Here is a 576,716-nt window from a genome sequence, read left to right as displayed (position 1 = left end):
GCTGCACTTAGTGCTTAATAAATGGTCCTAAATTGAATTGAGGGGTTTTTAGCGTAGCATAAAGGATGTTTATAATTACCTCTGCTTTCCATTTCATCTCAAAGTATAGCCCTGGTATTAGCAATTTTTTCTGGTAGTGTAATTCTGCCAATGTTACGCTCCTTAACTAAGACTTCCCAGTGCCATTGGTCATGAGCATGAAGTCCTGCTGAGGGACTTGCTTCTGGAGAAAAACCTATCCTTCCTAGGTAAGTATTGCTTACGTCTCCTCCAGCATATATATCTCCGTGAGTGCTTAAATATATATTTTTAAAAATCTTCCACTTGCAGTTATTATGTACTAAAGGAAGAGCAAATGATGACGGATGCTGTGCTGTTATCTTTTATTGATTTAGAACTGAGCAGGAACTCAGTTACCTAATCCCTTGTATACACAGCACATGCACAGGCCTACAATTAATATTTTATAGCATAAGTGGCTGAAAAAATACTTTAATATCTGTTGCAGTATTACTTTTGGTGTCACGAGATATTAACCATAATCTAGGCCTTATGAGAGAAGGAAACAAAAGAAATATTGTCCATAAAATGCTTTATATATTGAAAAGAATGGTTAGAAAAATTCACGTTAGGTATTTTTGTCTCATGTATGGAATTGCCTAGTATTTTCACTTGAAAATGAAATATTGAGCTTTTATTATTTTTATGCCAAAAGTGAATTGTCATCATATGAGTATGATTTTTTTTAAATCTCACAGGTACACATGGTTTGTCTGCCAACATGGAATCTTATTACAGATTGTTATTTCTTTCAACATCTCTTAGGCATTAAAAATTAAGCCTCAAAAGGCATACATGTGATAACTGATCATAGCAACCATAAAGCACTCTACCAGGAATTAAATCCTCTTTTCCATTTTAAATGTGGTAATTTTTCAAGGTTCTATACAGATTGTATTATTGTACACATCTATTTTATGTTAATAATTTGCATAGCATATTTTTTTAGGTTAAAAAAATTAAGCAATATTGGATTACATAATTTTTGCTCCAAAATGAACAAGACTTAGCCAAGAGAAGTCAAATGATCTTATGTCAAATTGGGAAAGGATGTTGAAAACAGTCCTGCAACAAATCTGTTTTAAGTCTTAGTATTCAGTATTTTTATTAATGACCTGAAGAATTGAGTTGAATGTGTTGTAATTATTTGATAATTTTAAGAGGGGGTATACATCATGAGGAACGCTGGGCTGGAAGAAGCTCAAGCTGGAATCAAGATTGCTGGGAGAAATATCAATAACCTCAGATATGCAGATGACACTACCCTTATGGCAGAAAGTGAAGAGGAACTCAAAAGCCTCTTGATGAAAGTGAAAGAGGAGAGTGAAAAGGTTGGCTTGAAGCTCAACATTCAGAAAACGAAGATCATGGCATCTGGTCCCATCACTTCATGGGAAATAGATGGGGAAACAGTGGAAACAGTGTCAGACTTTATTTTTTGGGGCTCCAAAATCACTGCGGATGCTGATTGCAGCCATGAAATTAAAAGATGCTTACTCCTTGGAAGGAAAGTTATGACCAACCTAGATAGCATATTAAAAAGCAGAGACACTACTTTGTCAACAAAGGTCTGTCTCGTCAAGGCTATGGTTTTTCCAGTAGTCATGTATGGATGTGAGAGTTGGTTGTGAAGAAAGCTGATCGCCAAAGAATTGATGCTTTTGAACTGTGGTGCTGGAGAAGACTCTTGAGAGTCCCTTGGACTGCAAGGAGATCCAACCAGTCCATTCTGAAGGAGATCAATCCTGGATGTTCATTGGAAGGACTGATGCTGAAGCTGAAACTCCAATACTTTGGCCACCTCATGCGACGAGTTGACTCACTGGAAAAGACTGATGCTGGGAGAGATTGGGGGCAGGAGGAGTCGGGGACGACAGAGAATGAGGTGGCTGGATGGCATCACCGACTCCATAGACATGAGTTTGAGTGAACTCCAGGAGATGGTGATGGACAGGGAGGCCTGGCGTGCTGTGATTCATGGGGTCGCAAAGAGTCAGACATGACTGAGCGACTGAACTGAACTGAATACCATAAATATTCTCCAGTGAGAGCTGAAGACACCTGATAAATTAGGAAAGTGGCCTCATATTACTAAATTAAATTTTGATATGTAAAAGCAGCAAGTTTTTTTTGTATAAGAGGAACAACTGAAATATTCATTGTATGGAAGAGGGTGAATTAGATAGAAATTATCTTTTAAAATCTAATGAAAAATAAGGTGTATAATGCCTTCAGAACCAATTGGAATGAATGTCCTGTGCTGCACCCTGGGGTACTTTGTTGAACTACGGAGTTCCAGTATATTATAAAGTATTTGATCATATTGACCACTCAGTGGCCAAAAAGGTATGGCCAAATGTGTTGTTTGAAGCCAGCAACTGAGCAGTAATATTTTCAAGACCGCTTGGTGCAACTCTCTTGGCACCATCTGCTTAAGGGTAGTCAAGCCCTTGGCACCGCTTCTTCGCTTAATCTAGTTTTTTTCTGCTTCCTTCCTAAAGACTGGAGACCCAAACAGGGAGGAAGAGCAAAGGGCTCACTCTTGGCTTAAACTTAGTCCCAGGTCCTCGACTCCCTTGATTCTAGGAACTGAAGGCACTAGATTGCGTTGGTCACAGCTGACAAAGGCAGCGCAGAGACACAGCAGGAAGTCACTGCTGTTTGCTAACACGTTCAGAAAGGGGATTTAAAATGGAACGGGCTCATCTGTTCCTCTTCACTCTAGGATCTAACAGTAATTCTTTTATTGAAGCATACCAAAGATGATCCTTAACTCGTATTTGGCTCTTTTCATGTAACCTCAGTCCTGTTTTGAAGTCATTTCCTTATCAGTATTCAAAGAAGTTGTTATTCTATGCATTTTAAGCATTTTAATGTAGTACTGAATTAATACATGCTTATTTATGGTTAAAACCTGAAAACCCAAAGCCCCTTATGGAGTATCATTATGGGTTTGTTCTTTTACCTTGTAAATACTCCCTTTACAATGAATAATCAGATCTAGAGTATTGTACCAGGTAAATTTAGATAAATCATCAAAAACATAGGTATATAAATAGACTACTAATCTCATTTTATATTTTCTTGTTTTCTGTGCGCTCCTTGAATTTTGTTTCAGAGACATTGCAGGCATGTTTGTTTTACTTTGATTTTTTTTTTTAATAAGTGAAAGTAAAATCAATCAGTCCCTCTGTGTGTCTTTCTTTCTCCCTTTCTCTTCCCTTTCCTCCTTCCCTCAAGTCTGAACTACTTTCAAAAGACAAGGATTCTTACCGTTTATATATTACCCCTTCTTAAGAATTACGACTTCCTGAAATTTTTTATCTTATTTAAAATTTTCCACCTATTGCGCTCTATATGTCATTTTATAAAATACGTATTTTATCTGACCTCTCTAAAACCAAGAGGTCAGATAGAAGAGCAAAATAAAAATAAATTGCTTTTATCATAAGCCTAATAATTTCTTAAATTTTCCTGATTCATAACCATGTACTGAACAGTTGCCATGGCACAGGATTTGTTCTTCAGTTGCTAAGTCGTGTCTGACTCTTTGTGACCCCAAGGACTGCAGCACGCCAGGCTTCCCTGTCCTTCACCATCTCCAGGAGCTTGCTTAAATTCATGTCCACTGAGTCAGTGATGCTATCCAACCTTCTTATCCTCTGCCGCCCCTTTCTCCTTTTGCCTTCAGTCTTTCCCAGCATCAAGGTCTTTTTCAATAAGTCGACTCTTATAGTCAGGTACACAGGATTTAACCAGGCACTACATTGGAAAGGAAAAATGAAGCCTCCTTTTCATTGAAGGTTTAGGTGTACTTATGGATTTATCCTATCTTGTACATTTATCCATTTTGTACTTCTCAAAATTACATTGTACTAAGAAGAGTCAATGTTGAATAAGTGACTTTAGGTTCTTCAGCTAGAAAATATATTTTACTCATATATTTATTCCAACAATCAGTTAGTGAATCAGGTACTATTTTAAGCCCTAGATACAAGAGAAATGAAGGCCCTGCTTTTGTAGCTATGGTCAAGTTACAAACAAATTACAAGCAAATGAATACAGGTAATTTCTAGCAGTTTCCTCAGAGATCTCATAATTCTTTCCTTCTTTTCATAATTCAGTCATTCTTTTCAGTTAACTTTTGCAAGTATGTTCTCTGCATGCCAGGAAAGTGAAGTGAAAAAAAAGTGAAAGTGTTGGTCATTCAGTCATGTCTGACTCTTCGTGACCCTAAGGACTGTAGCCCACCAGCTCCTCTGTCCATGAAATTCTCCAGGCAAGAATACTGGAATGGGTAACCATTCCCATCTCCAGGGTATCTTCCCAACCCAGGGATCAAACCCAGGTTTACCTGCATTGCAAGTGGATTCTTTACCAGCTGAGCCACGAGGGAAGCCCAAGAATACTGGAGTGGGTAGCCTATACCTTCTCCAGGGGATCTTCCCGACCCAGGGCTTGAACTCGGGTCTCCTGCATCGCAGGCAGATTCTTTACTGTCTGAACCAAATTAGTTTGAAGATGATGATAAGCACTCCTTCCCTCCAGCCCACACACACTATTGCCTTGTCCGTCCTAATAAAAATGCACTTTTAGTGCTTCTCACTTGATTGTCTTTGTAGTGAAAATAAATACATTCAGGGCCGTGGTCCTGCTTCTCCTGTGAACATTTTTAAAGAAGGTACAGATTATGTTAAAAACCAATAGCTAGCCTCAACATAGGAAGAAAGTGCTATGGGCTCGTAAGCAACTTTTCCTGAAGTAGCGATAGAATTTTACTTACTCATCTTACTCATCTGCTCTCTTTCAGCAGCCTCTTCCTATTTCCATGTGCTTCTCAGGTGGCTTGCTGAACTCATTAGCCTGGCTGTATTACCACTAAAGTAATACACTGTAAACAGTGCTAACCACTGTTTCTTTTGGTGCAGCAAACCGTTGCCTTTTAGGTACTTGCTATGGGCATGTACCATTAGGAGTAAATAAATAAAGCAAGTCAAACTTGGATCCTTCTAGGAAATTTTCAAATAAGTACACATCAGTTCTTTCCAAGTATAGTTAATTTAGAATGAGCACTTATTGATGTGCATTTAAAGTCTCAGAAGATGCAAAGAGCTTGCTGCCCACTTTAGTCTTGGAGAACAGGGAAATTGACCAATTAGGCATTGTGACCATCCTTATCCCTTCTGCTAAGGCTTTGTTCCATTTCTAGTATCAATGAAATGGAAAATGTGTCTTGTCTGATGGAGATGTTTTAATTTGTATCTCTCAAGTAATTAGTGATAGCATATTTTATTTTATCACCTCTGTCTTTCTTTTGGGAGTGTGGGGTGAGAGGAGGGATTTGGACACAAGGCAAGGGAGAAAAGAAAAATAGTGACAGCCAGAAGACAAGAAGAATGTTTGCAATGATAGGGAAAATATGAAAGAGCTTGTACCAAAGACTGAAGACAAACATTCATCCTCCATGGGTTGGCATTTCTGCAGGTTGGAGGGACTTTCATTAGTGACTTCCATAGCCCCTGTCTGGTGCAAATTCTTGTTAAGTTTGGCTTAATAAGGATGGTTCCAGAGATATTTTATTCTTTCCAGTGAATGTTGCCCTATTAGTAGCAGCTAACAATTACTTTGAGTGACACCTGAGAGACATTTGCTTCATCCTGCCTCACCCTACCATGTTTGGTCTTGCATTATGACAGACCGGCATATTTTACGTAGGTGCTTTTTCTAGCATTCATGTACTACTCTGTGGGACTCCAGGAGGGTGCAATCTGTATAAAGCCAAATAGGCTTACTGAAGGATATCCCTTGCTGTAAGAAATTAGGATCTGTGTTTCTGAGAGTTCATCTACTCCTGCTGCTTTATTCCCTATCTAAAGCAGCAGTGCTCTGGGGAAGTGATTATGATGTGATATGGAATTATGACTTCAGGTGAAGAATAGGCAGTGGGAACAGATGAGATTCAGAATACTGAGACTGTGTACATGCAGATGTTAGCCGTTGAAGGTAAGAGACGAGATAAAACATAGGGTTACGTAGGCTAAAGGAAACTAAGATGGTTGGATGTTTCTGAAAGTATCAACTAAATTCCTAACTAAAGGATAAAAATAAGATACAGTTTTCCTGGTAACAGGAACATTATTTTGAGGGGCAGAATGTGGAGAATCTGGGGTCTGTTCTCCCCTTCCTAAAGAAATCGTCAAGGTGAGGGACCATCTTTTACTTACTCATCTTACTGACTTTGCTTGTGCATGCTTCTCCCTGGGACCAAGAGAAAAGAACCACAGATACATGTTTGCTGCCGAAAGGTTCTTTAGAACTTTGAAGACAAGTTAGCCTGTCCACTTATGATGGTAGTCCTCCTGCTTAAAGCCCACAGCTCTTCCCTCAACCATTGCTCTGGTTAGATAACTCGCATCAGCCAACATCTTCTTTCCTGGCCACTGCTGATAAATTAGAACTACTTTGGTTGTAAGTGACAGAGATCCAGTCAAACTGGATTATACGCACACACACAAGGGAGAAATATTGGTTCAGAGATAACACGTGTGACGTTCAAAGAAATCTGCGTCTGATGTGTCTAAAATTTAGAAGACAAAATGATGCCAACAGTATCTCCTCTTTTTTCCTTTTTGTGTTTCTTTTTTCCAATATAGGCTTCATTCTCAGAAAACAAAGGTGATCCCTGGCAATTGCTAATTTGTTTACTCTGTAGAGTTTGTAATCCCAGGGGGAAAGTGGTGCTTCTCATTTTGCCCCATAATCAATCTTAAAAATAGGCTCTGATCAGCTAGTCTGGGTCACGTGTCCACTCCTGGGACCAGTGGTTGGGGGTTATGTTTTTCACCGCCCACCCGAATCAGTTGTGAGAGTAGATTGGCGATGCCAGTCAGGGCAGGAAATAGGACAGAAAAAATAAAATATCTCACCCTATAAAAAATTAGCTACAGGTTGCAACCTTATTCCCCATAAACAAAAAGTATTGGAGGGTCACATCTGTTACTGTTATTGTTAGATGGGTTCCTTGGTCCTGTGTGTTTGTGTATCAGTGTGTAGAGATCTCTTGTATGCCGCCGAACTACTAATATGCCTCCCTCCACCGAGATTGGTTCAGGCACAGCAGGTTCTCACATCAGTGACAACAGCTAAAAGAGCTGGGGCAGACAAAGGCTGACATTCATCCATTGCACAGAATTTTGGAGTACAAAGGACTCTGACCATTCAGTCCCCCTGTTCTGTTTAGTGGAAACTTGCCTCAGACCTCGCATCACAGTTATTACTTCACCCCTGCCCCCCGAACAGCTTGCCCTGAAATCTTTTTCACTCTACCATGCTGGTTTCTGACTTGTCCCTTCTCTTGTGGTATTAACCAAGAGAATTTAGAGTGATACAGCTGAAGCTCCAATACTTTGGCCACCTGATTAGAAGAGCCAGCTCATTGGAAAAGACCTTGATGCTGGGAAAGGTTGGGGGCAAGAGGAGAAGGGGATGACAGAGGTTGAGATGGTTGGATGGCATCATAGACTCAATGGACATAAATTTGAGCAAGTTCCAGGAGATAGTGAAGAACAGGGAAGCCTGGCATGCTGCTGCAGTTCATGGGGTCGCAAAAAGTCGAACACAGCTTAGCAACTGTAGAACAGCAGCAACAGAGTAAGATACAAAAGGAAGAGTTTTGCTTCTGTTGTCCGTGTTCATCTTCTCTGTCTCCAGAACCACCAGTCAATGGGGACCAGCCTACCCTGCCTCACTTTGCACTGTTCTGACTTGTGACCCTCCCCCGCCCCATTTGTTCCCTGTCTTTAGGGCACTTTAGTTTTCACTAGTATTGTCCCCTTAAAGACATAAACAAAGGATAAGGTCAGAGCAGTCAGTTGTATTCCTTATTAGTGGCTTTGATAAGAGGCTTTGGGGAAAAAGATTGAAAGTAATGGACGTAATGGAATTTTTAAGTCCTCTAAAGATTTTCATTCATCTTGGTCTCCCCATTAAATGCATATCTGTTCTATGTACCTTTGCACATGGTTTGCATAGCATAATAACATCTATTATCAAAACCCTGCTAAATTCTTTAATTAGGTAGAAAGCCTGTGAAACTTACTTCCAGAGAAGATAGAAATATGGGATGTGAAGGTCACAGCTCCAATTATTGAATGAAACAGTATTTGAGGATTTAAAAAAAGCACACAGAAAAACAAAATACTAGAGTAGAAAAAATATATTGTAGTTTTCATTTGTATTGAAGTGTCTTTTTTGCCCTTCCCCAATTTAGTAAAAAATGTAACCAATGTTAAAAAGATTCTTTTTGTCATACAAGGCATTTTAACCTAGGATTTTAGAAACCTTTTGACAAATTCATAGATAAAGGGCCATGTCAGAATGTTATTTTTCTTTTCATTTTCAGATGTTATGAACGGGAATTTTGCATAATTTCTCTGAGAATAACTATATTTCTTAAATTTAAAGCCTTTTAAGGAAAGAAAAAAGGAAAACTTCAGACTTTTTCTTATAGTCCTCATGCCCTGCTATGATTCTTAAGTATATTGTTAACTAGTTTCAGATGTGTTTTGTTCTCTGACTCAAAATCAGCCCTTTCTTTTAAAAAAAGAAATTGTGTAATTAGTACTTAATTGCTGTGGATATTTTGGGCATTTAGAGGAGAGGGTAATTAAAAGGCCAGAGAAATTAAACTTTCACAGTGATCTTTACATTTATGTGATTCCTTTTTTAAAATGTCCTCCAAAGGCAAGCCTGACAACTTAAAAATAAATGAAGAACTGGATTGTTTTGAAAAATTTAGCATCAGTTTTATCTGTAGATGCAGTTTCATTGGTTTTTTAGTTATATTGGAGAAAGGATCATTAAAATGCTAGAAATCAAGAGTTAATTTTGTTCACTTCCTCTTCAGGCAGGTGTCAACTAAACAGTGTCCAAGACCCATCCCCGCTCTTGTGTTTTCAAATCAAATGAGAATTTTTTTGCTGCTTCATAAGTACTACACATGATGAAATTTAAATATTTGCCATAATTAAAACTTGTATGTGGTCTGTTGGGACAAGCCAGAGCTTGGTTGAGATGGGCTCTTATCTGTGTCTGGCTATTTGAAAGGCCCGGGTGGTTGGCCACCTGATACAAAGAGCCAATTCCTTGGAAAAGACCTTGATGCTGGGAAGGATTGAGGGCAGGAGGAGAAGGGGGACAACAGAGGATGAGATGGTTGGATGGCATCACTGACTCAATGGGCATGAATTTGGGCAAACTCTGGGAGATAACGAAGGATAGGGAAGCCTGGCATGCTGCAGTCTATGGGGTCGCAAAGTTGGACATAACTTAATGACTGAACAATAACAAAAAGATGTTGGCAGTCACTTCTGCTGACCTCTTTCATTGTATCATGTGTAAGTTGGAATGTTAGAAGACTCTATAAGCTCAGAAGTACTATGTTTCATGAGGTACCCTTTATCTAAAAATCCTACATTTTGTGGATCTAGAGGCTAATGAGTCTTCTTTTAAGTGAAACTATTCTTATATTAATTTTGATAATGAATACTTGGACTGTGACATTAACAAGCTTGTTCTTGTTGTTTAGTGGCTAAGTTGTGTCCCATTCTTTGCTAACCTATGGACTGTAGCCCTCAGAGCAGAGGCTTCAGGCTCTGGGTGTGGTGGGAGCCAGGCCTATGCACAGTAAGACAAGGGGATGAACAAGGAATCAGGCAAGAGGTAGTGTTTTGGGTGATGAGTGAGCCGTAGCCTCTAGATCTTAGCGTTTGAACCCTGACCCATCAGATGGTCAACCAAATTCTAAATCCATACCCAGTGGTTTGGATAATGATCATGGTAAGGAATCTTTAACCGTCTGAGAACCAGGAAAGGAGCATAATGCAAAGGCCAGGAAATCTGGTCAGATAGATGGGGTTGACTTAAAAATCTCTCAGTGGAGTGATCTTTGATAGAAACGTCCATCTCCTGGGGCTGAGACCAGGTGAGCAGGGACAGCTCTTCATGAATACCACTTCCTAGACTTGTCCTGTCATTTTCTCTAAATTTTGCCAAGTAAAGGAAAATCTAGGTTGAAAGGAATAGTGTGAAGGTTGAAACAGAGGAGGTAAGACAGAGTTTAGAAAATAAAGAACAGAGACAATACCCAATGCATAATAACAAAGTATTTCAGATGTGTGGAGTAACCTCTTTACTTAAAAAAGAAAAAATGTAGTATTGCTGGTGGTGGCATGGGTTTCTAGAAGCTGTCTTTTGACTGCAGTTACGGTTGAATCACCTTTATGCTGAGAAGGAGGGATGTGGGGGCGGTATAGAGAAAGTATAGGAGTACTGTATTACAGTTTGAGGTTCTCCACAGAAAGATGGAGGGATTCTCTGATGTTTATGTTCAGTTTGAGGAGTTTAGGTGTTTTTTTTTTTTTTAATTTTTCACATTAAGTAAGTCATGAAATTTAAACTGTAGATACTGTGTTAGTAATTTGGGTGCACTGAACAGGGGTGTAACTGCCTTTTAAGGGATTTTAGTGTGTGCATTTGGATTGCTTGGTGACCTTTGAAATTTTGTTTTTAGCCATTGTCAGAAACATCATAATTTTTCCTTCTGAAACAGATTTTGAACACCTGCAAAGGTTGATCAAACTAGGATAGTTTTAATAAACTATTAATCTCTCTTCTTTAATGTCAACCCAGCTTTTAAAGTCACGCAGTCATATTCGACTTTTTGCCACACCATGGACTTTACAGCCCATTTAATTCTCCAGGCCAGAATGCTGGAGTGGGTAGCATTGGGAGGGGATCTTCCCAACCGGATCAAACCCAGGTCTCCCGCATTGCAGGTGGATACTTTACCAACTGAGCTTCATAGCTCTTTACCAACTGAACTACAATAGCTCAATTGGTAAAGAATCTGCCTGCAGTGTGGGAGACCCCAGTTTGATTCCTGGGTTGGGAAGATCCCCTGGGAGAAGGGATAGGCTACCCACTCTAGTATTCTTGGGCTTCTTTTGTGGCTCAGCTAGTAAAGAATCTGCCTGCAATGCAGGAAACCTGGGTTTGATCCCTGGGTTGGGAAGATACCCTGGAGAAGGGAAAGGCTACCCACTCCAGTATTCTGGCCTAGAAAATTCCATGGAATGTATAGTCCATGGGGTCACAAAGAGTTGGATACAACTGAGCGACTTTCACTTTCATAGCTTTTAAAACTGTTTGTCAGCTACCTGAAACGTCAACTCTAGGCACTTGGGTTGATTTAATAAATGCCTTTTCCATTAAACATTCTTGTAGCCAGAATGCATTGAGAGGATAGAAATTTTTTCAGTCTTGTTCATTTACAGTCCAGTTTTCCAAATTCTCTTGTTTTTAAAGTAAGATTACTTTAATTTTATTTCCTTATCTCAACAGTTATGTTGGTATTTTTTTATCTTTCAAGCAGGGGAGATTGGTTTGAATTCTAGCATCAGTCCTTCAGAATTTCAGTAAAGGATACCAACTTTAACCAAATGTAATTAAATATCTAGTTTAAGTGTATCTTATCATTAAAAGGTTATTTATGTTTAAAATGCTGACCTTTCAGGATGTACACAAGAGTGTTCTAAAACAATTTCTGAACGTTGGCCATGAAACCACTGTCTTGGCCTGACAAATGAATTGGAAATAAGCTACCCAACACTGGGAATGGGTCATTAATTTTAATCAAAGGTGATGCAGGAAGGCGAATGGGATGCATGACAATGTCAACAGCCCAGTAGATGTTAAGAGACCACACAGCCTTCCTTGTTACTTGGTTGGGCCATTAGTTGAGGTTGGGTGAAGACAGAAAGCCATGTCTGGAATTGAATGACCAGGTCACTCCAAAATCTAACAGAGAACTGCTCATTTCAGTATCACATTGTAATGCCATTAGAAGTCAAGGACAGCTTTTAGAAAATATTGGAGGATTTTTTTTTTTTTTTAAACCAAGCATCAAGCTAGTTTTTTCCAACTTTGACAAGCTCTCTGTTTTCCTGCCTCCTTTCCTCCTGACTACTCATTGATATTTACAGAAGATCAAGAAATCGAACAGACTTAGAAAAAAATCTCAAAGCCTGTTTGCTTTTCAGAATTACATATTGTTAGTTGTAAAACTCTGGTAAATGCCAGAAACAATAGCAGACCAAAGGTATTAAGCAGGGTAATTAATTCTCTGTGGGGATCTCATTGTCCCTTCTCTCTCTCTTATATTCTTGTATGTAGAAATAGTTTCACTAATTGAAACTAAACTTTCTTAATGGCTTTAATGAAAGCATTTGTTTTATAATTGTAAAAGCCAAAGTGCTCATGCCTTACTGTAAATTGTCAGTATGGGTTTGATAACATTAGCAATATTCATGATGGTGGAAACCTTTTCTTTTAATCAGTAAGTATATTTCATTATTTTGAGTATATTTTCAATTATAAGAAAGGTAGCATGTGACAGCTTGAATTAATGATGTTTATAATAAAGATATAAAAATGCAGAAGGGACAAAGAGACATTTTTATATCTCTACTTCAGGTTTGTGAAGAAAGTTCATTTATTCTGACACAGCACTGCATACATAAGAATGATATGTGTGACTGCATTAGTAATTTTTACACATTTTTAAGAAAGAAAAGCAATTATATTGCTGTCTTGTTAATGGAATACTGTGATAAGTAATAGTATTTGTTCTTCCTGTAGATGAAGATCAGCTTCGTGCAAGGGGTTATGACAAAACACCAGATTTTATTTTACAAGTACCAGTTGGTAAGTCCTTAGACTCTACTATGCATTTGTTTATAAAGAGATGTGTTTTTTTTCCATAGCTTTTAAAATTTTTGTTAATATTAGCAAATGTTACTGAAGAATCTATATTAGCTTGATAATTTTGTATTCAAATGTGTGAAATAATTGCAAAAGATTTTTAAATGGCAGAAAATAATAGGTTCAGAAGAAACCTAAGCTTTATAAACTTTTACCTATGTTTAAGAAATAAGCATGTCTTCGAAAGACATTTTGGTTACCATCTTCAAGTCATTTCTCTATATATTGCATTTTTAAAACAGATTTCTGTGGAAAAGCCAGGCTCACTTTGGTTTGCTTTTGCATTACTTGTCAGTTTATATAGGCAATCTCAGAACAGACTTTTGTAAATGACAAAAATAAAAGGGATATGACTGTAGCATAAACGTTCCTTGTCACAAACAGATACGATGTGTTGTTTTATAATTACGTACATAGATGATGGTGAGGGTTAAGCCTCTCTTCATTAATGTGAAGCATGGAGACACCCAGACAGAGTCAGAATTTTCAATCTCCCCTTCCCTTTGCTCTGTATTCGTAATGCTTTGTTCCTTAGCTGTAGAAGGGCACATAATTCACTGGATTGAAAGCAAAGCCTCATTTGGTGATGAATGTAGCCACCATGCCTACCTGCATGACCAGTTCTGGAGCTACTGGAATAGGTAAGGCCCCATTATTTTTCTCTTAAGATAAACGATACTCAGCTGAAATTTCATTAGAAAAAAAATACTTTGTTTAGGTGGTAAAAATGCTAGTAGCCTTTGTTTCTAGTAAATACACAGACTTGATTAATGTATTCATTTCAGATAATTTCAACTTCTCTGCGTTCATAATGTTGCTTCACTTTTTAAAACAAAAAATCTGTGCATGAGGTCAAAATTAGTATATACTCCATTTTACAGTGATAATATTGGTGTCACTTAAAATACGAATAATAGGATGTGATATATATTATTGACACTGACTTTTATCCTCTTGATGTGAAAGTTATGCCTTCTATCAGATCTTAAAAAAGTATTTTATCCTCAGCTCTCTGAGGAAAGTATCCAAACGATATGAAAGTCAAAACGAATTACCTTCCAGTGATAGAAATGCATTTACCTACCAACTTCAACCAACATTTCCAAAGGCATGGGGATCTCAGTGGTTAAGAAAAAGATGGTGTTGGAGGAAGGGGGAGGATGCTATATTACTGAGTACCCCCTCATGTGTCTGGGCCTGCAGATTATCTCAGTTAATACTCACAAGAAAGTGTGATTTGGGGATAATGGGATTTTATTCACAAGATTATTTGGTATAATGGGATTTTATTCCCATTTTGCAGATAAGGAAATAATATACCTACAGCTAGTTATCATGCATTGTCTTGGTCACTTCTAAATCCATGCTATTTTTAGTATATCTCTGTTGATGTTTACAACTGTTGAAACTTTTGCATTTGCTATTATTGGAGTCCTAAGCTTTCATATCCGGAGAAGGCAATGGCAAGCCACTCCAGTACTATTGCCTAGAAAATCCCATGGATGGAGGAGCCTGGTAGGCTGCAGTCCGTGGGGTCGCTAAGGGTCGGACACGACTGAGCGACTTCACTTTCACTTTTCACTTTCACACATTGGAGAAGGAAATGGCAACCCACTCCAGTGTTCTTGCCTGGAGAATCCCAGGGACGGGGGAGCCTGGTGGGCTTCCGTCTATGGGGTCACACAGAGTCGGACACGACTGAAGTGACTCAGCAGCAGCAGCAGCAAACTTTCATATCACAGATTTTTTTACCCATTAGACCAGAAGGTGGGTCAAAGGGTAACCTTCCTAGATTAACTGTGTTCCTTGGTACTAAACAACTTTAAGAATACGATGGTAGGATGGCGTTGGTTTGGATCACTAAGGAAGGAGACAGTAACATCTGTGGGCAGTAGTCTTACCTTGGAAGAAAACAGTGACAGTCTCCAGAATTTGGCATTATATTGTTGCCCAGCTTTACAAAAGGCCAATGGCCTCGCCTGCAGCAGATGTGCTAAACTAAGCCCGCGTTTGCCATGGTAGCAATGATCATGACAAAATGCTGAATGTAATGGCTTTCTTGATTTTCTTGTGTAATTGTGCGTAGCATCCGAGCTTTACTTTACAGGGATGGAGGAGGAAAGTGCAAAATGTTTTAGAAATCAATGCTGCTTCAGCGTTTCCTGTCTTTTATTCAGCCATTATTCAAATTAGCAGTAATGTGGTAAATTGAATTTCAGATTTTTAGCAATTTTATGATGAGTTGGAAATAGTAAAGAAAGCATCATTTTTGATAGTATAGGGAAAGCAATGACAAGAAAATCCAATTGTTTAGGTTGCTAAAGGATTTCTCTCTTTTTTTTTTTTTTTTTTGTTTAAACTGCTTAACTCAATCATTATGAGTCAAGACTGTCTTCCCACTTTGGTACTGGTCAAGCCTTTTATGAGAAACAATTAGAATTTGAATCCAAAATAGTAAAGCTTACTTAAAAATTCCAAAGGCACGTCTTCATTCTAAAGCAGCTCAGCTGTTGTCTACTCTGTGCTCAGCCCTCACCATTTTAGAGGCTGATTAAAATAATCAAATCACCTGTATGATAAACTATGGATTATTCACATGGCTGGAGGGGGTTCTGAGCAGTGGATGATTTAATGGTTTGATTTGGACTAGATTTTGGATTATTTTGTTGCATGCTGCTTTTTAAATTTTAATGATGTTTTATTTATACGGTTACTACTATTGCTACAATTATTACTATTGACTTATGTTTCTTAAACACTTTCTTTGAATGTATGCCAAGTAAGTGCACATATTTCACTTAGGGTACGTTTTGTGGTAAGGGAAAGCCAGATTATTCAAGAGGGAAATGCTCTACCCAGAAGTCACTAGTTTACCAAATGTCTGCAGTGGGGCCAAGAAAAGCAGGTCATACTGACATTCACTGTGGACCATAGAGGCATTTACTGGTAAGTAAGACTTGTCAGTGATGGGGCATTTTGACTGAAGAAAAACTTAGCCCGTTGACCAAAGTTTGGGAATCCTACTTTTTTCATATTTTCGCTTCAACACAACTCAACATCAGTTGCTAAAATTCCTCAGAGTTGGAAGAAATTGTCTCTCCCACCTGTAGGTAACCTTTCAAGGAGGCTGTTGGTTGCAGTTTGGGCTAATTGCTTTATTTGTTTGATAAGCCTCTAGTCAACATAAAACTGTTATCTAATGTCACACTGTTTTTAGATTTTCTTCCAGTTTTCTTGAGATATAATTGCCATACAGCACTGTGGAAGTTTAAGGTGTATCTACAGCATAGTAATTTGACATACATACATCACAAAATGATTATCAGAATTGTCGCCCTATTTTTAAACATTGGATCATATGATAAGACTGTTCAGTTAATGTTGGAAAAATCGTAATCTTGTCTAAGCCTATTTTTCTATATAAATAACTACAGAGCCCCTAAGTTTTAGTGTAATATTTCTCTGAGTTTTCTTTTTATGTAAATTGATATTCTTACTCACCCTATAAGCAACTCCTGACAAAGTTGACCACACCCTCCCTCTTTATTAAAGCTTTTTTTGGTTTGTTTTTGGCTTCCAAGAGACATTCTTCTGAGATTTTTTTCCCTGACATTCCACCTGTGTATTCTTTCTCCTTTTCTGGTTCTTCTCCCTCTTCCCAGCTCTAGGCTTGGAGGCCCTGGAACTCAGTGCTCACCCTCCTCCCTCTTCTGTCTACATATTTTCTGGGTGTTCCCTGGAGATCTCACCAGAGACTGTGGCATTCTAGTCCATCTCGTGCTGCTATCTCTAACTTTCATCCCCAGCCCTGAGATATCCCCCTAGTACACATTTGTTTGTCTAGCCAGCTGTTCGCTCAGTATCCCCTCCTGGATACCTAATAGATATCTCAGACTTTACATATCCAAAATTAAACTCTTGACTTTTCTCCTTAAGCTTCTTAGACTCTTATTTCCTCTCAAGCTCAATGAGTGGCATCGCAATCTCTCCCAATACTCAAGCCCCAAACCCCAAGTATCATCACCAATTCATCAGCAGGTCCATTCAGCCCTCCCTCAGCACATTTCAGGTTGTGCCGTGTGTCACCACCCCACCTGCTGTCGCGTCACAGTCTGTCATCTTCTCTCGGACTGTTCTACCACAGTTTCCAAACTGGTCTTCTTACATCAGCACTTGTACTTCTACGGTCAGAGTTTCATACCCTAGGCAGAGTGACTCTCAGAAAATATAAATCAGATTGTGTCACTTCCCTGCTTAACACTCTTCAGTGACTTCCCATCACATTTAAAATGCAATTGATATCCTAGAGGAGGGAGATGGGGTGGGAGGTGGGAGGGAGGCTCAAGAGGGAGGGACACATGTACACCTGTGACCGATTCATGTTGACGTATGGCAGAAACCAGTACAATATTATAAAGAAAATATTTACAATAAAAAATTTAAAACAATCCAAACTCTGTACCACGACATTCAGAGCCCTGTATGACCTGCCTCTCACCACCCTCAGTTCTGTCCACACCTGTGCTCTCCCTTCACCTAGAGTTCTCTCTGGCTCTTAAGCCTCCTTGGCAGCTTTCTCCATCTTCCTTGAATCTACGCTGCTTGTTTCTACTTCAAGACCCTCACTCTGGCTAATCCTTCTGCTTGGAACTGTCTTCACTTGGATCTCCACATTGCTCGCCCTTTACGATGACGTTCAGCTGTCTGCTCAGATCTCCCCTCCTCAAGGGGACCTTCCCCAACCTGCCAGTCTAGACGGTGTCAGCCCCAGTCATTTCTCTCCTCAGGCAGCTTCACTTTTCTTCATAAAATTTACCCTTATCTGAGGGAATGAATAAGACTGTAGTTAAAAACACAGATTTACTTGGCTTGAAAGAGTTTTGTTTACCTTTTGTGTTGCTATTTCTAATGACGACACGTGTGCAGCTCATTCTTTTATAACCTAAACTTCAAGAATTTTTTCTATCTTAATTTACTTCAAACAAATTTAAGTTTTGCAATAGGCACCTTCTCTAAAATCGGATTAAGTATAGAACTTAAGCTGCCTTTCCGGCAAGTAGGCCCTCATCCTGGGTATGAATCTTGATTAACAAGCTCCTTAGAACTCTACAGTCTCCACTTCTGTGGGGTTTAAAGACTGCCTCTGAGAAGCAGCATTTGGGCCATAACAGAGCCCCAAATTATATAGGGCTATGTATACAGTTGTATAGAAAATACATGTATATTTACATATATCAGTGTGTATATATATATGTGTGTGTATATATTTGTATGAAAAGACTCTGATGCTGGGAAAGGTTGGGGGCGGGAGGAGAAGGGGACGACGGAGAATGAGATGGCTGGATGGCATCACCGACTCTGTGGACATGAGTTTGAGTGTACTCCGGGAGTTGGTGATGGACAGGGAGGCCTGGCGTGCTGTGATTCATGGGGTCGCTGAGAGTCGGACACGACTGAGCGACTGAACTGAACTGAACTGATATATGTATATCAGGATATTTCGGACTACATATATATACAAATTTATGCAGTTGACAACAACAAAAAAAATGCCCTCTCATCCTACTTTTCTAGTCAAAGACAATTTGACCTACGTTATTAAGTGCATTTTCATTTTGAGATGATGACAGGTAAAGAAAAAACTAATTCTGTAGTCTGAGGCCAGAATATACATGGGTTCTAACTTGTGGCCTTTCAAAGAAGCAGAAGCAGACACCATAGACTCACTTTAGTGGTTGAAGACAAAATGGGTCAGTTTGGATGAAAATACTGATGAACCTAAATTACGAAGAGCCACATGCAACCATACAGCACATGAACAATGCCCAACAGCACTGAGTCAGGAACATGGAAATCTCATATGTAAGCTCAGCCCTGTCCCCTGCCATTCTGGGCACATTCTAATACGCTGTCATCAGTGGAATCTTTTTAAAACCAAAGTGCACTTGGTTGCTAATACCTCTCTACTTCTCTCAAAGATCTAAGCTTACTGACTGGAAAGAATAAGGCAAAGTTTTGTTTGAACATGATTTTCCAATTCAATGATCCTTGATGTAATGGGAGAAATCTATCCAGTTCTTGGGTTTGAAGCCAGGCCTTGCCACTCTCTGGATCCATTCCTGGAAACAGCTTGCTTAACCTCCCTGAGCCTTTGGTTTTTTTCCTCAATAAAATGGGGTTAATAATACCTTCTTCACATATTGTTGTGAAGATCAGTTTAATACATAGAAATCACTTTCACAGTGCTTGGCAATCAACAGATGTACTGTCCTCTGTCTCTTTTGCCTGAGTATCATGGTCTGATGGAATGTAGAAATCTTCTCAGCAGGTATTTTAATTTCCTTTTCTGCTAGATAAACTCCTACTCGGCTCACTTCAGCACTCAGCCTGACTGACATCTCTTTGGGAAACCTTCCTGTAGTTCAGGATTGGGTTCAGTGCCCTTCCTGTGTTTTCCTAATAATTTCATAGCATTTATCAAATATTGTAATTGCTTGTTTTACGTATCACTCTCCTCCAGTTAATATATTGAGTTCTGTCTTATCTGTTTTATCCATTGTCAAATGTCCAGAAGCCGGTGGGATGCCTGGCACATAGCTGCCAGTAGGTGGTCATAGATATTTATTGAACAAATGAGTATATGAATGAATTTTCTGATGCATAACAGACAACAATGTTTTGAATCAACCGCTAAGGGTTGTGTTAGACATTGTGACATTAAAACTCAATAGGAGGACTTCGCTCATGATCCAGTGTTTGGAGCTCCCTGGTCAGGGAACCAAGATCTCTCTTGCTGCACAGCACAGCAAGAAAGAAAAAATAAAAACACAACAGGGCCAAAATTTTTTCTTTAAGAATGCCACTATAAGTATGGTGAGAAAAATGCTTCATTTTTCTAGAAAACTTTTATAGGCTTTCCAGATGTATAGACTTTTGCAGATGTTTACCATGAAATATAGCATGTTTACTTGCATACAGTTTTAAAATAGAAAATAACCAATAACTACATGGTAAATACTCTGAAGTTTTTTAGGCATATGTTTTTAATCTTAGATTGATTACTTGCTTTCATAAAACTTCAGCACGGTAGGTATCTCATTTGAGATTTGACATGAAATGCCTTAAAAATCCAAGAGTAAGAATAGAGACCTATGAACATAAGAATAGAGACCTATGTACAGTGTGCCTAAATATTTAGGGTTATGTTTCAAGTTAACAAACAGTAAATAAAGTCTATTTTATCCTGCATAAAGATCTGGAAATTCTGATTTGCATTAAGAATTCCTAGATTCCTTGGAAATCCATGCTGCAGGTGGCAGTGTAGACAGAAGTGGCCCTACTACATAACCCATCTCCCTTTTCTTACAACTTTTGGCTCCGTCCTGGGACTTCCCTGATAGCTTAGATGGTAAAGAATCTGAGTTCTATGCAGGAAACCTGGGTTCAATTCCTGGATCGGGAAGATCCCCTGGAGAAGGGAACAGCTACCCACTCCAGTATTCTTGCCTGGAGAATTTCACAGATAGAGGAGCCTGGCGGGCTACAGTCCATAGGGTTGCAAAGAGTTGGACATGACTGAGGAGCTAGCACTAACATTTAGGCTCCATCTTACACCTGGGAAGGTTTCAAGCATGTCCCAGCCTGCACATCCAAGTTCCGTGTACCTTTCCACAAACTTCTGCTCTTGGTCATCTCTCAGGCCAGAGGTGCACACTCTGGTGGTCTGCCCTCTTATCAAACAGGCAGGCTCTAGGAGTGATCTCAGAGCTATCCAGTCAGGAAGTTCCGGGGTCCCTGGTAACATGGAACGCGGCCTAGAAAGGTATTAGAGGGGAGAGACATCAGGTGAAGATGTTCCCTTTGCTCCACAGACTCCTCATCCCCACACGTGTGTGTGTGTGTGTGTGTGTGTGTGTGTGTGTGTGTGTGTCTGTTAGTCCCTTAGTTGTGTCCTACTCTTTGTGACCACATGGACTGTAGCCCGTCAGGCTCCTCTGTCCAGGGAATTCTCTAGGCAAGAATACTGGAGTGGATAGCCATTCCCTTCTCCAGGGATCTTCCCAATCCATAATTGGGTCCTGCGTATTGCAGGCAGATTCTTTACTGTGTGAGCCAGCAGGGAATCTCTGGGCTGGGGTTCAACCAGAAGAGGCCAGAGCAGAATCCTCTTAAGTTTGGGTCCAGGCTATGGACCCCTCTTGACTGGGTCTAAAGGATAGTACCAAAGTAAGCAAGTGTATTTGTCTTCCAAAGTCATTTCTTTGCTGGTATTAGGATATGAGGGGAGATGAGCACCAGAGGAAATAAAGTCTTGATCATATTTTATGTCTCCCTGAAAAGATGAAGAGCTGAGTTCCATCTGTGGGATTTTTGAACCTTTGGCTCCAGAAAGTCTACTCTCCTAGAGGCAATGCTAAGCTAATACCTCTGCCACAAGAATCGATTTGACTTTAGTTCTTACCTCTAAGTATTTTTTTAAAGATTGGTTATCTACTCAATGGTTTACTGATTGCTTTCTCTGGTCTGTGCTAACTTGAGAGATGAGGCATTTAGAATGGGGCTGCCAAGCAGTTAGACTCAAGGAAGGTATTTTTCAGAGGATGGCCAAAGTTTTTTTTTCTGTATGAAGATACTTCCAGGAAGCCTGCAATTAGCCAAATCACAGATTTCCAGTTATTTCAGTCTTGTTAACAACACATCTGTCTCAAGTTGGAGAATGAACCTCAGTTATAGATGCTCTTGGAAACCTTCAATTACAGCAGCCTACGAAAACACCACTGCCGTATACTAACAAGCAGTCCTCAGCAGCAACAAGACACAGATTGACTAATAATTAGCAAATGCACTGCAGAAGGCCTCTCTAAAGGTAAAATATAATAATTTGCTTTTCCATCTCTTATAGTGGAGCTGGTTGTGAGATACTGATGTCTCCTTGCTCCAAACAAATCCTTGACATTGTTATTAGCTGGAGTAACCTTGAAATATTTATTTAAAAGTGAAGGAAGGGTCTTCTGTGTATATAATACTTTGAGTTTTCATAATGTACCTTTTTTTTTTTTTTTTGCATCTGGAATGTGAGTAGCAAGAAATTTCCCCATGAAGGAATTCATGTTTTCTGCCATTGTTAATTGTTTTCAGTGTTGACTTGAAATACAAAGCTGAATGAACAATAGAATGTTGTCTTAGGCTGTTGAAATGATATTTGCAATAAGGAGATGGTGGTTGAGAAAACTGGTATGAGCTGACGAATTAAAGGGAAAAAATAGACTTATAAAAAAAATCAGTGAATTACAGTTCCTCAGAAAGGTGTCTGATTATTGTCGTCAGATATATGCAAGATTTTTTCTTTTTGATTGGTTGACCAGTTTCCCAAATCCAGGGACTTAAGAATTGTGGAAAGGATGACTCTTCTTGCTAAACTATTATGATAGAGTTAATATGAGTCACGTATGTTTCCGAGGGATTACCACAAATCAAAAGTTCGCTCAGGAGATGATTGCACATTCTTCTACTCCACCATCTTGTTAGAATAGTGATACCCCATGTCCAAGGCCAAAGGAGAAGCCCCAACAAGACGGTAGGAGGAGCGAGTCGCATTTAGAATCAAACCCCATACCTGCCAGAAACGCTTGGAGGGCTCAAACAAAACCTTGTGCGCACCAGGGCCCAGAGGCCCCACAGAGCCTGAGCCAGACTCGCCTTCGAGTGTTTGAGTGGCTCCTGAGGAGGCACTTGTCAACAGTGACTTGCCACAGGGACCTGGGCTCTGGCTGCAGCACACCTGGGTTACCCAGCCTGTGGCATAAGCCCTCTTGGAAGAGGTCACCATTAGCCCCTCCACAGAGCCGCCGAGCAGACACCCCACAAATTGCAGAACAATTATACCAAAGAAATTCTCACACCGTGAAGAAAGTTCTAGGACCTGCAACAGATTTCCCAAACTGGGGATCCAGCAAAGGGACTGAGAACCCCCAGGGAATCTTACTTTGGAGGTGACTGGGACACTGAGCCAGACTTGCCTGTGAGTGTCCAGGAGTCCAAACAACACGGAGGAAACACAGCCCAGCCCTTCAACAGAAAATTTGATTAAAGATTTACTGAGGATGGCCCCGCCCATCAGAACAAGACCCAGTTTAGTCTCTCCCTTCAGGAAACTTCCTTAAGCCTCTTATCCTCATTCATCAGAGGGCAGACAATGAAAAGCACACTCTCAGAAAACTAACCAAACTCATCACATGGACCACAGTCTTGTCTAACTCAATAAAACTATGAGCCATGCTTTGTAGGGCCACCCAAGACGGACCGGTCATGGTGGAGAGTTCTGACAAAATGTGGTCCGCTGGAGAAGGGAATGGCAAACCACTTCAGTATTCTTGCCTTGAGAACCCCATGAACAGTATGAAAAGGCAAAAATATATGACACTGAAAAATGAACTCCCCAGGTCAGTAGATGCCCAATATGCTACTGGAGTAGAGTAGAGAAATAACTGCAGAAAGAATGAAGAGACGGAGCCAAAGCAAAAACAGTGTCCAGTTGTGGATGTGATGGGTGATGGAAGTAAAGTCTGATGCTGTAAAGAGAACTATTGCATAGGAACCTGGAATGTTAGGTCCATGAATCAAGGCAAATTGGAAGTGGTCAAACAGGAGATGGCAAGAGTAAACATCAATATTTTAGGAATCAGTGAACTAAAATGGACTGGAATGGGTGAATTTAATTCAGGTGACCATTATATCTACTACTGTGGGCAAGAATCCCTTAGAAGAAATGGAGTAGCCCTCATCGTCAACAAAAGAGTCTGATGTGCAGTACTTGTGTGCAATCTCAAAAACGACAGAATGATCTCTGTTCATTTCCAAGGCAAACCGTTCAATATCACAGTAATCCAAGTCTATGCCCCAGGCACTAATACTGAAGAAGCTGAAGTTGCACAGTTATATGAAGACCTACAAGACCTTCTAGAACTAACACCCAAAATAGATGTCCTTTTCATCATAGGGGACCAGAATGCAAAAGCAGGAAATCAGAAGATACCTGGAGTAACAGGCAAGTTTGGCCATGGAGTACAAAATGAAGCAGGGCAAAGGCTAACAGAGTTTTGCTAAGAGAAAGCACTGGTCATAGCAAGCACCCTCTACCAACAACACAAGCGATGACTCTACAGATGGACATCAAGATGGATGACACCTAAATCAAATTGATTAAATTCTTTGCAACCAAAGATGGAGAAGCTCTATACAGTCAGGAAGGAGAAGGCGATGGCACCCCACTCCAGAACTCTTGCCTGCAAAATCCCATGGATGGAGGAGCCTGGTAGGCTGAAGTCCATGGGGTTGCTAAGAGTCAGACACGACTGAGCGACTTCACTTTCACTTTTCACTTTCATGCATTGGAGAAGGAAATGGCAACCCACTCCAGTGTTCTTGCCTGGAGAATCCCAGAGATACGGGGAGCCTGGTGGGCTGCTGTCTATGGGGTCGCACAGAGTCTGACACGACTCAAGCGACTTAGCAGCCGCAGCAGCATACTGTCAGCAAAAACAAGCCCAGGAGCTAACTATGGCTCAAATCATGATCTCCTTATTGCCAAATTCAGATTTAAATTGAAGAAAGTAGGGAAAACCACTAGACCATTCAAGAGATAATGACTCAAATCAAATCCTTTACAATTATAGAGTGAAAGTGACAAACGGAGTCAAGGGATTCTGTCTGACAGTACCTGAAGAACTATGGATGGAGGTTCGTGACATTGTATAGGAGTCAGTGATCAAGACCATCCCCAAGAAAAGGAAATGCAAAAAGGCAAAATGGTTGTTTGAGGAGGCCTTACAAATAACTGAGAAAAGAGAAGCTAAAGGCAAAGAAGAAAAGCAAAGATATCCCCATCTGAATGCAGAATTCCAAAGAATTGCAAGGAAAGATAAGAAAGCCTTCCTCAATGATCAATGCAAAGTAACAGAGGAAAACAATAGAGTGGGGAAGACGAGATCTCTTCAAGAAAATCAGAGATACCAAGGGAATGTTTCATGCAAAGATGGGCACAATAAAGGACAGAAAAGGTGTGGAACTAACAGAAGCAGAAGATAGTAAGAAAAGGTTTGATTTGTGGTTCAGTTCAGTCACTCAGACATGTCCGACTCTTTGTGACTGAAAGGACTGCTGCACACCAGGCCTCCCTGTCCATCGCCAGCTCCCAGAGCTTGCTCAAACTCGTGTCCATCGAGTTGGTGATGCCATCCAACCATCTCACCCTTTGAGATGGGTCGTCCCCTTGTCCTGCCTTCCATCTTCAATCCCCGCAAAATGATCTTCATGATCAGATAAGCACGATGGTGTGATCACTCACCTAGAGCCAGACATCCTGGAATGTGAAGTCAAGTGGGCCTTAGGAAGCATCACTACGAACAAAGTTAGTGGAGGTGATAGAATTCCAGCTGAGCTTTTTGAAGTCCTAAAAGATGATGCTGTGAAAGTGCTGCACTCAGTATGCCAACAAATTTGGAAAACTCAACAGTGGCCACAGAACTGGAAAAGGTCAGCTTTCATTCCAATCCCATAGAAGGGCAATGCCAAAGAATACTCAAACTACCTCACAATTGCATTCATCTCACAGGCTAGCATAGTAATGCTCAAAATTCTCCAAACCAGGCTTCAACAGTATGTGAACGATGAATGATGAACTTCTAGATGTTCAAGCTGGATTTAGAAAAGGCAGAGGAACCAGAGATAAACTGCCAACATCCACTGGATCATCAAAAAAGCAAGAGAGTTCCAGAAAAATGTCTACTTCTCCTTTGTCGACTACACTAAAGCTTTTGACTGTGTGGATCACAGCAAACTGGAAAATTCTTAAACAGATGGAAATACCAGACCACCTTACCTGCCTCCTGAGAAATCTGTGTTGAGGTCAAGAAGCAACAGAACCAGACATGGAACAACGGACTGGTTCCAAATTGGGAAAGGAGTACATTAAGGCTGTATATTGTCACCCTGCTTATTTAACTTATATGCATAGAGTACATCATGAGAAATGCTGGGCTGGATGAAACACAAGCTGGAATCAAGATTGCCAGGAGAATTATCAGTAACCTCAGATATGAAGATGACACCACCCTTATGGCAGAAAGTGAAAAGGAACTGAAGAGCCTCTTGTTGAAAGTGAAAGAGGATGTGATAAACTGACTCCTTAGAAAAGACCCTGATGCCTAGAAAGATTGAAGGCAGGAGGAGAAGGGGACGCCAGAGGATGAGATGGCTGGATGGCATCACTGACTCGATGGACGTGAGATTGAGCAAGCTCCAGGAGTTGGTGATGGACAGGGAAGCCTGGTGTGCTGCAGACCATGGGGTCGCAAAGAGTCAGACACAACTGAATGACTGAACTGAATGGGAACTTACTGTGTGTCTCAGGGAACTCAAACAGGGGCTCTGTATCAACCTAGAAAGCTGGGATGGAGAAGGAGATGGGAGAGAGGTTCAAGAGGGAGGGGACATATGTATACCTATGGCTGATTCATGTTGAGGTTTGACAGAAAACAACAAAATTCTGTAAAGCAATTATCCTTTAGTTAAAAAATAAATAAGTTTTAAAAATGGAAAAAAAAAAGTGAAAGAGGAGAATGAAAAGCTGGCTTGAAACTCAACATTCAGAAAACTAAGATCATGGCATCCAGTCCCATCACTTCATGGCAAATAGATGGGGAAACAATGGAAACAGTGAGAGACTATTTTTCTGGGTTCCCAAATCACTGCAGATGGTGACTGCAGCCTTGAAATTAAAAGGCACTTGCTCCTTTGAAGAAAAGCTATGACCAACCTAGACAGCATATTAAAAAGCAGAGATATTACTTTGCCAACAAAGGTCTGTCTACTAGTCAAAGCTATGGTTTTTTCCAGTGGTCATGTATGGATGTGAGAGTGGGCCATAAAGAAAGCTGAGCGCCAAAGAATTGATGCTTTTGAACTGTGGTGTTGGAGAAGACTCTTGAGAGTCCCTTGGACTGCAAGAAGATCCAACCAGTCCATCCTAAAGGAAATCAGTCCTGAATATTCACTGGAAGGACTGATGCTGAAGCTGAAACTCCAATACTTTGGTCATCTGATGTGAAGAACTGACTCATTTGAAAAGACCCTGGTGCTGGGAAAGATTGAAGGCGGGAGGAGAATGGGACGACAGAGGATGAGATGGTTGGATGGCATCACCGACTCAATGGACATGAGTTTGAGAAAACTCCATGAGTTGGTGATGGACAGGGAGGCCTGGTGTGCTTCAGTCCATGGGGTCACAAAGAGACAGATGCTACTGAGCAACTGAACTGATGATAAACTGATGATATTTCATTTGCTAAAAATTCATTAAGAAATTTTACATCTGCTTTCATGAGAAAGATTTGTCTGTGATTTACTTTTTCTTCTAAACTCTTTACCTGATTCTGGCACTATGGTAGCCTTATAGTATGAGTTGGGAAGTAGTCCTTTCTTGGTTTTCTGGACAAGTTTGTGTAGAATTGTTATTTCTTCATTAACTATTGGGTTCAGTTCAGTTCAGTCACTCAGTCATGTCCAACTCTGTGACTCCGTGGACTGCACCAAGCCAGGCCTCCCTGTCTACCACCAACTCCTAGAGTTTACTCAAACTCATGTCCGTTGAGTTGGTGATGCCATCTAAGCATCTCATCCATAGGCATCTCCTTCTCCTCCTGCCTTCAACCTTTCCCAGCATCAGGGTCTTTTCAATTAAGTCAGTTCTTTGCATCAGGTAGCCAAAGTATTGGAGTTTCAGCTTCAGCATCAATCCTTCCAATGAATATTCAGGTCTGATTTCCTTTAGGATGAACTGGCTGGATCTCCTTGCAGTCAAAGGGACTCTCAAGAGTCTTTTCCAACACCACAGTTCAAAAGCATCAGTTCTTCAACACTCAGCTTTCTTTATACTCCAACTCTCATATCCATACATGACTACTCCCAGTCAAATGATCTGGGGATATTTTTTGTGGGAAGATTTTAAACTGATTAAAATTGATTGATAGATATAGGGATTCAGGTTATCTATTTTTTTTTCCTCGAGTGAACTTTGATACTTTGTGCCTTTTAAAGAGTTTATTCATTTTATTTAAGTTGTGGAATATATTAGTATAAATTTATTGAGAATGCTCCCATATTCTTTTAATATCTGTAGAATCTGTAGTGGTGTCACCTTATTCATTCCTGATGTTGATAATTTTGTCTACTTTTCCAGATCTCTCTGTCTAGAGCTTTATCAATTTTACTGGCCTTCTGAAAAAATGAATATTTTGTTTTATTGACTGTTTCCTGTTGGTTTTCTTTTGTCTTTTTCATTGATTTTTAATCTGATTATTACTGTTCCCTATTTTAGCTTCAGTTTCATTTGCTCTTTTTTGTTTCTAGTTTTCTAAGATGGAGCCTAAGGTTATTGATTTGAAATCATTCTTTTTTACAATTTAGTGCTAAAATTGCCTCAAAGTATTGCTTTAGCTGTATTGCAGAAAATGTTATATGTTGTATTTTTATTTTCATTTGGTTCCAAATATTTTCTTTTTTTTTTCTTCCTCCGTGTTGTTTTCTAAATATTTTACTTTTTCTTCTTTGACTCACAGGGTATTTAGAAGAATGCTGTTTTGTTTCCAAATATTTGGAACTTGTTCACATGTCTTTCTGTTATTGGTTATTAATTTAATTTCATTAAAGTCAGAAACAAACTTGAATCCTTTTAAAAGTATTGATACTTATTTTATGACAAACTTTAACTGCCTGGTCTTCCCATTTTCCCAGTTTCTTCTCAACTCTGAGAGAGGCTCCTGGAATTCACCTAGGTTCTTCCTCCCGACATTGTAGCATGGAAACTTTCTCCAGGAAGCAAGTTGGGAAATCAATCTTTTCTTGCCCATCATTCACGGGTGACTGTCCCTCACTGCTTGATGTCTGTTGTTAGCTATTTTGTTTGTTTGTTTTTTAGGTATTTCCAGCAGGAAGATAAATGTAGTACCTGTTACCTTATCTTGGCTCCAAGTACATGTCTTCTCCATTATGATTATTAACAGAATTTAACACACAGTAAACCAGTTTGCCTTGTTTAACATTAGCCTTGTAATCTTACTGATGCTATTTTAGACTTCATTCTCATCCTAAGCAAATCTTCTTAAGCATTGACTATGAATAGAATGGGTTTCCCTGGTGGCTCAGTGGTAAAGAAACCACCTGCAGGAGACGTGGGTTTGATTCTCTGAGTCAGGAAGATCCCCTAGAGAAGGAAAGTGCGACCCACCCCGATATTCTTGCCTGGGAAACCCCATGGACAGAAGGAGCCTGGTGGGCTACAGTCCATGGGTTCACAAAAGAGTCAGACCCTACTTAGCAATTAAAGCAACAACATGAATAGAATAATTTTTGAGAGAGTTCTGTGGAAACCTTCAAATTTCTTTGGTATCTATTTCTCAAACAGTCATCTATATATTCTGTCTTTTGCCTAGCCTTCTGAGAGTTGGAATGGAATTTTCAGTCACTACTTTTTGCCCAACAAAAGAGAAGGTTTTTTTGTATCATTAAGGCAAAAGATTGAATAATAAGCTTATGGTTGTTAGAAAGCAGCTTTCTTTGGTCATCTTTTGATAGCACCCACTAAGGGCATTTGCTGCCTCTTTGACTGAAATAGAGCTAGCCATCTTTCAATGAGATAGAACCCTGTTCACAGAAGTTACGCCTGTCCTCTTTCTTTTTTCTCCCTCTATATGTAAGAAACAATGTTTTTCCATTTTTGACCATCTTCTGTCATCCAACTCCTGGGATGGGTGAACTGTACAGGTGATGAGGCTGCATTGCTGTTGCTCATTCTCTTCTCACATGTGCAGTATGAAAAATGAGCCATGAATATAATTTTCATGTCTCATACTCCTCTTCTCATAATATAGAAATATATATACATACGTAATGGCCATGATAAGCATCCTTTCTCTCTAATTTCTAATTGACCCTGGAAGTCATATTCCTATGAAAATTAAGTCTTCTATACGAATTGTTATCTGTTAACATGTCACTTTATTCTTTTTTTTTTCTTGTCCTCTCCTTTACATTCTTAGTATACTTTTATGATTTGTGTGAATTCTAGTATATTGGGTTTACCCCCTTCCCTTACTGAATCACTTACATTGAGATGCTTCCTGGATTTTCAGTTCAGTCACTCAGTCGTGTCCGACTCTTTGCGACCCCATGAACCGCAGCACACCAGGACTCCCTGTCCATCACCAACTCCCGGAGTCCACCCAAACCTATGTCCATTGAGTTGGTGATGCCATCCAACCATCTCATCCTCTGTCGTCCCCTTCTCCTCCTGCCCTCAATCTTTCCCAGCATCAGGGTCTTTTCCAATGAGTCAGCTCTTCGCATCAGGTGGCCAAAGTATTGGAGTTTCAGCTTCAACATCAGTCCTTCCAATGAACACCCAGGACTGATTTCCTTTAGGATGGACTGGTTGGATCTTTTTGCAGTCCAAGGGATTCTCAAGAGTCTTCTCCAGCACCATAGTATTTTGTTCACCCCTATTTTCTCATAAAAATTCTACCAACAAGGTATCTTATTAACCCCTTCCTGCTTCTCTTTCTGTTTTCCTTTTTTTCATTTCCTTCACTTCTGTATCTGGCAACTTTGCTATCATCACTGCCTCTCCATTTTAAATTCAGTCTTAACAGCATTGCTGATGGCACATTTCAAGTGATCATAAATTCGAAATTCATACAAATTCTTTTATTTAGAACAGAGGATTTTTTAATTCAAAGATAATCTGCTTTTGTAAATATGAGCCTGTCACAGTTGTCCTTGATAGCTTTGGCTGGAATACTTTCAGAGCACTGTATATTGATTCTGGAAGTGGTGAAAATGAAGTCATTGGTTGTGTGCATGGGTCAGGTGTATGAAATCTTGAGCTCAACACTAGAGTGAAATACTTGATCAGCCCCAATTGGTTTTCATTGTTTAATATGAAATACATATTTTTACCACTACGTGTTTCTAATTCAAAACATTCTAGGTCCGTAGGTATTAAGACAGATAATAGATACTGAGCAGCACAGCTACTGCGGAGAAGGCAATGGCAACCCACTCCAGTACTCGTGCCCGGAAAATCCCATAGGTAGAGGAGCCTGGTAGGTTACAGTCCATGGGATCGCAAAGAGTCCAACACGACTGAGTGACTTCACTTTCACTTTTCACTTTCATGCATTGGAGAAGGAAATGGCAACCCACTCCAGTGTTCTGGCCTGGAGAATCCCAGGGACGGTGGAGCCTGGTGGGCTGCTGCCTATGGGGTCGCACAGAGTCGGACACGACTCAAGCGACTTAGCAGTAGCAACAGCAGCACAGATACTGAGCTCCTTCTATATAGAGGGCAGTATATTATATATTTATATATTATATATTTCAGAGAGTACAAAGATGAGCAACACCTAACTTTGCTTTCAAGGAATTTAATACAGCAGTCATATACAGATGTGAGGATTGAACCATAAACAAAGCTGAGAGCCAAAGAATTGGTGCCTTCGAATTGTGGTGCTGGAGAAGACTCTTGAGAGTCCCTTGGACAGCAAGGAGATCAAACCCATCCATCCTAAGGGAAATCAACCCTGAATATTCACTGGAAAGACTGATGCTGAGACCAAAGCTCCAATACTTTGGCCATCTGATGCAAAGAGCTAACTCATTGGAAAAGATCCTGATGCCGGGAAAGAGGGCAGGAAGAGAAGCAGGTGACAGAGGATGAGATGGTTGGATTGCATCACCAACTCAATGGATATGAGTTTGAGCAAGCTCCAGGAGATAGTGAAGGACAGGGAAGCCTGGATTGCTGCAGTTCATGGGGTCACAAAGAGCTGGACACAACTTAGTGACTGAACAACAAGTAGGGAAACAATATGTACATAAATCACAAAAGTAGCTAACATTGAGCACTAACTATATTCTAATATCTGGTTTAAGCACTTGTATGTATTATCCTTTTTGATCCACATAACAGTTCTATGAGATCAATACTGGGTTTTTATCCTCATTTCATATGAGAAAATTGAGGCATAGAGAGATTATGTGCCCAGGTCAAATTAACATAACTGGAAAACCAGGGGAGATTTTTGAATAGAAGAGTGGCATGGTCAGGCTTGAAATTCAGGATAGATATTCTCGTAGCAATGGTCAGGGTAGACAGAAGCAAGAAGTTGGAAACTGGAACACAATTGCTATTCCAGTCATTTGTGTTGGAATATCCCATTAATTCCTGAACTATAATGGTGATGGTGGAAATGGAAAGAGACTGTATAGACTTACAGAGATCAGAAAGAATTTGGCAAGTTGATTAAATGATGATGTTTTGGGCAGTGTGAAACAGTGGTAACTTTGAGGTTTTGGTATTGGTATTGGGGAGAACAGTGATGGAACCGAGGATAGAAAATAACTTAGGTTAGTGATTACTACAGTTGTGATGATTAGAAGTTTCCAGAGGCAATTGGTTTGTGGGATGGGGTCAGGAAGATTCCCTGGAGAAGGAAATGGCAACCCACTCTAGTATCCTTGCCTGAAGAATTCTATGGAGAGAGGAGCCTGGTGGGCTCCATGGGGTTGCAAAGAATCGTACACTACTGAGTGACTAACACTTTCACTTTTCATAATAAAGCTTAGAGAATTTATTAAGTATTATTTTTACAGTGAATAAATTTTTTTCTAAATTTAAAACTCTCAATATTCATCTCTTACATTGAAACATTTCTAAAGTAATTTGTCTAGTTGCATTGAATCTGATTATTTGCAATATTGATAGTTAACATCAGTTTCTGTCAAGAGTTATATGGGTTGAGAAAGTTGTACCAAATTGTAAGAACCGAGGGCTTTTAACAATCATGCTTGAAAGAAACCTTGGGAGTTGCATTTGTCAAGCAGCTAGGAAAACCATTCATGCATACCCCACGTCCAAAGCTCCACAGGCAGCCCAAACGTGAAGAACTGAAAGGTCATTCTTCTTCCTGCGGTGTGATGGTTTGTTGACATATTTTGACACACCAATACAATGCTGAAAGGATCCAACCTTCCTGCAACACTGGAGGACTCAGGTCTGGACACAGTACCTGACACTCATTGCATTGCTTTCTTCACCTTTCTCCTCCTCCACAGACAAACTTATTCTTCAAACATGAAATGCTGCCTTCCCTGCAGAAACATAACAAATTTTAAATGAAGATAAGTGATTGCTTTTTAAATGTCTTGAGCTTTGTTTTTTCCAGTTACCATCAAGCTGAAAACTTTACTTGGACCTATTCATGCTATTAATTCAAATGAATTTGTTTTTCAAAATGATAAATGTGAATGGAGATTATTAATGCTTGAGAGACCGAAACTAAACAAATGAAGAGGTCTCTGTGCTGTAATATGTTTTGCAGTCTTCATCGTTGTAATAGAAACCAGTTTATTAGAGTTCATATGTTTGAAGATTTCCTCTAAAGTGCAAACGTTTTAATGTACATACAGGTAAATCTTAGGCAGCTTTCAAAGTGGTTGCCTCAGAAGTACATCATATGTTAAGAGGTTGAAGAGTTAGGTAAAAACCAGAGAGCCGTCAAAGGAATTTTCTGTCATATGTAAATGTATTGTGTGTTACGATTATATACTGTGAAAAGGAGCTTTGGTTAGTTACCCATTTTATCTCTTAATGCAATATCATGGTGATGTGAGGATGGAAAGAAAAAATATTTACCATAATGAATTTATACCATTAATGAAATATAAAAGTAGTAGGCTAAAGTACCTCTTAATCGGGAGCAGCTATTCAGAAAGATTTTCTTGCTGTCTCCACAACTAGTAAATATAAAGTGGAATAATATATTCTCCAAGTACTTAGAATGCACTTTGCAAAATGTGAGAAGTTTTATGTATTTGTCATAATATTGGAAAAGAGTATTCAAGTATTTCAGTGATATTGTTTCCAAATGTGATAATTGTCTGCCAAATGAAAATATTTTCATCCAAGTTAAATATTTTAGTGGCATACCTAAATTAAGATGGAAATTTTGAAGTACTAAATTGTTTCAAACTATTACCTATCTTAAATAATCTTTGACGTTTCCGGTTAGCACCCTGAGCCTCGTGCATCTTTGTTGGATTCGTTTCCCTTTCTGTTTTCTCCGTGCTTTCAAAAGTTGTCATGTCACTGGAAACCAAACCCCAGTACCGACAGAGCACTTTGAGCTCCCACCTAGATTACCACCAGGCTTCAACTCCAATTTCCTCATTCAGGTTAGACCTCTAATAAGTTTGTGCATTCTGAGAGCTGACATCCCTGATCCTGGTCTGCCTGCCCAGGGTCCGGTCACACAGGCTTCACTGTGCCAAAATGCGGCCACCATCCCAGACCTTACCTTTCGGGATTTTATGTAATTTTTCATTGACACATATATCTGCCCTTGCAGATGTACTTCTCATTGTAGTCTCTGTCTACATAAGAATAGTTGAAAACTTCTTTTTGCTTAAATGTTACATAGGTTAATTTTACTTCATAATGACAGATTTTCCTGCTGAAACTCAAGTGGTGAAAATCTTTTCTGTTTTCTAACCATTTTCCATGAAACCTTATAACCCCTACACCCAACATATGGGTACATGCACATATGTGCATGCACGTGTGCACGTGAACACACGCTCTTCTCATAAATTGCTTTGAATACCCAGCAAATCTGTTTGAAATGACAGGGAAAGGGTTAAGTCCTGACAATCTTTTTACTAGATTTATTAGTGACTTAATGTCTACACACGTCTTTCTTTAAATTTACCCCTAGGTACCCAGGCATAAATTAACCCGATTGTTTCTAATATCATATCACTTTACAAACATGTTTTCCTCAGAAAGTACACCACGAACTTCTATTGTTTTGCCAAGTTCCTGGAATTCTTTTATAAATTCTTAGTAAAATTTCTTTCATTTTAGTGAGAAAAAATATATTCTATCAATTAGTTTAAAAAGCAATAATTCATTATAGTTGATCATAAATGTCAGGAAGCAAAGACCCAGATGAAGCATTTTGTCACTAATCATGCTGTTTTTCTTCTAATTAGTTCATTTACATTTTACAAATTAAGGGTAAAATTCAGACAGAAGATAACATCATAGCTTTAACTGACCTATATTTGTATCTGCCAAATTTAAGTTAATTAGAAATGTAGATGCTGTTTGTTTTATCTGTCAGAAAAGCTCATCTTTTTTCCTTAAAAAAAAAAAAAGTAGACACACTTTTTTCCCCCCTCAGCATTTATCATCTAAATAATAGTCTTGCCAAGATGGCAGCCTCATAATAAACTCTTTTCAGTGGAGTGATGGGTAATGAAGCTTGCTTGTGAAGGCAGCGAAAAATGTTGTCTGGCCAAATGCATGAATATGATGGCTAGAGAATCAGTGGACTTTCTCAGTCATCAATCTTTTTAGTAGCCTCTTATACATCTGAATATTTTGATAGATGATCTAATAATTGAGTTATCTATCTTTCTAACTATCAGAGTTGCATAAAAATTATTCTCACATGCTACTGAATATTAAATATATTAGGCATCCAGTAAATTTTTCATAAAAAGGGCCAAAAGGTGAAAGATTTTTGTTATTCTATAAATACCTCTTAATACATTGAATGTTAAGCCCTTTGAAAACTTCCAACTCTTAATTTCTTTTGTGAGAAGCAGATACATACTTAAAAAGGGGGACATGCCCATTGTAAGCAGGGCATGTAGTAGTTACTGTACCTAATGAAAGGTAAACCCTGATAACATACAGATGCAACCCAGCAGTGTAAAATCGAATGCCCTTGCTGATCTAACACTGGTGACATATTTGACACTAGTAACACAAATTTTCCAATCTGCCTTCCCAGGTAGCTCAGTGGTAAAGAATCTACCTGCCAGTGAAGGAGCCACAGAGGATACAGGTTCAATCCCTGGGTTGGGAAGATCCCCTGGAGAAGGAGATGGCAACCCACTGCAGTATTCTTGCCAGGATAATCCCATGGACAGAGGAGCCTGGCTGACTACAGTCCATTGGGTCTGAAGAGTTTGACACGACTGAGCACACACACACAAATTTTCCTTACAAGAAGCAGGAAGGATGTGGAGGCAAAGGGAGAGACCATGTGATTTCAATGTTTTCATCAACTGGGGAGGAAGGTGATCCTACCAAAAAGGGAAACTTGCATATCAGCTGCCTGCCTAACATTTCACCTGATGACCCAAGCTACCCAAGTATACTTTGCATGCATAGGTAGTTCTTTTTCCCCCATATAACTTTATATTGTGTTTTCTTTGGTCATACACCATGCTGACTATTAAAAGTTTATCAACAAGTGTGCTTCACTGGGATTGAAAAGCAGCAAGGAAAATTGGCAGAAAACAGATCTCTTGCAGAGTAGGCTTCCTCCCCAACCACCACCTGCACTTCTTCAAGGTGACCTTGCGGTGATGACTTCCCAGTAACCAACATTAAAATAGTTCTGCCCTGACAGAGCAGGCATTTGTTGCAGGTCTGAAGGGTTACTAATCCTGTGCATCTTAAAAGGCACTCAAATGAGCAGAGCCTTGTAAATTGGATTTCTATTAGCCAGACCTGATGATAGCTCTTCATCAGTGGAATGGGAGGAAGTGCTATCAATAGCCCCAGCTCTAAATATCTTTGTTTTTTAATGCTGTACTTATTTTGGGGCTCTCTCATCCAAAATGGTGATGAATGCTAGAATCACCAGAATTGATTGTATTTAAGGTTTTAAATAAACCCTTACAATATAGACAACAGCTATTTTTAAATGCTTTTCAACCTGAAAAGCGTTTGGAACAAAAGTCAAAAACATAACAGTTAGAAATAAGAATGGTGAAAATATCTTAAGCCTTGCTCTTTTTACAGTTCCCCACATTGATTCCAGCTCACAGTTTTACTATTCATAAAAATTTGGGATGATAGACTTACTTTTTCTTCATTTTCTGCATTGAAAATAATAATTGAGAAGGGATAAAGCCAGTTGTGGAAATCTCTCAATGGGTTTCGTCTGAGAAACATTTCTTGGTTTTAAGAATTTTGCTTTTATAATTTGAGATTGGATAAAAGCTTGTGCTTGTTTTTTGTAAGAGCTTTAACTGGGAATTTTAAATTCTTAGGTATCTAATTTCAATTGTACATTTAAAACAATTTGAAACACCGGTATTAGGGAAGTTTCAGGGGCAGGGAATACTCTTCGTAATGAAAGTAGTAAACATCTGTGTTCTTTCTATTCTGTCTTTTGATTAGCATGGCCTCATCCATCACTGGTCTTTGATATGAACACCAAGAAGTCACGTCCTTTTGTTTTAAATGATAAATATGCCTTTGTCATGAATACTCATAGGCAACCCAGGATTTACATCTGAATTGTCAAAGTGTAACTGCCCAGCTTCTGTGATGAGTGACATTATTAGTGAAATAAAGAAGTTTTTAATTTGTCATGGATAGGCCTTAGATGGTGACATTATGAGACTATGTAGGTTGTGATGCTAGAAAAAGTTGTCCTTCCCCCACTATTTTTCTAAGATTTGTCATTTATCAACAAGAAGCAATCTGCAGCAGGAAGGTCTCTGTGAACGTTTTGCCTTGAGAGCCATTAGTCCATCTCTTTAGGTTTTATTATTTAGACTTGATAGCTGGTAGTTCTTATTGAAACTAATACTGTGAAGTGACAGGCTTCTGATGGTCAAACAGTCCGTATTAAGATTGGCTCGGTCTGGCTGTTATTGCCAAAGACACTATTTAAAAAAAAAAAATAGTTTTATTTCAAGATTAATGTAAATGATATTTTCCAAATAAGTTTTTTAAAAATAATCTTTGTCCACACTCACATCTACTCATAGATATTTATGTATGTGCTCTTTATGTAAATATACTGGCAGACATGTAATATCTACCTACACAGTGTTGTGTTACTCTTTAAAACCTTTTACTCTCAACTGTTGTGTTAAAAATGCTGTGAAGTCTTGATCTTCTCTCATTTGTAGTGTAAAAGATTTCAGCTTGTATGTTTCTGCTTTATTTATTTCTACATTACTATAGACAAATATTTTTATTATTTTGAAGTTTCTTATTAGGATAAATGTTTAGAATGTTTCATGTTGATAATAAGTAGTTCTAATTTATGTGTAAAAAACATTCTATGAAGATTTGGTATATTAACAGTCACTTGAGCAGAAATGGCATTACCTTTTGTAAGCTCAGGCTTCATAATTTCAACACAACTGTTTTAAAAGCAGATCCTCCTTAACTACTTTAAGAAATTTTCATTTTTTCTTTTTCAACTGAATTGACTGGTTAGATTACCCAAAACAATGTCTAACTTAGAATATTGAGATTTACAGGAGAGTTAACTGTATGTTTTAGTTTGATTCAGTCTCTCTCCATATAAAATTCACCTTAAAATGGTCCCGTCAACTATAACAGCCCCACTTAAATTGTGTTTTATTTGGGGTCATATTCCTTACCTCATGTATGCATTAGTCTCAGATTTTCTTTGTTTTATTGTGTCAAAGCTGAAGGTTAGCAAGTTTTAAGAAAATACTTCTTGATTGCCAAATAAAGGCAAAAAAATGTATTTGATTAGAAATTTATTATCAACTAGGAATTTTCTTTTTTTCTACTTTTTCATTTTCTTTTTTTTTTATTTCTTAATATTTACTAGGTCACCTGTTTCATGGAAAATGAAGTCTTATTCATATTTGATTCCCAACAGAAAACAATCCTTAACAACTCCAAAGTCCAACCCCTTACAGTAATTGAGATTTTTGTACTGTAATATGAGTGTCTTGGGTTTTTGAGACCCTAAGGTTTTCACCCAACTTGAAGACAATGATGCCAGTGAGCTTCTGTCCAGAGTTAATCAGCTGCAGAATTTGTAAACTGCACATGTGTCAAAGTTGAAAATGTTAGCACTCTAATAGAAACTTGAAAAGGTTAGATCTGATAAAAGCCGTCAGCAGTTAAAGGAAGTGATTTATGGGAATGTAATGACACAAAATGCCTCATTTATCACTCATATATAGATAGGTTAAGGTTCCTGTGTCATACTTTTAAAAACTTGACCACTTCGAATTGTCAAAATAGGTACTTAATTGCCCTTCATCCTTTTCATTTGGAATTTATTTCACTTGAGTTTGGTAATTTTATCTATGATCACTTTACTGTCATTGACTTCATATGGTTCCATTTAGAGTTATTCATATTTTGGAATTTCAAAAACTGTACATCACTGATCTTAAAGTTTTATTAGCTAGAGCTGTTGCAAGGAAGCCTAAGTCAACCTTCTATATGTTAATTTACATTTTTGTTAAACAGGAATGCCATGGAGATGTGTTAAAGTGTCATTTTGTCTTTTCTAACACTTGTAATTTTCATCAGCATTTTCTAATCCTCTAAAGTTTCTATACATCTCTTCTTAAACAACACAACATGAGGTTTAAAAGATAGAGCCATCAATTTGTTTGCCTTTAAGTTCCACACAAATTTAATAAAAACTTGCCCATCTGGTTATTAAATGATCCTAAAAAAAAAAAAGATAAAACCAAAAGTTAAGAAACATGCCAGCTTGTGTTTCTTTCCAAGATTAATTAAGATACAATTCTTGATTACTTCTATATACATTCTAAGAAAAGCACTTATAAACCTGGGATTCCTAAACATCTGTTTGCTTATTTGATATCATTTAGTTTATGCACGCATATCTTAACACTTAAATAAAAACTATTTTTAAACTGCCGATATATAAAAGTAATATTATAGAACAAATTTTATAATGATTATTACAGTTTTAAACTCTTTAGTATGAAGTTTAAAGAATTTTTTAAGGCCTTTTTGGAAATTATTCAGATCGTTAAATATAGCAGAAGTGTCTTGGGGTTTCCCCCTTTACCCCTTTACAATCAAAAAGTAAATTGGAAAACTTTGACAGTCTCAGTTTATCAGCCAAATATTGCCCTTTCTTCAGTAGGGACTTGCCAAGTTCCTTTTAAGAAGTCAGAGCAATTTCTTCAACAAGACAAAGGCATGACAGTAAATGGGGAAAGGAGGAGCTGTAAATGTAGCTGACCCTTGCTGTACCTTGATTCCATCAAATGGACTAGAAAAAAATACATTTTTGAGACAAATCATTGAAAGTTGAATATGGATTCGTATGACTTCTTAACATCAAGAAATCACTGTTAATTTTATTAGACATGACAGAGCCATTATAGTTATGTAAGAAAATACCCATTTTTAGAAGATTCTAGATTCACACCAAGAATATGTAGGAGTGGGGAGACTAGGGGCTGAGGATTTCTTGTAAAATATGTCAGCAAAATGCATAAGTTGAGAGAGGGAAGGGGGTTCTCTGCTTTTCATACATTTAAAAATTTTTGCAATCAAACTCCAAAAAGTCAGGGATATTATTACATTAATCTTGTCAAAAAGTGTTGCTTTTTAATATAAACTTATAATACCTTATGTTTTCTTGATATCAGTTTTAATTTTAAAATCATAAGGTATTATCTAAAAATGTTTTCTTAAGTCTCCAGAATTTATTTTTCCTCAGATTATCTAATTGACTAACCTAAATTATCTAATTTAGGCTAACCTAAAATGCAGTAACATACTTTAACTCAGTAGCAAACTGGTATCTTCTCACATAAAAAAGGGCTAAGAAATTCTGCACATTTATTCAAAATATGACAGAAACCTATTTAGCATACTTTTTTGTGCTCTAAAAAGTATGTGACATTGCAGATGTCTAAATGACATTGCAAATTATTTTTTTGTTTGCTTAAATGTATAATTTCAGTCCTATATTTCTGACAACAGAATTTTAAAATATGTATAGGTCATATATTTTCAGCTTCGTTTATTATCATTGTTTGCTAAAGCATTTTCTTGAGTTGCAAATATACTCTCCCAGCTTAAGAAATATTAAATAAAGTGTATTTTTTTCTGCATATATCTTTGTTCTGAAAAAACTTTTGTACATTTAAATCAAAATTTTAATTCTTCTATGATTTAAAAAAAAATCTGCATGTATTTACTTGGCTGTCTTTAGACATGTATGCAGTATTTTTATCTTTAAATGACAATAGAACCCCTGAAGGTCTCAAACTCTTAAAATATACATTGATTTGAAGAAAAGGTATTCTTCATATGAATTTATTATTTATCCTATTTGTATTAAAGGATAGTTAACCAAATGTGTTTTTCTATTTTTGTAGATCATTTACATATATTAAGGCAACACAGGAAGCACTATTTCAATTTAACCTTCCAGAGATTAATCATTTTATTTGAAGGAGTTTTGTTGTTATTCTTTCAAGTCAATGATTAGGAAAAATTCATATCATGTGTGTTTATATAATCATAGGAGTCAAAATTGTCTCAATCTATGAATCTTAATAGTTTGCTCTTGTAACAACTATGAAGCAATGTATTAAAATGCCTTAATTACAGGGCAAGAAAAAGAGAAAGCACAGTCTTTTAGCATATGATCTTTCAATTGTTCACCAAAGGATAAAGAAAGCATTCAAGCGTGGTTTCAAGAACTGTCAGCAATAAGAAAATGCAAGGTGCTTTGTAGAGCCTTAAAGACCTTTCTGGGAAGTAGATGTAATTAAAAAGTAAAATAGACTTCATTTTAAAGAAATTTTAAAAATCTTATAGAATTTCATGATGTTAATATGTTAATAAGGGCATTATTGTCTTACCCCAGATAAGAAAAATTCATCCATGAAGCTATTATATTTGATTCACACAGTGAATCTTATAAGTATTTTTTTCTTTAGGTTTGATTTAAGAGTGCAAATTATATGTATAATAATTTTTAAAGGTGTTTTCTGTCATATTCATGTATGCTGATTAAATCTTATTCATAAACTAGGAACATCTAGTAGTCTTCCTTTTACTAAGAGAAGTCCTTTTATGCACACTAAAGTTCAAAATGATCAGAAAAATTTATTTTTGTGCTCTTAATTAACATGTTCATATATACGTTGCTTGTTGTCAGCACAGCACTAATCCTGGTAGTCAGGTATGAGAATTTCAGAAGCACTTTAACTTTCATATTAAAAAAAAAATTATTTTCCATGAAGTTCAGTCAAAATGTCTAATTAACAGTACGTCTCCAAGTTTCATTAAACTGGAGAAGGTTAACCTCAGTATATGATAAGAATCTATTTATAAATAACCCCAGTGCCTGACTTCAACCTGCTCTGCCTCTGTCAGAGTTTGGGGATCTAGTCTGCTCCCACCAAGAACCCACACATCAGTATTTACTGACTACTTCCAGGCACCAAATATATTCATGTTTAAATTGTCTTCATTTCAGGACACCTCATCTGCAGATTAATCAATTTCAGAAGAGTAGTGTTTTTAATTACTCTTTACCCTGAGAAACTGTTTGTGGGCCAGTGTTATTTTTCCATCTAGTCAATGACCAATGTATTCACTGTTCAACATTTGAAAAAAAAAAAAAAGATTAATTTGGCAGTATATTAAAAGACCTTATTAAAATCTCCAGTGCCTAGACTTCTATTTAAAATCACACTGTGGAACAATAGATGTGCATAGTACAGGGACTGGTCTCCTGTTTAACTCACACAGAGATGTACCCACTAAAAATGTCTGCTCTGTGTTTCCATTAAATTGAGTTTCTCAGTTTAAATTATTATTCTATAGAAGATACCACAGACTACTTCGTTCTTAAATAGTCATGCAGTAGATTGAGTAGTACTTAAAGATTTGTTGCATTTTGACTATAGGAAAAATAATGCCTCTACGTGATAATGAGTATATGATTTGCATGTGCATTGTATAATTCACAGTATACATATGCATTCATCATGTTATTCTTTGCAATATGATGAATTATGTCAGTTTATTGCATATGTCTGCATGTACCTCATCTCTTAATTAAAGCATTAATCACTAAAATTACCAAAGATATGTGGTTTTACTGTACTTTTAAAATTTAATGTTGATCTTTGCATGGTAATATACATATTATTTCTTATTGGTAGGCTATACTAAGACATTTTAAGTAAGGATTTCCATGTTATGATTCTATCATATCAATTATTTTAAATATGCTTATCTTAATATATACTGACAACACACTTTTAAACTGTTTTAAATCATTTTTATATGAGATTAATTCCCTAAATCAATAAAATTACCAAAGACATATATATGTGCATATTATATGATCAACATTAAAATTTAAAAGAATATATATACTCTTTCTGTACTTTTAAATTTTAAAGTTGATCTTTGCATAGTCATATGCATTATTTCTAATTGGTAGACTATGATAAGACATGCTAAGTGAACATTCCATGTTTTGCTCCTAGCAAATCAATTTCAAATATGTTCTTTTGTTTAACTTTTTATTTTATATTGGAGTTTTAAATGTTATTTTAATGTACGTTTGCCACACCCTTTAACATTTGTTGTTGTTTAATCATTTCATTTGAGATTAATTATACTTGATGTTCATTTCCAAGCACCCAATATTAGTTCATTTATAAATGATGAACATTTGCTATTCATGTGATTCAAACCTTTTTAGAATTCAATTCTTTTAAAAATCATTATTCAGAACAGAATAACGAATTGTGAGGTTCTGAGGAAAAATTTGTGAAAAAATGGCACTACCTGGTCACAGATTTAGTTGTTTCGTAGGAGGCACATGTTGCAGTATTGCAGTCCATTTAACATTCTTGAGAGAAAAATTTATTTATTTAGCCCCTAAACCCTTCCTGTCACACTCACCACTGTCTTTCTTCTCAGCCCCAAACCTTGCTTTGTGCTCCTCTGAGAAGACAGAGCCCTCCCTCACGTGACTTCATTAAGCCACCCCATCCCTGTTTCAGTTTTTGCTTCTTCTCTTCCGTTGTGTCCAGTGAAGATGGTTCCATATTACATTTCTTCCTCTCCTCAGTTTCCTCTCTTCCCCAGAATCGCGTCGTTTGCCCATGCTTTGAAAGTCATCCTTGGTTGGCTTGTGCATTAGAGCCACTAACTTGTTTCTTTCTTCGCTCTGTCCCAGCATTCATACTGGTGGCCTCTACATCAACACCCACTTAATGTTAAAGAACTTGACATTGTCCCATGTATTTGTTTCAGAAATATATCTCTGAAGATGCCTGTGGATGCTGCTCTGATGTACCGGTTATGCTCCTGCATCTTACACACCTACATAAGTATTCTTTCATTCCTAATTGAGAATGTCATTCTTTACACCTGCTCACCTGGAACTGGCACTAATTTCATACCTGGCATGCTGAGCAATTCAGAAGCAGGAAGGCACTAGTCTCCCATACTTTGTACTTCTTATTTTGTCTTTTATTTTTTTTTCCTGCACAATTCTGCTGGACCCATCTTCCAAGGGCATGACTCTGATGTGGTGCTTCCCTCTGGCTGCTGTTTTTCTCCGTCCCTCTTCACTCTGCTCCATGACCTGGGAGTCTGACCATCAGCAGACTCCTTTGCCCTCTGGCTTCCTGTTGGGTTCATTCAGTGGGGAGGCACTGGCAGGAGATCCAAGGGTTCCTAGGAAGTGCCAGGAAGGTATTTGTTCTCCTAGCCACTTCTCCTTCAGCTCCCTCAGATAGACCGCCTGTGACAACCAGGTCAGCCCTGTCATGCGGTCCTCCCCACCCAGCTCCTTTCTCAGCTCTGGGTGTCCACTTCCTTCTCTCTGCCATTCAGACCTAGGAGTGGAGGGGTCTCCTTGCTGTTTACAGCCTGGAGGCATTGCACCTCTAAACCTCCTTAGAATTTTCAGTGTTGTACATTCCCTACAGAGCAAAGTCAGGCTCCTCAGCCTGCCTGCTGCCTCTCTAGCCTTATCCCTGGATGTTGCTCCATGTACCAACATAATTCCAGTCAAACAAACATACCCCACAATGCCGTTTTGCATGACTTTGTGATTGCATGATCCAATGTCCATATTCTCCCTCTTTTGGCCCATTTTATTTAACCTTCCCTTCTTCTAAATTATTCTAATGAAATGATTCATCAACAGTCTAGACTGAAGCAACCAAGTATCACATTTGAAGCTAAAGTCATTTTGAGAGCATTTGGAAAATGTTACTCTCCCCTGAACTTCAGACCCATAAATCCACCTGGCTTTTCAACATCTCTACTTGGATATATGTTAGATATCTCAAACTCAACATGCCAAATCTGAATTCCAGATTCCCCTGAAAGTTTTCCCCATCCCAGTTAATGATGACTCTGCTGCTAAGTCACTTCAGTCATGTCCGACTCTGTGTGACCCCATAGATGGAAGCCCACCAGGCTCCCCTGTCCCTGGGATTCTCCAGGCAAGAACACTGGAGTGGGTTGCCATTTCCTTCTCCAATGTGTGAAAGGGAAAAGTGAAAGTGAAGTCGCTCAGTCATGTCCGACCCTTAACGACCCCACGGACTGCAGCCTACCAGGCTCCTCCATCCATGGGATTTTCCAGGCAAGAGTACTGGAGTGGCTTGCCATTGCCTTCTCCAATGATGACTCTAGCCTTCCATTTACTTAGGCAAAACATCTTTGGATCATTCTGGCTTCTTTCCCCAATAGTTCACTTGTGATCTTTCTAGAAATTCTGTTGATTCTACCTTCAAAAATATCCCCAGAATCAACCAATTTTCACCATCTCCACTGCTACCACTTGGTCCAAGTCACCGTCATGTCCTTCCTGGACTATTGAAATAACTTAACGAGTCTCCCTGCTTACATACCCACCCTCCTAAAGTCTTTTCTCAGCATAGCATCCAAATCATCAAATATAAGTAGATCTTGTTAATCCTTTGCTAAAAAATCTTCTGGTGGTTCCACAATTGACCCAGAATAAGAACCAAAATCTATACATTGGCCTTTGCAGTCCCACATGGTTCCTTGGAGTCATTGCTATAATCTTATCTCCTACCACATTCCTCAAACTCACTCTACACCAGGCATTCTGGTGGCTTCTTTGCTGTTCCTCAAACTTACGAGGTACATTTTTGCCTTAGGCTCTTTGCAGCGAATGTGCTCCTTGAATGAAACACCTTCCTGAAGTGAATACATGGTTCAGTGTCCAAAGTGAAATACAACATAATGTTATCAGACCTACCCTGACCCTCCCCAACAGCCACCACCTTCCTTCCTTTCTTTGTGCTTCTCCATAGTCCTTTTTACCTTTTTATGTGATGTATACTGTCCTCTATTTTATTTACTCCATTAGAATTACAATTTTACAAGGGCAGGGATTTTGATCTGTTTTATTTCCTGCTGTATCCTTAAGAACAGTGCAAGCTCTTAATAAATATTTGTTGAGTAAATGACTAGGTTTATGTTGAACAAGCTTGATGTATTTTTGAAGTGTATATATATATATATCTCATATATCAATGTTAATGGTACAGATTGTTCATATTATCTGTATTTGATGTTCCCGAAGCTTCTGACACTTGGACAAAATGTTTCAAATCTAATGTATTTACAGTAGAAATAATCAGTCTTTCAATTTTACAATTACAAGATAATAGGCTTTCTCCTCTCTTCATTGCTTTTGTCTTATTAGGAAACCCCCTGTAGTTTCTGAGATAAATAATACTAACTTTTTAAGAAGAACTATTGATATTGTTTCATATGCTATTAATAGGTTTGGAAACAGTGCTATTATAATTAATTTGCCAAACACTTTAAGAGAAGTGTACACTGTACCACGCATTTTAACTATTACTGCCAAGTATCAAACTTCAAACTTAAATAAGAAAATATTCCAAATGTTAGCAAATCTGAAGTTAAGCAGAAGATGACATCTTGGGACAGAAGATGGCATCTTAGGGCCAAGTCTGACTCTGTGCGACCCCATAGATGGCAGCCCACCAGGCTCCCCCGTCTCTGGGATTCTCCAGGCAAGAACACTGGAGTGGGTTGTCATTTCCTTCTCCAGTGCATGAAAGTGAAAGTGAAGTTGCTCAGTCATGTCCGACTCTTCGTGACCCCATGGACTGTAGCCCACCAGGCGTCTCTGTCTATGGGATTTTCCAGGCAAGAGTACTAGAGTGGGTTGCCATTGCCAAACGAATTTAATTGAATTTAAAAGATCCTTAGTGTGGACCATCTCTGCACATATTATAGTCAATAGAAATTAAGAAATTAATACTTTAAATGAAAAATCATGCATTATTACTTTTTTATATTCTCTCTATATTCATCTAAGATGCTGTATTTACTACATAAATTTGTGTTACTTAGGAAAAATAATTTTGTGCAGGAAAAGGGCTTGCTCAGGTCAGAGTTTCACTGAATGCTGTTTGCTGAAAATGTTCCTCAAAACAAAGGGTGGGTGGTCAAATGATTTTCGAAAATGTGACTTACTACGTTGAAATTTCAGAGGCCCTGAGATGTTCTGCAGGAAGAAAACATAGTTATCATTGTTTCAGTCAGTTCAGTTCAGTTCAGTCGCTCAGTCGTGTCCGACTCTCCACGACCCCATGAACCACAGCACACCAGGGCTCCTTGTCTATCCAACTCCCGGAGTCCACCCAAACCCATGTCCATTGAGTGGGTGATGCCATCCAACCATCTCATCCTCTGTTGTCCCCTTCTTCTCCTGCCATCAATCTTTCCCAGCATCGGGGTCTTTTCAAATGAGTCAGCTCTTCACATCAGGTGGCCAAAGTATTGGAGTTTCAGCTTCAACATCAGTCTTTCCATTGAACACTCAGGGTTGATCTCCTTTCAGTCCAAGGGACTCTCAAGAGTCTTCTCCAACACTACAGTTCAAAAGCATCAATTCTTTGGCACTCAGATTTCTTTTTAGTCCAACTCTCACATTCATACATGACTACTGGAAAAGCCATAGCTTTGACTAGTTGGACCTTTGTTGGCAAAGTAATGTCTCTGCTTTTTAATATGCTGTTTAGGTTGGTCATAGCTTTTCTTCTAAGGAACAAACATCTTTTAATTTCATGGTTGCAATCAGAATCTGCAGTGATTTTGGAGCCCCCAAAAATAAAGTCTCTCATTGTTTCTATTGTATCCCCATCTATTTGCCATGAAGTGTTGGGACCAGATACCATGTTCTTAGTTTTCTGAATGTTGAGTTTTAAGCCAACTTTTTCACTCTCTTTTTTCATTTTCAAGAGGCTCTTTAGTTCTTCTTCACTTTCTGCCATAACACTGGTGTCATCTGCGTATCTGAGGTTATTGATATTTCTCCCGGCAATCTGGATTCCAGTTTGTGCTTCATCCAGCCTGACATTTCGTGTAATGTACTCTGCATATAAGTTAAAAAGCAGGGTGACAATACACAGCCTTGACGTACTCCTTTTCCTATTTGGAATCAGTCTGTTGTTCCATGTCCAGTTCTAACTGTTGCTTCTTGACCTGCATGCAGATTTCTCAGGAGGCGGGTCAGGTAGTCTGGTATTCCAATCTTTCAGAATTTTCCACAGTTTATTGTGATCCACACAGTCAAAGGCTTTGGCATAGTCATTGTTAGCCCTACAGTTATTTGACCACGGAATCACATTTTGCATCTAAAACTGCATTCCCTTTGGAATGGCCTCTTAAGAACTCTTGTGTGGACTCCTGACCAATAGGAGATGGTAATCACATCACTGGTGGGATGTCAGAAAAGCTATCGACATGGAGATAAGTAACACTTCTCCCTGGGCCTCCTAACTAGCCAAACTTCTCAACACTGAAAAGCCCAGATGGCATCCCCTTCGACCAGAGAGGGCAAAGTCAAACGCTCCCAGGGGCCAGGCAGACAGCTTAGAGTAGGGACTGTGGTGAAGCTAAGAGCCAGCAGTGTTTCATCACAGGGCGGCCACCACTTGGTCTCAGCCCACTGTGGCCACGGAGATGCAGTGGGCCCAGGATCACCACATCTTCCAGTTCTTCAGTTTGAAAATCCAGATTTCCATGTTTAGTCTCCTACATTTTAAATGGTGTTAACTAATTCCATGTTTTAAAACAGCAAAACAAAACACCAGCCACCCAGTAAAATATATTCTCGGGCTGCCCCAGTGTGTGACCTCCACTTTAAGAGGAACTAGTATAGCAGCATAAAAAGATGAGACATGTGGGCAAACCTGGAATGCACTTCTCATGCTGCGTGCTTGGGCCCTTGTGGAAACCAGGTTACATTCAGTATTTTTGAGGCCAGAATTTTTCCACCCCAGTAGAAGTCTTTGAGTCTGAAAAGCATTAAAAACTAATTTATTTCATTGCCCTCATCAAATAATGATAATTTAATATATGTAAAGATGTGTTTACTTTACAAAGTACCAACACGGAAAATAAAATGTTAGCCTCTAGGTGTATTAGTCCAATAGGGCGTCATAGCAAAATACCACAGACCAAGGGCTTACCAGGTGGCACTAGTGGTAAAGAACATGCTTGCCAATGCAGGAGGCTTAAGATAACCAGATTCAATCCCTGTGTCAGGAAGATCCCCTGGAGGAGGGCACGGCAACTCACTCCAGGATTCTTGCCTGGAGAATCCCATGAAGAGAGGAGGCTGGTGGGCCACAGTCCATAGGGCCATAAATAGTTGGACATGACTAAAGTGACTTAGCATGCATGCACAAGAGGCTTACATCACACAAATGTATTTTCTCAAAGTTCTGGAAGTTGAAAATTCAAGATCAAGCTGTCAGTAGTGTTGATTCTTGCTGAGAGGGAAGTGTTTGTCCTAGGCCTCTCTCATTGGTGTGGAGACAGCTGTTTTCTCCCTGTCTTTACATCCTCTTCCCTGATCTTATAAGGATACCAGTCATACTAACCTAACTACCTTTAAAGATCCTGTCTTCAAGTAGTATCACATTCTGAAGTCCTGGTGTGTGGGTGGGGAACGTTAGCATTTCAATATCATATGTTTTGTTTTGTGAATACCTAGAAATTTGGTACCGGAGAAGGCAATGGCAAGCCACTCCAGTACTCTTGCCTAGAAAATCCCATGGATGGAGCAGACTGGTAGGCTGCAGTCCATGGGGTCGCTAAGGGTCAGACACGACTGAGCGACTTCACTTTCACTTTTCACTTTCACACATTGGAGAAGGAAATGACAACCCACTCCAGTGTTCTTGCCTGGAGAATCCCAGGGACGGGGGAGCCTTGTGGGCGTCCGTCTATGGGGTCGCACAGAGTCGGACAACGACTGAAGTGACTTAGCAGCAGCAGCAGCAGAAATTTGGTACAAAGTTTTAACCGTAAAATTTTATATTTAAGCTAGGAAAAGTTCTTTTTTGAATTGCATGGGAAAAAAGTAAATAAAACCAAGTGTCAGAAGTTTTATGTAACTTACCTGGATACCTACAAGAAATAGCATGTGTGTGTGAGCTGCTAGGAAAGGAATGATTGAAACCATAGATTTATTTATTTGGGCCACCACCAAGTACCTAAGTAGATATACAAGTTAGAATGTGTACCTAATAAATATAAAATACAGTATGAACTGAATATGTCTTAAAATAGGATGTGAAAGCTTACTACTATTGACATTAAACCATGTTCTAATGCATAAATGTTTTTAGAATATCTTAAGCTTATGCAAAACAGTTCTGTTTCTGTGTCGCATTTTCAGTTATCTTGTTGTAGTGTTTCTTAATTACTATGAAACAAAAAATCAGTACATTTTTAGATTTTAATGAGAGAAGGTAGAAATAAAACAGGATCTTGAATTCAACACTGATGATATGAAATATTTCAAATCAGCTTTATTTTCTACACTGCTTGCTCACAATTTTCTTCATACTTTCGTAGATGTCCAAGACCCCAAGCTGCTTGGGTTGAGACCTTCTTCTGGAGCCTTTCTATTGTTTAGCTAAGTGAGACAAATATTCCCAAATGGAGGCTGGTTTTCTTTCAAAACTTTTCTTTCTTTCAAAGCAGATAGCTGAAGTTCCCTCATTCACATGTTCATTTAACACATACCATGGGCTAGGTATTCAGGTAGGCTTCAAAGATAAGCATAGCCACCTCTAACCTCAGGGAGCTCACAGTCTGGTACAGTGAACAGAAATGGAAAACAGGGAATTTGCAGTGGAGATTCTGGCCAGAATAGAACCATCATTCAAGGCCAGAATGAGTGGAAAAGGCCTATGAGTTAAGTCACAAGTAAAGCACAGAAATCTTCTAGGTGACTGACCCAGTTGTATGTTGCAAAGATGCCAAAACATGAAAACACACAGTGTACTGAGGGAATTGTAAGTACCTGGGTATTTCTGAAATATACACTGTGTCAGAAAATAGAAGATTTGAGACTGGTGCTATGGGAGCCAAGTCATGAAGGGAATTTGGAGAAATCGTATGGGCATTGAGGAGCCTTGCCTCCCATATTTTAATCAGGAAAACAGCATTTTTAAAAAGATCATGTGGGGAGTGATGTAGGGGATAGGTCAGAAAGAAAGAACAGTGAGAAGTACAGGACTATAGTGAGTTCACTTGAAAATAAGAGACAGTAAAGTGATGTGTTTAAGAAAAGGGTAGACCCTAGAGCCAGAGTAACATCTTGGCAGCCTGGCTGTGCCACTTCTTAGCTATGAAACCATGAGCCAGTCCCTTAACTTCTCTGAACCTCCGTTTCCTCATCTTAAAACAAAGATAATGTAAAGAACCCATCTGCCAACGCAGGAGGCGTAAGAGTTGCAGGTTCAGTTCCTGGGTTGGGAAGATCCCCTGGAGGAAGTCGTGGCAACCCACTCCAGTATTCTTGCCTGGAGAATCCCATAGACAGAGGAGCCTGGTGGGCTATAGTCCATGGGGTCACAAAGAGTCAGACATGACTTAGTGACTAAACAAACAACAAAAATGCACTTTCTAGGGATGCTGTTAGAATTATGTGCATTGTATATACTAATCACTCAGTATATGTTAGCAATTATTGTTGTTAATATTAAACAATAATGGCTTGGCCTAAGATGGGGCTAGGTGATAAGTTTAAAGCAAGTTAAAACAGGAGAATTCAGGAACTATCTTAGGAAGATTGTAGAGGAAGGGGCTGAGCCCATGTGTAACATGCTACTGGGAGTAAACACCTAAAGATATTCTGTGTTCTCCAGAGCTCTTCATTGGTATTAGGTTCCAACTGTACAGCTTTTATGTTTTAATATAATCGGATGCCGCTGTCAGAACATCTCTGACATCTCTGCCCCTCCATCACTAGATGCTGCTGTCAAGATTCATGTCCCCTCTGATGCTTGAGGCCTGTTTATGAGGTGAACGTTATTTGCACCCTCAGTCGCCCCAGGCCTAAGAGAAACCACGAGACAGTATATGAACCCATGGCCTTAAATATCTTGTTTTTCATTCTAAAGAAATCTCTCCCCCCTCTTTTTTTTTAAGTCTCGGCAAACTTTGATGTTCTATTTTCCTGAATTTACTGGGAACTTCATGAAGTCCATCACCAGATGATTGACAGTAGGATCACTGAAACATTTTTCTATCCTTCTATTTAATGGGAAAAATCAAAGTCTTTGTCACTCTAATCTGATACTTGTAAAAAGAATTTTTACAGTGAGGAATCTAACAACAACAAAAAAGGCCCGCTTTCTCTGCAGGCTTTTCAAAGCAATACCTGCTTTGCTGGGGACAAAACAGCTGCCATATACCTCTCCCAAGCTCTGTGGACCATACACATTGGTCTGGGTTATTCTGCTTTCTTTCCAGGAGAGCAAATGTCAGCCAGCCATGCTAGCATTCTCTTCATGAACCTTATTGTATCTGAATTTCTCTTCCTAAATGCATCCTGGAGTCTAGGTCTCCCTCAGGGTGAGAGAGAGCCTACCCTCCCTATGGTGGCTCCAGATGGCCTGGTTAAGTAAAAATTCCTCCTTCTTTGCCTTGTCTAACTGGAGTACCAGGAATGTAACAATGGACAAGACACATAAGGGCCCCATCCTTAGGGAGTTCATATTTTGATGGGAAAGACAGTAAATGAATAAATGCATTCTTTTTAAGTCGTGAACATATGATCCATGAAGGTCTTTCCAACCAGCTGTGGTTAAATGTTGTTGTTGTTCAGTCACTAAGTTGTGTCCAACATTTTGCACCCCCGTGGAGATACCAGGCTCCTCTGTCCTCCACTATCTCCTGGAGTTTGCTCAAATTCATGTTCATTGAATTGGTGATGCTATCTAACCATCTCATCCTCTGCTGCCCGCTTCTCCTTTTGCCTTCAGTCTCTCCCAGCATCAGAGGCTTTTCCAATGAGTCAGCCCTTTGCGTCAGGTGACCAAAGTATTGGAGCATCAGCTTCAGCATCAGTCCTTCCAAAGAATATTCAGGATTCATTTCCTTTAGGATTGACTGTGATTTGATCTCCTTGCAGACCAAGGGACTCTCAAGAGCCTTCTCCAGCCCCACAGTTTGAAAGCATCAATATGTCTCAATAAGTGCTTGGATTGAATTAGATCCCTCTGAGTCTGAGTCCTTCAAACTCGAGACTGCAACCTTGAAATTGGCCTTCAAGTGTCCTGCCGTTTTCTGTATAACTCTGTTTAGCCTACGTGAGATCAGAAGCATTGACTGTTTTGGGTATAGTGTGAAGTTTTTATGGTATATGGCTATTGATATGAATGCTACAGCATCTAGCTTCCTACTACCTCAAAATAGCTGAGCATCTATAATATCATTTCCCACTGCTTTTGTATAACATCAGTAAGCCAGTAAGGGTGGATAAGCAGAAACGGTGGCTAAGTGGTTGTGTTCTTATAGTCTGTATACTTCAGAATATATATATGACCAGGTTATGATAGATGGGCCTCAGTGACAACCCAGTCAGCACATACATGCAATTTAAGCATCAAAGAGTTCTTATGCATTCTAATAAAACTAAATAAAAATTGCAGTTTTCCCAGTATTTGTATATTACAAGCAGTGATTCACTTTCATCACCAAAATATTTACATTAAGTTATTTATTCATTACCAGCTCAGGGGTAGGGCCCTATAGAACATGGGTCAATTTGTCATTGTTTTCCTTTAAGCACCCATTCTGGGATATAGCAGTATTCACAAACTAAAAATGTGCTTAAAGATTAAGATCATGTAAATATTTTGAAATTAAAATGAGAGGCATGAGATTTGCCTGTCACATAATTTCCTACTAGACATATCTTTAAGTACAGCCTTTTTCTTTCATCACTATATTCTATCACTCAGATAATTATTGATCAGAATCTGCTAAGGGCCAGCCATAAACCAAGCACTCTCCTAGGTCTCTGAATACAGAGGTTTCCCCAAAATACAATTCCTGCTCTCAATGAGCTGATTCTAGTGGGGGATGCAGACCAGTAAACAGCAATTGTGGCAAGTAAGCCAGCAATTACAGCATAAAAGGATTAAGATTGAGATGTGCCTGGAGTATATGATGAAGATACAGAAGGCTAATTCCTACACACCCCAGCTTAGATTAGAGGGGAAGATGAATGGTGAACAGTGTTTTGAACAGAAGGGACAGCATGTGCAGAGGCTTGGAAGAAGGGAAGCTGCCAACAGCTTTTAGTATGGTTAGAGCACAGCAATCAGGAACCAGATTAAAACCTTGTATGATGCCACAGACTTTAAAACATTGTCTCTGGGGCAGTACAGATAGGTTTTTTATAGCAAGTTGCTGACACAATTAGATTTGTTATTTAGAAATATTGTTAAGCCCCAGTGTGGAAGACCAATTAGAGCTGTTTGGTTTGTGGGAGGTTTTGTTTGTTTGTTTTGGCTGTGGAAATATAAGAAAGACTGGGGAAGGGAGACCAAATGGGAGGTTCCTGCTGATGTTCAAAAGTGTGAAATGGAAAAGAATAAAGGCAGTTCAGTCGAGATGGGAAAAACAAGACAGATCTGGATATTAGGGACTTGTGTTGTCCTGTCTTTCACTGTGAAATTTGAGTTGGAAAGTAGGGTGTTCATAACAGAAGCAGGTAAACTCAAGAGTATTGAGTAGCATTTAAACCATTTGCCCTTTTGAGTGTCCAGTTTATTTCCAGTGAGACTTGAACTGAGGGCTTCTGATTTCTGCTGTCCTGTGTTCTTTCCCTTAACACTTTATCTATGTTATATGGACGCAAACAAATAAAAACAATTAGAAGGATCTGTTATCTATATGATATGTATGTACACACTTAGACGCTGCGAGTAAAAGAAACCAAGTTACTGCTAAAATTGGAACACCTTTTATCAAATATCTTTATGGAATGTACTTTTAAATAACAAAAGCATTTTCAGGTTGGCAATTTCTCAGTCGTTAGTGCATTTTTTTTTTTTTAATGTTTCAACCAGCATGTGTTTCCTCACCTTCAAACAGTGAGTGGCAATGTTTGGAAAACATTTGTTAAACTCTCTAAATACAAGTTGATGCTTCCCATAACACTTGTGACATACCCTTCTACATGAGAAAATGGTTTGCCTTTCGGGTCATTCCTAGATCAATTTATTTTTAAAGCATTTATGTGCCATTACAAAGATTCACACACACAAAAAAAAGAGGCAGCACTGCATGACTCTCAGTTGGCCCAGGATTTTCATTCGCCCCTATTCCTTTTTTAAAAGTAAGCCTTTCTTAAAGTTGTGTTTTTCCTCTTCATTTCATTCATAAGTGTAGGTGTCTCTTATTTCTTTGAAAAACTTTGAGCTCAATCACTAGAATTAAGCAGGGGGATTAAAAAAACAAAATTCACACTTAAACTTCTTACAGCTAGCCAACAACTCCTATGGATAAACATCACATTTTACAAATGAAGAAACTGAGGTCCAATGAGGTTGTCACCCAGCATCAAATTCTGTAATCTATGAGTTGGGCAAATTTTTTAAAAAAGGAATGGGATTCACATTTATGGTAGGGATTGTTTTAATGTCACAAGTGTTTCGTAAGTATATAACTGCTATCAATCACCTTGACATAGAGAACTCTTGAAGTCCTAAAACATTTTTCTTAACAATTAGTAGCCAGTAATATTACTAGACCCCCAACTCCAGCCACGTGCTGACCCAGGACCTGAGCTTGTTTCATGCTTTCTTGTTCTTTTGCATGCTGCATAGTACTCACTGTGCATTAAAATCAACTAGTGATGATTAAAGCATTTAAATACAAAGGGGGACAGTCTAGGAATTATTTACATCATCGGTTACAACCTAAGAACCAACATGTTGTTGTTCAGTCACTAAGTTGTATCTAGCTCTTTTATGATCCTGTAGACTGTAACCCTCCAGGCTCCTCTGTAGCCCGCCAGACTCCTCTGTCCATGGGATTTCCCAGGCAAGAATACTGGAGTGGGTTGTCATTTCCTCCTCAGGGGATCTTCCCACCCCAGGACTCAAACCCGCATCTCCTACATTGGCAGCCTATTCTTTCCCCCTGAGCCACCTGGGAAGCCCTGTATAGAAGCAATATAGATGAGTAGAAAGAGTTCAGGTACGGGAGAAGGAAGAGCAGAGTTTAATTCTCAGCTGGCTACTTACTGTCATTGTGGCCTTGGGCAGATTGTTTTCTCTCCTCTTTTTTTGCACGTCTGTAAAATGAGCCCAGTTTGATTCTTGTGAGAATTTAGTGAGCGCACATGTATATAGTGACTGGCACAAAAGCCACATTTAGTTAGAGGTAGCTGGCAGTATTGAGTACTGGGTCTACCTTTAAGGGAACCAGTGTATGCCAAGTCAAGGAGAGTAGAGGCTGCAAGGATATGTTTTTGCTTGGGTCTTAGTTTGTGATGCCAGTGCTGGAGTTAAGATATGCCCCTCTGTTCAGCGTGAGGCTACTGAGAATCTAAACACTTCTTGGAGGACAGCGCCAGTGCACTAATAAAATATCTCTTTGCCCAAGAGCACAAACAAAGTTTGTCTCCCGCAGAGGGACTTTTTTTTTTTTCTGTTTTCTTCTTTCTTGTATTTATTTATTCTTCCAGCAGATGCTTCCTTGTTTTTGGAGCCATATCATGCATTGGGGGTTAGTAATTTCACTTTTCCAAGATCTCAGATACTTGAAAAATAAAGGGTTGGGGTTTTTTTAGCTTTAGATTACAGACACAGGGGAAAAAATCCAAGAGCTATAAACTGGGGAGTACATTAACCACTTGGGATTATTTCAAAGTGAAAGGACATTTACTAGGTTCGTCTGACCTCTGATTTGAGGATCAGTTTTTGAAAACACCACCAATCACAGACTTGTAAAGTTTGCAGAAACTGCCGACAGACCCAAATATGTTAAAGGTTGTAATCTCCTGAAAGGAGTTGGTTGATTTTCCTGTTGCCCCTCCTATCAACTTTAACCTCCAACCTTCTCCAGCATGTATCACTACAAATAAAACTGCTGAGGTTTGACAAGAGGATATAAAGTCATTAGGCCATTGCACAGGGATGGCCACGTGATTTTCTTCAACCTGGAATGAATGCTCTGTAATTTGGGCTTTTCAATAGGAAGTCATAAACACTCACTCATATCGCCTTAGTTTTAATAATTACTCCTAAAAAAAAAAAACAGAAACATACATATTCAATGATGTTTGACAACTGGAATTTAGTGGTTTTGTTTTTGGTTGTCTTTGACCATTAACTTGGATTTCTGTTCTTAATTTTAATGTATACAATTTCAAGCAAGCAGCGTATGATCCTGCTATAAACATGGCATTTGTATACAACACTGTAAATGAATTTTTAGTTCATGATTAAGATAAACCAGATGACAAAAAGCAAACAATGTGTTTGTGTTGCTCTACTGACTTAAAAAATAATTCCCTGCCCTGGATTCACCTGCAGTGCCTTTCTTCTTCGAGGGCATAGAGCGGGGAGTGGGTGTGAGGCTCATGGAGCACTTCAGTGCTCCAGGGTTGCTGAAGTTTCAGTTACTTGTGTAGATTCTCAAGTAATTCAGCTGTCTATGGAAATTATTCATTCTACACTAGATAAATGCTCTCTTATGAAGTCTCTGGCACCATTCAGTCTGAAATCAGGTAATTCTCTGTTCCTAGTGTTTGAACGTTAGGAATGGGGGAACAATAACATCAGTACTTGAACAGTAGTTCTTGGTATGTTTTAGTGTGTTTGCTTTTTTAAAGGTAGGTCAGTGTGTTTTGTTAGATACAGCTTAGCGGCTTTCAGCCAACCCCAGAAAGGTGGTATGTGTATGTGTATTTATCTATTTATATGTATATATATACAATATATATGTATATATCCAATATATAGGGCTTCCCCCATGGCTCAGTGGTAAAGAATCTGCCTGCCAATGCAAGAGACGCACATTCAATCCCTGGGTCAGGAAGATACCCTGAAGAAGGAAATAGCAACCCGCTCCAGTATTCTTACCAGGAAAATGTTATGGACAGAGAAGCCTGAATCAAGATTGCTGGGAGAAATATCAATAACCTCAGATATGCAGATGACACTACCCTTATGGCAGAAAGTGAAGAGGAACTCAAAAGCCTCTTGATGAAAGTGAAAGAGGAGAGTGAAAAGGTTGGCTTGAAGCTCAACATTCAGAAAACAAAGATCATGGCATCTGGTCCCATCACTTCATGGGAAATAGATGGAAAAACAGTGGAAACAGTGTCAGACTTTATTTTTTTGGGCTCCAAAATCACTGCAGATGCTGATTGCAGCCATGAAATTAAAAGACGCTTGCTCCTTGGAAGGAAAGTTATGACCAACCTTGATAGTATATTAAAAAGCAGAGACATTACTTTGCCAACCAAGGTCTGTCTAGTCAAGGCAATGGTTTTTCCCATGGTCATGTATGGATGTGAGAGTTGGACTGTGAAGAAAGCTGATCGCCGAAGAATCGATGCTTTTGAACTGTGGTGTTGGAGAAGACTCTTGAGAGTCCCTTATACTGCAAGGAGATCCAACCAGTCCATTCTAAAGGAGATCAGTCCTGGGTGTTCATTGGAGGGACTGATGCTGAGGCTGAAACTGCAATACTTTGGCCACCTCATGCGACGAGTTGACTCACTGGAAAAGACTCTGATGCTGGGAAAGGTTGGGGGCGGGAGGAGAAGGGGACGACGGAGAATGAGATGGCTGGATGGCATCACCGACTCTGTGGACATGAGTTTGAGTGTACTCCGGGAGTTGGTGATGGACAGGGAGGCCTGGCGTGCTGTGATTCATGGGGTCGCGGAGAGTCGGACACAACTGAGCGACTGAACTGAACTGAACTGATGCAAGAATTCTTTCTTCATGCCAAGTTTCTTCTATTCCTGTTCCTTTCATTGGGCAGCGGAGCAGAGGAGGACATGTAATATGAAGGACTGGGGGTTTGGTAAATAAGGAGCCTTGGTGTGATAGAGAGGGGGACGTGTGATTAGGTCTCACTTGCCTTTTTGGTTGCCTCAGCAGAATCCAGACTTTCAGCAGAGCCAGGGTGTGTTCTGCAGAAGCATTGTGTTATCATAAGGAAAGTGCATGCATATAAAATCTCCCAAACAGTCATCTTCTTTCCGAGCAGGATCCAGAACCTAGAAGAGATCTGTGTGTTGATTTGGAGCTGGGGTTGGGGTGAGGTGGGATGAGGGAGCATGCAGGAGATGGAGATAGAAAACAAAACAAGAAAACTGGGTGGGTGTGGCCTCACATCTTACGATTCTAAGGAAACTAGAGCTTTATAAGCTCCCTATGGTAAAACTGTGGAGACCATAAGACTGGCTGTTGTTCCTCCCATTGAATGGTGTATAAATCCAAATGGTAATTGTTAACAACAGCTGTAGGAATCTCATACATTTATTCAGCACTTCCACATTCTTTTTTTTTTTTTTTGAGCCTTTAGGAAACAAAGCATTTTAACAGGTAGGGAAGCAAAGGCTCAGAAAGATAAAGTGACTTGTCCAAGACTAATTCATTAGTGTCAGAGCTAGGATTGCTTTGCTTATTATTCAACAGAACTGTTCTGTTGACCATGCACCAGGCATGTGCCAGGTACCAGGCATCCAAGGAGGAATGAGGGACTTCCCCTCAAGGAGCTCCCAGTCTGTGCAGGGTTGAAGGGGTGTGGGGGGTGGGGGGACATCCAGGGCACTGAGGCACCGACTGGGACTCAGAAAACGAGTCTGCAGGAAAAGGAGGCAGATGCTCACCAGCTGTCCTCATTCCAAGTAAGGACAGTTTTAAGAATGTTAGCTGTTTAGCCAATTCAAACACATCTTCCCATTTTAATTTCCTGAATTACCAGTTCCAAAACTTTTAGAAAACGAACAGCTATATTGTAGAAAAGGCCCAGCTGATAACTCAGTTGGGGACAAGTGAGACGAGCACCTACTTGACTAATTAGGAAAAACTGTGGACACCAGGAGCTGGACCTGTGGGGTGGTTGAGTGGACAACTCAAAGGTTAAAAATATATATTATAAATAGAACAAGAAAAAGCATTTGACTTTTTGCTTATATAAAATGCCAAATCCCTCCATTTTTATGTTTTATGTATCTGTCCCATGACATTAAATAAACCTCTAAAACTCATGTAATGGTGCTAGGTGAGGGAAACCCATTCTAACTGATTTACTTATTTTAAACCTTAAACCAATAGCCACAGAATGAATATTTTGAGTATTTAACCAAGCTTTCTTTGTATTTGCTTTTACCAAGAAATTCATTCCTTCCATTTTTATTGATAAAAGCATATACATGGCATTAATAGATTTTAAATGGGCTGTCATGAAGTTGAGGTGAGATTCAGTTCATCACAACATCAAGGAATGCTTTGTATTCCTGAAAAAGATGCTATTTTACTAGTGCTTGGTGCCACCTAGATGAAGAGTTCTAAAGTTAGTTTGACCGCTCAGCCCTTTTCGTTCTAGATGTGTGTAGTGGTTCAGTGTCAGTAGACATTGAATGTATGTACAAAATTGTGAGTGAAAAGAATGGTTTCCCCTCACCCAGAGTTACAGTGAAATTTGACATCCTAAGATGAGGCCCAGGATGAGAAAGAAATCATTCCTATTCCAGTTTAAGAGTACAGGAGAAAGATCCTCTCATCTCAGCCCTCTTGTCTTGTATGACCTTTTAGGCATTGCTAAGAGAGCTGAGCGCCAAAGAATTGATGCTGTTGAACTATGGTGTTGGAGAAGACTCTTGAGAGTCCCCTGGACTGCGAGGAGATCCAACCAGTCCATCCTAAAGGAGATCAGTCCTGAATATTCATTGGAAGGACTGATGTTGAAGCTGAAAGTCCAATACTTTGGCCACCTGATACAAAGAGCTGACTCATTTGAAAAGACCCTGATGCTGGGAGAAGGGGATGACAGAGGATGAGATGATTGGATGGCATCACCGACTCAATGGACATGAGTTTGAGTAAACTCTGAGAGTTAGTAATGAACAGGGAGGCCTGGCATGCTGCAGTCCATGGGGTCCCAAAGAGTCAGACTCGACTGAGCGACTGAACTGAACTGAACTAAAGCAGGCAGTGAAATGAGTATTCCCCAGCTAGAAATAGAACAGAAACAGAAACAAGCAATAGAAAAAGTTGAGACTCAGAGTTGGAAATCTTGAGGAAAAGTAAACTTAGAATTAGTTCCTGAAGCTCTGAATCTGAGTGTCCAATTGTAGTAGAGCCTTTGGAAAGAGAAGTGTGAGTATACTGGAAAGCACTGGTTCGGTGGCTTTTTGCCACCATATTTTGGCTTAAATTGCAGTTGGAAGCTTATGCTCTGCAGTGAGTCACTCTTCCTTTCATCGGTTGGGTAAACTGGGTGATTCCCAGAACATTTCTGTTCTGGGACCGTCTTCTTGTGCAGTGCTCGCTTTGGGAGTAGAGTCCCCTGGTTTGCTCGAGATCCAGGTTCTGAAGTTGAGTGCAATTCTTACTCCCCATCCCTTTGCTGACTCAGGGAACAAAGCCAGGCGGACCCTGATGGAGAAGCAGTGGTCCGATGATCTCTTCCTGTCCTCCCTGCTCTAACTCTCTGCGTCCTGACAGCCACCCCCACCCCCCCTGTCGTCCTCCCTGCCACTGGTGTGCAGCTGCAGAGACCTTCTTAGTCCTGCTTCTCACTTCGAGCCTTTTTTCTTGGTCCTCTCATCCCCTTTACTCAAGATTTTTTTTTTTTTTTCTCTTTTAGTCAGGGTTAATTGGTCTTGCCTTCCAGGAAAGCTCTCCATAACAGACTTCCTGCTCAAGTCAGCTTTTCTAAAGTCTCATAAATTCCTGAGAAGAGGAGCAAGGGGATGCCCCAGGAAACTCCTTCTGGAATTGCTAGAGGGCAAAAAAGGCTGTACAGACCTCTCTTTAGTTACATAGCCCTTCCCCTTGCCCCCAAGAAGCCCAACTAAATACCCTTTTTTCTTTCTTCCTCATCTTATTTAAGGGAGGGGGCCAGTTAATTAACAAAGGAATCAGAAACTATTACTCTCCACAATAAGATTTCCTCTCATTTAGCTGGCTTTCATTCTATCACCCACATAGATAGGTCATTAAACTTTTATTTATGCAGCATAACTTCTGATTGTACTGAAGTGATATAAATGTAATTTATCTGATGACTCAGAAGGTACCTCAAGTTGGTCATGCTAGAATTTTCCATATTGGAAGGTAGAGTCCACCAGACTGTATCTCTGCACTGACCCCCAGGTGTTTAGCCTGCTGCTTTCTCTACTACAGACTAACCAACAAAGAACGATATGTATCTCAAAATGATTTTTGATTCATTGGATATTCATGGTGAATAAAAAATAAATTTAAATGTCATATAGTCGGAGCAGGTAGTAGGGGAGCAAATGAAAGTTTCCTCTTTTATGGGCTGCTGAGAGGTGATAGCTCTCAAAAAGCAGTCTGCTAAGTGATCCCAAGCAAATGCAAATTAACAGTTGTTTTCTTTCAGAACTGTATGACTGAATAAACATTTACCATTTGTTTCATTTCTACTCATCTCTTAAAACAGTTGCTGCAGGTCTTAATAGTAAGACTCGAAACATATAATGTATTAGCCTTGGCACATCAAAATATTGTTCATCTTCCAAACTTGAGATATTCCAGTTTGGCTTCTCACTGAGTTTATAATGTTCTTAGGGTATGTATCTAAAAATGCATCTTACTAATCTGCTGGGATTTATTTTTATTTTTTTAAAAAAGAGTCCCTGTAACATGTCACTATTCCCAGCTTAAACATGGTCTGTCAATTGTGAGATAGATGCCCATTGTGTTACGTTTCAGTCTTAGGAGGGGTCTTGAATAAGAGATTTAACCCACAAAATAGTAGTTTGGAAAAAAGACTTATAATATTGGTGCAAAATAGTAATGAGGTTAAAAATGAAATTTCAACCTCAGCAGAGAACAGTGATGCCTGCTTTTTCGTACAAGCCTTTCACATGGATTCAGTGTGATCACCTTTTCTCACAGCACCACTGGGGCCACTGTGAGGGGTAAAGAATTTCAGCAACTGAACAACAGTATCAAATAAATTCATTTTAGGAACTCTCCTTAAAGGTCTATTCCAATCGTTAACATTCCTGGTTAACACAAGCTCCACAACATTGGAGCTGGTATGTCTGCCAAGTGCTCGGCACTGAGTTCTCATGCAGCAAACTTAGCATGACAAAGTTGCTCCTGTTTTTGTTTTTGTTTTTTTTGCAAGTGGAAAACCTGCAGCCCCAAATGGAGCCTCATGCAGTCAACTGCAGAATGGAGATGAGATCCGAGAGATACAGTATAAGGGATTATCTGGGATCATGTAGATGGTTCGCAATTGCCTTTGTATGGCTCCTGGGTTAGATCATTCTTGGCAAGTTTGGTGAATTAGTATCCTATTCCTGAGTCCCATTTCAATACCTAGTTTGGAACTCTTCCACTCCCTGAGAACTTCCATTGAAATTTTTATCAATGGTATTTGCATAGACAAAATGGAATCAAACTATTGACACGTAGTTGTTTTTTAAAAAGCAAATTTATGTGAATGGTTTGTCAGTAGAGATAATTTAGCCAAAGGCACCTGTCTTCTCTAAGAACTCGGCCTGAAAAGACTTTTAGGGGGAGCCTGGTGAATTTTTTGTCCTTAAAATAAAGCTGTTTTTGAGGTAGGAGAGAAGCTTAGTTTTTGAAATTGCACAATGAATAACAAAGGCCCCTTTTCACCCCCCAAAAAAGGACTAAAAAGGACATTTGTTCAACTCTTGAGGAAGAATTGTGCTGTTAACATAAAAGTCTAGATACAAGAGGAGGGAAAATTGGAGGAAGAGGAGGAGCAGGTAGAACTAGGAAATGCAGGACCCGGGAAGCAACTTGTTTTACAAAGATGATTATGCTCAAGCTCAGATTGAGAACTCAAGAAAGAGCATTTTTAGTGAATGAAACAGCTGGAAGATTAAACTTAGAACATCCTTTCTTCAAGCACGTGGATATGTGTGTGTTTCTCTCCCCACTCCCCTCTCCTGTCCCCCAGTGGCCTTATAAGTATAGTCTGGCAGACAAGTGGCCAATAACCAGTCTTCATAATGGAGGTCAGGTGATTTGTATTTCTGGATTTTTAGAAGAGACAGGGTTTGTCATTGATTTAAAGATGGAAAGTACACTATTTCACCTCCCCCTGTCATTTAGTGGATGTGGTTCTTGAGTGTGTTAATGTGTCTCGAGCCCTGACCTAAACTGTAGATAAGAAGACTCTTTAAATATTAAAATGCAGAACAAACAGAATTGCTTATGGAGTAAGAAAGTGCACAATATTCTAAAATCAGGCCTAATCTTTTTTATTGGGGCAGCAAATACTACGTTTCTGGCCAAATATAACTGTTTTGAAAACTCCCTCTTTAACAAAATTAGCAAGTTGCTGGCCTTTCTTTTAAAAAACAGAATTCAAGTTACAGAGTGTGTAACTCTGGAGTTATCAAATCTTTTTATCCCTCTTACATGTCAAAGTTTAAGTGCCGTGTTTTGTATATACAGTCATCATGATATTTGAAAAGGCCATAAAGAAAAGCAATTATATAATTGTTTTCAAGAACCAAGAAGCAAGGATAAAGGTTTTAGAAACAAGAGAGAAGTATTAACAATTACAGCACCTGAAGTCAAGATGCAAAATTCTGTCCTAATTATTGGTGATGATTAATTAAGCATCAAGTTACAAGTTTTGAAAGAATTTCAGAATTATTTTTCTTTGATTTATCTACTGAAAAAATAAACACCCCATCATTTTCTATTTTAGCAGTTTCCACAACTTAAACATTAAATTCTTATTGTTTGATTTCTGTTACATTAGTAGTGTGTGTTTTGCAATTCTAATCTTCACGTTTTTCTTTCTTTATCACTGATGTAGGCCTTTTGAAGCTGGGAAATTTTTCATAGCAATATTGACAGTGTTCACATTTGCATGATGACAGCCAAGGAATGGAGCAGTAATTTTTGAAATTGCAGAAGTATTTAGAACACTGATAAAAGCTGAAATATATTTTTGATGGATTGAAGTTAAGCATACATGATTTTTCCTGCTGTCAAAAGGCTCTGAATTTAGTGAATATTTGCCTGCTGTGAGAATGCAAGATTAACATCACAACCATCACCCGGGCACCCAAACCCTGCAATTTAATAGCTTTTTAGGTTCTTTCCTTTTTCTAAACAGCAATTAATCTCATTTTAGTACAATTTTCTCGTTTCTGAAGTCGCTCATTGAATCGCTGTTTTGTTCATATTTGGCTTCAGCTCCTCTGCATAGTCATTAAAGTCCCAATTAATGTCACCTTTAGCTGAAGAGTACTCATTTTTATTGAGAAAATGACAGTTGCTGCCATGAGTAGTGCAGTGTAATATACATTAATTGCCCTGTAACACTGGTAATTACGAGTTTTTCAAGCCTCTCAGTAAACTGTCATGCCTAGACAAGACTGTGCTAAAATAGATTACTCATTAGGGAGACCTGTCCTATTTTCTGGTGGGTTCTTAATGTTGGTTTAAAAAAAAAAAAATCTTGAGCTTGAACAAATAGTTGCCAAGAGCAATTTCCTCCAACAATCTCCTTGTGTTGGGTTTTTCAGCCATCACTTAAGATTACGGTCAGCAAACAGGGCATGGGGGACCCTACAGATCTTGGGTCTTGAGCACCTATTTCTGGGGATCACGAGCATGAACATCATGGTGTTACACTTGAGACTGAGTACAGGGTCTGACTGGAGAGTCCTCCTGGAGGGTGTTGTGTTAAAACAGGTTCGATCCCTGGTGTTAGAGAGCCCATGAGTGAGCAGTGTTCTACTCTCACTGAGTCTTAATCACCTCTATGCCTAGTCCAGCAAGGAACACTGTTGATACCTTCATTAAGCAAGTCCATGTGAATACTGGAGCAGATAAATAGCTTTGACAGCGAACATGGCAAGTTTTATATTTAAGGTGCAGCTTTAAAAAAAAAAAAATGGAATCAGTAGTTGGAGAGAACTGAAATCATCTTATATATGAAACTACCAGCCCACAGTCTTTTTTTCTTTTTTTTTTGCTGAGTGGTACATTGGCACCAGGCTTTTATATATATATTCTTTTCAAATCACATTTTTGATTTCAGTATGGATATAATTTATTCCTATCATATTTCATATGTTGCTCTTTTAACACAAAATAGTCAACTTGGAAGCCCATAGTTGCCCAGAACTGACAAAAAGAAAACCTTTGTTGTAGCCTTGCCTAAAGCAGGTGTTATTACAATCCACTCTTTCCCTCTCTCTCTAAATGAATTTTGTCACAGCCTTTCAGATTTTCCTGTGGTGATGAGCTAATGAAAGTAGATAGTACAATTTGTGCTGACCAGGTAGCAAGCGCCAGCTTCACAGCTGAGGATAGTTTAAAAAAAAATAAATAAAATATAGCATCATATCACTGATTTACCCATTACACAGCATTAATAGTGAGAGACCTTGGTGTGTTTATCTGTTTGTATTGGTGTGCATTTATCGAATTGTTTATGACAAGACTAATTGGGGTAATTGTAGACACCGAAATTACCTGTCAGCTATATGTAACCACACTCCCTTTCTTTCTGACAAATGATGACAACTGAGGGACCCCGTAGCATTACTCATGATGGCTTTTCGAGTGGTAATAAGGACAATAGGGGCCCCGGCTAATTTGACATGGACAGCCTTCACAACAAGAAGCCAGCTAAATGACTTGTCAGGAGGGGAAAGAAGTCAGAAAAGTAATGGAGTCCCCCATGGCGCTGTGACAGGGAGATGAGGCAATTTCAACGGAAAGTGAAAAGGCTTCAGTTTGTCAAGTATTTAGAACAATCAGAGAACAGCTAGAGGCTGGAACCTGACAATAAATTTGTGAACCATGGTAGCAGTTTCCTACAGGTCAGTTACTTCATAATGGCCACGCAGCACTCAGAGGGTCAGGACTCCTCCTGCACTTCACTTTCACCCACCAGAGCCGGGTCACCTCACGCCTCTGCTCTGTCTTCCATGGAAGGAATAATGGTGAGGGTTATGGAGGCTCGGGAATGGAATGCTGGTGTGAGTTGTAGCCACTGGAATGTTGGAGAATAAATAAACAAAAATCTAGGCATGTAATATGATGGTGGAAGCCCTGACACCAGGATGGTGTTAAGTCTCCCAAGATGAGTGGTAGTCACTGGGTGGAGCCCCTGCAAACTCCTTTCTTACTTGCTGGTTGGATACAAAATATTCCTCTACCTTTTGCTCTTGGACCTCAACAATTATTTGATACCCACTCACATTGGGGCAGGCAGTCTACGCTCCTGAGTCCATCAATTCAAAAAACAAATCCCATCTAGAAACACTCTTAAAGACATCCAGAAATAATGTTTAATCTGGGCACCTCGTGACGAATCAAGGCAACACATAAAATTAACCATCACACTCAGTATCAAAATAGTCCAAGCAATGCTGTCTGATAGAAATATATTGTGAGTCATGTGTAATTATAGTAGTGTTAAAAAACAAAATTTAATTGAGTTTTAAAAAAAAATTACTGAACTACTGCTAATGAGCTAAAAGATCTCTAGCAGCACCTTTTTCTCTGATTTTATTAAGCAATATAATGCTAAGCTCTTAACAAGCCAGAAAATTGGTGCATGAGGATTAAAACTTTCCACTGTACCCCATACCTCCAAAGCTGGAAGTAGCTTCTGACCCTAAGATGTGTGTGCATACTCAGTCATATCCAACTCTTTGTGACCCATGGACTGTAGCCCACCAGGCTCCTCTGTTTTCCAGGTAAGAATAAAGGAGTGGGTTGCCATTTCCTGCTCCAGGGGATCTTCTTGATGCAGGGATCTAACCCACATCTCCTGCATGGGCAGACATATTCTTTACCACTGACCCACCTGGGAAGCCTGGACCCTTAAGATGTTCTAGGCAGCTAACGTGTTAAACAGTGAACTGATAATCTTAGCAGTTAGGTTGTCTTGCATTTCTGGGTTTTGTTTTATTAGGAACAGTCTCTCTACATTGTAGAAAAGCAAGTTTCTGAACTGAATGTGGCACTTTGCCTCTCTGTGCCTCAGTGTCATTTTTAATAACATAAGGAAAGACATGATCAAATTATATAAAAATTGATTGCATGGTGTGTATGCATGTGCAAGTTAGGCTATTTTTATACAATTTAACGTATATTATGCACTTGCAACACTTTTTCTTCCCCTTCAAATCCTCATAAAGGCAGCAATACATTTCAACTAGGGAATAGATCAGTCTTCCCAGGTGGCACAATGGTAAAGAATCTACCTGCCCATGCAGGAGACCCAAGAGATATGGGTTCGATCTCTGAGTCAGGAAGATTCCCTGGAGTAGGAAATGGCAACCCATTCCAGTATTCTTGCTGGGAAATCCCATGGACAGAGCCGGACGGGATACAGTCAGTGGGGTCACAGAGAGTTGAACACAACTGAGCATGTATCCACGCACACAAAGAATAGATCACCTTTGTGTTTAATAGGATTTTTCTTTGAAGATTTCAAAGCATTTAAGCCATGGAATCTGTCTTTTTTTTAAGTCATGCAAAGAAGAAAAAGTGCACTCTTTACACTCATTTGCACTGTATTATCTTTAAGTTTTTACCTTTGTGTGGTCTAAATGTGATACCATATATCTTTTATCTGTTAAGTTTCTTTGTATAACATAAAATACACAGTTTTCTGAATACTGTTAAACCTAACTGAATAGCTTGTCAAATGCCCTAACCATCAGTTCAGAAGGATTAGAAACCCACCAAGAGAAACTACCCATGAAAATGGTTTTTGTTTTTGCTTATTTGGCGGGAGGCGAAAGGATATTCTCTTTACACGCTATAAAAGTGGCTGCCTGCACATGCACTTCATTCCAGGGGTATTCAAGTTATTTGAGGGTTTTCTGTGTTTGGCTGGGGCTCTCTGAGAGCAAAATGAGCATTCCACCACACCAAGACCCAGGCAGGAGTGTAGGGGTCCCAGCAGTGGGCTTAGGGACATCAGGGTCAAAGAGTGAGCTCTTATACAAGGGGTGAGATGGAGGCAGAAACGAGGTGCTCTTTACCCTTGGATCTGTGCTCGCAAGTGCTCAGAGGTAGAATCTGGCTTCAAATGGCCAAGATTGTAGCCTACAGGTGTGTCCTTTTCATAAGATGCTATCTGCTGATAGGAATTCTCCTTTTTGAATTTCAAGCCCATATCTAGGATGAGGCTTTCTCAAATTAGCTCCTCTTTGGAGATATTCTTAGGTTCCTCACAAAAATTTGCTAATATTTTCTTCCTTTTGTGGAAAAAAGTTTTCTTTTAACTTCTATAAGCATACCCCAGAGAAGGCAATGGCACCCCACTCCAGTACTCTTGCCTGAAAAATCCCATGGACAGAGGAGCCTGGTGAGCTGCAGTCCATGGGGTTGTGAAGAGTTGGACACTACCAAGTGACTTCACTTCCACTTTTCACTTTCATGCATTGGAGAAGGAAGTGGCAACCCACTCCAGTGTTCTTGCCTGGAGACTCCCAGGGACAGGGGAGCCTGGTGGGCTGCCGTCTATGGGGTCGCACAGAGTCAGACACAACTGAAGCGACTTAGCAGCAGCAGCAGCAAGCATACCCATCATTTGAAAAAATTATGCTTTTTTTTTTTGGTAATAATGATTAATCCTAAAAATCAAAAAATTCCAAATAAGTAGAAAAGAACATAAAACATCATAATACCAATTTGTACATGTTATTACTGTTAACACTTTGACAAAATGGAATTATATTGTATATACTGTTATATACTCATATGTTCTCTTCAGAGGCTATTGAGGGAGACCTGGGTTCGATCCCTGGGTCGGGAAGAGCCCCTGGAGATGGAAATGGCAACCCACTCCAGTACTATCACCTGGAAAATCCATGGATGGAGGAGCCTGGTAGGCTACAGTCCATGGGGTTGAAAAAAGTCAGACACGACTGAGTGACTTCACTTTCTTTCTTTCTTCTTTCATGGCTATACGTATACTTCTCCTTTACCCTTTGTAACAGGTTCCTAATGCTTGCATTATATAGAACTATTATAATGTCTTTAACCTGTTGTCTGTGAAGTGAAGTGAAGTCGCTCAGTTGAGTCTGACTGCGACCCCATTGACTGTAGCCTACCAGGCTTCTCTGGCCGTGGGATTTTCAGGCAAGACTACTGGAGTGGGTTGCCATTTCCTTCTCCATAACTGTTGTCTTTATGGATATTTAAGAAGTCATCATAAACAACACTGTGATGAACATCCTCATGATGAAATGAGTTAAGATATAAAAAACACAGTAGACTCAGTAATGTTTTTATTTTCTTCTGTCTTGTGAGATCTGCTCTCTTATAAATGGATAAAGCTATAGGGCATCTGTATTTTCTGCACCTTGATGTGATGTTTAGTGATTGTTTTGGTTGCTCTTTTTAATATGCAATTAAAAGAGTCATTTCCGGGATGCCAAATGGCTCATCCAGCTGTCTAGTAACATATAAGCAAACATAAACAAAGGTAACTTGTCCGTATGCATTTGTTTTCTACCATGTGGTCTTCAGAGCTTTTGATTGATCTTTGAAGTTATTGCACAGGCAAAAAAAGGTAACATATTGCCTTGTAAAGATTCTGCATTTATCTAATACATAGAATCTTTACGTGTTTATTCATTTCCCACCTCCATTCATACTGTGGACTTCATTGACCTCTAGAGCTTTTCCTTCTGTGAAGAGACTCAGAAGCCCCAAATAAATGAGTTGCTATTATTATCATTACTATTAACTCTTCTTTAAATCACTCTTCACATTCATAATTTTTAGGATAATATGCAAATAATAGAGCTGCCAACTCAGACCATGAAATCATAAAGGTGATACATAAAGATGATAATATCTTAACCTGCCCATCACAGAAAGGGGGTAGCGGTTTCTTCTCCCTCAAGTAGTGTATGGGCATAGCCTTTTCTCAACACCCTGGCCCTAGTCAGATATCATCACTTTTTACATAATTAGATAATTTTTATGCTCTTATGTTTTACTTTCCTTCCTCTTGTTTCTGTTCAGTGAGCTTGTATTTCCCTTTGTAACTCCTTGCCATCAGTCACTTTATAAGGTATGCCTTCACTGTAGCTAAGGCCCTGATAATTAGAAAGTTGTGTGATACAGTACCTTCAGCCTCTGTTTATAATTCCAGATCCTTCTGACCCTCAAGCTCTGGAATAGGTCATACTCTTCTCCTCTCAGGACACTAGATATTTCAGATTATTCCAAGTGGTCCCCTGCCCTCTTCCTTGTGCCTTTGTTATAGCTGTCATTATAGATTGTTTCAGTTGCGCATATAATTGCTTCATTGCTAGTAACTGGCTTAATGTTGTCACAGACCTTATTGGCTCTTCTTACCTCAGATTTACATATAGCATCCCAGGGCTTTCTTTAGGGCATTTATCATTTTTCCTCCAAATGATCTGGTGACAGTGTACAGCTATTCAAGTTTTCATCAGCCAGCAGATGATATGGTCTTTCTTCTTTGCTGCCACAAGCCAGAAAAGCAACGAATTCGAGGGAAATGCTTTCATTACTGCACTTCAAGGAGGCTCTGCTGGGGAGTCAGGGAGGGAAGTTACCCGAAGTTGCACCGCACTGACATGGGAAGATGCTCTCGTGGGCAACCCCGTCCCTTCGTGATGCCTGGAATGAAGGCACCTCATCATCATTCTCACAGTCCTGCTTTCATGCAGCCAGCTATACATCTTCTAAAGCCTGTTCCTTTTCCTGTTTGTGTCTTGCTCTGTAGAAAAAAAGCATAGAGAATTTTACACGATATTAACTGCTACCGCTACATATTGGATATGTAAGATTTTGTTAGAGTTTCTTGAAGAAGCCCATATGCACATTGGGAAAGAAGGAAAAATATAAAATAGAAGTTGCCACCAATACCAAATGAGTGACCCTAAGGACTTTCCTGGTGGCTCAGTGGTAAAGATTCCACCTGCCAAGCAGGAGACTTGAGTTCAATCCCTGGAGAAGGAAGATCCCCTGGAGAAGGAAATGGCAACCCTCTCCAGTATTCTTGCCTGGGAAATCCCATGGACAGAGGAGACTGGTAAACCACAGTCCATGGGGTTGCGAAAGAGTCAGACATGACTTAGCCACTAAACAACAACAATAAATCTTACAGATCATATAGCAGTTGTGATATGGAGTTTCTTACATATAGAAAAGGTTTTATGCATGGTCTTAGTTTCACAGGCTGGTCCCAGAGTTTATCACAGCCATCAGGTGGCACATTTAGATTCTGTAGGTATTCTTATCAGTAGGCCCAACCTGAGTTTCAGGTCTCTTATCTAGAGAGTAAATCAGAAATGGCCAGACTCCTTAAATGGAAGGATCTGAAAGGTTAGGGTCCACTAGACAAGCTACACTTCGCAGGAAGAATGTCCTTGTGGTTAAGCATCCCTGAATTGTTTGTGTCTTTTCATTGCTTCTTTTTTCCCTTCCGCTTCTAAATTCTCCCGTCCTTTAAACTTGCAACTTTTTTCTTTTGTTTCCAAGCAAGTACTTTCTTCCTGTGAGATACCTGAACAAAACTTCTTGCAGTAGTGAGCCTCTCGGGTCCTAGCCACTTTCTCACAAGGTCTTCTTTGATCACCTGGGTGTCCTTTAAAGTTGTAAAGGCCTGTAAGATTTATTATTTATCCAGCAGTTTGGCTAAGTGATCTGTGGATGATTGTTGCTTATGCAGCCCTGCTCCGTAAGTGCTGGCCACACTTGATAAAGAGTCAGAATGACTCTCATTTGGCTTTGTAAAACGGGAGGGCTTCCTAGGAGAGCTGTAATACTCTTCCTGCACCTGATGAAGTCTAGGGCCTCCCCTGAATGACCAGACAGCATACGATCCAGTTTCTTTGGGGATCCTAAAGGCGTCACCCCACCGCCCCACTTCTCTGCCATCAGCTGCACTATATCCCCTCCATGTGGTGGTGAGAAATCACACCAACTACCCGCTTTGGTCAGGGAGCTTTCTTTCTTTCCCCATTGAACTCAGGGAGCTTGGAGGTGACATCAAGGCTCGCTGGAGTCCTCTCCTCCCTGTGTGTGTTCTCTGTGTAAAGATCAGCTCAACTTCAGACAAAGAATAAGCTTCTGGCTCCACCAAAAGTCAGGTTATCTCTTAATTAGCTACTCCTTACAGCAGCTGTTAGTATACTAACAGCTAATATACAGCAGTTAGTATACTAACTGGAGAAGGCAATGGCATCCCACTCTAGTACTCTTGCCTGGAAAATCCCATGGACGGAGGAGCCTGGTGCGCTGCAGTCCGTGGGGTCGCTGAGAGTCGGACACGACTGAGTGACTTCACTTTCACTTTTCACTTTCATGCATTGGAGAAGGAAATGGCAACCCACTCCAGTGTTCTTGCCTGGAGAATCCCAGGGACGGGGGAGCCTGGTGGCTGCCATCTGTGGGGTCACACCGAGTCAGACACGACTGAAGTGACTTAGCAGCAGCAACAGCAGTATACTAACAGTATACAGCAGCTGTTAGTATAATGACAAGGGCTTAGTAAGCCCTTATTAGTTTAGTGGTGAGTATCCCCGCCTGTCATGCAGGAGACCTGGGTTCAATTCCCCAGCTAAGAGGAATGCCAAAACTTTGTGCTTCCCTAGTGACTCAGATGATAAAGAATCTGCCTGCAATGCAGGAGACCCGGGTTTGACCCCTGGGTTGGGAACATCGCCTGGAGAAGGGAATGGCAACCCAGTGTAAAGGTGTCTCAGTGCTTCCCTGGTGGCTCAGATGGTAAAGAATCTCCCTGCAATGTAGGGGACCCGGGTTCAATCCCTGGGTCAGGAAGATCCCCTGGGAAAGGTCATGGCAACTCACTCCAGTATTCTTGCCTGGAGAATCCCATGGACAGAGGAGCCTGGCTGGCTCCCATTCATAGGGTAACAGTTGGATATAACTGACCAACCACTTTTTCTTTCTACAGCAGCTGTGACTGCTCGGTGGTAACAGTACCGGAGGGAGGTAGCAGCAAAAGCTCTCTAAACATATAGAATGTTCTGGGGCATCCTGTACAGGTCTGGTGACTCTCAGTGTCCATTCTCTGTATGTGCACCAAAACAGCCCCCAAGTTCAAGAAATCATGCCAGTAACTCAGCCTCTCCATTCAGACTTCCAAAAAGCAAACAAAAGAACATTGGGGTTGGAGGAGGAAATCAGCTTGACTGAATGCACACAGTGAAGTGTCCATTCTGTAAGTTGGTTTAGCTGATGTGGTCAGTTAGCACAGCCGACAAGCCAATTCAGGAGTCCATTGTGGACTAAGCCCCAATCAGCATTTTTACTTTCTTTTTCTCATGATGTGTCACTGTGAAATCTGCTGTGTATAAATGCATAAATCTGAAGCACCTGTACTTACTGCAACATGATGTGACTTTCAGTGATGTTCTTGGTTTTTTTTTTCCTTTTAATATTCAGTTAAAAGAACTGTTTTCATGGTTCCAAATGACTCATTTATCCAGTTGTCTAGTAACATATAAACACACGTAAACAAAGGTAGCTTGTACATATGTTTTTGTTTTCTACCATCTAGTCCTCAGAGCTTTGGATTCAGCTCTTAAAGGTATTTAACTGGCAAGAAAAGGTAATATGTTGTACTGTAAAAATTGCATATTTTTTCTGTTTCATAAAATCTTTGTGTTTACTTATTCCCTATGCATATTGTCACCTCAAGCTTCCATTGACATCCAGAACAAGCTTTCCCTTCTGTAAAATGTTCATCCTCGGTAAATCTAGCCCTACTTAGACAGAAACTGCTAATTCTCTCTGGTAACTGTTTTTCCCTTTCTATTTTAATAAAGAAATCCCTGGTTTGGGCTGGATATATCACCACCCAAAATAAAAATGGGCTCGCCCTGCAGCAGTATGTACCCATATGGTTAATTTCTGGCAGTGAAATATAAGTAGAAGTGTCCTGTGCACCCTTGAAGAATAAGGGAGGCCCTGCTTTGTCACTTGTTCCTTTCTGATGACAAGAAGGTAGACATGATGGTTGGTGCTTGGTAGCCTTCTTGGGCTTTTGGGCCCTGAGTGAAAATGATATGCTGAAAAGACTAATAACGTAGTGGGAGTCAAGGTCCCTGCTGGTTGTGTAGTCACCTTGCCAACCTACGACTGCCTCCTTTTGAGATCAATTTACATAAGTGAAAAATGCACTTCTGTCTTGTTTAAGCTACCGATATTACAATTTTTCTTTTAATCTGCAGCAGAACTTAATTCTAACCAATATGTTAGGTGAGGTGTGAGAAAAGAATTAGATCCATCACAAGGGAATTTGTACTGAAAATTATCAGAGTCAAAGCTTTAATCAGGACTTATAACTCTGCTGACAGTGTTCATGTATCTTCAGAGGCCATATGAGAATAAATGGATTATGATTGAATTCATCTAACTTTGATTATTATAAGGAGTTTTAATTTCTACATTTTCCCCCAAATTATGATATTTGAAAATGAGTATTTTTAACAGCCTTATTGAGGTATAATTGATATACCCAGAATGCACATATGCATTTATATATACAAATTTATCATTCTGGACGTGAGCAAGTCCCCTTGAAATCATCACTATATTAATCCGTCACTTCCTAAAGTCTGCTTGTGTCCTACAGCTTTTCTTGTTTGTTTGTTTGTTTGTTTTCTAGTGAGAACACTTAGCATAAGATCTGCCCTCTTAACACATTTTTCAGTGCACAATACAATGATGTTGACTATAGGCACAGCGTTGTACAGCAGATTTCTGGAACTTACCCTGCATTACTGAAGCGAACAGCAACTCCCCGTTTCTCCCTGCCTCCAGCCCCCGACACCCACCGTTCTTCTCTCTGCTTCTTTGATCTGACTGTTGTAGAAATCTCACGTAAGAGGAATCAAGGAGCATTTGTCCTTGCGAGTGCTCACTCGCTGTAGTGTCCGACTCCTTGTGACCCCATGGATGATAGCCTGCAACAGCCGGCTGGGTTCCCCTGTCCATGGAATTTTCCAGGCAGGAATACTGGCGTGGGTTGCCATTTTCTCCTGCAGAAGATCTTCCCGACCCAGGGATTGAACCCGCATCTCTGGCGTCTGCTTCTCTGGCACAGGCAGTTTACTACTGAGCCATCTGAGAAGCCCAGTTTGTCCTTCTGGGACTGACTTATTTCGCTTAGCATAATGTCCTGAGGGTTCATCCATGTTGTAGCCTCTGATAGGATTTCCTTCTTTTTTAGGGCAGAATAATATCCATTCCTTTGTTGCATATACAGCATTTTCTTTACTCATTCATTCATAGGTGGACAGTTAGATTATTTCCATATCATTGCTATTATGAACAGTGCTGCAGTGAACACGGGAGTGTGAATTTCTTTTTCAGATCTTGATTTGAATTCTTTTGGATATATATACCCAGAAGTAGGATTGCTAGATCATATGGTAGTTTTATTTTTAACTTTTTGAGGAACCTCCATACTATTTTACATAGCAGCTGCACCATTTTCCATTTCCACCAAAAATGTGCAAGGGTTCCAATTTCTCCACATCCTTGCCAACACTTTTTTTTCCCCATACTAGTCATCCTAATAGGTGTGAAGTGATATCTCATTGTGGTTTTGATTTGCATTTCTCTGATGATTATTGATGTTGAGCACCTTTTCATGTACCAGTTAGCCGTTTATATGTCTTCTTTGGAGAAATATCTTCAAGTTCTTTGCCCATTTTTATATTGGGTTATTTGTTTGTTTGCTATTGAGTTGTAAGTATTCCTTACATATTTTGACTATTAACTGCTTATCTGATATATGGTTTGCAAATACTTTCTCCCATTTTATAGTTGCCTTTTCATTCTGATGATTGTTTCCTTTACTTGGCAGATATTTTTTACATTTTTTTTTTTTACTTTTACTTTACTTCCGGAGAAGGCAATGGCAAGCCACTCCAGTACTCTTGCCTAGAAAATCCCATGGATGGAGGAGCCTGGTAGGCTGCAGTCTGTGGGGTGGCTAAGGGTCAGACATGACTGAGCGACTTCACTTTCACTTTTCACTTTCACACACTGGAGGAGGAAATGGCAACCCACTCCGGTGTTCTTGCCTGGAGAATCCCAGGGACGGGGGAGCCTGGTGGGCTGCCGTCTATGGGGTCACAGAGTCGGACACGAATGAAGTGACTTAGCAACTTAGCAGTTCCCCTTTTCTACTTTTACTTTTGTTGCCTGTGCTTTTGGTTATAGACCCAAGAAATCATTCCCCAGACCAATGTCAAGAAACTTTTCCCTGTGTTTTCGTCTAGGAGTATTTTACAGTGTCATGTCTAATGTTTAAAATCCATTTTGAGTTGATTTTTGTTGTATATGGTCTAAGATAAATGTCTCACATCATTCTTCTGCATGTGGATATCCAGTTTCTCCAACACCCAGAGTACGAATCTGTATTTTTAATTCTCAGAACTCGCTCTGAGTCTTGAAAAAGCTCCCCTGCAAGTGTGTTACAACTCAGCAATTTGTTTGGAATAAAATTGTCATAGTCTGCTCTGTGTTCCCTGTGAAACGTAGATGTAGTATTGGGTTTTGTGAGTCAGACCTGAGCATGACGAGGATCAGCCATTCTGACCTGTGGGGAGGGATTGGGCTCCACCACTACCAGAATTTGCAGTCCACCCCCTTTTATGGAAGTGGCCTTACGGAGTCACCCAGTAATTTCAAATCTGTTGAATTCTAGTTGTGAAAGAACTATTTTAAGAGCGTTGCCACAGTTAAATGTTTATTAAGTGTTTATACACATATTAGTCACTGTGCAAACAGAGAAGCAGGTGGTCTCCCTGCTCCCACCTGTTCAGGTCACTGAAGCAGAGCCACCTGGAAAGCTTCACACAGTAATTGGACCTTCACCCTTCAGAACTCCACTTTCATTAAAGTCAGCAATGAGGACTTTGACATCTCCTGAAATATCGTCTCCACATGCCCTTTGTTATTAGGTATTAGCCTTTTGTGAGCCATGTAGCAGAAACCTCAGATTCAAGCATGTTGCTGCAGAGGTCATACGGACAGTAAGGAAAGCCCTGTGGGGGGACTTGAAAGAAGAGGCTGGTGAAATAGGTGCTTCTAATTTGCCTTGCACTGAGGAGCAAAGCTGCCTATTGGCCAGGGATGGGAACTGGAAGCAAAAAGGACGAGAAAAAGAATAGAGGTATCTGTGGCAGCCTCGGAGAAAGCACCTGGAGTCTGGAATGAAGCGGTTTCCAGAACCCAGCTGTGTGCCTCTAATGCCCAGGTTGTTGTTTTAACTCTGATTGTGTTCTTGTTGTTCAGTCACTAAATCGTGTCTGGCTCTGAAACACCATGGACTGCAGCACTCCAGGCTTCCCTGCTTCATTATCTCCCGGAGTATGCTCGAATTCGTATCCGTTGAGTCGGTGATTATGTTCCGGGTCTGTGTTAAAGTGAATTAGAGAGAGGTGGCCTGACATCTATTATGAAAAAATTTACAAAAGATAGAAGAGAGAGAGAAATTATATCCAAAGTAGAGTTGGGGATCAACCCCAGGCCTTCTGGTCACGGCAGGAAACGTAAGCCATAACAAGCCCCACACTACCCTAAAAGTTGTAGCTAATGTTGATTATGCATTTCATTAGCACATTTCATTTCTTAACGTCATGAAGTAGGGTTCTCCAGAGAAACAAAACTAATAGAATATACATGTGCATATAGTAAGAGATTTATTTTGAGCAGCTGACTCAGGCAGTTGTGGGGACTGGCAACTCTGAGACTCATTGGGCAGGACAGCAGGCTGGAAACTCAGGCAAGAGTCAAGATTACAGTCTTGCATCTGAAATCTTTAGAGCAAGCCAGATGCCTGGAAACTCAGATGGGATTTCTATGTGATAGTCCTGAGGCAGAATTCCTTCCTTACTGGCAAACCTCAGTTTTTGCCCTCAAAGCTTTCATCTTATTGGGTGAGGCTCACCCACATTATAGAGGGTAATCTGTTCCACTTGAAGTCAACTGACTGTAGATGTAATCACATCTACAAAATACCTTCACAACAACACCTGGATTTGTGGTCGATAAAAGAACTGGGCATCATAGCCTAGCCAGGTTGGCATATAACATTTCACCAGCACAGGTATAGACTGTTATCTTCATTTTACGTTTTACATGATGAAACATGAGGATTAACTTAGTATCTTTCTCAGGGTTATTGCTCAAAGGGCTCAGCTGTCTGACTTTGGAACCCAGCTCTCACCCAAATTGCTGTGCTGCCTCCCAAGAACAGAGTCCTGGGAGTGGGAGGTTGGTGAGGGTGAGGGGGATGTCCTTTTCTATGAGGGCTAAGAAACTATGGGGTAAGTTATGTTGCAGTCAGGGCTTCCCTGGTGGCTCAGTGGGTGACAGTGTAGAAGAGGCAGGTTCAATCCCTGGGTCAGGAAGATCCCCTAGAGAAGGAAATGGCAACCCACTCCAGTATTCTTGCCTGAGAAATCCCATGGACAGAGGAGCCTGGTGGGCTACAGTCCATGGGGTATCAAAGAGTTGGACATGACTTACAACTGAACAACAACGTTATAGTCAGCTGATATATCAGGAAACCACCAGCAATTTTCAAAAGCTCTTTTGTCTTATTGGGTCCTTATTAGGTAAACAAATAGGGTGAAATAAACTGTGTCGGGAGAAAGCCTATTTCCTTTCATCTCCCCACTTCTTTTCCTTTGTTTTCTCCCTTCAAGTCTTTCATCTCTTCCCCAGTTCAGTTCAGTTCATTTCAGTCGCTCAGTCGTGTCTGACTCTTTGCGACCCCATGAATCATAGCATGCCAGGCCTCCCTGTCCATCACCAGCTCCTGGAGTTCACCCAAACTCATGTCCATCGAGTCGGTGATGCCATCCAGCCATCTAATTATCTGTCGTCCCCTTTTCCTCCCGCCTCCAATCCCTCCCAGCATCAGGGTCTTTTCCAGTGAGTCAACTCTTTGCATGATGTGGCCAAAGTATTGGTTGCTGCTGCTGCTGCTAAGTCACATCAGTCGTGTCCAACTCTGTGCGACCCCATAGACGGCAGTCCAACAGGCTCCTCTGTCCCTGGGATTCTCCAGGCAAGAACACTGGAGTGGGTTGCCATTTCCTTCTTCAATGCAGGAAAGTGAAAAGTGAAAGTGAAGTCGCTCAGTCATGTCCGACTCTTAGCGACCCCATGGACTGTAGCCTACCAGGCTCCTCCGTTCATGGGATTCTCCAGGCAAGAGTACTGGAGTGGGTTGCCATTGCCTTCTCTGAGCTTGCTTTATTTTATTTTCTGTTTTTCTCACCTTTCCCTCTCTCTTTATATCCTTTTTTAAAATTACTTAATCCTGAAAAATAAAAGAAGGGGGAAAAAGGGATTTATTAGATGTAATTTAAGCTGCTTCTGATATCTGTTGTAGCAATCGTGGCTTGATTGGGTGTTGGGGGGGGAAGGAAGGAAGGAAGAAAACTGAAAAAAGGAGAATGAGAAGGAGGGAGAGGGAAGAATAAGGAAATTCAGCCTTCAGTTCAGTTCAGTTCAGTCGCTCAGTCATGTCCGACTCTCCACGACCCCATGAATCACAGCACGCCAGGCCTCCCTGTCCGTCACCAACTCCCGGAGTTCACCCAAACTCATGTCCATAGAGTCGGTGATGCCATCCAGCCATCTCGTTCTCTGTCGTCCCCTTCTCCTCCCGCCCCCAACCTTTCCCAGCATCAGAGTCTTTTCCAGTGAATCAACTCGTCGCATGAGGTGGCCAAAGTATTGCAGTTTCAGCTTTAGCATCAGTCCCTCCAATGAACACCCAGGATTGATCTCCTCTAGAATGGACTGGTTGGATCTCCTTGCAGTACAAGGGACTCTCAAGAGCCTTAACTCCCTACAAAAGGCAACCTCTTTCTAATTACTTTTGATGGTCTTGTATTTAAGAATTTGGCACATTAGAATCACCTGATACCTAAAAAGTGCTGTGCCCAGACTATATAAGTCAGCATTTATGCATTGGAACCAGTGCTGATTAAAACTCTCTACGTGATGCCAATGAGCAGCCCAGTTTGAGAACCAGTATTACAAAATATTACCCCTGAGACTACTCCCTGGTGACTGGGAGTCACAGTAGCAGTTGCCTCTGGGAAGGACATGGGATTGATGAAGATAAGAAACAAACTTGGAGTGTTCTGTATCTTGTTCTGGGTGGTGCTTAGTTGATATTTTTGCAGTTTGTATTCCTTATTCTATTTATTGGACTTCCCTCGTAGCCCAGTCAGTAAAGAATTCACTTGCAAAGCAGGAGACTGCCTGCGATACAGTGGACTGGGGTTGAATCCTGGATTGGGAAGATCCTCTGGAGAAGGAAATGGCAACCCACTCCAGTATTCCTGCCTGGGAAATCTCATGGACAGAGGAGCCTGGCAGGTTGTGTTACACGTGTATCAAGGCCTCACCATGCCAGGCTCAGGGCACAGGCATGCAATAGTGGTTGGTTCCTGCTGAGATAAATGTCATCACCTGTCAGGGTTGCTCAAACCGAGAGATTGGCTGGAAAATGGGCTCTCTCTGTGGCTAGGCTGTGTTGAAGGAATAGCGGAGTCTGCTGTGTGTTGATTTCTCAACTTCACTCTCAGAGGATGGCTTTTCCAGTCTTCTCCCTCAATCCTGCGAGCACCATGTTCTGATGACATCTGTAATACCTCCAATTCCAAAATGATTTGGTTCCAAGAGGAGGTCAGTTATTTGGAGATATTCATTTAAAGACTGAATTGATTCCTAAAGTAGGAAAGACTGGTCTTATATAACTCAGAATGCATTATAGTACTGGGTTGGCAAAAAAGTTCATTCAGGTTTTTCCATAAGATGGTACAGAAAAACCCAAACGAATTTTTTGGCCAACCCTATATGATTACAAAGTGCCTAGTATATCAGCATTATAGTGATAATGTCAGTGGTTCTCTCCTGCCCTCTCCTGCTTTGTCATTACATGTATATTTCGTCTGCTAGTCTTCAGGTAGACTTAGAATTAAGAAGCTCCTTACTCTTCATGCTGTTTTCAGAATTTAGACCCCCCAAAAAGTTCCAGATGTGCTTTTGCTGTCTGATAAGTGCCCTTTCAACTTCTCTGACTTTGATAGCCACAGGGATCTAATGAATTGGGCTCAGGTAAAGAATGAGAATGAGATTTATCTCCTTCCTCACCAATAGCATTTGGCTCTGGGAGATTTTTGAGACCTGGGATTGTTGTTCCCACAGTGGGTGGGACAACCGACCTACTCATTTGTCCCTAGACCAGTGCTGCCCAAAATAACATTCTGCAGTGATGGAAATGGTTTATATCAATACTGTCCAATACAGGGACCACCAGCAACGCGTGGCTAGTGAACACAGAAACATGGCCAGCATAACTGAGAAAATGAATTTTAACTGTGCTTAATTTTACTCTTGATTTTGATAGCATAAGCGGATGGGGTACCATAGTGGACAGCACAGGTCTAGTTCTGAGGTAGAAGAGCTTCTCTTTCTGACATAAATAAATGTGACATTCTAGGGATGGAGGAGCCTAGTGGGCTGCCGTCTATAGGGTCACACAGAGTCGGACACGACTGAAGCTACTTCGCAGCAGCAGCAGGGTTATCCAGAGAAGATCAACTGGACTCAACCTTAAAATGCGGGATAAAGTATTTCCAAAAAACAACAAATATAGAAGTATTGGGAAGCTGGCCCAGTCAGAGAACTGCATCTGATTCTCTGTTGCTGGATTTTAGTGTTGGTTTGGTTGGGAAAGTAAGTTCAGTTCAGTTGCTCAGTCGTGTCCAATTCTTTGCGACCCCATGAATCACAGCAAGCCAGGCCTCCCTGTCCATCACCAACTCCCAGAGTTCACTCAAACTAACCTCCATTGAGTCGGTGATGCCATCCAGCCATCTCATCTTCTGTCGTCCCCTTCTCATGCCCCCAGTCCCTCCCAGCATCAATCTTTTCCAGTGAGTCAACTCTTTGCATGAGGTGGCCAAAGAATTGGAGTTTCAGCTTCAGCATCAGTCCTTCCAATGAACACCTAGGACTGATCTCCTTTAGAATGGACTGGTTGGATCTCCTTGCAGTCCAAGGGACTCTCAAGAGTTTTCTCCAGCACCACAGTTCAAAAGCTTCAGTTCTTTGGAGATCAGCGTAAGTGGTAGGAAGTAAATTCTATGAGAAGCGAGATCCTAAAGAATCTTGTAAGCCACAGCAAGAGGCTTGGGCTTCACTCTTGAAAATGTGTATCGAAGGGCATGATGAATGGTCTGGTATCAAAACTCATTCAGCAGGTAAGCCTTTCAGCTTATCTGGCCAGGGGAAAAACCTGCAGGTTGCTGAAGATTCTCCTACAGTCCTAGCTGCTGCTCTCAGGTTGTTTAAGAACTCTGACAAGCAGTCATCTGTGCTCCGTGGCAGTACCTCCAGGCCTTGGCACTTCCAAGAGCCACTTCCTGAACACCAGGAGCCCAGATTGGCATGAAATGTCTTCCTGAGGTTGAACTGAAAAGAGATGCCCTGAGGGTCTCTGCAGATGACCCTGTGCAATACTGGGAGCTGGGAGGAGCTGGCTCTGGGACCTGGATGCAGGGCAGAGGGGTTACAACCATAGTCCCTAAGATAACTGGAAACACAGGGTTTAAATTTAGATGAAGGATCACCCCAGTTCTCCCCAAATACTTCACTAGAGCTCTCAAACTAGACATCATACAAATAAAATAAAACTTCTACCTTCTCTGGGTTTTTTCCTCCCTCGATTAAAAAGTTTAGCAATTTGGAGGGGAAGTCTCTGCATCATGGGTTTTTCCTATACTAAAATTTTGAAAGCAGTTAAAAACATTGATTTTCATGGACCTTAAACATTCTAAACTACATTGAGTCACAGATTAAAGTTCTCCCATAGCAAAGAAGTGTAAGTTTTTCTCTGAAAAGTAAAAAGTAGGACTTTTTTGTTGCAAAGATTGTCATAATCTTTGTTTTTCCTTATTTAAAAAAAAAAGATACGAATTTGCTGTTGGGAGTAGTTTTCCTTTGTTTCACGGGAATCTCTGATACCTGCTTTGATTTGAATTTGGTTGATAAACTTTGTAGTATATTTGAATCTTACAAAGACTGCAGGTTTTGTAGACTTCCTCAGGTTCATGGGAACTCAGACCATCTTACACTTCTAGTGCTGATTTCCAGGAGAAACAAAGTGAGAACCAAAAAGAAAATAAATCTGCCCCATTATTAAATTTGTGGTCCCGATGCCTGCTGTTGTTACTACTGTAACAGCCAGGGGTTAAACTGTCAGTTTAACAACTTGTAAAGCTCTTTATCATAGAAAACAAGAAAAACCAATGCCGAATTACCTCAGGAATATTATTGATGACCTAAATGTCATTTTCTGTTTTTATTACTTTTCATTGTATTTAGCTTGTAATTCAAACTGCTTTCTAATTAATTTGGTTTGGCTCAGTTGGAAATAGAAAAAGCTAACTATCTAATAGGTGACACATGTCACAGAAAAACCTTACAACACCCCTTCTTCCCCAAGATCAATCAGCCATGAAACAACTTACCCAACTTTTGTTTTTCTAGCAAATTCTTAAGAAATAACAATAAAATTAAATTTGTCTAGTCCAAAGAACCGGGGAGAAACATGAATGAGCCAAAGTGACCTGAAAGCCCAGTTTTATCTAGCTATAATCTCTTTCCTAGCTGTTAAAATATCCCGAAGCACTCGATCATGTTGCATTTTCGTTTCAGAGCCATGTGTTGTATTTGCCGAGTGCACATGGTCCTGATTTGAACCGCGAGTTCCCCGGCTGTTAAGCGGAGCTCTCGGCTGGCTCAGACCAGGTCTCGAGTAGGTCAAAGGCCGAGAGCCTACATCTTGGTTAGATCTTACCCTCATGGAAACCAGAAGCCTGGGTCAGGGCAGCGGTGCCTGGGCCAGCCCCTGATTAGATTAGGTCTACATTTATCAACTACACAGAGAGTACACTTAACCTTTCAACTCAAGAGTTTTGATGTATCTTTATTTTCAAATGAAACGGTGAATGTTATCCTGCCGAAGTCTTGGCCCAATAGCAATGGAGTATAACATACAGCTTTTTCTAATTTCATCTACTACCAGCTTTAACCAGCAGCAACATGTAAGCATTTTATCTGTTTTCCAAATTTCACAAGTATGATATTTTGACATTTATAGAAAATTACTTTATCATTTTACACCCCTTTCATTTTTTATAGGAATTTAATGTTTGTCTTTGGTTTCTATGTAGCTTTATCTCTATATTTATTTGTTCATTCATTTAGATTGAGACTAGAGCTACTCTATCGATGAATAATAGGTCCATATTTTGAAAATCCATATATGGAAGGAGCTATAAACTACTTTTAAAAATCTGATTTTTTTTTAATTCTCCTAAATATTTGGCTTAAATATTGCTTTGAAATGTTATTTCTTCAGAATTGTATTGTTTGATTCTCTGCAAAGTTCTCATTAAGCTTCTAATAAGACATATTAAATAATACAGTTTGAGAATGGGTTTTTACAGTTCTGTTGAGTCACTTTTTCCTGAGAGGCCTTTGATGCCTTTGAGTGTTGGGCAGTCTTACCTCACAGCTTCAGGGTCTGCCAGGGGTATCCATTTTCCCCCAGTTCTCTGTTGGATAAATTCCTGGAACAGTAATGGTAGTGATGAGCCCAGACGTGAGGAATGGTCTCAATCCACTAGAAGGGACCCAGACCTCATTGTTCATTCGTGTGTTCACTGACTCATTATTGAGTGTCTCCTGTGTTCTAGGGACCTGGGCTTGGGTCAGGTAGTGGATAAAAGGTCCCTGCTGTCTTAGAGCTAACTTTTCTAAATTCTTCAACATCAGTATCCCTGTCTTGTGCCAACACAAGGTTATATGCAACTGTACATTGCGACTTTCAAGATAAAGTTATTCATTTTAAAAGGATTGCTTTTCTTTTCATCACAATGTTTCTGCAGTCTGCTTGTTCAGTTAAGTAAACTCATTTCATGTGACTTTTATAGAATTCCAGCCCAGAATGTGGGTTCAAAGAGGAGAAAGGCTGTGAAGGGCTTTTCAGAGAAATAATTATTTCCCAAATAAAAGAAAGATAAAATGAAATAATTTGAATTATATTGGGAGTGGTTGCCACCCCAATATAGTGGTCTCTTCTTTTTCTCATTTATGTGTAATCTGAATCTTAGAGCCGTTTTGAACTTTGATTGTTTGGTCAGTTCACTTTCATTCTGAAATAACTTTTTAAATTATAGGAATTTCATTTATAAACTTAGTTTCAAAAACTGTGTGAATCATTATTTTTACCTTGATATTTTTGATGCCAAATTTCTGATCTCAAGGTTGTATCATTTTAAAGGTTATTCTGAATTTTTCTATTTACCAAAGAAATAACTATATCAGCAGGAAGCATCATCTTGATTGTCATCAATAGGCATGTCTTTTAATGCACTTAATTTATTGAATATGTATTTGATAGACTAATAAATCAATAACATGTATTGAGCAATCAGTGTAAATAGAATACAAATATTTTCATAATTGTGGCCAAAATTAGTGATGGGGGAAATGAATCCACTTAGATAAGACTATTAGGTTGTTTTTATAATTCATTATAAAATATATAACCTGAACCAGTCCAGGTTCGATGCATGAGACAGGGTGCTCGGGGCTGGTGCACTGGGATGACCCAGAGGGATGGGATGGGGAGGAAGTTGGGAGTGGGGTTCAGGATGGGGAACACATGTACACCCATGGCTGATTCATGTCAATGTATGGCAAAATCAATACAATATTGTAAAGTAATTAGCCTCCAATTAAATTTATATTAAAAAATTTTATTGATCATTATATTTATTTAGTTATAATTATTTGATTATTATATAGTCATTATATTATTTTTATAATTTTCTCAGTTTCTAAATAAATATAGAAGTATACTATACCTTCGCAAACGACCAAAGTCTCTTTCTCACTTTGATCATCTGATGTTGAACAGCCCTTTTTGAACTACTCTGTTGATTGCTAGATCTATTGGAAAATAATGGTCCAACCCCCCTTTTACCCTGATTTTTCAGAAACCTATTTTATATTGAAGGGTTATCAGCATCTAGCTATCAAGACCACCCACTATTGACTTTCCAGATGTCTGATCAACTTGCAGATAACATTTGTTGAGCTCCCACTGTGTACCGGGCTCTGTTCTAGATTTCTCAGTCTGTCTTCGTATTTTTTAGGGTGACTGGAAAAGTATTACTCATGACCTCGTTAATTCTACCGGGGAGTTAGCACTGGGACTGGAGGCCTCTGAATAACTCCTTCTGGGTCTTCACGTGCTTCATTTTAGAGTATTCGTGCCCCTTGTGGTGAGAATGCAGCATTCTGAATGCTCCAGAAGGCATCCTGAATACCAAACACAGCAAGTTTCCCGAGCCCTGGCTTGGACTGTTAAGACCTACATCGCTCTCATGTATACATTTTCTGGGTTTTTGGTTTCATCACAATCTTTCTGCTGCCTCTCACCCACTGCTGTTAGAAGTTTTGAAGATGCTAAGCCCCGCCAGAGTCAGACTGGGGGTACAGCTTGAGGAAGTAGAGAGAGAGGTAGAGTCCCTGAGCTCTAAAGATGCTTCGTGGAGACTGAAACTCCTTTTTCTCGTTGTTGGTATTTAAAATACTTTAGCAAGATTCCTTTCTGCAGGAGGCTCCTTTCCACATTCATATCTTTTAATCATTTTCTCCCCCTCCTTGTACTTTTCTGTATAGAGAAATAGTATCTATGAGACTTGATAGTGAAATGTTTCTTAGAATTAAATCAGTAACTCTTTAAGGTTTTCCGGCTTAATTTGTATATATTTGTCTTGGAATATAGTACCCATCTCTCCAGCATGCAATTTTGTAGTTGTTTGGATGTTGGCTTCAGGGGTGGGAGGGGATGAAGTTATATTTTTAGCCATAGTGATTCTCTTCGTAAATGGTATACACTGTAGTCTGTCCTCCAGTTGATTTACTGCATATGGAACCAACTCACTCTTAAGTACACTCTACAATTTCAGTGGTTTACAAAACCAATAAAAATATAAAATGCTGAAATAAATATTTAAGATTCCTTTTCTGCATTGCACTGAAGATATGATGAAAATAAATTTTAAAAGAAAGTATTTGCACTTGAGGAATTCAGGTAAAAGTCATGAAGCTATAATTAAAAGCAGAGTTGTAGGGACCAAGTAAAATTTGGGAGAGATGATTAAACTTTACTGTTCATCTTATTTTTATCTTATATTCATTTAAACAAAGCCAATCTTGATGGACTATAAAATATACCATATGTTGTCATTTAAAAATAAAGTTCTGTATTGAACTTGAGCATGTCTATCGTGTGGCTATATGCCACCACTCCCCACATCAGAATCCTTCTCAACACAGGGCTTCAAGGAAGCCCTGTGAACCTATTTTCTGTCTCAGTTTTAGATACATCCCCAGCCTTTCTCCTTCTTCATGACCCTCAGCTCTAGCTGGGACGGTTGTCTTATTCCCTTATACACATGCCAGACCCTTCCATCTCACAGCCCATCTTCTACTTAAGTCCAGCTTCTTTCTTCAGTGTTCAAAGCTCATTCCCTACACAGATACAGGGGCAGAAGGAGAGGGCAGGATGAATTGAGAGACTAAGATTGACATATATACATTACCATGTATAAAATAAATGGCTAGCGGGAAGCTGCTGTATAGCACAGGGAGCTCAGCTCAGTGCTCTGTGATGACCTAGAGGGACAGAAAGGGAGGTGGGTGGGAGGGAGGCCCAAGAAGGAGGGGATATATATATACACATATATCTGATTCACTTCGCTGTACAGCAGAAACTAAAGCAACATTTTAAAGCAATTATATTTCAATTTTTAGAATTTTAAAAACTAGAAAGCCTTTCCTGGAGACTGTAGCCCAAATGGAGAGCTCAGTGTTTCCCAAACCTGGCTGCACATCAGAACTAATAGAGGCACTTATTTCATCTCTAACTTCCTCCAGACCTACTGAGTCAGACCTTCTGGGTTTGAGACCTAGGAAAAAGCATTTTATCAAGCTCTCCAGCTGATTTCTGATACAACTACCTAATATTCATTCGCCCTTGATGGTTTGGGAGCCACTGGTGTTATGGAAAGAATCAGTAATTCTGGAGTTTGTTAGACCTAAATTCAAATCTTAGTACCTGCCAAGGTGCTCAGGTTACCAGACCTCAGTGGGACTTGGGTCCAGCAGACTACAAAATTATAATCTCTTTCCCAAAGAACTTTCTGGGGGAAAACCCTGATGCTATGCAGGTTTAAGAAACCACCCAGCTAAGTTGATGCATTGGATAGTTTGAATATAGTAGTCTGAAGGTGGTCTAGTGAATCAGACTGCTTTCCTGAGTGGTGTATGGTCTTGGTGTTGTGGTCGTACTGTCCTGAGTATCAGCAGTGTTCCCCTCTCTCCCTTTTTTAAAATGCAAATAAGGTTTCTGTCTTTGATCCAGAACTGGATTCCAACTGCAGAGTGAGTCTTGATTTCCTACATGCCGGAGCACTCCACCATATGGTGGGTCAAGATATGGGACTGCTTGTGCCAATAGGGGACCAGAAACTATTTAGACAATTTCGAGATTTCAGTGTCATTTAAAGAGGATTTTCCTTTTTTTTTTTTTTTCATTTAGGAGAAGAGAACTGTAGAGTCTTAAAACTAGAAGGAGCCTCAGAAACCATCTCATTCAGCCCTCTTATTAGTTCTTAGTGACTTAGTGCCAGCAAATGCTTAGATCAGAAAATCTCATTAGCTCACCAGAATGAGTTCAGAAACCTCCTTCAAATTGGACGTGTATAAGCCAAAATTATACAGCATTTTAAATTGTTTTAAACTGTAAGTTTAAAATGATTACAATCATTTTTAGTATAATTATATTGACTAGTGTAGTTAGATTGCTTTTAGAGATGGATTTCTTTACAAACTACCGTATTTAGACAATACCTCCTCCCCTGCCTTCTCTCTACAGCTTTTGAAAAGGAATCCTCTTCTCAACCAATAGGCTGATTTGATTAACAACAGTGAACAACTTTGAAGACTTAATCACAATCAACCTCATTTGCTATGTCAAAAATAAAATATGTTTGTTTCTTACTAAGCCTCTATTATGAGATGGACCCTGGACCAGTGCTTTTATATACATTAATTCTGTGGATATAATTTATTAATCCTTACAGACATCCTCAGAGTAGATATTATTTGTGTTTCACTCATAAGGTAACTGAGGCCTGCTTAAAGTCAGATAACTGCTACATGGCTAAGCATGGGGGTCCAATCTAGGTCCAACTCCAGGGGTTCTCAGTTCAGTTCAGTCGCTCAGTCATGTCCGACTCTCCGCGACCCCATGAATCACAGCACGCCAGGCCTCCCTGTCCATCACCAACTCCCGGAGTACACTCAAATTCATGTCCACAGAGTCGGTGATGCCATCCAGCCATCTCATTCTCTGTTGTCCCCTTCTCCTTCCGCCCCCAACCTTTCCCAGCATCAGAGTCTTTTCCAGTGAGTCAGCTCGTCGCATGAGGTGGCCAAAGTATTGCAGTTTCAGCTTTAGCATCAGTCCCTCCCATGAACACCCAGGATTGATCTCCTTTAGAATGGACTGGTTGGATCTCCTTGCAGTATAAGGGACTCTCAAGAGTCTTCTCCAACACCACAGTTCAAAAGCATCGATTCTTCTAAACAGCAGTTAATGATATTAGACCATGATTTAGCCTGAGGGTCCTAAAATTTTGAGTTAAATATTGATTAAAACTATGAACTTTCTCCCCTGTATAACTTTGTACCCATGCAAAATTTTGCCTATGAAATTGCCCCTTAAAGAGCAGGGGTTTGAACTGTGGAAATCCACTTAGAGGTGGATTTTTTTGAATCCATGAATATAGTGCTATGGTTTACTGCCTGCAGTTGACTGAACCTGCAGATAAGGAGGGCAGACTATAGGACTTGAACATCACAGATTTTGGTATCTGTGGCAGGTCCTAGAACCAATGGCCCATGGATACATAGGGTCGATTGTAGTTTCAGAAGATTCGGACTCCCTGAAACCCATGCTACCCAATGAGTGCAAACCTCCAGATTCAGCTTGACAGTAAAGATTGTTAACTAATTACAAGGTAAATAAGCAATTTCCTCATGTCCTTCACATATTGATTTTAGCATCTTAGATAGGAATAGGAAGGTAATCTAGTTAATTCTGTGAATGTATTCCATTGGACTTGGATATATGTTACAACCGGGAGTTCACATTCCTCTTTTTGAGTGAGCAGTGACACCATTTTCTTTAGATTGTTTTTTTTTTGGTTTTTGTTTAGAAATCATGCTCTCACACTCACTTTTGCAAATATAAATAATAATAGTAATAGAATTTTAAAAATAATATGGCCAAGAGGGACCTGAGAGATCATCTAGTACAACCTTCTCATTTACAGATGAGCTGAGAAAGTCTCTGAGACTCTCTCAAGGTCACGCAGCCAATTAGTCAGGGTCAAGCTTGGAGTCCCAGTGCTTTTCCTATCGTATAGACTGAAATATTAGTTAATGGCAAACATATTCAAAGAAATCGCAGGTACCCATTTTGCATCTTGAGTCCATTCATTTCCAAACTGCTAAAACATGCTCTTGCTTGACTGAAAATAAAACAGTAACAAGAGATTTAGCACAAATATTCATTTCAGCCCTATTAAAGTTCAGGTAGAAGCTGAACTACACATTCAAGAATGTAGCCTGGAGGCCAAGAGCCATGATGCTACAATGAGATTGGGCATACTGGCCTGTTGGACAGACCTGTAGTCTGGGTTATCAGCTCAGTGGTTTTACTGAGGTCAGTTACTCCTTTGCATCTTTAACCCATGAACACTTACTGGGCATCAGACTGTGCGCCAGGCCATATGCTGGCCCTTGGAACATGGGGACACCTAAGATCCAACCCCTGTTGTCACAGAGATCTCAGGCATTGTGGGGAACCAATATAGCCCTTACTCTCAGAACATTTTACTCAGTGAAGGAGGGAGCATACTCAATGTCATTCATGTTCCAGACAGCATCTTGGAGGCATTCCTCCTTAGAGAAATGGCTTATTTCCTCAAAGGTTTTCTCCTTGAAGGAAAATATTTTCAGTTTGTGTTAGCAGAGTATTGGCCAGGATACATAATTTTCCCTTCAACAGCAGTTCCTCTTCCAGAAGTAGTCACAGATCAAAACCAGACTAATTAAGAAATAGGAGCTGGTTTTCTTTCACAAGGCCAGTAATTACCAACCCTGGATTTTCAAGGTTGTCTCCAATGATCTTAAGGGACATTGAAAAATTCCCAGAATAAAATTAATTCTCATTCCTTGTAATTTTTAAGCCAAATACATACAAGGATTACACACCACAGTAAAAAGTTAGTGGTATGGCAAAAACAAACTATATAAGGAGAAGCTGGATTCCCAAAAGTGGGTAGGTGGGGTTATTCTGTTAGGTCAGCAAAAATGTGATGATGTAGCCATTAACAATCATTCACCTTTTACAAGAAAATGAATATAAACTACATCTTAATACTACTTATTTACTTCTAGTCAATCATCACTCTCAAAGTGAACTAATCATTCAACATATTGGTTCTTGTTTTAAGATGATTCTGTACTAAGCTGTGAAATGGTAATGGCATTTTCAGATTTTAAATTTTTGTGATATTTTAAGTTGTAAACAACTCTTTCAAACCAGGAGAGAGAGAAAAAGAGAAAGCGTGAGCAAGCACGATTGTGTGTGTGTTGATATGAACGAACGTATGCAAGAGTTTTTCATCAGGGATTTCTCAATGCATTATAATGCAAATTGCATTTTTAAACCAGCCAAACTATTGATGGCTTTATTGAATGGAATAATTTATTTCATAAGTATTTTAGTCAGATGACATTTCATCATCAAACAACAGTAAACATAATAGCCATTTCCCATAAGACTATTCTCTTGAGCCAAGGGCTTAAAAAAGAAAATAAAACTTGCCTTGTTCCAAACATAGCATTGTACTAAAGAGTTGTTTATTTCACTAGAAAAGAAAAGAGTTCTGCCAGCCAGACGTGGTGGACCAGAAAAACATGCCGCTATGTCAGACCATCCCAAGAAATCTCCATTTTTTTCTTCCTTTCCTAATAATGTTTGACAAGTAGAGATGAATTTTTAAAATCCAAGTCTCTTTTATGCCATTCATTGGGATAATACTATAAAATCTCTCCTCGGGTACTCAGAGTATTACAACATCAATGACCTGTCAGCAGCTGCATACAGTTTTTCTTTTTAAGACTGTGTAAAGCTATGGTTAAATTCTAATTTTCTAAAATAGGTTTAAGTATGGGGCGAGCCAAAATTAGGTGCACTTTTCTTGCTAGAAATCAGACCACAAATTGCACATTGTACTTACAAAGATGATTAAGGCGGTCCAGCCGCACACCAGCAGTTCAGCAGATTAATTGGAGCATGCAGATTTGTGTAAAAACATATGTTGGGACTGGGGAAACCTTTTTTTTTTTAATGCTGTTCAAAAGTTTTTTTTATTTTTTTACTTCAAGTTCCACTGTATAATTTGTACAGTATCTAATTCTCCCCTAAAAGTCTCAGATTAAATTCATATATGCCAGGGGTCCAATATTTCGGCGTTTTTGTCAAAATGGAAATGCCTTATTGGTATCTTTCTCCCAATTAGCCAGTGGCAACCTTTTTCACTTAGTAAACCTCAAAGTGTTCATTATTTTAAAATTGTTGCATGATGAAACCAGAGCGACTTGTTTAAACAAGGCATAGACTTGGGAGCCAAATGGAGCTGGAGCCTTTGAGCCCTGATTCACAAGGACATACAGTGAGCACTTGGGAAATATAAGTTGGAATTCGCTGGAAAATGTGAATTAAAAATAACTCTCAAAGATTTGAGATCAAGTATGCAAAGTGCCTGGCAGTGTGCCTGGTGCTTAGCGGAGAGCTCAGTGTAGCGTGGGGAGGAGGGTGGAAGTGGTGGCTGAGGCAGCCCGGTGGAGGATGATCGTGGTAGCTCTGTGTGTGGTGGGAGTGAACTTGGACATCTAGGCAGTTAAGTCAGTTATTTCAGGGGGAAAAAAATCAGAGTCTAGCAAGCAGTACTTACTTAAAGCAGCTGTGAAGAGCTTCACATGTAAATTTCTTGCGGTGTTCCTAAGATGCAACAATCACTGCAATGTTCAACAAACACTGGTCTTGGTGCCCTTATATGCTTAAGACTATGTCTGCTCTAAAGTTTTCTGTTGCTCTTATTGCGTTTACTTTTCAGCAGTGAAAAAGAATCTCTCATTCTGTGGCTAAAATCCCAGTCTCTCATGAAGTTTGTTATTGTTGGAATTTAGCTGAATCTCATCTTAAACAATGCTTAAATCTTGAGTTATCCAGTCTCCGCGCTTTCCCTTTGGTTCTGTTTGGTAAGTAAATCCCTCCTTTGTTTCTCAGTTTCTTCACATACTGGGTATCTGTCCTCCCCTCTGCTATTTTTCCCTGCAGTCCCATAAACATAATTGTTGTGCCATGGCGACTCTTGTAGAAATAGGCTGGAGTTCCTGTAGACACCATTTTCAGGATAGTTCCTTGGTACTGCAAGTGGGTGACTTCCCGCCCAAGTGAAACCATCTAATACTGCCAAGTGCTCTTTTATTTGGAATGATCTATGGGATTGAGTCCAGATGTCAGAGTACCATCCTGTAAAGTCTAGTTTGCTTGCACACATATTCACCAAAAGGGGCCTCTGTGATTCTTTCCTTTATATATTTCTGAGACTGGATTAACATTACATGGAGCAAGTTCCAGGTCATTGATCCAGCCAAAGGAAAATACCTGTTAAGTCAATCACAGAACAGCTCATGCTGTTCTCATATACTTGGGCTCCCAACATAGCAAAATTATAACTGTAGCAATTTTGCCAAAAAGAGGTACTGGGAAGTGATGACCACTAATTTCAGTAATTTTTCTGATGTTATTCTGGATCCTGCTGTTAACTAAAGAGAAGAGTTTGATGGACTAACTCGGCTTCAGTTGTTCATCTGAAAAAAAGCTGGATGACCACCAATATTTGGAGAGTGCATGACTTACTAACCCATTATAGTAACTGAGTAATTACTCAGTTGAGCAGCCATTATAGAAGGGGAAACTTAGCCCAGAACACCTGTGAGGCAGGTGAGCGCAAGTGACACTGATACATATATGCATGTATATATAGTTTAGTTCAAAAAAGAGTCACTGATCATAGCCTGAGCTGGTGATTGGACTTGGTGATTGGGCTTTTTGCACATTGTAGTTTGATAACTGTCTCTCCTGTGATTTTCTCTATGAAACTGTTCCCATTACTGTGTGCAGATAGCTAATTAAAAGTCAAGCACCTCGCAGGAGCTCAAATACTTTTTGCAGAAAGAATCAGTAATAATTCTTGAACCGAGGATTTATTATAAATGAGAAACTGCTTTCCCAAAGTTTAATTTAACCCTTCATTTGTTAGTTTGACTCACTTTTATACCAAATAAACAGCTGAATCCATACTGCTCATTGTGGTTGCACAAATACCTGAAAGATCTTTTATAGTATTGGCTAATATTTTAATAATTCTACCTAAAACTTCATTAAATTGAGATCAACAAGTTACACTAGACATGGGGATTATGATGTATTTTGATCTAATACAAAGCTTATTGGGCTTCCCAGGTGGCACAGTGGTAAAGAATCCGCCTGCCAATGCAGGAGACTCGGAAGACTGGGTTTGATCCCTGGGTCAGGAAGATCTCCTAACGGTGGGCATGGCAGCCCATTCCAGTATTCTTGCCTGGAGAATCCCGTGGACAGAGGAACCTGTGGGGCTACAGTCCAGGGGGTTGCAGAGTCAGATATAACTGAGGACTAAGCATACACATGCACACAGTTTATTAATCCTAACTTCCCATAGATTCCAGAGTTTAAATTCTGACAGTGTTCATCAAGTAAGAGAACATTAAGAAGAAACAAATAAGGAATATTTCTAAATCAGCATGCATGTCCTTAATATAAAATTCATTTCATTTTTCATTTGAGTTCAAGGCAAAGAAATACATATTTTTAAAGTAACTTTTTAGTCCTTTAGTTAAAATCTCAGTTCTCAGTCCTGTGTGAATGAATGGAACAGATTCGTTTACTTTCTTTATCTCCTCCTAACTCTGCTTAACAATACTACTACTTATCTTTTTTTAAATTATTTTGATAAACTGTAGTATTTCTGAAATTGTGCTAAGTGTATACACATTTCAAAGTTGTAGACGTTTGTCCGCCGTGTGTATGATATACTCCTCCTCGGTGGACCCATCATCTCATTGTGACAGCCCTTCATGTTTATTCTATCAGCATCCAAATCTTTTTGTCTGTGTCTTTCTGATTGGGTTTATGGACACAGCTCCCAGAAGTTCAGTGTTTTGTGTATATGAGGTCCTATGTGTGTGCTCAGTCACTTCAGTCATATCTGTGACCCTTTATGACCCTGTAGACTGTGGTCTGCCAGGCTCCTCCGTCCATGGGATTCTCCAGGCAAGAATACTTGAGTAGGTTTCCATGCCCTCCTCCAGATGATCTTCCTGTCCCAGGGGATCAAACCCACATCTCCTGTGTCTCCTGCATTGCAGGTGGATTCTTTACTGCTGAGCCACCAGGGAAGCCTGGGAGATCCTATTAGACCCCAGTATATAAGTCACCTTTGCTCCCCTGGTGGCTCAGATGGTAAAGAATCTCCCTGCAGTGCTACCCATTCTAGTATTCTTCCCTGGAGAATTCCATGGAACTACCATACAGTCACACAGAATGGGACACTGCTGAGCAGCTTTTACTCTTTTTTCTCATATAAGCCACTCACCCATTACCTGCCACCCACCCTACCTCTAACCTGCTCTCGTTCTCTTCCCACCATCTCTCGTCTGCACTTGGGGTTTCCACTTCCCCACGTCTCTGCAGTCTTTCAGCAAAGCTGGTACACAGCAGCTGCTCACCAGACGCAGCACAGGTGAACACCCTGACCACGTTTCTGTCTCTAACACTGTTAAGCCCACCCCTTGACTTTCGGATCCCACGCTTTCCTGATTCTCCTTCTGCCCTGTTAGTACCTCTCTAACAGGATCTGCACCACCTTCTTGGCTGGTTCCCCTTCCTCCACAGCTCCTGACATTCTCAGTCCCCCATTCCCATCCTCAAACCCCCACTCTCTCTCTACTCGCTTAGCCAAATCTTGTCTGCATGTCTGTCTTCCAAATTTGTATCATCCATTTGGATCTTGTCCTTAAGTGCCATTCTTTTAACTGCCTACTGCACTGATTTTCAAACTGACTCCTAGGGAGTCTCCTTTGTACCAGACCCAATCGCTTGTATTCTTATCCTTACCCTGTCCATACCCTTCCTTCTCAATCTCACATTCTTCTCTCAGCCTTGAAAACCAAGTAGAAATTTCGACTCTTTAGTGAAATCTCCCTCACTGGCACTCCTCTACCTCCTCCTCAACACCACTGAACTGTGGTCGCTTTTCAGAAATTACAGCGCAGTAATTAGTAACTATCCTTTCATATTCTGAACTCACATTTTCATTTCCATCAGCAAGGATACTAGATATTTTTACCTTCTAAGCCCCTTACCATTCAACCTCCCTATAATCACTTGTACATAACATTTAAAGTTACTCAGTCTTTTGTTATTTAAATATCCTAAGATTAGAATATATTTAACTTCCCAAAATCTATTAGGTTAATTAATATTAAATAAGTTAATATGTTCTTAATCATAATACTATTGTGATCATATACATATTTATGCATTTTATTAATTTTGAAATAGATTTTGATTGTAGCATAATCAGTTTTGCCACTTAAGACATGACTTCTATCTGTAATGAAAAATATTACGAGTCCTTGTGTTTTAATTTCATCCCTAAGGTATAGCTACTAGGAATCATAGCCAAAGAGCAAAATCAGGTAATGTGTACAATTTATTTGATGTTTCTCTTAAATAGGAAGGTGATTATATTTATACTTTTTGATAGGAATTATACAACTTACAGTTGTAAAATTGGAATAAGGCCAATATATTTTTACAGGTTACCTAAAAGGTAAAATACTCACATTTAAAAAGAAATATAATTCTTGTTGATGTATGACAAAACCACAAAGTTCTGTAAAGCAATTATCCTTCAATTAAAAAAAATTTTTTTTAAGATAATTATATTTTTTTAAAAACCCAGATGAGTAGCTTGGAATCAGGCATGATTTGTTTTAATTTTTAAAACTCTAATTAGCACATCCTGACAGATAAAAATTAATGTTACCTTCCAATGTTTTAGGATGCCTGACAAAAATCCCATTTTATAGGATTGAAAGGTTTGCCTGTGTGAACAACGTGAGAAGGAGCTTGTCAGAGTGATGACATCAAATGTGAAATATCTCAATTAGTCTCAAAACAAAATTATTGCCTAAATATATTTTAATAGTGCTTAGCAATCATATCAAATTCATAACATTTAAATACTCTCTGAATAATAATAATGAATCCTTTGATCCCTCTACACGAGATAAGATATAAACTGTAAAGATTCATATTTTATTCTAACCCAACTGGAAGAGTAATTAATGTAAGAGGGAACATAGGGTAAAATGGTTCAACAGAACTTTCCAAGTTCCCTCTGTCATCCCTGGATTCCAAGTCAGCAGATCTCAGTCCTAAGGTCAATGTCTTCCAATAAGCTTCTGAGGACTCACTCAGCTTCCCTAAATACAACATCTTCCTAATCAGCGTTTCCTTGAAAGCATAAAGCACTGTATTTCCTCCTGCCTGGAAAAAGAAATGGGGCTGGGGGAGGCGGGGGATGTCTTCACAGCTTAGGTATTTGCTCCTTTAATCAAGATTTCTCCTCCTTTAAGCCTTATCTAGATTAGTGAAATAAAGCAATGTGCTTTTCTTCATGTTTCCTAAAATAAAAAGACAGAAAAGACTGAAGTGTCCTCTAGACTGTCCCCAGTGACACTACTGACAAACAAAATTGCAAACTATTTTCTTGAGCTGATGTTCAATTCTTTCAGTTCAGTTCAGTCACTCAGTCATGTCCGATGATTTGAGAGCCCATGGACTGCAGCTCGGCAGGCTTCCCTGTCCATCACCAACTCCTGGAGATTCCTCAAACTCAAGTCCATCGAGTTGGTGATGCCATCCAACCATCTCATCCTCTGCCATCCCCTTCTCCTCCAACCTTCAATCTTTCCCAGCATCAGGGTCTTTTCACATGAGCCAGTTCTTCGCGTCAGGTGGCCAAAGTATTAAAGTTTCAGCTTCAGCATCAGTCCTTCCAATGAATATTCAGGACTGATTTCCTTTAGGATGGATTTGTTGAATCTCCTTACAGTCCAAGGGACTCTCAAGAGTCTTCAACACCACAGTTCAAAAGCCTTAATTCTTTGGCACTCAGCTTTCTTTATAGTCCAACTCTCACATTCATACATGACTACTGGAAAAACCATAGCTTTGACCTCTGTTGGCAAAGTAATGTCTCTGCTTTTTAATATGCTGTCTAGGTTGGTCATAGCTTTTCTTCAAAGGAGCAAGCATCTTTTAATTTCATGGCTGCAGCCACCATCTGCAGTGATTTTGGAGCCCAAGAAAAAAGTGTCTCACTGTTTCCATTGTTTCCTCATCTATTTGCCATGAAGCAATGGGACCGGATGCCATGATCTTAGTTTTCTGAGTGTTGAATTTTAAGACAACTTTTTCACTCTCTTCTTTCACTTTCATCAAGAGGCTCATTGGTTCTTCGCTTTCTGCCATAAGGGTGGTGTCATCTGCCTATCTGAGGTCATTGATATTTCTCCAAGAAATCTTGATTCCAGCTGGTGCTTCAGCCAGTCTGCATTTTGCATGATGTACTCTGCATATAAGTTAAATAAGCAGGGTGACAATATATAGCCGTGATGTACTCCTTTCCCGATTTGGAACCAGTCTATTATTTCATGCCCAGTTCTAACTGTGGCTTCTTGACCTGCATATGGATTTCTCAAGAGGAAGGTCAGGTGGCCTGGTATTCCCATCTCTTTAAGAATTTTCCACAGTTTGTTGTGATCCACACAGTCAAGGATTTGGCATAATCAAAAAAGCTGAAATAGATGTTTTTCTGCAATTCTCTTGCTTTTTTGTTGATCCAGCAGATGTTGGCAATTTGATCTCTGGTGCCTCTGCCTTTTCTAAAACCAGCTTGAACATCTGGAAGTTCACGATTCACATAACTGTTGAAGCCTGGCTTGGAGAATTTTGAGCATTACTTTGTTAGCATGTAAAATGAGTGCAATTGTGTGGTAGTTTGAGCATTCTTTGGCATTGCCTTTCTTTGGGATTAGAATGAAGACTGACCTTTTCCAGTCCTGTGGCCACTTCTGAGTTTTCCAAATTTGCTGGCATATTGAGTGCAGCACTTTCACAGCATCATCTTTTAGGACTTCAAAAGGCTCAGCTGGAATTCCACCACCTCCTCTAGCTTTGTTCATAGTGATACTTCCTAAAGTCCATTTGACTTCGCATTCTAGGATGTCTGGCTCTAGGTGAGTGATCGCACCATCGTGGTTATCTGGGTCATGATAATCTTTTTTGTATAGTTCTTCTGTATATTCTTGCTACCTCTTCTTAATATCTTCTGCTTCTGTTAGGTCTATACCATTTCTGTCCTTTATTGTGCCCATCTTTGCATGAAATGGTGCTTTGGTATCTCTAACTTTCTTGAAGAGATCTCTAGTCTTTCCCATTCTATTGTTTTCCTCTATTTCTTTGCACTGATCACTGAGGAAGGCTTTCTTTTCTCTCCTTGCTATTCTTTGGAACTCTGCGTTCAAATGGGTATTATCTTTCCTTTTCTTCTTTGCCTTGCACTTCTCTTCTTTTCTCAGTTCAAAAGCATCAGTTCTTCAGCCCTCAGCCTTCTTTATGGTCCAGCTCTCATATCTATACCTGAGAACTGGAAAAACAATAGCTTTGACTATATGGACCTTTGCTGGAAAAGTAATGTCTCTGCTTTTTAATACACTGTCTAGGTTTGTCATAGCTTTTCTTCCAAGGAACAGGCGTCTTTTGATTTCATGGCTGCATTCACCACCTGCAGTGATTTTGGAACCCAGGAAAATAAAGTCTCTCACTGTTTCCGTTGTTTCCCCATCTATTTGCCATGAGGTAATGGGACTGGTACCGCAAGGAGATCCAACCAGTCCATTCTGAGGGAGATCGATCCTGGGTGTTGATTGGAAGGACTGATGCTAAAGCTGAAACTGCAATACTTTGGCCACCTCATGCGACGAGTTGACTCACTGGAAAAGACTCCGATGCTGGGAAAGGTTGGGGGCGGGAGGAGAAGAGGACGACCGAGAATGAGATGGCTGGATGGTATCACCGACTCTGTGGACATGAGTTTGAGTGAACTCAGGGAGTTGGTGATGGACAGGGAGGCCTGGCGTGCTGTGGTTCATGGGGTCGCGGAGAGTCGGACACAACTGAGAGACTGAACTGAACTGACCTGAATGGGACTGGATCCCATGATCTTAGTTTTTTGAGTGTTGAGTTTTATGCCAGCTTTTCACTCTCCTCTTTCACCTTCATCAAGAGGCTCTTTAGTTCCTCTTTCTGTCATATGAGTGGTGTCATCTGCATATCTGAGGTTATCTAAATCTTCTGTGACCTTTTCTGCTTGTTGTGGTATGTGTTTGAAATTTAAGTGGTAAATCTAAGCAAAATGAAGAGGCAAAATAAGAACGTTTGCTGTTAAAATATTACAGTGTAATATACTTGCAGAATGAATGGCATTAATTCTAACAAATAAGCGAGATTCAATCAGAGAACAAACCTCTTTTGTTAATCATCTCTCAGTTAAATTAAAACAAAGTCTGTATTTCACACTAGGAGTCTAACATTAGGCTTCCTCTTAAAATTATGCCCCAAATGTGATATCCTTCTGTCTTGTGAAGGTTATTTCCGTCTTCTTCTGACATGTCCTATCTTGTGCTGGAGAGCTTGAGAGCAGCATCTGACCACCTGCAGGTATTATAGTGAGGAGTTTTCAGCATATGACGTGGGGACTATTAGTCCTACCAGAGACAGATCCCGTCTAGAACCAGTGTATAATCTTGGGTGAGATCAAAGAATTATTTCAAACGGTGACTGTAATCTATTTCTGTAAGGCCAGTGCTTGGTCTGTTAAATAAGCCTGAAGGGTGTTATCAATGTGTCAGGATCTCTGAGTGATTGATCTGTGTTGGGTAGATCATGAAAATAGACAGAAAACACAGGGGTTGCTTCCCTGTGGAAATCGTGGTGGTGAATTGCCATGTGTGTCCCTGTTAGGAGCCTAGCTGATCTGATTAGGGACATAACAGCTTTACAGATGGGACTTTGGGACTCTTAAGATCTTCCATGTCTTTCTGTGAAGTTCAAATAAAACTGCCTCTTGCTCTTCAGTCTCAAGCACAGACTTTGGCAGTAATCAGGACTGTCGCCAGCAATCTTTCCCAGTCTTACATTCTAAATACTTCTTTCCCAGAGCTGTTATCACTCAGAAGTATGGCTAGAGGTGGATTTGTATTCACCCAAAAGGTAAGGAGGGCCTTCCTTAGAGGCTCAGATGGTAAAGAATCTGCCTGCAATACAAGAGACCTGGGTTCAGTCCCTAGGTTGGGAAGATCCCCTGGAGAAGGGAATGACTACCCACTCCAATATTCTTGCCTGGAGAATTCCATGGACAGAGGTGGGCTACAGTCCATGGGGTTGCAAAGAGTCAGACTGAGCAACTAGCACTTTTTTTTTTTTTTTCGCAAGAGGTGAGGAAGGAGTATTAGTGTGGTACTATTCCGTACCACAACGGCTGAGGTGACAAATCCAAACTAAAAGAGAGAAGTTTCTGTCTCATTTTCCTGTGAAAATATTCCAGCAAAAATTTGCTCAAAGGTAGGAAGTGTGAAAAGCAGTAGCTTTAACTTCCCCTTTACTGTGCCAGTCAACACCAATGGCTGTCCTGCTTTGGGAAGTAGGAAAGCTTATCAAGTGAACAAAAGCAAATGAGGTAAGTAAAGCAAATATTGGTAACAGCACTGTTTTGAAACTATTGAGCCCATTCTTTGTATGCCATTAGATTCAAGATCTAGACTACGCCTAAGCAAAATAGCTGTGCAAAGACCCTCTGTGTAACTTTTCTACCTTTCATTCATTAATTCAGCCAATATTTATTCAACATCTGCTGTGTGGCATATGGGCTTCCCAGGTAGCTCTAGTGGTAAAGAATCCGCCTACCAATGCAAGAGATACAAGAGACACAGGTTCAATCCCTGGGTCAGGAAGATGCCCTGGAATAGGAAATGGCAACCCATTCTAGTATTCTTGCCTGGAAAATTCCATGAACGGAGGAGCCTGGCAGGCTACCGTCCATGGGGCCGCAAAGGGTCAGACACGACAGAGAACACATACACACACACGTGCCTTGTAGCACCAGATGCCAAGTAATGGTAAAGTAGACAGGACATTGCTTTTATGGAATATATGTCTATAAGGGAGGTAAACATTAAACAAAAATAAATATGTAATTGTAACATCTCTCAAACTTAAGAGTTTGGCAATGAGAAACCAGTTCATTTTGCCATTTTGCTTCTGACTCCTTTAAAATCATAAATTTCATAAATCAAAATAAATTCCATAAATAAAAGTAAGTTTTATAATGAAGTATTTTATATATTTTATAATGATATATGTCTGCAGTCATAATATTCAAAAATAATGGTAAGCCTAGGTATTGTTTGTGCAGGCATCAGACCTAATATTAAGCATTTCATTATTTATTATTGGATGAGAATTTGGACTTAACCAGCTGCCATAACTGGTGGGTCATATTTGTCTTCCCTTTTCCTTCAACAAATATTTTTTTAAATAGTGATAATGGATCTGTTCTTGGCCTTCTTTATAATGGAGTGGGGGTAGAGTTTTCTCTGTCTTTGACATTAAATGTTACTGGTCTGACAAGGACTTCAGCTACATCAACAACCACACACAAAAAGTAAGGTCTTTGGCAAGCACGAGGCACTCACAGATTACTTCAAATATCATCTTGCATTGGCCTTAGCATGGCCTGTTAGTTCAAGCCCTAAAAATAAACACCTATTAATCAGCTAATGGCAACATGGATGGACCGGCTCTCTGACTGTGGGGACCTCAGTCTAACCTCATTCAATAGCTTGTCTTATGTCACCCAGGATGAGGTAGTTTGCAGCCAGGAATGCCTCTAAAAGAAGACAGTCAAAAGCTGAACTAAATGTTTAAAATAACCTCTGTAACTCCTCTCCACACTGACAGATTGCTTTCAAGTCGAATAGAGTCAAACCACAGCACCAGCCCTAGTGGCCTTCCTGGGGCCGACTCAGAGCCGCAGAGTTTGTCAAGTGAAACTGCAGGTTTGGCGGAGCTCTCTCTCTCCCTTGTCTTGCTTTTAATCAGAAAACAACCTGAGGAGAACTCACTCCTGGAAGTCCTTATCTTCATAAAATGTAACTAATGACTCCTGTTAAGTTCAATAAGGTTGCTGTGTAAGTCACTAAGGAAACTGTTGGCCAGTCACCTCCTGCCCGCAGACCTCTCAAAGAATACAAGCTGGAGGGACCCCCGTGGAGCTGGGCTGTGACTGTTTATATACATGTACTTTGTCCCAGCGACAGTGGAAAGCTGAGCCCTCAATATAGCTTTCAGTTTCTTGTTTTTGCTGGGTTGTTTTTTTTTTGAATGGCAGTCTTTTTTCTGTATATAGTGGAAATGGGGGGAGGGAGAGAGATTTGTTTTAATGTATACTTTTCTCTAATGTGTTTACCCCCAAATAAGTGAGCTGTAGTACATACTTTGGCCCCACACAAAGTAAATATTTAGCTCACAAATTCCATACAGAAACATGGCCCTGGGTATTTGGGTTTCATAAAAGAGGATTAGCCTGGGGCAAAGGGCTGGTGTGCCTGCTCCACGGGATCCGGAGGAACGGGCCCTCCACTTGTGTACCACCCCTCTGGCCCTCAGCAGCCTCACTCCCACCCCACTTTTCCAAATGTGTCTTCTGCCGGGTCCGTGATCTTTGTTGGTTCTGACCTTTTCTGAACCGCCCCTGAAGCCCCCAGGCTTTTGTGCATCACGATGTCTGTGCATCTCCCTCCACCAGAAGCACCCTCCCTGTCTTACCACTGAGCCAACATGACCTCCAGACGCCAAGGTCACCTCGCTTCTGCTCAGAGCCTTCCCTCCCCTTCTTGGGGCCACTGTAGGGCCTTCTGCACAGTTCTCGCGCAGTCTGTCCTCCAGATCTATCTGTCTCTGTTGTTGTTCAGGTGTTCAGTCATGTCCTACTCTTTGCAACCCCATGGACTGCAGCACGCCAGGCTTCCCTACCCTCCACCGTCTCCCAGAGTCTGCCCAAACTCGTCCACTGAGTCAGTGATGCCATCCAACCATCTCATCCTCTGTCGTCCCCTTCCCCTTCCACCTTCAATCTTTCCCAGCATCAGGGTCTTTTCTAATGAGTCAGCTCTTCGCGTCAGGTGGCCAAAGTATTGGAGTTTCAACATCAGCCCTTCCAATGAATATTCAGGACTGATTTCCTTTAGGATGGCCTGGTTTGATCTCCTTGCAGTCCAAGTGACTCTAAATCGACTTCTCCAACACCACTGCGTTTTAACCTACTTGTCCACCTTACTCCTAAAAGCCCCTGGAAAACAGGGATGGTATCAAGTATTCTTTGAATCTAGGTGACTTGAATCTGAAATGGGTTAAACACTGGGCCTCACGTTTACTAGAATGCCTTCCTCTAGATGTATTTAAAAGGGGATCGATCAGAGGAATGATTCACAAAGCCCAGCCCTGAAGAATGACTCAAAACCTTCAGAAGGACAGATAAGATATTTTTCACCATGCAGACCTTCAACACAACCCGCATCCAGCCCAGGGGAGCCTGCTGGCTGTGCTAGATTTAAGGTCTATTTCCAGGTGACATCAGTTCAACCCACCTCCCGTGTGTTTGTCTGCTCTGGCAGTCAGGTGTCTCCTGCTCACCTCACCACCCTGTTGGTAACTGTCTTCTGGAGTTGGGCCAGTGTGCCTTTTCACTCCCTCAACACAGTTTCCCTAATCACTTGGAAACATCCCTGCCTCGGTGCTACATCTGGCATTAAATCAGTCATGCAGTTAAAAATAAAATCAAGTAGGATCTTTATGGGCTTAAATTTAAAATTTTGTTAACTATACAGTTGACCTTCAAAGTTCAGTTAAACCATAAAATGTATTCTTTGTTTCCCAAGCTCAATTTTCCATTTCTAATTTGCTATTTTATTATACCTTTTTTGGGGGGAAGGGTAGAACTAAACTAAAAGCCTTAACCCAGTGTATAGAAGCCACCAGATCCTTGTTTGTCTTAAAGGAGCACTGTTGACAATGTGTAAAGATCATTTTTTAAAGTTTACATATTATTAGAAAGTAAAGCAATAGGAATACGGACTCCGCCTGAACCTGAGAATGCTACAGGCACCGTAGCGATGGCACTTGTGGTTCGCAGAGTGCAAATCCACATGTCCTACACGAATACAGTTCACTTTCATAGTTTGATATCTCTTCACTCATCTTAAACACCTTAAGGTATTTGGAAAGGGAGGAAGAAATAAAACAGATGAACCTGCTGAGATATGGTCAGGAACAGTAGTACTTCATTTTGATTGATGTTTTTACAACCTTATCTTCTAGATAAAAGCTACTGTAAACAAAAGCCTACCTGAATTGATTGTATTTCAAGGAAGCGAGGACCACCTGTGTGCAGCGATTGGTTCCCAAGTGTTTAGTTTTTCTTCTTAGCAGTCAGTTCCCACCCACCTTACAGTCACCACCTCAACCGCCAGGAGTGGCCCTTCCAGGGAATGGTACTTCTGTTTTCTACCAGGTTTGAAGCCTCTGCATCACCTCCTCCATAGCATCCTCGAAAGCAGGGATTCCTAATAGCCCCTCTGGGAGCCAGCTCTTCAGAATGTGCAACTCAGACATGTTTTTAAGGCTTATTTTCTCACATTTAAAAATGATTTTTCTTCCCTATATGGTGGAGAGTATCAGCAAAAGATTTTTTCCCCAAGTGTTGTTGTTCAGTTGTGTCCGACTCTGTGCAACCCCATGGACTGTAACATGGCAGGCTTCCCTGTCGTTCGCTGTCTCCCTGAGTTTTCTCAAATTCATGTCCATTCTTTCGATGATGCCATCCAACCGTCTCATTCTCTGTCGCCCCCATCTTCCCCTGCCCTCAATCTTTCCCAGAATCAGGGTCTTTTCCAGTGAGTCAACTCTTCACATCCAGTGGCCAAAGTATTGGAGCTTCAGCTTCAGCATCAGTCCTTCTAATAATATTAAGGGTTAATTTCCTTTAGGATTGACTAATTGGATCTCCTTGCTGTCCAAGGGACTCTCAAGAGTCTTCTCCAGCACTTCAGTTTGAAAGCATATATTCTTCAGTGCTCAGCCTTCCTTATGGTCCAACTCTCACATCCATACCTGACTACTGGAAAAACCATAGCTTTGACTATACGGACCTTTGTTGGCAAAGTGATGTCTCTGCTATGGTAGCATCCACAGCTTCTCCTGAGAGGCAGGGGCTCTGTAGTGTTATTTGTTCATGTATACATGTATCCACTCAGCCAATATTCACTGATTGACTCCTGCGTGCCTCTGAAATACAAGCTGTTCTCACGGAACTTTGTATTCTAGAAGTGTTTAATAACTGCCAGGCTGGATTATTCTTTTTTTTTTTCTGAGAACTAATTTTTGTTTGTTTTTCTTTACCAGGCCATTTTTCCTAATGACATGGATGGTTCTACCTTCTCATTTTTTTTCTCCTCTTTCCAGTATTTGCCTGTATGAATCTATAAAATTGAGAGGTTTGCTTTTGAGGACTGTGATGGTTTAGCCAGAGAGGCTTTCCTTATCATGAAGTATTTATTATGAGTAAAAGAAAATTTTAACTACACATTTAGAGCAAGTTGAGATCTGACATACCTGAAGCATTGTGTCACATTTGGTTAATGATAGATTTATGGGGCAAACATGTATCAGCCTTAATCCTTTAGTTACTTGACTTTGCCAAGGATGAAAATTCCGATGATTTTTTTATTTTAAGCAGACTTATATATATCCAGAACCCATAAATCTCTTTGTGTCTTGAGATAAATGTCTGACTGAACTCTGGGTTACCCTGTGATCTTCCATGAACTGAGCCGAGGAAACAGAGGCCCCCTCCCCCTACCTAATAATAAAAGACTATGTGCAAAAAGTTGGCAATATTTTTGTGATAAAAATATTTTCTGTTTTATAATTTCTGATTTCTAGTAATCGGGAAGTTGGTAATAAAAAGTTCAGAAATAGCCTCAACATTTATCAGAGCAAGTCTATGGTTGCCTCACTGGCAAATACCAAAATGGACTATTGCACCATCAGCCCCATGTGTTGCCAGCATGATGATCACTTTCCATTATGGTTGTCATATCAATTATAAATTCTCTGGCATCAGACTCTAAATCAGCTGAAATGATGGGTTTGCCTTTGGCATGTTTCCCTGGGGAAATAACTGAGAAAACATGTAATAATTCACACGACCAATTTTGTAAGCTACCCCAACTTTTGGAAGAAGGCTGGGGTATAAATTCTAGAAATAGATATGATTTGCACCCAAGGTCCCCTGAAGTGTCCTCTCACTCTTAGTACTTAAGTATTTTCAAAGCAAATATGACCTTGGGTACTTCGTGATTTTTTTATTGTTTGTTTTCTTTCACAGCATTTGGTGTTTCTCTTTTCTTTCCATCCCATTGGAGAAAAAAGGAGAAACATTGTACTATCCACTTCATACATCCTCATTTGAAACCAAAAAACAGGGCTATCATACCTAAACTCATTCTCTAGTTTCACAATACAATAATCTCAATATGCTTCTGATTCTGCCATCCCTCTCTATCTCTCAGGAGCTCTAGTCCCAATCTTCATTCTTCTCTCAAAAACAATGGGTTTAATGGAGAAAATTAAGAGGCCATTATATGAATAAATGCAGCATAGCTGAGAACTTACCTTGTCTATGAAGACTTCTAGAACACCATGTTATTGTTCTAATTATTCTTGCACTGTGAATCTTTTGGCATCTTATTTATTCAATTATTATTATTGTATTACTCAATTGATAGCTTATTTTTACACTTAAATATGAACAGTTCTACATTATTAAAATTTGAGTTATTAAAGTACCTTAGAGAGAGGAAGATCATTTCTTTTGTGACTCCATGCAGGATGGATATGCAGGCTTACAAGTAAATTCTTAATAGGCAAATGCAGAGAGCCTGCCCCACTGCCAGGAGGTAGTGTTTCTCCAAGGAAACAGATATTAAAAACAATGGATTAAATATAAAAAAGCTTCTGCCTTTGTTTTCTCTCCCACCTACCTCAATTTTTCTCTTTTGAGCAGAGATTTCCTATAGGCAGGAAAGACTATTAGTAGAGCATCTAAGAATATCCAACAGAGGACAAAGTGAAGTGGAAGTTAAGCACTTTTCCAGGCAATTTAATGTAGACATGAAAATGCTGAGTTATATAAACACCAAGGAGAGTTTCAGGTGGTTGTGGTTGTATATTTATATACATTTTAAATTTTCTTCAAAATAATATATTATCTGTTTATTTTCTATGTGGCATAAAAGCCAAAAGTGAATCAGTATTTCTCACATATTTTCCTTTTTTATTTTCTATAGACAGTAAGTTGATGTTACAAAGATATAGACTTGCATTTTTAATCATGAAGATCCATAAACCCAGCGAGAATATTCGTAACCAGGATTCTATTTCTTTAGTCATTTCAATTTGCAAACACAGAGTTGCCAAGCCAAAAAAAAGCAAATGAAACAATCAATTTATATTTTTACTTCATCTCTAGATATTACCAAAAAAAGAATATTTGCTTTGTATGTGAAATTGACCGTAGTGCCAGAACCTTAAGACGCTGTATTACATGATCACTAATCTATTATTATTGTACACATATTTATACACAGGCATAAATACGCACATACTTTGCATATAAACATGTGCAAGCATATTTCACTTGGAATGAAAAGTTATTTACAACTCTGTCTGGAGATACATACAACAGTGATTAAGAAGTGCATAACCAATCTACAACACACAGATTAAAACTAAATAAACAGTGTAAGAGTTTATTTTAAAACAATTACAAGATGTTTTATATTTCTCCTTCGTCCTGGACTGTGTGTTTGAGAATGCGTTCTTCATAAAAACCACATGCAAGTCTTTTTGATGGTGAAACAATTGACTTCCAACAGCCACATGTCTGCACACATCCTCAGAAGATACTCAGACCCCACACAGCAACTCAAAATAAGAAAGGGGGAAAAAAAAAACATTTTCTGCTATTCCTCTTTTGGAAAGGAGTTTTCTATTTGCTTGTGAATTGAAAAAGTTTGGGTTGGGAACAAAGATTTGAATCAATACAACTAGGTTTTGTTTTTATTGTTTGATGAAGACCCTTATGACCAAGAACTTGACTAACATCATCAAATCATTCCATAGTCCTCTTGTCATCCTTCAGATGAAAATTTGTTTATTTTATTGACTTAATCCAGATTTATATTGCAGAACCCTCATGCACTAGAATCCTTTTTTAAATGTAATTATAGTAACAGCTCATTGAGAAAAGAAGTATATGATCAGTGTCATGAGTTTTCTCTTATTCTATGTAGAGAGCCAAATTGTACAATAGAATATGAATCCCACCACCATTTACCTTCATATTATCAAAGGAGGTATAAAAATGTGTTGATTTTTTTAAAATACATAGTTATTTTTTCTTGGAGCTGAAACCATTGATAAGCAAAGTTAATTCCATAAATATGAGATACGTTTCTGACCATTTCTGTGCCTCAGTTTTTTCATCTGTGAAATAGGGATAATCATAGCACACACAGCCTACTCCTTCTCACATAAGGGGCTGACTTGTGCGTATTAAATTAGCCTGTACATGTAAAAGCACTTGAAACACTGCCAGCCACATAATGAGTGTGTAGTAAACGTTAGTTACCTCTTTGCTGTTGGGTGCTGGAATCATTTTATTTGTATTTAAACAATATCTTTATTGGAGAAGGAAATGGCAACCCACTCCAGTGTTCTTGCCTGGAGAATCCCAGGGACGGGGGAGCCTGGTGGGCTTCCGTCTATGGGGTCTCACAGAGTCGGACACGACTGAAGTGACTTAGCAGCAAACAATATCTTTATAGACATAATGTCTGGTCACAGGCCCTCTGAAGTCTGTGGAGAAATAGAAGCTAAATGGGCTTTAAGAAGCCAACCAGGGAGTTGGCTATTGGGGCTAATTTAGCAAAATGATATCTAATATGCAATTGGAAATCTCTCAATTCCTGCATTTACATTTCATTTCAGCTGCCTCAGTCCCGTTTTTGCAGCCCCATCTACTGCAGCACACCAGGCTTCTCTGTCCAACACCAACTCCCGGAATTTACTCAGACTTCTATCCATAGAGTCGGTGATGCCATCCAACCATCTCATCCTCTGTTCTCCCCTTCCCCTTCCCCCTTCAATGTTTACCAGCATCAGGGTCTTTTCCAGTGAGTCAGTTCTTCGCATCAGGTGGCCAAAGTATTAGAGTTTCAGCTTCAGCATCAGTCTTTCCAATGAATATTCAGGACTGATCTCCTTTAGGATGGACTGGTTGGATCTCCTTGCAGTCCAAGGGACTCTCAAGAGTCTTCAACACCACAGTTCAAAAGCATCAATTCTTTGGTGCTCAGCTTGCTTCATGGTCCAACTCTCACATCCATACGTGACCACTGGAAAAGCCATAACTTTGACCTTTGTTGGCAAAGTAATGTCTTTGCTTTATAATATGCTGTCTAGGTTGGTCATAGCTTTTCTTCAAAGGAGCAAGCGTCTTTTAATTTCATGGCTGCAGTCACCATCTGCAGTGATTTTGGAGCCCAAGAAAATAAAGTCTCTCACTGTTTCCATTATTTCCCCATCTATTTGCCATGAAGTGATGGGACCGGATGCCATGATCTTAGTTTTCTGAATGTTGAGTTTTAAGCTAGCTTTTTCACTCTCCTCTTTCACGGAAGTCTTAATGATAGAAAGTTAGTAGTCTTCTCTTTTCTCCATAAGTAAAACTACCATCCACGTAATTCCTGTGTTATAGAATAGCACAGAGGCATGACAAGGAAGAGAGAGTATTTTTTAATATAGTTTAAAAGAAATAAGCAAGTCCTTCCTGAATTTGGGAGCCCACATTTTCTGTCTCTGCCTCTGAGTTTCTCCGAGAGTTGTGGAAGACTTGATGTATAATTTGTGCCGTATTCTGTCCAGCATTCATAATCTGACAACCTTAGAGATTATCTGAGGATAGCTAAATTTTTCTGAAAAACTTAAGAGTTTACTCTCTGAAATACCATTTTTAAAACATTTTTGTTGACAATTTTTTAAAAAATATCTTACAGATTGAGCTGCCTTTTTTAACTGAACAAAATGTAACCAGCATTTGTTTTTCCTGGATTGTCCTCAGCACCTGTTGAGATTGACAAAATCGATTTGCCTCAACACCCAACAAGCTTGGATTACCCCAACTGGATTTTTTAAAATATCTGTTCCTTAGTTGTCAACAGTCACCTCAACTGGCAAAGAGTTGTGCCTATAACCAACATCCCACATCCTGTTTCTACCCTCTCTTTGCAGCTTCAGAAGCCCAATAGCCAAGTTTAACATCAAAACCACAGAACTGGGGGAAACATGCAGAATTCTTCATTTTATATATGATTTCTCTACTTCTTTGGGAAACCCCAGCATCCTAGATACACAGCAAAGAGGGGAACTAGGGTATAGTCAGTCAGGAGCCAAAAAGCTCTGTTAGTGTAATAGGACAGAGTTGCTTTATATCTGAGATTTGCCTTGATAAAGAGTTGCTGCTTACTGATAATCTCATTCGGTAACTCCTTCTGCTGTATAGTCTAGGTTCAAGTTTAACTAACAAAAGCCAACCTATAGACAATGGCACTCTCCATACTGTGTATGTTGAAGAATGGTGTTTGAGTACTCAAGTCTATGGTGCAGGTTTAACTATTAGTTATCTATTGCTATATTAAAAAATGCCCCAAACGAAATGACTTAAAATAACACACATTTGTTATCTGCCTTTTTCTGTGGGTCAGGAATACGGTTGTAGCTTTCCTGAGTCATCCTCTGCCCTCTCTCAGGGGCTGCACTCGAGGCATTGCCCCAGGGTCTGTGGTCTCATCTGGAGGTCTGACTGAGGAAAGATCCACTTCCAAACTCAGAGATTGTTCTTCATGTTGAGTCAAAATCTGAGTTTTGGTTACTTTGAAACATTGCCCTACATCTGTGCTCAAGAGCTAGAGCAGGAATCCCATTCCTTCTCCCGGGAGCACTGTAAAAATCCAAAGGGCATGAGTGAGCATATTACCACCTTAAGTCTCCATCTCCAAGTTGTATATAGTTTGTTATTCTAATGCTTCCTCACGCATCCTAGAGTTCTCCGCCAGATCAGTTCCAGACTAGAGATATTCTCCTTAAAATATGACACCAGAACTCTCCACAACAATCTAGGTGTGGTCTCACCAGTGCATAGAGCATCTCTCCTCTTTTTCTGGTTGAAGTCTAATGCTGTGTTACCATATTTAGCAGACTGATCACTACATCCAGCAAGATAGTCACAGACCCTCCAGCCAGTCCTGGCTTCCAAAGCAGATTCCTCTACTTTTTAGCTACATGACCTCTGGCAAGATACCTAAATTTCTATGTGCTGCAGTTTCTTTTTTTGTAAAGTGGGGACAATAACTTCCTCCCTCATGGAGCTGACCTGAGAATTAAATGGATCCACATGTGCAAAGTGCCTGGAACAGTTTCGGTCACATAGTCAGTGCTATGAAATTATTAATAATTAACATTGTAACTATTATTATGACTAGCACTGTGATCTGTAAGTATGCCATTGGGGTGCTCTTCCTGGTCACTAATAAAATTACCAAACCATGGCAATGGCTGAGCCCTTCCATCTTGCCTATGTCTAGGTGGCCACTGATCCAGTAACCAGTGCAAATCTGTCTGATCCTATTATTACTAACACTGTGTTCTCCATCTTGTTCACGGGTATCTGTCATGTACCAGGTACTGCGCTAGGTCTAGAGGATACAAATGTAAGTGAAACATGGTCTTTGCCTTCAAAAGGATCACAATACAGCGGAGAGACAAATGGTGAAGCATATTACCTTTGGGATATGCATATGCACAAAACCTACAAAAAGGTACCCAGTTTTCATTCCAGTCTCCTACTTAATTTCTCCAAATACTCTAAAATGGAAGTAAACCAGAGAAACACATTTATAAGGTTGTCATTATATATAAGGAGCTTTATTTTTCATACCCTCGAGGTCTGTCATGGCTTTTGACTTTCACGTCCCATTTTTTCAAGAGGTGTTTGTTATTTTGGTAATTTGATAGTATTTTATTTGCAGGCAGAATTACTTGTTCAAGAGTCACTCACATTCCAGGCTGTGCTCCACAGGAGTTTTTAAAATCATTTGGAGGCTTTGGTCTTATTACTTGACCATGAAAATAGTAACTTCCAAATTATATTCAACCTTAAAATGTGTTTACACAGTCAATTTGGAGATCCATACACATCCCATTACCCAGTATCTCCAGCCTGGTAGGGAGGGCTGCAGTCCTAGTAGCAGACCAATCCTCTGCTTTGCACATTTGCTCATATCCAGGGACTCTATTTTCTTTTAAGTTCTGTTAATAGTCTCTTTGATTTTTATTGGTCACAAAGGTTGTGTTTGCCTTCCCAGTGATCTCATTCTTATCCAGTAGACACCAAAAAAGGTAAAATCTCTAGGTGCCTAAGCATGTACTTGCCTGACATAAAAATTTCCTAGGTCTTGGTTCTCTCCCTGTTTTACACCTTTTCAGATGGAAACACTGGAGATGGCTTGCTTGGTTTTTCAAATTGTCAGCCTAGATGCCCCCTTCTGTAAGTTCCTATAATCAAGGAATTGATCATACAAGGTTGCTTAGTATGGTCAGCCTCTTCATAAATGGGTAAGTTGCTGAAAGGTTATCTTGCCAGCATCTGATAATCTCTGGATCCTGAGCTATTGGAGAAGCATCAGAAATGCACTCAAGGTGTTGGGAACAAGGCCAGATCTTGTTTTCTCATTAAATTTCCAAACTTGTCACCATCTGTAGTCCCCATTATTTTTGTCATTCAAAGACTACATAATTTGAAAGCCTTCATCTTCCAATCTCTATTTACAAAGGGAAGTTATTATATTTCCTTGTTTTTGATTAATTAAGATATACTGTCAGAGCTTTTGAGTTACACGAGAGAGCTGGTATTACCCAAGTTAATGTAATGTCACCCAGAAGCTAGGGAACAAAGATTTAGGTGGTAGAGCCTTATTATGAGTCATTTCCCATATATACTAAAAATATCTCAAATATCTGTGTTGCTACCTTTAGAGAGTCCTCCTAGCAAACCACAATCAAGATTGTGATTCAGATTCACAATCTTCCATTTATTTGTGTTTAATGTATTTATTTTAATTGGAGGATAATTACTTTACAATATTGTGATTGGTTTTGCTGTATATTAGCATGAATCAGCCACAGGTATACTTGTGTCACCCCCAACCTGAACTGTGCCTGCCACCTCGCTCCCCACCCCATCTCTCTGGGTTGTCCCAGAGCACTGGCTTTGGGTGCCCTGCTTCAATGCATCAAATTTGCACTGGTCCTCCATTTTACATATTGTAATGTACATGTTTCAGTGCTATTCTTTCAAATCATCCCACCCTCACCTTCTCCCACTGCGTCCAAAAGTCTGTTCTTTACGTCTGTGTCTCCTTTGCTGCCCTGCATGTAGGATCGTTGGTACCATATTTCTAAATTCCATATTATGCATTAATATACAGTATTTGTCTTTCTCTTTCTTACTTATTTCACTCTGTATAATAGGCTCCAGGTTCATCCACCTCAGTAGAACTGACTCAAATGCATTCCTTGTTATAGCTGAGTAATATTCCATTGTGTATATGTACCACAACTTCCTTATCCATTCATCTGCTGATGAAAAGATGCTCAACATCACTCATTATCAGAGAAATGCAAATCAAAACCACAATGAGGTGTCATCTCATACCACTCAGAATGGCCATCATCAAAAAGTCTACAAACAATAAATGCTGGAGAGGGTGTGGAGGAAAGGGAACCCTCTTACACTGTTGGTGGGAATGCAAACTGGTACAGCCACTGTGGAGAATCATACGGAGAGTCCTTAAAAAACTGGGAATAGAACGTCCCTATGACCCAGCAATCCCACTGCTGGGCATATACCCTGAGGAAACCAGAATTGAAGGAGACATGTGTACCCCAGTGTTCATTGCAGCAGTGTTTACAATAGCTGGGACATGGAAGAAATCCAGACTCACAATCTTGCAAAACATTTTTTGGTTGCTGATTTCATCTGTTGCCTCACAAGTCCACTTTATTGGTCATCGAGGTGTTCCCCAGCCTGATTTTAATGCCTGGAAATTGCCTTTTTCGTAAAGCGCCACCATGCCACGTGTCCTTTGGCTCATGATTCAGGTAAAGAGCAGGCTGCTCTCACTGTCCCAGTGCTGGTGATATGTGGTTTTGTTTTATTAAATCTTTAAAACACTGGGCTTGTTGTTTATGATCTCTATATATTCCTTTGTTCTTTTCCATGACTAGTTAGATTGCCTTTTTTTTTCCCCTCCCTTTGTAAAAATATGAGCACCTTTCTAAAGAACATCACGGCTTCCAGAATGACTGCATAATAAAACAGGGGAAACGTGGTGAGGTTAACATTAGGTTTCTCGAGACTGTGACTCAGGGCTGCTTTACTGATGGGAAGGTCTGAGGCATCTCAGGCATGATCCTTAGAATCACAGATCTTCCTGCTCTTGCCAGACTTGTTTTGACAAACCCAAGATCATCTGATACTAGTCACAGAGCTTTTTGTGAACTCAAGATACCAAGTGGTATATCCATTGCAGACAGTTGTTTGTAATTGAGAGTTACTAAGAAACCCTGAACTGAACTGAAGAAACCCTCAGTTAAAATGGAAGCAATACCCTGTTTAGGTATGAGCTTCACCTGATGGGCAAGTAAGCAAGGGGGGTGGGGGAGTGGCAGTGGGGGGAGGTGCGCATACCTCGCACCTTAGGTGCCTGATTCTTCTGACCACAAAGGAGACTCTTCAAAGATACTGAGAAACAAAAGCACCTGCACTCAGCCCTGAGGGTAAATGTTGCAGGACCTGGTACTCCAAGGCATTGCATCCTAGATGGCTCCTGTGTGCCCCCGAACATGTTCAGTTGTTGAGAGCCGCCATCTCAGGATTCTGTCCCTGCACAGCGAGGATGCAAAGGTTTCCGTTAATCTTGCATCCATCTTGGCTACCTTCCTGATGTGAATCCCCAAATAAACCATCCCACGATATGCAACTGAACTTGTTCCTGTGCATACAGTATTTCGCAGCCCATCCTGTACTGTTTGTTTTGGCAAGTACGCTTCAGCATATAATAAATCATGGAAGGAAAAAGCCTTTTGGCCTAGCTCGCTTCAGCCCACTGTAATGTCAGAATACAGAAAGCAGTTCTGTTTTTAGACATCCTTTTACTAACCCAACATTCATAATTTATGATTCACTGTAAAATTCCTGCAACACGACACCAAAAGTAGAGCTGCCCTTTAATTAAGTACTCTTGGTAGGAAAAACGTGAAACTGATGTGCAAAACATCTCTGTGTGCGTGGTGATTGATAATGATTACATCTTTATGAACCCAACCTAGAGGTCTCAACTTCCTGCTGACTACTTCCTGAGTGTGCTGCTAACTAAACTGGAGATAATTCGGAGGCATTATTTAGAAATACTGAGGTTTTAAGCCTGCATCTGTCAAGACTTTTTCTCAACTCTACGTGGCGTTATTCCTTGTTTTCGTGATAAGAACCTACAGCCAAATTCCATGCCATGTTCATGCTTAAGAGAAATTGTAATGCAGAGAGAGGAGGGTCAAGAGACTTTTTTGTAGGATCCCAGTTGTCATGTGTGTGTGTGTGTTTATGTATTTTTGTTTTGTTTTTTTTTAGACTAGAAAGAATAGGGCAGAAGGAACTTCTGGCCCTATTGGTATATTGTAAGAACATTTTGAGCCATTTTGTTTTTTAAAAGTACTTTTCAAACTTTTTTTTTTCACTTAATTGAAAATAGGTAAGTTTAACCTTTAAAAGGGTGCCTCTGAATGTGAAAGTGTTAATCGCTCAGTCATGTCCAACTCTTTGGGACCCCATGGACTGTAACCCACCAGGCGCCTCTGTACATGGAGGCAATCCTCCAGGCAAGAATACTGGAGTGGTTGCCATTCCCTTCTCCAGGGGATCTTCCTGACCCAGGGATCAAACTCCAGTCTCTTGCATTGCAGGCATTTTCTTTACCATCTGAACCACCAGGGAAGCTGTGCTCAGCTGTGCCTCTGAATGTTAAAAGGCTAAAAGCCCAAGCCTGGTGCTCCCCAGTTCAATGCTGCTGCAACTCTGTTTTATCCTTCATCAGCTAAGTCAGCGTAACACCTGACTGAGAGGAAATCAGGATAGTGAAATAGTTCAGGTTCCTCGAAAAAAAAGTAACAAATCCATCCAAGGTGGTAACATTTGCATTAAGTAAATTTTTTGGTCTAAGTTCAACTACTTTCAGTCAGAACCATAGCAACCAAAACAAAAACTGTGTAAAGTCATTCAGTCATCTTATCCATGCATCAGTGATTACCTTTTTCTGGAATTATGTCAATACTACCTGTGTGTGTGATTTTCTCGTGTTTTTGCAGGTTTGGGCCAGGATTAGTCATCTACTGGTACGGGTTTATCCAGGAGCTGGACTGTAACCGGGAGAGGGGCATCCTGCTCCATGCCTGCTTCCCCACTGACATCGTCACCTTGTGCCACAGTGTTGCTTGACCCTGATGATCCTGGAAGAGAAGCTGGGAGGAAAAGGTGAATCCGGAAGCAATTTTACTTTCCTGCAGCGTAAACTCCTGGCAACATCTGCCCTGAACTTCAGCTGAACTCTCGCTGCCCGTGGTCACACCACTACCTCTTTAGACAAACATATCAAGAGTTTCTGTTTTCCTTCATCCCTTGCTCATGGGAACAGCCAAGAACTACAGACACAACCCACTCATTATCAGCATTTCTGTCTCTGTCAAACAGTTAGTTTATAGATAGTCATAATCTTTCTTCCTTCCGGATGGTTTCTCCTTATATACTGAACAAAAGAAAAAATGTGGAGACTGAAAGGTGTGATTTTTCAATTCTCCGCCCAGTTACCGAATCACCCTCTTATTTTTTTTTTGGCTAAGCCTGCATTCATTCTGTCTCCCTCCCCATTTCTCTTCATGTACACTTACAGATACCCAGGGTTGCATTACCGTCATGGAATAACCTCTCACAGTCCTAGCAAAGCCAAAGTCGTGAAGGCCACAACTAGATTTTCTTGCTCACCTGCAAGGGCTGATCTTGCTGGGAGCCTGCGCTTGTTTTTTCCAGTCTTTATGGTTTCCTGACTTCTATGGCAGTAAGCCAAGCTGAAAAAAATATACTTGATGAGAATTTCTTCTTTTTATATTACTTGTTTGAACACCAAACATTTTCCACTTATCTCATTTAAAAGCATTAGTTATGTTGTGTCTGGAAACCACGCTTCTCTTTTGGATTGGGGGCTGAGGGCAGACAACTGAAGCTTGGGGCCAGCCTTGACAAGAGTTTATTTTTAAACACGACTAGTTGTCTGTAGGTATGGATGGTGGTTGGTATTTTTATGAGTAAAAATTTTCAAAAGCGCATTCTTAACCCTGCTTTATATCTCCATTTATACCACATAATTATATAACTCAAATAATTTAGGCATTAGGGAAGTTCGGCTTTGAATGAATTAAGTGTACCAAAAATAAACCTAGAGCAATTTTCGGGTTAGCACAATAAAAGAAGTTTTTGTATTTGTTCATCACTTTCATTTATTCACTTTTTATACTGCAAACCAAATTTCAATCTGAAGGAAAACATCATTATTAATTCATTATAAACCTGTCTTTTAGGGAGGTAAAAAATTAATCCATACCCAAAAATGTATTTAGTAAAATTTTCCCCCATGTTGACAAAAAATAATATTCTTTATAATGTTGAGTGAATTTGGAAATATTAGTAAAAATGTAACTTTTACAAACACCCTCAAGTTATATGCATTGCTTGGTTCTTTCAAAAGACTAACTGTACTGTCTGTACTTCGTTCATTTTGCACCTCAGAGGGTATGCAGACGTATGCCTATTGCCTTTCCTTTTGAAAAACACAAATATGTTGGGTCCAGGCAGGGATTTTAGCTCTGTGGTAGGTTGTGTTAAACAAGAAAGAGGGAGAAGATGAAATGGTATGGTATTATCAGACAAACTTGTGCTTCAGTGTAAAATTCACCATATAGGTTTTGTGAGTTAAATAGAATAATTGGGAACCAGTGCTGTTGTTTTTGATACACACCACACACACTCACACTTGGGAACCACTGCTGTTGTCTTGATACACACCACACACACACACACACACACTTAGACCAAACTGTTGTTAAAAGCAGTTTTCATGGCATGCTTTAAACTGATTTTTCTTCTTTAGGAGTAAATTACGTGGATCTGCACAGATGTTGAAAACCTTGTTAAACCCTCATCAAGGATTTGTTTATTTTACATTAAACAAATTTATGATGAAGGGGGCACAAATAAATTTAAAAAATGAAAGAGGTGCTTGCTCCTACCTGGCACCCTGACATAATATGTTAGGAGAAGGTACCAGTGTTCTCTGGAAAAGGCACCACCTTTTCTTTATGGATGAGATTTTAAAATCTGGCCCTGAAAAGTGGGAAGGAAACCAGCGGTAGACTGTGCATACCATGAAAAAGTTACAAAGTTATTTAAAACCAAGCTTTATACAACATAAAAACTAATGTGATTATAATGTGTATTACTTCTCAGTAGACATTGGAGAAGTGGTTTTGGGAGGACTGATGTTCCTAGACTAGAAGCCGAAATCCTCCTTGTCCTTTTATGTAAGAAATACTTATCTGTGCTATTAATATTTCTACGTGTGTTGTTTGTTTACTTGTTTGTGTTTTTTTTAATTTAGACAGTATAAACATCACCCCTAAAGAGTAGACATATGGTGACTTTTTTTTCTCTCGTCATTAGAACATTAATGTTAAAGTCAAATCCTACTTTATGGAGATCTCTGCAAACCATGCTGAGATTAAGCCAAGTCAGAAAGCAGGAGTGTGTGTACAAACATAAAACTCAATGATGTTCTCTCTGGCATATGTAGACTTGCCAAGCGTCTGCTCTCACCAACAAACAAGAGACACTGTTGGAAGCTCTCAGAGGGATGGGTTCAAAGCAAAGCTGATCCAGCGCTGATACTTCAGTCTACTTCACAGACTTGGTCCCACCCCATTTCTACCCCAAACAAACAAAAAACAATGAGACTTTTTTTTTTAATTTGCTTTGGGCAAGGTGTCTGTTAACTCTTCTAAGTACTTCTAAATCATATATAAAAGGGAGGCTCGGGTGCAGAGTAGAAAACTGGCTCTCCAGGGGACATCATTTTCCTTTAAGCATAGGTGTGTAGCTGCTCATTATTGGCAAGGCTTAATTCCACTCTGGAAAAAGATGATAAGTTGTCAAGACTTTGACGGGGTGCACTCACTCATTGAAGCCACCAGGGGGTTGCTTAGCGCCCTGGATGAGGTCATCCACTAAATGGGCCCCGGTGGGCCTCACTGATTAACGCACAGTGCCCAAGTGAACAGTTAATTCACTTGCCCCTCCCTGAGGAGCTACACCCAGTGTTTCCTTTCCTCTCTGGAACCAAGATACCCGAGATGTCTGCTCTTTCTCACCAGCGCCCCACCCCCACCCCCACACACACCCCCTTTACAGACCTGCAGTTTAGTTGAATTAAATCTTTCACGTGCTGGCCTCCATTTCCTTCCTCTTCCCTGTCATCTCCCCTTCTCCAGCCTTTGCAGTTTCTTCCCCTGTGGACACACATTCAGCACTTACGCACTACAACTCACTGAAAAAGACTCTGATGATGGGAAAGATTGAGGGCAGGAGAGAAGGGGACAACAGAGGATGAGAGGTTGGATGGCATCACCGACTCAGTGGGCGTTAGTTTGAGCAAACTCTGGGAGATAACGAAGGACAGGGAAGCCTGGCACACTGCGATTCATGGGGTCACAAAAGTCAGACATGAGTGACTGAACATCAACAACACTATCCCTTGGTTCTTCTTCTCTCGGGTAAATTATCCCAGGATTGAAATGCAGCCCATCTGAATCCTGATCCATGTATTTTCGGAGTCCAGGTTGGGGAAGAACAATTGGCCTAAACCCTCTGGGAAAAAGCACACCTAAGGCTCCTCCTTGTACCCAGTGTTCACAGGCATCTGTGGCACCTGAAGGTCGTAAAACCTGTAACTAAGATATTTACAGGGTCAAAGAGAGCCTGAGGTTTAGTCTGTCTGTAACTATTTTGGCAAAAAGAGTCCAAAGAACATGTGAGGTATACTGATATTTTCAGGCTGAATGGTGATGTTTAGCTGATTAAAATTACTAATTAAAATAGTAAAATGTCTCTGTGATTCAATTAGAGAATCACGGCCTGGGAGGAAGCTTGCCATTTTCTGTGTGATCTGCTGGGAGCAAATTGCCTCCTAACTATTTTGTGAATAGGATGGGAGGTGAAAATCTCCCAGTTGGCACCTTCTCAATTAGGGTCAAGGAACAAAGCCGGCTTAACTAGAGAGGAAATTAAAAGGCAAACAATAGGAGTTTGCCTGCACTGTCACCATTTATAGCGAGATCCTCTCTGGACCTGCCTGGTAGGTCACCCTCAGGTTCAGGAAAGGTCCCAGTGACAGAGTTCAGACCCTCTAATTGTATTATGCCAAACTCACCTTCCTATATATAGTAAAAATGGTCTGAAGATGTTTTATTAAGAACATGCCTGGATTGCAAAGATTAAGGAAGATGGAATTATGAATTAAATAATAACCAGAACAGCTTGGGTTCCCCTTGTGTTTTTCACTTTCCTGCTATTGTTTTGAACATGGCTGTGAGACAAAGAGCTGCTTAGGTCAAGAACTATAAATTACGGTTTTCATACAATAGTCATCCACTAAAATGATTTCAAAGCTTGATCAAAGTACTTCAAAAAGACTTTTAAAACTTTTCCACAATGCAGGGGGAGGGGAAAGACTCATTTGATGCTTTAATTTGCTTCAGTCCGTCTAGCAGAGTTCCATCTTGGCGTCATACCTACTTTATATAAAATCCCACTCATTAGTTAAAGAAATCCAACTTGTTCTTATTGTTGTCTCATGTACAAGTAAAGGGGATTTACGTTTCCATCCAGTTAACTGGCACAACTAAACCTTTGGAGGCACTTGTCATGGAAGGAAAAGGTGCACATAATCCTGCTTTCAAAGAAGCATAACTTGACAGCATTTAATCATGATATGCAAGGTGTTTAACTCCCTGATTAGAATTAAAGTGGATATCAGTGGATTTAGTTGGCATCTTAATAATAGTCATGGTAGCAGATAGATTTCGTGTTTCATCTCTTTTCCCTCACCACTTGCATTTACTTGGAGCTGTCTCATGTCATAAGCAAGGATGATGAGAAGTACCCTAGTGGTAGATAAATTGAGTACATTCTAGGCCCAACCAAACATAAAGACAGTGTGGGATGGCTGCCACAATGCTTCCCTGTCAGGTAATTTTTATTTTTTAAAAGGAAGGTCATTTTGAAATGCTGACATGAAATATAACCAAGTCAATTAAGTAATAACAATGGAAGTTCAGAGTTTAATTGAGGCCTGAACATGAAGCCACCGACCATTAACCTAAAGCAGTCGTGAATTCCCCTGAAAACAGCCTCAGTTAAAGGTATTTCTAGAATAGCTAGCACTTTTTTCTTTAAAAAAAAAAGTGTCATTTTTATATTCAGCACAGATACAGTCATAAATTACAATTGAGTATATCTAAAGTGGACTGTTTTTTAATTTTAACTGAAATTTCTTTTATAGGGGAAAATCAAAATTTGTATAATCCCAGTGACCTCTGCAGGAAACCATAGTTTTGTAAGTAAACCAAAAGTTGTAAGCACCGTTTATTTGATTGGGCCACGTTTGTCTCAGTTGTTGACATGCTCTGTAGTTGTTCACTGGTGAGATTTTCTGACTCGATTGTAAGCTCCATAGAGTAGGAACTATGTTTATCTTGTTCACCACTCTATGACCCAAGAACTAACAGAGCTCCTGCCACAGAGCAGGTGTTCAATAAATGTTGAATGCACAAATGAATGACTGTTAAGCTTAGATTAAATATGCTCTTACTCACTTGCATTAAAGAAATAACTGGAGCCTTTTTATTTTAATTTTCTCATTTTCTTCAGCTGAAAACTGGGTGTATTTGTTGGAATCAGAGAAACACATCATATATTTTGACGTTAATTAATTACTTTGGTGAGAATTAATTACTTTAGAAACCCTCAAAATCTGAAATAAGGCACTTTCATCCACCAGAGTATTTGAGGATGCGTACTTAGTTATAAAGGCTTCTCTGGTGGCACAGAAGGTAAAGAATCCTCTGCCAATGCAGGAGACACAGTTTGATCCCTGGGTTGGGATGATCCCCTTGAGAAGGAAATGGCTACCCACTCCAGTATCCTTGCCTGGAGAATCCATGGACAGAGGAGCCTGGTGGGCTACAATCCATAGGGTTGCAAAGAACTGGACATGACTAAACCAACCAGTCCATTCTAAAGGAGATCAGTCCTGGGTATTCACTGGAAGGACTGATGCTAAAGCTGAAACTCCAATACTTTGGCCACCTCATGCGAAGAGTTGACTCACTGGAAAAGACTCTGATTCTGGGAAGGATTGGGGGTGGGAGGAGATGGGGACGACAAAGAATGGGATGGCTGGATGGCATCACCGACTAGATGGACATGAGTTTGGGTGAACTCCGGGAGTTGGTGATGGACAGGGAGGCCTGACGTGCTGTGATTCATGGGGTTGCAAAGAGTTGGACACGACTGAGTGACTGAACTGAACTGAACTGAAAGCAACTTAGCAGCCACATATACACTTAGTTGTAAGAGGAATTCCTGTGCTTTCATTGCGTTTGCCTTAAAATTAGGCTTTGTACATTATTGTTTATCCAATATATTGTAAATTAACTCAAGCATTTAAAAATTTTGTTTCTTTCTTTTTTTTTTTTTTAATGACTTATTAAGGCTTAGCTTTATCTTTACATTTCTATTTAAGGCAGTTTCCCCTAAAATCAAGTCAAGGCAACTATGTTTTGTAGACAGATTCGGGGATATTTGGTGGAATTATTATTAACTGCAAAAAATGGTGCTTTCCATTGCTTGCTTTTATACTGCTAAGCCGGTGACAAAGTGCTTCCTGGCCATAGACGTGTCTGCTGGCTCATAAGAGACAGGTTCTCTGGTCATTGACCAACAGGATCTGACTTGGGAGAGACACTGTCCATGGCTCAGGGGTTGTTTCCCTGTTAGTCATTAATTCAGAGTGTATTATCATCTGAAAACCAGAGACATTTGGCATATTTCCTCATATTTTGAAGACTTTTGACACAAAAGGAGCTGGAATTCTCACATTTCTTCTGTGCTCTGCTGGTTTCCCAGGACTTAGTTCATTGGGGCCATTTTGGTACATGATTCCTTCCATGAGTGTCTCTGGAGAGAACTGACACTCAGGACAGATATTGCTGAGACTGGATCCTCTTTGGCTCTGGGGAATGTTTCCATCTTATATTTTTAGCATTTAGGGTCTTGAAGACATGAATATTTATTGAGTCCCTGATGTATGTTTGGCAGGCTATAGTCCATGGGGTCGCAAGAGTCAGATACGACTTAGTGACTAAACAGCAACGACAAGTGTGTGTTTAGAACTGTCTCAGGTGTTGTGGGGAATTCAGAAATATGCAGTAAATGCTCATTTTGGGGAAAATAAATCATTACTTGGGCTTCCCAGGTGGCTCAGCCATGGTGCACAAATCATTACTTGGCAAAGTGAAAGCAAAAGATTTGAAAATTTCAGAAAGGACAATTATAGTATAAAAAGGAAAGAGGCAAACCTATGGGGCTTTTAGTAAGATATTTTACTTCTAGAGTTTGGGCAGCAAATAATTTTCTATATGCTGTGATAGCTGCATTCACTGCTGTTGAGAAGGGTTCTGAGGCTGAGTCCAGCTCATTGGGAAATAAGGTTGTGATCAATTCTGGGCACTAGTCTGGAGTGGGTAGTGATCACATAGATGCCACATATTTTCTATTCCTGCCCTAGGCCGTTCATGTTTAGTGCAAATATAAATAAATTCTAAGCATTTGGAACAGAACTCGTAATCTTGTTCATGGGCCTGAGTAATAAACAGTAACAGTTTTCATTGGTTCTATAACATCAAGTGAAGTATTAGTAACATCTGTCCATGGCTGAGATCTGTTTAGCAATTCATATAAGCAAAATATTTCAATAGGAATATGATTTAAAAACTCAAGATAAACACTTTAGAAGGCCACAGATAATTATTGCTCTCAGTAAAGTAAACACCTACAAGTTACATGACATTATTGAAGAGAAACATTGGGTCTCTACAGTTTGGACTGTCCATAAGGATCCTGAGATTTGAGGATTGTCTTCTATTAGATGGTCTCACATACTCCTTAGATTTTTATTTTTATTGTTTTCCCGGTAAATGCAAGCTGGGGTTTCAAAGTCAGCTGCAGAACAGGCCTTCCTTCTCTTTCATGGTCTTAATATCTTCTGGATTTCAATTTCCTACTTAGTGCAGTGCATTTTTATAAAGTAGTCATTATATATTTGTTATATTTGTTTTAGAATATGCTTCCAGAGAGAAGTGTTGAAATATTTTCAAAGGTGAAAGAGATGGGTATGCTTTACATGGTAATGCAGTTTTTGTTAATATACTTACCATTAAGCCATAAATAATGTTCCTAAAACCTTTTAATTGAATCAGCTCATTAATTCTGTCAGCTAAAATAATGACAATCATTGCATACAGAAAATTAGTAGGTAAAAAGCTAAAAATATTTTGTTGCTTGATAATTTGAATAGAAGAATCCATCTCAGTTTTCCAAGTTACAATTTTTTAAAAAGCATTTTGTGGTAAATGAAAAAAAAAAAGAAAAGCAATTCAGCCTAACAGAGGGTAATCGAAAAGCAGAACAGCGAGAAAGATGGCAAAGTGGACATAAGTGCATTGCATGTCAATGTAAAACTCAGTCTTTTGGTAAATTATTTTCATCTTACTTGCTTTCCCACTATCCTTGAAAGTGTTTCCCAATGACAAAGGGGTTAACAACAGCAGCAGCAGCTTGGAGGCGTGGAGGGAGCAAAGAAGCCCATGTGAGAATTGAATTGCACTTGCAATCGGTTCCCTAAGAGGTGTGCGGAAAGGAAAATTGAGCTGTTAAGCAAAGAAGAGATGCGTTTGACTCATAGACTCAGAGAATTTTAGAATTGGAAGAGACCGGAGACCGCGTACAAGTGAGAAAACTGGAGTTGGGAGAGGTCACGTGACTCATCCAGGGTGACAGAGCTAGCTAATTGGAGGCAGGACTAGAATCCACCCTTCCTAACCACCTGTCCACCATCATTGTCACCATGGCGTTAATCATTTATTCCAGAAAGAGCTTCCAATACCTGTTATATTTACTGTTTACAAAATAAAAGATCATTGTATATTTTTGAATGGACATTCTGAACCTTACTGTTTTTGCTCTGTTCCTGATTGTCCGATTTCTATAGTAGAAATCAGCTGTTGCTTTGACAGAAATACCTCTCATTTTATTTGCACTTAAGTAACCTAAAATCCTTATCATTCAGTGGCAGTTTCTTGTTTTTTTCTGGCTGTGTAGCTTGGGGGATCTTAGTTCCCCAACCAGTGGTTAGACCCTGGCACCGGCAGTGAAAGCGCAGCATTCAGTTTCTATACATTGCCATGTAGCTTAAGGATTTGCTACTAAAAATGATTTTGGAAACAGTTGTAGGTTATTTCCCCCCCTGGCTGATTTACGTATTCATTTGATTTCTCCTTCCATTAAAAAAATCCACAGATGTTATGTTTACTATCTTCTGTTCCTGTAAGGATAATGTTTAAACTGATAGTAATTCATGAATTTTTCTGATCATCACCAGTAATGATTAGTATAACATGTTCTATAACTGTACCCAGTAGAACCTGGTGGCTTACACTCAATTTGGTGACAGGCTGGAATCCCTGCTCCCCCACTTAAATAATGAGCCTAAAAGCTTCAATTTCTTCAGTTGTAAAATCGACATAATACCTATCACATAAGACTATTGTAAGGATTAAATAAGATCATTACATAATGCATCATACATCAGTGCTCTAACAAAACTAGTATCATATCTCATAGTTTTATTGTACATTATATAGTTATTAATAATATCACTACCATAGAAGGATCCATCTAATAAACGAAATGCACCATTAAAAAACTGTGTGTTTTCTGTTAACATCAACATCAGTATAAGTATATAGCTTGGCTTATTATTGCTTTTCTAAAACTCATTTTGAAAAAGCCATTTTTCCTAAAGTTAAGGGAGAGGCGGTGGGGATATGTTTAGTTGATTGTTTTCACAGACACATGTCTCACTTAACATTGCTCTTCTCTAGAGGAACTCTGAGCCCATGTTTCTTTTGATAGTGACCATAGCCTTGGCCATAAATACAACTTTGGAGACAACACAGCACAGGAACTAGCTAGGGCTTCCAGGTCTGATTGAAAGCCCCTATCAGCAGTGCTCCAGATGAGCCCCTGAAGGTTTGTCATAATAGAAAAGGTTTCTTTTGGGATTGAAATACCTTCTCCGGGCTATTGTTAATTCAGTGAAAGAGAGCATAAAATGCTATTTGAATGTGATCTTTGAAAAACTGAAAACAGCAAAAAAAAGGAATTTGGGGAAATGAATACTAGTTTGTTTCTGGATTCTTTCTCTGATTGATGCTCCTGACATTATTGGGTGCAGTTTTGTAAAAGACCTGACTTTGGCCAGTGCACTCACCCCTAAACTTTGACCTCATTATATCACAGGCAAGCTGAACAGTTTTCCAACAAATGAACAAGCATGGAGGCATCCCTCTGTGATCACATGCCAGTCTTCTTAGATGCTTGAGGCAGGTTCTGCATCAGATTCTCCTTGGCAGCAGAGGACACTGTAACAGTAACACTGGGCATGGGAAGTGTGGCTGCTTTCATCTGGGAGCTTAGGATCATTTTGCAAATAATTAACTGTGCTTCACAACACGCCTGCCCGGTGAAGAAGTGTTTCTGGTTTCGTAAACAGAGGAGTTAACCAGTTGAGCTATGTTTCTTATGGAAGATTTTTGTTTACTTAGAATCTGCCTGCAGTGCAGGAGACCAGGGTTCAATCCCTGGGTTGGGAAGATCCCCTGGAGTAGGAAATGACAGCCCACTCCAGTATTCTTGCCTAGAGAATCCCGTGAACATAGGAGCCTGGCAGGCTACAGTCCGTGGGGTCACAAAATGTCAGACACGACTGAGCAATGGGCTCATTTTAGCAAACACAGGTTGTGTGGTCTAAAGATAATCTAGACACCTTAATTAACTGAATTTGAAAATTTCAGATGAATTTGCATTGCCCTCAACCTGGCAGCACATCTTGTTGAAAACATGAAGACTGGTACAAACTGTCCTGAAATGGCTTGATCTGATTATCACCTAAAATTGATCTAGGTCATTGGAAGGACTGCTGCTGAAGCTGAAGCTCCAATACTTTGGCCACGTGATGCGAAGAGCTGACTCATTGGAAAAAGACTCTGATGCTGGGAATGATGGAAGGCAAAAGGAGAAGAGGGCATCAGAGGGTGAGATGGTTAGATAGCATCTCTGACTCAATGGATATGAATCTGAGCAAACTCCAGGAGATAGTGAGGACAGGGAAGCCTGTGTGCTACAGTCCATGGGGTTGCAAAGTCAAACAGGACTTAGAGACTGAACAACAGCAACAACATATAATAAAAACTTGTATTTAGAGTATTTCTAAAACTGAAAACTAAATAATAATAAAAATCAACTCAAAAAATAATTGGGGAAAGATTTGAATAGTCATTTAACCAGTGAAGAAATATGCCATGTGAACACATGAAAAGATATTCAGCATCATTAATCATTCAGTTCAGTTCAGTTCAGTCGCTCAGTCGTGTCCAACTCTTTGCGACCCCATGAATCACAGCACGCCAGGCCTCCCTGTGCATCATTAGTAAAATGCAAATGACAGTGCAATAAGATACCACTATACAACTATGGCAATATCTCAGATAAAAAACTGACATTACCAAATGTTAAGGGGAGATGTGGAGCAACTGAAACTCATGCAAAATGGTATAGCCAACTGGTTAAACAATCTGGCAGTTTCTTAAAACATTAACTAAATAGCAAATAACCCAGAAGTTTACTCAAGAAAAATGAAGGATTTTCATAAAAACCTCTCCACAAACAGTTATAGTAATGTTGTTTTTAATTGCCAAAAGCTAGTAACAAACCAGATGTTCCTTTTTATTGTTGATTATTATTCCATTGCATGGATGGACTGTGTACACAGTGGACCATCCATGCAATGGAATACTAAACAGCAATATAAAGGAACCAACAACAGATACTCACCACACATAAAGAATTTTCAAAAGAGTAGTGCCAAGTGAAAGAAGCCAGACTTAAAAGACTATATACAATATATTCCATTTTTAGAATATTCTGGAAAAGTCAAATCTATAGGGACAGGAATAAAAAAAAAAATGATTGCCAGGGATTAGAGTGGAGGAAATTGACTACAAAGGGACATGAGAGAACTTTGAGGATGTAACAAATATTCCTGATGGCTGCACAGTATATACATTTTTCAAAATTCATAGACCTCTGCACCAAAAAAGAGTGGACTGTGTAAATTATACCTCAGTAAAAAACAAAAGCAAATAAATGTATAAGATTTTAAAATAGATAATTTCAAATCAGTTTGTTCTTCAAAAGTTGGAAATGTTTTGACAGTGTATGGGTTAAGCTTTTTCCTGATTCAATTTATTATATCAGTTGAGCTATTTCAATATTCAGTTTCCCTTCTCCAGTGGAACACATTTTGTCAGAACTCTCCACCATGACCCATCCATCTCTCATAGCCCTACACAGCATGGCTCATAGTTTCATTGAGTTAGACAAGGCTGTGGTCCATATGATCAGATTGGTTAGTTTTCTGTGTGGTTTTCAGTCTGTCTGCCCTCTAATGGAGAAGGATAAGAGGCTTATGGAAGCTTCCTGATCGTAGAGACTGACTAAGGGGGAAAATGTGTCTTGTTCTGATGGGCGGGGCCATGATCTTAAATTGAAGAAAGTGGGGAAAATCACTAGACCGTTCAGGTATGACCTAAATCAAGTCCCTTACAATTATACAGTGGAAGTGAGAACTAGATTTAAGGGACTAGATCTGATAGAGTGCCTGAAGACTATGGACCAGAGTTTCGTGACATTGTACAGGAGACAGGGATCAAGAACATCCCCAAGAAAAAGAAATGCAAAAAAGCAAAATGGCTGTCTGAGGAGGACTTACAAATAGCTCAGAAAAGAAGAGAAGCAAAAAGCAAAGGAGAAAAGGAAAGATATACCCATTTGAATGCAGAGTTCCAAAGAATAGCAAAGAGAGATAAGAAAGCCTTCCTCAGTGATCAGTGCAAAGAAATAGAGGAAAATAGAATGGGAAAGACTAGAGATCTCTTCAAGAAAATTAGAGATACCAAGGGAACATTTCATGCAAAGATGGACTCAATAAAGGACAGAAATGATATGGACCTAACAGAAGCAGAAGATATTAAGAAGAGGTGGCAAGAATACACAGAAGTACTATAGAAAAAAAGATCTTCAAGGCCTAGATAATCACAATGGTGTGATCACTCACCTAGAGCCAGACATCCTGGAACGTGAAGTCAAGTGGGCCTTAGGAAGCATCACTACGAACAAAGCTAGTGGAGGTGATGGAATTCCAGCTAAGCTTTTTCAAGTCCTGAAAGATGATGCTGTTCAAGTGCTGCACTCAATATGCCAGCAGATTTGGAAAACTCAGCAGTGGCCACAGGACTGGAAAAGGTCAGTTTTCATTCCAATCCCAAAGAAAGGCAATGCCAAAGAATGCTCAAACTACCACACAATTGCACTCATCTTACACACTAGTACAGTAATGCTCAAAATTCTCCAAGACAGGCTTCAACAGTTATGTGAACCGTGAACTTCCAGATATTCAAACTGATTTTAGGGGCTTCCCTGTTGGCTCAGAGGTTAATGCGTTTGCCTCCAATGCAGGAGACCCGGGTTCGATCCCTGGGTCGGGAAGATCCCCTGGAGAAGGAAATGGTAACCCACTCCAGTATTCTTGCCTGGAGAATCCCATGGATGGAGAAGCCTGGTAGGCTACAGTCCACGGGGTCGCAGAGTTGGACACAACTGAGCGACTGAACAGATCAGAACAGAGGAACCAAAGATCAAATTGCCGACATCCACTGGATCATTGAAAAAGCAAGAGAGTTCCAGAAAAACCTCTACTTCTGCTTTATTGACTATGCCAAAGCCTTTGACTGTGTGTATCACAAACTATGAAAAAATCTGAAAGAGATGGGAATACCAGACCACCTGACCTGCCTCTTGAGAAATCTGTATGTAGGTCAGGAAGCAACAGTTAGAACTGGACATGGGATGACAGACTGGTTCCAAATAGGAAAAGGAGTATGTTAAGGCTGTATATTGTCACCCTGCTTATTTAACTTATATGCAGAGTACATCATGAAAAATGCTGGGCTGGATGAAGCACAAGCTGGAATCAAGATTGCCAGGAGGTATATCAATAACCTCAGAGAGGAAGATGACACCACACTTATGGCAGAAAGTGAAGAAGAACTAAAGAGCCTCTTGATTAAAGTGAAAGAGGAAAGTGAAAAAGTTAGCTTAAAACTCAGCATTCACAGAACTCAGATCATGGCATCCAGCCCCGTCACTTCATGGCAAATAGATGGGGAAACAGTGGAAACAGTGTCAAACTTTATTTTTTTGGGGGGGCTCCAAAATCACTGCAGATAGTGACTGCAGCCATGAAATTAACAGACACTTGCTTCTTGGAAGAAAAGTTATGACCAACCTAGACAGCATATTAAAAAAGAGAGACATTACTGTCAACAAAAGTCCATCCAGTCAAAGCTATGGTTTTTCCAGTAGTCATGTATGGATGTGAGAGTTGGACTATGAAGAAAGCTGAGCACTGAAGAACTGATGGTTTTCAACTGTGAGAAGACTCCTGAGAGTCCCTTGGACTGCATAGAGATCCAACCAGTCCCTCCTAAAGGAAATCAGTCCTGAATATTCATTGGAAGGACTGATGCTGAAGCTGAAAGTCCAATACTTTGGCCACCTGATGCAAAGAACTGACTCCCTGGAAAAGACCCTGATGTTGGGAAAGATTGAAGGTGGGAGGACAAGGGGACGACAGAGGATGAGATGGTTGGATGGCATCACTGACTCAACTGACAAGAGTTTGAGTAGACTCTGGGAGTTGGTGATGGACAGGGAGGCCTGGTGTGCTGCAGTCCACGGGGTCCCAAAGAGTCGGTCTCGACTGAGCAATTGAACTGAACTGAATTTATTATTTATAAAATATTAATATGCTAACTTATAATATTAGCTATACTTGAAATATGTATATGTTGTTTAATGTCAAACTTTAGAAAAGAATCATATTCAAGCAAAAGAAGCAAAAATTACATCTTGTTTCATAGCTTTGGACAAAATATTCATGCAACATAGGTCAACAAATGTTCATCTAGCATATATTGTCCCAGAATCTGTGAAATCGCCAGATTTGCAAGTTTTTAACCCCCTAATAGCCATATTAGGTCCTCAAATTTTCATTATTTCAAAGCATGTTAGAAAAGGTCTTGATGATATTATTTACAGAATCCCATTTCTATCTTAGAATAACACCTGGTTTGTCATAAATAGATAGTCAGTGATCATTGGAAGGACTGATGCTAAAGCTGAAACTGCAATACTTTGGCCCCTCATGCGACGAGTTGACTCACTGGAAAAGACTCTGATGCTAGGAGGGATTGGGGGCGGGAGGAGACGGGGACGACAGAGAATGAGATGGCTGGATGGCATCACCGACTCTATGGACATGAGTTTGAGTGAACTCCGGGAGTTGGTGATAGACAGGGAGGCCTGACGTGCTGTGATTCATGGGGTCGCAAAGAGTCGGACACTACTGAGCGACTGAACTGAACTGAAGTGTTCATTATTATTTAAATTTCTTCCACTCACTTTTATAATGCTGGTATAGTATTATCTGTTGTAGTTGCCTTTGTTAATTGCCTACCCCCCAGCCAATCACCACAACCACCACCACACCTTCTTTCTATCCCAGCATGACTTCTGCTCAAATGTCCACTGTCCCCTAGATGGCTATATACTTTCTCAGAGGAAGAGAACCTCAGCCCCAACCCCTAGAGGTACATCATGGTTACTCTAAGCCACTCATGGCACCTCCCTTCTCTTACCAGTGACTGCTGTAGGCATAGGCATATGATGCATTTGGACCAAAAACAGTTGAGAGAAAGTCTGCTGAAGGGCTTCTGGAAAAGGCCTGCCTTGCTGATCCAAAATCACAAAGAAGGAAATGGTCCCTCTTCTGCTGGTTGTATCTGGATGGGATACATAGCTGTGGCCATCTGGCAACCAGAAGTAATGCTAGATCGCAGACAAGCGAACTCCCTGAGGATGAGGAGGCAAAAAAAATGGGAAAAACCTGACTCTGATGATGTCACTCAGCCTCTGTATTTATCTTGAAACTGCCACATCTCCTGTTAGCTAATAAATTTTCTTTACTTTTTAAGCCAGTTGAGCTTGTCTTTTCTGTTATTTGGAACCAAAAAATGCCATAAGCAAAAACACTGTTCAGTTCAGTTCAGTCACTCAGTCATGTCCGACTCTGAGACCCCGTGAATTGCAGCACACCAGGCCTCCCTGTCCATCACCAACTCCCAGAGTTTACTCAAACTCATGTCCATAGAGTTGGTGATGCCATCCAGCCATCTCGTCCTCTGTCGTCCCCTTCTCCTCCTGCCCTCAATCCCTCCCAGCATCAGGGTGTTTTCCAGTGAGTCAACTCTTCGCATGAAGTGGCCAAAGTATTGGAGTTTCAGCATCAGTCCTTCCAATGAACACACAGGACTGATCTCCTCTATAATGGACTGGTTGGATCTCCTTGCAGTCCAAGGGATTCTCAAGAATCTTCTCCAGCACCACAGTTCAAAAGCATCAATTCTTCAGCGATCAGCTTTCTTCACAGTCCAACTCTCACATCCATACATGACCACTGGAAAAACCGTAGCCTTGACTGGATGGACCTTTGTTGGCAAAGTAATATCTCTGCTTTTTAATATGCTATCTAGGTTGGTCATAACTTTCCTTCCAAGGAGCAAGCATCTTTTAATTTCATGGCTGCAATCACAATCTGCAGTGATTTTGGAGCGCCAAAAAATAAAGTCTGATACTGTTTCCACTGTTTCCCCATCTATTTGCCATGAAATGACGGGACCAGATGCCATGATCTTTGTTTTCTGAATGTTGAGCTTTAAGCCAACCTTTTCACTCTCCTCTTTCACTTTCATCAAGAGGCTTTTTAGTTCTTCTTCACTTTCTGCCATAAGGGTGGTGTCATCGGCATATCTGAGGTTATTGATATTTCTCCTGGCAATCTTGATTCCAGTTTGTGCTTCATCCAGCCCAGCATTCCTCATGATGTACTCTGCATATAAGTTAAATAAGCAGGGTGACAATATACAACCTTGACATACTCCTTTTCCTATTTGGAACCAGTCTGTTGTTCCATGTCCAGTTCTAACTGTTGCTTCCTGACCTGCATACAGGTTTCTCAAGAGGCAGGTAAGGTGGTCTGGTATTCCCATCTCTTTCAGAATTTTCCACAGTTTATTGTGATCCACACAATAAACTTTGTGTGGATCAAAGACTTTGGCATAGTCAATAAAGCAGAAATAGATGTTTTTCTGGAACTCTCTTGCTGTTACTTACAACAAATACACTGTTTCCCGTCAAAATGAGATCACAGAAAAGGAAGCAGGGCATCCCCCATTTTTTGGACCTTGAAGATATAGAATATTAATTTTAGTGATTAAAAATATGTAAAAATTACTAATCTTAAATGTTGATAAAAGAGGAAACAATGTGGGATGCAAGGATGCTCTACTATCTTGACAATTTTTCTATAAATCTCTTATTTGAAAATAACATTCATTTGAAAATATGGCTATATAATATAATAGTAGATAAAACAAAGAAAATGAGTCTTTTAAAATATGAAATTTGGGCTTCCCTGGTGGCTCCATGGTAAAGAATCCACCTGCCAATGCCAGAGACTTGTGTTCCATCCCTGATCCAGGAAGATCCCACATTCCTTCTGGGCAACTAAGCCCTTGTGCCACAACTATTGAGCCTGTGCTCTAGAGCCCGGGAACCACAACTGCTGAGCCCACGTGCTGCAGCTGCTGAAACCCAAGCACTCTAGAGTGTGCTCCACAAGAGAAGCCACTGCAAGGAGACGCTCGTGCACCACAACCAGAGAGCAGCCCCATCTCACCAAAACTAGAGAAAAGCCCATGCAGCAGCAAAGACCCAGAACAGTCAAATAAATAAAACATTTTTTTAAAATGTGAAATTAATGTGCATAGTGATTCTTCACAAGTGAGCCATTTTTATGGTAAAACCTCTTCACTTCTACAGTCGTTTCCAGGCATCTTCCTACAGAGCGAAGGCACTTCCTGAAAATGGGTAAGGGAACAGGAATTACTGTGTCTATTCAATGGAGAAAACAATAGCCATACTAGAGTGAGGTGACCTGCTGGAGATCACACACTAACAAGAGACAGAGCCAAGAACAGACCCGGCCTCCCATGAAGGAAACTTTGCTGATTCTTCTCTTCCTCTACTTGAAATGGCAAGACCCACTTCCAAAAACTCATGGAAAAAGGAAATTTTCAATTTGGTGGCAACTGTTCAGACAATCTGCACATAGAGTGATAATTCTAATGCTGTGAGGTAAAGAATATGACTTTTTCTCTTAATTTTAAAAGAACATAACTAGAAAATCAACTCATTGAGCAAATGACAATTGCTATTCCAAACGTCCCCATTGGCAACTTACAGTACAGTTCAATAAAAAAGTTGGCCTTTATACTCCTCTGTTTCTTTAATGAAGCTAATCATATTTATTAGAATACATTTTATAAACAGTGGGTGAAATACATATGTGTCTTTCAACTAATCTCTTCAATATAAAGCGTTCTTATTCCAAAAGCCAGATTTCTCTACATAAATTATGACAAAATATGAGCTGAACATTCTCCACTGGCAGTATTCTGAATGACAGATAGACTGTATAAAAACCTTGCCTAATGTCATACTGGAAAAACTAGCCTCTGCAACTTATACAGTATTGTAAATCAACCATTTAACAATTGAAACAAAGAAAAGAAAACCAAGCCGCCTTCAATTTAAGAAAAGAAAGCAATGGCTATTATATCCAGCAGGAGGATATGAAGAAAATTAAGTCTGTAATATTCATAACTGCACTCAACAAAAACAAAATAGTAGAGCATTCCAGAGACCAGAGAGGGTTCTCCCTGTTTTTCAAGGAGAGAGACCAGCATCCAAACCAATCTATCCTTCAAAGGATATTGACAGAAGGTTAATCAGTGACAGGAGTTTTGCTATTGACACAAGTCATGGCCCATGATTAGGCCAGTGGACTCAAGAGTGGGAGTCATTCATCCCAGAGAATATGTAGAAAAAGTACATCAGAACCTCTATTTTTTTATTGTTAAAAAACCCTAATTGTACTACTATTTAATATGGTTTACTAATTTTACCAATATTCTTCAATATTTTACAATACATTTAAATAAATATACACAGTTTAAAAGTGTGTGCACAGTTTTTCCCCCTGACAGCAGTACGTGATCAATAATAGCAAGGATCAATACATATCACCTATGAGTGTCCACAGTCATTTCATACAAATTGCATACTGATTTTGACATGTCCTTCCAAATATATTGATCTGTTATGTCTTGAGTACTTCCAAGGGGCATACTCACTTTTCAGATATTTGGTCTCAATCTGGCAGTAACCTGTTGTAATCTAGGCATGGTAATCACAGAAAGCATTCAATAATGAAGTATGACGTGCCCCTTTGCAAACACCCAGGTACTGCATTTGGAAAATTGACATACCACACCACAGAAGGGCTTCTCTTGTGGCTCAGATGGTAAAGAATCTGTCTGCAATGCAGGAGACCTGGGTTCGATTCCTGGGTTAGGAAGATCCCCTGGAGAAGGGAATGGTTACACACTCCAGTTTTCTTGCCTGGAAAATCGCATGGACAGTAGGGTCTGGCAGGCTAGTATAGTCCAAGGGGTTGCAAAGAAACAAGACTGAGTGACTAACACTTTCACTTTTCATACCACAGAAGTGTAAAAAGAAGCAGACAACTGACTCTGTAATCATTCAGTTTGCCACTTCTTTCAATTCATTTGGTCACACTGGGCATTATCCTATCCAAAGGTCAGTAGTGGCACATACAAACACATTATTGATGAGAGATGTATTAATATGTCTTTTGTAACCCAAACATTATTGATCAGAGTCGTTTCAATACATTTTTAGAGAATAATACAATTAACATCACTGAGCAAAGTTGTTAAAGCTTAAATTGATCACGGTTCATTATACAACTTATGATTGTTGTAATCATTCACATTTTGCTTCATTAGGTTTTTTCCCAGACTTTGTGTATATTGTAAACATAAAATTTTAAAAAATGATGCATTGTGAAATGTTGAGTGAAGAAGATTTTTTGGTGAGTTTTATGCAGATAACTTTCTCTGATTGTTCAAACAACATATATACTCATGTCCAACTCTTTGCAACCCCATGGAATATAGCCTGCTAGGCTCCTCTGTTCACGGGATTCTCCAGGCAAGAATACTGGAGTGGGTTGCCATTTCCTCCTTCAGGGGATCTTCCTGACCCGGGGATCGAACCAGCATCTCCTGTGACTCCTGCTTTGGCTGGTGGAGTCTTTCACCAGGGAAATCCGTACACTAGTGCAGCAGTCCCCAAACTTTTTGGCACCAGGGACCGGTTTCATAGAAGACAATTTTCCCATGGACCAGGCATTGCGGGGCAGGGGGTAGGTAGGGATGGTCTGGAGATGATTCAAGCACATTACATTTATTGTGTACTTGTGTGCTTATTTCTATTATTATTACATCAGCTCCACTTCTGATCATCAGGCATTAGATTCCAGAGGTTAGGGACTCCTATCTAGTGTCTCAGAATATGAAAGTTCTTCAGAATATAGTTCTGATTCAGACAGTGTGAATATTAGTCCAACAAAAAGACAAAAAAAAAAAAACACTTTCATGATTGATTCTGATCCAGAAAATGAAACTTACGATGTTGGAGAATGTTCCTTTGCTTCTACAAAGAGTGGATTGAAGACAACATTTCACAAAAATCAAAAGACTTTGCAGGTGTGTCAGGTGTAACTATCGAATGTAATAACAGAATTAATTTGGGGCTGGCCAAAATAAAAATTGCCAGCCACAGGCATTAGTTTCTACAAAAATCCCCTGGTTAATAATGAACTAAAATGGGGAGGCAGAAAATGGCAAAATAAACCAATAACTGAATATGTTAATTTTCAACAGTGATAGCTATGGAGAAAAGAGAAGAGGGAGACATAACAAAGAGCAATGTGGTTGGGACAGGGGGCACTTTAGATTATATGCCCAAAGAAGGTGACAGACAGCAAAGATGTAGGTGAGGGGGCTGAGCATACCATGCAGAGGGCCAGCGTGGTTGAACACTCTTAGACACGGAAGCCTGTCCCATTTGAACATCACAGGAAGGTTTGTGACTGGAAATAGTGAGCAGCGAAGGCGATTGAAGTACTTGAACAGGCAAAAGACTGGGTGGTGAGGTGTTCAGATTTCCCTAAGTGCAGTTGGAAGCCATTGAAAGATACAAAGCACAGCAGTGACATGATCTGAGTCATGTTTTTAGATCACTCTGACTACTCTGAGGCAAATAGATTTTAGGGAGAAAGGAAGCAAAGATCAGGCAAGAAGCAGCATTGTTCACAATATTCAAAAGGCAGAAAGAAGCAAGTGTCCCTGCGTGGATGAATGGATAAGCAGAATGTGGTATATATAGAATGGAATCTTATTCAGCTTTATAAAGGAGGGAAATTCTGACCTGGATGAACCTTGAGGATATTATGCTAAGTGAAATAAGCCAGACACAAAAGGACAAATGTAGGATTCCACTTATATGAGGTTTGACCTGAACTAGTCAAATTCATAGAAACGGAAAGTAGAATGGTGGTTACCAGGGAATATAGAAAGGGGAACTGGAAAGTGATGATTGACTAATAAGAGATTCAGTGTGGGAATATGGATAAGTTCTGGAGGTGGATGACGGTGATGTTGCACAATAATGTGAGTGTACTTGATGCCTCTAAACTGTGCATTTGAAAATGGCTGAAATGGTAACTTTTTATATACTTACCACAATTAAAAAAATTAAGTGGTTTAAAGAAATAAAAAGAAATGATCATCGTTTGGTTTGAGTGGCAGAAGTGGGTAGATAAGAGGTATATTTAGAGCCAGAACCCAGAGGATTTGTGGACAGAGTAGATAGGCAAGGAGGAAAAGGCGACAAGGAAAAAGAACTCAAGGATGACTTCTAGGTTTTTCTTGATTAAATGGCAGTACCATTCACAGAGCTGAGAAAGCTTGGGGCTTGAGATTGTGGCAAAGAACAACATGGAGTAGAAATTTAGAGTTCTTATTTGGCTGTATTCGTTTTGAGATGCCCCGTGGAATACAACCAAGTGCAGGTGTCAAGTTAACAGTTAAATGTGATGTCTGAAGGTCACAGAGAAGACAATGCTAGAGCCTGAATCTGGGCATCACTAGTATATAAAGCCCTCTGCAGAGAGTGAAGTTAGAGAAGTTGGCTATTACATTGATACTTGGCTCAAAAGTTTATAATGTATCATCCAAGAAAGGAGCATAGCCTTGAACATCATTAAATGGTTTTTCTTTTTATGAACAAGAAGAGAAAGTTGAGATGAACATAGAAAACAAAGTTTTTTATGAAGGTACTGAAGAATGTTTCAGCCTCCCCACTGGATGGTGGTTGTATAAATTCCTATGGTCTTTGAGATCTCTTTCACCTCTTTTGTATTTATCAGTACTGCTTTGTAATGAAAGCTAACTTTTATTAAGTAGATATTGCCTGGAGAATCCCAGGGACGGGGGAGCCTGGTGGGCTGCTGTCTATGGGGTCACACAGAGTTGGACACGACTGAAATGACTTAGCAGCAGCAGCAGCTTTCTAACTCATTTGGAAGATGTCCCAAGGTGGAGAACATGTGATAATTGTATCACCCACTATAGTTACTGCAGTGCCCTGCATGTAAAAGGCACTCAATACATGTGTCGATTAATGGACTAACATTTTAGGGAAACCAGTAAGATAATTCTCTTGTAAAGGAAAACAGCAAGATAAAATGTGCTATTGACTCAAAGGTGCGATTATTGACCATTCTTTTCAGGAACAGCATCTTACTTTTTTTGCCTAAATTGCCTAGAAAAAAGGAAAACAATCTAAATTATTCAAATGGAATAGCAAATTCAAAGGGTCAGTGCACTTCTTCACTGTGAGGCACATGTGACTGGCACATAGGAGCTTGAAAGGTTACTCATTAGCAAAGTTTTGACTTAATTAAAAAATCCCTGATTATCAGAAAGTTATGGGAAGGAAAACTTCCATGGATCAATGCACTCTGCTACTTCACAGCAAGTCAAGTTCAAAAGAGGTCAACAGCAGCAGCCATCCCTCACAGTCATTCACGCAGCAAGCTTTCACCATGGACCAGTTACACATCAGTGAGACTCACCCTCAATTCTCAAGTACCTTCTCGTTATGTTCACAGTCTAGTTTCCTTGTATGCCATGAGAAGAAGTAGACACATATTGAGGATCCTAGTGCCTGTGGATGGTACCCAGGACAAAAGCAAGATTTCCTCCCTGCCAGAATGTATTGAGATCTTTGAAATATAATATGACATAAAATTAATTTCTAGGTAATGTGTTACTTGATGACTAGAAGATTCTTCCAATCTAGAGATCAAGCTGGTGACTGAAGGTCAGAAGCAGCTTAATTCACCAATGGCACTGAAGCATCTCGAGGAGGAAGCAGGTCTTCAGAAGGAGTGGTCAGACCAGAGGCTGGAGAAGGGGGCATCAGAAATAGAGAGGTGGCAGTGGGTGATCCTCACTGCCACAGTCTAGAAGGTAAGAGTCCCAGAGTCAGCACACTGGGTGCAGGAGAGGGGAGAAGGAGGTGGATTTATCAGGTCTCTGCCTGAGGAGGTGAATGCCTCAGGTTAGCAAGGCCTTTCAAACTTGAGTCACATAGCTCGTCTCCTGTCTTCTGACTCTCGTGCATTAGCTTCTTTTTCATTACAATTTGGAGTTTCATTTAGATTTCTCTTTGCTGGTGAGAAAACCAAGTTGTCTGGTCTTCTCACGATTATATTTTATATTTTAATTAAATAGATGGGCGTTCTGATTTATATAGGCTTACATAGGCTGGGTTCCTGCAAGTCTTTTCACGAGGAACAGATATGTCTCAGGGTGCCAAATGCATCACATTTCAGAGCCAGCAAATCTGAGGGCTCTCCTTTCAGTTCATCAACGGAAGTGCCAAACAGGGAAACTCTTTGGCAAGCAGCCAGCCAACCCATGGGACACCCGTTTCCTTTCAAGCCCCAAAGGAACTCCCTGGAAATAATGATGTGAATCTTACCATGCCCAAGAAATAGTAATATTTCTTCACCTTGGAACCTTTATTCTTCAACAGGTTATTAGAGCTGTTGGGATTTTGTTTTGGTTTGGTTTGTCAGGCATGAAGGAAAGTTGTCATAATTCACCTTGAGATTTATTTCCTACAAATCGAGGAAGCATTTCATGCCTACACACGAATCCTTAAGCCCAGGGTTCTGGTTGCTACACATCCCCCCCTTAGACTGTTGAGAATCATCACTCTAAGAACCTGGAAACAAAGAGCAAGAGTTGGTGACATTCCGCCATTCACATGGTTAAAAACATGAGTAGGGTGTCTTTCTACTCTTGCTGAGAGGTCATGTAAACATGAAATGGCAGAAATAAGCCAACCTATACCTTTGGATTTGCGAGTGAATTCTTCTAATGAGACCTGTCAGATGCTTGTTACTACAAAATAAATGCCTTTTGGCTGCTTTTTTTTTTTTTGCTCCTGATTAAAAAGAAAGCAAAACTGTAACACAATTCTTAAACAAATTTTAAATGATATCATCATTGCTAATGCTTTTTTCACAATTCAGTTCACCACTGCAGGCAAATCAGTTTCTCATTCATAAGATCTCTGATTGTCAAAACAATGTACATGATCGTTTATCATAATGTAATGTATCTTAGAAAGCAATCATAACATAAAGACTTAATCTTATGTAAAGGACAGCCTATTTTGATATGTTTTAAAGGCAATCCCTAATTGGCTATTCACTAATTTGTTGCCATGAGCAACAAAATACTTTGTTTTGGAACCTTTCAGGATTTTAGTAGCCGTGTAGTGTGTCTCTGAATTTCTGAGATTTTAATTCCTTTTTTCTTTTAGACTTGGTACCTATAATATTCAGATAGGAAAATTTAAATTTTTTGTCTAAGCATAATCCTGTTTAGAACTTTTTTTTAAATTTATAACACAAATAACAAACGTATGTAGACTTTTTGTATTAGTTAGAATGCCTAGTTGAAAATAAGAGAAACAAATACTGTTGACTTAACCTAAAGAGAATTTTTGACAATGTGTTAGTTTCCAAAGACTGCTGTAGTAAAATACCACAAACTCAGCTGTTTAAAACAACAGAAATGTATTATCTCACAGCTCTGAAAGCTGGAATTCTAAACTCAATGTGTTGACAGGACCATGTTCTCTCAAGGGTTCTAGGGAAACTTCCTTGCATTTTTCAGTTTCTGGTGGTTCTCAGCAATCCTTGGCATTCTTTGGATGGTGGATGAATCTCTCCATTTGCTCCCTCTTTTGCCACAGGGCCTTCTCACTGCGGCTGTGTGCCTCTTCTTATAAAAAAGTCAATAATTGGACTAGTTGTTCAGTCGCTAAGTTGTGTATGACTCATTGCGACCCCATGGACTGCAGCATGCCAGTCTTCCCTGTCCTTCACTATACCCTGGAGTTTGCTCAAATTCATGTCCATTGAGTCAGTAATGAAATCTAGCCATCTTATCCTCTGCTGCTGTCTTCTTCTGCCTCCAATCTTTCACAGCATCAGGGTCTTTTCCAATCAGTCTACTCTTTACCTCAGGTGGTCAAAGTACTGGAGCTTCAGCTTCAGCCTCAGTCCTTCCAATGAATATTCAGTGTTGATTTCCTCTAGGATTGACTGGTTTGATCTCCTTGCTGTCCAAGGGACTCTCAAGAGTCTTCTCCAGCACCGTATTCAAAAGCATCAATTCTTCGACACTCAGCCTTCTTTATGGTCCAGCTCTCACATCCACACATGACTACTGGAAAAACCATGGCTTTGACTATACAGATCTTTGTTGGTAAAGTGATGTCTTAGCTTTTTAATATGCTGTCTAGATTTGTCATAGCTTTCCTTCCAAGGGACAAGTGTCTTTTAATTTGATGGCAACAGTCCCTGTCCACAGTGATTTTGGAGTCTAAGAAAATAAAATCTGTCACTGCTGCTATTTTTTTCCCTTCTATTTGCCATGAAGTGATGGGACCAGATACCATGATCTTAGTTTTTTGAATGCTGAGTTTTAAGCCAGCTTTTTCACTCTCCTCTCTCAGCCTCATCAAAAGGCTCTTAAATTCCTCTTTACTTAACAGAGTTGTATCATTTGCATATCTGAAGTTGTTGATATTTCTCCCTGCAGTCTTGATTCCAGCTTGTGATTCATCTAGCCTAACATTTCACATGATGTACACAGCATATAAGTTAAATAAACAGGGTGACAATATGCAGCCTTGTCATACTCCTTTCCCAACTTTGAACCAGTCAGTTGTTCCATGTAAGGTTCTAACTGTTGCTTCTTGACACACAGATAGATTTTTCAGGAGCCAGGTAAGGTGGTCTGGTATTCTCAACTCTTAAAAAATTTTCCACAATTTGTTGTGATCCACACAGTCAAAGGCTTTAGCGTAGTCAATGAAGCAGAAGTAGATGTTTTCCTGGAATTTCCTTGCTTTCTTTATAATCCAGTGATGTTGGCAGTTTGATCTCTGGCTCCTTTGCCTTTTCTAAACCCATCTTGTACATCTGGAAGTTTTCAGTTCACATACTGTTGTAGCCTAACTTGAAGGATTTTGAGTATAACCTTGCAAATATGTGAAACGAACACAATCGTACAGTAGTCTGAACATTCTTTGGCATTGCCCTTCTTTGGGATTGGAATGAAAACGGATGTTCTCCAATCCTGTGACCACTGCTGAGTTTTCCAAATTTGCTGACATATTGAGTGCGGCATTTTAAGAGCATCATCTTTTTAGGATTTGAAATAGCTTAGCTGGAATTCCATCACCTAGCTTTGACCTCGTTATAACTTTACTAATTACATCTGCAGTGCATTATAGCTTTATTAATTATGTATTTACTTTACTAAATACATCCATATTTCCAAGTAATGTCACTTTCTGAGGTCCTGAAGGTTAAAATCAACATCTCATTGTAGGGAGCAGAATTTAGTCTATGATAGAGGTTAAAATGTTGAATTCACCTTTTGCTTCCAGCAGGTCAGAAAGATCCAGCACTATCTCTTACTAACCAGAAACAGAAGATTTATTACCTCATTCCTTTAGCTATTCATTTATTCATCCATCCTTCCTTTGATGTAATAAGCATTCATAGAACACCTGCAATGCACCCTACCATTGATGAACTCAGATCTCATAAAAGGAAGAGACAAGTTAACAAATACTTAAAATACTCTGTGGAATGTACTGCTGTAGAGATTTATTCAAAGGTTTATTCAAAGATTTATCCAAATGGAGAAGAGAATGCTTAATGATGGGGTGTTTCTGGAAAATAGTGGCATTTGAGCTTGGGCTCTAGAAGAGCCTTACTTGTGGCTTTCCTTACTTGTGGCTCAGCTGGTAAAGAATCTTGAGACCTGGATTTGATCCCTGGATTGGGAAGAGCCCCTGGAGAAGGAAAAGGCTACCCACTCCAGTATTCTGGCCTAGAGGATTCCACAGGCTGCATAGTCCATGGGGTTGCAAAGAGTCAGACACAACTGAGCGAATTTCACTTTCACTTTCCTTGGAAGGATGAGGGCGAGGATTAGAGTACAAAAGTTGGTATTTCCAAGGCAAAGGAATAGCGTATCTAAAGACATGAAATTGTGAGAAAAATAACACATTCAGGACAGTATTAGCAGTTCAGAGTTATGGGTGATTGTTTGCACAAGTTTATTATGGGAGGAAAAGGAAGAGCCTAGAAGGAAATATGGGGCCAGACAATGAACAGCCTTGAGCATTATGGCAGAAATTTAGATGTTAGAGAGTAGGATATACAAAGTCAATGAAAAGTTTTTAAGTAAAGAAGTAACCATAATACTTACATTTGTTAACAGGGAATTAATAATAATATTACTAGGTGTGAAATTTATTAAAATAAGAGTCTAAAAACGAAGACCAATCAGGTGGCTTACCTGGGGTTAAGGCAAAGGCTGTAGAACAAGAAAACAAAGAATGGTTTTCAGAGATTGTTTAAAAAGAGAATGAACAGAAATAGTGGCTGAGGCAAAGGAAAAACTTAGTAATTGTGGTATAAGGTATAGAAAAGAACAAGAGGAAGAAAATTACAGTTTAAAATGTTTATTTATTATTTATTTATTATTATTATTTTTCTCCTCTGTTTGTATAAATGATTTAAGAGTGCCTTGCAGTGGCAAGCCACTCCAGTACTCTTGCCTAGAAAATCCCATGGATGGAGGAGCCTGGTAGGCTGCCGTCCGTGGGGTCGCTAAGGGTCGGACACGACTGAGCGACTTCACTTTCACTTTTTCACTTGCACTGGTGGAAAGATTACAACAGATTAGAAAATATGTGATACATAGGGAGATAGAGGTGAAGAGAAGTGAGGTGAAGTCAAAACTGGCTCTCAAAATGCACGTTAGATAATTTGTATAACTACTGGATATGAGTCAGATTTGGCTTGATTTTGGTTTTGTGTGTTTGGGGGTTTTTTTGTGTTTTGTTTTGGCTTCACTGCAAGACTTGTAGGTTCTTAGTTCCTTGACCAGGAATTGAACCCAGGTTCTGGGTAATGAAAGTGCAGAGTTCTAACCACAGGACGACCAGGGAGTTCTTGATTTCAGTTTCTTAATGGCCAGAGAAAAGAGAGAAGTAGTCTGAGTGCAAGATCCATAGTGTCTAATAGGTGAAAAGAGGGAAACTGAGAAGAACCCAGTTTTTCCTGGCACTGAGAATGGAAAACTCCTATAGAAAAGAGCCAGTGTTCAGTACGCATCAAACTGGAAGAACCACTGGTACAAGTGGACAGATGAAAATATGCACATAGCATTCAACAGAAATGCTGGACCAGGCAATCCAGATTTGGGAATTATTATCCTTAGTTGAATATGCCCCTCAAACTTTTTCATTGCCGCCTGATACATTACCACAAGAATTTTATTAGCAGTAGAAAGTACATGTTCTTTGTTTAAAATGAGAATACTGAAGATTAGCAATAAAAGACTACATTGAAAACATTGTTCCTAAATTCTGTTTTTCTGAAGGAACTTCAGATGATTCTACAACCTCAGTTTGCATGGTAGAATTCTATGTGGGGATCAGAGTGGTGCCACTTAAAACTCCACTACTGCACTTAAAATTGTCCTAATCCCACCCGCAACCAAGAGTAAACGTTGTTCTAGTCGCTCTTATGTGGAACCATAACTGAGGATTGTTTTGTCAGTTTCCTTTCATGTCATACACATGTGTCAAGTCAGATCAGTCCAGAGCTGATTCCAGAAGAAAAGAGGCAATATTCAGCCATGACCAGGCTTATTTTCTAAGATAACTAATGTTCACCATATGCCCACTTATGCTTCCTTGAAAAGTAAGATAAACTTTCAGATTTTCTGTATTGCTAACTTAGAGAAAGAACATGTATGTAAGTGATTTAAAATCTTGACTAACTCCACTCCCCTGTTTTGACTTACAACTATCAGCCTCACATACAAAATCAAAGTATGGACTTGGAGAATCCATATGCGTTTTAGAAGACATTTAAAGAAATTCATTACTGCTGTTCAACTTTTAAAGCACATCCTGTTGGCATCTGCCTAGAATTCCCCAGAAACCATTGGATTCAAATCTTTATCAATTTCATATATAATATCTCCGAAACCATCTGGTTCTTAACAGTTCAGGGGATACAGTCAAGCAAAATCTGTCTAGTATACCTTTTGATTATCTCAAGTGTTTTTCTCTCTGCCAAATAGAACATGTCAAAGCTTTCACATTATTTTATAGTCATTCTTGACTCTGTGATCATAATGTGTTGATGTATGTCTGCCCTTATTTATAAACTGGGTTTGCACTTACAATTAAAACACATGAAAATAATATCCATTTAACAGTGTATCTTTATGCTATAGCTACCCATTTTTAATGCTTCCATCCTGAAAAGATAGGAATTCAACTTTTCTACCACCAAGAGGTGAATTTCAAAATCAACAAAATGATAAGGAGAGTATTGGGGCTTGTTGACATCTATATTTACCATACTCTTCCTTTGTGAAGCAAAAATATGAATAAACAGTATATAGGCACAGTTTGGAGAAGGCAATGGCAACCCACTCCAGTACTCTTGCCTGGAAAATCCCATGGGTGGAGGAGCCTGGTAGGCTGTAGTCCATGGGGTTGCGGAGAGTCGGATACGACTGAGCGACTTCACTTTCACTTTTCACTTTCATGCATTGGAGAAGGAAATGGCAGCCCACTCCAGTGTTCTTGCCTAGAGAATCCCAGGGACAGGGAAGCCTGGTGGGCTACCGTCTATGGGGTCACACAGAGTCGGACATGACTGAAGTGACTTAGCAGCAGCAGCAGGCACAGTATGGAAAAATGAATGTCAAAGTATAGCAGTATAAATGCTGTATTTGACTTTCAGGTTTAGTAGATTTTTATCTTGGATTATAGCTTGAAAGATTAACCAGCAATTCATTTCATAAGCTTGAACACAAATCACAGTAGAAGAGAAACTGGTATCTGGAGTTCCTGGATAAAGTGCTATTCAAAGGGACTCCTTAGTCATTAAAACATAGAGTTAGTTTTGTGAATGGCATCAGTGAAGATCTTTCTTATGTAAAGAAAGCAGTAGGAATAACCTAAATCAAAGGCACGTTCTTCTGGTCCTTCATCCACAATGTTTACCCCAGTGGGATATGATACAGTCTGTGCAGTTGCTATGTTCCACAATAATTATAAAAAGCAATAACATGTGGTACGAACAGAACTTGTAACAAAGAACAGCAGTAGATGGTAAAATAAACCACCGGTTATGTCAAAACTAATAACTTATTTACTCATGCAGAGTCAATGAGTTAAGAGGTCAGATGAGCCCCTTTGGTTAAGCCTTAATAATAGTACACATGGCTTTTCTGGCTCATCATTTTCAACAGTTCCTTCAGAACCATTTTAAGGATTATGTGAAATTGACTGGATTTCATTAATGGCTCATGTAAGACATGCGCTCATCATATCTTTGAGAGTGAGGTCCAAGATATTTAAGCATTTGCCTTTTTACAGCTTCTGGGAAGAGGTGGTGAGTTCTAAGACCTCTAGTCATAAATACAACATTCACTAACATAGAAAACAGTATACATCTTTTTAAGAATGAAAGTAATTGTACAGTGCGACACTCGCAGCATTTTTTAAATGTTATTATCATGGTGTACTTAAAAAAACAGTGCACTTATTGATCTTCCCATTTTACTTTGATTTAAAATGCAGATCTTTTCTTCCTATTGAAATCTTTGCATTTGTATTTATAAATGTATAGGGGAAAATCCATTTCAGACATATGCAATCTCATAAATTATGTTTGGTAGTTGAAACAGTGTGCACTTATGTCATGGACTGAACATCCTCCTTTATTAGAATGCTATTTATTGCCACCAGCTGCACTGCTTAGCTCAGAAAGTTCTTGACACCAGCGATTGCTTTTCAGCACCACTGCTTCCGGCTGCTAACAGGAGATTCTGTTTCCAAATGAAGCCACCCCTCTCAAGCTCTTCCTTCTGCTACACAGATACCTCCTGTCATCGTGATGCTGGAGAATCGATGGGGGGTGGGCCCGCACCCACTCATGCTCTATGATCTCGCAGGCTGTAAATCTCCCCTGGCTTTGAGATTTCTCGCCTAATAGCACTGGCCTGAGAACTGTCAAATGCATTTGGGGAATCTACCCAACAGTAATGGATTTTTCAAAATTAAGATGTGAATTCAGCTTGTGATCAAAGGGTGCTTCAGAGTCATCGGCATGTGTTTCAGAAGAGAAGCATGGTGCATATCACAGTAGGCATTGGTCTCTATTTTATTACATTTTACAGCAGGGAAAACTAGACAAAGGTAATTACTCTTCTTCTGTTAAAGACTATTATTACACTTGCATGAACAGTTAGCCCTGCTGTTATTTTCTCTGCTGCCTGTGCCAATGGCATCCAGACCATCCAAGCAGGAAAGTTAGAGAAATGGCGGTTTCAGCTCATTTCCAACGTCACAGTAAGTCCACTTTGAAAGGTAATCTTCCAGACCACAACTGTGTGTGCCAACACATTCACACGTTCCATTATTTGTTGACAGGATCTGTGTCCCTGTCTTCTGCACGCCAGTTGAACACTGTCTCCTTTCTTTTTTTAAAAAATGCCTTCACACATAATTGGGCTCCCAGAGCCCACAGAACTCACAGCGGCAGACAGTGACAGGGGGAGACCTCCCTCTGTTAACATGGAAATGGAATTTCCTTGCTCTCCTCTAGAAAGGAAATCCCTTCCAGGTCAAGGTTAAGGCTTTCTGCAGTGTGGGGAGGGGGAGCTCATGCAGAAGATACCTTAACCTGTGATCTTGGAGAGTTCTCTTGAAGTGGTGTCAGGCCCTCAAGCCTTCATAAGCAGCAAATTTCTTCCCTTGACTAAACAAGAGGACAAGCAGAAAATTGATTTCTAGACATTACCTTTGAGATACAGGCTGAAAATTAGAACTTGGGGGTGCTCTTTGCCCCTACCAAGAACTCGGGCAGAGACAGGCTCTGAGTATTCTTCATTTCAGCCTTGGAAGTGCAGCTGTTCAACCCGAGATCCCCTTTTGAGATAAAGTCATTGCTCCTCTCCTTGGATTTCTCTCCTAATTCCACAGGGGATTTGGTTAAAACAATATGCTCCTGTGGCCATTATTTATAATGATTCGCCTGAGGTTCACTGACCACTCACCAGGCAAATAATATTACCTGCATCATGACAGTGCAAAAACCAGGGTACAAAATTGTCACCTTGGCTTTCCCTCATGCCATCCACTGACTCACAGGCCTGACATCGAACTTGTTTTTTTTTTTTTTAATTTGTTGTTTTGCTCAGTTTCCTCTTGAGCCAATCTCCAATATCAGATCAAGTAGAAAGATCAGGAAGGATAACATGGATTCAAAACATCACATCAAAGAAGGAAAATGTTGGACCAAAAAGAGACAGGATGTTGGTGAATATCTGCATGCATTTCCATATTGACAACTTGTGCCAGGCTTCAGAGACTCTGACCCTCCTGCATGCTGACCATTGAGAAGAGAAAGGACAGGAGAGATGGGATTTGGGTAGAATCACTTATTTCTCTTTTCTAAAAAGTACGTAATTAAAAACAAAAGGAACACATCTTAGATCACTTGGTAAAATGTTCCAAGTATATGTGCTCTTTAATGAGGCTGAAAATGGACACTGTATTTTAAACAATTAAAGAATGAGGATCAAATGTAAAAAAAGAAGAAAAAGAGTTCCAGAAAAAGACAAATGACACTGATGCTAGAAACAGAACCTCAGAAGGTAAGTTGAGTACATGTCTTGAGAAAGTCAGAAGAAATGCGGTTACAATCTTCTTTCAAGATAATCTTTAATCTGATATGTCATGAAGCTGCATCTGACCATTTAATATTCATTGGTGATGTTAGCAACATACATTTTGGGCATAAAAATATGGAAATAAAAAACATTCAAAATAAGAGAGGCTTGAGACTCTTCCCTCTGTCCGTGATAGTAATTTGAATTCATCCTGTAATATCCATTCAACGACTATTTATTGTATGCCTAAGAAGGGCCTAGTACTATATGCAAAGTGCTTTAGATCTTTAAATTCTGAATTCCTAGGACACTTTTCACTTTCACACATTGGAGAAGGAAATGGCAACCCACTCCACTGTTCTTGCTTGGAGAATCCCAGGGACGGGGGAGCCTGGTGGGCTTCCATCTATGGGGTCACACAGAGTCGGACACAACTGAAGTGACTTAGCAGCAGCAGCAGCAGCAGGATATTATCTTCAACTGTAATTGTGATATACAACAAATTTTGTGGAGTCTATAGGAAAGTCTACTCTTATTCACTTTGGGTTTTAAGGTGACTTTTGGGAGGGACTACAATTTTTATAGCTTATTCTAAACTTCTTCAAGTTATTATAGTCTTCTCTAATATTCATATAAAATTTTCTCACTTTAAAATTTCCAAATGAGCTTGATTTACCTATTATAGAGATTGAATACATTGAAATTGCCTAATACTTATTAGTTCTCCCATCTTTATCAAAGAAAGCATAGTTATTAAATTAATAACTAAATCCAATTTTCACTTCAAAAAAAGAAATACTTGTGAAAAAAATCAATTGATCCTCCAGCATCCTGTCAGAAATTCTCTATTTGTTAGATCACATCAGCAGAGTAAACCTCCCTGAAGAGTCACTCAGGGTGTCCAACTCTTTGCGACCCATTGGACTATAGCCCGCCAGGGTCCTCTGTCCGTGGAATTCTTCAGGTCAGAATATTGGAGTGGGTTGCCATTCCCTTCTCCAGGGGATCCTCTGACCCAGGGATGGAACCCAGGTCTCCTGCATTCCGGCAGATGCTTTACCATGTGAGCCATTAGGGAAGCCCAAACCTCAGTAGATGGCACTAATAATTATTCATCCCAAATGAACCCAGTCTATTTGAGTGACTATACAAGATTTTGTCTTAGTTGCAAGAAAGTAAAGTAAGCAATTTCAGTGATTACACTGAATGAAATAATGCAGCACAATCAAAGTCAACTTTATGCACATGGAATCCAGAGCCTGGCTACCTAAGCAGCAGTTCTGGCTTTGCCACTCATTAACCGTGTGATCCAGGGCAAATTGCAGACTTTCTCAATGCCTCATCTGTGAAGTGGGTATAGTAATTTATCTACCACTTAGAATTATCCTGAGGAATAAATTGTTTTATATGTGCTAAGCACCCAATAAATAAATGGTAGCTAAATTTATTATAATGTCGAAAACCATTACTTTGAATGAACACACATAGAAGAGTTTGTGGCCATCTTTCTCTTGCTAGGGACATTAAAACATAACTTACAGCTCTACACCATTACTTCATAGAGTAAGTTGGCTTTCCTGAGTAGATTAATCTCTTTTCTCTAAATGTTAGCTCTTTGTTTCATTTCACTACTCACTAAGACCAAATACCTGCTTTCTCCCCACTCAAAGAGCTCCTAAAATCCCTCTTCCCCTGACAGAACATAGACTGACTTGTGGGGTAAGATGAGAAATCTCTTCCCCCTTCAGTTTCAACAAGCTACTTACACAACGCAAACACACAGCACACCAAAGCTTGTAAGTCAATGTTTACATTACATCCTAGCGAATGTTTTTTTGCAGTGTGCACATTTTAAAATGTAGGCTTCTTGCCAGGGCATGAGTTTCATCTATTTAATTTGTTTCCTAGGCTCATACTTGACCATAGCTGGGGGCAGTGATAGTGCTTCTAGAACATTTTGTGCTGCTTATCACCCAGAAAGTGAGGGTTGGGAAGAAGAATTCTCGAGAGATGTTTAATCCTCCACATTTCAAAAAGTGAGCCTGACAACAAGCATTAGGCAGACCCCAGAAGAAAGGACCAAAGGATGGCTGTGAGGGGTGTCTCTTTCAATCTCCAAACCACGGCACTTTTAAAGGAGCCACCATCTGGACTAAAAGGACATTAATTGTCATAAAGGGAAGAAAGGTTAAAGCAGGTACACTCCATAGTTGTATATGTGAAAAAAGTCTTCATCTGATCCCATCCCTAAATGACCAGCTCCCAGTCTGATCACTCTGCCTTGCCATACTCTAGGACAATTTTGAGTCTTTTCATCAGAACTGAATAACCTGTTTCGGTGACTGATGTAGAAGGTTAAAAGGACTATTTGAAACCTCAGAACCATGTAGATTCCACCTTATGGAAAGTACACAGAAGTAACATCATCTAAGATGATGATTTTCAAGTTTGGCTGCACACTGGGATCACCAAAATACTCAATACACATTCTAGTTCCCACTCCAGAGGTTTGGTCTGAAACGTGGACTGGGTATCAGGATTTAGAGCACCCTTCTTGGTTCTGAAGTATAGTTGAGGAACTGTGATCTCTACAGTAAGTAGCCTGAGCACCAATTAACAAAAGCAGCAGGTAAGGGTGTGCCCTGTGCCCCAGGCTTGTCCATGACCTAGCTCTAGAAGTAAACTGACAATACAATAAGACCCTGGCTCCTGCATATATTTGCAAAGCATTTACCATGTGTAAATTTCTAGATCAAGTCTCAAAAGGGATCCAAGGAGATTCTTCTTAAAGAATCAGCCCTTCCCTGAAAGCACCTTTCTTCTCTCTCCTGTAACTTGTCACTCCAATTCTTTTCCTCAAGGGGAAGCTAGCTAATTACTATTATGGCAGTTTTTTCTTTCCTAAGAAGGTTAATTAAAATAAAGCAGCCTTTATATGCTATGACTACTAGTTTGAAATTGTTAGAAATAAAGGAGAGGATCAGTTCAGTTCAGTTCAGTCACTCAGTCATGTCCGACTCTCCGCGACCCCATGAATCACAGCACACCAGGCCTCCCTGTCCATCACTAACTCCCGGAGTTCACTCAAACTCATGTCCACAGAGTCGGTGATGCCATCCAGCCATCTCATTCTCTGTCGTCCCCGTCTCCTCCTGCCCCCAATCCCTCCCAGCATCAGAGTCTTTTCCAGTGAGTCAACTCGTCGCATGAGGTGGCCAAAGTATTGGAGTTTCAGCTTTAGCATCAGTCCTTCCAATGAACACCCAGGATTGATTTCCTTTAGAATGGACTAGTTGGATCTCCTTGCAGTCCAAGAGACTCTCAAGAGTTTTCTCCAGTACCACAGTTCAAAAGCATCAATTCTTCGGCGATCAGCTTTCTTCACAGTCCAACTCTCACATCCATACATGACCAGTGGAAAAACCATAGCCTTGACTAGACGGACCTTGGTTGGCAAAGTAATGTCTCTGCTTTTTAATATATTATCAAGGTTGGTCATAACTTTCCTTCCAAGGAGTAAGCGTCTTTTAGTTTCATGGCTGCAATCAGCATCTGCAGTGATTTTGGAGCCCAAAAAAATAGTCTGACACTGTTTCCACTGTTTCCCCATCTATTTCCCATGAAGTGATGGGACCAGATGCCATGATCTTCGTTTTCTGAATGTTGCGAACCTTTTCACTCTCCTCTTTCACTTTCATCAAGAGGCTTTTGAGTTCCTCTTCACTTTCTGCCATAAGGGTGGTGTCATCTGCCTATCTGAAGTTATTGATATTTCTCCCGGCAGTCTTGATTCCAGCTTGTGCTTCTTCCGGCCCAGCGTTCCTCATGATGTACTCTGCACATAAGTTAAATAAGCAGGGTGACAATATACAACCTTGACGTACTCCTTTTCCTATTTGGAACCAGTTTGTTGTTCCATGTCCAGTTCTGTTGCTTCCTGACCTGCATACAGGTTTCTCAAGAGGCAGGTCAGGTGGTCTGGGATTCCCATCTCTTTCAGAATGTTCCACAGTTTATTGTGATCCACACAGTCAAAGGCTTTGGCATAGTCAATGAAGCAGAAATAGATGTTTTTCTGGAACTCTCTTGCTTTCTCCATGATCCAGCGGATGTTGGCAATTTGATCTCTGGTGCCTCTGCCTTTTCTAAAACCTACTTGAACATCTGGAAGTTCACGGTTCACATATTGCTGAAGCCTGGCTTGGAGAATTTTGAGCATGACTTTACTAGCGTGTGAGATGAGTGCAATTGTGCGGTAGTTTGAGCATTCTTTGGCATTGCCTTTCTTTGGGATTGGAATGAACACTGACCTTTTCCAGTCCTGTGGCCACTGCTGAGTTTTCCAAATTTGCTGGCATATTGAGTACAGCACTTTCACAGCATCATCTTTCAGGATTTGAAATAGCTCAATTGGAATTCCATCACCTCCACTAGCTTTGTTCGTCGTGATGCTCTCTAAGGCCCACTTGACTTCACATTCCAAGATGTCTGGCTCCAGCTGAGTGATCACATCATCATGATTATCTTGGTCGTGAAGATCTTTTTTGTACAGTTCTTCTGTGTATTCTTGCCACCTCTTCTTGATATCTTCTGCTTCTGTTAGGTCCATACCATTTCTGTCCTTTATCGAGCCCATCTTTTTTTCCACGTTTCATGATGAAGTGAAACTGCAAAGAAATCAACAAGTCAAAAACCATCTCAGGTTCTTGCTCATACTCACCCAATCCAAGGCGGATCTGCAGGAGATGTGGGTTTAACCCTGCGTCAGAAAGATCCCCTGGAGAAGGAAATGGACAGCCTCTCCAGTATTCTTGCCAGGAAAATCCCATGGACAGAGGAGCCTGGCAGGCTGTAGTCTTTGGGGTCTCAAAGAGTTGGACATGACTGAGTGACTGAGCACACTTTCTCCTTGATTTCTCTTCTGTAGTTGTTTAGCTCTAATCTTTATATGTTGAATAGTGGCTGAAAATGTAATTTATGTAACTCACCAATACTACTTTCATTGATTTCATAAAATTCTACATCTTTTGAAAGATGTGTAATTTTTCTTTGCAGCTGATTTATATTCTATTGTATCATATTATTGGCTTTTATTTTTCGAGAGTATGGCAAGGCAGAGTGACCAGCCTGGGTGCTAGAATTCATATTTAATATTAAATATTAAAATGTTTGATTTTAATAAAAATTTAATAATATTTGATTAAATAATATTTAATAATATTTGAGAGATAAGAATATCTCTCAGTATTTGAGAGATAGTGATTAGGGTGTTGACACAATGAACAAATATGTGTTTTGCTAACCCAGGAAAGATAGTTGGAAAGGACTAATTGTATAAGTGACTAACTCAGAAATAGATGTTTCTAAGTAACAACCACTTTTCCCTAAACTGCTTGATAACTTCAGGACTTGGATACAAATAATCAGATAATGATGTCCACAAGCATTAAAAGTCAGGTTTCAGAGTAATCTAATTTTCCTTCTTAATTTTTCTCCCATCCCAAGGAAGTCAACTGGATGCCTTAGAAGTCAAGAATCCCAAGAAATGGCTTGTTATATTCTCCCACAGCTGAATTTTGGAATAATTAGAAGTGAGTCATTTTGTATGAAATTATCTAATAGATGTCCTAAAATTAATTTCTAAAGTGGCACCAATCCAAGAGCTGCAAAATCTATACTCATTTGTATATATATGAATGTACATTACAGAAGTTATTAACAACCAGAGTCATAAATAGCCGGCACCTACATGATTAAATGATTTGAAAAGCACCACTGAGATGGTTCTTCATACCCAGTAGAACTTATGTGACTTAAAAGCAATACGGTAAGGGGCCATAAACATCATGGAAGCTGGACCAGAAGACATTCAAGGAAGCCTGGTGTTTCCATCACTACCTATTCCTGTTGAGAGGAATACATTATTTACTACAATAAAGGCATGTGCCCTATATGTTGTTTTCCATGATACTTAATCAGAACAATCTTTTTAGAAAAGGGAAAGAGAGAAAGATAATGCATCTCAGTGCCTTCCCCTCAACTGAACCCTCTTAATATTTTAACAGTGAAGTCCACATAGTTAAATGTACACATATGAACGAGGAGGATAAACAATCAATATTTTGAGTTTGTTGCCTCAGAGTCTGATATTGAGTCTAAAAGCTAAAGAAATCTCAAATAACTTCGAATCAATCAACAATATCGAAAATGACCTTGAGTAAATCTAAAAATCTCAGAGTAAGTGGTAAATGTCAGCCAGGATTTGCAAAGGAAATCTCACCTGTTCAAAGCAACCTTGCTTTAAAAAATAAACATGCAAAAAACAAAATATATCAGTAAGCTTATTCAGAACTACACCCTATAGCTCAGAAGGTAAAGAATCTGCCAGCAATGCAGGAGACCCAGGTTTGATCCCTAGATTAGGAAGATCCTCTGGAGAAGGGAATGGCAACCTCCTCCAGTATTCTTACCTGGAGAACCCCGTGGATGGAGGAGTCTGGTGGACCCCCATGGACTCACGGGGTCACAGTCAGACACAACGGAGCGACTAACAATACTACCACTACTACAATTCAGAAACAGAGAAAAATACCTATTAAAAATTCAATAGGCCAAGAAATATTGATTATTAAAGTATTGTTATAATAAAAGAAATAATGAACACTGAAGAAAACAGGAGAAAGAGAAGAAAATTTCTGGCAACTTCGTTTACATCTCTCCTCAGGTAGCAATCCAGCAAAAGTCTTTCAAGCCAAAGGACTGTCATATTCCTTTCCATTGTGGAATCCTGAATCAAGTTTCTAGCCTCAAGAACCAGAAATAAGTGACAATATGGTCAATTTGTGTAATCGGCCAGTGCAAAGACCAGTCAACGCTGAAGGAAAATCATCGTGGGAAGCTTATTATGCCCAATTTAAAATAATAAGCCAAATGAACCATCGGACTGAGGAGCAGAAAGCACTATTTCTTGCTGCCAGTCTAAAGGGACGTACTCTTATTGTGCTAAGCGATTTGTCAGAAAAAGACAGAGAGAGCTCTCTAGTATTATTAGCACATTAACCAGACTTTTTATAGTTGGACACAAGGCAGGATTGGCCAGAGTGAAATGCAAGAATTCTATTAGAAAAAGTGGTTAGTCACTAACCAGATTGACTTGAGATACTGAAGGATGATTGCATTGAATCTACCCAGATGCCCTGAGGACTTGAATAGTATCCGAACTCCATTTTCTGAAGCATTTTATATGACATCAAGTGGAAATAAAGCTATATTATTTTTATTTTAAATCCAATATTATAAGCACTCAGTAAAAGGCTTATTATTTAGTAATCTTCCTGATAAATCTTCAGAGAAAATGTTGCTTAAAGAAAAATGAGTAGAATAGTAAAATTAGAGACATCAAAGATTTATGCTAATCCAAATGTTGGCCAAGATCACATGTTTCAATGGTTCTCAAACATTATCCTTAGAAGAATCACCTGGAAGGCTTTTTGAAAATATAGATTCTCCTACCCAATCTGTGAAGATTTCTGACTCAGTAGTTCTGTGATGAGGCCTGGTAATCTGTAATTAACCATCCTTTCTGGTAATTCTGGTACATGTCAGAGTTTGAGAGTCACATTCCTATTCATATAGCAGTGACCCAGTAACCTTTATGCAGTTTTTTATACTAAAAGTGTTCAATATTTTTCTATGGAAAATATAATAATATATTTTATTGACATGATGATAAAAAAATGGAAAAAATAATGTAATCAAAAAGATATATGACCTCCAAAAAGGCAATTTCATGGAAAAATATTAAACAAGAATTGAATAAGTAGAATACATGCCACATTGCTAACTGGAGAGATATAATATTATAGAAATCTTTTGTGGGGTGGAGCAGGTCCAGCAGACTTACAGACATGTGAGGCAGAAAACAAAAGCTTATCATTGAATTCTGCTGAGATTTTGTTTGTCACAAAGTAATAGTTAATAATATACCCTTCTACTTTAAAAAATTACACACAGCTTCTCAAATACATGGCTGAATTCTCAAGTAAGGGAAATTCAAGGGGCCACAAATGAGAAGAAAATAAAACTCAAGTAGTACATGCGAGTTGTACACTTAACCTTGATGCTCTTCCCTATAAATATGTGTATGTGCAAAGTTGCTTCAGTCGTGTCCAACTCTGTGCGACCCTATGGACTATAGCTGCCAGGCTCCTTTGTCCATGGGATTCTCCAGGCAAGAATACTTGAGTGGGTTACCATGCCCTTCTCCATGGGATCTTTCCGACCCAGGAATTGAGCCCACCTCTCTTACATCTCCTGCATTGGCATGCGGGTTCTTTACTATTAACGCCACCTGGGAAGACCACATAAATATGGTATACTTCAATTTAAAAGTATATCAAAGGTCATAAATTTGAAAGTCATTTAAAAAAGTTAAACTAGCTGTTTAAAATGTACTTAACAGAAAAATTAATTCAGAGAAAATTATACCAAATAAAGACACAGTCCCATTCCTACCTATAAAAGAAAAAGAAAAATTATCCCAACTTATAAGTCTACTATCACTTTAGTACCAAAAGTAGATAAGGATGGTATGGTACAGGAAATGTATGTCTGTCTCACTGATTAACATAGATAGGAAAATCTGAATAAAATTGTGGCATACTAAATGCGGGAGGCGGGGGGGGGGGGCGGGGGGGGGGAGAAGGATACTATGAACTACTTTAGTTTATCCAAAAAAAATGCAAGCATGATTTTACATTTGAAAATCTATTAATGTATTTCACTAAACTAACGAGTTCCAGAAATCTGCAAAGAAATCCTCTTCCATCTTTGACTGAATACAAATGAGTTCACATTTATAAGATTTTTATTCTCAGGGCTAGGTAAATAACAACCTCAGAATACTAGAAAGCTATAAACTGAACAATTCCAAGAACTCTCAAAGGATTAGGAGACAATTGAGTTCTAAACTGTCAGAGTGGAGAGACCTTTTAGAACTCCCAGGACATTCATTAGAGATGCCAGAAGGATCACTGCTTAGCAATAGGGTTAAATTAGGCCTAAAGTAAGGGATACTCTAGAGCTCCCCTCACAAAGCTTAAGAGCAAGACTCAAGAGTGTCAAGCTGGTCTGCAAATAACTACTTGCCAAAATAAGCTCATCATCCTTTAAAGAAATACAAGTCTAGATGTTTGATGATATAACATTTATAATATCTAACATCCAATAATTTAAAAAAACTAGACATGCAAAGAAGTTAAAAAATATGTCACAAAACAAGGAGATCATGAATTCAATAAAACAATGCAGATATGACAAAGAAGAAATTAGAAAAATGACATAAAATCAGCTTTGTACATCTGTTCAGTGGTTTTAAGGAAAACATGAACATAATAAGAGGATAGAGTATTTTTTAACTTCGTGGAAAACTTCTATAGCTGAACAATGAAATAAATGAAAAAGTCACTGCATGAACTTAATAGCAGATTACACACTTGAGAAGAAAACATCAGTAAACTTGAAAGAAAGAATAGACATTACTTGAACTAAAAAGCACAGAGGAAAGTATGGTGACAATTAAGCAGGTCTTCAATAATCTATCATCAAATTTAAAGGTCTAGCATACAGGTAATTGGGAGATCCTAAAAAAGAGAAAGTGGAGAAGAAGAAGAAATATTTGGCTGAAAATCTCCCAATTTTGATGAAAGCTGTAAACTCAGAGATCCAAAATGCTCAATAACCCAAGGCAAAATAAACACTTACACCAAGACATGTTATGATGTTGAACTTGAGGTCTGTTTCACATTAATGATTGTTTACATGTTCCTGCTCCAGAATTACAATTGGGGCCAGAAGTCCACAAAAAGTCTTGTACACAAATATTCATAGTAACTTTATTTTTATTAGCTCCAAACTGGAAACATTCATATTTCCATCAACAGGTAAATGAACAGATTGTGGTATATCTATACAATGAATACTACTTAGCAATAGAAAGAAAAAAGCTGCCCATAAAACCAATAACATGGACAAATCTCAAAAATATATCACTGAGCAAAAAAGCCAGAAATAAAAGAATGCATATTGTATGATTCTATTTATATGAAAATCTAGAAGAAATGTAAAAGTTGCTTAATAGATCAATTCACTGAATAAGTATATGGAAGGTAATATTCTAAAATAGTCTGCTTTCTTCTTTTGTCTTTCTTAGTTCATAATCTCCTCCCTGGTTGACCCAAGGACACTTTTGGTATGGAGGAAGGCAGGAGGTCAGTTGGTTGTACAAGAGAATTAGGATTATTACAAAAGGACCCCAATGTTCAGATTCTGACATTTCAAATTTTATAATCATTAAAATATATCAAAATATGAATATAATTATCTTACAATGGTTTATAAATTAGCAATTGTCTTAAAAGAAGAATATCTAAGTTATTCTTTCTTCTTCCTGAAGTTTCTAGGACCATGCCTATAGGATCTGCTCAAGTTGTTCTCCGAGTTTCTCCTAGAGGGCATTCCTTCTGCCTATTAGACATTTTGGTAGAAGGGAAACAAGACATAGTGAAAGGGGGCAACACATTCCCTAAGACAAAAGTGGAAAGTGAGCAGGATGGAGATGAAGGGGGAGTCAGGAAAGGAAGATGTCTCACTGTTCACATTCTCTGTGCTCCACCCCCTTCAGGTATATACTGCAGGTCAATTGAGGAAAATGCCAGGAGGAGAACAGTTTTATATCAACATGGGATAATAATTACGAGGGCAGAATGGGGTGGTTGGGCAGCCAGATAATTTTGCTTACAGTCCTGAGCCTCCCTTAACTCCAGAATCATGAATACAGTGAGTCTTCCTAGGGTACATCCTGGAAAATATGGTGTGACTCTACAACAAAGGCTGACCAACATACCCAGAGGCTGACTAGGTATGGTTCAGGTAGTGCCTGAGACGGGGTCAGCAAGAGCTTAGAGAAGACCCAGCAGGCCAGAAAGTACCACTGGGCCCAGATACATTTGAGAGACCCCAGACTGTGTATTCGACCAGCTGCAGACTTCAGTCACAAAAACCAGCATAGTGAGTAGCAACCTAGAGGGACAAGTGACATTATTCCTGGATTCAAAAGGTCCCTCCTCCTCTCCTACTTAAGTTCAAGAATATCTCTTCCCCAAAACTGAGATGCCATCTTGAAGAGGGAATTGACAAAAGGGTAGGAGACGGAAATTTCTGAGATTTTGAGTATTTTTCTGGAGATAAAAAGTTATCTAAAGGTTTCCCAAGTGGCACAGGGGTGAAGAATCCACCTCCCAGTGCAAGAGATATGAGTTTGATCCCTGGATTGGGAAGATCCCCCAGAGGAAGAAATGGCAACCTGCTCCAGTATTCTTGCCTGGTGAATTCCTTGGACAGAGGAGCCTGGGGGGCTAGAGTCCATGGAGTTTGAAAGAGTCAGAAACTACTGAGAAACTGAACACAGCACAATAGTACTTTAAAATTAATAGATCAAATTAAAAAATAAACCAGAATATGTTTCAAATTAGTATGAAAAGAGAAAAAATAAGGAAACTATACTTTATCTGCCCATCTGAATTTCATTCTGTCCCAGTATTAAGATAAATCTGGAACTGGTTGTTTGGGGAAAGTAGACAATAAAACTTTGAAAAATCATTCTGCCTTGGTAAACAAGAATTTTAATCAAAATTATAATTCTGGAATTAGGAGGTACCCATTAAATTTTGGAAAAATTCAGTTTGGGGCATAAATAAGAGGAAATAGAAATTTTATATGAAATATAAAATAGAATAGTTTGAAGAGAAATTTAAATTTTAAGATTAAATAAAGCCAAAATATATTAATTAGAAAAAAAAACTAATGACTTTGGGACCTATGCTTTTGAAAAAAGTATAATTTATTACTACTGCAGAGATTAATATCAAACTCTGTTGGCCATTAGTATAACCCAGAGTAGACCACAAAGCATTAACCAGAATAGTGGTTCTCATGTTTGGTAAATCAGTATATATTATAATATAATATATCAATAAACACAACATTAAAACAGTTCTAAATAGATGTATCATTGGTATATATGTACCAGCTTGATAAGTTAGGGCCAATTTAACACAGTTGCTTGGAAGACATAAGTTTGAAGCAATCTTGAAAGAAATCAAGCAAATGCATGCACACAGAGAGAGCTAAGATCTGAAAGATTTGTGAGATGTGAGTGAGGGAAAAATAGAAGATTAACAAACAAAAATATTGATGAGAAGAGGCAGTTATTAAAGGTTATTGATTGCAAAGTAATAAGAGCAAAACCTTGATGTAGCGCTGTGTAGTGGTCAAGCTCACCAGCTCCTGAGTACATGTTCTTAACTACTATTCTACAAGTAAAAAAGAATTTGTATTTTTAGACAAGGAGTTTAGATTTGAGGGGTGGTGAGGACTCACAACAAATTCTGACAACTTTTTGCCCAAATATGAAAGTAGTTTTATTTTTTCTGTTTGGAGAAATAAACAATCCAGTTCCACTTTGACCCCCTAAATTAATGAGGAAGTGCTTCCATTTTAGGAATTTATATAACAGATATAGCACACATGTGCATGAAGACATATGTACAAGCATATTTGTTGTTATGTTGGTATTTACAAAAGACAGGAAATCTAAATGTTTAGCAATAAAAGACTAATTAAACCATGCTTCATCCATGCAATAATTACCTCCTTCAAAATAAAGGGAGAGATTTGTAGGTACTGACACGTGGAACGATCTCCATCATAAACTGTTAACTGCAAAAAGCAAGGAGCAGGAGAATGAATGGCAGATTTCTTCCAGTTGCTCATCCTGGTTTGCTCTTCACTCTTCGCTGCTCTGCTTCTTGTCCTGGGAGACCCACCTCTATGGATTATATCACTGGGCTCCTTGATCCTCCGGCTGCTGGTTGCATTTGGCTAGTGGGGAACCCCAACACAGGGTCAAACTGTTCATTTGAGGTCCGAATGTTCATTCTCTCCTTACCTTAAGCTAGCCACATCACTGCTCCTCCCCTATCCGATTCCTCCCTTTCGACTTGGAGAAATCACTCACTCCTTTTCTTTGAGCCTAAGAGATATTACAGCTTCACTGTTCCCATCCTGAGTATTGATCTGTCTCCTTGTTTTTCCCCTGTATTATAACCAATGTATTTGATGATAATTTCTTTGTAAAGAAACTATCCTCTAATTTTTGAAATTTGAGTGTGTCCTTTGTTTCCTGTTATGACCCAAATATTCTGTTATGTTAATAAGAAAAAGAGTGATGGAGCGATCTAGAAATACACATTTATATATGCAGAGAATACATTTAGAATGGTATACCTAAAATGCTAACAACAGTCAGAGAAAATGTCACTGGGCTTGGGAATGGAAGGAAGTCTTCATGACATACCCTTTCATGTTATTTGAGTTTCTTACCAGGGTGATGTATTAGCCATTAGGAAAAAATAATTAAAATGTTAAGAAAGTAATCCAAACATTACCTCCAAGATGGGAAAAATCAATGAGGAAACTATCCCATAAAGTCTAAAGTCTAGTTTAGATAATATATGTAGATGAAAATGTGATGTATAATCCATGAAGCTGAGTTTGTGAGTGGATAGAGAGGTTCTCTTCAAAGAATATTTTTTTTTTTTAACGTAAGATTCCATTTATTTATTTTAATCTTTTTTTTTTTAATTTTTTAATTATTTATTTATTTTTAAATGAGGCTTCTAATTAATGTTTGACAGAGCTGATTCAGGTTGAATAGACTAAATTTCTTTAAACAAACTTACTTATACTCCAGAGTCCTTTAAAAACTTAATAGCATTTATACATTGAAGGTATTTGATTTTCTTGTAACTAGCACTTCAAATGCAACAAGCATTTGAAGCAACAAGCATTTGACCCAACAAGTAAAATTTTCTACAGTTCATAATTTTTATAAATAAAATAAATTAAATGTACAGTGAATAAGTTCTCTGAACTATTTCAATATTTCTGCAGGTTTAGTAACATCATAAAATACATTTCAACTAAAATTCACAAATCTAAAAACCTGTTAGGCATTTTTAGGCGTTTTAAGTTGGATATGAAGACCAATGTTACATCGTAATATGCCAATTACAAATAGTACTTCAAATAGCAAATACTACAGTTTGTCGCAAACTTTAAAAACTATTCATGAACTCAACACTAAACTATTGATGGCTATGAGAACTGATTCCTAGCCTTTTTGAAAATTTCAACCCATTTACGTTTAAGGTAATTATTGATAAGTACGATCCCGTAGTCATTTTCTTTATTGCTTTGGGTTCAAGTTTATACACTCTTTCTGTGTTTCCTGTCTATAGAAGATCCTTTAGCATTTGTTGGAGAGCTGGTTTGGTGATGCTGAATTCCCTCAGCTTTTGCTTGTCTGTAAAGCTTTTGATTTCTCCTTCATATTTGAATGAGATCCTTGCTGGGTATAGTAATCTGGGCTGTAGGGTATTTTCTTTCATCACTTTAAGTATGTCTTGCCACTCCCTTCTGGCCTGAAGAGTTTCTGTTGAAAGATCAGCTGTTATCCTTATGGGAATCCCCTTATGTGTTATTTGCTGCTTTTCCCTTGCTGCTTTTAATATTTGTTCTTTGTGTTTGATCTTTGTTAATTTGATTAATATGTTTCTTGGAGTATTTCGCCTTGGGTTTATCCTGTTGGGGACTCTCTGGGTTTCTTGGACTTGGGTGATTATTTCTTTCCCTATTTTAGGGAAGTTTTCAACTATTATCTCCTCAAGTATTCGCTCATGGTCTTTCTTTTTGTCTTCTTCTTCTGGGACTCCTATGATTCTAATGTTGGAGCGTTTAACATTGTCCCAGAGGTCTCTAATATTGTCCTCATTTCTTTTAATTCGTTTTTCTTTTTTCCTCTCTGTTTCATTAATTTCTATAATTCTATCTTCTAGTTCGCTAATCCTGTCTTCTGCCTCTGTTATTCTATTGTTTGTTCCCTCCAGAGTGTTTCTGATCTCATCTATTGCATTATTCATTGTATATTGACTCTTTTTTATTTCTTCTAAGTCCTTATTAAATCTTTCTTCCATCTTCTCAATCCTTTTCTCCAGGTTATTTATCTGTAACTCCATTTTGCTTTCAAGATTTTGAATCATTTTCACCATCAAAATTTGAAATTCTTTATCAGGTAAATTCCCTATATCTTCTTCTTTTGTTTGTGTTGGTGGGCAATTATCTTGTTCCTTTACTTGCTGGGTATTTCTCTGCCTCTTCATCTTGCTTATATTGCTTTGCTTGGGGTGTCCTTTCCCTCTTCTTGCAGTTTGTGGAGTTCTCTTTATTATGTAGTTTCTTCGCTGTGTGTGGGGTTGGACAGGTGACTTGTCCGGGTTCCCTGGTTAGGGAAGCATGTGTCGGTGTTCTGGTGAGTGGAGCTGGATTTCTTCTCTCTCCTTTAGAAAACAATGGGCTGCTTTTCTGGGAGCCTGATGACCTCTGCCAGTATTCAGAAGTTGTTTTGTGGACTTTACTCCGCGTTCAAATGTTCTTTTGATGAATTTATGGGGGAGAAAGTGGTCTCGCCGTCTTATCCCTCCGCCATCTTGTTCCTTCCTCCCCAGAACACTGGATTCTTATATTCCACTTGGTCGTGGAGTATCTCTTCCCAGCTGCTCCAGCAAGGCGCAGCCGCTGTACCTTACCTTGGAGGAGGGGTATCTCCTCAAGGCCGCCCCTCCTGCTTTGAATGTGGATCAGCTCCTCTCGAAGCAGCCGAAGCAGCCACCGCCTCCTGGACGTGGTACAGCTCCTCTTGGCCACCGCCCTAACCCTGGGCGCAGGGCAGCTCCTCTCAGCCACGATTCTGCACGTGGTCGGTTGCGCCAGAGCTGGGCATCTCTCGCGTCTGCGCCGCCGGAGCCGGGCGTCTCTCTTCGCGCCTCTGCGCCTCCGGAGCCGGGCGTCTCTCTTCGCACGTCTGCGCCGCCGGAGCCGGGCGTCTCTCTCTCGCGTCTGCGCCGCCGGAGCCAGGCGTCTCTCAAGATTCCATTTATATGAAGTACCTGGAGTTGTCAAATTCATGGAGAAAGAAAGTGGGATGGCAGTTGCCTGGGGCTGGGAAGGGGAATCTTCAAAGAATATTTTGCAGATATTTAGTAGAATCTAACAAATCACTGCGGATGCCGATTGCAGCCATGAAATTAACAGACGCTTACTCCTTGGAAGGAAAGTTATGACCAATCTAGATAGTATATTAAAAAGCAGAGACATTGCTTTGCCAACAAAGGTCTGTCTAGTCAAGGCTATGGTTTTTCCAGTGGTCATGTATGGATGTGAGAGTTGGACTGTGAAGAAAGCTGATCGCTGAAGAATTGATGCTTTTGAACTGTGGTGTTGGAGAAGACTCTTGAGAGTCCCTTGGACTGCAAGGAGATCCAACCAGTCTATTCTAAAGGAAATCAATCCTGGGTGTTCATTGGAAGGACTGATGCTAAAGCTGAAACTCCAATACTTTGGCCACCTCATGCAACGAGTTGACTCACTAGAAAAGACTCTGATGCTGGGAGGGATTGGGGGCAGGAGGAGACGGGGACGACAGAGAATGAGATGGCTGGATGGCATCACCGACTCTGTGGACATGAGTTTGAGTGAACTCCGGGAGTTGGTGATGGACAGGGAGGCCTGGCATGCTGTGATTCATGGGGTCGCAAAGAGTCGGACACAACTGAGCAACTGAACTGAACTGAACTGAACAAAGAGAGATACACATTAACATGGATCCTCTACTTTTAACTTACTGGTCATTAAGTTGTTGAGGTTTTTATTTAGGTTTAATTTACAAATACAGTTCACAAGCTAGTCACAACCTTCCTTTGGACTAAATGTAACAATTAGTCAAGTCTACTTTTGGCTTTATGAAGTGAAAACTCACTAGTGATAATTAGTGTGGATCACTTTGGGAAAAAAAGTGAAAGTGTTCATCCCTCAGTCATGTCCAACTCTTTACGACCAAGTTCCTCTGTTCATGTAATTCTCCCAGCAAGAATACTGGAGTGGGTTGCCATTCCCTTCTCAGGGAATCTTCCCAACCCAGTCACCTGCATTGCAGGCAGATTCTTTACCACCAAGCCACCAGGGAAGCCCGGGAAATAAGACTTCCTGTCAGGACATAAACTTTTTGACACATGTTGAGTCAACAGTTTTACAAGCCATGAATGCAGAAAATCAAGTTGTCTTTTTTTCTTTTTCTTTCCTTTTTTTTTTTTGGCAACAATTTATCAATGGCATATGCTTCTAACTCAAATGACTTCACTTCAAATTGACATTAAGAAATGTTTTGAAGCATAGTCATTTGATAATAATTTGCTTCAAAATAAGCAGCTCGCTTATTTTTAATGGGACCCACATCCCTTAACATGTGACTCAACAGTGTGGTAAATAAAAAAGCAACATGCTCTTGAAAATAGTCCCCAGATATGTTCTACTCTGCAGCTTCACTGCTTGCGTTTGTTATTTAGAGCCCCAAGTTAGGGCTATAGCTGTAAACCCCACGATTTTCTTCTTCACTGCAACACTGAGGCAGAGGAACTGGGCTTCTGTCAAGAACGCACTCTTGACTTCAGTGTATTTCAGCTTTTAAGACCTGATTGTTTTCTTTTGTCTCCCAGGGATCACTAGCTACCTTATTACCAAGAAGAATGACCCTTTGACAGCATGACTGCCACCCAGAATCTACACCAAATTACAACCTGAGAGATGCCAATGGCACTGAAGAACTAATCAAGATCAGAAGGTCAGGAAGACAAATGCATTAGTTCATATATGGTCTACAAGTTATTTGACAATGTTCTTGGCTTGCAAGAAAGGTCATTTTTAAAGTTTCTTTTGACATACGTAACTGCCTTTTTGCTTACAGCCTGCACACTGCCAGTATTCTTAATGTAGCAGGGATTCCACGAAATGAGAATACTACCTTTATTCTATTTGCATTCCATTTCATAAAATGTTGAACTAGAAGCAACAGTTTTCTCCTTCCTCAAACAATCACTAGTATTCTCTTACCCACTTTTTACTATTGGCAAAATACCAATTAGATCAGCTATTTATAAAAGAATATTCTATAAAAGAACTGAAACTAAAAGACTTGCTTGTTAACAGTGAACACAGATAATAAACTAAAATAAATGGCAGGCTTACTATTTAAGCTGCTTGACAACTTGAATTAATCCAACCTTAAACTGCCTTTTGCCATTATACCAAATTGATTAATAAAACATTACTTGTTAGAGGTTTTTTTTTAAAAAAAACTACATCAACCAGTAATTAATTGCTTGATTTCTTCAAAGTAATTTGAAACTTTTGTAATAATAATAATAATAAATTACAGCAACCATCTATCAACTATCTGCTATATGTCAGGTACTTTACATGCATTAGTTCTAACCTTTACCACAATCCATCTGGGCAAAAGATTAATATGCCCATTTTACAGAAAAAGAAATACACTCAGAGATTTTAAGTGACCCAGAGGACAACACAGTCTCATTTCCTCCCATTTCCTTCAATGTTTTAGTTTACATTGTAACAAATGACTTGTCGGGTCATACAACCATTTCAGCTGATTTATTCACTGAATGAACCAGTGTAATTCATTCATTGTCTTGGATTTGGGGAGATACAGCTTGACAGTTACAAAGAGTATGTTAGGTGTCAATGAAATAATGGAGTATGGGTTGACTCAGGTCATCTGAAAGATTCTACTCACAGGGGCCCCAACATCCAACTGGTTTTAATAATTAAATTGATCCAGATTTCCCAAAGCAAGAAGCTGTGGCTACATTCTGTAAGTTTGTCGTGTACCACCAAGTCTTGTGTGGGTGTGCAAAAATCAAATTGTCCTCCTCAAGGTTAAAGAGGCTCCACTACCTTAGTCTAAAAGAAAAAAGCAGTATTCTTGTATGACTGTTCTAGTTCCAAGAGTAGCACTAATGTGACTGGATGATCATTCTGTGGGTTTATTTACTGTATCCTTCTTTGTCAATGAGCAGATACACCAAAGGATTGCACTTTGTTGAAAATGATATTCCTTGTCTGCATTCCACAAAGGCAGAAGTTTTCACACAAGTCATAGAAGACACAAGAAGTCTCATGTTACCATTCAGGAATGGCACATCTCTTTAAGTTCTTCCCAATGGCTTTTATGGCGATGAAGAAACCAAGGAGCATATTTTTCTTGCCATCTTACATGCTGTTTTTAGTCTTTTTCTGGCAGCATGCCTGGAGTGTGAGGGTTGGTCTCCAGATAGATCTTTAAGTCTTTCTCCTTGCCAATTACCATCACTCAAATACCCTCATTATCAGTGGGTATCTTAAGCTCTGGGTTACACCTCCTATTTATTCCACTTCCAGAAGTAGAGCTTCTAAAACAGATGCTTCTATTAATGTTGCAATTCAGCTGACCAGGCTTTTGTGCCTAGAGATGGAGTTGGAAAGACAACAGTTTCTGAAAGAAAAGGTAAATAATTTAAGGATAAAATTCTTATATACAAAAGTGCATTTCCTCTACCTAATATGACATAAACGTTAATGCTCTACAAAGGAGCCAAAATTTCTGAAAGTAAAACAGTTTGTGTATATCAATGTTAGATCCTTTATTTTGCTTACATAATTTTATACCAAGTCTCATAGATAACAGTATTATCTTTCATCTCTTGTTTTCCTTCATCCCACTCACTCTAACAAATATCCAAATAAGTTTTCACTCCTGAAATATTTCCATTTCTTAAAGTCTTTTTAAAGACATAAGCATGTTTTTGTATAGAAAGAAAAGACTGAAAGGGAATTTAATATAAGTCATATTTATGTTAAAATATGAACTGAACTGTTACGTTATAAATATGTTATGTTAACATACATATGATAAAAAAAAGTCAGCCCTCTGTATCTGTGGGTTCCACATCTGAAAATTCAGCCCACTACAGATGGAAAATATTCAGGAAAAAATTTTTCCAGAAAGTTACAAAAAGCAGCACTTGAATTTGTTCTGCATGGCAACTATTTACATAGCATTTACATTGTATTAGGTATTATAAGTAATCCAGAGATGATTTAAAGTATATGAGAGGGTGTGGATAAGTTATCTGCAAACATTATGCCATTTTATATAAGGGATTGAGCATCCTCAGATTTTGGTATCCATAGGGGTCCTGGAGTCAATCCCTCATACTAAGAGATGACTATTTATTCCTCTATATATGGGAAAAATACTTCATATAGACCAAAGGGAGAAATAAATAATTTCCATTCTGCTTGGCAGTCTTACCAAGGGTTTCCAGAAGCTGGCATTTGATTCTTAAACTTGGTCCAGTGGTGGCCCAAGACACTGCTAACTTAGATAATAGAATGAGCAAAGCCCCAGCAGAGGGAAATGGGAAATCGGTGGCTTGATGTGTTGCCCAGTGGGATTCAAGTTATCAGCATGTGGAGAGTTTGGCAAGGTGGAATAATTCAAGATCGTAGAAAGTCATCTTGGGATTTATTCTGTCAATAAACAGGAAATACTAGATGCTCTAAGTAATACTGTCTCCAATAAAGCTCACTTTATTTGCGCAGACTTTAATTAACCAATCAATGCTTTGTTGAGGTGACATAGTCCGTCTGACAGTTCTCCATCCAGTCTCACACTTGTGTGCCACCGGAGCTGGCTGCACCCTTGCAGCCCCGAATGAGTCACTGTGTTGATCTTGACCCACTGGACTTGTAAAGGGAAATCTGAAAAAGGAGGTGAGCTACCTCATCTCCTTCTAGTCTGAAAAGAGAGTCAGGCTTAGGGGGGCTAAATGACTGGCCACCAGGAAAAGATTGCAGACATAGAAAAAGGGGCTGTCTTCTGGAATGCCCTCCCATTCTGGGTTGTTCCTATAACAGTTCTCATTGCTGTTCCTTTATCCTCATCCTCCTCGCTCTCATTTTATCCTTAAGAGAAGAAAAAAAAAAGATCTCTGTTTATATGAAAACGAGCCAGCCTTTGCTGCCCTAAAGAGGTACCCTAGGGTAGAGAAGCCACCTGTACTTAGTTGGGTGGAATGCGAGGCACACATGAGGAGTGTAGCACAAAAGTTTCATTTTGCGTGTTAAGTATTGGCCATGGGCTGCATGAATTGAGACAATGTGTCATATATTTCGGAGAAGGCAATGGCAACCCACTCCAGTACTCTTGCCTGGAGAATCCCACGGACCGTGGAGCCTGGTAGGCTACAGTCCATGGGATAGGTAAGAGTCAGACAGGACTGAGCGACTTCATTTTCACTTTTCACTTTCATGCATTGGAGAAGGAAATGGCAACCCACTCAAGTGTTCTTGCCTGGAGAATGCCAGGGATGGGGGAGCCTCGTGGGCTGCCATCTATGGGGTCACACAGAGTCGGACATGACTGAAGTGACTTAGCAGCTGCAGCAGCAGTCATATATTTAGTGGCATGTGTCATTCCATGGCATGGAGCACTCCCACATCATCGCCAGAATTTCTGGTGCCATTGGCTTGAACATTTTTCATCTACTCTATTTCCAATGCCATATATGTGAGATGAGGTCCTCCATCACCTCTTAGGGGCTTCCCAGGTGGCACAAGTGGTAAGGAGTCCACGGGCCAAAGACGGAGATGCAAGAGAGGCACATTCAATCCCTGGGTCAGGAAGATTCCCTGGAGAAGAAAATGGCAACCCACTCCAGTACTTCTTGCCTGAAAAATTCCATGGACAGAGGAACCTGGTGGGCTACAGTGTATGGGGTCACAAAGAGTCGGACATGTATGGGCGCGCACACACACACACACACTACTTCTACCTCAAATACTGCAAGAATGTCCCAACTGGTGGTGGTCGTGGTTGGGTAGTGGGGAGTGGTTGTTGTTGTTTAGTTGCTAAGTAGTGTCCAACTCTTTGCGACCCTATGGACTGTAGCCTGCCTGGCTCCTCTGTCCGTGGGATTTCCCAGGCAAGAATACTGGAAGGGGTTGCCATTTCCTTTTCTAGGGGATCTTCCTGACCCTGGGAAAGAACCTGCATTTTCTACTTGGCAGGTGGATTCTTGACCACTGAGCCACCAGGGAAGTCCAGGGGAAGGGAGAGAGGAGGAGAAAATTAACTTTTATTGAGAGTATGGCAGGATTTTTTTACATTTATTTTTATACTTTATTTTTAACTAATCTCAAACATGGAAAATTCACAAGAAATATACAAATCTCCTGTACACCCTTACCCTAGATTCACCAGTTCTTCGAGTTTCACAGCACTTGACTTACCATTTTCTCCTGTTCTTCCTCTCCATAATTTTTCCTAAACAATTAAGAGTTGGTTGTATATATCATGCTACTTTACATATTTACATTTTAGTGCATATTTTTAACATAACTATAGTAGTTATAAAATTTAGAAAATTTAATATTGATAGAATCCTTTTATCTAATCCAAAGACCACATTCCAATTTCTCTTATTGTCCCAATAATGTCATTTACAGTATTTTGTTTTTCCAGTACAGAATCCAGTCCAGGACAATGAATCACAATTGTCCTCTCTCTTCAGTCTCCTTTAATATGGAATATTTCCTTGACCTTTCTTCTGAATAATGCAGGCCAGTTGTTTTATACACTGTCCCTCAGTATGGGCTTGTGTGCTGTGTCAGATGACTACATTTAGGTTGTGCATTTGTGGCTGGAATACTAAGAAGTGAGGTTTGTGGGAATTCCTTGGCAGTCCAGTGGCTAGGACTCCTCACTTCCACTGCCAAGGGCTCGTGTTCCATCCCTGGTCAGGGAACTCAGATCCCACCAGCTGCATAGCAGCCAAAAAAATTAAATTAAAAAGAAGTGAGGCTGTGTCTTTTTCCATGTATCAAGCTGACAGCAAATCATGCATTTTGAGATGATGTTAGTTTTGATCAGTTGATGAAAGTGTTGTCCATTTTCTCCACTGTACTTCTCTATAATATGAACATCTTATTCTTCATCAACTTTCCTCCACTAATTTTAGAATTCATCGATGGTTCTTGCCTAAGTTATTTTTTTCTATGATTCTTGCAAAGTAGCGTTTTAAAATTTTTCATCATCCCTTCTACATTTATTAACAGACATACTACCATAAGAAAGAAATTCCTCTCCTTATTTATTTATTTATTATTGTAGACTCAGAGATTCTTAATTTATTGTTTATTAATCAATAATTTAATAACTAATTATTAATTAATAACTAATTTATTACATCCCTTTTTATTTTTGATGCCCAAATTATCACAAATTTGGCCAGTGGGAAACTCTTTCAGGCTGGATCCTATCTCTCTTTTGACAAGCCCCCATCATTTTTTTGTTAGAACTTCCTCACTTTTACTCACAATGTTCCAATCTCATTTTGTACCTTTCCTGCTCCAGCCATGGCATCTTTAAGGCATCATGATACACAATTTCCTAACAAACCTACAAGATAAGTACTATTAGTGTTCCCATTATACATATGAAGAAACTAAGACACAGAGAGGTTAAATAAATATTCCAGGGACATAGAGCTATTAAATAGTGAAGCCACAAATGCTGCTTCTAGTCATGCTTCTCTCCCCAGTCTTCCCACCCACACACCCCAAATCTCTCCACACAGTTAGCAGGATGATAAACCTCGAAAGGAAACACTGACTCTCTTCACCCCACAGCAGTGCCTTGGCACCTGGCATTTACACACTAAATATTAGTAGAAGTGAATGGAATTAAACTGACAAAAAATAAGTGAATAAACGCTACCACCACTCTTTCCTTTGCCCCCCTTTTTTAGTGATCTGGCTGAGGGAGCATGAAAGGGATTTCCAGCATAAAGTGAGAAAAGAGAGGGTGCTGTCAGCTTGGAGGGCAGACGTGAAGGTGCCTCAGACCATACCCACCACCCCCTGTGGTCAATCTGGATCTATTTATCCCCCAGGAAATTCCACTTCTGCAGCTGAAACTCCATCACAGTAGTCTCTTGCTCCACTCTCCTACGTGCCCTTAGGTCGCAGAACCTCTCCGTTCCTTTATTCCAAGAAAACATCCAACCCTGTATCAGATTTTACTCCCAGTCTGTCACAGCCACGTGTCTTCCTTTCCTTCTTTATCCAGTTTAGACCCAGTGGGCTCAATAATTCAAATACCCGCCCAACCTCTGTTCTCAACTTCCTAACTGCTCTTTTCCTGCAAACTCGTTGGATTTGGAAGAATCCACACAGCTCACTCCTTCAGTGAAATTGCTGAGCACTTCTGGAGAAAATTACACAATGATATGGATGGTTGGCACCACAAATCTCCCTTGGCAAGGTTCAGCAGTCTTTTGACCTGATCCTGATCAGCTTCCTCTCCCACTCTCCTCAGACAGTGATCCTCAGCTTGGACCTCGCTTTGTATTGTTTCCCCACCTCCCCTTTTCTCTGAGTGCTTCCTACACCCGGGAAAAACATCCAGACTATCAAGCAGAACCCATATCACCTTCTGGGCCCCACATCTCTGTTTAATCCATCTGTACACCAACCTTCCCTTCCTTTCCTCTCGTCTCAGTGAAGAGGTAACTTTTAACTTTTACAAAACATACCTTATGCTCTGGATCCCAGCTTCCTCTATTAAAATGTATCTTCTTTTTCCTATACCCTTATTTCTTAGTTCATCTGTATATCTTCTCGTTTACTGCTTTCTTTTTAACCATTTTAAGAAGCTCTGTTCTCTCTTATCTTTAAAAGTAAAAAATCCCATGATCCTACGTCTTCCCTTTATCAGTTGTCGTGTTGTTTTTATTTTTCCCGTGAATAAGATTCTTGAAATGAGCTTACAGTGACACTGCCTCCTTCCTCACCTCCTTTCACTCCTCCAACTGACTTCAATTTGCCATCTACCCATACCACGCCACCTTAACTACCTTCTCCAAGGTCACCAGTGACCTCTTAGTTGCTAAATACAGTGGACACTTTCCAGGCTTTATCTTATTTAGCTGCTCCCTCACTTTCATGTTTTTCCTTCAAAAAACATTTATTTGACATTGAGGATACTGTAATAAACCAAACATACCTGACCTTGTCCTTATGGAATGGCAGTTCAGCAGGAGAAACAGACATTAAACAAATAATTACATGATTAATTATTAGTTAAGTGTAAATGTGATAATGCTTTGAAGAAAATTTTAATGGTATCATGAGAATAGAGAATCTAGCCTAATCTAGAGGGGGAATAACAAGAAAAACTTCCCCGTGGAAATGGCAGGTAGTTAGCCTTTTTAGAGATGGGAGATGGCAGAGGAGAGAAGAACCTTTCAGACAGAGGGTATGGAAAGTGCAAGAGCCCTAAGGGTAGGCAGGAGACTAGACTATTACAGCAGCAGAGATGGACAGTGTGACTGGATCAAAGAGAATGAGGAGATTCCAGATGAGGCTGGAGATGAGTAGCAGGAGTAAAATCAATCTTAAGAGTTTATCCTAAGAATGGTATATTTCCGTTGAAGGCTTTAAAATAGGAATATGATGGAAACAGACTTGACTCCAGAACCCCCAACTATCAAGTCCAAATAATAGTAGCTTGGCGGTGGTAGTGGAGATAGAGGGAAACAAAAAAGTTAAAGATGCCTTTAGGGGATAAAATTATTAGTCTCTGGGAATTGATTGGATTGAGGAAAGTGTTAGTCAGTCATGTCTGACTCTTTGCAACCCCATATACTGTAGCCCACTAGGTTACTCTGTCCGTAGGATTTTTCCAGGCAAGAATATTGGAGTGGGTAGCCATTCCCTTCTCCAGGGGATCTTCCCTACCCAGGGATCAAATCAGGGTATCCTGCACTGCAGGTGGATTCTTTACCATCTGAGCCAACAAGGAAGCCCATACTAATATTGTTTATATACATGATTAATAAAAGTAAAAGGGTCTAAATTTCACGAATTGTTCATATATGGTCCTATCCAAGCTAGAAGGGAGGGTGGGGCATTGACTAGTCCAATAATAATAATAATATAACAGAGGCCACTGATATTTATCGAATCCTCGCCATGAATCAGGGCTTCACAGGTAGCTCAGTGGTAAAGAATCCACCTGCCAATGCAGAAGCCACAAGAGATGCTAGTTCCATCTGTAAGTTTGGAAAGATCCCCTGGAGGAAGAAATGGCAACCTACTCCAGTATTCTTGCCTGGATAATCCCATTGACAAAGGAGTCTGGCGGGCTACAGTCCAAGGGGTTGTAAAGAGTCAGACTGTGCATGCACACACACGCACCATGAATCAAATACTAGATAAATTCCTTCATGCATCAACTCATTTGACCATCTTGTCATAGCCCTATGAAAAGTTTAGAAGTGTTAGTTATTGCTTAAGGTCACATAGTTAATTAGTGACTGAGCCAGCATCTAGACCCAAACAGTCTTACTGTAAAGGTTTGTCTTATACCACCGGGCTCTCCTGCCTTTATTAGTTAAACCTGCCTAGCCCCTGCATTTAGCAGCTCTGACTGCCAGCTTCTTCTCTTTGCTGACCTCTTTTTAAAAAGTTAAAAGGGGAAGGGTTATTCCAACGTTATCCTTAATTGATAGAAAACAAATGAAATGAACTATTTCTTTTCCAAACACTTCTTTGAGTCTGAAAGAAAAATAAGTGGAAAGAAGATAAAATTTGTTCAATCACAAGCCAAACTTCATTACATTTTTTTTTATAGAAAAAAGAATATATAACTATGCCATGTCTACTATATGTCCACGTTTCTCTCTATTTTTTGGTGTCAGTGCTATCTTGAATTATAATGTCTAGATGGCAGTGATCAAGTTAAGGTTTGTGCAGTGTCTGGACAATGGTATATATATTGCATAATACATAAACACTATTTGTAATTATAATAAGGGTAAGTTCTAGAAGAGGTAAACAAGGGTATAAAATTCATCTTCTGTATGGTTATTATTCCATTTATATGAGAAGTCCACTAAATTCACTGAACCATATCAGGCCACATCTGTTTGAAAACCTACCAGTTTTTATGAACATTAAATAAAAATGGTTAGATTTAATGACCATTTATCATATTCATGCAAAAATAATGAAATGGAAATGTAGCAAAAAGGAGGCCACACTGATAAAGGAGTTGTAAATGCTAACAAGTTCCATATTTTATTTTTTATATTTTCAAAATTAAATATCTGCTATTTATGCTTGAGAACTTTCTTTAATTGGAGGGCATTTTCATTTTAGTGTTGTTTCCTTTCATGCTTAAGTATTAAGCACCATGGACTTAGAAAATATGCTGAACATATTTATACATAAACTTTACTCACAAGAGTTAGGTTTTTGAACCTTCAGAGAAGCTGCTTGGATGAACATTTTTATCACAAGGAGAAACGATGAACCTTACACAAAATGAAGGAAAAGCTGGGGATGGGGGGAAGGGAGAGATGATAAGTGAAAAAAGTTTTCCTTGTTATGTTTTATAGGTGAAGTAAATTCCGCTTGGATTAGACCTTCCAAGTTACTATGACAGAGGGTAAAGGGAGGTGGAGAGGAAACTTGGAGTGGCATTTTTGACAGCAAGCTACAGAAATAACAATTTGACAGAAGAGGCCATCATAAATATAAGATCATCTCAGGCATGAATAGGATTCCCCTTAATGCAGAAAAGATGAAGCATGTGTAGGATTCAATTTGGGGCAAATGGAACAGCCAGGCAGGAAGGTTACCCAGAATCAGGCTGCTAGTGCTGAACTGGCATCACTGGCTCACTGGACATGAGTCTGAGCAAACTCCGGGAGCTGGTGATGGGCAGGGAAGCCTGACATGCCGCCGCAGTCCACGGGGTCGCAAAGAGTCAGACCCGACTGAACTGCCCTGCAGTGCTGAAGTCAAGGAACTCTCGTGCAGTTTAAATATCCCTAGTGAACATTTTTGGAGATTTTGAAGCACTGCTCTCAGTTATTCCTATTTATATCTGTTTCTAGCTTGATTGAGCTGATACGTAACCAATAAGGTTAGAGTTTCTATTAATACAAAGTTTGTTTTTGTGCCAATCCTGAGATCTATCTATCCTTCAGGTAAAGGAGAGAACTCATCTTACCTAATCAATACAGACATCACAGATCAACAACAAATCTTCATACTGGCAAACAGAGCAGTCGATATCTTATTATTATTTAACAAGAATTCCATTGTCAGTTTGCTGGGAAGAAAAATATTAGTAGAAAAGTCTGTGTGTAATATTATAAATACTGCTGTAATATAAAGGGCAGAAAATGGGAAGAACCCTCTCATATGAAAAATCAGCCTCAAGACCTTTGGGATCATGTCCAGAAACTAGAGCTATATGAGTGGGATGGATCAGTTGCCATCTTTAGACCTCCAGTTCTTTGTTGGAAAGATAAGAGGAGTTGGTCAGATTGTCCCCAAAACCTACCTTTCACCTCTGAAATCCATGACAAGTAAATATTCTATTTTGAATTTTTATTAGGTTAAGGATTTAACAATCAGCTGAAACAGGACATGTTCCAGAAAAATAAGAAATGACATGTTGAAGAGCATTTAAATTGAACAAAACAGATTTGTATGTGTGCCACTATTGATATACAAATGTTGAATGTGTTTTACTGTAGCTACTGAGTGTGATTGATAGGAGATGCATCCATTTCAAGGTTGGTGAATTTAAGTAAATTGTTGTCAGTGGTATCGCTCCCTTAAAAAAAATTATATCTTTACAGAGAAGAGACAAATTGAGACAGGATATACATAAAGCATCAATTTAGCACAAATATCCACTTCCAATTGTGAAAAAAATGTGTTTATGTATGTAAATGTATACACACACACACACATATATATGTAGTTGGGAGTTTTTCAGAAAATTTGAAGAGCATTTTTTAAATTGCTTATGCTTTTTAGAATGCTTAGCGTTTCTGTTTTGAAAACAACTTGTCTTCCTTTTCAAAATATATGTGCTAAGCTGGCTCTGACGTCAGAGTGAACTACTTCCACAGGATTGGGTCGGCCCCTACTCAACAATTCTGTTACAGAAAAGAAGTCAGTGGTGAAACGAGAGTTGAGTTAGCTGAGTCTCAAGTCCTCAGCTCCTCCTCCAAAGCACTATAAAACCCTCTAATGTAGAATCAAGAGGAGGAAAAGAGGAGGGCATAGTTTGTTTTTTATTCAATTATTAAGTCCTTGTCATAACCCTTTCCCTTTTTACCTTGACCCTTTGTTCCTCACCCTGCCTTAAAATTGCCTCAATTTGGGACTAAAACACGAGAAAGTCTGGTGCAGTAAAGGGAAAAAAAGCAAAGAGGTAGAATACTTTTCTTTTCATCTCTTTACCACTGCTGTTTTCTTTTCCCCTCTTATTATTTTTTTTCTGTATGTAACTTAGACTGTATTTATTTAAATCCTCTTTATATCTAGGATATTTTAGGTTTTCAGGATTTTTACACTGAACAAAGAAGCTTGAAATTTTTAAAATGTGTGTCACAAGTATTTTATAGATATATTCAATTTAAAACATAAATGAATATCAAGTGGGAAAAGCACATAGATTTTCCTCACAAAATGTATAGGTAGGTATCTGTTTTCATCTTAAAAGATACCTTTAAATTTTATAATAGAGGCCACTAGAAGTAAGTTCAGATTTAGCAAGATTAGCCAAAAAAAAAAAAAAAGGTAGGGGTTTGATGGGGGCCCACCCTGGATCTAATTTAGAAGCTTCCATTATGTCATGTCAGATTTGGGGAGACTGAACCCTCAATGAATGCATCGGTTTGACTGTCTCCCAAGCTTGATACCCAGGGTTCATGACTGCAGTTCCTGGCACAGTCATAAATATTCATACCTCTACTAATAATTTGCAAGCCAAATTCAGTTGACTTTTTTCACCCCATCAATCTTATAATTAATAAGGGTGGTGCTCTTATTTCACTTTCCTCCCAAAGAAAAGATAAATGAAATAAAGAGTCATCCTGTAAATTTAAATAGGAGTGCCTCTCACTGATTAAAAACTGATGTTATCATATAATAGTGGAAGAAGAGGCTTTAGCTATTTCACTGGTGGCTGGAGGGAGCGATGGTGGGGAGGGGGCAGCAGATTAGAGACAGGGAAGCATTTCCAGATGTGGCGGCCTGAGCCTTGATCTGAAGAGCTTCGTTATCTGTTAAATAAATGCATAGGAGAACTTTGTGATAGTATATTAAAAGTGAGTTGTAGGGTATATATTTACAAATTGCACTCTTATCTGTTGTTTAGATGGATGGCCATTAAATATAGCATGCTAATATCTAGGGATTTAGATTCTAAACACTATGGGTTCTGCCTGCAGTTTACAAATTTAGAAACATTTTAAAAAGTTGCTCAATTTAGTGATCATTGTGTCTTTAAAGTGACTGCCTTTGAATTAAACTGATGGCTGTGTTTCTAAATGGAAAGACTTGGTCTCCACAGAAACATTAAAAGAGGCATACATCACAAAATGACTTTACAAATAAATCATGGTACACAAGACGTGGTATAAAGTGTCTGCTCCCATTGGATTTTCGAAGGTCATTTATAGCAAAGCAGGAAAATCAAATCGAACATAATTTAGAAATAAAATTTTGATAATTGAGCTAAGTAACTTGAACTTGTCAATCACCTGTGACCTTATTCTATTTACACTTTCACTTCAACATTCAAAAGTCCTAAGGCCGCTGGATAAGCGTCTAGTATTAACAACTGCCCTTGCTCTGTGGCGGGGAGTGGGGGCGGGGCATGGCGGGGGTGGAGGCTGGCAACATTACCCCTCTGTTCAGATTATTCAATCTGTTCTGGAATTAAGTCACCTGGGTCTATGAGTAGATGGGAAAAGTTAAACTTTGTAGTCAGCTATTTGCCTCTAACTTTCCTTAAGGGGAACTTACTTTTAAAATGCAATACTGTGTTATATTTGTGAGCCGGTTAGATTGTTTTAGGAGCTCTTGTTGCTTGACTTTCCTTACTGAGACCTCTCCCCCATTTAATTTATGCGAAGGTGAGGTAAGGGGACATTAGGCACTCTTCATGTTCTTTATCCTTAAAGCTTATATTTAAGTGTCTTGTCCCACAAAAGCACATCATGTTCAGTCCCTTAAAAATGTCTAAACATGGTGTACATTTTAAGTTTTACACCTTAATTCTGTGTGAATATAATCACGTGTTTAAGCTATTGCTTTTTTCTACTGACATTTAAAAGAGGGGAGTAAAGGGGAGAGAAGCACGCCTAGTTCTTTAACCAGGCCTCCTTATGTTTCCCCAGCCCTAATCTGTCAGTTGCTTCAGGGGAGACACTGGGCTGTGAGAGCCCACAGACTCCTGACAAGCAGCCCAGGCTGGGAGTCAAAGACATGTTTGTAAAGAGTTCTCAGTGGGTTTGGGGGTTTGTGAGTCTTACTCTGGCCAGGTTTCTTCCTGGGGAGTCTGGGGGGGGGGGTGTAATTGGCTCGCTGCCAAGCCCTTCTCAGCCTTCTTTGCCTGAGCAGAATCTTGGAAAACTCACTGTTGGATAATAGAGTCTCTCTCTTCTCTTTTCCCAGAATCTGTTCCAAAGCAGACTTAGACCCACTGAAGCTTGTGGGGACTTCCTGGGTCTTTGCTGTTGCTCTCCTAGGTCATCAAAACAGCACAACCTGGCAGTTTCCTACAGGGGAACCTTCGAAGGATGAGAGATCCAGGGATGACAGAGTGAGTTCATCCACAAGCTGTGAGGGTGGGGGGTGGGGGTGGGGCCTCTGACAGTCACTCTTTTTTCTGGCTCCAAATCTACTCCTGGAGCTAGAGGCAGGCCTTCCACCCTGGTATCACCAGAAGTCACCCCACGGCCTTGAGGCCCCATCCCAGCAGAGACTGATGGAGCGGGTCAGTGCTGGAGCAGCTGGGCTTGAGCACTGCCTAGCGATCTTCCCTATCTTTAATGGACGCTGCAGGCTGAGCAGTTAAGTAGTTGAGGCACCTGCCCTTCTGGCTGCAGACTTTCTCGCTCACCCTTGTGGGACCCCTGGCAGTCACTGCTCTGCAGCTAGGAGGTGCCTGCTCTGTTCTGCTTCTCCAAGTCCAGGGAGTGGTTGGGACCTGAGGATCTCATCCTAATTCCCTTCCCAGCAGTCAGGGAAGAGCCTGGGGGAAGACAACAGTGAAAAGTAACCCCCCCACATGACTCCCAGGCTGTAGGTGGTGTCCCTCTCGAGACCTTGAGCAATGAGAACCTCGCTCTCCAGGACACCCCAAGTTCCTGTGGGGCGCCAGCTGGGCTCTTCCTCACCAGAGGCACCTCAGGGCACCTTGCAAATATGTTTGATGTTCTTCCTTTCCCGTTTTTGAAGAGTAGCTGCAGAGGCAAGAGAATAGGGTAGGGAGCTGCTGCTGCTGCTAAGTCGCTTCAGTCGTGTCCGACTCTGTGCGACCCCATAGACGGCAGCCCACCAGGCTCCTCCGTCCCTGGGATTCTCCAGGCAAGAACACTGGAGTGGGTTGCCAGTTCCTTCTCCGAGGGTAGGGAGAGGAGATAATTACCGAGCTATGTGGCTGTTTCTGTGATGTGTGCCTAGGTCAAGTGTGTGTGTGTGTGTGTGTAACAGAAAGAAGGAGGGAGGAGAAGGAGCAAGGAAAAGGGAGAGGAAGATGGAAAGAGAAAGAGAGAAGCCTAAAGAACCGTAGACCAAGGCGATCAGTGGAACCAGATCAGAGAAGCACCAGATCCAGCGAGCTACCCTGGCTTCACCTCACAGGTCTGGAATAGACACGGATAGCTCGGGGTTCATTTATCCCTTTTTGCTTGTCAGTCTCAAGAAATTTCTTTGCTCCCCAGGACCTGAAGAAAGAGGCTGGCAGGAAAGTGAGGCTGGAGTGGCTGTGTAGAGAGGTTCAGCCAGGAGGGCTGGGCTCCATGGCGCCTGGTCTGTGCCTGGCTCCGTCCTGAGGGCCTGCCTTGCCTTCAAGCCCTTCATCTGGGTGAGTGCCTGAGGTTTTCCTTCCACCACTTCAGCTTGGTTTCTGTAAAAACTGAAATTACGAGCTATGTTGACTTATTTTTTGAAGTCATGTTTGCCTGAGATTGTATTTACCAGGCAAAGTGAAGAGCTCAGAAGAGTTTGGGTCATTTCAAATTAAAACTACCACAATTGACAGTTGGTGTGAGAGTGAAGATGGGGCTACTTTCAGACAGTGACCTGGATCGGCTCTGTATTCGGATAGAAATAATCCCACCTGTGTATTACCATGTGCGTGTGCATGGCATCATCAATATCTTAAACTTCCCAATTCTGTTGGATTTCAAAAAGTGAATGGTTGACACAGACCAAGAGCCTCCTTCTGTGTGAGTGTGTTTTGGAAGAATACTTCGGTCCTGATAGATCTGCCTGAAATATACTAAGACACAGGAAACAGAGGAGGAGAAAAGGAAATTCACATTAACCCTGGGAGAGAGGAAGAGGGAGGGGAAGAGAAAGCTACAAGAGAAAAGAAGGAGAACGGGAGACAGAGGAGGGAGGGGAAGATGGAGCCGGAGGAAGACTGTGGTTGGGGGGGATGGGAGGGAGGCTAGAGACGGAGACGGAGAGATTTTCACACGTGCAGACCAAGGGCTTTGAAGCCCTCGACCCCGACCCCCAAACCCAAGTGCACCTCACAAAACAGGTTTGGCTCGTATTTCAGGCCGTCTCCTTGCCCCGCGTCCGCGCTCCCCGGGGCCCTAATTCACTCCTGCCCTCTCCACACAATGACATTCGAACCCGGGGAAATAACTGCATTAGAGCAGATTACTTATAACCGAGAGTTATCCGTCTTTCTCTGTTCGACAGAAGTCTATTAAACTCAGCACAGCCATTACCAGCTGAGCTCTAGAGCGCGCCTTCATTAAGAAAATTAAAATCATACTTCTGAATCTTAGCAAAGCCTGCGCAAGGTCTCCGAAGCCTGCGTCAAACCCCCGACGTTCTCATAAACCCGATTTTCCCGCGAATCCATCTCTGCTTTTTTGGAAACCGCAGGTGAGGGTTGTAAGATTGAGAGTGATGACAATTACTCCAAGATAGGGATGTCTGAGCTCCGGAGGTACCATCTTTCTTCGCAGCCCCTCCCCCTGCTCCCCTGACGCCTCTCCTCCTCGGATCGGTCCTCGGGCGCTTTCCAGCAAAGGCACCACACCTCTGCAGGTGTGACCCGGGACTGGAGAGCTGGCGGGGTGGGGAGGTGGGAGCCGTGGGGAGGCGTGGGATTGTGGCCCCCGAAGCTGCGTGGGTGAACATCCCCAGCTGACATCTGCGGCCAGAGGCCCGCTCTGCAGTGCACACCTCTCTCTTGCACACACACGCGCGCACACTCACACACCATAGCGTGCACAGGGGACACACTGTTCCCCTCCATTGCATTTCACACCTGCTCCAGGACCAACGTGGCCTACGATCCTTTTGTCCACCGGGGCACCTGGAGCCTGGCCCGGGACTGGGCAGGCAGCTGCGTGTGCCTGGGACAGGGGAACTCTTCCCTTTGGCGGGGTCTTCGGCTGCTGGGGTCCTGGTGGGGTTTCTTGCTTGGTTTAGTAGGAGCCTCAGTTCATAGTACCCCTTGATGATTGGGGGCACAGTCTCGCCTGTCCTGAGCCTCTGGGAGGGGAGGAGGGAACAGGTGGGGAAGGGGGCAGGGACCACACTCCGTCCCCTGCCTGTGGTCTCAGGGTAATAGCTCCCAGTACTCCAGCCGAGGGGGGATCTCCAATTCCAGGGCAGGAGAGCTGTGTGCTCAGTTTGGAGGGGGCGCGTTTCCATTGATTTTTCGTGGCATCTGAAAATTTATAGGGTTTGAAGAATAATTTTTAGCATGGTTTATTTATTTATTTATTGTTAGCCACCACCCTCCGTTTCAGCATTTTGCTTTGTAAAATGTTGATTACTCTGTATTTCTCTGAGAAGTCTGCCCAACTTCAGGGCTCTAAAGGAAAACAACGGCTTTGGCATTTTTTCCGGGTATCCTTTCCTAGGGCTCTAAGAGCAGAGATTCAGTGCTTCCTTTTTTGTCAGAATGCCCCCTAATAGAGTTCTCACCCCTCTTTATGTCTAATGAGGGCTTTGAGGTTTATTAAGGGAAAATAGCACACACCCTCTCAGCACTCAAATACGGGATTAGGTGGAGCTTACTTGAAAGTGTATAATATTGTTGTCCCTTGGCAAGTGTCTAATTCTCTTTCCCATAACTTCTATTTGACAAAAAAAAAAATCCTACAAAATTCAAGTGATGAAAGTCAGTGAATAGATGTGGACAAGTGAACATCCTTTTACATCTCCACAGCTTTCAACCTGCTATACTAGAAGATATTTAAAAAAAAAAAATCAGGGAAAAAGAAAATAAAACAAGTGCACCTTCACTGTTTAGTGTTTTCTTCTCATCAAATGTAGACACACCATTAGATTTCTTTTTCCTTTGCAGCAAAAGATGAGGAAATCAGAAATGAACAGCAGCCTTTAACAGCAGCAAATCCAAGACTTTTGAGATGGTTTTCCTGGAGTCTGTTTTCCCTTCTTAGACCTTCAAGCAAAACAGAAAACAAAGATAAAAAGGAAGAAACATCATTTCTGGTGTAGAGTTTATTTTGTTGCCACAATAAAAGGGTGGAGACAGTTAATAGCTATTTGAGATGATAATGCTTAGTGATCCCATTCATTTAATCATAATCTTCAAGTGGTTTAAGATTAATGGCAAGAGGTGTTTTTGGTCTCTTCCTAAAGACCTTTGTATTAATTTACTTAGAACACTGACCAGACTGTCAATCTCTCCAAATTTCATTAAGTCGAACTGAGACAAACACAATGAGATTTTCATGTTTGTTTTTTTCTGTGAGAATATCTCCTGGAATTATTTTTATTTGGATTCAGCTGTGGGGGGGGGGCACTTGCTTCCTTTTCTCTATTATAACTAGGTTGAAAGAGATATATAAAATGTGTGCTACATATGCACACATCCACATATATATTTAAATGAACTGTATGTACATATCCACACATACATTTAAACTAATATCGTTTACAGATAACTTTCCTTTCTGTTCTGAGCTTAATGAAGACTTTTCCCAAAGTCATGTTCAGTGACAGGAGACAGGTTCTGCTTCAGCCAGACTAGGATTTATGTTTAAAGTAGGTTTGAACGCACTGAATGTCTTCAAAACAGACAAAAAATAATGAGAACACGTTGGAGTATAAATATTTAACTTTACCTCAGTTGTCATAATAGCCCCAGCAATTCTTCAAACACAACCGGAGGACTGGCATCAGCCCGGGCTGCCTCCGCCTTGCCCTAGAAGCGCTGGTCCCCTCAAGTCCCCGGTTGCCCTTCCCGGAGCATCCCCAAAGAGGAGGATTGGAGAAGGCGTGACGCGGGGCGGGGGAGCCTAGGGAGAAGTGAGGTAAGAGAACGTATTTTCAAACTCTAAGGTCCTGATTCTCTGGCAAGAAATGAACATCAAGAGACCCACCTTTCCCTTGCCGTCCTCCCTGCCCGCTATTTCTTCCCCTCATTTCTCAGAGCTGTTTCCACAAAATCCCGCAATCAGGTACCTTCAAAAAGCATCCCCCCCAAACTCCCTGCAAACTAAAGTCGTTCCTCACTACAGATTTACGCTCTTTCGGTGGGATCTGGCTGTGGCCAGAAGACTTTCTGCGTCAGAGCTGCTCGGCCAGCGCGTTTCCCGGGGAAAAGAGGCTGGTGGCGGGTCTCCCGACCCGAGGTTGTCCCGGCTCTCGCTACCTGCGCGCCCTCGCCGTACCGTGGTTAGAATTCGGGAAGATGCAATGGGATGCAAAGAAAGCGCCCCTGTGCACCGAAAAGGTTGAAAAATAACCCCGGCACTCTCATCTCGTACCAGTCCCACACCTTGCACTGGCGTGAAGCACCCGGGGAAGATCAAGTGTCAAAGACAGTGGCGGTTTATTTTGGTGCATTTCAGTTCTCCTTTCCGTTTTCAGCAAAATTGAGAACACAGCGGAGAAAGACCTTCGGAGAAAAGACGTGTGTGTGCGTGTGTGAGTGTGTGTGTGTGTCTAGACAGGTAGGTAGATACGATGACCACTTTCAAGCACATTCTCTATTTAAAAGCAAAAACAAAACCAGACAGGGGCCGAGATTTCTTGGCGGTGCAGCGAAGGGTCATTCAAGACAAGCAACTGTCTGAATTCCTAGAGCGATTTCTTGGGACTTTGCTGAAATAGTGAGAGTTCCCGGGAGTTTAATTTTGCAAGGCTGTAAAATGTTGTTTTGTATTGGCCTCTTTTCCCGTCAGATATCCATTTAAAAAAAAAAAAAACACAAACTTCTACAGCATCTATTAAACATATTTCCTTGGACTCGAAATCTACAGCTCGGCAGAAACAAGTCACAGCAAAACCCCGGAAAATAAAGAGATTTAGAAGAGGAATACCTGTCCCTTTCTTAGTCATTTGATAGTTTATTCCCTGGAGGCCAAGTGAAGGTGGGGGTTCGTATTATTTTATTTTTCGTATGTTACTATTTTTCTCATATATTCACTTAAATGTTCAGCTTTGACAAACTATTCTCCTACCGCGGGGTTCTTCTGCAGAACAGAGGTGGGGGTGGTGAAGCGAGTCGGGGCGGGGGTGGGGAGCGCAGAAAAACACGACTTGCTTCGCAGGGGGCTGGCGCGCAGCCGTCTACTCCGTTAGCCAGCAGGGGGCGCTCTTATGTTATCTCTGGACCAGACAGCCGAGACGCTTGGCGCTACAAGACAGGCTTTGCAGTTTTACGCAGCTGCAAAAGGAAGCGGGGCGGGGGGAGTGTAGCTCCTAAACCCTCAGCAGCTCTTCCACTTGGGTTATTTACCCGCTGTTAGGCAACATAGCTAAGTCTAGCTTTACCTCCCCACTCCGCTTATAGTGCACCCGCCTCCCCATCAACCCCTTTTCATCTGCATCTATGAAGCACATGTATAATCTCTCTCCCTAGCCTTGAAATATACATTAATGCAACTTATTAAATGCGCCGACGAATAGTCAACATTTTTTTCGCCTGTTAGTTCCGCTGATCCAAGCAGGATTTATTTGCAGATCTCACATCCCGGAGCCATAATGCGTGATTTTTTCCCCTTAAATAAAATTGGTCAAATGTTGACAACCTTTAAGCCAATCTAACGCTCAAGATTAGTGATGGGAAACTAATGAGAAAATATCAGATCGCCCGGCCTGAGGGCTGCCAATTAAATCTTTGCTGATTGAAAAATAAAAGCGGACTTGGGGTGTGAGCCCAGCTCAACTTCAACTATTAATTTAACATGTTGCCGGGTCCGTGCCTTCTCTCCTCTAAACAGCTTCCCTTAATAGCCCTTCCTCCTCTCTCATCCCTCAACCTAAAAGTCAAATGTTATTTCTCCGAATATTTCGAGAGGTTCATATCAGGATGATCGTTTCTTACACCGTAAATATTAGGCCTTTAAGCAATATGATTTAACTAATTAGAAAATTTACATCATTAAGTCTCAGGGAGAGAAAAAAGAGAAACAAATCTGCCAGTCATTTTAAAGGAGACAGGCACTATTGAAGTGTGAAGAAATCGGCTCTAATTCAAAAAGGCAATCGGGCAGAAAAAGCCCTCAACATTACCCTGCTAGTTATTAATCAGAAAGGGTTCTTTCTGCTCCCCACTCCCCCTCCTCTCTCAGCACTGAGTTTAAGTTCGTTTTTTTGCCAGTGGCCCATGTCATATTTATATTGAGGTTTTGTCTGCTAAAGGACTGAAATCTGAAAATGTTTTAATATTAAATCAGAATCCTCAAAGGAAAAAAAAAATCATAGAATCACCTTTCTTCCAGACAAGTAAACCTGTTGTGATAAACAATCCTCACCCCCTCTTTATTTTTTGCCCATTCTTTCGTTTTTTCTCCCCATTAAGTTCCTATTTTGAAACCTGCTTGGTGAGAACGAGATAAAGTCTTTGTGTTCTGCTCCCCTCCCCCTCCTTTCTTGCACCCCTCCTTCCGCCGAAGTGAGAAACTTAGACTGAAAGCAGAAAAGTACAAATACATTAACAAAGCCCCACTCACTTGATAAAAAGGCCATGGTCTAGGCTTACATGTCAGGGCTCTAAGAGAAGGGGAATCAATCTGGTGGGTCTCCAGACAAAAGATGATGAACTAGAAATTCCCACCACCTATGTGTAACATTTGAGAGAGTATGTGAGTAAAATGAAAAAGAAAGGCAGGTAGGTGAGAATTATTTTAAAGTGCATTGTGGTGGTGTGTGCCTTTTTCTCTATCCTCCCCCCCACCCTTCTCTATTCAAGCTTAAAACAGCAGCCTCATTATAGCGAGGTGCCCCTTCCCACCATACTCTTACTTAAGCCCTTGGTCCACCACACACAGAGTCCTTTCCCTGGTCTTCTCATTCCCAGCAAATTAACTGAAGAGGGAACTGCAAAGGAACTTTGTGAGTAGTTCCATTTGGAAATTCAGCCCTTCCTGGCATCTCAGAGGACTTGTTCTTAGACACTGGGTTAAAAAAATTAATAGCAAGCCTTAGGTATTCAATTTCCCTTCATTATTATTTATTTTTAAATTACAAAGAGGTCCCAAAGGCCCGTCTTTTTTTTCTGCCTGACTCAATTCTTCTCTTATTTGGTACCTTTCGAGCCTCATTTTCTTATCCTCCCTTCCGCCTTACGATCTAAAAGTTTCACAACCTTGCTTCCCACCAAGTCCCTGGGCCTGGAATTTTCAAGTCTCTGGGCTTCTGCCCGCCTGGAGCTGCTCTCCAGCGTTAGTTCAATGCCATTCCTCACCTTACCAGATTTCAACTTTGCAGGGGAGAGCAGTAGCAGACCTGGGCTATTAACACACCACAGTTAATTCTCTGCGGGAACTTTTACTAGGTGGGACGTGTGGAAGGAGAAAACATCTGTAAACAGTGAGCTACTCTTGAGGGAGTTCTGACATAAGAGGCCAGAATGCATATAAAATATGGCAGAATTCGTGAAGGAACTGGTTCGCAGTTACATTTTGGTGAAATAAGGAAAGGAAACAAAAAAGAGTGGGAGACACTGGGAAGAATCTAGAATGCTCCCCAAATTTAGCATTCTTTCTGGTCGTCAGGGAACAGATGGGAGTCGAACGTGCTCCTCTTTGAGAAAGATTAAAGTAAAATGGACACTTGTGTCACTTTCAGGAGGCGGGACACTGAGAGGAGAAAATATACAAGACAATGGCCTCTGGTGCTGGAGGGCTCCCCTGGCGGGCTCCCCACCCTTAGCCCCTTCCCTCGGGGAACCCTCCTTACCTTTGTTGCTTGCATTTGATCTGACACACTGGATGTTCCTGGGCTAGGTTCTTTGAGAGAAAAAAGACCATGAGAATCAACCGGTCTCCTCCTGCATCTACTCCGAAGCCAAGAAACATAACAATAAAATTTACAGCGCCTTTAACAACTCGCAAGTAAAGCATTAAAATTCTATTTAATTGAGAAAATATTGATTTTTAAGTCTAGCAAAAGCGAAATCGTAATTTAGCTGCAAACTTTCAGGCGGGAATATAACATATTATGTCGCCGTATTATGGATCCACCGTATTATACCTATGCAACATCACATCTTTAATTGCACTACTTTATGAAGTGATAAAGACAAAAGATAACCCGACTTAGGCAAACGCTTAAAAAAAAAAAAAGGACCTAGAGTAATTTCCTTTTCCAGTTATTTATAAAATAATTGTCTCCTTTTTTTGAAATAGGAAAAAAAAAATGTCCAAAGGGGAAGAAAGAAAGAAAAAGAACGGAAAACCACAGACCAGTCTAAAAGCAACTCACATTAGCAAGTCCGTTGATATTCTGTACCAATAGAGGAATGAAGCCAACACATTTAGAGAAAATGCATTCACGGACAAAATCGCATCCTCCTTTAAACGAAATAAACCTGGGTCTTTTTCCTTACTTTACTTCCCCGTCCTTTTTTGGGGACTGGGGGGCAGAATCCATTGGTGGATAGGGAAAGGAAAGAAAATCAGGCTTTCTATGTTATTTCTGTATCGGTTTTTGGTATTATAGAAGAGTAAAGAAGTTTTTGTGTGGTGGTTTTTCATTGATCAGTCACTCTGAGCTAATGTAATTATCCTCATCAATAGGAGGCTGCAGAGAGAATCATTATGTGGGTGACATTGATAAATGATCGCCCAGGAACGGCCCTCTCGCGGGCAACCCCCACAGCTGACCCTCCCACACACACAATGTAGTCATAGAAACACCTAGAGAACCTCGGGCACCGCCGCGGAAGGGGCAAGTGAGGGAAGAAAAGCCTCGGGCGGCCGGGGTGGGGGTGGGGGCGAACGGGGGCGGCCGGTCCCAGACCCAAACCAGTCCTGGCGACAAAAACAGCCCCCGTCGGGGACGCAGGAGGGCGTTGCGGGAGGGAGAATCCCTCTTCCCAGCAGCAAACCTCTCACAGTTGCTCACAACAAAGTGAAAATCCGCCCTCCGAACGACCCATTCATTCCTCCACACCTTTACCGTTTGTGACCTCACTACCCACCACCTCTGATGTTTGCCGAGACACACGTCCAAATAGGTTTCTCCAAAGGAGTTAAATTAGGTTACAAACCTGTAGGCATCTCACTCTCACGAGGGTCTCCTCACCTCCCCACCCCCGTTCAGAAAGCCCCAAACAGCAAACAAACCAGACCCACAGACCCAACTGAACAAAGACAGCAGCTGGGCGACCCCCTCACTGCGTTCTCCCCACTTATTTACTGGGTGACCCTTCCTTTCGCTTCACCTCCTAACCCAGTGCCTCTGATTATGAGATAATGGATTTTGCGATTGTTCCTGTCAGTGGGGAAAAAAAATCCCCACCGAACCCCACGTTTTCATCTTTGGACTGTTTTATTTAAGCCAATGGAAAAGTATTGAGAACAGTAATTGATTCATAATGATCCATAAATCGATGTCGGGGAGCGGTGGGGGGGGGGTGGAGATGGAGATGTATGAAGAGTGGGAAGGGGGATGCTGTTTATTTATTTTATTTCTAAAGCTTCAAGTAAAGTAGCTTTGACACTGTTGGGGCTGGAGGGGAGGAGCTGTTGGGCTCTGCTGGATCATCCATCATCGCTGTCACCCAGAGTCTGCCCCGAGGAGCCGTAGACGCAATCTCCCTTCTGTCTCTACACCGAAACTATTAATATTAAAACCTCCCTTCAAACACTGCCCGGACGGTCTCCATTCTCATCACAATCTGACCGGCCTCCCCCATCAGACCCGCAGTTTCCCTGAGCAGCAGCTTCCTCCAAGCCCGGCCCCGACGGAGGGAGCTCCACGACCGCGCACGACACCCTTAGCTGATTACAGCGAGTTAGGTTCCCCCTCCTCACCCCGTCAGTTTGAAACACGTCTGTCTGTCTAGCACACGCACACGCACGCGCGCGCAAGGAGAAGGCCAGGTGAGGGCCGGAGCCGCCCGCGAGGAGCGGCAGCGTCTGCAGCCCCCTGCGCCGGCCTGAGCCCGCGCCGGCCTCCCCCGAGGCGCGGCGGGACCGGGCTGCGGCCGCTAAGCCCGCACCTCCAAACACCGCCCCCGCCCCGGACCCCAGCCCGTCTAGCACAGTGGCAACTTGCAGCGGAGGTCCAGGCTCCTTATCAAATTGCTGGCCTGCAAGACTGGTGGGGAACTTGTGGAGGATCCCTGTCCAGTCCCTTTGAAGGAAGGTCCCTCCTCTGACAGCTGCTAGAGATATTAGCCACATTTCCCTTCCCAAATCTGCTCCGGGTTAACGGGCCCACAGGGGCGGGAGGGGGCTAGGATCCCGACGGACTCTTCTGGGCAGACCTAAGCAGGGTGAGCTGGGGCGAGTGCGGGCCGCTGACCTGGGGGGCGGGGTGGGGGGAGTGTGGGGAAGATACAGACTTCCCTTATCTTTTCTTCTCATTTTCCTTCAAAATGTGGCTTCTTGCTCAATTCCCAACCCTTAACAGATGGCGACTGCAGTTCTCTCAGAATTTCTTAAAGAAAGGGAAACCTTTGGAATTTATTTCTGCTTTTGCTTTTCCATATAAATAAAAAAGTGTTTTTATATTACTCTTGTTTTGGAGAACATAAGCAATTTTATTCAGACTACAGTATTTCCTTTAACACTATATGGTTGTCAAAACACCATTCCCAGTTTCTTTCCTTTTGACAGCTGAGTCTTTCTTAAATATACCCAAATCGGAACTCTTTATACTAAATAGTAAACCCGAGATAGGAGCAAGTGCCTTCCGAGGTGGTATATATAAAAAAAAAAAAAGTATTATAAAAAACTGGACAATTCTACCACCTCTCTATCTTAGCGTCTGGAGTGGGGCTGCGGGAGAGCAAGGAAATGCAAACAAATATTATTACAACGATTATTCATCTCTAAATATTTAAGGTTAAGGTTAACGTGATAGGCTGTGAGGTTGTTAAAGAAATTAAACCTGATATGACTTTATCTGTTAAAACCAAGAATAGAGAGTTCTGGGATCTAAACTGATGAAGTAGCTTAATAATTTCATTAAACATTTTCTAAATATGAGCCAACTACCAAAGAAACCCTTCAGCATTTACTCTACTGACAGGAAAGGAAGAAAAACTTTGCCAAATTTTTTTTCAGCTGATGTGAGAGTTAATTTATAAATGAAGAACTTGTCAAATTTTACGTACAAGCATTTAAAATAAAAATAAACAATTATTAAAATTTTGCAAAAAGACTCCATGTATAATTGGATGACAAAAATGAGAGGGAAGCTCTCTCTATTCCAAGTGGCCTGGAATTTCTCCATGAACAGTTAGCTGGTATCAGAAGTGTTATTTCTGTGTTTAAACAGCATAATGCTAATTAAACTAATAAATAGATTTATAAAAATTCTACCTAAAAATGATACAGAACAATAGAAACTTATTTCCTTGTTCCTTTGCATACAACTTCTATTAATGGCTGTTTGCTTGCTTGTTGTGCAATGGAAAGAGGGAAGAACCCAAAATAAGATTCAAACTTGGATTTCTGAGATAATGAATGATTTCCCAATCAGGCTGACAGCACAAAGTAAACAAAAGTTTATGACAGTATCCCTTCTGAACACAGGATTCAAAGTTTGGGTGTTACAAAAATTCCAGGATAGTATATTTATTTGAACTGAGAAGAATGCAAATCCCTCACACCTTTTTTCTGCTTACTTTGGCAGGCATTTTGTGTAGTACCATCATGTTAATGTCAGAGGTGTTCAGGAATGTTGCATGAAATTTTGAAAACGGCATTACATTGCCTGTTTTGCTGTTGTTTTAGAAAAAAAAAAATTAAGTTTAATGAGCAAATCATCACACTATAGTGCCTGCATGTGGAGGTGTCTGAAATAAAAAGACAGCATCCTATAATTTATATTAAATATTAATGATTAAGTAATCTTTTCAACACAGGATTTCAAATTCCATAGAAGTTGTTTACTCATCTATGAACATCTATATGTAAATTCTTAATTTACATATTCAACAGTATTTTAGTAACTAAGACAGAGAAAAAACACAGGCAGATGAATTATCTTTGAGCACAGACGTTAGTTATTTCTTATGATGTAAAATTAACCCTGAAAAAACCCTTTATTCTGGCAGAAGATGAACATGAAAAGCTTCATCTGAAAGTATTTTTTTTTTTAACATCATGCAGCTAAAGAGGAGGTTGGACATGTTGGTGATCTTTCAACCTGGCTCATAACACACACACACACACACACACACAATTTCGTACCTTTAGAAGTTTTCTGCTGGTAGAATTTATAGGCCAAATATATACTGAAAGCTTACAGATGGTTACCTTAAAAAATTGTTGGTAAGTTAAGTTTTGATATATACTGGATTTCTGGAGGCAAAGTCATCATCTACTTTCAATCCCAAGCATAGGCTCTGTGCAACCTTGCCTTAAAACTATTAAAAACACAAAAGCCTAACAAAAAATCAAAAATGAAATATTTATTACCGCATTTTGTGACTTAACACTTTTTTTTTTAACATAACGTCACAGTCCTCATACAAGTATTTTAATGTAAATTTGACAAAGCTTAAAGGTAACAGCATTTTCTTCTAGTGAGGAACACGTGCTGAGAAAAGAAGAATTCATGGACATACAATACCAATTCCACAGCAGATCTGATACTAGCAAAAACATTCTTTTTTTTTTCAATTGAGGTAAACACATAGAATATCTAACATGAAACAATTAATAGACCGAACTCTGTACGAAGTTTGTTACAGTATTCTCTTGCTCCTTTTTATCCCCCAAGCTTTGAGTTTCTGATAAAGTCCTAGTTCTGGTACTATGACCATTAATAACTTTTTCTGTGTGTTGAGGAAAGCTGCCCAACTTAAGATTGTTTTGTCCACAGCCAAGGCTTAGAACTCCTGGAAGAAGCTCCTGCTCTGTCTTTAAATCTTCATTGGCAAGCTCTTTGAAGAAGAGTCCCCCAAAATAATAATAAGAATTGGCTTATGAAGCACAAACTATAAAGATCTGTTTGAAACTAAAGGACACATTTATGGAGGAACAAAGGCCGGGCATGAAAACACATTCTTGAAGCCGGAGTCCGAGGGATGAGGTTCAGCCAAACGTTCACCAAGGTCTCCAGCGTGGTTCTTTTCTCATTGGCCCAACAGGTTTAAAATATACCACAGTCTCTCCTGGATAGTGAATTCACTGATGAACCAAAACAGTCATTCTTTTGGGAACAACACACATAGTGTGGAAAACAAGGATATATTTTTTTTTCTCTTCTAAAACTATTTGAGGCAACTTAACGGAGTGATCAACAGAAATGTACAAGTTTAACTTAGTTCCTATGTTTATACTACAGTAGTTATAACTCTCGGAGTCTTTTTCCAGAGGATCTTTACATGGACAGAATTGTCTCAGTGAGCCCATGATTTCACATTTGTGTTCTTGTCTCATTGGTCCTCTGTTGCTTGATGAAAAATGACAAAAAGTAAAAAATAATCACAGCTGTCTGGAATTTCATATTGAGTGTCAACATCTGGTCAAAGTTCAGAAAGTCTTAAAATAGTTTTTGCGTGTGTTTCCTTTTCCCTTGAGTTCCCTTATACTACTGGGCATGAATGTCCATAACCTGTCCACCAACATTAGGATCTACAGAATTTAACATTGTGGGACTCTGTGCTGACATAGTCATTCCAGGGTGGGTAGGGGGTCCTCCGTGCATCATCATGGCTGGGTGGTGGGGATGGCTTGGCAAATATGAATGCATTGGGGGTCCATGTCTTAATTGAGTAGGGTGTGGGGTCATCTGGGGAGGAGTGTAACTTGGCTGTGCCATACTCATTCCCATAGGACCACCCTGAGAAACGTACTCCCCTGGCATGCTCTGCAAACCTGAAAAGAGAGAGGCAAAAAGAAAGCAGGTCAAATTCCTAAACATTTTTATACTTTACCCATCAAAGATGAAAAGAAAAAAAAAAAAAAACAACAGACACTGCAAATCTTATATCTAAATTTAGCTGCAGATTCTTGCCAATGTTTGCAGACATTCAAATTGTAGTTTGCATTTAATTTCATCGCACAGCAGTATAATGCAACACAACAGAACTAAATATTTAATGCAACTAAATGTCATAAAGTGGAACTGTTTTTCAAAATGGTATTCAGTACATTTCTTTGATAAATGCAATAAGAATATAAATTCTAAGTCGAGTTTTATCAGTTAACTGTTGATATATCATTTCTTTTCCTTTGTTGCATTTCTAAAAATGGAAAAAATTATAAATATTAAAATAAAGTTGACATCTTATCATATCTATATTTCTTCATGAAAAATTTATCATACAAAACATTATGGCATATTCATTTCAAAGGGATGGGCTTTTATGTATATTTAAAATGAAGCCCCCTTTTGAATTAGAGGCATTCTTAGAGCAGTACACCCAAGAGATTGTAAAGGTCAGAGGTAAGAAGTCAATGTAAGGTCATATGACATGCCCAGTAGTTTATGTCTGAAAATTAAAAAAAAAAAAGAATGCTGTGGGATTAGGCATAAAATATAACACATCTAGAAATTCTTAATCAAGATACACAAGATTTGAAGTTGTGAGTTAAAATGTTGGGAAGTCAGCAGTTGAAGATTCTGATTTGTCTTGCAAGTTACCTGTTCATTGAATTAAGGTTATATTATATTTATTGTTGCCCATCCCCAGAGCTAAAAGGACAGCTTTATTCACCTCTATTTAACCTCCAGTACATACAGTTGAAAAGCTGAACAGATGTTTTTGACACTGTAAGCTGGTAATCTAAAGGCTTATACGCTGCAGTCATTTTGTTAAGTAGATCCGCAGTCCATTATTAACAGAAGTGGCAAAACCATCTAAAGACAATAACACAGCCTGCATAGTCCCAGCTCTCTGTTTATTCTACCACAGCAGCCTGCTCAATGGATGATGATAATTAAGTACCAAATATACCATATTGTGTGGCTGCATAATCAAATCAAGAGAGGATAATATTCTTCTGTATTAAGCTATTAATGTAATTGGTCATGAAGCATAAAATATGTTATGTAATTAAATAGGCTAGAAATTATATGGCCTATATTAAGAATTATCCAAGCTGAGCAAATGTTTTCTCTATAGCTGTTTTAGGGAACATTGCTTTCTACATTTTTTGACTGCATTAGTAAAGGAAGAAAGGAAGGAAATTGGCTTCATCAATGGTGTTCCATGGTGACCCCCTGAGATCTCATATAAAATGTTGGCCTCTATTTACATATAGAGAATGATTTAATCAAGGTACGTGTTGTTATATTCAGCCTCATTAAACAAGGAAGTTTCGATGTTATATGAATTTTTTTATGCTCTGGTGTCTTCAGCAAAGGATATATCTTGTTGGCAGACTCTGAATTTTTTTCAGATGTCAAAAACACTTGAAGCTTTAAAGTCTAATGGGTTTCTTAATCCAACTGCAGCCATTCAGCCTCAGTGAAAAATCCATTCCTTCATATTCAGTTGCTCCTAAATGTCTTTCCCTTTAAATTTATTGACTGACTTTCCTGTCTTTCTGTCTCATGTCGAAAGTCAGTAGGCACATGTAAAAAATAATCAAAACACACCGACTCCCTAGTGAAGAATCAATGGTGTCACTGCTGTCATATATCTAGACTAGGCATAATGAACTGCAGCATTTCATCTTTGCATATAAGATAATTTGGGCATCAATCGTATTCTGACAGATTTATGTCACTCAAAGGACAGTTCTACTTTTCCTTTTTTTTTATCGCTTCATTGAAGCCTGCTTAATTTCTCTCAGTCAACTGGTGCCCCCAAGACGTTATTTTTATTCTTAAATGTCCAATATCCGCCTGATGTCTGTGTTTGTGCTCACTGGGGCCTCAGTAAATAGACTAAGAGCAAGTCCCCCCTGCTTAAGACACACACACAGGCTTGTCAACTGGCCTTTTCAAAAGTGTGTATATGTGTCATCTTCGCCTTTAGAGATGGTGGTATATATTTAAAAACAGGTCCTTAGTTTGGAAAGGCATGCAGTTATGGGCAAGGAAAAATAAAACGGGGGGCAAATTATAAAAAATAAAATAAAGTCTCTGCAGTGACAGTGAAGACAGGTAGCACCCGACTGTACTTACTTCCCCCGGCTTTGCGATTGCTTTACATGGTGAAGGTTACATGTAGTGCCATTGCCCATCCATGCCCATATTCATGCCCATTCCACTCATAGGTCCTAGAAAGGAGATAAAATCCAAGAAGAGGCCAGAAAATCAGCAATAATTGATGGTGAAAAAATAGGAGGAAACTCAGATTCCTTCTCACTTACTGCCTTGGTTCAAAAAGAAAAAAAAGAAAAAGGATGTGTATGGGGCAGAGTAAAATGGTACTGCTGTCAGCTCTTTACTTTTTAAAAGAAGATTTTTTTCCCCCACCCAAGGGAAAGAAAGCAGGCAGCGCAGGCAGCAGGCAATGCTAAACCCACCATGAGAGTGGGAGAGTAGAGCAGATGAAGAAGGCTGGCGGAGAAGGTGACACTTCCCAGGGAAGCCCAGAGGAGAGATGAGCAAACCTACCTGCAGGCCGGATTCCCATGTGTTGCTGACCATCCAACACAAAGCTCCCCATGGGTTGACCCTCTGGACTATACGCTGCTCCTTGGCTCACTGAAGGATCAAGAAGAAAACCTGATTGTAGTCATTCGAGGACACAGAGGAGAAAGAAGAAAAGATATACCAAACAATCAGCAATTGTTCCTGCTGCAGCACTGAAACGTTACAGCAACAACGTGGTTGGCACTTGCAAGGGGGGGTGTGGTCTGTATGTGTGGTTCTAGGGTTGAGGTAAGATGTGTGAGTAGCTTTACAAAACATTCTAGAGGAAAGACTTCCCCAGCCTATTTAACAGGTGGGTCATCCTCAGTAGCCTTTGCTTCTGGACTTTTCTCTCTCAATTAGGGGAAGAGGGACAAGGAAGAGGGGGTACCTGATGTATAAAGATTGCCACATGCTATTAAGATTTTGTGATCCTGCCATCTCTGGTTGCTTAATAAAATTTCACATCAGACACAAACACTTGAAAATTTGAGCACAGTTTTACAAGGTTGAACAGACTCAATGGAACATTTGCTTTTTCACTCATACCAAAGAAAATGTAAACACGGTAAAGTTAATGTTTCAATTGTTTGATATGATTCTCCAACAAGCCCCCAGCCTCCATTAGTGGGGCAATATTTCAGTATTGTCAGGGAAATTTTGCCAAAGGAATCTGATTTTTCTTAAATTCTTTAAACTGAGGCCACCACAGCTTAGTCTCCATCCTGTTTGACATCCTCGTGAGTGACAACAGTCATCATCTACATGGAAAATAGCTTTTTCCCCACAGACCTTCTTGCAGGACACCACAAGTCTGCAGTAAAAGGAAATGCCTATTTCAAAGTAGAATGATTAGGAGTTCATAGGTAGGGTTCTGACGGTACTGTGTAATAATACCTTTAGAGAAACTGAGAGATACTGTGAGAAAAACCCACATGTGTTTTCATGAGATGGATGGGAAGCATTTTAATAAAAAATAGTGCTGGCAATGCAGCATGTCAGGCTTTAATAGAATATTATGAATAGTCAAAGCAAATGAATGGATACAATGAGTTTAACAGGGGATGTTCCAGGAGTGAAAGCAACACGCACACCAAGGAATTGTGGGTAAGGAGAAAATGAGAGTGTGCTAATGATTGGATGCAGACAAGCAATGAGTAATTCCAGAGCTCACAGTTAAACAAACTGCTTGTGGCACTAATACGTGTGCCCAATTACCAATTCAGAAAGAAAATAAAAAGCAGTTTCAGTAGAGTCAGGGTGGGAAATCTCCAATTAGCACCAATTAGTGAAGTTGCTTCCTAGAATGGAATTCTGGGGACATTAAAAAACAAAATTCTCCCAGAATGCCTGATGGAAGCATTTCTTTACCAGGTGGTGAAACTCCTAAAGTATAACTTGATGAGGGCTTGTGACTGTGGGATGGGAACACAGACACGAGTTGGAACTTGCCTGCTCGATTTGACTGGTCAATCATGGGCTGTACTATTCTTCTTCTGGCATTAATAAACCTGAAATAGAATAGAGACGACCAGTCAGCAAATGCAATTTGTGTGCTCCATGAACACCTTCGCTTGCTGCAGAGAATACAGTACAGTTGAACATCTACCAAAAATTATCTTTTTAATTTGAAGGCAATTTTTCCTCTCCATGTTCAAAAATAGCTGACTGGATCATCTCCTCTGTCATCTTATAACCAAGTCGAGGCTGACTTGCTAAAAACAAGTTACTCAGGAAGAGAAAAAAAGTTTTCCTTGCGAAAACTTGTATTAATTTGCAACTGTGCTTCTGCCTCTTGAACAAGTCAGAATCTGGTTAAAGTTCACAGGCTGGAAGATTTTCCCCCTTTCCCTAAACTCCATCATAGGGAGACCCCGCTTCCCCTTGCAGCTGGTCATAAATGGAGACCAGGCTCTGGCACTCGGCTTTCACAAGGTATTGTTAGGTCAGCAAAGCCATCAATTAGGCTGTCTGAAGTTTTATCACCAACACAGCAGTAATAAGTGCTGGCCAGAAAGACTTCTGCTCTTCGGCAACTCCTGCAGTTTAAGCCTGTAAAGTTAGGGGTCATTTAGAGGTCAGTGCCAGCTGGGGGCGGCCTTTCCAGTCTAAGCTGGGACACCCAGGGCAGGGATAAAGGTAACTGCCAACCATAAACCCAGCCACCTTTCAACCCACTAGAAAGACAGAGCCTCAGGTACACATGGTTGATATTAGAGTCTAAGAAACATTTTCAAATCAGGTGGTGACTGAATCACAGGAATGTAAAGGAGAAGCAGTTATTTCGTCTAGAAGCCTGGATCTAATTTTGTTGGAAATCCAAAAATAAGTGCCTACTTCATGTTACTTTAATGTTTAATAATGCCCATCAAATATTCATGTACAAACAGAGTAAGATGATAAGAAATCTCCTTTATTTCTCCAAATTTAATAAAAACAAACCAATTTTCTACCATTTGCGCGTTACCCCTGTCCCTGTGCATTTAATGACATGCATTCCCCACACACTTGAGCTGATACACAAGATTCACACTGGCTGTGCGTTTTCAGGGGGGACACAGAGGGAGGGGGTTGCCTAGCCTATAGCTAGCTGTTCCTTCAAAATAGAACCATAGATGATCTTTCGCAGTATTGTTGTTCAGCCACTAAGTCAGGTCTTACTTTGCAACCCTGTGGACCGCAGCACACCAAGCTCCCCTGTCCTTCACTATCTCCTGGAGTTTGTGCATTCCCAGTATTCCCAGTTGCAAATCTTAAGTGCAGGGGGATTTCATGATTAATGAGTTCACATGGGGTCACATGTGAAAAAGAAAACTCCTTCTTTGAAATTAGCCAGGAAAATTCTAGTGTGTGTTGGCAGCTCTGTGCTCCTATGATGTTGAAGTCCCTTTTGCAGAGGACAGTAGCCCACACCCTTTTAGGCCTCCTGTGAGCACTCTGGTGGGAATACAATTAGACTGAAGAAAAATAGCCAGGAGAAAACCAAAGGAGTCTTTTGCATAAGTCGTTTGTATAGCAAACAATGCACTTCTTTATTACTTAAGAACGTGTAGCTCAGGTTGTCAAAAATGTCACACCCCCTCAGGTTTGGGGAAGTAAGTGACAGGTTATGTGAGGTGAAACCAAAAAGAAGAGAGAGGAAACTGTATTCCCTCCAGGCACTTTTAAGTGTTGCTGAGGAATAGCTGATCAGATAGATCACAAAGCCTTTTAGAAGTACCCCTCAAATCTTAGTGATCTACTCTTTCCCTCACTGCTCTTACTGGGACCAAGGACGACTGACCTGAGGGCTGCACCAGAAAACTGCTTTCATCAGCTCAGATTAAGATCCATTGAGATGCTCAGAAGAGTGGGAGAAACCTCTCCTCTTCTTGAAGTTTCTAATGGAGGACACACATGGCAGGGTTTTCACCTCTTATGAGCCACTAATCCCGGTTTTGTTTTTTCCTATAGAGCAACTCTTTAGGTAAAACGAATTGCTATTTTTTCCCTTTTTAATTTCACCCTTTTACTCTTTTATTATTTACATCTGGAGGTTGTTCCCTTCTTTATGTCTTTCTCAACAGTTCCCCCAAACACTCCCTTCCTCACAGAGTTGCAAGGCATCATGGTCCTTAGTTCTCAGCAGGAGAACTCCACACTGTCTTCAAACAAATAATTACAGGGAAGGTTAGAGGTTCACTCAAAGGTCATTTCTTTGGATACTCGTCAGAATGTTTACATTAGTAAAAACGGGGTCCGCTCAAAAGGTTGTTCAATGGGGGATCCACAACAATGCAGAACATTAAAAAAGCATTCTGTGTGCTCGCAGGTCTTTATAGAAGTGCTGAACTTGGAAATGCCACTCCAGTATTACATTTTCAACTAGTTACCATGGCATGGACTGGATGTTCACTAGCAGTTATGGCGATGGCCTTTCTTTGCCCAGTTCTGCTAAACAAATAGGCAGAGAGGCCTTTGAAGGTTTTCACTAGATCTTCTTACAACAGGTCATAGAGATTTTGCTTTTTTCACTAAGGTTTCTCTGAACTGTTGTTCTCAAACAATGTTTGTGAACCATAGTGCTATATCTTGCCAGATTCCTGATTCTACCACATTCTTTCAAATCACACAGAGTTTGTAAAACATATGGGTCCCAATTTTTCGGAACTCTCTTAACAAACAACTCTTGCCAACTGTCAGCTCCCCTGATCCTAGGCTATCTTATGAACACCATAGATGTCATTATTAAAATTAACAATTAATAAGCTGTAAGAATACTTCAACCGGAGAAGGCAACGGCAAGCCACTCCAGTACTCTTGCCTAGAAAATCCCGTGGACGGAGGAGCCTGGTAGGCTGCAGTCCATGTGGTCGCTACGAGTCAGACATGACTGAGCGACTTCACTTTCCCTTTTCACTTTCACATATTGGAGAAGGAAATGGCAACCCACTCCAGTGTTCTTGCCTGGAGAATCCCAGGGACGGGGGAGCCTGATGGGCTGCCGTCTATGGGGTCACACAGAATCGGACATGACTGAAGTGACTTAGCAGCAGCAAGAATACTTCAACACTCAAAAATTAAATTACTCCCACTGCACAGATGATCCATAGGCCACTCTTAGAAAACACACACAATGTACATAAAATGAAGCCATTTAATTATAGACTTACAAAAATCAAACTAGGAGTACTTTTTTAAATTTCTTTATGTGAAATTTCCAAATGTGGTCTTTCCCCCAAATTACATGACATGAAAGTTTTTTCCACCTTCTCTGATCTGTATTTTAAGATGAAGTTATTCAGTGCTCAAGCAATAAGCAGAATGTCAAGTTTTGATCTACCTAAAATTTGAAGTCTAAGTTGAAAATTGCCTGATCTTCCGTTTTTCAAGGTCCAAGCTCCATTCATATGGAAAAATGCAACTCACTGGTTTAAAGACAAAAGACATCTTAAAAGGCTCAAAAAGGTTTCTTGGATATTAAATGGGTCTTACAAAATAACATTTTGATGAGTTAAGTGTAAATGAATCAGACACATATGGATTAAGTTATCCTTGAATTTCACACGGGTTTAAAAACTAAGGGGAAAAGAGGGTGTTGGCAAAAACATTTTGGACTTTGCCAAACCCAAAACATTTGAAAAATTGCTGAAGACATCCAACTAACCAAAATGCAGCAAGCTGCACCCAACTTTAATGAAAACCCCCACAAGTTATTTCCAATCCAAAGACTGTTAGGTTTTTCATCTGTATCTGATATTAAAAAATGCTCTAAATTGTAATGTCATCCCAGAATGATTTTGAAGTTGAGGACACATACTTTTCTATTGGTATAAACTATTTAACCCGAAATCACAAAGTCTTCTTAGATATTAAATAGCTCTTAAAAAAATTCTGAGGTTTGTACAACTTGCATGTAAAATGTGCCACATATGATAAATGCCATAAATAAAATGTGCTGGTAAGCTTAGTGCCTTATCCAGATTTCACTTAAAAAAAATTCATTAGCCTCACTGTGACTTTTTAAGGGCTAGAGATAATTCCATTAGCAACTCCCTAGGGAATGAGTACCCTAAAATACACTACTTCCATGGATGTGTGTTGAACACAAAGTTAGTATACAGGCTCATGCAAAAGCTTTGGAGAGGATCTACTAAGACTATCTACTTTCTCACTAAATTTTATGAAAATAGAAAATGCATTAGTATGTGTGATCCTTAAAAATTATATACTTAGATGGTTAGCCTAAAAATAAACTTAATTATAGAAATAAATTCAATGACTTTCCAAGAATCATGAGGCCTTTTTGAGTCAACTTAGAGTGAATATATATATGTATATATATGTGTACACTCATAAGTGTGTTTAGGCTAAGCCACGTCCGACTCTTTGAGACCCCAGGGACTGTAGCCCGCCAGGCTCCTCCATGCATGGGATTTCCGAGGCAAGAATGCTGGAGCTGGCTGACATTTCCTTCCTCAGGGGATCTTCCCAACCCAGGGATCAAACGATCAAACCTGTGTCTTCTGCCCTGGCAGATGGATTCTCTTATATATATAAAAAGAATAAACCCGAGAGGAAAACATCATTGAAATCTCATCTTGTCTTTTTGGAGAGAGGTCTTCTGGAGACCTCTCCCACATCCCCACCTTTCAGTTCAGTTCAGTTCAGTCGCTCAGTCGTGTCCGACTCTTTGCGACCCCATGAATCACAGCACTCCAGGCCTCCCTGTCCATCACCAACTCCCAGAGTTCACTCAAACTCATGTCCATTGAGCTGGTGATGCCATCCAGCCATCTCATTCTCTGTTGTCCCCGTCTCCTCCCGCCCCCAATCCCTCCCAGCATCAGAGTCTTTTCCAGTGAGTCAACTCGTCGCATGAGGTGGCCAAAGTATTGGAGTTTCAGTTTTAGCATCAGTCCTTCCAATGAACACCCAGGATTGATCTCCTCTAAAATGGACTAGTTGGATCTCCTTGCAGTCCAACCCTCCCCCCCCCAAAAAAAAAGCCAAACTTTTCTGTCAATGAAATCTGATTATGGTGATTTTCTTTTTAAAGTGTGTTCACTCCCAAGCATATTTCAGATTGACAGAAATAGACTGAGGTATCTTTCCAGATTGTTGGTTGATTTCTTTTCCTTTCTTTTTCTCCCTCTTTTTTAAATGGCTGATAAATCCCTCTTTCTGGTTCACTAACTTCATTCCCCACCTGGCAACCCATTCCTTTTGGCAGTATTCCTTTTGTTAGAAAGTGTAGGCCTCCATAGAGTCAACTGGAAAGATGCCAGCCCTGAACCTCTGAGGAGGAATCAAGAATCCCTGGAAGTGAAGATTTTGCATGGATTGGTCTGGTCAAAGAAGTAGAGGTAGAACTGCTGAAGAGAGATCAGATCAATTTGGAAGAGGTATTGTCCAAATACCTTGGTGACTGGGGACCTTTTAAAAAATGAAAAACTTGTTTCTTCGCTTTTCCCAGCCACAGAACTCATCAGAGAAGGTGCTTATTCACAAAGCTTGCTACTGATTGGGATTTGCAACAGTGAAGTCTCAATCAGGACAAGTCCGTTATTAAGTTTCTTCAACTTTTCTTAGTTCAAGAACAAAGCATGTCTTTTTCTGTGCTGTGGTTATGGCTAAGAGCAGGGTTTTCTCAGTGAGATATACTGAAAAGGTTGAATCAGTGAATTAAGCAGATTTAATACCTTTGAAAGTGTACTCCAACACACAGATGACTGAGTCATGTCTCAAACCTGCATTTTTCATGGGTGGCCAGATAGTGTGTCTTTTCTCCCAGACAATTGTGAGCAAAGTGAGGTAAACGAATGAGATTCATGGGTTATTTAGGGATACAGTTATGGTTCATAATCAATTTCCCAGAGCTACAGCTTGATTTTTAATTTGATAGAGGAGAGATTGGTCTACTGGAGATGCAGGTTTGATCCCTGGGTTGAGAAGATCCCCTGGAGAAAGAAGTGGCAACCCACTCTGGTATTCTTGCCTGGGAAATTTTATGGACAGAGGAGCCTGGTGGGCTACAGTCCATGGGGTTGCAAAGAGTCAGACACCACTTAGTGACTGAGCACACACACAGGTTAGTTCTACAGCTCTCAAAACACCATGAACTAACACTTCTAAGTTTACAATATGAAAACATGATATTAATCTGGACTCACACACCTTTTGTAGCTTTACGAATATGCCTTGAGTAGTGGAGTGTTTGTGCTGATATGAAAAGCCCTGAGCAAAATTATTAAGTAGGTGATGCTTATCTTTCGAAGGCCTTCTACTGTGGTTTCCCAAAATAATTTCTTTTATCTAATTCTTCCTTCAAGATAGGAGGGCTCACACAGGTTCTTTACTAAAATACCGTCCTTTGGGTAAACCCTTCTCAGATATTGTTCCATATTCCAGACTTCTCTGTAGAGCAAAGTGATGAAGAGCATAGGAACATATTTTCTGCCCTTTCCTTGCTGTGTCACCTTGGGCAAGTCTATGTAAACTTCCAAGATTCAGTTTGATTCCTATGGTGATAGTTGAGCCCAGATCATTCTGAGGATTAAGAGGGGTACTGCTTGTAACATCTTTGTGCCACAGTACCTGGCACATAGTAAAGGCTTGTTAAATGTTAACTTACACTCAAAATGCATCTATACAATGCCCCCTCCTAAAGAGTCTGTTCTCTTGCAGCTAATAATTAACACTAGGTGGGTTATTATAAAACAAAGCCAAGCTGATTGATAAAAGGATAATAATGTGCTGTGCCCCTGAAGGTAGCATGTGTTCATGCCATGTGGGGTCTTCCCAGAGATTACAGCTAATCCAAGTGTATAATATCAAGGTGGGGATTTTAGACACTGCAGTGGGTGTCTGCTGGGGGGCAGGGTAGTGGGGTGAACTATTTTGGAATAACTCTCTTAATGATTCTTTGGATCCTTGCAACCCTGTGCTCCATGGACCAACCATATCAACATCAACTCAAGCTCGTTAGAGCTACAGAGATAAGTGGTCCCTACCCTGGCACTCCCCAGGTGGCGCTAGTGGTAAAGAACCCATCTGCCAGTCCCTGGGTTGGGAAGATCCCCTGCAGCAGGGCACAGCAACCCACTCCAATATTCTTGCCGGGAGAATCCCATGGGCAGAGGAGCCTGGTGGCCTACAATCCATAGGGTTGCAAAGAGTCGGACATGACTGAAGCGACTTCACATGCCCACACCCTGGCACTAATGAATCTGAATCAATGTTCTAAAATATTTCCAGGTGACACATGTACATTTAAATCTGAGAATTCCTGCTCTAGGTCACATACCAAATACATGATCCAGTACTCTTACTAAGAATAGAAACTCTCAAAGATCAAGTTTTAATCAAGAACCGTAGCTGTGAATATGCACATACTATTTATTCTCTTTGGGTATCTCAGACCTCAACAGTCCTTTAATCACGTGTTTTGGGCAACAACCAATTTAGAGTAATTTAATACATTTCATTACATCAGCACCTCTGACAGGAAAACTTGGACTGATAAAGTGTTTTTGTGGAAACTGTTCTCTCTCAGGAATGGATAACGGAAATGGTAGATTTCTATTTTTATTTCATGTAGTTCTGCACTGTTTAAGCTTTTAATAATAAGCTTGATTGTTTTTATAATTTAAAAAATGTTTAGAATGACCTGGAGAATTTGGCATCCTATTCGACTCAGGCTTCCATGGCCAATAGTAGAGACTTTTTAATAAAAGTATTTGAGAAATTCCTTGAAGATAGGGAATTATCTTTTATTTTCTTTATAATACTGAGGAACAATAAACACTATTCCATAAGGATAATCACACTTGATAACAAAACATCCCAGCAGGTTATGATTTTGAAGCACTGTTACTCTCCCAGAACACCATCAGATTATTCATACGTGGCTATTTATCATGCACTATAAAAGTGATCTTTCAAAGCTACTTGAAAGTAAGGGAGGAGAAAATACGCAAACTTCCTTAGATATTCATATCTAGAATCTATCCTCTTAAAGATAAAATACTAAGTCAATAGACATAAGTTGTAGTGTATTACCTCATTCTGTACATGATTTATTGCATATGGAAATCAACTAGAAACTGAATTACTTTGAAAGTTTTACTACTGACATTAAAATTCCAGATCTGTATACCTATACTCCTAATAGTGCTTCTGAAAACAATTCTTTGCAGACACGGAAGATACATCCATAACTTTATTCAGTTCTATCAGCATAAAAAAAACTGGAGTAATCATCTTCAAAATTTCCAATTATGAAGCCCCTGTTCATCTATCTGAACACTACTGCCTGACTGGGCTTCGAAAAAAATCAACCAGTCACTTGACAATCAGTTACACACATTTTAGCTGGTTCTCATCATGTTCCTAGCCACTTACTAATTCGTGCTAACAGGAGGAGATCCTTACAAATCTAGCATTTCTTTAGCTTTCAAGACCCCCTTTGATTGGAGTATTAATTCTCTATCCTACTTCTCAGTGGAAGCCACCTGAGCATTAACTTGCCAAAAATATACCAAGCTGTTTAGCAATTATGTATCAGCTATGTTTGAGGAGATCAAGGTGCACTCGCATGCCCTATGCTATGGATATCTCTCTGATTAGCTTGTCATCTGCTCCGAAGAAGATGTAGGCGGATTCTCCCATACAGTCGAGCAGGCCAGCTGTTAGCTGCCTGTCAAGCCCTCAAGTGGACAAGTAGTCCAGGAGCAAAAATGTCACTCCTTTGATCTGGCAAGGAGCAGCTGCTGATTTATAGAGTAGGACTTTGTTCTTCCGTTCTATTTTACTTTCTTTCCTAAGGCAGAACCACAAAATCCAGGAGAAAAAAAAAGTGCCGTTCCCAGCAACATCAACAAGCTCTGACAACTGCAACAGGGTTTTTCTTGGCCCGAACAAAGCTCTCAGGCATCTCCTTTGACGCTCACCTTTCCCCCCTCCCCCCTCCCCACAATTTTTTGCAATGCGGTAGTTATTGTTTAATTCAGCTTCTGTAAATGGAATGGACTGTGGCCAGCAAGCCTGGGGCATAAACACACCTGTATGAAAGGAGCCTTATTGTAGCAACCATCCACAAGCAAGCTCGCATGAACCACACGTTCCTGAGTTCAGAAAGAATTCTCCATTTTTCCTGACAGCAAATTTTACCCTAAGTGAGTTTCTACTTTTGTTGCCACCAACCTGTGATGACCACATGTGAACTGTTTCCTCTTCAATGGCATTAGACTCTTTAAATCCAAGAGAAAAAGGGATTCACTTTTTAAAATCTGTGAGCAAACAGATCCATCAAAAATGTTTATTCACTGTCTACAATATCAATCATTAAACCTTGAATTAAACAACATCCAGAAAGGCTTTTGCAAATGCAGTATCAAAGATGCCATAATGTTGATTTCGTTACCACTGATTTATACTGACACAGGCTTCCCTGAGTAATATATAAGGAAAAAAATTCAACAACAAAATCTCCATAAGCCATATGCATCGCCTTGCTAAGAATTAAACTGGTTTCAATGCACGATCCTGTTCTCAGTGGATACATCTGTCACGTCAGAGATGCCCTGTCAACCAAGTGGGACAGGAAACAATGTGGCCTTGAGATAAACTGTGGGAAGTCATTAACCATATGCAAGTATATATATGTACATGCGTGTCTACACATACATGTATGTGTGTGTATGTACACACATACACGTATCAGACAATAAACTTTGCAGAGATTAACACCTGGCTAAGTTTTCTGTGTGGCTGCTGGAAGGAAGGGTAAGAAGGGTTATCAACTCTAGGATATGTAGACATATAACCACATAGGTCAAAGACAGAAATTTTGTGGGTGGCGGGAATGCTGAAAACGAAGAAGAAAAGAATGGCTGCTTAAACATCCTTTTTGCCGTCACGCCATATTCCAGTGTTTGCTCTTGTCTCCCCTTTCTCACTTTCACCAGGATGAACAGACTTTTTTCAAAACCATGTTCCTTGCTCTATCCTATGCTCCCCTTTGGTCAATCAACAGTTACTCAGGACACACCTCTTCAGTGTTTAGAGGATTATCCTAATAGAGCTTTCTCTGGAACTGCGTACATGTCCCAGGGAGAGACTGGGTTTGGGGGCAGGCGGGGAATAGAGGGTAGGAAGGCAGCAAGGTATAAAGAAGCAGGGATTCCGTATGGCCTATTTTCATCCTTTTTCAATTCTAAAATATTTAGAATGAATAACTTTTAAGGTCCACAGTAACTTGTACATGCATCACACACTGATAACTTCTATGCACTATATCTAACAAAAGACAAGTTTAATGACAAAATATCACAAGGTCATAGATAATAAGAACTTATATATAATATGAAAATATACAATTATATGACTCTCTCTGTGTCCACATATATATTTAAAATTCTGAAAATGCAACTAATGCCTTTAAAGAATTTTACTCTTCACAACTACAGAAACAAATTGAAAAGCACAATTTGAGAGTACATCATAATCCTAAATAAACATGGTCCACATTCAGTAAGTAAGTGTGATGGGGTCAAAAGAGAAGTCAGAAGCCAAGTTAATCATCAGCTTCTTGGAGGAGGGAAGTTGGACCAGATTAAAATAGTATAGATTATTGAGAAAGAAGGAAATAAGGAAATGGTGTGTGTGAAGACACTGAAGGCCCAATGTGTGCAAGGGAGGGTGCAGGCACTAAATTCTGACAGGCTCCTGGTTTTGGTCTGGAAAACACAACCACATTTAACATACAAGCTAGGGGAGGCACCATCAAGATTACTTGGAGAAATATCAACAATGTCAGATAATCAGATGATACCACTTTAATAGCAGAAAGGGAAGAGGAACTAAAGAGCCTCTTGATGAGCGTGAAAGAGGAGAGTGAAAAAGCTGGCTTAAAACTCAGCATTTAAAAACTAAGATCACGTCATCCAGTTCCATCATCATGGCAAATAGATGGGGGAAAAGTGGAAATAGTGACTTGGGCTCCAAAAATCACTGCGGATGGTGACTACAGCCATGAAATTAAAAGACACTTGCTCCCTGGAAGAAAAGCTAGACAGCATATTAAAAAACAGAGATATCACTTTGCCACCAAAGGTCTGACATAGTCAAACCTTCCCTGACATAGTCAAAGCTATGGTTTTTCCAGTAGTCACGTATGAATGTGGGAGTTGGATCATATAAAGAAGGCTGAGCACCAAAGAATTGATGCTTTCAAATTGCAGTGCTGGAGAAGACTCTTGAGAGTCCCTTAGATAGCAAGGAGATCAAACCAGTCAATCCTAAAGGAAATCAACACTGAATATTCATTGGAAGGACTGATCCTGAAGCTCCAATACTTTGGCTACCTGATGCAAAGAGCTGACTCATTGGAAAAGACCCTGATACTGGCAAAGATTGAGGGCAGGAGGAGAAGGGGGTGACAGAGGATGAGATAGTTGGATGGCATCACTGAGTCAATGGACGAGTCTGAGCAAACTGCAGGAGATAGTAAAAGACAGGGAACCCTGGCATGCTGTAGTCATGGGGTCGCAGAGTTGGACACAACTGAGGGACTGAACAAGTTTCACATGTAATATTGTATAAATTTAAGGTAGTGTTGATTTGACACATTTATATTACAAAATGATTATCTGACACCTCCATCACATCACGTAATTACCATTTCTTTTTCACGGCAAGAGCATTTAAGATCTATTCTCTTAGCAACTTTCAAATACATAACATAGGGCTGTTAATTATCATCACCAGGCTGTGCATTGGACTTCTAGAACTTTCTCATTTTGAAGCTGGAAGTTTTCACCCTTTGACCAATATTTCCCTATTTCCCCCATCCAGGTGGAAGTTCTTGAGTAACAAATTGAACCTCTGAAATTCCTAAAGAGTAGAATGATAAAATATGGTGCTTGAGGAAGATCTATTCTAAGGGCTACATATGAGCAGAAGCTAAATGATAGAAAGCTGTTATATTCCAAGCAGAAGAGGGAAATGTACACTCAGACTAAGTTGGTAGATATACAAAAGAAGTGGGACATGTGGCTTGGAGAACTGCTGATGAATTGTGCTTAGATGGCAAAGAAGAGATACAAATAGAAATGATATTATAAGAGGATAAACTTGAGAACCTATGTCTGGTATGCTGTAGTATTCATTTGATAAAAATTGGAAATTTCAGAGGAATTCCTACTTGTTATGGCAAGGGGGCGCAAACTCAATTTTCTAAAAGTTACCTTTGAGTTGACAATGGAACTTTCAGGCTGAGAAACTAGGCAGGCCACTCAAGATAAAGGACAAAAAAAGAGTGAACGGCTGGAAAGAAGCGACTTTAACTTCAAAACCCTCTCGTCTCTTCAAAACTCCAAAACTAGATGAATATTTCAGACTGTGGCAACAAGTATAATAAAGTGCCTGCGGGCATACTAAGTCGCTTCAGTCGTGTCCGACTCTTTGTGACTCTATGAATCATAGCCCTCCAGGCTCTTCTATCCATGGGATTCTCCAGGCAAGCATACTGGACTGGGTTGTCACACCCTCCTCCAGGGGATCTTCCCAATCCAGGGGTGGAACCCCAGTTTCTTACATCTCCTGCATTGACAGGCAGGTTCTTTACTGCTAGCACTACCTGGGAAGCCCAATAAACTGCCTAACTAGTTCCAAAAAATTATTTCCTCTTCCTATATCCTCCAGACTTTATGAAGTCCTTTATCTAACAATGTCTGGTCAATTGTTAATTAATTGTCAGCAAAAGCCTTTATTCCTATTAGGTCCAGCTGGCTGGTTTTTCTTTTAATTCTGAGATAATCTGTGTGATTGGAGGCTGATGGTAATATGTCCCTGGCACACTGTGTACACTTCATACTTAGTGGAATTTACAAAAAAAGTTTTAAAAATCTGAAATAGGAAAAATATACAGAAGATGGTGTTTTTAAGCAAGAGTGGTAAGACAATCAAGGGTGGGTTTTCTCCAGGTGGTGACAACAATTTAGAAGAGAATTGATAGTACAAAGTGTTACACTGAAAAGGGACTCCATTAAGTGTGATGGCTTCCAAATTGTGTCCTCCTTTCAAACCATATTTTTCTTTTTAAATGGGCTTTTAAAGTGAAAAATATAGCACTTCACCCAAAACGGTGTGGAAACAAATGGTTCTCAAGTCTCTATTCTTCAACTCAGGCCAAACCACCCCAACACCAACAATCTAAAGCCACTTGGTGTTTGGCAGGAAGGGGCTTGCATGAGAATGTCCCCATGGTCCTTTCATTTGTCTGTAGGGCTCCTTTTTCTAAAGCAGCAGGGGAGACCTCAGAGACCAGCATGGCATGCCAGGAGTGTTTGTACGGGCCAGCCTCTTATCCTTCTTCCAACTCTCCTGCTGGTTTAAAAGAAAGAATGTGGCAGAAGACACATTTGGAAGGTGGCAACATTCTTAGGGCCCTTTATCAATACCACTGCTTTCTTTAAATTGTAACTTGGTCTCTTGTTTGAGAGGCTGAGATTTTAGCACTTTTAAAGGGAACCATAAGTGAGAAATCTCCTAGGTGTTAAGCTTTAGAGTGGCTTCAGCCCAAAATCAAAAAAAAAAAAAAAAAAAGAGAGAGAGAGAGATTAAAACACAGAAAATCAAGTAATATTAAAAGAAAGATCTAACAAACAAAGTATTATAAATATATATATAGGGTACAGCCTTTCTGTTTGAACCATGCTATTTAACCAGTTTATACGGGCATCTAGTCCAGGTGCCAAAGGGGGGGGATCAAAGATTTGTAAAATTTCAAAGTCACTTTAAATAAAGTATATTTCTAATAGCTAAACATCTAACAATAATTTTTTTAAAATATTATGAAAACATATCCCATTATGTCAAAGGTGAAAAAAATCTATTCATAAATACATGACTTAATAATGTCCTCACATTTATGATAACCAGACATCAAAGACCAAATTCCAAATAAAATTTCTTGTCTGCCTTTCCTTATAACAAATTAAACATCTTTTTACTTTGATTTGCAGCTGGGTAGCATTCTGTATCTTCTTCAGAGATGTTATATACAGTCTTCCCAACGTGACGGTATTATTACCCACAAAATTTTTAGCATCATCCCGTAATCATAAAAGACATAAAATATATCTTTATAAATCACAAGAGACTTAGAAAACCAGCAGTTATGCCACATCTGCTTTAGTCCTTAAATATTTTAGCTTTAGAGGGTTAGTTAGTGGATTTCTTTCCCTCGAATTGCAGAGAAATAAAGACATCAACCTCTGATTCCCGTATTCCACACACAGCTACAGTCACCAACAGACAAAGAAGCAAACACTGTGTACTGCAATTTGAAAGGAATTTTTTGCATATTCACATCTCACATTTATCAGAATTCCCTAAAATGTCTTAACTATTAGAAATAGAAATGACAGCGGTTGAATTATCTCCATTTTCACAGTAAATTTTCACAGTAAAGATAAAGTAACAAAAAATAATTTAATTTAGAAATTGGTTTAACTGCTATACAGTTATGTACATATAAACAAGAAGACAATTAGTAAGTATAAGTTAATATGCCAACTAACTGCTGCTGCTGCTGCTAAGTCACTTCAGTCGTGTCGGACTTTGTGCGACCCCATAGACGAAGCCCACCAGGCTCCCCTGTCCCTGGGATTCTCCAGGCAACATACTATTTCTTCTGTCTTTGGGGCCTTTCTCTCATGGCTGTCTGGTAAACACACCCTTCAGAATTCTTATCAGAGAATATCTTTTTGAGGTAACTTCTCAGATTCCATGGTTTGAGGAAGAAGCACTTCTTCAGTCAGTAGTACCTAGTTCACCTATTCAATACTATAATCACAATGTATGTATCTAGCTTCCCACCAGGTAGTCCCAGAGGCCAGGGCCACATCTTAATTCTACGTTATTGAAAGCATGTCAAGCATACAGTACATCTTCAGTTAAATGTATGGTGAAGGGCTAACCAAATGACAATGAAAATAGGGTTCCTCTGTCTTGGAAATAACGTCAAATTGAGAATGGAAGAACCCAGAGGAATTTCTTGTCCTCATTTTACAAGTGGCTGAATAGTTGAAGCTCTGATGAAATGACAGCATGTTAAAAAGCAGAGACATTATTTTGTCCACAAAGGTCCATCTAGTCAAGGCTATGCTTTTTCCAGTGGTCATGTATGGATGTGAGAGTTGGACTCTAAAGAAAGCTGAGCGCTGAAGAATTGGTGCTTTTGAACTGTGGTGTTAGAGAAGGCTCTTGAGAGTCCCTTGGATTGCAAGGAGATCCAACCAGTCCAACCTAAAGGAGATCAGTCCTGGGTGTTCATTGGAAGGGCTGATGCTGAGGCTGAAACTCCAATACTTAGGCCACCTGATGCAAAGAGCTGACTCATTTGAAAAGATCCTGATGCTGGGAAAGATTGAGGGCAGGAGGAAAAGGGAACGACAGAGGATGAAATGGTTGGATGGCATCACCGACTCAATGGACATGGTTTTGGGTGGACTCTGGGAGTTGGTGATGGACAGGGAGGCCTAGCGTGCTGCAGTTCATGGGGTCTCAAAGAGTTGGACATGACTGAGCGACTGAACTGATGAAATGATTTTTCCTAGAATGGGGCAGAGGTAAGGTGGGAAATAACTCTGGCGTCTTGTCTCTGGGTAGTGATCTTTGTACTCAGAAACAACTAAAGATACAGACTAGAGGCATTAGTTTAAAGGCGTGACTCCATCTGGCTTTACGGATGCCAGGCAAATCTTGTGTACAGGGGTGAAGGAAGAGAAGGACTTGACTTTGCAGAAAGTGGGCATCAGACTTTTCTAAGCTGGGTAGCACTGGGGAATGATAAGTCCAGTTGCTGGAGAGGGGAGAATAAGCTGGAAGTAATGGGAACTGGAATATTATGGTGTGCATGTGTTTTGGGACAGACAAATAATGAGTAGAAAGTGAAGAAGGAGGAAGGAAAGAAGAATAAAAAGCTTTCTTAAAAAAAATTTTTCCCCCAGATCGTACTCTGAAGGACACTGCTGTCAATGTTTCAATGTTTCTCCAAAACAAAGATGATAAGTCAAAGTGTGGTAGGGAGCCAGCACTAAATGAAACAAAGAAAGTCAAAGGGTTAGTAGCTCAGTCGTGTCCAACTCTTGCAACCCCATTGACTGTAGCCTACCAGGCTCCTCTGTCCATGGGCTTTCCCAGGCAAGAATACTGAAGTGAGCTGCCATTCCCTTCTCCAAGGATCTTCCCAACCCAGGGGTCGAATCCAGGTCTCCCACATTGTAGGCAGATTCTTTACCACCTGAGCCACCAGGAAAGCCCAAACATATATTATGAATCTCTAAGAAGGCATGATAGTACAAATCAACTTTGGCTTCAGTTATTAAGATTTTGAGGGGCACTAGGGGTCCAAGGATTTGAAAAAAATTAAGGAGTATTTTTTTAACCAAAATTGTGTTTTTAAATCATTTATGAATTTGAAAATAGGATTTCCATGTTCCTGCTTCCCCAAGTTAGACTCAAAGATAGAGAACCATTTGTAGGGCTCTGGTTTTATATCTTGTGCTTGATTAGTCACTCAGTCATATCCAACTCTTTGTGACTCTATGGACTCTAGCTCCACGGTCAGGCTCTTTTGTCCTTGGAATTTTCCAGCAAGAATACTGGAGTGGATTGCTATTTCCTACTCCAAGGGATCTTCCCAACCCAGGGATCAAACCCGCGTCATTCAAGTCCCTGCATTGGCTGGTGGATCTTTACCACTGTGCTTTCTGGGAAGCCTGTTTTCTATCTTACCTGTTCACAACATCCCCTCCCAAGATTATTATAAAACCTGACTACTCCACTGCCCTTGGATCCTTAAAAATATGCACGCTGAGAATGTTCTTTGAATTTCTCTACCTCAAAGATAGTTTTGATCATCAGGAGATGATGCTAGGCTAGGATGTTTGCTCTAATTTTCCCCTTTTCCTACTTTTCTCATATTTTCTTGCTCAATGAAATATTATAAAAAGCAACAACTATCATTGGGTATTTTGTTATGTGTACCTAAAATTTCTGCTTCAAAAATGATTCAGAAACTGAAGACTAATCTTAAAACTAGGACTTTTTTTTTGGCAACACCCTCTGCATCTTTCATTAATGAGAACTAAAACTTGGGCTGTGGCCATCTAACTTTAGCATGTCGACTACATGTGTTAGAGTTTTCTGCATACGGAGGGTGGAAGATGGGGAGGAGAGAGACAGAGTCAGAGACAAGGTGGTGGGGGGAGCAGGATGTTAAGGAAAGGCAGAAATGAGAAGGGAAAAGAGACCGCAAAAGAGGAAGTGCTGCTTTGGATAAAGCACCTCAATGCACATCCAACGCTCCACCCTCCTCTCCCCTCCCACCCCCCGCCCCCACCAGTTCTACTTTCTTGTTTACAGAGTGTACAAGCACAAAATCAGCTTTTACTTATAACTGTGTTAAACACCACCTGCCTGCCCTCTGAACCTCGCTGTCTCAGGATGAGGTCAGCCCGGTGAAGGGCTCCAGTTCTATAAGCAATCCTGTCATTCAGGCTAACAGCAGTGATTCACTCACAGGAGGCAAAAATGACTCAATTGTTGGGCTTATTGACTCCAGGGAGCACAGCTACTCTATCATTACCATGGAGTGCAAACACCCTGAGCTCTGTTTTGGTCCACTTAAAATTACTATTTGCTGTGAAGGATTGGCAAAGCAATTCTTAAAATGATGGGGGTGAAAGTCAGGCAAGCGCCATTATGGGCTTTTCCTTCCGTTTAAGCAGAAGTAAGCAGTACAGGACTCGTTCTGAGACTGACCCACTTATTTAACCTTTTGTTCACTTTGCTGTATTAACATATATTAACTGACTATATAAGCCCTGGGGGGGATAACTACCTCATGACCAAATTACGGTTCCATTTTCATGGGTAACCTCTCCTCGGGTGGAAATTAAACCCCAACATAAATACATTGTCAGTCCATACAGAATTGAGGAGAGATGCCCACAAACAAATGCCAAATGCCCATCCTGCAAAGACCACAGCACCCACGGAGAGGTTCGGTAAATTAGACACTAGAGGAACTATTTGAAAAACCAAATAAATTTAATTAAATAAGTTACAAAATTATTTTCCTGTCTCTTATCTACTCCCCTTGGTTAATATCCATGACTTACTGATGTTGCATAATTGCTCTTATGGAATGCTGCAGCTCTGAGCCATAATGAGCTGCCTTTGCACAAAGGCAGCAAAAGTGGTTTCCCTACAGAGTTATCTTCTCAATTATTTATACTTGCAACACTTTCACATAATGGCAGTTTTAAAATCAAACAAACAAAGCAAACCGTACAATAAAGGAAGGAGACTAGAAGGTGCAGGGGCCTTTCTTTCCTTTTTGAACACCAGAAAGGAGAGATAGGCCACAGCGACTCAACTGAATTTGGTTTCTTGAGAAGTCTCGGGGGCCCTGCAACCAGATGACATCAAAGCATTTGAGATTGCCACCTAGGTGAGGGATTAGACACACTCTGCATACCTGCCTTGCTTTTAATCTGTCATATCCAAATATATAAAGGAATGCAAACTTAATTTTTGCTTTTTACAAGTTGGCCTTGAAAATTCCTAATCAGGAAACTTGACACCCTATTCTCCGTTCCTGAAAAAAAAAAAAAAAAAAGGTGCTAAACTGTCAAAATGATGTCAATGTAAACAGAAAATGGCTGTGTGTGTCATAGTGGTCCCCCAGGCAGCAGAGGGGCTGGCCAGTTTTTATGGTGCTTATTTCCACTGTCCATACCTGCCTTTGGTTAATCAGTCAAAAACTTACATACAAGAAAGCTACTTTATAATTCTACTATATACAGATATACAAAATAAGATAAAGGGTGTATTTAAACATTATGGAAAAACTATTATAATATTTAATTTTGGAATCTCTTTGATATAAAGTGTTATCCCTGCTATGAAGTTTCAACTTACTTTGTTCTTAGCACTTAGCTTAGTCGACCATTCAGCGTTAGGTATTCAATAGGTATTAGCCCGGTTATATTTCCAAGTTAATCTACAGATGTGCTTGAAGAGCTTGTATTTTAAGAAATTAAAAGTCAACTTTTGACCAGACATACATTTTTTGGATTTGCACAAAAATTTACATTTTAAGATTCTCCATTAAACAGGCAAAGATTCCAGCCTTTAGGAGGTAGTTACTACCTTCATTTGAAGAGATATTCCTCATCATATAATGGCCAGTCACACATCTGTGATTGAAGATATTTACCATCAACACCAGTGAGATACAACTTTTATATCACCTATCAGCCAGATCCAAAGGACAAACTCTTAAATCAACTACTTCCTTAAACTCTCGCAGAGAAAGATTATAAAGACACTGTAAAAATAACAATTTTAAAAACCGCAAAATTTGTTTCTTGCAATATGCTTATATGCACACACTGAATTTACAAACACACACACACAAACATACACACACACAAACATACACACACACACATATATATTTGCTTTTCATTAATGTACCTTACATACCTTGTGATTTTAAATCTCTTCTTTTTACACAGTTTTAAAAAATTAGGAGCATTTAAAATTAAGGAGTATTTGTGTACCCCAAACACACAGGTACTACTCTGAAAGGTCAGAAAGAAAAAAAAAAATACACTGTGCTGAAAGGAAATTAGACCATTATCCATAACCCACCCGAGGACAGGCTGTGGGTGAGGTTGTCAGAGAGAAGCAGTTGGGGGCTAAGTGGGAATCCACCATCTTGTTTTGCTTCACCCCCAGGAAGCTAATAAACCAAATATCATATTGTAGCCACTTGCCACTTCTTACAACTCCTCTTAGCCAGGGAAAGCTAAGAATGAACCATAGTTTTTGGCTACTTCCTTTTGTTCTGCCACTCTTACCTTCAGTGTCAAATTGTTCAGTGGTATGGTGGAATCTGAAAGATTGTAGGCCCAATTCTACTTCTCAATATAAAACTACAGTCTATTATTTGGGCTTCTAGCAGCACTCCTGCTGCTGCTGCTGCTGCTAAGTCACTTCAGTCGTATCCAACTCTGTGTGACCCCATAGACGGAAGCCCACCAGGCTCCCCCATTCCTGGGATTCTCCAGGCAAGAACACTAGAGTGGGCTGCCATTTCCTTCTCCAATGTGTGAAAGGGAAAAGTGAAAGTGAAGTCACTCAGTCGTGTCCGACCCTTAGCAACCCCACGGACTGCAGCCTACCAGGCTCCTCCATCCATGGGATTTTCTAGGCAAGAATACTGGAGTGGCTTGCCATTGCCTTCTCCGTCTAGCAGCACTAGACACCTTGAACACTGAAAAATTATCTTTCTAGGTGAGTGCATGTGTGCTTATGGACTGGACAAAGGACAAAGGGTAATATATGGAGAATGCAGACAATAGTGAGAAAACTCTTGAGCCAGAAGATTAAAAATTGAATCCTTGTATCAGTTCAGTTCAGTCGCTCAGTCGTGTCTGACTCTTTGCGACCCCATGAACCACAGCACGCCAGGCCTCCATGTCCATCACCAACTCCTGGAGTTTACTCAAACTCATGTCCATCGAGTCGGTGATGCCATCCAGCCATCTCATTCTCTGTCATCCCTGTCTCCTCCCATCCCCAATCCCTCCCAGCATCAGAGTCTTTTCCAGTGAGTCAACTCGTCGCATGAGGTGGCCAAAGTATTAGAGTTTCAGCTTTAGCATCAGTCCTTCCAATGAACACCCAGGATTGATCTCCTCTAGAATGGACTGGTTGGATCTCCATGCAGTCCAAGGGACTCTCAAGAGTCTTCTCCAACACCGCAGTTCAAAAGCATCAGTTCTTCGGCACTCAGCTTTCTTTATGGTCCAACTCTCACATCTATACATGACTACTGGAAAAACCATAGCCTTGACTAGATGGACCTTTATTGGCAAAGTAATGTCTCTGCTTTTTAATATATTATCAAGGTTGGTCATAACTTTCCTTCTAAGGAGTAAGCGTCTTTTAATTTCATGGCTGCAATCAGCATCTGCAGTGATTTTGGAGCCCCCAAAAATAAAGTCTGACACTGTTTCCACTGTTTCCCCATCTATTTCCCATGAAGTGATGGGACCAGATGCCATGATCTTTGTTTTCTGAATGTTGAGCTTCAAGCCAACCTTTCCACTCTCCTCTTTCACTTTCATCAAGAGGCTTTTTAGTTCCTCTTCACTTTCTGCCATAAGGGTGGTGTCATCTGCATATCTGAGGTTATTGTCACCCTGCTTATACTGTCACACTGAAATCATAATCACAGAAAACTAGTCGATCTGATCACATGGACCACAGCTGAATGTGGTCCACTGGAGAAAGGAATGGCAAACCACTTCAGTATACTTGCCTTGAGAACCCCATGAACAGTATCAAAGGGCAAAATGATAGGATACTGAATGAGGAATTCCCCAGGTCGGTAGGTGCCCAGTATGCTACTGGAGATCAGTGGAGAAATAACTCTAGAAGGAATAAAGGGATGGAGCCAAAGCAAAACCAGTACCCAGTTGTGGATGTGACTGGTGATAGAAGCAAGGTCCAAAGCTGTAAAGAGCAATGTCGCATAGGAACCTGGAATGTTAGGTCCATGAATCAAGGCAAATTAGAAGTGGTCAAACAGGAGATGGCAAGAGTGAACATAGATATTCTAGGAATCAGTGAATTAAAATGGACTGGAATGGGTGAATTTAACTCAGATGACCATTATATCTACTACTGTGGGCAGGAATTCCTTAGAAGAAATGGAGTAGCCATCATGGTCAACAAAAGAGTCCGAAATGCAGTACTTGGATGCAATCTTAAAAACGACAGAATGATTTCTGTGCGTTTCCAAGGCAAACCATTCAATATTACAGTAATCCAGGCCTATGCCCCAAACAGTAACAATGAAGAAGCCGAATTTGAATGGTTCTATGAAGACCTACAAGACCTTTTAGAACTAACACCCAAAAAAGATGTCCTTTTCATTAAAGGGGACTGGAATGCAAAAGTAGGAAGTCAAGAAACACCTGGAGTAACAGGCAAATTTGGCCTTGGAGCACGGAATGAAGCAGGGCAAAGGCTAATAGAGTTTTGCCAAGAGAACACACTGGTCACAGCAAACACCCTCTTCCAACAACACAAGAGAAGACTCTACACATGGACTCACCAGATGGTCAACATCGAAATCAGATTGATTATATTCTTTGCAGCCAAAGGGAGAAGCTGTAGACAGTTAGCAAAAACAAGACCAGGAGCTGACTGTGGCTCAGATCATGAACTCCTTATTGCCAAATTCAGACTTAAATTGAAGAAAGTAGGGAAAACCACTAGACCATTCAGATATGACCTCAATCAAATCCCTTATGATTATACAGTGGAAGTGAGAAATAGATTTAAGGGACTAGATCTGATACATAGAGTGCCTGTGAACTATGGACGGAGGTTCGTGACATTGTACAGGAGACAGGGACCAAGACCATCCCCATGGAAAAGAAATGCAAAAAAGTAAAATGGCTGTCTGAGGAGGCCTTACAAATAGCTGTGAAAAGAAGAGAGGCGAAAAGCAAAGGAGAAAAGGAAAGATATAAGCATCTGAATGCAGAGTTTCAAAGAATAGCAAGGAGAGATAAGAAAACTTTCCTCAGTGATCAGTGCAAAGAAATAGAGGAAAACAACAGAATAGGAAAAACAAGAGATCTCTTCAAGAAAATTAGAGATTCCAAGGGAACATTTCATGCAAAGATAGGCTTGATAAAGGACAGAAATGATATGGACCTAACAGAAGCAGAAGATATTAAGAAGAGGTGGCAAGAATACACAGAAGAACTGTACAAAAAAGATCTTCACGACCAAGATAATCACGATAACGTGATCACTGACCTAGAGCCAGACATCTTGGAATGTGAAGTCAAGTGGGCCTTAGAGAGCATCACTGTGAACAAAGCTAGTGGAGGTGATGGAATTCCAGTTGAGCTATTTCAAATCTTGAAAGATGATGCTGTGAAAGTGCTGCACTCAATATGCCAGCAAATTTGGAAAACTCAGCATTGGCCACAGGACTGGAAAAAGTCAGTCTTCATTCCAATCCCAAAGAAAGGCAATGCCAAAGAATGCTCAAACTACCGCACAATTGCACTCATCTCACACGCTAGTAAAGTCATGCTCAAAATTCTCCAAGCCAGGCTTCAGTAGTATGTGAACCGTGAACTCCCAGATGTTCAAGCAGGCTTTAGAAAAGGCAAAGGCACCAGAGATCAAATTGCCAACATCCACTGGATCATGGAGTAAGCAAGAGAGTTCCAGAAAACCATCTATTTCTGCTTCATTGACTATGCCAAAGCCTTTGACTGTGTGGATCACAATAAACTGTGGAAAATTCTGAAAGAGATGGGAATACCAGACCACCTGACGTGCCTCTTGAGAAACCTGTATGCAGGTCAGAAAGCAACAGTCAGAACTGTACATGAAGCAACAGACTGGTTCCAAATAGGAAAAGGAGTACATCAAGGTTGTATATTGTCACCCTGCTTATACTTGTATAGGCAAGTATTATCTGTTCCTTGTATAGACAAATATAAATCTGAGTAAACTTTGATGTAAGGCTCAGACAGTAAAGAAACTGCCTGCAATGCTGAAGACCCGGGTTCAATCCCTGGGTCAGAAAGATCCCCTGGAGAAGGGAATGGCTGCCCACTTCAGTATTCTTGTCTGGAGAATGCCATGGACAGAGGAGCCTGGTGGGCTACAGTCCATGGGGTCACAAAATATCAAACATGATTGAGAAACTAACACTTTCAAACTTTGATATACTGCAAGTATGTCTGTTGTTATGCATAACATAAATTGGGAAAGGTATACATTAAGGCTGTATATTGTCACCCTGCTTATTTAACTTACATGTAGAGTACATCATGTGAAAGGCCGGGCTGGATGAAGCACAAGCTGGAATCAAGTTTTCAGGGAGAAATATCAACCTTAGATATGCAAATGACACCACCCTCAAGCAGAAAGCGAAGAGGAACTAAAGAGCCTCTTGATGAAAGTGAAAGGGGACAGTGAAAATGCTGACTTAAAACTCAATATTCAAAAAACTAAAATCATGGCATCCAGCCCCATCACTTCATGGCAAATAGATGGGGAAAAAATGGAAACAGTGAGAGACTTCATTTTCTTGGACTCCAAAATCACTGCAGATGGTGACTGCAGCCATGAAATTAAAAAACGCTTGCTCCTTGGAAGAAAAGCTATGACCAACCTAGACAGCGTATTAAAAAGCAGAAACATTACCATGCCAACAAAGTTTTGTCCAGTCAAAGCTATGGTTTTTCCAGCAGTCATGTATGGATGTGAGAGTTATAAAGAAAGCTGAGCCCCGAAGAATTGATGCTTTTGAACTGTGGTTTTGGAGAAGACTCTTGAGAGACCCTTGGACTGCAAGGAGATCCAACCCGTTCATCCTAAAGGAGATCAGTCCTGGGTGTTCATTGGAAGGACTGATGCTGAACTGAAGCTCCAATACTCTGGCCACCTGATAAAAAGAACTGACTCATTGGAAAAGACCCTGATGTTGGGAAAGATTGAAGGCAGGAGGAAAAGGGATAACAGAGATTGAGATGGTTGGATGGCATCACTGACTCAATGGACATGAGTTTGAGCAAGCTCACGGAGTTGGTGATGGACAGGGAAGCCTGGCATGCTGAAGTCCATGGGGTCGCAGAGTTGGACATGACTGAATGACTGAATTGACTGATGCAGAACATATTTTTCAAAGACACTGATGCAATAACTAATATTTGATTAATCATTATGTGAAAGATTAGTTAAATGTTGCGACCTAGTTTTTGGGTTTTCAAATATGGGTAAGTTCTGAAATCTCAGATTCTATGAATGGACATCTAGTTCATCTGAAAAGCACACCTTCTGGCAGTTAAAAGCAATTTAAAGGTCAGTAGATTGTGGGCAGAAGTGAATTGGTTTGGAGAGTAAAACCAACAGCTGACTGGGGTGAGAGGGTGTGACTTACATCCCTGTAAAAGCTCCCACTGATGGGAACAGAGGCTGCTATCAGTGGCTTGAGGGCAGTAACATTATAAGGCCCTCAATTCCCAAACGTGATAGATTCATAAGAAATCTTAACCTCGATTTTTTCCAGCTTTCCTCAACCGCAGTAACAGACTGTCTCTTAGTACAGCAGCCAATTAACCAAGCATTAAAAAAACCCACAAATCTATATCAATAGCTTTGCACACAAAAAGAAAGATGTGTGAAGTAAACGCTTAATCATTGTTGTAAATGATCTGATCCAGGATGTCTAAGAGCCAAGGAAGTTGAAACAGACTACGGTTGAAAAGACTAATTAAAAAAAAAAAAATCAGAAGAAATAACATACTTCTCTGTTTTCCTGTAAGCATCTGATACATTTGCTTTTATACTGTAGTTTGTAGTGACAGGTCTTCAGCTTACCTTTGACTAGTGGCAGATCTGATAAGAGCATTTGTGCTCAGTCGTGTCTGACTCTTTGGAACCCTATAGACTGTAGCCTGCTGGGCTTCTCTGTCCATGGGATTTTCCAGGCAAGAAATCTGGAGTGGGTTGCCATTGTCTTCTTCCAGGGGATTTTCCCTACCTAGAGATTGAACCCATCTCCTGCGTCTCCTGCACTGACAGGCATATTCTTTACCCCTGAGTCACTTGGGAAGTCCTGATCTGATAAGGGATTGGCACAAATATGTTGAACCTGGTTTTACAAATTGTTTTGCAACTTCTCTTCCCAGATAAACATAACCCGAGTACAACTTCTGAGAGAAAAAAAAAGTTGTGTTTACTTGTCCTGTGCTTAAGGACTTTTTTCTGCTACATGTTCCCTCAGGATGCTGGCTTGCAACCTAGAAAAAGCTTGGATTTCAGTTTCAGTCTCCAAGGTATTCTACTGCTCAGCTAGGCTGTGAGCTAGGAGGGAAGCTCTCTACCTTGCTGATTTAATTAACGGGATTCTTTTCATTATTATGGGGATTTAGCTTCTTTGTGCCTTCAGTGTTTGGGAAACACTGATTTATGTTTTATATTTTGAAGGAAAATTTATTGTTCTTTGACAGTTGAAGGCTGGTAAATTCCTGGCATTGAAGGGACCCCAGGGAGGTGTCACAGTTGCCCTGCCCTGCCCACCTATACACTGTGATCTCAAGGGCAACGCTCCAGAAGTGAGAGGAACCATCAGCTGTTCCCTGCCCATCCCACTCCTCCTCCCTCAGATAATTACACCAGCAGGGGTTGGCCTGTTCCCATTTATGAACGGTGGTATTTGTAGGTTGATCAGTAAGTGTGAATCACCGATTCATTTATGTGAAGCAAACAGTCCACGAATCTCTGGACTGGATCTAATCTCTTGATTAAGTGGAGCTTACTGAATTAAGTGGTAGACTGTGCTGTACTTCTTATGAAGACCATAACCGAAGCCAAAGTCAGGATAAATTTTAAATATGACAATATATATTTATTAAATAAGAAAACATATTTAAAGTTAGTGCTATAGAAAATCTGGCAGGGAGAGTCATCATGATCCTACTGGGTTGTTGCTCTCCTAAACTACATAGTTTACTGAATTTTGACTTAAAAGAAAAAGTCAAACATTTAGTGAAAACTCTGGAAAACTCATAGCAAATTTATATTTTAGGCGAAAAATGTCAACTATCAGTTAACGCCCATAATTTGAGTATAATCAAAGTCTCCTTTCCTAAGAGGACTTTATAATTCACCTTCACTCTTATGATTATAATTAATATTTATTGAGCTAGGCACTATACTGAGCACATACAGGTATTCTCTTATTTAATTCTCACAAAAACCTATTGAAGCAGGTACGCTTATCAGCATTCCCATTTTATGGTTAGGAAATTGAGATTTGGCAAAATCTAATAATATGCGGTGATGGACAGGGAGGCCTGGCATGCTGTGATTCATGGGGTCGCAAAGAGTCGGACACAACTGAGCAACTGAACTGAACTGAACTGAACTGAACTGAACTGAACTAAATGTCCTCCAGATGGCTTGGTGGTAAAGAATCTGCCTACCAAGCAGGAGACATGGGAGATGTGGGTTCAATCCGTAGGTTGGGAAGATCCTCTGAGGGAGGAAATGGCAATCCACTCCAGTATTCTTGCCTGGGAAATCCCATGGACAGAGGAACCTGGTAGGCTACAGTCCACAGGGTCTCAGAAGAATTGGTCACGACTAAGTGACTGAGCATGCACTCACAATAATATGCATGAGGTCACACTACTAGTAAGTGGCATAGGTGGGGCTCATATCCAGTCCTTTCTGACTTAATATGGACTTCCAGGCTCCAGAACTGTTAGAAAACATATTTCTGTAGTTTGAGCCACCTAGTCTGTGGAACTTTGTTAGGGAGGTCCTGGGAAACTAATGCAGAAGGTAAGAAGGAAATAAGAGCAGGAAGAAAAGCAGAAACCAAATTTTTATTTGAAAAGATGGTCACTTCTTCTCTATAACTGCTGGAGACACCATACCCTTGGAGGCATTGGCTCCTGTCAGTCTTCCATACACACTATGATGAGCTTTTTCTCTAAATTTATTTTTGGCTGTGTTGGGTCTTTGTTGCTGAATGCAGGCACGGGCTTTCTCGTGTTGCAGCGAGATGGGGTTACTCTTCATTGCGGTGCATGGGCTTCTCATTGCAGTGGTTTCTCTTGTTGCAGATCACAGGTTCTAGGCACTCAGACTTCAGTAGTTGCGACTCACAGGCTCTAGAGTATGGGCTTCAGTAGTTGTGGCACAGGGGCTTAGTTGCTCTGGAGCATGTAGGGTCTTCCCAGACCAGGGATTGAACCCGTGTCCCCTGCATTGGCAGGTGGATTCTTAACCCCTGGACCACCAGGAAGTCCCTATGATGAGCTCTTGCTTCCATTTATTAAGTGAGTGAATGCTGCAGAAAGTACATGGGATAGCTAAAGGCCCTGGGGCAGTTAGGAGAAGAAAACTACTCTATGGGTAAGAAAGGCAGGGTTGTTGTAGCAGAGAAGAGAAAAGGAAGCAGACTGGTAAAGCAGGTAGAGACAGCTCTGGAATTACCTAAAGGATCTGCCTGAATATAGTTTCCTACCCCCAACACAACTGGAGGCTAGTAAACTAGGAATACTTAGAGTTACTCAAAGAAATGATGCTTTTGAACTGTGGTGCTGGAGAAGACTCTTGAGAGTCACTTAGATAGCAAGGATATCAAACCAGTCAATCCTAAAGGAAATCAACCCTGAATATTCATTGGAAGGACTGGTGCTGAAGCTGAAGCTCCAATGCTTTGTTCACCTATATGAATAGCCAACTCATTTGGAAAGACCCTGATGCTGGGAAAGGCTGAGAGCAAGAGGAGAAGGGGATGATAAAGGGTGAGATGGTTGGATGGCAACACCAACTCAATGGACATGAGTTTGAGAAACTCTGGGAGATGGTGAAGGACAGGGAAGACTGGTATGCTGCAGTCCATGGGGTCACAAAGAGTCGGACATGACTGAAAGACTGAACAAAGAGTTACTCTTCTTGTAACTGAAATATCTCCTGGAAATCAGGTAGTATCTTGATAATACCCTGATCACAAGCTCGTTTATTTCCAACAGACACTTTCTTTGATATTTTCCCATCAAGGCAGGAAAACGGAGCCAATTTTTCAGCCAAACACATAAAATGGAGTCTTGAACACTATCTGAGTTCTAGACCAGAACTTTGGACTTAATCTGGACTTCCCAGATGGCACTAGTGTAGGTTAGATGAAAGAGGTGCGGGTTCGATCCCTGGGTCAGGAAGATCTTCTGGAGGAGGGCATGGCAACCCACTCCAGTATTCTTGCCTGGAGAGACCTACGGACAGAGGAACTTGGCAGGTTACAGTCCATAATGTTGAAAAGAGTCAGACATGACCGATGCGACTTAGCACATGCAGATTTATAAGTCAATGGGTTATAGTGTTCTATGGGAGAACAAAGGAAAAATACAGAAAGTGCATCTAATTACACAGTGGTTCAGTCAGTTCAGTCGCTCAGTCGTGTCCGACTCTCCGCGACCCCATGAATCACAGCACACCAGGCCTCCCTGTCCATCACCAACTCCCAGAGTTCACCCAAACTCATGTCCACAGAGTCGGTGATGCCATCCAGCCATCTCATTCTCCGTCGTCCCCTTCTCCTCCCACCCCCAATCTTTCCCAGCATCAGAGTCTTTTCCAGTGAGTCAACTCGTCGCATGAGGTGGCCAAAGTACTGCAGTTTCAGCTTCAGCATCAGTCCTTCCAATGAACTCCCAGGATTGATCTCCTCTAGAATGGACTGGCTGGATCTCCTTGCAGTATAAGGGACTCTCAAGAGTCTTCTCCAACACCACAGTTCAAAAGCATCGATCCTTCGGCAATCAGCTTTCTTCACAGTCCAACTCTCACATCCATACATGACCACGGGAAAAACCATAGCCTTGACTAGACGGACCTTGGTTGGCAAAGTAATGTCTCTGCTTTTCAATATACTATCTAGGCTGGTCATAACTTTCCTTCCAAGGAGTAAGTGTCTTTTAATTTCCTGGCTGCAATCAGCATCTGCAGTGATTTTGGAGCCCCAAAAAATAAAGTCTGACACTGTTTCCACTGTTTTTCCATCTATTTCCCATGAAGTGATGGGACCAGATGCCATGATCTTTGTTTCATGAATGTTGAGCTTCAAGCCAAACTTTTCACTCTCCTCTTTCACTTTCATCAAGAGGCCTTTGAGTTCCTCTTCACTTTCTGCCATAAGGGTAGTGTCATCTGCATATCTGATGTTATTGATATTTCTCCCGGCAATCTTGATCCCAGCTTGTGCTTCTTCCAGCCCTGCGTTCCTTATGATGTACTCTGCATATAAGTTAAATAAGCAAGGTGACAATATACAACCTTGACGTACACCTTTTCCTATTTGGAACCAGTCTGTTGTTCCATGTACAGTTCTAACTGTTGCTTCCTGACCTGCATACAGGTTTCTCAAGAGGAAGGTCAGGTGGTCTGGGATTCCCATCTCTTTCAGAATGTTCCACAGTTTATTGTGATCCACACAGTCAAAGGCTTTGGCATAGTCAATGAAGCAGAAATAGATGTTTTTCTGAAACTCTCTTGCTTTCTCCATGATCCAGCAGATGTTGGCAATTTGATCTCTGGTGCCTCTGCCTTTTCTAAAACCTGCTTGAACATCTGGGAGTTCACGGTTCACATACTGCTGAAGCCTGGCTTGGAGAATTTTGAGCATGACTTTACTAGCGTGTGAGATGAGTGCAATTGTGCGGTAGTTTGAGCATTCTTTGGCATTGCCTTTCTTTGGGATTGGAATGAAGACTGACCTCTTCCAGTCCTGTGGCCACTGCTGAGTTTTCCAAATCTGCTAGCATATTGAGTGCAGCACTTTCACAGCATCATCTTTCAAGATTTGAAATAGCTCAACTGGAATTCCATCACCTCCACTAGCTTTGTTCGTAGTGATGCTTTCTAAGGCCCACTTGACTTCACATTCCAAGATGTCTGGCTCTAGGTCAGTGATCACGTTATCACTGGAATGCAAAAGTAGGAAGTCAAGAAACACCTGGAGTAACAGGCAAATTTGGCCTTGGAGCACAGAATGAAGCAGGGCAAAGGCTAATAGAGTTTTGTCAAGAGAACGCACTGGTCATAGCAAACACCCTCTTCCAACAACACAAGAGAAGACTCTACACATGGACATCACCAGATGGTCAACACCGAAATCAGATTGATTATATTCTTTGCAACCAAAGACCAGTTAGCGAAAACAAGACCAGGAGCTGACTGTGGCTCAGATCATGAACTCCTTATTGCAAAATTCAGACTTAAATTGAAGAAAGTAGGGCAAACCACTAGACCGTTCAGATATGACCTCAATCAAATCCCTTATGAGTATACAGTGGAAGTGAGAAATAGATTTAAGGGACTAGATCTGATTGATAGAGTGCCTGATGAACTCTGGACGGAGGTTCGTGACATTGTACAGGAGACAGGGACCAAGACCATCCCCATGGAAAAGAAATGCAAAAGAGCGAAATGGCTGTCTGAGGAGGCCTTACAAATAGCTGTGAAAAGAAGAGAGGCGAAAAGCAAAGGAGAAAAGAAAGATATAAGCATCTGAATGCAGAGTTCCAAAGAATAACAAGGAGAGATAAGAAAGACTTCCTCAGTGATCAATGCAAAGAAATAGAGGAAAACAACAGAATAGGAAAAACAAGAGACCTCTTCAAGAAAATCAGAGATTCCAAGGGAACATTTCATGCAAAGATGGGCTCGATAAAGGACAGAAATGGTATGGACCTAACAGAAGCAGAAGATATTAAGAAGAGGTGGCAAGAATACACAGAAGAACTGTACAAAAAAGATCTTCATGACCAAGATAGTCACGACAACGTGATCACACAGTGGTTAGCATTTAATATTTTTTCTTTAATCAAGAAAATGAGTAGGGATATATGGTTCAACTGATGGAGGAAAAAAATACAGTAAAATAAGTTTTTACACTAAACCTGATTCAACACGTCCAAATTAGTTTTCTCATTCATCAGCTCTGCAGGGTTACATTAGAGCTATTCTTTAGAAATTTGAATTATCTTGTTTATTCAGTGTTTATCAAAAGCCTGAAATTCAGAGCATAGTTCTGTCCTCACAATTTAGGCTTCTTCAGTTTCTCACAGAGGAAATCCTCAACAGATTTTTATCTTCAACCACACTCTGATGAAACACCTGGGTAAAATGTCACCTGGGGCCCCCAAATCATCACTACGCTGAACATAACCTAAAGGAGTTTTAGGTCAATGAAAGGAGGAAGCCACAGAACACTCGAAGAAAATAAACATAATGGCAAGACGTCCGTGCCATAGACACACATAGGATTTCTTTACACACAGATGAGAGTTTCCTTGTGGCTCAGACAGTAAAGAATCTGCTTGTAATGCAGGAGACCAGGGTTTGATTTTGGGGTCAGGGAAGATCCCCTGGAGAAGGGAATGGCTACCCACTCCAGTATTCTTGCCTGGAGAATCCCAGAGGAGCCTGGTGGGCTACAGTCCATGGGGTCCCAAAGAGTTGGACATGACTGAGTGACTAACACTTTCACTTTTCAGATGAGAGTTGCAAAACGGAGGCTTCTCCTTGCCTTTCCCGTCTCTACATCACCTACAGTGAAACCCGTTCCCACTATCCACATGGTGGATTCTCCCTCCAAACAGTCTCCTGAGTATCTTGTTTCATCCTCCTCCTCTTAAGAATAGTCTTTGATAGCTTGTACAAATCTTGAAGAAATAATTCTTGAACCCATGAATAAAGTTTTATGTAGTTGCTACTGTCTATTTGGCATTGCACTGAGAGTTTTATGGGGAACTTGCATGAGAGGCCACATTTGCCCAATGAAAAAAACACTAGATTTGGGATTAATTTCATGTCCTAAGGATCTTCTAATTTAACTGAAGCAACAAGACATCACATTTATCCATCAACCCGTTATGTTTGATGTGATGGGAGAAACAGCACAACTGAATGGAAAGAGCATGGGTTTTAGAGACCTGGGTTTGAATCCTGACTGTATCACTTATTATGTGGTTTGGGGCAAATTCTTTAACTTTTCTGTGTTTCAATATCCTCAACTGTAACATAAGAATAACCTATATAACCTTCTTGAAAGAGTTGCCCTGAAGACGAAATGTCCTGGAAAGGTATCAGAACATCATCTGAGAACTACCAAAAAAAAAAAAAAAAGGTAAGTCATTCTAAAATAAATTTCCAACATTTACAACCCTCCAAGTATTGACAGGCATACATAGATGCAAAGATTCAGTGTTACTCTCAGAAAGCTGGGAGTTTAGTAGTAAAAAGATGACCATGCTTTCAGATGAATGAGTCTCTGTGGCAGCCAAGTGGTCCTGATGTGCAGACAGGATTGACACAACATGTGTGAGAGGGGGACAGGAGACCCTGCGCTTCTCTTGGAAGGATTCTGATAGGTAGAAATGGGAAGAATAGAAGGAGGGAGAATATACTGGGTAGAGGAAACTGCCTAAGCAAATACACAGAGAGAGCAAGTGTTTAGAGTTAAGATGCTTTGTAGAAGAGGTGCTAGATTGAAGTAAGGAGATAAATTTGAATCCTGGCTTGCAATTTCCTAGCTATTTGACCTCTCTGATTCACAATTTCTCATCTGTAGACTAGAGATGATAGATAAAGATTAAATATTTAGCTAAACAATTGGTATATCTGGAATACTATAAGTTATTAATGTACTTTTTTAAGTCTTGGAAAGGGTAATTGGGCTTCCCTGGTGGCTCAGAGGTTAAAGCGTCTGCCTCCAATGCGGGAGACCCGGGTTCGATCCCTGGGTCGGGAAGATCCCCTGGAGAAGGAGATGGTAACCCACTCCAGTATTCTTGCCTTTGAGAATCCCATGGATGGAGAAGCCTGGTAGGCTACAGTCCAAGGGGTCGCAAAGAGTCAGACACGACTGAGCGACTGAATGGAATGATGGAACGGAAAAGGGTAATTAGGAAAACTCCCAATATTACTAGGTGGCGCTAGTGGTAAAGAACATGCCTGCCAATGCAGGAGACGTAAGAGATACAGGTCCGATCCCTGGGTTGGGGAGATCCCTTGAAGAAGGAAATGGCAACCCACTCCAGTAGTTTTGCCTGGAAAATCCCATGGACAGAGGAGCCTGGTGGGCTCCACAGGGTTTCAAAGAATCAGATGTGACTGAATCTACTGAGCATGATTGAACACTCAATGTTACCAAAAGAATCCTAATGTGTGTCTACATTATGTGCTCAGAGGCCTAATAACAGCATTCATTTCTACTATCAATTAAACACTGGAGGAAGAGCCTCAAATTTATTTGTCATTAACTTGCACCTAGTAATTATTTTATCTACAGTGAAACATCATTGGACTGTCAATGGAAAAAAGTAAATAATAAAGAGATAACTTGAATTTTCAATAATTTCATTAGGTTTTGCCTTCTGAGTGTTTTGTCTCTCTTCAGTTCAGTTCAGTCGCTCAGTCGTGTCCGACTCTCTGTGACCCCATGAATCACAGCACGCCAGGCCTCCCTGTCCATCACCAACTCCCAGAGTTCACTCAAACTCATGTCCATCGAGTCGGTGATGCCATCCAGCCATCTCATTCTCTGTTGTCCCCTTCTCCTCCCACCCCCAATCCCTCCCAGCATCAGACTCTTTTCCATTGAGTCAACTTGTTGCACGTACACCAGTATAGTAAAGCATAAACACATAGACGGACCTTTGTTCAACACTCACAGATTATTCATCTAGGTATTTAAGCATACGGAATAACATACTTACCGTATTTATTGTCCCTTGAGGTCAAAGACTGTGGAAGCTAAAATTCTTGTGCTGGAGGATGGGAATTAATGTAGTAGTGAGAAGAAGAAGGAAATGGAAGGCTGGAGACTAAAGTCTCAGAAATACTTAGCAACCTATACTTCTCTTCAGTAACCACCTTTTTAAAAATTCTTAGAAACCTTATAAGGGTGAGGGTGAGGATGACGCAGGACTTATTTTGCTGACTAATAAAAATAAGTCTGCTTAAAATTCTTTACTTTGAGCACATGTGGGATGGTGGTTCTAAATATGGATTACAAGTGTCAGAAAAACTCCATGTCAACTTTTGGCACAGGATAGTTACCTATTCCTCATTTTTACCAAGTAAAGAAAGATAAAATGCAATCTTGATGTAGTTAAAAATAGCAAGGAGAGATAAGAAAGCCTTCCTCAGTGATCAGTGCAAAGAAATACAGGAAAACAATAGAATGGGAAAGACTAGAGATCTTTTCAAGAAAATTAGATATACCAAGGGAACATTTCATGCCAAGATGGGCTCAATAAAGGACAGAAATTGTATGGACCTAACAGAAGCAGAAGATATTAAGAAGAGGTGGCAAGAATACACAGAGGAACTGTACAAAAATGATCTTCATGACCCAGAGAATCATGATGGTGTGATCACTCACACTCACCTAGAGCCAGACATCCTAGAATGTGAAGTCAAGTGGGCCTTAGGAAGCATCACTATGAACAAAGTTCGTGGAGGTGATGGAATTGCAGTTGAGCCATTTCAAATCCTAAAATATGATGCTGTGAAAGTGCTGCACTCAATATGCCAGCAAATTTGGAAATCTCAACAGTGGCCACAGGACTGGAAAAGGTCAGTCTTCATTTCAATCCCTAAGAAAGGCAATGCCAAAGAATGCTCAAACTACTGCACAATTGTACCCACCTCACACGCTAGCAAAGTCATGCTCAAAATTCTCCAAGCCAGGCTTCAACAGTATGTGAACCGTGAGCTTCCAGATGTTCAAACTGGATTTATAAAAGGCAGAGGAACCAATATCAAATCACCAACATCCGTTGGATCATCGAAAAAGCAAGAGAGTTCCAGAAAAACATCTATTTCTGCTTTATTGACTATGCCAAAGCCTTTGACTGTGTAGATCACAACAAACTGTGGAAAATTCTTAAAGAGATGGGAATACCAGACCATCTGACCTGCCTCTTGAGAAACCTATATGCAGGTCAAGAAGCAACAGTTAGAATTGGACATGGAATGACAGACTGGTTCCAAACAGGAAAAGGAGTACATCAAGGCTGTATATTGTCACCCTGCTTATTTAAATTATATGCAGAGTATATCATGAGAAACGCTGGGCTGGAGGAAGCATAAGCTGGAATCAATATTACCAGGAGAAATATCAATAACCTCAGATAGGCAGATGACACCACCCTTATGGCAGAAAGTGAAGAAGAACTAAAGAACCTCTTGATGAAAGTAAAAGAGGAAAGTGAAAAAGCTGGCTTAAAACTCAACATTCAGAAAACTAAGATCATGGCATCCGGTCCTATCACTTCATGGCAATTAGATGGGGAAACAGTGGAAACAGTGGGTGACTTTACTTTTCTGGGCTCCAAAATCACTGCAGATGGTGATTACAGCCATGAAATTAAAAGATGCTTACTCCTTGGAAAGAAAGTTATGACCAACCTAGACAGCATATTAAAAAACAGAGACATTACTTTGTCAACAAAGGTCCATCTAGTCAAGGCTATGGTTTTTCCAGTGGTCATTTATGGATGTGAGAGTTGGACTCTAAAGAAAGCTGAGCGCCAAATAATTAATGCTTTTGAACCGTAGTATTGGAAAAGACTCTTGAGAGTCCCTTGGACAGCAAGGAGATCCAACCAGTTCATCCTAAAGGAGATAAGTCCTGGGTGTTGGAAGGACTGATGTTGAAATTGAAACTCCAATACTTTGGCCACCTGATGCGAAGAGCTGACTCATTTGAAAAGACCCTGATACTTGGGAAGATTGAAGGCAGGAGGAGAAGGGGACAACAGAGGATGAGATGGTTGGATGGCATCACAGACTCAATGGACATGGGTATGGGTACACTATGGCAGTTGGTAATAGACAGGGAGGCCTGGCGTGCTACAGTTCATGGGGTCAAAAAGAGTCAGACACGATTGTGTGACTGACTGAACTGAACTTGACCTTTACAAGAGGTATATTCTCAGAAACACCTGTGTTTTGAACATCAAATAATTAAGAAATAAGATGTTATTTATGTCCTTAATTTGGAAAAAAGGAAACATTTGCAGAAGTCCTGTTGTTTCACATCCTTTTTGTAGAGTTAAAATGACCAGTTGGACATACATAGGTGGATGTTCAAAATGAACCAACTCAGTACTGGCGTGTACGTGACTGGAAAAAGTATGTCTCAAAGGGTTCAAAAGAATCAGAAAAAAAAAACCCTATTGTTCAGTTTCAATCCTGAAGAATCAAATAAAGCCTAGTACATTTTCAGTTCGTTAATCAAAAATGGTGTATAAAGTTCTCAAGGATGAAGCCCCTGTAGAGTAAAGCTGCCAAATCACCTTCAATAAATTTTTAATGAGGTGTTTGCCCTGGTGATAGGTAAGAAAAGATGTCCTGGAATGCCTGTGAAATATGTGGGATTGACTCAAAAAACTCTGTGTAGCTCCGTCAATCACAGGGCCAAAAGGAGAAGCATGGAGAATAAAAGAAGTGATCGATTCCAATGGAACATGAAGTATAAACATGCATTCTCTTCAAGAGAGAGTCACTCAGCTTGTTTTATAAGTTATTAGCTACACCCCAGACTCAGTTTTTCTGATACCATATACTATTTTATGTGGTTTGGAATCATTTCAAAGAATTGATCTTCATGGCATTTTCAAAGAAAAACACAAACATGGCATCTGTCTCTAACTTACGGAGTTCAAGGTTGCTTTTGCCTTACTGTCTTCATCTTTCTCATCTTGACTCACAGTGGGAAAGAATGCAGTTCACCCAAAGTATGCCCCCCCTCACCTTTTTGGGCAGTTCTCAAAGCTCATATTGCAGCACCACTTAGCAATAACTCCATACCGAAAACAGTATGGAGACTAGTATATTAATGAGCTTCCAGTATCGCTGAAGAAAAATGAAATTGGAGTGGTCCTGCCAAGCAGAGTACATCTAGATAGCACTAAAAACCATAAGAAACAAAGACTCAAGTGCTGATTAGAGAACAGAGGGAAAAGCAGCTAGATAAATAAACCAACAGGAGCAAATGAAGATTAAAAACGGACTTAGTTTGTCCTTAAGAGTGAGGGTTGAGTTTTGAGAAATCTCATCATCGAAGAGAGATTCTTTAAATATCCAGAGTCCCATGATACAGAAATGAATATGCTTAAATATCATTTTGGCTAAGAGATATTATTTTAATTGGGCAAAGTTGCCTCTAGTATCTTAAAGAATTGAACCGAGTTCCTTCCACAGGATAACAGAGCTCATAGAAACAAAAAGGAATACTACTGGGTCCTGAAACACTGAAGGTCTGGCCCTGGTCTGACACATACGAGCTTCGCAACAGTGAACAAGCCGCCTAACTTTAAAGAAGTTAATGAGAATGCATTTCCTCATTTGTAAAAGGCAAAACAGTAATTTAAACCTTGTTTACTTCATAGGGGCTGATGTGAGAATCAAATGAGACAACATATATAAAAGTGCCCCCTAAACAGTAACGGGCTATAAACTGTAAGGCAGTGTGGTAAAGTTGTATTTCATTAAGGACTCAAAACCTTTTTTTTTCCTAACTCATTCTACATTATTACTCCTGAAATCCCTTCTCAGTGTTCTGCATGTCAAATTGTATAGGAGTTCATCATTTAAAAGGGCAGAAACAAACAAATCCTAGGGGAGTATAGTCTAAGCTTGCTTTCTCTCATTAATATGGCTGTATGAAATTGTGTAAGTCCCTTTGGAAATCTCAGTTGTTCTCATCTTCATAATGGACACAGTGGAAATTTCTATGTAGTGTTTTAAATTATTTACAAGAAAGTCTCCTGAAATATAACCCCATAATAAAATCTGAAACTATGAAAGTCCTTTAGAAATGAACAAAAAAAATCTTACCCCCAAACAATATTTATTATGAGCAGTAGGTCTCATTATCAATAATATGTCACAATTCTGTCTGCAGCAATAGATGGAAAACAAGCTGCACAAACAGTACAAATGCGTTCAGTTGCTGGAGGGCATGAAAAGGAACTTGTAATGTCACCTGAATTTAGGCTATTATACAACAAACCTAGTATGAAGCAATGAAAGGTTAGCAGTTTGCCAACAAACTTGATGTTTTCAGATTCCAGCCCACATTTCCTTATTCTTTCTGATGGGATCATCCAGTGTCAATGTTCTTTTGCCATCTATAATCATTCTGCTAGGAAAATAGGACTCAATCAATATTTGGATTTCACACCAGGCTTACAGAATGTAGGCTTCAGACTAGCAAGTTTACGGCGACCATCCATCCTTCAGGAAATGTCAAGCTCTCCCCATTCCCCAAGATCCAAGCTTTGCAATGTCCCCCCAGAGCATCAACTGAACTAACATCTCTTAACTACCAATAGTACTAATCCTCGCAGAGATTCTTCAGTAATCAAGAAGCACCTTGACACAGTCACGTGATGTGGGGAGAAAGAGAGAATGGGAATGAGAATCTGAGAAGCAAAGAGAAGAAACCATAAACAAAATTGAAAGTCAAAGTTTTTCTTCACTGAATCCTACCAGTCGCCTTCGGCATGAAACATCCAATCCCAAATTCCCTGCCACAAACGCTGGCAACACTGGTGTTTGTTCACCTTGACACATTCAAAAGGGTAGCACGAAATAGTAATTTTTAAATAGCAAACCAGCACGCCATCACCATGTAACTTCCCTCTGTACAGGTTTGGCTGAAACATCTGTGGGAAACGGGGCTGCCGAGAATTCAGTGAAACATAAGCAATGAGAAAACCTTTCTATCCTCTTCAATTACTCAGAAATGGGAAAGGAGCATCATTTTCAAAAGAACAAATGCTACACAAGACATGCCCTTTAAATCCTTTTTAAGGTTCTGTGACCTGTGAAACTATCTGCAATATCAGCAGGAGAAAGCCCTTTCCAGAACAAATGCCCATGTTTTATGTGTACTGTATTTGCTAATCATTACTTCATAAGCAAGAGTAGATATACAGTGGGGCTATAAATAATGGGGGGAATGTAAAAGTGAATTGATCTGTCTGGCTATCTAGTAATACTCCTGGCACAAGACCAGTCTTGAATGGCTGCCAACGACCACGGAGCCAGCCAGTGATTTGTCTGGGGGTCCTGCCCTGTCAGGCAGAAAACAGTCTTAAAGCTGAACTCCCACCACCACACGCCCTGCCTAGATGGCGGCCGTGAGCAATCCCTGCAGAGTTCCCTGGTGTCTCTGTCACCGAATCAGTCCAAAAATCACTTTAAAAAATTGGTGGAAAGGAAATCAAACAATCGAACCATATCACATTGAAAAAAAAAATGCACACCTTAATCATCCAAATGTGGGGGGGGGGATCATGAGGGAAAAACATGAAAATACATCTCCACTCAATGCAAATTATAAAGGGGTCTGTGAGAACCTGGGTATGGTCCCATAGGTTGTCACAGCTAAACTACAGACTCACCACAAACCTTAATCCATCCGGTACATCCAAAGTGCCTGTGACTGGCAGTGGGCATGGGGCTGCAGACCCATGGGGACCTAAGAAACACATGCACAATTCTGGATATTTCTGCAACAAGGCCATCGGATCAGATTGGACCACTCCCAGATGGGTGTACATTCCACAGAAGTGGGTTGTCTCCGACAGCCAGAGCATTTTTAAAATCTCCTTTGAAAGTAGAAATACAAATATGGGTTGACTGTGTCCCTCAATTTTCTACCTGGCTCCTGCCTTCACCCCACCTTCTTCCAAGGAGACTGAGTCTGATGGCAGTACTGGCAGCAGGAACAACTTCCCCCTCGGGACTCCTTGCAGGGATGCAGAAAGGTGCCTGTCTGGCACAGTTTCTTGTTTCCCTCAAGGCTGTCTCCCAAGTTCTTGGTAAGGCCAGCCAGGCTCAAAAATAAAGAAAGAAAGAAAAAGAAAAGAAAGAAAAATCATTTTAAAAAGTAAAGAGAGAAGGGAAAAGGGAAAAAAGGAGAAGCAAAAAAGAGAAAATCTCATCAAATGATGAGCTCAATGCCAGCCTCTGCTGGGTACACTTGATTCATGGGCTTCAGGCAAACCCGGCTCTGCCTGAGTGTTTATTATACATGTGCAATATCCTTACGAATAGATAAAGTAACAGAGGAGGCTTTCACGGAGACAGAGGGGTGCACCGTGTGAATCAAGAAGTTGCTAATTATTTAAGGATTGGCAAGTTGAATTTCCTCAAAGTGATGCATGTTTATGGCTCAGAGACCACAGAAGGGTGAGGCAGCTGCTTTGTTTGGATATTTTTTCATTTTTTATTGAATTTCATAAATATCAACCAAATTCAAACAAAACTGATTTAGGTTTCACCTCATCACTTAAAATATATTTTGTTGAGTACAGTCTGTGCAGTAATCCTCTGCTATACTTTAATTTGGTTTTAATTTTATAGGCCCTGTTTTAACTGCATATTTCCAGACCTTTATTTCTCTCACAGCTCTTAGCAAAATGGTAGCTCATAAACACAAGCTCGGCTGTATAGACTTTGCATTTCATCCCAAAGTATTTCCTTTTTTATAGCCGTGGTCTTTCCATCTTAGTGCTGTGAGCTTGGGTCACAAATCTCTCTGCTATTCCAGTGTGTGACATCTTCGCTCGTTTGCCGCTGCTCATTAACAAACAATACTGCTGTGAAATTGGTTTAATGACAAAGTAATAAAATTGCTATTCTGCTCACAGATTGCCTGAGGCACTTTGAGCTCCTACAAGGCTTACTGTGGGTGCCAAGATACATTAAGCTGCTTATTCGTAAAAACTGCATCATCCGTTTTTTTCACAGGTTTTCTCCCTTTCCTATCCAGCCCTGCTTCTTTTTATCTTCAAATAAAAAGATATATTTGCTTATGTTCTTCCAGGCTGTCAAATTTTTACTCGCATGCATATTTCTGGAAAATGAAAGGATATTTCATTCTTTTTTTTTTTTTTTCTGGAAAGGTCACTCTGTCCCTCCTGCAAGGTTGTCCCTGGACGGAACATCCACCGCATACAACATTAAAGCTGACTTATTTTCGCACATTACGTAAGTGAGAGCCAGGGTCGTTAGAACCTATTTTGGGACAGCAAGGGAATGAAACTATTTATGGACTAGGTTTTACCTTTTCAAAAAACAAGGTCTGGAGAATCCTAACAATTTCTCTTCTCCTATTAAAACTGAAAATTTTACATGAAAACAACCCACACAACTCTGGTAGTGACTTACTCACATTAATATTTTATGAATAATAAAATATGTCTGCATGAAAGCAAAAATCTTCAGCAGGCACCTGTTTTCCATAATGAATTACATGTTCTGGGAAAGTAGCCTTTTTCCATTTGTCTAATGCCCATCCAGACCTGAAAATTTACTGCAGCAAGACAATGGGGAAATAACCCAATTGCGGTTTGACAGGTGGGCAGGTCTTGATAATTATGGCCAGACATCTTAACACTGTGCAACTGATGTAAATAAACATCCAAAGCACAGATCAATATTGCTTTCCTACTTTTGCATTTTGAACAACACATGCTAGCAATTTACATCCTTTCTCCCTTTCTGGCTGATTGGAAAGGCTGCATTCATTTAAACACATTGCATGCATACACACACTCCACATATTTCATTTAAAAGTATTCAATACACCCAACAGTCAGGACTGTACTTTATAATCACATTACAGTCACCTGCTGGTATATTTCTATTAATTATGCAAACTGATATCTCAAGAGCTCCAAAAAGTATTTGAATTGGCCATCTGAATACCTGCAATACCTGGATGATAAAGAAAACACAAACTACGTTGGCAAAAAAAAAAAAAAAGATGAACTGTCAAGAATTTGGGCATCTTTTCTTAACTCTGCACTTGGCGTTCTTTACAATTTCATGAACTGTAGGTGCTTCCTCTTCTACATGCATCTGACCTCATAAATCTCAGGAACTGGAGATTTTATTACAGCAGCCAAAAGATTTGCAAGGCCTGTCAATCCTGCCGAGAGACCAACCCCCCCCCCCGAAGATAAGAGAGGGCCTGATGAGGTATGAGGGTGTCTACTGTGGGGGAGAATATAAACCAGAGACAGACAGAAGCGGCATGAGGGAGCAAGGTGAGCTGTTACAACAGAGAGGCTCTTGGCGAGGCCAGTGGAGAGCCTGGAAAAAAGGTAGGAATGGGCAGAAGGAAAAGAAGGAATTGAAGGCTCTGATTGGGAAGAAAGGTGAGAAGGAAAAAGAAATCAAATACAAATGGGATGATCATAAAACAGTATCTATACATCATTTATTCTAACCTTCAGTGTCAGTCGCTCAGTTGTGTCCAACTCTTTGTGACCTTGTAGACTATAGCCTGCCAGGTTCATCTGTCCGTAGACTTCTCCAAGTAAGAACACTAGAGTGGGTTGCCATTTCCTCCTTCAGGGGCTCTTCCCGACCCAGGGATTGTACCCAGGTCTCCTGCATTGCAGGTAGATTCTTTAGCATCTAAGTCACTTCAGACTTTAGAAATCTTTGAAAGGAAATGTTATCTACCATTTCAAGATGCCAGTATGATTTTAGGTGTGTTGCTCCTCCCAGAGTATCTGGATGTTAACATCACCTTTTTTAAAAATACCTTTAAGAAACAGGAGAGTGAGAGAAATAAAGGAACATGCCCAATGTGTTTTAATATAAGAAACAATGGACTACAGAGGAAGTAACCAGGAGACTCAGGGATACAATGCTAGCTTAAATCTCCGAAAATAATACCTGTTCTCTTCTTGAAATGTGTTAGAATGCCTGTAATAAGACATTTTCTCAGTATTCTGAAGCCTGCAAAAGATTCTGTCAAATATTTGTACCTCAATGGTATACATTATAAAACACAGATATTTAATTTTAAATGTTTGATAAATAACAGATAAACAAAGGTTTAGATGAAGAAAAACTACTGCAGAAAAAATAATATTAGAGCTGGCCAGGATTCCTGGTTTTCATGGCCATTTTGCCATGACACTAACCATATATGGAGATTAAGAAGTCATCAAGTACTCAAATTACTGGAGACATTTCTTTGTTTTTATTTTGTGAATGTATCTGCTAATATTCCATTATCAAAAGCATTAAAAACCCTATTAAAAAAGTCATACATAACAGTGTGAGGAACTGTTTACAGAAAGGAAGTTAGAAATTCCTGAAAGTCAGTCTCTGTACTATCTCTGTACTATGTATGTATATCTCTGTCCTATGAAGGATATCTATCTCTCACCATATGCAGAAAAATGTACAAGGTTTTTTCTAGGAAAAGAAATAGAACAGAAAATGTGATATGACAATAAGTAAAACAACAACAATAAGGATAGTTACTTTTTGGAACTTTTACTGAACGTCTTACTTCTCACAATAATATTTAATGATATGGCATTATTTCAATTTGACAGATGGGGAAACTGAGGCTCCAAATTCAGATTCAAACAGATGGTTAACAGTGTGAGACCAAATACAAACTCAGATTCTTCTTGTTCCAAAATCTATCCTTTCTATTGTGTCTTGCTGCCCCTCCCTAAGAAGTGACTTATGAAAAAGTATCAATATTACATGTGTATGCCTGAAAATCAGTGTTAATACCACAGATGTTTCTAGGTAATGCCAAGCAGGGGATGTGCCCTCTGTTACCTAACCTTTTACATAAATGGAGATTTGAAAAGATATGACCCTCATCTGAGAACCAGTTAGATAATATACATGAAGTTCTTAGATGCTTATCAAAGAAAGGTATGATTTAAACACAGTCAATATTGTCATGCTTGATTTGGTTAGAACTAATCAAAAAGAGCATCTTTTATCTTCTACATGGCTGAGGACTGCATCATTAACTCTGGGAAGCTCTTGGAAAATGAGTGGCACTGCTTTTAAAGGGAAATCGTAAAGAACATAACTCACAGCTCATGTCCAACTGATCATAGATGATTCTATTACAAACATTCTTAATAATAAAAACAAAAATAATTGTGTAATTATGTCAGTCTTCCTCAATAGACTGGACATTCCATGAGGGCAGGGATTATGCCTCTTTGGTTTGCCATTATCTCTCAAGAAACTGACACTATAAAGATTTATTATCTGACAAACTGCCCAATCAAATATTCATACCAAATAAGGAAGATACTGATCCCTCTCAACTTAAAGACATTTTACTTAACTTGTCTCATTCTTTTCAGTAGCTGAATGTCACTATAATAAGTCCATGGGGTGGGAGAGGAGGGAAACTAACAGAAAGGTATGCCCTTCTAAAGGGCAATGCGTACTAGCTCTGGCTGTGACTGTCTGCTCTGACCTGTGGAGGAAGAAATACGAGCTTCGCACTGCCTGTAACGTTCGTCTCAGTTTTCATTTTATTTTGTTGCCCAGCTGCATGGGGGAGATATGTTTCCAACATTCTGAGATAAAATTCAGAAGAGATTACTGTGTAGTCATCTGAGGATATGGTTGAGACTCTGTACGTAAGTATAACCTTGAACCTTAAGGAAAATATATGGTATATTCTAAACAACAAATGTGGGATTCCCTGGTGTTCAGTTCAGTTCAGTCACTCAGTCATGTCCGACTCTTTGTGACCCCATGGACTGCAGCACACCAGGCCTCCCTGTCTATCACCAACTCCCCAAGTTTACTCAAACTCATGTCCATTGAGTCGGTGATGTCATCCAACCATCTCATCCTCTACCATCCCCTTCTCCTCCTGCCTTCAATCTTTCCCAACATTAGGGTCTTTTCAAATGAGTCAGTTCTTCCCATCAAGTGGCCAAAGTACTGGAGTTTCATCTTCAGCATCCGTCCTTCCAATGAATATTCAGGACTGATTTCCTTTAGGATGGACTGGTTGGATCTCCTTGCAGTCCAAGGGACTCTCAAGAATCCTCTTCAACACCAGAGTTCAAAAACATCAATTCTTCGGCGCTCAGCTTTCTTTAGAGGCCAACTCTCAGATTCAAACATGACAACTGGAAAAACCATAGCTTTGACTAGACAGACCTTTACTGGCAAAGTAACGTATCTGCTTTTTAATATGCTGTCGAGGTGGGTCATAACTTCTCTTCCAAGGAGCGTCTTTTAATTTCATGGCTGCAGTCACCATCTGCAGTGATTTTGGAGCCCAGAAAAATAAAGTCTCTCACTGTTTCCCCATCTATTTGCCATGAAGTGATGAGACCAGATGCCATGGTCTTCGTTTTCTGAATGTTGAGATTTAAGCCAACATTTTTCACTCTCCTCTTTCACTTTCACCAAGAGGTTCTTTAGTTCTTCTTCACTTTCTGCCATAAGGGTGGTATCATCTGCATACCTGAGGTTATCGATATTTCTCCCAGCAATCTTGATTCCAGCTTGCTTCCTCCAGCCCAGCATTTCTCATGATGTACTCTACATATAAGTTAAATAAGCAGGGTGTCAAAGACATATTCCTTTCCCAATTTGGAACCAGTCTGTTGTTCCATGTCCAATTATAACTGTTGCTTCTTGACCAGCATACAGGTTTCTCAGGAGGCAGGTCAGGTGGTCTGGTATTTGCATCTCTTTAAGAATTTTCCACAGTTTGTTGTGATACACATGTCAAAGACTTTGGCATAGTCAATAAAGCAGAAATAGATGTTTTTCTGGAACTCTCTTGCTTTTTCGATGATCCAACGGATGTTGGCAATTTGACATCTGGTTCCTCTACCTTTTATAAATCCAGTTTGAACATCTGGAAGCTCATGGTTCATATACTGTTGAAGCCTGGCTTGGAGAATTTTGAGCATGACTTTGCTAGCGTGTGAGATGAGTGCAATTGTGCGGTAATTTGAGCATTCTTTGGCATTACCTTTCTTAGGGATTGAAATGAAAACTGATCTTTTCCAGTCCTGTGGCCACTGCTGAGATTCCAAATTTGCTGACATATTGAGTGCAGGACTTTCACAGCATCATCTTTCAGGATTTGAAATAGCTCAACTGGAATTTTATTACCTCCACTAGCTTTGTTCGTAGTGATGCTTCCTAAGACCCACTTGACTTCGCATTCCAGAATGTCTGGCTCTAGCTGAGTGATCACACCATCATGATTATCTGGGTCATGAAGATCTTTTTTGTATAGTTCTTCTGCGTATTCTTGCTACCTCTTCTTCTGTGGTGGCTCAATGGTAAAGAATCCACCTGCCAAGCAGGACATGTGGGTTCAACCCCTGGGTTGGAAAGATCCCCTAGAGAAGCAAATGGCAACCTCTTCCAGTATTTTTGCCTGGGAAATCCCATGGACAGAAGAGCCTAGCAGGCTACAGTCCATAGGGTCGCAAAGAGTCAGACACAACTTAGTGACTAAACCACTACCAGCACTAAACTGTAAGACCCATGAGGGCAGAGGGTCTGTTTTGTCCTAACCCTGAATACACTTTGCCTAGCACAGTTCCTGGCACCATGATAGGTACTTGGGCAACAGTAGGTACTCAATAAACATTTGTCAACAGACTGAATGTGTGATTTTGAAGTAAGCAGCAAATCTCATTCCTTAAATATATTTTATACCATATAGCACTGGGTTAAGTTTGGGTTTACTTAAAAATACACAAATTGATACACAGGTTGATAACAGAGGTGACAACTTGGCAGATTATTGGCTGGGAGGAAGAAATCAGTTGAGGATTAAAATGTGTCTCGAGTACCACAGAAATAAGTAGAGTTGATTGTACAAGGAACTGCTATATGAAACATTTAGATATATGGAAGTAAAAAGGAACTACCAAAATACCAAAGAACTCCCCGTGACACTGGGAGATGTCACTGGGGCTGGCAAGGGTCTCTAAGTGATGAAGAAATCTACAACCACAGACTATTCTACTCAGCACACAAGGCTGCAAGTGAAGCTAACAAGATTCATGTGCTTACAGACTCTCGTTCTGTGCATTATCACTCATTTCCAAATCTCATGCCCTCAGAGTCTAGGTTTTTTAATATACTGTTTTCTGTTTTTGCTTCTGAGGTTATATTTAGCACATTTAAAAGAAGTCCATCAAAATCACTTTCAACTTATTCATGAAAATGTAAGAATAAGAAATCTGAACGAATCTGCCAAAATATTGAGATTGTTAAGAAAGAGGAAATATGAAAGTTCTCATGAATTAGGTCACCGACTTGAAATGTAACTATTTACATGCTGTTCATGTATGTTCATCACATACATGCACAACTTTCATCAGTACAAACACAGGCATGTTTATTTGTAATCTTACATCACATAAAGGAAAATAGATCCTTCCTAGTGGATTTGGTATTGTTTTTAATTAACCAGTTTCTACCATTATGAAATAAATTATGTAGTTCAAACTTGATTCTTACCTTACTGGCAATGATGGGCATCAAAAATGCAGTGAGGAAGTGGTTTCCTTCACACTGCCAAGTACCCGCATTTTTTTCTGTATTGGTTCAGCCCATTCTTAATGACTATGTTTAAAAACATTTCTAGGAATTTTCCTTTCACTAGTTTTGATAGATTTCCTGACTCCATTCCCATAAAGGGAATATAACTCATCTTAGTTAAAGTAATTGTCGTGAAGGACAGTCAAATGATTAAAATTTGTCATCAGCCAAGAGAAAAAAATAGGAAAAAAGGCTTATAGCAGCAAACTCAATATATCACAGGGAAGATAAACAAACAGTTAACATATTGGAAAATAAATGCTGTCTTGTACAGAATAGCACACTCTCGATGAGAGCATTGTATCTGAGACTGGCACTTACTTCAAGAAAAATACAGAATTTTTGCCACAAAAGCATTTCTTTCATGGGAAATTCAAATTAGAGCACAGTTTTCATGTTGTAATATTAAAACTATCAAGTGGAATAAAGCAGAAGTTTATTTAAAATAATAGAGGCATGAGCTTCATAATAGAAAACAAAATTGGGAAAATGTCAATACTTGCATTCCTGAAGCCAGAAAGCACTTCTATTTCGTGAGGCCCTGTGACATTTGGTTACACAATTGCACAATGACAATGACAACTAGGAAAGCACTCCAGAAAGGAGAAAAATGCATTTGGGGTTGGGCCTATGCATCACAGAGCAGAATCAATCTTCCTAATTAATGGCAAATTAGCAGTCCCAAAATGAGGGGGATCAACCTGTCTTCACTGGCCCGAGAATCATGCTAAGTATAGAGCGCCCTTTAAGAGCCTCTAAATTACATTTACATCCATATAAAGTAACATTCTTTTAATCTAATACTACATTAGTGTCACTGTTCTTAAAGTTATTACACCGTTTAAAATTTCTATAGATAGGTGAACAGATAAACAAATTAATAGACAGATATGCAGATAATCGGGCATTTCACAAAGGAGGGCTCTAAGGTGCTCACAAATCACTGAGAGGCCGTGAATAAGATACTTATTAGCATAAAGCTCCCCAAAGAAGAAAATTTATGTTCAAGAGTGATATTCTTTAAAGTCTAATTGCTATTTAGACCTGTACTATATATATATATATAATATTTTAACAATTTGAGATAAACATTAAGAAGAATGTCACCAAACATTAAGCAGAGATGAATTATGGCCAAAACAGACTTAATGGCTAATGACTGAAATAGCATTTTACCAAAACTGATGCACTGTTGGGAGGTGCTATTTCAGTTTATTAACTTGTTCAATATCCAAAATGTGTGAGATGATGATGAGAGCTGCCACACAGCCTGACTCGGAGGGTGTCACTCCTAAGGGAATGCATGGTGGGTGGGATGGGATGCTCCTTGTGCTATGCAAGACTAAGATGCTCAGTCCAATGTGCTGGCCCTGCCTGTACCACACAGAATAAACCAAAAGGTATGGTTCCCAATTTTTATGAATTTAACATCTAATGAAATGAGAACCATCTGTTACCATTTTAAAAATTCAATTAATTTAAAATCCAACCAAGGAAAGAAAGAATAATGATTATGTTTTTGTTTTTTTCTTCCTTAGAGTAGTTAATGTATTTTCAGAAAACTTAGAGTAGGAAGTTTCTTTGTTTACTTTCTTTCATTTGTTTTGGGGCTTATTCGCTGGAGGGTGCAGGGAAGGGCCTTATGATTGTAGGCAAAACTGTGTGGGTGGGTAAGTGAACACACTCTTCTGGGGACTCACTGGTTTAATTACATTCTCGGAGAAGTCTATAGGCCAGCAAACATTTAGAACTTGTATACTATTGTCCACTGCTGAATGAGGAAAAGCCTTGAGTGGTACAAGGTGGCTTAGTAGTCTAAAGTGAAGGAGAAAGGAACTTAGTCTTTTATTAGGGAGAGAGTATTTGAAATTTGGAAGAATTGACTCTTCTAAAGATTAAGCCTCAGCAGAGGAACAAAGTTAGTAGGTAAATTAGAACTCTGAAATCTCTCACATGCAGACCATTAGTTAGACGTGAAACAGCAAACTAGTATTTATCTTCAGGTCCCTTTCTCCATCACCACCCAACGGCCATTCCAAGAATAGACTTAAAGATGCTGATCCGAGAGAGGCAAGACAGTGTGTTCTATTCTAAAATGGAGCTGATAGTCAAGATCCTGTTGAGCATCATTCTGAATCTAAGCTACTTGTGAACATTAGGTGTCAGCTTGAGTGCACTCATGAATGGATAGGAACATTATTTCAGCATCAGAGCAATTCAGTTTTCCCTAGGGTCCTGTGTTCTAGGGGAAAATTCTAAAAATTAGATGGACATCCCAAGGCTACTGATGAAAAGCACAGGCTGAAGACTAGGTCTATATACAGAAGGTTGAGTGAGAATCTGACTATAGTCATCGAAAGAAGGACATCTATGTCTACATCATGGGATTTCTTTTTATTTTAATTCCTTCATGAGGCCATCTTACTATTCTTATACAATCTGCCTGGTTTAAAGACCAGGTTTAGCAATTGTTATTTCAGAAAGAGATCATCCTTTTCATGAATCCTAGACTTTTAGTGTCTAGTATTTTTTCACCTGGCTTCCCTGGTGGTTCAGTGAGAAAGAATCCACCTGCCAATGCAGGAGACTAGGGTTCAATCAATCCCTGGGTCGAGAAGATCCCCTGGAGAAGGAAATGGCAACCCATTCCAATATTCTTGCTGGGAAATCCTATGGACAGAGGAGCCTGGTGGGCTAGTCAATGGGGTTGCAAAAGAGTCAGACACGACTTAGTAACTAAACAACGACGACAACAAAAGAGTGGAGTACAACTGACTCAAGGATGTTAGGAAACTAATTATTGTTGGCAAATACTCTTATGATTGGTGCCATACTAGTGATGATTACTATTAAATAGTTGTCACTGTCACCTCTGCCTATAGCCAACTATATCTATAACATTTATTTTTCAAACTTCCCCTTTTCAATGTTAAAATATTTGGCAGCTATGTATATCACAAAAACGCATTAGGGCATAAAAGCTAACATTTTCTTTTAATTTTAACAATATGCATACTATTGGGACAGAATATTGAAAGAAATACAATGCGTAAGTAGATTTTACACCACATTAGAGTTGTCCAATTTCTCATGTTTAAAATTTTTCTGCATGACTAGAGCCAGGAAGAAATACATGCCAGCATAATTATATGAACAGTTGAAATTTAAACATATTGAAAAGGAGAAGAGAACATGTCCACCCATTTGTTTTGGGTTCTTTTTTTTTTTCCATAACAATCCCAAAGATGAGTAATTTCTTTTCATAGAGTCAAACTGAAGGCACAAAGCTTTAACATTCAAAGAAGGGAGGGGTGGGGAGGCAAGAAGCTTTTTTAAGTACTGTGCAAATCAATACACACAAAAAATCTCAAGATGATAGTTTAATTAAAATGTGCACAAGGCAATTTATCAGCCTCTTCCCTGGGTGTACTAGCCTGTAGAATTTGCCTTCTGCTTTCTGATCCCTGGTGGTTCTAACTCGAAGGCATTTAAAATATCTTTCAACCAGCACCTTTCCACTTAGCTTACATTCCTTGTTTTTCTTTATAAACAAGAAATTGTGCTGGCTTTGTGATGTTTGTTATGCTTCATGCTTTTTCATCTCCTGTATGAGCTTTGCCTAGCATGAAAGGCTGTCATGCAGTGAAATTTACCTGAGAGCTAAAGGGAGAAAAAAAATCTTCCAAGTATATTTGGTTACAAGTTCATAGCCAACTAAATCACTGGCAATTTTATGCTACTGGTTATTTCAATTTAAATGTTTGTAAAAGTACATATAAAAATAAAATGACCACTCCCACAGACATCAAAATGAAAAATCTGCTTGGATTGGAATATACTGTAAGTTGTTTTAAACTACCATGTGGGAATGTTAATATTATTCATTTCCTATTACGTAGTGTTCTAAGGATACCTTGGGAGGGACATAAAGCTACTGAACTCTTGGCTCCTTAATAGTTTGACTCCCATTGTAATTGCTTTGTTCACTGGTTGCCCTGGGTCTTCATAATTGGTTAGGGTCCAAGGTCACAGATCCAATATGGTAGTGGCTCCCACTCTTAGCTGGTTGTTAAGTCTTTAATGGTAGCTTTGTTTCAGTATCATCTTTTTTTCAGATCCAGAAACTCTTCATTTTATTAAATAATTCAGGTAAGTGCCTTATAATGTTTTTGTTCAACCTTCCCTCCCCTCCACATACAGTAGTCTTCAAAAGCCACCCAGTAATAAATGAAGATCAAATCCAAATCCAAAGAGAAATATTTTTTGAAGACTTCTTGAGACTCTTTAAATGTTTCTTTTTTTTTTTAATTACATAGACCCATTTGGGTGGATATAAATAATTTCATTTAAGAAAATTTATTTACACCATAACTCAATTCTCAGTGTCTTGACTACTTTGTTCTTCAGAACGTTTGTGAAGACGATGATAATCAGGAAGAGGGAGAGCTTTAATTTTTCTTAAAACCTAGGTCATAATGGCACTATGAAATTACATAGAAAAGAAAGGAAGCAAACTAGATGATCAAGATACTTCCTTTTATGTTTTTTTTTTTTCTTTTTGAGGTAATTAAATCATTGACATGAAAGGATGTTGGAAGCCGGATGTGGTGGATTAGAAATGGTTCTGGACCTGGGCACTTGCTTTATTCAACTTTGGGCTTTGCCTCTCACTTATTGGTTGGCTCTGGGAATTCATGTGTTCTCTCTAGACCTCCCAATGTGTTTATTTTTGTAAAACAAAAGTTTTAGCTTAGATTATTTACAAGGATTTTCCATTTATAGTTTATTTCATTAAATTATTCAATATTTAGCTCAATTTAGCATTTTATTACAGGCTTCCTTGGTGACTCAGATGGTGAAGAATCTGTCTGCAATGCAAGAGACCTGGGTTTGATTTCCAGGTCAGGAAGAGCCCCTGAAGAAAGGAATGGCAACCCATTCCCATATTCCTGCCTGGAGAATCCCCATGGACAGAGGAGTTTGGAGGGCTACAGTCCATGGCATTTTATTTTGCAACTGTCCAGAGTTGATGGGAGTATTATTTTATATTTTAAATTCCTCATTACCTATAAATAAAGTATCAGCATTGCTAAACAGCTTTACTAATGATATAAAGCCCTTTAAGGAGAACCTTTTGATACATTAAATAATTATTCATCATGTATATTTTTTTCAATAACTATCCAGTGAGAACCTTCTGTGACCAAGCACTATAGCAGGCATCCAGATCTTAGAAAGCAAATAGACCTAGTTTCCACTCTCAAGGAGAAGGAGATGAATATTTTCCGATGAAGCAAACTTTTCTTCAGTTAATTTTACAGTTTCTATAAAGCTGATGGTAAATTGTGTTTACCTTTCTTGAGCACAGGCTTATCACAGAGTGAGTACCACTGAATCCTGGTAGGCATGTGTTCCAGGGAGCCATGTGAGAGATTTATTATTAAAGTTAACTCTGCTGTAATTATTATTTCATTGGCTGTGTTTGATACTATTAAATGCTCCTCTTTAAAAAAGATTTGAGTCACAAAATAATATATTCTTATAAAATGACTCAGCCTGTCATTCCATTTTATTATGAATGCCCAGTTTTCTAAAGAAATTGTAAAATTTTTATATATTATTCCAAATATAGTCAGGACTGGATGGGCAACAAGGATGTTTCATTTACTGCATTCAGTAGAAAAGATAATTGTTTTGGTATATTTTCAGACTCGTTGAAAAATAGTTTTGTTTAGGATTCTAGGATTCTTCTGTATTAGTGGTACTCAATAAGAAGACTTGGCAAGGAATATGCCTATTTTGGAAAGAATTCTTGATAGACATGAATGCAGGTGTAGCAACATGCCAATATAAATGGTGAAGTCAGAATAGAGACCCTCAGTGAAACAAGAAGGTCCTTCAGTGCAAAGCTGTCTTTAGAGATGTGTGCTCAGTCGTTCCAGTCATGTCTGACTCTTTGCGACCTAATGGACTGTAGCCCGCCAGACTCCTCTGTCCTTGGGATTTTCCAGGCAGGAATACTGGAGTTGAGGAGAAGGAAATGGCAACCCACTCCGGTATTCTTGCCTGGAAAATCCCATGGATGGAAGAGCCTGGTAGGCTACAGTCCATGGGGTCACAAAGAGTTGGACACGACTAAGTGACTTCACTTTAAGGATCAGGAACACAGATTCCTTTGCTTTTTCCATCAATGTCCTATACATAGAAGGTCTTGATATTTGTTGAATGCCTTTTTTAGGACATAATGTTTTTGTAAAGAATTCTATGAGGAACATTTTAATAAAGCAATCAAAATTAAAAAAAAAAAAAAAAAGAATACTGGAGTTGGTTGCCATTTCCTTTTCCAAGGGATCTCCCTGACCCAGGTCAAACTCACGTCTCTCCTGTCCCTTGCATTGGCAGGCTGGTTGTTTACCATTAGTGCCACCTGAGAAGCCCCCTTTAGAGCCTAGAGAACTTTAAAAGCAAAGTATGACTTTAAAAAGTGGGTGAACATGGCAGGTGGGGGCAGGGAGTGGGAGAAGACTTGTTGATTAAATTGTGCCTTGAGATCAGATGTAATGGTGGGGATACAATACACATGTTCCACTGATTTAAAATTTTAAATAGCCTAGTTTAGATGGTAAAGAATCTGCCTGCAATGTGGGAGACTTGGTTCAATCCCTGGGTTGGGAAGATCCCTTGGAGAAGGGAATAGCTACCTGGGCTTCCCTTGTAGCTCAGTCGGTAAAGAATCTGCCTGCAGTGCAGGAGACCCAGGTTCAATCCCTGGGTTGGGAAGATCTCCTGGAGAAGGAAATGGCAACCCACTCCAGAAGCCTTGCCTGGAAAATCTCACAGACAGAAGAGCCTGGTGGGCTGCAGTCCATGGGGGCGCAAAGAGTCGGGCACAACTGAGTGACTAACACTTACTTATTTACCAGTATTCTTGCCTAGAGAATTCCATGGACAGAGGAGTCTGGTGGGCCCCAGTCCATGGGGTCACAAAGTGGTACACGACTGAGCGACTAACAGTTACCCAGAGATCCAACTTCATTTCCCCTGTGCTATGTAGTCAGGAGCTGACGAAAGAGATAATTAGCTCCCCAAATCTTAATATCTAGAGTCAACTTAGATAACCTTGATGAAAGAAGGTGACTGTTTAGGTGGGGAAAAAACCTGATACAATCATCTCAATAAGTCTAAATTTAATGGCATCTTGAGAAATTCTACTGTAACTTCGATCCCATGTTTGAGTCTCGTGCTCTTTTAAACAGGAGTGTCTACTTTGCAAGAAGGGATTTAACAAACAGCTTATCAAAATGATCAAAATAAAGCATATTTGATAACTGCGCATAGCCTCTACATAAAAGCTAAGTGAGATACACTTTCCATAAGAAGGTATTTCATTTTTCTCTAGTGCTTCCCATTAAAAATATATAAATCACTATGAAAGTGACAAGCCAAAAGTGCATGAATGGTGACTGTTGGACTAAATTACTTTGGAGCGGTCCTCATCCACAGCAAAATGTCCGTGCTTCTCATGCCCAGATCGACAACACGCTATTAGGAAGATTTTGTTTTGTTGCTGATCTGTCGGGGAGCAGGATGCCAAGGAATTTCACAAACAGAAAAAAATCATGACGTAAGTCCACACTCTTACAAAATTTTTAACCTTTACATCTATGGAAAACTGTGAGATGTCTACTGAAATCAATACTTTTATTCCGTTAAAAAGTCTACCCCTTCACCATTCTATCCAAACATAGAAGAAAAAAGATATACTTTGTTACTTTGCCCACCATTCCCAATTTAGGAAGAATCTTGTGATTTAAATAGTTGTCAAACTTTTTTTTTTTTACTATAGCTGGTGCTTCCTATTAGAAGTTTTACACTATGGGTTGAAATCATGTTTTTTTTAATAACTTTCTGCCTTTTATATAACCAGAGATGGAGTCCTCCTTTACAGTGTGTGTATACTCACTCGCCTAGTCGTGTCTGATTCTTTGTGAGCCCATGGACTATACCCCACCAGGCTCCTCTGTCCATGGAGTTCTCCAGGCAAGAATACTGGAGTGGGTTGCCATGCCCTCCTCCAGGGGATCTTCCTGACCCAGGGAACGTCTCTTGCATCTCCCGCACTGCAGTTCAGTCCAGTCGCTCAGTCGTGTCCAACTCCTTGCGACCCCATGAACCACAGCACGCCAGGCCTCCCTGTCCATCACCAACTCCCAGAGTCCACCCAAACCCATGTCCACTGAATCGGTGATGCCATCCAGCCATCTCATCTTCTGTCGTTCCCTTCTCCTCCTGCCTTCAATCTTTCCCAGTATCAGGGTCTTTTCAAACGAGTCAGCTCTTCGCATCAAGTGGCCAAAGTATTGGAGTTTCAGCTTTAGCATCAGTCCTTTCAATGAACACCCAGGACTGGTCTCCTTTAGGATGGACTGGTTGGATCTCCTTGCAGTCCAAGGGACTCTCAAGAGTCTTCTCCAACACCACTGTGCAAAAGCATTAATTATTCGGCGCTCAGCTTTCTTTAGAGTCCAACTCTCACATCCATAAATGACCACTGGAAAAACCGTATCCTTGACTAGACAGACCTTTGTGGACAAAGTAATGTCTCTGCTTTTTAATATGCTGTCTAGGTTGTTCATAACTTTCTTTCCAAGGAGTAAGCGTCTTTTAATTTCATGGCCGCAATCAGCATCTGCAGTGATTTTGGAGCCCAGAAAAATAAAGTCAGCCACTGTTTCCACTGTTTCCCCATCTATTTGCCATGAAGTGATCGAACCAGATGCCATGATCGTAGTTTTCTGAATGTTGAGCTTTAAACCAAATTTTTCACTCTCCTCTTTCACTTTCATCAAGAGGCTCTGTAGTTCTTCTTCACTTTCTGCCATAAGGGTGGTGTCATCTGCATATCTGAGGTTACTGATATTTCTCCTGGCAATCTTGATTCCAGCTTGTGCTTCCTCCAGCCCAGCACTTTTCATGACGTACTCTGCATATAATTTAAATAAGCAGGGTGACAATAGACAGCCTTGACATATTCCTTTTCCTATATGGAACCAGTCTGTTGTTCCATGTCCAGTTCTAACTGTTGCTTCCTGACCTGTATACAGGTTTCTCAAGAGGCAGGTCAGGTGGTCTGGTATTCCCATCTCCTTCAGAATTTTCCACAGTTTGTTGTGATCTACACAGTCAAAGGCTTTGGCATAGTCAATAAAGCAGAAATAGATGTTTTTCTGGAACTCTCTAGCTTTTTTGATGATCCAACGGATGTTGGCAATTTAATCTCTGGTTCCTCTGCCTTTTCTAAAACCAGCTTGAACATCTGGAAGCTTATGGTTCACATATTGCTGAAGCCTGGCTTGGAGAATTTTGAGCATGACTTTGCTAGCGTGTGAGATGGGTGCAATTGTGCGGTAGTTTGAGCATTCTTTGGCATTGTCTTTCTTTGGGATTGGAATGAAGACTGAACTTTTCCAGTCCTGTGGCCACTGCTAAGTTATCCAAATTTGCTGTCATATTGCATGCAGCACTTTCACAGCATCATCTTTTAGGATTTGAAATAGTTCAACTGGAATTTTATTATCTCCACTAGCTTTGTTCGTAGTGATGCTTTCTAAGGCCCACTTGACTTCACATTCCAGGATGCCTGGCTCTAGGTGAGTGATCACACCATCGTGATTATCTGGCAGATTCTTTTACCACTGAGCCATTGGAGGTGCCCTCTAAATAACAGTAACCAGCGTGGACTTGACCCTAAATCCCTAAGCTCCTCCCACACCCTCTATCACCAAGGTCTCCTGTCTCTTTCTGGACAAGCTTGTCTGCTCCAGAGCCCTCAATAACAACTGTACCCTCAGACTTAACTCTCCCTCCCCTGTGAGGTCCCACAGTGTTTCCTGTTATTATGACCTCACTTTTCCTACAGGGCTCATCTCTATTTTATGCTATCTATTGTGAAAACAAGACCATCTTCCCAGAGAAGCCATCAGGCCCCACTCAAATCTGCTGTCCTTGTGGAAAGAATCCCCAAGCCCTTTTTCCCCACGGCACAGAGCCCAGAGTTGTTGTAGCCTCTTTTTCTATTCACACTCTGTGCTGAATTAGTCACCAAATCCTGCCACATTTTTTTGTAACAATAGAGATAAAATCAGTCTCTTTTTCTTCATTTTAATAGCTAAATCTCTGATTCAGGTTCTGTTTAAGTCACCCATAGCCTACTCTGACTGGTCTCTCTCCCTCTCTTCTGATCAATTCAAAATACAATGGTTAGAATTGCTTTCATTTCAATTGCTTTGACTAAATTTTTTTTTCTTTTTTTTTTTGTTCACAGGCTTAGAATCATAAAATAATATAATTTTAAAGATAGCTAGGACCTTAAAAATTACCTAGTCCCCATTCTTTCCCGGATGAGGCAACAGGCAGTGAGGACGCGAAACTGCCCAGGATCATACGAATTGCCTGAGCTGGAATTGGATCCAGGTTGCCCATATCCATGGGTTCCCTTTAACGGTCCCCATTGCATCACCCTTAGTGTGCACGCTGAGCCTTCTGTCTACCCGTAATCCTGTGGACTGGGGTGTCCGGACTTAACATACTTAGACACTTCTTTTACTCTAGTCAGGGAAAGCTGGTTTCCTCCCAGACTTTTTTACTCAATGTCCCCACTTTCATGGACTAACAACATATTATTTCTATACAACTACTACAACACTTCCTTCCTCTGATTCAAAACTAACTTCAAATCTAATCTCCTCTAAGAAATGGCATGCTAATGGTAACCTCCTCACTTCAATACTCAGCTTTCATGTAGATTTTCTTCCTCAGCATTCTCTCTAGATTATTTGAATTCAATTCAACAAGAAAACAGCACCTACTAAGAGCTAAGCAAAGTGAATAAGCCCTTTGCCACTTAAAAGGTAGGGGAAAAAAGCTCCAAACCAATCCAAAAATAGTTTCAAACCCTCCAGTTTGGAAACATAGCTGAAGATCAGGGCTGTCAGTCACAAAACATAGCCTAATTTTGTTCTGTTGTGATGCCCAGAAGAAGCATTTTCTCTTTGGATCCATTTTGGTCTATTTGCAAGTATTGCTATTAGGCTATGGAAGGGATTCTAGGAAGGTCTAGCAACAGAAATTCTCATTATTTTTTTCTTTGTTAATGATTACTGGTGTTACTGGACAAAATCAAAATCTTCACGAACTGCCAATTTTTTTCACCCTTTGTCCTCAGAACAGAATTCATTATAATACACTGCAAGGGGCTGCCCATAGTTGCTTGATAAAATTGTGTCATCAGAAGTATTCTTTACAACTAGTGAACTACCACCTGGGGTTGGAAATATTTTTATTGTATAAAGATTTTCTGTTGTAATTGAATTGGACTTATTCATTATACCTAAAATTCTAAACTTGTTTAGTCACCAACTTGATGGTAAATGGGCAGGCATTATTTATTTAGGGTGTGGGATAGGCTTTCCTTCTGAGACCAAATTATTGGCAATTCTTTAATTAATCCAGTAGAAGATGAATTGAGACCACAGGATATTAGTTCCTGTTGATACTCTAAAAAACATGATATCTTACATCATAACTAATGCTCAAATCCCTAGGGAAACAGCATCCTGAAACTGTTACCCTAAATGAGAACTAGAGTACTCGCTACTATGATGGAACCAAAGTATGAATTTAACTTACCTGCAGAGTTTTGGAACTGGGGCATTGTTTTTGTCAGTGGGTTATGGCCCCATTTCCAGAAAAATCTATCTGAGTCTAATGTAACCTATCAAATCTTTCAAATGAAAGAGTCTTGTGGGAGGCAAGTTGTCATTTTCTGACATATTATTTAGGGTTCAGCTCAGGTTTCGTTCTTTCTTCTTTCCCTACTTAAACCCCTGCTCATTCTCCACAAGCGCCATTTTCTAATTAAGGCAAATGAAATTTGTAATGTGTAGAAGGGAGACGTGACCTCCCTTGTGAGCCAGCCTCGTTCCTCCCCACACACCATTAGAAAACAGAATCCAGCGGTGGTTGTTTTTTTAATTGGTATCGCTTTGTGTTTAGTGCAAAACACACGGCAATAATTTAGTGAACTTCAGTGTTTCTCTTGTGGCAAATTGATAGCATAATTTTATTATGAGTGAAACAATGACTTCTGGGAGCAGGAGAGAGTCTCCCAGAACTACACGTAACTCGGTTGACTAAATGTAATACTTGGAGAAGGTAATGAAAACAGAGCTGAGGTTCAGAGAGAACTAGATTTCAGTTTCTTGCTCCCATCAAAAGGCTACTCAATAAATCATACCTGAAGCTTATTTAATGTCAGAAGCCAGTAAACTGACAAAGTGCATTGGGGTGCTTACCTTAGAAAAGGCACACTGAGTCATGTGATCTCTGGTCCCTGGACCTGATGGGGTCATATAATCCATCTATGGATTTTAATATGTAACCTATTATGTTCCCTTTGGTGCTAATTATTTTACACTTCACTTGTTTCCTGTTTACTGACATTGCTTTAGCAATTTCATTATGGAAAAATTACACGGAAAGGTAATCCAGATGACTTTTACTATTCTATTCTACAGGAGGTTTCTACTTTTCTCTTTAACATTCTTCTTTTATACGAGCCGAGGCCACCAAACACAAACACAAAACACTGAATCCATGGGAACATTGTATGATAACAGGAAACCTGCATGTTTCGTAAAGCAAAGAGCCACACTGAGTCACACAGATCCAAGACTACCAGTATTTAGTAACTCACAGCTAAGAAGGTATTTGGAGTTTACTCCATGGAACTTGCTTCAGGTAACACAGAAAATAAACCAGCTGTGACCAAATTCCACTATACTACTTTCTATACAACTTTATGAAGAGGAAATTTGCTCATGAGCACTCAAGAATACCTGTACATCTTTTCAACTGAAAAAATAGATGAGACAGTGAGAATCAGATCCATGATTTAAAAAAAAAAAAAAAAAGACCACTTTGCCCAAATGAAATCCTTGAGCATTTCACTGCATATGTGACTTTGAGTATTCTCACCCATCACACTACTGGCATCAGCGTACCCTCTTTTGAAAGGGGCACTTTTTGGGATTTCAGAAAATATAGTGCAGAGACAAAGAAAGCTCCCATGTGTTCAATAACTTTTAAACGAAATAATATCCAAAATCTAGGTTTAAAATAGCTGTCAGTTCAACCTTGAAATTAATCAAAATATCACTATCAGCCTGGTGAAAGTATGCAAATACCTGTGGCCATCTCTGTGAAGGAGATCTATCAATCAATAATGAAAAACAGGAATCCCCTGACCATCCTTCTTACGACATAGCTTTAGTCAAAATGACCGAGTCCTTCCTCAAGAGCTGAGTTGAAACCATTAAGTCAACATCATTGCAGGGATTTTTCACCTGTGGGTTTTGAGGTAGAATTGAATCTAGATCTTCGGGGATTAATCTGCTGTCCCACCACTCCCTTAGTAATCACTGCTAAAGTTTTTGTTTATCTAAAGTCTTTAAGGAAGTTTGGAACTCAAGAGGTCAACATTAAACAGCCTGAAACCTCAGCTCACAGAGACTTATCTAAAAGATAAGTTGTATCTAGAGACAGACGGGAAATCTCATATCTCTCAATGTTTACCTTGCGAGGAAAAAAAGAGAAAGAACTCTGATATGTTCCAACCTGAGTGCAGAATTAACAATTCTGACCAGGATGGAGAGTTAGTGCAAATCTATCTTGAATGATCAGTCAGCAATAAAGATTCTCATTCATGCACAAAAGACATGCAAACAAACAAAAAGAAACAAAGTTTTCTATTATGATTATAGTAAGACAATGAAGCAGGAAAAAGATGCGAAGAAAGCAAAAGTAAAAAAAAAGAAAAAGAAAGGAAAAACTATTTTCCTACCCACGTTACTAACAGTTTTGCAGATAGAAAATAATTTTGCTTGTTTCTGGAGATTAGGGGAAATAGCTCGGAAAGTTGTCAACTGGATAGAATTTCTGGGATAAGCACTGGGAGGTGCCACCTAACCGACGCTCATTCTCTAATATTTGAAAAATTCAACACAATGAAAACAACAGCAGCAACAACAAAACAAGTCCTTAAGATCAAGAGGTTAATGGAACCTACATTTACTCATTAACAGAGCAGATTCTCAATTAAGTAATTTTTGGAATGCTGCTCTCCAGTGAATGAATGAATGAGTGAAGTGAGTGAGGACCTGGTCTGAAGACGATTCATTAAGGACTTATTTTTCAGAGAGCGAATTTTCAGAATCTATTTAAGAAACACGCTATCCTCTGGGTAATGGAAGAAACAAGGAAAAAAATTTACTGGAAACGGTAACAACATGGTAAAAAGGACTGAGAACTCAGAACCAAGCCATAGCCTTTTTTAAGAGTAAAAAGACTCGCATTTTTAAGGGTCAAAAATTTAGGGAAAATAAACAACATGGCATTGGTATACTCTCATCTATCTTTTTACCTTCTTTTTAATAGCTTCTAATTTAAAAGTTCTGTTTCATTTACAAGCTCCCTTCTATTTTCTACATGCTAGAAGTAAATTAGAGGGTAATTTGAAGATTCCTGTTCATTAATTTCTTAAAAACACAGCTCTATTGATCTGTAACTGGGGTTAGGGATACTTACTGAACTGACTGCTATAATTCTGTAATATTTTCAATGGATTGTCTCCATTTTTTTCTTACTTAAAAATAAGCATATAGCAAGTCAGTATCATCCGACTTTACTATCATGTAACCCACTGAGAAACCATGTTGATCATGCCAATAGAGATGGCAAAAGGACTTATTTGAGTAAACTTTTGTCTCTCTTCCAAATACTGCTACAATGAAGTGCATAAATAGGTAGAGCCTTCTGCCTAACCCAGGATTTGTCTGTGCAGTTTATTGTCTTTATCAATGAAAGAGAGGGGGCCAATTCTAAAAATCTTCATATATCAAAAATAGTCTACATATTTGGCTGATCCCTCCCCCTTCCATATTTAGAGGTTTTAAAAAACGGTAAGGTTTACCATGAGAAATTTTATCTTCAAAAAAGTTCTCATTTAAATATTTTCCTTAAGGGGTAGTTTTTGGAAGTATTTCAGAAACTTGTTGCATTCCTTTTTTGTTGTTTTGTGTTTTCTCTGTAGCCTTGTACTTTCCTCTAAACGAGTAACTTCTTTTCTCCCCTTATTGGCATTCCAACCCAGCAAAGAAATATGCGTCCTGAGATAATGCTGCCAGCTTGCTATGAAAACCATATTTCATTCTTTCTTTGCAGAGCGAAAGGGAAAAGCACAAAGGAGCTGGTATAATTGAATGTAAAGGATTGCAGCAAACCTCCCCTTTGAGTCCCCTCGCTGGCATCCCCTTCCTTTATTCCCCCCTCCACTCCTTTTGTTTACCACTTTTAAAAGGCTCTTGCTGAGTCTCAGCCGCTTGGCCAAATTTGGACTGAATCTCAATTTCTGGAAATGGTACTCGCATCTCTACAGGATAGAAGGTGTCCAGAAATGCTGGGGTGACCTGGCAGTGAATTGGAGGCACTGCTGCCTAGGTACAATGGATGCCTTCCATTTTCAGACCAGTGTGGGAATGTCAGGAATCTGCTGCAGAAAGTAAAGTAGGAAAACATGGTAATAGTCCCTCTTATTCAAAATTGGCAGGCCAGGGGTTGATGCTCTGGTCACCCTCAGTTCCATTTGCTGTAGACAGAGTAAAATGAAATCCATTAAATTTCTGGGCAATCCCTCTGGTTAAACATTAATCATGTGTATTTTTCTTTTCACATCTTTTAATCTCTCTTACAACCTCCCTTTGGTTTTCCTCTTAGAAACAACTGCAGGTCCCCAAGAAATGATCATATGACCATGAAGACAGAATAACTGGAAGCCTAGAAGAGCTGGAAAGAGACTGGAGACCCTAAGCTAATACAAACTCAGCTCTTTCACAGGAGTGACTGTCGGTAAGAAAACATGTATACACTGCTATATTTAAAATGGGTAACCAACAAGGACCTACTGTATAGCACAGGGAACTCTGCTCAGTATTCCGTGGCAGCTTGGATAGGAGAGGAGTTTAGGGGGAGAATGGATACAGGTATATGTATGACTGAGTCCCTTTGCTGTCCACATGAAACTATCACAACACTTACTTCAACATATAGTAAAAATGAAAAGAAAGAAAGAAAGAAAACACTCTAGTTTTAGCAAAAGACTTCATGAGGTTTTCTGGCCCCACAGCCCCAGCCATCTTTGCCTCCTCCCTGGGTCACTGGTTTCTCTGGCATAGGAGGCCATGGAAAGAGAAGTCTTTCACTTCAAGCTTGCCAACCAGGAATTCAATGCTTTTTTTAAACCTTCCCTTCCTTAGCATCGGCAGTCTCAGCACATTAAATGCTGACAATGAATCTAGCACCTGGCAAATCTGACTTGAGATTCAAATGGATTTTTATTCAGAAACATAGATGTAACTTGGAAATAATCAGCAAAGACGGCAGCTCTGTGTTTTAACAAATGGCCATGGTGGAAACTGCTGAGCAGGGAGAAGGTATTCAGTCCAGCCGGCTCATTCCCTTAGGTTTATCTCAACTCCACCTCCTTGGTCTATCACTCTCTCCTTCAATCCTTTTTCTCTGGAGATGAAAGTGTCCAGCTGTCCCTGTTCCTCATTTAGATTTCCTGCACCACTGGCCAATTATTCCATATGTTTATTACAAAATTATTTTCCTCAATTCCCAGCTTACTCATGATGTCCTAATATTACAATGTATTTTCCGGTGCCTGCTCTCCTTGCCGGGGAGTGACAATGTACACACTTTTGAAAATGACTTGTCTTTGCTGTAAAGAAGTGCAACCTCTTTTACCACTAACCCAGCCACCTACTCATTTAATTAGGCTTCAAATTGGGCTTGGGGATTCACTGACAGAGGGCCAGACACTGACCCTGTCTTCAACCCCGCCGAGAACACTATTATTGCCCTTCGAGAGTAAGCAGCAAAGAAAAGCATCTGGCACCTCTAGACTGATGGATTCCTGAGGAAAATGATTGCTTTCCTTAGGCTACCACTCTGTTCCTGTCCCTATTTTAATCAGGGCTGGGAAGGTCTTCTAACAAAACTGCCTTTTATTTTCAGAGCGCTCTTAACCTACAACAGGAGTGCACACACCAGTTCTTTCGTCTCCTCATCTTTCCATTTCACAAGTAAGAAACCAAGTCACTGAGGAGTTAATGAGCCTTTCTAAAAGGAAAGGGAAGAAGGCTAGAAAGAGAAACTGACTCCCAAGATAACTTTCTCAGCACAGTTCTTTTTTGGCTGCACCACTCAGCTTACGGGATCTGAGTCCCCCAACCAGGGATTGAACCAGGGCAGTGAAAGCACTGAGTCCTAATCACTGGACCACCCGGGAATTCCCCTGGCACAGTACTTTAGTCCAAACTGAACAAGCTTTTATCTAGTCTAGAAAAAACTGTCAACATGGTCAAACTGAAATAGGTAAAACAAAGCTATCACTTCCCATGAGGAAGCTCCACAAAGTGGACGTCTGATTATTAAAGGCTGTTGTAGCAAGAAAGATTGTTGGAAGACCATTGATGGAAAGATGAGGCAAGCAGGATGAAGATATTTCATATCTTCAGGTTGAGAGGCTGTATAGGGACATTTAAATCTATTATACAAAAGAACTTGCTGAGCTACCTTCAACTGATAAAGCTCCTTGAAATTTCAGTTTTGTACATGTTTATTTAGGGCCCTTCCTATCAAGAAAGTAAGTCCTTTATTCCAGTATACCTGTCTCCTGTCAATATGTCACCTGATGAATTTTGCTTGCTGGTATATAGATAAGGATACAATTACTTCAGTGACATGAGTTTTTAAAAGCAATATTTCTTCCTTTTAAAATTAAACCTAGAAACAGGAACTTAAAATTAGTATTATAATTCTTATATAGCATTGAGGAAAGTTACATGAGAACGTGGAAATGTTATGATTTTTCACATAGTATTTTTAGCTTTGTTGTTATTTATTCACTAAGTCATGTCTGACTCTTATGCAGTCCCATGGACTGTAGTCTGCCAGGCTCCTCTATCCATGGGATTTTCCAGGCAAGAATACTGGAGAGGGTTTCCATTTCCTTCTTTCCAACCTAGGGACTGAGGGATTTTAATTGTCAAAGTTAAGACTGTGCTATATATTTCAATGATTACTAACTTCAAAGATGTATAAATTCACCCCAACAAATTATTAAAGCAAGAACTTCCTCATTAAAAAATATAATTTTCAAAAAAATATTCTGTCAATGAATGCATGTAAGCATGGCTCCTGAGGAAATACCAGAGCATTAATACCCAAAACTTTCTTTCAAAAAGTCTAGTCTTCACAGCTATTTGAAGCCACTTACCTCCTAGGGTTCCCTAATCTTACCTCCCTGGCATCAAAGAACTACAAAAGAAGGATCATCTAAGAAACTACAAAAGTCTATCTTCGTTTAATATAGAAACTATGCTCAGTAAGTTGTCTGTTCTCAAATTTTATTGCCTCTATTTTTTCCTGAAAGAAATCTCCATTCTAGTTTATAAGTGATTTAACGATGTCTTAATTGATATCATTGTTTGAAATCATCATAAATCTTTCTCTCTCATTTTTATAATTAGTACTTTTAACTATTTTAACAACAGATAACATCTGTGGTACATGCCAACACTATGCTGAGACTTAGCCCACAATACCTCTCTGACATGTTACAACTATATGTAACTATTGTCCCCATGTTATAGATGAGGAAACTAAGGCTTAAAAGGATTAAGCAATTTGGTGAACATCTAATTGATAAACGATGCAACCAGGATTTTAGCTCCATGGGGTCTGGCTCTGGAGTCTGATTACCCACTACGCTATATTACCTACCAAAATTTAATGAATATTCAATCACAGTATACCATGTTTGCCTCTTCATGGTGAGTAGGTTATTCAGACTGAGGATATTCATTTTTTTGCTTTTCTTCTCTCCTATGCATACGCTTTCGGGCTTTCACAGTTGAGGAGACTCTCCCCTAACTGAACAGTCTAGAAAGCCAATCTCACTATGGTACTTGTGATTAGCTTTGGCAGTGAAGTGCATACATACACTGGAGATCGGGTTATCATTATTTTTCTTAAAAGTCTTAATTAGATGACTGATTATTAATAGATTTCGGATGACTAATTGTAGGAAAAATTGACTTAGTGTCAATCTCCACTCTTCCTGAAATCACATTTTGATTTGGTGGCATCATCAATTTTTGCACACTCTCTACTGTAAATACACAGGAAAAGCCCATTAAGATTATTCCTAACACTAGCTGCTAAGATAAAACAATCTTTAATTCCCTTAATTATCTCCTAAAACTTCCTTTTTGCTTATTTGTTCTGAAATTACTGACCGATCTTAACAGGTCTGTTTTTATTGCTTATTGCTCTCATCAAGTGCGTGGAGCCATGTTCTATTGCTTATTACTACAGAGGTTATTTTACAGCGATACTTAACTACCCTGACCTTGCTCAGCCTTTCTATTTTAAGAGGTAAGTGAGAAGCAGAACTGAAGCAGGTCTTTCATGATTTTCTGATGTGAATGCTTTCTACACTATTCAAATTATTTTAGTATAGGCATCAGAACACACAAGTTTGAAGTTCTGGCTTCAATCAGAGAAGTGGGTATTATTTCCTAGCAGAGTTGACTAAATGAGGTTTAGGAACTGCTTTCTGAGCCTGGTTCTTTTTTTTTCCCTTTTCCGAGAGCTCTCAGGGCCTGAAGAAATAGTTTACAGCCTACTCTTCTCATCTCTTTTAGTTATCACTTGGCACTTAAGAACAGTGATTATGAAGCCTTTTGAAATGAGTTTGGATAGCTTTCTCTGTTTTAAAGATGATATCATCAAGACATTGGGCAGTTTCAGAATGTACTATATAGTAGCTGGTGTTCTCTTTTACATTTCTGTTTGAGATCCACCAAAATTCGGTCCCTGTGTGAAATTCCTGGTAGTCTTTTAGAAGTATCTGCTGTATTATCCTCACAGTCACACCTTATTATCAAAGTTATGGTAGCTGTTAACTAAGAATTAGACCTCAGGGCAGGATTAGAGGGTTTTTCAGAGGGAAGTGTGAAAATTAGGGAGATGGAATTATTTTGTAAAGATGTAGGTGTCAACACTGATGCCATATTATGGAAAGTATGCAGTGTGATAGACTGTCACATTCTAACCCTTGGCATTCTGCGGCAAACAAGGCTCAAATAATAGAGAAACAAGAAACCTAAGCTATCACACCACAGAACTCCTCGTCCATGCCCTGGGGCTTAATGGAATTCAGAAAACAAGGGGTGCTCTCTCCAGGTTCCAACCGGGTGTCTAATTGTGAGAAACGCTCATCTTTAGCTATGACTGTAGCATCTTCACTCTTCAAGTGTAATGACTACATCAAAAAGTACAGGGAGTGGATGAGAGGGAGCAGTACTTTCAAAAAGAGCAAGATCAAATCTCAAAGTCAAATATCCATGTAGAAATAGTTCCTTTTTTCCCCAAACTCCCATCACAACCACCCTCAACGTGTTCAAAATTTATAAAAATTATGATTTTAAAGCAACATTCACTGCATTAAGGTCCACTGTATACAAGGTGGCTCAGTTTGGCGATCAGTATGAAGACTATAAAATAACATGCAGGGCAAATAAGTCTTCAACCATCAACACAGAGTGCATTTATTTTATTGTTTTAGACTTCTGATAGCTTGTACTAGGAACATAAATGAGAATATATATATACGTTGACATATACGTATCTACTCTATGAGGCTCATATCAACGTGGAATCACATACACATCTCTGTCTGGAGATTACAGCCTTTATTCCAAGTTTTTGGTCTAAAGGGTATCTTTAAATGTACATAGTTCCAATCTTTAGTAGAAAATTAAAGTGAATTCAAGTCTGTATTGTCTATCCTTTCTTTCTGCCTTTCTTTTCAGGTTAGCAGTTTATTTCTGCATTAATCACCCTGACAGAAGCAAGGCAACTCAATTTTCTGCTTCTGTAGGTAGGCACATCACTTTCTGTACAGCACTAGGCATGAAAAGGGCTGCAGCTAAGCTTTGGTTACTGGTGTAATTGAAATGCTATCCACACTATAGGGTGCATTAAAGCCAGATAACGGCAGTTCCTGTGGCCAATTTAAGTAGCTTGACTTCCCTGGGAAAAAAAAAAAAATTGCCTGACAGATAAGGCAGACAAACTGGCTAATTCTCCAAGCATGTCTCTCATTGTGATCCTAGAAAAATGAGAAAAAAATGAATCACAGAACCACAAAATCAATTGACCCTCGGGTAGCTCATCAGGCAGCGAGCCTGATAAACCTAAAAGCTTTGTTAATGTCTGCCTGCCTGTATCCCACAGATAGAGCACTTTGTAAATGAACCTGCTTTGATAAATATATTAAGGAAAGCTGTGAATAAAGGCAGAGACTTCTCATTTGTAAATACAACCTCTGCTACATGGAATTAGAATGATAAAATGGAGTTCCATGTAATTAAGTTTGTATAAGGCCTGAAATCCGTGCAAATACTTTCCCTGAATTTTGAAAGAGAACTGTCAGTTCAATTAATCTGAACATCACCCCAAGAATGTACTGAACAAAATTAAGCTGCTGATAAAACCTGGGCCAGTATTTTGATAAGTAATTCCTATATCATTTCTTGGCCACTGTGATCATTTTATTTAATCCTCTGCCCCTCCTTTTCCTCAGTTACCCTCTAAGCCATATACAAAGAGTGATGTCCCATGCACCTCCACGGCAGTAATCGGCCAAATGGCAGAGCTAAAAGTGGGTAAATCTTTGATTTTTCTTACGCTGTGTTCAAAAACACAAAAAAAAATTTGGGTAAATAAATTTCTGTTAGGAGTGCTAGAGAGCCTGCATCTCCATCACCCTAAAAAGCGTAGACAAAAGAAACCTTCCAGAACCGATAACTTCAAGTGACAACTGCACCAACATACCCAGAATAACTACTTTAAATGGGAGTGACTTAAACTGAATTTGCTCTGCTCAATTCGAGAATTTTAAAGCATCAGAGATGGGAAAAGTGAGGTGGAGAGGAAGAGCAAGAGAAGAGAAAAGGAAAGAAAAGAGGGAGGGAGAGAGAGAAAAAGGATATCTCTCATCAAAACCATTTACCTAGTTACCTCTTCCTCTCCCTATGCACTAGGTTCACATCTCAAGGTAGAAACACAGGAGTTATCCTCCTCAATCCCATTTGTTTCAGAAACAAAAAACAGTGATTGAGCAATCTTATCTTAGCCACAGGAGAAAGACATTGATTTGGGGGTCACTCACCAGTTGTTTACTTGGAGAATTGTAAGTCCTGTGTCTTGAGCTAACTGTTTCTTCTGCTCTTCGGAAGGGTACGGATGCTAATGAAAAAACAAATGTTTTGAAAGATGTATCAGAAGTTAAGAAAGAGTCACTTACGTCTATGAATGAAACCACTGTTTGTGATTTCTTTAGTCTATGACTTGATTTTCCTAATCACGGCCCTTTAATCACGTGTGGGGGAAAATGTGGGCAGAGATAAGAATCCAAAAACCTGCCTGTGCGGCCCGGTTCCCACCACGCTATGGAGGCCAGCAGCACAAAGCCAGCAGCATTGCAAGTATTCACTTTCTTCAGTCAATCAGGGAGGCACAGCACTTGGGCGATGGGTCTGAATTTTGGTTGTCTACAGTCACTTCATTTACGCTAAGGGAGCTAGTTTCAGGCCCATTTTACTTCCTGGAAAACCTCTGTGCAGCCCTTCTCCTATGTTTTCTTTGTGAGATAGCTCAATATAATCATTATTTCATGGTTAATCTAAGATTATTGACAGTCAAAGTTTGGAAAGTAAGATTGTACATAATCACAACTATACTTGGAACCCTGGCAACGGCTTCAATTACAGCAGAGTTCACTGACAGTTATTTATGTTGACTCCTTTAAAGGACAGTAGAAGACTCTTTCATTTTTCCTGGTTGCTGCTCCAGGTTAAGAGGGTCACATGCAATGACCACACATCACAAGGAGTCAATTATGGGAATGCTTCACACAGAAATTTTACATTTTACCCTTAAGTGTGGCAATAAGAGAATGAAGCCATAGGTTTCAGTGTTTTGTAATTCTTTACTTCACAGCACAACTCACCAACATTTATAACAAACCATCCTCCCATCATCAAACCCCTTTCCTCTCTCATTCTGAAATCACGTTGTTACTTTAGATTTATGCATTTACTTTGAGACACTCTATTGCCATATACACAATTATAAAATATATCTGTTAAATAGGTCCCTACTCTAAATTCACTGGCTTTCTTAAACAGAAAAGTAAACTTTTATACAGCATGTCAAAGTCATTTCTAAACTAGAAAGCCTTCAGGAATAAATATTTCTCATCAATATTATTAAAGGGTGACATTAGGAACAACAAAGTATTCCATTCATAGCATTCTAATCATTCCAGTGTTTGAAAGAGTGAATGTTTTTCACTCATCTAAGATTTTATTCTTCAGGTATTTCATCTTCCATAATAGCGTGCATTATCCAAAATGTGCACAATTACTTATTAGCAAACCCAAATGCCATTAGGTTAAACAAAATACCCTGTATTGCAAAAGGGGTTAACTAGATTTGTATTAATATAGAAGCCAGGCTTTTAATATTCTGCAAATGTTAACAAAGAAAGATGATAATGTTGAGTTAATATGGGTTAAGCATAAAATGAAAATAAATTTTTCTGATTGCGAGGTGTTGACATTTTTTTGGCTAGGGCCTCCAGCCTGTTCCTGAAAGCTGTGTAATTACAGAAGGCTTTTCCCCTCCTTCCCCCTCCTGCTTCGAGCCTACCCACATTAGTAATGACCCCTTCACTGCTTCAAAAACCACTAATGGTCTTCAGCACGGGCAAGAAAAATGAACAGGATAAATTGGAATCCACAGTCAGTAATTTGCATCCTATGAGGCAGCTTTGGCCACTCACACTCATTCCTGGCCATCAATCGTTGCCTGTCAGGTGCTGCACTCTGCCACCATGACAAATACTCCTCCTAACACTCTGATTCGTCCAAACAATGTAATTGTCCTCTATTCTCCTTTTGGTAATGGAGATAATGAATGACTGCACAAACAAGAAGGATTGCTCATCACAGACGCCGGGAGTGGCTTCAAACTGGTAAAGACCTACGGTACAAATTTTAATTGACTGACAACACTGGTTGGAGGGAAAATGACCAAAAAGATCCCCAAATCCTTCTTGTCGTGGTATTTTCCTGCCAAACTCAAGGGAGGCGCACCCTTTGACTTTTTATTCTTCTAAGATTTTGAAAACCTAGGTCTATAGGTTATTTGCCCAATGGAAATCAATTCTGCAAATAACAAAAATGAAAACGAAAACAAGGCCTCATCACAAGGATGTATAGATCTGCATCGGTAATGCTGTCCAGTGTGCTGTTTCTTCATGCAGTGTTTTCTTTTTTCTTTTTTGGTGTGTGTGTTCAGTCTTGCTCACCATTGCGATGTTTTTGAAAAAAGACAGCTCTAACAAAATGTGGGCTGTAATGTGTGTGTGTATGTGAAAGAAACAGAGGCAGAGACACACACACATACATGTGCACATACACAGAGAAGGTTCAGATAAAATAAAGACTTAGGATGTTAAGGTGGTAGAAGAATAGAAAGGTAAAGTTCGTTACAGTCAGTCCTTTCAAGCAGGACTGTACATTCAGACGGAGTAATAAGAATTCTTCCCAGTGTTTTATTAGAAATTTAGTCAAATGACCACAAAATTACATAAATAGTGCATTATATCTTGGGAATTCCTGAACTGTACTTTCACTATGAAAGCAGTTGCAAATTCCATCCACAATCATTAAAAAAAATTGGGACTTTACGAAAATTCACCTTGCACAGATGGCTTTTTTTTTTAATTAATAAGGAAGACCATAATAACTTTAACTTATTTAAATAACATTCTGTGGTTTTGAACACTCGTGATTCTATGCCCCCTTTATACATGGAGTGGACTGTTTATCTGAAAGTGTTCTGGCAGTCGGCCACTGTATTTCTAAAATTAAAAAAGGGACGGAAAACAATCAGCTTTCAGAGGAATTGGAACCATGGCAATGTGTTTTGGATTAATTTACAAATATATGTATATATTTAAGGCAAAACTGTGGAACTAGAGAATTTCTACTACATGGTCTGTCATATGCATTCTTCTACTTTATTAGAACAGACATCATATTGAAATAATAAACATGGGAAGCCTTCACTTCTTCTTTGATGTATATTGCTAAATGTCTGACTGGCTCAAATTTAAAATAAACTTTGGTATGTTTGCACTTGAAACTGGAAGTAGACCACAAGCAATAATTTGTTGTCAGTTTCCATATTCTTGGAATAAGGCTATAGTTTAGTCTGTTCACTGATGGGGGCCAACCCACATTGGTCCAGTGGCCCAGAGGTGGCTCAACTTACTCATAAGAACATACATTGTAACATAATAGCAATGATGATGATTCCCTTCATCAGGAAAGAAGCAGCATAGGTCAAAGTTTTTCACATCCCCAAATAATTTTAAAGCCACTGTTGAATACAAGTGACTCACAAAGATTCTCTTATTTTGAATATCAGCTGACAACTGTTCAAAAAGTTAATAAGACACGTATGGCTTATGACTCAATGTAGATAGAAATTTTTTTAAATTACCTTTTTTCTAAAGACTCATTCGAATGTGAGATGTATCTGTATCCCAGATACTGACCTTAGACTTTTTTTTTCTCCTCCATTTTTGGGGTTAACCTGGTTGATCAAGTACATGCAAATAGATCTACAATATAAATTTATCACTGAAACAGTTCTTGGGTGAAATCACTTAATAATCTTTTCGTGGTTAATCCTTGTCCATTTTTGTCCAAACTGGAACAAAATTTTGTCCAAATTTATCACAATCTTTATTCCATGTTGAAAGGATTTATACTAATGTTTGAGAAAACTTCAAGTGATACTTTTAATCATCTCATGAATTAAAAGTACACAATAAATTATCAAATGGATCAGAGCTAAATAAAACATGAAGTTCTCACGAAAAGGTTTCCCCCACATACAGCTGAGTGAAAAAAGGACAACATGTATCTTCAACTTTTGTAAAATAGATAAATAGCTAAATAAATACATTAATTAAATACACACATCAATGCTTGTCATACAAGAAAAACATCTGTAAAAACACACAGTGAATAATGGTTCATGTTGTGTGGGGCCTGAGGTGCAGACTTTTACTTTCTATTTATATACTTCTATATCATCTGCATGTATACCACTGCAATTTTTAAAAATCAAATATTAATTTAAAAATGATCATTTATTGTAATTAATTTATACACTCTATTTTAGAAAACTTTATTTTACTTATTTATTTATTCTTGGCTGTGCTGGGCAGGCTTTCTCTAGTTGTGATAAGTGGGAGTTCCTCATTGTTGCAGCGCACAGACTTCTCATTGTGGTGGCTTCTCCTGTTGCAGAGCACGAGCTCTAGGACGCTTGGGCTTGAGTAGTTGTGCTTCCCAGGCTCTAGAGCACAGGCTCAATAGTTGTGGCACCTAGGCTTAGTTGTTCTGTGGCATGTGGAATCTTCCCAGACCAGGGATCGAACCCATGTCTCTTGCATTGGCAGGTGGATTCTTTACCACTGAGCCACTAGGGAAGCCCCTATACTCCATTTTTCTTTTTTAAAAAATCATACTAATTCAACTTGTTACACAGTTAGATATTCTCTTTTGTTATTCATTGGATTTTTTAAAAGAAGGGCATGTCAAAAATCAATCATTAAGGTTACTTTCCTATCCTACGAGTTTGACTCACTGGTCTATAAAGTTTACTAGATAAGTTCTTTAAGGAACAATGTGCAGTAGTCAAGTTTCTTCTGTAATGGCTGTAATACAGCCATGGAGACAAATGATCAAATAATTTGTTGGGCAGGTTCTTAGTTTGAGCAAAAACATGGAAACTGGTTTTATGATCACCACTCCCTTTCCCTCAATCCTGATCCCTCTTGCTGCTCAGCCCACCCCAACCCCGACCAAAATACCTCTTTTATAGAGTTAATTCAGGTGACCTTGAGTTTGATGATAATGCTCATAGATGAAACCCTCTAAGCAATTTCTCTAATAGGGACAATGAAACTGCATTGGGTATATAGGTATATATCACTTTATGCTCTAGGACCAGGCTTACTAAACTGATACAAGTTGGTGCTAAAGATCTAACTCCTGATTAAATAAATGCATTTTTGTGGAATATCAAACTTATTCAATGACCATTAATTTAATTAATCTCAAGTAAACAGAAATTCTGATGTTATGATTAGAATGTATAACAAAATGAAATCTGACGATGAATCCAGAAGCAAGATATTTAAAAACCATCACATCCTCATAGCTGGATGTAATCTGCTTTCCACTAAGTTCATATAGTGATTTACTTAGCATTTATAGCTTTTAGCCCTTCAATGTCATGTCTTATTTATACACTTTGACTAGGTACATCTTTCTGAGAGTAAAGCCTTAGGTTTTCTAAACTTCTGTGGTTCAATGTCTCTTTCACTAGAAAGAGTGAAAAAAAAAAAGATATAAGTTCTCATTTAAGCTTTGTCAGTAGTTTCTGCCACCTTGAACAAGACTGGGACTTAGTCTCTGTAATGGCAAATGAGGATGTTAACAAAGCTGTACATGCCTTATGAAATATCTATGGAGATTATAATAATAAAGTCTGTGATGGTTAATTCTGAACCTCACTGACTCTCTTTCTCTCTCTCTCTTTCTCTTATACACATACACACTCTTCTCCTCTCCTCTCAAGTTGTCTGAGCTTCTTCTCACTACCTCGGGATGCAGTAAAAAGCCTTTGCTCTTCCACTACAAAGCTAAGGTCAAATTTCTACCAGAACCACTTCTACATGAGACGTGATATATCTCTTGCTTTGTGTTACTATTTGTAAATCTGCATTTTCTGGATATTTTATCCTTATCCTAGTTCTTGATATCATAACCACAAAATATTGAGGCAAATAGGTCTTTAAAAAGAAACTTGTCCTTCAACCTAACTTATGTAGATAAGGAAACCAAGATGCACATGACATTACACTCCTGGCCACAGAAACAGGAAATGCTGGGATAACCACCTGTTCTCCTGATATTTAGTGGAGGGCTTTCCCACTCTAACATTAAAGTTTTTCACTGAAGTAACTTTCCCCGTTTCTCTTGATAAAAGCGCCTTGATTTTACTTCAGAGATGTGCTTGGGGGTGGCTCACTGACCCAGGCTTAGCCAATCAACATAGCTAATCACCCTGGCTGCTTTGAAGATGGAAGCCAAGTTGAGCTTAATGGGAGTCAGTTAGGACTGTCAGTCAAAGGTGCTCTTTTGTCACTGGGGTTACTAAGTCAGTAGAATTTGTGTCGAGTTGCCATCAGGCCATTGTTGCCACCAATGAAGAGAGGCTGATGGAGGATGAAGAGCACACAGACAAAAGCAGAGCCAGAAGCTATGAAGAATAGATTCATGCACATTTCTGCCCTTGGATCTAGCTTTATCTAAATCCAGCCACCCTTTACCTTTCAGCTACTTAAGTCAATTTATACATGTGGCATGTTTTAGATTATCAGAAATTTTCTCAGTGTACTCCCCATCTCCCTCCAGCTAAAAATGATTATTTTTTCTTTTAAAGAGAAGGATGACGATGAGGCAAAAGAGGGAAGGCAGGGTTGGGGGAAGAGAAGAGGTGAACCATCTTGCTTTGACCTAGATCTAGACTCTGATCGCACAAGGCAAAAATCTTGAGGATTTGGGATTTTCTAAAAAGTTGATTGGAAGGACTGATGCTGAAGCTTGAAACTCCAATACTTTGGCCAGCTCATGCGAAGAGTTGACTCATTGGAAAAGACCTTGATGCTGGAAGGGATTGGGGGCAGGAGGAGAAGGGGACGACAGAGAATGAGACAGCTGGATGGCATCGCCGACTCGATGGACATGAGTTTGGGCAAGCTCCAGGAGTTGGTGATGGACAAGGAAGCCTGGCGTGCTGCGATTCATGGAGTCGCAAAGAGTTGAACACGACTGAGCGACTGAACTGAACTGAACTGAAAAATTTGATCAGCTTTGTGCAGTGGCAGTATTGTACCAATGAGGTTTATCCGAGGTGTGATTATTGCTAATTAAAAAGGTGATCAGCATTGTGATCCTAATAGATTTTTAAAAATCACCTAACTTGGAAGACTCTTGCCTGGAGAATCCCAGGGACGGGGGAGCCTGGTGGGCTGCCGTCTGTGGGGTCACACAGAGTCGGACACGACTGAAGTGACTTAGCAGCAGCAGCAGCAGCAGCAACTTGGAAGACAGAGGTTTAAACATGCAATGTATATAGAACTGTGAGAAATTTATATCTTTTTTCCTAATTTGAAAAGCAAAGTACAAGGTAGAATTTGTATAATGACCAGAAAGAGAGCAAATTTCAGTATGTTTCTTTGTGGAAAATTGAAACTCTTAAGGGAAATAAATATAAATTCATCAAAATACCCAAGAAACACATTTAGACACAAAAACCATACAGAAACCCAAGGCTTTGATAATGAAAAATGATACAAAAGTTGTTACAATCATCTGGCTAATTTAGTATTATTGGATTTAAGTAAAATTCCAGAGTGCTAAAGGAGAGTGTATTTCAAATGTTGTGTGATTACAACATTCCCTTCCATTTCCATGATTCTGGCATGTCCATCAAGGTCAGTCCAAACACTAGGTCCCCTGGAAAGTCTTCCCTAGCCTTGAGTAGTCACTTTCCCCCAAAATTACACAGTGCTATCTCTCCTTCCATTTTTATTTACTCCACATTATCTTTTATGTATATATGTGTTCTTGTGTTACAGCCCTCACTGGACTGCAAATCATTTGAGGACAAGGTTTAAGCCTTCAACCTTGAACTCTCTATAGCACTTGAATATTTCCTACAGAATAGGTACTCGATACATACATACTTGTGAATGCATTATTTCTGAAACTGACACTTTTCTATTAGAAAGGACTGATGGTGCCATATATATGATACATAAAAATTCAGATAAAAATGGTAAGATTCAGTCATTTAACTGTTTTACCAACACAATATTTGGATATTTGAAAACATCTACTGAATTTTTCACTTTTCATCCAGATGTTTGGTGTCATAGAAACCCAGATTCCAGATTTAAATTAGTTAGCTGTTTTTTTTTTTTTTTTAATGTCAGATGTATATTTGAGAGGAAGAAAATGTGGCTATTTCAGGAGATTCATTTCCATTTGAGTTCATGTGGAAGTAAACAGATTAAATTATAATAATCACATCTTTTAAAATTCAGAAAAGGTTTGAGAGATTTTAATAATAGCCAGATCCTAAGAGATTAACATGTTTGGTTGATATTTAGAGCCACAGTAGGAAGGCCTCATTAAAACGAGCAAAGAGAAAAGCACACGCTTTTTTGTAGATAAGCTAAAGGAATACTGAATGAGCCTGATGGATTATCATACAGAGATTTTAAATTTATTATTATCAAGATATAGGTAAAATAAAAGAATGGAGAAGGAATTTCTCATGAAACCAAAGTTAAGGACAAAGGAAAAAAATGTCTTAGGACTAAGGAGAAACACTTTTTTGCATATGCAAAGGGAAATGTTACATATACATGTATTGCAGTGATACAAAGGGAGTTCATATGGGCGGAAGCAATGAAATTAGATGATGGTCAGAAACCATCTACACTCATTCCAGTTCTAAACTTCCAAAAAAACATAAAAACATATTATAAAAACACATTAGAAAACATTTGCACATAGTAGTCAGGATTTTAAGCGCAACGAATATAATTATTTTCCTATTGACTGAGATTTTAAAGCTGAGCAGTCTTATTTTGAAAATAACAGCAATATATTCCTAAGGCTAGAGAAAGATAATTTTTATTTAACATTTGTTAGGATGCTCCCATGAGCTGCTTGACCATGCGTGTTATGCTGCCTACATGGCTAATGGGTAATCTTACCAAATGAGCCAAAGGCCACAAATAAGGCCTTGACTCATTTAACAGTCATTTCACATTTCCACACTATGACCAAATTAATATTTTATGGGGCTACTCAGTTCTACAGCTAGACCACTTTTCCAAAAAATTGAATTTCGTGCTTATTTATTTTATGGATCATTTGTTGAAATAGATTTCAAACAGGTTTAGGCTATTTAGATTTTTCAGTGAACTGCAAAAACAAAACTTACAGACTCAGAGTTTTAGGAATAGAAGTCAGAAGTCATTTAATACAAACTTTCTCAGTTTATGTCTAATGAAACTAAGGCTGAAGCGAAGTGGCTTGCCCTAAACTTGGTTGGCCTCCTCCTTTTTTAAAGATGTCCCTGACTTCCTCAGAGAGAACAAATTTCATACTTATATAACCTCAAAGAACATTTCTTACAGAACATCTTATTTCTACCTAGGAATCATGAATACCAGTAGCAAGATTTTACACTGTAAATTACTTAATTCTTGTATCCCATATATTCCCATGTAATTCTATTTTTCTTCATTAGCCACACTGCATTGTAAATACTTGCTTATTTGTCAGTTTCTCTGACAAACTGCACTCTGTGCTCCTCGAAAGCAGGGAGTGACTATCCATATTTTATTTCCAGAATTTAGTTCACTGCTTAGCATGCCAAGGTATCAATAAGTGCATGTAGAATTAATCAAATTTGAGAATACAAACAAGTGAATTTTTTGCATCCTAAAAATACTATTTTGAAATAAGAGAAAAGGAAGTTGGTTGAGGTGAAAGCTAGATAGCAAATGAGAAGGGAGATTTAAGGAAGGAGACACTCAACAAGGCAGATAATACCAGCCACTCACGCATGTCAAACAGTGAAATAGTAAAAAATCAGCTCTTATTTAAAACAAAAGTATAACTTCATAACATAGAGTACTAAGTAGAAATTGGCAAATTCAGATAGTGCCACTAAGAAACTATGGAAAGGAAGTAAGTACATAGGACTTTTCACTAACATTTAATTTCTTCTTGTTAAAAAGGCTAAGGAGTTGTTTTAAAGATATATAATATCTAGACCACTTAGATACTTGTATCTAATCTTATGGCAACAATCCTACTGAACAGGCCCAGACACAGTGGCATATGAGACTGAATTAGAAAAAAAAATTAGTTTAGTTCTTAATCTTGGGACTTCCCTGGTGGTCTAGTGGCTAAGACTCCATGCTCCCAATGCAAGGGGCCTGGGTTTGATCCCTGGTCAGGGAACTAAATCCCACATGCTGCAACTAAGAGTTCACATGTTGCAACTAAGAACTGGCGTAGCCAAATACATAAATAAAAATATTTTTAAAAATCCATTAATTTCTTTAATAATGTGAAAAACATCTGGATAAAAAGTTGTAGGGTAAATATTAAAGAATTATGGAGCAAATTTACAAGGAATAATAAACAATTCCAGTATATTTAGTCCAATTTCATTCGCATGGACCGTGCTATAAATAATTTTGTCTGATTTACTTAACAATGCACTGAAAGTCTTACTTGACAAGAGAAAGCTAACATGGATTTAAAGAGGAAGAAATTGTTTAAAGAAACTGAGGGTTATCTCTTTTTCAAAAAGGTTATTATCTCTAGAGTAAGCAATGGAAATGTTGTGGATATTATCTTCTTTGCTCATCTGAGAGTACAGGATAAGAGAATGGGGTTAATGATAAGCTAAAAAGTCATCAGAAGGAAGTAGCTATAAACTGATGACTTCTTGTGATGCACAGTGGGGTGGTTAAAAAGAAAACTTCAGTAGTGACTGAGCATTTCTTGTACAATCTTACAGAGGTATTAATCAGAGTGGCTATGATGAAACAGAACTCCTTAATGAGAGTTAATTCTTTCATTTTACAGTTCACCAAGATAAAAATTCTAAGGTTTTAAACACTAGCATTAGGAAACTGGTTGAGAGGTTTCTTACTGGCTTCTTTTCCTAATATACACAGAGCTTTTTTTTTGCATGTAAATGAGCATGGGATACAACTATTTACTTAGAGACACACTCTTAAAAAAGGGAAGTGAGCTAACAGAAAAACTTGTCTTTTAGCTCCATGTTCTCCAAATGTTTTGGAATTTATCTGACTTTTAAAACTATGGAAGAAAGATCATTATCGGTCTGTCTAGGAATTACAAAAATATAAGCCAAAGATATTACCCAATTGTTTACCTTAGTTATGCACCATATTAGTAAATAAAGCAATCAATTGGTACCATAACAAGAACATGCCTAACTGAGCCATCAAAAAAGGTCAGTTAGCAGTATTTATTTTGGAATTCCCCACAGTTTTATCTTATCAATTTGTTTTTCCTTCCCTTTTTAAGAGCAGCCTGTTTAGTGAACGCTAACTACATCAAGATGGAGACAGAACAAGGTGCCGCCACATTTATCTATGATAATGGACCCACCTGCCAATGTCAGATACACGAGACTTGGGTTTGATCCCTAGGTTGGGAAGATCCTTGCAGAAGAAAATGGCAACCCACTCCAGTATTCCTCCCTGGAAAGTTCCATGGACAGGAGTCTGACAGGCTACAGTCTACGGAGTTGCAAAGAGTCGGACACGACTGAGCATAAGCAGCCCAATGTACATATAATGGCCCCATTACTATTCTACCCAAGCTTTAGAACACGCAAATACTTAAAATAAGAGTGTTTCTAAGTAGATGAAAAAAAAATTTGTGAGTTTCTAAATTGTATTTAGAGCAAATGAACTCATCAGTAAGTAGAGCACCTTCAAAATGTCTTTTGAACATACCTATGACTATGTATCTTCTGGTAATTATGTATCAGTTCAGTTCAGTTCAGTCGCTCAGTCGTGTCTGACTCTCAGCGACCCCATGAATCACAGCACGCCAGGCCTCCCTGTCCATCACCAACTCCCGGAGTACACTCAAACTCATGTCCACAGAGTCGGTGATGCCATCCAGCCATCTCATTCTCCGTCGTCCCCTTCTCCTCCCGCCCCCAACCTTTCCCAGCATCAGAGTCTTTTCCAGTGAGTCAACTCGTCGCATGAGGTGGCCAAAGTATTGCAGTTTCAGCTTTAGCATCAGTCCCTCCAATGAACACCCAGGACTGATCTCCTTTAGAATGGAGTGGTTGGATCTCCTTGCAGTATAAGGGACTCTCAAGAGTCTTCTCCAACACCACAGTTCAAAAGCATCAATTCTTCTGCGATCAGCTTTCTTCACAGTCCAACTCTCACATCCATACATGACCACGGGAAAAACCATTGCCTTGACTAGACGGACCTTGGTTGGCAAAGTAATGTCTCTGCTTTTTAATATACTATCAAGGTTGGTCATAACTTTCCTTCCAAGGAGCAAGCGTCTTTTAATTTCATGGCTGCAATCAGCATCTGCAGTGATTTTGGAGCCCAAAATTATGTATACAAGATCATAAACTAATCCATGTTGCAAGCAAAGAAAATGAAAAAATATATGCACTTAAAAATATATCTATGACTCTGAATGTCTTTTGACTAAACATTTACTCATTCAAGGTAAAAGTGATCAAATATTGAAATAACAAATCATTTGATAGTATTTAATCTTTTTAATTTTTTTAAAGTATTTAACCTTTTACCCCCTGGAGAAGGAAACGGTAACCCACTCCAGTATTCTTGCCTGGAGAATCCCATGGACGGAGAAGCCTGGTAGGCTACAGTCCACGGGGTCGCATAGAGTCGGACACGACTGAGTGACGGAACGGAACGGAACCTTTTACCATTTCCTGGAAGCTCAGACGGTAACGTGTCTGCCTACAATGCAGGAGACCCGCATTCGATCCCTGGGTCGGAAAGATCCCCTGGAGAAGGAAATGGCAACCCACTCCAGTATTCTTGCCTGGAAAATCCCATGGACCAAGGAACCTGGTAGGCTACAGTCCACGGGGTCACCAAGAGTCGGACACAACTAAGCGACTTCACTTCAGTTCACATGATAATTAAATGCTATGCTGCTGCTGCTGCTGCTAAGGTGCTTCAGTCATGTCCGACTCTGTACAACCCCATAGACGGCCTACCAGGCTCCTCCATCCCTGGGATTCTCCAGGCAAGAACACTGGAGTGGGCTGCCATTTCCTTCTCCAATGCATGAAAGTGAAAAGCGAAAGTGAAGTCGCTCAGTCGTGTCTGACTCTTCGCGACCCCATGGACTGAAGACCACCAGGCTCCTCCATCTATGGGATTTTCCAGGCAACAGTACTGGAGTGGGTTGCCATTGCCTTCTCCGAATGCTATGCTGAATACATCCAAATATATTTTAAAAGTATGGACTAAAATACAGAAACAGAAATTAACAGTTTCATGTAAAATAATAAGGATATATGCTAGAATATATTTATAGTATACTTACATTAGTGTGTGGCTATTTTCTTTCTAATTTGCATAGCAAACCAGAAAATAGTTAAGAAAAATCTCTTCTTAACTTGGGTAGCTAAGCTGACCTCGGCAGAAAGCATTTGCATTTGCTTATCAACTTGGATAAAGGAAAGAGGAATAATAGGGGACATATTAAAAATATGAATATTTAAAATTACTGCACTGGCCATATTTTTCCAATCCATTAAGTGATCAGATTTATAGAAAACAATAGCTACTTCTTATTCCTTCTGCTTTGTATATTAGAAATTGATAGTATATTTTTACATTCTTAGAACAAAGAATTCTATTTTTGCATGAAAATATTTCTTACAAGGATTTAATAAGCCCTGAAACGGGTTGTTTCTACAAAAACTGGACTTTAAAAGGACAGATCTTTAATGTAGCTGAATTCAACTGGTATGAAGCACTATGGCCAGCATCTGCTCTAATTAGTTGAGCATCTATTCTGATTGTTGTTGCTTGTTTGTTGCTTAGTCTCTAAGTTGTGTCTAACTCTTTTGCAACCCTATGGACTGTAGCCCATCAGGCTCCTCTATCCACTGGATTTCCCGGGCAAGAATACTGGAGTGGGTTGTCATTGCCTTCTTCAGCAGATCTTCCTGACCCAGAGATCAAACCCATGTCTCCTGCAGTAGCAGACAAATTCTTTACCACGAGCCACCTGGGAAGCCATTCTGACTGTCGGTGCCTGTTTGTTTGCATATTACTTGTGACTTTTCTTGATGATGGACAGTGCCCTCTGACATTTCTGATACATGCTTGGCAAGGTTTTGTTTTTGTTTTTTTTTCCCCTTTGGCCACACCATACAGCATGTGGGATCTTAGTCCCCTATCAAGGATTGAACTCTCATCCCCTGCTTTGGAAGTGCACTGAAATGCCAAGGAAGTCCTCGTCTGTTGTATTTTTAGCAGATGAACTCAAGTTTGACCTGTATTCTACCATAACACAAAAAGCATTGACATTTCAGAGTAAGGTGAGTTGACCAAATGACCATAAGGGAATAATAAAGTTTTTCATTTTAAACAAGGTATTTTGAAGTATTCAACAACATGAATACTCAGGTGTTACTGACTGAATCATATGCATTATTTAAATATTTAAATAATTTAAATACTCTTATTTGAGTAATTGGGAATATAACGTCATGCAACATAAGCTGAGTGGGTTTAGTTCTCTAAGAAGTTAGCAAAACACTTAAGGATTGCCACATGGCGAGAAATAAACCACAAATGGCCTTTAGATTCTAGTGGAAAATCATGAAGTAAAATCCAAGGTATTATTCCATGTATATTCCATGAAAGTATTGATTATGCTTTTATCTAAATAAGCACATTTTCTTAAGAAAGATAAGAGAGGATCATTTTTAGCGAGAGGTAATAGGAGGAGTCAAAAATTATCTCAAAGAATTAAAAAATGTGAACAAAAATCACCATCAACTCACGACTTTGACTATAAGATCATTTCTTGGATTTGATCTGGATATTGAAAGAAAGTAGACTGACAAACTCTCCTTTTCACAGACCCACTTACAAATCAGCATCCATTTAGTATCAATGTTTCTAACCTGGAAGAAACTAAAGAAAAGACTTTTTCAATTCAGATGTTAGAACATTTTAAATTGTGTACAGTGAAGGAAATACAGAAGGGGAAGAAATTCAGAAGGAAATTCAGAAAGAAATGTATTAACCCCTACTTTTTCATCTTTTCTAACCTAATCAGCCAATTTTGAAATGGCCTAGGAACATACTGGACTTCTAAGGTGGCACTAACGGTAAAGAATCTGTTGTCAATGCAGGAGACTCAAGAGACTCAGATTTGATCTCTGGGTTGGGAAGATACCCTGGAGTAGGAAATGACAACCCACTCCAGTATTCTTGGCTGGAAAATTCCATGGGCAGAGAAGCCTGGCAGGCTGCAGTCCATGGGTCCGCAAAGAACTGGACACAACTGAGTACTAACTCACGCAGGAATATACTCTTATAAGGAATGAATACTGTGTGCATTATTTATCATAGTGATGTTTGTATAATTCTACAAACATTGAAAACATTGATGGATAGATGCCAGGTCCTACGCTAGAAGACTTCCCTGGTGGTTTAGTGGTAAACAATCTGCTTGCCAATGCAGGAGACAGGTTTGATCCTTAGGTCAAGAAGATCCCCTGGACAAGGATATGGCAACCTATTCCAATATTCTTGCCTGGGAAGCCCCATGGACAGAGAAGCCTGGTGGGCTACAGTCCATGGGGTTACAGAGAGTCAGACAAGACTTAGTGACTAAACAACAATAACAGCATGGACAAGAAATTTAAGAATCCTGGTGTCTGGATGAATGGAGAAACTGTTAGAAATTGAGGTGGGTATTTTCACACTTGACTGGATATGCCTTCTATTCTCTTCTTCAAGCTCCTAAACACATTCATCCTTTTAATTTTAAGCTACTGAAATGCTAATGATGTTATTGAACTTAGAATAACTCTCTGGAGATACTCCTTTAACTCCTTGTACATTTGGGAATTCAATTCATAGTAAGTATAAATATTATAAGTTGAATTACTTCAGGAGCCTGCTATTTGCTAAATTGAGTTCTTTCATAAGATAATGTTCTTACAAAGCAATTAATTCCCTCAGCGGACTAATGCTCTTCTATATTTCTTTATGAACAAGTTCAGATGTTTACAAGAAATGCCAAATGAAACATTCTGATGGACTTATTAATGAGTGCTTGGGTTTTCATCTGTGTTTTTTTCACAGCTGTATATAGAAAAGTGCTTGCAAGAGCAGTACAAGCTCAATAAATATTTGGTTAAGTGAGTAAATAAAGGAATACGTTTCCGGGCTTGATCTGAGACTGAAGTATGGAGTGTCTCATTTCAAGTACACATGGGAAGCAGGAGAAATTTAAGTGTTTAGGCTTTTTACCTTGTCACATTCATAGTTAGAACCACCTAGTTGGGAGGAGGCACATGGCAAGGGGATGGGAAGTTTCTGCATGTTACAGACTTAAAAGCAGACTCTGTCAATTTATTTACACTACTGAAAATCTGATTTTTTTTTTCCCAAAAAGGAATGATACATTTCTAGGCCCATATTGACTAAGATAAAGGGGGAAAAACCTGCAGAAAGCCCCACAGCACTTGTAACAATGCTCTAGGCTGACGTATATGGCTGTCACACTAATGCAGTAACACTTTCCATGATTTAAACCCTAGTGGGTAAACATTTGAATTTAAAGTGTAGCTACGTTTTGGAAACACTCAACCAACTCAGGAAACACATGTGCTATGGTGCCATCAGGTCACACTTCAGGTGGAGCCCTGGGAAATTTTTTGGAAAATACTGGTAGAAATAGATTGGAATAGAGAGAGAGAGGGGGCATAAATCCATTAGCGATTGCATTTATAGCTCTTTCCATCTGTCATTTTCAAAGCATTTTTCTAATATTAGCTGCTGAAGTTCTAAGTGCACATGGCTCACATCCATTGTCTCATTGCACTTGGTAAAGGTAAAGAACGGAATGCAGGAAGCAGAAGTGAGTTACCATTTGTCTGTGATCCAGACAGAATGAGATGCAGGGATTTAAACCTTGTGTTCTCAATGTCTTTCCCTATGCTGAAAATCTATGAGGCCAACTATTTCCTATGAATAATTTTTGCCTTTCAATAAAATCTTCATTCTTACTCTCTACATAGATTAGAGAGTAAGCTGACAGTATGAAAACACTGCTGAAGTACCCATTATAACATAATCTATTATACTGAAGACTTGATTATACCAACTCAAGGCAAGAAAGACCAACTTATAGAAAGAAAGAATCACATGACGCTGGCAAGATTTAATTAATTATATGAACTCTACAGTTACCATCAAAACCATGTAACACAATGCATTTCAATTTGACACAAGCAAAAAGATTCTGTAGTTTAATTAAACTCATACCTCTTTGCCTCTCTAGAATCTAGGTGACATTATAGAGCTTACTTAAGACCAAGACAAATAAATGGTCTAAATCATTTAACAAAATTGTCTGAAGAAATTAATAGCCATAATTTAGGATGAGTATGGGAGTCCTGAACAATTACACCATTAGGCCAGTTATTTTAAACTTAAAAATGGATGTTATTTTAAACTTGAAAATTGAGGCTATTTTAAACTTAAAAATGGATATATGACTCCTAAAACTAGAACATAAGATCCTTGAGGAGTGGGGATTTGAAAGAGACAATTAGGAAAATTTTACTGAATGAACCTTGCTCCTACCCAGGCTATACTTGCACTTGAGTAAGTGAGTTGGGAAGCTTCTTATGGCTAATGTCTGCAACACACTGCGATAATGACCAAGAGACTAATCGTTCAAGTGAAAAAAGGCTTGGCAAGTCCAAGGGAAAAGGAACTTACAGTTATTCATGCAGTGAAATTTAAAATAAGGAAAAATTTATAAAGAAATCCAGGCCATATCTCATGAGGGGAAGAAGAAACTTAAAAAATTTAAGAGACAAAGCCATTCTATACAGATTAGAATAATATATGCACAAATCTCTGGAGAAACTCTATTATATCACAATTAATGCAGAGACTGCAATCAAGCCAGGCTAATTTCAATAGATTCCAAGTTTTGAACAGTTCCTAGACTATCCAAGTGGGAATTTGGCCAGGACGCTGGGGTTAATAATTCATTTTGAGAGAGGCTAATTCTTTGGGAGGCAGCCCACTCTGCAGGAGGAAGCATTTGGCCCATGTGAGCAAATTTGCTCTTCAAGATCACCCTCTATTAGCTCCACAAGACACTTTTTTTTGGAGGGGGGTGGGGGTCAGTTTACTTTCTCATGCATATAGAAATATTTATCATGTTTTCAATAATTATATATTAATGTCAGATGAATAATTCAAACATATACATGAAATGTTTGGATTCATAAAGAATAATTTTCATGCTAACTTTCCATTACCATGATCTGAGTATAGGATTATCATCAGAGTATTGTGGCAAAATATACAAACTGTGTGATCAGATGGTTCTGGTGTTTAATCTTGGCCTCATAGATTAGGAACTGGGAAACTTTGAAAATGCTACCAAACCACCCTAGGACTCAGGTCCACCACTCATAAAATACAAAAATTAATGGTGCCTACCTCAGAGGGGTCTCAGGAATCTTAAATAAGTCACTTGTTAATTGAACAAACAGTTTTGAGTGCCAGGAACTGTTACAGCTACTGGGAATACAGTAACAAACAAAAGAGACAAATTCCTGACCCCCATGAAACTTACATTCTGAGAGGGGACATAGGCATTAAACCAAAAATATAGAATTTGCCTGAAGGTGATGTTTTATGAAAAAATAAACTTCATTGAGGTTATTTCTATACCAAGATAGAAAGAGAATGACGGAATTGATCTCATATAGAGTGGTCAGGGAGAGCATTTTGAGAGGGTGACATCTAAGCAGAGAAGGTCAGCGCCAGCTAGGAGGCGGGAAGAGCAGGAGACCAGTGTCCTCTAGCTCAGAGAGGGGTGAAGTGCAAGGATAGGGCTGGAAAAGCAGCTGGTGTAGACCATTCCAGGTGTTGCAGGTCATCTTAAAGGAATAGAGTACTAAGATGCTGTCTGGCACATAATAATTAAACACGTAACAAACTATAGCTATTTATTTATTCATATTGGGTAAATAGAGTCACCAGTCAGAATCCCTCATTTTTTCCATTGCTCTTCCAGGTCACTGGCATTTTCCACATCAGTCCTGTCACCTTAACATAGCTGATTCCTAACGACTGGTACCTTAACACATTTTAAATGTCCAGTGACAGATGAATGCATAAAGAAGATGTGGTACATACATACAATGGAATATTACTCAGTCATTAAAAGGAATGAAATTTGGTCATTTCTAGAGATGTAGATGGACCAAGAGTCTGTCATACAGAGTGAAGTAATTCAGATAAAGGAAAACAAATATCATATATTAATGCACATATACGGAGTCTAGAAAAATGGCACAGATGAACCTATTTCTAGGGCAGGAATAGTGATACAGACACAGAGATCAGACATGCGGACAAAGTGGGGGGAGGAGAAGGTGGGATTAATTGGGAGATTGGAATTGACATATCTATACTACCATGTATAAAACAGATAGCTAGAGGGAACCTGCTATATAGTGCAGAGAACACAGCTCAGTGCTCTGTGGTGACCTACATGGGTGGGATGGGGCTGGTGGTGGGCACGAGGCTCATGAAGGAGGGGATACAGGTAAGCATATAGTAGATTCACTTCATTATACAGCAGAGACGAACACAACATTGTAAAGCAAGTATACTCCAATAATAAAAGAAAATACTTGTGGACCTCACGGGTGTTTCCAAATACAAATGTTTTCTCAGATGTGTGGTTTTTTTAATATCTTGTCTGGTAACTGGTCTTAAAAGTGACGGGTTCTTTAATTGTGAATAAAGTGATGGTGATGGTTTAGTCACTAAGTTGTGTCCGACTCTCGCAACTCCATGGATTGTAGCTCATCAGGCTCCTTTGTCCACAGAATTTCCCATGCAAGAATACTTAAGTGAGTTGCCATTTCCTTCTCCAGGGGATCTTTCTGACCCAGGGATTGAACCTGGGTCTCCTGCACTGCAGGTGAATATTTTTTACCATCTGAGCCACCAAGAAAGCAGAATAAGGTGAGAACAGGTGCAAAACGAATCTTCAACTGAGATGTAGAGTGGGAGATAAGTTAGTACACAGTCCTCTGTGTTTCCCCAGAAACAGCAGAAATTGAGTGCTACTTCATACTGAGCTGATTTAGAAGACAATCTTTCACTGGTTTTCAAGTCTCTAAATCTGACTACAGTTCAATACAAATCACCACCAGCACCCCCACAATATACAGCATGAGTCATTCATACTCCTCCCAAAACTTGCATGGCTCCATGTCACCAATAAAACAGGTTTCTGTCCTGTAGTGAGAGGCCTTTCACGATCTGGCCTCAAGCCATTTTTCCAAACTTATACCCCATTACTCTATAACACACATGTAAAGCCCTAACCAAATCACACTGGTTTCTTTGTTCACTTATTCCTATATCACTGCCATCAAAATCTTCCCATATTGTAGACATTTTAAATGTTCACCATTATTTTGGGCTTTCTTCCCATTTTATGCACACAGAAGTCTATGTTTCCCAGTCCCTCTGTGTCTCTCTTTCCCAGGAATTGGGCAGGACCATATGACTAGTTCTAGACAGATGACTCTGATTGAGGGGACCTGTGCTATTTTGGAGCTGATGAATTCACTTGCAGATGTGAACTTCCCAGGCCTTCTCTCTTGCTGCTGCAGGCATGGGGGTACTTGTTGAGATGGAGGTGCCACAAGATGCGGGACCATATGTGCTAAATTTGCATGTGGAGGGTAGTTGCTTCAGACAGTAGAATGAATGCATGGCTGAGTCTGTGTGACCAAGAGATAAACCCTCATTATGTTAAGCCACTGAGATTTTGGTGATATTTGTCAAAGCAGCATAACATAGCCTATTCTCATTGATATGCCATTCTTTAAGATCTTTGATCACCACTTTGAAGTGATTCTTGCTCTCTTTTCCAAAAAAAACTAATATGAATCAATTTTTATTTTTCAGATGCTGGCAAATAATTGCTTTGCAGGAAGAATCAGCAGCTCTAGTGAAAAGGATCTTTGATAAGCTTAGAGGGAAATGGGGGTCGAAATGAATTTTCCAAGCCTAGAGTCTAGTGGCAGCCAAGTTTCTTGTCAAAGCTGGGAGCTACTCAGTTGAATAAAGGGCTGACAAGCTGTGTTGAGAGTTGCCTAGTAGAAGAGATGGAGAAATGAGTAAGGTTAAAAGGGAATACCTGGGGATGAGATGAGTAGAATGAGTATTCTTCAAGTGGCATGTGTGATGTGTGTTATGACACCTCCCCATGACACTACAAATCTTCAGTAAAGCTAGAGAATTGAAAACAATCCATATGTGGTTGGGTTTCTTGAGGAAGCTGATGAAGCAGCCGAATTTGATATCACGTTTGTATGGATTTAAAACAGACTCACTTGTGTGGTCAAAGGAATCAGCTGATATCTGAATCACACTTCATTTATATTCCTCAAGCACTTGTACTTGAGATCTTGTATTACCTTGTGTTACAGATACTGGGGCAGGGGGTGAGGGAGTGGGCGGGGATGATTTCCCAACAAGACAGTGAGGTCTTCAATGAAACAAACCGTATTTCACGTCTCTTTATCCTGCACATGCCTAATTCAGAACACTACAGTAAAAGATCCCAGTAAAAATGTACCTGTTGAACAGATGACTGCCACAGATCAAAACCAGTCCCTTTTACCCTGTTTTCTCATCCTGAAATGTAAACTGGCCTGAACTTCCTCTTCTACTTTAAGGTTTTTCTAGAGGCAGTTCAAGAATATTCTATGATATTTCTGTCATTCTAACTTGTAAGGGGTAGCATATAATTTAGCCCCTCATCAGCACAACCTTGCTAATTAGACATTGTTGTATTTCTTCTCTTAGTCTGCACTCTTAAACTGCATTTAATTATCTGAATTTTCTCAGTAGGAACAGAAAGAACTTCCACAAAGGGTGAGAATTGGGAGGAAATGTAGATAAAAATGAATTTCACTATCTCACTTCCAGCTTATCTTCTCTGTCATCAACAGTGAAGTCCTGTTTTTGTCTCTTCAGAAAATCACATGACATTTGAGAATCTTCTCCTATGCTGCACACATTTCAGAACCATCTGGAACACCTTCCTTCCTTCCTTCTCTCCACCTCCCTGATCGTCCATCCTTTTCTTCAAAAATGAATGTGGGTTTTTTTCCCCTTATCTGGCTTGTTTTTCCTATGTTTCTGGGTTCTTCCACTTTATCTTAGTTCTTTGGTTATTTGCACTAGCATTTATGTGAAGACAAAGTTACACATACAGCATGGTCTGAAATAAGTAATACGTTGAGATAAATCCTCCGTGGTACATATTGAAAATTAAGAATTGACTTATCTGACTTCTAATTTCAAATATTAATGAGAAGTAAAAACCTCAAAGATAATCAAGTCAGTACATACTAGAACATGAAGAAGCTACTATAACACCTATAAATGATAGCAACATCTGTACTACTGTTTTAAAATTAGCATGTTTGAGCTCTCAGGAAGTCTTGTGTCTGCACAAGAATTAGAAAATTAAACTCGTACCTATAGACTTTGAAGATCTCTTCACAATGAAAAAGTGTAAACTACAGCTTCGCGTGACCTAATACTTGAGAATATTTGTCTTTTTTACAAACAAAAATGTATAGATAAAAGGAAACCATACACAGCCCTCTTCTTCAAATATTTCTTTCACTTGTCATAGCAGATAAATTTTAGACTATTGACACAGACTCTATAATAACCTGTATATGTACCCAGTCAGGTTTACAAAGAAGAGGCTCCTGGTTGAAACCCTTGAATGTAATATAGTTTCATTTCAAAGTGAAAGCATTTACATACGCTTCCCTCTCTCTTTCCCTTTCCTCTCTGTCTCTCTCTCACACACACGTGCTCTCTCTGTCCCTCACTGCAGTAAATTAGAGATGCTCCCAATTTGACAAATCTGGATTTCAACATTGCCCTTTCCTATTAGAGCACATGTCCACATTGCTGTCCCCAGTGTAACACAGGGAAAGTGATTCCTCATCCAGACAAGGGGCTCCTGACACTCGTCTTTATTGCCCCATCATAAATTCATAAAGGGATGTCTGCTGTAACCAGTTGGCAACTTCACTGCATAAACATCAACACCAATTTAATGACTTGTGTACACATCGTAAACTAGAGAATCTTTATACAAAGAAATCAGATAAATCAAACATGAGCAGAGGCTTGGGGAAAGCAATTAAAGCTTTAAGTTAAGGTGGCTGTGGGAGTGCATGGCATCACATTAAAACAGATAACAGAATATGTGTTAATGCAACTACAGGATGTGTAATTAAATTAATTAGTAATATTAAATGTGTTTAAGGTAACAACACATCAACAGACGAGATAAATAGATGAGAAACATTTAAAAGCAATTTTCCCATTTTATGTTCTACTCCAATACTTTGGCCACCTCATGTGACGAGTTGACTCACTGGAAAAGAGTCTGATGCTGGGAGGGATTGGGGGTGGGAGGAGACAGGGACGACAGAGAGTGAGATGGCTGGATGGCATCACCGACTTGATGGACATGAGTTTGAGTGAACTCCAGGAGCTGGTGATGGACAGGGAGGCCTGGCATGCTGTGATTCATGGGGTCGCAAAGAGTCGGACATGACTGAGCGACTGAACTGAACTGAAATGAACTGAAAGAAAAAGCAAAAAAAGAGAATAAACCTTGAAACTTCCTAGTAAGTAGTTAAAAATAAAATAGGGAGGGGATGTAAAGTTGATTTACTTGCCTCTGGCTAGTAAGAGAAAAAAGGAAAAAGGAATAGTCAGAATATAAAAACCTGTTTGGCCATATTTCATTTCCTATAGCATATTGAAACATTTTGATGCCAACCCATTTCATTCTAATACCTCAAAGGCTGGCATAAAGTGCCCCAAAGGTATGTTGTTTTCTGAGCAAGCATTTGCAGTCAATCCCTAAGAAATGCCTAAGTGTCACCTGGTAATACAAATTTTAAAATTATATTTAAAACATCCAAAGAGATTTTTTCCTGAACAAAAATTAGATTGTCTATATGCCAAAGCTTCTCATCGGCTGAAAGCTGGAAGCTAAATTTGGCCGTAAGAAACTGGCTTGGAACTGGAGAAGTTCTGGGGCCAAATTCAGCCCTGTAGTACTTGTATGCCTTGTTACATAGGAAAAAAATAGGTCTGTTCCAGTGATAGCAAGACTGCCATTTATTCATCTCAAAAGCAATAAGATCTTAGAACAAAACCTCTATAACACAAAATGCTTTTAAGTTCTCCCTGAGGGGAACACAATATACACAATTTATGTAAAAAGAAGAGAAATGAAAGCTAAGTATTCCAGTTAAGGGTCAGAAATCAATATTTCTTTAACAGCCTAAGCAACATGCATTACTCTTAATACAAATACTTAGGAGACTTTACATTCTCCATAAAGGGGGATTTTCACATAATTGGGGTTGAAAGTGGCAGAATATACTCTCCCATCTTAGTTTCTATTGCTGAAAAATAAAAAAGAATATATTTGGACAGCATTTCACTGATCCTGTCATCCTTGGTTAAAACTTCTTACCTAAATGTCTTCAGTGTGGAGCAACAGGTAACTACAGTTAATACATTTCCATTGAATCTCAATGGAATGTGATAAAGACCTTGCAGTATCAAAAGTAAAGACCATGTAGAAACTACAAAAAAAAAAATCTGGACATAAAACTAACTGTATGGGTATAATGAGGATGCAGCTTTTTTTTTTAAGATAGCAAGTTTTCTGTGATGTTGCATTATGTTGTCAATAAATAAAAGGGTTTTAAAAAGAAAGACTTCAGTTTAGTGGCACAGAAAAGTTATGATAAGATATAATAGGCAGATCATAGATCTGAAGAAGTGAAGTATAACTAAAATGACTGAGTTTTTAAAAAGATGTACCCTAACTAGTTTCTGCAGAGAAGGCAATGGCAACCCACTCCAGTACTCTTGCCTGGAAAATCCCATGGGCGGAGGAGCCTGGTAGGCTGTAGTCCATGGGGTCGCTAGAGTTGGACATGACTGAGCGACTTCACTTTTTTCACTTTCATCCATTGGAGAAGAAAATGGCAATCCACTCCAGTGTTCTTGCCTAGAGAATCCCAGGGACAGCAGAGCCTGGTGGGCTGCTGTCTATGGGGTCACACAGAGTTGGACACGACTGAAGTGACTTAGCAGCAGTAGCAACTAGTTTCTGAGCATTGACCAGGACCCTCTTCCAATATGATCTCTGTACTGGAGGCAGAATGATCACTGTAAAGGACTGATCTGAACATGTCACTCCTCTTCTTGACAAGCTTCAAGGGCTTCCGCATTACTCTCAGGCAAAAGATCAAAATGTTTACCATGGCCTTTAAGGCACCAGATGATCTTGGCAGAAGCTTCCAGAGTCAGGTTGCTACATTCTTCAATTGCTGTCTCCCCTCTATTCACACTGCCCTTTCATTTCTACAACTCTACAACTCTCACTCCTGTCACAGGACCTTTGTACCTGCTGTTTCTGATTTCTTTCCCTATGACTTATCCCCCACCCTCAATGCCCATATCTTCCTATTTCAGAACTAAAGTTAACTGATGCTGAGCTTTCTAATCAGGTCAATTCCCTCAATATACACTCTCATAGCTTCCTAGGTTTATCCTCCTGGGCACTTACAACAGCTATCTTTTACCAGGTTATAAGTACAACAACGGCAGCAGCTGCATCTATGTTTTTATCCACCACTGTATCTTCAGTGCCTAGCACAGAGGGTGATTCATAAAAGAAGGACCTGATAAATACATGTGGATTAAATGAGTGAATGAATGAGTGTCACGTTAGATTTAAGATTCTTAAAAAGACCATGGGAGTAACCGCAAGTCACTTCTAAGAAGCTCGAAATTAAGTAACAATTCAGCAGCTATATCAGTATAAGCTCAACTCAATGGAGAGGACCAAATGATTCAACTGTGGTTGGTGAGGCCCACCTGAAGAAGTGGAAAAGATTATCAAAGAGCCCTTCTGATACTCACAAGATCCTTTAAAAATGGCACAGGATCACATTTGTTAGATCTTTTGCTTGTGCATGGCTGTTTTCCTTGGCCAAGCTGACTCAGGAGTTAAACCTCTTAGAAGAAGAGTTATCCACTTACTGGGTATATAATAAAGAAGCATATTAATTTTTCTCCCCATTTGGAATAAGTAAACAAATAGTGGCTATTCACAAAGCATCTCTATTTTTTCTCTCCATCTGTATGTGCTTTTTCTGATCACAATTATTTTTAAAAACTCATTTATTACTCTCATGCCTTTTAAAAGTTTTTCTTCTTCCTGTTCTTTCCTTCGTTCAGTGATGTTGCCATATGGCACTCAGGAGCCCTGAGGACATTACTCACCACCACCATCTCTCTGGGTTTTCAAACAACCTTAATATTTCTAGGGTTTAAGATTCAAGTGTATAAGAAACTCTCTTTTTTTCTAAAGCAGAATTTAGAGGACTCAATTGTAGATGATTCACAGAGCTACTTGTTTTCTTTGTACAAAAACAATGAAGAATTCCCTGACTCTTAATACTGAAACCAATTCCTGTTATCCACAAATCTGTTGAAACTGCCTCTATTGCTTAGCACCAAGAAAAGATCTCTTTGCGTAGGCTAAGAACTATCTTTTAAATCAGTGAAGTACCTACTAGATTTAGTCTGTATTTGCATGTATGCCTTGTACTTGCCAATAAACACCAACAGAGCTGTAGGAAAAGACTCGACTTTGATTTTCACTTGGTTATCAGCAAGTCACCTCATCTTTCTGAGCCTCACTTTGCTCATTTATAAAATAGGATATGAATACCTCACATGTGGGGCCAGGATTGAGAAAATGATTGACATGATACTAATTAAATAAGAAATTAAATCTGTAACTATACTTCACGCTGAAAAAAAAAATCCCTTAAAACTAAAGACATTGTTTTTCTGTTATTTTAAAAGAACTAATATTTGATTTGAAATATTTGTAAGATATATAAATCCCTTGATTTCTAAAATTGATGTTTTTTAGCTTAAATATGATGTGACTTGTCCATGAGCATCTGCTAGCATTTATAATTGATCAGTTAGTCTCTCAGTCGTGTCTGGCTCTTTGCAACCCCATGGACTGCAGCCTGCCAGCCTTCTCCATCCATGGGATTCTCCAGGTAAGAATACTGGAGTGGGTTGCCATTTCCTTCTCCAGAGGATCTTCCCAACCCAGAGATCAAACCTGGGTCTCCTGCATTGCAGCCACCAGGGAAGCCCAGTATTTATAGTTAAATACTTCTAAACATCTAATTTAGCAATATTTTCATGTCAGCTTGACTCTCATTATTTTTCAAATATCTTTTTCCAACTGACAGCATTTTCTGTCTTTGCCTTTGAAATCATCTTAATACAAATCAGTCACATTTTCATTTCCTAGAAAGTTGGAGAGTGTCATCAAAATTTCAATTAAAGATGAACCTTTGTCTTGTTTTATACCATGAAATGTACAGTCTTCTTGATTTTAGAATATTTTTATATCAGGGCTGATAACAGCTCTACAGTTATATTTTTTTAAAAATACATCATAGGGAAATTAAAAACAACAGATTTCAAAATTCTAAGTGTTGGTATCTCAAGTTCCTATTTCATTTGTCATCTTTTTCCTTTCCATCAAGCCATAGAAGTTGACCACAAGAAGGTCAAGAGTCCAGATATTTTATTTTAATACATTCACCCTGCGAAAATCTAACAGTTTATACTCAAAAAAATTAAGTCATTTTCTGTATACCAATACCTCAGTGATTTCCTATATTCTCCCAAATTCCTAAATCATTCCAAAGCTACGACATGCCATGTTAACAGTTAAAAAAACGAAAAATAGAAACAAAAAAACGGCAATTTCCCAAACAGAATGCATTTGGTCATGCTGAAATGAGATCTTGTCCTCTAGGGCTGACCTTTGCCCCATCTCATACTTCCTGGATTCTTAGGTTTGTGGCCTTGACTAACAAGGGTTAACGGAGCTAAATCAAGAATCAGATGGACAGCAGGGCCCTGAAAAACTACGTCGTCTGGTTAAATCTCTAAGCCATGCTCCGTCGAGAAGAGAATAGTCTTTTCCTTGTCTCTGACTTTTCTGTTGTTTGGTTTTTATTTTTTTTCCGGTGAGAAAGTGAGTGTAATATCGACACACCCATCAGAACTGTTCTTGGCACCTTTTGTGTGCCAATCATGGCAAAATACTTTTAAAAAAAATATTCCTGGTAACACATGCTCGTAAATGCAGACTCAGTCTCCTATTTTCCCAACGATCAAAATATCAAGAGATGGGAGATCTCTCCCAGAACAACCTTATTATCGAGACTCAGGCAAGCACCTGGGGAATCAATAGCTGACATACCTCATTTTAAACATCTACCATATGTTCATGGAAAATACAGCCACGTTACTTATCACTTTCTGTTTTTCTTTCATTGGTTTATGTTTTGCCTTGAATAAAAACCACATGAAAACACAGTCTTACGGTACCAGGTATGCAGCTCCTCCATGGAATAGCTCAATAACATTTTTAGTGTTTTATTTATGCAAACAAAAGTGCTCCTCAAATCAGTGCAGACTGAACTGCTTGAAGACTGCTGTTGGAATTTCAGTAAACTGAAGCTTTTTCCTTACATCGTTCAGGTACAGATACTCTCCAAAAGACCTGTGATTGCTTTGTTTTTTCCTTTCTTGCTTTTTAAAATCATATTATCTGTGTTTCAGTGTTCCTCAAATTTATCCAAAGCAGAATCATGAAATTTCTTAAGGCAAGGCAATGGGTTCACAAAAAATGAGGTGTTTTTTTTTTTTTTCTTTTTTCTTCCCAGCGTCCTGTGAATCTACTGAACACCAACTATGTGCTATAGGCTTTGCACACTCACACGTTCATTCTCCTCTTCCGGACAGTGCTGTGAGATGAATATTACCAGCTCCATCTAAGAGCTTCTGAGGGAGTAAGTTCTGTGTTTAAGGTTGCATAGCTAGTGAGTGGTGGAGCTGGGAATCCAACTGTTTCTTCATTTCTTTCTTACATTTCCAACTGCTTGTTTATTGTTTTGACTGGCACACAATTGAGACGATATTCACATGCACAGCCTCTCCAGTGTGAGACCAAGCACATTATAACACATTAGGAAAGAACGTGAATGAAGGTGGATGGCAGTGGTATCATATGTATATACTAATACATGCATGTCATTTGGAAACATAGGTTTTCAAATGATGTGACTGACCAGAGCTGCTGGAGACAGAGGGCTCTCTATTAATGTGCCTAGAAACCTACATCCGTTCCATTCCGTCACTCAGTCGTGTCCGACTCTGCGACCCCGTGGACTGTAGCCTACCAGGCTTCCCCGTCCATGGGATTCTCCAGGCAAGAATACTGGAGTGGGTTACCGTTTTCTTCTCCAGGGGATCTTCCCGACCCAGGGATCGAACCCGGGTCTTCCGCATTGGAGGCAGACGCTTTAACCTCTGAGCCACCAGAGAAGCCCAATGGACAGCAGAAGATGTGAGGGCTGAGACTGAATTGTTTATGAGCTTGATATAACTAATGAGAAAATTAGGAGAAAAGTATGATTTTGATTTGTTTGGTTTTTAATGATCAATGGGACACGCAGTTTAATTCATTGACCACCTAGTATGAGCAAGCCCTAGGCTTGCATGGGATACAAAGAGGAGAAAAACACAACCCCTGCCTCCAAACTTAAAAACTCAAGTAGAGAAGGTATGGTAAGTATACGAATAACAGTTCAATAGTACAGTTTTAGAACCAACATTCAGTTGAGGGAAAACATATTTTCAAGAATGTTTTATATGGTTACTTAAAACCTGGCTTCTCATGGTTGCGATATTAAGGAAAAAGATTGAAATCAAATCCATGAAATAGCAAGAAATGAGACACACTGATATACAGCTTTAAAAAAAAATGTTGACTGGGAGAAACTGAGAACTAAGTAGTAGCAAAGTTTTCAAAAGCACCAATTTTGACAGCAGATAGAGTCAAGTTCAAGCTCTCAATCTAAAGTACTAACTAGCATGTGACCTTGGTTAAGTCTTGGGTCCCTCACCTATAAAAGGAATAATACAGATGTCATAGAGTTGTCATATTTAAGAAGGTAATCCCTGCAATAAAGTACTTAATAGCACAGTGCCTAACTCCCAGTCAAACCATAATATTAATAAACATCAACTCATAATGTTAATATACATAAAATCTCTCTGTTACTCTAAAAGCTGACACAGCAGAACTCTTTCATGATTGAAACTCCCTACCTCTAATTCCTTAAGGTAAAATTTAGGAGAACCTGGCTGATCTTTATCTTCTTTTGGGGGCTGCACTGGATCTTTGTTGCAGCATGCAGGCTTTCTCTAGTTGCAGGTCATGGGCTCTATAATATCTGGGCTCTTTAGTTGTGGCACATGGGTTTAGTTGCCCTGCGGGAGCGGGATCGTAGTTCCCCCACAAGGGAGTGAACCTGCATCCCCTGCATTAGAAAGTGGATTCTCAATCACTGGACCACCAGGTATGTCCCTGATCTTTATCTTCTTGAGTGATTTCTAGTAATCAGAGCTTCAGTGAACACAGGCCACAGTGGGAACTGCATTCAGAACCAGGTCTAAACAGAGGGGCAAGCAACTCTAATTCCACTTCATCCACTGCTTGCTGGGTGACCATTGTGTACAAATTTCTTTTCATAGGGTCTATGATGACCTGTATTAAAAATGTTACCTCACTAGCCCTCTAGAAGGGCACACACTCTACAGGCACAAATTAGAGTGTGACAAACTTTGATAAGCAGCAGTCTTTTGGTAAAACCATGAACATTTTCTATATTTCAGAAGAAAAAAAATGAAAACTTTTAGACAATTAATCCACATTTCTTCTTAGCAATCTAAATTTGTTTCTGGTCTTCAGGCCAATTTCCCTGGCATTTACAACAACAGCAGCAGCAGCAGTAAGGATTAACCTTTGGTAAAGTGCCTAACATGTGCCAGACACGGTGTGGGGTGATTTACATACATTTTTGTTAATCCTCAGATGCAGACTCTGAAACAGTAAATGACCTGCCTGGGGAAACTCTGTCAGTGAGGAGCAAAATCCAGATTAGATGAACCTAGGCCAATCTAGCTCCAGGATCTGTGCTCTTATCTCTGTCCCACAATGGCACTCCTCTTCCAGGCCCAGAAAAGTGCTTTATATCACTTTCTTGCTTATTACCTGGATCTTTTTTTCTGAAGCATTAAAAAACTACTAAAGCACATTTATGGAACCTAGAAAGACGGTACTGATGCACCTATTTGCAGGGCAGCAATGGTGATGCAAACCAGAGAACAGACTTATGGACCAGGGTGGGGAAGCCAAAGGAGAGCATGAGATGAACGGAGAGAGTAGCATGGAAGTACACACGCTACCATATATAAAATAGATAGGCAATGGAAATTTTCTGTGTGACTCAGGGAACTCAAACTGGGGCTCTATATAACCTAGAGGGGTGGGAAAGGGTGGGAGATGGCGGGGGGTTCAAGAGGAAGGGGACATATATACACCTATGGCTAATTCATGTTGATGTATGGCAGAAATCAAACCAATTTTATAAAGCAATCATCAAACAATTTAAAATAAATAAATATAAATTTTTAAAAAAGAAAGAAACCTACTAATTAGTATCTACATAGAACATGTTCAGAGAACACTTAAAAAGGTAAAAAGTGACAAAGAAAACAAATCCGAGACAATTCCCTACCCAGAACGGGCACAGCTAACATTTTGTGTCATAATTTTACCAAATATTTTCCATATGTATATATTTAATTTATATATATATATTTTAAAAATGGGTTCATGTTGCATTATATGCTAACCTACCTTTTAAAAATGGCATGAAAATCTTCCTGTATCAATAAAGATGCATCTCCAGTATTACTGTTATTTTAATTTAGATAATTTAACTGTCTTTTCTATGGCAACTAACATTACTTGAGCTCAAGTCCAGGTCTCAGCAGCAGGTCTTGACAAATGTTCATATCAGTAAACCCCTTAGTTCTGTGCTGTGCTATACTAAGTTGCTTCATTGTGTCTCTTTGTGACCCCGTGGACTGTAGCCCACCAGGCTCCTCTGTCAATGGGATTCTCCAGGCAAGAATACTGAAGGGGGATACAATGCCCTCCTCCAGGGGACCTTCCCGACCCAGGGATCAAACCATGTCTTATGTCCTTCTGCATTGGCAGGTGTTCTTTACCACTAGCGCCACCTGGGAAGCCCTCCCCTTTGGTTTATCCATTACTATTTCTTATAACTGCATAATATTCCACAATACGGATGCACCTCAATTTATCTTTTTATTCTCAATGACTGGATAGTGTCCAGTGCTGTGATTAAAGTAAGCAACAACTATAATCAATACCTACTTATATCCTTGCTCACTAAATTATTATCTTTCAGGAAAACTGCTAGAGGTGGAAATGTGCAGTCATCAGTATGCATTTTTTAAGGTTTGATTCTCCAGAAAGGTTATATCAATGCAGGCTCAGGAAAATGCCTGTATCCCCTTTCCCTGCCAACACTGGTGCTACTGTTCTTTTTGCTCTATGTTAAGCTGATATGTAAAATCTGATATTGTATTTTATTTCCTCAAGTACTAGTGAAGATAAACTTTTTACATGGTTACTGATCATTTGCATTTTTTGCTAGTGAACTACTTAAGAGTGGAGCTGCATCAGATGCATGTCTATTCAACTATATACACTTAGCAACATATTCATTTATTATTAAAATTGCCATTAAATTATACTTTGAATACATCCTCTATCTCATATATAGCATGTTACACTGTTAGTCACTTATGCTGTTTCTTGCCATACAAATATTGTTTTATTTCTTACACTGAGAATTTTAATTCTTTAGGAATCAGATGACATAATCTATTCTGTTCTCTCCCATCTGAGATGCCATCTTTATTTTAAAACAAATTCTTACATAAACTTCTGGTATGGTTATATACTTTCTCTTCTGTTCCACTGACAGGCATGTTCATTTCTGTGCCAGCTCAAAGCTGACAATTACTATGGCTTTATGTTGTTGTTTAGTCTCTAAATTGTGTCAGACCTTTTGAAGACTCCATGGACTACAGCCTGCCAGGCTCCTCTGTCCATGGGATTTCCCAGGCAAGAATACTGAAGTGGGTTGCCATTTCCTTCTCCAGGGGATCTTCCTGACTCAGGGACTGAATCTGTGTCTTCCCTGTTGGCTCAGCTGGTAAAGCATCTGCTTGCAATGCGGGAGACCTGGGTTGGATCCCTGGGTTGAGAAGATCCCCTGGAGAAGGGAAAAGCTACCCACTCCAGTATTCTGGCCTGGAGAATTCCATGGAATGTATAGTCCAAGGGGTCGGGTCGCAAAGAGTCAGACAAGACTGAGCGACTTTTCACTTCACTCCTGCATTGGCAGGCAGATTTTTTTTTTTTTTTTTTTTTTACCACTGAGCCACTAGGGAAGCCCATAGCTCTGTAATGCATATTAATTACAGTAGGACTATGACCTCCTTTTGGGCTCCCCTGGTGGCTCAGACTGTAAAGAGCACCTGCATTGCAGGAGACCCAGGTTCTATCCTTGGGTTGGGAAGCTCCCCTGGAGAAGAGAATGGCAACCCACTCCAGTATTCTTGCCTGGAGAATCCCATGGACAGAGATTGGTGGGCTTCACAGTCTATGAGGTCACAATGAGTCGAACATGACTGAGAGACTAACACTTATGATCTACTTTTGCTACTCTTTAAAAAAAAAATTCATAGTTTATGTTAGTTCATTTATTCTTCAAAATAAAACAGAATAATTTTTGTCAGGCTTCTCAAAAACTTCTAATATTTTGATCTACAGGTTGGGAAAAGTTATCTTTACAATATCTCTCTCCATTTGATCAAGCTTTCTTTTATGTCCCTCAATTCATCTCATTTTTTTTCCAAATAGTAATAAAACATATCTTTTGAAGTTATTATTTAATACTATATATTTTTGTTGTGATTCAGTTTTTTTCTCATTTTCTCTTATTGCTGATAAGTAATAGCTGTTGATGTTTGCGTACTGATTTTGTGACAAATGAACTCATATTGTTTTGAACAGTTTTTCATCTGATTATTTTCATTTCCTTTGATTTTTTGCTTAGGTAAGCAATTATATCATTTGCAAATTATTTAATATTTTCTCATCCTTTCTGGGTATTTACAGTTTCAGTTTCTTTTTTCCTCCTGCTGCACTGACTAGAATATCCAGATCAAATCTGAGAAAAGCTCAAAGTTGTTTTTTATTTATAATGAGACTATTTCTTGTAATCAGACTATCCCTTGGAGTTCCTTATCTGATGATACTAGATATTATTTTCTGATACATATTCTTTATCATGTTAAAATATCCTTTTATCCCTTAATTATTAAGTGCTTAAAAATCAGGAATGAATGTTGACTTTTACTTCCTTTTTAGCAATTCACATAATTATCATATGGATTTTCTCTTGATCTGGTGGTCTCTCAGTTGTGTTCAACTCTTTGCAACCCCATGGACTGCAGCCTGCCAGTTTCCTCCATTCATGGGATTCTCTAGGCAAGAATACTGGAGTGGGTTGCCATTCCCTTCTCCAGGGGATCTTCCCGACCCAGGGATTGAAACTGGGTGTGCTTCATTGCAGGCAGGCTTTTTAACAGTCTAGGCCAGCTGGGAAGACCATCTCTTGATCTACTGACATAAACTGTACTGATAAATTTTCTGATTTTTTTAATATTCCTGGAAGAAATTCTACTAGATTCTACTGCATTTTGAAAATACATTTCAAAATCTGCCTTATTAATATTCTACTCAGGACATCTGAGTCTATATCCCTAAGAGATTGTATGCATTTTTTTTCATGTCTTATCTTTTGTCTGGTTTGATACCAGGTTCTGTAAAATCATGATGTTCATCCTTTTCTATGTTTTGGAATTATTTAAATGGCTGAGGAATTTTTACAAGAAACTGAGTAAATGGTACCATAAAACAGCCTAGGTCTACCATCCTTTTGGGAAAGAGAGGGACTTAGTTTATTTTGTCTTTTGTGGACACACCTCATGGCATGTGGGATCTTAGTTCCCTGACCAGCGATTGAATCTATGCCCTCGGAAATGGAAATGTGGAATCTTAACCTCTGGGCCACCAGGGGAAACCCCAGAAAGGGGTTTAGTTTTTAGACATTTTCATTTTTTTCATGATTATTGATATATTCAGATTTGTTGCCTTTTGAATCACTTTTTGTAATATATATTTACATTTTTCTTTTTTCATTAAAAAATGAGATATAATCCACATATTAAATCATAACCATAAAATTCCAGAACATTCTCATCACCCCAAAAAGAAACCCCAAACCCACTAGCAATCAATCCTTATTCTTTCTTCCAGTCCCCGGCAACCACTAATCTACTTTCTGTCTCTATGTATTTGCCTATTCTAGACATTTCATACAAATGAAATCACATAACACGTGATTTTTAGTGTCGTAGTGAAATGTTTCACTTAGGATAAAGTTTTCAAGGTTCATCCATGTTGCAACATAAATCATTATCTCATTCATTTTTATGGCTGAGTAATATTCCACTATATGGATATATCACATTTTGTTTATCCATTCATTAGTTGATGGGCATCTGGATTGTTTCTATTTTTTGGCTATTATGCATAATGGTGCTATAAATGTCTGTGTACAATTTTTTGAGTAGACATATGTTTTCAATTCTCTGGGTCATATACCTAGAAGTGAAATTGCTGGCTTAAACAGTAACTCCATGTTTATTCTTTTAAGGAATTGCTAGACTGTTTTCCAACACAGCTGTATCATTTTACATTCTTATTAGCAATGCATAAGGGTTAATTTCTCTATCGCCTCATCAATATATGGTCTGTCTATTATAGCCATCATCATGGGTGTGAAGTATATATAATTTTTTAAAGAAAATGATTTAGTTCATTAAATTTCTCAGAACAATTAACAAAACTTTTTGTTTATTATCATTAGCTCCTCTTTATAGCTATTTCTTCCTTCTCATTCCTAACTTTATACACTTGTAGCTATCTCTTCTTTTTGACTCATCAAGTATTTTTCCTTTCTAATACCAGTGGAAATTTTAATTTTCAAAGACTAGTTTTTAAACATACTTATTGAAATGATTGTTGTAATTATTAATTTCTCTCTTATTAGTTCTTATTCTCTTTCCTTGTGGAATCCACTTGTTTTCATTTATTCTAGCTTAATAATTACTTAGTGGTTTAAATATTCCTCTAAGTATAGCTTTGACTGCATCTCCTATGGTTTCATTTGTAGTATTTTCACTGTCATTGATTTTTATAGTCTTACAATTTCAATTTTGATCTCATCTTTGATGAAAGAATTGTTTGAGGGGAAGATTTTTGTTAATATAGTATATAACTAACTTCTAGACGTTTGCTCTCAATTTTTTATTATGAATTTCTTATTTTATTGTATTGTGGTCAAAGGATGTGGTCAAATTAACCTCTGTGGTTTGCAGTTAATTGAGTTACTCTTTGAGGACTAACATATATTCAATCATTATACTTGTTTTATGGACATTTAGAAAAAGAAGATACACTATTTTTAGCAGGATATGAAATTTTGATAAAATCCTGTTATATTGATTAAATTCACTTTAGCTCTGGTGTTTTGGAAGATAAATATTACTTTAATTTCTTTAGAGTTATCATTACATTTTCAGCATCATTTCTTAGACTGCATTTTTTAATTTATTTGAATCAAGTAGCTGAGTGATTTATACCTTTCCCATTTATCACATATGAAACAGAGTCTGGACATTTCATACTATATCCCCTATCCTTCAATTTTTGCTCATATAATCCAAGTGTTAGGTCAGAAACATTTTTGATTTATTATTTCTTAGATATCTGCTCTTCAAATTTTTTTCTTTACTATCTAATTTTATACTATATTTTGTTACAATTACTTGGCCACTTTTATTTTAGGTGCTCTCAGAACTCACTTTAATTTTAAAATGATGACTTCCCCACTCCTAAATTCTCAAATTGTCTTTGTCTATCAGTTATTTGAAATATATCAACAAGTAGCTTTTGCTTTTTCTAAGAATACATATTATGAGTACTTCTTAAATTGTTTGTATATTTGAAAATAATCAACAATTTGTTTTGTATACTATTGAGTCACAATATTTTTCCCTTAAATTCTAGAGTTCTATCATTTTCTTTTTTTTTTTGGAAGAAGGTTTGAGACCAGTTTGACATTGATCTATTTGTGTTTATCATCTATTTTCTTTGGTAAACAGGCAAGACTGTCTTTTCTACCTGCACTTTTTTACTCAACATCTTGTTCTTGTGCTTTTAGCTTCCTTTCAGTCTTCTTTCATCTTCTCCTCTTCTTAAGCTCCTCATTTTCCTTCCCATCCCATGAGTTAACCTTTCATAGAAGCTCTGTTTTCTTTTAATACAGTATTCTGATAAATTCTTCCAGATCTTGAGTTAGAACATCTTCAGATGTGTGATTAGCTTCATTCACTTTGAGTGGATTTAGCACTTGGAAAACTGAAATTCACAGCCTGCAGAATAATTTTTTTCCACCAGTGTCCCACTTCCCACCATGGCCTCGTCCTGAAGAACACATCTATCAGAATACCCTGCTCCACTGTTAACGTTCCCCTAACTTTCTGTTCGTTTGCTTCCTGAGAATTTCAATACCTATTTGTTGTAGAAAGGTGGTGGTTGAATTGCAGGGGAAATGATACTCTCAGAGCAGCTCCTGAGGGCGAGACAGGGGTTTCTGCTCAGATTTCTGGTTGGCACAATTCCTGGTTCACTGGGTCAGCAGGCAGATGGAGATGGAGCTGTGAAGCATATTCTTATTCTCACTACACTAATTCTTTTATGCAGTAAAGAGGGGACATGTTATGAGCCTGGGTTCCATATGCCTTATAAATAGGAGTCTATTCTTCCCAGATTCTATCACTCGGTTTCTAATGCTATCATAATTTTTCTATGCATTGTGGTTCCCTGGGTATTGAGAGGGAAACTGGGAAGAATCATACTGGGATCGGCTAGTTAGATGCATTTTGATATGGTCTCTGTTGTCCCAGATTTTCACCTCATTTTATTGTGGAGATGGTCAGGTCTGGCTGCTCATTATAGTGTGATAGTGAAGTTGCTCAGTCGTGTCCGACTCTTTGCGATCCCATGGACTGTAATCTACCAGGCTTCTCTGTCCATGGGATTTTCCAGGCAAGAGTACTGGAGTGGGTTGCCATTTCCTTCTCCAGGGGATCTTCCTGATCCAGGGATCAAACCCAGGTCTCCTGTATTTCAGGCAGACGCTTTACCCTCTGAGCCACCAGGGAAGCCTTGTAGTCTTAGCTGAGTATAATCATGTCTTCTGTATTCATCTGAAGCTTCTAGGGAAGTCTTTAGTAAGCTTATGTCTCAGTTCCAAACTCATTTGTCCTCTGATTTGAGATAAGAATTTGCCTGCAATGCAGGAGACCTGGGTTCAAACCCTGGACTGGGAAGATCCCCTGGGAAGGGAATGGCTACCCATTCCAGTATTCTTACCTAGAGAATTCCATGGACAGAGGAGCCTGGCAGGCTACACAGTCCATGGGGGTAGCAAAGATTCAGACATGACTCAACGACTAACACTTGGGGTCCAGGACATCACAGATTGTTTTTCCTCCACTTGCAGATTTCCTGTTAGGCACTGCCACTAGGCAGCACTGGAGGGGAGACCGGGAAGACAGGAGGAGTGAAGGGAACTTGCTCCTTCCTCTTCGCCTCTTGTCCCGCTCACACTGCCCTTAAAGGGCGCCTGTCTGGTGGCTACATTTGGCTCTAGTCTCCAGCTTTCTTCAGCATTCCCAGAATCAACTTCACTATGCCCACTAAGAGGTGTCATAACTGGTTTGGCAGCCCTCCCTCACAGTTCTGAGCCTAGCTTCTGAGCTACTGGCCCTTGTTAGGTGATGCCTTATCTCAGAGGACTGAGCCCCAACTTCACAAGTCCCTCCTCTGACTTGCCAGGATCTGCTGACCCTAGTCTCTCCCTTTTGCCCATGCCCCCCACCCTCAGTTCAGCTCAAGCAATGGTGTTAACTCAGTGTTTTTTATCATGCTTTGCTATTTCAGGTTACTATGTGGTCCCATCACTTCATGGGAAATAGATGGGGAAACAGTGGAAACAGTGTCAGACTTTATTTTTGGGGGCTCCAAAATCACTGCGGATGCTGACTGCAGCCATGAAATTAAAAGACGCTTACTCCTTGGAAGGAAAGTTATGACCAACCTAGATAGTATATTAAAATGCAGAGACATTACTTTGCCAACAAGTGTCTGTCTAGTCAAGGCTATGGTTTTTCCCGTGGTCATGTATGGATGTGAGAGTTGGACTGTGAAGATCACCGAAGAATTGATGCTTTTGAACTGTGGTGCTGGAGAAGACTCTTGAGTCCCTTGGACTGCAAGGAGATCCAACCAGTCCATTCTAAAGGAGATCAATCCTGGGTGTTCATTGGAAGGACTGATGCTAAAGCTGGAACTCCAATACTTTGGCCACCTCATGAGACGAGTTGACTCACTGGAAAAGACTCTGATGCTGGGAAGGATTGGGGGCAGGAGGAGAAGGGGACGACAGAGAATGAGATGGCTGGATGGCATCACCGACTCTGTGGACATGAGTTTGAGTGAACTCCGGGAGTTGGTGATGGACAGGGAGGCCTGGCGTGCTGTGATTCATGGGGTCGCGGAGAGTCAGACACGACTGAGCAACTGAACTGAACTGAACACTCTTTTAAGCAAATCCCTATATCGAATTCTCTCTGCTAAAATAACTAACATGATTCTTGTTTTCTTGAGTGACCTTGACTGAGAGCAGGGAGCTTTCACAAAATGTTTGTGAACACACACATTGCAGGAAGCAAGGACAGGAGGTGCAGGAGTATGCTTGGTGATGATGAAGTGTGTACCCCAAAAGAGTTTGATGAGAATAGCACTGCCAGATCATTGAGGGTGAGGCAGGTTGTGACAGGCAGAGTGCATACAAGGAAGTGGGAAAGGGAGAGAAAGAATGGTGGCAGAAGCAAAGGTAAACTTCTAAAATTTAGAAATCCTGCCTGGAGCAAAACCCTTCTCAGAGTGAGGTAACACTGGGGTCATGAACTTTCTGAAGGAAAGTCACACCAGGTTATAATTCTTATGAAGAGCAGCATCTCCTGGAAGATGGGCAAAAGTATTATAAAACTAACTGGCTAAGTGGTCACTAAAGATGAGATTAACACTGCCATGATCCACTTATTAACATGATAAAACTCTGGTGGCACAGATAAGGCATGCCAAACTGGTGGTTGAGAGTCCCTCATCTCCCTCTCTGTTCATGGGGATCACTTTCGTCTGATCTGAAATGAATTTCAGTTATGTCTAGTTTTTTATTTTTTCCTCAAACACTTGATTCAGTCACTAAACTCATCACTAGGATTATACCAAAGAAGATATAACACTCAGTTTTTCTATTGAGAAGACATTTTGTGCTGAACACCAGATCTATGCAAAAATTTGACTCAGCTATTTTATCATTTTTTGATTGATTCTGTGCTTTAGGAATGTGCATTTCTCTCACTGGAACACCATTTTAGATTCTTAAAGATGTCAAATACTTATGATCATCCAAATGAATCACATTAGATTCTTTTTTCGAAGGGTCTAGAGAACTACCTTTTGGGGAACCTCAAAGCAACATAAGTTTTTTTTATCAATTCCCCAATTGTATTGCAAATATGAGTTCAGTGACAATAATTGTTAGCTGATATTTCTGTCATTTGGTTTGGGAAACCTTTCATAAACAGCAAAAAAATATTGTCATTTTTAACAAGTGTCCATTCTAGATAACTGCTATGACTCTATTTGTTATAATAGATAACAGTTGGAGGAAAATAGCTGGTCTTGGCCCAGGACCGAGCACTCCAAGGCATGCCTCATAAGTCATTACATAATGGATTTGTGGAGAGACAGAAAAGATTTATTTAAGTAGAAATTTACAATAAATAACCATTCATTATGGAAATATCTTAAACAATAACCACCAACCATTTACCCTAATGAAGACAACTCTTTTCTGTCTCTTCAGTGAGATGTTCAAGATTTGGCAGGTTCCCAAAACGACAATTTTGTATTCATGCACGAATTTCTGAGGCATTTGAAGAAGATTAATTCATTATTTTCCATAATATAATAATAAATTATGTATTTCTGGATAATCCTAAGCTTTCTTCATGGAAGAAGACATTCGAGTACAACAAGGGAAACCAGTTTCAAGAACATAAAAAAGGTCAATGAGGGAAAAAAAAAATGGGGTCCCATTTCGTGGACTTTTAGATCTATCAGTTAATGCAAAGATCTAGCTTCTGTAAAGACATCTTTAATTCTCTCACTGTTAAAACTTCAAAACACCACCTTTAAAGCCATATTTCCTCTTTATCTCTAATGCCTGATATTTCCTCTGTTTACTCCCTCATTAGCCGTTAGACAATATCCTTAAACACTTACAAGAAAAACTGGCAGTTAAAGTTACTCAGTCATGTCTGACTGTTTGCAACCCCATGGACTGTAGCACACCAGGCTCCTCCTCTGTCCATGGAATCCTCCTGGCAAGAATTCTGGAGTGGGTATTCATTCCCTTCTCCTGGGGATCTTTCTGACCCAAGGATCGAACCTGAGTCTCCTGCACTGCAGGTATATTCTTTACCGTCTGAACCACCAGAAAAAAGAATCGTGCTATTTGAGAGTTGAACAGGTTGGCTTTAAACTAACGGAAGAGGTTAAGTGAGGGTTAGAGACAACCAGGGAAAACCAGGGACAGACTCATGGTTTTCCAACTAATTTTCAGTCCAATATGATTTCTGCTGGGCTTCCTGATGGCTCATAAAGAATCTGCCTGCCAGTGCTGGAGACATGGTTTTGATCCCTGGTCTGAGAAGATTTTCCAGAGAAGGAAATGGTAACTACTTCAGTATTCTTGCCTGGAAAATCCCATGGACAGAGGAGGCTGGAGGGCTATAGTCCACGGGGTCACAAAGACTTGGACACAACCTAGCAACTGAACAACAAATTATTTCTGCCAGTACTGCCTCTACTTACCTACTTTTTATTGTACAGATGAATCAACCCTACCATCTACATTCTCATTACAGTATCCATCTTTAAAATTTCCATTATTTGAATAGAGGCTTGGCCTATGTTCAGGTTGGGAGGAAAGTCATGTTTGCTCTCAGGACTCTTGTTTCAGTTTCATCTCCCTTAGATGCTCAAAAGGTCTCCCAGCTCCACAGAGTCAGCCCAGATGGCAACATTCTAGGACTCAGACATATTCTCTGCCCAATAGTTATCTACCTTTTGCCAAGCCACCAAAACTCTTCTTGGTGGCAGTAGTTTGGTTGCTAGGTCGTGTCTGACTCTTTGCCACCCCATGGGCTCCTCTGTCCATGGGATTTCCCAGGCAAGAATACTGGAGTGGGTTGCTGTTCCCTTTTCTGGGATCTTCCTGATCCAGGGATCAAACCCGCATCTCCCACACTGAAGGCAGATTCTTCACCACTGAGCCACCTGGGAGTCACTAGAACTCCTCTCAGAGAACATCTCAGTGAAAATGACTGACATCATTGGTTTAACCATATAAATTTAACCACAATGAGAACTCTACTGGTGTGACTGTTCTTTTATGTTACTACTGGACTACTCATATTTGGAGTAGTCCAGTAGTAGTCCATGCCGGTCACTGAACTAAGTACTTTATAAACCACATTTCCTATAGGAGAAGAGCTTAATTTCTGGTTTATCAGCATTTATGTGATGTTGCCAGATGTTTCTTAAATATTATATTGTTGTTGTTTGTGTAGTGAAAAGTACAGGCCTGGCCTTGCTTACTCATTGGTGTACTCCATGAGGCCGCAGGTACTTGAAGGAAGGGGATTGTATCCTCATCTTTAAGCAGAGTTCTTATTTTTTTACATACTCCAAAAGGAATACAGTTAGAGTTGAAATTTAAATCTATTGGTTAAATGAATCAATGCATTTGTGGTTTGTAAAATCTGAAGCGAAAAATTAATTTTGTCTAATAACAGGTCAGTCATTGTATGGCAGAAGCCAATAAAACATTGTAAAGCAATTTTCCACCAATTAAAAAAAATTTTAAGTAAAAGGAAAAAACCCAGATCAGCCAACAGAGCTAATGTAGAAATTATAAATTTGACATTAAAATCAATGGCAATTTTTAGAACCTGAACTATAATCTTTTGTTTTACCTAAATCATTTTCAAAGTATCTCATTTTTATATACCTGGACATTTGTTATTTGAAATCATTATTTTGGTGTGAATTTTTACTTATCAAATGAACCAAAGAAAAAAGAGAAAAGAAGGCACAAAGCACATACAGCTTAACTGTCGAGTTTATTGGTGTGTTTTTTTTTCAAACATCTTTGAGATACAATTCACATACCTACAAGGCACTCATTTAAAGCATACAATTTGATATTTTTTTAAGAATAGTGTAGACTTTTAAAAGAAGAAAGACTTAATGTTTTTGTACAATACTTTAAAGTGTGAGTGCCAGAGAAAGAGGTATGCTTTTTAGAAGGAAAAAAAAAATCCTGATATTCAGAGCTATTAGATAAAATTTTCTTGAGGAAGGATTTGAAGCCCTGAAAATCTAGGAAATGTAAATCCAACATGTGCTAAACACAAGACTGTAACGATTTTTCTTGGAATGAATAAATGTGAGTTCTTTGCCTCTTTAATTTCCATGAATCAAGGGCATGTATAACTATTTTTCAGCCTTACCTCATGAAAGCTTTGAGCTTTCCCTTCATGTTAAAATATATTATTTAACATTTGAGTGTGTCAACACTACATTAGGCACTTTAAAAGAACAGAATTAGCCATGCTTCCTACTCAGGGGACTTGTCTACTAAGTATCAGACTAAAGCAAAATGCTATAGTATTCCCTCACATCAAGCAATCCACAGAGTGATATTTTCCCTTATTTCTTCCATAAAATCAATGAGATTTTTCTCTTTTTAGACAAACTCAAAGGAACACCCTTTGATTTAACTATACCTTTAGAAGTTCTGTTTGGGCACATTCCACAGCCTATTCTTTTATCATGGGACGGCATCTGTGATTAAACCTAAAATGGGACCTATGAGGTGTGTTTTTTGTCACAAGGCAAAAGGAGACTCCATTTTTACAAACTCTGCCATCACCCACATTATAAAAGGTGGGACATTTAAACAAACAAGAGAGCATATTTATCTCATGCACCTTCATATGTGCACTAAATAAATGAGGCTGATAGTACAGTGTGGTGAGAAAGCCTGAACAAAATAAATATAAGGTGCTTCAGTCTGGGCACGCTTTTTCAGTGTAATAACTAGAAGTAAAGATTCTAATTATGCAGTGGTGTAGGACATTTTGTGGGTGTTAGATGCATAAAACAAGTACAAAACAAAATTTTAATGTAATCAAGCTATAAAAAAATATTATTGATGAACCTATTTGCAAGGCAGGAATAAAGATGTAGACATAGAGAACAGACTTTGGACACATTGAGGGAAGGAGAGGGCGGGATGAATTGAGGGAGTAGCACTGAAACATATACATTACCACATGTGAACAGAGAGTTAATGGGAAGCTGCTGTATGACACAGGGAGCTCAACGGTATTCTGTGACAACCTAGAGGGGTGGGGGGAGGTCCAAGAGGGAGGGGAAAAACGTATACTTATGATTGATTCACACTGTTGTATGGCATAAGCCAACACAAAACTGTAAAGCAATTATCCTCCAATTAAAAATAAAGTATAAAAAATTATATATTAAAGTGTCCATTTTCAATCTAATGACTTGTTTAGTCATTTGAGTTACTGCTTTACTTCATTTATAGTTTGACTAGTCTCCTTAAACTTTTGGGTCTGCTAGATTAACTCTGCTTGTATAAATATATTGTAGTCAACCAGAATAATTAGTCAACTTAGCTCAGTATTTCTCCCTCTATATTTAGAACTTGAAAAGTTCATAATGTTCAAATTAATAATTCAGCATTGGTTCCTAGTCTGAAGTCTTTTTAAAAACTAAATAGTGGCAAGAGTTACAAATTCAGAAATATTATAATGAAGTAAGCAGATGTACATTTTGAAACAGTGCCTCAATAGATATTAAAATGTCCTGAATAAATTCTTACTACAGTTGGATGTAGTGATAGAAATTCTGGAAAGAAATAATGAAAGAAGACAATGGTAAAAATAGTGTTTTCTAAAAGACTGCAAACCAAGTTAATTTTTTAAAACTATTTGCAATATTTTATGTGTTTCTCAGAGGTTTGGGGTGAAGTACTCAAGAACTCATCTTGCTGACGTTAGTCATAAATGGCATTATCAGTAAGCTGGTTCACAGATGCATTTGGGCAAGTCTGGCCCAGATGCTTCCCTCAGAGCTCCCAGTGAGTCCACGGTGGTATCTCGTGGACAAAAAAGTCTCATCTTAACATATCAGGCCTTGAAACTGAGTCTCTGGATTCTCTCTACCAGAGTGTAGTGCTTTCTCAGAACAAATACTCGTGAAATTAGATAATTTCATTTTGCAAACAATCTGGAAAAGATTTGGAGGATGACGACAAGGGGGAAGAGCAGGGGGATGGTGAGAGGTTTTCTAGCACGGATTTTGAGTTTGGCTTTGAGACGTTTAGAATTTAAATAATCAAAAGGTAATCATATTACCTAACTTTGGATAGAATATGTAAACTAATTCCAAATTACCAGTACCTACCCTTCCTGCTAAAACTATGAGTCTCCCTAACGGACAGAAGGTATATTGAAAAGTTAAATAACACAAGTCTACCACTAATTCTTGCAAATTATCTGTAGCTGAAGATTGTCATATAATCACCTTATGTTCATAAACCAGTGGCACAATGTCACTGGCAAAGCTGTAAGCGTAGCTATGGAAAGATGGACACACCAATTAAATTTTTCAAAATTAGAGTTAGCTAAATTGTTGTTCAGATTTTCTTCCAAATAATATGAGGAGAAACTCATGAAAGAGTGCAACTCTGGAAGCTTTTCCTACTTTATAATTATTCAAATAAAGCAAAAGGAAACTCCTCAAATTCTAGTATTTAAATAATTCATATACTTTCATTAAAAAAAGTGTCAACCCACTTGTCCAAGGTTTCCTGGGGCATCAAACTGTAAGGATAAACAGCAGTGTGACTCCTTATAATTCTCCTTTGTAATCTGACTACTAGGTGGAACTCTCTTTATATTTCCTCAAGGTGAAAAACAGGTGAAATAGAAAGTGGTGATAAAAAAAAAGGAGTAAGTAAGCAAAAATGATGCACGTTTTGCAATCTGAAGGCTTAAAAAATATTTTAAAGACCATGTAAATCTTCGATACTGGTTTCTTCATTTGAAAATAAAAAACATCACCTCCTAGATATTTAATAGAAAGTTATTTGTATGTTTTAAATATTGAAATGTAAAGCTGAATATATATGCTACACTGTGAAGTAGAGTAACTTGGAGTTAAGCATTTTTAGCAATTTGAAAAATCAACGTCAAATAATCAAATGTCACTGAATCTACAGATGTCTTCAGGTAAACTCAGACTAGATCAACAGTTTTTCTGCCCAAAGGATATTCTCTGTGGAGATTCTTATAGAATGCTGGAATGCTTTAAAGTATGGTACTATCAGAGAGAGTGTGTATAAATATCTATCTGTGTAGGTGCGGACATTTTTATGAGCAGAAGTCTGGAATGATCACCTTGTCACCAGGATCATATAGAAGCTTGCTCACCAGCTACTTCTATAGTAATGAAGTTGAGATGATTTTTAGGGCCCCAATGAAGCCAAAGTAATTTTAGATTGAACACTTTGTTTTACCAAAGGGGGAAAAAAATGTATGTACTTCTCTATTCATGATGTGTGTGGGTGGTATAGTTTTCAGAACTTAAGGAGAGTGGTGCTTGCTATAACCTAGGCAGTGAGGGAAAGCATTTAAAAATACTGTCAACGATTCTGGCAGGAAAGACTGTATAAATATACTATAGACTCAAACATAAGTGAGCTGGTTAAAAAAAGAAAAGAAACTGCAAATGAAAACTTCAAAATTTCTACCCCCACGATGAAATAAATTATATAAAGGAGGAAGTTATCAAGGGTTTTCATACTCACCATCGACCTAATCTCAAAAGCTTAGTTCTTAGAGAATTTTCTTTTTAAATCTGAGGATTCAGTATTCAGCCAATATAATTGGTAGGATAGTCTTAGCATATTTTGTGAAATCATTTATAAGGCTACCAAATGTCTTGGGAACTTTTTCCTCTAATCACTCCTGATTCCATCCAAATTGGTTTTAAATTATTCCATTCGTAATGGTAAATTTTTATTACAAACATGTTTTTTTTTACTCCAATTTAAACACAGATATGTCAGTTTGAAGTTGAAATAATTAGATCTTACATGATTTTTCATGCCGCACATTATTGTATTATATAAAAAATCCTATCCCATCATGGAAAAGATGTGGAAGGTTTCTATAAATTCCAAGTTAATTATTTCATTAAATGGTTTATACCATACATGTAGGTATGCAAATATTTTCTAACACAAATACACAAATACACAAAATCATGACTAATACCCCACAGAATCCTTTTTAAAGTGTTTCTTTTCTTTTTTTAAAATCTTTACATGAATAATACCCAGTATCATGGACCTTGAACACTGATGATTCTGGCTAACGCTTTTATCCTTTGCTTGAAATTACAGGATCAGTCTAGCCAGAATTTATGAGAACCAGACCCTAGACCTCACATAGCTCACATATTAGACCATTAGGCATCTAACTACCTCTGAACAATTTCAATGCATTATCTTGCCTTTTCCCTGGGGCACAAACTTCACTCGTCCATACTTTTAATATATTTTGTCTGCATGAAGCAGATCGAGTTATTACATGCCAGCAGATCACGACTTACAGAAATTTCACTGCTTCACAACGATGTGGTGAACGTTCTCTGTTCTCCACCCTGATGTGGAGCCGTAGGGGAATGGTCACTGCAGCAAATGTCTGTAAATTATCTAGTGGTTTGTGTAAAGACTATTTGATATTTTTACTTAAACACTTTAAACATTTCCATACATTCCCACTCATAGACACTTAACCAAAGAAGCCCACATCCATGCATATTTTTAAAAAAATTATATGCCACTTCAAATGAACTACTACAGTACTTTTAGATAAAAGAAAACCACCTAACTTTTACTTTCCCCAGTAGGGTTTTTATATTCCTGATTAACCATCTCTTGCTCATATTTGTGTTTTGATTTGTAGATTTCTAAGTCTTCCAAGCCAAGAGTTTATTTGCTCATCAGAAAAGAAATTTAGTAATCCAGAATTAAAACTTAATTGATCTCTGAACTCTCAAACGTTCTACCTGGATTGTAAAACCATTATGTTCTTTTCTTTCATTAGTTTTTTTTTCTCCCCAGCAAGGCTGAACAGGAAGCAAGGGTGATCTTTTCCCATCCCTAGAGACTGTTCATCAGCTAGCTCAGTTTACAGCTACAAAAAAAAAAAAAAAAAACAACTGGAAGCAAATAGTACTTAGAAGTGTTGTTATTTTATCATTTTATCATGTGGGGACTATCATTACTTTAGTAGTGTGAACAAACAATGGGCATATTTTCCTTAGAAATGATGCCTTTGTGTTTATTTTTTGTTATCCATCCTGAAGTTAGATTTCTGGGCTAGTTAACCACTTCCTCTAGTCTGTTTTATATATACATATTTATATTTATATATTATTATATATATATTTAAAATCCTGGTTATCAATTATGCTGCCTGACTTGTCCTAATAAAATACTTGGGAAAGGAAGACCAAGCTGCTGCTATCTAAAACAATTTTCTCATTTAGTTCCAAACTAAAACAAACAGCAAGGAAAGGTCATTAGTCTCACAGACTAAAATTGTTTTGATGAAGGCCAGCTTTCCATTCTGTTGACAAGCGTCTCAATTCTTTTCAACAGCTCTGGGTGTCCACACTGGAAGAATGCAGAGCAGTCATCGGCCTCAGGGAACCAATGGCTCTTGGTGACAATCTGCAGAACTACTACTGATCAAACTATCGCCGCCCCCCCACCTTCCATTTTTATCCGAGGTTAGGATAATTAATAATATAGAGCTCTCTGAGAGATAGTGAAGGACAGGGAAGCCTGGCGAGTTGTAGCCCACAGGGTCATAAAGACTTGGACACAACTAAGCTACTAAACAACAACAACAACAAGCTCTTGGAGTTAGGTTTGAATGTCAACGCTCCTTGAGGTCTGAGGTTAAAACCATTTAACAACAGTGAGCTCTCAAGCAGAATTATGTGTTTCTTCAGGGTGAAGTCAGGGAATCTGCAAAACTCTACCAAGACTTCCTCCCAGAAGGCGGAGGACACTGTGTTTCATTCTTACAAGCATGTCAGGGAATGTGCCACAAAGTGGAAGCGCTAGGTAAGAGGCACAGAACAGATGTAAAAAGAGTGAAAACTCTGCTCATGACCCAACTTTCACAGCAGCTTGTGTGCTGAGATCTGACTAGGTTTGTGATCAATGGCCCAGACCTCTCAGTTGCATGATTTCATCCCATTGTCTTCCTTGCTAAAAATAAGAATCACCGTTTCTCCACCCAGAAACGGGAGTAACCGTATTTGTCACATCTTCGCATTCAGGCCTCCTTTTATTATTTACTCTCAGAGATTTTTACTGAAGTGCTCTAACCTTTCTGAAACTGGACAGCCAGACGTCTGAATCACTGAAAGAGAAGTCCTCCAGACTCGGGAAGGGTAAATTCAAACAGCCTCTGGAAAGTTCGGGATAAGAAGTGCTGTATAGAGACAGCCTGGGGATTTAGAAGTTGGGGAATTTAGGTTCTATTTTGAGCTATGCCTTGAGCATGTTGCTCTTTTTACAAAAAATGCCAGATGTGAGAGGAAAGACTGCTTACTTGGTAGAGTGCTTGAAGAATTCTTCGTCGGTGAAGCTAATTAAAGCTAAGAATAAAATTCAGCTATTGGTTCTTTGAAAACACTGTAAAACAAACACATGGGACTAAAAGCTCTTTATCCTTTTAAGGTTAATTTTTATTGTCTGCCGGAGCACTGAACTATATTCAACTTTTTTTTTTTTTTTTTGAGGCAGAAAGAGCAATTTGCTGTGTGTTCACTTTGAGTTAGGAAAGGTACAGGAAACCCAGGTATCAGCATTGAAAGAGCCCATGGGTAATATTCAGTCCAGTATCTCAGCCAATTGTTGATTCCTCTCGAATGCCTGTGCCAAGGAACAAACACACCCAGCTTGAGCAGGTCGAGGAGGGAGTGGAGCTAACACCTCCACAGGCAGCTCCTTCTACATTCTGATAACCGGTGCTTGGAAAGTGCTGACTGAGGTCAAACTGAAATTCACAGCCTTGCCCCTTTAGTGATCCTTGCCCTGTCCTTGGTCATGTCACAGAGCAAGCCTAGTTACCTTCCTCCCCAGGATGAGCCTTACAACACTTGCAGCTGCACTGTCCCCCTAACTGTTCTATTCTCCAATTTCAGCATGCCCTGTGACTCCTCAGACTATTTAGGCTTCTGAGGCAGGTCACCACACTGGCTAATTTCATCACCAAAGGCTCCAGGTTGTCCATGTCCCCCTTAAAGGATGGAGCCTAAAACTGGTACCATTCTCCAAAGCCAGTCTGATCAGTGTAGATTACACTCTATAACTTCTATCATTCTGGATATTTTGTTGTAGTAATACAAGGCTTTTTTTTTTTTTTCTTTTTAGCCAAATCATATTGTGCTTACTGTTAGCTTAAAATCTGTCACATAGCTCCTGTCTTATGTTTGTGTAAGTGAATTTTTGTGCTCAAGCATTCTTTACATGTATGTTCCTTATAATTCTGTCTTGTTAGTGTTGGCTCATTGTTTCAACAGATCCAAAACTCCTTTTGGCAGTAGGAAACAAGCTGAGTAATTCCTACTCTGCGAGAAGCATACTGCTCTGAGGGCCTCCACATCGTACTAATGTGATTCATCTATGCATGAAGTAGGGATTCTTCTTCTAATTTTGCTGATAAAACTAAGGCTGAAAAGTGAATTTCTGATGGTCACACCCCTAGTATGTGGTGAAACCAAAGTTCAAACCTTAGCGATCTAACTCTACACAGATTGTTCTTTCCATTTTCTATACTACTTAGAATTTCTTTGCATTCTGTTCCTGCCATTTGACATTTTGGCTCTCTCTTCATCCACTACAAACAGAAAGAGTCATCAATGTCCTCAGTCAATTCATTATTTTTAAAAACAATTGCACATAACTGGGCTGAAGACAAAAGCCACTGGAGTTTGGGTGCCAGAAATCTATTGGTGCTGACTTTCTTAACAAAGCCAACTGACCAAACTCTTACCAGTCCGTGATTTGTCATCATGCTCACAGGACCACACTGATTATTTAGTACATACAGAGTATCAGTTACGTGCCAGGATCTGTGTCGGGTACTGGGCATATAGAAATGAAAGAGATGGGCACCATGACAACTCTGTCAGAGGCAAAGATAGGTCTGGTTTAATTCATTCATTCTGGTTTAATTCATTAAACCTGTGCTGTCTCTGAGTGATCAATGGCTTTGTCTTCTAATGTAGGGAAAATGTCACAGTGACAGTTTACTTGCCTGGGGGAAGAAAGTTAGTATTGAGCCCAGCAAAATGAGCAAAGCAAAGGGCACCCAGAAAAATTTCATCAAGTAAGGATGCTGCTGCTTGAGAACTTCAGGTCCTAGCCTATAGTAAGCCACTTGGTAACTTCTGAGAGTTTTCATTTTTAAGAGAATGGGACCAAGGTTTTCATTCATCCAGCCAGTCATGTGACAGACATTCCCCTTCCCTTAAAATCAATAATTTACAAGAAATACACTTCCCAAAGTCAAATACATGCAGAATTCATTCAGGAATATTCAGAATAAAGCCATCACAGTGAAATTTGAGAAATGACTGTGGATAATAATTTAACTTCCATTAATTGAACAACTACTATGTACTTAGCATTGTATTGAGCACTTTCAGTCCTCATCGTAACCAAACTGGGAACTCTGTTTTACAAATGAAAAATGGAGGCTTGGAGACATTGTGTCTTGCAGCTGGTACATCAGAGTCATTAGACCCAGGACTGTCTAACTGTAAAAGCAGTGTCCTTCCCATCTCCCACTTGAAAATAAAATGAACCCTTGGCTTTTTGTCTTGAAGTGCTATGTATTCCAGCCAGGAAATACCTTCAATGTCATGAGAAAACAAAAAGGAGGGAGTTTGGTATGGTACCTAAGGCCATTACCTCATTATCATGGCCAATAACTTCTTCATGCCTCAATATCTCAATTGGCTGAACTTGATAACCAGGACCCACCTGGAGTTCCTACAGCAAGATCTTGACAATGATTACACTGGGACACTTGGAGAAACAGAAGTTTAGGGCTACCTCCTCCACTACCTGCTTGATAATATTTCAACTAAATTAAATATAAAATGTTTAAATCCTAATCATGACTAAAGGCTCCTTACTGCAATAATACAAACTCGCCCACCTCTACTTCTACACAGAAACTTATCCACCCTCCAGCTTTCGATGGCTAAGAGCTGTGAAGAAGTTGTCCTTGAGGTTTTGGCACTCGGCCCTAATAGTTCCCCCTACATTCTTGGCACTGAGAACTGGCAAACTTTCCATGTCTTTCAAGGAACAAATCCCCTCCCCTCCCCTTCAAACCTCCTGCTTGAAGATGATCTCACTACTTGCATTAGAAAACGAAGACTACCTAATACACGCTTCCTTTTCCTCCTCTTCACATCACTAGTTGTACCTATGCTCAACCAGTCTTAGAACCACCCGTCCACACTGCCAGTGCTAACCTCTCCATGTGTGCCTTGGATTTCCTTACTTCTTCCCGACTCAGTTGCTTTTTCCATTAGCTTGCTTCCCTCCTCCCCAAAACCTCCCCAATCCCTTGAACTTCCAATCTCCTCACTTCTACCAGATCCTTTTCTTTTGCTTGCAAATATGCTTGAGCATACCCTCTCCTTAAAAATTAAAAAAAAAAAAAATCTGTTTTCAACTCTACTGTTCGTGCCCCAGCTAGCATCCTCTCTATTTTCAGTCTTGAAAGAAGAGCCCAGTTCCGGACCCCCGACTCGGTCCTTCCCTCCTTGCAATCTGGCTTCTGCCCTTGTCACTCCACTAAGACTCAACAAACCCAAAGGTCACCAATGACTTCCTCATGGCCAAATTCAATGGTGTTTGCTCCTTTGTGCCCCTCAACCTCTCCTTAGATCTAACTCTGTTGATTCTGCATTTCTTTTTCATAAATATTTATTTGGCAGCTACCTTATGCCAACCACAGGGAGGCATTGAGGGCTCACACTTGGGATGATCTTTCACGATTCTGTATTTTCCTGCTTCTTCTCTTAGTTCTCCTGTATCTTCCTAAACCTCATTATTTCCTATCATTCCTAAACACATGCTTCCCTAAGGATCTATCCTGGGTGTTCTTCTCTTCTCTGTCTTCCTCAGTCACACTCTTACAACTTCAGCTTCTAAAGCTGATTCTAGATCGCTTCCTATTCCAGTCCTTCAGTTCTGCATTTCCAATGCCTGATGGAAGTCTCTCAAACTTGATGATCACATACTGAATTCTTATTTTCACACTAACCTGCTTTTCCTTTGTTTCTTTTAGTGATTATAGGCAGTTTCATTGAGTCAGGCTCCAAGTTTGCTCAGCATCTTGGATTTTTCTCCTCCTTTTCCTTGCTTACCATAACCAACTAACCAAAATCTGCAGATTCATCTGCCAGACTATTTCTCCTACGTATCTCCTCATTTCCATTCCCATCACTCTAATGTAGGAACTCACTAACTTTTTTATTCAGATTAGGGTTTCCCAACATTTAGTCACTCCCCTGAGAGGAATCCCCAGTCAGGATTTGGGCAATATGGGCAGGTCACAACACTATACTATTTATTTAATATTTTCAATTTAACAGACCTACTTTTCTTTCCCTTTAGACTCCTCCATGGCAATAGTCTATGAAAGCAGAGCTTTTTTGTGCAAGTTATAATTTTCCTTCCTTCCTTCTTTTTTTTTTTTAGATAGACCCTTATGGCAGAAAGTGAAGAGGAACTAAAGAGCCTCTTGATGAAAGTGAAAGAGGAGAGTGAAAAAGTTGGCTTGAAGCTCAACATTCAGAAAACTAAGATCATGGCATCTGGTCCTATCACTTCATGGGAAATAGATGGGGAAACAGTGTCAGACTTTATTTTTTTGGGCTCCAGAATCACTGTAGATGCTGATTGCGGCCATGAAACTAAAAGACGCTTACTCCTTGGAAGGAAAGTTATGACCAACCTAGATAGTATATTAAAGAGCAGAGACATTACTTTGCCAACAAAGGTCCATCTAGTCAAGGCTATGGTTTTTCCAGTGGTCATATATGGATGTGAGAGTTGGACTGTGAAGAAAGCTGAGTGCCAAAGAATTGATGCTTTTGAACTGTGGTGCTGGAGAAGACTCTTGAGAGTCCCTTGCAAGGAGATCCAACCAGTCCATTCTAAAGGAGATCAGTCCTGGGTGTTCATTGGAAGGACTGATGCTAAAGCTGAAACTCCAATACTTTGGCCACCTCATGCGACAAGTTGACTCACTGGAAAAGACCCTGATGCTGGGAGGGATTGGGGGCAGGAGAAGGGGATGACAGAGAATGAGATGGCTGGATGGCATCACTGACTCTATGGACGTGAGTTTGAGTGAACTCCAGGAGTTGGTGATGGACAGGGAGGCCTGGTTTGCTGTGATTCATGGGGTCGCAAAGAGTCAGACATGACTGAGCGACTGAACTGAACTGAAGCAATGATCATTAGGCGACTACTAAGTGAAAAGCTGGTAGGGGACTTTATTATTTTTTTAAATTTAATTTATCTTCTCTTTTTATCATTTGACCCCCTTTACCCATTTCTCCTGTTTCCCCAACACCTGCCTCTGGAAGTTACCAATCTGTTCTCCAGCTCTTTGAGCTTTCCTGTTTTGTTTTTAGGGCTTCCCTGATGGCTCAGACTGTAAAGAATCTGTCTTCAATGAAGGAGACACAGGTTCAATCCCTGGGTCAGGAAAAGCCTGTGGAGACGGGAATGGCTACTCACTCTAGCATTCTTGCCTCGAGAATTCCATAGACAGGGGAGCCTGGAATGCTACTGTTGATGGGATCTCAAAGAGTTGGACATGACTAAGCAACTAAGACTAACTTAGGTTCTGCATATAAGAGAGATGATAGAATACTTGTTTTCTTCTATCTTACTTGTTTCACTTAGCATAGTGCCCTTGAGATCCATCCACTTTGTTGTAAATGGCAAGATTTCATTATTTTTTTGTGGCTGACTAGTATTCCATTGTGCATATACTACAATTACTTTATCCATTCAGCCATTGATGAACACTTGGGTTGCCTCTATATCTTGGCTATTTTAAATAATGCCAGCTTGAAAATACAGTGCATGTATCTTTTTGAGTTAGTGTTTCCATTTTCTTCAGATAAATATCCAGAAGTGAAACTGCTGAATCATATGGTAGTTCCATTCTTAATTTTTTGATGAACCTCCACACTATTTCTTTTAGTGGTTGCTCAAATTTACACTCCCACCAATAGTGCACAAGGGTTTTCTTTTTTCCATATCCTTGCTAACACTTGCTATTTCCTATCTTTTTATAGTAGCCATTCTAACAAGTATGAGATGATCTCTCACTGTGGTTTTAATTTGCATTTCCCTGATGTTTAATGATAAGTTATATGCTTCTAACTGGAGAAGGAAAAGGTAACCCAACAACCAGTATTCTTTTTTTTTTCCATCCAGTATTCCGAGATCAGACGAGATAGGGCGCGTTCAGGGTGGTATGGCCGTAGACCATCCAGTATTCCTACCTGGAAAATCCCATGGTCAGAGGAGCCTGGTGGGCTACAGTCCCTGGGCTCATAAGAGTTGGACAAGACTTAGCAACTAAACAGAGACAACAACAGTACTTCCAATACACATTTAAGCTATTTTATTATTAAAGCACTTATTTAAGCTATCTTATTATTAAAATGGTATAATTTAATAACATTTAAATTCATCTTGCATACCACAAATCATACACTCTCCATACTTTGGGCAACTTTTATTTCAATTACAGAAGAGTCTTTTATTTCCATCTCCAGTTATTTTGGAATTTCAACCCATTTGATTCAGTTCCTCCAAACGAATTATTCAGAATTACAATGATTCCCTGTCAACTTCATTCTCCATCCAGTCAGGTCTAAAATCCTTAATCACTGTTGTCTCCAGTCTGAAGGGCCTTGCCTTCCCAGCATCATTTCCGGTTGCTGGGGCTGCCTTATCTCAGGCTTTGTGGAACCAATCCCTGCTGACCACTGCTGGCCTCACTTTCCCTGCACTGTGCCTGCTGCTCCCACTCCTCCACCCCCACCCATCACCTGCCTTCAAAGTTCTCCCTCCTCCCCGCACTACAGCCTCTTGGAAACATCCACTAACTCCCTCAGCTGGAAGTAATCTTTCCTTCCTCCAACCCCCATACTTTTTTCTCCTGACACCTTTACCCACACGTTTACCCATACCACACTTTTCTTTGGACATGGTCCACTTTCTACTTTTAATTTTTGTTAGATATTCACGTTTTCTTTTTCCTACATGTATTTAAATTCCTTAGGGGCAGGCTCTACTTCTGATTCATCTTTGCATCCTCCTATCACTTAGTAAAGTACTTGCTCATAAGAAAAAACAATACCACTAAATATGAGTCACATAACATTTTGGTGTGAGTGAATTCTGATGAAAGTCATTTTTTCATCAAGAATTCCCCCCACCCCACCCCAATTCATCTGTGTTTTGGTGGCGGTGAGAAGGATTAGCAAAGATTGATTAAAGAATTTCTTACGCATTGTGGTCTACATTTGCCTATACAGACTGTCATGTAAACAAGACAAATGGAAGGGATGTAATCAGTATCTAGAGCTGCAGAGGAAGAAGGATGCTTTGGGTGACAATTGGAGTTTTTATTAATTTTGTTTTGTTTTAAATAGACATATTTCTTAGAAAACAGTGATAGGAAGTTTGGATTGGTTTTTTTTAATTAAGTGCACTGGTGTTTTTTACAGAGCCTTCCTCCCAGTATCTAAGTAATAAGACAATTGTCCAAAACCATGTCTCCTAGAGGGCTCATTCACTCTGGAAAGATGTTTCTTTGAATGGCTGACCACAGCTGGAGGAGAGCCCAGAGCTCCCTGGAGTTTAGTGTGACACCCCCAGAGGGAGCCCAGAGCAAACCAAGCTGCAGAGCCACCCAGGGAGCAGCAGTGCCCTCTGGTCATTCTGCCCTCTCAGCAGAGACCTTCCTTCCAGCTCCCAGTGAGCCCCGTGTGTTCTCATCTCACTGGGCCAGTGACTCTGTGTGACATTCCATAAAACCCTTCTCTGAAAGCCAAAAGCTTTGCAACTGAAACCCTTACTTCTGCTCAAATATAATACTAGCAATTCTTTCAGGGCAAGAAAAACCCAGACCTTATGCTAAATTTACTTTAGAATTGTTAATAATTTTAGGCTTCACACATTAAAAATTTTTTTCTTTCAAATTTATGAGAGGTCTAAAATAAAGGCAGGAGTTCTATTACTGAGACCCAAACATCATCACACATTGGATTCCATAAAACTCCCACTGTAACCAATCTGTATTTCCCTCTTATCATCAATAAGCCCTTTTATATACTAAAAAGTAGTCCAGACTTTCAGAATCTTCTCCTCCTTTCAAATTCCTTTCTAGAATCTTGTTCCCCATGATAGAATGCAAGTGAGCAATTCTCAAATTGGCCTGTGGATCTCCACAGCCAGGGTCTGGCTTTAACTGTTAGTCATGCCTAGAAATTCCTACTTACCATTCCAAAGCTAAAACTTGGAGAAAAGGACTGTTTACAAAACCTACAAGGTGCTCTTTTCTCTATTCAGGAGAAGCGATTACTTATATCAATACTTTAGGGTAACTAAAGGCTCTCTATTCAAAGAACTTGTGAACTTGAACATTCTCAGCTAATAAGTGCTGCCATCTTGAACACTGTGCTTATGATCAGAATTCCAACAATAAATCTCAGTTGCAATAGTCAACTACACAACTCTGAGCAGTCTACACAACTACACAGTCTGAGCAGGTAAGGGCTTCATTGCTCTAGGCATGATCAGACAATCCTACAGGAAAATGAAAATATCTGCTCTGATGTCAGAGCAGATAGACTCACAGAATAGACTTTATAGACTCATAGAATAATAGAGCTGGAAATGGCCTCAACTGTTCATGCCCTTGGACACGTTGGCACGTCCCAGGTGGCCCATGTGTGTCGTGTTGAGATACTTGCTCTTTACACGTGTCCACACCTCTGCCTCAAGCCTGTCACTAGCACTCTTGACACCACAGACTGAGAATACATGTGGAGATTCAAGAAGAAGACTCAGACTCAGTCAAAGAAGCTCAGCAAGGTCCTTACGTATCACTAAGATGGCACCTTGATAGGCTCTGAGCAGCCAACCAAACCTTAGACTGCAGGTATATATCAGTTCAAGATTATGAGGCAAAGTAAAGCACCACTGAAGCCACTGGTTGATTTTATTTGGTGTTCTCAGAAATTCCAAGTAAAGAATTTGTCAAAATCAGGTGAAATAGCTTATATCTAAAGCTCATTTTACTTGCCTTTTCAACACAATTACTACCCAAGCACATTGTTAAAGAAGTTGTTGTGAAGTAATGTAAGCCATCATCATGATTTTATCCAGCCACTCCTGGGTAAGTGGGCTTTAAGTTCCAAATGAAATGTAAAGCTGACTGGAAAAGTCAAAGGATGTTTTAAGGAGAAAGGGTGGAATAATAAAAGATGAATGTGAGAAAAGTGAATTGTGGGACTTCAACAGGGACTCAATCAACTTTACTGAAAATACAAATGGAACAAACCAGGACTCCAATGAATGGGATCCTCTAAGAAGCCTGAAGACTTCTAGTGTAATGGTAGCAAAACTTGTTCCTGCTCCAAGGAATGACCTGTCATAAGGTCCTTCGCTGGTGGCTCAGTGGTAAAGAATCTGCCTGCCAGTGCTGGAGATGCGAGTTTGATCCCTGGGTCAGGAATATCCCTTGGAGAAGGAAATGGCAACTCAGTCCAGTATTTTTGCCTGGGAAATCCCATGGACAGAGGAGCCTGGTGGGCTACAGTCCATGGGGTCTCAAAAGGGTGGACACAACTTAGTGATTAAACAACAACAGTGCCCTCTTGCTGGTACTCCACCATTCCAGGCACTATTTACTAACTGCATTCTGCAAGTCAGTTCCATGTGACCCCTACCTAACACCACAGAACTTTTGAAAATGAGTTCCTAATGCTAATTTGATCCCTGCAGGAGAGGAATTTCAAAGGTATGACAAGTTATTTCTATGTATATAAATGAATGAATCTATTACACATCTCTTGAAGAAAAGAGAGGTTCTGTAAAGCACTTAGAGATCCTTTGGGAGGTAAAGAGCTACATTATCTCAATTACTTATCATCTCCTTCCCTTGTTTTGATATTTTATATGAATTTTAAAAAATAAACTTGCCTGGTCATATACATAGTTTATTCTTTACATTCTTATTTTGACCACTTTTGCCTTCATTTAATTTTTCTGAACACTAACTTTTTTAACAGTGATTCAGCTTCACTACTGATTTTCATAACAAACAACCAAATCATATTATTAAAATTCTCACAAAAACAAAGATACCTATAAATAGACCTAAGATTAAGCCATGGCCTGGCTGTCTCATTTACTCTTATGGACATAAAACATTTGGGCACACTAATCATATAAATGAACTCAACTTTGCTCAAATGGATATAATTTCTATTATTAGAGAAACCTGAGATGTCAACATATCTAACATTTTTAGGGGGGGAGCCTTCTATCTTCTCCCATCACAGCCTGATCGGTGGTTTATAAACTGTGTTAACTTTCAACTTATGCAAGAAAGAAAGTGAAGTCACGCAGTCATGTCTGACTCTTTGTGACCCCAAGGGCTGTAGCCTGCCAGGCTCTTCCATCCATGGGATTTTTCACACAAGAATACTGAAGTGGGTTACCATTTCCTTCTCCAGGGGATCTTCCTGACCCAGGGATGGAACCTGGATCTCCCGCACTGCAGGCAGGTTCTTTGCTGTCTGAGCCACCAGGGAAGCCCTACCTTCAATTTATGAGTATCTACCTCACATCACCCGTTCTTTCATTACTCATCTTGTCCCTTTTCTCTATCACAGAGATATTTGATAGGTATACATCTCTCTCAACCTAGTGCCAAATGAGATTTTTTTTTTTCCCTCAAAAATTCTCTCTCTTACAACTGCCACAGCTCATGAGAGACACAGCTTTGAGAAAATTTCAAGTTCACTTCCTCATGGATAAGCCAATGGCCTTGGTTTGCTGAATGCCTGAATAACAGTAAAAACAAACTCTCACTGGCTAAAACTTGCTAAAGCCATTCTGTTGTAGCTCTGTAAAAACATGTACTGCTTCATGCACTCCTTCTAAACCACAAACATGCCTTTTTTTCTTTTTAAGGTATAGGTTGGAGATTGCTAAGTATAAATGAAAAGACTAAATAATCTGTGCATCTTAAATTGACAGCTGAGATTTCAGGACTCTTTGCCACCTTTTACTGAACAGGTCCAGATAAATATATTTAATCTCTCCAGGCATTATTTGCTTGCTTCATATGTGAAATTGGAGTAGTAACAGTGTAAGTGTCTGAAGGTAAGAAATGGAACCTTCTCCAGAGAGTCCTTTCAGCTTTAAGAATGGGTCAGTCTGTCTCAGGGCAAGCCTGTTTTCTTGCCTGTGTAACTCACTTCTTGCCCATATGAAAAGTTTTGCTGGAGGTTCCTGGATCTTTCGAGAGAGCCACAGGAAGCCACTTTCAACCAGGGGTTTGACAGACTACGTAGAATGCTGGCGACCGTCTTACTACTGGGAAGAGACCCAGCCTGAGGGTGGAACCAACATGTGAATGGAAGAACAAAGAACTTCAGGGTCTCTGAGGACCCTGACTCCATATCTCAGAGCCCCTGACTCCATTTCCCCAAAGTCTACCATTTAACACAAGTTGGCACTCTCTCATTATCAGTTAAGCCAGTTCATAAAGTGGTCTTCTGTTATTTGCAGGCAAAAACATTCTAACTCATGCAGCTGCCCAGCACCTTGTTATGAATAGACATACTTGGAAACCACTGATTTAGAAAATTCCCTTTCTTCATTTCAACTCTTCAAAATCTCAATGTATTAAAAATAAATAAAAAAATAATGTCCATAAACCTCTGCTGTGTTAATAAACATGCAGTTGGTATTTGATAAATATCCTTGCTATTTTATCAGCGTGCTCACACCTAGCATAAGGCCATCTCTTGGAAATAGCATTGAAAACTACTTTTCAATGAAAAGTACTACTTGAAAACTACTTTTCATTACATAGAAAGCCTCAATGATTTTACAACCTAATCTTCATATAAGAAGTACATAGGTGGACTGAGACATCTGCTATCAATAACTATATCTTCTTCTAAATGTTAAACTGAATATAGAGAATTCAACAATAGAAAAGTATTCGTCTATATGCTACCATTATCCTGATTACAGCAAGTTGATTTAAAGAATACTCAAAGAACATTTCAACTTTTCCCCCTAGATTATTTCTTGTTTTTATTACCAGTTACATAAAGATTATATATAATCTCTAATAATGTAAAAAACATATATATACATATTATATAAACTTTAGGACAATTATCTTTTGTTTTATAATTTCTACTGCTTTATACACTACTAATAAAATCAACCCACTGTAAATTCAATAAACTAAATATTTTTAAATGCACTTCTACATATTTCTCACAAAAGTTCTGCATTCCCTCTCGAGTTTCACCAGTGACCTTTGACCCATTTCCATGGGTTTCTAAATGTATGTAGGTGAGTAAAAGCCAGGAAGATAAAACACAAAATGAAGTATGCCATTTGAATTCTTTCACAAAAGAGTCACTTTCCTTTCTGAAAATTTATTCATTTAGGTATGCTTATTTCTATAATAAGTCATCTCCTCAATTTGCCTGTAATATTTTAAGTACATGAAAAGTTGAGTGGGATCTTCAGTTAAAAACTTGCACTCACTTTAATATACTGTCAAAAATGATTTTTAAATATTTCAGAAAGTTTTTAGCTGCTAAAAGGCAAAAGTTTGCCATTTGCTAGAAAATTATCAAAACTATTGTAGCTTATTTGGAGCAGGCATTAAAGTTATTGATTTGGGAGAAAAAAAGAAAGAACTAAAGTATTTTTAAGTGAAGCATCACATAAGTGCAAGAATGCATTATAGGAACAAACGTAAGAAAAGACATTTTGTGCTGCACACATTTAGGTATAAAGGAAAATTCTCAGGTGGAAAATAAAGCAGAATGGAGCCTTAAACCAGTAAACATGTTCTCTACCTCTTAAATTATTACTTTTTTTCCTATTGATTGAATTCCTTAAGATAACTCACGAATGTAGAACACCTGTGACCATAAAAATTAATTTAAAATGAAACGTCAACTTGAGCATAAACTCAACATAAATTTGGCCTCACCTTCACATTAATAAATTTAGAGTTCAGGTTTGTTTTGTTTTGGGTTGAAAATATTTATTTCATCAACAAACAATTCCAGAGTGCAAACATTTGTCCTGTTAAGCTGAAGCCAATGTTTATTTTAGCACTGCTAGGATACCCAAGTGTTGTGTAAATGGGAAAATACTGGCTGGAGAAACATTTACACAAAAGATTGTGTCTATTAAGACAATAAAAGTGTTTTAAAATATATCCTTTGGGGTGGGTTTATGACAGTGCGAAATTTCCCTTCAAATATATAAGAACATGCAGTTTGGAAAGAAAAAGTATTCCAGAAAGTTGCTTCCTAATCATTTTGATGCTTCACAAAATTACCCTTGAAAAACTCAAAGATTTCCTCACTTTCCTTAGTTTTCTGTTGACAAGGGTCTGAAGAAAGAGAATAAAGGTGTAAAAAATAATGTTTTGGATATAGAAATATATACAAATGCATGCAGTCCTTACGTGTGTATACATATGCATAGATACAGTGTGACTATGGGCACTGAAAAATAACTGAACCAGTTAAACTAAGCTCCTAACATACGTAGCAGCTTCTCAATAAAAGCAGAATAAATGAATGACCTCTTAAAAATGGGGATAAGGAGATGAACAAACTGAATTTGGTAAGTCCTAAACTATGTTTTTCATGGCCTAGAAAATCCTGAAAAGCACTGATTTGAAGAGAATCTACAGTATTCTTGCCTAGAGAATCCCTTGGACAGAAAAGCCTGCGGGGCTATACTCCATAGGGTCTCAAAGAGTTGGACACAACTGAAGCGACTTAGCACACACGCACACACAAAACTGTTTAGATCAGTTGTTTAAAACAAACAAACAAAAAAAACCTTTCCGAATTGAACAGGGGGATTTATGGCTGATTTGGCTTTATTTCTTACTCTGTCCAAACCCACACATCTCAACTTCCCTTTCTCTAGAAGAACATCAAATTCACAATATTAGGTGTATCCAAATGATTTAAGAAACACAGGATAAACCTGATCTGAGTTCACAAATACTACCATTCCTATCATACCTTTCTCTGCCTACCTCTATTTATCTTTAGGTTTAGTCACTGTTCTGCAAATGAAATAAAACCACAGTCTACTGCTCTTTAAGAAGACATGTCAGGAAAATAGATTTGTTGGATTGAAATGTTTCTGAAATGTCATCCAGTCTATAGACCATTCTCCAGATGAAAATGCCTACAAATAGCTGAACACATGCAAATTATGTATATATATTTGGAGGGGGTGGTATTTGCTGTACCACAGATACTAATAATTAACTTTCTAAATTTAGAGATATGACTTTTAAAAGTTGTAATTGCTCATCTCTACACATAATCCAGTTGTGCAAATCTCATAGATTTCCAGGTTTGTCACCACCAACAAACAATTTTGGATGCAGCTGAATTGTACTGGAATTATTTGGGTATAAGTCCATCATTTGCAATTTTCCAGAGTAGTTCAACTATCCATGGGAGATGTCAAATAAAAAAGAAAATTCTTTATTAAGATATAAATTTTTATGAACACAGAGTCCAAAAGAATTATTTTTCTTGATTAATGAAAGTATTTGTTACTGATACCATGATAGGGGTTGAAAAGAGTCATGTTCATTTTCAAGAACTGTATTTGACTTAAATTCTGTGAGCAATAGGAAAGAGGAATATGTACAGGTCAGCATCTATCAGTGGTTTTACAGTCTATAGATCCCTATGTGAATAAAGATAGTTGTGGTTTGATTCATTGCCATGGGTTTATTAATACCAGGTTTCACCTTAGGTGATTGGTTACAAGCCTATTTAGCAGTTTTTATTCAAGGCAGATTAATACTCCTGACAGAGGGCTCTACTCACTGATGCAGTTTTGTGGCATCTACACAATTAACTTTCCTTCACTGCACATCAGTGGCATGTTAAGTTTTTTCTAACAACCTCTATGGATGCATATAATCTCATCACAATATATGAAGCATGTCCAATAAAAGGAACATTGATGGGTACTTTGGCTCGATATAGCAGCAAGATTTTATATAGGCTGGACCAAAGAAAGATGGAATTCGATCATTAAAATATGTCCTGTTCCTCAGTCCTTTCCCAATGGTATGGCCATGATAGAAGCTACAGATTGCTAAAAAAAAAATAATATGTAAATAGCCACACTTTGTTTGCACAGAAAGCATGTTTACATTTTTATCATTAACTGAACCTTAGAATCTAGATCCTCTTCATAGACCAGTTACAAAGTGCCCCACAGGTGGTGTACGCTCATCAAAATGTTACATGCATTTCTGTAAAAAAATGCTATGAACTTACTTTGCATGAATTTTACATTACCACAATTTACTTATGTGTGTCCATTTGCATGCATGCATGTGCACCTATATGCTATCTGTTCTACATGTATTTGTATGTCAATATGCTGCACAAGTTACTATCATGTGGCTATTTCTATCAGTACACTAACTAAAAATTGCCCTGGTGTACACAAATTCAATTACACTCAACTCTTTGCTAAGTTACATTAAACTTTTTAAAATTGCATCAAACTATCTGTTAAAGCTATTTTAAAGTAACTTATTTACAAATTTTATTTAGACTTTCAGACTACTGATGACATTTTTCAGATAGACATATGAAAGCTTAGAATGATCTTTCTTCAGCTTAACTTTCTGAAAATTTCTGCGGTACATTACAGTGTATAAGTCTGTCTACCAATCTTTTTCTTCTGTAAATGGGTATTTCAATCTCAATGACCCTAAAAACCTGGCAGTATTCACATTTTAAAAGGCATCAAATCACATAAACAGAAAAAAAGGCAGATTCTTTCTGGAGGAGGAGGAAGACAGACAAGAAGACATAGGTCAAAATGTTAATGATGCTTCACTAGGGCACTAGAGCTGTGGGTGGAAGAATGAAGGCTGGGCTGGAAGATTTCATGGAGTCCAGAAGAATTCTTCCCCTCCAAAAACCAGATGGCATCTTACAGCAAACCTCAGCCAGAATGTGAGGATAAAGCTTGAAGAAATGAGGGTGAAATAATCTAGCTTCTGAGGAAGAAAGATTAGCAGGAGAGAGGAGAGTAATAAAGATAACTTTAGGAGGAACTCAAACAGCTTGATGAGTTCAGAACTTTGGCCATCAAATAGAAATAACAAGAACGACCACTCCTTACCACAATTTAGGTAAGAAGAGAAACAAGTATCTCCTTTTCACAGATGAGTTCAGAGAAGTGACGTGACTTGCCTGTTTAACCTGGCTAATACAGGGTGGTTTAACTAGATTCTAATTTACCCTTCTTCCCAGTATAAACACATTGCCTTACAGTATATCTGTTAACTTCACTTAGTGAAGATTTTTAGGGAGGAGAATACAGAAATGAACCCAGGGAAAACAAATTTTCCAGAGGTTGGGGTGCAAGGTGAAACTCCTTATGTCTTTGTGTGGTACAGGTGGAGAGGCCCCTCCAGCAGGGCACCAGGAAGCCCGTTTGAGGATGATGTGGATCCATTTTGTCACATCGCTTCAAAAACCACTATGATCTGCTTCAAAGAACTTCTAAAACCACACTGCTTTGATATAAGTGTAGTGTAGACCCAACTACAAGAGACAAAACCACAAGACCATTATCTGCACTTCAAAGTCAGCACAAAAATATAAGTGTAGGTAATCTCTAAAATTGCCAACCTAATTCTCAAATCCCAAACACTTCAAATCCTAAGCGTGGATGCAGCTCAATATCTGAAAAAAGAGGAAGAGATAATATGTGTGTGTGTGTGTGTGACATAATACCAAGATGATTCAGCCACAAGTGGAAAGATAAGTTCTCTCCAAAACAGGGAAAACGAGTGACAACTGAGTATGAGACTTTGCCTAAAGAACGAGAGAGAACATCCAAGTATGTCTAAGAAGCGGAAACAGAAAGCTACAAATATTATTGTGTTGTCTTTCATCATTATCCTGAAACTAATGCATTTTCAGTTGAACTCAATTCTGGAATTTTTATTATTTAGACCCAAGAGATTTCAAAGGCTGATGACAGCTCTCAAGCAGGTTTCCTGAACTATCCAATCGGAAACCCTCTTAAGTTTGGTAACATAAAGCCCAGCTTCAAGGAACTGGTTTCTTCAATGATGGACCTCCACCATCATTAGGTAACACTCAACGCCAGCCAGGAAAGGACCCTGGCGGGGATGGAGGGGCATTTCTCAATGCCTTTAGGATGGAGAACAGATTATCCCTTAAGCCTGCTTAGGTCTGGGATCCAAGGGGCTTTGCTTCCTCATCAGGATCACCAATTTTGACCACAGACCTAAACAGATTGGGATAAAAGGAAACACAACTGATCCAAAACTCTGGTTCCTTTGAACCACAAAAGTACCTAATTCAGAAACTTTCGGGAAATAATTTCTTTTCTTTTCAAGAATGAGAATTTTACTTGCATCATGGCCAACCTGTTATTTGAACACAAGTCCACACTAAAGTAACTATTGTCAACATCTAGTGGAATGCTCTGCCAAGTATGAAGTCGGAGCAGCTTCCTAACACCAAAAAAAAAAAAAAATCACATACCACGGGACTACCAAGATGAAGTAAGTGCAGCCCCAGCGGGCACAGATTTCTGCTTTATGTAAATCAGAGCCTGTCATGGCATGCATGATTCACTGCTCAGGGGGTACTCTCCTGTGACGAATGAGTCCCGCTTAATTTGGCAGTGATTATGCGGGTTGCTGGCCCTCTAAACCCCTTTGAACTTGTAATTGCTGCTGGTTTAAATAATGAACATTAAGGAGAGTTGGATTCGTAAAACTGTGGATAATTACATTTTTCTCCCCCCCTCTTTGTTTGGATGCAAGGGTATATTCACACACACACACACACACACACACTTCTAAGGCCACTGATCACTGTATCATGCTAGGCTGTGATAGAAATAAACTGCAGTCTTGTTCAAGGGTTGGTCAGGGAGGGCAGATGTGAGGTGGGGGAAGAGGAGGAAGTAGCAGGAGGAGCATCTGTGAGCTGTGCAGGAGGGAGATCAGAAAGGCCTGGATGCTGTAGGAGAGGAGGAGCACCGGCCCTCATGAATATTCATAGCTAGTCACATCTGTAGCAGGCTTGCTTTCTACCTTTCTCTCCCCCTGTGCAGTGCAACATAGAACACTCGTGCAAACAAAAGGAGAGGATTCTGCAGCTTCATCAGGCTCCAGATTTGCTCAGAGCAGTGAACTTTCTTTTTCTGTGCTCTTCCAATTTTACTCATGGATTTAAATTTGTTAAAGTATACAGCAAGAAATGCATATACCCTTTCCTTCTTCCATGAAAGAAAAGCACCCCAGTTCCACATTCAGGAGTTGCAAGCAATCTCAGTTACATAACACATGGATGAATCCAAGCCAGTCTTCCTTTCCTCCTTCGCCCTACAATTAATTGGTCAAATCCTCCAGTATCCTTTGATCCAGCAAAAGACTGATTTTGATTTTATTTTGAGAAAAATGAAATGTTATTGATAGGGAACAGGGGCCAAAGTTAGCCCAGTCACCGAGCTGCTACCCTCCTAGAAACAACAAAGAATGAATGATAAATTTAGCAGCCTCGTGTTCAGTTTTCAAACAACGCTACTGAGATTTATAGCTTCGCCGCTCCCGTGGCAAACGAAGCTGCTCACAGAAAGCTATCTGTTTTTGATTTCACTCTTGTTTTCTCCAGTTTTTGTTCTTTTTTCTATTGGCAGCTTTTTTTTTAAACTCTACATTTTCTTTTTCCTGGTGTGAGTCGAATATCAAAGGCCAGTGCTGGGCTGGTAAGCCTCCAGCTTGCAAAAGCCACTCAATGGGATGTTATTAGAACCTACGTCACAACATGGCAGACAGTGATTAATAGCAACTGTATCAACGGTAGCAACTTAAAGAACAAAAAAATGCCCCTCCAGCAGCTGAAAATAGGGTCAGTGAAGTAAAAAGAAGACACGTTTATAAGAACACAGGGCCCAAAAATGTTCCTGGAGAGTACAGTGTCCTCGGATTGTGTTTGACAAAAAGAAAAAAGAAATTCCTACTATTACGCATATAATAGAAACTTTTACCTTTAACTAAGTCAGTTATACTTAAAACAGCTACACATTAGTTTAAAATGAAGTCTGTGTACAACTTTGGAATCATTTTATTGATGTAATGGTGTCCCCCAAAATAACCAGCAGATGGATTTCCACCCCCTCAATGAAACACTGAAACAAATTGCAGAATTGTCAAAATTTTATCGTGAAGGCACACACTCTATAAAAAGGTTGATTTTAAATGAATTGTAAATTTGCTTCATTGCACAATATTTTTCTAAAATTATAACCGGAAAGTATTCTCTGTTTAATTTTTTAGCATATCCTTTCACAAAACACATCTGTTGTGAAGTATTTCTAATTTGTGCTAACTGCTTTTTAACAAACACACAGTTGTCACTATGCCATCTAATGTTATCGGGGCGAAAAAGTGCCTTCTCCTTTATTCTCTTCATAATATGAATTTTGAGCTGTTTTCAATGATGCAGACTAATAGATAATAATACAATTATCTGAACTCAGATATAAGTGACACATAGGAGAATAAAATAATGAATAGAAATGCAGTCAAACCAATCAAACAGAGCATGGTACACGAGTTGGAGGTACCCAAAACCAGAGAGAATTAACATATACAGAAAGCTTGCCAGACTAGATCTAATTATTAGGAAGGGAGTAAACAGACTAAACCCTAGAGAAGGAAATGGCAATTCAGTCCAGTATTCTTGCCTGAAAAATCCCATGGACAGAGGAGCCTGGCAGGCTATAGTCCGTGGGGTCGCAAAAGTCGGACATGACTGAAGCGACTCAGCATAACACAAGCAGACTAAAAAAGAAAAATACCACTAACTAGGCTATTTCACAAAGCTGGCCAGCCATAGAATGGATGAAGGTAAGATGTCCTCCTAACCCTGAAGAGTGAAAATGGAGATCGCCTAGTTACAGTCTAACATTATTACCCATTTATTTTTATTCCACACCCATCTTACATGTTTGTGGTCAGTTCTTTCTGGGGAAATGGGATTCTACAGGGTTGAGGACAGAGGTGAGCCAACAACACTGAGAATTTTGAAATTATTTCACCTTCAAAATAATTATGAAAATTAAAAAAATGTGTTTCCCCCTTAAAGTGCCAACATAATGATAAGAACTAACCTTCCCCAGTATTTAAAGCAGAGCATGTGGCAAATGCTTTGCCCATGCATTACCTTCTTTCTGAATCCTGACAATCCAAGGAGGAGGCATTATTATCCCCATTTGACAAAGGAAGAAACTGAGGCTATTGAAAGGTTAAATAACTTGTCCAAGGCAATTCAGCTAATAATAGACATTGAAGCCTTATCCAAATTTCGATCTATGATCACTGAGCATTTTCTTTATATTTGGAGTAGAATAATCTACACACTCAAAATATCTTGCAGGGTAATGTTCACAGACTCATAGAGAGCAATGAAAAACAATTACTGGATCTAGCCTATATCTCAGTACTCTTGCCTGGAGAAATCAGGGACAGAGGAGCCTGAAGGCTGCCGTCTATGGGGTCGCACAGAGTCGGACACGACTGAAGCGATTTAGCAGCAGCAGCAGCCTATATCTAAATGAATCAAATAATTTCTTTTCACTTCTTCACAGCGTAGTGTTTTGTATATGAACTTTAGACAAGAGAAAAATGTGCTTATTTAGCCAATAAGACACACCACCTAATCAGTATTTTAGTCATACTGCTGTTGTTGTTCAGTAGCTAAGTTGTGCCTGACTCTTTGTGACCCCATGAACTGCAGCAAACCAGGCTTCTCCATCCTTCACTATCTCCTGGAGTTTGCTCAGATTTGCATCCATTGAGTCGCTGATGCTATCTAACCATTATTATCATATGTGATTTCAACAAAACAACCTTATAATCTAAATTTTTCAAAGTATTGTTGGTTTTTACAGAAAACATAAATAATAACTGTATGTACAGAAAATCTTATTTCATTAATACAATCAAATTATGAGAATAACATTCTATTTACGCAGACTAACTTTAGTCTGAATATAAAAGGTAATACATTATACAACTAGAGTTTAGACTTCTTGAAATATCCCAGAATCCACAGGCTTTTCGTCCATCTATCCATTAACCAATAAATCTATCCAAAAAGTTTCCTCATCGTGTACCAGTACAACAGAAGAAATGTATGTCATCAAGATGGAAAGATGATTATAATTTGCTTTTAGATATTATTTAGATATTTAGATACTCCTCCACCAATGGCAGGGAGTAAGACACATATTGTACAAAACTTGAAATCATTCCACACTTCTTTCCTTAAAAATAGGTCAGAAAATGAAGAAGGAAGTCTGGAGTGCTGTGGCCCCATCTGCGATGGTTAAGCTTAAGGATAATGACTATTCCAAGCATCACCCAGCAGGCCAGATCAGACACTGACGATCCCACATTAACTGCAGGTTTACGCCAAGGGGACAATACCCAGACCACTCTCAGCTATAATTCATATCCTGGTGTAAGGGGTGAAGGAAGAAGAGAAAGACTAAACATTGAGTACCAGTACTCAGTTTGGGGCACTGAGATACACTATTTCACATAGTCTATTTCATCTGTCCCCCTCCACCCCACCCAGACAATTCTACTCATTTTACGGATGAAGAACTTGGAGATGTTGAATAATTTGTCCAAAGAAGGAGCACTAGTAAGTGGCCCCTTGTGAGTCCACCCGAAATCCTGCCCACAAGTCTTGTCTGTGCTAAGACACTGGCCCTCCCTGCTTCACTCCTGTATGCAGTGGAGGGAGAAGGACCCAAGATCACTGGGTAAGTCACTGTCCAAACTTTACATCTACTTTGTCCACCACCCCCCTTCTCATTCATCTTGTCCCAGCTGTGTCAATGGAATAAGCACTCTATCTATAGCACACAAATGATTTTACATGAATATATGCAAGCAGTATTTTGTTACAGAATCATCACAAGTACCACTTATTCAGTTAAACTGGTCAGCATCCATGAACTTAAAGTAAAGGACTTCTAGATGACTCATGGGGATAAACTGAGCACCCCATGGAGAAAACAATAGGGCACTACAGAGTAGGGAGGGTGTGTGTGTGCTGGGGAGGGGAGGCGGCTGCACAGGGTGAGAGGCAGGGCCCAACAACAGGTCCTGTCTTAGGTGCTGCCAGGTTCATTCCAATCGCTCACAGCAGGGATTTCAGATATAATCCAAACAGAAGTGACAAAACCTAAAACCACAGGAGCAAACACTGGCTTTCAAGTGCTGTGGGAACAGAGACATTTGTTTAAGTAACCACTGTTTTAAAATTGCATACATAGTAACACCAAAATAAACAGCTTGCAACGCTGTTTATTTTAAGATACACAATAGTAATGTAAAGTGTGGTGTGCCCCAGATCCGGGGAGCTGGAACATAATTTACAGTTGTAGAGAGCCCTGGGAGGACGCAACCACACGCCAGGACGGTCTACTTCCTGATTAGATAACAGTGAAGGTCAGAATGCACTGCTTTCTGTGTGGCAGAGAGCAAACAAGCCGCCGCAAAGACTCCGCTCCTCCTGCTCACTGTGAATTATGAATCGAGTCCTGGGGAGCGTGGGGTTTGCCAAGTCTCTGCTACAAAGCGCGTATTAATCACAGGTCCCCGGGAAGGGTCAGGAGCACAGCCTGACCAGCCAGGGAGGGAACCTGCTCGCAGACCTTGGTTCCCTCCCCAATCCAGGCCCCCCACCGCCACCCCCGTCCCAGCCCTAAACACCGAAGGAGAGAAAGCTGGGGGGTGGGGGGGATGGAAATCCTGAAAATACACAAGCTGGTTGAGTGCTGAAGCATATGTAAAAACTGAACTCTAAGGAAAAACAGCTAGATCAAACAAACCTTGAGGCGGATCAAAATAGGCACCCAGGCTGTGGTTTCCTTTAGCCGACTGAGCAGCCGTCCCCACACCTTCCTTGCTTGCTCTTTTCCTCCTCCATCCAGGTGCTTCGGGGAAACATTTCAGGAATCACTGTTTTGGTTTCTCTACGTCAAGCTTTCTAAGCCAAGGCCTGCCACCCCTCAAGGCACCACTCCTGGCCATCTGGTCCTTTGTTTCGTCTTGCCACATCCTAAGTTAACCACTGGCTCCTTTGCCCTCGCCCTCACCTGCTGTGTCAGGGACTAAAAATAACTTTAATCTTTCCCACAAATGCAGCTTCCATATCCTTGACTTTAGACAACTTGGGTTTGTCCTGAAACACTGTTTCCCTAAAAACTCTCAGCCGTGAATTGAACTGTGTTCCCACGAAATTCATATGCTGAAGCACTCACTGCCATTGTGATTGCATTTGAAGACCGGGATTTGAGGAGGTTATTTAGGTTAAATGAGGTCATAAGGGTGGGGTCCAATCTCATAGGACTGGTGGTCTTATAGGAAGAGGAAGAACTCTCTTTCCACACAAAACTATGAAAGGCCATGTGAGGACGAAATAAGAAGGCAGCCATTTGCAACCCAAAGAGAGAGCTCTCACCAGACACCCATGCTGCCAGCATCCAATCTTGTGCTTCAAGGCTGTAGAACTGTGAGAAAATAAATTTCTGGTGTTTAAGCCCCCTTGTCTGTGGTATTAGTTTCGGCAGCCTGAACTAAGACACTCTCTCACAGAAGTCCCCTGTTTTCCCTCCTTACCAGTTCCTCTGGAGTCTGGGAAGAGAGGCCAGACTGTTAACGTTTCCCTTCTGCGCTCTTGATCCCTGCTCTCAGGCCCTGACCTGAGACTTTCTGTCCACTGTTCTCATGGTGTTCACAGCCATCTGCCACCATTCCTCTCCTCTGCTGTGGGCAATGCTTCTCTAAGCCAACTTCACCTTCCCCAGTGGTTTCTGTAAATACTGGAATATTCCTCTTTCCCCCTGCTCCCACTTCTTGCTTCTACTTTTGAAGGTGTTAATATAATGACCAAGAATTTTCTAATATTTTGCCTCTCTTAATTCCAAAGTCATCCATCTTTACTTTCCCCGCCCTGGATTCTGTCAAGCAGAGATGCTGCCTTTCCAAGATCACAGACCTGCAGATGCTCTTCCCCTGCTTCTCTGTCCTCCCTCTTAATCTTCATTTGGACTTGCAGCTTCTCAGTGGGCTTCCTATGTTCCCAGTGTACCAGCACACTTTATGAGCCCTCTACCCAGCATGTCTCTTTATTAAAATAAAATTTATTGTCTTGTATTATAAACACAGTACACATTTTATAGACAATTTAGACCATATGGATAAGTATAAAGAAAAAAGTAAAAAAGGTCAGCCAGATTTCACCACTCAAAGATAATCACTGTTCACATCTTTATTTGTTCTTCAAAGACTATGATCCCAAATATTTTCTTTTCCAAGACTATAATCATATCATGCATATTGCCTTATCTGTTTTATTTCACCTGGAAAAATACTGAGAGATTTTTACATATCTCAAAATATTTTTGAGAACATAATTTTTAATGATTACATAATATTCTACAATATTTCATAATGGAATATTATGGACTCTTCAATGTTTTATTTTCACAAACAATGTCTTTATACACAGTTCTCCTTAATTTTTGTATTATTTCTTATTACTTCTTTATCATAAACTTTTAAAAACTAAATTATTAGATCAAAGGATAAGAATATAATTAGTAATACACATTACCAGTTTAAATTCCAGAGAGAATAAGCCAATATTTATAGTCATTATTAAGTCAAATATTTCCTTCCACTCTGAAAAGAGCTAAACACTAATTTCTTTAAGACTTTTTAAAAATTTTATAGAAAAAAATAATATTTTCTTGCTGATTTAAAAACTGAATTGGTCCTAATTATCCTAATGTCTACTGGCCACTTGTATTTCTTCGTTTGTGAATGAACCTACTCAACTATGCCTTTTTATGTATTGCACTTTTTTTTCTTATTTATTTGTACACCGTATCTATTAAGGACACTCTGTCTATTATACAATGTACATATTTTTGCCAGTTTAATGTTTGCCTTTATTTTGTGTTTTTTTCTTGACATTCAAAAGTTATTAATTTTTATTTTTGTTTAATTAAATAATTCACACTTTTCTTTATAATTTCTTTGCTTTTATGCTCTGTAAGAATTTCACTAAATAAAGGAAAGAAAAATAGTTAAGTCTACTTCAAAGAATTCTTAAATGGGGAACTTATTTTGATGGGGAGTACTGATTATTTTTTCACTAACAGTTAAAGCATTAACCAAAAATCATTTATGGAATTGCTCTTTTTTTCTCAACTGATTTAAAGTGATGCCCTTGAAATTAATAAATAGCTCCACATATTTGGATTAAGCTGAATGCTTATTTTGTTCAAATGATCATTCTGCCTATTGTGTTAGCCAGTGCAACACCTTATAGCTTTATAATCTACTTTAACAAATTTTTTAAATGACCTTCCTCATTTTTCTTTTCCAAAAATATTTTGACTTTCCTTGTTTCATTACTCAGATGAACCATGAAATCCTTTTTTCAGTCACGATCTAAAGAAAGAATATCGCGTAGGAATTTTGAATTATTAGCCATTTAGAGAATTCTCTAAGTAAAATCGTCCCTTTCACTCATGCTGTGAATCCCAGCTTAGGTTTTTCCTACTGTCTCATTTTGCCCTCATGCTCCTGGGTTCCTGAGCTCTGCCTGGAAAAGGCTGCACCGAGGTGGAGCAGGTCCACGCCAGCGTGTTTCTATTTGCTCCGAGGCCGCACTGCTCTCTCTTCCTAATTCTCTCTGGATCACACTTTTCACAATTCCGACTCATCCAGTCAGAGAAGCTCTTTTCTGAACTCACAGAGCTTTCTTCCTACACTTTACAAAATGTGTCTGCCTCCTATACCTGTGTTTCGACTCCACCTTCATTGGCTTCCTCTTCTTAAACCCTGGATATCTATCTATCGTCATTCTCTTCACACCCAACCCCCTTCCCCAACACTTACACCTCAGTATCTCTCCCTGGGATCCCCTCCCACTGCTGACTCAACATCTGATTCACTTGGTTCACCTCTGCTGATAGACACCTCCATGCACTATCTATCCCCTGTTCCTCCTCTGTTCCCTTCCAATTTTGCCTGTTCACCCCTCAGTTGGTGGAATTCAAAGATAGACCATGACTCCCAAGTGCCAAATCCAAAGGCTTATTTTTAGTTAATATCATTGTCCTTGATCTTTCTACAGAATCTACTTCCTCTACTTTGAAACTCCTTTCTTCACATGATCTGATTATGCTCATATACCAGTCTGACTTCTTTATCTTTGTTGATTACTTTCTCTCTTCCTCCCTTTAAATGTAGTTTTTTAAAAAGATTTTATCCTCAAATCCCCCCCTCTGCACTTTTTTCCTCCCTTGTATTACTGTGCTCTGTCAATACAGTTGTGTCTGATCCTTTGTGACCCTGTGGACTATAGCCCATCAGGCTTAGTCCATAAGATTCTCCAGGCAAGAATACTGGAGTGGGTTGCTACGCCCTCCTCCAGGGAATCTCCCCAACCCAGGGATCAAACCTATGTCTCCTGCGTCTCCTGCATTTCAGGTGGATTCTTTACTGCTGAGCCACCAAGGAAGCCTCTCTTCCTCCCTTTAAAGAATGTCATGGTTTTGATGCAGTCCCATCATTTCTAACCCTCAAAGAGGTCCCCCATCCAGATATCTGGCTTACCTCAGGCCTCGGTATATCTTTCTAAACTCCCCTCACCTTCTCCCCTACATATTCTATGCTTCAGCCAAAGGATTCTGTCTTAAAAGCTGTTGCATCCACAAATCTCTGAATGTGCAATCAAATGTAGCCTGATTCTAGCACCCAGATTGAAACAATATTCAAAAAATAATAATCCCACTATTCTCTGGCTGCAATGAGATAATTCTGTGTCTCTCACAGGATCCTACCTCCTTAGAGTGGACCTATGAGATTGTCATTTTAGAGATGTAAAACTACTCACCCTCACCAGCTTGACCTAGATGAAAAGTGGCAAGATGGTGAACCCATTAATTCTCGGGATGAAAAGTTTATGAATAAAGAACAAGATGTCCAAACCTCCAAGGAGCTGGTCCCAAAACTAACAACTCAAGTAGGAATAAGTTTATGGGGAAGTGTTTGCTGTCTTGTTCTTTCTCTTAAGTTTGAGTTTATGCCATTTCAAAAGTTACTTTGACTCACAGTCACTGTGCCACAGTACAAATGGTGCATGAGATCTTTTGCCCTTTTCCTTGTACGTATCCTGCTAACGGTAGGATTCGATCCTCATTCCAAAACAGACTTAGGTTTTGAAATGAGTAGAGTATTATTCTTTGAAGAGTGTTTCACCTGTATTCAAGTTTGGGTTTCATGGAGCGAGGATGGAGAAATTATTTCAGTGGGTTATATGAAAACATTCATGAAGAACATTTTCTACTTGCAGAGCATTCTGCTTTTTTCAAAGAGCTATTTCTAACTTCAGCTAATCCGCAAAACAAGATGAGAAAACGAGCACTCAGAAAATTAACTGACTTGCCTAAGATAACTCAGAGAGCAAAAGGTTGAGTTGAATCAAGGATGCTGGCTAAGTAACTTCCAGTTGTCCTGAAATCTACCACCTCCTGGTCTTCCCTGGTGGCTTAGATGGTAAAGAATCCTCCCATAGTGGGGGAGACCTGGCTTCTATCCCTGGGTTGGGAAGATCCCCTGGAGGAGGGCATGGCAACCCACTCTAGTATTCTTGCCTGGAGAATCCCCATAGACAGAGGGTCCCGGTGGGCTACAGTCCATGGGGTCACAAAGAGTCAGACATGACTAAGTGACTACGCACACACACCGGTATATTTATATAGTCTTCTAAACAGGAGGAATTTCTTTCTTCCTGACCTCGAATGTTTGTTTGTTTTTGTAGAACACAAAGAATTAACAGATCATCCTCACTATCTAAAGGCAGGAAAAACACTGATTTGCTGATGGATTCAAAACATTTCCATTATCTGCTCTAATCATACCCAACAATAAATTCAGGAGAATTCAGGAAAGCAGTCCCTTTCTATTTAACAGATTATATGTATTTCAAATAAGCAAGGGGATATTTGGAGTAGACTGACAAGAGAATGAATATAAGCATGTAAGAACCAAGGAGAACTAAATCACACTTTTCTTTAAACTTGCTCTAGGGGGAAAAAGTCCAAAATCTTTTGAAAGGATTCCCAGGCTAGTACCAAGTTCAGTTCAGTTCAGTCGCTCAGTCGTGTCTGACTCTTTGCGACCCCATGAATCACAGCATGCCAGGCCTCCCTGTCTATCACCAACTCCCAGAGTTCACCCAAACTTGTGTCCATCGAGTCGGTGATGCCATCCAGCCATCTCATCCTCTGTCATCCCCTTCTCCTCCTGCCCCCAATCCCTCCCAGCATCAGGGTCTTTTCCAGTGAGTCAACTCGTCGCATGAGGTGGCCAAAGTATTGCAATTTCAGCTTTAGCATCAGTCCTTCCAATGAACACCCAGGATTGATCTCCTTTAGAATGGACTGGTTGGATCTCCTTGCAGTCCAAGGGACTCTCAAGAGTCTTCTCCAGCACCACAGTTCAAAAGTATCAATTCTTCGGCGATCAGCTTTCTTCACAGTCCAACTCTCACATCCATACATGACCACTGGAAAAACCATAGCCTTGACTAGACAGACCTTTGTCGGCAAAGTAATGTCTCGGCTTTTTAATATGCTATCTAGGTTGGTCATAACTTTCCTTCCAAGGAGTAAGCATCTTTTAATTTCATGGCTGCAATCACCATCTGCAGTGATTTTGGAGCCCAAACCTAGTACCAAAGGTCATATTAAAAACTGATGCTTTTCCACATGGTCATATTTGATTATCACTTAAATAGTTCATAAGCATAAATAAAAGCTTCAGGATTAAGCAGTAAGAGAGATCTTCATCAAAGTGCTATCAAGTAATTGGTGGGATTTTTGCCACATGGATCTAAACTTATGGTTTCCTAGAAACTAACGCAAGAACTAAACTGAGCTTACAATTGACTAATAATGATCTCATATGGCCCATGCAGTCTTACCACTTTTTCTTTTAATTCACTGTGGGGCCGGATTTAAAACAAGTGTAACAAGTCATGAGCTACCTGCAGGTATCCTGGAAACCCTGAAATGGAACCTGTAACTTTTCACCATGGGGAAAAAATAAGGCTGCTTTAATAGAGAGTTCCAACATGTCACCAATCTACATGGAATAATCCAGCATTCACTTCTTCTGTTTGATTAAAGCCTTCTTCTTTTTGAAACACTAGTGCAGCACCACCCCAGTACACTTGGGTTGTTTATTGCTGGCTTATGACAGGGTCACACCAGGTGTGCCAGGGTAAGAAATAAGCCATTTTACAACTGTCGGATGACCAGAGTTGTAGCATCACCCTTTCCTAAATTGTTAGTAATGGAATTACCAGATATTCCCAAGGCAAAATTAATTCTGGAATACTTGTGAATATAGAGGAATGATGCAAGAAGTAAATATGTCTAGAGACTTATAATCTGATAAGTCAAGTATTACAATTAAGAGCAGCAACAAGGTTTGGCACTGGAATTAACAAGGGTAGATCTCCAGCCATTATCTGGCTGTGTTAGGCAAATCAGGTGCCAGTAAATTGAGGGGCAGGGTGGTTAAAGAGGGCTGATTAGTGGCTCATGTTAATTTCCTATAATGCTCTGAATAATATTCTCTTTATTTCTTGTCATCACAGAATTCCACAATAATAATCTCTTGAGTTGTAATTTTTCTTTTTGTGGACAATCAAGACAGAGTCAACAAGTATTCATGTTATCTATTATAACCAAGAAGTAAAACTATAGTTTAAGAAAAATTATCTGCCATTATATTGTGACTTGACAACTTATCCACTATTAGATAAAAACAAATTAGTTCTGGCAGATTTGGGACTTGGCAGTTCAAAATATGAATAGCAAATGTAAAAGCATGAAAATGGCATTACTATTATGTTTTAAGAGGATAATACACCTTTAAAGGGTGCCAGTGATTACATACTGTAAACAACTGCTGCCAATCAATTTAGAAAGTGGCAGGCAGCATGTCAATGTAACATGGCAAATTCCATTCAACCAACCTAATGCTTCCTACTCAAGTCACTATTTCTTAACGGGAGCAGTGGGGCTGGATATCATCTTTGCACTTCATAATCTGTTTCAAATTGCAAAAACAGACTACAGCACGGAGAACGCAGGGCATTTCCAGGAGTCCTCTGAAATCTGTGCAGTAACAGTCTCTAAAGTCAAAATGAATCCTGAATGTTAAGGTCACTTTCTGACCCTATCCTGCAGCAAACTGAATGCTCTCACAACTTAGTCAAACCGGACTTTAATTCCTAACTGCTCCACCTCTCCACAGAATACACTTGCAAACTGTGGTCATGTGGAATGAAGAAATGGAAATTTTCTCTGTGATCTGAATGAATATTCACGGGTTTCACTAAACAGCATTTAATGGCACTCTATTCTTAGAGTTTTAAAATAGCTGAATATTCAGATATGCACATGCCTATTTTCTTTTATTCAAGGGTCCTCAATTCTCCATTTCCTTGAATTCTTTAACGTATTTTTAAACAATTATACTTAAGAGTGATATTTTATGAAATTAGATGCTAAACTTTGAGCTAATCATTATTTTAGTTTCTTTTTGATGGTAATTTAATAAGCATTTCATTCTTCAATCTCTCTCAGTTACTTATTTTTTTTAAATGTGTCTGTCAGCTCATAACTCATAACCTGGGACTTAATTTTCTAAGTGTATCTCAGCTGAGATAAACGGGATGGTCTGATATACATTTTTGGTTTTTTATTATTGGAGTATATTGCTTTGCAATGTTGTGTTAGTTTCTGCTGTACAACACAAAGTGAATCAGCTACGAAATTGAAAAGTGAAAGTGTTAATCACTCAGTCGTGTCTGACTCTTTGAGACTCTATGGACTGTAGCCCTCCAGGCTGCTTTATCCATGGAATTCTCCAGGCAAGAATACTGAAGTGGATTGCCATTCCCTTCTCCAACAGGTCTTCCTGACCCAGGGATCAAACCTGGGTTTCCCGCATTGCAGACAGATTCTTTACCATCTAAGCCACCAGGGAATCAGCTATATGTGTATATATATCCCCTCCCTCTTGCTGCTGCTGCTGCTAAGTCACGTCAGTCATGTCCGACTCTGTGCGACCCCATAGACAGCAGCCCACCAGGCTTCCCTGTCCCTGGGATTCTCCAGGCAAGAACACTGGAGTGGGTTGCCATTTCCTTCTCCAACGCATGAAAGTGAAAAGTGAAAGTGAAGTCGCTCAGTTGTGTCCGACTCTTAGTGACCCCATGGACTGCAGCCTACCCGGCTCCTCCAGTCCATGGGATTTTCCAGGCAAAAGTACTGGAGTGGGGTGCCATTGCCTTCTCCGCCTCCCTCTTGAGCCTCCTGATAAACTTTGAAATGTCTTGACCACTTTTTGCATTGAAAAGACTACACATCTCATCACCCCATGAAAGGCCACTGCTGCTGCCACTGTACTGGGGACTTTATCTCAAAGTTATTCATAATGTGGACAAAGGCTGCTGAATCCAAAACACATCAGGTTTTCACATGCAGAACCCCTCATAATCCAATTCTAAATACCAAACTGGGACTACAAGTAAAAGGTTATGACACAACCGCATGCGTTGTTTCTTTTCCCCTCAAGAGAGACAATGTAAATTTAGTTGCAGTTTCATTTCTTTTAGAGGAGTTTCTAGGATTCAACATAACATTAAATTTTTAGCCTGTCTCTTTAATTCGAGAAATTGTAAAAACGACGACAGATGGCACGCAGAACTGACTTATGTCCTCTATTCTTTACTGAAGAAGGGAGTGCATGGAAACTTTGATAAAGGCGGAAGCTACAGTATGCAGGTCACTATTAAAATCATCCAGTGACTCTTTGGACAGTTAGGAGCAGAACGTTCAGGCTTCCTTTTTTAGACATTCTTGAAAACCAGCACTATGGTAGGTTGCCAGTGGCGATCACAGCCCTGATGTTCAGTACCCTCCTGTCCCAATAAGAACATGATGGATGTGCCATTAGCTCTGAACCTCCGCAACCTCTGAAATTACCTCTCTTCCCACCTCAGTCTCCCGCCCCCCTACCCCTCAAAATCATTATGAAATAGGAAGAACACTCAAGCTTACAGTTAATTGGAAACATTGCAAGAGAAGAGGAATGCTTAGGACAGCATGTCCACAGGAAAATAAATCACCCAGTATTGTTATTTAATGCATTGTGACATCATTTCCTGAAATTAAACAGAGATGACACCAATTCAGACGATCTCCAGTATAAGGTTCCATTCAAATAATTCACAGATGTTTTCTCCCGGCAAGCAGGAAAACAATGCAAAGGCTGAGGCCATGGGCGGCCTCCCTCGGCTGCATGTTTGCGGGAGGCTCTTTCTGCTGGTGTTTTTCAGCTGTGTGCTCTGCACAGGCGTCTCCTCACAGGCTTGTCTCAGCCCATGAGCCTCACCCATATTCTGTGCACATCTGTATCCCTGAACACGAGGAAGGCCATCTTTTGCTGTGTAAGGAGGGCCAACATTTTCTATTTGGTATTACGTGAGCCGATAGCAATTAGTATTAAAGTAGATGGATCTCAGAATCATGAGGGCACTAATTTCCAAGTAGAAATAGCTAATGTCCCTGAAATACTGATTCAATTAACCATTCGAGGCCCTTAAAAAGACCTCTAACGATGGACATTATCACAGTGTCTCCATGGATACGCTTGTGGAAATGGACAGGTGGAGAAACTGGGGTGGAGAAGAAGGCAACACTACATCTATCACCCGTGGTGATTTCATGAGGCACCAGAGCCCTTGAGCTGCAGGAGTCCCCAGCACACAACCAAAAGCCAAAGCACGTGACGGCTGTGCCACACATTGCAGTTTACAAACTGGCCACATCATCTGAGCCTCAGAGCCCCCAACCAGCTAAGCAGAGCACATGTCTACTCTTCATTTCATAGGTCTGGAAATAGGTTCAGAGGTTGAATCACTCACCCAAGATTACAGAGCAGAAACCTAAGCCTAAAATTTCACATCCCTTGACCCTTTTTATAAACCCACACTGTGCTGTCTCTCAGACAGCCTAGACCTGAATGCTCCAAGGAAGCAGAGGCTCGATTCTGTTCATGTACTGGGACCCTTATTGGAAGGGGAGGTTCTCTACAAAAAGGAGGCCCTCACGGAGGCATTATGAACTACTCCACAGCCATTTTCTTCTCGACCTCCCACTCCACCCTGGAAGACTCACCAGGATGCTCTGGCTTTCTATGGGTACCTAGACTCTCTGATGAGGCACCGAGAATCACTGAACAGCCATCTGATGTTTGCGTGCCTGTGTGCTAAGTCGCTTCAGTCATTTCTGACTCTTCTGCAACCCCCTGTACTGTAAACCCATCAGGCACTTCTGTCCATAAGATTCTCCAGACAAGAATACTGGAATGGGTTGCCGTACCCTCCTCCAGGGGATCTTCCTGACCCAGGGATCGAACCTGCATCTCCTGCATTGTCTGGAGGTTTCTTTACTACTAGCACTATCTGGGAAGCCCCATCTGACATTTACATGACTCTAGAAGGCAGAAATTAGACTACGTTATCTCCTGCTGACTTGTTTGGCAAAGTCAGTCTCTCCATCTCACAGAGTCCCAGGAAGGTATGTGATCATTTTGGTTGCCCAGTTCTACTGGTCAAAGTCTCCTGGTAGCTATTCAACCAAATTAAAAGATGAAATTATAGTTGCTTTCCATTATATACCTATTGCTTTCCATTATATACCCAGGCATGGTGCCAAACAGTTTACATTCTCTCATTTAATGCCTGCAACAACCCTACTGAGCTGGTTCTAAAATTATCCCCATTCTATAGATATGGAAAGTAAAGTCCAGAGACCTCAGTGCTCAAGATCAAAAGTCTACTGCGCTGCAGATTTCAGACCCTGTGCTCTTAACCTTGACACTGTATCACCTCCTTGAGAAAAGAAACTATCTGGATCTATATAAGATAAAGAGAAACAGTTAAAGGGCAAAATAGTCTAGTCTTGCCTTCCTCTCTCTCTCATTCTCTCTTCTGTGTGTGTGAATGTGTGTGTATACACACACACAATAAAAAATTTGAGATGACTAGATTGACTGTGATATGGTCTTGAATTCACCAGAGAAGAGATATCTTTCTCTGTGTAACATGGAACTGTATTTATTCATAATTTGGGTTCACTGTCTCTGTGAAACAATATACTTTAAATCACATTTTCATTACTCAAAACAGACCTTCACAAAATCCCATGAAACAAACTCTAATAGGCAGGGAGTGAAACCAGCAAACACCTGAGAGACAGGCTTCATTCCGCTTCCTCTACCTATGGCAAGAGGCTAAGCATTTTGCCATGAACAAAGGGCAGAGTTTTTAGAACCTGCAGTTTCCAGGAGGCTGCAGGATATTGTATCACTGTGAAATAAATTTGCTTCTGATTCTGTACACATAGCTTTGAAAGAAGTCCCACTTCCGCTAAGGGTGAGCTTTATCCCTATGTTTTCAAATAAGAAAAACTGTAGTCAGAAATGGGTATGAGCAAGTGGTGTCTTTGTGTGTGAGCACTTCCTGTTTTCATTTCACGATCAAATATATTCTTTGCAGCACAACTAGGGGAGCTCTTGAAGGTGGCAAGTGGAGGTGCCTGAGAGCCTAATTGAGTACACTAAGGGCTTCTTGGCGTGGAGGAGTTTTTCATGGTTAAGAATAAACCGTCAGCCCGGGTATTATTTCTTGCTGTTTCTTTCTTTAACTATCTTTGAAGTCAAATAAAAACAGTTGTAATGGCAGGCTTACTTTTATGATATCATAATCTCCATGTGTTAGGGAAAAGAATATACTTCCCTAGGATTTCCCTACGATTTTTAGCCATTGGGTACTTTCCAGGAAAAGCACATACATTCCAACAGATTCTTTCCTCCATCTTCACTAGATTTCTTAGTCTGAGAAGCCAGGCAGAGCCGTCCACCAATAGAAGAGGGGGTAAGAGTAACATACGACACATCTTGCTGGTTGAATTTCTAAAAAGTATTTACTTGGATTTATTTCCTTAAAATTACTGTGAGGATTTAAATATGTGGATTTATTTCCTTAAAATCATTGTGATGTTTAAAGGACATTCTGGAAATTGGTAGTTAGAAACTAGAAACTAATTATTTAGCTTCAGACTAAGCAAGTTTAAAGTGCTTAACTCAATATAGAAATTCCTCAGTTCATCAAAGAGTTTGGTTTATTACGGCCACCTTGGATTTAGTTTAAATATTTTCCTCAATATCATCGATTAGCTGTGAGTTTATTACCTCCTCCCCTAAAGCAGGCGGTGCATAGGAATTTGAGAGTGTTTTAACTGTTACAGTTGTAGTGGAACTTGTTCTTCCAAGAAAACTGAAGGTTAATGATTTTTGTCATATTGAGACTAAGACTTAACAATTGCTACAGTTGGCCTTTGTTGAGGTGGGGCTCTTTTTTCTCTGGGCCTTTTGAGGTATTCAGAATAGGTGACAATAGCTTGCAGTTGAGAACATATGTAGAGAGACCCCTGTGGCTTATTGGGAAAAGTTGCTCCATGCTGGTTGGGTGTTTGGAAAAAAAAAATACAACCAGAGTTCTTTTATGTTCTGCTAGTTAATGAATGCATGAATGTCAAAATGGGCCAATGGCCCATTCAGGGGGCAAAGCCTCAGCAACCCCCTTCTTTAAGAACACATCCTGAGATCCAAAATACATTTGCTTAACAAATTAAAATAATGAGATAATTCAATTAGCTTCTTTTTTTAAAAAGAAAGAAAAAAGGGTACATCGGGGATTATTGTAATACAAGAGCAGGTCATACTGCACAAAGGGGAACAAACCAGTTTGAAATAATGTTAAAGAGACTAATAATGAAGGAATGCACATTGAATCATGCACTTGTAAAGAAATTTACATGAAATAATAATTTAGACTACATCTATTTTCAGTGAGCTAGAGCCAACATTTCACTTTGAAAGTTGAAATTAATTAAATGACAGAAAAATATAGTGGGGCATCTCTATTTCCAAGGGTTTCCTCATGCCTGTTAGTGCATAAGAAAAGGGGTCTAAATTAACATGTCGCTAGTTAGGGGGCTCTATTCTTGGTTTCTGTGCTCAGAATTATAGCTGAGTAAATCTTTCAGCTCATTAAAGATTGGAAAGTAAAAGTTTTACAGGACCATCCTCATCAAAGTTACTGAACCTCTTTTCTGCAGCTGGGGTGATGCTGGGATAAAGAGGGAAGATGTTGTCAAAGGGAAGGCTGGGGAGAATTTCCTCATATACACGGGAGGTGCAGGAAAGGCTGGGGAGAAGAGCAGAGAGAGAGATGGACAGACAAAGCCAGTGGAGAAAGTAATAAAGGGGCATGGTGGAAAAGAAGGTTGTGGGGAGGAGAAAAAGAAAGCCCTTAATGGAAAATAAAAAGGAAGCAGGGTACTGAGAGCAGAGGATGACCAGGAACCCTGGGGCAGAGCCATGCTCTGACAGCTCTGAGTGTAACCAACACACGAGTGCGGGAAAGCAGCCTGCAACGTGCAGATCTGTTTGAAAAATGGAGAAATGGCAGGTCCAGAGAACTTAATGGACTTAACTGAGGTTCAGCCAGGACTCAGGAAAACTGAATTCAAAATGTCAGTTTCCCAACTCTCTGGCTCAGGTTCTTTGAGTCTTCTCTCCCCACTGTAAGGACAGGCATTAATTAAAATTTTTAGCTGGACAGAGAATTCTGCACAAAGCCTCGTGTATATTTATCTAGATGAAAGCACCCTCGAGGTGGGGAGAAGGTACACAGTACATAGTACTTAGTGAACAGTACAGCCATAAGGAGCACCCAGGAATCAATGGTCCTGCACAACTCCTCGCCTGCAGTCAGGGTGCACAGTGGGTTCAACCCAGGATGACAGGGAGGTGGGAGGTAAGACACCAACTGGCCAAGCAAGAGGTCCAATAAGCTCTGGATACTTGGAGGAAGATTCAAGGCACAGACCCGGGTGGTGAAGCAGAGAGTTGGCTTTACAAGAGAAGTGTAGAGTAAGTCTTTTCTACTTGGAAAGGTTGCGGGGGCAGGCAACTTTTAAAGATAAGTAAAGCAAACAGCACTTTGCTTCTCCTATTTTCTCCCTTTGACGCTGAGCATTTTGATGACAGAGGTTGTAAGGTTGATATGCAACTGTTCACGGTGATCATGATTCTAGCAAAGTCATCATAATGTGTAGAAAGGGCACTGAGCTGGGGTCAAGGAAGGCTTGAGTCCTGATCGCAGCTGGACCTTGAGCCAATCACTTCCCTTGGTGGGTCTGAGCTTCCTGGTTTGTAAACAAAGCAGCTGCATTCTCTAAGATTCTGCTGTTCTATGATGTTGTGATTTTTGACTGAGGGGCTGAAAACATATGTGGATGTTTGCTTGAAAAGTAATTGCTGAACTCTTTACTTTCAACCAAGGAATGCTGAGCACGTAGGGAGACAGGGAGGAAATCAAACAGGTGAGCTGGTGGGAGAAAGCAGTTGCCTGCCATCTACTCGCCCCACCCTGCCTTTCTTACTTGCTACTCTAACTAAACAAACCTTCAGTTAAAAATGAGAAACCCCTCCCCTCGTACTCATTCGACTTCCAAATTAAAAACATTTTACAGGTTAGTAAATCTCCAGCTGAGGTGATGTAGCAAAGAACAGCTGTGAAGTAATTTTGATAATGATGAGAATAATAACCACATGGCAAGGTTCAGGGCTTTGCTGTTGCAGCTTCAGTGCTCTTGAATAGATAAAAGTGATTAAATACTCCTGATTATCCCTGACCAATATGTAATGGATTTACAGCCCTTTCAATTAGTCAGTATTTGCTTAGGACTCATTATTTTGTCTTTGGTTAAGTAATCAGCCCAGAGACGGCATGTTCGGTCTAATTCCTCTGAGCCCAGTCAGTGCAGGGCCCTGACCTTTGAAATGGCCATAGCTGCAAGGCAAGAATAACCACTGCCACGGCAGCCTCGTTGGTACTCCCAGCTAATCCTGACACCACCGGCCAGATCGATACACCTTAGTTTGCTACTAATGTCCTTACATCAAAATGGCCGATTTAGGAATGTGAATCTATCATGTTGCCCTCCCTGCTGCCGCCCCACCCCTCGCCCTTTGGAGCCCTGCTGGAAGAGTCGCTCAGCAGCCACCGCCATAAATAAACGTGGAACCTTGTCCTGGACTCATGACACTGTAACTAATGTCATTCAGCATGGCAACCCACAAGTTGGATAATCAAAGACCTTCAGCTTTCAATGTGCTACTCTATTTTTAAGCTGAAGCCTAAATAGAATGGACTGAAAACAATCTTATAGCAAGAAACAGCCTCTGACATCTTTACTATTTTCCCAGAATTTTCAACTGAAGAGTAAAATGCGAGCACGTAGTTCCTCTGCAAAAATATATTGTAATTTTTTGGTCTTGAGGGTCTCAGTCAATGGTATACATATATAATGACACATAAACCGGTTGCAAACAGGAAGATACACTGTTACTTGGAAAACGCTGCACATTGTTGATCTTTCCCCATAAGTGAACAAGATCAGCTTATAAGATAATGGACCTGAACCACTAAAGAAGAATCTTTGATCTCTACCTTAGAAACAAAGGCATTATAGCACCTATAACCCTTCTGTGGTTGTCACATAAACACGTGACATGTTGCAAGCTGCTTCAGCGATTAGAGCTGCCCCTGATACCAGGCACTTGGATGTACATGTGGCAAGGTGCTTTTTTTTTGCCTTCTAAGAAGGTGGCTTTCGTTAAGAGTGTGATCGGCAACATTTATGAATTCATGAGCTTCTCACAGCTGTTTCCCTTGGTAGCAGTTGCATTATCTGAAGTTGCTCTCATACCTTTTTGCATAAACAACACAATTACTTGTATAGACTTTTTAGGGCCCTAAATCATTTTGAATAAGGTCCATTCCTGACCTATGGAATAAAAACTCCTCCTTTCTACAGGGTGCTCTTTGGGTGGTGAGAATTGGTGAGAACCTCAACTGCCCTATTAGCCATCACAGATTTCAAGAAAGGGAAAATAGGCACCTTACTTTAAAAAAAATCTGTATGAGCCCATCTAATATGCTAGGAGAAGGCAAAACAACAAAACTTATTTTTTTCTTTCATCTTGACTTACTGTGAGATGCTGGAAGAGCCATGCTCTCATGATATTTGTTGCTACTTTGGGGAAAATGCCTCTTTTCTTCTGACGTTTTTTGTCCTTGTCTGGATCATCATCGTCACCTGTGCCAGGTGAAGCTACACTGTTGTCTAAACCATCCCCTAGTAGAAAGAAATGAAAATACATTAGAGAAAACACAGAAAGGGTGCCAACAACAATGAGCAGCTAATGATGAGCTCAGCTAAGCTTGTTGAAAGAAATCCATTAAGCGGGTATATTCTCTTTCATTAAAGTATAATTGGAGACACAAATATGTAAAAGACAAAATTAAACCAGGCCTCTTCAAATGTTAATTTTGTGTGTCTCACACTCTCCCATATCATTAATTCAATTATAATTGTGCTCTTGACACAGCGCAGTAGCTCTTTGTCAATTATGGAATCCAATGTGGGAAAACCGCCATCAGAAAACCCATTCGGTGAAAATGCATCCCCATGCCCAGAGTGAACACATACTGTAGGGTAATCAAGTTAAATGTTCTGTAGTCTATATATTCTAGGCTGCCTGCATAGGTGACGGTAACTGTGTCACCGTTCATTGCACATAACACACTGCCTGCTCAGCCCCTCCTAGAACTGTCACCTCCCAAGCACGCACACTCACACACTCCTCAGATGACCCTGGACTCAGCATCCGCGTGACATGAAAACTTTTAGCTCTCTGCACCACTGATCATTATCATTAAAAAACAAAAAAGATGCACATCAAGGTAGGGTGCTCACTTAATCAGAAGTTTCTATCAACATCTTTCTCTTCTGTGCTTTTCTCTGGCATTAATTGTGCATTAGCAAAAATCATTTACTTTTAACAGTCATAGTTATTTTTTCTTGCCCTCCAGCAAAAATGCCTTGAAAGCCTGCCTGGAGGGCATCTAAATTATGTATCTGAAAAACTCTTCTGGCAAGGCATTGCAGGACCCCTACTTTCTTAAAATTCATACGAGCACGTCTTCCTGTTTTTGGGAAGGCATCAATCAAGAGGAGCAATATATGCCATATCCCTACATTAATATTTGAACTAATAACTTTAAAAAAAGGAAAGAAACAAGATCCGACTTGTGGCATAATCAAATGCAAAATAAATGAAGAATATGGGGACAGCACTGGGGCTTTATAGATGGCTGTGTTTTCCTTGCACATCATTAGCCTGGAGCCACACGAAAGAGGAAAACAGAGAAGTGGAGAGTTTATGCTCCCTGCTGGTGTTTAAGAAGCCAGGGTCCTGGAAGAACATCTGGGAATTGCGCTGAGATGGGGGTTTTTGTAATTTAAGAATAGACATTCATTAGCAGTAAATGCCATAAATCCCATGCTAAGTAAAAACCTTGTCCAAGAAAGCCTAAAACAATAAACTCTGTGCTCAATGTAGCCTGAGCTAGACGCTCCACAGCTTCCCTGGGAATGCTATAGATCCACCAGCTCCTTCCCAGACCAGCTCCCTCCTCCTGGACTGGGCCACATTGGGGACATCCTGCCATGGGCCCCTTGCCGCCTAACCTGTCCTGACTGTCTGCTCTGTGGGCTTCCCTATACCTGTTCTTTTCCCTTCTTGCCGCAAAAACCCTCAACCTTCTTTGACCAGAGAAGCAGAAAAGCCACAGCAAAGAGCTGGCAGATTAATTTTATTGACATTTCCATTTTCACTGCAATGTGATACCCTCCATCACATGGAAGAGATGACCCTCACTATTTACAGACTGACAGGCCACTTCATTACAACCACCCTGCCCCAAGGCAAAGCAGATCCCTTCCATCTGCCCAAACACTAGAGCATGACCCCGAAGTTGCTGTTCTCTTTTTCTTTGCCGTCTGTTATGATAAAAAAAAAAAAGAGTGAATTGAAAGGACCCCAAATAGTCAAAGAACTAATCAGAAGTACAGGGAAACAAAAGGCATTTGACTTATGAATCCTGGCTGGATGGAATCTAGTCTTCATCTGTCTACCCTCCCTGCACACTCATGTACACCAGGGGGTCACTTGCACAAGGGACACACAGACACTACACACACACACACACAAGCTCGAGCAGAGACACGCGTACACACTTTCCACCATGCCAAGGAACTGCTGCAAGGCAAATTCTCACCCACACTAATGGCTTCTGACTGCTCCTTGGCAACCCTAGCATTTTAACCTGGGTGGATGTGCTCTCCAAAATACAGACACTGGAGCGATCTCATCAGCTGTTCATGTGACACAGATGGAGAGTGGCTATTAGGAGCCAGGCAGTGGGCCTTGGGGATCTGAGGTACTGTTCTGTAGCCTGAGGCGATTTTGAAAAGCAGTACCCGGAGATGAGGGAAAAAAAAAATCCACACTGCAAGTGCAAGTTTGAAGTCAGTCAGTCTGTCTGTCGACCTACCACGGATAAAGATATCTTTGTCTCTGGATGGAAAAATCTACACGGGCTATCTGGATGTACATTTCGGATAATGTATGTATGGAATGGCTCTTCCTTCAATGTCTTCCAAATATAAAAACACACACTGTAAACAATGCCTGTGTGTATATATTTCTTCCTAAGCACATATGGTTTCTGTGTATATGTTTAAGCTGAAATTGTCAGGATTTTGTTAAAATCTCATTTTAGCTTTTTTTGTTAGATTTTTTGGATATACTTATTTTAAAAGGTTAATGGCTTTAATTAAAGTAAGTTCAACAACAACAAAAAAGACACTTGCCTTTTTTAACCCAATCAATGACCTTAAAAAATGAGAGACAGTATTTCCATGGAGTATTTTCTCTTGCTAAAAAGCAGAGAGGGTTTCTAACACCTTCAAATTATATGATTCACTACATTTAGCTCAAGAAAAAAATATAGCTGGATTGAGCATCCTTTGATGACTGACTTAAACTGGAGAAGACAGGAGCATTACATGCATTTTAATATAAAGCAGTCCATTTTATACAAATGTTAAATATTTGAATTTGAATCCACTGTAACAAACAATTGTAGAGAAAAATGAGTCTATTTTTATAATAACCAGATACTAGACATTAGATTTTTAAAATTAATATTATTGTTTATACCTCTATAAAGATGGGAACTTTCTTTTCCAAACACACAATAAATTTGTTTTTCCAATGGATTGTGAACCAACTCCAGCCCAGAGGACTAGCAACAGCTATTTTTCTTTTAAAAGGCAACCATGTGATCTGCACCCTAAAACAAAATCACGCAAATGATACTAAAGAAACCCTTAAAATGCACACTGTTTCCTTGTTTTAAGGCTGTATGTGTATTGGGATAGTTGGCAATCCTTGACATAGATGCCCAATGAGTTTCTGTGCCAAAAAGGGTGGGTATACGGGCACAGATGCACGTGTCAAAGGAGGCAGAGGAGCTAACGGCATATGTCTTGGCATCTGAAGTTAGGGTTCGAGAGTGTGGAGTCTTTGGCAGGGGCAGTACTGTGTCTTGTTTATCATTTTATCCTGAGAGCACACCTCAAGGTCTGAGCCAGAGCAGACACCCCAGTGATTGTCTGCTGTGTGAGTGAAGGGCTAAACTTCTCAATGAGTTTATTCATAGATCCCCCTCTGTCTTTGATAATCCCAAACTGGAAGACTGCACTCTTCATGGTACTGAAGGGGCTGAGTGGACTGACTGCCTGAGTGCACGTGTTTGCACGCATGCTCAGTCGCTCAGTTTCGTCTGACTCTTTGTGACCCTATGGACTGTAGCCCACCACGCTCCTCTGTCCATGGGGTTCTCCAGGCAAGAATACTAAAGTGGGTTCTATCTCCAGGGGATCTTCCCAGCCCAGTGTGTCTTCTGCACTGGCAGGCAGATTTTTCACCACTGAGCCACCTGGGAAGCCTGCCCAAACGCACGCAGTCACTTCCAAACACTCCAGGAACAACGCTTCTTTGAAGAACTCAATCCCCATTAAAGCCTTTTTGAAGGGCTGACCCAAGGCCATTCCACCAGCCTTGCCACCTCTGATGGGAAAAAACGAAAGACTACTGGGTGTGCTTCCTTTAAAAGGTTGCTAATCCCTTGACTAAAGGCATAATCTAAGTTTGGGGCAAAGATACTCAAAATAGCTGCATGCTTCTGAATGTACTGCATGTGACCATGGAAAGAAATACTCAAGTCTGTGGATAGATACCTTTGAAGTGGACTAAATTATCAAGGGAGATTGTTAAAAACATGGGTCCTCAGGCCTTATCCCAGACTTACTAAATCAAAATATCCTGAGGCAAAGACAAGGAATTTGTATTCTTAACAAGTTCCTTGGGTTTGGTTATGCAATCAGGCTAGCACAGATTCTTCAACTGGCTTTTAGAAGCCTCCGAACTAGATTACCTTCTAATTTGAGTTAAGATGAAACCTCAGGAGCAGGTACATGGTTAAAATTCTATGCTACTGCCATAAATGGGGTTAGTGGTCACAGCAAACAACTACAACCTATAGGTTCTTGACCACCCAGCTGCTCTGCCCATTGGATTTTCTCAGCAAGAATACTGGAATGGATTGCCATTTCCTCTGACAGGGGAATCTCCAGGAGGTTCTTGCGTCTCCTTTACTGCAGGTGGAGTATTTTACCGCTGAGCCACTGGGGAGGCTCCAACTACAACCTGACCTGGGCCTTATTCACTGTGGGAAAGCCCTGGTGCTCTCCATCACAGGTACTGGTCAGCACAAGGTGGTCCCACCCTATCTTCTGGTGGTGAAGGTTAAACAGAAAGATGCTGTAGAACACTGGCTCTCAAAATACAGACCAGTGTCCTTTAGCACTGGCAAAGAAATTGCAAGAAATGCAAATTCTTACACTCATCTCAGACCCACTGTATCCAAATCTCCAGGGATGGGGCCTGAAAATCTGAGGCTTACTAAGTACCTTGGGTGATTCTGATGAGAAGCACTGCTGGGGGGTACAGAGAACTCTATAGCCTGCTACCCCTGGTGGTAGTTGTCTGAAGGCCTGAATCCAAGTTCTGGATCCTCCTCCTGTTTTCAGACTCTGAGGTATTTGAGAGCATCTGCAGGGCTGGATTTACATCCATAAACGGAGGGGGTCACACATCCTTTCCAAAGCTGAGCACACTATGCTCAGGGCAGGGCAATACCTGGGAAAGCAGCCCCGGTCTACATTTATTTAAAAGAGTAACACTAAGGGAGTCTAGTTACAAGGAAGTCAAGCCTGGGATACCATGGGTATCCAGGTGTGAGCAAAATCCATATCTGAAGCTGTGTAGCCAATGAATCAGGAAAGACATGGGGACATGGTGAGAAGATCCTCAGATGATTCTAAAGCAGAAATTCCCAATTCACACAATTCTTGGCCACATCAACTACCCAGGCAAAAGGACACCACTTCCTTTTATTGGCATACTGTCATACTCCATTTCGCTAAAAATCTGTCTATATTCTAGACAACAACTGCTTGGCTTGAAATAAAGAAACGATACAAACTGTGATGCTGTGCTATCCTGAGTCCAGGATGTGGCCTTCTTGCCCTGTCAGAAATATAGTACAACAGCCAAGAGAACTGGAGAAGGAAATGGCAACCCACTCCAGTATTCTTGCTTGGGAAATCCCATGGACAGAGAAGCCTAGTTGGCTGTGGTGCAGAGGGTCACAAAGAGTCGGACACAACTTAGCGACTAAACCATTACCACCAACAACAACCAAGAGGGTCCTAGTCTATCTTTTTCTTCCTAGTCCATCTCTCCATCTCCCTTGAAAAATTGCCAGACATTTACCATTGAAGAAACTGAGGCCAAGAGGTTAAATTCTCACCTATGATTCCATGGCTACACGTGATCAACGACTAACCAGAGTCCAGGTAACTCCAAGTCCAGTGTTACTACCACTAGTATTCTCACATATTGTAAGCTACCTTTCACTTTCCCAAGCATTACCTCATTTGAACTCTGTTATCAAACCAGGCTTTATCCTACAGGTAGTCTAAAGTGCAGAGGAGAGATTAGATCTAGGGCCCAGGGGTTGGAATTGAGCTAGAATTGGTCCAGGCTAGTCCAGGTTCAAACAGAAATGTGCAAACTTTTCTCCTCCCAAGTAAACCAGTGCCTATAAGGGCTTTATATATATTCAGTACAGCAAGGGTCCTTTGAGCCTCAGGATTTTTATAACGGGTTTATTGTGGTCCATGTGGAGGCCCTTATATGGACAGTTCCAGACTGATCTTCAGAGCCCAGAGATGCTACAAATATTTGAGCATCTACTGTCCATACAGCCAGGATCTCATGGGCTGTGATGTCATAACTGAACAGCACCAAGAACTGCTTCACAGAGCTGTAACTAAAGTGATATATTCGCTTGCCTCAAAATCACTCTCTTAAAGATAAAATAAGGCTTCTATAACATCTGGCAGCCTGTCAACTAACAATCAGTAACTGACCTCTCAATATCATATATTCAGAGAAACAGTAGTACAAATGAATACAGACTTTGGTCAATAGCATTTGTACTTTTAAGTTCATGGCACACTGTTTAATCCTCACTTCTCCCAGTTTTGGGCCAATTTTAATAGTCAAATATATTCATATAAAATACATGCTGTAAAAAAGAATGATATCTCACCTGATAGAACATAGCTTTTTTTTGCCTCCTCTTTTTTGATAAATAGAAATTCACTAGAGTTATTATCATTTTTATTTTGGGCAATGTACATTCACTAATTTCAGACACACACACATACACACACACACACAAACATGTATCTTCCAAACTACTTCCAGAAACTGGGTACAGTCATGAATTTATATAGATATTTATATATCTGATTATAAACATTAAGTATATAAATTATATCATTAACCTTTTTCAAAGAATTCACTAATTTATACTTAAGTAGGCAAATGTATTTGTAGATTAATTGCATATTTTTGCCTACGGTCATATATACATACATGTACATACTCATATACAAGTTTATAGAATTTTAAATGTATTTAATGTTCAATAGGGTAGTCCCTTTTCTACACCATTTCTCTTCCTCTAGAATACAGGCTCCTCCTCTTCCTTACCAATACCATCGTCACGTTCATTATCCTCACTATCACAAGTAACTTTCACTGGACACTTGCAATGTTACAGTCCTCAATCTTCACAACAAATGAGTGAAATGACTACTATTATCAATTCCACTTTACAGATAAGAAAACCGAGACTCAGAAGAATTAAGTAACTTGTCAAAGGTGACATAGTCAGGAAGTGGCAGAGTGGTGCTTGCCCTGTAAAGCTCATGCTCACGTCCTCTACCCTCTCCCTTAACTGCTGGAAAACAAAAAGAGGTGAACAGTGAGGCTAGATTCTGGATTAGTCCTCATTTCTCAGGAAATAAATCCCCAGAGTGAGGCCTCATATATTCACATTTATGAACAAAAGAGATTGCAGTTGACAGCACATTTAAAAGTAATCTAAAAGAAAACAAAAGTAACTATGAACCAAAAAACAAACAGATGCATATTTTTACAGTTACACCCATTATCTACAGGACTATTAGTGATCCCCGTGGACCTAAAGTTCAAATTAAATATGATTTTGAAATAGGAGTAGCTGTTTAATTTTTAAGACTTTTCTGAGCCAAGGGATCTTCCAAGATTCCATGCCTGCAGGCCTGTGTCCTTGGCCAAAAATGCTCTTTGTCTTCATTATTTTTTTTAACTTTTTTCTATTCTACTTTGCTCAGGCAAACTCCTATTCAAACTTCAAAATCCAGTGAAAAAGGAACCTCTTTTGTAAGGATTTCCCTAGTTCCTATTAACAAAACTGGTACACTAGGCTTTCGATTTCTTCATCAGTTTGTTCTTGCTTCTGCTATATTTATGCTTCTGTTTTGCAATTTATCTATCTACTAACTTGTCTGTCCTGCTTGACCATGAGATTCTTCAAGGCAGGGGCCATGTCTTACTCACTTCTGATTCGCAAGCCCTGACAGAGTGTAAACAGTCAAATGTTTAGTGGGATGAACAAATTGGCAGCAGGAGTCTTAATATTTGGCCCCTGTGCGAATGTAACCTGCTTTGAAGAAAGTGTCCATGAAGGAGTCCCTGGCCCTGGTAACCTGTTCTAGCAGCCACCTAGCCTCAGGCTCCCTCCCTGACTCTCCCTGATCTCGGTGCACTGGGTTTGTCATGCCCAGGGTTTTCCTGCTCAGGAGTGCATGGCCTCCTCACAGATGATCCTTACATGTCTGATACACTGTCAAACACTGTTTTCAAAAACGGGGTTGCTTCATCTCTCAAACCTGCCCTAATCCAATGAGGAAGAGAATGCCCAGGGGTAGGGTGGCTGCCCCTTGCCCAGGCTGCTCAGATGACTGGGAACATTACAGTTAAAAAGGAAGTATCTTTTTTCAGGGCAACAATGAAGAAACAGACAGAGAACAGACCTATGGACATGGGGGGAGGAGAGGAGGGAAGGGGTGAGATGTATGGATAGAGTAACATGGAAACTTACAATACCATATGTATAATAGATCGCCAATGGGAACTTGCTGTATGACTCAGGGAACTAAACAGGGGCTCTGTGACAATCTAAAAGGGTGGGATGGGGAGGGAGGTTTGGGAAGGAGGGGACATGGGTGTACCTATGGCTGATTCTTGCTGATGTATGATAGAAAATCACAAAATTCTGTAAAGCAATTATCCTTCAATTAAAAAAATAAAATGGGGGGGGGGGAGGAAGTATACTGTAACCAGGGAACTGCAACACATAGCTCTTTGGGAACCTGGTTTCTGTCATCATTTTTTAATGATTTTTCCTTCCTAATATAGTACTCTGAAAATAGGATTAAAATGTACTAAGAATCAAAAGATATTTTCTTTCAGGGACTACCTTCCAGAAGTTTAATTTAGGACATCCCACTGAGAAATCTGAATCAGGGTTTCCAATACGATGCAAAAAAAAGGAAGCAGCAGCAGGAGGAGAAGCAGCAGCAGTAGCAGCCACAGTTGCCTTTGCCCAGTTCTGTGTTAGACTCTAGCCTTACAAAACTTGTTTCCCAAGAACCATCCTCAAAGTAAATCTTTTTTCCCCCGTGCAATTCACCTTTATTCACATCAGAAGAGGTTGGGGGGAGGGGGAAGTTACAGACCCAGAAAGGTGGGGAGGGTGAGGGGCGAGAGGTGAGGTGAGGGGCCAGCAGTGAGACCTGCTAATTACTGATCTCTTTTACTCTCCTGCTGTGCTTAACTGTCTGGACACGTTAAAGTGAAATTTTTCTGTGATTTTTCAAGTGACTAGTTCATGGCCCACTAGCATGGAGGGAAGCAGGAGAGGTGAAATGCTTTCGTTTACATGCAACATTTACTAACTGTGTGGGTTTTCCGACATTAAAGAGAGGACAGTGACCCAGGCCACCTTTTTCACACTCAAAAGAGCACTGAAAAAACAACTCTTCATCGGCTTACCTCAGGCTTCCCTGGTCCTGAACACCCTCCCCCCGGGGTATGAGCAGAAAGGGAAAAAAAGAGGGGATTTTATGCTCCTTTCTCTTCAACTTTTCAGGCGGTATAAGCAGCATTTAGCAAATTCAGCCCCAAATGGCTCCAAATGCTCAGAGCTGTAGGGGCTCATTCTTTGTTCTCCTCCCTCTATTTACACAGGATTTACGCAGGCTCTCCACTGAAGAGACCGAAAGCACTTCCATTCTCACCGGCTCGGCTGGGCTGGACCGTGGGCCCCGCCGCTGGCCCAGGCCTGCACTGGGGAATTTCTGCCACCTGGAGAAGGCAACACGCTGTGCCCTGACTCTGATCCCCAGACAACCTGGCCTGTGCAGGCCACTGCAAAGCTCAGGCCGGAGAAGATGGGCTAACCTTCCAGGAGAGACAGGAAAACCCAGCCAAGGCTGTGCAAGTAAATATGTGTCCAGAGACAAATAACATGCACTTTAAAATATGCAGCTATAGGATAGAATGGAAAGTGATGGGTGAAAAAAAAATTCAGACTGCAGCTTGGATGAAAACCACTTCACCCACTGGTTGGAAAAATAAAGTGTAAAAACAGACAGATGGACACATATGTAAATGTGGCAGTGTTTTAGGCTTTAGCTGGCAACGTGAGCGTCGTAGTATAGTTTTGCACGCCTGTATTTTCCATATCATGTTGAATCCTGTTAACTGTTGAACAGAAACATCCTCATACTGGTCCTTGACCAAATCAGTCCCCTCAATTTACCCGTCAGGAGCCATAAAATGGCTTTGTTTATTGACTGGAACCCTCTAATCCTTTATAGCAGAAGTGAACGAAAGCTTCCAAACTCAGCCTGTGCTTTCCTGAAGCTGGTTACTCTCATCTGCAATGTATATGTATTTCTAATTTATGCTTCACTTAACTTGATTACTCTCATTGAAATACATATATATTTCATAATTTATATAGAGATAAACTTTCATTTGTCATGTTTTTAATCGAAGAATAGTCAATTTACAAGGTTGTGTTAATTTCTGCTGTACAGCAAAATGATTCCGTTATACATGTATATACATTTTTTTTCATATTCCTTTCTGTTATGGTTTATCACAGGACATGAAATATAGTTTCCTGTGCTCTGCAGTAGGACCTTGTTCTTTATGCATCCTGTGTATAGAGAGAAAACTTTTTAAAATTTTTCAATAAAGGATATCTACTCCCCTAGCCTCCCACAGAATTCTCTAAAGGATACTGACTGAATCCAGCAGAAAAGTAAATTCTTTTTCCCATATAATTCAGCAGATCACCTAATCTCTGTAGTAGAGGATAATAGAATGTACTTGTTCCTCAGTTACCTGATAAGCACATATAAAAGTACAGGGTAGTTTCTGAAGTTATTCACAGTACATCATCATAAAGCTCTTCTGGGCACTCTAATGATTCATTTTTAGTGATCTCTCAAATGCCCTTTTCCACAGTTAACACTCAGATTTTATTAAGGTGGAACGAAGGGACAAATGTCCACTCAAGTCCCAGCTCTCAAATTTGACTCTCCTTGCACTACACTACCTTCAGCTAAAGCTTTTTTAATGTTCTATTTGCCTCCCCAGAGTGGCATTTCAGCTAACAGAGTTCACAATCTTTCAGTCTTAAACACAGAAGGCTGCTATCTTCAAGTCATCCTAGGAATGTGCCAGATACCATCATCTCCCTCCTGCGATACAAAGAACCAGAAAGAGAGAGAGACCAAGAGAAGACCAAGCTGATCAAGTTACCAACAGCCCAGAATGCCCCTCTCAGAAGGTTAATCTTTGAACCAGTAAATGTTATAATTAGGAGCCTTGAAGTTGGGCTGAGGCTGGTCATTGAAAGAAAGACTCTAAAAGAGAAAGTATGAATGGAACTCATCTCTTTCACCTAGTGGTTTGATACAAGGGTCTTGATTTTTACAGGAAATTATACAAAAATGAGTTGTTATGATGCACGAGTCTCTTTTCCACATTTCCTACAAAAGAAAAAAGGTGGTTGGGGAGAGTTGTCTTCCCAATTTCACTTAGCTATGTTTCAGTACAAATTGTGAAAATTATGCAAATAACAATTTTGGCACCTTTGCTAGAGGAAAACATTATTAAATTATGCTCTAAGTATTTTGTCTGCTTTAGTAATTACTCTCATGTAACTGTAAATATAAATAGCTGTTATTCTGTTTAAATTTTTAATCATGCAAAATATTGTCACACAAAATGTCCTTCTGTTGCAGTCTAACTGGGATTTTCTTTTTTAAAATATCCATATTTAACTGAAGTGGACTATTTTTAGCATTGTAAAGTGTTTTAGTAAAGATAGCTGGCTAACATCTCCAAATCAACAGGTCTTTCAGGAAAAGATGTGGCCTTTATACTTGCAAAAAGAATTTTTTACAAAAGACCATTTATAAAATTATTTTTAATATTTCATACTGAACCAGAATATAGTCTTCTTCCAAGAATGTATTAACTATATCAAATCTATATGTTCATATGTAACAATAATAATATTCTCATTTTATCATTAACTATAGGATTTTATCTTACTATCTTTTAGCATGTTTTAATATTAAATGAAACTAAGTATAAACTAATAATAAAATCTATTAGGAGGAATAACAAAAAGTCAAAGTTCTATGCAGCAGATATTTTTTCACTCAATTTTTAGGATCCCTACTTTGTTACCATATTTGCTATCTAAAACAAAATAGTGATAAATTTTTATAATATCAGTTGATCAATTTGAATTTTTAATATGGCATTTCTGTGTGGATTTATATCAACAGATACCATTTCAGACGGTTCAGGGTGGTATGGCCGTAGACAACAGATACCATTTCAAATAAAAGAACAAAAAAACTCTGAGTATTTCTTCTACCCTCTAATTATTGTAAAATACAAATAATACAATATTTTAATAAAAGTACAGCTTCACAAAACTAACGTTAAATAATATAAAAAGAAATCCTTTCTCTTTAAAGAAAAGCTAGCCATCTCTATAATAATAATAATAATAATGCTTTCTAAGACAACAGATTGGAAAATCTATCAACACTCCCTTTGGAAACTTTTGTTTTTTCACATAGGAAAAAGAACAATAGTGTCTTGAAGTTGATAATTGACTTTAGGGGAATATTTTTAAACCATTAACTAATCATAATTGGAATATGTATGTTATTTATTAGAAAATATTTTGTACATTTTTCAAAGAACATTTTCACACAACAGAGCTTCCTAATAAAACTTTGGATTTTTGTTTAACAAGTTTATAAACTAAATTGCTAACATTTACAAAGTAACTACTGTGCATTTAAGGATTCAACTTATGATTATTTTAAATAAATCTACTATAATTTGAGAGCAAGCAGATGTATTTTTATAACATAATGTAAATAGATATCCACAACATACATGTGATAGTCCTAAGGGAAAAAGTAAGGTGATTGCTTAATAAAAATAATCTAAATGTAAATTTATTATTCTTCGTATAGACTATATGCACTAAAAAACTATAGACACAAAGCCCTTAAATTAAATGGAGAATGACTGCTAACAAGTATATCTTTTGGAATGATGAAAGTATTCTAAGATTGATCATGGTGATGGATGCACAACTCTGTGAACATACCAAAAATTTTGAAGTTGTACATTTTAAATGGGTCAACCATACAGTATGCGAATTACACCTCAATAAAGTGACTATATTTTTAAAATGAATACATTTTGGTTTCCTTATTCAAAGAAAGCATACTGGGCAAAGTAGAAAAGTCTAGTAGCTAAGTTTGAAGTACCCATAATCTTTTCTGAAGTGCTTCCAAACAATGTGATTTCAAGGCCACTTAAGGTCATCTCAGCACCTTGCATATGGACAGACATATGTACTCGAAAACATTTGGGATGGATTTTATATGGTTTAGGTTACAAAGATATGATTGAAAGTAGATTGACCTTAATACTGAATTTAAGTGTTCACCACTTTCAATCCCATTGATTACAGCAGAATCCTAGGCCAAATTATTTACCTCTTTCAAGGATTACTTTGTGAAAGTCGCTCAGTCGTGTCCAACTCTTTGCCACCCCATGAACTATACAGTCCATGGAATTCTCCAGGCCAGAAGACTGGAGTGGGTAGCCTTTCCCTTCTCCAGGGGATCTTCCCAACCCAAGGATAGAACCCAGGTTCTCCCACATTATAAGAATTACTTTAGCCACCTGAATAACCCCAGTGACTTCCACAAACACACATACACACAACAACATTTCTTATACATAAACTTCTTTAAGTCAGGCACCATATCTTTTATTTTTTTCATGTCATTCTTAGAACTTTGGATAAAGTTCTAAGTTCAGGAGAAGGAGGTGACAGAGGACGAGATGGTTGGATGGCATCATTGACTCAATGGACATGAGTTTGAGCAAACTCTGGGAGACAGGAAGGACAGAGAAGCCTGGCGTGCTGCAGTCGATGGGGTCGCAAAGAGCCAGACGTGACTGAGCAACTGAACAACAGCAATGGGTAAATATACACCTAACCTTTAACTGAATGAATGGATGGATAACTCTCATTATTTCTTGGAATATGTTTTATTCTTTGTGCATTTATATGTAAAATTTGAAAACAGAAGCTAAGAATGTTGGTCTCTAAGAGTTGAAAACTGGTCATAGAGTTGATGTTTTATCAGTTTTGAAGGCATTTTCCTGTAAGACATACTGCCTGGAGGAAGCAACTTTACTGAAAGAGATAATGAGTAATAGAGGTGCCTATATTTGGAAGAGTATCCTATATCCTTGGTTCACCCTTTTTCTAAATTTCTGACTTTACTCTACATTAGGGGGCAACTGTACTACTCTGTCTGCACTTTGGAGGCTCACTTCTGACATACTCTTTGACCCTCTATTCTCATTCCTCAGCCCCATCCACAGGTAATCACAGAGGAAAATACCCTTGGGGGGAAATGATGCAATGGAAGAAGCATGAGCTGGGTGATAAAAGAGATCTTGTACTGAGTTTCCAGATCTATTCTTTATTGGTTGACTATGACCTTGGTCAAAGGATTAATCCTCTAGGGCTTCTCTGGTGGCTGAATGGTAAAGAAACTGCCTGGCAATGCAGGAGACACAGGTTTGATCTACGGTCTGGAAAGATCTCACGTGCCACAGAACAGCTAAGCTCATGCAGCCACAACTACTGAGCTTGTGCTCTAGAGCCCAGGAGCTGCAACTACCAAAGCGCACATGACCTAGAGTCCATGCCCTGCAACAAGAGAAGTCACCGCAACTAGAGAGTAGCCCCGACTCGTTGCAACTAGAGAAAAGCCCAAACAGCAACAAAGACCCAACACAGCCAAAAATAAATACATAAATAAACAAAAACTAATTGATTAAAGTTTTTAAAAAATAAATTAATCCTCTACACCTCAGCTTCTTCATCTATGAAACGGGAAGAATTATACATACTGAGTAGGTTAATTATGAAAATTAAATGAAGCAATAAGAGTAGTAGCTAGTATTTATTAAATCCCTATCTTGTACCATGTGCTTTACCCTGATTAACAAGCCAGGAACTTCATACACGGTACCGAACACAACAAAGCTGAATCAATAAAAGCTAGTTATAGATGGAAATAAAATAAACTATGAAAGGATAGACAAAAGTGGTATATCCATACACTGAAATACTATTCAGCAATAAAAAAGCACAAAGTACTGACACATGGAACATGTTACATCTCCAAGTCATCATGCTGAATAGTAGAAGCCAAACAAACAACTATATACTCCATATATATATTCCAAATATATTAAATTCTATAAAATGTAAACATATAGATGGAAAGCAGATCAGCATCTGACTGAAGACAAACAAAGAGGCAGGGATGGGCTAAAGAGGAGCACAAGAAAACTTTTGGGTGATGATAGAAATGTGCAGCATCTTGATCACGATGCTGGTCCTATGAGTATACACACTGTCAGAACTCATTAAATCGTATTTTTTTAAATGAATAAATTTTTGTATGAAGCTTATACTTCAAAAAAGTTGATAAAAATAATGTTAAGTAGATTCTAGCTAAATCCCCATAATCCTGTTATTTGGCATAAAATAGATGCTAGTGGAAATAACAGCTTACAATACAGAAGAGCAGGAGTGGGGGATTCTCCCAGTAATTGCAGTGAAGTTTTGAAAGAATTAAATGATTTAGGGCAGCCCTTAAAAGATGCTGTGGAGAAAGTCCAACACGATATTTATAAGCCTGTTGTTTTACACCATTTCCTTTAACTTCATGAAGATGTAAAGTAGATGGTCATTTTGCAGATTTTACTCAAAAATATTGTTCCTCCATTGGTCAAATCCCATACTAATAATAATCAAGAAGGTAATAGAAATAATTCTAAAACCATTTTTAAGCCAGAAAGAAAAACACCAATACAGTATACTAACTCATATATATGGAATTTAGAAAGATGGTAACGATAACCCTGCCTGTGAGACAACAAAAGAGACACAGACGAATACAACAGTCTTTTGGACTCTGTGGGAGAGGGTGAGGGTGGGATGATTTGGGAGAATGGCATTGAAACATGTATATTATCATATGTGAAATGAATCGCCAGTCCAGGTTCGATGCATGTTACAGGATGCTCGGGGCTGGTATGCAGGGATGACCCAGAGGGAGGATAAGGGGAGAAGGGAGGTGGGAGGAGGGTTCAAGATGGGGAACATATGTACACCCGGGGCGAATTCATGTCAATGTATGGCAAAACCAATACAATACTGTAAAGTAATTAGCCTCCAATTAAAATTTTAAAAATAAATTAATTAATTAAAAAATAAAAATATAAAACCATTTTAAAAAACTCTTCCAGGAAATTCAGTATTAACTCATTCCTCCTAATCATAAGAAGGTCTAACACTGGAGATCTCAGTTTCAGAGGAGAATAACATTGCTATGAAAGACTATGGGTACCATTAATATAAAAAATGAATGGGAATATATAGAATTAATATTAACCCTTGCCAGCCAGCCTTCAGATAATCCCTGAATCCTTCATATGAATACAGAACTAACATTTGTGGAGACCTCCTAAGTGCCAGGTACCAAAAGTATCCCCTCTTCCATGGGGCAGTTCGGAGTTTGGTGTTTTAATCTCTTTAATATCTTTGGAAAGTGAAGCCAGACAGGTTAAGAAACCTGTCTAAAGTCATGTGGCTATTTATTAACAGAGCTGGGTCTTCATCTCAACTCTATGAACTGTATTTCACAACACAGCCGCTACTCCCATATGGAATGGAATTCATATTTTTGAAAAGTAGGCTGTGGGGGAAACAGGGTTTTATGGCTTTGAACCGGGGTGACTGGTACTTACTAATGCCTGATCACAGCCAAGTGAGTCATCTGAATTTGGAGGTATGTGATATCTGGCTCACATCAGATAACCAATAAGAGTTTCATTTCATTCTTACTTTTTCCTTCCTTCTTTCATTTCTTTTTAGTGACTCAAATTTGGCAAAATTTCGAAAAAAAAAAAAATTAGGAAAACAGAGTCACCACTGGCTGAAAACATGTTTCCTTAAAAAAAAAAAAAAAAAAATCTTTCCCTCATTCTTCCAGAACTCACACTTCAAAATGGCAACAAAGCACAAGGCTACATTTGCCACTAGCAGCTCAGCTGGTAAAGAATCCACCTGCAATGCAGGAGACCTGAGTTCGATCCGTAGATTGGGAAGATCCCCTGGAGAAGGGAACGGCTACCCACTCCAGTATTCTGGCCTGGAGAATTCCATGGACTGTATAGTCCATGGGGTTGCAAAGAGTTGGACACAACTGAGCGACTTCACTTAAACTCACTTAAAGAAAATATTACCACCCTGATTGCCATCCATCTAATTGTGGAAAGACCAGGAGCTGAAAGCCAGGTAGTTACTACTTTGCTCTAGCACATCCCCATACTTCATCATGAAGACAGACAACTCAACTTGAGGGCACCAATGTGAATTTTATTCAGGCCCTGTTGGCTGATAAAACAGAAGCTGCCCAAGTCTTTGAGAGAAAAACTTTGTTCAACCATTTCCCAGGAGGAAAAAGAAAGGGTCTGTCTCTCAGTAGCTTTATTCCTATACCTGTGGCAAACCAACCCAACAGAGAACTGACATCTTTACTGTAAGATCAGATCTCAGAGCCACCAATCAAATAGCAGTCCAACCTTAATGTGCTGATGCAGCGAATTTCCGGATCTTGATCACACTAGGCTAGGGAGTCATTCTTCTCAGTGATAAAGTCGGTGAATGCACTCTTGAGAAGATAACAAATTAAAAACCAGCTGACTTGACACCATTCAAGTGAAGAATTCACTGCTGATCCAGTACAACACAATTTCTACCACCAGTCAGTAATCACCAAAGAGGTGGCCAACTTCATTTCATAATTTTAAAACTATTCCTAACACAGTAGTCTCAGCACAGCTAAATAATAACTGTCCAATTCACATCTGCAGATCTACTGAAACTGATAATGATTTCCTCAAGTATTTACATTCTGAGTCTTCCTTTATGTTAACAGTCAAAGATTTTAAAGCAAATTAGAAATTCTCAAAAGTAGTATCTTATTTTAATGGCCAGAAATATGACAAGAATTACGTAACTTAGAGGATTACTCCATTTTGAAATTATATTTTTTGAATCTATAGAATTCTCACTAAAATACCTAATTTTCTACAGTTGATGGACTGATGGAAAGCAGAGTTGACATTCTCTGCTTTCAAACTGCAAAATATTAGGAAAACAATTACCTGACTAATTGTTGTGAGATTTGTGTCCCAGATTTAGAAATGTATGCTCTTGGAAAAAAATACCTTATATTTACATAGTGATTTTTCAGCTTTCATATGATTTTTCCAATTCTTGATCACTACACCCAAGTGTAAGTGGCATATCCTATTTATTCCCATTTAACAGATAAACCAAGCATGGTTAACATTTTTGGTAACTCCATGCCTTTGCTTGGAGCACTTTCCATTATGTACAGTCTATAACTATTATTAAGTTGAACCATCTGAAATTGCTAATATTTGACCAGTATTCTAACCTACCAAAATGGCAATTTCATAAAAGCAGTATTTCCAGTTTTACTATCAACCACACTCTTGGTTGTTACTTTTGCTTTTTCTACTTTTCAATATGCTTGTTTTTACCAAGATGTTGTGCCTCACTCTTACAAATCCCTTCATTTTCTCTTTTTGTAGTGAGTAGATAAAAAGGCAAAATGAAAATAAACACTAATAAAGGAAACCCTAGCCTATGAGAAGCCAATGAAGTTACACACAAAAACTTACCAATGAACAATTAGGTGATGGGAGACACTGCTGTGTTTTTAACTAGGGTTGAAGAGAGAAGCTGCTTCACAGTATTCAGAAAAAGGAACTATTCTTGTCAATTCTAACTTCAAAGTTCAACAACAGTAATTAGCATTGAGAAATGATTAGAATATATTCCATGTCTCTGGAGAAATTTTCACTCTAAATATTTCCTATAAGAACAATAGCAACATTAATAAAAAAAATATTTATTATTTACTCTCTTTCAGACATGCTGTTAAACACTTTACATGAATTACTTCATTTAATTCTCACTATCCTATCAAGATTGATTTTCCTTTTGCACATGAAGAAACTGAGGCTTGGAGAGGTTAAGCAATTAGGTCATACGACTAATAAGGGATCGGGTTCACACCTGTGCCCTTAAGAGACTGCTGCCTATGATGACTGATCCCTGCGACTCCTGAGCCCATCCAGCCAGAATTTTCCAGCCTCGTGAAACTTCATAACATTACTATACTCTACTGAATTATTCAGTCCATTCACAGGTTGTGGTCCATCAATTTAACAGGAAATTTACATTTCACCATGACCTGTAAGTGTCTTAAGGACAAGTACGAGGTCCATGGCATCCTCTTGTACTCTCAACATAGAAACAGTGCCCAGCTCACAGCAGGCACCAAAGAAGTGTTCCTTCAAAAGGAAACAATAATTCTTCCCTATGAGTTTTTTCCCTCCATTCTTAGAATCTCACCTTCAGCTGTCTTCCTTGTGACAAAGTAGAGACTTCTCAAGCAATCATTCCATTCTAGCCGTTACTTGACTTTGGAACCCTTCCACACCTGTCACTGCCACCACCATCGTCAGTCTTGCTAGAAGCTCTAAAATTAATTCATCTCACTGACAAAAAGAACCCCAACCACAGAGGTGGAGAAACCACTCTTTCCCCTTGAACAAATGCTGCTTTCTGATGCCCAGGACTGCCTTTCTTCTCTCGCTAAGGTTCACTAAGTACTGAAAGCTCAGGCCCAGTGAATATGGGTCAGGTTTGCAAGGCAACGACTCCACCCCTTTCATTACCATGGAATCAGTCAACAATACCACTAGTTCTACCCAAAAAACAAAAATAAAAAATAAAGTAATTGGTGCCAGGGGTTATTTAGGTGCTGAGGAAGTCTTAAAAACACACTATTATCTCCCCTAGTGACTGGCCAGCCTTTCCATGCTCAAACCAGCACATTGGGACTTCTAAATTACATACCATAATTGACATAAAGTATCTGTCCCATCAGTGAATATCTTTATTAGCATCAAAATCACTCACAACCAGTGTTCCTCAATGTTATTAAACATAACTTGTTCTAGGTGTTGCTTTACTAATTAGTCAGGATGAGCCCGAGGAAGAAAATCTGGGTCATGTTAAATTAATTGGAATGAGCATGAAAATTAGCAGAGCAAACTGCATCAATTTTCTATAGAGAGTCTTTCTTCATGTTGAGAATAAAAATGGATATTATGAGGCATTAACCACACTGCCTTCTGTGACTGCCAAGAGGTGTGTTACAGTAGCCCAAAATATCATGCTCGCAGATTTTCAGAAGTTAATGAGACATTTCCAGGAATGGTAAATACATGGTGTTAAAATGGGTGTGCCTCTGATGGGAAAATGCCAAGTCATTTCATGTTTATTCAGGCATAACAAGCTCTTCAAAATGAGCATAATTTAAGAGGTGAATAGTGCAAAGAGGGCTAACATTCAACTAATTTTCCTTCAGAAAGAAAAGATTAAATTGGACCCAAAAAAAATGAATTAAGAGGTTTACAAATCAACAAGTCAGCCACCAGGATGGCAGCCTCTGCTTAGCACCAGTGAGGCTGCCCCCACCACGAAGTTTTCGAGAGATGTCCCGAAGGCAAGGAACAAAGCGAGCAGAACTGATTACAGCCCCACTCACCGCCTCGCCGTCTCAACTCTGTTTGGCTTCCTAATGAGCTCACTAAAAACCTAATTCATCTCCCATAACCCTCTTCAGCCCTCCTTGAAATCCACCATTATGGAAATTACAGATGAAACATTTCCAGGCTGGGTTCAACTCAGTGCATCTTCAACAGGCAGGGCCCTGACCCCCACCTAGGACACCATGCAGCGGGCCGACTCAGAACCTTCCAGAAAAATAGAGGCCGGACAAGGTGAAGACTCTCTGGGTGACAGTGATTTCAGCCTTCACGCATTCCCTCCCCTGAATGTGGGGCTGTCGTGGGTTCCATAGGACATGGAATACAAATTGTAATTCAGGAGACGAGAAATGAGTTGTATTAATGACAAATAGCTGGAAATAGGCTAATGTGAATTCCCAGCCTGTTCATGAGGAAACTCCCCGGGTTCCTCATTACATAGAGTCAAATCCTCACGGCAGCTAGCCTGTAACTGGAAGATTACGGAATTGATGGATCCTTAGTTTAAAATGCAGCTGTTTTATTCTGCTTTAGTAATTAATTCTTTTTCCAATACTCTATTGATTAAGCGTAGACCCTGATAAAGTTCAAACTGAGGAGAATCTCTCGTGGCGTCCTTAGTCGCTCAGGAGAGTCAATGAAAACTTCCTACAATTCCACCTGCCTCCTCAGAGTGTTGATCCAATGAACAGAACAGTTTTTTTCTCATAAATTAGTCAGGCCATGTGGAGCTGTATTAGCTGATCGTTGCTTTTGTCTCTCTACTTGCTGACTTGCTTTTCAGTTTTGCTGGCCTTTGTGCTGTCACACACAAAGTCGGAGTGCAGCTGCCATTCTGAACCCAAACCAAGGTAAAGAACAATTCGTACAAACTACATTTTTCTCCCCCATTTTATACAGCTGCAACTCCCTGAGTAGAACAGGGCACTGTGGGGCCTCCTGGGACCCAACTAGCTGAGAATTCTGTGCAAAAGCATGCAGACATTTTGTGGAACTGAAAAAAATAAAATTTCATTAAATAACCTATTTTCCTCAAGACTTTGCCAGGCTTTTTTGTCCTGACATCCTCCACCACACCTCCCACCCTCTCCCCCCAAGAATTTGTGCTACCCTATTTCCAGCTATGCTAAGCTCCCTATTTCATTCTCACAGAGGACATCAAGGAACAACAGAGGACAGGGTAAAGAGAGAGATCAGGAGGCCGAGGTCTATATCCTGTGCTGGTCAGGTGGCATCAGCGAGTTTGGGAACGCTTATTAACCAAACGGGCGTGGAGTGTAACCATATATAAATGGCCATTATGAACACAATGGTATTTAGTAATAAGAGGAATCACCAACGTGGTGCTCCTTTTCAAAGAGTCACATGTACCGGGGATCAATGCTGGTGAGTCGAACGAGCACGGTAACAGAAAGTTTCTCAGATTACAGTCCTGCACAATGGATTTTTGTTCCGACAAAGATCATCGCTACTGGGACTGCTCTTAGAGCAATGGGCTTCCTCTCTGTGTCGCGTCCCCCTTGCACCTTCACCCCCATTTGCGACCCGTGCGCAGAGGCCTCATGCTCTGTGTGAAAACAGGTCAAAGATGAGTTTTAGTCCATAAACTGGTGGAAAGAAGAACAGAGCTCATTTTTCGATTGATTTCTGTTTCTTGCAACATCCGTTTATAGAATTCATATTGTTTTTTGCTTTTATCTCTGTTTCAGATGGTAGGAGTAATAGTGAAGGTCTGGAATAACTTTAGGAGAATCCCTTAAGTTTTTGTCATCTAATACCAAATTCAAAGCTCAAACCAAGCTCTGCTCCTGTTAGCAGAGGGGCTGGGACTGTTTTCCATGGTCTCCCGGCTGGGGCTGAGAGAACATTCCCCACCTTCACAGCATTCCTTCCTAGGTCAAAAGGTCATCTCTCACAGACGTCTCCAGCAGACACTCAGTTGTCAAAAGGTTGCATCATGTGAACTGGGCAGTCACTGCTAACAAAGCATTTTCCTCATTGGGAAACAAACTTTGCATGTCTAAATAATTTCCAAGTTGAAAATGTGTTTTCCTCCCTCCTTCAGGATCAAAACAATGAGGACAGCAGTGGGCGCCAGATTCATCAGAGAAGCTTCCATGGATCACTTGCATCAAGATCCCACCACTTTTACTGGGCTATATTATGAGGAAAGATTACTGCCTGAGGTGACGGTGATTTCCTGTATTTAAAAAGAAAACAGAGGTGTCCCTTCTCCAGGGGATTTCTTTTAAAAGGAAAATCCCAGTTTTAAAGCAAACATATGCATTTTGAATAAGTATAAAACTGCAAACAGAAAAAGTAACCTAAAAGGAAATATCAGAATTATTTGTAAAATCATTTCTAAAAATTAAGATTGCTTTTTGATTCATGTATATTCTACTGCATTTAAATGACCAACAATGTACATAGGGCATAACAAGCCCCTCTCCCCTACAAAATGAGGGGGTAAGAAGTATACTCATTTGCTTAACGTTCAGAACTTAGAAGCATAAAGTTTGCCATCAGTGACGTTATAATAAAAAAAAAAAAAAGTTCCAGTTACTAGGGAAGCAGGCTCTGCCTTTTTTTTTTTAATTCCCTGTTGCCTAGATGAATAATATAATGATTTTCTCATTGTCGCGAATTGTTACTTAGAGCAGCTTGAAGCTCTCAGATGCAATCCAAAATGAGTCATTTATTTCGAGAAGGGAGTCAAACAAGTCTATCAACATTGCTTCTATTTATAAATTATATATTTAAGAATGAAATAAAATAGTCATGGCTAAATTGCTACATATGGGAGATAAAGAATTAGAGATACTTTCAAATTATTTAGCATAGACCTAAGCATCAGAATCTGAGGGCACTGAGAATTTTTGTATGAACTAGGCAATTTGTACATTTGTTTATTCAAAAAAGCTTAATTAATATCCTCAGACATAGGATCCAAGTTCTGACAAGTCTTTAGGATAATAAGGTTTGCAGACAACAATATTTTCCTAAATATACTATCTTCATTTTAGTTTTTAATTATCAAACTTTCCAGAATGCATTTTTCAAAACTCATCTTAGAGACTTTCACTTGTCCTTTTTTAGCTGCCTTGGGATTAACAGGTACTGACAAAGATGCATATTATTAACAATGTGTAGTTTCAATTGGTATAATCTGCTAATTTGAAAGAGCCCAGTTTTATAAGCTTTCCTTTGGGTAGGTATTTTAGTGTTCTAAAAACAGTGTTAGGGGGCTGTTAAATTAAGCACATGTTCCATATTGACATTTTAGTTCCAGGAAGTTATTGTGAGCCAAATTTGCCAGTTTAGTATCTGTAACCTTAGAACATGTGCTCCCTGCCTTTTGCACAGGGCGTTTGGAAGGTAACTGAAAATAAATTAAACAACAGTGATACAGACTGGAACAGAAAAAAAGTATATACTACATGGAAGGAGCAATGGGTATCTGAACTTTTTAAAGAAGTTTAGGTGGGATCCAAGGAAATAAGGTGAATACAATGGATGCGTTTATGATCTTACAATGGCTTATAAGCTATCACCATTTCTGGTATTGCAAATCTCATACTGAGCATTTGGCATTAGCCATAGAGTGCAAGAATTCTGTATGATTCTAACAATTGTAGAGAATGGCTCTAAAAATAGAAACTTTGGGGCCAGAATCATGATTTTTTTTTTCCTGACAAAAGAATCTGGGGGAAAAACAGGTACCTAAAAAGAAATGGCATGAATTTAATTATTCTCTATTTTGAGGGTATAACATAGTTTGTTCCCCTATCAATCAAGAAAGAAAATTAAGTAGAAAGTTAAGAATTTCCTGTAGAGAACACAGGATGCAGTTAAAAAATTTAAATAGGGATTGTAAACCCCCTGCCCAGAGGGGCATCTGATCTTCATTGGTGGTATGACATCCACACTCTTCGTCACAATTACCACCTTGCCTGAACAAAGGACTGCAGCTCCAGGTCCTCCATCTCTAAAGTCAAAACAGACCTTCCCACTGGGTTATCCTGAGTGTACTGTGGAGCAGAGTCAAATGGAGGTTAGAGGGATAAGATGGGAGCCAAAGGGTCTGGGGTGCCTCCTTAGAGAACACTGTATTAGATAGCTCCATATATCCAGACACCATAAGAGAAGAGCACACAACCCCATGGTGGAAGTGTTCAAGGGCTGAGAGAGAGCTAATTTACATTTCACCCAGGAAGCCCACTAGTCTCAGCAATCCATGAAATTCTACCTGAAACAATGACATCTGTAAAATATCTTTGACATTTATAAGTCTTCAGGTAAAATCACCAAACTACTCCATGGCAGGGTTCTTGTTTGCAAAGGTATCTACACTCAAAATATGTTGTCTGTTTCAGTAATAGCTGGTTACCATGCCCACCTTGTCAAGTCACTCATTAGGGACTTGAGCTGGCATCAAACCTCTTGATACTGGCAGTTAACATTTTAAAAAACCCTAAAATGACCAAATTACTTCTTTAAAGTGAATCATACAAGAAAGCAGACATTCTGGGCCTTTTGGAAGATGGTTGAAAAAACTATGATTTGCAGTCACCCAATCAGTTTTCCTGAAACCCTTTTCAAATGTGTATCATTTCCTCTTAACTTTTGAAAATTGTCTCCACTCTAAATACAATAGCAGCCATGCAACACCTTCAAATAGCTTTTTTAAAACTTTAAAATTACTTAAAAGAAGAAGGCAGAATATAAAGAAATCAATACAGTTTTGTAAATTCAAAATAAGGCATTTTATTTCTCCAGGTGAATTGCTTAAGGTTATAGGGGAAATTGCAGCTGAGATTAGAACTTTCAGCTCCTGACACTCCAGGGCCAGTGATCTGCTCAGAAGCCAATAAAATGTTCTTACTCTGCCTCAACGGCAACAAGTTGTAATAAAAGGCACAAGAAACTCCTACAGACCCAGATGCCCAGGATAAGCCAGTGTGACCCATGACTCAGACTTCTCTGATTCAACACACTTTGCATGTGGCACTAACTTGACAACTCAGTTTTTCTTCTTACTGACAGCCTTGGGATCATTCTGATGCCCACCCCACATAAGAATGGCAGGGACCTAAGCATCATTGTGGTATGACATATTCTAACTTGTCTTCTTAGAGAGAAAGTAGGATTGCTCAAATGGAAAATTATTTGAGAATGTTTGCCCTTCAAAGTCAAAAGTTGTAATAAGAAGCAGCAGAAATCAATAAAGAAATCAATCAATTTCTAGTTGCAAAAATATAAGGCCATGGAAGAGGGAGGGTAGACCCCAAAAATGTGATCAAAGGGGAAGAGGGAAAGAAGATATTTCATGTGGAAGGCTGGACATGCAACTTTAGGGCTTTCTTACTTTGTCTGTTATCTTGTCCTATGATCACGGAGACTGGACAAGTCAACATTTAAGATAAAAATGTGCTGTGCTATTGATTTAAAAAAAAAAAAAACTGCCATGCAAAGGCAATTATTTCTTTAAAAAAAAGGGGAGGGGGCTATGCTCAATCGATCAGTCGTGTCTGAGTCTTTGAGAACTCCATGGACTGCAGCCTTCCAGCTTCCTCTATCCATGGAATTTTCCACGTATGAATACTGGAGCCGGTTGCCATTTCCTACTCCAAGGGATCTTCCCTATCCAGGATTGAACCCACATCTTTTGTATCTCCTGCATTGGCAGGCAGATTCTTTGCCACTGTGGCCTTCAAGGAATGTGGTAAAATGCCAATTCTATATACTATCAAAAATTTCTCAAGATTATATGTGGCATTAGAAATTTGCCACCATTTCAAAATTCAGTTCAGTTCAGTCACTCAGTTGTCTCCGACTACTCTCCGCGACCCCATGAATCACAGCACGCCAGGCCTCCCTGTCCATCACCAACTCCAGGAGCTCACTCAAACCCATGTCCACAGAGTCGGTGATGCCATCCAGCCATCTCATTCTCGGTCGTCCCCTTCTTCTCCCACCCCCAACCTTTCCCAGCTTAGAAATGAGTTTGATTTTCAATGCTGATATGCCCTACAATAAATCAACTTTAGAGAAATGTCTAGATGTAGGGCAGAAAATATCAAAGTCTGCCTGAAATTTTCAGAACGGGAAAAACACCTCCAGCCCCAAGTCCTGGGCTGATGAAAGGTATCTAATACCATTAACACCTTTTGTAGAGTGTGGTCAAGTAAAGTCTCTGGGTCTGGGGGTCAGAGAGAGCTAAGTTAGAATATAAGCCTGGTTCCAGATATTTAAGGAAAGGGGAGCTACTTGCTAATACTAATGCTAAATCGCTTCAGTCTTATCCAACTCTGTGCGACCCCATAGACGGCAGCCCACCAGGCTCCCCCGTCCCTGGGATTCTCCAGGCAAGAACACTGGAGTGGGTTGCCATTTCCTTCTCCAATGTGTGAAAGTGAAAAGTGAAAGTGAAGTCACTCAGTCGTGTCTAACCCTTAGCGACCCCATGGACTGCAGCCTACCAGGCTGCTCCATCCATGGGATTTTCTAGCAAGAGTACTGGAGTGACTTGCCATTGCCTTCTCCGGGAGAGCTACTTAGCCTCTTTAATTCTCAGTTTTTTCAAGTGAAAAACCTACACAAAGCTATGAAGATTAAATTATACTAAATATACATAGCACAATATCTGACATAAAGTTGTCAAATATTAGCTGTGATAAGGATGACAATTCTGCTATTGCTGCCAAGTTTGGGCATATATATCATAAGTTCTTTTCCTTCATCTAGGTCTTCGTTTTTTGTTCCAAAATGGTAATAATTAAACAAAAGAATTGGGTCTCAGGCTATGATAAAGATGTAATACTAAACGAAGCTGGCATCTAGAAAGATAATGATCAGATACCAGACAGTGCTCTTTAAAATTCTGAAACAAGAAATTAGCTCACATATCACATTAGTTTTTCTCCTCCTTATTAACATATAACACATTATAAGGAAGTCACGAAAAATGAACCACTGCAAAGAGAAGACGGGCTTCCCTGGTGGCTTAGTGGTAAAGAATCCCCCTGTAATCCAGGAAACCCGGGTTTGACTCCTGAGTCAGGAAGGTCCCCTAGAGAAGGAAATGGCAATCCACTACCGCATCCTTGCCTGGGAAATCCCATGGACAGAAGAGCCTGGCAGGTTACAGTCCATGGGTGGCAAAAGAAACATAACTTAGTGACTAAACAACAACAAAGAGAAGAAACGTCTTCAGTCAGTGGGTGTTGAATTGCAAGATCTGAATTAAAACTCTTGCTTGAGTCAAACAGTTCTTAGACTAGAAGGTAGGAAACTAGAAGGTAGGAAACAGAATAACCTGCTTAATGTCCAGTATATGAAAAACTTGATCAAAGGGACTTATGGTGACTGAGGCAGTGATTTCCGAGAAGACTGTTTAATTTATAAAGGCAAAGAATAAACAGACAATAAGGTCCAAATGACTTGTTATGGTATTTCAGCCAAAATAAAATATTATCTTTTCTAAACTCAAGAAATCAAAAGTGAAAAAACCTCATCTGTGTCTGCATGCAATATATCATCAAATAAATAGGAAGCTAGGAAATTTAAAATGACTTTGTACATAGCCACTTATTCTCAGGAGTGAAAACAAACTGCCAATATAGAGGGACTGTATTTAGTATAAAATGCTGATAAGGAATCTCTGTGTAATTATTTGAAAATATAACATACAGTCTTAATACTGTAAATCTGCACAGTTGTAAATAAACAAAACCTATTATCGTTTTCAAAAATTCAGAAGCAACACTGTGAACATTTGAGGAATTCTTATACTAAATAACATAGTAAAAAACATTTACACGGGCAAAGTGAATGGAGACATTTAAACAAATTTAGGTTAATTTCCTATTGATGTGGCAAGTAAATATTAAATGTTATTTTCATTAGTCAAAATAATTGAATAATTAGTCAACTCTTAACTTAATTTTCACTCTGTAAACAGCATAGGCATTGTCCCAGCACTTCAGCAAAAGAGGGTATAGTTAATTATATACGCATGGAAAATTTTTATTGGATTGGTGTATCAAAGGCCAGTGTCTTTAAGAAATCCTGAAACTCTATAGGCTTTAAGAAAGTCAGGATTAACTTCTCTTTAAACCACAAACCCAATCCAGTGAATAAAAATCAACAAACACGTACAAATTTCTAAAGAGGGAATAAATTATCTATTGTCTGCTATCATTTCTTAGGCACCTAATTCCCAAAGAAATGTTGAACGCAAAGATAACTAGGTATCTACACAAGTACTTTTCAGACTTTATAAAAGCATAGAAAATTATAAAGATAGGACACGACATGATTTTGAAATGATGCCTAAATATTCTCATTACTAAAATCACTTATGACCTAATATTGCCCAGCAGTTTTCAAGATTGGGCCAACTAGAGGGTAGAACTACTAGGGTGTCCCCAAATTTAAAATACATTCTTTCAAAAAAATGTATAATGTAAATTCTGGAAGCCCCAAGGTAGGCTGCAGCTTAAGCCCTTTATCAAGTAATCTGTAAGCAATCAAACGTGAGGTCACAGTACCTGGGCATGTGGCCTCATGCTCTTGGGCTGCTATAGACACTGAATTCATCTCTGGAGATTGGTCAGGAACAGCCTTTGAAGTCAAGAACTAAAGAAGAGTGTCAAGAAATCCTTTAGAGAAGAAATATTGCCAAAGAGAAGAGGAAGTCCGATTGATTCTTTTTTATTCTGTAGGGGGGTAGAAAATAACTTCCTCAGAATACTGTGAATATCTTTCTGTATTTCAGGAGCTCTAAAGAATGTGAACAATATAGTGACTTGACATTACGGTTTGAATATTGCAGAAGTACCTTTCAATTAAAGAGTGTGGTTTTATTTTATTGCTTCAATGTTTTCAAGCCAGATAAAAAATAAGATGCCAAACCCATTTATCACTAAAAAGAACATATTCTGACTTAATTTTTTAAGCCCAACTAGTGAACGCTTCTACTAGGTTGCACAGGTAATTAAGTGGTCTTGGTGAGCAAGTTAAAAAGAAAACTGAAATGAGTTATTTTCAAGAAAGTCTTTTTTATGCACACAAAAGTATCTTTAAAAAACCCACAATATGAAATTTTCACTAACTTTCCAGTTTCTTTATCCTGTTCGCTATGTTACTAATGGAATTGGCAGACTTTCTTTGGGTGGCAGAATTCTTGTTATCTCAAAGCCAATGGATGCTTAATGCAAAGAGCAAATAGTAAAATGCAAACAAGTATTATTTACTTATATAGGAAGTCACTGATTATGAACTAAGAGTTCTGGCAAGTCTTAGAAGACAAGTAGTCTCATTAGTTTATGGTTCAGCACCTCTTGTACTCTTTGCCATTTCTAAGTCCAAGGAGAAGAGAACTAAGCCTTTAGAAGAGACCAATTCAATATGTGACCTCTCCTTTTCCCACTCCAAGACTGATCCTATGGATCTGACCGACATACATGGGAGGAAAAGAAGATGGAAAAGAAATTACTTTTTGAAAGCATAAGTCACTGATTTAAAATATTTAACAAGTGGCATACAAGTGCTCAAGTTCCATTTTATTTTTATTTATTTATTTATTTGTTCACGCTGCACAGCTTGCAGGATCTTAGTTCCCTAACTAGGGATTGAACCCTGGCCTACAGCAGTGAAACCACCAAGCCCTAACCCACTGTATCAGTAGGGAATTTCCTCAGGCTCCAGTTTAAATTGATGAAATAAAAATAAAAGGTTGTAATAAAGAAATAATAGAAGGGTGGCAGCCTTTTGATTAGAACAATGACATGGGGGTTTTAATGACATTCTCAGGATAGTCAGTTGCCTTCATTAAATTTTACACCATTTGTGAACCTAGTGCCTTTTTAGCTCACTTTGCAGGTAAAGAACAGGAAAAAGAAAATTAAATGGCCTTGTTTTAATTCTGCATCCTTTCTCTATGGTGATAGGCAAGTAATTGACACTCTTCAATTGATCCTTTGCCAGGCTGCCTTATCCGGAAAATGGGGATAAACCCAAGAGATACTAGGAGAAATCAAATGAAAATTTACATAAAAATGTGTTAAGAAACAGAAATGTAACACCAAATGAAAGGTATCACTTGGCAGATGTAATTTGGAATTTGAATGATATTATTTAAAAATTAATAGATATAGCATGCTAGAGTTGGAAAAAACCTGGAATCCCCTAATATCCATGCCTAACACACAGAGATGTAAGGCAAGTCCGTGAAAGTTTAAAGAGATGATGATAATACTAGTAACAACTGTCATTTAATGGATGGTGAGTACATGCCAGGCGTACATTATCATCTCATGCACTCCACCAAACTCCCTTACAGGATGTGAACCTAGATTACAGGTAGCCGAGACGGAGCCCTGCCCAGGTTCTCCTATTCTGAGTCTGAGCCATAATCTCGGGACCTCCCAAACCCGCCCCATACCGTACCGTCCATGGGTTAATTAGAAGAGCCATATTCAGATTCTGGCCAGTCAAGTTCACTCCATTCTAGCCTTCAGGTAGACAATAAGCATTAAAAAGTACAAAAAAAGAGAGAGTGGGACAGCATGACATAGCACCAAAGCCTAGTACACAGAAACTGAGAATTCTGCTCACATACTTCTCCCAGATTTTTTCCCCTTTTCTGAGCCTCCTTTTCCTACAAACCCTGTCTTCTATACGTCTATGAGGACAGGGACCAGGGGAAAATAGAAAAGCAATTATTCTCGAGCTACTATTCTTACATTTTTAGAAATCATACTATACCGTATCCTGAAATAAGAATACACAGAAATTGTTACGAGCTTTAAGCTCACGTTGTGGATTCAAAACTAATAGAGTCAGTAAGCATATGTATATTATTATGGGAACGTTGTGTCACATATGCCTGGTCCACCATTTACAGCCCCAAATACATTATCTAGTTTAATTCTCACAACATCTCTATATAGCTGTGGTAATCTTCATTCTCTATCTGAGGAAATGTAGACTTTAAAATAAGTCACCTAAGATCATACTTAGACTCACTCCATACTCTTAAGAACTACACACTTTCGAATTTCTCCATAGAGCATAGAAGCACTCCCCTTAAATTTGTAGGAGTTGGTGACATCTCTAGCCATGACCTTGTCCTTACTTTCACGTACCTCACACAGTACTCAAGTCCACCAAATAACCCCATCACAGATTTGATGACTGACATTCTGAAAAACTCAACTTTAGGTGTGCTGACATTTCTGTGTGCTAAGTGCCTTCGGTCATGTCTGACTCTGCGTGACCCCATGGACTGTAGCCCGCCAAGCTCCTCTGTCCATGGGATACTCCAGGCAAGAAGACTGGGGTGGGTTGTCACGCCCTTCTCCAGAGGATCTTCCCAATCCAGGGATCAAACACTTAAGTCTCTTCCATTGACAGCCGGGTTCTTGAAGAAGGAATTAATTTCTAAGTCAATGCTAACACCATCTACTAAGTTGCTACAAGCTATTTAGCTATTAACCAACTATCAAGTTGTGACAACAATTTATTTGACCAATGTCTATTTATCACAAACTCTCTACAGAGCACTTTGCTAGGTATACAGAAGGCGACTCAGGGAGCTGGTCTATGGAGCCAGCGGTAGGTGAGGGAGCCTCTGTAATCAAGATTGATTTCTCAGCTTTGTTTTCCTTACCTCCTGCTGTCCAGGGTACCATAAAAACTCAGCAAATGTTATCAGATAGCATGCCTAAAAAGAGGCTAGCATGCTTCAGTAAGTTTAAAAAAAAAAAAAGGTACATCTGTGGAGATGAAAAAGTTAAAATGTCACAGCTTCAGAGATGACTGTCTCTGGAGTGATGCTGTCTGAGACCAGAAGACATCCATGAACTCGGGGCTTTCTTTCATTCTCACGAAGCAGCCACATTTCAAGGGCCCTGACAACATTCACAGGGACGCTTCCCTGATGTTTCTGCCTTAAACGCCCAACATATGAAACAACAGCAAAGTGTAAGAGCACCACTTTTTTCCTCTAATTTTCAAAACTCTGACACATTACTTTTTGGTGTAATTTTATTTCAGCTAGGGTCTAATTTTTGTTTTCTTCTTTGACAGTTGAAAGCAACTCATGCTTTATACTGGCAGAAAATGAGTAAGTACGATTCCATTTAGAATAAGAAACATGGTGAAAAGTTTCATCCATTAAGTGACTGATAATGATTCTAAAATGTGTAGAAATCTGAATGGATAAAGAACAGCAAACCCCATGTTTCTGCTTTGGGATTTAAAAGTTGATTAATGATATTAAAAACCAATGGCTCTCCAAATACAAGCATGTTTCTATTTACAAAATAAGGAAGACTTCCTTTAAAAATGTTGCAATTTTCTGAGCTAATTGTTAGAAAGAATTCAAAAGCTTGCAGAAAACCCTTCTGACAAGACAAAATCAGGCTTTTTCTCAGCATACTGCAAAGACAGTCTAAGTTGTACCACTAACCTGTTCTTGCTCATTTCGAAGCTGGAGAGGTAAGTGTGCTCTGCCTAATTCTCCCTCCTGCAGATAAAAGGGGGTGACACACTTTTGAGGGTAATTCACCATAATGCTCAGGAGTAGAGTGTATGAACAAAGAGGGCTTCCCCTCACTTAGTAACCAGGTGCTTAGTCACTCAGTCGTGTTCGACTCTTTGCTAACCCGTGGACTGTAGCCTGCCAGGCTCCTCTGTACATGGGATTCTCCAGGCAAGAATACTGGAGTGGGTTGCCATTCCCTTCTCCAGGGGATCTTCCTGACCCAGGGATCAAACCTGGGCCTTCTGCATTGCAAGCCACCAGGGAAGCCTCTTCATGATTAAGAGGGATTGCAATTCTGGCCCCCCGAGTGCCCTGGAGCATGATGCCTGCCTCCTGGCATTCTCACAAAAAGGGAATAAGGGAAAAATTTTTTGCCAATAGAGGCAACACTTGCCTGGTGCAACCAGTTCTAACAGTCTACTAAACTAGAGATCCCAAGACACACAGGCAGATTGGGGTTTTGCAGCTCTGTGTCCCAGAAAATTTCCACTGGGCAGATAGTACACTCAGTCCACCGCTCATTACTGGGAGCAAACAGGGCCCACGCCATCCACTCCCAAATGAAGGAAGATGGTTTTTCCTCCTCCACCCTCGTTCCTGCCTCCATGGATTTACCATTTAGCCTCCAACTCAGCAGCCACTTTAAGAAAGGAAAAGGGTTTAATTTTGAGGAAGAAAAGAACCTAGTATGCTATGCATCAAACTAAGTGTTAATTCGCTTCTCCTAGCAATATTCTGCTGGGATCCTCATTTATACATTTTTGAGGCTGTAACCAAATGTACTGGCATTAAATCAAACACTCACAGATATATAGGAAACATTGTTTGATTAATACAATCAAGGATAACTACAAGGATAGCTAAGTTAACGGCACATTCTGTACAAGTACAGCTGAAGTCCACAAGACTTCAGACCTTAGAGGAAATTGCTTTTTACACTACTGAAAATTGATCCTGAGCCCATGCTGACCTACCTTTTAAATACAAGATGCAAGAAGACTCCCTAGGATATTAAACCCTATCTGAGAGTACTTCAATGAAAGAAGCAGTCGAGGACAGTGTTTTCCACAGTGTGTTCTGAGGAAGATTGGTCCCCAGAGATAATGCAAAAAAGGGTTTCAATGGTTAAGTGAGTCTAAGAAGCCTCCTTACAGACTTAAAATGCACATTAGCAAATTAGAGGATCTGCACATTCCTATACTACAGGAAACCCTGCACTGCTCCAGCTTTCAATCTATTTAACCACAAAGTCCTTTTATTTTTTTTTAAAGTGATGTCTATTTAAATATCCATGGAATCATAGTTTTCCAAATACTGCAGAAGATATATTTACTCAGCCCTGTTGAGTCATACCTAGTTGTTAATAACTATAACAACACTATGAAATTTTACCAAAATGTGTCCTCATAAATGTTCCTAGAATGAAGTTACATACTTGGGACCTTTGTGAATCACAATAATTTAAGTGTTTAAATTACTTTAGAGAGAATGTCAAGCTTTTTTTTTTTTTTTGGTAAAGCCATTTGAAATTTGCTTCTTCATTCAAAAGAATATCCATTCTTTCAAACAGACAGTATTTCAGGCAAGCGTATGTGTCTGCTATTTTGACCATGGAAGACACAGTGGAGAATTCGTCATTGACATTCAAAAGGAAGGGGATTATGTCACTACCCCCATTCAAAAATCTTCAATAGGTCCCCATTACCTACCAAATCAAGCACAAACTCTTCAGCTTGCTATTCAACGTCCTTCACAATATGGACCCAATCCTCTTTTTTTAAAAAATTATTATTATCGAAGGTCTCCTATGTTATCATAGCACAATGGGGGGCTGAGAAGGAAGATGCTGCAGACATGGAAAGTGTCCTCAAGAATCTTACAGTCAAATAGGATAATTAATAAGACATGTAACCAATTACTATAACCCAGGAACAACCCAACTGTCAGAAGAGAGAATCAGAAAAATGTGCAATGGGACTTCAGAGGAGAGGAATTACTTTCCCCTAGGTGAGTCTGAGGCTAGCGGCATCTTGTATTTAAAAGGTGGCAGGGCTCAGGGCTGAGTTCAGCACAGGTATCTCCAGCTATACAACCCATAACTCTGTTTTCAAAAGGATGAATGCAGGATTGCATTTTTAGATTCCTCATCCTGATGATAGCTGTACAGGGTCAGTTGTTAACTCTTTTTAAAGCAACATTTAAGCAAAAAAATATTTACAATGTTTTGTTTACTATGAACCAAACATAAAATTACTGTCATTTTAGATAAATCACATCATTCTTTTCTTTTCCTAAATCTATTAAATTAGATATCTACTATTCCTATTTTACAAATACAAAGTGGAGGATTACCCATGACAAATGACAAATCTGAAAATATCAAGGCAAGCAGAAAAACGTCAAAGGCTACCTCCTCAACCACTGGGCTACCCTGCCCCTAAGTACCTTATGACCTGGAAAAAAAATCATTATCCATCCAACATGCATCATGCATTTCTACTTCAGCAGCCTTGCATGTGTAAGTGAAATATTATTCCTCATCTTCTCCTCTGATTGACAGACATCCATATTTCAAAACTCATGGCAGGAAAAAAAAAAAACAACAAACTATCTACATTATGATACGTCCACCAAGAGAATGGCCTGCATGTGATACTGGACTCTGTCCTCTTCCCTTCTTCCTGCATGTAGTCTATCCATCCTCTCCCCTACATCTCCACTGCCACTGTCTTCATTTAGCCCTCACCAGCCCTTGGGACCATTAACCTTTACTCTATACAGAAGTCCCCTACCTAGAAACCTTCATGTTGCAAACTTTCAAAGATGCGAATGTGCGTTCAGATGTCCAATCACATCAGTGAATTCATGCATCTGATGTACACTGTCACGTGCCCGCATCCTCTACAAGTGGTTGTGCTTCCATGTACTTTACAGTATTGTATAGAGTAGGGCTTCCCAGGTGGCACAGTGGTAAGGCAGCTGCCTGCCAATGCAGGAGGTTCAATAGATGCGAGTTTGATCCGTGGGTCAGGAAGATCCCCTGGAGTAGGAAATGGCAATGCACTCCAGTATTCTTACCTGGCAAATCCCATGGACAGAGGAGCCTGGTAGGATACAGTCCATGGGGTCATAAGAGTCAGATACAACTGAGCACCCCCCACACACACACTGTACAGACTACAGTAGTACATTATCTTTATTTCAAGTTTTTTTTTTTAAATGTATTATTTGTATGAAAAGAACTACAAACCTATTACAGTATAGTACTACATAGTCAGTTGTGTTAGTCGGGTACCTAGGCTAACTTTGTTGGACTTACAAACATGCTCTTGGAACAGAATTCATTCACATGTAGAGGACTCACTGTACTTATTCTTGCCTCCCTCAAATGTATTCTCCACAGTCTCAAAGAGCTTTTTCCAAAATACAAAATCTCATCATAAACTCCTTTTGCTTAATTTTCTTTAATGGTCAGTCCACATCCCTGGGGCTTGGATTGAAAATTCAGAGGCCCGGGACCTCCCATGGAGATGCTGACTCTGTGTGGCTGTGGTCTGCCTGGGAATCTGTATGGACAAGCCCCTTAGGAGCTACTTATCTCCAGGAAAGTTTGGTAAACAGTGCTCTACAGGATTAAGTATAAGCTTCTTAGCCTGGTAAACAAGGATCTTCACAGACAGCCCCTACTTGCCTCACCAGCCACCCTCTTCCCAAGCAGCCTCTCTCACAAACGGCAGATTATCAATCTGGTTGTTGCCCTGAACATAGCATGCTGTTTCACACTTCCGGGCCTCTGCACTGGCTCTTCCATCTGCTCCCCAAATATCCCCTACCTTGTTGACCTGTAAACACCCACTGAAGGCCATTAAAGCCTTTTAAAGCCTCCCCAATTTTGTGGCGCCTTCCACAGATATTTCAGATATTTCACTCCCTCATCTGCTCCCTCATCTGAAATACCTTACAACCTGAATGTTGCACGTGATATTAGAAGCATGTGCATTTATCTGTTTACATTTCTGAGTTACTTAAGAAAGGGTATGAAGAGGAATGATATCACATCTTAGGAGTTATGTATCTCTAGCATCAGGGATAGTGATTCCCATCAATTACATGGTCAATAAATGTTGAATGAAGAGAATATTTGGGCAGTTCCACATTAGTTACCAAGTGAGACTTTAAAAAAAAAAACTGATGTTTATTTAATCCTAGCAATTACCCTATGAGATGGTTGTTCTGTGTTGTGCTGTGTTTAGTCACTTAGTCACGTTCAACTCTTTGCAATCCCATGGACTGCATCCTGCCAGGCACCTCTGTCCGTGGGGATTCTCCAGGCAAGAATATTGGAGTGGGTTGCCATGTCTTCCTCCAGGGGATTGTCCCAACCCAGGGATCAAACCCAGGGCCTCCTGCTTTGCTGGCGGGTCTCCTGCATTGCAGGTGGATTCTATACCATCGGAGTCATTAGGGAAGCCCAATGAGACAGTTATTGTTCCCATTTCACAGGTGAAGAAACTAACATTCAGAAAGATCATTGCTTAGAAGCGGTGGGGCAAGGATGAGTGTCCAGAGCCGTCTGCTTCCAAAGCTCCATCCTTTGTATACACCACTCTCTCTGAGTCAACTAGCCTTCCTCCATCCATTCCCTAGCACTGAATATCTGCCTCACATAAGAGTTACCAGCATACTCACCATGGTGCCCCCTACCTCACAAAAGATGCTAAGTTATTGAAGGCAGGGACCCTTGACATTTTTATATTTTTACTTCCAGAGTGCCTTGTTCAATGAATATCTCTGTGTACTGAATTTAAGCAACATAGACTCAGAAGAGGTCTTGAGAGATCAAGAGCTTCCTGCCTCCAGAAAAGTTTATGAACATGTCAGCTCTGCTGTGTGTCACTGAAGGACACTCAGGAGGTAGATTCCATAAGCTTTCAATAATCCGTGAGTTATCAACTTTTCTCCATCATTCACATTTAGTACATGGAAATTTTGGAGGTTTTATTTCAGCAGGTGGCATTTGTTACAAATGTTAGCTCAAAGAAGAAATATGAAATTTTACACTCCTAGTCTGCATTTGTAAATCTCCAAATTAAAAAAAAAAAAGAATGCTTAGTTTTGAGGCCACAGTGACATCCTTAGCTGGCAGCAGGAGTTAAGGAATAAGCATTTTGATTAAGCACAAATTCTACTGACTACAGGGTAACAGCTTCATCTGGTATGAATTATGAGTCTAAAAATAATTAAATACAGTAAAATATTCTTAACTGTATAACTCTCCTGAAAATTCTTTGCTGCTAAGTCACTTCAGTCGTGTCCGACTCTGTGCGACCCCATAGACGGCAGCCGATCAGGCTCCTCCATCCCTGGGATTCTCCAGGCAAGAACACTGGAGTGGGTTGCCATTTCCTTCTCCAATGTGTGAAAGTGAAAAGTGAAAGTGAAGTCGCTCAGTCTTGTCCGACTAGTAGCGACCCCATGGACTGTAGCCCACCAGGCTCCTCTGTTCATGGGATTTTCTAGGCAAGAGTACTGGAGTGGCTTGCCATTCTTTAGACTTTTGTAATTCATCTCAGGAGAATCTCAGGGTCTCAGCCTCTGTAATGATTATCCTTTATTATTCTACTTGTGATGTACAGAAATTCCAACAGAGATTCTAATTGATTAGATAATGGATAATGGAAGTTCCTCTGTATTTACAAAATATATCTCACACTGCTGATAGTCTTGCACCACCTTCAGTGTCCTACACATGGATTGTGACAATCTGCCCCCCTCAGAATATCAGCTCTAAGGCCTAGTTATTCTCTTGCCAAACCAGGAAGAATAGTCTTTCCTCGTAAACAAAAGCGAACAAAAAACATGATCTCACTACATAATAATCCTGTAAAATGAAGGAAATAAAAATGTTTCTGTTACACCTCTGATTTAAAACAAAACAAAAAAAACAAAAACTAAAAAGCTTGCAGTCTTTCTCTATGTTAAAATGCACAAAATAAAAAAGAAGACTCATGAATGTAAACATTAGATCCCTGGCGCTTGAATGTAAAAGATCATCTAATTCTGTCCTATTTTATAGGTGAGCAAAAGTCTGAAGAGATTAAGGGAGTCATCGAAGGCCACAGAGCTAATTAGAGTCAGTCAAGGACAGCAGAACAGGGGAATAAAGGAACTAATGGTTACTGGTTCCAGGCAATGTTATGTGTTTAACACACAGATCTCACATGATACCATCTCCAGGACAACCTTGATGGCAAGCAGCTTCCCCCACTTTGCAGATGGAGAAACTGAATCTAGCAGACATGGAATATAACTGGGATTTGAACCCATGTCTCTCTGCCTCCTGAGTCTGTGTCCTTTTCAGTGCAACCCTAACCCCAGAGCACAGGCCTTTTGACTCACAGTCCAAGACTCTGGACAGAACCTCAAGCAGACGAAAAGGGGGCTCAATACAGGGTTTGCTTACATTGCCTAAAGTAAATTAAACCCGCTCAAAAGCAAACTACAAGAAAACAGGAATGAATATGTAGGATATCAACAAAAGCATGTACAGCCTAAAAATTCAAGAATTACTTCCAGTTTCTTTACCTGTATGTGAAGATGCCCAACTTCCCTCAAGGTCAACCTCATCCTAAACAAGAAGTGCAAGCAAAATGGATCCTGAGTTCATCAGTGGAGACTATTTGCCACATTAAAGTTTCCCTTATTACATTACATTCTGTTCTGTTCTGTTCTGTCGTTCAGTCGTGTCCGACTCTTTGCGACCCCATGGACTGTAGCCTACCAGGCTTCTCCATCCATGGGATTCTCCAGGCAAGAATACTGGAGTGGGTTACCATTTCCTTCTCCAGGGCATCTTCCCGACCCAGGGATCAAACCCAGGTCTCCCGCATTGGAGGCAGACGCATTAACCTCTGAGCCACCAGGGAAGCCCATTACATTACATTACAAGACTACTATCCACACCCTTGCTTTTGTATAGATAATATAGTGAAAAGAAATCCCATGTCCAAATTCTGACCATATGTATATAATTTAAGATACCATTAAATAACAAATAAGACAAATCCTATCTTAAGTATCATCTTAAAATACCATTTAAAATAAGAATCTAAAATTTACGATTTTACCTATAATAATAGTCCATTGACTTCTTTAAGATAGTGTTGCATACAATAAAATTTTAGTAAAATAAAATAGGTTTATTATCTATTAAGGATATAAGATGAATTTTTCAAATGTATCAATATGTTAAATAACCAGCTGATGAGCACAAAGTTTTGATTAAATTGTTTCTACCTTACAAAAACTGAAATCTGTGGATCTTGCTTATTGATTCAGAAAAGAACATTCTATCGCTAGATAGCTGAATAAGTAATCATTTCTGCCTTGCAAAAGCAAGGTGACAGGCCAGGAACCAAATAATTATAACACAAAATGTGAATGATGCTATAATAGTGGTAGAAGGTGCCACTGGAGTGCAAAGAAGAGAACACTGGCTTATGCCCCAGGCAAATCAGGAAGGCTTCCTGGAGGAGATGGCATTAGAATCAGAATTCCCTAGACAGAAGAGAGAGGGACACACTTCCCTTAGGTCTCTCTCCAGTATTTCCCTTTTCAAAACCTGGCTTCCTATCTGGGTAAGGGACCTTACTGCTACAGTAGAAGGGACATTAAAATGGTCGACTTTCATTTTAATGAGGAATTAGATTTTAGTAAAATCCCGTAGTTGTTTTATTGCCGGTCATTAGAAAGGGGGTGAATAGCTCAAGACTGCTAAGGGATAAAGTTGGTAGATAAAAATGGTTTATATTATTGTCTGCTGTGACATCAAAATATTTTCAAAGGCCAAATTAAAAACAAATGTCAACATAGGAAGATGAAAAAAAAAGCTATTCTCCTACTACCCTACCCCACCCCAGATTTAAAACAAGAATTTCAAGGAACTTTCTGAGGGTAGAAATAAGAACAGAGAAAGGAGAGAAAAATAACATGGCGTCGTTATAGACTATTCTTCCGAAGTAAAGGCAAGACAATGAAGGGAAAGAACAGAACACGTGTATTACAACATATAGCACCATAAGGCTGTGTCTGATGCTCTGGAGGGCTTCAACAAGTATGTTCAGCCAAAAATCAATTGAAAAATCAGCATGATAACAGAGCATGAGTTGCCCTATAATAGCCTTAAGACCCCCAAGGCTATGCAAGTCCCTTTCATCTGCCACACTGCACTGACTCCAGGGGACCCTCACTTCCCCTCCCTGAGTACTGTGCCTGGCTGTGTTTCTAACCTCCTGCCTTACCCTCCCTTAGAAATGGGAGCTGACAGGACTGAGGATGTTTTAAAGTGGTTCTAAAGAATTTTTTCTGATTTATTCTTTATGTTTTCTGGACATTTGCACTCAAATTCATCCTAGAATATCCTCTATTTCCACAGTATTAAGTGGTCAGGCATAATCTCTTGAATAATCTAATAACGGTCTTGTGTTTTGAATGCCTTAACTAACCTACATGAAACTGCCCCTTAATAAAAATCAGAGTTCAGGCTTATGCAAATGTGGCATGTAAGCAATTCACAGCATTGTTATAAATATACATATACAGTTCATTCCAAGATTTCATCTCAATATTTCTTCAATCACTTCCTCACAATGTCTGGTTTGTTCAATTTATATTTCTACTTGGCATTTGGTGCAAACCCCCAAAGATAAGATACATCTGTCCCTTAGTCACAAATCTTGGCATTTTTACCTTAACTCTATTGTGAAATGATTGGTTGAAAAATTACCTTGCAGGATTTCCTCATAATAAAGCATTTTATTTCCAAACTTTTGAATGTGACATGAGATGGACCAACTCAGGAGTGACATATTAAAGCTTAAGGAGGACATATAAACACCCTGATCCGTGTGAGGGAAGGAAAAGCTAATTGGAAGTCAGCTTCCCTGTGATTATCAGCTTGTTTATGGGGAGGAGGACGCCTCTGAATGGCACTGTAAATTCATCCCTGATTATGGCGTTAAAACCAGAGCTCATTTCCACAAGCTCCCCCAAAGCCCCCACCCAATGCATTTTGTTTACTTACAAAGCGTTGTGCACTGTTTTCAGAGAGTGACAGTTTCCCCTGCTTTGATTTTTCTCCATTTTCAAGAAAAATTAATCAGTTGCACAAGCCAGTTGTCAGATTTCACTTCCCTCATGGCAGAAAGCACACATATTCATTGTCTGCTATAAGAATAAATTTTAGTAATTTTTCCCCATGTCAATATGAATATTAGACTGACCCAATTAATATGAAACGCTTCTATGCTGCTGGAACAGACAGTGCTCCAGAAAGAGCCATTTGCACAACCTGTTCATGATTATGGGCCATAAGGACACAAAGATGGCACACACATTTGTGGACCATCTGAATTCTTATACGGGAAGGGGAGGGGGGAGAGGGAGCGGCATGACGTGAGCTTGACTGTCGTGGGTCATGTTTTTTAATCCGGAGTATTGGACATGTAACACAGCAACAAGAGCTGATCATTTTGTTTAATCACCTTTTGGATCTTTGCCAGATGGTCTCTATTGAGAGCGCTGCAAACAGAGAGAGATGAACTGCATCTAACACGCCACCAGAGCTTTCCCGTAAATGTCTGAGAACTGATTCCAACAAGAATTTAGTCTCAGAGCAGAAAGGGATACATTTAAAAACTATGTGCATTAACTATACTTTTCCCCATAGAATCCTCACTTGGCATGAATAATTTACCCACTCTTATGCTAATGGGATCATGAAAGTATCCCTTGTCTTTAGTGCAGCTATTCTCAGCTTTCAGTAATTACCCCACCCAGTGAAAATAACATGGCTTCTGCATTGAATGGCCGACTAGTACCTGACAATTAGAAAGATCATGGCTGACAATGGACTGGTCCAGAACCCAGACAGAGAACGCTTGTAGGCCAAAGAAAAGCACAAGTGCAAAGTAACGCTGGTCCTGGGTGGGGAAGGGGGAGGAGGGGGGATGCATGGGGTGGAAAGTAAAAGAAAGAGGAAAAGAAACATTTTCTATTGTCAAGCTTTCCTTTCTCTGACTTACTATCAAGATTTTACTTAAGCAAAACTCTGTTCTTTACGTTATTAAGTATAAAGGCATTCACAACAAGATTCACTTTAAAGGAAAAAAAGAGACTATATCTAAGGAAAAGAACTAGAGTTATCTTTAAAGCACGTCTGCATTAAGAATTTACTTAATCAGAATTTTAAAAAATCTTAGTGGAAAATCCCCTACATTTTGATTTTTGAACTGAAAAAAGATTACCAAACCAAAAAAAAAAGAAGAAGAGAAGAAAAGCTAAAAAGAAAACTCTCTTTCGACCTCTGTCCACAAAACTCCATGTTAGGTAGTTCACTGTGTAAAAATTATCAGGCTAAAACATCTGGGAAAGAAAGCTATGAAACAGCAGGGAACGTGGCTGGTTTATTGTTTATCTTTTGTTTATGAGGCAGTATTCAAGTTTAATTACTACTCTAAATTAAACTCTAACTGGCATCAGGAGACATCCCTTTACATGACTAAGTTTAAAAAAAAATCTAGAAATCTCAACTCCGGGCTTTTCAAGTAAGTTGATACATATAGGAAGAAATTACTCAAAATTAACAGCAATTATAGAAAGCTTTTAAGCATTTATGGGCACCATTACATGCTCCTAGAGCATTTATTTATTAGAAGAGTTTAATTTTATTTCTAACGGTTGCTATTCTAAAACGTCTTAAGAAAATCAACAGAAATTATTTGGATGTTTGCTGATGATTAAGGATAGTATTCCTTTTGATTTTATTTGGGAAGCCAAAAAAGTATGAAAATGCAACATAAATATTCTATAATACAACAGCTTCTGTGCCAATGTTCAATTCTCAATTACATTCTCAGTGAATTTTCTGATACAATTAGGAGGACAGGAAGGAAAAGAAATGTCACCATATTTATCATAACAGTAAGTGACCAGTTTTGGATGAACTTAGCTCTAGGAAAAATAAAAGTTAAAAGCAACTAGCAAAAGATTATGCCAGATGGCATCTGTCATATTGTATTTAGGGTTATTTTAAAGAGATTGCCGCCACTATGAAAACATTCCATTGACAGAGTTTTCCTAGACTGAATAAGAAATCCCAGTAGAACATATTCAGGACCCACTATAAGTGAGTTTGAGGGTTTCCCCCCATCTTTTAACTATGTAACTGGAATACTTGGTGGGGAAGAACACTATTTCATGCATTATATAATAATTCAACAGTGTAAGCCTGTGTTAGACTTTTGCTTACCTATCATCATTTACGTTAAATCTATAGTGGGTATTTTTAGATTTCAAAACCATGATTGCTAAAGAATTGCATAATATCTAGTTATGGAATTTTAGTCTCATTGCCTGGATAATAGAGACATCAAAAGAGAGGTTTCGTAGGTGGCAGACTTGAGGGGAACTACGCTGGTTTGTACAGCCCTGTGTCTTGAAAGATGAGAGATGCATAGATGCTTAAATACTAATGGATTTAGGTTAAACTGGGTCTGGCAACAGTATGGTTAACGTGCGTGTGGTGTGCAGTGTGAGCTCAGCAGTTACTGGGCCAACTGTCTCGGTATTTCTGGGAATCCTGCCTATTCACAGTGCAGGGATTGTTCAATTGCTGCAAAATGTACAAAATGAATTTTACAAAAATGAATTGTAAGGAAGGCCCCATTACAACGATTTTACAGCAAAGATGTCAACATCAATTTTTCTTTCATGCCTAGCTAATGATTAAAACAGCATATTCCATTTGCCTAAGACAATTTATTTCATATTGGCACATCAAAATATTGAAATACAAAGTTATCTTTACTCTGCCCTTTTTATTCACTGCTGCTGAACCCATACCATTGTTCAAATCCGGAAAAAATAAAACAAACTTGGCACGAAATACTTAAAACAAAGGCTCATCAATATTCTCCAATTTGTCAACATCTCAATTACAGCACTGGAAAAAATGTAAATTTCGTGTGCTCTAAACACTGAGGGGTCTATTCTCCTGCCAATTCACATGCGTAACTCCCATCAGCGTTAATGGGAGTTACACAAACCCATCAATAATAATAATACTTTGTACATATATTGTGCCTTTCATCTAAGGCTCTCAAAGTGCTCCAAGAACAAGGGGGCTGCTTCCTAGTCTTTACTCTGGGCAAAACCCACAATGAAATACAAAGCAGCTTTTGACTCAGCAGGTACAGAATTAGGGACCCCACGCCTTATTATCAAGCCCCATTTTATTACTGATGGGAAGCCAGACACAAAGAGGGCCAGTTACTTCCCCAGAGACCCAGTCTGCACCCTAATTCTATCCCTGAAAAATAAAACAGACTTTTTTCTTCATTCTCATGTGACTAACAAGATAAACTCCATTTGGCTGCTTTTAGCCAAAGAAATCAGAGTGAATGAAAGTCTGGTTCATATTTATGTAGTTTACTGCTAGGCATGTGCTGTGTGAAAGAGACAGTAAAGTCAGGTTTCACATTTTATCAAGTTTGTTTCTTACAATATTTTTTGATTTCCCCCCCTCCTTTTGGTTTGCTGCACAAACACCGAGGAGGAAAAGATGACCTTTCACCTGTGTAACTGTAGCTCTTTCCCTATCAAGTCATAAAATAATGAGATATTTTTAGGTTCCAAAGTAAAGGTTCACATGAATCATTTTAGTAGAAATATTCCCCAAATCATAAAGCAACATAAATGCATGTATTGTTTTATAGCATATGGCTATTAAAGTTTAATTTAAAATGTGTATGAAAACATTGTCTTTAGTACAATTCATCCCTATTTTTTCTGTTTATCATAATTTGTTTTGAAACTGAATCGTTTTACAGTTTTCCATATGCCTGTTGTGCTAATAAATTCTGAATAAGCAAGAAAACTCTTTTCTAAACTAAAAATCTTGGTTCCCAATGAAACATTTTAATACATTTAATATGAAGAACATAAATTTCCTTCTTAGGCTTTCCATTAAACGTCAACCCTAAGATTTAACCTGGGATAAGCATATGTGATTTCAGTCAATATCTCTGTTGACTTTGCCCTGAAGCAGATAATTAATCTTTCCCATAGAAAGCTACTCTGGACAATTTGGTGGGACAAAATATCTTGAAAACATATTTAAAAGACTACTATGGGCACGAGTATGACAAAATACACTCAAGTCTGACCTTTGAAATTTAGAATCTTTGGTAAAATACAGAATATCTTTCAATCCGTGTTTCGGAGCCACTGATGTAGTCAGCCAGGTAGCAAATTCTCCATGCCCAGACAGTCCCCATTTTCCAGGAATCAAAACGCTTTTTGTCCCTCACACTTTAATACAGTAAAATGACTGACTTCCTAGTACTCAAACACATAAGCTACCATGTCCATTCTTTAATCCCATGGAGTTATGATTAAAGGAACAAAATCCTGTGGAGATCAAATCCTTCAACATGGCATCAGTGGGTGTGGCTAACCGCAACACAGAGGTTTGTGCGCATGGTTTTTACCCAACTGTATAGGTCTCAGTGCTTTTCTCTGTCCTAACAAAAACAAAAGCAAAACCAACAAGCCAGCAAAATTAACCAAAATGATAAAACTCTATGCCTTGGCTGTGGCCGCAACTGTTCAGCGTTCCAAACCCCAGGGTCGTGCTTCTCTGCTTCCCCTTCTCCCTGGTCCTCTCCTGCCATCTCGCTGGCCATAACTCAACCAACCCAACTGAACCAGTCAGTTTTAAATTTCAGTTGGGACCTTGGTGACCTGTTAATGAATCTACAGAGAGGAGAAAAACTCACAGTGTTGAGTTATGCCTGGTGTTGCTAGCTGACTTGGAGTCAGAAATGCTTGAAGCGTTAACGTAATTGCAAGAATGTGAAAAATGAAGCGCTGGGCTCCTGAGCAAAGTGAAAGGTCAAAGCGAGCCTCACACACAACAAGTCTTTGGAAGATAGCCTCATTAGACCATTAAGTCTGCTTCTCCTTTCCCCCTCTCTTGTACCATGTTTAAGGTGTTTTGTTTTTATTAATAGATACATTTCCCCCTCTGTGGCACCGTGATTTGGGGTGGTGAGGGGAAAGGAGTCTTAGAAAGCTTTTCAGATTTAACCACACTGAGAAGTCTTTCTCCAAGGCATAGAAACACAATTAAAGCCACGGCATTACAGATTCACTGAATTTATATACATTTCATCTTCAAAATTCTTTACAGTTTAGTTTTCTTACATACAACCAAAGTGGTCTAATAAAAAACAGTACAGAAAGCCTAGTTACAGTTCACCAGTTCTTCCACAATTTACCATCCGATAGTATTCATTTCTGTGTTAGTTGCAGCTTGCTTAAATCTAGATTCTAAGTTGGACCCATTCACAACTTAACATCCTAGAAGGGACACTTTTCTAAACTCTTCCAGAATACTAGGAATCCAAAATCCATGACCAGGAACTTGGAAATATAAAGGCACTCACCCTACATCAACCATCATTTTTTAAATGGCATATATGACTACAGCTCAAGCTGTTAAACTGTCCTCCACTTGGAAGACTGTCTAATGCTTAAATATTGTGGCCATAAACACAGTCATAATAGAGATGAAATAGACCTAGGAGATCAGACACCATCTAATGTAAAATATTAAAAAGTAAAATCTATATACTTTCCTGGCCCACATTCAATAATGCATCTTCTTTTAAATAATAATTTTAGCCATAGAAGAGTCGACCCTACCAATATATAATTGCTCTCTGTGCAATAGGTGAGCCTTAAATGGTAAAATTTATTCTAAATGACTCTAGGCTTCCTTGTCATCTGTAGTTGACGTCCCCTTGCCTACTGATTATTTGAATTTTTACGATTTGTGACAAAAGTCTCACCATGGCAGCTGAATAGAAATGGGGACAAATAATCTAAGAATTTAAAAATCCATCTTCCCAAAATACAATTCCATATAAAATTTGCATGGCACTTTGGAACTAATAAGAACAGATTTTGGCATCATGTGTGCTGTACAGGCATCATTGCTTGATTACAGAACACCCTTACAGTTGATTTACAAATAAAATATCCCATTTATAGTATAATTCAATCTACTGTATCACAGAAGCAAAGATCTGTTATTCTATTTGCTTACACTCAGGAGTAAAGAGTAGATAACCAAATTTGTCAAAGAATTGGCAGAACTAATCGATTGTTATTGTAATGCTTGCTTAAAGATTAGACAACTCTTTTTGTTTTGTTTTGTTTTTGGGGAGTAATATAAGTTAAGGGAAGGAAATACTGTTTCCTTAAATAGCAGCCATTTATACTCCCTAACCTGCCACTCTGTTTACACTGAGGCTGATGTACCAATATAAAATACTGATGTTATTTTAGTCATGCCCACTTTGCACAAGGAAAATCCTTGACTTTTTACCTTGCTCACTGCTGTTGTCTCCACTCTGGGACGCATGGCCCCCACTGGAGGGCCCCGGGGTGCCTGCTGAATGGGTGGAAGTTGCATCATCGTGGTCTCGCCAAGATGCAGGATTCTGATGTCAGGAGGCCAAGGAATTTTTCCACAGTTACCATTTCAGCCATAAATGACGAACCAAGGGGAAAGGTGCAGAGAGAGGCAAAAAACATGTACATATTAGTATTTGTGGAACTAGGCATATATAGATGCCATGTTACAGTATGTTGTCTTTTCAGCAATAGGTACCAAAAAGAAGAAAAGATGCACTAGAATCATGATGAAGTGATAGTTATGTCAGTGTGCATATTTGTTAAAACCAATTGAAACAGATGCCTTAAAATGGATGCATTTTATTACATACAAATTATACTTCAATAAAGTGAGTTTTTAAACTTAGGGGGAAAAAAGCCTCCTTAAAAATCTAAAAGTTTGCTCTTTAATTAATTATGGCACACTCTTCCAAGAAATAGGTCCCAATGCTCTTGGATACCAAACACTTCAGAATATTAACACATCTACAAAACTCAACAACTCCCTTAAAAATTCAGATTGGAGAATGTATGGGACAGCCCTTCACATCAAATGCATTGCCCTAAAAAGGCCTGAATTAACTCTCAAAATTATTGTCAACTGATTGTATCAATAACAAAGACAATAGTATTAATCACTGCATCAATACCTTCTTTGCTGTTTAATGTGCACAAACGACAATCAGAAAATGAAACAACTATGAACTGTGATTCACCTAATAAACTGGAGAGGACTTCCTTTAGAGCTGCATGGAAGGTTTAAAGTCACAGAGCAGTGCTTTTCCCTGAAAGAACTGCTCATTTTAAAGGACATGTAAGGTAAGCCGAGAGTTATAGTTTATGCTACTTTGCTGAGTGTATTCTTCTCCTTTTCCTCCTCCCCTTTCCTGATCAGTCCCAATACCCTGCTGTCGCTTAAAGGAAAACAGGAATTCTAATGTACAGGAAGGACTTTATCAGCACCACATGAAGGCAGGCAAGAGATGGAATTTCCTCTGGCAGAAACAGAGAGGAGGAACAGCATATGAAACAGACTAGCCTTAAGGTCAGAGTTGTACACTTGTCACCTGTATGCGATAACTTCGACTAAGCCCACAGATCTACTGGCAAGCAAATCTGTTGGGGCTGGTGGTGGTGGGGTGCAGTACTTTGAGAGCAAAATAAAAAGCCCTGTCAGTCCCTCAAAGTACACTATTTCTTCTTACAAGAATTGGTAACTAAGGACTCAGACAGACTGACATGTCTATAGGCAACATGCTAACATCTTGACCACTTGAAGACAATCTTGCCGTGTTGTCATTATATGTAGTTTATCCAGAAAAAAAGGTCAGTCTATCATTTTCTCAACCTCAACCCTATGATGTACAAATAGAACATAAAACTTCACCAAAATAAAGTCAAGAAACCAAAGAGAGAAGAAATGAGGAACTATTATCATTTGGAATAGCAACAACAAAAAAAATCTGTTTGCCTCTATAGATCTGTTTCAAACCACTGTAAGTTAATATTTAGCATTTTTGATAGATGGTGAAATGTCCCAAAGTTCTAGAGATTAATAACATCTCTATCAAATAATGCTGTTGGCACCGCTGTCACGCAAGCCACTGATTCAAAGGCAAAACCTTAAGCAGAAACTTTGTGGCTGTAAGTACTGCACAGGTATATATATCTCTAAAGTAAAGATACATTTTTGAAAGTATTGATAGATTGGGGAACAAAATTGAACAGAATAAAACGAAAACCAAGGTTCTGCTGCCTGTATGAAGAAAAAGTCACGCCTGTGATGTTTTTTATCTAAGTTCGAAACTCTTCCAATAGTTTCTAGCTAAAAGCAAACAGAATGCAGGGGTTCTTCAAGCTTTGCAGACTCTTCGAGTCAGCTGTTTGCCGGATGGTAATCAGATAAAGAGCTAGAAGAATTACAAGAAAAAAGAAAGAAAGAAAGAAAATAGCATGGCATGAGTTTAGTCTTGCAACAACACTGGCTAGAGCCTTCTTTTAGAAACTGCAATAACAGTCACCTAAGCTAAACTTTTCAGTTAAACTTTGCATCACTAAAACAGCAAGTGATGTGAATTTTATGCACTGCACGCTTTTTATTAAGCTGGTGGCTATAAAAGCTCCTTACCCCTCATGAAAATTACAATAATTAACTACTAACACCTCAACTGTGTTTTAAGGCAAACGTCATCTAACAGCTATTATATAATCATTCACATGAAGCTCCAGTGAGTCTTTCTGTTTGGACATGAGAGTGATTTCAAGGGATCACTCAGAAGGACTTCTTGCGATGGAAAGCGCTGTCTTGTCCTCATCAGTCAAACCTGTACTGAGTTTTAAAGTCAGGCCTCACAAGTTTATAACTCAGCTGATTTCCTTCCCTGGTTCTTTGGAGGAGGCGGTCTCTAAACTAAAGGGGTGAAAAATAAGCCACACAAGTAAATAATACTTTTAGAGCAGCTAGTTCCTCCAAATCAGTTGGGTCTTGGGTTTTCAGCTCAGTCCTGAAGTTTGCTCAAGTTCACTTTCACTATCTAACCCACCATGCCCCTGTTTCTTCCCCCTTTCCTTCCTCACAGCCTCAAAGGTGCTGTCCTCCAAGTGTCACAGGGTGTTTATCTCCATAGTGTGTTTCAAGTGTTATGATCTACTTTGCAAGACTGACACAAACTACTACCAGGATATTCATCTAACTTGAAAGTAGGAAGAACAGCTGAATCCCTCTGAGGTTTGAAAGTTGAAGAGTTACCCCAAAGTTGTCTGTATTCAGCTACACCACAGTGACGTGATCAAATACAAATATAAATATTCATAATCTGGTCAATAAAAATTGCTACCTCCTTGATCACAAAACATTGGAAGCAACATGGATAGCTACAATATAGTCCTTTACACATAAGATTGGTTTGTTCTTAGACTGAAGTATTTGTTTGTATCACAACTCCTTTCTTCTTCTTTTCCCTCCCTAGATAGTTTCCAAGTTTACATCCTTCAAGAATAACTGCTTGGCTTTCTGCCAAATTATATGCAGAAGTTTAGTGAATCTTGAAACCAAAGTGGCATATGAGAGCATGTAAAACACATGACGTACTTAGAAAAATAAAGAGAAACGCTCTGTGTGTGTGTGGGTGGGTGGGTGAGGAGTCAGGTAGGTGCATTCCACAATACATGTCCTGCTCTTCAGCCCCAGGTATCATGAAGACATTCGAGGGCAAGGAAGAGACATGTTTCTATTCCCAGGAGCTTTCATAATTAGGAGTCAAATACAGTACTCTTCTTGCTCTTACGTAATTGCATTAAAGAGCAGGGTTAGCAGGAGAAAAGCAGTGAATACTGAGTGGAGCACGATGGAAGGAGATGGAAAATAGATACAAGAAGCTAGGTCTCCAGGGGCAGTATTTTCTATTTGCCAGGCTACCGACTCACAGCTGATAATGCAAGTTGTAATTAATATAAAAGCAGGAGACAAGATGGGGAGAGCTTGTAGTAGCGGGGCCACAAGAGATCACTGCGAGCTCTCCTCTGTTTCTCATTTACACACAGCTTTCCCTAGAAAACACAATTCTGCCACTGTTTCCTCCCTTGAAAGTTAAAAAAAAAAAATTGATTTAGTACCATCATTGAATTTTGCTAAATCTACGAAAGAGCATAGAGCGGACAGGCATCTCTGGGCAGAAAAAGCAAATCCTCCATGCACCTCTTTTGTTGAGGCTGTAGAGATGGTGGACATTATAATGTTTTACACCATTTTGGCACTTCTGGAGGAGACCTGCCGATAGGATACTATTTAATAATTCCCAGCGAATTGGTGGTATTTCCCTGTTGAAATGATTCCACCCAGCTCATGGTTCTTCCGTTGAAAAAGACAGTGAAGTAAAATGTGTAAGTGTTTCTGAATAAATACAAAACTGAATGGGGAAGTGAAAAGTATTAGGTTTCCAGGAGTTAAAAAAAGAAGCCACACCACACACAAGTTCGACCTCAGATCATCTGAAACTCATCTTAGACTCCAAATGAAGAGGTGATGCAATGGATGTGGTGTAGAAGAAAGAACCCTAGATTGGAATTAAGAGTCGAGGGTGCCACCTCCAACTGTCACATGACCTCAGGTGATGCACTTCATTTCCCTGGAACTTGTTTTCTTTCTCTCTTTAAAATTAAGAAGTCAGACAAAATAATCCCTAAGGTCACTTCCACTTATTTCTATTATTAAAAAAGTACTTTAAGCATTTGATTTTCTAGAACCCACAAAACTAAAACACGATATAGAACACCAAGCCAAAAATAATACAAGAACTTGGAAAATACTATAAAGTAATTCAGAATATGTGTTCGTAGGTAGAATGTAAGAATAAACATATATAAAGATATTTAATCAGCACATGGAGCATGTAAAACTAATTTGACTCGAGATGTTCAAAGGACAAAGTCAAGATATGCTCGCATCAGTATGCATAATTAATGTAACTTACAGATTTCCTATGACTTTAAGATGATTTTAGATGTTAACAATTAACAATGTACAAAAATCATTTTTAAAAATAAGAGGAAGACTCCTATCATGAGGTAGTCAAACCTACAAAAGTCAAGATGTTAATTGTGCAATTTGAAAAAAATGTTGGAATTTCAATTTCGTTATTCCAAAGTTGACATAAGAACTCAGGAGAACTGTGTGTGCTTTCAGAAGGTGGACTCACTCTTTAAAAATGTAAATAGAACTGGGGTCTTTCCCTCATTGCCCTGCTTACACCCTCTATTAAGCTTTGAGAATTAATATGTAAGCAACTCTCATGGAAGTGGCAAACACTCTTTGCAAAGGATTCCTCCTCTGATGGAGCAACTTTTAGAGAAGATAGAAATTTCTTATACTATTAGCGTACTATCATGTTATAAAATATCTCCTGTAATTTTGAGATGGGATATTGTATAGAATGTTAAGCCTGAAAAAAAAATGAGACAATGAATTTTTAAAATATCAAACTTTTCATCTGATAGTGGATATCTGTGGTTGTCAAGTGCACGTTTGTTTAATTTCATTTCATTGCAGTTACTCTGACAGCATATTCCAGCTTCGCAACCTACATGATTTCACTAACGTAATTATTCTCGATGGGAAATTAACAGAAAAGCCATCAACCACCAGAAACTACACAACAACAGAAAACTCATGCCCCTGGCCAGGTCTCCTTAAGTTGGTGGACAGGGCTCAGAGGTGGAACCTTCCTGAAACAGGTCCCCCAAGAACTTCGATAACATTCCGTGAGGTCTAATCTTACACCAGAACATAAGAAATTATCTGATAAAATAAATCATTCATATTATTAATGTTATTTTCACATCCCAACGTCTCCTCTTTTATATTCTATAGACCAATCACTTAGACTGCTCTCTCTCCTCACTGCCCATTCCCTGCTGATTTTTCAGACACTTGCCTGTATTCTGTCAGGAACAAGGTTCAGGGAATTCTCCCCTTTGACTTAACTCAATTTTTAAAAACTGTGTAGACATAAATAAATTTGACATATTCAGAGATGTGAAAGAAAACAACAACATTATCTTCACTTAAATTACAGCTTTCAAAACAAAAATTTAAATAATTTTCCTTTTATTATTCAACTTATCAGAGCCAGTCAATTTTTAGGCACCTGCCATTAATTTTTAGTAAATACGATTGTATTTTCTTCCCTATACTTAATTCATCCAAAAAAAAATACAATGCAATTTCTTAAGCACATTATAGAAATAATTATATAACTATGCACCTTCAGGCCAATAGAGCTTAGGTCAGAGAATGTATTTCAAAAACAAATATTTTTTCATTTATCTAAACTTGATCTAAAGATATGTAATATCTTTATATGTAAATAGAAAGATATATTTCATTTGTCTGCACTCGATCTAAAGACTTGATGTAAAATTATGTAAAGTAGATAATGTGGACATCACTTATTATTCAGAAACACTACAGACTAGGAAAAGCATGATCATGCCACAACAATTTTCAAGTTGAAACTTTTTTTTCATGAACTGGTTTCTTGACAAGTTTATTTTAAAAAATAAATAAATTTGAATGTCTAGGAAACTTAACAAGAACTGCCGATGGAAGTGGAGTTCTATTTCTTTTCACCATTATAGTTTTCTTCCTAATATTCCAAAGAATACTATAACAGTTACAGGTAGCTGTTTCCTACCTGTAATAATTACTCTTATATGATAATAAAAGTATAAGATGAAATCTTTATAATATTAAAAACATTAGCAAACATTCACTATGAATCTCCTAAACATGATAAAATTGTAGCCCATGTTGCAACTTTTATTGTCTATTCAATTCCAAACTTTTTTTATTAGTATGCCCATCATGTAACTGTCAATGGGAAACGAACAAATGAATTTAATGTATGGAAGGTAAGACATTATGGCAGTCTTCCATTCATGCATCTATGTTACGTCAGATTATAGAATATGATAAAATGTGAACTCAACATGACAACAACCTGGTTCACTAGGCAAGAGTATGTAAAACTCATTTTTAAAAAGTTGGCCCCAAACACTTGCTTTTGAGATATTTATATCAAGTAATTTTATATATTTCTATTTTTAAAAATTTTAATAAGAAAATCAAAAGCTATTTTGGTGCCCAATGCTCTGCTCCTGATGCTTCTGACTTTGCTTCCCATTACTCAGAATCACACACTTATTCTTTCTTTTCTCTTTCATTCTCTCTCTCCCTGCTTGTTTCTTCCTTAAACACACACACATACTCCCTCACACAAAGTAGCTTGATACCACTTAATAAGGATAGAGGTGTATGTGTTTTGGGGGTGTCAAACAGCTGTCACAAACTGTCACCTCCAGAAGAGAAACCTTGGCACACAACAAATTAAACTACATTTCTTTTTTAGCTGTCATTATTCATAGCCAATAAGTTGAAATGTTCTCAGCATTTCATGTGCAAATAAAACCACGAGGAAGCCAGTAGATCAGAATAGTGGGCCAGCAGATAAAAAAGAGAAAACAACACGCTGTCTCGGTCCTTCTGAAGTGGCTCATCATCACCCCTGCACCAGCATGCACCAAATGAGATCCTGCCTGGGGCAATGTATTAAATATGCATATCAAAGCAAATGAAAAAGTAAACCTGGAGATTCAAATTGGATACATTTACATGCTGAAAATGTCCCACTCATACCACTTTTCAGGTAGTGGGTCTGAGGAGGTATGTTCACTTTTCTGTGGCTGGGGGGGAGTTGAGGGAGGAGGAATAGCCTGCAGAAGAGGCTGAACATAAGAGGATCACTCTGCAGGGGAAGACTGGGGAAAGAATACATTTCATACAGTTATGGTGCCAAAGTACCAAAAAGGGTAAAAAAAACTCTCCAAGGTTTTCTCTCATCTCCTACATAAAATTCAAATCTGTGGCAAACTTCACCATTTCCCACTCGGATTGCTGGTGGAACAAATTATTGCTTCCTTTGCAAACAAATAGCAGGGGGGCTAAAGTAAAAATGTTATAGTTCAGACTCTAGGAAATAAAAGGCTTTAAATTATGATGCCCAATGAGGTGGTAAGCCCTCATGGGTTCAAAATAAATCAGTTGTCATATTTACTTGATTGGGGGCCTCTAAGAGAGGCAACAAATGTTACAGTTGACTCTTTTATTCAAAGATGATGACTATTGCATTATTAAAGCACTATCTTCTTAGGTATAACTTCTTTCCTGAGTATAATTTAATACTCCAAATAGTACTATAAACTGGCATTGTTGATCAGCCAATTCTATAAACAGCCTAGTTTATCCTATCTCTTCTATATAAACATTAGCACGCTCTAGTTCCATATATCCACTTGAAAAAACAATTCCAAGAAACCATTCTAGAAAACCAAGTAGTCAAGACCCCTAGAAATGACACGAGAAAAGCTTTTCCTGCAGAAAACTGTGAACTTTTCATCCTACAATGTAACTAGATGCCTTCCCAGTCCCAATAGTGCAAAATGCACATGAATTTAGAAACAATGAAAATAAACAAGTAAATGACAACAACAATTACTTTGAAGGCAGTGTCATGCCCTGCCGACCACAACCACACTGCATATAGCTACATATCAGCAAATAAACTTTCCATAGCTGCTTGTTGCATGCATTTGATTTCAGTGAATACACTTAATACACAAAAGAGCTCCCCAACATTTCCCTCCCAGAGTGTTGGAAAAAGCCAAGAGTAAAGACAGACATGGGAGCGTTCAACACCACAGTATTTATTCTGTCTCAGAACTGGACATCGGGACTGACGTTTTCTTTTTTTTTAAATTAAAACGTTTGTCCTTAGGCTATATGGCTTTCCATAGAGCACAAAGGCTACTCATTAAAATCTGTGACTGTATATTTTCAAAACTTTTGGAGAAGGAAGGGGAGAAACTTCTCCTCAAGGTATCTTGACTCATTCCTCTTTACCACCTAGGAGTGGGGGGTGATGGTGGTGATACAAACTACCTTCAAGCCTTGACGCCCATTTAACTCCACGGAGTGCTAAATTAGTATTTCACGCATCAAGTTAGTAGACTACAGCCTGTATCATTTAGGTTGTGAGTTCAATTGACTGTAATCTATGGACACCCTGTCCCCCACCCCCAGGCTTGAGTTCCTATAAATAAACTGCTGTTCACACCCACTCTTTAACCTCTCCACTCTTGCCTTTCCTACCAGCTGCAATCTTTCTTCTCTTTGCTTCTTTTTCAAATTTTCAGTCTCACTACATTGCTTTTTTATTTTTTTAAGCATCAGACTCACTAGATCAGTTCCAAAATAGGATTAAAAACAGAAAGAATAGAAAGAAATCTCCGTTCCTGGCCTGACACACATGGGTCCCTCCTTACTATACTCTCCGTTCTCATTCACCAACTCTTTCAAGTGTTAAAATTCAACCACTAACCTATGTTTACTCAATCACAATTCTCTTCAGCTTTCTGTAATACATTGTTAATATTTGTTTCATCAAGGTTGCTGTCTTTTATTACCAAGATGCTTCAGGCACTTGGCAGTAAGTTCATACACTGACAATAAGTTTCAATACAGCATAAGCTCAGAAAACTAGAATGGGTTCACTCCTTTTATTTCAAATGCAATGCAAGATTGACAATAATTCTCAGAATTGCCTTCTCTGCAAGAGACGGAGAAATCAGTTCTTGTTCCCCAATTCTCTCCCATCCTGTCCAGTTAACTTTCCTGCCTCCTCTCCCTGCTGCACTGATTACAGAGTTGAGAAAGCAGAAAAGGCAGCAGTCACCGTATCAAGCAGACAATTTGCTAACACTCAAGTTACCAAATCCAGGAAACTTTACACATTAGAAGCACAAATCACTCTATCAACTTGCTGGTTTTTTTTTTTTTTATTCTCAACATAAATAAGGAAGGGGTCCAAGAAATGGGAAATACAGATGAAAGGTATGGAAGAAGTAGCGAGAAAGGGAGGAAAAGACTCCCAGAGAGACCAGATTTTTTATTTAAAAAAAACTCAGTCAGTGGAGCTAGAGGTTACAACAAAATTTTCAAAACTGCTGTGCCCAGTGGTCTTAAAAGAATGCCAAAAGCTCACAGACTTACATGGTCAGCGAGATTTGTGGAGGAGCCTGAAAGTTCTTCGTGATCCGACTTGGAGCTGCCGTCTCTTTCATCAATGACGAGGTCTATAGGCATCTTCCCCTTCAAACAGCTAATGTACCGGTGGCAGAAGTTATCACACAGTTCATGGACCTAGAAGGAGGGTCATGGTGGAGGGTTCAGCTTGTATTGTTGTTGTTGTTGTCATGGTTTTGTTTCATTTTTTTAAGGGGAAAAAAATACCAGGTTGCAAGGTTACATTTGGAAAGAGCAACAGTGCCATGTCTTCCAAACTAACTCTAATTAATGGGTGTAATAGTTGAAGGCAAGGAAACAATAGAGCAATTGTTGTAGCAGATATTATTCTCCAGAGACTTCCCTGAGCAACAAGTTACAATAAAGGGAACAGAAACAGGACTGGAAATAACTGGGTTCAGGCTGGGACTCCTTGGGGGGAAAATCTGATTTGATGATAACATCAAAACGTAAGGACGCAGGAACTGGGAACAGCATTAGCATTTGCGATTCAATAAGCTAGGAATTTTGTATGTTTCCAGGAGAAAATGATTGAGCTGCAGAGCAATGTAAAGACACCCTAGCCAGAAGGATTCCCTCTGCTAGCACCTAATGCATGCCCTGGGCCTAATAGAGACGCAAGCAGGCTGAATGTCCAGCAACACAAATGGTTTGCTGCATTTCAAAATAATCCTGAATGCCTGGGGAAAAAAAGGGGTGGGGGGGGAGGGCGGCTACTTTAAAAGGCAGGGCTGTCTTAATTCACCCATCCTCCGAGCCCCTGGGTTTGAAGAGCAGTTTGAGGGAAGGACAAGGTAACAAGTTGCTCAAAACCTCTCCAGGTGCTCAGACTGGAGGTTTGTTAAAAACACTCCCAACTCCACCAGGAGAGGGAAGTGACTAAATCAAAGTGGGGAGTGTCGTTTCCTGCTTACCTTTTCTAACTCCAAAAGGTGAAACCTTAGTACTTGTATTGCTTGTATCATCTGGAAGAAAAGTTTTTAGAGTGTGGAGTTAAGACTCTGTGACTGCTGCCACTCGGAGATTTCTAGTGGGGGGATGGTGAGGGGATTGGGTTGGGGAGAAAACGCAGGCAAGTGGCCAGGCAAAACCCACACATCAAGAAATCGTCAGGAAAACCAAGTGATTACTGATCATCTCTGCCTCATTGGCTACGGGGTTAGAATCTGACTTAACCTATGCCAAGGCATTTAGTATCTTTGCCCCATACGTGTACTGAGCTATCTGCAAGGGCTGCCTTCCTAAGGACAGGCCTTCTTTCTCCTCCTGAGTCCTCTTTAACTGTCCCCTCTCTGGACCTCAGGCCAACTTAAAAAAAAAGAATAAGAAAAAGAAGAAGAGAGAAAGAAAGAAAGAAGAAAAAAAGTCGTTTCTCTAGAGAGAGAAAGCTTTTTAGAACAGCACACCCTGCGAAATCCCTCCTAACTAAAGAAGGAAATACTCCAGATGAATGGCGAGGCAGGGCCTTTGAAAGCGGATTTAAGTACTTTTAATATTGAAATTGTGCAAATTAGCAAAAGAATCGCACCTAAAAGTGGCCTTCGCTGGCCTGCCCCTCGCCCCCCCTCCCCGCCCACCTCCCGGCCCGCCCTCCGCCGCGCAGGCGGTTACTTCCTTCGGGTAAGCTGCCCCGGGCTCGGCCGCCTGCCCCGGCAAACAGAGGAAATAACTCACTTCTCGTCGCCTAGCTCCCGGGGCCGAGACCTGGGGCGCATCCCCTGCTCAAGCGCTCGGCGCCGCGTCCCCGCTCGCTGCCTCCCTGGGGCTCCGCGCGCCCTGACGTCCAACCCGCCCCTCACTGCCAGCTCCCCGGCGGGGGCTCTAAGCGGTTCCTTTCCTCCCGGTCGCTCTGGAGCTTCAAAAAGAGGGCTCTGCTCAAACTGCCCGGAGCTCCGTGGGGGAAATGCGGGTGCTTCTGGGCAGGGGAGGGGGCCCAGGCTGGGGACAGGCGAGCCACAGTGAGCCTTACCAAATTGTCCAGCTCTGGATTTGAGGAAAAAAGTGGCTTTTCGGCGCGGACCTATAGGAAGCAGGGGAAAGTCAGCATGAATTATCACTCCATTTTAAAAGAAGAAAAACCCCTGTCACCGACTAAACTGTCGTGTGCGAGTGGGGATGGCGGAGGGGCAAGTGGCAGAGAAAAGAGGCGCTTTGGTAAAATACAAGAAAAAAAAAAAAACAGTAGGGACGGTTGAAAAGGAATCTGGACCTTCGGATCCTGACCCCATGAAGGGGTACCTGGAACCACCGAGCTGGAGCTGAGATCTCAGGGCGGCTCTCTGGGCCCGGGTACCCGCTTATCCTGCCGTCCACGGGGCCGTGTTTTGCAGCCTCCCTCACCTCCGCGCCGGCGCCGACAGCCCCGAGAGGCGCCCAGCTTCCTTCCCTCCCGGGCACTCTCGGGGGCCCTCAAAGCCCCTCTCCCCAATTCTTGTTCAAGTAGCTGCAGGCGGGGGAAAAGGCCAAGCCCCAGATTAGGAGCAGGTCAACTTTAATTCGAGGGTCGAGCCCCTGTATTCCTGGCTGGGGGGAAAAACAAACACCCATATTTATCTCCTCTTCCAATTCGCCTCCAGGCTCAAGGATGGGGAGGAGGCGCAGAGCGCGAACTGGGCCGGAGGAACAGATCGGGTGTCCCAGCCTCTTCCTCCTCTTTCAAGTAAAGCTCGAGGAAAGGGGAGGGGGGAGTGAGGGGCTGCAGGAGGGCTAGTGGGTCAAGAAGGTTGGACCTGCTTGGCGAAGACCGCGATGTCCTCGTTGAAAGAGTCGGAGGAGCAGACGTCTCCGCCGGCCACTCCGGGTTCCCGCGGAGTGCAGGTCGCCAGCTCGCACTTCTCAAAGACCAGAGCTAACAGAGGAAACAACGGGTGCCTAACGGGCAGCGCCACGCAGAGACACACACACGGAGACGGGGTGCAGAGGGGAAGGAGCAAGAACTGTAATCAACAAGTTTGGAGGGTTCGGATTCCTTCCTTACTACCACAGACACGCATCACACTTTACAACCCTTCCTTCAGGCAGCCAAGCCTGGGCCAGAAACAGAAAGGAGAAACGGCCAGGCCCTTTCCCCCAGCTCAGGACTCCCTCAGATGTGGTGGGAGAAGCCCCTGGCCACTTTAGCCCTCCGAGTATAAACAGCCTCGGTTCGAACGTAAGGAAGCATCCAGTAAGCTGAGGCAGTCTGGAGCCAGGAATTGAACCAGACCCACTCCCCACTCTACAGAGGCCGTCCAGCCAACCCCTGAGACCCAGCCCTGACCTCCCGAGAGAGGAGCAGTCGGTGAAATCCAAGACTGCTCTAACTTCTGCATAGGGGAAGTCATAGGAGGCCCAAGGCTCACCGACAACCGCCGCCTGCCTCACCAGTGATGTTTCCTCAATCTAACCTCTCCACCCCCTCGCCTTATGAACTTGTTTGGTCCACTTCTAGTAAAAACCTGGGTGTGGGGGCCAGTTACATGCGGTACACGCGGAAGAGCTTCTTTTCCAAGACCACATTTCTCCAGCAGGCAAAAATAAATAAATCGAGTGTTAAAACTTGGAAGTGTGCGTGTGCGTCTGCCCTTTGTGTTCCTCCAGGCGGTTTAGCTACACTTTGGGATGCTGGCGGCCTCTTGCTTCAGGCACAGTTGCTGTTTACTGACTGTCCCCTCCCCTCCGCATCCCACAGCCTTCCCTCACCTACCCTCCGCCGGGACAGCCCGAGTGGTATATGCTGGGGCCGTGCAATCCCAGCCCTCCCTGAGTTCTCTCAGAATTTAAAATAATTTCCAGCCATCTCCCTCACTCCCCTCAAGAGCGGCTCTGTGCAAGCAGCAGTCCCTTCCACCCCGCTGCACTTCAAGGTCTGCCCCCTTTATTTACAGAGAATTAAGAAGAGGGTGATTAGGACTTCCTGGCCGGCCGAAGCAGCCCTGATCCCAGCTCAAGCTGCATTTAGTGACTCCCGGACTCTCGATAGGAAACAGAAAAGAAAAAAAAAAAAGTTGCTCCTCATGGGCAGGAAACTTTCTCCTTCGTCAGGGCCTCTGTTAGGGGGCCCAGCTCTGCGTCCTTTGGCCAGGAATCCCGTCCTTGGGGAGAAGGCCCTGGCCAGATTGTGAGGACTCAGTCACTCCGGCTATGGGGTCCAGAGTGGCGGGGCCTTGGGAGTAGACGAAGCCAAATCTTCCCGGGACTCACAGTCAAGGGGCAGAAGAGCAGCGCCCCCCCTTTCGCCCCCCCGCACTGTCCCTTCCTATGGCAAGCGGCTCTCGCCCCCACCCTAAGGAGCAATGGCTCCCCACTTAGTCGGCCACCCCCTCATCCCCCACAGAGACACACACTCGCACTCGCACCGTCCGCTGGGTCGGGAGGGGGTGGGGGCTGGTTTACCCATAGATCGCGTCCTTGTCCCGCTTCAAGGCGTCGTTGACAGCGGATCCCATACTGGCCGGCATGACATTGGGGTGCGGGGCGTGAGCGCCGTAGTGCTGCGTGGCGTGAAGCGGCGGCCCGTGGTTCAGGTGGTGAACCGGGGGGATCGGCCGAGGCGCGTGAGGGTCTCCGTACATGGAAGCAGGCACCCCTACTCCGTCCATCCCGCCGTAATGGGGCAGCTCATCGTACTGTCAGAACCCGGCAGAGGGGCGGGGGGCGCGGGAGGTGAGAGAGAGCCAGGAGAGCCGAGGGAGGAGAGGAAAAGAAGCAGAAGACAGCGAGCAAAGAAGTGGGGAAGGAATAGAGAGACGAGAGGGGGAGAAAGCCAAGGGAAGAAGAGAGAGGAGGAGGGGTGGGAGGGGGAGGCAGGAGAAAAAGAGAGGAAAATACAAATAAAAACAAAGTCAGAAAGAAGTACCTAGCACGAGTTGAACACACAGAAACCAAACCAGCCGAAACAACGGAGTTGAAAGTTGGGAGGGTGGGTGTTTTTAAATTTAAAAAAAAAAAAAAATGAAAAAGTATGAACCCAGAGCAGCGTTGAGAGCAGGGAGAGGGGGCGGTGAGGCTGGGGACCGAGGGGCGCCGGAAGGTCCCGCTCGGGCCGGAGGCAGCAGAACCGTAGCGAGCCAACCGAGGGAGAAGTGGAGTTAGTGAGAGGAGGAAGCCCCGGTTCCCACCCCTAACCCCCCTTCGTCTCCTCCAGAGGATCCAATAAATCAAAAGGCGAAATGAAACAAAATAAAGAGAAGAAAAACGCTAATAATCAGGACGAGAACGCCGAGGACGAGGGAAGACTGGGGCCAGTGCCTCCCCGGGGGCAGGGAGCGGAGGGTGGGGGTGGGGGGTGGGGGGAATAACGTGAAAGTTACCAGAAACATTATTTAGCAGCGGATTCCCTGCGTCCTTGTCAATTTCAGAGACAAAACAAGCAGCCCAGGCTAGTCTAGGCGGCGGCGCAGCGGCTGCGGCAGCGCGGCCCCAGCGGCGGCCCCGGCGGCGGCGGCGGCTCCTACGCAGCCGGTGCCCGCCCCGAGCCGCGGGAGCAGCGGCAGCAGCGGCGCAGCAGCGGCAGCGGCGGCAGCAGGAGAACCGGGGGAATCGCGCTGCTGGGGTAAAAGCTGGAGCGAGGCGAAAGCGTGTAACAATTGCACTCGCACACACACACACACCACTCACACGCACTCGCCGCCCGCCCGCTCGCACAGCGCTGAAACACGCGCGCCCAGACACGCACACACGCACGCACACACACTCGCACACACGCAGAGGCACGGGGGGGAAAAGAAGCCGATGAATAATTTTGCTGCTATTTTTTTAAATACTGGCCGCCATCATCAAGCAGCGAGCAGCAGCAGCGTTGAAGGGAGAGGAGGCATCGGGACAGGCCCCTCTTAGGAGAGGATTTATATCTAGGTAAGTGTTGGAGATTTAAACCTACCCTTTGCGCCATCAGTCTGCGCTCCAATAAACTCCTGGATGTGTCGTATATTTAATATCCCAGTCCGGATAAGAAAGTGATCTAGGCTGAAGATTCCTGTTTTTTTTTTTTTTTTTCCAAACCAAGGAGACTTCTCCCAATTTTCCAATGTTATTTTTAGGGGGAAAAAAAAAAAGCCCAGGCAAGACAACGAAGAGTTTTGTTTTTTTTTTTTCCTGTGATATTTCTTCTTTTTCTCTTTTTTCCTCTTCTTCCTCCTCCTCCTGATCTTCCTCCTCCTCCTCCACCTCCTCCTCCTCCCCCCTCCCCTCCTCCTCCTCTTCGGTCCTCCTTTCCCCCTCTTTCTCTTCTCTTCCCCTCAGTTGGAAAAAAAAAGAAAAAAGAAAAAGAAGAAGAAAAAGAAGAAAAAAAAATTGTCAAGCCCCCGAACTGAAGGTTACGAGCGGCCCGTCAGCAGCCCACATGTAACCGAACTGTCGTGTTTCATGGCTTTTTGCCACTCCAGCTGTCAATCAAAGCCCGGAATGTCAAGGTAGTGAATGAATGATGGTTGATGATGATGAAGAGGAGGAATCTTTCAGACCCGTTTTTTTCTTCCAGTAAAACTCCGCGAGGGGTTTCTGCTTCTTGTATTTTTTCCTCCCCCTCCCCCCTCTTTTAGCTTTGCCCCCGCTGTATCTATAATATGATCCTCTCTCTTTAAAGTATCGTTCAAAGAAAGCAGGAGGGGAAAAATCAAGAAAAAAACCGAATAGTTTGCAAAAACTGGACTTCCTCCCCCCCTTTCCTGGTAGGTATTTTGTCTCTCCCTCGCTCTCTTTCTCGCTCGCTCGCTCGCTCTCACTCGCGCTCGCTCGCTCGCGCTCGCTCTCTCTCGCGCTCTTTCTCTCTCTGGGAGATGAGTGAGTGTCAGTAGGTGTTGGCAGGTTGGCTGCTGCCTGGCTTATAGAAGAGCCTCAGTTTGGCGGCGCGGGTCGGCGGCGGGAGAACGAAATGACGGAACCCGGAAGTCGTGGTGGCCATAGCCCGTCGTGCGGCGGAGACACATCCCGGGAGTGGGGAGCGGGAGCGAGGAGGAGCGCGCCGCGCGGAGCCTCTGATATGCAGCGAGTGCGATCGGACGGCCCCGGCTGGGGGGGCGGGGGAGGCGGGGGGCGGAAGGGGGAGGGGAGGCAGGAGCCCGGCGGACCCGAGCAAATCAGCGAGGCTGCTCCTCCGCGGGGACGGCGCGGGGGGAGGAGGGGAGGGAGGAAGAGGAGCGCGTGTGTGTGTGTGTGTGCGCGTCTGAGTGTGTGAGCCTGTGTGTGCGCGCGCGCGCGCACGTGAGGAAAGAGGGAGGGAGAGAGAGATGCGAATGAAGAAGACAGGGAGAGCGCAGAGAGGAAAACTGCAGAAAACCACAGGGAAAGTACGGTACAGCTTCAGATTTTTAGTTTTTTTCCTTTAAAACTTCTAGTTCATTTCCCCATCACTCCCGGCTCCTACCTAACGGGGTCGTGTCGGGGACGTTTGGCATGGCGCTCCTGCTTTTGTTCCTTTTAATTCCGCGGCCCCCTACTCCTTCACCAGCCGACTGTCGCGCCCCGAAGGCTTTCTGCTAACACTCAGAGGCAGCAGGATCTGCAGACCGTACCAACGCCCGGCTAGAGTTTTGTTTTTGTTTTTAAGCGGTACTTTCTTCCCTGTGCAGAGCCAGGACCCTTGTTGTCAACATTCATTTTTTACTAGGACAAGAAGAAACCAGCTTAACTCAGAGAGCACTCTCTCCAAGCTGTGCGGACGAGGGCCACCACGGAGAGTCTTTGTGGACCGCAGTGGAATCAGGAGGGAGGAAGTGGGGAGAGAGTCTTTTGGGAACTTGATGTTGTCTGATGTTGCCAACGGGTGTGTGTGTTGTGGGTGTGTGTATGTGTACACGCGCGCGCGACTGGTGTGCGAGTCCGAAGTGGATCTCACTTAGAGCTGGGGAGCACGGGAGAGAGCGGGAGAGAGAGGGGGAGAGAGAAAGAAAAAACAGATGCCTAGCGTGGAGGATTGGCCCGCACTCCCGGACCAGCTTTGTTGCGGTCGCCCGGGGCGCCGAGGCCAGGGCGCGGTACCGCTGGCTAATGGCTGTGTTAATTACATCGGGCTATTTAGGACGATCTGGAAGATGGGACCAATTCCGAATGAACTTTTCCGAAAATGAAAAGAATCGGGGTGGGGGGGGAGGTAGCTATCCCACACGGTTTGCGTAGAAAGTAGTTCTAGCCGGTGTCTCTCCGAATCCCTGGCTGGAGCTGCTCCCGGCCTCACCTCCGCGCCGCGGGTATCCCGGCGGCTGCGTGTCAATCACTGGGAGCCCCGAGCTGGGGGCGGAGCTACGGTCTCCCCGCGCGCTCCTCTCTGCATCCCCCGCCGTCCCCTGGCTCCAGGCAGCCCAGCAGCCAGGCCCTGCGCTCGGAGCGCGCCCTCTCTCCCCAGCTCCTCGCTCTCGCCGTGGTTCATGGTCCCAGAGAATTGAAAACAGACTGTTCCTCAACAGCTGCCTCCTTCTCCAACTTTGAACCCATTCTGGAGAATAGAAAGTAGCGTATCCTCTGCGCTGGGCTTTGACCGACTTCCCGAGAGATGGGGGGAGGGGAGGAGAGCACAAGGAGAATAAAGGAATAAAGTAGTGTGTGTGTCAGACAAGACAGAGAGGAAATGAGAATGAGGATATGAGAGAGAGAGTGAGAAAAGGCTGATAGGCTTTTCTTTTCTTTTTTTTTAAGTCCCCCTTTTATCTTCTCTGCTTCACTGTAAGCTTTCGGGCAACTCAACTGAGCTTAGATAGCAGCCTGCAGAGACTCCAAGCGGAGCCGGAGAAATTTGGCCGGGTTTTAATAGGGTTGGGGAATGAGCTCGGGAGGTCAATAAAGCCCTCCAAAAATGATGAATGATTGAGCACCTGTGATGATGATAGTGATTACCGGAGCAATTAAACAGTTTGATTAAATGAGCCATCATAACAATGATGTCTGCGGGAAATCGGCCCTCACATATAAAAGAAAGATAGTGCGGAGGGACTTGCAGAGGCGAGGGTAGGGCGACGTCAGGGAGTGGGGCCGTGGATCGCGCAGTATTTGCCCGGGGTGGCCGCAGCAAGGACAGCCGGGCGCGCGGAGCCTCGGGATGAGAGTCTAGCCCAGGTTTTCAGTAACTCTTATGCCAGGCTTCAAGCCGGCAAGAGCCGACTGGTGAGAAACATGAACGTTGGGAGGAGGATCCTTCCCCATACACCTCCTCATTTTTTCTTCCCAGAAGAATTCCAAGATTAAAAGCATCCTTCGTATTTGTTGCTGAGTTACTCATGGACATATAAGGAAAGGTGAGTAAAAAAAAAAAAAAAAAGAAGATGCAAAAGAGAAGAAAAAGTTGACCTCCATAATTTTATTAACAAGAGGTAGTTGTTCGAATTCGGTTAACCCGAGGCGGGAAGATGACCGAGAGAGAAAAAAATCAAACTGGTCTCGCTACGGAGCATTTTCGACTTAGCAGAGGTCTATATGTTGGTGGATCCACGGTCCCAGTGCAGCGCCGCTAGCTGAGAAGTTTGTACTCAGTTTTTAAGTTTTTAACTCTTCTAACTGTTCCTGTTATCAATATTACATATTTGTCGCCAATAGGGTTATTACTGTTTTAAGTGTCCTATATAGTAAGCAATAGGTGCCAGTTACTTTTCTTTTTTAAAGGATCTCAATTTCCTTGAAAATGTTTCTTTTGTAAAAATCAACTTGGAGCCGAACCTCTGCATCGCAGTTTCAACATTTGAAGTTGCTATCTTCTACTTCTCTTACCATTACTTCTTTTTCTTAATGATATTGTGAAGTGAGTAGCATTCCTACAGCGTTTATTTGGAAAAATTACACGAAGATTTTTTAAAAAGTGTTTCTTCCACGGCAGTGCATCCGAGTAAAACCAATTCAGACCAGTTGATGGTTTCTATATTTTCAAACAGTTGCTGAGCTAATAATGGGTTGATTATTCCGTGATCATCTTGAGCTTTACAAAAGAAAAAAGTTTGAATTCTGTTTTCATGTGTTTTCACCCTTTGGCAGATGCTGAAGGCATTTTAATCTGAACTTCTTTCTTCCTTTCCCTGTCTCTCTCTGTTGCTCTGATATCCTGTAACTACTTTCGAATTTTATTGAATACATTAAAGCAAGTAATTAGGACAATCTGGTTAGAGGTGGGAGGGAGAGAGAAATAGGACATTTTGAGATACTGTTAAGGAAAAAACCAACCAATCATCCTTAACTCCAAAGACCTTAGTTAAGAAGTGTGAGACTGTTAAAAGTGAAGTCCTCCAGGAGGCAAATCTGTGTCATTTAAAATTTCACCAGTTTCTTAAAGGGAGAATCCCGAATTTCATGCGACTAAAGAGATTTCACTTACCTAGTTGCACGTAATTATGAAACTGTTAGTTTAAAATAGCATCGCAGTGCAGTCAATTACACACAAGATCAAGTTGGAGGTGATTCACGATGTCCATTCTTGGTCAGTCTGATGAATTCAAAGGACGATTACTTTTAATAACCAACTTGCTGATGTTTTATTAATAGAACTGAAGAACATTTAAGAACTTCATGGTTTCCCCTAACTCCCAGTTTTGCAGTCCCACTGAAACTACTCAAAAGCAGTGGAGTAAGCAGGCTTTCTGGTTTCTAGTCCGGGGTAGTATCTTGCTGATGCTCCGTTCTCAGCCTCCGCAACCCTTCCGGGACTTCGAGGCTCATCTGCTCTGCCACGTTTGGGGTAAAGGAAAAGTAGGTGGGGCAGGGCCGGGAGACGGGCGTGAGATGGGGGTCGCAGGAGGCGGCACACACCTCCGTCAATAGTCAGCCCCTTTTGCTCAGGCTGGAAATGGTTTTAACAGGCGGTAAAATTTCATCTTGCGGTGTCAAATTGGGGTCATTTTGGGGTTAGAGTTCTTAGTGTCCGAGAGGAGCTGTCCAGCTGCGTGGGGACTCATTAACTGCAAAAGATCTGTTTCAGTAAAAACAATTCAAAGACAATCAGAAGGCTGAAGACCTTCTACAAATCGCATTTTACAAGTGCCCCAGAACAAATATGGATGCTGAAGTCTATTTCTTCAGAATCCCAAATCGACTACTGAGCTTTGGAGTCAGGGTGGGGGCACTTAAAAAAAAAAAAAAAAGGTGAAGGGAGGGGACCTGATCCGGTGGAGGTGAATGGGAGGGGGAATTGGGCCTTTCAAACTTAAGGGTCTGTTTTTAATCACCTCTTGCTTATTGGAGCATCCCCAAGACTTCTGAGAACTGCTTCTTTTCTACTTTTCCTTCTCTCTCTCTCTTTTTGTCTCAACATGGAATGATATTATAGGTAACATTCAAGATGGTAAAAGAATAATTGAATCGCTCTACAGTTACTTAAAGGGTATTGGCTTTATGGAGAGTAATTTGAAATGAGCATCTATGAACCTAGACTATTTTGGGTGAATTTGCCCACCTTCCTGTAGGAACTATTGCGTCTTTTCCTCCTTTTTTTTCCCCTAAGAAGTTATAGGTCATCAGCACAGAAAACTCCAAATTCCTTAGAACTGTAAAGTCTGAAGTGTTAATCTGTGTATTAAAATCACTGGGCTTAAAACCTTTTTGTCTTCTTACAACAGTTAGAACAATTGGCACCTTGCTAGAGGAACAAATAGATCCACTCTTAATCTTATTTGTAACCTTAGTTAATGTTTTGAATTGGAGTGTTTTGGATTAAGCAGGGTTTGGGTTTTTTTTTTTTTTTCCTCTATAAGGTTAATTTTTATTTGTGGAGGCTCTCTTGGCTGGTTTGGAAGAAAGATATTAATTATCACTTTAATTCAAAAAATTCCTTCAGGTAAAAGGAAAGTAGATGGTAGATGTGAGATGCTTGGGCTTTTAGAATAAAACTAAATCAATATTTTAGGGTAAATTATGGTTTTAAAGTTTTCTTGCATTACTGACCTGAGCAAGTAAATAGGATCTGAATATTTTATTCTTCCTCTCTCTCTCCCTGGACTCCACCTCTGTCACTAGGTCTTCTCTCTCTATTTGTTTCACTGTTCTTTGCTTTCTGAATGCAACAGGGAATTTCTGTAGTCCAGCTCTCTTCTCCAAGCCTCCCCGAGTATAAATTGTTATTCAAGGAGTTTGGTTGCGGCCCTGCAGACACAGCCCTGAACCCAGCATCGCTAGGACAAAGGCAAAGGGGTTCTCTTTCTGTTCCAACCTGCTGGCTGACAGTTGGAATTTTTGATATATATTTTATTTGGTGTTTTAAATAACGTGTTTGCCTCTCGCTCCCCACCCCCTTGCAGTCATCTATTACATTAAAAACATCTCTCTATAAAGCTCAGCTCATCCTTGTGAACTGTTCCTGACCTTCCCAGCCATGAAACCAGAAGCTCTGAAAGTTGCTCTAGGAAGAATTTCACTTGCTTTCTTACCTGTTAACGTTGCTTATTCTTTTCTTAGTTGGGATCAAGAGAGGGAAGGGGACCTCTTTTTTGTTTGTCTTGGCTTTTGGTCCTTTCCCCACTTAGAGTTTCTACCATGCACCCCTCCCCCCAATTAATAACACTAAGGCACCGCACAATTTCTCTTCTTAAATAAGATGGGGTGGAATGATTGTACTTTCTTTCCTTTTGCTCTGCCTTATTTCTTATTTCTCCCAATTTTAGCTCCTATCCTATCTCGCAGTGGGAAAGTATTTCAATAAATAGCCCTCTAGCGCTATCTGGCGGGGCTCCAAGCACGACGTGCGCTCGCTCTGGCTGTCTGGCTCCTTCCCGCGCTCTCTTCCTTCCTCTTATCTTCCTCTCGCCTTCTCTTTCTCTTATCTCGTCCGCAGTCTTGATTCTGTCCCCTCTTTCTGTCTTTCCTCTCTTCCTACTGTCCCCTTTCTAGTTCTAAACCCCATCTGCCGGGCAGACAGCTGGAAAGACATGGTCAGAGGCTGACACAGTCGGAACCAGATGATGCCCGGGGGGAGCTCTTCTAGGACTCCCACCTTCACCCAACGTGGGCCACGCACGTCGTTTCCCTTTGATTCGCATCTTACTGTAGCTTAACGCGTTGCTTAAGTCTCATCGTCTCAGCCGGCGGTGGTTTGGAAGAACTTAAACTGCATTTGTGAAGTTTAGAGAAAAGAAGTCAGACGCTGGAATCCCGGCTAGTGGAGCCCGGCTAAGTTTTAGGTCAGAAGGCCGAGTCTCAATGCGAGTTTGACTGAAGGGTCGGGGCTTTGCAGGGGTGAGAATAGCCCTTCGGGAGAGGGCTGGGGTGGAGGCGCCAGCCGGTCCCCCTTCCCTCCACCGCCTGGATCCTTACAGCACAGCAGAGTGCTCCAGTTTATATCCTGGGCCTGTCCAGGATTTAAAAAATAATACATTATTTGAAAAAATAATAATAAATTAGTTTTATCCTTCCTCTCCCACCATCACTACCACATCAAATTTGGAGAGGAGTGGAAAGAAAAGTGGGAGTAGGAAAGCCCACTGGAAACCCCAGAGGGCAAAGAAAAAAAAGGCAACAGAGACTTCGGGGGAACGTGCTTGAGGATGCAGTACTCAGCAGTGTTCTCCCTCCTTTCTGGAAGAGATTTGTCTTCCTTCTTATTTGTGGCTTAAAGAAAAAAGAAAAAACCAGTAGCCGGTAAACCTTTAGCGTAGGGTGGGGAGTTAGAGGGGACAGGGGCAGAAGGAGAGATTCAACTCCAATTGGGTACTTTAAAATTCTCTCTCTCTCTCATACACACACACACACACACACACACACCACACACCCCTCCACACACTGAGCCTTAGAGATATCTCCAGTCCTCTCTTTGAGCAAATCTCTTCCATCTAGTTCTTGAAACGGAGGAAACAGTATGAGACCTGGGGGACTTTGTGATTGCATAAAAGTGCAATCATATGATCAACTTTGTGACTGCATTTTCTAAAATTTAGTTTTGACCTTGAGAAGTAAAAGTGAGGACCATATCCCCAATACAAGACCCAACCAGTGGCTACTTGAAGCTAGGGGTCTTCAGCCTGCAGTGTCTGTGATCACACAAAGACCTCTTGCCACCTCTAAAATTCTCCCGTCTGCACAATCTCAAAAATAGAATAGAAAGGAGGGTGGAGGATGACTCAAGTGTAGGTTCTATTCCTCACGAATTGCCCCCTCCTGCTCTCATCCTGGAGAAAGAAAGCACAATTTAGGTGTAATTAATTGAGGGCTGTTATTAGGTCATCATTAGCCAAGGTGCAAATAGTTGCAGCCCATTTTTACTTAAAATTGACCAGTCCCAGAGTGATAGATCGATTTGGAGTATAAAAATGATGTATCAAAACATCAATGTCGATTATTTGAAATATTGTAGTCGAATTTTTTTTATTGCTTCATCGGTTAAGTGTCTGAAAGTGCAGTGTTCAAACATATATTTATGTTGTCAATACTGTCAGAACTGTCAGTTTTACTATACTGGATTTGTACTACATTTCAAATTTACTCATTTACATAAAATGCCCACCCTAGGATTCCCCCACCCCCAATCCATCTCCCTCTTTCCTCCCAGCTCTGGAAAATCCGTGTCAGTTTCTTCAAAGGATTCAGCAATCTTTGCCTCAGCTACAGTGTGCAGTGCCTCTTTTACTCAATTTTCCACATCGGATTTCCACATGTCTTTTTCACCATTTCTAACTTTCAGAAATCCTTCCTCCATTCTTTCCAACTCTGCCTACTCCAGCCTTTTCTCCAAAATAGTGTTACAGCACTTGGAGTAGTATTGTAGCACTTGGACCATGTTCCAGTCCATGGGGTCACAAGGAGTCGAACAGGACTGAGCAGCTGAACAACAACAAGCGCTTGGAAAGCTTCTGATTTAAATAGCCTCATCTCAACTCCAAATAAACCGTTTAGGTAGAAAACCAAAAAACCAGACTTCACTGTACCTCTTTGACTGCACTCTTGTAAACCGGGCTTCACTGGGGATAGGAGATCACATGTGTTAGGCTCCATCATCAAATTACCTGGAAGATTCGAATCTTCCAGAGAAAATGAATTTGGAAATATAAATAGTTTTTCTTTTCACTTAGAAACGTTGATAAGACAAAAAGAAACAATACATATAAATGATCGGCACGTTTTACCTCTAAAAGCTTTTGAACTCAATCAAAAGACACGAGTTGGAAGCAGAATTGACAGTTTTAATTCTACCCATTTTCACCTGGCACATCAGATCAGAGGCAATCATTTATTTTATGAGGGGTAGATGGGAAAGTCAGATAGAAAGCTTGAATCCACTGAAGTCTCTATCCTAAAAAAAATTACAGAGAAACTAGTGAAATGCAAACATTCCACTACTCCACACTCTCAGTCTAGACTAACTGAAATTTATAAATTCATATTCTGCCTAATTTTATGCTTTTTATTTTGTTTTCTAGGATTCCCTCCAAGACTAATAGGAAAGACAGGGCCACTTCTGGACTATCTGTGAGGATGTGTTTTTTTCTATAATACTGAAGCACTTGTTATAAACCTTTTGGTGTATTTAAATAAATCTATTTGGACATTAAGAGAAGTCATATATACAAAGATAGCTTTGCTTTATTCCAGTAATCCCGATATTAGAAAAAAATGTCACAATCTGAGAAGACTTGGCCAAAAAAAAAAAAAGTTTTCTGCGTGCATCTGCATGTCTTCGTGCGCACGTTTATAAACATCTCCCATTCCGTGTTTGCGTGTTACCTCCCTCCTGCCATACACTCGAAGGCAGAGGCGTCGAGGGATCACCCCCAGAGAGCTGTGTTTACTTAGGTTTTTTTTAATCTCGCCGCCATGTATGACAAGCGTTACTTCAAGAAATTCATCAGCCTTCTATAGATACTTCCAGTTTTGCTGTAATGATCTGCAGAAGAGAACTGCCATCACTTTCTCACATCCCAAGGTGTTGCAGGAACTCACCGAAAGGGGAGAGTGGCTGAAACACTTAATTACAGTGGGGGAGGGAGGGGCGCGAGGCGGGACCTCGGAAGGGAGAGTGGGGAAGGTCTTTACCTGGCCTGGACCTGGAGAGAGCTGTGAATCCTTGCGTTGAAAATTTGAGAAAGGTAGGATTGCTTTTATTTTTGGTAATGCCTTTGGGGAGAAGTGATACCCTTGTGTAACAATTAGCTCAGACAATAAAAATAATTGGAAAATCAGTTGGAATTTCTGAGTTTTTAATTACGTTTAATTTTGTGCTAAGCCGTAAAATTACGAATGCCCCTCAATTAAACACTCTCCTCTTGTAAAGCGTTTAACAACAATTATTCCTTAATCAGTCTGAATGTGAGTCACAAATGATGCTTTTCCACATCAAAGGGACGTCCTTCGACGTTACCTTTTAGTCATAAGTAAGAGGATTAATTCCTATAATTAGAGGGATAAATATGTGCATAAATACATCTCTCACTCTCTCCTTAAAAAAAAAAAAAGCCACTTTCACTGTGTGAGACGAGGCCGGCTGTGGTAGGGCAAGGATTTTAATTGTCCGCTTCTGCCCGACACCACTTTCCTGTCGGGCGAATCGAACCGTGGAGACGCGGGCGCACAGCACAGACCCCCCAGAGGGGTACACACGCACACACACGTATACACAGAAACGCACACACGAGTCAGGCAGGAGGTCCAGTGCTCGGGATCCCAAGGCCTCCGGACAATTCCAGCGCGATCCTCCCAAGAAAATAACACCCCACCCCCACCCCGCGCACCTTGGCCCTGCCCTGCGCAGCGAGAGAGTGCTCTTCCTGCGGTCCACTTGGCCTGGATGGAGAGCGGGGTCCCTGCCCTAAACTGAAGGTCCAGGTTGACTCTTCAGCCTACAAATAAAAATTGAGCATGACCTTTTAAAACTCCTGTGCGAATATCTCATTTACCTAATGACTTTATGTCACCTAGGAAGAAGGTCAATTTCCTCTTAACCTTTCCCCCGCTGCTGCAGTAAGCATTCTTCCCTAATCAATGGTGGCTGGAATAATCAATTCCCATTTTATGATCGCTGACAAACTCAGTCTCTGGGCGGGGTGTGAGCGCGGTGGGGCTCGTTCGGGCCGGGACAGAGGTCTCCCTGGGTACGCTTAGCTCCGCCCGGCGCCCGCCGGGGGAAGCTGCTCGCTCTTGCGTCGAGTTCAGAGACCTTGGCAAACTTCCCTCCCCCAACCGCCGGCGTGACTTCTGAGTTGTCACTAATCCGAACCTGATATTCACCAGAGCTCTTTCGGTCAGCGACAACGCTCCCCGCTGCTGCTGGGCCTCCCACCCTCCCCTCCTCGGCGTGTTTTTATTTCAAAGTCTGCAGGCAGGGATTGTCCCGACCCAAAGGAGTGCGTGCGTGCGTGTGCGTGTGTGTGTTTTAGTTTCATTTACATTTTAAAAATTATTTTTGCCTTCTTCTGCATGCATCTCTTAGCTCTTTCACTGTGTCTCAGCCGGGCTCACTTTGCATAAACAAAGCAACAACAGAAGCTCCGAGTGGGTGGATTCGTGTGGAAATGAAGTCAACTGGCAGAGTTCTCGTTCTCTTTTCCTGTCTCCTTTTCCTTTTCCCCTCCCTCTCCCATCTCTCCTTCCTCTTCAGTTACCTTCCTCCTCCTCCTCTACCTCCCCCAGCAATACTCAGTCATCCTAAAAGGTGGGTTTCTAGATGCCACTTTACCCCTATTTTTATTTTGTTCCTGAGTCAGGGGAAATTACCAGGAAAATTACTAAGTCAGAGCTAGTTTGAAAGTGAATTTGGGATAGGTTCAACATTCTTGATATTTCCAGGGCCTAAATATGAGCTCCTCTCACCTTGCATCTCATAAAGTAGATGTTGCCTTTTAGCCGCACAAGGCTTGTTTCAAGAGCAGGCTCTCAACACTGGTTCACCTCCTATCACGGGAATTTCCTTACCCTTATTCTGCCCTAACTCCATTTTCACTCACTACCAAGGTGCTGATGATTATCAGGTAAACAAAAAACCTGCTTAGCTGGGGTTCAGAGGCAGGCAAGACAATCACTTTTCTTGGAAAAGATGTCCTCCACTTAGGTTTTTTCAAATTTCTTATGATTAGCCAGCTAGCTAAAACTGAACTTGAAACCTAAGCTTTTCTCCTGAGAGTGTTCTCTCAGGTCTCATTGATGATCTTTGAAGAGGTCATTAAAAATGCCCTCCTTGAAAAAAAAAAAGAAAACGCCCCCCCCCCCCCCCCCGCCCTAAAAATCCATCACTTCATTACTCATGGGCAGGCATTCTGGTACAATAGAGAAGTTTGTCAAACAATCAAAACAAAAATGTAGATATTCCACCTTAGAAGGTGGAATAAATGATAAATTGCTTACTCTAATGTAAAACAAAACAAAACAAAAATGGTATGTGAGTTCAAGGTGAGGCATCTCTGGGTCAAGACACTCACTGTTCACCCACAACACCCTCCTCAGGTCCTGTTAGGAACAGAGATAACTGACAAGGCCACCTCTCCAGCCTGCCAGAAACTCGAGGTTCATTCCTTTCTTGCCTTGGGTCTGAAGACTCTAGGGTTGTGACCCCCAGGAGGCAGAGAGAACAGCCCAGGTGCAGGACCTGACCTGGGATGGGGCCAGGCCAAGTTCCCAGCATTGTTACTTCCCTTCTTGCTTCATACCAGGAAGTACATCTGCAACTCTAGTTGAATTAGATTCTGGATTTAAATGGGCATTGAGGGCTGGTCCAGCTCTGATTTTCAGTTTATAGCAGATTTGTTTTTTAGAAGATTTGTTTCATATTCCCAACAACTGAATTAGATTTTCTGCAACCACAGCTTGTATGGGCCAGAAAGAACTTGTGTGGGAAGAGTTCCCCATTACTAGGAGACCTAAGTGGGACTTTTATCTCAATGTGACAGAGGAGCAGACAGATTGGGGATGGGCCCCTTGACCTTAGATAATTACTACAGTCTTCCCTCTTAAACAGATTTAATTCTCACATAAGAGTAATTAACAACCTCTGACTATTCACTCACTCTATGAGAATTTCCTTTCCTTATCTTTAGGGCCCTCACAGGGATGTTGAATAATATGTTTAATATTAGTTGTTAGTTTCACTTCAGTTAAACATTTTGGATTTTGCTCACTTCTTCCACAGTCGATGGAATACATTTAGCATAGTCTTGGGCTGTGTTCTCATTCTAGCAGGTGAACCAGGAAATAAAATCATCAGTTTACTCCCCTCTCTACTCCCCATACTAGACTACTCTTTGAACAAAGAAAATTGTCTAATTGTGCTTAATTTAGAGAGCATGCCAGAAGAGTTTTTTTTAATAATAAAAATGTTATTTTCTCCCTTTGACTTTCTAACAGCTTTGTTTCTTTGTCTCTACCAGTGTTTTACACAGGATTATAAATCAAAATTACCCATCAGGATTTATAAAACATAAGTATAGGAGCAGGAAGAAAGACCACACAGACCACTAACTTTTCAAAGGTGACTGAGGTCTCTGCAAGGCTCACGTCCTAAATGGAAAGACATCTCTTTCAAGCATCTCTAAGGGAGAGGGTTGGATTAGATCACTTCTGAGGATGTTTCTAATCCTGGAAGGACAAAAAGGAACTCTCTAGCTGAGGATCAGTCAGGAGCCCAGGCGCTGGAGTCTGACAGGGAGGAGCTGAATCCTGAGTCTGTCCTGTGCTAATTATGTGATCTCAAGAAACAACCTCTTTGAATCTCAGTAGTCTCAAGTATAAAATCAGGATAACTATACTCAACACCATTAGCTCTTCCAGATCCACTCTTTGCTTTCTGCATCAGGCCCTGTGATCCTGGAGACTCACATAAATGATTTCAGAATGCCACCTTGGCCTTTGCTGGGGTTTTGCTCAGAGTGGATAGAATGAGGGCCGAGCATTGATCCCCAGGGTACCTGTGGGCTGGCTACATCCCAGCCATGGCTCAAGCAGCCTTCTTCACAGAGCTCTCTCGCTGGGTTCAGGTAACCACTTCCCTCCCCATGACCAGCCTAGGGGCACTGCTCCATTCCCTTGTGGTTTCCTAACACCACCCCCCCCACCACTCACACCTTTTTAATATAGTTCCTTTATGAAGCACTCCTCAAATTGCCCAATTTGATATGCACCATCTGTTTCCTGCTGGACCCTGACTGATACACCTAATAAACTTGTTTGTAGGATTAAAATTAAATGAGATAATGTAAAGCACAAAGCACAGTTCCTTGCCTATAGTAAAAGCCTAATAAACAGGACTTTTACTTTTTTTTTCATAATTATTATCAGCTGCATCCCACTCATTTTATACATGAGAAAATGGAGGCCCCAAGCGGTTAAGATACTAATTCAAAGTCTAATTAACTCAAAATAGTAACAACGCTGGGACCAAGTCCCTGGACTAGCAGCTCTCAGTTCACTACTTTTTCTATAGCAGTTCTTGTTGAACAAAACAGATGGGGGAGGGAGATCCTTTTGTGATAGATGTTGGAAAAAGTGAGTTAGAGGCAGGAGATAATAAACATCTTTCCATATAGCACTGGATTTGTCTCTGCTAAATTATTGCTAAAATAAAGCATGATATTGTGATTTGGAATCCAGTGATTTCACTAAGAATAGAGTAGGTACTGGAGAAGGAAATGGCAACCCACTCCGGGGTTCTTGCCTGGATAATCCCAGGGACGGGGAAGCCTGGTGGGCTTCCGTCTATGGGGTCACACAGAGTCGGACACGACTGAAGTGACTTAGCAGCAGCAGCAGCGCAGAGTAGGTACATTACAAGAGGAGCAACGTAGGTTTGGCAGGGTAAAAACAAAATTATGAACACATAATTGGAAGTTTTACCAAGTTTTACGTTTATCATAACGTTTTTAAGACATATAGGGTATACCAGAATTAATTTTTAAAGAAAGGCTGATTTTTGGATTAGCAGTACAGATTAAGTATGAATTTTATAGTTCTTTAGAATACACAACTGTGCTTTGAACTTGTACAATCAGGACACTACAGACATTCTATAGCTTGATAATACTAACAAGTTGATGGACATCATTCAATTATGTATTCCTACCTTCAGGCATTCAAACAAATATTTATTGTGTCTGTAGTATTCTCCAAGTCTACTATAGGTGTTAATATATAAAAATTAATTAAATATATTCTCTGCTTCAATGGATTTACATAGTGAAATAAGTAGGTGTAGCAACAGAGGCACCAGAGATCAAATTGCCAACATCCGCTGGATCATGGAGAAAGCAAGAGAGTTCCAGAAAAACATCTATTTCTGCTTCATTGACTATGCCAAAGCCTTTGACTGTGTCGATCACAATAAACTGTGGAAAATTCTGAAAGAGATGGGAATCCCAGACCACCTGACCTGCCTCTTGAGAAACCTGTATGCAGGTCAGGAAGCAACAGTCAGAACTGCACATGGAACAACAGACTGGTTCCAAATAGGAAAAGGAGTGAGTCAAGGCTGTATATTGTCACCTTGCTTATTTAGCTTATATGCAGAGTACATCATGAGGAACGCTGGGCTGGAAGAAGCACAAGCTGGAATCAAGATTGCTGGGAGAAATATCAATAATCTCAGATATGCAGATGACACTACCCTTATGGCAGAAAGTGAAGAGGAACTCAAAAGCCTCTTGATGAAAGTGAAAGAGGAGAGTGAAAAGGTTGGCTTGAAGCTCAACATTCAGAAAACAAAGATCATGGCATCTGGTCCCATTACTTCATGGGAAATAGATGGAAAAACAGTGGAAACAGTGTCAGACTTTATTTTTTTGGGCTCCAAAATCACTGCAGATGCTGATTGCGGCCATGAAATTAAAAGACGCTTACTCCTTGGAAGGAAAGTTATGACCAACCTTGATAATATATTGAAAAGCAGAGACATTACTTTGCCAACAAAGGTCCTTCTAGTCAAGGCTATGGTTTTTCCCATGGTCATGTATGGATGTGAGAGTTGGACTGTGACGAAAGCTGATCGCCGAAGAATTGATACTTTTGAACTGTGGTGTTGGAGAAGACTCTTGAGAGTCGCTTGTACTGCAAGGAGATCCAACCAGTCCATTCTAAGGGAGATCGATCCTGGGTGTTCATTGGAAGGACTGATGCTAAAGCTGAAACTGCAATACTTTGGCCACCTCATGCGACGAGTTGACTCACTGGAAAAGACTCTGATGCTGGGAAAGGTTGGGGGAGGGAGGAGAAGGGGACTACTGAGAATGAGATGGTTGGATGGCCTCACCGACTCTGTGGACATGAGTTTGAGTGAACTCCGGGAGTTGGTGATGGACAGGGAGGCCTGGCGTGCTGTGATTCATGGGGTCGCAAAGAGTCGGACACGACTGAACGACTGAACTGAACTGAAGCAACAGATTTTGGTAAGAACAAAAGTAGAAATAAGCCTAGGCTACAAAGAGAGCCTTGAAGAGGTGGCATGGCAAGAACAGGCTTTCCTGAGTCAGAACTGAATCTTAGCAAAGAGAAATTTGTCTCAGTACAATTATATTCTAGCCTTCCGGATATATCCTTCCAAATTATTGATAATACCATTTAATTAAAATTTAGCTCTTACCAATATAGATATTAGTGACAAAATAAGCCCCCATGTATAATATTGTTTTAATATTACACTTTACTATATCAGGTTGGCTGAAGTAAATGTGAACCAGGAGAATTTAATATTTGTCTTGGTCACTAGAGTGTATGACAGGAAAAGAAGTATACATTTAAAAGATGATATTTTACACAGACTCCTTGGAAAATGTTACCTTCAAAGAAGATTGCTTTAATGCACTTTACCACTTAGGCCTTATTTATATAATGAGTTAGATCAGGTTTATTTGAGATATAAACACATACTTTGAAAAATGAGTTGGAACCTATGCATGGAGAAGAAACATAGGGTCATTTCTTCCAGAAACCAGGATGGATTCATATACAATTGGACACATTAATAAATATAACACAACTTAAAACAGGTTGTTTCTACATATTCATCACAAAATTGGTCATTACATCTCAATTTTAAAGGATAAACATGATGCCTAAGTATACGTTACTTTACCATGGTAAAGCTGCTGAATATTTGTGTCTTTCTCTGGAAGTCCAAACTAAAAAGTTATGTAACTCTGGTTCATTCTCATTGAAGTTGCTTTGTCTACTGACCTGGAACATCCTCACTTGGTTCTCTTTTTGTCCACCCTACTTCACAATCCATTTCTGTTCACATTAATTATGTGTGTGTGTGTGTGTGTGTGTATGTTGTGTTTTGTTGTTGTTTACTCACTTAGTCGTGTTTGACTCTTTTGGAACCACATGGACTGTAGAGCCCGTCAGATTCCTCTGTCCATGGGATTTCCCAGACAATAATATTGGAGTGAGTTGCCATTTCTTCCTCCAGGGGATCTTTCTGATCCAGGGATTGAACCCACATCTCCTGCATTGGCAGGTGGATTCTTTCCCACTGAGTCACCAGGGAAACCCACCTGTATATGTGCTATGTATACATATCTCCATTTTCAGTTCAGTTCAGTTCAGTTCTGTCGCTCAGTCGTGTCCGACTCTTTGCGACCCCATGAATCACAGCACGCCAGGCCTCCCTGTCCATCATCAACTCCCAGAGTTCACTCAAACTCATGTCCATCGAGTCGGTGATGCCATCCAGCCATCTCATTCTCGGTCGTCCCCGTCTCCTCCCGCCCGCAATCCCTCCCAGCATCAGAGTCTTTTCCAGTGAGTCAACTCGTCGCATGAGGTGGCCAAAGTATTGCAGTTTCAGCTTTAGCATTAGTCCTTCCAATGAACACCCAGGATTGATCTCCTTTAGAGCCATCTATAATTACACTTGGAACTTAAACTTACTTTCAAGATCTCAGATGTAGAGGTTTTTTTTCCTATCAGATCTTTATTCTCTATAGAAACAAACTATTCTGTCTTCATTATGACTCATTACAAATTCTGGTTTCTTGAACATTTTCTGCCAATCTATCAGCCATATCTTGATTTACTTGATTGCATACCCAGTTTAAAGCATTAAGGAATCATTAACCATTTATGTTATTTTTCTTTTTAAAAAGTATTATATATTCATTAACGACTATTTGACACTGTGGAAAAGTGGGTAAAAGAAAAAAAATCACCCGTAGATAAAATATCCAGATACAGTGCTGTCAAAATTTAATTGTATTTCTTTGTATTTTTTTCTATATGTAGTTCCTTTTTTGTAGTTGTAATTGTGCTTTGCATAAAACTGCATTCTAGTTAAGCTTTCAAGTTATTTATGACCATCAATCTAGATGTCATCAATTAAATTAAGTATCATAATTCACTTTTCCGTTACACTATCGTTTGGCACTAATTTATTGTGACATATTTTATGTACAATTCTGTAACAAGCATTTTTGTATGTAAAGATTTTTCAGAATTATTTTCGTAGAATGGATTCCTGAACATAGATTGAAGGATGTGAGTGTATTTAAGTTTAAATTCAAAGCCTCTATTACTTTCTGAACATTTTGTCATGACCTCTGTGACAATCTCCATCTTAATCATTTTCTGTTTCTCTGGCTGAATAATCAGCTTTTGAAGGAAGAAGTCCTGAATACATACACTTTATAATTATGGTCTGAATTTCAATTGGCCTCCTGAAGCTAAGATTATTCTTCTACACATTTTCTGTGGTGAATCCTTATTTTAACAGTACCTCACTTTATCTTCTAATCTCCTGTCCCTCTCTCTTCCCTTCCTTTTCCCTCCTTTCCTCCTTTTCTCTACAAAACACTCAGAAGCCCCTCAGTACTCTTGTCCTTTCCTTCTCAGATGACTTCATGTCCAGTGTCACTGAAACAGAATTTCTAGCATGAGTTTTGCAGTACTCTCTTATTTCCCACTCTCTCAGTCATAATGTAGTCTGTTTTTAAGAATGACCACTTTTTATCTTTTTATTCTTATAATAAAATATTTGTTACATAAAAAGCATATAGGGAACATATTTGACTGTTATAGAGTATAATAAAAAGGAACATTGTAAACTAGCCACCCAACTAAAGAAAGGGAACATTGCAAATACTTGTGTTCCTTTCCTTTCAGCTTTCTACTTTTCCCTGGGCAACTACTAGCCTGAATTTTTTTGAAAAATTATGTTTTTTGTGTATGTATTCCTGAAATATATATACAGCATATCAAATATATAAATCATATATAATGTAACATTAATCATATATTAATAAATATCAAACCTTCTCTCTATATACTATACATTGGTATTGTATGTATATACATACATGTGTGTATATATATATTTTTAAACAATAGTCATTGTGCTTTTTTAAAAAATAAAGAGGTATCACAACTCAGTGTAGTCTTTCTGGGTTCTTTTTTTCATTTGACATCATATTTTTAGATACATTTTGTGTGTGTGTGTAGCTATAGGTCATTACTTTTTCTTTCTGCTGGATACTCCATTGTGTAAATATAACACTATCTTCCCTTCTTTGGGTTGTTACCATTTTGTTGTATGTTGTTGCTATTATAAAGAGTTCTGCTATAAGTATTCTGGTATGTGTCTCTTGATGTTTATGTGCAAGGAATTTTCTATATTTAGAGTATAAACCTAGGAGTGAATTGTCAGATTGTTTAGTATAATAAACATGGTCAGCTTTGTAAGGTAACATGAATTATTTTCTGGGAATTGTACTAATTTCAGTTCAGTTCAGTTCATGAGAGAGTTGGACTGTGAAGAAATCTGATCGCCGAATAATTGATGCTTTTAAACTGTGGTGCTGGAGAAGACTCTCGAGGGTCCCTTGGACTGCAAGGATATCCAACCAGTCCATTCTAAAGGAGATCAATCCTGGGTGTTCATTGGAAGGACTGATGCTAAAGCTGAAACTGCAATACTTTGGCCACCTCATGCGACGAGTTGACTCACTGGAAAAGACTCTGATGCTGGGAAAGGTTGGGGGTGGGAGGAGAAGGGGACGACAGAGAATGAGATGGCTGGATGGCATCACCGACTCGATGGACATGAGTTTGAGTGAACTCCGGGAGTTGGTGATGGACAGGGAGGCCAGGCGTGCTGTGATTCATGGAGTCGCGGAGAGTCGGACACGACTGAGTGACTGAACTGAACTGAACTGAAATTAGTACTAATTTACACTCCTGCTATTTGTATGTCAGATATCCTATTGAGCCACATCTTAACACCTGGTTATTTTGTCTTTTCCTCCCCTCCACTCACCACTTCCTCCTTCTTTTTCTCTTCCTCTTTCTTTTCAAGTCTGGTTGAGTGTAAAAAGGTATCTCACTTTAGTTTTTAACATGCATTTTCTGAATCATTAATGAAGCTGAACATTTATATGCTTCTTCTTTACTCAAATTTTCTTTTCTGAGATATACCTGTTTATGTATTTCCCCCATTTTCCTATTGAGTTTTGGTCTTTTTATTTATTAATTTTATGAGTTCTATATTGCAAATACCTTCTTCCAATTTGTGGTTTGTTTTTTCATTTTATTTGAAACGTTTTGATAAACAAAAGTTTTACATTTTATTGTAGTTTAATTTATCAACATTTTTTTAATGGAATGTTTTTTGTGTCTTATGTAAAGGATTCTTTCATATCCTAGAGTTATAAAGATCTTTTTCTGTAAAGTCTTTAATATAGTTGATTGGGTTTTTCATTTTTATACTAATTTTTAATCAATAGTGAATCTACTTTTTGTGTGTAGGAGTGAAGTAAGAATCCATTTTCATCTTCTCTGTGTGGGTAACCCACATCCCAACCCTACTGCTTCCTTAGTGATCTTCACTCCATTTCCGTATATCAATTTCTCTATAAATTTTTTGGGCCTTCAATATAGGTAATAATACAGTCTCCAGAAAATGCTTTGTTTTCCCCCCTTTTCCAATCCTATGACCTTTCTTTTTCCTTCCTTTCCCCCTTCCTTCTATTCTCTCCTTCCTTTTTTTCCTCTTCCTTCTTCTCCTTTCTCTCTCTCTCTCTCTTTTTTTTTTTTTTTTGATCTTATTGCCTTTTCTAGCACCAGCTCTCCAGGGCAGTGGAAAGAAGCATTCTTAAGTAGTGGCCATCATTGTATCTTTTCTGATTTAAATGAATGTTTCTAGCGTTTCTCCATTAAGAATTCTGTTTACTATTGTTAATTGATAATAATCTTCATCAGATTAAGGGAAAAAAATTTCCCCCATGCCTAGTTTTCTAGGAGTTGTTTGTTTGTTTGTTTATAATAAATGAGAGTTAAATTTTGTTAAATTGTGTCTCTTTATGAAATAAAATGATCATTTTTTTCCATTTACTCTGTTACTGTGGGAGATTTCATTTGTAGTTTTTCTAATCTCAAAGTACTCTGGTATCTCTGGACTACATCCGAGTTGATCATAGCACCACATTTACTGTACACAGCCAGGTTTAGATGAACAATGTTTTGTTTATGAGTTTTGAATTTCTATTGGTGCAAGAAAATAGCTAGCAATTTTCCTTTCTTCTTTTCTTTTTTCCCCTTAAATCTGTTATCCTCTTTGCCTATTCTTAGTAATAAGGTTATATTGGCTTCATATAATCAATTAAATTTGGAAGGATCTCCCCGGTTTTTGTTCTCTAGATAAATTGATATATGATTGGAATTATCTGTTTCTAAAATATTTGGAAGGGTTTACTATGAAATAATGTTGGTTTTCTTTTAAAAAAAACTGATTCTTAATTACTGATTACATTTCTTTAATAATTATTACATGAAAATTCAAACGAACTCATCTTTTTGAGTAGGTTTAGAAAGTTATAATTTTACATGAACTTATCAGCATCAACTGTTTTCAAACATTTCGTGATGATGTATATCTGTCTTTTCATGCTATATTTTTAATGTCTGTTATATCTGTATACATGTGCACTATTTTTATTCATAATATTTTGTGACTAGTAGTATTCTGTTGTGCTTTTTCCTATTTCTTAAGTTGGATGCTGAGATGACCTTGATCACAGAAGAGGAGAGAAGGAGTCGTGGAAAGGTTACTTGGAGGTAACCTCATATTGTTTTCCTGTTGATCACTAATCTCAGGGATTCTGGGTGTTGTTTCACTCATGGGCGATTTGCAGTTGGTTTTGAAATGTTTATTTAAAAAGAAATTCATGATTTTCTTTAAGGATCCCATTTCAACTTTGAATTAAACAAAAACTTTCAAACTAGATATACCTACCCAGGATGAGAAGATCAGTATTTTTACTTTGAGTCACTTGATTTCTAAATACCAGTTTTTCCCTCTGTGTGTAATTTTTTTGTCACAATGATTTATGAGCTTCACATATTCATGTAAGATCAACAAAATATGAACCTATGGAATTATGTGTTTTATGGTTTTATTAGTTCTCCAAGCAGTATTTGGAAATACATGACCAATATAATTACTTTCACTTTAGAGTTAGGAAAATGGAGACATTGAAAAACAATTTTTAAGGCACCACAACAAATTAAGGTAAGGACCTGAATTAACTGGCCGGTATGTTCCTAATCTAGATTTTAAAATATCTTCTATTAAAATTCATGTTTATGAATAGCCAAAGTGTCTCCATTGTTGGTTTTGTGGATTGATATTTATCAGATGGACAAAAGGAGCTTCTTATTCAGGGACTTTAAACATCTTCTCTGCAACTTTTGGCAAGAACGCAGTTACAATAGCCAGCTGATCAAGTGCCAGCTTAGGAGGACCACTAAGAAAACCACATTAAAAAATATCTTTAATTCTTCTATTTTAGTTCTCAGAAGCATAAGAAAGGACATTTTCTTACATACTATAAAGAAATCTTTAGTAAAACAGGGGCTTCTCTGGTGGATCAGATGGTAAAGAATCTGTTTGCAATGTGGGAGATATGGGTTGGATCCCTTGGTTGGGAAGGTCCCTTGGAGGAGGGCATGGCAACCCACTCCAGTATTCTTGCCTGGAGAATCCCCATGGACAGAGGAGCCTGGCGGGCTATAATCCATGGGATCGCAAAGAGTCAGACTCAACTGAGTGACTAAGCACATACATACAATAAAACAGGCGAGTGATTCTGTTTCTTAAATACAAAGCATAGTATTTTTAAATAACGATAAAGCTGAGATATGATGTACTCAGTATTTTGTGGAGATAAATTAGGCAGCAAAAGTCTACCCACAAATTAAAATGAGTAGTATATTCATTCATACATCTTTTAAGGGCCATTTCATTTTTTATTTATTTATTTTTTTAATTCACATATGATTTATTATATATGTAGAATATCTATAGGAGTTTACAAAAAAGTTCCTAGCACTAATACATAAGTTTAGCAAGGTCATTGGATACAAGATCAACCTACAAAAATCAATTGTATTTCTATACAATGAAATGAGCAATCCAAAAATTAAATCAAGAAAGCAATTCCATTCACAAAAGGATCCAAGAGAATAAAGTACTTAGATTAATTTACAAAGTATAAAACCTGTACTACAAAGTCTTACAGAGAGACGTTAAAGATTTAGACAAAAGACATAGTGGTATATGGTGAAAGTGAAGCTGGCCTGAGAGTTAAAGAATTTGCTTCCAGCACTGTGACCCTCAGCACGTCTCTGGCATGGTCTGTGGCTGGCCCTTTAGATCATATCTAAAGATGTCTCCAGATCAGTGGTTCTATATAATCTAGGGCAATAGAGAATTACCTGGTCTCTCATCTCACTGTCTATTCAAAGGGGTACTGGAAGTATAATCCTGAGAGATCCTGATAAGATTAAATCATTGATAGCTTAGGGCAGATGGGGTGGGAAGGAACATAGAGAAAACTGATTTGATACCATAAAAATTTATTGTTTATTTTTAAACTTGGGAATCACCCATTTTGATCATATAACTCACTATCTTGGTCCCTTGGAGCAAGCAAACTAGATTTATCCTGATATAGATGTCAAATAAGGCTTAAAGGTATCTTGTTTTTAGGTTGTATATACCAGGTTAAGTTGGTCAACTAGAATTAGGAATATAAAACCATGTAACAAATCATAAAATAGTTTTCACTTAGGTTTCATGCCACTTTGATGCATGTGGTGCCATTCTACCTTGGGTTGTGGTTTCCTAGAAGGCAAAGAATGTAAGATTGAGTATATTTTTAAGTGCTAAAATTGTGCAAGCTGTGGCTCTGAGATGAGGTTACAGCAGCAAGCCAGTGGTGGCATTCTTGCTTTGAATTCTATTCCTACAAAAGCAAAAAGAACGCTTTGTGGGTTCTGCTGGTTATTAAGGAGCCTGGAGAAACCTTGGAGGATTCACTCAATCTTTTTTCTGTTTTCAGAAAACAGAAAAGCCAAACAAACACGGAGATGTGGCTGGGATGTTGACTTAGAAAAGGCAGGCAGGATGTAAACTTGGGCGGGCACTGGACAGCTCTGCTCTGTGAATGAGTGCTGTGCTATGAGCTAATGTGTAAAATACATTGTTTTTGGCTGCCTCTCTGATCAGTTAGAACATTTTTGGCTGCAAGTAACAGAAAACCCAATTCAGTCTGGCTTGAACAATAAAAGAATAAAGCTATGCCATTGACAAGAGGTGAGGTAGGCTCCATCTCTTTTCCTTCAATTCTCTTGGCTCTGCCCTCTTATGGGCATCAAACTTATTCGCAGGCTGCTGGCCAGATGACCTGAGCAGTTCTGAGCCTCTGATCTTCCCAAAACAACCCAGAGGAAGAACACCTATTTCTCTTTCTTTGGATATTGTCAAGGAAATATGGGTGCAAACAATTTGAGAAGTCACCAGCAAACTTACCCTCACATCTCATCTGTACATATTTGCAGAATGCTTGAACAGGCTTAACCAGGTATCTTGAAACAACTACTGGTTAGAGGAGGACCCAGTCCTGAAGGTAGGAGCACACACTTTCCTGTGTTACTGGTGCAAAATGGACCAAGAGAAGGATTAGATTCCGAGAAGACAATTTTTTCTCAGTTTAAAACACAGTGGACTAGGGACTTCCCTGATGGTCCAGTGGTTGAGACCCATGCTTCCACTGCAGGTGGCACGGGTTCAGTTCCTGTTTGGGGAACTAAGCTCCCCACATGCTGCCTGGTATGGCCAAAAAAATAGAAAAAAAAAATACAATGGACTAAAAACTAGTACAACTTCTGGCAAATACTGGACTTTCGGAATAGTTGTTCCATATTTAGCACTGACCAGCTGCTAGCCAGTTTATCTAACATAATCTTAGAACCCTTGTTCCTAATAGTTTTCTATCTTCCAGAGCAGAGTTCGCTGATCATGGGCAGAGATCAGGATGTAATAGATCTTTTACTTATATGAACAATAATAGCATACTGTTGAGAAATCCCTTGGGTAGCATATTGGGGGTTCCGGTGAATCTGTGATGTTTGGTTTTCAAAATGAAGGAAATAATGACATCACTATCATAAAGAAAATGATAAAGTTGGGAAAATTATGAACTTTTCAAAACAAAGGGAATTTGTTTAAACACAAACAAACAACAAAATATCATTGCAGCAAAACATTTCCTTAATAATTAAAAATTTGGTTTTCTAAGTGAAAAAAAATGACTACAAAAGAGAAAAGAAATTTAGTGACTTTTGGAAGGAGATTCTGTTTCCTGAAGGAATATGTACAATTGAGGGACAATGAATAATTTGTACAAAGAAAAATAGTTTTATCCACAGAAAAGCTAGACCAAGACCAGTAGCCATACTTTATACAACATCATTTAGGGAATGTGGGGGCATCATTATTATGTGATGGATGGCAATAGGTGATCAATGATTTCTTTATAACTTTATGGGTAGTTTAGACATTGAACATGATGCAAATTAAGGAAACACCAGCTACTGCACTGTCAATGTTATTAACTATCTTTCCATTTTAGCTACTGACATGAAAACATACATATTTAAAAATATTTTTCTTTTTTTTGGCAAAGTAGAGCAATTAGTTGTTTGGATGTTCTTAAAAATCACAATTGAGAAATCAATTACAAAGAAATGTTTTTACTCCACTTTTTTTGGATATGACACTTTCTATTTGTCCCTGAACAGGTTTTTCAAGAAGAAACTCTGCCCATTCTGTAGGCAGGTGGCTCCCTGCTCTGCTGTTTCAGACCTTCAATCACTAGTGACATGCCTGCAATCCACAAAGTCCTGGGTGTCTCTTTAGCTATCATCATCTAAAAGACATCTAAAAGGGTTTTTTAGTGCTTGAAAGCATTAGGTTTCATTTTTTGCATTCCACAAGGTAAGTGGAAAAGTTGATCCACAATGACATGAAGGGCTCAATTCTGCATGAACTTTTTGTTTTTCTACCAGAAATAATCCTTTCTTTCTTTCTTTGTAAGGCTCAAGTTCATCTAAAAATTGTTGACTCTTTCCTAGAGACACACAGCCCAGCAAAACTAAGCCCAACTCACTGAAATTGACATCCACCAGCAAAAGTATGGCTATTTTAATACTAGAGACACATTCACAGAATGACTCAACTTGCTAAGTAGCAAAATATAGAGATAGTGTACTGAGATCAAGAAGAGTCAATCATCAACCACTCCGATTATTTTTAAATAGACTTACTATACTTTTAAAGGAGTATTATTTTAATAAAACAATCCACAAATAAATACAAAAGGGCAAATGTAGAGACATATTGCAAGTAAGCATGCATACCAAAAAGGTAAGTGCAAATTAGATTTGAATATTCATGAGTCACAAATCATTGACAGTTTGAAATAATGCAAAACAGCTTTATAAATGAGGTTAAGGCAAGGGACATCAAAGAAATGCATAGCTAAATCAATAGCAATTTGATTGTGCATATACTTGTAAATTGCAGTTACAATTTTTGTGACATGGGAAAAAAATACTGTGTATCTGATGAAGAAAGAAGATACATAAATATTCCTTTTGTATATTTTTCCAATTCATCAGGTACTTGGCGACCAGCCAGGTAGAAAGTGGTTGGACATCTTCATCCCCACCCCCACCGCTCCAAGACATAGTTTCCTTTTCAGAATCAGTTTCAGACTATGCCTGAAGTGCCCTTGTTCTGCTAAACAGAATTAGATTTACAACAATTCCTACAGAGTTGATTTCTAAAATAAAGGTTATCATGTAGCATACATGACTAGAGAATGGCTCAACTTAAACCTTCATGACAAAATCCTTTCCATTGGAGACCATATAGTTTTAACAAATGTTTTCTCTATTTTGAAGGAAGTAGATGAATTCAAGGGCTTCCCAGGTGATGCTGGTGGTAAAGAATCTGCCTGCTAATGCAGGTGATATAATGAGATGTGGGCTTGATCCCTATGTCTGGAAGATCATCTGGAGAAGGGCATGGCAACCCACTCCGATATTCTTGCCTGGAGAATCCCATGGACAGACGAGCCCGGTGGGCTACAGTCTATAGGGTCACAAAGAGTCAGGCAGAACTGAAGCGATGTAGCAAGCACACAAGCATGAAGATGGGAACAATTTGGAAGACTACTTTGAAATAATTTGAGATGTGAAATATAGGCAACCTTGTGATTTAAATGAATATGTTTTTATTTTGTTCAGCAATTGACTAGTTATTAATTTGTTATTAGTTCTTTTTGGGATGTGTGTGTGTATGTATACAAGTGCATTCTATGTGAAGAAATAATTAGAATGGTAGGACTTACAAATTAAAGAATTGTTTAAGGCCTGCCTTAAAGTACAAATGTTTCTGATTCATTTTTCTCTGAAGTTTCTATTGGGGTTACTAGCTGTAAGTTATGAAGTATTTCTCTAGGATGCTCTCTTCTGCCAGCCTCTTTATTGTGTTCTGTCTGCTTTCTAGGATGATTGATGAAGTTGGTGACATCATGTGAAAATCATGGCACACAATAGCACTAATTTTGGAAGAGGCTGGGGGATTGTGGTCTGTTTAGAAAATCAATCTGTACCTTCTTGCTGGGCCATGCTTTCAGGCAGACATCTAGACTGTAGAGGTAAAATCCAGATGTGGAATAATTAGAAAGAGAGAATTTTGCATTGTCTCCAATTCCCTGCTCTATTAGGAAAGAAGGTAAGACAACTTCCATGCTATTAATAAGCAAGAGTATCCATAGCTTCCAAAAGCAATGGCCTTGAGAATTTTTAAGGTCTTTACATGAAATCTGCAAATCATCATTTGTCAGATTTGATTCAGCTCAAGTTTAGCATTATATTTGCAAACAATACTTTGTTATTCTGGTTCTATAGCTAAAAGTTTCTCTCAAAAGTTATTAGCTCATTTGACCTTAACAAACAAGTATCTCTATTCCTCCTTTCAGCAAATGTTTGTCATGTTTTACTATGAGACTATTTAAATTATTTACATTTCTTTTAAATAGTTTAGGTACAATATTCAGTGATTTCTAGTAGCAGGGGTCTATATAGAAAAATTTATTATTCTTCTATTCTACTTCCATATATTTACTTCCTCAATTTAATTCCAACATTATTTTAGTTCTATTTACAGCACATATATTTGATTATTTTGATTAAATTCTTCTTCATATATGTGTATATTTAAATATACAACATAAAATATACATAGCACTATATATATACATATATATATATATATAAAACAATAACTTAATCTCTAAGTTAAAACATAACACGCTAGACTAGCAAAGGAATCTAGACTTTTTGTTCTCTTCCACAATCTATGGGATGAAAAGAAAGTCATTTGGGTTTTTTATTTTCTTGCCTTTTTAAACTAGGGGAGATAATATATCAAACTTTGATTTCAACAGCAGGAAAGTGCCTGACTAGCCAGTGCCATCACTGGGATGAATTTCTTTAACCATCTCCCTTGTCTAGGATCAAGAAGTTAGAGGGCCTGGGAGCTGTCATTTCTGGTAATTCAATATCAAAATGGAGGAAAGATAGAATAAAATAAAAGACTTAACATTGATTCTGAATTACTTAAAGCTGTCTTACTGAATTCCAATGAAGTCTTGTCTTATCATGGAAAAGAAACAGTCTCTGTCTATCCTATATGTCACTTTGGGAAACTCTTGGACCTCATGCTCATTTTGCTATGTAAATAGAATTAATTTTATCTTGAAAGAGCAGAGGAGTGGCAGTTAAGCGACTTCTATTTCCTATGCTGCCACTAAGTACTGCTGCTATGAACTCGTATAGGGTACTTCAAATTCTTTGGATCTCTGTTTCCTCATTTATAAAGGAAGAGGTGGGTCTAGAAGCAGCAATTTTCAAACTATGTCTCTGAATCCCTAGGGCTGTGAAAAATCAGCAGGTCTTAATACAGGAGGGAAGAAGAGGTGGTGGAACTCAGGACAAAGACCAGTATTTTCTTCCTCATTTCTATATATAGACCTTAGCAAAATTTAATTTGAGAAAATGAAAATGACTTAAAAAGTCTGAAAACACTGAATTAAAAAAGCTATGATTGCTAAGATTTCTTATAGTTTGTTAATTTTGATTTGCCACCAATTTGTTCCAAATCTAGTCCAGTGAATATTGAGGTGGCAAGAATTGTCATGTTCATGACTTCTTTTAAATACAGTTATATATGTATATATTTTAAAAACCCTAAAACTTTAAAGAAGGGAGACCTAGAAAAGACAAAATGGAAGGTGAAATCTTAGTGAAATTTTAACTGAACTTCTGTACATTGTTGCTTAACTGAATGATGCCCTTGAGGTTGAGCAATGTACCACCTACATGTCTATCCCAGGCCTGGACTCTGCATCATTTTAGTCCAATAGCTGTTTCTTCCCTGGTGGCTCAGACGGTAAAGCGTTTACCTGCAGTGTGGGAGACCTGGGTTCGATCCCTGGGTTGGGAAGATCCCCTGGAGAAGGAAATGGCAACCCACTCCACTACTCTTGCCTGGAAAATTCCATGGACTGAGGAGCCTGGTGGGCTACAGTCCATGGGGTTGCAAAGAGTCGCACATGACTGAGTGACTTCACTTCATTTCAGAGATCCTTAGGTGGTCCACACTATGTTACCATATCCTTTCTTCAAGAATTAATTGCTCTGTACTTTTAGTGAATTTTGTTTCCAATATTTCTGGGATACTTACAGCACTGTGTTATAGTTAATTGTACTTGGGTGGCTGGTTTCCTTGTTAGGTCTTGAGCATTTGGTTATTTATTCTGTATCTTGCTGAATGTAGGATCTTAGTTCTCCAACCAGAGATCGAACCCATCCCTGTCCCCCCACCCCCGCATTGGAAGCACAGAGTCCTAACCAATGGATTGACAGGAAAGTTGGCTGGTCTTGAGTTTTCAGAATGCAGGGACTGGATATGAACTGTGTTTGGATTCTCAGTCCGGAACTAGTTCTGGGATTTGAAATACTCAGAATGAATATTCTTCATAAAAGTGACGAATAGTAAATTTACAACAAGTTATCTATATAATTACACTGAAGTAATTATCTTTCAAGATCTTCATAAAAAATGATAGTGGTCCTCTTTTAGACATCTATATTCAACCATTCAATTCAATGCAACAAATATTGTGCTGATTGTGTGGTATTCTACATTTAAAGTGGTGTCATGCATGAACCTCATCTGGGGATCAGAGGAGTTAATAAAACCTACAACCTTCATAATTGAAATGTGAGAAAGTGCATGATTAATGCTGTAATATGAGCATGACCAAAGTGCTTTGGAAACTCTAAGGACTGGGGATTAATGGAATGGTTGCATACAGAATCTGTACTTTGATTTGGAAGAGCAATAGGTTTTCAGGCAAAAACCCAGAATGAGCTGAGGGCAATGTAGAAAATCATATGCGTGCATAGTTGTGTCTGACTCTTTGCGATCCCTTGGACTGTAGCCTGCCAGGCTCCTCTGTCCATAGAATTTTCCAGGCCAAAATAGTGGAGTGGGTTGCATTTACTTCTCCACGGGACCTTCCCAGCCCATGGATTGAACCTCTATCTCCTGCGTCTTCTGCATTGCCAGGTGGATTCTTTACTACTGAGCCATCTGGGAAGCCCATAGAAAATTGTAGGTGAAAGGGATTTCCTGCTACGTGAAGAAGATTACATTAGAAACAGAAATTGTATAGATATTGATAGTTGGGGAGAAGTCTGGAAAATGAGGTAGAAGACTTACTTAAATACCATATTTAGGAGTTTAAATTATTTCCATGAAAATTAGAACTCACCAAAAGAGAAGCAGAAGAATTCTAGTTTATGAAATTTTGTCTGGTATTACCATATAAAATGATTTGAAGGGTAAACTTTGAAGATGCAGAGAACAGTCCAAGCAAAAGAGAACTGGAGGATTTAGTTTGTAAGGTGGTAGCAGGAAAAGAAAGTAGCAAATAAAGTTGATAGTAAGATAAACTAAAGGATAATAAGTTCAAAATACTTCTGAAATGTATTGAATAGAAGATACATGACAAAGATTATTACCCAGACTTCAATTCACTAATATTAAATTCAACACTTTTGATGCCTTCCAAATTATTTAAAATATTAACAAAATTAATAATTAGAAATATTCATGTTTATTTTTTACTGAGGTGGTAATGTTATTCCTAAATCTGTTGTCACACTTGTCATACTTGCCATTAGGTAATCAATCCATCAAGGGTCTTATTCACAATTTTAACAACTGATGCCTTAAATGTCTCATTTTCCTATTTTAGGGTTCAGACTTGGAATACTTCTTAATAACTTTAAATAAAATTCAAAAACACCCATGCTGATAACATATGTGAATTTAGAATGCTCTAATTTTAGTACAAAACCAAGTTATCATCTAATATTTTGTTTAAAATAAAAAATATCTTATTAGTAAATTTTGACAAAATCTCTTCAATGCAAAATGAATGTCCCGTCATAAATTGTAAAAAGGTACCTCCAAGATGGGTGGTACTGACACAAGATCCAAAGATGGGAATGTGCCCATGAGCCCAAGGGAGAGGTTCTGGAAAAGAGAAAAGAAACAGGGACATACTCAAAGTTACACGGTGTGCTGAGTAATGACAAGATTGCACTCTGCTATGGACTGGTGGTGGGCTGGGATGGAGTCCACTTAGGAATGCAGGAGGAAAGGGGGTGGGAAATGAAAGGGCAGATGCCTCTGGGATCCTCTGGTCTCATGCTATTGTTCTCCCGCCCCTCACCACAGAGAACCCTCAGGACCTACCCTCCACACCCCTTCAGGACTCGCTCATCTTCACTTCTTGAGCAAAAGCTGTGGGATGGCTGTATAATTTGAGGAATCTTTTCCTAAATAATATAGCCAGAAGTGTAACCATCAGTCATCTAGACCCTGAAACTCTGATCTTGTCTTTGTATGAGGGATCTTGTAATACAGTCAATGGGGTTGCTAAGAGTTGGACACGACTGAGCGACTTCACTTCACTTTTGAAAGCATCATTTATTAAAAGTGCAGAGCACTGGATAGATTTTAGTGATATATGCAGATAGAAGCATTCTTACACTCCACAAAATTCTGATTTTTTTTTTTTTTTTGGTAAGACACTACTGGTAAAGAAACTGCCTGCCAGTGCAGGATACATAAGAGATGCAGTTTGATCCCTGGGTCTGGAAGATGCCCTGGAGAAGGGCATGGCAACCCATTCCAGTATTCTTGCCTGGAGAATCCCATGGACAGAGGAGTCTGGTGGGCTACAGTTCATAGGGTCACAAAGAGTCAGACACAACTGAAGCAACTTAGCACACACACACTTGACTGAATAAAAATCAATTGGTTAAAATTGCTTCTGAGTTTCAATTGTCTCAAATGTTTTATTGTATTTTTCTAAACAAATAGGCAATACTCAAAAATCCTTATGAAGCATTTATACTATTCCAAAAAAGAGAGAAAAGCAAGGGGCTGGTTAACATAAAATTCAGGATAATGTTATCTATGCAGGAGAGTGGGAAGAAGAGTATACATGTCTATTTATTTACATACTTATGTGTCTTACATGTATGCTATAAATCTTATGTTTAATTCATTTGATCTTTGATAAATTACTTACAGGAGAGAACTATAAAACGTGGTACAAATAATAATAATGATACCATAATTTTCAACTATTAGGGTTGTGGAATTAAGCAACTGACTGTTTCTCAGTGTTCTGAATTTTCTGTTCCAATCTATTAAATAAATAGCAATGGTCCCCAATCTTTTTGGCACCTGGGACCAGTTTTGTGGAAGACAATTTTTTCCATTGTCTGGGGCAGGGAGGGGAGATCACTTGGGGATGATTCAAGTGCATTACATTTATAGTGTACTTTATTTCTATTATTATTATATCAACTCCACCTCAGATCTTCAGGCATTAGATCCTGGAGGGTAGGGGCCTCTGAAATAGGGCATTAAGTACTATAGGGAAAAGGAAAATACAAAAACAAAAAAAGACAGAGGTATGGTGCAAAGGAGTTTCTACCCTTCTAGAGAATTCTTGCTTGAATAGGACTGGTGGTGTGAACAGCCTGTATAAAACACAGCAGTAGACTACCCACAACTTGCTGTAGGGTCTGTGTTTTGCATGGCCCTTCCTCGAGTTCAAATCAAAGTCTAAGAATTCAGCCACATGAATCAGTTATCTTCATTTTCAAGATAATCACTGTGGCATTATTTCCTTTCAAAATTTTAGATTAGTATTTATTGGTTTATCAATACTAGTGTAAGACTGAAAATGGAGAGTGGATATCATCCTTGAAAATGCTCTGCTGAATTATCAGTGGTCTGTTTCCTGAGGAATCCACCCCAGTCATTCCTCTGTGTTTGTTTCTGTTCTTCCTGTTCAAACAGTATTTGCTCTGAATAGTTAAAAAATGCCCCAGGCTTTATTATGAAGTGGGATCTTCATTTAGGCAGAATTGAAAGTAAACTCGGTGCCCTGGGAACATTCATGACTTTTGGTCGCTTTAACCTGAACTGGAGCTGAATCAGTAGCCTAAAGGTGAAAGCCTCTAAATCCTTTTATTACCCCAAACCCTATAATCTTTTTGTTTTAACCAAGTATACACAAGAAAGGTAGCAGAACTTCCCAGCTAACAAGTCAAGAAATCTCTACCTCAGATAAGAATCCAGCACTTTGGTTTACTCTCTGCCCAAAATATTTAAAACCTAAAGAGGCCCTTTGGGGGCAGGGGGGAGTTGTTTATTTTGATGACCAGATACATTCTTTTGTTTTGTAAAAGCCACATGCCCATTTTGCCTTCTTAGGAAATTTCTGTTTCTAGTACCCTATCATTATTTGCTATCAAACTTCATATCTTTTGTTTGAAGCATCTAAATATAAAAGTAGTTGTTTAACTAATTTTCTCTTGAGCTTAATTTAGCAATTATCAAATCAGGTTTGTCAATACAATGACTGAATCAGATGTGACCCAGATGTTAACATTTTTAAAATCCTCTGTAGCCTTTTCCTATTATTTCAAGTTATAGTAGCTACAAACAAAACCTTGATGGGGTCAATAAGAAAAAAAATGTACTCTCCTCTGTCATTTCAAAGTCATCTATTAAAGTAACTCAAATATAACATCTGACTACGTTGGAATACAAATAGAATAGAATAATGAGGCTTATGTTTAGAAATGCAAAGAGCATTTTGGGAAGTATTTTAGGAAGAATTAATCTAATTCTAACTATTAATATTCTTTCAAAATTTGAGTTTCACTCTTGTATATGTGGATGCCACAAAAATACTATTTAAGGTTTATCTTTCTTTTTCTCATTCTCATGCTGATATTTCTTGCTGTATACTGAAACACTTTGGAGAATATTTTTTTTTCTCAGACATATGAAGCTGATGTGAATATCAAAATGATATAGAGGAACCAGGAAGAATAACATTTGAAATCATAGTAGGTTAGGTGAACTCATATTTAACTAGGTTCTTGGTAAGTATGCAGTGTATTATTAATGACTGCTTATTTACTCAGGAACCATGTTTTTGTTTTTGGCAAATTAATTTTATGCTGTGATGTGGAATAATACTTAGCTTTCTGTAACTGTTGAAAAGGCACTAGCAATATTATATCATATGTTATGTTTAATAGTCATTGCTAAGTCTACCCAGAAATATGTAAGATGGTTAAATAATAGCATTTATTTTGCTTTCACTATTCTTTAAGCTTCCTAACACTAGAAAATACCAATGAAAGCGTAAACATTGTTATATATGACTGGAACTCAAAGTTATTTTTTTGCCATCATTGTAAGGAATACTGTGCATCTTATATATCTTGATATCCTATGTACAGAAAGTGACATCTACTGGAGAAAGCAGAACTGAATATTTACTTTCCAAACTACTTTCCTGCCAAACTTCCAGACAAACTGCACTGTCCTCAAGCTTATCCAAAACTTTGAAAGCAAAGAAAGATTTTATTTAGTTCAATATAGTGTAAAGTCTGGGTTGTTCTGGGTATCATTTTTTCAAAGATGCCCTTTGGGAAAAAAGTGGTTATGAGGGTCACACAAAATATCTCATAAGCAATGTGATTGGAGGAGTCTGGAAAACACAATTTTAGCACATTACCTTAAGGGTAAAACTGAAGTTCTAAATAACCATACACCACTAAGTGGCAGATTGAAACAGAATTCCTTTGTAACAAATAGCTTGAAAACATGTTTGGAAAATACGTAACTTCTTTAAATGGTCTGGAAATAGGAGTTGTAAAACATAGTATGGGATTAGAATATATAATTTCTCTCTCATGAAAAGGCATCCCCATAATACTTTGAAGCCTAACCATTTTATTTATTCATCTTGGAAAGATGTGTGTCAAACTCCATGATCTAATATCAAATCTCTGTTCTTAAGATGTTAGGGGATTCTTCCCAGATGTTTTTCATCTTGGTCAAAATTAATGGCATCAGCTTCTTTCTTGTGACAATAACTCTCAATCTTTAAGTAATCACTCTTTCTTGAGGACAAAAGCCTTTCTTAATGGAAGCTACTGTGACAGCCATTTTCAAGATGGAGAAAGGGAGGCACAGCTATATTCCATGAGTTCACAAATATAAGAATATGTCTAAGGCCTGTCTCTTTGGTTCTAGCTTATTGCCTCTGTGATATTACCAAGGCTGCTTCCATATTTGAATTCTGCTGTCTTATTGTCTGTAGTTTGATTTCAGATTTTCTATTTCTAACTGTTGTTATCACTTAAAATATTTTTGATTTTTGTTTCTGTAACAATGCTCTTGCACTCCCTCTGCTGGCCTTGCTAATTAGCAAAGCCAGTGGCCAAGTGGTCCTGGTATGTATCAGTGATACCAAGCAGACGACTGGTGAAAACATAGGATTTTGTGTTGGAACCCAGTAATACAGTCACGTTGACTGGCTTTCATAGGCAATAAGGCAAAGAAAATTTATTTGTAGATGGTGAAAACAAAAAGCATAATTATTTATATATTTTAAAGAAAGAATTTAGTGGAAAGAACAAATTCACAAATCTTAAAAATATGCCTTTCTTTTCAAAACAATAAAATCAGTTATCCATATTCTGTTAAAATGTATGTATATTTAGTAAAAGGCATTTTACAACAAGGTGTATCAGTTTTGGATCTCTGTTTTCACTCTGGAGGGTTAAATGAAAGTTTGCCTGGCTTTGTTGGTCAGACTCTGATGAACCCTGATTAGATATGTAGCTGTCCAATGGCTCAGCGTCCCACTTCTTAGAGTTCCATCATGGACTTACAAAGAGAATGACAGCACTTGGCAAATCCCAGGCCTAATCATAGCATAGAGAAGCGACTTTTGGAAGGTACATTACCAAGCAATTAGGACCCATTTAATAAATTACCCCTTATAGAACACTTTGAACCCTAGTGGTCTGAAGAGGTTAATGCACCTCCCACAACTGAGTGCTACTCACTTTCCAGGGGTAACTTCAAGGCCATGGTTAATCCAAACCTTCTTCTCATCAATGGCCTCTTACTCTTGAGTCACTTCTGTAGCCTGGCATCAGTAAGGCCACACACTTGCATTTCGCCTGTGCATTTCACACACTTCATTTTCTTCCAGCTGAATCCATTGGGTGGAGTATTCACAGGGCCAAATGACTTTGTGCTGCATGTTAACTTCCTTTGGCTTTTATGCTTCTTATTCGGAGTCTTTCTGTTTTTCTTATTTATAGAGTCTTAACTTCTGGGTTTAGTTTAAATGTTACGTCTGATGTAATATAGTTTCCTCTAAAATTGTTGAGTAGCAACCACATTTTAAATGAATCCAATACACAAAATTAGGTTTCAGGATATTATTAAATTTGGAAAAAACCCACAGTAGATATGTATTTGTACATTGGAATCTTAACATGGTTAGATACTAAAAAACATTTAAAATGTAACTGTAAGGGAGAAAAAGCTTAGTTTGATGCTCGAATATAATTAGACTCATTGGATTTTAATTTTTAAAATAAATTCAGCTTGAGTTTTGGGGTTGAAAATGCTGATGAAACACTGAGTACTTTTATGTAAAAAGATAGCCAAGGGATGGAATTGGAATAGCTAGGAATAGAAAATTCTTAATACATGTTCATAATGGCTGACTTTGCTTTAACATATCACTGGTTTGCTGAATGAGATGCCTGTAAATCATGATCAAAATCATCATGCTTTCTAACACATTCATTGAATATTTACTCTATCCAAGGCTCTACTGAAAGCTGTAGGACATGAATAAGCCATGGCCTGTGACTTTAAGAAGCTGATGATTGTCTTGTAGAGCTCAGGTGCAGGTATGTGGAAAAAGAACCACAGTGAGTAGATTACAATACACACCGAGACTGTGAGCCTGGAGTGTCTAAGGGAATTCAAAGAGTAAAGAGGAGGCTCTATTCAGAAAGGCCTGGTGGAGAATGTGGAGTTTGCTCAAGCTTATGATAGCAAAGCCATCACAGGAAATGGCTAGAATAGATTTTGGAATCATACAGTCAGTATCTTGGTTCATCTTCAAAATCAGACCAATCTTTGAAACTAGTGGGTTTTAATCAAAGCTGGCTTTATAGGAGGAGTATAATGTATGCTCTACTGTTTTAAAACAGTGTGAGTGTGTGTGTATGTGTGTTTGTATGATTGAGACCATTTATAGTAAGGCTACACTTGTTAGAAATTAAGTACCCAGGTAGATTAACAAAATAGCATGTAGAAGTGATCTCAGTTGAAAATAGAAAAATGAAATTCAATAAACTCTGTGTCAGCCTTTCAAAAAAATAAAATGAAATTTTCCAACGTTGTGAAGTAATTAAGGTTGCCTATAGTTGTTACGTCTGTGAATGTATTTTGTAGGCTAAGTTTGGGAGGCAGCTTTTCAACATGAGAGCAGACATTTTTTGGAATAGTCTACTTTGCTTTACCTTTATTGTTGTTTAGTTGCTAAGTTGTGTCTGACTCTTTTGTGACCCCATGGACTGTAGTCCATCAGGTTCCTGTGTCCATGGGATTTCAAAGGCAAGAATACTCGAGTGGGTTGCCATTTCCTTCTCCAGGGGATCGTCCTGATCCAGGAATCAAATTCTTGTCTCCTACATTGGCAGGTGGCTTCTTTACCACTGAGCCATCAAAGAAACCCTTCAGTTTCAGTTCAGTTCAGTTCAGTCGCTCAGTCGTGTCCGACTCTCCGCGACCCCATGAATCACAGCACGCCAGGCCTCCCTGTCCATCACCAACTCCCGGAGTTCACTCAAACTCATGTCCACAGAGTCGGTGATGCCATCCAGCCATCTCATTCTCGGTCGTCCCCTTCTCCTGCCCCCAACCCTTCCCAGCATCAGAGTCTTTTCCAGTGAGTCAACTCGTCGCATGAGGTGGCCAAAGTATTGCAGTTTCAGCTTTAGCATCAGTCCTTCCAAAGAACACCCAGGATTGATCTCCTTTAGAATGGACTGGTTGGATCTCCTTGCAGTCCAAGGGACTCTCAAGAATCTTCTCCAACACCACAGTTCAAAAGCATCAATTCTTCGGCGATCAGCTTTCTTCACAGTCCAACTCTCACATCCATACATGACCACGGGAAAAACCATAGCTTTGATTAGACGGATCTTTGTTGGCAAAGCAATGTCTCTGCTTTTTAATATACTATCAAGGTTGGTCATAACTTTCCTTCCAAGGAGTAAGCGTCTTTACATTGATTATATACAGAAAAAAGAAATAAGAGAAAAACATTTTCAGTCAAATACGGTAATGTAATATGGAAAGCATTGACTGTTGTCAATCTGATAATCAGGATGTATTTTCAAGGTTTTTTTTTTTAAGCCAATATAACTCTAAAATGACAAATATCCTTTCCCAGGATATTTAGTGATTCACTGAATGAGTCATACCTTTTGAAAAGTCTCTGCTCCTTTTATCGTAATTTGGAAGTTTTCCATATTATAGTCTGTGTTTTCTTACAAGCCCATAAGAGACTATTTGTAAATCTAGGTTCCATGTGAATCTATACTATTATTGTAACATGAGTTTATATGGTCTGAAATTCTCTTATATTTGCTCTGAATAACTTGATTCTTATCCAAATTTTTAAAAAGTTGTCCACAGATGAGACACAGTCTCTACCATGTTATAATTGCAAAGGTTTTTGGAAAGACCTGAGGGCTGTGTAGCACACTAGATGTGGTACACCATTGGGTATGACTTTCCGTGTTGTGTCTTGAAAGCTACCTCTCCTTCCACAGCAGAGTTGCAAATGAGAAGTGAACTACTGTATTTTGTGGTAAATAAACATTAGAAAAACTGGAGCCCAACTCTTAGGTGTGTTGGTGAGATTATAATGCTTTCCATTCGTACCTAGAAACACCTTAATTTGATCATTTACTCCATAAGTAAAGCATTACCATGTACATTATTCCCTCTTGTTTTTGCATCTTGCATTATTCACACTAACACCAAAGCAAATTTATTAATACCAGCCTGCAAATGGCTTTATTCCTCATACTCTGAGAATTTACATCCTGGAATAAACAACACTTATGGAGCAATAAATGTAGCACAAGTGGAAAAAATCACATTGTCTGTTGTATTTTTTCCTTCTGGCATTTTAAGTTCATTCAAATTATTGATCAGCAAAACTTACTGAATGACCACTATGTTTGGGCACTGCATCCCAAGATACAGAACTCTAAGAGGAGTTCTTGTCTTCAAAGAATGCAGAGACTAGCTGGAAAAGGAAAACACATGGGAAACACCAGCAAACATAATAATACTCTATCAGTTCAGTTCAGTTCAGTCGCTCAGTCGTGTCCGACTCTTTGCGACCCCATGAATCACAGCACGCCAGGACTCCCTGTCCATCACCAACTCCCAGAGTTCACTCAAACTCATGTCCGTCGAGTCGGTGATGCCATCCAGTCATCTCATTCTCTGTCGTTCCCGTCTCCTCCCACCCCCAATCCCTCCCACATAATAAATAGTACAGTGTAAACTAGTCATGGTGTAGACATGAAAGTGAAGAGAAAGTGAAAGTCTCTCAGTTGTGTCTGACTCTTTGCAACCCATGGACTATATAATCAATGGAATTCTCCAGGCCAGAATACTGGAGTGGGTAGCCATTCCCTTCTCTAGGGAATCTTCCCAGCACAGGGATCAAACCCAGGTCTCCCACATTACATGTGGATTCTTTACCAGCTGAGTCATCAGGGAAGCCCAAGAACACTGGAGTGGGTAGTCTATCCCTTCTCTCATTCCCTATCCCTTCTTCCCAACTGGGGAATCGAACTGGTGTCTCCTGCATCGCAGGTGGATTCTTTACCAGCTGAGCTACCAGGGGATGCCCCTGGTGTAGACATGAACTATCCAATATGCAACCACTAGATCCATATAGTTATTGAGCATTTGAAATGAGGTTATTGTTAGCTAAGATATAGAAACAACCTAAGTACCCATCAACGAATGAATGGATAAAGTAGATGTGATATATATACACACACATATATAGAAGCATTACTCAGCCATAAAAAATAATGAACTCTTACCATTTGTGATGATGTGAATGAAACTTGAGGGTATTATGCTAAGTGAAATAAGTCAGGAGGAGAAAGACACCTATCATATGGTTTCACTTATATGTAGAATGTAAAAAACAAGCAAGCAAAAAACAAACAAAAATCAAAATAAATGAACAAACCAGGTCAAACAAGAGCAAACCCCTAGATACAGAGAACAGTTTGTGATTACTAGAGAGAAAGGAGTGGGAGGGTGAGGAGGGTGAAACGGGTAAAGGAGATCATCTGTACAGTAATGAATGGAAACTAAATTTTTGGTGATGAGCATGCTGTAGTGTATAAAGCAGTAGAAATATAATGTACACATGAAATTTATATAATATTATAAACCCGTTACCTCAATAATAAATAAATTAAAATAAATATGGTTATTGTGAATTGAAAGTGCTTTAATTGTAAAATATAAACTGAATTTAGAAGACATAGTATGATAAAGAGAATGTAAGATATCTCATGATTTCACCTGCTTTCTTTTTTAAAACTGATTATATAAAATTTAAGACTATAGATGCGATCCACCTTATGCTTCCATTGGAGAGTGCTGCTGTAAACTTCAAAGAATGGACTCAGCAGTAGCAAGTGCTTAAAAAATCTGAAAAACCAGAAAGAACAGGTGAAATCTCTGCTAGGTCTGTAAGGATGCACACACAGGCTTTGAATCAGAAACTGAGAGAAGGGTGTGTTCTGGGATAGGAGAATAAAGTAAATGAACAGATGTGGGGGGGGGGGTAGGTGTTGGAAACCAAAGCTTTATTTTAGGTAATGGTGCAGAGTGTTTTGTTATAAGGGGTGACAAGTTCTGAGCATTTAATCTACCAGTAAACACAGATACCAATTACTGAGTGCTTAGAATATGAAGTTTACATATATAAATTTTCATTTAAATGTCAGAACTAGCATATAATGCACATTTTATCATATTCATTTTCCAGAAGAGGCTGAAGTTTGGATTGGCTTAGTGAATGTCATAAAGGAAAGAATTGACCTAGTGTGTTTGACCTCAGATCTGCAGTAGAGGCAGATTACCAAGAAGCTTTACTCTTTTGGGTCCCACATGTATATGTATCCCTTCCATGGGATATGCTCAAGGAATGTGTTCCCATAGTCATGTGCTTTTGGAAAGTTTGCCAAATTAAACGATTTTCATCATAATCAGTTATGACTGCTCTGTTTGCATTATGACTTTCCCCAGTCACACCCTCCTTCATGTAAGGTAGTTTGGGATCAACATTTTGGAGGATCTGGCTAAAGAGAGAGTTCAGTTGACCATACACTTGGTTTAGGTTTAGGGGGTTATTTATGTGTTTCGCAGTTGCTTTTTTGTGTAGTTAGGGTTTTTCTCACCCTCTCAGGGTAGGAATTTCTGCCCTGAGTTCTCCCCACCAGTTCATCTGGGATCTTGACCAAGGGTATAAAGTCAGAGGTCAAATGGTAATATTAACTTGTGTAATGATACCAGGGGTTCCCAGGTGGGTGCTAATGGTAAAGAACCTGCCAGCCAATGCAGGAGATGTAAGAGATGCAGGTTTGATCCCCAGGTTGGGAAGATCTCCTGGAATGGGAAATGGTAACCTGCTCCAGTATTCTTGCCTGGAAGATCCCAGGGACCGAGGAGCCTGGCAGGCTACAGTCCCTGGGGTCACAAAGAGTTGGACATAACTGAGAAACTAAGCGCGCACACACACACACACACACCAGAGGATGTAGGTCGTGGAAGAAAAAGAGGAAAACTTTGAATGTAAACAGCCAAAACTAGTTTGTGGGATATCCTTCAAATCTCTGTGTGTTAGTCGCTCAGTCGTGTCCGACTCTGCGGCCCCATGAACTGTATGTAGCCCGCCAGGCTCCTTTGTCCATGGGATTCTCCAGGCAAGACTACTGGAGTGGGTTGCCATTTCCTTCTCCAAAAAGACTGATGAAAACGTGTAAAATCAAGATGATAACCGTACTTAGCAGCACAGTCGCAATAAAGCATCACTGAGATCTGATGAAGTATTCTCTTCTTAGGAGATCTTACTTTGCATCGAGTTAGCTTCAGACAGTGAATCACCCCACTGTCCTAAATCCATCAACAAGAACATAGATCTCTAGATGTGTAAAATCACAAGCGGAGAGTTCAATTCTCATTGAAATCTAGTCAAAATGAAATATACTACTTGATTAAGCAGCTTCTGCAATTATAAAATAAGGCACATTCATTTTTATTTTTGATGTGAATCATGCAAAATCATGGTCTTCCCTGGTGACTCAGATGGCAAAGAATCTCCCTGCAATGCAGGAGACCCAGGTTCAATCCTTGGGTCAGGAATATCTTCTTAGAAGGGAATGGAAATCCACTTCAGTATTCTTGCCTGGACAATTTCATGGACAGAGAAGCTTGGTGGTCTATAGTCCATGGGGTCACAAAGAGTCAGACATAACTGAGTGACTAAAACTTTTACTTTCATGCAAAGTAGCATTTAAGAATTCCTATGTTTTTAGACACAAGTCAGTAATAGGACTCTGAGCAAGGAGTATGACCATGTGGTCTCACCTGTTTTTACATCCTAATGTATAGAATTTTGTTTTAGCTCATTTTTGACATCATGGAGTCTGGTGACCCCAGAAGATGAAGCATGTCAAAACTGCCATTGACAGAGCAAAACGAACTGAAGCTTTCCTAAACTGATACTAATAAAAAACAATATCTGATAATTACACTATATGAAAGAAAGAACTTTCTTGCTCTTCCATTAAAAAAAAAGAAGTATGTAGCCCAAAAGTAGTATCTTAGAGATGTCAAACAGGTAATGAATAGAACCATTATGTAATTTTTCTTAGTTTTGTGATGTTTGTGGTACTTAGCGGCCTTCAGTTGTTGTAATTTGTCATAATTTATTTCTTATCCTATGGAAAGACTCATTTTGAGGACCTAAGATAGCACTGGCAATTTTTTCTTGCATATATTAATAGCTTCCCAAATTGTGTATGTTATCGGGTGTTATAAGATGTGAAGTCATCCTTGAACTGTACTGTATAGGTATTATTGTACTTCACAGGCATTATAGTGGGTTCTGGGGAAGCATACATAGACTATGTAAAGGTCACAAAACCTTAAAGAATTTGTTATTGGGGTTCTTGCCACTTCCCTTTGCGAAGCAGTGGGTCAGTGAGCTCTCCATTATACAATTAGAAAAAGTAGAGCCCAGATGGGTACTACATTGGGCATCCCAAATTCCACAACTGAGACTGATGATCATGTTCACCTTATCACTGTTAGGTATTTAGAACAGGAAACAGGAGTCCAGAATGGTGGTGGCTAAAAGATAAGGAAGAGAAAAGCCCGCGAAAATAGAACAAAGGAAGGTCCGATGACCAGAGTGAGACCTCAGATAGAACAAACAGCACTCCTGGCTAGCCTGCTTTACATAGGGCAGGCCCAGGGGCAGGGAAAGGACATATAAGAAGAGGAGCCAAAGGGCTCCCCTGCCCCCCCACCCCAACCCGCGCATGCTGGCCTGCTCCCCACTCTCTTCTCTTCGCGTCTTTAAGTCGGCATGCCCTCATGCCTCCAGGATGGATTTTCCCTGCTATTTTTTAAATAAAATAGAGCTGTAACATGGAACTGTAACACTGATTTGTCCAAGAGCTATAACACGGTCTGTCCGAGACCTGAGAGCTGTGATGCGTGGCGGGCTTTAATGTCTGTCACTCCAAATCTTTGTTGTGATGAGACAGAACCGAGGAGCATACACTAGCCTGACATCACAAAGAGATTAGACTGCCTCCAACAATGTAGCAGAGACAAATGGTGATTAACAAGAAAGACATATGTATATACAGACAGACTGAGTGAAGGAGGGTGGGAAGAGGTGAAGGAAATAAATGAACTTTTATTAAGGGCCTGCCTCTATAACAAATAAAGGAGAACCTACGATGTATTCCATTCTTACTGCCTGATTTTATGACTTTGTCAGACCTGTCTGGGCTGCTCATGATCCAAGGAATGAGGGTAAAGAAAGAAGGCTCTGGAGTCACTCTCTAATTTCGGATAGCTATATCGTGAAAACAAAAATCTATCCATTATATCCAATGACACTGTAAATATTTTCCTTGAGAGTACAAATACTTCCTAATTTGATCCAGGTTTGTAAAGCAGTTCTTTTTTAATTCATTTAAGAAAGCATCTTAACTTAGATTTAGAAATGTGCATCTTGCTGATCATTATTATGTGAAACTATAGTTTTGACTCATGTTTCTTGAATCTTTTTCATATGTATTTCTGAATTTAACATTGAACACTCACAAGATACAAAATGATTATTTAAGACTCCCAACTAGATATCTTAGGAATCAGGAATACATGCCTTTCAGGGACAGTCCATGATTATTTTTGTATGCAGGGTCACACTATTTTTTGTGACTTTTACATCCAGAGACTTATCGGACTATCTGCTCAGTGTCATCTTGAGTAAGAAGGACCTCACGACAAACACTATGAGTGGATGTTCCTAATCCTCAAAGAGTATCTTCCATGTGGTTTTATTCTGTATCTACACAAAGTAGATAAAAAATATATCACCCTCTGCCCATTCTCTGCTTCTTAATGTGGTTTTCTTTGGAACACATCCTAAAATTGCATTTCCCGTATTGTGGGCGAGGTGCTTTCAAATATTGTTTGATGACCTCATTACATCAAGTATCATCAAAGGCTCTCAGATCATGCTATTCTTTGAAATAGTAGAGAGAATTGGGCTTCACAATGCAAACCATTTTGAATGACTGAACTTACAAACAGGTAAGAAGTGTTTAAATATGAGAAATTTGCAATCCATGGATGCTTGGATCTGTAATAGGGAAGAACTTTTGTTTTCTATTACAAGTTAATCACTAAAAGAATGTTGCCTGTAAATTTAAATTAGACATAATGGCCCATCTCTGGGAATCTTGCCTCCCAGGTAATAAGCGTTAAGCTAAAAAAAAACATTGTTTAGCTTATAGGAAACAGCTTGACCTGGCCCACATGTGAATGACTGAAGGAAGAAATCGACACATCCTCTCAGGAATCTGGCTGGAACCAGGTCTTTACCTTCTCCACTTTTAGTATAAAATAAGCCTGAATTCTAACTTGGAGAAGATAGTTCTTTGGGACACGTACGTCACCATCTTCTCAGTCTGCTGGCTTTCTGGATAAAGACATTATTCTTTGCTCCAACAACTCTTCTCAGTTTATCCGCCTGTTGTGCCGTGAGCAGTACAAGCTTGAACTTAGTAACAGATCCAGTCATTTTTGTTTCTTTGTAAGCTTCTGTTGCCTTCACTGTGAGGAGTCTATTCTACGTGGCGTGAAGATACAACACACACAGAAGAGTTCTATGCCTGCTTTCATTGAGGGTGTTATCCTCAAAGCATCTTTACAGACAGTGCCTGAGGCAGAATTGGCCCCTGATGACTTCAGGTGTAATAAATATCCTCCAAAAATAATCATGCAGCCAGGCCAAAATATTAACCTTGAAATCAATGTTATATATTTTCATAGCAGAGTGTATTTCTGACATTGCAATGGAATTTAAAGAGGAAAATAATTTTCAAAAACCTCCCTGGTGGCGCTAGTGGTAAAGAACCTGGTTGCCAATGCAGGAGAGGTAAGAGACAGGAGTTCTATTCTTGGGAGTTGGGAAGATCCCCTGGAGGGAAGGCATGGCAACCCACTTCCGTATCCTTGCCTAGAGCACCCATGGACAGAGAAGCCTGGAGGGTTACAGTCCATGAGGTCACAGAGTTGGACACGACTGAAGCAACTTAGCACAGCATGGCACAAATAAACTGATTACAAAACAGAAATAGAGTCACAGATTTAGAAAACAAACTTATGGTTACCAAGGGGGAGACGGAGGGGATAAACCGGGAGATTGGGTTTCGCATATGCTAAGAACCTATTATATAGCACAGAGACTTCTATTCCATACTCTGTAATGACTCATATGGGAAAAGAATCTAAAAAAGAGTGGTTATATGTATAAAACTGATGCTGTACAGCAAAAACTAACACAACATTGTAAATCAACTATACTCCAATAAAAATTAATTTTAAAAATCCTATTGTATAAGCATAGTTTCTGGTAGAGTTCTTTTTGCTAACTTAGGGGCACCTCCACAAAGTTATAATGAGTTTCATCAATTTGAACTCTCTGCATGGAAAAGTTTAATCCAGACATTCAAATACCTTGATATCCAGGAGCATTCAGTTCAGTTCAGTTCAGTTCAGTCGCTCAGTCATGTCCGACTCTCCGCGACCCCATGAATCACAGCACGCCAGGCCTCCCTGTCCATCACCAACTCCCGGAGTACTATCCTGTAATAATTATTAATGATACTTGCAGTGCAAGAATTTGGGCTGATCTAGAGTAGTGAACGTTGTCCAAAAGTCCAATTTCAGTGCAGTGAGCTGAAGTCATCCAAGACATCACTACTGTGGTATAGTTAGCTTCATAAAGTCATTTGTTGCCAAGGAAGATCCTGAGAAATTATATTCCAGTAACTTTTGTTTACTGACATCTGAAAGTGCTGGCATTGGAGAGTAATATGGATAGTTACAAAATTATGAGTACCTAGTTTGTCATAAAGATTTCAAATCATCATGTTTCAACCCCAATACTTGTTGGAGGTTTGAACACTAGCTTAAAAGAATCATTTATTATTTGTTTATATAAATGCCTTATATGGAAATGTAAATATTTTCAATTTTTCATTGTTTATTTTGTATCAAGAATGGGAACTTTAAATAAGTTCAGCTAGAAATGATTATACTTTGTTACATGACAGCTCACTATGGATTATTCACTGATTAAAGCTCTCTGCCCTGTAGTGCCTGATTACCTTCTGCTCTGCATGCCTCAGAACTGCTCACTGCAACCCTGGATTAGAGGTGTGGCTCTTCCCCATTCCTGAGAGTTTTACAAGTAGTATAATTATTGTACTTAATAGATATTTATTTAATACATAAAGGGGAGAGAAAGTCTTTAAAAGATCCATTAATTAGTATATATGATCATATTATCTACATAAACCATTCTTAAGAATATGCTAAATTAATTTGTAGGTTTACTGCCAGTTTCAGCTCCTGTTCAGTTCTTATGATTGTGTCTCCACTCTCCATTCTCAGTAGAAACTGAGGCCATGCTGGTATAAGAACCAGTAAATGGTTCTATGTATAAGGAAGAAAGAAATGAATTTGTTAGCACATGACTTCTTGGCATGTTGCTAAACTTTCATTTTCATTTATTGTCAAAATTGCCAAATAATCACTTCAAATTCTCTTAATTTTGACTTGACTGTTTAACAATTATGAGCATCTTTTGTGATCTGTGTATTGAAATATTAAAAAAATAAGCAATACCAGCTACTTCCAAGTTTACAATCGTGTGTTTGCCACTTATTTGTGATTGATGCTACCAGAGCTTAAACCAGACTCCCCTCCCTTAGAACTAGTTTACTGCTCTTTATTTTCTGTTTTGAAAAGAAGGGATTTAAGTGCAATGGGTTTGTTTGGACTTTAGAAAGAGATGATCTTATCAACCTTGGGGGATCATTTGCTTTTGAACTCCAGGCATCAAATAAAGGTGGACCTATTGATCAGATGATTTCAAGTCATGGATGGGGACTCCCAGGAAGTAATTTATTTTAGCAAACTGGTGAGCATAAAACAATAATAGTTTGGGACCAAAATTCATAGTTTATTTAAAAATGGTAGAATTATGAAGACTTGATTTTAACTTAAAACATTTCTTTAATGATTTGTTCATTGTTAATGCTCAGAAAATATTAATCATTACAGTCAATCCTTTTTCTTCTTTACTCATCTTTTAGAATGATTTTGCTTGTTATAACTCAAGATAGGAATTACTTTCCCATGAGCAAGTTATTATAGATTAATCTAAATTAAATCTTATTCCATTTAAATTTTTTCCACCTAAGATCTTCCGTTGGGCTTGCAGTTCTTTCTATTTTGGTGCTCACAGCTATTTACTTTCTCCATGAGAGAATTAATTTGGACATTTCATTTAGCACTGGTCCCAACCCTATTCCTACAGAACCCCACTGTCCCCAATTTAATGATGCTTTACTAATAGTTGCTTATTATTTATAGTCCATCAGTCAAACTGAGAACAATCTTAATGTGACAGAATCTTACCAATGTCTCTACTCATTTTTGTTTCCAACAGAAATCCTGGAAAATTGAAGAAGCTGCTTATAGCAATATATTAAATAGTCTTCATGGTGTGTTTTGGAGAGAAAATGGCATATTTGTGCCATTTTTATTTGCTTAGTATAAAATTATGCTACTTGTAATGAAGTCCTAAAAATAAAATCCTCATCTGGTAGAAAGAAGAGGGGAGGCTTGGAATATTCCATCTTGGAGAACCTGGCTTATATTCAGGCTTCCCTGGTGGTTCCAATGGTAAAGAATCTGCCTACAATGTGGGAGACCCAGGTTTGATCCCTGGGTCACGGTCCATCTTCATTATCTTTGGGCTATCAAACTTTTCTTGCCTTATTCATCTAAAGACCAACTTCCTTTTCACCCAAGTTTTTAAAAACTGGGGGTGAAACAGTAATTCAACTGTATGACATAGTAAGAATAACATGAAATAATAGATATAAATGAGTTTGGATAATTGAAGTCACTTACATGCAATTTTTTTTACAGGGAGATGACTTTGATAATCCACTCTTTGGAAGATATACATTTTAGGAAGCACTTTATAGTATTTAGTATTTTGCCTGCTTTTTGTGATATTAATGGCATATACATACAATGAAGTATGTGGTGTGTGCATATTTCATTTGTAAAATAATATCCTAAGGAAATATTTTATTATACAATGTATTTCTTTTAACATTGTATTTTAAGCTTCAGAGTGCAAAGTTCCAAGTCTTAGAGGGAGTTTTTATAGCAAAGGTAGGACAGGACTGAGCAACTAACTAACACAACAGCAGCAGGCTCATCCAGGAAGAAGTCTCAGGCGTCCACTTATGCTCTGTAGGATCTCGCTCCCTTAGGGACTCTCTGGCCCCTTAGTGCTTTCAATTTTCCGTCCTCCTCTAATTCAATTGCCATGACCTTGTAATAAATAAGGACTTCTTCTATGTTGAAAAAGTATTGACTTGACTCTCCTATTTGTAATATTTAAATTTTTGACTATTTAATCTGAAACCACTGTTAATCATTCTTTTCTGCAATCTTTTATCTGGTTTCTAGTATTCCCCATTCTTAAGAAACAACTCTTGTGCAAATCCCCTATAACCTTTGTGGGTGGATTAATTACAGTGACCCTCAGCTACATGAATATACACTGCCACTGTCTTCCTATGCTGAGTGTAACAGAGGTAATTCCTTATCCCCCTTTGTGTGAATGAGAGAAATACCAAGTAAAAGCTTTAAATTACTCAACAACATGAAATAACAATTCACTATACAATCTTTGCAACAAAAAAGCAGCTTCTTTTGAGATTCTTGAGAAAATAAGAAAGGGGTTGAGAGAATGCAAATCTTTATTAAAATAAAAGAATGAAATAAATTATCAGTACTATGGATACTTATATAAAATACTGTAACATCAATGTTAGGAAAGGGTAACAAGGATAGTTTTACATGTAGTGAGAGTGTCCAGGAAAGACAGAGACATAAAAAGTAGCTTGATGGAAATCGTTAGCTTTTTGAAGGCTCTAGTGAAATTTGCCCAACTAATAGGAGAATAGGAGGTCACACTGTGAAATTAATAACCAGTAAATTCAGAACAAATAAAACAGAAATGTTTTTGCACAGCATTTAAGCAGCCTGTGGCACTGACAACCGCAGGAGGTCAGGGAGTTAAATGCTGTCGAACCGGAATTAAAAAGAGCAGAGTAACATCGTCACTCTTACCATCGTCATTTGCAGTTGGACGACGATTCGGGTGACTTTACGCTTTGCTTTAGAATTTAATTATGATTGCACTTTGTGAAGAGCTAACAAGGATGTAAGACAAACAGCAAGAGTGAAAGTAGATAAGGGTCCCTCTCTGTCAGCCTACTAACATATTGAACATAAGACAAGTATTAGATGATACCAACAACTACTGAGTTTCAAAATTTTGCAGGTATGTGGGTAGTTCAAACCTTGAGAAGTTTTCATTTAAACTTGCGGACAACATGCGGTAATGCTTGGAAAATTAGAATTCCTTTTTTTTTTTTTAGAATTCCTTTTAATTTACAAAATCTACTTAAAGAAGGAATTTTTTTAAATCATCCCACTCCCCCTAAACACAAAATTTAGTAAGCTGTTGTCTTCTCCTGATCTGTTAACCCCAGATGGGACCCCACAAACAATATCTTTTGGCAAATAACTGATTTGATGATGATGCTGTTATTGGTCCATGGTCCATTGCTTTCCATACCACAGGAGCAACAGCATCTCATATGGACAAAAGATGTTCCACCTAAGATCATTAGTGCATCAAGCGTCATAGCAGTCAATCCCTAGTCCCAGTTCTAAAAACGAGTCATTTTACAACAGTCTTAAATGTACTTTTAGGTTTATTGCTAACCATAATCAATGCCTGGCCATTGATTACCACCAATCTTTTTATGCATAGAAGGAGACATAGGTGCCCATCCCCCTTACTTCTCCATCCCTAGCATATTATTGTCAGGTGGAGTTAATGTTCAACTAGGAATTACTTGGTGTGATGGGGAAATAAAAAAGATAGGGACATTTAATTTTTCATTAATCTCTTCCTTGCCATAATTAGCAAAGGTGTAAATATTAATACCTTTGATCTAGATGTAAGTTGAAGCTATCATTCATAAACTCACTGCCACATGACACCTGACCACTTCACTCAGCATCTTAATTTGTTCATATTTTGGCTGCTAAGCATTCTACTTTTCTGTTATTGTAATATAAAGAATCAAGCTCCCTCAATTTGTATTATTTTTCATTAACTTCAGAATTGTTAGGTTGAAATTGAACAATGTATTTTTTGGTTATTCTCACTCTCTTTTTCTCCCTTTTAAAATGTAGTTGGCTTTTTCCCCCTCCCCTAAATAAATAACTTTTTATTTCAGTATTTTCATTGTAATCATGGTTATAATTGACAGCTTTAGGATACCGGGGGACACAGTTGAGGTCTCTTTTTCTTTTCAAACACCCTTCTCCATCCACAGCAAGGGCTGTTTTCCTTTGTTTCTTTGCTGTCTGAGAAGAGGCAGAAGATCAGAGAGAGTTCCTGGCGGTGGTAGAATATTACATTCCATTGTAACTAGTGGTTTACATAGACTGTGCAACCAAATAGCCCATAAATACAATTGAAAATGACTTTTCCTTTTCTTTTGCAAATCCAGCACTTTCATAAACCTGGAGGAAAATTTGTGGTTTTGAAAACCTGAGATATTTGTATCCACTTTTTAATTGTTGATATGATGATGTCAGACCACCATGCTGGATATTTTTAGTACCTATCCTCATGACTGATGGTGTGTGTAGAAATCAGAAGTAAGGGTATCACTCCTGGCAGAACCGGAGTGAATTAGAAATTCTGTTTTCAAAACATTTTAAAATATTCACTTTTTAACCTCCTTTTAAAGCTACTTCTTGCTGTATTTTCCAAGGGTGGGGATTTCATGCATGATGCCTACTATTATGTGTACATAATACTCTCTACCTTTTGTCTTTAATATTCCTTGGTTTTTAATTATTAAAGATAAGTATTTGAATTATAAATATTCTAGTTATACAGGAATAGGCAAAGCAGGCATATACCCTCAGGCAAAATTCTTCCATTATCCATAATCCTTCTGCCTCCTGCCTCCATTTCTCTGCTTCCTATCTTTATGTTGCCTCAAAAAAACACAGATATTCTTTTAAACTAACCTTCTCCTCCCCACTTAAACCATAGAAATCCCTTCTCAATATGTATAGAGGCCTCTTCCTTGAAGTGGGATGTCATACTTGTCCTAAATATAATAAAGTGCTATCTTCAAGGCATTTCTGCATCCCAAACACTCTGCAGAAACCTGCCGAGCCCTCCCATCTAACCAGTCTGAATGTCACAAATCATAGCCCAGAAACTGCTTTATAGTGAATCATTAACATTGTCAGGAATGACTTGGCAGAGGAAAAAAAAAAGCTTTCTATTATTGAACTGAGGGAGAATATACAAATGACAGCATTGTCATCCCCTTCCTATTGTTTTATAAAGCTCAGAACTGATTAGTAAGAGTTTATTACAGAGGAATACACACAGAGCTTGCATTATGTTAGGTGTTTTCGTATCTTTCTCCTTACACTTTTAGAGCTTCGTCATTTATTCTAAATGTTTTGTTTTTAAAATTCTGCTTGCAGTGCTGAGTGAAATTTTATAGGGGGAATATACCCAATGCATGGTATGTGCGTGTGCATGTTCAGTTGTGTCTGACTCTTTGCAGCCCCACGGACTGTAGCCTACCAGGCTCTTCTGTCCATGGTATTTTCCAGGCAAGAGTACTGGAGCTGGTTGCCATTTCATACTCCAGGGGATCTTCCTGACCTGGGGACTGAACCCACGTCTCTTGCGTCTCCTGGATTGGCACACAGATACTTTACCATTAGCACCACCTGGGAATAAAGGTGTTTAAAATAGGGATGTAGATGTATGCAAAATAGCTGACCTGATTATTTGTAGGTGAAAATCCATTTTGGGGGCCACTTGTCTAGTATCTCTGTCCTCCAAGTTCTTTTGCTCAGCAGGAATGACTAAAAAGGACAGGATGCTACACCAAGGATGAGTGAGAATGAGCTTGGATGAGTGTTCTCTGTCTTCTCTGAGCTTACGTCCTCCAACATTGGAACAGTTAATCAAGAGTTGATTCCCTAATATTCCTTTGTCTACCTTTTGTTGATGTGTATAGTGGATATGGTGGTGCACAACCAGATTCCCACTGGTATGAACGTACTCCTTCCCCAATGGTGTTCCTTGCCATTGTCTTACTGTTGAGCGCTTCTCCAAGAATTGCCCTGGCCAAAGGGAACTATCTTCCCCAAAGTTGCATCCCTTCCCAAGGTCTAGCCTGAATCCCATGACTAAACCATGGTTCAATTGAAGATATTTCTGATGGACCATCCCAAGCTCAGAACTCCTCACGGGATTGGCTGAGGTCTCAGTTATGACTGCACTGCAATTCAACATTGCTCTCTGACAAATCCTTCCTCACACATATCATATCCAAGAGCAGTCTCCAATGAACCATTTGTATTCAAATCTCAAGCTCAGAGTCTGTTTTATAGGAAACTCAACCTATGACAGTTATAATGGGGATGGTTCTAGGGGTAGGCTCTAAAATGAAACTGTGGAGTTGAATTATCTACTTGCTGGCTGGCTGGTGACTAAGGACACCATTGCCCCTTCTCTCAGAATCTAACTCCAACACCACTCCTGGTTACCAAAACAATATCAAGGATTAAAATAAAGCAGGGGTGCAATTGTTAACACTTTCTCTGATCTTTAATTGTGATGGGATATCAGCAGAAGAGAATGCACTGCAAAGTGTAATATTGCAGATGTTTGAGAGTTTAGGGGTAAATAGTAATTAAAAGACTATAGAATTACAGAGCTGTTGCTGCAGCTATCCATGCACTGAAAAAGACATGAAAGATTGAAGGTGATTAATCACCAAATTAAGGTAAAGTTATAAGCCTCCCTTGGCAGCGTATAAAGAGATACCCATCTCCTGTAGCTGGAAAGTAAAATGTCTAAGGGTTTGACTTAAGACTTATTAGTGAAAGTAGATTATCTTCCGGAGAAGGCAATGGCAAGCCACTCCAGTACTCTTGCCTGGAAAATCCCATGGATGGAGGAGCCTGGTGGGCTGCAGTCCGTGGGGTCGCTAAGGGTCGGACTCGACTGAGCGATTTCACTTTCACTTTTCACACATTGGAGAAGGAAATGGCAACCCACTCCAGTGTTCTTGCCTGGAGAATCCCGGGGACGGGGGAGCCTGGTGGGCTTCCGTCTGTGGGGTCACACAGAGTCGGACACGACTGAAGTGACTTGGCAGCAGCAGCAGCAGCAGATTATCTTCAGAGAAGGTCGAAATTTTGATTCCAAGTTATCTCTGACAAGATTTGGGCCAGGGCTGGGACACTGGGCTAATAAGCTTCAAAGTCTTGAATCTCTGCTACTGCTGCTGCTAAGTTGCTTCAGTCGTGTCTGACTCTGTGCGACCCCATAGACGGCAGCCCACCAGGCTCCCCCGTCCCCGGGATTCTCCAGGCAAGAACACTGGAGTGGGTTGCCATTTCCTTCTCCAATGCATGAAAGTGAAAAGTGAAAGTGAAGTCGCTCAGTCCTCTCCAACCCTCAGTGACCCCATGGACTGCAGCCTACCAGGCTCTTCCATCCATGGGATTTTCCAGGCAAGAGTACTGGAGTGGGTTGCCATTGCCTTCTCCGCTTGAATCTCTAGATGGCTCAAATTGTAAAGAATCTGCTTGCAATGCGGGAGACACAGGTTCTATCCCTGGTTTGAGAAGAAACCCTGGAGAAGGGAATGGCTACCCACTCCAATATTCTTGCCTGGAGAATTCTATGGACAGAGGAGCCTGGTGGGATACGGTCCATGGGGTTACAAAGAGTTGGATACGACTAAGCAACTAATAATTTTTTCCTTTTTCCTTTCACTCTGTCAAAGACTCTAAGGGAAGGAGCAAATATGCTCCTTTAAAGTTTAAAGAAAGTGATAGCTCACACCAAATGAAGCAGAAAGTACCACGGTGCTGGTAAAAGAAGGGATCTCTGGGGCCTGCCCCGCCTCGAGAAGTAGGAATCCTATAGTGGATTTACAAAAGGCCCAAATCCACCACCTGAGTGTGTTCTGTGGGAGGACCTGGATGAAACTGTTTACCAAAATAAGGAATGAATTGGTGAGAGAGACAGGAGGATCACTGAAATGCTCAGTGTATGTCCACTGTACATCAGGGCTCACGCATGGCGGGAGATGTTATTATCGAAATAATTTCCTGCCAGGCTCCTCTGTCCATGGTATTTTTCAGGCAAGAATACTGGAGTGGGTTGCCATTTCCTTCTCCAGGGGATCTTTCCAACCCAGGGATCGAATCTGGGTCTCCTGCATTGCAGGCAGATTTTTGACCAACTGAGTTACAAGAGAAGGCCAATATGGATGATAAGATACAGAAATCCTAGAGGCCAGGTGGTGGCATTTTATTATTAGCAGCAAGGAATGCACAATTTTCATAATGAGTGGCAGGGTTGGAATAAAAGCCAGGGAGAACTCACTTACAGAGAGCTATAGAGATGGTTGACAGAACCTGGATCACTAAGAGCAAGATAGAAGGGGAGTTGACAAGGGCATTGCTAAATCTATAAAAGCCAATGAATTCAGGATGGATGATCATAAAGCTGAAAACAACTCACCTAATAATAAGTCATGATTACTTTTCTTTTCTAGTTTCTGTACCTGAGTCCATTTATAGACCCAAAATTCTTGACAGAGGACCCCACCACTCATAAAGAGTGCTTATGTTTCTCTTAGTCTTTTCCAAAGGGGATTTCTGACTTATTTACTTGGGTAGCTGTTCACTGAGGAAGGGGAATACCCAAATATTTTTAGGGCTGGTAACATAGGTCCAAAGCATTGTTTAGGACCCACTTAGCATGAGGGTATCTTGGTGTTTGGTAGAGTCCAAACACCAAGTGTTTGAGTCTGTGGGATTAGACCCATCATGATAAGAAAAGCCAAGTAGAAGCCTCTGAAACTGCCTTTCCTCCTAGACAATAAAGCAAATTAAATATATATATATACTAGGATAAATATCAAGAATTAGTGCCACCACTGAGGACCTAAAGGACAAGGGATGGTGGTCTACATGGTTCCCTTATTCAATTCAGCATTCTGGTTACACAAATACCATACTGGACTAGTGAAAAGTGCTAGAGTAAGAATATATGTGGACTCACTGACAGTGGAAATATGCTTGGATGTCTTGGATGTTTGGCTAAGATCCTGGAAAGAGGAAAATTGGAAAGGTGGGTTCAGTAAGTTTTGGGGAAGAGGCATTTATATGCACATACGTATATGGTCACAGAGTGTGAAGACCTTTGTATCACATATTGATACTCACCAGAGAGCATCACAATGGAAGATACACCAAATGACCAAATAGGTGGAATAATGAGCAAGGGGACATCAGTTAGCCTCAGTCATTAACTGCCCAAGTGTTGGCACAATGTACATATGAACAGAATAACCATGGTGACTGGGATGGGAGCTATGCATGAGCCCAGGAACATGAAATCTCACTCATCAAGGCTGCTATAGCAACAACTACTGCCAAATGTGAAATCTGCAAGCAGCAGAGACCAATATTAAGACCTCGATAAAGCACCATTTTTTGAGAGGATCACCAGCCACTTGTCAGCAAATTGATTGCAATGGATTCCTTTGACCCTAGAAGGGCAACAATTTGATTGCCCTTGATTAGAATAAATAATGTTCCAGATTTGGATACGCCTTTTATTCAGTCCACAGAGCCTGTATTGGTTTTCTAAGCTGCACTGTGACTTACCATAAATTTAGTGGCTTAAAATAATGTACATTTATGATCTGATACTTTCTGTAGGTCAGAAGTCTGCATGTAGATTAATAACTGGGCTTTCTGCTTCAATGTGCTACTAGGTTGCGCTGCAAATGTAGACCAGGGCTCTGATCTCATTGTGACTCAGTTCTGTCAGTCGTGTCTGACTCTGCGACCCCATGGACTGCAGCACTCAAGGATTCCCTGTTCATTACCAGCTCCTGGAGCTTCCTCAAACTCATGTCCATAGAGTCAGTGATGCCATCTAACCATCTCATCCTCTGTGGTCCCCATCTCCTCCTGCCTTCAGTCTTGCCCAGCATCAGGGTCTTTTCCAATGAGTCAGTTCTTCGCATCAGGTGGCCAAAGTATTAGAGTTTCAGCTTTAGCATCAGTCGTTCCAATGAATATTCAGGACAGATTTTCTTTAGGATTGACTGGTTTGATCTCCTTGCAGTCCAGGGGACTCTCAATTCTTCAACACCACAGTTCAAAAGCATAAATTCTTCAGCACTCAGCTTTCTTTGTGGTCCAGTTCTCACATCCATACATAGCTACTGGAAAAACCATAGCTTTCACTAGAAGAACCTTTGTCAGCAAAGTAATGTCTCTGCTTTTTAATATGCTGTCTAGGGTAATCATAGCTTTTCTTCCAAGGAGCAAGTGTCTTTTAATTTCATGGCTGCAGTCACCATCTGCAGTGATTTTGGAGCTCCCCCCAAATAAAGTCTCTCACTGTTTCCATTGTTTCCCCCTCTATTGGCCATGAAGTGATTGGACCGGATGCCATGATTTTAGTTTTTTGAATGCTGAGTTTTAAGCCAACTTTTTCACTCTCCTCTTTCGCTTTCATCAAGAGGCTTTTGAGTTCCTCTTCACTTTCTGCCATAAGGGTGGTATCATCTGCATATCTGAGGTTATTGATATTTCTCCCAGCAATCTTGATTCCAGTTTGTGCTTCATCCAGCCCTTATTTACAGTCAGTGCCACTATCTGAAAGCCTAGAGGATATCCAATATTCTGACACAAGATTTCACACCACACTGCATCAGACTGTGCTTGTATGCAGCGGACACAAAGTCATGGGGTTTACTGGTGCTATCACACGTACTGTACTACTCAGAATTTGCTGGCCAATAAAGCAATGAAACAGCTTTTTGAAGATATGTCTAAGACATCAGCTTGGAGATGATACCCAGATGGTACAGATCTCTATCTTCCATGATTCAGTATATAACCTAATCAATGATAATTTTATGCTGCTATGTACCGAAAAGATAGAATATATAGGCCTGGAAACAAAATGCAGAAGTAGGAATGGACTTTTTGAAACATCATTCCCAGTGATCCACAGGAATCTGTCCCCACAACTCTGTAAGTCTTGAGGGGCTGGTTCGCAAAAGAGAAGCCTTTCACCAGGTTACACAGTAAGAGTACCACTAAACTTTAAGCTATAACTACCCCCTGGTCACTTCACAATCACTCACACCTCCTGTGCCAGGAGAACAACAGACAAAAAACGAGTCACTCTCCTGGCAGGGCCAACTGACTCTGATCATGAGAAGCGGGTGGGGGCTGCTATTATACAAGAGGGAGAGGAAAACTACATTTAACTCCCCCTTTGATACTCTCCTGTTCAAAGTGAAAATGAAGTGAAATTTGCTCAGTCATGTCCGACTCTGTGTAACCCCTTGGACTGTAGCCCGCCAGGCTCCTCTGTCCATGGAATTTTTCAGGCAAGAATAGTGGGGTGGATTGCCATTTCCTTCTCCAGGGGATCTTCCCAAACCAGAGACTGAACCCAGTTCTCCTGCATTGCAGGCAGATTCTTTACTGCCTGAGCCACCAGGGAAGCCCCTCCTGCCCAATGTTGATGATAAATGGACGAGTGTACCAGCCACCTTCTGAGAAGGATATAGTGATCAGGGCTTCAAAGATGGGGATTTGCCAGAGAAACAAAACAGTGACTTGAAAAGATGTCGCCACCCTCATGTTCATAGCAGCATTTCTTTTTTTTTTTTTAACAATAGCCAAGACATGGAAATAATCTAAATGTCCATCAACAGATAAATGGATAAAGAAGTCATATTAAATATATAAGAGAATATTATTCAGCCATAAAAAATGAGAAAATCCTACCATTTACAACAACATGGAACTTGAGGGTATTATGCTAAATGAAATAAATCAGACATAGAAATAAAAATCACTGCAGATGCTGATTGCAGCCATGAAATTAAAAGATGCTTACTCCTTGGAAGGAAAGTTATGACCAACCTAGATAGTATATTAAAAAGCAGAGACATTACTTTGCCAGCAAAGGTCCATCTAGTTAAGGCTATGGTTTTTCCCGTGGTCATATATGGATGTGAGAGTTGGACTGTGAAGAAAGCTGAGCGCCGAAGAATCGATGCTTTTGAACTGTGGTGTTGGAGAATACTCTTGAGAGTCCCTTGGACTGCAAGGAGATCCAACCAGTCCATTCTAAAGGAGATCAGTCCTGGGTGTTCATTGGAAGGAATGATGCTAAAGCTGAAACTGCAATACTTTGGCCACCTCATGTGACAAGTTGACTCACTGGAAGACTCTGATGCTGGGAGGGATTGGGGGCAGGAGGAGAAGGGGAAGACAGAGAATGAGATGGATGTATGGTATCACCGACTCGATGGACGTGAGTTTGAGTGAGCTCTGGGAGTTGGTGATGGACAGGGAGGCCTGGCGTGCTGTGATTCATGGGGTCGCAAAGAATTGGACACGACTGAGTGACTGAATTGACCTGAAGTATATCATATTATATAAGTTTGATGTATTACATAAATATGATATCACTTTTAAGTGGAATCTAAATAAAAAACCTTATAGAAAAAGAGATCAGATTTGTGGTTACCAGAAGTGGGGGTGGATAAGCGGAGGAAGAATTGGAGGAAGGTGGTCAAAAGGTACAAACTTTCAGCAATAAGATAATAAATACTAGGGATGTAATGTACAATATGACTATAGTTAATACTGTTGTAGGGTACATAGGAAAGTTAAGAGAATAAATCCCGAGTTCTCATTACAAAGAGAAAACCTTGTATTTCCTTTTTTAGAGTTATACCTATATGAGATGATGGATATTAACTAAACTTATTGTGGTAATCATTTCACAACATATGGAATCAAACTTTTATGCTATACACTTGAAACTCATACAGTGATGCATATTAATTGTATCTCAATAAAACTAAAAAAATTACGTTGACATTCATATGCTAACAGATATTTCCACAGATGACAATGATGAGAAGGAATGGATTTATAGACAGAATTCCAATAAATTCTACTTGCAACTTTTCCTGCCCCTGCCCCCATACCCCAAAGATGAGGATATGATGCAGGTCACTCTCTCCACCATCCTCACTGGTCAGTCAGCAACCTGTAGGGATAATACCTGTGGCTGAGGGAAGTCTAGGATGGGTAACAGAGGAGGGAGAGGATGAGTATTAATTGTGGCCATGAGATTAGCTAAGGCAGTAGGCTGTAGAGTTTCTTGCTAAGCTTCTTCTTGTTAGTTTCTTCAGGAGAAAAAGGTTACTGAGAATCCTGGAAGAGCTGCTTTCAGAGGTGGTGAACTTATTATTTGAAACAAGCAAATGTGAGTGGTAAAAGAGGTTGACTGTAGTTGATACTGGGGTGTGCTGCCCAGATTCCCCCTCTAGGACCAAGATACTCATTCCCCAGCTGCAAGGCATGTTGCCACCTCATGGCTCTCAGCTGAGTTCAATCTAGGGCTTGTGTTCCACCAAAGACAAGTCACCATCTCCCACCAGTGACTGATCCATACAGGGGTTACAAAGGTCTGGTCCTTTCCACTCAGTTTGGGACATCTCTGGAGGACTATCCCAGATTCAAGGCACTAATAGGATTGTTGTTGCAAACTAATCACACTTCAAATCTCTCTCTGCTTCCTCCACTCCCCCTATTGTACTGGAGAGCAATTCCCAATAAACCACTTGCACTCAAATCTCTGTTTCAGGTCTACTTCTAGGGTATGTGACCTCCAAAAATACGGGATTCCTGGAGTGAAAAATTTTGATAGAATGAACTCAATTGTTTACTAAAACGAATTGCCCAACCATTGGCCTCTGTTTATGGATTTGACTGGCTACTGATCTGGCAGGACACACTGGGCCTAATTTCCTTTATGGGAATATTATCATAAATTACTGAAGCTATTTTAAGAACCATCTTAAAACTCAGAATGTTATTAAATGTTTTTCCTTCATTTTGAGTGAGACAACATATGTTAATGCTAAGAAATGTTGCATTCTCTCTGCATACTAAATGTAAGTAAAGGAAGCTGGTTTGATCAATATGTTTCCTACAAACATGCATATTATGTATATGCTGTAAATTAAATTTACCACCTTCATAAAAGGCAATTGCACCACATCTTGTATATATCTAGCTGTCCTCAAAGATAAAAATATATTGAACTGCAAGCGGTTAAACGCAAGGCAAGAGTGCCATCCTGTGTAACACTCAGCTAGGCAAAGGCAGAGAGAACTAATCTGACTTGACACCACTGGCCCTGCTTCACCATCTTGCTCTTGGCAGAATTCCCACTGAAGTTCATATATGCTTTGCTATAGGACCATAGGACGGAGTTCATGGATTTTCTCCAGTGCAAATATGTCAGACTTTATTCCTTGGGCTTCACATTTGAGTATATTTTCACATGAAAATCTAGATGTAGGCAGAGCCTGAAAGAAACCGAGTAGATTAAAAGCATCACAAGGACATCACTTTCCGCCAGGAACTAACTGGGTTGTATCTGCATGTTTTTTACATAGTTCTTAAATATCATACAGAGTATACCAAATTCTTTATGTATACAGAAAATTATCACTCAGATTCAGTTAACCTAGAAATGACTTAAGTCAGAGAATTGGCTCTGTAACATTCTAATTTCTTTAGTAAAGAACAACATGAAGTGATTTACTCCCAACATTTCTAAAAATATTTGAATGGTCCCTATGGTTGGAACCAAAATATCCTTCAGTTCAGTTCAGTCGCTCAGTCGTGTCCGACTCTCCGCAACCCCATGAATCACAGGCACGCCAGGCCTCCCTGTCCATCACCAACTCCCGGAGTTCACTCAAACTCATGTCCACAGAGTCGGTGATGCCATCCAGCCATCTCATTCTCTGTCGTCCCCTTCTCCTGCCCCCAACCCTTTCCAGCATCAGAGTCTTTTCCAGTGAGTCAACTCGTCGCATGAGGTGGCCAAAGTATTGGAGTTTCAGCTTTAGCATCAGTCCTTCCAATGAACACCCAGGATTGATCTCCTTTAGAATGGACTGGTTGGATCTCCTTGCAGTCCAAGGGCCTCTCAAGAGTCTTCTCCAGCACCACAGTTCAACAGCATCAATTCTTCGGCGCTCAGCTTTCTTCACAGTCCAACGCTCACATCCATACATGATCAAAATATCCTTGGGTAACTACAAACAGTAAATGTTCATCATTCTTACATCTTAGAGTAATTCCAGCTTTATCTGAATCGAAAGTTATTTACAAGATAGTTTATCTTTTTTTAGCATATGTCCATGCTGTAGATAATTAGGAAAATATAATGAGCTATTACATGCATTGTATGATCTTTGATTTATGTTGAGAAATAAGTGTGTTATAATATATATTATAGTGTACTGTGTTATATTACATACATATGTATATTTTTGCCATGCTATCTGGTTTGCAGGATCTCAGTTCCTCAACTAGAGATTGAATTGGGCCAGGCAGTGAAAATCCAGAATCCTAACCATGAGGCCACAAGGGAACTCCCCAACTGTGTTACAATATGAACTAAAAAATCAAAGAAGATGAAAAGTTGTATATATTATACATACATTATATACTGTAAATTACCTATCCATTTCCCTACTGTAAGAATGCACTGAAGAATTGTTCATGAATTAAAGTACTACTCTGATGAATACTTTTGCAAAATATTCCCCACGTTTTGGATTATATTTGAAGATTTCAGTAAACAACTGAGTTAAGGGTGTGGGCACTGTAGTGTTTAGGACTTTGACAAGTATTGTTCCATATATCTTTCCTAGCAATATATGAGCATATTCGTTTCATTTTATATGGTGGAGCAGAAAGTTTGAAGAATAAAATATATATGAATCTTGCTTTATTGTTTGTTATTGATCCAAATGTTTTCTGGAACAAATAGGAGGAGAATACTTACCAAATTTTACCTTTTTAAATTTTTCTTTTTAAAATTGAGATATAATTGACATACAATACTGCATAAGCTTAAGGTGTACAGTATGTTAATTTGATACATTTATAAACTGCAATGTGATTAGCACCATAGTTTTAGCTAGCACCTCTATCTCCAGGACTTATTTATCTATCTGATGCAGGTTTGTATACTTAAATAGCATTTCCTCAAAATCCCCCAACTTCCCTAGCCCCTGGTAACCATCATTCCACTCTCAGTTTTTATGTTTGGCTTTTACAGATTCCACATATGATATTATACTATATTTGTCTTTCTCCATCTGACTTATTTCACTTAGCATTAAGTCCTCAAAGTCCATCCATCTTATTGCAAATACCAGGGTTTCCTTATTTCTCATGACTGAATAATATTCCTTTGTATGTAAATACCACATCTATTCATTGGTTAATTGATGCTTAGGTTGTTTCCATATCTTGGCTATTGTGAATAATGCTTCAATAAATGTGGGAGTACAAATATCACTTCAATACCCTATTTCCATTTCCATTTTACCTTTATCAGCAGAAATATATCTCAAATTTTATGCCTTATACTACATATATTTTATACTAGTTTTAGAAGACAATGCTTTGCACTGCAAATTGAAATATAATCTCTTAAAAAGAATAAAATAAATTTTAAAAATAGGCTCTCAGAAAACACAGTTTGGTTACAAAATTCTTAGTGATACCTACCAACTACTCCACCTTTGTTTAATCAATGAAAAAATATTTCAATGAACTGAATATGAAAGAGTAGGGGAAATAAGACAGTAAGTGCCAATAGAAAGGTGTGTCTTTGAGTTGGTTTTTCAATATGAAGAAATGAAGGGAGGCAGAGGAACAGAAAAATAAAGTTTCTTCTGTTATGAGCAAGAATATATAATTTACTGTATTTCTTTGGTTTGCATTACACAAATGTTAGTTCCTTTTTTCTTTCACTTCCCCTGCAAAAAAATATCCTGCTAATTTCTAGACCTGAAGACTTTGTCTTTTAAGGAGTCTGTAACAAGGGACCCGGAGAAGGCAATGGCAAGCCACTCCAGTACTATTGCCTAGAAAATCCCATGGATGGAGGAGCCTGGTTAGCTGTAGTCTGTGGGGTCACTAAGGGTCGGACACGACTGAGTGACTTCACTTTCACTTTTCACTTTCACACATTGGAGAAGGAAATGGCAACCCACTCCAGTGTTCTTGCCTGGAGAATCCCAGGGACGGGGGAGCCTGGTGGGCTTCTGTCTATGGGGTCACACAGAGTTGGACACGACTGAAGTGACTTAGCAGCAGCAGCAACAAGGGACCAGTGTAATCTTGCAAATAACTACACATGCTTTTACATCTACATAAAGGTATTTACAAGGTCATCCTCAATTACAAACTCCATTTGAACTACCAATCTCCAAACAATCCAGTGGTTTATTCTACCTTTAGGTGTGTTTTTTGTAGATTGTTGTGTTTATGTGTATTTAATTCACATTTCATATTGCTTTGACAACTCTAACATTTAAACAGTAAAATACTGGAATGTGGTAAGTATAGAACTTTCAGATTAGAAAAGTATTAGGAATTTCAAAATGGTGATCCCAGGGAATTAAACCAAGCATGGGGCCTTTCTGGGTGCGGGGAATCTGCGTGATGCACAAGTCATATGCCCATGAAGTTGTTTCTGATTATTATTCCAGAACATTTCTCTCCACATCAAGCAAATGCTAATACATATTTTTGCCTCATTTCATTAATTTTTAAAAATTTTAAACAAATTTATGATCATTTTGCTAATTTAAAGTCCATTTGTATAAAGTAAAATTTAGTGGTCTCGAGCTGTTTGTCTGCAATCTTATCATTGCAGAGCATTAGAATGGAGGGCTAAAAGGAATGAAATTCCAGGAATTTCACATCTAAGGAATTAAAGAGGTTTTTTTTGTTTGTTTTGCTCAGAATTCACTAGTATTAATATTATTGATGAAATTTTTCTTTTAATCATTTAGGAGAGTCCCCTATTTATAAGCAAATGTGAAAAGTGAAAGTTGCTCAGTCATGTCCGACTCTTTGCAACCCAATGGACTGTTGCCCGCCAGACTCCTCTGTCCATGGAGTCCTCCAGGCAAGAATACAGGAATGGGTAGCACCATTCCCTTCTCCAGAGGATCTTCCCATTCCGGGGACTGAACCCAAGTCTTCCGCATTGCAGGATTCTTTACCGTCTGAGCCACCAGGGAAACCCATTTATAAGCAAAGGGTTTCAGTTTAGGAAATATAAACATTTGATCTAAATACTTACTAGGAAAAAATATGGCTTCCCTTTGGGCTCAGCTGGTAAAGAATCTGCCTGCAATGTGGGAGACCTCGGTTCAATCCCTGGGTTGGGAAGATCACCTGGAGAAGGAAAAGGCTACACACTCCAGAGGAACAAATACAGTAAAGAATGTTTCACTAACATCTGTAAAGAACACAGAAACGCACAATTAATGCAGAGAGAAAGAGGTTGGGAAAAGGATGAAAAAAACCTAGCATTTATCAAGAGGTAGCCATACCCTTCCCTGATGGCTCATGGATTAAGAATCTGCCTGCCAATGCAAGAGACACAAGAGATGAAAGTTCAATCCCTGGGTCGGGAAGATCCCCTACAGAAGGAAATGACAACCCACTCCAGTATTCTTGCCTGGGAAATCCCATGGACAGAGGAGCCTGATGGGCTATAGTTCACGGAGTCTCAAAAGAGTCAGACATGACTTAGTGACTGAAGAACAACAAGCCATATCTCTGGCATTTGGATGATGTAGTTGAGTGACAAATGGCCACCAGGTGCTTTTGCTTAAGGGTGAAGAGCTTGGATGGCCATGGAATTTTGGATAAATTGCCTAGGAACTGAAACACAGCTTATAAAAAGAATGACTCCAAGTGTGGTCCATGAACTAAAGGATACCGGAAAGGAAACTAAAACTAGCTTTAAAACGAACAAACATGAAAGCCAAAGAACAACGTTAAGGGAAAATAAAATTATGTTGTGGCTTCTCTTGTGGATTCTTACTAATGAACATGGGTCATACCTCTTAGATTGATATTCATTTTCACCCTAGATTTTTTTTTTACAGTGCTGTGTGATGAAAAAGAGGCTTTATTCAGAGGTATATAGATGACTACTTTCCGCAGTATGATAGTATTGAAAGGCTCATTGCCATTCAAAATCTCAATTTTTTAATCTGTTAGTCAAAGTCTGGAATTCTCCAATAAAACTAGTTTCCTTAGAATCATGTTGTAAGGAAGTTGAGTTGCAGGCACTACAGAATTAACATATTCCTTGAGGAAATGTAATAGTTTTTGTCTTGTTTACCTTTGCTTTTAGTCTGATTAAAATCTAATTTTTCAGTTCCAGAGTAGAGTTATAGTTGGTTCTCTCTCTCTCCCTTTTTCTCCAGACAGATAGACACAGTGGCACACAGTATGGAGAGGACTTAAGGATCCTCAAAAAAAGAAAAAAAAAAGGGGGGCGGTTTCCTGATCAGAAGCCTGTTTTAACACTATGAACAGTATGGATGGATTCTGGAGAAGAGGAGGAAGGCTGTCATCCCACAGGCCCTCAGGAAGATGGATGGCATTTTGTAGGTCCAGAGGAAGGAGAGCGTATCCTTCAGGGGGTTGAAACACATTAACAGCAGCTATACAGTTTGGGTGTGAGTCCTTTTTCCAAGGAGCCTCCCTCTATGGAGTGGCCATGTGGGCAAAGGCCTGCAGCCTAATTCCAACAGCCTATTGGAGTATATCAGAGGTTAGCCAGGGTTCAAGAGCAGGGTGAAAAACATTCAGACTTTTTTATTTGAAAACTCCTTTCTTTTTTAAAAAATAATTTTATTGATTTATTTTTGGCTGTGCTGAGTCTTCATTACTTTGAGACATTACTTTGACATCAAAGGTCCATCAAGTCAAAGCTGTGGTCTTTTCAGTAATCATGTGTGGATGTGAGAGTTGGACTATAAAGAAAGCTCAGCACCAAAGAATTGATGCTTTTGAACTGTGGTGTAAGAGGAGACTCTTGGAGAGTCCCTTGTACTGCAAGGAGATTAAACCAGTCCATCCTAAAGAAAACTGGTCCTGAATATTTATTGGAAGGACTGATGCTGAAGCTGAAACTCCAATACTTTGGCCACCTGATGCGAAGAACTGACTCTTTGGAAAAGACCCTGGTGCTGGAAAAGATTGAAGGCAGGAGGAGAAGGGGACGACAGAGGATGAGATGGTTTGATGGCATCACTGACTCGATGGACATGAGTTTGAGGAAGCTCTGGGAGCTGGTGATGGACAGGGAAGCCTGGTGTGCTGCAGTCTGTGGGGTCACAAAGAGTTGGACAGGACTAAGCAACTGAATTGAACTGAACTGAACTGTATATTCATTGCTGCACAAGCTTTTCTCTATTTGTGGTGATTGGGAGCTATTTTCTAGTTGCTTTGTGTGGGCTTCTCCTTGCGTTAGCTTTTCTTATTGCGGAGCACAGGCTCTAGAGTGTGCAGGCTTTGGTAGTTGTGGTTCCCAGGCTCCAGAGTACAGGCTCAACAGTTGTGGGGTACGTGCTTATTTGCTCTGCGGCATGAGGGATCTTTCCAGACCAGGGGCTGTGTCCCCTGTATAGGCAGGCAGATTCTTTACCCCTGAACCACTAGGAAAGCCCCTCGGACTTCTAAAAGTATACTGCTAATAACCAGACACGCAGTCATAGTTCAAATAACGATTTTGGTTCCGTTCCGTCGCTCAGTCGTGTCCAACTCTTTGCGACCCCGTGGACTGTAACCTACCAGGCTTCTCCGTCCATGGGATTCTCCAGGCAAGAATACTGGAGTAGGTTACCGTTTCCTTCTCCAGGGGATCTTCCTGACCCAGGGATCGAATCCGGGTCTCCCGCATTGGAGGCAAACGCTTTAACCTCTGAGCCACCAGGGACGATTTTGGTACCTACATTTAAATTGCTGTATTTAATCAAGTTGCACTAACCCCATTTGTATCCATGGCCTGCAAACTTCAACCACTTTATGCAATGCTCTGATTCCGAAAGACAACTGTGGAAGCAAAGTGGTATCTGCTTAAATGACCCTAGGTTTCCAGGAAGGGAAGCTAATGGGATTAAACTGGAGACCTGACTAGTACAAATTCTTTATGCGGCATCATTTCTGACTTGAAAAAAATCTCCCTGGAAAAGATGGAATTACACAGACAAAAGCAAGGAGAGAATCCATGTGTGACTGAGACTGAGTCCTTGGTTTTCACTGCAGACAAAGCCTGTGTAAATTTCTAAGCTGTTGAGGCTGAAAACTGTGCCATAAGTTTTGTTGATGCATGCGTGCTAGTTTGGTTAAGTCGTGTCGAACTCTTGGCAACCCTATGGACTGCAGACTGCCAGGCTCCTCTGTCCATGGGATTCTCTAGGCAAGAATATTTATATGGACTGCCATTTCCTTCTCCAGGGGATCTTCCTGATCCAGGGATTGAACCCGTGTCTCTTATGGCTCCTACATTGCAAGGTGGGTTCTTTACCATTAGTACCACCTGGGAAGCCTTGCACAGTTTGAAATTGCTTTAATTTCATTAATAAAGATAAGTTTGTAAAACATACTCTTGTAAAAGTTTTTTTTTTTCTCTCTCTCTCTTTCTGGTAAGCTTTCTTTAGGGCTTCCCAGGTGGTGCTAGTGGTAAAGAACCCACCTGCCAAAGCAGGAGACATAAGAGATGCGTGTTCAATTCCTGGGTCGGGAAGATCCTCTGGAGGAGGGCATGGTAACCCACTCCAGTACTCTTGCCTAGAGAATTCCCACGGACAGAGGAGCCTGTGGGCTGTGGAAAGGTAAGATTCAACCAACAATTCATAGGAATTTCCAGGTGGGTTCAGGTAAAATATCTGGTGCCTTGCAAAGTCATAGGCTATCAGTTCTCTCCTTTGGGAATATAATCAGAAATAATCACTTTACTGAAAAATAGGCTAATGCTTACTTTTCTGGTGTATTTTTTTGACTCCTAAGACATTCAACTATTCTCCTTAAAGTATGTGGAAAGCTTGAATAAATGGTGATAGTAAAATTTTGAGGAGTATCCTGGGAGAATGGGAGGAGAATTGGACTTGGGATTCAATCTAGCTGTGTGATCTGGGCAAATCACTTGCCTCTGGCAGCCTCAGTATTTTTTTAGCTGTAACATGCAGGTAATAATATCTGTTCTGCCTGCTGCACAAGGTATTGTAAAGACTAAATTAAACTATACGGGTGAAAAAACTTTTAAATAGTGATGTACATGTAAAAATATTTTAAAATATTTGTCAATAAGAAGAAAATAGTTCACAACCAAAGGATATACCTAAACTTTGTACTGTAATTATTACAACTGCCTATTCCAAACCATTTGAATAGTGAGATATACTAACTTCAATTCTGGTACTCTTTATAAAAGTGAATTAAAAACTAAAGGGATATTAGGTATTTTTTAAAGAGGAATTTTCCCTGATAAAACCTTGTGTTTGTTATTATTCATTTCTATTTCATCAGTGCCTAGCATATCATGGTTGGCAGATAGTGTCTGACATATTATGACTACTCAGTAAATCTTTAATGAAGGAATGCCAGGAGTTTGAGCATCACTGAGAAACACTTGGTTTATAGAGTTAGAACTAAAGCCCCAGTAGAATTTTAAACTGAAATTATTTTTACATATTAAAATATTGATACCAGTGAGTAGAGTGACCTTCTTAAAGAACTAGGCAGTTTCTTTTTTGTTGTTTTTTTGGACAGAAGCTCCCTTATAAGAAGTTTTATTTATCATAAATATTCAAGGAAACTTTATTCATCCATCTGGAAACTTATGTTTGTCAGCAAAAAGGCATTGTTCTGTGGATATCTACTAGAGTCCATTCAACACAGTAAGGGCTTTTTGCCTATTTTGTCAGAGGCAGTTGGACTTGGAGAAAAATACATTATCCTATATCTAAAAAGTAAACACACATTCCGAGCGTGTTGGGGCGAGCCACTAACTACCCATTTAAAACAAATCTTCCCATTTGATTTTCAGAGCAAAAATGGAAACTGTCTGTTTTGATTTAAATCTGTCCCAGAGCAGTTTCCATGAGTTAACACAGCTGAACTGTAAACCTAGGACCAAATAAACAAACGAATACCCAAGTGGCTTTGAACAACAGAACCACTGCATGGTTTCCAGTGGGTGCATCTTTATCCTTAAGCCTGCATTATAATTAAGAGGATACAATGGAAAGAAACCTGGGACAATGGCATGGGGGAAGAGAATGCTAAAATAATGAGAGGAAAAACCCGGGACAATCTGTTTAATAACCTCATGGCCGTTGTTCACATCTGAGTGACAAACAGTCTAACATGGCAGAGCTCTTGTGTCCTCTGGCTGTTCAACACTGCCTCCACACTTCTTTACTGTGCCAGAACAACTTAGCTTCTTTTTACAGCCCTCACACACATTAAGACGACAAGGGACGGAGAGAGCCTGCCATTGCAGCTTGGGAAAGATAGGAGGGTGATGAGGAATTGGGTCAGACTGATTAAGGGATAAAGATAAATCTTGACTAGACATACAAAGGGCAAGATAGATAAATAACACACACACCAGATATTTAGGTGTTTAGTTCTAGGTATAAGCAATAATAAATATCCTTTTGTTTTTTGGGTTTTTTTCCCCTGAGTTTCAGGCTATAACAGTTTTAAGAAATTTCTTAATTGGACTCAAATTTTCATTACAGTAGCTAGGGCATTTGAATTAATAGAAACAAAATTTAAAAAGAGTTCTAGAAAAGGTACTTTGACAGATTTTAGGATCCACTTTTTGATGGGTGTGAAAGTTATATTGAGGAATGTTAAGAGTCTGAAGGGCAGAGTGCTTGACACTTCTTTATGGAGACATGCAGTTTCAACTAGGCCAATTGTTCATTGTAAGGTGCAAAAAGACCAGGGATCAGCAATTTATGTGCCTTTAAGGTATAGGGATAATGCATAAATGCATACATTTGGCCAGGCATGAAATAAAAGGGACCAGCAGGGATTTTCATTTTATCCATGATAAACTAGTCCTCCTACAGAAGAAATATAAAAGGTAAATTTAAAAAAAAATAGCCACACATACATGAACAAAACCAGAAAAAAACCCTCTAAAGGCATCAGAGCAACCAAAGAATCTAGCAAAAAGGGCAACATCTTCAGATGAGCCAGACCTTGTCTGCTCTTATTCTATTCCTTAGGGCTAGTTTTAGAGAGTCTGCTGATTCCAAGCACGGTGCATAGAGGCTGAACTGAAAGCATTAGTTTAGAGCTTGTATCGGTTTCAGGGGGCTCAGCAGACAAAAGTTAGAGTTTAAGGTTACTGGGATAGCCAGGACTTAAGGGAGGAATGGGAACTGCAAAGAAGTAAGCTCAACAAACTACATGGAATTTCCCCCAAGACATGTGTAACCCTAAATTGTACTTGAATGACACCAAATTAAAAAAAAAAACAACAGGAAACTTAAGTAAAAAGCGTCTGCTAAGAGCCAAAAACAGAGAAGGTAATGGCACCCCACTCCACTACTCTTGCCTGGAAAATCCCATGGATGGAGAAGCCTGGTAGGCTGCGGTCCATGGGGTCGTTAAGAGTCGGACATGACTTCACTTTCACTTTTCATTTTCATGCATTGGAGAAAGAAATGGCAACCCACTCCAGTGTTCTTGCCTGGAGAATCCCAGGGACAGGGGAGCCTGGTGGGCTGCTGTCTATGGGGTTGCACAGAGTCGACCCCATAGATGGGGTCTATGACTGAAGCGACTTAGCAGCAGCAGCAAGAGCCAAAAGGCCAAGCAAGGATATGGCAGCCTCAACATTCTGGAAAGACATAATCTGAAGTTCTGGGCCAGCCACGAAGGAGGGGCTATGAAACCCCCAGAGCTTCACTTGAGACCTCCTGAAGGTCTATGCCCTGGGAGTAAGAGCAAACAGAAATATACAGCCTTGAGTGACTCAGAGTTACCTTCACATACTCTATTTGCCAGAAGAAAATTAAATTTTTCATGAAAGAGATCATCCAGATCCTTTACAACTTTGCTTACATAATGTTAACAGTCAATCAAAACCAGCAGGCATCCTAGGAAATAGAACCAAATGAGCAAAAATAAAAACAGGCAATAGAATCAGAACAATAGAATATCAAGAAATAGCAGTTATGAGATTGGCATTAAAGTAACCATGATTAAACTGTTCAAAAAAATAAATGAAAAGATGAATAATTTACCAGCAAACAGGATTTTTTTAAAAGAAGAATTAATAGAAAATTCTGTTAAAAAATATAATAACTAACATTAGAAACTCAATTGGTGGGTTTAACAGTAGATCAGAGGGATGAAAAGCGAAAATAATAGAAAATACCCAGGTTGAAGCACGAATTGCAACAAGGATGAAATAATAGGAAAAAGAGACAAATGAAATAGTGAAGAAAGCCATGATATGTACATAACTGGGGTCTCAAAATGAGATGAGATAAAATAGGGAGCAAAATATTTGAAAACATACTGGCTCTAATTTTCCAGAAATGCTGGATCTATTTAGCTGTAGATTCAAGAAGTTCTACAAATTGCAAGCTTTTCTTTCTAAAGTTATACTTAAGTATATGCTGGTAAAGATGTTGAAAATTAGAGACAAAAATATAAATTTTAAAATCAGGCTCCTCTCCAGCAAGACCGTCAAAAAAATAGAAGTTGACCGGAAGAAAAAGTTATACAGTCAAAGTGCTGAAGGAAAATAATAACTACTAGCCTCACATTCTATACAGAGAAAATATTCTTCAAAAATGAAGGCAAAATGAGGATATATTCAGCCTAATAAGAATGGAAAGAGTTCATTGTCAGAAGGTCCAAACATAATAGACATGCCAAAGGAGACTTTTTGGAAGAGTAGAAAGGGTTACAGAGAGATGAATGTTAATGCAAGAAGAAATGAGGAGCATCAGAAAATATGAATGAGCAGCTACATGTTTATTGACTTTTGAAAGCAATAATAATGATGTCTTTAAAATAGTCTTCATTAGGTAAAATTATAACATATAATCACAATAGCATAAAAGAGCAGGTGGTGAATAGAGTTACAGTGTTAATTTAGAACAATAAAAATACTTAAACAATCCAAAACAGAGTAAGAAAGAAAGAAAAGAAGAATGAGATAAACAAAAAACAAATAGGTTGATGATTTAAATCCAAATATATCAGTAATTACATAAAAAATGGACTATATGCTTTTAATTAGGCTCTATAAGCTTTAAAAAACTGTAGTTGCCAGACTGGATTAGTAAATAAATAAAAATTAACTATATCCTACTACAAAGGATGAAAAGTAATAAAACAGTTAAGTAAAAGGGTGAAAAGGGATTTACCATATTAACACTAACCAAAACAAGGTTGGTATAGTTCTACTGATATCAGATACAGTAGACATATTTAAATTTCTGTTATTAATTTCTAGATTTATTGCACTCTGGTCAGAAGACGTACTGTATATGATTTTAACCCTTTGAAATTTCTTGATACTTGCTTTATGATCCAGTATATGTTTAATGTGTATATGTCTATGTTTGCTAATTTTGTTATTCAATTCTTATTTTTCTTTACAGATAATTTTTTAAAAATACCCAGTTGTAATTATGAATCTTTTGTGTCTCCTTTTGGTGACATATTAAAAAATTTTTTTTGTACTTTATATTTCGAAACTGTATTCTTAGTTGCATATAAATTTAGGGATATTCCAGTTAAATTGATCATTTCATAGTTAGAATATTTTCCTCTTTTCCAGTAAATATATGTGCTAGCAAGGTAATGCTCAAAATTCTCCAAGCCAGGTTTCAACAGTACGTGAACCATGAACTTTCACATGTTCAAGCTGGATTTAGAATAGGCAGAGGAACCAGAGATCCAAGTGCCAACATCAGTTGGATCATAGAAAAAGCAAGAGAATTCCAGAAAAACATCTATTTCTGCCTTATTGACTACGCCAAAGTCTTGGACTGTGTGGATCACAATAAACTGAGGAAAACTCTTAAAGAGATGGGAATACCAGACCACCTGACCTGCCTCCTGAGAAATCTGTATGCAGGTCAACAACTACAGTTAGAACCGGACATGGGACAACAAACAGACTGGTTTCAAACTGGGAAAGGAGTATGTCAAGGATGTATATTGTCACCCTGCTTATTTAACTTATATGGAGAGTACATCATGTGAAATGCCAGGCTGAATGAAGCACAAGCTGGAGTCCAGATTGCTGGGAGAAATATCAATAACCTCAGATACACTGATGACACCACCCTTATGGCAGAAAGTGAAGAAAAACTAAAGAATCTCTTAATGAAAGTGAAAGAGAAGAGTGAAAAAGCTGGCTTAAAAAATTCAAAAAACTAAGATCATGACATCCAGTCCTATCAGTTCAGTTCAGTTGCACAGTTGTGTCCGACTCTTTGTGACCCCGTGGACTGCAGCACGTCAGGCTTCTCTGTCCATCACCGACTCCTGAAACTTGCTTAAACTCATGTCCATCGAGTTGGTGATGCCATCCAACCATCTCCTCCTCTGTCGTCCCCTTTTCTTCCTGCCTTCAGTCTTTCCCAGCATCAGGGTCTTTTTCAATGAATCAGTTCTTTGCATCAGGTGGCCAAAGTATTGCAGTTTCAGCTTCAGCATCAGTCCTTCCAATGAATATTCAGGACTGATTTCCTTAAGGATTGAACTGTTTTGATCTCCTTGCAGTCCAAGGGACTCTCAAGAGTCTTCTCCAACACCACAGTTCAAAAGCATCAATTCTTCGTTGCTCATCTTTCTTTATAGTCCAATGCTCATATCCATACATGACTACTGGAAAAACCATAGCTTTGACTAGATGGACCTTTGTCAGCAAAGGAAAGTCTCTGGTCTTTAATTCGCTGTCTAGGTTTGAGAAGGGAATGGCAAACCACTTCAGTATTCTTGCCTTGATAACCCCAGTCCCATCAGTTCAGTTCAGTTGCCCAGCAGTGTCCAACTCTTTGTGACCCCATGAACTGCAGCACGCCAGGGCTCCCTGTCCATCGCCAACTCCAGAGTTTACCCAAACTCATGTCCATTGAGTCGGTGATGCCATCTAAACATCTCATCTTCTGTCGTCCCCTTCTCCTCCTGCCTTCAATCTTTCCCACATCATGGTCTTTTCAAATGAGTGAGCTCTTCGCATCAGGTGGCCAAAATATTGGAGTTTCAGCTTTAACATCAGTCCTGCCAATGAATACCTAGGACCGATTTCCCTTAGGAGAGACTGGTTGGATCTCCTTGCAGTCCAAAAGACTCTCAAGTGTTTTCTCCAAAACCACAGTTCAAAAGCATCAATTCTTTGGTTCTCAGTGCTCTTTATAGTACAACTCTCACATCCATACATGACTATTGGAAAACCATAGCCTTGGCTAGACGGACCTTTGTTGACAAAGCAACGTCTCTGCTTTTTAATATGCTATCTAGGGTGGTCATAACTTTCCTTCCAAGGAGTAAGAGTCTTTTAATTTCATGATTTCAGTCACCATCTGCAGTGACTTTGGAGCCCCCAAAATAAAGTCAGTCACTCTTTCCACCATTTCCCTATCTATTTGCCACAAAGTGATGGACCAGATGCCATGATTTTAGTTTTCTGAATGTTGCGCTTTAAGCCAACTTTTTCACTCTCCTCTTTCACTTTCATCAAGAGGCTCTTTAGTTCTTCACTTTCTGCCATAAGGGTGGTGTCATCTGCATATTTGAGGTTATGGATATTTCTCCTGGCAATCTTGATTCCAGCTTGTGCTTCCTCCAGTCCAGCGTTTCTCATGATGTACTCTGCATAGAAGTTAAATAAGCAGAGTGACAATACACAGCCTTGACGTACTCCTTTTCCTATTTGGAACCAGTCTGTTGTTCCATGTCCAGTTCTAACTGTTGCTTCCTGACCTGCATACAGGTTTCTCAAGAGGCAGGTCAGGTGGTCTGGTGTTCCCATCTCTTTCAGAATTTTCCACAGTTTACTGTGATCCACACAGTCAAAGACTTTGGCATAGTTGATAAAGCAGAAATAGATGTTTTTTCTGGAACTCTCTTGCTTTTTCAATGATCCAGTGAATGCTGGCAATTTGATCTCTGGTTCCTCTGACTTTTCTAAAACCGGCTGGAACATCTGGAAGTTCACGGTTCACATATTGCTGAAGCCTGGCTTGGAGAATTTGAGCATGACTTTACCAGCGTGTGAGATGAGTGCAATTGTGTGGTAGTTTGAGCATTCTTTGGCATTGCCTTTCTTTGGGATTGGAATGAAGACTGACTTTTTCCAGTCCTGTGGCCACTGCTGAGTTTTTCAAATTTGCTGGCATATTGAGTTCAGAACTTTCACAGCATCATCTTTCAGGATTTGAAATAGCTCAACTGGAATTCCATTACCTCCACTAGCTTTGTTTGTAGTGATGCTTCCTAAGGCCCACTTGACTTCACATTCCAGGATGTCTGGCTCTAGGTGAGTGATCACACCATCATGATCATCTGGGTCATGAAGATCTTTTTTGTACAGTTCTTCATGTATTCTTGCCACCTCTTCTTAATATCTTCTGCTTCTGTTAGGTCTATATAATTTCTGTCCTTTATTGAGCCCATATTTGCATGAAATGTTCCCTTGGTATCTCAAATTTTCTTGAAGAGATCTCTAGTCTTTCCTATTCTATTGTTTTCCTTTATTTCTTTGCATTGGTCACTGAGGAAGGCTTTCTTATCTCTCCTTGCTATTCTTTGGAACTTTGCATTCAGATGGGTATATCTTTCCTTTTCTCCTTTGCTTTTTGCTTCTCTTCTTTACACAGCAATTTGTAAGGTCTCCTCAGACAGCCATTTTGATTTTTTGCATTTCTTTTTCTTGGTGATGGTCTTGATCCCTGTCTCCTGTACAATGTCATGAACCTCTGTCCATAGTTCATCAGGCACTCTATCAGATCTAGTCCCTTAAATCTATATCTCACTTCCACTGTATAATCATAAGGAATTTGATTTAGGTCATACCTGAATGATCTAGTTGTTTTCCCCACTTTCTTCAATTTAAGTCTGAATTTGGCAATAAGGAGTTCATGATCTGAGCCACAGTCAGCTCCTCGTCTTGTTTTTGCTGACGTTATAGAACTTCTCCATCTTTGGCTGCAAAGAATATAATCAATCTGATTTCGGTGTTGACCATCTTGTCCATGTGTAGAATCTTCTCTTGCGTTGTTGGAAGAGGATGTTTTCTATGACCAGTGTGTTCTCTTGGTAAAACTCTATTAGCCTTTGCCCTGCTTCATTCTGTACTCCAAGGCCAAATTTGCCTGTTACTCCAGGTATTTCTTGACTTCCTACTTTTGCATTCCAGTCCCCTATAATGAAAAGGACATCTTTTCTGGGTGTTAGTTCTAAAATGTCTTATAGGTCTTCATAGAACCATTTAGCTACAGTTTCTTTGGCATTACTGGTCTGGGCATAGACTTGGATTACCATGATATTTAATGGTTTGCTTTGGAAATGGACAGAGATCATTCTGTCATTTTTGAGATTGTATCCAAGTACTGCATTTTGAACTCTGACTGGTCCCATCACTTCATATCAAATAGATGGGGAAGCAATGGAAACAGTGAGAGACTTTTTTTGGGGGTAGGGGGCTCCAAAATCACTGCAGATGGTGACTGCAGTCATGAAATTAAAAGATGCTTGCTGCTTGGAAGAAAAGCTATGACCACCCTAGACTGCATATTAAAAAGCAGAGATATTACTTTGCCGACAAAGGTCTGTCTAGTCAAAGCTAAGGTTTTTCCAGTAGTCATGTAGGGATGTGAGAGTTGGACTATAAAGAAAGTTGAGCACCGAAGAATTGATGCTTTTGAACTGTGGTGTTGGAGAAGACTCTTGAGAGTCCCTTGGACTGCAAGGAGACCCAACCAGTCAATCCTAAAGAGCATCAGTCCTGAGTATTCTTTGGAAAGACTGATGCTGAAGCTGAAACTTTAATACACTGGGCACCTGATGCGAAGAAATCTCATTGGAAAATACCCTGATGCTGGGCAAGATTGAAAGCAGGAAGAGAAGGGGATGACAGAAGATGAGATGGTTGGATGGCATCAATGACTTGATGGACATGAGTTTGAGGAAGCTCAGGGAGGTGGTGATGGACAGGGAAGCCTGGAGTGCTGCAGTCCATGGGGTCGCAAAGAGTCAGACATGACTGAGTGACTGAACTGAACTGAACAACAGAGAAAAGTATCAATTTGTTACTGAGTGAGATAAAAAGATATAAATAGAGATATTGTACTTATGGGTTGGAAAAATTAGTACCGAAAAGATATCAATCCTTTCCAATATGTGTGTGTGTATGTGTTTGTGTGAGTTTGAAAGTGAAAAGGCTAATCCTAAAATTTGTATAGAAATCCAAAGGGCCAAGGTCAGCAAATAAAATTTGACAAAGAATGTAAAAGTAGTTGAACTTACCTACACATGTGGTTACCTGATTTGTGACTAAGGTACTACTGTAATGCAGTAGAGAATGAGAATCTTTTTAATTAATAATCACAGATCAATTGGAGATATATATATATATAAATGATAAGTCCCCTATTTCCTACCAAATACTAAGATCACTTCTAGACAGACTGATTGTAGGTGTAAAATTTTATAAGGTTAAACAATACAGCTTGTAGAGGATAACAAGAAGAGATGTCAGTAAAATATGGTCCAAAGGAAAAATTCATCCTGCCACCTATTTTTGTAAATAAAGTTTTATTGGAATACAGTCACATCCTTTTGTTTATATATTGCCCCTGACTGCTTTTGTTCTATGATAACCGAACTGAGTGGTTATGACAGAAAGTGTAGAGCTTGCAAATTTGGAAAACTCAGCAGTGGCCACAGGACTGGAAAAGGTCAGTCTTCATTCCAATCCCAAAGAAAGGCTATGCCAAAGAATGCTCAAACTACCGCACAATTGCACTCATCTCACACGCTAGTAAAGTCATGCTCAAAATTCTCCAAGCCAGGCTTCAGCAATATGTGAACCATGAACTTCCACATGTTCAAGCAGGTTTTAGAAAAGGCAGAGGAACCAGAGATCAAATTGCCAACATCCGCTGGATCATGGAGAAAGCAAGAGAGTTGCAGAAAAACATCTATTTCTGCTTCATTGACTATGCCAAAGCCTTTGACTGTGTGGATCACAATAAACTGTGGAACATTCTGAAAGAGATGGGAATACCAGACCACCTGACCTACCTCCTGAGAAACCTGTATGCAGGTCAGGAAGCAACAGTTAGAACTGGACATGGAACAACAGACTGGTTCCAAATAGGAAAAGGAGTACGTCAAGGTTGTATATTGTCACCCTGCTTATTTAACTTCTATGCAGAGTACATCATGAGGAACGCTGGGCTGGAAGAAGCACAGGCTGGAATCAAGACTGCCGGGAGAAATATCAATAACCTCAGATATGCAGATGACACCACCCTTATGGCAGAAAGTGAAGAGGAACTCAAAAGCCTCTTGATGAAAGTGAAAGAGGAGAGTGAAAAGTTTGGCTTGAAGCTCAACATTCAGAAAACGAAGATCATGGCACCTTGTCCCATCACTTCATGGGAAATAGATGGGGAAACAGTGGAAACAGTGTCAGACTTTATTTTTTTGGGCTCCAAAATCACTGCAGATGCTGATTGCAGCCATGAAATTAAAAGACACTTACTCCTTGGAAGGAAAGTTATGACCAACCTAGATAGCATATTAAAAAGCAGAGACATTACTTTGTCAACAAAGGTCTGTCTAGTCAAGGCTATGGTTTTTCCAGTGGTCATGTATGGATGTGAGAGTTGGACTGTGAAGAAAGCTGAGCGCCGAAGAATTGATGCTTTTGAACTGTGGTGCTAGAGAAGACTCTTGAGAGTCCCTTGGACTGCAAGGAGATCCAACCAGTCCATTCTAAAGGAGATCAATCCTGGGTGTTCATTGGAAAGACTGATGCTAAAACTGAAACTCCGATACTTTGGCCACCTCATGTGACGAGGTGACTTACTGGAAAAGAGTCTGATGCTGGGAAGGATTCGGGGTGGGAGGAGACGGGGATGACAGAGAATGAGATGGCTGGATGGCATCACTGACTCGATGGACATGAGTTTGAATGAACTCCGGGAGTTGGTGATGGACAGGGATGCCTGGCGTGCTGTGATTCATGGCATCACAAAGAGTCAGACACGACTGAGCGACTGAACTGCAAAGCAAAAATTTTACTATTTCGTTCTTTATGGAAAAAGTGTCAGTCTTTGACAGAGAAGAATATTGTCATGTCCTTGTAAGAGGTAATGACTTCTTAATTGAATGCCAAATTACAAATCATAAATAAAATATTGTTAAATTATACTTCATTGTCATCACAAGTCTCTTTTCATTATAACACGTTATTAAGACAGAGTGGTACAAAGTTTTTGTACTTTGTTTCTAACTGTGGTTCAGTGTATTATTTAGTCATTGCTATTTTATCCCTGCTTTCCTCTGCCTCCTTAATCCTTCCCTCTTTCCCTCTGCCTTTTTAATCCTTCACTCCTAATCCTCCCTTCCTTAATCTCTAGGGAGAGTCTACTTCCCTGACCTAGAGACTTTGGGTTTGGTTTTGTGACTTGTTTTGGCCAGTGGTATGTAAATGGAACTGACATTTTCCATGACTGAATAGATGCTTTTAGAGGCATTGTTAGTATCTGTTTGCTCCATCTCCTGCTCTAACTTTGAATCAAGAGAACAGGATATTTCAGATAGTGAGTCCATCTACAGCTTGTTTTCTAGAATGAGAACACTTGTGAGGCCAAACCCAGCCAGGAAAAGCTGAGTCCTACTTAGTCTAGCAGAGTCCCAAAGAGCTGAAACAGACCTGCAACCAATATGTAAAGTAAACATAAAATATGTATTTGTTATTCTAAGACAATGAGATTCTGAGGCTGTTTATTAAATGACAATCTCATGAAAGCAGACTAACAGATACACAAAGGATACATATCTAGAAAAAATATTGTGCAAATCAATGAGAAAAAAACAACACAATTAGAAATGTGTAAGGAAGATATCGAAAACAGCCAATAAGCATATAACAAATTGCTCAAAATACACTTAAGTGGAAATTAAAATTAAAAAGATATGTCACTACATGCCCACCAGAATGGCTAATGAAAGAAAAAAGCCTTGATAATATTAAGTGTTGACAGGGATGTATAACAACTCTAACGTATGATAGTGGTTGTAGTTTAAATTGGAATAAGCTTTTCAAAAACAATTTGGTAGTATCTACATGAATATATGCATAATTCTATTACCCAACTGTCTACTCTTGGAAATACACCCAAGAGAAAGAAATATAAATGTGTAAAAAAAGGCATTCGTAAGAATTACTGAAAGTAGTATTATTTGTGATATCCCCAAATTGGGAACAATGCAAATATTAATCAACAGCAGACTAGATATATAAATTATGATATATTTCTTAAAAAATACTATAAAGCAATGAAAAAGAAGAAACCACTATAAAGCATATTAATATAGATGGGTCTCACAGGTGTAGTTTTGAGCAAAAGAGTGCAAAAGAGTTTATACCATATTTTATGTTTTATAAATTGCAACAATAGGCAAGCTGATTTTGGAGAAAGAAAGATTACTGGTTACGTTTAGGTAAGCACTGAGAGGAAGCTTAAACATGTTCAGGGTGCTTATAATTTCTATATCTTGATCTAGATGATGATTACATGGACATGTTTTCCTTGTAAAAATTCTTTGAGCTATAGACTTAAGATTTGTGCACTCTAATACATGTTATATTTTGAAAAACTATCTACAAAAATGGAAGAGTGGGGTCTATTAACTAACTGGGAGTATTTGGGAGGTGAGTGTGCACATTGGTGCTCACACTGACACACATACACACATGTTTTGCTCAAAGGAATTCAAACAAAATAAACATATTTTGAGGGATAAAGTCAGTTTACATGCTTTCTGCTTAAGCAATTTTTTTTCCATTTTGTACCAACTAAAATTTGAAGATTTTTTTTTCTTCATGTAAAAGTTATATTAGGCATAAAACTAAGATAATACATAAATAATTTATAATGCATTCTATTTTACTTTTAAATCTTACAGTCTAAGAAAAATATGCAATAGTAATAGGTCCCTGGTGATACTAACAACTGAATGTGAACAACTATTTTAGAACAGTATTTCTATTAAATGTAGAGTTAGAATATAAGATCCACAGGGGCAAGTATTTCATTATGTCTGTACACTATGCTACATTTCAAGAAATTTACCTTGTTTGTGGTAATACTCAATAAATATTGAATTTACATAAAATTAGATACTTTCTTTGTTCAACACAAATAATTTAAATACTATAGTTGCACTGTGTCTGCGCATCACCATGCTCAAGCTTCTAGTTTAGGATGGCAACTTAGGATCCTGAATTCACCTCCTTCTAAGAACCACTGAAGTTCCAGCTACATACAAAACCATCTGAAAAAAAAAACCCCGAAAAACTGGCACGAGGCAAAGGAGAGAAAGCCCATATGGAAGCAGGTATTTTCACTTTCACACATTGGAGAAGGAAATGGCAACCCACTCCAGTGTTCTTGCCTGGAGAATCCCAGGGAAGGGGGAGCCTGGTGGGCTTCCGTCTATGGGGTCACACAGAGTCGGACACGACTGAAGTGACTTAGCAGCAGCAGCAGCAGGAGAGGCTGGGACAGAATCTCACCAGAAACCCCATCCTGGGCATGGTGACCCATAGTAAGGATGGAATTCAAAACCTGGAGCTTCTCACTGACTGGCAAAGTGTTTGCACCCCACAAAGGCAATCCCAATTTTTGAGCCCTGTACCTGGAGGTGAACCCCAAAACATATAGCTTTGAAAACCTCATGTCCATGACACTGAGAAGGCTATCAGGATTTTAAAAAAAAAGCTCTTAAAGTGCTTATGATATTTGGACTAGTCTGTTATCTGTATTTGAGTCTGTTTCTCTTTCGTTATATTCCCTTGTTTGTTGTATTTTTTAGATTCCACATATAAGTATTTGTCTTTCTGTCTGACTTATTTGGCGTAATACTCTCTAAGTTCATCCATGTTCACTCAGTCGTGTCTGACTCTTGCGACCCCATGGACTATACAGTCCTTGGAATTCTCTAGGCCAGAATATTGGAGTGGGTAGCCTTTTCCTTCTCCAGGGGATCCTCCCAACCCAGGGATTAAACCCAGGTTTCCCCAATTGCATGCTGATTCTTTACCAGCTGAGCCACCAGGGAAGCCCCCATGTTGCTGCAAATGGCAAAATTTCATTCTATTTGATTGTTGAGTAGTGTTCCATTGTATATGTATGTATACCACATCTTCTTGATCCATTCATCTGTTGATGGACTTAAGTTACTTCCATATCTTGGCAATTGTACATAATGTTGCTATGAGCATTGGGGTGCATGCATTTCTTCAAATTAGGCTTTTGTCCTTTTTCAGATATATACCCAGGAGTAGGATTGCTGGGACATAGGGTAGCTCTACTTTTAGTTTTTTAAGAAGCCTCCATATTGTTTTCCATAGTGGCTGCACCAATTCACAATCTCACCAACAAAGTACAAAAGTTTCCTTTTCTCTACATCCTGGCTGACATTTGTTATTTTTGTTCTTTTTGATGATAGACATTCTTACAAGTGTGAGGTGATAGCTCACTGTGGCTTTGATTTGCATTTTCCTGATGATTAGCGATGTTGAATATTTTTTTGTGTGCCTGTTGGTTATCTACATACCTTCTTTGGAGAAATGCCTATTCAGGTCTCTGGCATATTTTTAAACTGGATTGTTTGATTCTGATGTTGAGTTGCATATTAACTCATTGTTAGTCATAGCATTTGCAAATATTTTCTCCCATTCAGTAGATTGTCTTTTCATTTTAACAGTGGTTTCCTTTGCTATGAAAAGCTTTCATGTTTAACTAGTTCCCATTTATTTATTTTTGCTTTTATTTCCTTTGCTTTAAGAGACTGATCCAAAAAAATTTATTGAGATGATTTATGTCCAAAAATGTTCTGCCTACATTTTATTCTAGGAGTTTTATGGTATCCGGTCTTACATTTAGGTTTTTAATCCATTTTGAACTTGTTTTTGTAGATAGTGTTAGAGAATGTTCTAATTTCATTCTTTTACATGTAGCTGTCCAGTTATCCAATTTTTTTAAATCTTCATTCAAAGAAAAAGTTGACCTGAAGATGGGCCTAAATAACTAGTAAAATCTGGACAGTCATAGAAAAGGGACAGGAATACTTATTTTATTAAACAATGTCATACAGTCTATGGGAAAAGTACAAAATTGTAGAAACTACTGAGATTAGCTTCTGGTATCTGAAGGCATATGTCAGGATTAGAGGAGGTCTGGAACAAGCAAAACGATGCCATCTGTAAGCGGTCTAGCACAGAGCCTTTCTAGCAGAGTGTGTCCATCAATTGTCTTGTTATAAGTTAGACTGTGATTCAGCAGGCTTGGTTTGGGCCTGAGATACTACATTTCTGATAAGCTCCCAAGTGACGCTAATACTGCTGGTCTGTAGATGCACTTAGAAGAAAGAGCTAAGTTCCAGGATACTTAACAAGGAGATTTCAGGTTTGATATGTTGGGAAACAGTTATGTAGGACTGGTGAGGGAAGAAAACAGGTAGATTATGTTACTAGTGAAAACAATAATAATCACTTACTGAATTTTTATATAAGTTATCTCCAATTCTTATCTTGGTTAGTTACAGAAGCAACCACCAAGGAGCCAGGAATATCAGTGTAAAAAACAGGGTCATGAAGAGGAAGACAGGAACTTTATTAAGACAAAGAATGTCAGAGAGGACGAAGAGAATAATGAAGACACAATGCACAATGGCATGTTTCAGAGTTTGCTTTGGAATCCCATAGTAATATTAATATGTCAAGGACATGGGGTTTCCTTGAAGGCCTGGAATTACTTTGAAGCAATCAAACAGACCTCCACGTGAGCTTGCAACATCCTCTTTTACATTCACAAAAATCCTCATAAGTTGACTTCAAAAAGAAAACTGTTGAAATTAAGCTCTTCTCTTTTGGTTGTTTGCCAGTGTTATTCACCTCCCCCTGCACCTCACCGTCACCAGTAATTTTCCTTTCAATGCTTGTGTGTGTGCGTGCTCAGTTGTGTCCAACTCTTTGCTACCCTATAAACTGTAGCCTGCCAGGTTCCTCTGTCCATGGGCTTTTTCGTGGCAAGAATACTGGAATGGGTTGCCATTCTCTCCTCCAGGGAATCTTCCCAACCCAGGGATCGAACCCATGTCTCCTGCATTGCACGTGGATTCTTCACTAGTGAGTCACTGGGGAAGCAGTTTGTAATTACCTAGTGTAACAGTCTGAGTTCACATTAGAGACTGGAGGTTTTGAATAATGTCACAAGATGTACGTTCAGTTCAGTTCAGTTCAGTCGTTAGTCACCTGTTAGTTGAGCACTGGAAGTCTAGCCTCTCATCTTACAAAGCAGAATACGTTGGGGTTTGTAGATAGTATAAAAGGTGTGTAGACATTTGAATACAAAATTAAGGAGACTCTCTCCTAAGTCCAATTGTGATGATGAGTAACTTGGAAGCATCTTACAAGGTTAAGAGGGTGGAACTGGCCACCCTACTCTTTTTTGAAGTAAAGGGAAATGCTAGTAGTGGGTTCGTCTTAGGACAGATGAATGACCTGCCCTGTCAACACTGTCCAGAGGTCAATATCCTCAGGGACGAGGATCTAAGGCCAGATGCACATAGGATCTGCTCCCTGCATCCGCTTAATTTTCTATTGCTAAAATATGAATTTTCAATATGTGTTTATTCAGCTGCTGCTCAGTCATAAGTGTTTTTTTTTTTTTTTTTGCCAGAAAATAGAAATGCTAGGCAGAAAAACTTTTTCAAAATTAAGGGGGAAATATATTCATATCCCATTAGTCTGCTTTATGAAAACAAAATTTTAAAGTTAGCTAAACCATGTTCTATTCATCTTAAAACATCATCAGGGTCAGATGCATAAAATTTTCAGATAAAGAGGTGTGCAGGGCAATGAGAATTGTATGTATCTTTTCATTTGTGTTTAAATAATTAGAAATAATTTTTCTCATTCTTATCACAAAGTAGTACATTATCACTATAGAAACAGGAAAATACCAGTAAGTAGAAGAGAATGTAGTCACCCATAGTTCCACAGCTTAGTTAACATTTTGCTCTGTATTTTTCCAATCTCTTTTCTATGCATGTTTTATTTGCTATTCAACATAGTTGTTAATGTCCATATTAATTTGAATCCTGCTTTTGAAAGCTAACATTATACCAATTCTTAACATAACAGATGAAGCCTTCTGGGGGCATTTTTTTTTAATGTTGAAGTTATCAAGCCTTTCAACCCTTGGAAGGTTAAGAGGATTAAAATAAATAGATACTTCTATTAAGTAGAATGCTCATCCCAGGAAACAGCTTTTGCTTTTAGTGGTAAGTCTTGGTAAAAGCAGTTTAAAACCTTTATAGCATGCATCTCTATTTCTATCAGACCTTGAAGAGGAGATTGCACTGTGAGGAGGTAAGATTTCTTTTTTCTTGCTGAATATTTGAATTTGTGTAAGAATCCATTTCCAAAATTTTAAAGAGGTAAATTCAGTTTGTGTGTGTGTGTAGAAAATAGACACTGAGATGATTTTTTCCCCTTACTGACCTCCTCCATGACCTTAAATTTTCTTTTTAATTTGAAATACAGACTATCAAGGTATATTTGCATAAAATAAAATGTACCTACTATACAGGCTGGTGAATTTTGGCTTATTTCTACACTCATGTCATCACAACCGCCATCAAGACACAGAACAACTCCATCACTCCACAAAAGACTCTTGTGCGGCTTTCCAGGTATTCTCTTCCCAGAGTCAGACAACCATCAGTCTACTTTCCGACTCTATATACTAGCTTTGTCTGTTCTAGAGTTTTCTACAAATTAATAATAAATGTTCCATTGTACTTCCCTTCTTCTGCTTAGTGAAATATTTATGAGATTCATTTGTGTTAGTGTATCAATTTGTTCTATTCTAAACCTAAGTAGTGTTCCATGTGTGAGTGATTCAGAATTTATATATTCACTAGTTGAAGGACATTTAGATTGTTTCTGGAAACATTCATGTATACGGGTTTTGTATGAATACAAATTTCCGTTTTTCTTGGGCAAATACCTCAGAAACAGGATTTCTGAGTCTAAGTGTGTTTAATTTTATGCGACACGGCAAACTGTTCTCCAAAATGGCGGCATTACTTCGTCTTTCTAGTCAGAACGTCTCAGAGTCCCAGTTGTTCTGCGTCTTCATCAGCACTTGGTGTTGTCAGACACCTTGATGATCTGAAGAGGTAACTGCATGTGGGTTTAACTTGCATTTCTCCAGTGACTAATGATGTTGAGCATCTTCTCATGAGCCTCTTTTTTGATCACTTACATGTTTTCATTGGGAAAGTGTCTGTTCAAATCTTTTGCTCATTAAAAAAAATGACTGCTTGTTAGGATTTTTAAATAAGATTTATTGAGGCATAACTGATGTAAATAACTGCACATCTTTAAAGGTACAATTGGGAAGTTTTGAGATATAAATACATATGATGCTACCACCATGATCAAAATAGTGAGCCTAGCCATCATTCCATTACTTCATGCTTCGTTACCTACACTCCGCGGCCCCTCTATGTAACCACAGGCTTCCCCAAGCACCTCTTGATATGCCTTTTAGAACTAGAGACACTACTCTCTTTACAATAGATAATCACAAGGACTTACTGTATAGCACAGGGAATACTGAATTCTGCTCAATATTCTAATAACCTAAATGGGAAAAGAACTTAAAAAAATATGTGTATATATATATATATAACTGAGATATACATATATGATTATATAGTGGAAGTGGGAAATAGATTTAAGAGATTAGATCTGATAGAGTGCCTGATGAACTATGGACGGAAGTTCATGACATTGTACAGGAGACAGGGATCAAGACCATTCCCGAGAAAAAGAAATGCAAAAAAGGCAAGTGGTTGTCTGAGGAGGCCTTACAAATAGCTGTGAAAAGAAGTGAAAACCAAAGGAGAAAAGGAAAGATAAACCCATTTGAATGCAGAGTTCCAAAGAAAAGCAAGGAGAGATAAGAAAGCCTTCCTCAGTGATCAGTGCAAAGAAATAGAGGAAAACAATAGAATGGGAAAGACTAGAGTTCTCTTCAAGAAAATTAGAGATATCAAGGGAAAATTTCATGCAAAGATGGGCTCAACAAAGGACAGAAACAGTATGGACCTAACAGAAGCAGAAAATATTAAGAAGAGGTGGCAAGAATACATGAAGAACTGTACAAAAAAGATCTTCACGACCCAGATGATCATGACGGTGTGATCACTCACCTAGAGCCAGACATCCTGGAATGTGAAGTCAAGTGGGCTTTAGGAAGCATCATTATGAATAAAGCTAGTGGAGGTGATAGAATTCCAGTTGAGCTGTTTCAAATCCTGAAAGATGATGCTGTGAAAGTGCTGCACTCAATATGCCAGCAAATTTGGAAAACTCAGTAGTGGCCTCAGGACTGGAAAAGGTCAATTTTCATTCCAGTCCCTAAGAAAGGCAATGCCAAAGAATGCCCAAACTACCACAAAATTGCACTCATCTGACACGCTAGCAATGTCATGCTCTAAATTCTCCAAGCCAGGTTTCAACAATACGTAAACTGTGAACTTCCAGATGGTCAAGTTGGTTTTAGAAAAGGCAGAGGAACCAGAGATCAAATTGCCAACATCCATTGGATCATTGAAAAAGCAAGAGAGTTCCAGAAAAACATCTATTTCTGCTTTATTGACTATGCCAAAGTCTTTGACTATGTGGATCACAACAAACTGTGGAACATTCTGAAAGAGATGGAAATACCAGACCACCTGACCTGCCTCCTGAGAAATCTGTATGCAGGTCAGGAAGCAACAGTTAGAACCGGACATGGAACAACAGACTGGTTCCAAATAGGAAAAGGAGTATGTCAAGGCTGTATACTGTCACCCTGCTTATTTAACTTCTATGCAGAGTACATCATGAGAAACGCTGGGCTGGAAGAAGCACAAACTGGAATCAAAATTGCTGGAAGAAATATCCATAATCTCAGATATGCAGATGACACCACCCTTATGGCAGAAAGTGAAGAACTAAAGAGCCTCTTGATGAAAGTGAAAGAGGAGAGTGAAAAAGTTAGTTTAAAGCTCAATATTCAGAAAACTAAGGTCATGGCATCTGGTCCCATCACTTCATGACAAATAGATGGGGAAACAGTGGAAACAGTGGCTGACTTTATTTTTTGGGGCTCCAAAATCACTGCAGATGGTAACTGCAGTCATGAAATTAAAAGATGCTTACTCCTTGGAAGTAAAGTTATGACCAACCTAGACAGCATATTAAAAAGCAGAGACATTACTCTGCAAAAAAAGGTCCATCTAGTCAAGGCTATGATTTTTCCAGTAGTCATGTATAGATGTGAGAGTTGGACCATAAAGAAAAATCAGTGCCAAAGAATTGATGCTTTTGAACTGTGGTGTTGGAGAAGACTCTTGAGAGTCCCTTGGACTGCAAGGAGATCCAACCAGTCCATCCTAAAGGAGATCAATCCTGAGTGTTCATTGGAAGGACTGATGAAGCTAAACTCCAATACTTTGGCCGCCTGATGCGAAGAGCTGACTCATTTGAAAAGACCCTGATGCTGGGAAAGATTGAAGGCAGAAGGAGAAGGGGACGACAGAGAATGAGATGGTTGGATGGCATCACCGACTGAATGGTCATGAGTTTGGGTGAACTTCGGGAGTTGGTGATGGAGAGGAAGGCCTTTGTGCTGAAGTCCATGGGGTCGCAAAGAGTTGGACATGACTGAGAAACTGAACTGAACTGAATATATAACTGAATCACCTTGCTGTACACCTGAAACTAACACATTATAAATCAACTCCAGTCCAATATAAAATAAAATTTAAAAAATAATACATATTTCAGCCACATAAATAAAACTAGGGAAATCGTTGTTCTGTTATTTTAGTGGTTGCTTTAGTTATAAAATACAGCTTTAACTTACCACAGTCTACCTTCAAGTGGTTTTGTTCTATTTAGAGTAGATTAACTTTATAAATGGAGAAGGAAATGGCAACCCACTCCAGTGTTCTTGCCTGGAGAATCCCAGGGACGGGGGAGCCTGGTGGGCTATGGGGTCACACAGAGTCGGACACGACTGAAGTGACTTAGCAGCAGCAGCAGCAGCAACTTTATAAAACTGTCTCTTCCCTTCCTTGACTTTAGCTATTACCATTCATTTTACATGTATGACAGTTTATAAATGTCACAATACAGTGTTGTTATTTTTATTTAAAAATCAATTTTATTTTATTTATACTTTAAATAATTTCTTAGTGTGATGTGAAGAGCTGACTCCTTTGAAAAGACCCTGATGCTGGGAAAGATTGAGGGCAGGAGGAGAAGGGGACGACAGAGGATGAGGTGGTGGGATGGCATCACCAACTTGATGGACATGGGTTTGGGTAGACTCCAGGAGTTGGTGATGGACAGGGAGGCCTGGCATGCTGCGGTTCATGGGGTGGCAAAGAGTCGGACATGACTGAGTGACTGAACTGAAATTAGTTTGTTTAAAATATATACCTTTAATTAATAACAATCTACCTTCAAATAATATTATATTACTTCCTGTGTAGTGTAAGCAACTTACAACTGGATGCACTGAAGTCCTCTTTCCTATCTTATGTGCTATCTTTTCATAAATATTAACTTTATATATGTTTTATGACAGTATTGTCGCTGTTTATTTTAGACAGGTGTGCTGAGTCTCTTGGTTGTGTCCGACTCTTTGTGACCCCGTGGACTGTAGCCTGCCAGGCTCCTCTGTCCATGGGATTTTTCCAATAAGAATACTATAGTGGGTTGTCATTTCCTCCTTCAGGGGATATTCCTGACCCAGGAATGGAACCCAAGTCTCCTTCATCTTCTGCATAAGTAGGCAGATTCTTTACCACTGGGCCACTTTGGAAGCTTCAGGCAGTAAATTATGTTTTCAGTTCAGTTCAGTTGAGTTGCTTAGTCGTGTCCGACTCTCTGCGACCCCATGAACCACAGCACGCCAGGCCTCCCTGTCCATCACCAACTCCCGGAGTTCACTCAAACTCATGTCCATCGAGTCGGTGATGCCATCCAGCCATCTCATTCTCTGTCGTCCCCATCTCCTCCCGCCCCCAATCCCTCCCAGCATCAGACTCTTTTCCAGTGAGTCAACTTGTCGCATGAGGTGGCCAAAGTATTGGAGTTTCAGCTTTAGCATCAGTCCTTCCAATGAACACCCAGGATTGATCTCCTTTAGAATGGACTGGTTGGATTTCCTTGCAGTCCAAGGGACTCTCAAGAGTCTTCTCCAACACCACAGTTCAAAAGCATCAGTTAGGATGACTAAAACTTAGAAAAAAAAGTTTTAGAAGATTTTAGCTTCATTTTAACAGTTTCCAGAGACATTCCTTTCTTTGTGTAAAACTCAGTTTGCCTGGTACCACATTTCCTTTTGCTTGAAAAATTTTCTTTAGTATTTCTTATAATGCAAGTTTTCGGGAAGTTAATTGTCTCAGCTTTTGTTTGTCTGAGAAAAGTTTATTTTCAGTGGGTGTAGCATTCTTGCCTGGCTTTTGTCCATTCAACACTTTAATGGTACTATATTGTTTTCATTCTGGCTTTTGTACTTTTAAATAAGAAGTCTGCTGTAATTCTCATCTTTATCACTTTAAATATAATTTTTTTTTTTTTACCCTCTGACTGCCCCTTCAAGACTTTCTCTTTCATCTTCAGCAGTTTGAATATACTGTGACTAGATTTTAAAATTATTATTATTGTTATTATCATTATTAATATGATTACTCTTCATGTTTTCTGAGTTCATCAGATTTTTGAATTGATGTATTTCATCATTTGGGGGAAAATTTTTGGCCACTATGTGTTCAATAGCTTCTGCCTAATTCTCTCTTCTCCTTGGGATTATAGTTATACACATTTTTTACTGCTTGGTAGCTCTTGGATTCTCTTTTCTGTTCTGTTATTGATTTTATTCCTTTTGGTCTTTGTACTTTGGTTTATTATTTTTCTGTTGTCCTATCTTCAAATTCATTGATTTTTTTCTTAGTTGTGTTGAGTAGTGTTTGTGAGGCTGTCAAAGACATTCTTCATCCTTTTACCATGATTTTTACTTCTAGTATTTTCATTAGACTTTTCCACCTGTTGGCTGAAATTCTCTATCTCTTCATATATTTGCCTATCTTTTAAACTTGAGCCATTAGCATGTTAAGAGTACTCACTTTTAATTTCTTGCTTAATACATTCAATATCTTTTTATCTCTGGGTCTGGTTATGTTGATTCTTTAATTGACAAGAGATTTTGTTTTTTTCTTCTGAATGCTGATATTATATGTAGAACAGTGAGGATCTAGATAAACAGTATTTATGCCTAAAGAATGGGCGAGGGTCTTCTGCTAAGTCATTATTGTTGGAATTTGCATCCATGTACTCAGTAGTTGAGCTGTGCTTGTCTTTGGCTATTGTTGCTACGATTATATTCTGTGCAGAACATAAACTGCAAATCCCTCTAGCCCTGCTTTTTGTGCATAGTATGGGCTGAGGTGCTGGAGGGTTTTTAAAATGTTCTTTCTCCATCGTCTGCTTTTGTCCTTCTTGAACCTGTGCTTCAGAGGGGGGTCTGTCTTCATGCTCTTGCTTTCTTACAATGGAAAACTCCTCAATGCTTTCTAACTTTGAGATGGGGGCGAAGGTAATTCTCTGTGTTCTATCCCAGCCTCAGTTTTAGATCTGCCACCTATCCTGGGGTCTCAGTGATCCTCTACGTGGCAGCTGGGGAATTTTGCTTTGTGGGGTCTTTTGTGTGAGTGGGTTTCCAACCCCTTTCCCAGTAGTTGTTGTTTAGATGCTAAGTCATATCTGACTCTTTTGGGACCCCATGGACTGTAGCCTGCCTGACTCCTCTGCTCATGGGATTTCCCAGGCAAGAATTCTGGAGCGAGTTGCCATGCCATTCTCCAGATGATCTTCCTGACCCAGGAATCGAACCTGCATCGCCTGCATTGAAGCTGGATTTTTTATAGCTGAGTCACCAGGAAGCTCAAGCCTCCAGTAGTAGGAAACCACTAACTGTCCTAGCACCCAGAACAATTTTTTCCCTAAGAATATAGATAGGAACTGTTATTTTCTTTCTTCAGACTCAGCAGGTCTTTGTGTGCCCTGGGAGTAATATATTTTCTGCCGTTTACCCATTGGGTTAAGAGTCTTATTCCATAGAGGAGAAAATTTGCTAGGGCTCTGGAATTTTTGCATAGCAGTGGTTGCTCCCCAGGTCTGTACAACTGAGAGGATTTCTCTGGTCCCACACTCTTTCTCCTTAGTGTTCAGTGGATATCAGTGGAAAAGAACCTGCAGGTAGACTCCCCTTGAGTTAGCAGGTTTTGGGGATTTTATACTCTCATGCCAGTTCACACTGAGCTCTTAGAAGTCTGTTAAATATTTTAGCTGAGATCTTATTCACTTATGTGGTATGCAGCATTTTGTCCCCACATATTCTACTACGATTGAACCAGTACTCACTTTCTTTCTTTTTGGATGGGCTTGTCTTTCCTTAGATTTCAGGTTACTTGATGGCTTTGTAGTGTTAGTTTTCGAAAGAACCCAAGAAAAGTAATTATCTTTAGGTTTCTATAGCTTTAAAATATTATTGTTAGGGAGTTTGAGATTGACATGTACATTCTGCTGTATTTAAAATAGATAACCAACAAGGATCTATATTGTACAGCACAGGGAACTCTGCTCAATATTATGTAATAACCTAAATGGGAAAATAACTTGAAAAAGAATTGACACATGTATGTGGAGAAGGCAATGGCAACCCACTCCAGTACTCTTGTCTGGAAAATCCCATGGACAGAGGAGCCTGGTGGGCTGTAGTCCATGGGGTCGCTAAGAATCGGACAAGACTGAGCGACTTCACTTTCACTTTTCACTTTCATGCGTTGGAGAAGGAAATGGCAAGCCACTCCAGTGTTCTTGCCTGGAGACTCCCAGGGACGGCGGAGCCTGGTGGGCTGCCATCTATGGGGTCACACAGAGTCGGACACGACTGAAGTGACTTAGCAGCAGCAGCAGCAGACACATGTATATGCATAACTGAATCACTTTGCCGTACATCTGATACTAACACACTGTTAATCAACTATACTTCAATGTAAAATAAAAAGCTAAAGAATTATTGTTAGAGTAAGAGTCTCACTTTGTTTTGAATACACTCGTATGGTGAATTTCCCCTGTAGCTCAGCGGTAAAGAAACTGCCTGCAATGCAGGAGCGGCAGAAACTTCAGATTAGATCCCTGAGTCAGGAAGATCCCCTGGTGGAGGGCATGGCAACCCACTCCAATATTCTTGCCTGGAGAATCCCCATGGACAGAAGAGCCTGGTGGGCTACAGTCCATGGGGTTGCAGAGAGTCAGACAAAACTGAAGTAACTTAGTATGCACACATAGATACAGATTTCTTTAAAGTATTAACAAAATCTTTTGTGTTTGGGACATACCTGATGTATTTTCCTTTTTATGCAAAGATAGAGTATTTGGTATGCATGGCACCCTGGTCCTATTTCCTAAGCTTCTCTAAAGCCCTTTTGGGGAAAAGAGGTCCATGGTATTCTATAAGAAATATTGTATGAGTAATTTGGGATTTGGGGAATGAGGAGACTTTTACTAACTTGTGTTCAACTAGCTGTGTCAAGCTGAAGCATCTGGGAAATTACCAAAAGCATAAATTATAGGCACAGAAAAATAAACTTCTGGGCACACTAGTTTCTTTTACCCACAAAGTTTGAGCGTTGAAATTATATTTCAAAATAGAATATACATTGTGTCATTGGGAATGAAATAGCAGTGTTACACTGCTTAAATATGCACATTTAAGTGAGCCTTAAAAACAAAGATATTTACCAATGACTCCAATAAGGTAGATCCTGTTCAAATAGTTCAAGAAATAAAATTATTATCATAAATGATTGACTTTCAGAAAGTGGCCATGGTAAATATGTTATATATTAACTCTAATAAGTGGGATTGCTCTCAACAGTTTAAATTTATTTGTCCACTGATGGTGATGTACTTGGAAAAACAATTTTCTCTAAAATGTTATCAATTTCTTCTAAGTTCTACAAGAAGTATTAGTATTATTTCAACTATGTAGGCCAACAGAATATTGTGTACATTATTAAATAAGATTATCTGGTAGATTATTAGTGTTCTATGACTAGTGTACACTTACCCTACCTCTGCAGAAAAGCAATGAATTAATTAGTTTTGACAGTGCCTCTAATCCTCATGTGAAGCTTTGAAGATGAAGCATTAGATATGATATTATTTTAAGTCCTCATTTCTCCATTTCGTGGCTTTTAAACTTCATGAGGATGGCATAGTAAGGGAAGGATTCTTTAACAGTACACTGAGTCTCTTCAAGGAACAGCCATTGACCTCTCAGTATTTTAGTCATTTTTTTAAAATGTAAATTTCTTCCTTTTTTCTTCTCTTTCTTAGTTCTTGAGAACATTAGTGAAGACTCATGTTTTAGAGCTGGTCAAGCTAAGTAAGACAACAAATTGAAATTTGTTGAACTGTTTTGTTGGTTTCATTAATCTTGCTCTTTTTTGAGGCTGTCATTAGTTATTTTTAAATATTTGAATTAGTTGTATTTATCATAAATTAAACTCAAGGCCTAATTAGCATTCTCATGAAGGATGCAATTAAAAATGTGAAATGAAACAAAAACAACAGTTAGTACTTCTGCAGACTCAGCTTGCTTAATTTTTCAAAGTACTGTTAATAAAACCAACATAACTAATTTGAATTTATGAATGGATAAATAGACGGAAAAGGAAAAATTTTCTTTGTGTTCAGAACAAAGTGATATAAGAAAGCAAAATTTCCTTTGTAAGTATAAAAGGAACAATGTTCAGCTAGAGAATTTTTGCAAATTGAGTCAATATCTTAGTAATGTATCTAATGTCAAAATTCTTAATCTGGGAGTAGACTGTGATATAATTCCACAAGCAAAGTATTTATAGAATGACTAAAATGAAGTTGCTTATCAAGTGCCAGAGGTATGCCCCCAAATCATTGTTGCTGTTGTTTAGTTGCTAGGTTGTATCTGACTCTCTGTGACCCCATGGACAATTGTCCAGGCTCCTCTGTCCATGGGATTTCCCAGGCAAAATACTGGAGTGGGTTGTCATTCCCTTCTCCAGGGGATCTTCCTAACACAGAGGCTGAACCTGAGTCTCCTGTATTGCAGGCAGATTCTTTACTGCTAAGCCACCAAGGAAGCCCCATCATTGTGATAACAAAAATCAATCAAACAATAACAAAACATTACTTCCAATTTCCTATATACCCCTGGGAGCATTACTGATCCATTGAGATCCATAGGCTTAAGGTCACAAGGCCAAAGAACTGGCAAGGGACAACAGCCTCACAGTTTTAAACTTGGAAAGCAAATGTGCTAGTGGAACAAGCAGAGCTTAGGAAGCTGACACTAAGCCAGAAGTCATGAAAACTGGCAAATAATCTGATTCAAACTACAGAAACTCTAAAAGGCTCAAGATTTGTGATCATATATATCTCCAAAAGTGGAGGTGAAGGTAGGTTAAAGCACTGGGGTATTGAAATTTGTTTCAAGTTGAATCTGGAGGTGCTGACTGGAAAAAAAAATGTGAATATTTCCACCTGAATGAAATATTTTCAGTTCTAACACTTGATGCTATTTGGTTTCCAGTATCCTGGCAGCCTATATTGAACCCGCTGGTCTAGGGCTTGTAGTATTCTTCTCTGGGACTCACAAAAGCCTAGAGGAACTAAAGGTAATAACCTCAGGGTGGCTCAGATGGTAAAAAATCCACCTGTAGTGCAGGAGACCTGAGTTTGATCGCTGGGTTGGGAAGATCCTCTGGAGAAGAAAATGCATTATTGACCTCTTTGAGATCACAGAGTCAGACACAACTGAGCTACTAACACTTTCACTTTACCTGATAAAACAACTCAGCCAGCTCACTATACAGTGAAACTCTTGTTTCCTTTTTATAAACCCTATTTTGGAGTTCAGATTTGCAATCAATTTATAGATACTGGTGCTTAGCTGCAAGTAGGAAATCCACTACACAGCTGTGAAAAAAACTTCAATATGTAAGTTGGAGACTCAAACTAAAAAAATGCAACTTCAGGTGGTGCAGTGGTAAAGAATCCACCTACCAATGCAGGTGATGCAAGAGACATGGGTTCAACCCCTGGCTCAGACAGATCCCCTGCAGGAGGAAATGGCAACTCACTCCAGTATTCTTGCCTGGAAAATTCAATGGACAGAGGAGCCTGGTGGGCTAAAGTCCATGGAGTCACAAAATGTTGGACACAACTGAGCACACAAGCAGGAAAAAAGAAGTAGGCTTCAAAAAAGAACTTTTTGAAGAAAACTTCAAAAAATAATCATTAGTATCCTTACAAAATAAAACACTTCATTCTTAAGGTGAATAAGAATGTGTTTCTCTAAAAAGGAACATGAGAGACAAAAAAAGTTAATTAAAAGGGAGGAAAAAAGCTAGAACAGAATTAGAAAAATAATTATTAGGTAAGATCAGGAAATCTCCAAGGAAATAGACTCAAAGTGCAGAGAGAAAGACAACATGATTGAAAAGATAAGAAATTTAACCTCTTCAGGAGTTCCAAAAAGTGAAAACCAAATGGAGAGGAGAAAACCATCGATTAAGTCATTAAAAAATATTCCCCTAAATCGAAAGCTTTCCTTAATTTGTTTCTAGTGTCATCCAGGGGAGCCCAACAAAGGGCTGCATCTTTTTGGATTCTTTGTTGTTTAGTCACTCATTTGTGTCTGACTCTTTGCAACCCATGGGCTGCACCACGCCAGGCTTCCCTTGTCCTTCACTGTCTCCTGGAGTTTGCTCAAACTCATGTCCATTGAGTAGGTGATGCCATCCCTAGGGCACCTTTATTTAGGGAATTGTGCCAATATCAATTTAAGGGAAGTCAGTGAAGCTCTCAGTCCAGGAAATGGAGAATTTGACACAAAATTGTCCTCTTGAAGCCTGAAGGACTAACCAGGAAGTCTTTAAGTCATTCTGAGATGCTTAGGATCAAGCAGTGTATAATAACATGCAGGAGGCAGTTAGTAAGTGGTCACTGATGTGAACTATTCCATGCTAGCCCTTGATCATGCCTGACCGAGACTGATGGTGGTCTCAATGCATTGTCTTTTGGACATTCCTCTTGGGACTGCAGCTTAAGCAGAAAGAGATTTGGATTTAAAATATGTCTTAGGCATGGTAATAGCATTTTTCTAAAGGAAAAACAGGGACTCTTATCCTTGCAGGTAATTTTCTTTTTGAATTGTAAATTTATTATATGAAAAGTTTTACAAAGGTATACAAATTAAGTGACATTTAATTTGTTAAAAAGAATAAAATTATATTGAATTGGATGTGCTCCAGAAATTCTAGGCTAACTGCAGTAGCCTTAGGTTATAAATGCAAATGTATTTCATTATAATTTTGCTCTACAACTGGTGCAGCTTGCATAAATAAGCTGAGTAAAGCTACATTGTGATAAACTGAAGTTTCAATCAATGGCACCTGAGGTCCTATAACCTATTGGCATCTATTGCTTTAGAAGGTTGAAGTTTTTAGAGATGGCTTTATTATTTGGTATCTACCTGTCGACTGAAGTGACTTCGCATGCACGCACCTGTCAAGATTGAGGTCATAAATGTAAATTTCTACTGGATAAAGGCAGGCTGCAAAGTTTCTTTCAGATTCACTGAGAAAGGCCTATTTATAATAGTGAATAACCAGAAACATGATTTCTTTTAGGGGAAATCTGAAAATTAAATACTTGTAAGACCATTACTTAGAATATTAAAAGTTTTATTTTTGTGATCAAGTTAAAAGGTGAATAAATTGGGTAACTACAAGGTTGCAATATTCCAACTTAGACCACTTTGATAGGACTATGTCTTAACTTGTTTCCTATCTTTCCTTTGTCTTATTGAATGTATAATCACTCTTTAGCAGTCTGGATCTTTCGCCACATTTATTTTATGTGGCAATGATTATTTGTGTTCTTGGATGTAAACTACACTTAGAAAAATTGCATCTATTTGGGCCAGGGAACCAAGCAGACCATATATACCTTTACATGTTTGGAACTGTAGCTTTGGACATTTCTGATAGTTCTCTTGCTCAGAGTACCTGAAACTTTCTCATCCATATGGTGGTATCCAGGAGCTCTGGAAAGGAATCAAACCCTAGTGCTTCTCTATTGAAATCCGATTTGTCGGCGTAACTATAATTGGTCAGCCAGGCAAATGCTGTTGTGAAGGCAGAATTAGATACCAGTTTTTTAGGTGAAACTGAAACAAGGATTGTTTCACTGCCATTCAGGTAGATTTAAGCAACTGATAAAGGATTAATCTCCAAATTATACAAGCAGCTCCTGCAGCTTAATTCCAGAAAACTAAGTGACCCAATCAAAAAATGGGCCAAAGAACTAAACAGACATTTCTCCAAAGAAGACATAAAGATGGCTAATAAACACATGAAAAAATGCTCAACATCCCTCATCATCAGAGAAATGCAAATCAAAACCACAATGAGATACCATTTCACACCAGTCAGAATGGCTGCTATCCAAAAGTCTACATGCAATAAGTGCTGGAGAGGGTGTGGAGAGAAGGGAACCCTCTTACACTGTTGGTGGGAATGCAAACTAGTACAGCCACTATGGAGAACAGTCTGGAGATTCCTCAGAAAACTGGAAATAGAACTGCCATATGATCCAGCGATCACACTCCTGGACATACACACCGAGGAAACCAGAATTGAAAGAGACACATGTACTCCAATGTTCATTGCAGCACTGTTTATAATAGCCAGGACATGGAAGCAACCTAGATGTCCATCTGCAGATGAATGGATAAGAAAGCTTTGGTACATATACACAATGGAGTATTTCTCAGCCATCAAAAAGAATGCATTTGAATCAGTTTTAATGAGGTGGATGAAATTGGAGCCAATTATACAGAGTGAAGTAAGCCAGAAAGAAGAACATCAATACCGTATATTAACGCATATATATGGAATTTAGAAAAATGGTAACCTGAACCCTGTATAAGAGACTGCAAAACAGACATAGGCATTTAGAACAGTCTTTGGGACTCTGTGGGAGAGGGTGAAGGTGGAATGATTGGAGAGAATGGAATTGTAGCATGTATATTATCATAAGTGACCAGTCCAGGTTCGACGCATAAATTTTCCTCTGTTCATTTCTTTGCATTTGTGCTTTTTTAATAAAATTCTTTTTTAAAAAAAAAATCTTTTTATCTTTCAAAGTCAATCAGACTGCTGGCCTGTCATCTCCTCCAAATCTATTTGTGCTCCCCTATTTGCCCTTTCATTTTCATTCTTGATTTCTTTGGCTTAAGAAGCCCCAACAATGATGGCACTAACTACTGAAGAGTGACACATTCAGGCTAACAGTTGGGATTTTACTCTGTTCAATATAAAATTATTTATTGGATATTGTTTGATAAGTAAAATGCAGTAAAACCAGAAGAAACTACTCCTACCTTTTCTAATAAACACAACTCATTATTTAAAATTAGCCCTAATATATGTCCTGGAATATCACACTGCATGGGATTCTCTGTGAAGAGAATCTCATCATCCAACATGATATGTTTCTGTGTCAAGTGAACACATTTTAAAAATAATTTTTGTTTTTGGCTATGCTGGGTCTTCATTGCTGCGTACAGGGTTTCTCTAGTTGCATGAATGGGAGCTACTCTTTGTTGAGATGCTCAGGTTTCCCATTCAGGTGGCTTCTCTTGCTGTGAAGCACAAGCTCTAGGTGCGTGAACTCTAGCAATGGTGGTGCGTGGGCTCCATAGTTGCGGCTTATGGGCTCAGTATTCATGGTGCATGGGCTTAGTTGCTCTGTGGCATATGGAGTCTTCCCAGACTAGGGATCAAACCTGGTTCCCCTGCGTTGGCAGGAGGATTCTTATTCACTGTACCACCAGGGATGTCCAAATGAACATATTTTACTTGGAACATTACTTAATGTTTCATATCTACTTGTAGTTATAATGCCATTTTTTCCCTTTCTTATTTTTTCCAAGCATCCTTTCCTGAACTATTTTTAAGACCTGACTATATGCAAAGAATAAATATTCACAATCTTTACCTGGAGGAACTTACAAAGGAGTGTGGGAAACTCCTTTGCAAATTGCTAACACAGATGATCTTACTATGAACTGGTCACTGTACTAAGATCACAGAGAATCTCATTTAACCCTCAGAATAAACAGTACAGGATAGGTTAATATTGCTTTCATTCTAGCAGATAAGGAAATAGGTCCAGAGACTTTGAGTCTTTGGCCTAGACTGAAGAAACTTTCTGGCTCCAAAATCATAGGGAAATTTTGCACAATAACTTACACAATGTCCCCAAAGACAGAAATGTAGATGGATGATAACAGGTATCCCAAAAATGATGCAGGTCAAACCCCAGAAATACAGATATAACAAGGTGGGGAATGTGGGATGCGGGATGGTTTGATGGAGTAGATAGCAATTAAACCAAGCATAAATGATAGTAGGGTGTTAGAGAGAGAGAGAGAAAGAAGGGAGGGTGTGTGTGTGTGTGTGTGTGTAAGGCACCAAGAAACCAGACTTCCATCCTTGAGATAGCTGGGTTTCTTTTTGAGTATATTTGTAGCAACTTTATCTGAGACTTATCTGAGCTCTGAGACAGCTGATGTCCATTGAGATAAATGGTTTGTCAAAGACCCCACAGCTTATAAGAAGCAGAGCCAGGACCAGGACATGTTCATACTGATAAAAATTTAATTGGCTTTTATGTTTTATCACAACTCACTCAATCATAGCTCATTGTAGTCAAGAAAGTTGATCCAGAGTCTTGTGCCTAATTACCTGGGTCTACACCTGGTGACTGATTTCCTGTTCCTACAACAAACTAGTATTAGGGAAATCACTTGACCATAATTAACCTTCCTTAAAAATGGAAGCACATAATCAGTGTGTTACTGATATTGTCAAATAAACTATTAGCTGTCAGATTTTTCAATATATGAAAAAAAATTCAGAATGTTTCAGCAAAGTTAAAAAAAAAGACTTGGGAAAGAGTTCCTTTGAGGTAATAATGAAAGATTTGAAGAGTGAGAGTTTTTACCTTGGAGAATAAAAGGTTAGGATATTGTCAATGTGTCAAGTTTAGACTGTCATTGTAATGCGAAAAGACAGTCTTACTTCCACTTTTAACACTACGTTTTCAATAAAAAGTTTAAAAATGCACACTGAAGTTAAGAATTTGGTGTTAGAAAAAAATCAATTTCATTCACTTTATATGTTTGAAAAAAATTTTTAGTTTTTTGGAAAAAGACATTTTTTATATAAGCTCATGAAACTCCACAGAAATTACATTTATAATTTTGGTTTTTAGGGAAGAAAAGGGATGTTAACAGTATAAGACATATATAATATAAATTATAATACAAAATGTAGTATATAAAAATTCTTTTAATTATATGCTATAAAAACAAAGAAGTTAGTTATTATAATATAGGCTAGTTATTACATTACCCTACTAGGCATTAGGAAGAATTACTATGACCAAAGCTAGTTTAGGGGATGGAATTCCAGCTGACCTACTTAAAATGCTAAAAGATGATGCTGTTAAAGTGCTTCACTCAGTACATCAGCAAATTTGGAAAACTCAGCAGTGGCCAAAGGACTGGAAAATGTATCAGTTTTCATCCAAATCCCACAGAAGGGCAAAGCTAAAGAATATTCCAACTACTGTACAGTTGCACTCATTTAACATGCTAGCAAGGTTATGCTCAAAATCCTTCAAGCTAGGCTTCAGCAGCAAGTTAACCGAGAACTTCCAGATGTACAAGCTAGGTTTAGAAAATGCAGTGGAATCAGAGATCAAATTGCCAACATTTATTAGATCATGGAGAAAGCAAGGGAATTCCAGAAACACACCTACTTTTGTTTCATTGACTATGCTGAAGTCTTTGACTGTGTGGATCACAGCAAACTGTGGGAAATTCTTATAGAGATTGGAGTACCATACCACATTACCTGTCTCCTGAGAAAGCTGTATGCTGGTCAAGAAGCAATGGTTAGGACTGGACATGGAACAACGGATTGGTTCAAAACTGGGACATGAGAACGACAAGGTTGTATATTGTCACCTTGCTTATTTAACTTATATGCAGAGTACATCATGCAAAATGGGCTGGATGAATCACAAGCTGGAATCAAGATTGCTGGGAGACATATCAATAACCTCAGATATGCAGATGATATTACTATAATGGCAGAAAGTGAAGAGAACTAAAGAGTCTCTGGATGAGAGTGAAAGAGGAGATTGAAAAAGCTGGCTTGAAACTCAATATTAAAAAGAAAAAAAAACACTAAACTCATGGCATATAGTCTCACCAGTACATGGCAAATAGAAGGGGAAAAAGTGGAAGCAGTAACAGATTTTATTTTCTTGGGCTCCCAAAATCACTGTGGATGGTGACTGCAACTATGAAACTAAAACACGGTTGCTCCTTAGACGAAAAGCTATGACAAACGTGAAAGTGAAAGTTACTCAGCTGTGTCTGATTCTTTGTGACCTCATGGAATATACAGTCCATGTAATTCTCCAGGCCAAAATACTGGAGTGGGTAGCCTTTCTCTTCTCCAGGGGATCTTCCCAATCCAGCGATCAAACCCACGTCTCCTGCATTGCAGGCAAATTCTTTACCAGCTGAGCCACAAGGGAAACCCAAGAATACTGGAGTGGGTAGCCTATCCCTTCTCCAGGGGATCTTCCTGACCCAGGAATTGAATTGGGGTCTCCTGCATTGCAGGTGGATTCTTTACCAACTGAGCTATCAGGGAAACCCAATGACAAACATAGACAGCATATTAAAAAAGACAGACATCATTTCACTGACAAAGGTCTGTAGAGTCAAAGCTACGGTTTTTCCAGCAGTCATGTCACATGTGAGAGTGGGACCATAAAGGAGGCTGAGCACTGAAGAATTGATGCTTTCGAAGTGTGGTGCTGGAGAAGACTCTTGAGAATTCCTTAGAGTACAAGGAGATCAAACCAGTCAATCCTAATAGAAATTGACCCTGAACATTAATTGGGAGGATTGATGATGAAGCTGAAGCTCGAACACTTTGGTCATGTGATGCAAAGAGCTGCCTTGTTGGAAAAGACCCTCATGTTGGGAAAGATTGAAGGCAAAAGGAGAAGGCGGCAGCAGAGGATGAGATGGTTGCATAGTGTCCCTGACTCAATGGACATGAATTTGAACAAACTCTGGAAGATGGTGGAGGACAGAGAAGCCTGGAGTGCTGCAGTCCATTGGGTAGTAAAAGTCAAACACGACTTATCAACTGAACAACAACAACAACATTATATATAAACTATTATAATATAGGCTAGTTTCATAAATTATGACATTTGCTTTAATTGACTCATTAGTATTACTTGTTTAATGACTCAAAAGATTAGTGCAACATAAAAGTTTAAAAATAATGAATGGTTTAAGCATAATTTGGAACTTTGTGAATAATAAGAATGTGAGTGTTAGTTATATCTTTCACTGGAAGATAAAGGTAACTCAGAGTGGTTCACAGATAATAATTCATTAAAATTTTTTATTATTGTATATTACCAGCATATGCAACATAAATCAAATAGTGTGATGAATCTCCATGCTCCCATCATCCAGAATCAATTATTGTCAACCTTATTGCCAATGATATTCCATTTATCTTCCCTCTTACATTTTAATTTTTGCTAGGATCTTTTAAAATAAATTTTAGACATAATATTATTTCACTCTGAATATTTTACTATATATTACTAACAGATGAGAGATATTTTTTGCATGCCCACAATACCATTATCACATCTAACAAGTTAATAACTTTTTATTATTTTCTAATACACAGTCCATACTCAAATTCCTTTATTTGTTTTTTAAAAAATGTGTTTTTAATAGTTGGTTTGTTTAGTAAGAGATTCAAAGAAGGTCCAGGCAAGTACACTTTATTTAGTTGATGTCTTTTAAGTCTTTTTTAATCTGTAACAGATCTTCCTCCCTTTTTAATGGTGTTTATTTGGAAGAAATAAGTTCATTTGTCCTGTGGCATAGTCCCTATTGTGGATTTTACCATTTCCTCATCATATCAAATAATCTGTTTCTTTATCTTCTACTTTCCATAAAGGGTAGAAATATTTGATTATATTAATTATGGGACTTCACTGGTGTCTCAGATGGTAAAGAATCTGCAATGTGGGACATCCAGGTTCAGTCCCTGGGTTGGGAAGATCCCCTGGAGAAGGAATTCTTGCCTAAAGAATCCCATGGACAGAGGAGCTTGACAGGCTAGAGTCCATGGGGTGGCAAAGAGTTGGACACAACTGGGCGACTAATTATATTCAGGATAAGATGACTCATTTTAAAATTTCTTAGAAATGCTTAAAAACAACCCTATGATTATGTTATACAATTAGTGTCTCAAATAAGTGAGTCCATAATTTTTACATGCAATAAAAATAAGGTATATCTTGTGGTATATTCTTGGTGGCACATGTGGTTTAGTTGCTAAGTCGTGTCAACTCTTGCAACCCCATGGACTGTAGCCCTCCAGGCTCCTCTCTGCATGGGATTCTCCAGGCAAGAATGACTGGAGTGGGTTGCCATTTCCTTCTCCAGGGGATCTTCTCAACCCAGGGATCAAACCCACATCTTCTGTATTGCATTCTTTACTGGATTCTTTACCAACAGAGCCACCAGAGAAGCCCAAGGTATATTTTACATACAATAAAGTATACCGATCTCAAGTATTCAGCCTGATAGGTCTTGACAATTTTATACCCATTTCCCCACAACCTGTTAAATAAAATACAGCACATTTTTACCAATACAGAAAGCTCCTTTATGCTCCTAACCAGTCAATCTTCCCTTGCAGAAGCAACCACTTTCTGACTTCATTCACCACAGATTAGCTTTACAGTTCTTGAATTTGATGTAAAAGATTTCTTTTTCTCAATGAAACACTTTTGAAATTCACTCATTTTATTGCATAAATCACTAGTTCTTAGCTTTTTATTGGTAAGGAGCAGTCCATTCTATGGTTATACCTCAAATTGTTTATCATCAGTTCTGTTGAGGAATATCGTATTGTGTCCAATTCTTGGCTATGATAAATACAGCTTCTCTAAGCATTCTTTTTCTCAGCTGTAATATAATCTAAAGTGTACAATGATTTGATGTACATTGTGAAAGACTCCTACCATTGAGTTACTTAACAGACCCATCCCCTCACATATTTATTTATTTTTTCTTTTGGTGAGAACACAAGTCCTACTCTCTTAGCAGATTTCAATTATACAATAGAGTACACATTCTTTTTGTGGGTATATGCCTTCATTTCTCTTGGATCAAAACCACAGTGTGTGCTCTAAGACACTCTCCTGGAACTTAAAATTTTGCCTGCTGTAACATTGCAAAATCTTCTAATGTCTTTTTCTTGGAAGCTTTATAGTTCTAGCTTTTATGTTTATGTTTGAATTGATTTTGAGGTATGGAGTGAAGTAGGGGTCAAGAGTCTCATTTTCTTTCAGACAATTGTACAGACTTCTCAGCATCATTTGTTAAAAACACTTTGCCTTTGTTGAAAATCAATTGCTTTGTTTACATGTAAATCTATTTGCTTCTTCTTAGTCCAATAATTAACTGTTTTCAAGGTGAAAGTTCTTCAACTTTGTCTTTTCAAGATTGTTCAGCTATAGTTTGCATTTCCTTATAAATTTTTGAATGACTGTGTCGATTTCTTAAAAAAATGTTGCTAATCCTTTGTTACTTATGAGGGATCTATAAATCAATTTGAGGAGAATGAATATTTAGCAATATAAACTCTTCCAGTTAAAAACATGGCCCCTCTCTCCACTTGTTTAGATCTTTAAATTTCTTAGCAATGATTTATAGTTTTCAAGACACATTACACATTCTCTGACAAATGTATTCCTAAGTATTCAAGGATTTTTAATAATGCTATCAAAAATTTTCCCTTTTTGTTTAGTATAGATAAACATTAATAACTAATTTTTGTATCTCAAACCTTTATCTTACAAATATGTTCAATTTGCTCATTAGTACCAGTATTTTTTTTTTTTTCCTCTTTGGATTTCTTAGAATCGGGTTTGTTGAGATGAATTCTCTTGACTTTGTCTGTTTGAAATGTCTAATTTGCTTTTATTTTTGAGAGGTATATTTGCTATATACAGCATTCTATTTTTGCTTTCAGTACTTAAAGATCTTCTTCCATTGCCTTTTTTGAAAAATGAGGTCAGCCATCATTCTTATTTTCTTTTTCTTGTATGTATTGTGCCTTTCTTTCCCCTGGCTGTTCTTAAGATTTGCTCTTTATCTTTTGTTTCTTGTGGTTTGATATTTTGCCTAGAATCTGTGGGTTTATATATTTCATTCATGTTAGAAAATTCTCAGCCATTATCTCTTCAAAATAAATGTCTGCCCCATTCTCTCTTTCTCTGTTCTTTTTCTGGAACTCCAGTTATTCATATATTAGATGATTTGATGTCATTCACCAAGCCTTGGCTTCCCCATTCAGCTTAAATATTTTTCTCTTTGCAATTCTGTTTAGATGATTTCTATTGTTGTTTTCCAGTTCACTGGTCTTTTCTGCTGCTGTGTCCAGTATGCCCTTATGCCCAATAAGTGAATTTTACATTTCTTATATTATTTTAGCATTTCTACTTAGCTTTTTTGTATAGTTATATATATATATATATTGAATATTTCAATCTCTTTTGGTTCAAGTTTTGCTAGATTCTGTGACATTTATCAGAGCTAAAGTTCTCATTAGCTAAATAAAATATCTGGGTCATCTGTCAGCCTGTATCTGTCTTTTCCTTATTGTTCACTTTTTCTACTTCCTCACATGTTTTGTAATTTTTATTCTATGGCAGTCATCTTGTGTCAAGAACAGTAGAAATTGCCAGTAAAGGGCTTCCCCCTTCCTCTGTCAGACTGTCAGCATGGGTGCTGAGTCAGTCTCATCTGTTGCTACACTGAGAATAGGTTCTGTGGTAGATTTAGTTAGATTCAGTTTGTCAATGGCTTCAAACACTTTGAGGACAGGTTCAGGACTTTTTTTTTCTCAGCAGGGCTTGAAATATGAGCATCAGTAATTCTCTAGAGATACTTCTGTGCTTTAAAACTCAGTCCCAGCTTTCTGAGTTACTGGAAGTTGTTTTTGCTCTCTAACCTGCCCTGGTTTTCTGTATGTCAGGACAGCTCTGTTGATCCTGCACCCTTAACTCATTAGTACACCTCAGGGGATCTCTCAGTTTTTCTACCTTGCTCCCATCCTTCAGTGGGCTGTGGCCTTGAAACCTGTGAAAAACCCAGTTAAAATCCAGTGCAACTTTCTTCCTATCCCCCAGCCTGTAGCCGTTGGCATCCTCTGCCTTGTGCTCTGGTGGAGGCCTTCTGTGCCAGACAAGTTCAGTTCTCTTCTTGCCCCTAGCCTTTAGCATATTGGCCCTTCCCTGGTGGCTCAGATGATAAAGAATCTGCCTGCAATGCAGGATATCTGGGTTCATCCCTGAGTTGGGAATATCCCCTGGAGAAGGGAATGGCTATCCACTCCAGTATTCTTGCCTGAAGAATTCCATGGACCGAGGAGCCTGGTGGGTTGCAGTCCATGGGGTCACAGAGTCAGACATCTGTGGCTAGGGCTCCTTGGATCTGTAATCTGTCATACTAACTTACAGAAGCTATTTAGAGTTTGTTAAAAATTGAGTTTGCTTCTCTTTACTTTCATACGGAAGCGCAGTTTCTCCTACTTCTACTACTGTTCTTCTATCAGTAAACACAGTTGTATGATTCTCTCTTAGGAAAGACTTGCCCTTTTTTTTAAAATTTTTTGTTTAAAAACATTATTTTTATTTTTTGGCCACACCTCATGGATTGTGGGATCTTAGTTCCCTGACCAGGGATCAAACCAAGGCCCTCAGCAGTAGAAGCATGGACTTCTAACCATTGGACTACCAGGGAATTCTCCAAGATTTGTCCATTTTAAAATTTAATACCCTTAGGGTTTTTTTTTTTTTTTAACTCATTAGCTCTCTGTGCAGATGAACAGAGAACAGACATGTGGACACAGCAGGGGAAGGAGAGGGTAGGACAAATTGAAAAAGAAGTATTGACATGTATATTCTATTGTGTATAAAATAGATAACTAGTGGGAAGCTGCTGTATAACACAGGGAGCTCAAGCTGCATCTTGTGATGACCTGGAGGGGTGGGATGGGAGTAGGGAGGGAGACTCAAAAGGGAGGGGATATATATATATATGATTCTGACTTGTGCATATTGTTGTATGGCAGAATCCAGCACATTGTAAAGCAAATATTTTCCAGTTAAAAAAACAAACAAACAAATCATTAGCTCTCTGATACTCTGAAAAGCTCTAATTTTGTACTTTTTAAGATGGGGATGATGGTTGTATTAGTTTCTTATCATTACTGTAAAAATTGCTACAAATTTAGTGTCTTCAATTAAATTTATTATTTTACAGTTTTGTAGGTCAGAAGTTTGAAATGAGTATTACAGAGATAAAATCAAGGTCACAGTAAGGCTGCATGCCTTCTGGAGGTTCTAGGGGAAAATTTATTTCCTTGTCTTTCCCAGCCTTCAGGGGCCACTGCTTTCCTTGGCTCTTGACTCCTTCTGAAGTGATCTTCAAAGAGCATCGTTTCAACTTCTCATTCTGTTTCACAACTCCTATTCTTACTCCAGAAAATAGTGAAGGACAGGGAAGCTTGACGTGCTGCAGTCCATGGGGTCACAAACAGCTGGACATGACTTAACAACTGAACAACAACAATTCTTACTCCTTCCTTCTAGCTACAAGGATCCTATGACTACATTGGGCCCACTGGGATAATTCAACATCCTTAACTAAATCACATATGCAATGTCTCTTTGCCATACATCGTAATTTATTCACAGGTTTCAGAGATTAGGACATGGACATCTTTGGGGGCCATTATTCACTCACCAGAGTGTTCTATTGCAACTTCCTCCTTACTAACAGAAATTGGAGATAAGGACATCATTTAAAATCATACATCTTATTCCTTTCACAAATAAAAAATTTTATAGGTAGTGCAAATAAAAAAAAATTCATCATGGGTTACAGCTAAATGTTTCTTCTTTTCCATAGTAAATCAAAGAAGGAAACCTAGAGGACTAAGGCTTGGCTACAAACTTGTATTGTTATTTATCTTCTTTGACCTCTGTTAGCTCAAATGGGAATTGTTATCTTGCACAAATTGGTTGTGATTTTGGTGTTCAATGCCATAGGTATGGTTCTGATTAATGATAACATGATAGGAACTCAACAAATAAAGTGTTCATTCATTTTCTTTTTCTCTTTCTTTCTTTAACATATCAAATTAGAAGAATGAGGACAGGAGACTAGAACTGCAAACATGCACTGGCAACAATGTTAAAGTTGAGAGTTTCCCTTTGAAATACTTACCAGCCATTATTTCTGACCTTTACCTTGGTAGAATTGAGGTGTGTCTTACTGATAGCTACCGGTGTAAAAGATCAGACTTATTATCAGCTGATTTCTCAACAGAAACTCCACAAGCCAGAAAGGGAATGGCATGATATATTTTAAGTAATAAAAGCAAGGAAACTGCAACCAAGAATACCCAGCAGGACTCTCATTCAGATTTGACTAGAAATCAAAAGATTTACAGAAGCAAAAGTTAAGAAAATTTAGCACCACCATTCCAGCTTTACAACAAGTGTTAAAGGAACTTCTCTAGGCAAGAAACACAAGAAGGAAAAGATCTACAAAAAATAACCCCAAACAATTAAGAAAATGGTAATAGGATTATACACATTGATCATTTCCTTAAATATAAATGAATTAAAGGCAAAGACTGGCTGGGAGGATGGAAACGTGTGCATGTATGTACTTCATCTCCCACATCACTCTACGAACCCCCTAAATTGTATATAATTATTTTTTATTGTTAGGTTAAGCATGTTTTTATTATGGCTTGCGATTGTAATTGGAGAAGGCAATGGCACCCCACTCCAGTACTCTTGCCTGGAAAATCCCATGGACGGAGGAGCCTGGTAGGCTGCAGTCCAAGGGGTCGCTAAGAGTCGGACACTTTCACTTTTCACTTTCATTCATTGGAGGAGGAAATGGCAACCCACTCCAGTGTTCTTGCCTGGAGAATCCCAGGGACGGGGGAATCTGGTGGGCTGCCGTCTATGGGGTCGCACAGAGTCGGACACGACTGAAGAGACTTAGCAGCAGCAGCAGCAGCGATTGTAATTATCTTTTATTTATTTATTTATTTTTGGTCTGGTTGTTGACTGTGAAAACCGATAAACATCTTTTACTATTGTGATTGTGTAACTATTATTCATTTTAATACCATTGTATCATGATTGGTCAACAGAAAATAATAGAATTCTATATCACTAAAACTACCATTTAATAGAAAAACCTGTGAACGCTTTTTAAAATCCAGATGCACATTAAAATTATCTTGGAATTTTTTGTAAAATCCAAATGCCAGGTATTCGCTTTATTTCTTTTTTGTTCTGTTTTCTTTCTTTGTTGTTTTTTTCTCCAAAGCTCCAGATGTGATTCTAATGAGCAGACATTTTAAAAAACAACTGGACTATATGATCTTTTCCTTTTATCTAGATTGTTTTACTTTTTCTATTTCATATTCAGTGCTTCCATTTCCTTTAGTTTATGTTTTCTAATCTCCCCATCTCTCTCTATTTTTTTTTATTGTTCTTCTTTAAGCCTTTACCAAGTATAGAAGAAAAGCTTTTGTGTATATATATATATTTATGTGTGTGTGTGTGTTAAATCACTTCAGTCGTGTCTGACTCTGCGACCCTATGCACTGCAGCCCGTCAGGCTCCTCTGTCCACTGGATTCTCCAAGCAGAATACTGGAGTGGATTGGTATATATATATATATAGTATGTTTGATACAAGTATTTTCAGTTCAGTTCAGTTCAGTTCAGTTCAGTCGCTCAGTCGTGTCCGACTCTCTGCGACCCCATGAATCACAGCACGCCAGGCCTCCCTGTCCATCACCAACTCCCGGAGTTCACTCAAACTCATGTCCACAGAGTTGGTGATGCCATTCAGCCATCTCATTCTCTGTCGTCCCCTTTTCCTCCTGCCCCCAACCTTTTCTAGCATCAGAGTCTTTTCCAGTGAGTCAACCCGTCGCATAAGGTGGCCAAAGTATTGCAGTTTCAGCTTTAGCATATTTTTGCTTAGTTAAAAATTTACAACATTTTGGTTCCATTTGTTTGACTAAGTATGAATAGAATGCTAGATTAGAAATTTATATTCACTCAAAATTTTGATATAGTTCCATTTATTCTGGCATCTAGTATTACTACTAAAAGTCTAGAAAGCTTATTATCTTAGTTATTTAAAAAAAATTGAATGAGGCTTGAAACTTCTAATCCAATTCTGAGAATATAAAGAAATATTATGTTATTAATAAAGGAAATTAACATGTGATACAGTATTATTAACTAAAGTACATATTTTGTTCAAATTTCACAAAATTTTATGCTAGTGTCTATTATTTATTTGCATACCTTATTCAAGAGTCCACATTATAGTTGCATTGAACACCTTCAGCTGTATGTAACAAATTCTGATAAATTCCTTTTTCGCTTTTATTCTATTACAAATATTTTCTAATTTTCCTTGTTTTGGCTTCTGAGATACACCCAACGTTTAAAAGTGGCATTTAATTTCCAAATACATGGAGTTTTTAAAAGTATCTTTGATATTAATTTCTCATTTTAATGCTTCCTTCTCTGCAATCATCCTCTGTATTTTTTCTGTTTTTTAAACTTTATTGAGGCTCTCAATGGTTAAGTCAAAGATCTCTCTTGGTAAATGTCACATTGCACTTGAATATACATGGGTTATTTTCTAATATCTTTTGATATTGATTTCTAACATCATTCCACAGTGTTAAGAGAATAGACTCTGTACGATTTCAAGACCTTTAGACCATGAACTTTTTGCACCTTGTTTTATGTTCTTGGATATATTTCAATGTCTCCTGGTTTATAGTCTATGGAAACTTGAATAGAATTTGCATCCCGCTATAGTGTGAAAATTGTATAAATCTTAATTATATTGAATTGGTTCATAGTGCTTTTCAGGCCTACTATATCCTTCTACTTTTCTGTCTATTCATTCTATTAATTTTTTAGAGTTTGATATTGAAACTCCAACTAAAAACTTCGTCTACTTAAAAAATAATTGCAATATATAGTGGAACTATATGTAACTTTGTTCTATATTTTCTATGTGTCCTGAAAATGTGCTATCATACTTTATAATTTAAAAAATAAAAAAGAAAGATTCCACCTAAAAAAAAATCAGAGTTATACTCCATGAGATTGGCATCCTGTTTGGTCTACTCTCCTGAAGTCTCCTCTAGCCCAATTCAGATTCGGCCCTCACATGGTGCAAATATGTTTAACACTACATTCTTCTGACCTTTAATTATTTCCATGGTGATTGGCCCCCAAAGAAATATCCTTAAATAAGATCTTATATCATTGTCACCAGAGTAACCTGGCAATGGCTGATGGAGTAACATCAGAACTCCATATACAAATCTTTTCTTTGTGGGCAGTTTTTCTCCTAATGAGTACCTACTCAGTACAATTAGTCATTTCATACCCTATATTTTAGAACTATTCATATGTGGCTTATAAATAGCTGGCACAGAAAAGTGGTTTAGGTTTAATCATGCCCTCTATTTTAGATGACATTAAGTACCCTGTTATTGCTAGGAAAATAAATAATAATATACTTCTTATAAAATGCTAATCCCAGTCCATTATTATTAGTTCATCCTATGGGATAGGATAGAGACAATGTGACATGTAAGTAAAAGCATGAGTGGTAATTATACTTGAAGATGTCCCATAATTAAAGTAAAACCTTTATAAAAGAGAACATTTTCTATAGTTAATTTATAACATCTCTTTCAAGTTTCTGCTATGTCCATTTTTACATTTCAAGTAGTAAAAGTTACAGGGAAATATTGCGAACCATGACTGTCTAAGCACAAATGCAATTGCTGTGATGCTTTCACTTCTCTTCTTTCCTAAACAAAGTCGGTGCACAGGAGTACAGTACTTTGAGCTACTCATTTGTCCTGACCGGCAGGCCGCGGAACATAGATATAGCAATCTGCTTGGCTGACTCCTGCCACACATTGGGAGTCACGGAATAGGTCTCAGCAGGTTAAGAGCCATGTACCTACGCACAGCAGAATGCTGTGATTACAGCAGGTAGGTGGCTCGCGTAGCAGAGAACTTCAGAAAGTGGGGAGTCCGACATAATGTGATGTGTGATTTATTGGAGTTGGTGGGGACACACACTATAATTGTATGCTTGGTCTAATGTCTGATTGTTGTGTCTTTCAAACCCTCTGGAGGCCAGCCCCCCATGTAAGTGATAACCCACTGGCACTTTTGTTGTGAGTGCAATTGAAATATACGAAATGAATAGCAACTGATTAATTGAAGCCGGCTACATTTTTGGAAAACAAATCTAAGTGATTTGCATGAATCACAATTTGTTATATAATACATTTGGAGGGCACAAATTACCTTTTTAAAGCCTAAGACACATATATACACAGTGGAACAAACGAAACTACAATAAACTGGGCTATAACTACATAATTCATATTGAATACTGGATGCCAAAACTGATATGAAACAAATGATTTTCCAATAAACTACTCAGGCAGAGCCATATCTATTCTAAACTTTCAATAGAATATTATTTATAATACCAATAATTCTTCCCAATTGTTAGCCATGGAATGAAGGAACAATCTATTTTACATATTAGTTTGGGGGGGGTTGTGTATTTCCAAGTTGGAAACTGATTTGTAGTCATGTCCCAGAAGATGTGATAAATAATAGTAAGTTTGAGAGAAGTACTTGGAGGAAAACTTTCATGGCAAAATCATTATTATCTTGTTCTAGTTTTGAATAAAAACCAAAGTAGTAAGAATAGTGTTGTCAGCATTAAAAGTAAATATAATCATCATCATTATATATTTCTCTCAGTTTAATATCTATAATAGATTTTTTTAACTTTCACTTATTGTTTTTCTCAAATTTAATGTCTGTATCATTTTTATTGTTAAAAACTACAGTATACAAATATGAAAACTGAATTTTCACACTTTATTGATAAACACTTTTAGTATTTAGCTAGTTTTCCTCTGGTTTGGTCCTAGATATATATTAATATTGCATATAAATGTTATATGTATGTATATGTACATACATATACATACATATATATGAGAAATAGTCTCAAGAAAATATATAAAATATACACAGGTATATTAGAAAGTGGGATTATACCATATCTACCACTTTATAATTGCTTTTTTATATAACAAAAGGTACCAAATATTTTTCCAGTCAATAAATATATATCTGTATAATTATGGAATATCATGATTTGTTTTACCAAACACATTATTTTTTTACTACAATAAACAAAATACCAAAGAACATCCATATACATAAATCTGAATAAACAGATTTATGTTTGATGATTTTGTAGAGATCAGTTCTTAGAAGTGGAATTATTGAATCAAAATGTATGCAGATTGTGAAGGCTTTGGTTCACATTGTAAAATCACCTTCCATAAATTTGTATCTGAAACTATTCCTCCATCTTCTTAAGCCTCACAACTCCTAACCACAAATGCAAATGTCCTTCTATAGTTGTTGAGGCCCTCTCTTCCTTTTCTATCCTCCCTCCTTTTTCCCTTTATTCCTGTATTCTTTTAGATATTAATAGATGAAGAGCAAAGTACCTCTTAATTTTTAAGTGCAAAAGCTTCATTCACTTAACAGAGATTTGCATAACTGAATGATGATTTTTAATAATTTCTCATCTGTGCATTAATTTACTCTAGGAAAGAAACTCACTCAGCTCTAGAATTTTAGCACTCCATGGTACTAAATACTGAATGACTACTCCATAGTCATTTCTGTGTCTGACGTCTTGTTCCTGTTAGTGTCTATTAAGATATTTTCTTAGGAGAAAACAGTATATAGACTTTAAATGTCGGCCACATTAATCCTTAGTAAATTGAAAATGGAAATGATCCATAGAGTTTTTCTTCTCTCTTAATTCATTAAGTCTTTTTATTTAAATTTAAAATTCTTTGCATAAACCACTATCAATACAGTAAAAAGGCAACCCATAGAATGAGAGAAAATATTTTCAAGCCACATATTTGATAATGCATTACTATCCAGGATATATAAAGACTGCCTAAAACTGAACAATCACAAAAAAACAAACACAATTCAAAATGGGCAAAGGTCTTTTTATTAGGTCTTTTTAACTAGAGGTTTATTATCAGGAGAGCAGCACATATCTTGGCAGATAATTGCTTGGCTTTCATAGAAGCTTTTAGTTTCTGATATGATTGTATGTATTTTACCTCTTCTTGACAAGTATATATAAAATCTGAAATTAAGAGATTTGAAAGCAGGCTAACATATTTGAACAAAAATAATTTCTGCAGTGCGAAGTTAGAATTAGTGGAGGCTTTGGTTAATAAAAATTGGAAATTCTCTAGAAATTTCCCCTGAAAAATGGTTACATAGTATGAACTAGAAAACTTATCACACTGATAAGTTCTTATTTTTAAGAAATTTATCTTAATAATATGATATTCCAATAATATGATATTCCAACAGCAACATTGATATAATCAATTGATATATTGATTGGAAATATTTTTTTCTAGCCAAATGTATTTTCAACTTAATGGCATAGACATGTTAAGAAAATAAGTTTCATTTAATTAGTGTGTGTTAATCACTCAGTTGTGTCTGAGCAGTCCAAGGCAAAACTGTAAACTAAGATTGACCCTATGCAGATGACACCACCTTTATGGCAGAAAGTAAAGGGGAACTAAAGAGCCTCTTGATGAAGATGAAAGAGGGGAGTGAAAAAGCTGGCTTAAAACTCAACATTCAAAAGGCTAAGATCATGGCATTTGGGCCCAACACTTCATGACAAATATGGGGAACAATGGAAACAGTGAAAGACTATTTTCCTGGCCTCCAAAATCACTGCAGATGGTGACTGCAGCCATGAAATTAAAAGATGCTTGCTCCTAGGAAGAAAAACTATGACAAACCTAGACAGCATATTAAAAAGCAGAATTACTTTGCCAACAAGTTCTGTCTAGTCAAAGCTATGGCTTTTCTAGTAGTCATGTATGGATGTAAGAGTTGGACCATAAAGAAGACTGAGCACCAAAGAACTGATGCTTTCAAACTGTGGTTTGGAGAAGATTTTTAAGAGTCCCTTGGACTACAAGGAGATCAAACCAGTCAAAGGAAATCAGTCCTGAATAATCATTGGAAAGACTGATGCTAAAGCTGAAGCTCCAATACTTTGGTCACCTGATGCGAAGAACTGACTCATTGGAAAAGATCCTGATGCTGGGAAAGATTGAAGACAGGAGGAGAAGGGGGCAACAGAGGCCGAGATAGTTGGACAGCATCACCAACTCAAGGGACATGAGTTTGAGCAAGCTCCTGGAGATGGTGAAGGACAGGGAAACCTGGCGTGCTGCAGTCTGTGGGGTAGCAAATAGTCAGACAGGAGTAGGCGACTGAACAACAACAAGATTGATCCCAGGTATCTTCCTAAATCCAGTTTCTCATTTGAAAAATTACTAAGCATATATGATATTCTACTCATTGCAATAAGGGTAAAAGAATAAGGTAATTTCTCTAATCTTGAAATGTGCTCTGGAAAAATAAAGGAAGTGAGTGAAAGAGTCTCCCACAGGAGAGAACAACATGTGCAAAGATCGAATGCAAAAAAGAACATAATACTTTTGAGGAAGTGCAAAGGTGCAGTTGGAGTTCTTTTATATTCTTCGCTGAATCTGCTAACTCCATACTGTGGCTGTTCAGAGTCACCAGTTCATGTGCGTTCCCCTTTATGCAGTGGACTAGGATCAGAACTTTTCTGTTTTATTCTCTCTTTTCACAAAATTCTCTCCACTGTAGCCATTTGTTGGAAAGACACTAACATCTTTGTGTGTTACTTGCCATTGACTTAATAGGATATTTCACATGCTGTCAGGGGAAAAACCATATCGCAAAAGAGGGCAATGCCTAATGGAGCAAACCTTTAATGGCAGAATTTCAGGCGATGGCAGCAATCCTTTGTTCTGAAGATGTTTTGGGATCTTTCAAATTGCTCTTTCTAGGCAGCCATTTATTTTGGCCACAAATACATCTCATTTTATATTTAAAAGAAATCTTTGTAATAGTTTTTCTGAAGGAAAAACGTATATGCAGTTGTAGTGACACCTGTGCCACGTATAAAAATTTGCTGTAATGTTACAAAACTTAGCTCTACAATTGCCTTCCACTGTTTGCTTATTTTGCTGAGTCTAGGTGACTACCATTAACTTGGTTGATTCTCTAGACAGTACATATCATGAGATGCACTTGTGATAGTCAAGATCAGAGTAATGACTGAAGTACTTTGAGGCTGAGGTTCCTTTCTTATGAAAACACTGTGAGTTGGCTGGTGTGTATCTTTCTGGTGACACATCTATGAGTTAAGGATGCTTCCTATTGTAGGTCATAGGGTCTGGCGCCTTCAGATCTCCTGGTTTTGGCTTAGGCTTGTTTTTCACATTAATGGGGATTAAGCTTGTTGGTACCAGTTCCATCTTTTCCATTAGATGCTCATTAATAAAACTCCAGATGCCCATTATTCATCACATCATAATGTACTGGACAGCAGTTAATTCACCTGAAGTTTTCACATTTGATAACTTCCTCATTCGTGTTAATTGGGTACTTGGAATTTTCCATCAATCATGGCATCTCAGGTTTTGACTCTCCTGAAAGAGTCCATTTATGAGACATATATTATATGCTAGAGGTACACAAGTAAAATTAAGTGTAGGATTCAATTTCAACTATGACTCATGTCTGCTTCACGTGAAGTGCGGGGCATAACTCGGCCCTTCAACAGATTCTTCCTCAAAAGAGGAAAGACGTTACCTTTACCTCAGCTCTCCTGGCTCAGAATTCCACTGATCTATTGTGCCATGGAAAGATTTACATTTAAGGAGGCTTTGAAGAGACATTTGCTGCAAGGAGCTGTGTGGAGCAACCGCCTGGCGAGTTCTGAGCACTTGACTATCACAAGTTCTTCTCTGAGTATCATGATTTTGTTCCTTGTGCTTCTTATCTGTAAACCCTAACAGTTGAAATCAGTGGTCTCTTTGGATCATTCGGCTCTTTAATGTGGGCAGAATCTGTTGGTGAGAATTCTTGAGGTCTGAGGGAGTACATGTTGATTTTCTCTACCTTGCTACAATTATCTCCCCTCACCGACACTTTCCCCTTAAAGAAATGTATTGTTCTTTTATTCAAGCAACTCCAAAATTCATGCTCTGCTTCTCTTCTCATTGTAAAATACTTTTTATGAAAACAAGAACATTGGTGGCATACATTTCACTTTTTTTTTTACTGCTTTTACTACAAATGGTTAAAGTTTAGGTATAGCCCATTTCAGTGAAAGAGAAACTCAGCAGAGGACACAAGCTCAGGCTGCCTTTGTCCATGACACGGGTGAGTCATCTTTCCATTATGTGATTGGCCTGTAACTGTGGCAGTATCTGCTCACTGGGCTGAATCAGCAGTCATCCCATTGGTTCATGTACCCTCCAAGGTCAAGTAAATAAGCAGTTCCTACAGCCCCAAATTTCTCCTTATGCCATCATGCTGCCAGGATACTAAGTAGGTCACAGTAGGACCCAGATAATAATTCACTTCAGGTTTCCAGGTTGCTAAGAGCCCCAGTGGTTGTCCTGTGTATGGCCCACATTCTCTTCAATCTTACTTGGCTCTTTCCTTTCCAAGGTCTTGATCTCAGATCTGCATATATTTACATGTTTTAGCTTGTAAGCTCTTTAGCTGCAAATTATATGAAATAGAGGTCAGCCCTCTGCCAATATAATTTTCTTTTTCTCCATTTACTTACTCTAAAAAATAAATAAAAACATAAAGAGAAAGAATAAAAAAAGTGATGTATTTCCATAGAGGTCTTTTAACTCTGTCTAGATGATTGTTTTAATACTTCTCCAGAGAACTGCATTGTAGCCCCGACTTCCAAGGTGTTTTGCTCCAAGTTGGTGTTTTCCCTACTATACCTGGAGGGAAATTGGTGATTCTCAAAGGTTAAAAGACTTATGATCTCTCCTGGTGAGGATGGATCTCAAGTCAACATACAGACTTGGACAGTCTGGACCCTCAATTAAATCGCTAGTGTGTGATCTGGGTTTCTGACCATTCTCAGTTCAGTTTTGCTAGTAAAGGTATATAGTTAGTGATAATCAGTGGGCTGTGCCTTTCTGTCTTCAGGATAATTGTGGTTCTTTATCCTTTAATCATATTTCTAGAATGATGTCTTTTTCTTTTGAACTTGTGCTTAGTTTCATATTTTTGTCTATCCATTCTAATTCTTAAGTGTTACTGCTACTTAACTTACTTTCAATTTCATCTAGCATCTTTCAAACTTTCCGAGCACTTTCAGTTTTGTGTCCTTCTTAAACCATACTATAAAATATTATGCATGGATTTGGGAATGAAGAAGAAATACTACTAATTTATAAATTCAGTAAAATTTCATCTCTTTCACTTATGTGCTGCTAGTTTATTTGGCATATTTGTGTGCATTAGAGGAAGACTGTCTTTCCTCAAGACATTTTCCTATCTTCCAGAACAACAATCCTAACAATAAAGAAATCTATGATGACTATGAATAGTTCTCCCTGGAGCTGGCTAGGGTACAAGGTGTACCACTGTATGCAGGAGACTCCAAGAGTCATTAACTTTACTTAAATACAGTTGCTCTAATTATACTTGTATACTTTCCCGAAAGAACACTGTCTTTATAGATTGACTGTGATTGTTGAAAAGTGGAACTGACCTTGAAGTTCAGTAGGAGGTAGTGCTTCACCAATGACTGAAATGATTGCTCCCTTTCTTAGGATTACAGTGTAAAACTCCTTTATTCATTGAAAAACAGCAGAGGTACGAAGTCTATCTTTTCTGAAGAGATTGTCTCCAGAAAAAATAAAACCCCAATGTTAAATAGAGAAATCAGTAACATAAATCATGTGCTGCATGATTATTGGACACATTGTAATCTGTGTATGTTCAGTACTTTAAAATACATCTGATGATTAATAAATCATCCATGTGTAATGACATATGGATATCAGAAAAATGGTTCTCTGAGTACTGCTAAAATCTGCAGAGTAGAATATTGGAAGGTTTCCAAGACTTGATTCATATGCTCTTTCCAAAATCTAAACAACAATGGATCAGATGTTTACCTGGATTAATGATTTAAGTTAATCATTCCATTTATTCTCAGAAGACCATAATGGGAATCAAAGGTTATGATCTAGATTTAATGCCATTCAAGTTACATCCTATTAAATGTTCATCTTTTTTGAAAGAAGTATAAAAATGGAACACCAGTGCCTAAACTAGAGGATAAACTACAATTTTAAGCAAGGCATAAAACCTTACCTGGCCAAGTTCACCGTCTAAGTTCTTGCTGGTGAAAGTGGATGAAGGGGAGGTTTGGGCTCTTTCATGAGCGAGGGTCTTCAGCATCTGGCCCATGATCCTGGGTAAAAGAACCAAATGGAGCTAATGTTTGTGTTCTAGATGAAAGTGTGCTCAGGGATAGGTGAAGAGCTTTTTGAACTGAATCTGAAGGGAAAAGTCTGCCATGGAGATGAGGTAATATTTCTGAAGAATGAAACAGTCTGTGGGGTAGAGTTTACATTTTCAAACACTTACCTCTTCAACTCCATCTCCTATGTTTTGAACACTCAATATATTCCAGATATACCAATTATTACTTTTCCCTCTGCTTTGAAAATTCTTCCCATCACCTCCTATCTTTTGAACTTTTTTTTTTTTTTAATCAAGTCTCTACTTCTGTGAGTTACTTCTTTATCTGAACCGTTATGCAAACTTGGATGGTAGCATATATCCTAAGACACTGTAACTATCTGAGAGTAGGACAATACCATCTATAGGCATAGATGGAATCTAAGGTTCTCTCTGTAGAGTTTGTGGTGCAAATAAATGAATAAATAAAAGTTGTCATTACTGAGATCTGTATTTGGCCCTTATGCATAACAAATACTCCCAGTTACATTATCAAGCCCCAAGTATTTATGGTCACTTTCCAGTTGCCCAAGTCTCATATTTGCAAATGTTTTCTTGGGATACCATGGGTTATGTATGAGACATAGATTTTATCATCAATGAATTTACAATGTAACTGGGGAAACAAAATATATATTCATGAAATCAGTAGGAAACATGCAAGTTCGTATGTGACACATTCTGCCTTTGGTACAGACCAAGTTAGTAAATACCTCAAGTGAGAAATAAATGGTTTGAAATAAGCCCTTCTGGGACTTCTGAGAACTCCCTCACTATTAAAGCTTCTCATAGAGTAGACAAAGGAATAAAAGACCATAGGCATAATAAAAGAACTTCTTGGGACTTCCTTGATGATCCAGTGTGTAAGACTTCACTTACCAATGCAGGGGGCGTGGGTTTGATCTCTGGTTGGGGAGCTAAGATCTCACGTGCCTCGTAGCCAAAAAAACAAAACATAAGACAGATGCAAAACTGTAACAAATTCAATAAAGGCTTTAAAAATGGTCCACATTAAAAACAATCTTCTGAAAAAAAAAAAAAGAATTTCCTCATATTTACACTGGAATAAGAGTTTGAGTACTTAACAAGGGGAAAGGTGAAGTCTCTTACAACCATGAGGTTTCCCATAACTATAAGGCATTAACATTGGGGGCTAGGTAGTTTATGCTGCTCCAGGAAGGGGAAGATCATGATACTGTCCTTTGTCTGAAAATATGCTTCTGTTATTTGGACCTACGGCTTCTGAAGGATGTGCTGGTGGACCATCACACAGATTTCTGATTTCCTCTCCTTCTGTTTGAGAGAATGGTGTTAGAAAATTTTCAAACTAAGTTAAAATTTTTCAGACATAATCTTTTCTTAATGTTCAAAATAGCCTTGGAACTAATTTTGTCCTTCCCCTTTTCAAATGGATCATGTAAGTATCCCACTATTTCTTATCATTAAAGCAAAATTGCTGCAGAAATCCCACAGCTTTCAGCATGCCATCACTAAGCAGCCCTGCCAGGATGGAGCATTCGAGTCCCTACTCTGTAGCTAATGCAAACGCATATGAAAAGAAATTTGTTTCTGTAACCACCTATATATTTACTAACTTACCCAAATAGTTGACTTTTTTTTTCTTCAACAATAACCATTTTCTGACAATGCCAACCTAAACAAGAAAAAAAAGAAAACGAAGGCTATTGCAGTCATGATGTTGGGATTCCTATCATTTTCTTCTGACTCCTATTTCACAGAAATAAGGGCTAAGAAAGCCAATAACATGACTAAAGAGCATTTTCTAAGACAAGCATTTTAGTTCAGCCTAATATGGCATCACTCAGATACAGCACCATTTGCTGAAATGGTGTGTGTACTTACAGTTCTTTCTAAATGTAGTGATTAAAGCGGGGAGAGCCGTTTCTTTCTTTCCTTTGATTTTTAAACTTGAATTCACTTCTGTATGGGTAGAAAAAAGAGAAAATATATGAGCAAAATTACTTTTCTTATTCCTTCTTTCCATTTGTACTGTCATATTTAGTCCAACTATTTACTTCATTTTCAGATTATCAATGTATATAAAGCCATTAAGGATACATGCCTGGAGCAAACAGATACCATACAGACTTATACAAAGATGCAAATGCAGTTTAGAGACTTTGTCAGCTAATCAATTATGAACTGTTTTGACAAAGAAATTTGTGGTTTTGTTAAAATACCCATATATGTTTCCTTATATACTCTGACTTATTGCTGGATATTTCTGTAGACTGTCATATTCTTCTGAAGCTCTTTTTAGCCAGTAATTATGCTGACAACAATCTAGGCCCTGACACTCTTTGCGGTCACCTCTGGCTGCTAACAAGAGCAATCTAGACCCTAGTATGCTGCAGTTAAATTAAATTATCATAGAGATGCAATATGTGCTCCTACACCACTCTAGCTGTGAACCCAGAATTGAAAGAAGATTGATAGACTACAGGAATGGATCAACAAATAACTAGGTGGGTGGTACTGGAAGATCCTTACTTCTACAAATATTGATGTAGATAAATGGAATAGGGATTAAAAATTATATTTTCCCCAAAAGGGAAGTTTTGTTTGTTTTTCTCTATAAACAGCTATTGAATGATAGTGACAGTGTATTCATGTTTTCTGTACATAGACCCATGGAATATTTTGACATAAGATTTGCCTTCAGTTAACATTAAATCATTATTGGATGAGGTCACAGGCCCTTTTGTGCATGATCCTGACCACTTCTTACTCCAGGAAAATGTTCCAGAAGTGATCCATTGGAAGGTGACCAAAAAAATGCAAGCCTTTTTGTTAACTGTGGAGTATGGACCAGCATCTATGTAAAAAAATATTTAAAAAATTAAAAAATGAAGCAGTTGTAAAATACACTGGGATATGTCTATAATATAACCACCATTCAATGAATTATAAGAAGTAATTCCATAATGGCACTAATACTTTTGTCTATAAATAAAATGCAAAATTAATTTTAGTTTGGAATATCCAATGAAAGTGTTTTAATAAAATCAAATTAAAGAAGCTACTTAGTTTTTAACATATAACTCTTCATTTGCATATTCATCTTCTATACATTCTCTAAACAGCAAAGAAGAATACAAGATAGTCATTTCTTTTAAGAAGACCTAGAAATGAAACTGCAAGTGAAGCAATTAGATAAAAATATAAAATAGAAAGCTCTAGCCATATAAATCACTGAAATACATAGACACCCATTATTTGGGATTCTTAAAAAGTCCTCAGGTGATATGGACATTTTAAAACCTAGTAGAATCTGATACACGTACTGCCTTCATTAGTTTTCAAGAAATTCATCCAGATGGTAAGAGATGATAGGTAATAATAATCATAAAACCAGACAGAAAGAAGTTCTTAAGAGCATGTATTAGATGAGGTAAATCATACCACCTTGAAATATGTATATATCACACAGAGGCAATAAAATAAAATTATGTAAGAGAATAAAATGTCACAAATACATTTCTATTGTGTACTACTCATAATAGAAGTGTTTCTTTATCTTTTCTGTTAAAAATAGAGTATAGGATCTCATATAATGCTCAATAATAAAATGCCATATATCCCTCTCTCAACCTTGTTTACACTGGCATGTAAATTTTTTGCTATGGAAATAAACCAGACATTAAGAGCAGATGTATGTCAACACAGCTCTAAATAAAGGGTGCTTGTACTCATGGCTAATAAAAATTAATTAATATTATAATTAATATTACCTCAAGAAGATATGGCATCATCATGTCCAGCATATCAGTTATTAACAGATTTTATTGTTAGAACATCCTTTCAAATGGAGAAACATTAGAATTGAGTGGATTCAATATGAAAGTTCAAATTATCGGTGACCTATCTGTACTTAATATGATTGAGCTAGAGAGGGCTTAGGTGTTAGCCAATACAATTTGTTCACTTTACAGAAAAATAAAGCTCATTAATTCATTCATTCAACAAATAGTTATTTTGTACCCACTGTGAGCTAGTTATGTTTCAAGGGATGTTGGGGGATGGAGCCATGTTGGGGTTGGAGCTAAGAGCAAGAAGAATAAGGACTTTTCTCTATGAGTTTACATGGTTGATTTGGAAAGACTTCTCTGAGGAGATGATACTGAAACCGATAGATGAATGACAGGAAGGTGTCAGCTGGCAAAGATCGAGAGAAGAGTATTCGAGACAGAGGTACCAATTAGTGAAAGGTTGTAAGGCATGAATAAGCCATGAATGATTGACAAACAGGAAAAAAAACACTCACTGTGACTTGAGCATAGTGAAATTAGGACCATGAAGGAAGATGAGGTGAGAGAGACAGGCAGAGGCTGATCACGTTAGCTTTAAAAGCCAGGATAGGACATTTTGATTTTTTTCCTGATAAGAAGCCATTGGAAGATCTTAAGCATGAGAGTGACATGATATGATTATGCAGTGAAAGGATATGATGGAGAATGGATTAAAGAAGAAAAGAATGGAAGAAGGGTGATTGCTTAGGATGTTACCATATTCATCCAAGGCAGAGATGGTGGTTTGACTATGCAGGTAATAGTGGAGATAGAATTGTTTGCATGTGAAATAGCTTTTGAATCAGAATCATCAAATTAGATGAAAAAAATGGGTACTGAGAGTAAACAAACTGTAGAAATCAAGGATGACTCCTAGGATTTTGGCTTGAGTTGCTGGGAGACAACAGTACTGCTTATGAATTGGGAAAAGTTGAGGGGCTGAGGGAAGAGCAGGCTTGGGGGAAACTTCAGCTTTTGTGAGATACGTTGGGTATGATTATTAGATACCTGTGTGGAACTGTCAGATAAATAGTCAAATGTTAAGAGTCTGGTTTATGGATGGTACGGAAAGCTAGGTAACAGTGAGTTCAAAGAGGAGAAAGCAAGTATATATACAGAAGCAAAGAGAACTTAGATACAGGAGAGGAGAAAGAGAGACCAAAGGAGTCCGAAAAGGAGAATTAGTGTCACACTAGGAAAATGATCACATGGAAGCCAGAAAACAATGTTTTAAGAAGGTTGAAATTGTTACTAGGACAAATGCCACTGAGATAAAAGGTAATACATGATCAGAAAAATAACCATTGGCATTCATCATTATTGGTTTCCAAGAGCACCCAGAAAGAAAGTGCTTAAATTATTTGTGATTTTTCTGTTCCCATTCACAAAAACAGAAATCTGTGTCTTGACATTTGAGGACTTCTCCCTTTTGGACTAGGTAGAACACTCTTCCCAAAAGCATATACTGCCAGGGCTCTCAGCAATAATTTGGGCATCTTTAAGGCAAAAAGGAAGGACACGTGGGCCTCTTGTTTACTGGAAGACTGCAAGAACCACTGAAGCTATAAGAAGAGAGAATTTTACCTGCAATCTTCCTATTCTATGCTAGGCCATCTTCTCATCAAAAATGATGAAAAACTGTCAGTACTGAAAACATCAAAATGACTCAAAAAATTTCCATGTTAATCCTTATACTCAGGACAGGCATAAAGTGAATAAACTATAGTTACTGCATTTGTCACAAATGCAACTTTATTCATATGTGACTCTGGTGATACCTAGAAGAACTATTGCGTGTGGCTTAAGTTCAAAGGCTTTGATCTTAGTGAATCTGATTTATGATGGATTCTTTTATTTTTTGTAAAGACCATTTTAAGGATTATTGCTCCTTCTGTTGGATCCGGGAACATGCCAAAGATTCTCTGACAGAAAGTACTTGACTCTTAGGAGCTTATACTCTAAAAACTTTACATTGTTTTTTTACAAAGCCTTACATTGTTCATAAAATATGACCTAAATGTAAGTAAGGCTCTTGTTAAAGTGAGCTTTTAAATTTTCCATCATTTAATTTCTGCTCTTTGACAACTTCACAACCCTCTTTTTACCCCTATCTTCAATTTGGTAAACTTGGAGAGGAATAAGCAAATAGATGAAAGAGAATTTACCAGCATATACATTGAAGGCACAAACAATATTTTAGCTAGAATAGGTCTCAGAGAGGAATCATTCAATCAGCTCTTTTTATAAATGAAAAGACTGAGGCCTAGTGAAGGTACAATCTCTAATTGGTGAGGAGAACAAATGCAAATCCAAGAGAAAAGCAGTTTGCACTTTAATTGGACCGTGATATTCATGTGTCAAAACTCTGTTTGCTTTTGCCCTGCTTCGTTTTGTACTCCAAGGCCATATTTGCCTGTTATTCTGGACATCTCTTGACTTTCTACTTTTGCATTCCAATCCCCTATGATGAAAAGGACATCTTTTTTTGGTGTTAGTTCTAGAAGGTGTTGTATGTCTTCATAGAACTGGTCAGCTTCAGCTTTATTAGCATCAGTGGTTGGGGCACAGACTTGGATGACTGAGATAGTCAATGCTGTGCCTTGGAAACAAGCCAAGATCATTCTGTCATTTTTGAGGTTGCATCCAAGTACTGCATTTCAGACTCTTTTGTTGACTATCAGGGTTGCCCACAGTAGCAGATATAATGGTCATCTGAATTAACTTTTTTAAAAATTTGGACACAACTTAGTGCCTGAACAACAGCAACAACAATTCATGTGTCAACTGGGTGACAGTTAAGCACTTTCAAAATATGACCTAAGACCACAGCTAATTTCATCTTAGTCCATATAAATAAAACAATAGTTTTCAGAAAAAGTAGCCAGACCTCATAAAAATTATCACACTTTTCTCTAGGTGCCACATTTAAAAAGAATCCCTAAGGGAAAGTAAGAAGGACGCAAAAGATAACCAAATCAAAGTCACATGAGAAATAGCCCGGACAACTAGAAATGCTAAACTGGACTCAAAATGTCTCTTGGAAGAGAAGAACTAGAACAGGTAGCAAGGCAGTGATAATGATAATCTGCATGGAATCAGTTTATTTTGCAAGACTAAGACCAAATGTGTTTATATTTCAAGGAGGTAGTGTTCCATAATGGTTAGTAGCACAGTCTTTAGAATCAGACAGAACTAACCTTTGTTCTCATGAAAGTTTCCTAAACCATGTCCTCATCACTTCATCCTTCAAATGGATTTGAAACACTTCAAGTAGATTTAAATGAGAATGTGCATATAAAGGTCCTATCCCAGTGTCCGGTATGTAGTGAATACTACATAAGTGGTCACAATTATTATTTAACCACATTCCTATGGAGGGAAGGTTTCACTTAAGGTAAATTCCACATAACCAGAGGAAAATATGGGCAAACACAGCTTCTCCGAATGGATGTTGCAGAGAGGAATTCACGCATGGGATGGGTGGTCTCTAAGTACCCTCAATTTAAATGTAGTGATGTTAGGACTTCGGCATCCCACTTATTGTTTTCACTACTATCCTGTGAACTTTAGCAGGAAACTGCAAATCAAGGGCATGATTTTAAAACCATTCATGAATCTTCATTATTCATCAAAGTGTGGGTTTTAAAACAGAAACCAAGTCACAGCCCCACGCACAGTGTCATTTCTGCACTGGTAAGATTCACCCAATAGTTATTTTCTTCCACGTGTTTTCAACTTTATCTGCTGAACAGCCTGCTGTGGTTATGATCCTGATGCCAGATGTTTGAATCAGTGTTTGTTCCTTATTCTGTCGCCATTTCACATATGGAGAAACAGTATGATGAGTCCATTGGCTGACATAGAGGGAGAAGGGGCAGGCAGAAGGAATGGGAGAGATGTAATATGAGCTGGAGGAGAATAAGGAGAAGTGAGGTCCAGCTCACAAAGTCAGCTATTTCTGGAATTAGAATTTGCACACATGGAGCTCTCATTCCTTAGCTGCAAACTAGGCTGGCTGCCTCCTAAATTTTAATATACTAATTTATTTTTCTCAGATTTAATTTACATTTTTATGACATTTAATGGGTGACTTGTATTAAATGGCCACTTGACTGTTCAGGCCCACATCTCTCACTCATATTTTCATCGAGGCAAAATTTCACAGTTTTGAATAATGCAAAGGATTTTCTGGAGGTTTCCATACTGAGGCGGGAAAAACAGACACAGACCTAGCTTGGCGCTAGCGAGGAAGCAGCAGTTCAAACATGGATAGTAGCTGGAACTAGTTGTAACCTCCTGGAGGAGACTTGTAACAATACTCCAGCTCTTGTTGCCCTCATTTAGAAGCCTCTTCGTGCTGATGAATCAATACGTACATGACAGAGAATGAGGCCGAGTGATGGGGAAAAAGGGCGATAATTTTTCCATATTTGTTTTGTAAGAAAATGAAAGTCCAGAAAATGAGGGATTTGTGATCACTGAAGGCTAAAGTTGTTTGTTATCCTGAGATTAGACAGACATTTAAATATTAGCTTTCATATTCAGTATACCCAGATCCTTGAACTGGAAACCCTGGTTATGTTTAAAAAGTGAAGGCTAGTTTTCTCAGCATCCTTCAAAACTGAATTGTTTTGAACAATAACAAAATGAGCCCTGCTTTTGCCAGGTAGATGACTATTTAGCTGGCCTTGTATGCTGATAAAACAAATGTGTGATTTATGGAACTTCAGTAACATCTCATCAGGATAACACAGACTTCTTTGGACTATATGCACCAACCAGATTCTTTCTGGAAGGAATCTGCTTAGCAAATCTACTGAAACCTCCAAAATTTGGAGTCAAAAGGTTTTGGCTTTTCACCTTCCCTTTTACCTTTGGGAAAAGAATGACATATAAGTTGTATCTTAGGTACAAAGAGGTTCAAAGCAGGATGTTGTGATTGAAACAATGAACTACATCTAACTTGCACTAATGCATTATGCAAAATAAAAATATATATAATTCAAACCAAACATGAGTGGTCAAAAATTGCATTGCTTGATAAAAACAGACTTTCCCCTTAAGTAATGAGTCTGGAGGATGTATTTACAGGGCTATCAAAACAATTCGAAACATCATAAGGCATAACATTTGTTTGCCTTCTCAGGAAAGTAACTGTGCAGGCTTATGGATCATCTAAATTAGACTTTACTATTTTGATGTCCTTGCCATTTGTTCTTTTAAATTTTGAGCCTAAGGGGTATATTCTCCTATCAATGTGCATGTGTAAGTCCCATTAAGGCTAATAGGGATTTGGTGCCTGAACCCAAAGAAAAATCTGCCTCTAAGATGGCATTATGCATATGTAACACACAAAGAAAAATAACCTCCAAAATCCATTTCTTTTTATCCAAAGCACATAAAACAATTATATTAATTATAAGTACAAGATAGAGTACTCTCTGTGGAATTTTAAATCAATTTAATAAATTTGCAATTTTAGGCATTTCCCTCGCTCAAAATTGCTTTCCTCAAATATGCTTTAGGTTGTCTCAGGCTTTGAAGAACCTAGTGACGGATGGAAACTAAGAGAAATAGGAGTGGTGGGAGTACATTTCTCAACATGGTCTTCATTTATTTATATTCTGCAGCACACGCAGTCATGATGTTTCAAACTTATTTCCATGAGATTCAAAATAAAACCTGGAACACAAAACAGCTTGCCCATATTTTCTTGTTTAAGGCTCTATCTCCTGAGCTTTCCTTTGTATCTCAGTTTTTCTAACCACATAAGAAATTTTCAGGCAAGAGTCGGTATTCAAATGAGATGTTAATTTAAAAAATTGCTCCATCCTTCTGTTTATTTTGGTAGAAGGGAAATATTGGTTCTTGGAGTTGCATTAAAACCTAGATTAAAAAAAACAGTTTTTATCTTTATACATCTTTTGGAAAAAAAATTCTACCTCAAGAAATTTCTTTAACAAAGAGAACATTATTTCAGACTCTAACATTTCTGTCTGCCGATTATCATTAGTCATAAGCTAAGCCCTGCACTAAATGTCTAGTGAGCACAGATAATGTTCATTTTGTCTGGAAGACAGGTTGCCGCCTGTCAAGGAGCGATGGAATAAATGACAGGTTTTGACTCTGTGCCTTGCAGGCATATTAGGCTAAGAAATCGCCAACATGATGAAAAATTATTTTGTCAAAAATTTGTAGGTCACCCATCATTGTCTAATGTATTCTGTGATTAATTGCTAGCATAGATCAGCATTATGTCTTTCCAGTGAATCGCTTAATTGTTGCCTGCTTCATGCTCTTAATGTAATGATGAGGCATCTGCTCCTTTCACATGTGCTTTTAAATGCCAGCTTTTGCATCCAGGTTACAGGGTTGGTAATATTCAACTTAAAGAACTAGTTCAAATTAAAACTTGAGGACCGCCATCTCTTCTTGCTTTTTATGGGAGTGTGCGTGGAAGGCTGAGTGTTAGTGTTAATGTATGTAGATTTTATTTCTGATGAGTGATTATTTGACTGCTCATTTTACGAAGATTTATGGTGTGCTTTCTATCTCCTGACTGCAGTGCTACTCTTATCTTTAATAAAGGAGATGAGGACATTAATCAGCCATTGTCAGGGCTCCTGACTAAGACATTAAATGTACTGTATGGGATAGGTAAACACGCTCCAGATCCTTCTCTACTCCACTAGATCAGGCAAAAAAACACTCATTATATTTATCATAATTTCACATCTGCTGTTTTTGAAGCAATGTACCATGAGGCCATAAACTGTATTACAACTGTGCATAAATTCAACTGATTTGTGGCTGGAGTAACTAATTCCTAAAGTACATTTTAGAAAAACAAGCAGTGAGCCCTGAAATTGCAATTCCATAAAGGCACTAAATTACTGACTGCAGAATCAAAAATTTGCTTGATGTGATTCTGCAGTGACCATTTTATAAAAAGTGACAGTGTGCCTGTGATTGAGTCAATAAAATAAGAACGAGTGAGCTGTACACTCAAACAAGATTAAAGAGAAAAGGAATGACAGAGGACAGACTCATGGTATACAAATAGAGGAAAGCATAATGTTTCCCCCAAAATAGCTTAAGGATGCAACTATTTTAGCAACAATAATGATTTGTCAGTAATCTTTACATGATTTTGGAGGTGGAAAAAAATTTTTAATTTCTCTCTTTATTCATTTCACATCATGATCAGGAGCTACTTAATATGCTAACAAAATGGATTTAGAAATACTTTTTTTTTTAAAATTGTGGCATCACCTATTGATTTGAGCTTGCCATAATATTTTCCAAAATTATAAATGATAATTCTGTATGGATTATTTATCCGTCTCCTTATTTTTAAGGGTGTATGCCTAAGTAAGCTCTTTGTTAAGGCATCTAGCCATTTTGGGGTAGAAAATGTGTGTGTGTATGTTTACGGGAGGGGGGAGTGTGAATTTCTCTATTTTTTTTTTTTACCTTTACGGATGTGTACCACTTCAACTTTTTACAGATTTGACCAGTACCTGAACTTGATATAATATCTTCTATGAAAGAAGGGAGAGCCGGAAGTGATCTTTTATACAGGACAAGTGAAACCAGAAACACCATTGTTTTTGAAGACAAAATGCACTTGACATTTGTTAAGATGAAAACCAAAGGCAGACCTGACACTTGGAATCCTGAATAGAGGTGTGAGCCCACAAATGAAACCTGTTAAGGATGGGAACCATGTATGTTCTCCTGGAAGTAGGATGTGATTGTGTGATTATTTATTGACTAGAAAAAGCAATTTAAGGGAAAAATAACTGGAACTGGACTTTCATTGCTTGGGTTTCTCATGCTGTCCATTGCCTTTCACCAATTATTTCATGCATCTCTGTGGTTGAGACTGGAAGTACCACTGAGCTGCACTTGTTATGTGTGACTAACATGCATATGCATTCTTTGTTTAATATTCTGAGTTTGAAGGCTCCTCCTGATCGAATGTGGGCAATTACTTGCTACCCAAGGCAAATTGTGAAGGGCATTTATACAGAACATATTTTAGAGTAATATAATCCTATTTGGTTTTATTTACAGACGTGTATATTTGCCGTCTTTTATCCCTTTTCCTGACCACTATCCTGGTCAACTCTAACTGCAAATCTGGAGCTGGCACATTGAATATTGCTCTATTCTTTACTCATAATATCAAGTCAAAAATGGTCGTGTTCATAAGGCATTGCACAGTTTCTATCTAATGGTATCAATCTGTGCATCACAGAGCGTTTCTTTTCCTGACATTATTACTTTACTGAAATTAAGCTTGAAACAATCTGATGTCAGATACTGTATATCTACTTTTATTGCCAGCCTTTCCGAGCCCACCATATTGCCAGGACTGCATCTCATTTTAGATGGGTTTAACCAGATATATATTCTCAAGTTTATTGAGAGTTGGATAGATTACATTTCCCATTCTCAAAGAGCAGGCTGGTCCTTTCAGTGCATTTTATAGAACAAATGTAAATTCCCATGCTGCAGTTGACAAAAATTCATGGTTCTTTTCTTAGTGTCAAAAATAAATTCAGCATAGCATTGGAGATGAGTAAGTGTGGTGTAGAGGAGCAGGCTTCAGTTCACCCTTTCTGATTTAGCAGCAGTTTCGATGTACTTGAGAAATATGTAAAAGTTCAATTATTATGGTCTAGGCAAGGAGATTTGCTCACACAACAGAGCTACTGTACTTGGGAATGAATTGTAAGGACTCCATGAAATGCAAAGCACCTTCTAAGCACAGCAAGCCCGTCTTCGTCCCGTCTTCTCTGTCTCCTTCCTTTTCCTATCTACTTATATATCTTATATGAAGTCTTTTCAAAAGAGGCTTTCACTGTAGTTAAACAAAATGCAGCATAAGAAATTGCCAAATCACTCCATTAAAATGCAATAAAAATTAGTCTTTTGCTACGTTTTGGAATTTATATATTTAGGAGTTGCAGGATATGCAAAGAATAGCTATCAAATAAATTTATTAGCAGCTTGGCTTGATCAGTTTGTCAAGATTGCTTACATATGTATGTTTTAGAAGGAAAGGCAGATTTGTATGAAAAAGGTGTTTATAGCTAAGAGTAAACCAAACAATCTGAATCATGGAAAAAAATACTCTTTCAAATACCATGCATTTTATCAACAAAACACACAGCTCGGATTGTGGACTGTCTGCTTAAATGCCAAGAGTGTGTCCTTCTAAACAAACAGCACATCTTTCTATGTTTATATTCATTGATTTGATTTTTTTTCCTTGGTCAAAAAGAGGGATTTCCTCTAATTATCCATCAAAATTTGGTGTTGCACGTTAAAAAATAAATGACGAAAAAAAACCCCAAGAGTATTCTGTGGAAAGAATGTAGCCTGTAGCCTGATTACTACAAGAGTCAGTCCAAGTATATATGCACTAAACATTTTTATTTTGTCATTTCATTTTGCTACCCCCAGGTCTGAGCAATTAGGTAATGGGTGCAACTGGGAAGAGTTCAGAACTACATCATTCCAACAGGGGGGCATGTGATCAGACTTTCTTAAATAGGAAGGTCTATTTTCCTTACAGTCACATTTACTCTCTTAGGCATCTTCTTCATGAGTAGGTCATAAATAAGGTGGAATCTTGTGGAATCTCAGAGTATGGTCCTCTTCTAGGCATTAGTGAGGCAAGGACAGCCTTTGGTTACAAAGGGAAGACACATCTGGACACACACACATGCACACCCAATTCATATAAAACATATTACACAGATATGGTACATGGTTATTACTTTACAGTTGTAGATGTAAATATATATTTCAAATAGTCTTTTTGATAATAATTTTTTTTTTTTGCCTGAGTTGTTTTCTAGACCAATTTAGGCCAGTATTATTTTTTTTAACCTGTAATATGAATGATGAAACACATGATTTGGAATAAGAGAAGTATTACATGTGTGTGCATTGCTGCAAGTTTTCTGCAGGAATCTTCTAGAGCCATAAGGTCATCTTGGGAAGGTTAGTTTAGTTAAAACAAGGTAACATGGAGGCCTAACTGGGTGAAAGTAAGCAATTATGTGCTGGGATGGGTTGAAACAAGGCCAAGTCAGGAGGGCCCCTCTCTGCTCTTGTGACATTGCCACTTTGTTCAGACTCCCTCTCATGCTATATATGACACATGTCTGAATGAGGTCATCAGTCTTTAACTGAATATTGAATTTTAATAAAGATTAAGTTCCTTATTTTTATCTAAAAATAAACATAAGTAGAATTTCTAGTGTGTTCCTCACATCAGTGGCTCACCCTGAATACTCTGAAGACATCTGGGAAAGAATTGCAGAGGACAGCAGAGTGGTTAGGGAGGTAACCCTGGCTTCCCTCCACTTGGTCACCTTTAGCTGAGCAAGTCCAGGTGGACAGGCTCCCCGGTTTTCAACTTTGAAGGGTTTAACCCTTACTGAGACATATATTTTCTGCTATGCCTATCTTTTTTTTTTTAATTTTCAAAGAGGTCACCTGCCCACCTCCACTACACACACATACCGCTACTTTGCCGGTGTGTAAAACACCACGTCAGTTAGATAGCAGGTAGCATTGTGAACATTTTCAGGATTGTTTGCTGTTAACTGTCTCTGCCCAACTAAAAACAGAACTCAAGTAAATAGATTGAAGCTGTAATTATGTGTTCAGGTATTTGCTGGTAGTGAGGATTATACAAGATTAGAATGTGCTTTCAAAAGTCCCGATTCTTCTGTTCATGGCCTGTGAAGAGTGTTACAGGGAAGGGCCTTGCTTTGGACAGCATTATCTTTGGTCCTTTCCAAATATGAGTGAAGGAGAAACTGGCTTTTGTCTTCATAAAAATTGTACAAAGACTGGTGTCTTACTTCACTTCGATTCCTGAAGCATAGCTGATATTCTGAAATAGCTGGCTAACACACTTCCTACTGTACAAATTGCTTGTATTACCTTTATATTTTGAAATTTTTGCTATTGTTGTTGGGAAGCAGATCCTATTTCACTGATTCCGAGTAAACGATGAGCAGTTGACTATGTCTGCCGCACTGCCGCTGATGGGCCCCATGCTCCGCAGAAAGAACAGTGCTAGTAAGGAACAGTCTCATGACTGTAACTTGGAGGTACTGTCTACTTCAGCAGGAGTTGGCCAATTTGTGGTTTACATCCTATATGGGCTGCATATGGAAGTCAGAATTTATTGCCCCATTGATTGAAATGATGTTCTTGCATCCCTTATAGATTTGATTTCAGGTCCATGAACAGGCTTACTGTTGGTCCCTTATTCAGCTCTGTACAGAAGGATAGTTTTAATGACTTGTTAAAATCCCCCTGTTGCCTTGAGACTCAAATTCAGGGACCATAATCTAATTGAATCATTTCAATAAGAAATCAGGATTTTCATCTAATTTTTAATTTAATCTACTCCAATGAATTATACTGAGGTTTTCATAGCATCCCTTCAACTTCAGCAACAAAGGCATCTCCCTATTCACAAAGCAGAACAAAATCCTTATATGTGGCTGGTTCTTTCAAAGTAGATGGAATTATCTTGCTATTCTCTTTCCAAATGTGATTCTATGCTGTTTGCCTAGTTAGCGTGTTAATGATGTACATATGTGCATGGAATGGGATCAATACATTGAACTTTGCATGAAGTGAATATGGCGTGATATCTCAAGTACGTGATAAGTGATCTGTACAGCACAGTCAAAACAGTCATTTTGGCCATCTTGGCAATCAATATTGACCATTTCAACTGCATGCTAGGGTCTGGAGTCTGCCTTATTCACATGGGTGGCCAAAATGAAGAACAAAATGCCTCAGGATTCCATTTCTGTTATTCAGATGGGCACAGTCTTGGTCAATGTTTAATACAAACTTTGTTCTGAAATACTCAGATATAGTGTTATAAATCACAGATTCAAAGGGCAAGGGGGACAGAAAATAAAAAAAACCTTAAGGTCCTAATTTCCCAAATAAAATGCACAGAAGATTATATTCATGCATGGTTTAGTGATTTCCAACATCTTCCTTTTGTGATAAGTGCTATTTCTAGAACTTGGGCCTAAATTTCAAAAAGAAAAAAACCCCACATTAATCAGATGCTAATTAGCATGTATCATTAAACGTTATTGACTGAAAGCCCACCTCCTTATAAGTGGTTGATTCCATTTCTCCTATACTGTCAGATATTTGGCCATTTCTCTCTCTCTGATTCAGTTCTTTGCTGTGCAGACTGCAAAATAGAATAACTTCTAAGCAGTGCGTAAAACAAAGTGCTCAATTCACTTTATTAAAATATCCAATAATAATTGATTTAAAGGCAATAAAATGTGTTCATTAGAGGGTTTATATTCAAGAAATATTGAAAGTATACCTAAAACTGTCACTTTTATTGTGAATGAACAGGATAATATAATTTGAAAAGAGTGTGATCATACTAAAGATTTGTCCTGCAGCATTATCTGATAGCTCGTAAAGTGCTGAAATTTAATATGATGCTTTCAGTCAGTTTAATTGAAATTTAATTGCCACTTTGGGCAGAAGGTTTAGATCTGATCAATAAAATATTAAAGATTTTGTGCTTTCGCTTGGAACAGCTCCTTTAGCGATGCATCAAGAGGACTCTATATTTTCGGAAATATTTGTTTGTTATAGTTCACACACTGCTCGATATCACTTTCTAATCTGAAAGTTTTAATGTGCTGTGCAGACAAATAGTGGAAATAATAAAGCAATAGTTGATCCATTTAATTACAACACGATGAAAGGAAGAACGGTCACCTTCAGATTCATGAGAAAGGCATTAACGTAAAAGAGCAATAAATATTTTGAAATGTCAAACCTCAGAAAGACAGAGTCCAACTTGAGCTGGGTTGTAAATCAGACTGAGGGAAGGACCTTGAAAAAAAGATGGTTCTTTGGTATTTTAGAAATAATTACTAATACAAAAAGGGTAATGATGAAACTATAAATTACATTAAAAAGGGCCATTAGAGGAGGATTAGTTTATAAAGCTGAGAGATGGTTCTTAACATTGTCCTGCTGGTTATTTCTACTTTTCATTTTATTCAGGAACCCCCTGCTCAATTATCTGATTATTAATAAGCTAATTGATCATGCTTTGCAGTTCAAATATTAAAGTCAACTTTCTCCTTTTCAGGGACTCCCATAGGACTTCCACATTGCTTATATTTTAGGAAGGGAGAGAGTTCGAGATTTAAGACATATGAACAGTAAACTGGAGAATGACTTCAAGCTAAGTAACATTCTTATTAATGTCTCAAAATTATAAATTCTTTCATATGACTGTATTCAAAAATGACCGATACTTGTATGCTTATAATTTTTTCTAATTATCACTGGAATAAGTTTTTTACTAATGATCTTTTTTAACCTATAGAATTTCTCAAATGCTCCATGTTTCAGCCCACATGTTTCTTTAGTCACCAGTCTTCTGTAAGATGTTAAGTTCAATAGCAAGGCACGTTGTTTTATTTGGTTTGTTATATCTCTAAAGTATATTTCCTCTTTACAACCATGTACAAACAAGACTAATTATCTACAATGATCATAATCAGTCATCTTTTTTTCTTTAACCATCTCTGTCCCAGACTTCTCTTGGCTAACCATCAGCTATCATCATAGTTTTTAATCTTATAACCTTATCGAAATAGACTATTTTCTTTTGAAGTGGACACACATTTTTCCTCTGTTATCAGTCAAAAATTGTTATTTTATGACATCTAGATGCTGGGAGTTATTCTAGGGCCTGGAGACACAGCAACGCCTAAGGAAAACATTCCTGACTCCAAGAAACATATTCTAGTTTTGGAGAAAGACAGTAAATATAAACACAGAAGATAATTTCAAACCCAGGCAAGTACTATAAGGAAGATAAAATAAACCCTATCTCTAGATTAGTATGTGTCTGTGTGTGTATGAACAACTTGAACTCTTCTGAGGAAGTGACATCTAAGTTAACTCCTAATGACAATAAGGAAGCAGCCTTGTAAGGATTTGATGGAGTTTTCTAGGAAAAGGAAAGAGCAAAGATAAGGACACTGAGATAGGTATGAGCTAGATGTCAGCATCTATAAAGAATATAGTTTGTGGCACTCTAGCACTAATCGGGCTTCCTATATGGCGCTAGTGGTAAAGAACACGCCTGTCAATGCAGGAGATGTAACAGACACTGGTTCAGTCCCTGGGTCAAGAAGATCCCTTGGAGAAGGGCATGGCAACCCACTTCAGTATTCTTGCCTGGAAAATCCCATAGAGAGAGGAGACTAGCAGGCTTCAGTCCATGTTATCATGAAGAGTTGGACACGACTGAAGCAACTTAGCATGCATACGTGCTATCACCAATCTATGGGAAGACTGAGAGGAAATAACATTGAGGCAGACAGGGACCAGATCATGAACAGTCCCATAAGCCATAGTGAGTAGTTTTGATTTTATTTAAGTATAATAAGAAGATGTGACCAGGCAAGAATATTGGAGTGGGTTGCAATTTCCTTTTCCAGGGGATTTCCCCAATCCAGGGATTGAAATAATGTCTTCTGCATGGCAGGTGGACTCTACCACTGAGCTACCTAGGAAGCCCCAGTGGGAAAGCAAAGGAAGGATTTAAGTAAAAGAAAGCAGGTGGTGATGTGGTCAGTTCAGTTTAGTTCACTTCAGTCACTCAGTCATGACTACACCATGCCAGGCTTCCCTGTCCATCACCAACTCTCAGAGCTTGCTCAAACTCATGTCCATCGAGTTGGTGATGCCATCCAACCATCTCATCCTCTGCCATCCCTTTCTCCTCCTGTCTTCAATCTTTCCCAGCATCAGGGTCTTTCCCAATGAGTCAGTTCTTTGCATCAGGTGGCCAAAGTATTAGAGTTTCAGCTTCAGCATCAGTCCTTCCAATGAATATTCAGGTCTGACAGAATGTTGTCCACTGGAGAAGGGGATGGCAAACCACTTCAATATTCTTGCCTTGGGAACCCCATGAACAATATGAAAAGGCAAAAAGATAGGACACTGAAAGATGAATTCCCCAGGTCGGTAGGTGCCCAATATGCTACTGGAGATCAGTGGAGAAATAAATCCAGAAAGAATGAAGGGATGGAGCCAAAATAAAAACAACACTCAGTTGTGGATGTGACTGGTGATAGAGGCAAGGTCCGATGCTGTAAAGAACAATACTGCATAGGAACCCGGAATGTTAGGTCCATGAATCAAGGCAAATTGGAAATGGTCAAATAGGAGATGACAAGAGTGAAAGTAGACATTCTAGGAATCAGTGAACTAAAATGGACTGGAATAGGTGAATTTAACTCAGATGACCATTATATCTACTACTGTGGGCAGGAATCCCTTAGAAGGAATGGAGTAGCCATCATGGTCAACAAAAGAGTCCAAAATGCAGTGCTTGGATGCAATCTCAAAAACAACAGAATGATTTCTGTTTGTTTTCAAGGCAAACCACTCAATATCATGGTAATCCAAGTCTATGCCCTGACCAGTAACACTGAAGAAGCTGAAGCTGAACTGTTCTATGAAGACTAAGATCTTTTAGAACTAACACCCAAAAAAGATGTCCTTTTCATTATAGGGGACTGGAATGCAAAAGTAGGAAGTCAAGAAATACTTGGAGTAACAGGCAAATTTGGCCTTGGAGTACAGAATGAGGCAGGGTAAAGGCTAATAGAGTTTTGCCAAGAGAACACACTGGTCATAGCAAACACCTTCTTCCAACAACACACGAGAAGACTCTATACGTGGACATCACCAGATGGTCAACACCGAAATCAGATTGATTATATTCTTTGCAGCCAAAGATGGAGAAGCTCTATACAGTCAGCAAAAAACAAGACTGGGAACTGACTGTGGCTCAGATCATGAACTCCTTATTGCCAAATTCAGACTTAAAGTGAAGAAAGTGGGGAAAACCACTAGACCATTCAGGTATGACCTAGATCCAATCCCTTATGATTATATAGTGGAAATGAGAAATAGCTTTAAGGGACTAGATCTGATAGATAGAGTGCCTGATTAACTATAGACGGAGGTTCATGATATTGAAAAAGAAAAAGAAATGCAAAAAAGCAAAATGGCTATCTGAGGAGGCCCTACAAATAGCTATGAAAAGAAGAGAATGAAAACCAAAGGATGAAAGGAAAGATATAAGCATCTGAATGCAGAGTTCCAAAGAATAGCAAGGAGTGATAAGAAAGACTTCCTCAGCAATCAATGCAAAGAAATAGAGGAAAACAATAGAATAGGAAAGACTAGAGACTCATCAAGAAACTTAGAGAAACCATGGGAATATTTCATGCAAAGATGGGCTCAATAAAGGACAGAAATCGTATGGACCTAACAGAAGCAGAAGATATTAAGAAGAGGTGGCAGGAATACACAGAAGAACTATACAAAAAAGATCTTCATGACCCAGATAATCACAACCCAGATAATCATGGTGTGATCACTCACCTAGAGCCAGACATCATGGAATGTTAAGTCAAGTGGGCCTTAGGAAGCATCATTATGAGCAAAGCTAGTGGAGGTGATGGAATTCCAGTGGAGCTATTTCAAATCCTAAAAGATGATGCTGTGAAAGTGCTGCACTCAATATGCCAGCAAATTTGGAAAACTCAGCAGTGGCCACAGGACTGGAAAAGGTCAGTTTTCGTTCCAATCCCAAAGAAAGGCAATGCTAAAGAATGCTCAAACTACCACACAATTGCACTCATCTCACACGCTAGTAAAGTCAGGCTCAAAATTCTCCAAGCCAGGTTTCAGCAATACATGAAGCATGAACTTCCAGATGTTCAAGCTGGTTTTAGTAAAGGCAGAGGCACCAGAGATCAAATTGCCAACATTCACTCGATTATTGAAAAAGCAAGAGTGTTCCAGAAAAACATCTATTTCTGCTTCATTGACTATGCCAAAGCCTTTGACTGTGTGGATCACAGTAAACTGTTGAAATTTCTTCAAGAGATGGGAATACCAGACCACTTGACCTGCCCCCTGAGAAATCTGTATGCAGGTCAGGAAGCAACAGTTAGAACTGGACATGGAACAACAGACTGGTTCCAAATAGGAAAAGGAGTACGTCAAGGTTGTATATTGTCACCCTGCTTATTTAACTTCTATGCAGAGTACATCATGAGAAACGCTGGGCTGGATGAAGCACAAGCTGGAATCAGGATTGCTGGGAGAAATATCCATAACTTCAGATATGCAGATAATACCACCCTTATGGCAGAAAGTGAAGAGGAACTAAAGAGCCTCTTGATGAAAGTGAAAGAGAGTGAAAAAGTTGGTTTAAAGCTCAACATTCAGAAAACTAAGATCATGGAATACAGTCCCATCGCTTCATTGGAAATAGATGGGGAAACAGTGTCAGACTTTATTTTTCTGGGCTCCAAAATCACTGCAGATGCTGACTGCAGTCATGAAATTAAAAGATGCTTACTCCTTAGAAGGAATGTTATGACCAACCTAGACAGCATATTAAAAAGCAGAGACATTATTTGGCCAAAAAATGTCCGTCTAGTCAAGGCTATGGTTTTCCAGTGGTCATGTATAGATGTGAGAGTTGAATTATAAAGAAAGATGAGCACCGAAGAATTGATGCTTTTGAACTGTGGTGTTGGAGAAGACTCTTGACAGTCCCTTGGACTGCAAGGAGATCCAACCAATCCATCCTAAAGGAGATCAGTCCTGGGTGTTCGTTGGAAGGACTGATGTTGAAGCTGAAGCTCTAATATTTTGGCCACCTGATGCAAAGAGTTGACTCGTTTGAAAAGACCCTGATGCTGGGAAAGACTGAAGGTAGGAGGAGAAGGGGACGACAGATGATGAGATGGTTGGATGGCATCACCGACTCAATGGACATGGGTTTGGGTAGACTCCGGGAGATGGTAATGAACAGGCAGTCCTTGTGTGCTGTGGTTCATGGGGTTGCAAAGAGTCGGACACAACTGAGCGACTGAATTGAACTGATCTCCTTTAGGATGGACTGGTTGGATCTCCTTGCAGTCCAAGGGACTCTCAAGAGTCTTCTCCAACACCACAGTTTAAAAGCATCTGTTCTTTGGTGGAGAACTTTCTTTACGGCCCAACTCTCACAATTCAGTTCAGTTCAGTCGCTCAGTCGTGTCCGACTCTTTGTGACCCCATGAATCACAGCACGCCAGGCCTCCCTGTCCATCACCAACTCCCGGAGTCCACTCAAACTCATGTCCATCGAGTCGGTGATGCCATCCAGCCATCTCATTCTCTATCGTCCCCGTCTCCTCCCACCCCCAATCCCTTCCAGCATCAGACTCTTTTCTAGTGAGTCAACTCGTCGCATGAGGTGGCCAAAGTATTGGAGTTTCAGCTTTAGCCTCAGTCCTTCCAATGAACATCCAGGATTGATCTCCTTTAGAATGGACTGGTTGGATCTCCTTGCAGTCCAAGGGACTCTCAAGAGTCTTCTCCAGCACCACAGTTCAAAAGCATCAATTCTTCGGCGATCAGCTTTCTTCACAGTCCAACTCTCACATCCATACATGACCACGGGAAAAACCATAGCCTTGACTAGATGGACCTTGGTTGGCAAAGTAATGTCTCTGCTTTTTAATATGCTATCTAGGTTGGTCATAACTTTCCTTCTAAGGAGTAAGCGTCTTTTAATTTCCTGGCTGCAATCAGAATCTGCAGTGATTTTGGAGCCCAAAAAAATGAAGTTTGACACTGTTTCCACTGTCTTTCCATCTATTTCCCATGAAGTGATGGGACCAGATGCCATGATCTTCGTTTTCTGAATGTTGAGCTTCAAGCCAACCTTTTCACTTCCCTCTTTCACTTTCATCATGAGGCCTTTGAGTTCCTCTTCACTTTCTGCCATAAGGGTGGTATCATCTGCATATCTGAGGTTATTGATAATTCTCCCGGCAATCTTGATTTCAGCTTGTGCTTCTTTCAGCCCAGCGTTCCTCATGATGTACTCTGCATATAAGTTAAATAAACAACTCTCACATCCATGCATATTTAGCTCAGTTCAGTCACTTAGACATGTCCGACTCTTTGCCACCCCATGGACTGTAGCATGCCAGGCTTTCCTGTCCATCAATAACTCTTGGACCTTGCTCAAACTCATGTCCATAGAGTCAGTAATGTCATCCAACCATTTCATCCTCTGTTGTCCCCTTCTACTCCTGACTTCAATCTTTCCCAGCACCAGGGTCTTTACCAATGAGTCAGTTCTTCTGATCAAGTTGCCAAAGTATTGGCATTTTAGCTTCAGCATCAGTCCTTCCAATGAATATTCAGGACTGATTTCCTTTAGGATTGACAGGTTGGATCTCCTTGCTGTCCAAGAGACTCTCAAGAGTCTTCTCCAACACCGCAGTTCAAAAACATCAATTCTTCAGCACTCAGCTTTCTTTATGGGCCAACTTTCACATCCATGAATACTGGAAAAACCATAGCTTTGACTAGATGCACCTTTGTTGGCCAAGTAATGTCTCTGCTTTTTAATATGCTGTCTAGGTTTGTCATAGCTTTTATTCCAAGGAGCAAGCATCTTTTATTTCATGGCTGCAGTCACCATCTGCAGTGATTTTGGAGCCCCTTCCCCCCAAATAAAGTCTGTCACTCTTTCCATTGTTTCCCCATCTATTTGCCATGAAGTGATGGGACTAGATGCCATGATCTTAGTTTTCTGAATGTTGAGTTTTAAGCCAACTTTTCCACTCTCCTCTTTAGTTCTTCACTTTCTGCCAAAAGAGAGTGATATATATATATATTTATATATATACTTATATATATGTATGATGGAAGCTGAGTACTATGACATGAGTTATGCTTTGAATAGTTCAATCCCTGCTTTATGGAGGCTGGACCATACAGAATTAAGAGTGGTGGCAGAAGCACAATATAACAGATCATTTCAGCAGTCTAGGCAAGGTATTTCGGAGAAGGCAATGGCAAGCCACTCCAGTTCTCTTGCCTGGAAAATCCCATGGATGGAGGAGCCTGGCAGGCTGCATTCCGTGGGGTCGCTAAGGGTCGGACACGACTGAGCGACTTCACTTTCCCTTTTCACTTTCACACATTGGAGAAGGAAATGGCAACCCACTCAAGTGTTCTTGCCTGGAGAATCCCAGGGACGGGGGTCCCTGGTGGGCTTCTGTCTATGGGGTCACACAGAGTCGGATATGACTGAAGTGACGCAGCAGCAGCAGCAGCAGGCAAGGTATTTGGGACCAATTGTAATCATGGACATGCTGAAAATCGGTAAAATTTAAGATGCAATTTAGAAGTCAGACTGTAGGGCTTACTGATGGATTGGGTATAAGCTTGGTCATGGTGAGAAAGAATTCAAGACTGACTTTCCAGTTTTGAGCCTGAAGTGATGGATAGATGGTAATGCCACTTACTGTGATGGAAAAGACATGGGAGAGTAAAAAGTATACATACGGGGAAAAAAAGAGTAGTTCTGTTTGGCCTCTGTGATTTTTGAGATGCTCATTGGAAAGCCAAGTGAGTGGCGAAGTAAGCAGTTGGATCTAGGACTTTGGAGCTCAGGAGAGTTCTTGACGTGTGCCATCATTTGAGTTCCATTAGCACATAGATGGGCTTTCCTTGTGGTTCAGATGGTATAGAATCTGCCTGCAATGCAGGAGACCTGGGTTCAATCCGTGGGTTGGGAAGATACCATGGAGAAGGGAATGGCAACCTACTCCAGTATTCTTGCCTGGAGCATTCCATGGACAGAGGAACCTGGAGGGCTATAGCCCATGGTCACGAAGAGTCAGACATGAGTGAGCACATAGATAGTATTTGAAACTGGATGGGATCATCTGAGAGATTATAGTTAAGGATGAGAGAACCAAGGCTAGAACTCTGAAACTTTATCATGAGAAATTTGGCAGAACAACGGAGGGCAGCAAAGACTATTGAGAAGAAGTGATCAGTGAAAGTAGCATGTATTTAAAATTCAGAAAGGAATACATCAAGGATGGATATTGTCACCTAGCTTATTTGACTTATATGCAGTGTACATCATGTGAAATGTTGGGTTGGATGAATCAGAAGCTGGAATCAAGATTCCAAGGAGAAATATCAACAACCTCAGATATACAGATGATATCACTTTAATGGCAGAAAGTGAAGAGGAACTAAAGAGTCTCTTGATGAGGGTGAAAGAAGAGAGTGAAAACTCAACATGCAGAAAACTAAGATCACGGCATCTGGTCCCACCACTTAATGACAAATACAGGAGAAAAACTGAAAGTGACAGGTTTTATTTTCTTGGGCTCCAAAATCACCGTGGATGGTGGTTGCAGCTATAAAATTAAAAGATGCTTGCTCCTTGGAAGAAAAGCTATGACACACCTAGACAGTATATTAAAAAGCAGAGACATTACTTTGTCAACAAAAGTCCGTATAGTCAAAGATATGATTTTTGCAGTAGTCATGTATGGATACGAGAGTTGGACCATAAAGAAAGCTGAGCACCAAAGAATTTATTCTTTTGAATTGTGGTGCTGGAAAAAACTAGCAAGGAGATCCAACCAGTCAATCCTAAAGGAAATCATTCCCGAATATTCATTGGAAGTACTAGTGCTGAAGCTGAAACTCCAATACTTTGTCCATCTGATGCGAAGAGCTGACTCATTTGGAAAAGACCCTGATTCTGGGAAAGACTGAGGGCAGGAGGAGAAGTGGACGACAGAGGATGAGATGGATGGCATCACTGACTCAACGAACATGAGTTTGAGCAAACTCTGGGAGATAGTGAAGGACAGGGAAGCCTGTCATGCCGAAGTCTATGGGGTGACAAAGAGTCAGATGTGACTTAGCGACTGAACAACAACAACAAAACTGTTAATTCATTTTTATCCTCCCCATTTTAATGGGGATGGTAATATGGTTTACAGGGGTTTGCACAGACTCAGCATGATATTCATGAACAGTTACAATCTCCTTTCCAGTTCAGTCTACCGCTCTTTCTATCACTCCGAGTACCCTGGAATTCTGATTCTTTGAATGATTGGCTTTCTCCAACAGACCAAATACTTAGCACTTGCATGGTTCTGTTCAGTTCCTCCTCCAGGATTCCCTTGCCTATGGAAATCTCTTCCACTTGGTAACCTTTTTCCCCATACTCCCAATCTGAACTAAGAGTGACTTCTTCACCTTTCCTTGAATGGTAGATTATCATCTGGACCATGTCTTAATCTTTTCTGTTTCCTTCACTGTGCTCAGAATGGTGCTCTCCAAAGAATGGCACTTATTACATGCTGAAAGTATGAATGAATCTATTTTCCATTAGCAAAAGGAAGGGGTTGGGAAAGAAGGTCCACTTCCGTATTTAGATTCCATTCTGTAATTAGTTCCATTGTCAAAAGATATATATAAAATTTTTAAATAGTTGTGTTTTCTGTAAGAATATGATTCTCCACCATTT

The 576,716-nt window shown here is 39.4% G+C and overlaps 2 protein-coding genes, 2 long non-coding RNA genes and 1 other non-coding gene across 13 annotated transcripts in view; 4 read left to right on the top strand and 1 right to left on the bottom strand.

Annotated features, from left to right (window-relative positions):
• Positions 1-120,808, top strand: part of CDIN1 (CDAN1 interacting nuclease 1) — a 242,271-nt gene extending 121,463 nt beyond the window's left edge. For 2 of the 5 annotated variants that reach the window (XM_088839823.1, XM_055437269.2), the window contains 4 exons: positions 181-248; positions 12,757-12,822; positions 13,415-13,520; positions 119,411-120,808. In XM_088839823.1, coding sequence (XP_088695949.1) covers positions 181-248; positions 12,757-12,822; positions 13,415-13,520; positions 119,411-119,540 — 370 coding nt within the window. In that variant the 3' untranslated portion in view covers positions 119,541-120,808. Of the gene's footprint in view, positions 1-180; positions 249-12,756; positions 12,823-13,414; positions 13,521-28,855; positions 29,250-35,789; positions 40,283-90,376; positions 98,054-119,410 lie in introns of those variants that run through there. The other 3 variants (XM_088839824.1, XM_055437270.2, XM_088839822.1) reach the window with 3 other exon arrangements.
• Positions 120,809-170,708: 49,900 nt separating this feature from the next.
• LOC148776484 (uncharacterized) lies at positions 170,709-193,876 on the top strand. Its single transcript, XR_016038358.1, has 5 exons — positions 170,709-170,801; positions 184,562-184,709; positions 185,833-185,975; positions 190,294-190,482; positions 193,744-193,876. It is a non-coding gene; the product is annotated as an uncharacterized LOC148776484 (long non-coding RNA).
• A 3,934-nt stretch (positions 193,877-197,810) lies between these two features.
• Positions 197,811-427,651, bottom strand: MEIS2 (Meis homeobox 2). Of its 5 annotated transcripts, none has more exons than XM_055436317.2 (13): positions 427,413-427,651; positions 425,927-426,159; positions 424,282-424,423; positions 423,522-423,572; positions 422,467-422,517; positions 421,520-421,669; positions 411,848-411,962; positions 363,126-363,271; positions 274,017-274,093; positions 203,555-203,613; positions 202,085-202,195; positions 201,650-201,744; positions 199,253-199,392 (listed from the first exon to the last, which is right to left on the bottom strand). In XM_055436317.2, exons 1-12 carry the CDS (start codon positions 427,422-427,424, stop codon positions 201,686-201,688), a joined length of 1,206 nt encoding a protein of 401 aa, XP_055292292.1. In that variant the 5' UTR covers positions 427,425-427,651; the 3' UTR covers positions 199,253-199,392; positions 201,650-201,685. The 5 variants fall into 5 exon arrangements, with proteins under 5 accessions (XP_055292290.1, XP_055292291.1, XP_055292294.1 ...); XM_055436318.2 differs by lacking the exon at positions 427,413-427,651 and adding an exon at positions 426,844-426,981; XM_055436315.2 differs by lacking the exon at positions 201,650-201,744 and having other exon boundaries at positions 197,811-199,392.
• On the top strand, positions 280,863-280,997 carry LOC129563655 (U4 spliceosomal RNA). The gene has a single exon (XR_008687396.2). It is a non-coding gene; the product is annotated as a U4 spliceosomal RNA (small nuclear RNA).
• A 184-nt stretch (positions 427,652-427,835) lies between the features above and the next one.
• Positions 427,836-437,585, top strand: LOC129562845 (uncharacterized). The gene is made up of 3 exons (XR_008687267.2): positions 427,836-427,944; positions 430,695-430,761; positions 436,855-437,585. It is a non-coding gene; the product is annotated as an uncharacterized LOC129562845 (long non-coding RNA).
• The last annotated feature ends 139,131 nt before the right edge of the window (positions 437,586-576,716 follow it).

Source organism: Moschus berezovskii, chromosome 9, assembly GCF_049115385.1.
Source record: "Moschus berezovskii isolate FMDL1 chromosome 9, NW_MosBer_1.0, whole genome shotgun sequence".
Classification (NCBI taxonomy): Eukaryota; Metazoa; Chordata; class Mammalia; order Artiodactyla; family Moschidae; genus Moschus; species Moschus berezovskii.
Note: the sequence above shows the minus strand (reverse complement) of the source record. Positions and strands in the feature narration are given on the sequence as shown.

Bases quoted from the DNA above. Each gene is read 5' to 3' on its own strand.
- MEIS2 (XM_055436315.2), bottom strand. The intron at 423,573-424,281 runs GTCCAACCTTCT...TGCTTCCTATAG, and splicing joins TCGCGGTCTTCGCCAAGCAG to GTCCGCGCCGAAAAGCCACT. The intron at 422,518-423,521 runs GTAAGGCTCACT...CTTTTCTTCCAG, and splicing joins ATCCAGAGCTGGACAATTTG to ATGATACAAGCAATACAAGT.